At 34.9% G+C, this 540,040-nt stretch overlaps 11 protein-coding genes, 1 long non-coding RNA gene and 2 other non-coding genes across 23 annotated transcripts; 5 read left to right on the top strand and 9 right to left on the bottom strand.

The window, feature by feature from the left end:
* Positions 1-479: 479 nt before the first annotated feature.
* Positions 480-12,855, bottom strand: LOC100652035 (AP-1 complex subunit sigma-2). 3 transcript variants are annotated; one of them, XM_012307999.3, is made up of 6 exons: positions 12,630-12,855; positions 12,321-12,499; positions 12,087-12,195; positions 11,692-11,829; positions 5,856-5,951; positions 480-5,711 (listed from the first exon to the last, which is right to left on the bottom strand). In XM_012307999.3, the coding sequence occupies exons 1-5, from the start codon at positions 12,630-12,632 to the stop codon at positions 5,856-5,858; spliced, it is 525 nt and encodes a 174-aa protein (XP_012163389.1). In that variant the 5' UTR covers positions 12,633-12,855; the 3' UTR covers positions 480-5,711. The 3 variants fall into 3 exon arrangements, with proteins under 3 accessions (XP_012163389.1, XP_003395000.1, XP_012163390.1); XM_003394952.4 differs by lacking the exon at positions 5,856-5,951 and having other exon boundaries at positions 12,630-12,840; XM_012308000.3 differs by lacking the exons at positions 480-5,711; positions 5,856-5,951 and adding an exon at positions 6,274-6,963 and having other exon boundaries at positions 12,630-12,847.
* Positions 12,856-13,280: 425 nt separating this feature from the next.
* LOC100652156 (FAST kinase domain-containing protein 4) lies at positions 13,281-16,266 on the bottom strand. 4 transcript variants are annotated; one of them, XM_048405353.1, is made up of 11 exons: positions 16,126-16,266; positions 15,765-15,970; positions 15,557-15,695; positions 15,064-15,450; positions 14,841-14,990; positions 14,508-14,759; positions 14,234-14,381; positions 14,073-14,159; positions 13,841-13,999; positions 13,652-13,730; positions 13,281-13,553 (listed from the first exon to the last, which is right to left on the bottom strand). In XM_048405353.1, the coding sequence occupies exons 3-11, from the start codon at positions 15,683-15,685 to the stop codon at positions 13,334-13,336; spliced, it is 1,611 nt and encodes a 536-aa protein (XP_048261310.1). In that variant the 5' UTR covers positions 15,686-15,695; positions 15,765-15,970; positions 16,126-16,266; the 3' UTR covers positions 13,281-13,333. The 4 variants fall into 4 exon arrangements, 3 of the variants coding, with proteins under 3 accessions (XP_048261310.1, XP_048261313.1, XP_048261311.1); XR_007223899.1 differs by having other exon boundaries at positions 13,405-13,553; positions 13,817-13,999; XM_048405356.1 differs by lacking the exon at positions 14,508-14,759.
* A 2,578-nt stretch (positions 16,267-18,844) lies between these two features.
* Positions 18,845-31,415, top strand: LOC100652273 (synaptic vesicle glycoprotein 2C). 3 transcript variants are annotated; one of them, XM_003394953.4, is made up of 10 exons: positions 18,847-19,103; positions 24,488-24,544; positions 24,895-25,056; positions 26,275-26,437; positions 26,782-26,903; positions 27,171-27,409; positions 28,741-28,925; positions 29,424-29,737; positions 30,030-30,317; positions 30,432-31,415. In XM_003394953.4, exons 1-10 carry the CDS (start codon positions 19,067-19,069, stop codon positions 30,473-30,475), a joined length of 1,611 nt encoding a protein of 536 aa, XP_003395001.2. In that variant the 5' UTR covers positions 18,847-19,066; the 3' UTR covers positions 30,476-31,415. The 3 variants fall into 3 exon arrangements, with proteins under 3 accessions (XP_048261314.1, XP_003395001.2, XP_048261315.1); XM_048405357.1 differs by lacking the exon at positions 24,488-24,544 and having other exon boundaries at positions 18,845-19,103; XM_048405358.1 differs by lacking the exons at positions 24,488-24,544; positions 24,895-25,056.
* Positions 31,416-36,409: 4,994 nt separating this feature from the next.
* LOC100642241 lies at positions 36,410-145,758 on the bottom strand. Of its 2 annotated transcripts, XM_048405352.1 has the most exons (6): positions 145,743-145,758; positions 140,826-144,369; positions 120,863-120,913; positions 97,826-97,912; positions 93,124-93,351; positions 87,852-88,761 (listed from the first exon to the last, which is right to left on the bottom strand). In XM_048405352.1, the coding sequence occupies exons 2-6, from the start codon at positions 141,727-141,729 to the stop codon at positions 88,703-88,705; spliced, it is 1,329 nt and encodes a 442-aa protein (XP_048261309.1). In that variant the 5' UTR covers positions 141,730-144,369; positions 145,743-145,758; the 3' UTR covers positions 87,852-88,702. The 2 variants fall into 2 exon arrangements, with proteins under 2 accessions (XP_003395002.1, XP_048261309.1); XM_003394954.4 differs by lacking the exons at positions 87,852-88,761; positions 93,124-93,351; positions 145,743-145,758 and adding exons at positions 36,410-42,448; positions 42,560-42,760.
* Positions 145,759-166,048: 20,290 nt separating this feature from the next.
* On the top strand, positions 166,049-177,296 carry LOC100642633 (xylulose kinase). The gene is made up of 12 exons (XM_003394958.4): positions 166,049-166,505; positions 168,546-168,628; positions 169,393-169,546; positions 170,487-170,666; positions 172,274-172,375; positions 173,573-173,704; positions 174,077-174,230; positions 174,997-175,141; positions 175,842-176,131; positions 176,508-176,605; positions 176,786-176,926; positions 177,010-177,296. The coding sequence occupies exons 1-12, from the start codon at positions 166,452-166,454 to the stop codon at positions 177,088-177,090; spliced, it is 1,614 nt and encodes a 537-aa protein (XP_003395006.2). The 5' UTR covers positions 166,049-166,451; the 3' UTR covers positions 177,091-177,296.
* Positions 167,491-169,501, bottom strand: LOC125384993. Its single transcript, XR_007223898.1, has 2 exons — positions 169,361-169,501; positions 167,491-169,160 (listed from the first exon to the last, which is right to left on the bottom strand). It is a non-coding gene; the product is annotated as an uncharacterized LOC125384993 (long non-coding RNA).
* A 339-nt stretch (positions 177,297-177,635) lies between the features above and the next one.
* LOC100642363 (splicing factor 3A subunit 1) lies at positions 177,636-181,938 on the bottom strand. Of its 2 annotated transcripts, none has more exons than XM_048405350.1 (12): positions 181,797-181,938; positions 181,202-181,407; positions 180,375-180,705; positions 180,133-180,292; positions 179,770-180,051; positions 179,567-179,677; positions 179,318-179,489; positions 178,575-179,258; positions 178,437-178,498; positions 178,218-178,325; positions 177,967-178,140; positions 177,636-177,880 (listed from the first exon to the last, which is right to left on the bottom strand). In XM_048405350.1, the coding sequence occupies exons 2-12, from the start codon at positions 181,314-181,316 to the stop codon at positions 177,779-177,781; spliced, it is 2,301 nt and encodes a 766-aa protein (XP_048261307.1). In that variant the 5' UTR covers positions 181,317-181,407; positions 181,797-181,938; the 3' UTR covers positions 177,636-177,778. The 2 variants fall into 2 exon arrangements, with proteins under 2 accessions (XP_048261307.1, XP_003395003.1); XM_003394955.4 differs by having other exon boundaries at positions 181,762-181,903.
* Positions 181,626-182,617, bottom strand: LOC100642752. The gene is made up of 3 exons (XM_003394959.4): positions 182,467-182,617; positions 182,201-182,360; positions 181,626-181,968 (listed from the first exon to the last, which is right to left on the bottom strand). Exons 1-3 carry the CDS (start codon positions 182,478-182,480, stop codon positions 181,798-181,800), a joined length of 345 nt encoding a protein of 114 aa, XP_003395007.1. The 5' UTR covers positions 182,481-182,617; the 3' UTR covers positions 181,626-181,797.
* Positions 182,618-182,721: 104 nt separating this feature from the next.
* LOC100651875 (E3 ubiquitin-protein ligase RAD18) lies at positions 182,722-187,759 on the top strand. Its single transcript, XM_003395193.4, has 7 exons — positions 182,722-183,060; positions 183,136-183,214; positions 183,301-183,844; positions 183,915-184,173; positions 184,263-184,323; positions 184,396-185,139; positions 185,715-187,759. The coding sequence occupies exons 1-7, from the start codon at positions 183,028-183,030 to the stop codon at positions 186,086-186,088; spliced, it is 2,094 nt and encodes a 697-aa protein (XP_003395241.2). The 5' UTR covers positions 182,722-183,027; the 3' UTR covers positions 186,089-187,759.
* On the bottom strand, positions 186,536-419,273 carry LOC100651991. Its single transcript, XM_020862917.2, has 12 exons — positions 415,539-419,273; positions 256,230-256,668; positions 247,341-247,574; positions 245,610-246,076; positions 206,882-207,075; positions 205,113-205,292; positions 203,520-203,845; positions 201,838-201,998; positions 199,496-200,056; positions 191,739-191,899; positions 191,098-191,247; positions 186,536-190,458 (listed from the first exon to the last, which is right to left on the bottom strand). The coding sequence occupies exons 1-12, from the start codon at positions 417,847-417,849 to the stop codon at positions 190,339-190,341; spliced, it is 5,304 nt and encodes a 1,767-aa protein (XP_020718576.2). The 5' UTR covers positions 417,850-419,273; the 3' UTR covers positions 186,536-190,338.
* Positions 419,274-487,482: 68,209 nt separating this feature from the next.
* On the bottom strand, positions 487,483-507,883 carry LOC105667077. The gene is made up of 2 exons (XM_048405580.1): positions 503,723-507,883; positions 487,483-488,350 (listed from the first exon to the last, which is right to left on the bottom strand). The coding sequence occupies exons 1-2, from the start codon at positions 507,881-507,883 to the stop codon at positions 488,195-488,197; spliced, it is 4,317 nt and encodes a 1,438-aa protein (XP_048261537.1). The 3' UTR covers positions 487,483-488,194.
* Positions 507,723-539,708, bottom strand: LOC100652112 (the record flags this gene model as incomplete). Its single annotated transcript, XM_012308010.3, has 16 exons — positions 507,723-507,849; positions 509,644-509,923; positions 510,585-510,762; positions 510,826-511,071; positions 511,485-511,731; positions 512,853-513,451; positions 514,025-514,116; positions 514,491-515,296; positions 515,770-515,908; positions 516,194-516,414; positions 518,425-518,523; positions 520,535-520,715; positions 522,431-522,817; positions 523,381-524,264; positions 531,691-531,855; positions 539,523-539,708. Coding segments are annotated over 15 exons (4,695 nt in total), but the record flags the coding sequence as incomplete, so codon positions are not given.
* TRNAE-UUC lies at positions 519,080-519,151 on the top strand. Its single transcript has one exon. It is a non-coding gene; the product is annotated as a tRNA-Glu (tRNA).
* TRNAE-UUC lies at positions 520,089-520,160 on the top strand. Its single transcript has one exon. It is a non-coding gene; the product is annotated as a tRNA-Glu (tRNA).
* Positions 539,709-540,040: the final 332 nt, after the last annotated feature.

Genomic DNA, 540,040 nt, shown 5'->3' with positions numbered 1-540,040 from the left:
ATATATTAGATAAGAAACTGTAAAGCAAAATGCAATTTTTTTTCTTACGTGCAGTCGGGTACAAGGGAAGGAAAACGGTAAAAAGGGCGATTTTCGAGTTTACAATGGTAGTAAAATGTAAAAGTACCGTCTAAATTTCTTGATTTTTCTTTAATACGATACTTTCAAGATACGAAGAATGAGATTATCTTGAATGACCATTCATGCCACGTAGATGACCAATTATTTTCTTGCGTGAAGTTTACTCAACATTCTTTCGGATTTCAAAGTGTCTCTATCTGTTACTGCAATTTAAACAATTGATCGAAGAATTATTAAAACAATTTTACGCAAAGCAGCATCGACATTATATATTAAGAATATTTCTATATTAAGAATGATATTAACAATTTCAAATTATACTTACGAACATCCTGAGGACTTGTACTTACAATTGGCTTGGGCCACTGGCTAGGAGCACAAAACATACTAGAGAAAAATGAATTTTTACATCACATATTTTATTATGGACGGAGCATAAAGCATCGTCTTTTCAAATACAATATTCATAGACTTATCGTAAATACACGTTCATATGTTTAACATTGGTTCGTAGTATTGTTCTGAGAATTTTCTTTAATACTTTAATCCTGTGTACCACGAATTCTAATAATTCTCAGCGCTTAATCCCTAATTTTGATTTCTCGTTAACATAAAACACCTGTATACTACCGAAGGAAAGTTTCTTTACTATTGCGTTGCGTACGTGTAACCATATTAAACTAACAAAGAATGTGGCGAACGTTATAAGTATTTGAAATATACGTATATAATAAAAAGTGCCTAACGAGACAGAAGATAATGCAAATCATATCGATTTACGTGCACCATCGTTTATTAAATACTTAAACGCAAAATAGTCGAAGTACTTTAACTAAACATAGCCATTTTCTTCGTATTACTTAAAACTATTCTACATTCTGTTTGGTGAAATTATATACGTAATATAAAATATAATGAACATAGAAATAGAATTTCTAGGCAATATGCATTTTCCAATAAAATTAATATTATCGTCTTTTCGAGTTAAAAGAATCGATATTTAATTTATTTTATAATTCTGTTATTTCCGTCGTATTATTAAAAATTATTCTATATCCTACTCGATGGAATCGTTTATCGTTATGAAATAAAATAAAAAAAAAAAGACATAAAAAGAGGATGTCTAGAAAAAAATTCTTATCTAGGAGGTTAATCCTATAATTTCTAACTCGATGTCATTAAAAATCAATATTAAGAAATACAAATAAAAATAAAAATATCCATATTGCCCAGCAAGATTAAACAAAACCGAACGTTTTCATGAATCTTTCAATCGTCACCTCTCAAGTCTGATAATTAATATCCAAGCGAATAACCTTCGTATATGTAGAAAAGAAAAAAATATCATTGGTCTTTCGTTAAAAATGCTAGAAACTCAAAAAACAATATCTTGTGACGTATAGGAAGAAAAGATCTCAACAAGCTGGTTTAAATGTGACTCATGAATACGTACGCCGCAATATGTTTCGAGCTACCTACGTCTAAGATAAACTATAAAAAACATGTTGTTTGCGAGTATATAGTTTTCAGATATGTATAACGTATACTCTCTCACTCTCTTTTCTCTCTCTCTCTCTCTCTCTTTCTCTTGTATCAACAGTTTGTATCAATACCATGAACAAACGATTCAACGAACAGTGTTTAAACTTATTGTCCCTTTGTAAATTGTTATAACTCTTAAAAGCTATTATGAAGAGAAATTTCACCGTGCGTGAATTTTTACTTTTATATTGTCAGGCTTTATTTTACTTTTATCGTGCAATAATGCCGTTGTAATACTATTTGTAATCACTAGGCTGCGTATATTTATGGAAATGTTTATTCCTGCAAGTATCGCTAAAAACATAGAACCGGAAACGGAAATTTGTTTCGCCTGCTATCATTACGACTATCGTCTTGGATATCTTAGACATATTGTACGGTGGTATCAACCACCAACAATAATGGTACAATCGGCGATAAGGTGATGCTACGTGAAAAAGCTAGCGAAAATATAGAATAAGATGCTTTCGTATGTAGCTTCGTTCGTTGAGAAAATTAAGCTTGAAAATTCGTCAGATATACTTAAATAAAATAAATCGAAGGTACGTAATAAAAGTTGTTTTCGCTTTGTTTTCAAGAACGATAAATTAGCAAATTTATCGCGCGCGTGTACCAGGCTAATTCTTCGCCAACTTTATCTTCTTGAAAGGGAAAATTTTATTTCGCATTTTCTACTTATATCCGCGTGTGCAATAACCTGCTGCTAATTGTCCACTCATACTTAGTCGGTAATTAACCAAGTTTAACTCGACAAATTTTCAAACCAATTAGTTTCCTTCTCGATTTTCTTGAACACGCGTCAACGAGCGTATATTCTGTATATTCGACTTGCTGTTTCACGTAGAATCAACCAATCGTAGACTGCACCATAGTTTCTGAAACATCGTATATACTTTGCATTTTCGCATTTTTAGATGTCCCATAAACGCATAAAAATCCGCGACCCAATAATTACCGTAAAACGTTTGATTTCATTTGTTCGATTTCATTAATCTTTAATGTTGAAAAATGTATTGAGACAAACGTTCATCCATGACAGCCTTTAAGAGCGTAATATTCACCGAGATTAATATGAAAAACTCGTCGATCGGCGAACGTTTCCATAATCGATAAACTATGGTTCTAGTAACGATACAAACTTGCATGCCTGGGAAATCTTTTACATGCTTCCGTTTAAACATCGATTTCTTCCGTTCCTTTGTTCGGGACGTACATATACGCGCAAAAACAAGAATTGGCGATAGAACCGCGCGCAAAACTATTTCGGTAAGACGAGAATGATAATCGACAGGAACATGAACATCTTTTATCATCGCCCGCACCGAAAAAATACTACAAGATGGTGTTTATATCGAAATCGATATCCTCGTCAGTGATTTTCAGTTAGCCAACAGGGCGGCCGATTTTAATTTACAAGTTTATTTAGGAAAGTACGCTGGGTTGAATGGAAAATTTCATCAAGTTTATCATAAGTACATGGCGCAATCTTAATGGAGAGGTTGTAAATAAAATGAATTGTTAACTTGTCGATAGATAAATAAATATTATGGAAGGTAAGACGTGCAATTTTAATGAAACGTTTTCCATTTTGACAAAATGGTCAATCGGCAATTTCAAATGGCAAGCAATTGTAAATTTTGAAATAATATTTAATTATATTTAAGACGACGAATACGACTCTTTATCTTTGTTTTTCCCTTACTCGAAAGAACGAAGGTAGAGTCTTTTTCACTGAAATAACAAATTCATATAACGCATATATAATGAATATATATATATCACTGATTTCGTAAAGTACAGGTATTCTCAATGTGTTGAATTCTATTTTACAAATCTCTAAATCCTTGAAAATCCATTTTATCCTTTTCAACGCAGCTTACTTTCAGCGATAACTTCATTTATATGGTAAGATAAATCATCCTGTATGAGACGAATGATAGATTGTGCAATCGTTTGGCGAAAGCTACGATCATTAAGTGGTCTTCTATCCTTTCGCTTATAATTAATCAATTCAACAAAATTTTAAGAAATTTTACAGCATATCCGGTTTAAACTCGTGAAACGAGGTATTTTTCTAATTCTTAAAAAAAAAAAAAAAATGATCTTATATAAACGATTTTATAATAATGCAATTTTTTTTTTTGCAAGCTTTGCAATTAGCCGCAGAAATTTCGAAATGTCGTTATATAATATTTTCCGTAATTTATTAATTATTTATTAATTTTTCTTTTAGCTTCATTTCTAAGCTATTATAAGTATTCTTTTGAATTTGCCAAAACTTTTATCTATGTAACAGGAATAAATGTATACAGAAACAGTCTTCTTTAAATTTATTCTATAACTAAGATTTTAGATATGAATTTTAGATATAAGTTTTGCATATCAAATTTTGATAAAAAATATATATAGGAAAGAGAAACAAAAATAACTAATTTTTACACGTAAGAATGTAAAAAGCATTGTGTAACACACGATCAAGCTGGATATACTGTACAACTCTTATACAAATAGTACAATTGAACATTCAACTATTAATTATAACAAGGAAAATTTCTTCATTTAGCGATAACGATTACTGAAAAACTTACAACGTACGTATGTAGTTATTTCATCAGATTTCAACGATAACAAAACATTTCTATTGATTTTCTTTTATTTGTGCTACGTCTTAAATAATATTTTCGAAGGATTATAAATTTCACGTGAGGATATTATATTTTATTTAAGAGAAAAATAATTATTTGGAATATATAATCGCAAATCTTCAAGAAGAAATTTTCTCCTTCAAGAGTAATATATTTGTTGTAATTCTGTATTTGCCTAAACATGAATTTGAAATATTCGTATAAAATGAGTCCCTCAAATTCTAATTGTTCTGTTCATATTTCAATTATATACCTTGTTTCTATCAAAACTTTTACTTTTCCTTCAACTTTAGTTTGATTTTACTCGAACGATTGGACTACTTTTGAGCGTATGCTTGAAAACGTCGTCAAACTTATCGACTACTATTTATACGTAAAACATAACAGTATGATCATCGATTAATTATTGATAAAACACAACGACCTTTCGCAATACTTATACATACTTCAATCCCAAAAAAAGAATAAATGTAAATAGAATTTTGATAAGCACCTCACGAACGATACATTAATACACGTATAGCGACAATATTATCGAATATTCTTTAATTATTTGACCCTTTATGTATAAACAATGTAATAAAAATTATTTAATAAAAAGGAAATATAGCAGTTTATGTAATGAGATTTGCTTGTATACCAAATATGGTTTTAGAATCAAATTGTATTATTTTCGTTACTTATAGATGAAGTCATCTTGGATGAAAAAAATAATATATTTTTACTAAAATATCATAAAATGTTAATCATACAAACAGATATACTAAATGCAATTTATAGGAATACAATGTAATAAATGCAAAATAAAATATGAATAGCAAACTGTTTTACATATTTCTTTCAAGCATATAAAATTTTAATTTCTGAAGTATTATACAACGATATAATAATTCTATCAGCAAAATTATAAATTTTAGTTCCAAAGCTTTAATTATACCAACTTTTTTGCATACATATCAAAGATAAAAGAAGAAATTATGATAAGAATAAACATTGTGTCACTTCAGAAAGCAAATGAAACATAAAGGATTAAATAATATGTCAATCTAGAAAGACATACATACATACATGTATATGATATATATGTATATAAGTAGTATAGTACTGCTAGTATTTTAACAAAGAGAAACAATATGTCTGGTTTTTAACGTTTTATAGAGTAACTACATTTCATTGACTATTCAAACAGCGATTATAATTTTTTCAATATAATTACATTTTAACTTATAACAGAAACATGATTTTAATTGAAAAGCTTAATTTCAATTCGTTAATGTCTTTGCAGTACCATACTCTTAAATCTAATTGAGAAAGCTTGTCGTAAATAGAATTCTGGAATGTTGAAGCAGCGTTGTAATATACCACTTACGTTATGCTGGATATATTGTTTAGGAAGTATTATCCCAGACCGTGGTCCTCGAAGAAACCTTGTGGAGTTTCCTCCTGAAACATATGAATAGTATTATTACATTAAAGATCCATACAAAAAGTACATCTACGGATATGAAGAGGGATCAATTTCTTTGATGCTGCACATTATCATATAATGCAAATATACATAATGAAAATATATAAACAAACACGTACCTAGTTTGTAATTAAGTAATCTCCTTGATGCAGCTTCAAATGGTGAACTGAACCCTTTTCATATAACTGAGTATATACTTGTATGGATACACAAAGCTGCACAAAGCACATGTTCATTTATTGCTTCGTTTAAAATGCTTAAGCATCAATCAAAGAAATATCTGTATTGCATGCTGCATACAGAATGTCTCTGTATTTATAATTAAGTGTAGATATTGTAAACTTGACGAAGTTTAACGAAAATTCTTTCTAACAAAGAGTGAATAAATAAAAATTCTAATATCTTTATTTTATGTATAAATAAATCAAGATATATCTTATTAAAATCTGAAAGGGTAAATAGAGTAGCAATAAATACATAAATGGGTTAATTACATGGAAAAGGTAGTATATAATTTTGTATACAATTGTATAAAAATTTCTTTGTATACATTTATTATGGGTATTATTATATACTGTGTTAAAGTTATAATATTAAAAATTGACACTGTTTATGTATATACACATGTACACATATAAAAGTGATACCTTCAAACATTCACCTCTAATTAAATACTGAAATAAATACCTTTAAGAAGACAAATATAATACTATATAACATGTCACAGAAAAAATTCTTATGCATTAAAAAATGATGTATACATTATCTAAATACTTTTTTTCTATTTACACATAAAGAAATAATAATTTCTCAAATGTGCATTGCTTTATTGCCATAGTATGAAGCTAATTTTATTACCTGCTCAATAATAAAATGAAAAGCAATTTCGTAATTAAGATGAATCTCTATAATGTATATATATAGTTTTCTATGATGTATATATATATTATACACATGAACTACATGAATGTTACTATTAAATCTATTTGTGTCGCCCATAAAAAATATACTAATGTTCATATACTAAATTTGTAAGGGTTGTCAATGATAAAAAATTGATGCTCAATAACTATAGAAAAAGTAGAGATGTATGATGGCATCATGCAGCGGATGAGTCTGCTCCAGATCTTGATTCATGTGGGCTGACAGATTGGCCATGGAGGGCATGCAAGAACGCAGCACCTACAAAAGCCCTATCTCCCGCAGGGCACCTTCCACAGCTTCATCCTTCCACAAACAAACAAATATTCTAACTAATCTTTAGTGTATTTCTAGATATGTCCTTAGTAATGGAACAATAATCTTGAGCTAAATCTTAGTAATAAATTTTATCTTACAAAATATATACAATAAGAGTAATATAGTATCAAAATAAAAATAAGTTTTATCTTACATGATATTTTACAAAGAATAAAATATGTTATAAAATATTCTGAAAACCAAAGAACAAACTGAAATTTCTTAATCAGAACACTTTATTACCTCACTTTAATTAGTACTTAAATGAAATAAAGTCAGCAAAACTATCAATAAATGGCATGTTGATAAACTAAACATGCATTTTAATACTATGTATTTACTGCAATTTTCGTATTTATTATTTTTCGTTTTTGACTCAATATGGTGTTAGGATTGTTCTCTCCTAGTATAATTAAAATATGAAACCTACTTAATTAAACACTAATTTCTTAAAATTATAAACTCATTATTATATTTTATGACATTAATATAGAAATTTGAAGTAAAGATTTAAATATGATATCTCAACTCCAAAAATTCCATAATACAATTAAGCTACTATGTAAAAAATTTAATAACATTACTACAAAACTTTCTGTTAATACATCACAAAATATAATATTTACTTTGTGTAACAGACATTCCAAATTGTATTCTAAATTAAAAATAAATCATATAATAATGCTAGAATCTAACATATCCTTTACATATGTAAAAATAAAGCTATAACATAATACAGAATGTCGTTAAAAATGTCATCTATCACTGACGCTAAACTGTTTAATATTTAAACAAAATATAATTAAGAAAAATTACCTTATATGAACCAGTGCCTATGAATAAATAATATCCATTGATGTTTTCATTATTCTTATGGTATAGTATCTTATTGAAATAAAATAAACAAATGTTATAAATCTATAAGATGAAAATCTAAAAAAATAATGAACATACAAGCATACTTCCGCAATGTAGGAACTTATCATGAATACCATTTAAGACATCATGTGTATCACAATCAATATCATTACATAAAATCATCAACATAATTGACCATGATTGATATTTATTACAATTTAGAAATATATACATACATTTCAATAACTACTTATGGACAACAGCATTTCCATAGCATCATACCCTTTAAGGTAAAGCAACTCTTTTTATAAGTTATAAACAATTAAATTACGCTATCACTTTTATCAAAATAAAAAGAATAAACTGAATATTATTTAGCAATATTTATTTTGGTTATCATTATATTACTCAATGCATGCATGATATCAAAATAAAAATAATAAAATACCAAATTTTTATGCAAGAAAATATTAATATTTGAAAGATTACCTTAAACAAATATAAATAAAACAAATTAAATATAAAATTTCAAAAGAATTCTACTAATTCATATTATTCTTTGTAGCTTTTCTTATGATAAAAATACGTTTTAGAATAATGGTATGTAATACAATCATTTTTATTACGAGTTATGTTATATTATTTATATTACGTTAGACAAAACTTGCTATAGACTAGAAACAATGATTTTAAAAAGGGAAGAAGAGGACTTTTTGTACACGCGAAGATCTTCAAAATTTCATGGGATACAAACTATTCGACCTATAGATCTAAAAATGTTAATTTTTTGTCAAAAATTTCGGCTTTGATGCTTTGTGTTTTACTACTGCGATATTTTAAAGATTTGGCACTTAATGTCTTAATATTAAGATATTTTTCTATTATTCTGGTTCAAAATAAAAACTTTTATTGTACACATTTACCAAATTTTAAATCAAACCATCTATTCACTTATTCAGTTTTTGCGAAATCATACAAAAAAGAAAAAAAAATGTAAATGTAAAATAGTGAAAATCAATAAAATTAATGTTCTGACCATTGAATGCATCGGTTATTTCAATATTTGTATCTGTGGCTGTATTCATTCTTATTTCAAATTATTGGCTTGTTCAATTTATACAGTATTATTTATTCAATTTTTACAGTATTATTAGCAAAAATGTTCAAACGTTGGTGTTCAATGAAAAAAGGATAAAGCTTTTTTAAAATCATTCAAATGGAAATTTTCATTATTTTCCTTGTAAGAACAATTTCATTTGTGAAAAATACCAAATAGTATCCAAAACTTTATTGCAAAAATTACGATGTAAAGTTAATAATAGATGTTTATAATACCATCATTTTTACAAATTTTAAAGAACTACTTTAGGAATATAGTTTTGAAATCCCAAAACGTAAGAAATGCAGAAAAGAATTAAATTGAAATTGAACTTGGAAGTTCAATTTTCCCATTAAATTTATCTTAATGCACGAATTAAATTTATCAATGTTAAAAATCGTATTTCTTCAAAAATTTTAATTTCCGTTCTATTCCTAATAATATTATTTAAAAATATCTTTAATTTATTTTATATATTATTTAAATACTAATTAATCTTTGTTATACAAATATTATGAAGTTATATTTTTCTATATATGATACTTTAAATATTTTTATGTAATTTATATACAGTATTATAAATTTCATTTCAAGAAATATGTTACATAATATATATATTTATTTTTGCTTCATAAACTAGAGATCTGTTGTATATATAAAAATATTACTGATTGTATGAATTTTTAATTACTAGATTAAGACAATTTTTATCTTTTTGTTCTAGCATAGATAAAACAATATATTCTCTGAAATACATTTAAAATAACGAAATAGATGTTTATAGAAATACTAATACACCTAAAAGTGCTTATACATGTATATATATAATATATTTTCTGTTATTTCTATACTGTTATTCCCATAGTCATAAAATATAATAATTTTAAAAGTGCACACTTAAACTACATTATTTAAAAATATTTCCAAAGTAACTAAATTTCCAATCTACAATTTTCATGTTTAAAGCAGCAATTATGTTCCTGTATTTGCAACATTCCAAATATAACATAATTTTTTTTAAATAAATTAACTTTATGTGAAACGTTACTGACAAATAAAAAGCTAAATATTTTTTTCTAAATGTGTACTAAATTTTTAAAACTTTAAGACAAAAAGTAACTTTGTTATAGTGATATTATGTCTTATTAACACTTTAATAGAAAATATAAGTTAATTATAAAATATAAGTTAATTATATTAGAAATAATTACAAAATATTTAATAATTTTATAATATTTACTTGCATAATGCAGATTTATTCTCATACAAATAGCTAACTATTTTTTTTTAAACTACTGATTTGCTTCAGTCTAAAAGGTACTATTTTATATAAAGGAACATTTGAACCAGAAACAATATATTATCATTAATTTTGTAAATTGTGCCATACTATACAATGTTCTATGACAACATTTGATATTAAAATATGGCAACGGTTCTTTATATGTTTAACTTTATCACTATAGATATGCTGTTGCGTACATTATGAATAAAAATTCACAACATGTGTAAGCCCACTTACATTAAAGAGAAAATAAGCGTATAAGCATTCTATGCACACAGCATTAGCTACAAAGAAAATATAAAGTTACAATACTTTTAAATACAAAATATATCTATATTCATCTATGCATAATATTTTACTTAATATTATTGAAAAAAATAAGCAGACACTTTTTATGCTTTCCTGATTATACAATATATAACTAGGATTATTTTATGACACATTATATTGAAAAAAAATGAATCACATTCATGATTCATAATAGTATAGAGTATTCTTCATGATTGCATGTACATATTAATAGAATGTATAATATGGATTTTTCGAACTAAACATATATCAATAATTACATACAACACACCTCAAACATTAATAAAAATTTTAAGTACTTCGTAACAGACTACATAAAAGAATAGAACTATTTTCAGATTGCAAAGATATATAATATATGTAGCACATAAAACATGTGGAAATGTGAAAAAATGTCAAATAAAAAAAAAAACAACACATGAATATTTAAAATTAAAAAATTACATTCCATCATGCAATTTAGATATTACACTGTTAATAAACATTAAAATATCATTATAACCCAGTTTCTCCAGACAGTAAAATAATGCAGTAATTACTTTCATATAAGAAGATTTCATTGATTTATATTTTTCCAATCTATACATTCTTATTTTGAATATTCTGTTAAGTATTAATAACAATTGTTTACTACTCTATGTACATTTAAAGGTAAATGTAAATTTTTTCTTATATGTAAATATTAATATGTAATCTTTACATATAAAAAAGGAACTGTATACATATATATGTAATAAAGTATTATTATGAATTGAGCTTATATATCATCACATTATTTTACCCAGAATAAACAGGCTACAAACATGCTCCACATATATATCAGCCAAGAGGTTTTAATACTTTTTATATGTACCTCTTAATCAGTGTGAAATTTGATTATTTTAATAAGAATGTTACACACCAACTATTGATGGTTAAATATATTGCAAGAGTCATTTTAACGAATCTTCAAATATTAAAATGGTAGTATATAGTTATGAGAATATAACAAAAATTGCAAAAATATTATTGATTTTCTTAAAGCAGAAAATTGATAAAATAATAATAAAAAAAAAATGTATGGGTTAAAATGACTCTGTAATATTACTAGAAAGTAACAGAAGAAAATTATAATATCGTTAAAAAGGACAAGTCACAACTCAATGGGTACATCCCCATAACTAACCTCCTGTAGTAAATCCTGAGCTGCAATGGCTTTCAAAACATTTTTTTTGCTAGTCTCTTGAATTTCACCACCAACCAATAATTCGTCTAAGATGAAATATGCTTTTTCAAAGTTGAAAATTATATCTAGTTCACAAACCTAATAACATATTTAAAATGATATTAAAGTTTTAATCTCCTCGCTTGCATAAAATAAAATAAAAATAGCTATCATTTTAACTACAAATTTCTGTATTAAAATACAATATAATGTTTATATTAATACTTTTGTAGATCATATTAATAAATATATTATATACAGAAAAGTGTAATAATGAATTTTAAGTAAATATGTATTCCAAAAATTACATTCAGATATATCTTATTATGAAAAAATACAATTAAGTTCATACTCACACTTCCAAAGTATTTATCCAATAGTTCGACATAACGATGTATAATTTCTAATGTTAATAATTCATTATCATTTTGTTCTATTGCACAACAGAAATATAAACTGGCATATCTGAAAAACAAATAAAATATGAAAACAATTTGCTGTTCAAATGTTATTGATGAACGCAATAAAATTTTCATTAACTTCAACAAAAACTTGTTATTCTTGAAAAACATAATGTAATAGCGATATACCTTTTATAGACAACCTTAACATCCTTCCATTCTAAGAAACTTGACATTTTTGGTTTTCGTGCTAATATTGTAGTAATTAATTCTCGAGTAATCTTTTTCTTCAATTTATCAGGATGGGCCACATACCACTTTTGCAAACGCAATTTTCCTTGACGACTGAATAATAACATAAATTGCATCTAAAAGATTTAACCATTTATATGTATAAATATATATAAATATATATAATTTAAAAATTATCTAAAATACCATTAGTAAGTTTTGTTTAGTTCTGTTCGTGTATGGATAAAAATAATAATAACTATTTACCATTTTGAAATAAGTTCGCTTTTTAACAAAACAATTCTAAAAGAATTCACAGCACTTTTCGATAAATCACAATACAAAGTCTACTCCAATTTCCAATTTTGGTATGTGTAATTCGTGCACATTTAATCACAAGTTTTTACTAGATGGCGTTGATATGAACGAAGGAAATACGTCATAATCATGTGTAATTTGAATTTGTCGAGAAAGAAAATATTTATTATAAAACTATGCAAGATATCATATAGAGGAGATAACATATATTAAAATCATATTGATATAAATAAAGCAAGAAATAATACGTATAAATTAGTAGTGAAGTAACTCATACGATTTTAATATAATATTTAAACAATTATACAGTTAATAATGAAAAATATTAATCAAAGTTTAATTAATATATTTTATTTATACAAAAGAAATATAATATGTTAATTAAATAAATATCTAGTATAAATTTTTAGTATTTCTGAAACAAACATTTGTTACTTTTACATGTATATATGTATATATTTTAAAAATATATACATTATATTACATAATTTCTATACCAAAAAAATTTGAAATCGAGGAAATAGATAAATAATTAATCAAATTAATAAATAACGAAATAATAAGTAATATTAATAAAAGTAACGTAAACTATAAGCATGATCACATCCTATAATTTTTTTATTTATCAAATATCATACAATATGAAATCATATTTAATTATTATCCGGTTTTTGCCGAATTATTCGGAGCAGCTGATGTCTTAAGTAACTTATACGCTTTTCAGTTTTATCTTCTATACCAAAATGTTGGTAAGGTATAATTAATACTTTATAATTTCTACATTCCAATAAATGACTGTACAATTTAATCAATCCTTGATAATCTGTATCTCCTAGACACACGTCATAATAATCAACTAATAATAGAGCTATCCTGAAAATGGATTATGTCATTTAGTTTATGATTCTTAAATATACTATTATATTGAAATTTACATTTACATATTATTTCAATTTCCTTTTCATACTTACTTAGTGAAATTTATACTATTATTATTCGTACTGTTTACACTAACAAAATTACAGTTGTGATCCATATATACTTCAGCATCTATAATGTTATTTAAGTATAATATTATACTTAATATATATATTAATAATAATTCGTTAATATATATTAATTTGTAATGAACATACATCATGAAATATTTTTTTAAATACCTAATAGAAACCCCATGTTGGTATTTATATCCATATTGCAATAAGACATAGACGGCAACATATTTTTTAATGTGACTCTCAGTGCTTCAACATACGCTATTTTTTGTTTTGAACGTTTGTTTACTACATGTGGTACTATATTGTTATTCAGAAAAGGTCCTAAACATATTGGTTAAAATATATGTAAATTAACTTATATCTTTTTGAATATCAAATATACATTCTACCTTACCGGAATAGTCCTCGAGTGCATATTGTGCATATCCATTGATATTTAATAATTTTAACTGAGCGGATAATTTTTTGTTTTTTTCTTCATCTATATAATAAATATTAAACATCAATTTATTATCAATGTAAAATAAATCCTTTATTCTAATCATAAATACTAACCAAAGAACAATATTTCTGAAATAAATTTGTCATCTAATACAGTTTCAGCATGCATGTTTTGCAATGTTTTGAATACAGCAAAGCACCATACAAGATTTAATTTGGTAAGGTATTCAAATTTCTCAATCTTCATATTTGGGATATATTCCTAATTATAAGATTATATTTTAGTGCGTTTAAACCTCTTTTGGTTGAAAAATGTATTCATTCAAATGAGTGAAAATTCAAAGCAATAAATAAATATAACTGTCTTAAGGTTTCTTGTGGTACATACCTTTATGATGTCATTTACATATTGAGAATGATAACCTAATGATGCAAATGATTGTAAAATGTTTGTAATTTGTGTGTCGCTATATTTTATTTTGGATTTAATAATGTCTTCACATATCTGATTTAAAAATACATTATTTTTATATCTGATAAATGCCATAGATTTTAACAAAGATACTACTGTTTGAACACTAGTTGTACCAGAAATATTTTTACTCTTTATGAAATCTTTACAAATTTTTTTAAGTAATCTCTAAAATAAATTTTAGTCTGTTTTTATATATCTTTTGATTATTAATTTTCATCTTAAAGTAAATATTATTTTTGGCCTTACCTCATCAGAGTAATTCAAACTGCTCATATTAAACATTAGATTTGAACATGCTTTTGTATTCAGTAATTCATGATATTCAGTAATAGTTGTAAAGAAATAATTTAAAAGTTTCACGTTTCTGTCTCCTGCTTGTGCTAATTGATCTACATTCTACGTCAAATCACAAATATATATACATATATATATGAAATAAAATTAAAGAAAAGTTAATTTACCTTTTTACCTTGATCATTGCAGACGTTGAAAGATCATAGTACTGAGAAATATAATCTTCAGTATTATTCAGAAAATTTTCAGATGTTGTGTTGTTAACCTTTGTTTGTTTTTGTGCAGAACTTTCATTTATTTCAGTACTTGAATTACTTTTCTTATTATCATTTACCCAAATCGAAATAGTTTTGAGAATATACAAAATATCATCATGAGACATAAAAGATGTTTTCACAGCTTCTAGTATTTCTTGTATAGTTTGTGCTTTTTGAAATTTTTCACTAATTATTGGTTTTATATTTAAATTTTTACACAATTTTATTTTTAATTCATTAAATGTCAAGTCTTGTTTATCATTTATCTTTATATTTGATATCATTTCCTTTATTTGGTCATCAGGCTTTAACAAATCAACACTTATTTTACTTTAGTAAAATATGATATTATTTCTCAAATATAAAATAAGTGTGTAATTATAGTTTTATTAAAAAAACATAAAACTTTACCTTAACAGCAGTCTTAGACTCAGAGACTACTGTTGCTGTATTTGTACTTAATGATGCATTTAATCGCCATAAAAATCGAGAAGTAAACCTGGTTGCTATTGTAAAAACTGCTGTATTAAATTGCAGCATTTTTGTAACACTGCAATATTAATTCATATAATTATAAAGAATAAAAACATTGAGATAAATAGTATGAATTAACATATACCTATTAATTTTATTTAAAGATTGTTATTAGCGAAGTGTAAATGTCACACCTACTTTATTTGCAAAAGAATACTTTAAGAAGAAACTAAGATTATTATATTACACTTTTTAAATTGTAAAAATCAAGAAACTCATAATGAGGTTAGGTTCTTGTTCACCGTAGTCTTAACCATAGATAAAAGAACTCTATAGCGTCGATTGGCACTTCTATATTCAAGGACAGAAAAAATACAATTTATTACATAATTTAATTCTATTGGTGCAGTTAAGTTAAGAAACATGCGCTACTCTAACTTATTCTAATATATATATTATAATAATATATTATAATAACTTTATTATATATATGAATTTTGTATTACTTGATGTTATCAAAAGAATTATTTTCAACTTTCATAGGTTTTTTCTCTTTGAATTAAATAATCTCCTGTATCTTTCTGCTTTAAATTATATTACTAGAAATTTATTATAAGTTTCATTCAGATATTTTAATAAAATTCATTACATTACATTAAAAAATATGTCTTGTCTAATTTCATATTTCGGTCTATATAAGAATATATAGTGTTTTTCTTCCTTTTTCACTAAAATTTTTAATTACGTAATTACAACAAATTTTTAATTACGTAAATACAACAAGTACTTAGGTTAGAAGGAAGAGGAAACATCTACTATAACTGAACTTTCCACTAGGCCATTTGCGCCAAATTGAAACATTACTAGTAGTATCAAATATTATATACATACGGAAATATATCTACTACATAAATATAATATTCATTTTATATAATCTCACTTTATTAAAAGTTTATTAAAACTTCACCATTAATAAATTTAGCGAGACATCCCAGATTCGTTCTTCTTTACATATTAATTTATTCTTTCATATATAATTTAAACACAAAAAGTATATATCAAAATATATCACTCTTTTCACCAATTATGATATTTTGATGATCTTATCATGATAAGTTATAAAAATTATACAAAAAATAAAGCGGAGAAATAAGTGATGTTTAATTATAATAAGATTTAAATATTTTTTGAAAATGTCTTATTTGATACCCATTTCTTGATTAAATATTGATTATTTTTAATTTCAGAGATATTTAATTTATTAAATCTTTGAAATCATATAATCATTGATTAGAATAATTATGAGATAATGAAGGCACTTCTACTTATAATCAATATTTAAATACGTATTAGTTGCAGTTTATTCCATCGTGGATTAATATATTTGTAGTATTCATGATAAAAATAATACTTAAAGAATATGTCATCTTTTTCGCTTTCTTACTGACATATTCCATCATAGTGAAGGCGCGACAGTAAAACAGTACCTACTTATATTGATTCATTTCTAATCGCAAACCCAACCCAACACAACCGCACCCAACACAAACATTATTATCAATCTTCACATTTGTGTTAAAGGACATATGTAATTGCTGATGCCAATCAAAATTGGAAATCTTATCTCAGAATCGGTTTTACATGTCGACTTTCAATTATAATTATAATTATACATACGTATTAATATACAATTGGGAACATAAGTATTAGCACGTTCTTTAAAGCAGAATATCTGCTTTTAAATTTGATCGAACGTCTTGAATCGTTCTGAGTAGTTAGAAGGATTAAATTTCTGGAAAAAATTTCTGTTGTTCGAAATCCCAAAGAAAATGGTAAAGATCACTTCTTACCACCTTTTTAGCTTTATATTAGTTGTGTACATGTTGAAAATTTCTCGTAACGATTGTAGAGAATCGTTCTCGTTACTACGTGATCCTACAATATTTCTTCCGGGTTTCTCTTTGTCCATTATCGCAAACAGTAAATTTATTCGGATGACAATTTTCCAGATGTTTTAAACGATTTGTATGATGATTTTGCAATTTTCAATTTACAAAATTAAAGAAAGGCCGACGCGTAAGATGACGAACAAACATGCGATGCTATGCACTGGAAATGTGGTATGTAAGTACGGTGACTTCTAAAACTGTCGCAACAGCCTCTGAAACTGAATAATTTCCTTAAAATTGGATCGAAAGACTTGGAATTTTTTGACAAGTTAGGGGGATTAGTTCGCTGCATAAAAAATTTGCCAGGAAAACCGCAATTCGTTGGAATGGCGAAAAAAAGTATTATACAATATCACATATTTTTTTACCCGTTGCAATGTAATTGATAAATTGTTTTCGTTAAATGTATCGAATTATACCAATATTAAATTGCTGAATATTAATATCTTACTACTTTTATATTATATGCACACATTATGTTATATTAGTCTAACATTACACACTAATTTAAATTTAACGCTAATATAACAACTATGTATCACTTGTAAAATTATGATATACTAACGTAATTGTAATTGTAATAATGCAACAAAGAACATTTTTATTATGTACTATTATTAATATTTATTCTTCGTTCTACGATATCGACATTGTTTAACTTTCGCACAAGAGTCTTTAAGTCCTGAGTAGTAACTCAAATTACGTAATTACAGTTATGAAGAAAATTCTAATTATATATACGTAATTCTGAAGTATGTATTTGAACGAGATAAACACCTGTTAATCGACATATAGTTTCTAATTCTGAAGCGAACTAAATACCGCAACTTTTACCGTGGCATTTATACATATCCCAAAGCTCCGTAAAGCTAAAACTCGTACAAACCTAATTGCTATCATTTACTTGTTCTCTGAAGCGATAATTATCAAACGAATTACAAATAAAATAAATTTTAAATTCTATTTATTATTTAATGGATTTCGTTTAAATTTGAGTAACGTACCATTAGTCGCAAATTTGCATGAACATGAGAATGAAGATTGATTCGCTAGTGAGAAAAGATGGATACTTTGTATCGCTAATATAATTTCCTTGAAAGTTAAATCACTTTTTACGCTTATGCATTTTGACAAACGATCGCCAATTGCGTATACACGAAGAGTTTCGTCGCCGAAATCTCGAAACGCAACGTGCGTCACTGGCGATGCGAACAGGCGATACAACAAATGGAAAATCAGTTTTGCACGTGGAGGTTCACCAGCACGAAAGGTAGGGGAGACGATTTTTCGTTTGGCGAATCGCGCGGGGATTCGACCCTGGCCGATCCTACAAGCGCATGACAATATTTAAAGAGACGCGGCCGTGGATCGCGCGAACGTTTTCCATCCGCGCTACAGAGGGTAACACATAAGATTCTGCCTGCTTTCAACGGCAGTCTTTGCTCGCTGTTTGACAAGAAAGAAGACTAGTGTTCTAGCCGTTGCAAGCTTAATCGCTATGGTTAATCAGGTTGCCTCCTTGTCCTATATAGTGGGTAAGTATCTCTTACCAATTTTTCTGTTTCCATTTTCTATTAAGATAGGCCATTTTATTTATTATTTTTTTTTTTTTTTTACTCTTCTTTAACTTTATGGGAACGATGTTGAGATACGTTCGTTGACAATGATTTTTGATAGAGTATTATTCAGTGATTTGATAGGATATAGTTAATACGATAATTTGTTATTTCGTCATCTTAATTTTTTAATATTATAAAATATAGTATCATTTGCGCGTGTATATTGCAGTTTATACAAGGTGATTTTTGGACGGAGATTTGAGTAATTTATAATTATGAAAGTGATTGAAAGGAGATATAATAAATATAGCGATGTCCAGGGTATGATTTATCTAAACAATTCGGTGAACATTTGATGTGTGAATTTTTAAATAATTTATCATTCTTTTAAATTTCTTCAACGTTGTTTGGATTTTCTTTTTATTAAAAATGATTTACGTTTAAAATCGTCCGATCATTCTCTTATTGAGTTTATTGAGTTTTTATGTACAGTATGTGCAGTGAAAGTAGCAATGCTCATTTGCAGATTATTTAGTAGTACGATTAAATAAATGTTGACTTCTTCGATTTCCTTCCTGCGTGATTTTATGATGGTTATTATTATTGTGATCGTTCTACATAGTAAAAGAGATTCTCACGTGCGAGATAAATCACTTGTGAGGAGGCTATCGTAATATAGAATTTTAATAACGTGGGATTAAAATAGTTTAGCATAAATATTAAGCAGAGGTAATATGCGTATGCTAAAAATAATTTTTAAACAATTCATCTTCCCGGCTTTTTTTCTTTCAACGTATAACCATAGCTGTGATATTTTAAGATTAATTAGATTTTAATCGGATCCGAAGAATCGTTTATATATGCCACTGGTACTACGCCAGCAAGCTCATAATAATAGGAAATATCAGAATGAAAACAAAAAGTAGATATAGCCATTGCTTCGAAGGATAATTATTTCAAGAGTTAAAATTTAATATTAAATCTACTTCACCATTTTTATGTAATATTATTATTTTTATTAATATCTCGTTAAAACAGTTTGCAGTGCTACGAAAAGATTACTTAGAACAATTTTATGACTACAAAAGAAACAACATATTGGCAACAGGCTCTTTGCAGGTATAGGAGGTATAAAAATGATTTCGAATGTTACGTTCAAATTCGATAAGATGGAAAACTCCAAATACAAAGATATTTACCAATAAATTATATTTACAAAGCAAAAGTTCTGTCCGAGTTTATTATTTTGATTGTGAAATATTTAAAACGTCGATAAACATCAAATGTCATAGTGTATTGATAATCGATAAGGCTGTTTGAAAAATTGCGCAATTATTATGAAATAATTACTATAATATTGCATTATTAAAAAGCTTATGATTGTCAGTTCTGTTTTAAATGACAAAGGACAAATTTTTGATTGACCTGATTTACTTAAAACATTCGAAATTGCCAAACGTCTCTCGTAAACGATCGAAAATGTTGCATTTCAGCGAGTTTGTCAATATTAGTGAAAAATACGCGTGAACGTTATTTTTGAGAGCGTAATGCCCTTTTGCGTCATCGTTTGTTCTTCTGTATTGTTACCAAACAGTAAAATGACAATCCGCAGTTAAAACAATTCCGACCACGAAAACAAATTTACGTGGAATAAATTAAATTCCACAATCAAATATTATACTTTAATGTATCGTATTATACGATACCAGGGTTACCTACGTCATTGATCGACTATGCTTTCTTACGTCAATGACAGGTATTGTTGATGAAAAGACGCACGATTGAACGTTATCAAAATCGTGAAACTTTTCTAACTATTGCATACATAAATTATACTGTACATCATCAAGGTTCATCATTTTTTAAAAGTTCATCATTTTGTTAAATTACTTGGATAATTATGTATTTCGCTTAATTTTTATCGTTTAAAAATGCAAAGAATGAGTTGTGAAAGATTCGATATCCTCTTAGCCAGAGATTCTTTAACCGAACTACGTGTCTTTCAAAGGAGCTTGAATTTGATAAAGAAGAAATTTTGTTCTCCATTGTACTAAACTATTCTCTGAAATCGAATCGAGATTATTGAAAAAAAAAACAAAACGTTATACGTATACGAAATATTTAACAAGTTGTGTCACAGACGGATTTCAAATTTCTAGCACAATGCTTCTACTTCAATCCTATTGTTTCGCTCCCCTCCCCCCCCCCCCCAAAGTAGCGATCATTTTCTATTTAACAATAATTAAAGTTGTTCATTTTCCTTGAGTGTATGATTTTTCATTTACGCTTATTACAAGTGTTAGGACAATTACGATTATTGATATCCGGTAAAAATTGGATGCTGTCTACTGCTTCTAATTTTCAGTTATTTTCTTATAAATCTGCTACTACATTGGCATACGCATTGTAAATGTAAAACGCTAAAATAAGGTAAAATTTGCCCGATTTTTCTAACAAATTCACGACTAATAATAGTTATGGCCAACGATACTGTATCTATTTACGACAAATCAAATTGGTTTCGTTTCGTATTCGCTGCATAAAAGTCATGTTTCTGTATAGCGGTATAATCAAGCGAAACAACATCAGAGTAATTATTGTTGAAGTCACAATAATTACTTCCTTCAACCTTTGTTGATGTAATTTCGATCCAAACCTGCTGTTTGTTCACGTATTTATCAAAAAGTACAGGGGGTCTGCAGACATATCCGTCGTATTTGAATATGCCACAGCTGTACGATAGAGAAAATGTTAGAATATAATTACTCCTTTTCATTATCATTTTATCTGCCGTTTATATTAGCAATCGATCGATTTGCGTCACTTCATTGATTCGATTTCTAAGCTGGCTGATTGCTGACAAATATTTGAACAAAGCCATATTTCTTCGTATAACTTTTCTCCTTTATCAAAACACCAACGCTCGATCTATTTACCGATATTGAATAAGATGTTTAACAGAAATTTAATTAGAATTGCTTTCGCGGCTTGGAATTCCCCGTAACAGAATGATCATGAATTCTCTGAAATCTTCTTTGTCAATAATTTTTCGTCAACTGGCGATCGTTGGTGTTATCTTAACGAATTGCCTATTAATTAATGCGAGTGTACGAAGAACGGATAACGATGTACGTACATATTTTCGTAGAAGATTATAACAGATATAGATCTTACTGTTTCCACGAGCTTTGCAACGTGACTTACCATTATTATCAAGCGGTTAAGAGATGATCTAATATAGAAATGTTAACATAGTTGGATTGTTCGTACTTGAAATTAGCTATTTGCGAAGTGGGCTTTTACACAATGAACAGAAAGCGGATACGTGTTTTCGATTTGTCTTCAGATCTCCAAAGGATGAAAAAGCACAAGCGAACGGAATTTATTGTTATGCGAATGGAAAAGCATACGCCATCGTAGTAGCAACGACCAACGCCCAAAGTTAGTATCTTAAAGATTCAAAGAAAGACGAGGGAGTTTTAAACAAATATCCTAATCAATGCGTAAAGAGATAAATTTGCCACGTTAAAGGAATGTTCGACTTCAAAATTGTTAGATATAATATAGAGTCGCTTCTTTGTGATATTCGATAGAATTAATTTAATTTTAGGCTGACAGTATTGATACGATCATTGATCGATAAATATATGCTATATAGGTGGGATAAGAAATTTAGACAAATATCATAACTAATTTAGAGAATTATTCACAGTACCTATATACATATATCAGATGTCAACATACTTAATAATAGTACTAACTATTTAGCAAAACTGTATGCAGGTTAAGTATACAGCTGTCCTCCTTTCTGGTATTTGGCTCGTTTCCCAAGCACGAGATCTTACAATTATTTTCGACAGTCTGTTTGTTATTTACTATATTTATCATAAGCTAAATTGCGCGCAACGTGACTTTATTGATTCGCGTATTTCTATCCAGAAAAATTGAAAAACGTGATTCGTGTACGTCAATTAAATTATCAAAAAATTGTTTCAAATCATTTTCTGCGTCTGATCTACTTTATTTACCTTCGATTATTTTATATTAAACATAGAGTTGAATAAATCGTACTGAAGCATACTATTTAACAGGATAAAAATTCCCTTTTCTTGCGATTAACAATTTTTATAAAACATGTAATGTACTAGTTGTCGTTCAGTGTTATCTGAAGATACTTTTACAGCTAAAGTTATGTCGACCTTTCGTAAAGACAAATTTAATGGACTTCATTTACTGTGCATTTACCATCAATTGCTGGTGTCACTATCTTGATTGTGCTAATGGTAATTAAAAACGACCCGGTAGAATGTCAAGAATTCTGTTTGGCGATATTCCGCTCTGTGTACGATAAATTTCACCTTACACAATATCGACTTTAATTGGAGGGCTAAGTGGAGAAACGATACAAATATATATATTTTCTTTTTTTTTTTCGAAGGTCGACGTAAATAAATGAAACTGTATATAGAATGTGTATTTATCTAGAAGATTTTGTTTTAAAGCTCTAAGCTTTTGTAAATATCTTTCTCGTGAAAATAAAGAAAAGATTTTCTCCTTTCTATAACTTTCTCTTCTTAACCCCTTAACCTACAACTATGGGCATAGCCCGTAGTACGATGATCGGGCCAAACGTAAATATTACGGGCACAGCCCATAGTACGTAGTACGTACAGCAAGCGCGAGCTTGTTTACGTTTTCGGTCCAAAATTCTCGAACGTAAATCGTAGGTTAATTAATATTTTAAAAAATACTCCAGTTTGTGATAAATCGTGTATAATTGTGTTCTAACATTTTTAGAAAAAAAAAAAGAAAGATGATCAAAGTAACTCTTGAAACAATTTATGTTAAAAATAAATATTTCTGCCACTAAGTATCATCATCTTTTTTAACATATGTTCTTATACTGTATATTTAATAGTAACAATATAAATAATCAAACAATAAGATATGATATTTGCAAAATTGTTAGTTGGATCAATTGTGAATATACAACTTGAAGACCGTGCCCTGTTCACGTAATAGTAAATCATAAGTTTATATAACATTTTTATGAAAATAATGATTGTCGTAGCATCGATATGGAACGCATGTCCTCGATATTCGTTATAGCGACTTAAATCGAAGGTGATCATTAAATTGGTATAATATAAATATTGCCACTATCACATTAATTTATATGGAAATATTAAATTGTAGGTAGATAGTTAATTCATAAAAATATTTTTTAAAAACTAACATATCTAATATAACCAAAATATTCCCAATGTATACAACATTATATACCACATATATCTATTTTTTTTACTAAATTCTTTTAATACAAATGTCTAATATACGTGTGTGTTCTTTTGTTTGTTCAGAGAACAATGCAGGCAAGGAAAGCGCTGCAGATTTCGAAAAAGCCATCAAACTGTGTGGTACGAATTATTCTTTTTGTTTCTCTGTTACTTCATTTTTTATTATTTTCCATTTACTCTGTTACTCGCTTACGTTCATTAAAACGATATACACGGATCTTTAATACACATTTAAATAATGACACTGTAACCAGAAAATATAAATATACTCGACTGCAGTTAACTTTCTATAATCCTACATTTCCTACAATTTCCACATTCACAGTGCATTAATCCTTCAATTCTGAGAACTTCTAGATTTACATACAGTTAATTACACGAGCAGATACTCAACGTCATGTTAGTATTTTATCAATTTGACGACTTCAAACGGCAAAAAGACTAATGGGAAATTTAATTTACGGTTTTAGGGTACGGAAAATTCCACTATGGCTTCGTATTACTCTGTGGAGCAATGTTCCTCTGCGTTGGTTGTCAGAACGGAATAAACGCGTACATTTTACCATCCGCAGAGTGTGATCTCGATTTGAGCTCTGAACAAAAAGGTCTTCTGAACGTCGCCTTCCTCTTAGGTATCAACACAATCATGCATTTTTATTTTAAGAATGCGCGTGCCAAAAACAAACATACAGCCATTAGGTTTATTTCCGAGTTTCTAATCTTCCGGGTGTGAAGTCTGTCAATAATGTTTTTTTTAAACGTGTCGTTGAAATCCGGAAGCTTCGGAACTTACGAAAACAAAAGAAGTATAAACGCCCCTACGCATCAGTTAAAAATTATTTAATTTTTTTAAATCATTCATACTGAACCTTTTTGCATAAAGGTTTTTGCTCGTCCTATGTTCAATCGTAACAGCTTTGTTTTATTGGAAAATGAAATTTGATCCCTAACGCGTATGATTAAAATGGATAGGATTCACATTGAAAAAAGATAATTAAAAACGTCCTCGTTTTTCCGTTTTCTTTAGCAATGGATTAAGTAAAACCGAAAAGTAAAGTAATTATGATTGTTTAATTTTATTCAGTTGCATTATTTATCAGTCGCATTTATTCTAATTATGCTTTCAGTATTTCCACAAGTTGGAAATTCAATTCGAATTCAATTGGAATTCAATTCAGAAAAACTAAAGTATTATCGATGACACTTGGAAATAAAATATTTTATGATCTACTAGATCTATAAAATGATTATATTATTTATAACGCAACAAAATGTGATTGATAAGTACAATAATAAAAAGATGTTCAAGTTACTTAGTAGGAACATAAAAATACTACGATATCCCAACTACCTATGTACATTTATTGCAATGTATTAGACACGTTAGATAGCACTTATTTCATTAGGAAAGTTGAAGAGCAGTTTTTTATATAACATCCCACTCGTAGTTTGTACGACTAAAGTCGATTAATTTTTCCTTGCATATAGTATTCGTCGAAGATAAAAGTTGTTGCATGATCTAGGACATACAAAAATACGAAATTTGAATTTATTTTTAAAGTATTTTTTTAATAGAAAATACCTACGATATGAATTATCGAAAACAATTGTATTCTATCGTTCAATTGAATATTAAAACAAATTTACTGCGAAAAGTTAACTTAAAGGAAAAAATAGTGTAAAGTATAATATAAAGTTGTTTTTCTCATTTACCAATTTATATCCTCTAAACTACGAACTGTAAAAGGATAGAATCACGTTAATATCATCATAATATTGTAATGATATTGCTATGGTATTTATTAGTATTTAGTTCACATTTAATTTAACCTGATATTTTCTTTCATTAGGCGGAGTTGTAAGTTCCCTTTTCTGGGGAGTATTTGCAGATGCCTACGGAAGGAGATATATTCTCCTCCTTACTTTATTAAGTGACAGTATTTTGTCAATTGGAGGAAGTTTCTCTCAAAGCTTTAAAGTGCTGTTAATTTTCAGAGCACTCAGTGGATTCTTGTAAGTATATTACATATTATGTAATAAATATCACATTATATATCTAGTCAGTTCATAGTATCGTGCGCATTTTTACATATAATAAAACCGCAAAAAAGAAGAAGAAATTCGAACTTAAAGTTTATTTCAATCTACAATGTATCTTTCGTTATTTTGTATTATTCCCTACAATTTCGATAATATATGAATTTTTGTAATCGCTTCGCAAAGTTAATACGACTTTTACACAAGTCGCGTGTTCGTAATAAACGCATGAACTTGCAAAAAGGATTTTGTGTTATATGTTAATATTATTTATTATAATTTATGTATATTATTTTTTAACGATTACTCTTTGGCTGTAGCATGGGTGCTCCTGGTTCTCTAGTTTATACGTATCTTGGTGAATTCCACGCAGCCAAACATAGAGTAAAAGCTATCTGTTACGTAGGATTCTTCTGGACCCTATCGTGGTTGATATTGCCTGGTAAGAAACGTTTACAGTCTTGTAAAACACTTATTTATCAGTACTACTATTTAAATAATAAATAACTATAATAATAACAAATAAAATTAAATAATTAACTAGTAAATTTAATATGAAATTTTTTAGTCATTAATAATTTTGGTACGTAATAATCTAATTGAAAGAACATTGATCAAATGTTTAGAACAATTTCATAATAATATTTCTTAAATATGTTACACATAGAAATTGTTATAGAACTATATAAGGACTTTTTCTGTTTGTTAGGTTTGGCTTGGATTATCATACCGCTGCCAATATCCCTTCGATTCAATGGCATGTTGTATAATTCTTGGCGACTCTTTCTGGCTATTATTGGAATACCATCGTTAATGGTAACTTTGATCGCGACCAGATATCCTGAAAGTCCGAAATTTTTGGTCTCTCAGGGAAAAACGGACGAAGCACTGGCAATTTTGCGAAAAATCTACGCGATAAACACTGGCCGTAACGAGGACGACTATCCCGTAAGCATCGATGCAACTTAATAATTTTTAAATTAACAACATTACCCATACCGAATAGTAAAAATTGCAATGGAAAGCACAGACACTGTCGAATCAGTATCGTCATCATATTTGCTATCAGCAAAATTAACAATTGATAAATTAATTAATCTTTCAATTGTTTAATTTCTATTTTTTTTTTTTAATATCGCCTATTTTGTAATTTAAGGCAATATTATTTATTGACAAATATTCTTATCAAAATTACTACATCTATTTATACATTGTGATTTTTAATTTTTTAATTTTATTTCCTTATCAAAGTAGAGAATATCAAACATACAGGGTGTTCGGGTGCAGGTGTCAGGAAATTTAAATGCTTGAAGCTGAAATAAGGCGAAAATCAAGAACAAAACTATAGCTATGTGAAGCTCGAAGATTGTGCAAGTTTGCGCTTTTTTAAAACACATCTGATGCATAGTCTGTTCGCTTCCTCAATACCACATCCTTGCTTTTAAAAAGAACTTCTCAAATTTCATGACTGTAGCTGGATAATTCAGAGTTATACAAAGAAGGTGAAAGCATTGGCAAAGAGTTCGAAATGAACTCTACATTCCCATGTTTTACACATCTCGAAGCAAGAGAGTAGAACAGTTTTGAATGAACAGAATCATTCCGACAATCGACGAAAAACTTTCACAGAACTGAAAATATTAAGTTAGAGCGTTACTTGGTTATATTGCGTGTGCCATAGAGTATCGAGTATATACTGAGCATGTTATGTGCGTTGTGAGTGTTGTATATAGTGTAGCAGTATTTATATTGTGGCCATATTTATTACAAAATGTATACATTTAGAGAACTTTCGGACACGTACATTTGTTACGATGCGGCGGACGGTAATAGCGCGAAAGCGCGATGTTTATACGCCGAAAAATATCGCAACATGATTATATCCAGCGCAAAGACATTTTGCAATATAACTCAACCATTACGGTACGTTAAAATTTCTGAATACGATGGTCTTCTCTACGACCTGTACGAGGTAAGCTGCCGTTCATGTATCGTTGGGATTGAGGATCACTGTGCGCCCCGCGGCTTAGGCTGACCTCCTTTCGTTCGTGTAAGGAGGTTTGCTCGCGTGCAGGGGCATTTTAGCCGATTTTGTAATTGTCAATAACTAAAAACCAAAGCCGAAAACGCAGTCTTTTTTATTATTGATCTTCGTTTTATTTCAGCTTCAAGAATCACTCGTTGAATTTCCTGACACCTGTAGCCGAACGCCCATGTATATGTAAAAATATGACGAAGAGAATAAATTCGTGTCTAACGATGTTGTACTTGTGTTTCAGGTAAAAGTCTTGTTGTCCGATGATACGATGAATATTAATAATGTTAATAAAACGTCTTTCTCCGCGTCCACAGTACTAATGGAATTGCTGAAAAATATTTGGCAACAGATGCGTTCGCTTGCGTCACCGCCACTTTTGAAATACGCGCTTCTCTGTTGGACTATTTACTTTGCGAATATGTGCGGGTAAGCTGTTCATAAATCATATCGCAGATGCAATTTTGCCACACTTTAATTAAATTCTAGCCCGTTAACAATCTTAATGTGCTTGTGATATTTGCTACAATTTTGTAATACAAAATACTTGTCATAGTATTGCATATTCTCATATTTCATAGATAGAAACAGAGAAAGCAGAAATACGAATAATACCAGACAATTATATTACTTTGTGTAAGAAAAAAGTAATTTTGAGATTGGATATATTGTTAATCAATTCCATATTAACAGAACGTCTTCTCGTTTGATTGTCGGATTAAATAGACGTTTTTTACGCTAATTAACATAAAAATCAAGAAAGATGTATATATTAAATATTTGCATAGAAACCTGTGGAATTCTCTGTATAATTTAATGAAGGATTCGGTATCTTAATCTACTAAATAAATTGTCCAAGAATTTTTTAACTGGTCAATTACGTTATTATATCCTTTACTAAATAAAATTCATCTTATCATTTTTCAGATACTATGGATTCGGTTTATGGTTACCAGAGCTGTTCAATCGTTTTGAAAGCTACCAACACTTACATCCCAATCGAAGTGTAAGCGTTTGTAAACTAATCCAAGAAAGTGACCTGCAAGCTACTGTGACGCCAGCGTCAAATATTTCGCTTAATTCAACGAACGTTTTAATTAACTCGACGACTGAGACCGATTGTTCTTCTAACATGGACGAGATGGTTTTCATCAATTCATTGACGATCAACGCATTTTGCTTGGTTGGCAACATCGCATCTGGATATTTGGCAAATCGTGTTGGCCGACGGACAATTCCAGGTAAATTTGAAATATTTACATTGAAACGAATTTGTTGAATTAGATGGGAAAAGCGTGTGAGAATTTTTTTTACAGAAAAGTTTACGCAATTATCTATAAAACAACAAAGTGATAGAAAAGATAGATAGAGAATTGATCATTTTTTAATTTTCTTTTTATCTTAACTAACTTCCCTTATAGCGAGAATAATTTTAAAATATTCCATAAGTGTTCATCGTATTACTTATACTACAAACGTATTACAAACCCTCGAGGTTTCATTTAAAAATTGCACAATTCCTTTCTGTTTCAGTAACAACCATGTTGTTAGCTGGAATGTTTGGCTTCGCGATATACTTCGTCGAATCCTCCTTGCAAATTTTAATGGTGAGCTGCATGTTCTCGTTGACGATAGTCACGGCAAATTTCGTGATCAGCAGCATAGTGGTTGACATATTTCCGACGCATGTAGGCGCCGTTGCGATTTGTATGATGACCTGTTTTGGCAGAATTGGCGCGATCGCCAGCAATTTAGCCTTTGGAATGTTGCTCGACATCAGCTGCGAGGTGCCAATCTTTTTGGTCGGCAGTATAGTGATCTGTAAGTAAACGTTTTTATTCCTTTCAACTCGTCCAGTTCCTTTGCTCATTTGCCTGTTTTCCTTATACCAAATCAAGTTTGATTAATAATAATTAACTGTTCGATTACTTTCAGTTGGAGGATTGTTGGCATTGATTCTTCCACAGAAAAAGAGTTGAACATTTCCCGGTAAAGGAATGACAAAGGACGTGAATAATACGCTTATTACAACATTTGATCATTTCGTACATTCCAACAAATTACACCCTCTGTACACGTGAAGCCAGTATTTTTTCTAAAACATCAATGAGAGACAGTTTGCCTTGATTTCATCCGACCTTCAATTATGTATATATTTGAATAAACTATAGGCTATAGTTCGTGTCTGCAGCTATTATTTTTGTACAAAGTATTTTGTACAAAGTGTGGTCGAACTGTCTATCTCTGAACCATAGACTTTTCCAATTCGCACGAACATCATTCGAACGAATATTTAAATAATTGTGCGATTACGTTACACGGATAGTATTTTATCAGTTCATTCTTCTTCATTATTATAATAGTAATTAATGTTATTTGCATAAATAATATTTTGATGACTGCTAGTATTAATATATTGTTCATTCTCTGTTATTGTTTCTTCATAAGCAGTTACAAGAAGTGGAGATCGAGTTATTCGAATTTCTTTTAGGAACGTCTTTTAGGATATCTTTTCTTCTAATTAAGAAGTTTACAGTTACGCCATTAAATGTCATTAGTTTATAATCAAAGGAGCAAAGAATGACGTTGTTAAAGATAATTGATACTTGACAGTCGTTTCCACAAATGCATAATTACCGTGCTTGAACAATAATTATGTCTAAATAGAAATCGTGAATGTATAGGAAGAAGTGAAACTTTTCTAATTTGGGGCAACTCGAAGTTTTTAAACTCGAAGTTTATTATTCCTATTACAAAAGATAGCGTACGTAGTATTGTCTAGTGTTACAATGTATGCGTGTTTTGTCTGTACGAATGAAGTGTGTTATAATCATGTATATACGAAAATGTGCTGTACGAGTAAACGAAAGTTCAATGTAGAATAGATGCGAGAGGAATTTAAATTTTTTAAACAATTTATCACTCGTTGTATTTCTGCATTAATCCTTCTCCATCCCATATTTTCCTCTTTATTCGTGTAAAAGGACATACGCGTCTAGAAAGTAAAAAATTCGTATTTGTAGCGCGTAAAGTGACGTAAAATGATTTCAAACATATAACACGTAAAATCGTTCGGAGTTTCGTGATAGTAATAATGTTCGAGGTCTGTAAATGAGAAGTATTAATATTTTAACTAACTTAAATCGAGATAAACGTCGAAAGTTGTCTTTCTTTTTTTTGCTAAGAATTCGGTCGTTTCATCTGTCACGATGACCTGATAAAAATGGAAGAAATATTGTTGCTTGGTAGCCGAAAGGTAAATTAAGTAACAAAATCACGTAAAAATTTGCAGCTTCATATATTTCTTTCTTTCGTAAAAATGAAAGGCGAGAACTCTGTTGCAGTTCTGTATACATAATCATCGCCATAAGTATCATTACTCTGCCTATTATTATTGAATACAGTTATATTGAAAATAGCATTACGAGCTCTCAAAGAGATGACTAATAATACCATTGTTCTTCTTTACAATGCCGCTCTTAATCAATATTTCTATTACTCTTTATTACACCTACTAATTATAATTCTCGTTACAAACCCTTTTATTCATATTCGGTATTATTTTACCATTATTAATAATCATAATAATAGTAATAATAACATTGCTAGTATCGCTATTGGCGCAATCGTACGTCTACATACGGTACATTCCAAAATAAGTGGTATAAGTGAAAAAGAAGTGATTTCTTATAAGTAGATTAAATGTTCTTCTCTATACCGTCCAAAAGACCGAAAATTGTAATTTTAATTTTAAGATCATATAAATAATTTGTCTTCGTAGTTTGAGGTCTTGCGCGATTTTATCAATATTCATTATTATTCGTTTTATCAACAATAATAAGAAATACAATAAAACAAATCTTTATCCAGTAAATGTATTTTTCTATTAAGTTTCCTGTTAGTTCGTTAATTCAACAGATCGCTGATTCTTAAAAAATATTTATTTCTACCACGATTATTTTTATAGGAAATCACTTTTTTATATAGTACAGCATATTGTAGAGCACTTTTATATACATTTACATTGGATCGCTGTATAAATGTTGAAGACGCGTTTGCTGTATATACAATATATATATCATTTCAATGATTCCTTTTATCGATCAAGGGAAAGTTGTAAAATGTTCGCAGTTTCGTGACGTAAAATTTCAGTGTATTAAACATACTTTGTTATACCGTATATTTTCAATTCCATCAAAAGGTTTCGGGAACGATATAGTTATTCATTTTAAAAATAATTAATACGAAATAATTACGGCATCGTACAATTGTTTAATAAGAAATCGTTTACTTAAGTATGAACAATTATACCGAGAAACCATGCGATAAAAATGATAAAAGTTACAACGACGTTAATTAAAGCTGTTATTTATATAAATTTGGCTAAATTTTATTTCGCAAATAGAATCGAATGTACAACATTTTGTAACTTATTACCCTTGATCTACGTTCATCTAAGTGAAAAACTTGATGCGAGTTTTCTTCTCAGTAAATTACAGGTTTCAAGAGATTCATTGAGAATAATGTTAATTATATTGCCATTAAAAATGTAACGCACCTATATCATTTGCCTATATCGATGAGTTTGCAGTATTATTTTAAATAACATTTTACGTTATCTTTAACAATTTGTTAAATACTTTTTTTTACACAGACAACAAAAACATATATATATATATACATCATGCTTTTTACATTGGAGCACTACGAAACGATTGATCTAGTAAAAACCTTGAAGTTTCGTATTATAAAAATTGCAAATTCTGTATTCAAATACTTTTGAATAATCTCGGTTCAAACTATTTAATTCGTGAATTAAAATATTCACCATTCAAGGTTTTTCTTTTTTAAATTAACTGTTAGTCAATTATTTGGACCTACTGTTGTTCTTTTTTATTTACATCATTTATGATACAACTTATCTTAATTAGAATATAATTGTCGCAATGAGATTCATAAAGCAAAAAATGTTTGATAAAGCGAAGCAAAATTATTTGCAAAATCTCTTTTCTTTCTTATCAAATTCACGTTCGTATTCGTTCTAAAGCTCGCTTAAGAAATAATTTTTCATTCTTAATTTTTACACATTGTTTAACTAAAATTAATTTAAGAAGGGTCGTATTTCTCGTAAGCGGACAAATTTTTGAAAACATTAGATTGGAAACCTATCACCTTTCAGTTCGCATATTTTTCTTTTATTTTTTCATTCATAATAATTGTACAAATTTTTTCGTCATTAAATAATAATTTCTATAACTTCTAACCACACTGTGCCAACATAATCGTTCGCCATTGTTCATCCAAAAGGCGTGAATATAGCCTGAATAAATATTTTATGTTGTCTTCACAACCTATAATGCCTTTGCTTGCAACGTTAGAAAATACGATTTTATGAAGCATTTTTGGGCGTCCGCTTATATACAAACGTTCTAAGTATGTGTTAAATTTACGTATTAAATACATAGTACGTAATTAGTTGCATGTACACTCCCATTCATAAGCACTAAAACGTCTCTGCTGGCAAATGGAAAATTAAATAATCCGAAAAATCATTAAGCAATTATCTTTATTCTGTATCTTTAAAAATTATTGTTAAAATGTTGATGAAAATCTTATCGATTCTGTATAATAATTTGCGACGTATCTCGATTCCTGCTTCGACCAATTTTTCCACTTTCGTTATCAATTTTTCCATTGCGTTAATTCTTTTATTATTTGATTCTATGCATAATTAACGCGTATTATTAACGTATTTAAATTAGTATTAATGCAGCAAACGATTACACGACAGTCAGATTTAAACACTTAGGCACACCTTTCAGAGTTTCTCGTCTCGCTTTTTCTTAAATTTTTCAATTGAAATAAAAATCAGGAGATTTTGCAGCAGAATACACAATTCATTATTTTCCTGTAACTTTTGCAAATATACCAAATTCTACAAAATTTTGCTGTGCGTTTCGAACCGTTATTTCGCTTAAATATAAATGAAATACAAATTAGTTAGTTACACATGTAATAGCTTTTCTGATAGTTTTTTCTTCCGCAGAAGTTTTAATACTGATAAACGGGATGTGCATATTCTCAAAACTATTGTATATTGACTAGAATCGTGCTATTGTATTGTTAATGGAAAGTCAATTTTGTAAACCCTGAAAATTTATTAAGACAGGCTATTTCTATTCTATTTTATTCGATCGACAAGCTATATCTTCTTTACGCAACAGACTAACTCGGGAAATATTTTTCTCAGAATGTGTTAATTTTAAACTGGCGAGTGAAGATAATTTTAGTTTCACCATTCGAATAGAAATTTTGCGTTATTGTTGCAACGGTAGTGTCGTTACGCAGCTATCTCCTTTTTCAAAATGAAACACTTCTCGTGTAAGGCACTAGAATGATCGTAGGATCGGCTTTTTCAAGAAAGGAAAGAGCACAAAGTCCATTTGAAATTTTATTGTTAGTACTACGTGCGGTAAGTATAATTTACGCGTGTACACACTATTCAAGAGGATTAAAAAGTTACACTATCTTTAAAATGTTTAGAGAAAGTGTTACGTGTTATACATGCTATTAATTCTTCATCTATTGAAAAAGCGACAAAATTTTCGAAAGTCTTTTCATTCATGAGATATTGAAATATCGAATTTGTTTTGATTTGATGAAGTAATTTCTGAATTTTTTATTGAAATTGTTAGGTATAAAAATTTCACCATCGATGTACGTGCCTTTTGTAGATATACATCTCTATACAATTATACAGGGTGGTTGGTAACTGGTGGTACAAGCGAAAAGGGGGTGATTCTACGCGAAAAAATAAGTCGAAAATATAGAATAAAAATTTTTCGTTTGAGGCTTTGTTTTCGAGAAAATCGACATTGAATTTTCGCTCGGTACGCGTGCACTTTATCACGTCTCGTTATAACGGCTCTCACTGTAGATCGTTGTCTCGATGGATATTATCGCAGTGTAAGTTTGTTTTTGCTGTAACGGAAAATTAGGAATACATAATGAAATAATATGAAGTAATCATAAAGTTTATTATTACAAAAATTGCTTAAAATGTTGCCCATTCTGCCGAACACATACTTCTGCTCTTCTAAGTAAATTTCTATGAACACTTTCTAACATGTTCGATTGTTTTAAAGTATGAAAGGCTACAATAAAGTGCACGCGTACCGAGCGAAGATTCAAAGTCGATTTTCTCGAAAACAAAGCCTCAAACGAAAAATTTTTATTCTATATTTTCGACTTCTTTTTTCGCGTAGAATCACCCCCTTTCCGCTTGTACCACCAGTTACCAACTACCCTGTATATTATCGCTAATTTATTAAGTATTTTAAGATACATATGAAGTGTATGTTTGAACAATAATTTATCGAATATCTTTATTAACTTTACCATGTTTATCAAGATTTCAAGTGTGGATGATATCTTTTATCCTTCACGTTTACTCGTTATATGAACAATTTTTGTGCAATCTCAATAGCTATAGAAATAATGCTATATACACACTGCACACCTAAACTGAATATGCTATATACAAGTCGAAAAGTTATATCAAATATTCAATGCATTAGTCTCTTTAATATATCTATGTATATAACGTCATTTGCTACAACATACACATTCAGAATATATATATATAGTTCTATCTTATATATTCTTCATTCAAGTTTATTGAAATAAGTTTTAAGGAGTTGAATGTTATTTGTTAGAATCATGTACTTTTCAATCATTTTGAACAGTGTGGTTTAAAAACCTCTGGTTTAATTGTTATTCAAAAAGTATCATTATCAAAGTTCTTTAAGTCTTGAAAAAATTCTATTAGAGCTGATTGCCTGTAAATCTCGACAAAATCCTATTAGATGATCGTACTTTAAATTTATCTAATATGATTCCCTTTTTTCGAACACATTCGCTTTGCTCGATCGTCAGCGCGATTTTACAGTTTTTAAACCATAAGCAGGAAGACAAAGAACAAGTACTTTGCCTTGCGTGAAAATTATTCGCGAAGCAAAGAGTGAACAGCGACATTCAATGTTTATCATTAGATCTTGCAATATCATCGACAAAGCGTAAGGTGCTTTTAATAATGATCGTTTGCACTATGCGTGCTATATTGTTAATCGTCTTTCGCTCTAAGTGGCTAGAAAGGCACTATGTTTCACAGACAATTCCTGCGGAGAAATCAACAACTTCCACCTCTTCGAGTACAGAGAATATATTTGAAAATCCTGGTGCAGCAAAGAACAGGATAATCTTCTTATTCCGAAGAAAATATTCTCTTTGTACAATAGTTGTTCAACATTTATTTTATTCCGTAATCGTTGGTTGTTAAACGTATTCGGACACAATAAGAACTTTTGTCTTGGATAATATATTGAACTACCTTCACTTCTGATTCATAGAAAGTATTATAAAAATTAGTTAAAGACAGAAAATATAGCATTAACGATAAATTACGATGTTGATGAAATTACGTTAAAAACCATATTATTATTTGATTATCGAATAACTTGTAATATAGTTTTAAAATAAAACCGGTTAAAAGAAATTTAAGAGTATGGAAAAGTTAACATCGATAATAATTTCGAGTGCCGATTAAAAAATATTACAAATTATGGTCTGTCCTTTTAAAATAATTTTTAAATCAAAATTGATAAGTACAAAGGCTTCAAAGTAAAATTTAAAAATTACTATTTTACAGTAACCTTTAACCTAAAATTCATTACCAAACGATATATAATGTATGTATATAATAGTCTGAAAGTAGAATTTTGAAATTACAGTACTTTATGAAACGAAAGTTTATTTCGAAAGATCTACACTTCCGATTTATTTCCTCTTCTTTCCTCAATTTCGTTCATCCTATTTTTCCGATGCACCATGACTTTTGGCCCACTCTGCAGGTATATCTTCGAGAAGCGTTACATGCTATATGTATAACTATAATTGTACTTGCAACTACCTTGTAAAGTATTTCTCCGTTTCCTTTTTAATTACTGCAGCATTACGAGTAAATTTTTGAATATTTCAATGCACCGACTATCTAATTGAAATATCAAAAACTTGTTTCAAAAATTTCGATTTCCTTAAAATAGGAAACAAAGTGGTCGAATACAAGTAGCATGGCAGTTAATGCTGAAATATAGTTTCATATGGTTCACATCAAAATACGTTATCTCGCTTGTTGATTAAATATTCGTAAATGTTTCGTTAGATCCGTATATTGCTTTACGTTCACTACAAAGCTACGAGGAACTTGACACATTTTGCACAGAATTCGAAAATAGTAAATTGGAGCTTTTGAATGACAGATATTTCGATCTTGATACGTATCACAACGACGCTCTTGTATTATTTAAAAGTTATTGTATAAGAAAGTTTCGAAGTAAATTAAACAACTGTGATTTGTAAAAGAAATGTAATAAAATTAGAATTATGAGTGTTTGAAAAATTATGAACGAAATTTTCTCTTATAAGTTAGTTTTTACCGTGAGAAGAAAGAAAAATTGCATGTAGAAACGAATCGATAAAGAATTGCAACGGGTAACGTCGTTAATTAAATTAAATATTTCGAAAGAAAAGAAAACCAAGCAATTAATTTCAAATCTCAGCTTCATCTTCTTCCATAAATATAAAACTATGTAGTAAATAAAACGTATTCATGATAGGCATGTATAAGTTGTTTCTATTGGCCAATATTTTCAATATTTTTACCAGAAGTATTTCAATTACATGAAATATATTCAAATTATTTGCAAATATCTAGACGAAGTGACCAATATTTTTGAGCTAAGAAGAATTAACCAATGGTATAGTTGATATGAAAATGAGTGCCGTGAAAATAATAAAATTTGCACATTAAACCGGAAAATAGCGTAAAACATGTTGTGTGCCCTCAAAATTTCATAAGAATACTTACGAAATTAGCTGAACGCCATTCGTCGAGTTCTACCGATGATAGATGACCAAACACAATTTTCAAAGCACTGACACTAACTGCATTATGTTTACCGCGTAAATATATAACCAACTGGTTCCACGAAAATGGATACGAAAGAGATGTTAAATATAGAAAGAACAGAACAGAACGAACGTAATATGACAGAAACAGAACGATAGAACGAATGGAAAAAAATATTGCTCATGGTGTTACTTAAGACGTCGTAACGTACCATACGAAACTGTCAAAATATTCCAAACTTCATTCGCTCCAGAGGTCGCTCACTCCGTTATTACGTTCAAAAGTATATATATATATATATATATATATATATATACTTGAATATTATCCATGCTGCTATATGAATTGATCCGAGAAATAGGTTTAAACGCGGCTTAACTGGTCTTTTATCGACAATACAATACCTTTTGTCTTATTCAAGACGTTAATTTATAATAAATTTATAATAATTTATAATAAACAACTTTTACAATATACATATATTATAATTAGTAATAAGTGTTAAATGAACGACGTGAAAATGAAATTATTTTTAACGAACGATCGATCGATTTTTCGTTCAATAAAGCAAGATGTAGGTATCAAAGGATGTTACATTTCGTGTTCCTTTTCTTTTTTATATACAAACTAATCGTTTTATTTATTCTGAGAAGATTACGAATAAATATTTCGTCCGTTAAGATGTATATCTTTTCTTTAACAATCGTCACCTAATTTTAACAAGACTACGATTATGACCGAGTCTAGCAAAATTTCAACTTGCATACGTTCAGTTACAAAATATCGTTAAGTACACCGTTAACTATACATCCTTTTCTTTTCTGGCGTAATGCTGTGGGAACAACTGTGTCTTGGTATTACAATCAACGAGTAGGAACGACCAAATCGTTCGTCGTCTGTTTATATCGAAAGAAATTTGCAAAGGATTGTCAACGTAGAATGCTTATTTCCTGACTTGCGAAATGAGGTTATATAATTCACAAAATAAGTAAACTTATTTTTAATCGAATCTTTACGAAAGAAAATAAAATATTTATACAAATTATATGGACCACCGTTATTGCGCTCCATGTTTACGTGAAGATCATTTCGAACAATCGCTTCAGACTGACCGCACGCGTTTGGTTCAATTCCAGCGATGAGCCAACCTCAACTATAACAGCAAGTTAGAGCCGCGACAAAAAAAGGCTATAAAAAGCAACGTACCTGTCCGAGATGGACGACTTTTCGACAAAAAATTTCCTTCTTGCCGTTACAATTTTCATCATGACGATTCTTAGGCCTGTACGCGATATGACTATACGCATGGCGTATTAAGAATACATTCTCATGGTTATGGTCGCTTACAAAAGTTTCTTCCGAAGAGATTAACATTTCCTTTGTTTAACGGTACTTCGAAGAACGACACTACGGTTATTATGTATTCTTAAGAGTGCCAATTTTCTAACATCGCATACAGGCCAGAGAATCACTCCGTTGCAATAGATATAGCTAGCTACCTATAAACATTTCTGTATACATACGTATACATATTAATATATAACATTTAAGCGACAATATACGCATCACAATATTATCGTTCGGCGTGTCACACAAGATCGTATCGTAATAGATCACGATCCATATGTATGTATACGTTTCTATACCGATAAAAACGGCTGTACGAAAAAGAAAGTAACTAACGGCTCGAAAAAAAGAAAAGAAGAAACGATCAGTCGATTGTGTTTTATAGATGCTTGTGTTGCGTATGCGTATGAATGAATACGTATGACTGGTGGTACATATTAAATCGTATGCACATACATAACATCATCGTTTTACACACTCTTCCTTCTCTTACAGTCATGTATTTTCGACTTTTGTTATGCGCAAACCGCTCAACCTGCATTACATGAGTAGTTCTCTTCTTTCACGCTCTATACGCATTCGGATTTGGAGGCGGATCTTAATGAAGACTTTTTCACGATAAAATTTGTAAAACTCCACTCACTTACACTAGTTTTGTTTACTCTTAAGACTGTACAAAATTAAACGAGAAAACGGTACTTCTTTATATAAATTTAACATTTCCTCTAGATTCGAGTCTATGGACTATTGTTTATTAAGCATACGTTTTGTCTCTCTTTGCGTATATATACACATTTTAATGGATTGATTGCTTTTTTAGTTTATCGTTGGTGCTTCATAAACGCGTCCGAAAAAAAAAGGAAGGAAAAAAGAGACCTGGTTCGAACTTTTATCACAGTATCGTATTACTGCAGTATGAAGCTCTTGGGCATTTTGGTGCGAAACGTAGCTGGCACGCGAAGTTCTCTCATTTTCTTTCGCTTTCCTTAGATACACGCACGCATGCACACACACATTCGTTCTATCACTCGTGCATTGCACCACGAAGGAAGCTGGGAAGGCACAGTGTATGTACATATATGTATGTACAGCACCGAACGACGATCGGAGACAACTACAGTACTCGTGGTACACGACATTTGAATATCGATGAAACTTCATTACAAGATTATACAATTCAGCGCTGAAATACCATCTTAATATATATTAAAATAAGGAAATATATTGAGAAAAGTTTTGTGACCTCCTTACAAAAGTTACATGTTTAATTCCGTTATTGGTTAGGGACTTCTGTCATTGAATTAAATAATCAATGAACCAACAAAAATATCTCCAAATCGAGTGAATTCTTATTATTTTTTGAACCAACAAACCTTTTCTCGTATTCAATTAAATTCAATCTAAAAGCAGGAAATTTATACTACAAATAATATTACTTTCATTATTAAAGTAAAAGTCTTTTTGAAGGTAACATAAAACGCTAAGTACTTCCTTTGATTCTGTTGGCAGTGTTCTCGTTTCTTGATAATTTAAATAGATTTTAAAATCCATGCAATTAACGAGCTTTTCTTACTCTCAAACACCATTGACTAGACCTTATCGGAAGCCCAAGTTTCTGCTTCCTTGCAGTACAATGATTAATCATAAACGAGGACATGGCCAGACAGTACAAACATTAAAACTTATGATCAATACCATGAAAAAACGACTGTATCGTGAAAAACGACTGTATTGACACGTCAATTTTACTCTCGCACTTTCCCTGATTTTAGTTAATATTGTTTATATTATGTTATTCTTAATGCAAGACATATTAGCGTCAAGCCTAAAAATGTTAAATACCACTGACTAGACCTAGCGGAAAACCACCGCCTCACTTTTTATAAAATCTCATTTAACATTATCAAGAAAGTACAACAGTATCATTGACCGATCAAGAAGAATATTGCGATACAATATAGTCGAGTTACAAAATTAATGATAATCGAGTACCACGTATAAACTGTGTATGCTCCGTTCGTAGGCACAAGAATATAAAACGTTCTTGTCAAATGATTCTCGTTTTTCCCTGTTTTTATAAAACGACGCTGTTCCTGGATGTATGGCGGCGTACTTTGGTAAGACTGCTGGCGGCGATCCACATCGTATGAGTATCCGTTGGCAGCCTTTGGGACGGAGCTTCGTCGTTGCTGCGTCAGTTTCACAGATCGGTCCTCTTGAAGGACGACGAGGAGGAAGAAGAGGCGCAAACGGACGAGACTGTATACCTTCGTAATGAGTTGTAGGGATCACCTGCATGGTGCTAGGAGTACTTCGAGCCAACATGGACAAGAGGTGACTTCCTGTCTTGAGTACTTGGGTCCCCAGCCTTTGGCGAAGCTGATGCGGACGGAGTTGATATCAACAGGACCAGAGGCAAAGCCTGAAGCCTGATTGCTCGTTCTTGTAGTACTGCTGCCATATGGAAGCTGTAGAATTTTGGTACGGTCAAAGATATTCAAACAAAAGCCTGGAGGCACACGATAGACAAGTAGTGTTCTAGACTCCGGGTCATCCAGAGTAGGTGAATTCACAAAGATTGGGCTCTCAGATCTGTTGTACGCCCACACACCATCTTCTTCTTGACTAAGCATTAAACCTGCAAATAAATAATTCAGATTCTTTATTTCCCGTAAGATCTTTTCTTTAACTAGCATATATCTCTATGTTTTTACGATAATGTACTACTAATAAAATAAAAGGAATTTACCAAGACCAATTTTGCTTCTTGTTCTTTGGACAGCAGGCGGTGCAACATGATTTTCAGCCAATGTTGCTAAGCAAAGGCCATCACCATCATGGAGAGAATCAAACACATTTACTGTTGAAGGTTCTACAGGGTAGAGGCGACCCACTCTACCACCCAATTCCCAATATGCTAATGTACACCATTCCTTTTGTCCTGTTTCACCTGTAACAGATAAGAAGAATTATTATGAATTATATGTAATTACCACCATGATCTGGTCATCACTATGATTTCTAGTAACTACCATATAAAATACAGATAACTTAATGCATCATGACTTTCAACCTTATCCTGTTTATAAGGATGTACCAATTAAACTTAAGAAATCATAAATTGAAGGATCATAATAATCATCCTTTATACCACTATATCTTATTCCAATGTAAACTTATATTAATTGCAAAACATACATAAAATACATAAAAACAATGTTAACGGCATGACATGCAAATCAAGTGTATTTTCATGGTAAGCATATATTGCCATAAAGAATCAATTTTAATAACGATCATTTCTCTTGTTAATTCCTCTTTACGAACCAAAAGGAACTTGTATCCAACGACTGTAAGTTTGTTAATTGAAAGTTCTCGATAGCGTGGGCATCAAAGAATTTAATCTACCGTTTTTATGAAGAACTTCCACGAATTGCGATACAGGCATGCCTCGAAACGAGATGAGATCTGTCATTAACGAGGAGTCTTTCTTTCTTGGTAAAAGTGTTCACTCGGTGAGAGGCTGCGGGCGTACGAGCGGTATCATAAAGGACTTGTCGCCGGAAAGTCCCACGCGTCTCGCCGACCGTTGTGGGGACGATGGCGCCAGATTCGAGAGTAGACAAGAGAGTAGACGGAGAAAGGAGAAAGAATCTGCTACAACGCAGAAAGCCAGGAGTTACATATATTTATGGGATAGGATACGGCCATAGAACTTTCAACTTGTCAACTTCGAAATCGTCAAAATCTTTTCACAAACATAAATTATACTTCATTTTAAATATAAATACAAAGATACTTAAATTTACTCCTAAAATCAAAATTATGACCCCTTTTTGATTTCGAGATTCTTTGCTTTGATATCGAAATAAACATCTTGTTGAGCTGCCCTAAATATAGAAAATCTCGTTCTAAATACCAGATTAAAGAAACTCTAGATGAAAATCTCAGCGACAATGAATAAATTTCAAAAGTTTTACCCGAGAGACACGGTGTTATGCGCCTAAAAAAATTTGATCCCCATAATATTTTTAAGTCTTCATCATCGCCGCCAATAACCATGTATATAAGCATGTGTAGTAGATACTGTGTTAAATATATAAGAAGAAAATTGCTTTCAATACTTCGCATTTGATATTAACAGATTTAATAGTGAAAAATTTCTAAATATATAAAAAAATGTATTTCACGTGACTTAAAAGCTGTTTTCAACAAAAAGAAATATTTACTTAGTCAGTTTCTACGTTATTTTCAATAATCCAGATAAAAGACATCGTAAAGAGCTCATCTATCGGTCGGTGATACCCGATTTAGCTATCGCAAAAATTGACCAAATCGTGTTTATTTGCTTCGTTTTAACCGATGATTAATGATACCGGTCGACATTCATGGGGACATGGAATACTGGCACCCAGATAAAAGGATGTACTACAGGTGGAGCTGATTGGCGCCGTTTTATCAGACGTTCTTAAAAAGGAACATCGAAAACGCTTTTAAATATGCAAAAGACCGGCAGAGGACGAACGGCCTGACCAATAAATCGATCGTAACTTTTTGCTATAATTAACGTGTCGCCGCGACGACGTTGGCGTCCGAACCTACCCTAACCCGTTCCCGATCAGGAACGTGTTTACGCCATCTTTCAACGGATCCGCGAACTTATCGTGCACTTCTTGACAGTAGGTAATTCTCGTTTAATTGTCGCTGCATAATTTTGATCGAATCGAATGATCTTGTCGTGCCGGGACGAACTTAATTTACCAGAGCGTTTGCGACAAGACTGACAAGAGGCATGTCAGACGATAAGAGGAGCGAAAGAAGCGAAGAAAGGCGAAGTGAAGATAACAAGAAGGATGGTAGCTGAGTATGACGAGTTGGTCAGAGACTGGTCATTCCGCGCGGAGGCTGAATTTAGAGGTTAAGAGTCAGGAATAGGAAGAAGAGAGGCGGTGGAACACGGGTGTGTCGAAGACTACGTCCTAGTGTGGCTGTGAGTGCGAGGAGTGAAGAGACGGGGCGGAGCCCCTGCTTCCACCAGATAAAAATAGATATTACGAGTTTACCGCGGCGCCAAGATTGCGGGGTATCGCGACGATTACGTCATCGGTAGTAGCACGAGTGGTTGGAGCAAGGACGCTTGTCGCGTCGTCGCCGCCGCCGTCGCCTTCGTGGTCGTGGTCGTCGTCGACGTCGTTGTGGTCGTCGTTGCGGCGAACCACGAATTTTCGTGTCTATCTATGATCGTCCACAGCCAGCTTTTAACCGTTTTCGACAAACCCGTGACTCGCGCCATTCAACCATGGCGCTTCGTCTAAGAACGGACGCACGTGTCTCCAATCTTAAGGCCGTTCTCATTGAACGTTACTCGTGTTTCTTCAAAGCTTTTATTTCTTCTTTATCTTTTTACATATGCCATGGTAATATCGATGCAGATTTATCGCTCTTTGAAAGTCAATGTTTGATCAAAATTTAAAATACAGTTTTGTTTACTGTAGCTTCCTATCTTAGAAGTTTTTGGAAATACATGTTTTTGAATATTATTTCTTCCTTAAGCTTTTATCGAAAGAAATTTCATTAACAATATTATAGCTTCATTGTATATAAATTGCTTTCGAATAAAACTAACATTGCAAATATTTCTTGTATGTTCCATTGTTCAATTAAATAGATAATTTAATAAGCATTCACATTACTTGAGAAATTTTATTATTCATAAAATACTGGCACGAAACGTTTCATTTTCGAATTGTGTTCTGCCATCTCGCGTGGTATGCAAACTACACAAGTTTAATTAATTCACGGAGGCGAAACACTCTGATGTCTGAATGGGCCAATTGTCCTTGATATGCAATATGCTAATTGCACGTGATAAAACTGTTCCGTAATATACGATAAGCTGTATTATAATATCACGATATCGTGTAAATATCAATAGGATATTATTACATGGTTCTGTTTTGCCACTACAACAAATATTATTTTCTTATCATATCTTTAAACGAGTATCCCAATAAAATAATTTTATTAGGATATTCTATAAAATAAATTTCTAGAAAATTTTGTACAAATGCTTGAACAGACTCGATAACATTCCTCAAATTGTATTATTTATATTATATTTAATTGATACTATTTATTTGTAATTATCAAATTGCATAAGGTCTCGATTTCATCGAATTACTTAAGAAACAAATTACATTAAAGAATTTCAAGAGTACAAAATAAATTAATCAGAGAATTAAAAGAAAATAATTGAAAAACAATTCCAAATTACACACGTACACGCGTTAATAAATCCTGCTACGTGACTGAACTATTAAATACCAATACATAATATAATCGCGATGATATTTCTATCGTTGCATGTATTATTCAACTCTATATTTAGCTCAGAAATATTGATCATCAGCAAAATCACAAGTCCCGATAACTTCCTCGTTGCAGTGTTTCAAATGTAACTAATTTACTATCAAACTTTTCAATATTGCTATTTACATTTAAACCTCGAACTATTACGTTTTGGTTTATCAATTATGGGAAATATCGTTACAGACCTGAACAAATATCACACGTATTTCATATTGAAATAATCAATTTCAGTTTTCTTTTTTCTTTTTGTAATTCGCGTGTGGTTGTCAACAGAGCCTGACAAATTACAGGCTAATGAGCTCGTGCAACGGATACATACTATTGAACATTCACATGCGTCTTTTATGCGGCGAGCGACTCTGGAAAATTGAAAGCAAATTGAGCCCTGTAATAAAGCAATTCTGGTCGGTACTCTGAAGATCACGATAAAAGAGTAATTGTGGAATTCGCTGCAGCTTGCAGTTAACTGTCCTCGTTTGTGTACTCACGCTGTATTATTTCACGTCTTCCAACCAGATTATACGTCTAGCGATTTTATTCGAAGGACCGTCTTCCGTTTAAAAGAGGACCGCCTTTCTTCAACCCCGTTCGTTAAACCGCCAACTGTAGCCGAATTTTCTTTCTTCCATGCAAATTCTTTTTCGTTCGTTTTTCGGAATTTGTGGTTTCTCTTTAGCAAAGGTCCGTATTTACGAAGTATCTATTACTTTAATAATATCGCGTCTTTCGTAAAAGGAGGAATTACAGGTATCATTTTACGAAAAAACAAGAATGAGAACAGTGAAAGTTACTACTAAAGCAGTCGATATAAGTAAATAGGATGTTTATGAATTGTAGAATGTTAATGTACGTAATGAGAAGTTGAAATGTGAAGCTATGTATGAATTACATGCATTTTTTAATTACTATACATATAGTATGGTATTATAATGATACAAGAGCTTCAAAAATCAAGTATTTCAAAAATTTAACAGTGGCAATTGAAGTTCGATAACGCAGAATTAACAATAATTATTAGATTAGTATATTCAAGGTATGTGATATCAATAAAGAATACTTGAATGGTTAAAATTGTATTTCATGCGAGTAAAATAGTAATTATCATGCGATCTTTAACTGAATCGTCTTTACTAATATTATTTTATTATTTATCCGACGCTTCTTTATGAGTAAAACCCCCTCGGTGAACATCTAAACTAATCTTATATTTTAATATCTAACTCATTCATATTTGAGTCATTGAAAATCAGCTCAGTGACCACACCTTGTGTGTCCATGCTTTAGATAATTTGCACGATACTGTTCCGTGTCTTGGAACATATTTCTGCACACATTCTTGTGAGAACACCTGGCTGTATCGCTACCGTACGTACATGGCAATTTGTATGCAACGGAAGAGTCGATCCTCGTGGATTTGCGATTGTCCACGGTTTTCTAAACCGTTAGAAAAATTTTCTGCACCCATTTGAGGGGGGGCTTCGAATCACCTAGGCGATTGATTATGAATCACGCGTTGCGAATTGTCTGGCAAAAGACAACGGGAAAGGAGGCTAGTGTATTTAGTACTTCGCGAGGCCATGAAACCGTAATGTCGTGTACATGAATTCAGCTTATGTGAATATGTAGTTTTGCATACCATTCTGTTTATTACAGCATTTATATGCTAGCTAATGAAGTCCAAGCATATATACTAAGTTTCACATCATTTGGTAGTACGTACTTTCATATGACTACTAGAAATTTAATACCATGAAGATGAAAGGTGGATATAAATAATAGAATTTAATAAAAAAGCGCTCCATTGGAAAATAAGAGTACGTAAAAATAATTTTTCTAGCTGCTGTGTATGAATGGCAACTAACGCAGTAGATTCTGCCCTTCGCCACATTCGAAGACTATTTCAGACGCAGCAAACATCCTCACATTTAGGATTCGTTAAAATTTGTTTAGCCAAGACCTCTTTTATGGAAGAACGAAGGAGGCTCTTAAAATGAAATAAAATTTATTTCCTAATGAACTATATTTCAAACCCTTTAGTACGCATCTTCGAACTACATTATTCCTTTCTTTCCTTTTTCCTTCATCTTTCTTACTCGTCATATTCGTCAAATAAAACGTATCCTTCTTGTATAGCGAGGCCCGGGGGCTATAACTCGCCTTTAATTCGCGCTTGTCCGCATTATCCATTAACCATTTTCTCTCCGAAATAAGAAGGGAGCGAATGAAACATACTTTGTATATCAACGAAGGGACGCGGGTCTTTCCGCGAAGCGAAGAAAAGAGGGAAACAGCCCGGATGACGGATGGCTTTTAGCGCAATTAAGTGCGTGTGATCCGCGCCCGACGCGACTATTTTCAATAGCCGAGCCTCTTCTGGTCGGAAAGCTCCGATTCGAGGGTGTCGCGACGCGGGAATAAATTGAAATGGTATAAAAAGCACGTTTCGCGTGGCAATTCGCAGAAACGGCCGGCTGTAAATCATTGCCGTAGGTACCAGCGGAAGATTCGTAGGGGGTAAATAACGACTGCTAATAAATTCTGCGCACGACAAAGAAGAAAAGGGAGAAGGCCGAGGGAGGAAGCAGCACGTGGCGGCATCGAAATTAGTTCGGGGCCAGACAGAAATCTTTGCCAGAAGTCGACGAAAACCATCCGACAAATTGAACGTGATTACTTATCGATACGGCCGACGTGGATTCTTTCTATTACCATTGGAAAATTCGATGACTAGAATTTGGCAGATACTCAAACCCGTTTTATTGGCCTGTTCGGACGATCGAAAATCTGCTATACACTAACTGTGATTTCTGAGTTTCGAATAGCGCGTGTATTATTTCATGTCACGTTCGAAACACCGAAACTAAGGCGCTGTGGAAAAAATTAATTTTATTATTTATTGGGATAAAAACACGATTACGTATACTTATCCGTTTCCGTCATATCGCTCTAATCGTAATATTACATGAATAATAAATAATATTAATGGTACACATTGTATACCGATGGTTTTAATGTTCATTAGAAAATCGTTGTTCTGCTTGATTTTGTCATTTCTTGTGGTTTGTATATGTATCGTAATGCGAATTGATATATTACATAAATTCAGTGCAGAATTATGAGTTACATATAAAAGATTTATTGCTAAACATTTAGTGTTTTTATTGATATAGACCTTCCCTTTTTACATCTATATGTATCCTTCTTTATAAAAGAATACAATTTTCTTACTAATTTGTTGAAGAAATTAAACGTTACAGATTCCACATATTTCATATATTATGATACTGGAGATTCAAATTTAATCAGTTTGCTGTTACGAAAAGAAGGAAAACTGAACTCAGACATAAATTCTTATCTATGAAAATTGTCTGGAGCTTAATCGGCGAATTAAAAACAGAGGTTTTATGATTCTCGCTTCTCAAGCTTTCCGGGATTAATGGTTATCCGTATCGGTCAGACTGTGTCCACATCGTTTCCCTAATCGTGAAATCACAGATTTCGAGATGATGCTTCCAGCCGATATGGCTAACCGCTGCCGCCTCAGATAATGCATCATCGAGTTTTATCGTGGAATATTTCGAAATTCTCACGACCTACAGAAACAGCCTTGGCGATAAATCTACGAATCCGTACCATGAAACGCCATATTTCGTAATCTATCATAGTAATCGTATCTATTAGATTACCACTTTACTATCTACCAAAATATCTTAGATCTAACGTTTGAAAAAATAAATTGATATGTAGCCTCTTCAATTGGCAACTTTCAGATTCGCAGAACTTCTACATTGATATATTTTGATTATAATTTTTAATCGAAAGAGATGCGTAGCTACTGTAGGTAACGAAAACTTAGCTCGAGTCTATGCGATAGTTCCGGAAACGATTGAACAGGTAAATTAGTTTGTAAAACGAGGGAAATACTCGTAGAACGTTGGTACAATTATTTACACAATTTTTCCACATTAATGTTTGTACGGAAGTTCGAACTGAGATAATTGATATAAAAAATCAATCAAAACTTCCAGAGATCGTGAAATTGATTGCAGAGTCGCCGATAATCGATAACAACGTCGCTGGTTAATGAATAATTCCAATGCCGAGTTTAGTAGAATGAAATGCCAAAATACGTCCCTAATCGTATCAAAAGTTTCAAGTTAAAACGACAGTGCAAGCGGGCGATACTCGTCAGACGCCGGGGCAATGATTCTTAACTGATAACGTGGCAAACTTTTGAAAAAAGAAAGAAACAAATCGTATCTTGCTTATTTTTATCGTATTTCCAATTACAAAATATTTGTCACAGGTTTTGTTTGAAAAGGTTTGTTACGCGGTGTATTAAAATTTAGCTATCGCGAAGTATCTTCAATTGTTATCAAAGAGATCTGCAACCGAGATCGAGATAATCGCAATAAATTTTCAAACATACTGTTTCAATATTTCTTCGATCTCTTCGAGATACACGCTTGTAATAAACATCCTATAATTTCTATACATATTTTCCACTTTACTTTAGATTTTCATTAATAAAATTACGATAACCGAGTTTCGTTCTAGTGCCAACGACATTCCAAAATATTTCGTACAATACACGCAACATACCTATTTTTTTGTAAGTGTTCACGAGCTATAAGTGTTCCGTAAAACGTTCATGAGCTCATGAACATTTCCACGAGCAACTGTACACTTATCGTAAACTCTCCATACATAGTACTTTATCCTTACCACGCCTATTACGAAACGCAGTCGCAGTAAGGAAGAAAGAAAGAAAAAAAGAAAAGAGAAGTTGCGTACTTTCTCGTAATTCCAGAGCAGAGGCCGATCGTGAATGAAGCATCGCGCGCATCGGGCGTGCAACCGTGTGACGACGAGTGCAAGACGTCGAATGCTAATGTGTTTTCCCAGTTGGGTCAAACACCCTGAGCTTAGATAAGGTTCCCAACCTTGGCACGGCCAAGCCGGCTAACTACGTTACGTATGTAGGTGCGCTGGTGATACACGCGCGCGTGTACGCACGCACGATGCACACGGTGCGTGCGATCGCGGATCGTAGTCGGCACACGCGCCTCTATCGAGAACGAAAGAATCGCGGGAATGCGAAGAAAATAGCATACCGGCCTGCTGATATATAATTGTTATTAATAGTGGTGCTTGTTGTTTCGCGCGATAACGCGTATCGTAAATATACGCGAGGCATCTCTTTCCGCTCGAAATTCTCCGTGGAACCGCAGGCGACAAGCTAAATTTTCCTCGCCCTGATTTTTAAAAAAGAGTCACGAACTTGTCTCAGCTGCGCCATTTCTCCAGAGGTATCGCAGCGTGTATTTGAAAAATCCAGTTTCCCATGATAATTACACGATAGAGATCTTTCTGCTTCTCTATTCTAATAACATCGGGTGGTGATTATTTGGAACAGGTGACATCTTATCGATCTTGACGAGCTTGAAAATACGTTGTTAAGGTCTGATTCATTTTTCTATATACGCATAACCTTGGCCTTGGTTCTCCAGTTATACGTAACAGTATTTTTATTATTACAGTGCCTACAAAAATATATTTATTCTCCAATGAAGCGTGTTGTACCATTTATCAAGTTCTATGTTTCATTCTAAGAGCGTTTTTATAATCATTTTATAATCAGAGCGAATTTTTATAATCATACGAAAGTATCATTAAACGGCACGAATTTTGTAGCCGCTATACATATATGGTATTCCTAATGTTCTGACTTGGATTTTATATATTGTCATCACTATCATCTGTATTATTAATTAAACATTTACCGGGTTGGATTTTCACCTATGGTAGCTTTTACGAAGGTTAATATTCGTGTAAAGATTTCGTGGAACCATTTCGCTGTGATATGCAGTTGGAGCAGGAGTGTGGCAGAAACGAAGAAAGGCGCACGCACATGTCAGCGATTGCACGGTAAAGGTAAGCAGCAGTAAAGGCAGTGGCCGTGTCGCGTATATATATCGGCGTCAGACATGACCCTTGTCCTTCAAACGGCCTTTCTACGACCGTGCGCCTCGGTGTAGGTATACTATACGTGTCGCATACTTAACGACACGCGTAGCGCACGAGAAAGCCGGCCACCGACAGTAAACTTCTGATTGTTTGCCTTTCGATCTACGTGCCTGTTTGCCGCCCGTGCGCTTCTATACAGGCTGTATCAAAAGCTGCGCGAACGTTTCATTTCTGGATGCATTATCGCGAGCTCGTTAACTCTCAAGTTTCAGGTTTGCCCTGAACAAAAGAACTGTAGTAGCGTTGGCGCAACTCATGACACGATTGTTTATCGAAAAACCAAAATCATGATATCTGTCGATTATCGCGAAAACTTAAAACAAAACAAAAGTTGCATGGGGTTAGAGACAGGATTATCTCTGTCGTGTTGGTTACTGATGACGCCATGTTGGAGTCACGTGCAAATTGTTTTCAAATACCCTTGGAAAGGCATTTGAACATCGTTAAAAAAAGAAACAAATTCCGCCACAATGGAAGGCCATGTCACTTCCATCCAGTAATCGACGCTAAGGCTTCCTTTGCGTTCTGTTTCTTTTTTTAACGGCGTTCAAATGAATTTCCAAGGGCATTTGAAAACAATTTGCACGTGACGCCAATATGGCGTCATTAGTAGTCAACACGACAGAGATAATCCTGGCTCTAACCCCATGGAACTTTTGTTTTTCTGTAACAGTATCATTGTACGATAAAAATTATAGTGTATCTTCTCGAGACGTGATCAAGCATACTTGTAATTATAATAATTTTGTATTCTTAAAAATCATCTAAAAATGACGTCTTTAAAATGGAAATACCTCCTTGAGCTCGATATATTAAGATGGCGCCGAAATGTGTTATTTTTGATGCGTTGAAATTTAATTTTGACTAAAATTGAGGTTCCTCCGTTTTAGATACAAAATTATCAGATGACGCCTCGAGTTAATCTTCTTGGTTTACTGGCACGAAATTTTGATCAAAATTACCACTCCCTTGCTTTAAGCTCGATATGATAAGATGGCGCCATGGATTAAGCTTCCTGGTAAAGGACTAATGTAAAATTGTAGGTAAAAGCTCGATGCGACAGGATATCGTCTGCCATTAGATTTCTCGATCTACTGTTGTGAAAATTTTGTTAAATTCGTTTACTATAGGCTCGATATGATAAGACGTGACGAAGAGATGAGCTTTTCGATATATCACGCGACCTTTTTAAAAATTGACGTTCTATTATTCACAGTTCGATATGACAAGATGGTGTCTAGGGCTTTATTTACGATTCTACTCAATTTGTAATCTACCGCCACGAATTCTTGTAATTTTAAACAGGACCTCTACGTTAGAAAAATGTCCCTGCGATTTGTCTGTTCCGTGTATTACGCGCACCGTACAATATTTTCTGTGCTTCACGATTCACACAGTCCGCGCTCAACATTTCACGCAGTTCGCATGCAACAAGTTGAAGCTGCGAAATTCAAAAATAAATCCACGATAAATACCGAGGGATCAAGATAAAGAACAACAAATCCCGGAAATTCCATTTATCTTCAAACAAACTTCACCAAAGCTCCATCTACACTACCTTCTACGCATTTAACTTGCAAATCTTCAATTTCTTTCTAAAATATATGCGTATCAATAAATCTCCGCTTCATTTAAAAAAAAAAAAAGAACTACGTACATAACTATTTCGAAAAAGAAAACCAACCAAGAAAAAGCAACTTAAAAATAGATAGAAAACAAAAGAAATTTGTTAAAACGTACAGAGGCTGGCGAAAGTATTTTAACACTTGTAGACATTTTTATGGATATAGCTACGTGTGTTACACGAAACATTTTATTGCATTGGTAAAGCTTGAAACAGGTCTGAAAATATATAGAAACTACAACGTATTTAGTACGAGCTTATTCACACAGATGACAAAAATATTTAAACAGTCAATGATCCATTAATAAACGTCAAGATAGAATAAGGCCGTATTTAACGCTCGTTACGCGCTTAATATAACTATTCCTATTATACTCGAGGCAATTTTCTACTAAATACACGATCCTAATAAATATCCTGTAACTTCTCCGTACACTTTCTCATTGCTTACAAATTTTATGCATTTATAGGAAATCTAAAGATGCAAAAATGTAGGAACTGCGCTCAACGTGTAATAATATAAGAAATATTCGCAGTACTTGTTCTAACGTTAAAATACAATGCTGATATTTTGCTGATAATTTAACAATGCAAATCATTTATAATATACATGTACAATAAAGTGAACATAAAAATTGTCTACGATAAGCATCGGAATACTTTCGTGAGCCGGCGTATGCATAATCGTAGCAGCCCACGAAAACGCAAGCGAGGCACACGAGAAATTTTCCGTTCTTACGAAAGAGGCTAGCTCGTTCGGACACTCGATATTACCAGGAAAATCAGTCGGTCACCTTGCAAGGAGAATTTCCTCCATGTGTACGAGCACGTTGCGCGTCTGTGTACACGTGTGGGTGCGTTTAATTGAACAGCCGCGAGGCGAGACCGTGCGATAGGAACCACGACGAGAGGGTTTAGAGCCAAGCGGTATGTATGTTTACCCGTGATAACAGTGGATGTACAGGCGGCCAGTGGCGCCTATGTTGCAGCCAATGACTGATCAAACAGGGTATACACCGCCATGCAACACCGGTTCTCAGTTTGTTTGGTCGCACCTTTCTAAAATTAACGTCGTTTCGCGTCTGATTAAGGCGGCCGCGTAATCCATTTTTCGAGATTCTGCCTTTTCGCCGTCGACGAGACACGGTTTAACACGGTTTAACAAAGTTTAACATAGGAAACTGGGACTGTATTGGAATACGTTATTCGATGAGAATCTGGGGCCTTCGAACGTGAAATGTAAATCCAGCTCGTTTACGAATACGGTTCACGCGTTAGGTAAAGCGAAATTGTCCTCTGAGAATAGAAGTGATATGATTATGTAGGAATTTTAGTTACGGAACTCGATAGACATAGAACAACGTCTTGACGATAGAAAATAATCCTGATTCTCGGTTCTAGATAATGCGTGTTCTGTATTTTATTTTAGTTTCGATAAGTATTGAGATATCCTGGGATTATCAGCAGTCCTGTTATTCCTCTTACCGATGTACTCGATATATCGTGTGTATTTTATTATCAGATGCAAATTTTAAAAGGAAAGTTAGGAACGAGAATATCATGTAACTACGATTTTCCGTGCGATATGCTCTAACTCTGTGGTTGAAAGTGAAATCATTTTTATAATGCTTCAACGTATATTATGTTAATAATTTTATATTCGTTGCACTGAAAACTTTCAGCTAATACGAGTAACTCGTTCGAGATTAGGAATATAGTAATCTATTTGCAATCGTCGATTTTATTATCTGGAAAACATTGGTTACAGGGCAAATTTTCATTTCGCCGACTGCGTGAAAATTCTTAAAACTTCGTGCTCGTTTCCGTGGCATTTTAGCTATTGGAAGTTGTCACAGGATCATGATAAAAAAGACAGCGTTATCTGATAAAACACCGACAATCATTTGGTCAAATACCCAAAAACAAAGATTGCAATATTGCCGGTGATTATATCGTAGTAAAAGAATATTAGAGTTTTGACTTTATAAACCGCGTTTCCAGCGAATATGCATGTTATTTATGATCCTTAAAACGTTTCATAGAAACCTGTGTAGTCGTACGATAGGTTAAACTATTCAACCATTAGACTGTTATTTGGGTCAAAAATAAATGTACTATTATATGCCAAGTACTCTGATGTTCATCTTCCAAAATTATCTAATAACGACGTACTAATTGTTCTGAGCTGCAAATTTTAAAATAGTCGCTTAGGTAATGGCTTTATTTAAGAGAAATTCATAGAATTCGCACGTATTTATTCGTTTCGTTCACAAAGGCATTAAATATATCCGATTAAACGTTCACGTTCATTTGCAACACTTTGAAGAATACTCGGCTGTAGAAATTAAAGATCGGACAAAATTTGACAGAGATTAAAATAGATATGGCATTTAGCACTAATTGGAATGGACTAGTTTAAGCAATAACATGTAGGATAATATCGTAATTGAGATTCCTGTGTGGAAATGATTCATAACTGGTGAAATGATACGATCGAATTGCATTCTAACGTATAGATAGGTATAGCGGAGCTGCTAGCATAGTTTCTGCATCGAGCTGATGTTATGAGTGAACACGGTGAGTCGTTAAACATTCATTTAATTCGAATTGCAGTAACCGCGCTACGCTATTAATTTGCAACTATTTATTATTCTCGTAGTGTTTGTTACGGTAAAAGTACTTTGCCAGCTAATTGTCGTGTCGCAGAAGTTCTCAACTTGCTCTCTGTCAATAATAATGTCACAATATATCGTAAAAATCTTATCGAGAGTTTTTAAAATAAATAGAATAGGATTCAGGAATGTTACAGCTTTATTATAATTATTAAGGTGGAATTAAGAGCGCAAAGGACATTAAGCCTTTTTCAATACTCGAATTACCAAACTAACCGCAATAACTGGTATCAAATTTCTTGTTTTTCCAAAAGCTACGTATCAAATATTTACGTAAGTTTTTATGGTATCTACGATCGAAATCATGGAAAAGTTTCACGAAAAATCCTAATCTGAAGTCAGCCTCGGAAAATTGTTTTCTCTGCGCGTTCCTGAAAAAACTCTCTTCTTTTGAGAAATCGAGGGATTAAATGGAAGAAATCACGACTAAAAACAAGGTTATATAAACAATCGTGATTGATTTAAGGCAACCCGGAAAATTGAAAGGAACAAATAAACAAAATTAATTTGTAACAGTATCAAAAGAATCGGTGTTATCTACACTAATAAAATTAATCATTTCAACATTGATAAATTCATTCATGTTATATGAAGATTTAATAAAGGAACATTACCTTGGCAAACGCATTTTAATCCAATTTTTTTTTTTTTTAAAGAATCGAACATGTCTCCGCGAGGAATTGTAATAGATGGATAAATACGCTGTTATTTTCCAACGTTTCCCTGATAATAAACAGGAAGGCACAAAGAAAAAAAATATACTTAACTAGCTCTCAACTGTTGCACGAGAAGAATTACCAGCGTAGAAGAGATAAGCAATAAAACTGCGTTCTTATTTCGAATTCGCGGATCAATCAATCTCTGCCAACTATGTTAACAAGTCAAGTAGCAAACTAAGAATCGTTTTCAGCATGATCATACGTGTAATAGGAAACTGAGAGAAACTAGACGACGGCGGAGTAAGATAGTGAAACTAGTAGCTAGCCTTGAGGTAAGTCCTCAAGGGACCAAGACCTCTGACCATGGGACGTTTTCGCTTTACATAAACATTATTCTACAGGACACGCATATATACCGAATATATCCACAGGTTATGTTCGTAATCGAGATTGCTAAGACCATTAACATTATCAGCCCTGATGCTTAACACTCGAATTAATCCATTCTTCGTATGCAAGCATTTATTAATAGAAAGATTTTCAATTATCGATAACGATAATATTTCAACGTTATCTAAATACACGCTACCGATTCTTATAACTTGTTATTCTTTTATTCGCTAGTTATTATCTAATAGGATCGGGATGGAAGTTAGTGTGACTTTCAAGCCGTTGATATACGTTGCAACGATTTGACCGAACATTTTTTTTTTATTATTATTCTCAATAAATATCACTTGAATTTTTCCAAATATCCTGTGCACAGTAGCGTACAAACGGCAATTTAAACGGTAGCGATACTTTAAAAAATGAATTATCGTAACGTATCAACAGCATTATCAACATCTTAATTTGCCTGTAAATTCAATTAGTTACTGTTATGTGAAAACTTCTATTTTCATCTGTCTCTTCTTTCTTCTAAATAATTAAAAGTGCTTTAATATATAAAGCGAATATATTATAGCACGATGCATGAAATATTTCGAAAAATCAAAGTAATATTGAATATGCATAAAATTGCTAAAAAATCATTACCCTATAAATATAGAAGTATCAAATTTTTATTTCCATTAAAATAATAATTACGAAACGAAATGAATTCGAACGTGGGAAATAAAAACTTTCCCTATTTGCACGTGCTGGTCGCCGTACATTACAGCATTCTGAAAATACAGAACTCATTATTTAATAGTTATTTTCCGTTTGTATACGGTCGTTAAAGCATGATAAATACGAGAAACACGAGTAGCACTGGTAACGTAGCCTATACGCATATCTCAACGTAACATAATACTAAAATATTCCTCTAAACTCTGATTATTTGTAACGTATTTTATCGTTCTTATGCCACTCTATTCTAAGATTACTTCTAATCGAAGTAGATAATTTCGCCATCGCCAGGCACATCGTCTGCATCGGTAAGTATAATTTGTTATTGCCAGAATGTCGATGGAATTTTTACATAGAGATAGAATTTAATGGCAGTTTAAATACATCTAACGAGAAGCTAGAAAATAACGCAAGGGACTGGATTCTCAAACAGCCAGTGATCCAGACGCTAATTGATTCTCGATATTCTTGACGAACGTTCCTGGTCGCTACAAAGCCTTCTTTCACATGGGTCGCCATTGGAATGTAGATTCTAATACTACGACGAACCAGTGTAATAATCGTCATTACTTTTCACGTTGGTTACGATCGTCTACTGGGACATGGTGGCATCACGAGAAACGCTTCGTACGATTAGTATTGAAATAGACGCGGAAGAGGAAACGGTTTTTGCGTAGGTGTTACGTAACGTGGGTTGTTTTCGTGAAATGTGTGTGATGAATGTCTTTTCAGGCTTTCGTTGCTGTTTTCCTTTTTTCCCTATTGTTTAATGTTACGTTCGTAGTAAAATTTCAACTGAACCGAATTTCATTCCTTCGCGATACGCGTTGCGCGTTCTACTTTAGTAAAATATCAATTAACCACGGGCACTTGCTTTAGATAAATAGCAATTTAACAAATTTTAATGCATTATATTTTCTTCTTAAAACAAGTCGAAGAGATATGTCTTTCTCTTTGTAAATAAAAAGAAAAAGAGACAATTTTCCTGCGCAGATTAAAAGAAATTATTTCCCTGAAAGGGTGGATCAAATATAATCGATAAAGATATTTAATTTCCATGTGTTCTTGCAGCGAAACAATCGCATTTTTTAAATAAACGCATGAGAACGATCTGGTGAATTTCTTCTCAGTTCTCGAGACTCGATTATTAATGTCTTGTCCCTTTCAGATCATCGTTTGATAAATTTTTAAGAGATGATAGTTCCAATTTTCCTAAAATCGTAATTAAATTGTAATTATGTAGTTAATTTGTTCGGAAAAATTAGTTCCAACGAAATCCCAATTTTTCGAAATTCGAGTCTCTTAAAAGAGAGAAAAATGAATGATTGGATCGAAAAAGAAAGAATATATTTCCCTATGATAAATCTATCTACGTATGACACGACGCTTTCATAAATACTATCGTATTTTATATTTATCGTGTTTACCTTCGCGTATTATAAAATCAGCAGTTTCGAGAGAAAGCGAAATGCCAAGAGCATTTCTATGAAGAACTGCAGCGAACTATTTGTACAGCACCTACACCAGGGTAATGAGACGTCGTACACGATGTATAAAATGTAATCTTGGATGAGAGAAATGGCTTCGAAGACGTTGCCAGAACGTAATTTGTAACAGTACGTCATACGTAGTTCCATGAACACTGGGTTAGGATAAATTTAATTTGCGCTAGATCTTAAAAAAAGCTGTATCCCCCTCGGAACGCCTAAACAACCAACTTCAAACAGATAAAATTTCGTTTCGTATAAACGTCCTGATACCTAAAATTATCGTAAAAAAAAAAAAAAAGAAGAAGAAAGAGAAAGAAAGAGAGAAAAGCATAAAAAGCAACGTATCGTTTTAGGATTTCACGTGGAAATTTCGAGAAAGTTGCGAATTTTCGTGAAAGTCGATTCAAAGAAGCCGAGGTATAAGATTCATTCACAGAACTACAAAATTGTGCCCGGTGTAACGTGCGTACGGCCCAATGTCAGACGAGATGTACAATCATTACTCAAAATTTACTGGGAAACCGAGTCTGTTAAAATGGTACCGCGGAAATTGCTGTTGATTCGCTCGGCTTCAGTTTAATGCGTTCGAGATGGATTCGAAACAGGTGCCCCACGGTGAACTACATTCGGAATGGGACGAAGATGAATAATCTTAGAACGAGAGAAGTGGAAATAAAAGAGGAACGAGACTTTCCTTGGGTAAAAATAATAAAAAAAAAAAAAAAAAAAAAAATGGTAGAGACGAAAGAAGTGAGATGGCAAGAGGAAGATAAGAGGAGAAAAAGGAATGAAAGTTGAACTAGGATGAGAGGCTGTTGAAAGGATACGAAGAAAAATGAGAACGATCAGAAGTAATCCGAGATTAACATCGATAAAATTGATAGAATTCATATTATACGTACACCGTACTCGATAGAAATAGAAATATTCTAAATGAATAATATATAGCAGAATAAAGATAGCGATATTGCATGACATCGGTATTTAATAGAAAATAAAATTAATATATGATTCGTTACAGATCCAATGTCGTTTAATATGCAATCTAATATTTTCTAAACGAAAAAAAGATATACGAAAGTAAAGAAATAAAAACGTACAAGAGTGGAAGAGGCGTGGTAGAATATAAAAGCGAAATAGTGTTAAATGTAAGAAAACGGAAACGTATAAAAAGCGACATTGATATCCGTATCGTAAAATTATAGGAGCGATACGAAAGATCTCCCTAAGAAAAACCGCCTATCCGAGGGAGCGTTTACGATGGAACAAATAACTTAAAACGATCCGAAACCTCGGTAATCTCGAAGCTAAGACGGCGCAATAAAAGCGAAAAGAAGCAGAAGAAAAATGCATCCGCGACCACGAGATAAGAAGCGCCATGGTGCAACGAAACGAATTCAAAGCATTGAAAAGGAGAGAAACGAAGCGAGAAAGAGAGGAAAAAATAAAATCGAGCATGGTTCGATAACAGGGATCGGCACGGTAAAACCGGTCGAATTTATCGAGAAAAAATGCAGCCTAAACGACTGAAACATCGAACAGGCGCTTAGCGGTGCCATCAGCATCTTCCGGAAACGCAGTCCTCTGGTCAAGAAACTCGCGTTCATAGTAAATAATACATGTTGGAATGACCACAATGCGCGTGCAGTTATTGCATGTAACGCGTGAAACATACAGTACCGTTCAAAAGTACCTGAATCATTCTCGACGCTTGTTTATCTTTCACAAACGTGTATTTTGATTAGGCAATTACAGATAAATCGAACTGCGATGATTTTATGATCATCGTAGCTACGCTTGATTCACTGAAGTATTTGGATATTTGCAGAAACTTTTTATGAACGTATTATGCGCGTTATGCAAGACGTTCCGAAATTTTATTAACACTCCGATGAGATACGATTATCATCGTGATCATATTTGTATGTACGTTTTGAAACGAATCTGAAAATGTACATAGAAGTTACGAGATATTTATCGCAAAAATACGGTTCACAGAGATCGCCAAATTATGCATTTAAACGGTCGATTATTCCTTATATGAATAAGCCGTAAATGAATTCAGCGAATCCATTTTTCCCACTAATTCTACATTTAAAACCACTATTCATGTTGCTGTACAAATGCTGTACAAATTGTGGTTCGTGCTAATTTTACTAAAATACACGTTTGCAGTAATAACTTGTAACTTCAATATATTTACACTTCCAGATTGAGTTCCAATTTTACCAATATAATCACGTTACTTCGCTAATGAAATTTCAAAAATTCCGTAGAATTCAAACTACCCGCCAATCGACATTTTTACTTTTGTCTTGTTTTACCGTCAGTCATAGAATAGATCACGAGAGAAGAACGGTATTTTAGGACTTGGAAAATCGATTCTCCTTCGTAGTAGATTTGTTGTTAATTGTTATTTAATTTAATTATTCTCAAAATAAACTCGATTTTCCAGAATCGACCGTCTGATTTACCCTAAGGATTTACGCTATTATTATTATATATATATATATAAACTTTTATGGCAAGCGTTCCTTTGCCTCTCGTCGTGTTATAAATAATAAAACGCGTTATTGTCAGTCTTTTAACAGACTACCGGTTTCGTAAAAGGATAATAAATATTCTAACTATTGATTCATCGTTAATCTCTACGCTTTGCTGAAATCCAACTACCATTACCGCGATTCGATCAAAGCGTCCATATACAACTTATGAATATGCGATAGCGCGTGAACCATAAGAAGAAGGACAGAGAGATAAAGCGTACGCGCAGGTGTGTGTAAAACGTACGCACGCACACACGAGAAGGGAAACGTCTCTGAGGCTCTCCAACCATGCCTTGCCTATATAAGATACGTGTTGACGCTTTGTAATGGCAGAATAAAAGATGGCCCGACGCCAGTGAAGGCGCCACATACCAGGCGCCGCCTAACCTCTCTTCCTATCTGTCTCTTTTCCACCTTACCACCTTCCATCTCTCTCTCCTTTTCCCCCCTATAACGCAGCAACGCCAGTCTGCAACCTCTACACTCTCTTTCTCTCATACTTTCATATCTCTTCCTTTTTCTCTTTCGTGTTTATGCGTGTATCGGTTTATCTTTGTTGCTCTTTGCTTCCTCAGGGCTATTCGATCGCTCCTCTAGAAGGGTAGAGTATCTTTCTTCTTGTCTCGGCTTATGCTTCGTGCTCTACCTCCACGTCCTTCTACGACCTCCCGCGTCTATAGTACCTACACGTAGCGATGGGATTTCAGACGCTTCGAATCGCTTCCAATGTATATCGCGTATATGAGCCGCATATCCGTCCGTTGCTTTGCTCACTTGCAAAGCAAAAAGTAGGGAAAATCGATGAATTTGTACAAGTATCAATCGAGTTTATGAGATACGCTAAAATTTCGAAAATTTCGAAAACCTGCAGCTACAGGTAATGTTCACTTTGGTTTAGGAACGGCTCGTACAGGTTTACACGTCCCACGTGCTCCAAGTGACTCGAATTGTGTTTTTCCTATATATACAGATTGCAAGCGATTGCAAGTGCAGTACAACTGCATTTATCAGAACTTATCGAGACGCGAACAGTTTATATAATAGGAGCTCGCCGCTTTTCCCCGCTACCTATCATTTTTCGTTCGCATAATAGAAGCTCGCGTTTCGACAAGTGGATTGAACTAGCGAAAGTTCGATTGATATTATGCGCCGTTCACACGCTAAAGCGTGAAATTTTGAAATTTTGAAATTTTTGAGATTTTTACGCGAAAGTTATTTTTTACTCGATTGTACTCTTGTACAAATTCATCAATTTTGTTTACTTTTCGCTCTGTGCGATTAATTGCGATTTGGCAAGTAAGCGACTGAAGCGAGGCTCGGATAAACGCAATTCTATTGCGTCTCAGATCCCATCACTAGCTATTTGCCTCTGCTCGATTCCTGCGCGACCCTATGCAAACACGCGGCATCCACGCGTGCATTGCGCCTATCGAAAGTTCTTACGATTGCGTTACTCGTTCGTTTCCCTCTTTAGCGGAGAGGAGGTGGAGGTTTCTCTCTCGCATGGAGATTCTTCCAGGGCGTTGGTTGTTACGTTGTCTGGAATTTTGATGCTAGTCGTCGCGAACTAAGGGGAGGTGAAGAATAAGAATTTCATAGCTTACCGTTTTATTTCGCAGGGAATTTTATTTTATTGGTCATGTATTTTACGTTGAACTCGTGTTTCATGTTACAACTTGCGACTGATATCTAATCAATAACTTACTTTCATAATTCCATTGTATTTGTCGTAAAGTATTTGTTTGAAAATTTTCATATCCCACCTTGTTTGGTTTTACCTTGTATACGCTATATACACAGAATTAATTCGTGTAATAGAAACAGCAACATTTCACTTGGAAAAAAACGCAATTGCACTTTGAAACCGCGCTAATGCATCTGTGAGAAAAATGACACGGTAAGGATACGCGTAGGAAATTTTTACGAGTCTTTCCTTTCACCTAATCGCGTCTCCAGTTTCCTCGAACCAAAACGTATAAAATGCTATTGAAGATAACTACCGAATGGGTTCAATAGAATCTCATTTAGATTTACAACGCCGAACGAGTTAATCAATGTCTGTTTCTATTTATTAATACATGCAACCGTTTGGAAAAAATGCTTTCGACGTGAGTAGGTTTCATTACCTTGCAAATGAATTATGAGATATAAATGCCGCCTGTTTCTGCAATTTTACGCGGAGGTATTACGTTAGATAACGTAACAAGTTGGTTCTCGAGCAAGGTGCACTTTACCGTGGTGCTGGTACCATTGGCGCCGCACAGACCACGGATTTATTGGATAATATTAATCCACGACTAACTAAATAACGACTTTTCAAATAGAGAAAGCGCGTTTAGAAGAGTACGAACGTTTCTCGAGTTTCTCACCTTGTTAGTTTCGAACGGGCTAATTGATTTAACGTTTTAAATAAAAATGAAATAGAGCGAAACAACAAGTACTCAAAGGTGTAATATCTTTCTCAATTCTAACTGTTCCATTGCTTTTGCTAGAATGATTTCGTTTTATATTTAAATTAAAAAATTTAAATTTAAAAGTTCGATAGATCCGAATGGAAATTGCGAATGTTCTATATTTTCTGTATTATCGATCTGAGATACTTGAATTTTAGGAACTCGTTAAATAATGAAATTTAGGGCAATGGATATTTAATTAAAAGAAATTGGATATTTGGATGGAACGACGAAATCTCCTTCCCTTTGATTACGTTTTTCAAATACGACAAATTATTTATACACCGTTAGTTGCTAGCGCTTTCCTCACAAGTAGTTTTTCTATTTCATTTTATTTTATTAATTTTGACACGCTATACAATGTGAACTAATTGTATATAATGTGAAAATAATTATAGCTAGCAATGTAAAAGCGTTCAGAAAAGCTCGTCCGATCTAACTCAAATCACGAATTTAATCAAAAATTGAAAAAGTATGTTCACTTTGTGGTAGATATTAGATACAAGAAAATAGTAAAACTTTGTGCCTACGCTATTTTTCTCGGATATATCTACGAAGAGACGCTTGGGACTGATATACAGCGCGGACGTCCTGTATACCCTCAGGATAAGTTCGCGTAATAATTTCTCTCCAAAATCACACCAAGCAGCGACTAGTAAGCTTTTTTCCCTCGCCCACGATAGAACGTTATGCGCACAGCGGTTATCTTTTTTTTTTCTAACAAGAATTACGCGCAGAATTTTCATCGAGACAGATTTGAGGCTGCACGCAAACACCGGAAGGAAGAATCAATTATACTTGATTTATCCAAACTTAGGTAGCTTTTTCTACCCGTCAACGAAACAAGACACTCGATTCTTTACGATTGCGCAACACGTCCACCACTTTGACGTCATTCTGCTCCTGTCAACCTGGAAACCGCGATCGACCCTGTCTCCCACTAATGATATCTATAATAAAACTTCTACATTGCAAATAAAGACTCTAGTACAGTACCCCTGACAACGGGGTCGAGTCTATGCAACACAGAGTTACATAGTTAAACAGATGTCAAATGTTATTATACGCTGGGAGTTTCATAAGTACGAATCGACCGATTATGCGGAAAATAAACTAAAAAATAATCTGTGGTGTCGTTATAAAGGATAATTTGAAGCTTGATGATACATCAACAATCAAAACATGATAGATTTGTACATTGGTTTATAAATTGTAGAAAGTATTCACCGAACATAAGATAAGATAGATCATGTTGCTTTTAACAAAAATGTATATTATTTAGGTGTATCTCTAAAATGCTATGATATGAGAAGCGTCTTCAGCCTACAGTGAGTAGCAATCAGTGATTCTAACTCCTATTGCTGGTTAAAGTTTCAATTTTTATATCTTGCATTATGTATGCGTTGCGTTTTATACGAACCGCCATAAAGGAAGATAAATTTTATAGTTGTACAGATTATGTACAGTTGTACGACGCGATTCATCAATGAAAAGCTGTCAGAACTGTCGAAGAAAAACGAACAGTAGCGAGTAATGATAAAAAGAAAAAACACTGAAAGAAAAAGAGGAAAATCTGATACTCGTACAAAATCACGTGAACTTACAGTCCAACCACCGGTTACTATTGCATTCGGTATTGCATTAGAACACTGATTTTGAGAGTGATCGTTCGACGAGGTCCATAACGTCCACTTAACGAACTGGTCAAGTCAAAGATCGTTCATAAATTATTCTAGTTCATTGGTCGCGGTTCACTCGGTGAATAGAGCTGCTTTCAAAACAAAGTTATCGATCGTGGACTCGGTCGCGCGACGCAGTGTCGTTCGTTGCACCTTAGGAATTCCTACAAACGACCTTCATATTTTTTTTCTCCTCTCATACCCCTTTTCGTGTACATTCGCGTGTGACACCCGTATTGCCACGTTATGATCGTGCACCGTGCACGACCGGACTTCTCGTCTACTTTCGGTCGAGCAAACAACAATTGCATCGACGTGATTGAGAATTCCATGCCCGTTTTCTATAACTGTTTCGGTTTATGGTGCACGAGACACGCGAGAGCATTCTGTCGCGTCTAGTTTACGGCGGTATTTTGCCATGTCACGCGTTTATAGCTTTTTTGACACCAGAATCTAGGAAATTTCATCCTATACGAAATCGCTGCAATCCAGATTCTTTTTCACGTGATTTACCTCTTTCTGATCGTTATGCTCGTATCGTATACTTTCTCTTGTTTCTTTCGGTATTATTTCATTATGCAAAATGATGATACTTCGCTCTTTAATTCTCGCGCCGCGCCGAGTGACCATTTCCAATACATTTTTTATACTAATGTAGCATCGTGGACGAGGGGCCTGGGGCTAGAGGAGTTAAAGACATAAGGCTAAGACAAAAGACAAGGGGCTGCTAAGGGACGATAAACGAATTGACAAGCATTGCGAGTTGAGACGTGGCGACGAAAGTTGCAAATTAACTATCTAGTTGTCTTGATTATAATTCGTTATTGTGATTAGTTCACGCTAAACAACCATCGTTTCCTGTTTAACCAACATCTGTTTAATCCATTTATTGTAAATAAACTCCTACACTAATGAACAATAGAGTTTTCGTCTTCATGAAGACAATACTATATATATCTTGTATTCTGTATCTTATGATGTCAAATCTCGAATAGCCAGGAAACAATTTCGCAAGAAACAAAATTGTACATTTTGATAGATAAAAAGCTGTTTTAGCTGCATCCAAAAATATGAAAAAGGATGCTTGTATACACATATCAACGAATATCTTCCTCAATTAAGATTCTCGTTACGACCCTAAAACCTATCGACGTTTCAAACAAATCACGACCCCTTTTCGTCAAGGATTTCTTGGCGATGCCAATTCGAGCTTGCAGACATAAACACCGTAAGCTTCGACACTTTAAAACGGCACGAAAATCCAAGAATCTCGAATGTTTACAAGAAGGGAAACCGTACCAGACTACGTTCCCGAAGCCGGCAATTCCACGTTGGCGAACACGTGTACCCGATTATAATTATTGCCGGTGAAACGAGTTTAACGAATCCGTGAAGCGCCACGTGAAACGTTGCAGAAGCTTCGCACAGGCAACGCAAGTTGATCCACCGAACAGCATGTACAGCCGAGGACAAAAGAAAGTTTATATTACATACGATTAATACAATACATTAATGGTATTTAATAGTATTATTATATTATTATAGTAATATTATAGAGAAGATTTTTTTTGTATGTTAAGAACAGTATGTTACATCTACTCAAAATCGTATCGTTCTTGTCAAGTGTAGCTCGCTTTTTCGAAAATTTCAGTGTTCTTCGTATTGCTTATACTTTCAATTTTCTTTTGTCCTTTACTGTACACCGTATATGCCGACTACAGACAATTAGTTCCAATTTGTTAAATCAATTATTCACAAATATATGCTACAGTATCGATGACGATTAGTCGCTGATAATACTCGGCAATTAAACACATATTTACGTATATCTTTATTACTTATTTTCAATTGAAATATTGAAAGTTATCTTGGCGAGATTTTTCGCAATAAAATGATATCGAAGTGTCGGTATGATCTGTGCTACCTTACAGCATTCATTGTCCCGCAACAAAGACGCTATTCTAATAAGCCGTCATGGCTGTTAAGTATAGCAAACGCAGTCTTATTTCTGTTTATAAAAAGCATATAAAGTACGAAGTTCGTATCGCATGAATAATTACGAGTGCCACCGTACGTAAAAACTAAAACGAGATATAGTTCAAGAGTAGCGTGTAAATCTATTTCTGAAGTGAATTCACGCGTTACGTTACATTTTGTACATGTGCGTTTCAAAAAATCGCCGTCACACGAGACGCGGAATAAAGAAACTTCAACGTTATTGTTAATTTATCATTTGTATCGTAAATATATAAGATTAACAAGAAACCACGCAAAGATATAACGTAAAACAGATCGCATTATACTGAGCTGGATCGTGCAGTGTCAATCGGTACGTGGCGCCACTTAAGGAATTAGTTTATGACCTTATTACGATATTTCCAGAGGAATTATACACTGAATGCTGATCATAGTTGTGAAACGGTCGAATAGACCGCTGGTTTAAACGAATTAATAAGCGATAGGCATCTAGCAAAGTCTGGTCGTATAATAAAATAATAAAAGTCTACGGGTTATTAAGAAGCGAGAATAATAGACGGAGATAGTGATCGCTGGTATAATTTACTTCGGTACTACTGTTGGAACTTTTATTCCTTATTATTATCGTATCACGATACTATCATTGGCATCCGCGAGCGGTTGCGAGCGTCCGCCTTTATCGGTCATAATAATGCATCTTGCGTTTCGATTTCTTTTTACGACCGAATAAGCATCCAGTCGAATCGTTTGAAAGAATACGTTGCGGATGACGTGGATATGGCAGCTTATACGCATTATTTGAAAGATTATAAAAATCTTTTGCGAATTTCCGTCTCATTTTTAAATTTCAAATGTTCAATATTCGTACATTAATCCATATAATAATGATGATAAATTTTAACATTAGCAAAAGTATGCAGTTTAATTAATTTCACTCAAATGTTTGCGAATAATGTCAGTCCGGCAGAAACTTCTTCTTTCATATTTTTCGATCTTTGGATCATTTCTTAATCTTCCAACATCTATAGACGAGAATTTCGCCTAGTAATTTGTATCCGCTCCACTCGACACGAATTTTTCGCATTGCAATGCGTTTGAAGGTAAGAAAACAGAGCCTAAACGACTGGATTATGAGTATCGAAACAGGTTGCAAAATTCTTGAACGACTCTTACACAAAGATCTATTGCGACATACTGGATGTTAAATAGAGTGAAGAAAATAATAGCTCGACAGATATACAAATCTATTGAATATCAAACGAGATCGAAATTCTTCGGCTTGTTTATTTTTCATATAATCAACGATCGCTATGAAATGGATAAGATCTGACTCGAGGTAGAAATTAAACGTAAATTAAAGAAACAACGGTTCCTCGCGCGTTCTACCCATCACTTGGCAAATACTTTATTCATTTATAAGTTTCAAAAAAAAGCTTCACTCTCGAGCTTTGGTTCGTGGCGTGTAATGATCTGCGAAATCGTCTAACAAGGGACCATATTCGCACATAAATCACCAACTATAATGAAACTTACATATGCACGTATGATGTAGCTGTCGAGAAAATATTTGACACGTACATATTTTTCTTACGTGCTAACATTCACGTAGTTCGTGTCAAATATTTTTTCCACACATGCATCATACATAAGTTTCATTAACACTAGAACTACCATCCTTTAGTTACATACGGTTGATTAGAAGCGATATGATAAAGCAACCGAAATAGGTACGCGCCATCGTATTTCTGTATCTCGATAAAAGCAAACATTTTAATTGTCACCAAAAACACTTACAGGTTTTTAGTAGTCGCGAAAATAAAAGTCTAACGACCGGTCATTTTGACCGAGGTCCGCTAGGTTCTAGCGTTAAAATCAATTTACGCTTGTGCATGTTCTCTCGTAAGTACGTTCTCCACGAGCGTAAGTGGCCAGGCGCATGAGAACGCGCGATGGCGAAAAACGTGGAACGCGCAGTAAAACCGCGGCGGCAATTAGCACGCATAAGCGTACCAATGCTGTCGTCACGCGTGCGCGGCTTTAATTCCCAAGCCTTTTTACCTATGGCCTCTATCTGTTTCTCTGTATCCCCCTCTGGTACGCGCTGCTGTCTGTTTTACAGTCGCCCTCTCAAATACACCCACTTGTTCTCCCTATCTGCTTGCTTGCTTCTACCCCACACATTGGCCGCGTATAAAAGCGATACGCAATGTCTGCCTACCAGAGTACCAAATAAGCTTGGCAGGCTCCCACGCGATTCGCGTCGCGGAAAAGCTGATTCGATTTAAAGGAAGCGCGCAATTTCCTAGGTTCCTATGGGACTTGTCTCATCCAGCTACTGTGAGCTTCTGCTGTTGCTTCTTTACAGCGGTATACTTATGGCTTATAGCATATATAGTATATCGGTTGCGATTTTCGACCGGTGTGCTGTGAGAATTTTTCAAATATGCGTTACTTGACTATTTATACAGTTGGGAGCGTTGCTCTCTTTTTCCGTTAGACTGCCAAAGAAAAATAACGATAGCTGTCCCAAGTGAACGCTTGATCGAATCAAAAGTATGTGATATATTTGTCTGCAATGCCGCAGAACTTCAATAATTAGTCTGTGTGTGCCGCGAGACGAAGAGCGAAAATCACCGATTTGGAATTTCGTTTGCTGTAGCTAATGGTTTAACCCATTAACGCTTACGTTCGATGGGGACAAGGGCACACCTGACTGTTCAAAATAGGACAAGTTGACTTCTTTCGTTTTACAATATAAGAAAATAAATAGATGCACACCATTTTCTGTTTTATATTATTTTGTATTGTATTAATGGAATACGTACAAAATGGATTTTGTAGTAACAGAACAAAATGGATCATACAAAATTCAATAGAATAATATAAAACAAAAAATGGTTTTGTTCTATTACTATGAAATAGATCATACATAAATCAATAAAATAATATAAATTTGTTCTATTACTATGAAATGGATCATAAATAAATCAATAAAATAATATAAATTTGTTTTATTACTACAAAATGGATCATAGGCAATTCAATAAAATAATTTAAAACAAAAAATGATTTTGTTCTATTACTATGAAATGGATCATACATAAATCAATAAAATAATATAAATTTGTTTTATTACTACAAAATGGATAACAGACAATTCAATAAAATAATATAAAAGAAGAAATGTGCATCTGTTGTTTCCTTACAAAACGAAAGGAGCTTTTGGGACAAGCTAATACTAATAAATTTCAATGTATCAACAAAATTTTTTGTATTAATAAACACAATCACATTGTCGTACTTATAAAAACACTCGCTTTCTTTCGCTTCCTTTGTGGTTTGCATTTTATCGCATTAAAAACGTAAAACATAGCATTAGGATTATCAGAAATATGCTATTATTATAGTCAAAAGAAAATTATGCATATTTGACCGTATAATTTCTTGAAAAATACGACCTGATATTTCTCTCTCCCTATCTTTCTGTATAGAATACAATACATGTGTATGTATAAAATTATAATTCATATATAATTTAAAAAATATAATATTATTAATCGATACAATATATAATATCGAAATTATATTAAAATTATTGTAGATCATCTCATCGTTTTATCTTAACCAAAATAATTAACAAAATCCTGTTAAATACGGTTCGAAATTCATGCATTCTGCCAGATATACATATATAAACAAATATTCTGATATCTTCTTCTTTTACTTTTTACTGTTGTTTTATGATTTACTATTTATTTTACTATTCAACGACGTACATATTTCACGCTTGTCATTAGATTTCCTTAAGGAACAAGTTTACAGATAAAAAGAGACGAAGATTGAAAAGGAAGAAAATGTATTGTTACAGAGATTAGGTAGCAAAGATTATTTTGTTTTGTTGGGAAAGAAATGTATCGTTTGACATATTTTTATTATACTCACTCTTAGTGTACACTTGGTATACACTTTAGTATTCGATGACACAACCATGACCTATCTTTCAGTTTCCTTAGAAAGGAAAGATCGAACAGAAAGTCGAAAATCAGTCTTTCTCGTTTACGCTTACGTACATATATGGTAAAGAAAAATTTTGCTAGAAATATTAACTGCATTTTGCATCTGCAAAAATATTAGAAAACTATAATGCTCGATGACACGTCTAGTTATTCGGAGAACAAGTTTCAGCATCGAAGAATAAAAAAACTAACGGATTGAACGTACATACGTTGATCTTTTCTGTACGATCGAGCGGCAAATAAAAATTCTTTATTCAATCATTGCCATGATATTTGTCACGGATGGTGTAACAAATTATCGTCCATAAATACCGATGCTAATAGGCCGTACACGATAGTGTGCTAACATCTTTCCATAATTTATCAAATGACGCAACGAATTTTCCAATTTACAAAGCGATTCACAACAAAATGAAGAAATGGAATAATGCATGACTTACAAAGGCATAATCATAGTTGTTGCTATTGAATTTCGATTAATAACGAATCCTTTTTATTTAAATATATCTCCTCGTGTTTCCTTCGCTTCGCTTATTATATTTGCTAAAGTCTAATGATCTTTTTACTATTCTGGATTAAAAAAAAAAAATGTTTAAAAACTGTTTGAGATGTTTTCAATAAAAATGGAAAATACTTTCGAGAAAATTGCCAGGAATGAAATTCCGTTTGCATCGTCGAAAAATCAGTCGTTGAGTTATTAGAAAAGTAAAGAGTACGTGTCGTAAAAAGCTGAATATAGCAGCGGAGTGACGAATGCATTTCCTTCGGTGGTTACGTTCGTAACAATTACCTTTTCAAGAATCGCAGACGTTTAACAAGAATGACTGTAACTTTGCACGCGTGTTTCGGTGACACACGAGTAATCATTTGCTTTCTTTTGAAAAACTGCCTTTAAAAACGGCATATTAACGCGAAGAAAAGAAACGCATGCTTCAGCATGTCCTTTCTTCATGTGTATGTATAAAGTATATACATATATGTATCGTACATACATAGTTTCAAAGGGAAATCCGCTCAAAGCAAGCGTGTAATTTAAAAATGTTGAAGAGGTGTTGGTATCAAAAGTTGATATCACCAAATTTTACTTGCAAGATTTTAATCGTTTCATAAATAAGCGTTTTACATTTCTAAATTATTTTACGTTTATACATTTTGAGAAACAAACTTGAATACCATGTATCTTACTGTTCCATCTCCACATATCGTATATATATATTACATATGTTACATCTCTTTTCATCAAATTATTTTAATCGGTGTATTTTAAATTTAAAAAAAAAAAAATGGACAAAAGGTAAGAGAAATATCGAAATCGAATCTTTCCTTCGTGTTACCCTAAATAACATTATTTCCGCCAAGGAATTAATAATTGCAAAAATTTGTTGATCAAATAAATTGGTATAAATCATGATACGAGTCAGCTGATCGTCAAATAACGTAGCTTCAATAAAAGTTCATCTCGTATTATTCAAAGATTCGATATGTGGAATTCTCCTTCAAGTTCTGCAGATGTTGACTCATAGACCATTAGAATTCTCAGCTCGCCAAATTATACGAAACATTGATACACGATGTTTCTTTTATCACGGCGACTATCTGCCGACAGGAAACCGACGTGTGCAATCGGGTAGAAGATACGGTATAAAAAGGCTTCTGAAAGGCAAGGAACACGTTTGTGTGCGGTATGCGCACCGGCTATCGTTATTGCACGCACGAAACGGCTTTCAGACACCGTGGGAGGAACACATGGGTCGAGAGAGGACCCCGAGAGATATCTAACCGAGGACAGCAAGGAAACTCAATCGCACCTTGACACACCGAGATTAACGAAAGAGGTGCTGTGCTTCTTTCTCAGCTTCTCCCTCGCCATTCATAAGGCTGAACCTGACCGGATCTAGAAGATCGTACCGACGAAAAGAAAAAGAAAGTCAGAAACACTGGCGCCCGTATTATCGGATTGCGAGTGTTTATGCAAATTCATATCTTTACGAGCTCAATTAGAAAGGCGGATTCTAAATAGATACTCTAACGAATATTTTACTTCGAATATCTTCAATAATATATTAAACATGTAGTATTTCGAATAATATATTAGACGTAATATTTTGAACGATATATAAAATATAATATTTTCAATATTAGACTTTCGCGTGTTATATCTATTTTCCCAGGCTTCTTATTTTATCAGAATGTTCTCAGATTGAAAAACTTGTACGTAAAAGTTAGCGATAACTTATATAATACAATATGTAGGTCGTTACGTTGCTTTGATAATCGACGTTAATGAAATATTCAGCGTGTGATAGTTACAGTCCAAGGGACATCTTTTTTCCGTATGAAAAATTCATGCTTTTCTCGGAAACTAATTTGCACGATAATTATTAGACAAGATCAAACGAAATGCGTTTCGTAAAAATATCACCTCGATATCGTTAAGTCTTCTATTACACACGTGACAATAGCCAACGGACTTGTTTATGGGAAGCAGACAATCTATTTTATGTAGTTTCTCTCTTATCGTTAATTTCTCATTAATCGATTAGATACCTACGAATGATTATATCGATGATACAATAGTGAACCAAACGATTGTAAAATACCGAGCCTTTCTTAATCTCGGTCAATCAACTATATTTAGATCGGTATTGTTCCCTTTAGTGACTTTTCAGCTGAATCGATAAATTTATCGAATTAATTAATTTCAAGCCAACTAGATCGTGACCGTGAATAGCTACAGGAAATTCGATTATACGCGTTTCTACTGACGCTGGAAGAGCTCGGTATACCAAGAAAATATTAAATTCAAATGAGCTTCCTGTTCCTGTGACGACAATCTTAAGTAAACCTTATTTTCTCGCTACATTTACTTCAAAACGTTTTAGCCTTGAATTTGATATAGTTTACATATATACGCTATAGTTATTACGCGCAATTTATTGAATTTCCCGTTAATCAAAGATGCAGTTTCGAATTTTCAATTGATTCATCTTGTAGTTTGTTGTTTCGAGCGTCGTACGAATCGAAAATTACACTGTCGTTGTAATAATTCTTTATGTAACATAAAATCGATACTTTTGACGTTATCAAGCGAATATCAATTATTTAACGAACAATTTGTACGTAATGTAATCGTAGAATAATTTCTAAATTATAGAAATTTGGACATTTTTAGTGCAAATACGACTCTCGTACACGTCTTACATAATCGTCGTTGAATCGATAATAAGTCGATCAAGCTTCTCGGATGTTTGAATCCACGTAAAATCAGGAGATATAAAAATGACAAATTATTTCTCGTACATCGTTGTGCTCATCTCGTTAGAATCTATTCGCACTACGTTCAACAAAATTGAATAGAACAAAGGCTTTCGACTCGTCCCACTCGTCGACAACGTCGCCTGCTGCTCGTTTGCAATAATCTAATCACGTAACTTGAAATTAATCTGAATTAAAAGATCATTTATTGCCACTTAATTCCAGGCAATTAATTAGATTGCTCCGAGTGTCGTCTTATATCCCCTCTATTATCACGATTACCTATTAGCACAAGACCAAATACCAAGTATCACAACTCGATTAAGTACTTTACAAATATAAAGCATCTAGCTTTTAAAGCCTTCATCGAAATTTGCAATATCACGATAGGAAATTGAATAAGACGAGTGCCCGGATTCCCTGAAGCGACGATCATCATCATCAGACCATGGCTGGATCGATTCAACGATTTGATGAATGAGGAAAAAATGAGCTTTTCATCGTAACGATGAATATACGAATTCTTCGTTCATCCTAAGATTCCATGGTCTTCGTATATCTTTGCATATTGACATCTATAACGTGTCTTCGCAATTTCGAATCAAGCGATAATTGTTAAAAGACTTCAAGCTCTTGAGCGTCTCTAAGGTTAATATCACCTTCTGTAAGTGTGCTACGAACAGCAGCGTACACGTTTCTAGAGTAAATGATTACTGTGTAAATATATATATGTCTATAAATATCCAGTAATCAGTATATATATGTATATATACACGCCCTTCGTAGCGAAAGGGTTAACCAGAAAATCCGGCCACTCCCAAGCATTTAGCTCATCGGGAGATACTCCTCCCTCGTGGATGCAACAGACATCATGCTGAATAAACGAAATCTCGTTAGCGGGGAGCAGAGCTCGCGGAGCGAATCGATCGCGTGCTGGCAATTAAAAAATTTTCCAACAGGTTCTGGCCTTCTTGCGCGTAGCGCGGCTCTTTATCGCGGCGTTGAATCCAAGTGGAACGAGCCTCAGGTTTTACGGCGTTTATGCAGAGCCGATTGGCGCCGCGCGTTCCTATCGACGCCGATTCAAACACTCGACAGACGAAGAGCGAAACGAGAAAGACAGCTCGCTGCCCGCCCTGATACGGACGAGTCGTGAGAGCCAATTTCTCGGAAGAGTATGCGAACTTTGACAGATGGCCTCGTATACTACTCGTATACTACTCGATGGTAGAAGAAATACGCATGGTACGTGTAACGCTGTACAATCGGCCAGGAGTAAAAGTCGATACCTTCGATGGGTCGAATTTTGGTAATTTGAGATATTTCCGGCGCTATAAGCAGCTTGAGCTGAAGAATTTCGAAATTGCCGCGCTTCCTTCCTTTGTAATAGGTTTTCGCAGAACCGTGGAATATATCGATATTTTATAGTTACGTTGAGCGTGTTTATATGTACATATGGGAAATTTAATCCGTTAAGAAGCAAACAGTTGAAAACGTAAATAATCTACTCATATTCCTTTGTGAATATACAAAAGATGCAGCAAAACGATACGTATCTTGCGAGCAAAATTTTCATGATTCGAAAAGAAGACTATTTATCATGGCGTTATGAATTTCTTTAAAATTCGATTTCTCGAAAATTTACAAAATCGATAGCGTCTAGATGAATAAAATGAAACAGATCCTTGAAATTCCCTTGTACAGCCTTAATATTAAAAAGAACGTATATTAATATTGAAAAGATTATTAAAAAAAAAAATTAAACGAATATTAAAAAGAACGTGGAAGAAATATTCCACAACGTAAATTAACCGGAAAGAAAAAAACGAAACGTGGTATTAGCGATGTTGGTGATAAAAAATATATCAAGTATCTATTGACATAAATATTTGGTTGACAAAGGAAATATCTTCTTATATTCCATTCCTTTAAATTACATTCACCAAAGTATGGATTTACTCGCAACTTGACCGTGGATTTTTCTACATTCTTAGGAAATTTGAAGATGCCAGAATGCACGGAATGCGCGCGTACAATACGCGAGGATGTATAGAATACGCAAAATACACTAAGCTTTACGATCTACTATAGGTAAAGCAATGTTTTGCTCAAGTTTCGTTTCGTGGATTGCATTTGCAAAAAGAAACAGAAAAGGAAAAAATACGAATGGGCATACACGAGATCGATCCACGTGGTCATTGGTGGATTAACAATCGTTTATTCAGATCATCCAGCTGGAATCCGCCAGGTCTCTTCGACTGGTGATCTGGGCGACGTATATTATGAAAGCGACTATTGAAGATCGCGAAACGAATCGCATCTATCTCGCACGTAAACGTTACAACCACGGCCACCGATTATTATTTCAGACAGACGCGAGAGGCGTTTCTTTTGCCTTCGCGGAATGCAACGTACGTTCACTTTCATAAATTCGTTTGCCTGGTCCGCTATGAAACGCGTGTGCGCAAGAATTCCAGCCGATCCACGGGGATCTGGCGATCGAAAATAATTTCCATCGCTTGTTTTTCATGTAACAGGGATACACCTTCGATGGAACGCGATTGGATTACGTTCAAACGACGATGATTTACCGCGAATATTGCACGATGGGTTGGTTATAACGATCCTCGGTGTACGGTCCGGTTTTCAGCAAGAGAAGATAGGACTCTCGGTGGCGCTATGGAAGATACCAAGAAGCTGCTTGTGCGTATGAAAGTCGATTGCCTTTGGAAGGAGAAAGCCGATGGTGGAATTCCCTCCTTTTTGTATTTTTTTCTCTTTTTTCTTTTTCGTGGCCATACAATTTCGCCTCTTTCTTCTTATCGAACAGTTTTGTCAAAGGAATACCATACCAGATGTTCCACCATTTAAGAGACAGTTAGACCTCAGAATTCTGTTTCCTCGACAAACTTTTATTCTATAAAATATCTACCCAAAAAATTATAATCATAAAAATTGCCCCGTTACAATGGTAATAAAATTATTTGTTATCACACGCCTGATGTATTCATAAAATATTTCGTGGACGACTGTGAATGCATTGGGTTGTCCGAAATGTTTCTTTCGTTTTATAAGGAAATAATAGACACGCAATGTTTTTTGTTTTATATTAGTTTATTGATCTATGCACGAACATAATAACAGAAATATAACGAAATGGATCATACCTAATTCAATAAAATAATACAAAACAGAAATTGTTGCTCATCTATTATCACCTTATGAAGCGAAAGAAACTTTCCGGACAACCTAATATATACTTATAACTTATTATACCTATACAAGTGCGTTATAAGCGTACGTGTGTTACATTATCGTAGAAAAAATCACGAAACAAAGGTGTACAAAATATACCGAATCTTCTTGGCGTAATGGATACAAGATATTATTTGACGAAAAAAGTATCGATCGACTGGCTTATACCGCAATAATTCTCGGCCTGTCGATCGTGTATTCGGTGAACGGGGGAAACGGGTTCTAGAACGATCGTTCTGGAGTCGGTTGTCGCGATCGGGAACGCGGGACCGCCTATTTTTTCGCGTTTGTCCGAACACGGTGGAGCGCGTACCGATGTCGTGGCGATATACAGTTGACGAAGAGCACTTCTGGATCTATTTTCGCCCGATCGAAAGATTCAGGCCGTCGACCCAAACGGATCTCTCGAGCGAGGAGCGTCAGAGAGGCGGAGAGAGAGGTAGAGAGGCAAGCGAACGCGCGATAAAACGAGAGGGAAGAACAGAGTCGAGCGAGAGATTCGCAGAACAGACGCAGAAGAGGCTAGAGAGGATCTCGAAGAAGCTTGAAGCCGAAAGAAAAAGGGGAATGGATTAATAATAATCCTTATCAACGATGTTATTCAGCTAAATAGATCGTAATTTGAACCTTTTATTAATCACCGATCGATCAATCGTCCATCACCTATTCGATATTTACGACATTAAAATACCTTCAACGTTACCATTTATTCCCGCAAGCTAAAGAATTACGATTTATTACAGTTTTCTGTTTGAATGAAATTCCTACGGGCTAATCATAGAGGCGAATAGATCGCTTGGTGACAATGCAATAGTATAATGACAAATAACATACTTCAATGACATAAATTGGTCTGCAACAAGCATACAAAGTAATACTTTCAAGTCACGACATGACACGACGTTACAAACCTGTTAAGCGTAGAATACAAGTTAACTCATTATTCGGCTTGTCAATACGTTTAACCGAATAATTTACTCGCACGAGGGTGTCTTCTTTCTTTAATAGAAAAGTCTCGTACATTAAAGATGTTAAACTAAAATATGAAAAAGCCATGGCGATGATCGAGCAAGAGGAGAAAGAAAAATAGAAGGAAAGGAAGATATATAAGGTTGTGAGAAGCCAATGCTAGCCAACTCCAGTTGCTATGAAGTATAATTAAAAATATAATACGAAAACAACTTTAAGATGCGTCCATTAATATCAACCATAGTCAGTCATACGTGCAACACGTACTTCCATCAAACTAAGCTTAAAATCTGTCAATTATGTAAATCGTTTTTTAATCGCTGATTAACGATGTAATAACATTCCATAGAAATATCGAGTTTTATCGAATTTACTTTATACAATAATAATTTCACAGCGATAGAACACGCTACATAGCAATAGAACACGAGTCACTGGCGTCCTGCAATCACTGCATATTCAAGCAACAAACGAGGGCATCGTCATCGACGGCGACGGCGACGAGCAATCAATCTCTCATTTTATTAAGAGGCTTATTCGCGCCGCGATTTCATTCCCGTTGAAGTGGGCTGATCCAATTCGATTTCATGGCGCCCCCTCTTTTGCATGCCACCGCTCTTTTCCATTGACGAGAGGCCGCGTGCACAGGCTCGATCGTCGCGTCGCATTCCCGGACCCTATCGAGATAAGGAGAATTTTTCTCGCGTCCTGACCATTTCGTTTTAGTCCCAAGGAACCGGTCGTCGTTCTTCGAACCAACGGAAACACGGTCGTTCGTTTTCTCTCTATGAATAAAGCGCAGCCTTTGCAAACATCGACCTGGTCGTAACCTTAAGCTGTGACTTAACGACGAATTTATAAATAACGATTGTACTTTGATTAATTCACGAAACCAAGGGGATGAGGTGCGAAGCTACGATACGTGAGCGAGTTGAAACTCTCAAAATAACGTTTCATACTGCTGTGATTTTCCATCTACTTAACGATAATCCGTCACTTTTAAACGGAATCGTAACTTTATATCGTTGTAAACGATAAAGATCGACGATCGTTATCGACACACAGCGTGATTTCTCCTTTCAATCTTACGCGAGCAACGTTCTTTGATCGGATTTCCTGAAACGCTACCTTCCGCTGAATTTTCACCCCGTTAGAATTTTCTTCCGTCTAAACGTATTTACGATACACGCGCCCTTAAAGAGGCATAGCTGATGCGTTCTTCAACGGGTATCAGCGTTTGAACGACCTTGGAGAAATTCATAGAACGTGTAACTTGCTTAAACGATGAAACTTTACACGGTAAACAGTGTAAACAATGTATAGTAAATTGTATAAAATAAAGCGTACGAAAAGCGTATAATTCTCTATGGAAACTTGCGCGAAAGACCAAACGAAAGACTTGACTTAAGAGTTAACGTTTTAACAATTCAACGTCTGGCTAACTGCCCTTGTCAACGTGGAAATTTTTGAGGCTCTTCTTTATCCATCTCCACCTTTCTCTTTCTCGCATTTACTCTCCCTCTGCCTCTCTCTGTCTGTCTTTGTCTCCCTCGAAAGAGAAAGAGAGCGCTCCTGCCGTGGACGATAAAAAGAAAGTTATTATCGAGTTATTAATATGACGGCCGATGATAATTCGAGATATCGTTAAAAGCAACGATGGACTGAAGTTCGTGGCTTCCAAGTCGCCGTGGATAGCTGCGATCTGTTATCAGGAAATTAAGGTCCGCGGTTTGCTCTTCGCCGTGTCTACGTCTTTTAATTCCTTCTGTTGGATTTCTTGCAGCAGCCTCGGACGCCTTAGTACGTGGAAGTAACGCGTGCAAGAACCAAGCCGTGATTAAGTTCTCTGATGAGGTTGATGTACTATGGCTGTTGGAAATTTATCGTTCGCCAGTTTTTCCAGGACTATGTACTCGTTTGTTTTCTTCTTTGCAATTGTAATTTCTGAACGCACTTCGTTCCACTGTTCCGATATTTTTTGTATCTTTAGGATAAAAGCGTCGCGTTTACAGATTTCGTTCGCGGGAGAGACGTTTTAACACACGTAACGTCGCCTCGTTGTCATTCTTTTTGTCGTTAAATTTGCAACTGACCTTTCGCCGACATTTCGTATTCAGCATCGTGCTCTCATTGAACTGTTCCATTATTTATCATCGTACTTTTTTTTTGGAGAAGAATTAATTCGTTTAATCGATTTGCAAAATCGTTCGCTGCCGTTGCACGTTATTAAACGATCGAACAATGGTACAGACTCGTACAACTTGTAGGAGCTTACCGGCCTATCAACGAAACGTAGATAAGTGTAACTTTCGTTGGGCAATTGCTGCAGTTGTTATTAAACTGGCCATCGAAAGAAACGCGATCGTCAGTCGTTCGCTATGTCCTCGGACAACGCATAGTTACTCGATAGTTAGCGCAACGTGTCAAAGAAACTTGTGATTTTTATGCAAATTTGTATCTTTATCGATATAATCGAAGCTAAATAGAATAAATTAGCTTCTCTTACTCAATGTCATAGTAATCGCTTTAATTCGGACACTTTATACATTTTTTTATATTACGTTCGTTATAGATGCATTTTCAAGCCCTCAAACTTCCTCTATGAATGCAGTGTAGTCGTAAATATTCGAAGAATGACTCGCGAAATGCAAAGAAGCAAAACTAACAGTAAGTGAGTTTATTTTATTCTATTCGGATTAAATTGCAAGTATACATAGCGTTCAAGTTTTTGCAACGCTAATACGTTAATCTGTATCGCAGAACGATCTCTAATTAATCATTGCTGTATCACAGCGAGAATTATTACAGGTACGTAGAGCGTGTATTAAAAGCGTGTATATCTTGTAGGAAGTGCAACAAGCTTCTAATTACTCCTCTTTTTTTTTTTTATTACGGGTTGTTCTAAAATCGGAAAATATGTAATTAGATGGAGGGAATGAAACGACCGAGTTATGCGGTACTTACGCACATCAAAGATCAACGAATTAGATGACTCAGAGAGAACAGTGGAAATGATAGAGCTCGCCAGAAAGTCGCGCGACTAATTGCAACGTTTTAACTTCCAGTTGTTTCCATGTTTAACGATCTGTTAATTTTTCAGCTCGTTTCGCACTGTATTGTTCGTACGTTTCGCAAATAAACGTCCGGCCGAAGGAAACGCGTAAAATGACCGGGATACGATCGTTCTTTTCATCTTGTAATTAGGGGAACTCGCTCGTGGGATAATTCGTTCCAGCGGGTTTATCGTTGTTATGCAAGTTAAGCCTCGGATGGGACGTTCGTTGTCGACCAACGAATTCCAATTTATGAAATATTTCTTCAGACGCTTCGCTGACATTTAGAAATGTTTCGATAATTTAACGACACACGTCGGCGCACTCTGGTCTCAGAGTTTCATCGAATAGAATACAAGTAATATCATCTTTGAACTATAGAATATTCATTGCTTTTTTAGGAAACTTAACTACTTTGTCTTCGTATATATTTACCTGCGTTTTTATATTTTAAAATTACATTTAAATATTTATTTATGGAGAAGCATAACATGGAGCAGAACATGGAGTATCATTTTATCTGTGCTATTTAACACCTGGTAATTTAACGTTCTTTTAAACCTATTTATCTTGTTCAGCAAACTCAACAGAATTTCCTTCTCCGAGATCTTTTCATTCCATTGGACAATGAATTCCATCAAGTAGATTTTACGTTTCTCGTAATTAATCTTGCTTTGATCCTTGAATTATCAACGAAGATGCTTGATATAAAATTCAAACGAGAAATCACGCACATTAATAGGAATTTCGTCATACCTTGTACAAACATGAGATATTTGTAAACGTTGGAAAAACACAAATGGTTCGAAAATAGTCGAAAGAACGTAGCAGGGCTGAAGGGATCTTATAAACGTCAGCTCAAATGATAGCAAAAATAACTGTTACATTCTGCGTTAACTATTTATAGTATAACTGTGATACGAAGGGAAATGAACATTCCATTTAAGTGCCAACTCTTCCCTGTCGTCGTTCTCACGCAAAATTTAACGTCACGTTGTTCAGTAATGAAGCGTTTCTAATTAACGAATTCTGGATACTTTTCTCTTTTTCTTTTAATTTCTTTGTATCCGATTAGAAGCAGATCTTAGCTTCGTTCGATTATATTTTCTCACATTCGTCAAATACAAAATGCTATTAAGTCGATCGCGATACGAACTTTTCAAATAAGCAAATACATATCGATTAATAAATCGATAAATAAAAGATATAATATCGATTAATAAAAGAAAGCGAAAGTAAGATCACATTGTGTTAAGGTGTAATCTTTTCGTCTTTTGCAAGACAGGTAGGTTTCTCACTTTAAGAGAATCTGTCTTCGTTTTTCCTTCTATGGGGAAGAACTCTCTCCCCTTTAAGGACTTCGATCCAAGTTCACCGCAGTGTCCTTGACCTTCTTGCGAAGATATGCCAGCGAGGAAGCATCGTAATGAAATCGAAACGAAGATCTGCACGAAGATAAGTATCGAAGTATACTTGGAGAAATGAAATGCATAAGCAATCGTTTTCGTCTTGTTCCATTCTATTAAAATTCTTGAATTATCGACGCTGAGTATGAAGTTTGCAGCTTCGATCATTTACATTGATCTTGATCAATGGGAATGTTAAAATTATCAAAGTACGTAGAGTTAAAATCCACCAGATTCCTGATATCGCGGCTATTCTTTTTTAACGAAACTCGTGCAAAGGATAAAATCTTTGCGCACAGATGTTCAGCTTTCGAATTAAGGTAAAAAGTTGTAATTAACAATGTCATCTTTTTCTTCTTTCATAAACGAACAAACTTCGAGTTGCAGAGGATAAAATCAAAATTTTATGTCCTATTAATAGACTTCATCTATATATTACATATAACCTTTAATTTGTGTTTGTGTGTTTTAAATTAGAACACTATTCTCCCAAAATTTCTTCCAATACCTTCGAGACGGATTTTTCGTTTAATAATACTTAATACAATAATACATAGGCTAGTACTATAAAAATTATATATTCAAATCCGGGAAACAAGTTACCTAAAAAAAAAGAACCTAAAATTCCCTCCAAAAAAAGCAAGAAAAATATCTTCACTGCAGCGAGCGATCATCGATTCTCCAGTTACAACTTTTCCAACTCAATGAACAATATCATTCATTGTTTCATTCAACAAGTCGAAAGCAGTCGATAAAAAGCTCGGTAATCTACAAACGGTATACGTTAAGCAAAACAAATCTCGTAAGAAAAGAAGAATAATGGGAAAAGAGCAAGAACAATGAGACAGCAAGAACGGGTAAATAGAACGAAATTAAAAAAAAAAAAGAAGAAGAAACTAGTAAAGTTGGCGGATGATTTTCCCGGCGAGGATGATAAGGAGGATTGTCGTAGATGGAGGGATCTGTGAGCGAGAAAAGAGCAGCAACACACGAGCAACCTGTTGCTGTACAATGCTGGGATATCTATCTCTATTCCGAGGTCTCAGGGTGTGCAACATGTTGCAAGCTTCCCCCAGCTCGCGATACGTTTCCGCAGAAATCCATACGAAATATTATGCCGCGACCTGCATCAGATATTGCCGTACGAATTTATCATTCTGGCAGAACGAGGGATCTCCATTTAGTTTACTTCCTGTCCTCCCGTTTCATCCATGCGATCTACGTTCATTACGCGAGTTGGGATGAAACGATCTTCGTTGGCAAGATTCGCCACGGTCCGAAAATTCCAAGCAAGCTTGCTGGTAAACAGCGTTGTAAATATGCTTAATTGGCACGCGAGATATCGCGCTCCTTTCGGAAACGACCGCGCCAGGACAAACGGCCGAGAGAGCTTTCGCGAACGATTTACGTTTGATTGCAAATAACGTCGCACGAGTTCCGAATTTTGTTAAGTATAGCGCTACTTTGTTTATGATTTGTCGGACTCGCGAAATGCGTCGGATCGGGCGTGCTAAATTTGAGCCCAGCTTTTGATGGTGACACGTTGGTCAGAGGATTAGGAACAGGATTATCAGTGACAACTGGCGAAAAAGTCTCATTGCGATTGACATTGTCGTTAATTTTGAAACGTTATTAAAGATCTTACAGAGTTACAGAGTTTGTGTATTTATCGTGAATGCTCTTCAGACGTTCCCTTTCTCGTTTTAGTTTAACGCTGAATGGCAATTTCTTGAAATTTCCATATGGAAAAGTATGTTCATCAAAGGGCATTTGTATTTGTATTTGATTGAAAAATTTACTATTATGAAAATGATACGTGGAATCTGATAAGGAAACGTCTCATTGGAAAATGAGCGAAGGCAACAATGTACATCAGACGATTCTCGCGTCTATTAGAACATTAGAATTTTGTCTTTTTAGCCTAAGACTGGTAATTTTAAAATGTGGTATCAGTGATAAGCCAACAAGCATTCTAATTTCACGTACATGTAGTCTATTAATAACCTACAAGTTCTGAAATATATACCAACGCTGACTACTCTTTTACTTTTGCTTTGGTTCGTTCCATAAATACGTAAGTCCAACGATTATTCAAAATATGTAGCCGGCATAACAGAAAACGTATTTTCGAGCCGGCAGCCCGAAAATATCTAACGAAAGGAATATCCGGCAGAGACGCGGCGCGTTCAAGAACATTCAATTCATATCCCACGATCCGGCGGGAAAATAAATGAAGCTATTTTCGTAGACACCGCGCACGTTATTCGGGATCGCCAAAAGCGACGAGTACAACCGAGATTCTCGAACGTGATCGGCCTTTTGATCGGCTTTAATCAAGATTTCCAAGGTGACGCCGCCACCACGCGCGGAATTTCAAAGAATCTTAACTACCTCTTCGCGCAATTTTATCCACCGAAATTCCCAAAAACCATTTTGTCTCTCTTCCTATTCGATCCAAGGTTACGTTGTAAAGCATACGCAACGATCCAACGTATCCCAAATCGATCAATGCCGAGAGAATCTTCCTCGACGTTTTATTTATTTATTTCATGGCTAGACGCGTTGATATTAATTAAATGCTTTAAAGTAATATTTGTCTCGATCGCGGTTCTTGCTCTTCTAGCGGTTTGACCATAGTCTGTCACTATAACAAAGGAAAAGCCGATTTTCCAGACAAACAACAAACGATCGTTTGTACATGTTAACGTACATCAAGCAACTTTAACTTGGCAAAAATTGTATAAACCTGACTCGAACGTAATTTCAACGAATACCTGTTCAACGAAATCTCCATACTTCGAACCAAAACCTTCGTTCTTCCATTGACAAAGCAAAAAATCATTGCTATGTACCGAGCAATTTAACAAAAATTTCATAAACCAAATCGACTTGGACGAATACTCGCTCGATAAAAATGTCATACTCTCAACCAAAATTATTATTCTTCCATTTAACGAACCTTGCAATCGTTGTTACAGGTTAAATGCAGTATCCCCTAATAACAGCTACTTATAATATCAAAAAAGAAAAAAAGGCGTTGTCAGAAGTCGCCAACGGGCTGTAGTTGTAGAGAAACGTGTAATTCGAGAGACGTCTGTTTCTCGTTCGAGACTACGTAGTTTCATATAAAAATTCCTCTCACCCTTTGCTCCAGGACAATCAGGAATTTCTCAGACGATGCTACAATAGTTACGTTTACCCTAAACCAACTGAAATCCATCGGATACGAAGGAAAAAATTGTAAAAAAAAAATTGGCCGATGAATCGCCGAGGTGTATTCGTTTGCCAACCGGAAATCATGTTTCCCCATCATCGACAGTCGGAGCGATCTCGGCTGGACAGGGCCTTCACGGTGACGACGCGACGCGACGCGACGCCGCGCCGCGAGCCAGCCATGAATCGAGCGGTTTGCCGAGCCGCGATTCTCGGCTGGAGACGCGGCCACACGTTTCGATCGATCGTGGTCGGTGGAGCGCGGCAGCGAGAGCGCGACAGAGATGCCTAGCGCCAAAATAAATCAATAAAATAGCGGAGTTCAGCTCGAGTCAGTCAGCCTCGTATACTCGTATACGCGTGCATATAGAGAACTCGTTTTATGTGTACGGATATACTGGCTGGTGAGGCCGGCGAAGTCTCTCGGAGCAACGAAGAGGAAATCACGAACGAGGAAGCAAGACAGACGTATATATAGAGAGAACGATTGTAGAGAAAGAACGAGACGGTGAAAACAAGGGAGAAAGAGGAGAACGAACGGCGAAGGGGAAAAAGAGACGCGCATAGATGGTTAGAAAGAGATGGTTTGGTAGAGACGGCGAGGAGAGACGAGAGAGAGAGGCGAGCGAGGTCGAGACACGCGGCAGCTGTCTGGCGCCAGGGCCCCCCTGTTCCCTCAAACAGTCGCGCCGAATGCCACCCACCTTAGCCGACCTATTGTGCCATTCTGAAACCTGCATCCCGGGAGCCGGCTTTCCCTCTCTTTCCTGTCCGTTACCAGCCATCCGTATTGTAGCTCCTTCGCGACCTGCTCGTCCTGAACCAGGACACAAGGTGAGGAGCCTCCCTCGACCGCCACTGACGGATATTTGACGTCATTATTTATTATTAATGCTCTTTGTTTCGTGGCGCATCTTGTAGCGTTTCAGCGTACGGGTTAAGCGTACGTTCGTGTAGGTTCTCTGTTGCTTGATTGCTTCGCGGATTTCAAAGAACGTATCGCGGATTGAAAGGTTTTCTCTTGCTGTGAATGGAATTTTGGATACGATTGTCGTTCGACGTTCATCTTTATTTTTGCTTTTTTTATTTTTTCCCTTTTTTTTTCTTATTTTTCATGTTTCATCGTACGTACAACTCCGCTACGTTCTTTCGATCGTTCTTCCCGTACATTTTTCTAACTGAAAAATATATTTTTTAATTAGGAGATATCTTCGAGTCGGATATAATAATACGAACAAAGCAGGATTTCTCGTTTCCATTCGCGTTTATGACGTTTTCTTGAAACATGGCAAATTTGTATACTAAAATGAGATTAAAACGTTGAAATATCGGAAGATGGGGAAATATCCGAAATCTAAGGATCGTAGGAAGGTGGAGTTTGCGTCGAGCCCTGTTTAGAGTAAAGCCATTAAATTAAATCAGGCTGGTTATTGAATCGATTCGAGAGACTCGTAATCGCATATTTTCGTTGTTGTGTCAGTTGTCTTGAAGATATGCTTTGAAGTGTGGAACGAAGTCGAAATTGTTTTGAGTATTTCTTTATTTGGAAGCAGAATGATATCGCAAAGTGTTTTCTGTCGAAGTGAATCGAATTTTCGTTCACACTCTTCTTACGTACTTCTCTTTCTCATTGGCTTTGTCTTCGTTTTAGCGTTCAATTTCTTTTAAAATTCACATTTTACCAGACATTGTTTTACGATTAGATTTTTAGGAATTTATTAGGAAGATTGCTTTTCTAATGTGAACGTGTTGCTCCATTTAGACTATAGTTTCTTAAGATAAGAATCAAGTATTTTTTATGCTCTACGCGTTTGTTAATCCTCTGTAACCAAAATTTACTTTGCTTATGAAAACAAACTCTAATTGATCATAGTTCCTTATTGCGATTTGAACGTCAGATATCGATGATTGTTAAATAGATTAATCGATATTCGTAATATAACAACGCAGTACAATAATATGATGATAAATAGATAAAATGAGTTAAATAATTCGAAGATATAACGCGTATGGTTTGATTGGAGCTGGCTGTTTGTAAGAGAAGAAGTTCTAAGCATGTCAGATATGTCGTCCCTTGTTTATGGAATGCTGTTTGACCGATTGCCAGCGAATTGAACGGATGCTTTCAGAGAGGTGGATGATCATTGTTTGCTTTGGCTCTGCGAAATTAATGAGTTCGATTTGCTTACGCAATTGTGTGCAATCGCTATAAGAGGAAAATGTTCGCCTGGCTAGAGTAAAGCAGCAAGCAATCGTCCAACTTGTTTACTTTATTGGACAGGAAGCCATTAAACGTTTCTATCATCTATATTATGAAATAATTAAGGGTCAACGTTGCTAATTCTATTTATTTTTTAAGCCAGCGATTATGAAAGGAAATACCAAAGTCTTGCCTAACGCTTTTTTCGTCACTGTTCTTTCTATCGCCTTAACTCTACACTTTTATAAAGTTTAAAGAACTTTCGTTTATTTTTAATTTCCGTCATATATATCGTATGCTTCTTTCATTCGATTTTATTTAGTTCTATCGCTATAGATACCCGTGTTATATCAATGATAAATTATCGCTTGCTTCAAAAATCATGGCAATTCTTTTCCAGTGAAATTGTTCCTTGATCCGTGTAATAAGCTTAATGTACAAATACGTTGTTCGAATTTTACGCATTTTTCTTCTCTTCCCTCCGTTTTAACGAACGTTTCAAACGTCACGCGGAGTTTTTATCCGATTCTCAATGAGTTGAGTAAAACAACTGGAACTTTTGGGTGGAACAGGAACAACTGGAACTAAGGGCTGAACGATTAATAAAAACCGATTGATAAAATGTGGACGAAGCAAAACGTGGTCTTTATCGATGACTCGGATGTTTTTCGTTCCACTGGGAAATTTTTCACCGATGGAAGGTACACGTTTATGTCACGTTTTATTGAAACGGTGGCCCGATACGTTTTTATCAGGTAGAATTCACGCTCTGATCCGGCCGGTTCGTGCCAAATAAAGTTCCGTATCCAACGAATTAGGAAACGCTTGTACGTATCGCGTCCTCGCTGCTGAATTACACGTGATACACGAATTACAACTTCGCGTATCGAAAGCGATAAACCGTGGTGAAATGTTTCGAAGTAACTCAGGGCTGCCCCTAATGCCAACTTCGCATCTCGTTGAATTAAATACCACGAACTGTGTAATTTATGTCGAACGGTATCATGCCAATCTTTGGTAAATGCATTCGAGGTAAAAGTCCAACGCTGAAACGTAGATTGTCGTTGACAGCGACGCAGCAACTTCAACGCAGCGATTGCTAACATGACGTTGTATACTTAACGAAAAGTAAAAAAAAAAAAAAAAACGAATTAAATTGCCCCTTACATTCCAGCGTCGATGTATCGTTCAGATTATTCTTGCGGAATTGAAGATCACGCGGCAGAAAAACATGATAAGTATGTGCGTTTTTTGTTGGTTCTCTGATTTTAATGTCATTTTATCACATTAAAAAGTAGTATTTTAACGTGACAGTTGGAAACGAGAAGTTGTTAGCTACGAAGCTGTGAGGAGACTTTGAAAAATAGCTTATAAAGTTGAAGAACTTTCGTAAGAGGCCAGACCTATCGCTATTAAGCGTACATACATAAAGAAATACGTAGATGGGAGTGAAAAATATGTTACTTGATAGTGTTATTACGAAGCTAGTATAATAATATCTGTGTTACAATTTTAACATAGTTGTTCAAAAATACTATATATACGTATAATAGCAACTAGAGAAATTTTCACGATGAAATAACTCGATGTAAATTGTAGAATAAACTTATTTCCGTTATTTGTTGCAAAATGAAAATTGACCACAAATCCTAGATGCTAAATTTCGAGGAATTTTTATATGAAAACGAACGAAATTCGCGTGGAACCCACTTTCTCGCGCGTCTCTACGTTTCTCCCGTACGATTCGTTAAGAGAACACTCGTCGGAAATGCGATTTACTGGCGGCTTGAAAACGTCTGAGGTCGACAGTGCAGTGGCCTTTGCATAGGTAAAGCCAGATAGCAAGAGCGAAGCTTTCGACGCTCGGCGAAGACACGAATTTTCCAGAATTTTCCTCGTGTTCATCTTCCGTTACTAAACAACTGCCGATGCGAACATTTTCTCCTGGCGAAAGTTGATTTTAAAATGGCAACCAGCTGATTCGCGATTTTACACGATACACCGATGAAAACGATTCGCGCGGTTCATAAAACTCTGCGGTTTGTCTCCTCCGACGGCGATAAAAACAAAGTATGCAACATCGTCAGATAACGACAATCGAAAGAGGCGTTAAAAATTATCTCACCAAGCGCGTCTCGAGTATGTTTCGAGCAATTTACGGACACGTCACGTTGCTACCGCTTAATACGTATTTCTCTCGAACACTGTATCGTAAACGCATCGTTTTTACGACAGAACGTGCATCCGAGCTTCGCATACGCGCACTAATTTCTGCTACCTACCGTGCGAATGTCTTACATCATTCGCCAAACGAAAACGTTCGATCTACGTGAATGAATATGAACGTTTTGTCGCTATCGATTTGCTCAGAAACGAACGATTGTCAGTATCCTTTCGAAAATTACTAATTATCAGTAATTAATCTAAGGGTTAATAATTATTTAAAAAGGCATAACGATCTTTGTTTCGGTCTATCCAGTTGGTGTTCCTTAGCTACTTTTTCCACCTCGCCACTCGTCAAACGTATTAACATTAGAGCTACCATACCATACATAGTCAAATTGACTGGTTTTACAACTTTATTTTAAAATTTCTACACAATGATGTAATGACTTTCGCAACGATAGCTAAAAGAATAATATAACGAATTTTATTTTGTTTTATATGTATTCCAATTCAAAATAATTTTGTATCATGGATACTAGTACCAATAAGAATCAAAATGACTGGTGCTTGTCAAAGAGTAAAAGGATCCTGTAATCTGTTTATCGAACCCCAATTAACCAGTTTCCTGGTTTCGTACAACTTCGCGCACGTTTTTAAAATTTTTACTGCGTATCATTCAATATGATGATATCATTTATCAGAAAAGTTCCGGATCGATCGCTAGGTCGCTGGATGCTAACATTAGAAATACCATTTTATACAAATACGATTTTATAAATGTGTGAACCCTCATTTAGGGATCACAGATGGATTAATAGTACCAAAAACGTACTACATAACATGGAATTCCTTCTAAGAAAGTAATAAATCAATAAATATAAAAATATTCTATTGCTATTTTTTTTTTTAAAAAACCAGTCATTTTGATTGTTTTTTTTTTTTTTAAATAGCTTTGTGCTAACTATCGGTAGTTCTAGTGTTAATTATTACACACGAGTTATTAGAATTAAGGTGCGACAATTAATTAGTCGTACTATCACTCGTGGTTTATCAATGACGAAGGATCTTAGCGAAAGGGAAGAAGAAGTTGACAGTTAGAAAGTTAAAAAGTTAGAAAAGGTTGAAAGAAGCAACGGAACCGAGAAAGCAAAACTTCTCTGCAATGACTACGTACGTAATATCGAATCATCGACTCTACGATATTTTCCCAACGTGTAACTGTGTTCAGCTTCGAGAGCCACGGCTCTTCGACCAAGATAATAGAAATTCGTGGAACGGTCTCGAGGGCGGTGCGCTCGTGTGGCCAAAGAATCGAGCCGGTCGGGCGGCCGCTGCCGCTTTCCTCGTTCTAGTCTTTGCCAAAAGCGTTTCGGTCGTTCCGCGAACCAACACCGCCGTATGTCTGCGCCGAAATAGAAAAAACGACGAGAACCGTAGCTGACGCTGCGTCACGCGTGAAAACCTGCGCGCGCGTCAGCTCGCTGGAACGCGCACGCTAAAGGAAATTTCTTCGAGCATCCGCGCGCGCTTTCGTTCTCGCGTAAATACGTACTCGTGCCTCGTATAATAAGACACTGTACGCCTTGTCGCGATGGCAAGAAGAAGAGAAGAGAAGAGAAGAGACGAGACGAGAGTCGACAGAGACAGAGAGACAGAGAGGGAGGAAGAAAAGGCAATAAAAAAAAAAAAAAGGGTTTTTCTGTTGCGGGTCGTGTGGCGTATTTTTAGAGCGGCTGCAATATTGCTCGGAATTATGCAGCCGTGCGTCGTGAGCGTTTAATCGCCGGCAAGGATGCCGATCTTTGACCTTGTGAGCAGCCTCGCGTCTAAGCTAATCCCTCGTTTCGCGTAATCGAGGCTTTGCATCGGCGCGTGCTGAGCCAACCGTGTAACGTCGAGGATGCGAAATAGCGCGGGGAAATCCAACGTGATTAGCGGAATTGGGGCGGTTTATTGTAGCTTTATTGGGGTTGCCCCGTTGCGGTTTCACGCTTGGATGCCTGTGATTTTATTGAAGCGAATGACGCAGGGGTGAAACGTTGGCGTAATATTGCCAGGGGTTGTTGCTGGCGTGATACGTTCGAGCTTCTCGTGGATGAGTAAGGTGTTACTGTTTCAAGAAAAAAGAAACTAAATCGATGCTTTCGTTTCGTTGTCGATCTTTCGTCAAAATCATGTGGAAACGTTGCATCTCGAATTGTCAGCGACAGAAGTTACTTACGAAAACGAATTGCTAACAAAAGTTGTGACTTTCGAATTGTTATTATCCGAGCGAATAGAACAGCCACGCATTTGTGGAAAATTTAAATATGCGAAAATGTACGTAATATTCGAAGTAAACTATTTGCTCGGAAGTTTGAGTGGTCGTCCGTTTATGGCTCGGATGGGCCCTATCTCTTCTTTAGGAATTTCCGAATTACATGTCCTTCCCGAGCTGTAAACCTAATGACTCCGAGGTCAGGTAAGAAACCCAGGGAAAGGACCAGCCAGAAGGGCACGATGGACAAACGAAACCCAACGGCCGGTAGGGAGAATCAGCAACGTAGGAAGACAGTTCATCATCAGACATGGTACCGTGCGAGTGAAGTACTTCACTGCCAACGAGATCCTATCACCGCCGTGTTCATAACATCGCACTTTACTTTTATACAACAAGTGCAAATACAGTGCTAGATTACTCTAACACTCGATCTATTAAACTTCCTCCACCTTGAGCTTTAAGTCATTCGAGGTACGCGATATCGACCGATCGGTTTGACCTGACCGGTTGCTCTTTAGTCGAGAATTCGCAACACTATTCGCTACGATATTTAGACGACAGACGAATGTCTATACTTAGACGTATGTTTGTTTCAAATTCACCATCCAATTATTAGATGTTTAGGAATGTTCATTAAGAATAAAACAATTTCAGATGACGTCACGATGACAAAGAAGATAAAACGATGAATAATTATTATTATCGAATAGCTAACTTCCCTTGACGAATTAAGTGCACGTTCGTAAAGAGGGAAAATAGACGGGAAAGCAAAATCGATCATTTAATGGTGTGATGGATGAATGGGTGGAACTTGACCTAGGGGAACGACAGAGGGTGGGCTGTTGCTGTACGTCCCTCTGCATTTGTCCCGTACAGGAAAGGTCGCGAGACGATGAAAAAAAAGAAATTGTTTTATCCAACATCAACATCTATAAAACGATACAAAACGAACGATCTTCTCTCCTACGAGAACAACTTGCTCATTCGTATCGTAATTAATTCAAGCTGCAAGAGGGATTCAACTGCACTGAATCGAGGCGTTCGACGTTTGGCGAAAATTCTTTGAAGTCCATGCAAGAATCTGAAGAAAACGCGATCTCGATGCAGCACGATCGATTCCTCGCAAGTTGCCGCAACGATATTCCATTCTTCCGAGAAATTAACATCCGGTAAAAACGCATCCTTCTGAAATATACAACAGGTAGCAGGGTCGCGATCGCGACCGATTCGACGACGACTTTTCTGCGATGAATTTTTGCCGTATCCCGGTCAGTAATTCTTTTAAAGATCTCTGTCTTTCTTTCTCTCGAATAGAAAGAGTGCTGGCGGACTTGCAAACCAGTTCAGCCGGCAATCTTTCCGATGCTCTGTTCTCTTCGACACGGAAGTGAAAAACGCGGCGAAAGACGAAGAGAAGAAATCGTTCGTAGCATCGTTCAAGGTTAACCACGTGGATATAGGCGTAGCCATCGACCAATGGCGTAGCCGGAGGATCGATGTACCCACCGAATAACCGTTAAGCCTAATGAACGGCATTTACGCCGTGTACATTTTTTCTTCCACCAACTATTAACCACTGTTCCATCCGTTTCTACGTTTCCGCATGATTTTCGTCGCGATCGCCGTCTGACTGTTACAAGTCAAGTATCTGGCTGTAATTCGAACCCATAACACGTTGACTGCCGCCGTGGTCACCGATGGCCCACGCTGTTACATTTTTTAGAACCATTCAAACGAAATAAATTTCGTGAAGCGAAAAGGTTTCGTTCATATGTTTCAAGATCATTTCGATCGTCATTCGAGTCTTAGGAGTTGCACGAGGCTCTAAAGTATTCTTATTTACGCGTTTTATAAGTTATTAACGTTTCAATAATTTTACTTTGAATTAATTTGTTCGATGAAATTTAAAGCGAGAATACTAGTTTCGTTCCGTCACGTATCATTTCAGTTTCATTCCGATCAATGATTAAGTATCGTAGATATTGTTCTATCGTTAAACTTATTGAGTGGCCTATTTATGGGAACCTGTTTCTATTCGAATTTCTCAGATTTCTATCTTAGTCGGTAATCTATCGTCCATAGTCAGTCAATCGCTTTATTACGAAAAATCACTCAATTTCGTGTTGCGCCAAAAATCTCTTTTTTTTTTTGTAAATAAATTATATCATGCTGCCGTAACAAAAATTGCTTTGTTTCATTCGTTTTGGATTACATTCTATTACACAAGCTTCTAATTAACGAGCTAAGGAAAACGTGAACCAGAAAACGTGATGAGCGGAATATAGTATAGTATGTATATAATTTCCTCTTACGTGCTGCTTTACTGAATAAATCATTCGGTCATTGTCAATTGCAACAGATTGGAACCGACTGATAAGATTGCGAAAAGAAATTATTACTGATTCATCTGCGATACAGCATTACAGTGGCGAATAGATAAGCCGAACGTATGTAGACACCTAATAATCGTAAAACATAGGATTAAGATTGGCTGTTTGCATGGTCGAAACGGTGGAACGTGTCAATGAACACGATTCGCGAAATAGCGGAACAACCTCTCAGAATGTCGATACGTATGCGTGTGGACGAGTAAATTTCTAATTGGCTTTTTGCTACACGCAGCGTGTAACGTATACGCGTTAATCCGAAGATACTTTAAAAGATCGATTTAGGCTAAATTTGCATAAATTAATATCTAACGTTTGCGTCTAATAAGATTTACGCTATGTAATCCGGTATCATTATCGTGTTTTTCTACCGATTTAGTCGCTACATTCTTTTTGTATTTCATTAACGATAATAATTCGACGAGATAGAGAGACTAAGAGAAGCTTCTTGAAATATTAATCTTCGTTTCGAAATTTGCTGTTTCTTTGTCGTCCAAGTACAGAGAACGCTTTAATTAAAATCTCTGTTCCACTGTTTACGAACGTAGATACTCTTTAAACATATTACAACGTAGAATCTAAAAATCGTTTCATTAATCGTTCGTCCTCTTAAACGAAGTTTGTTCACAACTCCCGTGTCAATTTTACCATCGTTAGTAATTTAGCTCGTCATTAAAACATTTGGCACGTAAACACGTCAGGGATTCGTGAATTGTTTATTACGCCACTACAAACAACGACGTGTTCGAGTTTCATTTTATTCGCGTACTAATCAAACGATTAATTCGAAAGAACGAAAACACGAAAAAAATAGAACAAAATACAAAATACCCTCGTCACGGTTCAACAATATTCTCCGCCGTCTAAATATATCCCACTTTGTATCCTCGTCGAACAACGACTAACTCTCTAATTGCTTCGTCAGAAAGATTGGAAGGAAAATGTGAGAAAGAAAAAGAAAAAAAAGAAGATGAAAGAATGGAAGAAAAATTCTCAGCGCGAGATATTAATAACAAGGATAATTGATCTTTTAAAATGGTTTTCTCGCGTCGAAACCGGCAGAGTAGAGGCTTAAAGCTGAAAGGGTTAAGATCAACGAGCTGGAAACGAAGTGGGACACTTGGCGGCTTCCTTTTCTATGCAGTCTGAGTTTTCTTTCGCGCGTATACGCCTCAGACGGCGGAGATAGACACGAAAAGGGGTATGTATAACCTTGAGGACATAGTTACCTTCTCCGTTGGTGGTAAGGGAGCCGGGAAGAGGCAGGGGTGCGCTGTTTTTGCACCGACGTTGATCCCCTTCGCTGGGCGCACGATCTGAAAATAAACGGCAACCCCTTTAGAAGCTTCCCTTGTGTCAGGATCGTTCTTACTTTCGCTCTTTTTTTCTCTCTCTCTCTCTCTCTCCTTTTCAGCTGTCACTTCGTGGCAAACATTTGCTTTTCGAAACGAAAACTCACGTGTCGTTCATTTTGATGAATGAGACGAGCCGCAGGTTATAGCACGATGATATCGAAAGAATATAATCGATAATTGATATAGTGGATGACGTAAGTGCCAAAGAAATTAGGCGACGTTTTTTAAATGGGAAATGATGTAACTTGTACGTGGAAAATACCGTGAGAGTGAGAGAGTCAACACATGGAACAAGTTTGTGGAAAAAGGGCAGGTGAGATGAAATTTCCGATGCTCCAGTTGGGAACTTTTAATATTTATAGAAATGTTTGTCTTCTTATATTTACCGAATCAATGGAAATTTTTATAATAATTCGATCGGAGGTTGCCTGTACATATTTTTATCATAGAATTTTCAGAAACTTCCTCGATTTATCTTAGCTTCTAAGCTCATCGCAAAATCGAGCTACGACTACAATCATCAACAGGATTGTAATTGAAAAAGAAGAAAGCACAATGTACATGTAAATAAATGTCATTAATTCGGTATATAATTCGCCATCTATTTTTCGTTCAAATTTGTAAAAATCATTCACGTTAAAAACCAATAGCTCTCGACTATTCAATAAAATCAAGATTAACAAAAATACATTTTCTTTCTACCGGAGATCTTCACTTCTGGCACTTACCGTACGTCGTTTACCATTTCTACTGTTTAATCGTATTGGTCATTCTGAAGATTGTCTAAATAAAAAGTCTCGGACGATTGAACGTATCACGCATGTATTTCATGTTGTACTCGTGTACATTAAAATGATGTATTTTTATAATATAATCGTTTAATTCGAAGAAGTAAAACTTCTAGACTTTATTGAACTCGTTATACGTTTCTGGCTACGTATTAAAATAGAACTGATTTCATATTCTTTCTGTCCGTTGGTACTTTTTGCTTTTGCTGTTTATCTAAGCTAATTTTCTCGTAAGAAGTTTACGACTTCGAGAAAAAACCCGGAAATAATTATCTCTGATTATGCTGTCACATAAATACGACAACATAGAACTAATTTTATGCTTTTTTCTTTATATTATTATTGGTCTAAGCTAGATTTTTTTTTTACAGCATGATTTACTGTGATTTATGAAGAAAAAAGGGAAAGATATGTCATCAAACGCATAATCACGTTCAAACGTATTACGATGTACATACGTATGTTCTTACTTTTGATTAGCGCAACTTATCTGGATTTACGATTAATGCAAATTTTCGTTTGCGTCTGAATAACTAAAGCGAAGTTATGCATAGCGAGTGAGCCAGCAGCAAACTATCGGAATCAATCGAATGATTGGATTTCCTTGTTCTCATAGCGATGAAAATAAACATCTCTTTGTCCGTTTTCATAATCCGTGCTATATAAATAAAAATAAGAAAATTATTTTCCAGTTCAGACTTTGCTCAGTTTCTACCAGTGCCTGATAAAACAACTAACTTCATATTCTCGATAAAGTTGTTTCAACGGTATTTCTTGTTTTTTTTTTTCCGTCTTATCTATCCGTCAGTTATAGATAACCATCTTATAGCATGAAAATATCAAAAGTCACATTATTATTTAAATTATCAAAAGATAGTAATAAAACGACACATCGAATTAATAAATACGAAAGAATACAGAAGTTCGAACGTTACCTAATTTACGTCTTCGATGTCGTTTAAAAATCTGCCGATTTCTTTCCATTTGATAACGAGAATATCCTATACTTAGTCTCTAATAACCGCGCGTTAAAAGTAACTTTCCATTATACGAAGAGAAGCGCGTGCAATTTTCAAACCACGTTTCCATCAAAGATAATCAAAATCAATTTCTCTGTCCAGAATACCGTGCTAAGGTAACATTTGCAAAATTGTACGTATCACCATACGGTTGCTTGTACTATCGTCTCTTTCTTTTCCAAGGAACCAAGAATCGAAAGGAAGACACGATCGGAAATACTGCGCACAATGCGGAAATCCTAGCGGAACGAACGAGCACTCCCGCAATTTGCAGACTAAAATCTCGCGAAAAAGATCGTATCGGTGAAAGAAAAATAGTATTACGAGAAGAAGGATACCGATTTGTAATTTCTTTGATTGCCACGGAAACGCTAAACGAATAGGCTTAATTGGAAATAAGTGACACGATGCAAAAGACCCAACGAAACAAGCTTTGAACACGATGGTAGAGGCAGAGAGCGTACCAACGGGACCGATTCTAAACGCTGCTCTGTCCCATCTGGAACTAGTTACAACGGGTTAAACCAAGGGGATGAAACGTGTCCGCCTCGATATAGAAGCACCCGTCCTATTTATAAGTTCGAATCTCGAACTGACCAGAGAACCAAACACCGCGACCGCTTCGAAGAATCGGTAATGGAGTGCTAACTAACATCTCGGCGAGATAGAAGCGAGTTTGGAATGCTCTGTCGCTGTTCGAAACGCGAATATTCCGATCGCGACTCTAGGGATCCGCGTCTTATTTATGGACGGCGTGGAAGAAAGAGGAAAACGTTACGAACGTTCCTAGAAACGTATGATGCAAACTCGTGCATACGTGTACGTGTGTGTTTATCACGAGAACGTTACGACACGAAGTAGAACCGTGACCATCGAAATTGCCATGGGCGAATATTATAGCCGATGGAAAATGCAAAATACGATGATTAATGGTACCGATGGGTTTTCTCGTTCGTCCTTTTCAATCGCCTCGCTTGAAAGGATACCTCTGTTCTCTTCTTTTTCTTTTCAAATACCTTCTTTTCTTTTCTCGTGTTGCGTTAAGAATAAAAGATGAACGACGAAGTTGTTCAATGTCGATGAATTACGATTAGATCGTGGTATCGACGATGTTACACGTATTCCTACTACGATAAATTTCGTTAATTAGACAAATTACATGGCAGTAGAGATATGTTTTTCATTGTTTGAAATATATTGTGATAGATTACGATTAGCTCGTAGTATCGATGTTATATTTCTAATACGATAAATTCTGTTCGTTAGATAAGTTAAGTGGTAGAAGCATGTCGAGTACTTATTTTTATTAGCCAGAAATTTTAACAACACCGAGGAATTTATATATTTTATCATTCAGTTTCAGTCTTGAAAGAAACGTCGCACCGATCATTTTTCCTATTCTTTCCTTCTAAACATTGTATTTCGTTGAAAACAATGTTTACTAGTTTCCGATAGTTCCTTCGCGATCAAGAATCTACTTTTACGCGTTTTCTAGTATACAACGTTTTACAATCGTAGAAGATAAACATGCACTTGATGGACCATCAATGACCCAAGAAAGATAACTGCATCTATCGCAAACGATAACTGCACACACCACTTGCTTAGAGTTTTATACCGTTTATAAAAGTTAACGTGCACAACATTACGCTTGCGATGTAATTATTTTGCATATGACGCATTTTCCAGTAACGTTCGATGATTATCAAGCGACGATCTATTAATAATAAAAAGGATTAATATTATACATGTGATACAGAAATTATCTACGATTTTCTAAATCGTCGATTTATAGATTGCGGCCAAGAGGGTTGCGGAACCTCTTTATTGCGGAATTATTCTCATTTGCTCGGTTATTTTTAGTTGCAATTTCTATAGAAATTGTCGTAACAAAGTTTTCAGCGCTTATTTATTTCAGTATGGCAACATCGTAAAATTCTACTACAGTTTTGCAACGCTGATTATTTTATTAACAGAAGTAAGTGATTAGCCTTTAACCCTTTTGATAAGAAGAGCGTGCATATACGCCTTTAAACGTCGAGTGAACATTTGTAGAGAGAAAAAAAAAAAAGAAAAGATAGATGCACATACATTGACTCAGGAAAATATTTGAACGTTCACTGTGAAAATCTTTTACGAATATACAATATTATGCATACTATACGGAACATGCCGCAATTTCATTTTTATTCCAATGTACAATTTGAGACAAATCCGAAGAAATGTTGTATAAGACGCATAATATGTGCATGTACGAAGGTTTTCCATGGCAAGTGCAGAAATATCTTTATCAGTTACTATACATTCCCCGTAACACAGAAACGCTTGCATTTATGCAGTTATATACTGAATTATACAAATTACTTCAGTGTATTTTTCCTTACACTTTCCTTACTTGATATATTGCCCAAAACTACTTTCAATCTCGAGAATACAATAGCGGAAGGGTTGAAGATTGTGCTGTTGATCTTTCAAGATCAAATACCTTTCAGTCTGTAAGGAGAATCATACGTTTACCAATTGTGAATAGTAAGAACACATCCCGTCTAATGGTTTTATAAAAAGGCATAATGGAATAAAATTAAAAATACCGAAGAAAAACACATCTAATTACCGTTTGGTGTAATTAGTAATTTATTAGATATTGATAGATTTATTATTAAAACTAAAGCTTTCAGTACATTCAAAATGGTTAGAAGGAAAAACGTTGCTCTTGGTAAGGTTGACTTGCTAAAAATGTCTTTTGCTTTTTTAGGAAGCTTAAAAAACAGTATTCCAGTGATATCGTTTCAAGCCAACGTGAACCTAATCTTGAGGCAAAATCGCGATACCATTGGCAATTGTATGAAAATCGCGATAATAGACGAGAAAAGACGGTACGTTGCGAAAACGCGTTTCACGATGCACGCACCGTGACAGGATATGCGTTGCAAGGTACTACCAGGTACTAGCCAAGGCATGATTAATGACTCGAGTAATTTGCAGGAATCCAACGCGATCGAGAACATCGGAGGATACCGGAACGCGTGGCGTCGAGTGCCCAGAGCACAGAAGCGATCAGAGACGACGAATTTGTGGCTTGGGTGAATCACGATTCTCGTGGAAATTCTACTGTCTGTTCATCGACCACAAACGAGCTGACAGTATCGTCTAAAATCATAATCCGCCGCGGTCAGATCATTTATCGTCAACGTAACAGCGAGTTTCTCACTTAACATTCGAAACGGCCAACTGGTAATTCACTTGTAAGAATGCTATCTTCAATCTCGACTCGAGACCCAAGAGCGTCTACGTGTGCGACACGTACCCACGGCTGGATTATCTGTCCGCGTTAAAAATTCTACTCCTAACTTCGTTCGACTCTTGTTCGTCCACTTCATTGATTATTAATTATGTACTTTGGAATTTCGATTCCAGAAGCGACTCTATACGGTATATCGGCGACTGTTTTATTTTATCTGTAGTTTGTATTTTACATCTCTGAAGATTTACAGTGTGCGCCATAAATAGCAGAATATTCATCGTTTCTTTGCAAAATGCGTTACTTGGTACAGATTGAACGATATTCGAGTGTAATACTAAATCCAATGTTATATATAATATACTGCAAAATTTTATACAAATGCAATAATATATTAAATGCAAATTCAATGCAATATTATATAGTTGTACTTTTATCAACACAACTGGAGAAACAGAGTGTGTGCTGCGATTTGTTTCATCGTCATTTGGATGTATTTGTCGTTGATGTTCCTTTATATGCACTCTGTAAATTTTCGCATCATACGTTTACCAATTGTGAATAGTAAGAACACATTTCGTCTAATGATTTTATAAAAAGGCATAATGGAATAAAATTAAAAATACCGAAGAAAAACACATCTAATTATCGTTTGGTGTAATTAGTAATTTATCAGATAATAATAGATTTATTATTAAAACTAAAGCTTTCAGTACATTCAAAATGGTTAGAAGGACCATCCTATCAATGCATACGTTGTCATGATAATATTTATTATAATTCTATTATAGTTTTATATTATTTTATCGAATTACGTATGATCTATTTGTTCCATCAGAATAAAAATCACAACGTTCGACTGATTAGGTTTCATGTTCGTATAAAGATGCATCGTTGCGAAAGACGTATCTGTAAAAGAAAGACACTTTTTAGACAACCTAATATTTTACTTACATTGCGGGTGTATTATACCTTATGGCGTCTTATGACATAAAATGCTAAATTACTAAATGAAAACGCCAAAAATGCAGTAAATTTGTTAGAATTTTCCAACTTTTTTCTACATATGTGACCTATGTATGTGCAATGTATGTATCCTAATACGAGTATTCCGATACTTATAGCCAGTAGCGTATAGTGATACCATGCACAAATCGATGTCACGAACGGGACCACACACGTAGATTTCCACGACAAGACCGGATACTTTCTTCGTATCATAGCCAAGGCGTTGTTTTCAACATCATTAAAGGCGTTGCTTTAAAGATCGTTACAGGCGTTATTAAGAGCACGATGTAACGCCACATAATTTTATACGTGGCGAAATGAGCCGGATCACGCGACTCGAAGCTTTTTTGTCGCCGATGAAAAAAGCCAGCAGTGGACACGAGTGTAATACTCTGCTTAGTTACAATGGTTTTATCTATCATTTCGATACGTACGAGACAGACGAAGTAGCATTATTTATTAATGTTATTTAAACGTTTTACTAATTCGTCCAATTAAAAATGTTTACTCGTTGCTTCGTAACAGCTTGTACGATACAACGTAACTTGAAACATGAAGTTACTTATAATATTTTCAATCATAAGACACGCGAAGTTATTGGAACAATTACAGAAAATCTTCCTACGGATACACTACGTGTTACGCAAAAGATTTTCTATAACACGTGATGCGATACGACTATCGCGAACAAGTTGCTAAAGTTCGAAACAAATCGAAAAATCTACGTGCGGATACACGTTACGAGACGTTTGAACTTGCCAGATATTAAATTCATCGGTAATTCCACTTGTACGTTTCTTAATTTCATTACTCAATCACACGATCGATATTCGATTCTTCAGAAATATATGACTTGGCTCGTTTACTATCAGCAACGTTTAAACACAGATGCGCTTCGTATTGGACGAAAAATTATCGGAACAACATTTATCGCAACTATTCACACTGTACATGCTATTTTCTCATTCAAATAAAGTCTAGCCACTTTTACGTACGCTTCGAGACTGTTTTTAAATTCCATCGCTGTAATCGTATCATCGAGACGATCGCCTCTTCACGGTGCTAACGAAATAATGAAATACGTTAAAGTTTCGTGTGCCAGGCACAATATACTCGCAACAAATTTTCTACGATAAGCAAATTTCAAATCTGGAAGAACAACAAAGCGCTACAACTTTTATAAGAACGAAACAGAAAAGTTTTCTCAGTTCGTGGCGAGATATTTTCTCCGGCAGATTTCTGATTTCGATGTCTGCAAGATCATCGAAGGACTAATCGTTTTAGGTACAGACCCGTGTTCAGACGGGATTCATTGACTAAAAGAGTGGATGACGTCAGAGGACAACAAGTCGGACAAGAGGGCGGTCGCATTCTTCTGGAATTCCAGCGGCTCGTTCCTACGGGAGAAGCATTTCCTGCCGCTAACAGAGCTAGAAGGCAGTAACAGTAGCAAAAGGAGAAACGTAGCCGAGAGATTCAACATCCGTCAAGTATTTTTAGGAGGGATTTCATGGAAATATCCTCGGTCCCAATATGCGTCACGTAGCTCGGTTCGGCCTCATAGTTTCGTTCGTTCGCTGCTCGTTCCCGGCGAATTTATTTCGCCAGAGTTGAAGAACGAGAAAGAGGAATAATTGTTCGTTATTCGGTATTATAGTTCGCTAAATGGAAAGAAATTTATATCGATGGCTTGTTAGAAATTTGGTGTAAATGCAGGGCGAGCGAGAACTTGCGATTAGTATTAATAGCTTAGAATAAATAAAATAAAAAAGACGGTAACTTAGGATGAATGCTTGGTGTATGGTAAAATATCGTAGTAACATCTTTCTTCTAGTTTCAGATGTTATTTTTGGCTCTTGTCAAAGGTAGAATTTCGCGTAGAAACGTAGAATTTTAGTCGGAATTAAAAATCGCTGTTTATACATAGAACGTCGAATAAACTTACAGCTGAAACACGTTCGATAGAATATTCGATATTTTTCTGAAAAGCTTCTATTTCTTTGAGCATCATTTTATCTTTTGCTTCTATTTGTCAATTATCTTATTTTTCTCCCATTTTCATCGCCCCATTCTCATTTTAAATCCGCTTTTTGGGCTATTTTCGATTCAAGCGTATCTTTCGCATTCTATCGCTAAGAAAACGTTCCAAGTTTGAAGATAAAGCAGAAGAATCCTTATCGATAGTGCGATCTGGCACTCCAATGTTACGTATAGAAACTCTCTCGAAACATCAAAAGTCTTCCCATTTAGTGAAACCAGAGTGAGTCACGTTATTGTCAAAATTTGAATCTGAAGCTCGTTGCTGAAATTTTCCACGGTACAATGTTTTCAAATCTGCCTGTACACTCTCATCCATCGGCCAGCTACGTGTCGATGATGTTTGGTCACGTATCAGTGACATAATTGCCGGTGTACAAATATTTCAATACAGCGCCACGTAACACTCTTCCTCGATACAAAAGAGAGAGGGGGGGAAAAAGAGTGTCTTACGGTACTGGTTACATCGTACGCCAGAACAGGAAGAAAAGAAAGAAGAGGATGGTAATAAGCTAATAATTCATATGTTCGTTCGCCTTGAAAGTTCGCCGGAACGGTCCTTCCACCGATCGATCGGCAAATTTGCCACTGCTGCAAATTTAACGATGACATTATCGGTTAGCAGAGAACGACTACGCGTTTAATGACAGGTGTCGTGCCATCAGTATGGAATTTCGTTTCTCCTTTCGAAGGTGCACCAAGTCGATCGAAACCGTTCTGCAAACACGTACATAAACGTATTTGCTCGCGATCAACGCGGTGGTAATGAGTTGCCAAGTTTACGTGTCAATTTATTCGTTATCGACGAGTAAATATTTGTACACTGATTGTCCTCGATCCCGTCTCCGCGTTTTCTAACACAAGCACGGATCTCGCGGTGAAATTTGTACACCGATGGAACTGTTAACAAACAGGAACTGCCTAAAACGTATTTTCCACTTACACGATTGATCTTTTCTTTCTCACCTTTTTAACTTTCCCTATTTTTTCACGACGCGTCTCGGAAGGATACTTGGCATTTGCGATTGTGTCATGATGATAAATAGAGCGCGGATTCACAGTAATATCGTATAATGCACGTAACGCGCAGAAATACACGCGACATCGAAAGTATGATACTTTTTAGAATATTTAATAGAACAGCTTTCTGTATAAAAATTTGTTAGATTATGTTCACGAAGATATTTATTTGCATAAATATCGGCAGTCTAACGATAAGTGAAATAGTCGCAGAAAATAAGTGAATCAAAGAGACGAGATCCAAGACTTGTGTGTGAGAATGATAGTATATCTTTACTAATACTATGTTGCACTATATATGCGTAGAACTTTGTACTTTTCATTCGTGCGTTCAACGAGCTTCTTATTCTTCTTATAAGACGTTTCAATTTTCCTACTGCAATGATTTTTTATTTGCTAGTCAGCCATGATGACAAGTGAAGCAATTTCTAGGGAAACGGGGCCCGTGTTACGTTACATAGAACTTCGCGTTCGCTGTTTGCGCGTTGATTGAACTTTTCAATTTTCCTACCACGCATTTTTATTTTCCTATTGAGGCAATCTTTTATTTGCAAGTGGGTCATAATGATAGGTGAACTAGGTTTCCAAGGAGACAAGATCTAAGATTTATGTGTGGGAATGATAGTGTATCTTTATTGGTACTGGAACTTTGTTTATGATACAAATTAATAACGGAGCGAATAATCGAGGATAGAAAATTGATTTTCCCGAGAAATAGATCTACGGCGGTACATTAATGCAAATTAAGTGAAATTTAGATTTTCGAATGATACGATAAATGTTACGTAACGAATGTGGAAAGAAAGTTTCGGGCTGGCAAGGATGAAATTTCGTTTAAATTTGTTCTTTCATCCGTGTTGATCGAGATCTTTGTAAGAGGCTGCTAAGAAAATATTTACCGTAGTGTAGATAAATTTAGAATCAAAACATGGCTAGCGTATTTTATTCTGTAATATGGAATTCTGTGTAATGGCGTTAAGACATGTAATTCGAATTACAAACATTCAAGCCTTTAGTTTCACCGTGTTTTCGAATTTCATTTATACGTACAAAAAAAAAAAAAGAAAAAAATCTCATAAATCAGCGTACATTCAATTCATACAGCTATAACAAAAGTTGCTAAAAATGCGCGCTTTGAACGATAATCCACCTGTTTGTAGCTCGTTCGTTATTATCCCAGTTAATAATTTTATAGAGATTTTAAAATAGAAATGCAATATGAACAAAGTTCAAAGTAAATCTGCTCCGTTGATCCAAAAATATAGATATAAATATGGATAAGAATACAAAGAAGCTGGAGAACGTGATCAAATAAAATCATCGTATCAATCTAAACGGATGAACAAAACTAATCGCAACTGAGATATTTATCCTCTTAAATACACGCGTTTTGCGTTTCTTTCTTTTCCATTCTTATCCATCGCTACATAGTAAATACATTATTCCGCTATTACTTCAAATCGCTATTCCCATACCACACAATTACCTATATAACAATATAACGATTCTGTAATTCCTCATCCTATACATATATGTATGTGGAAGAAAACCCACCTATAAAACCCGTATCGGACACAAGCTTCTCCCATGTGAGATTGAGAAACGAGCCGACCTTAATACTACAAGTAGCAATTCAGTCAATACGACTCAGCAATGAGTTTACAGAAGCTAACAAGCATTAAAGAGCGTATAATTCTATTCCTAATGAGTATCATCGTTTGCAACCGTTTAGCTTTATTTCTATGAATTAATTTCTCTTCGGGACGATAATACTTTTCAGGTTGCGAGAGAACGTACGAATGTACGAACAATTATTAAACTATTATCATTTTCATGCTTTTTCTTCCTGTTTCGACTTTCTATCTACAGTTATATATGGCAATATCGATGGTAATTGCAGGTCATTGCAGAATATTCAAATTAATTTAGCAAATATTACTGTAATTATTATAGCGTTTTATAAAAAGCTTTAGAAAAGTATTCATTATACGATTAATTGAACATACTATAAGCATTTCCCTGCATGGCACTGTAGATGTAACCATTATTATATGTAAATATCTCAGAATGAACGACAGATAAAGAAATGTTTAATACAATAGATATTAATACTTTTATTTGGTATGCACATAATTTCCAAGCTATAAATAGACTGCAAAGGTTTATGCACTTACGAGAAATTTAAATGCGCAGGATACAAAATGTTGAGACTAAACTACTGCTTATAGTAATTAGAGAATGAAACAAATCTCTATTTAAACTCCATTGCTTCGATTCTGCCAGTAAAGATCTGATCTTGTCAATTTAGTTAATTACAATTCTACTGTACACGATCTTCAACATTGAACTTCCTTTCCTTCAACGTTATACTACCAATCATAAATAGTAGAATATTGACTGGTTAACTTTACAGCAATTAAGATCTTACGTTGTACGGCGCATATAATAGCTTTACGATACGATAAACTCAAAATAAAAAAAAAAAAAACGAAAAGCATTTGATTTGTATTAAGTATCAGAAACTGCCATATTGTATATGTAAAATATAAATAAGAATTCATCCAAAGATACTAATATACAGAACCATATTCCTATTAACATATAGAGTCATCTGGATACATCAATAAATCGCGAAATCTTATTTAAGTTCATATTTTCGAGAATATAATTAGGAAAGTAGAACTCGAGTGGGAAGTTGCTTTACCCACCAAGCATTAGTATTATCTACAAAGTATCGAAACAGCTATACTCTGGATATTTTATATATTTCTTCATAACGTGTGATTTTGTACAATTCCAAATACCAAGTATTATGGAAAATAGTATACTTTAGATATTTTATATATTTCTCCATATTCTGTCCATTTTGTGAAACTTCAAATTTCTACTACTGTAGAAAGCACTATATTTTGGATGTTTTGTATATTTCTTCATACTGTGTGCATTTTGTGCAATTCCAAATACCAAGTATTATGGAAAGTAGTATACTTTAGATATTTTATATATTTCTCCATATTCTGTCCATTTTGTACAACTTTAAATATGTACTATTGTAGAAATCACTATACTTTGAACACTTTATATATTTCTTCATACCGTGTGATTTTGTATAATTTTAAATACCGAGGACTATAGAAAGTAGTATACTTTAGGTATTTTATATATTTCTCCATATTCTGTCCGTTTTGTGAAACTTCAAATTTCTACTGCTGTAGAACTTTGGATGTTTCGTACATTAGGTTATCCAAAAAGTTTCTTTCGTTTCATAAGGAAATAAAAGAAGCACGACATTTGTTGTGTTATTTCATCGAATTACGTATGACCCATTTTGTTCCAGCAGAACAAAACCTCCTAAATATAATTCATAACCCATTTCATTCCAATAGAAAGAAAGTTCCGAGACAACCTAACACTTTCTCATTCTCACGCGCATTACGTGCAGTTTTGCGCTCTCAAATTTCGTCCTAAATACGTAAAAATCCGCAGTCTACACATCGAGGGCTAGGAACTAGTCTAAGAAGATCGTCGAATCGATGATACAGAAGATCGGTCGTTAGAATCGAGACGTGTCGATTTCCGTTAATCCGGAAACCGATGGAGCGGTTTCGGTAGGGTCGTGGCTGGATCGGGCCGCTGGAGGAAGCAACGGAATGCGAGAGAGCCACTCCCGCCTCTCGTCGAAGATACGGGTTGGGGCCGAGCAGCGGCGACCTAGAGGCCGAAAGACAGAGGGAGAGAAAGGAAGCCCGTCTCGAGGAACGACCGAGAGCCTCGTCGAGGAACGTCGCATCGCGAGAAACAGGCAGAGAACGATCGAGCCCAACGAAGAGTGCGTGCTTTTCAGCTCGTTCTTTTGCGCCGAGTGGGCAGCAGCCGATGGCTTCGATCCATAAGATGAAACGAGAAGAAGATAGAATATAGAAGAAGATAGGAAGGTTGGAGTACTCGAGTACTACGGCAAGAGGGAAAAAGAAAGAGGAGATGAAGAGAAGTGTATTCGCGAAGAGAAGAGGAGAGCAGAGGAGAGGAAAGAGTGAGCTAGATTCTTTATACGCTGGCTCACGAAAGTATTTGAACATTTACCGTGGGGAACTTTTTATTTTCATATCGTACGCGTTCTATTTATTCGATTCATTTTTACACGGTTCTTCGTTTCCAGGCTTCGGCGAGTTTCCCATTTCCCATTGCACTACGTCCTTTGGTCCTTTCATTTTTGAAATCTACGTTCTACCTCGAATGCGACGATACGTGGAGAGTATATGCTACGCGGAACATTCTGAAATTTCATTAGCGCTGTAATGCCATTGACACGATTATATCGGTGAATGTCGAAACCAACGTGAAGACGTATATAGAATTGACTAGATATTTATTGGAAGCGTACGTGTAGTGAAATATCGATATACAGTATGACTGGACATATATTTTAAAAGCACGAAGTGGACGTATAATATCGCGCTATCGAATATCTTTTTTAATATAACGGATAGTTGACTGTTTAAATATTTTCGCGATCTGTGCAAATATTTCTGTGGTAAATATCTTGTAACTTCTATATACATTTTCAGATATGTTTCAAGTTTCATCGATATAATCATGATAGTCAAGTGAGACAACAGTGCTAATGAAATTTCAAAATGTTTCGTCTAACGCGCGTAATACGTTCATAAAACGTGTCTACAAGTGTGCAAACGCTTTCGTACGACTGTGTGGATGATACGGGACGAACAAAGAGAGAGGAAACAAGGAGTGGAAGATGTAGGAATGGTAAGATGATAGAAAGAGAGAGAGAGAGAGAGAGAGAGAAAGAGAGGAGAAGAGAAGCGTATCAAGGACGACGAAACGAACAGAGTAGTATTATAAAAGGCAGGCGACAGGCGCCCGCCATACCAAAGAGCTTCGTGTTACCGGTATCCAGGTCCCTCCCTTCGACTGGCGCTATAAGGCGCCCTGCTCCGTATAACTTGCCCTTAACCGCGTCTTCTGCTTTCACGGTCTTCTCTTCTCCCAAGGTTGCGCAAATTTCGCTCGCTGACACGTGGCCGAGCGTACGATTTAAACGTATTTACGGGTCGTGCGATGATCGGCATAGTAAATCGAGTTTCGAGGATGTTCACAGACACGAAGCAATTGCTAAATACAAAATGGCATACAACATAACGCGAAGAGGCGATAGAACGTTTCAAACGAACAAATCTGAAAAACAAAATCTAAAATACCAGAGATATCGTTGATAACCGCGAGTAGCTGATTACGACATTAAACTCGTACATACAAGTGCTTGAGAAAATTCGGAAAATTCTACTAAAACTGTCTCTCATCTACGAAAAGATGTGATCGATGATATCAATAAATGTACTTATCAAATATAGTTTTACTTCGCCTCGAAAAAAAGGAAAGAAAGAAAAAAGAATCTACAAATCGAATATCGAACAATTAATATGCACAAAGATTCAAAAATTAAATCAGAGCTAGCACGTTCCAAGAAATCTACTTTCGTGGAAACCTCCGAAGATAATGATATAACAAACACGAGCATCAACGACACAGTAAAATGCTCTAACCATAATATAATACGTGTAAGTAATTACTACGGCGAGAATAACTGAACATCGTCATTATTTGATCGAAGAATTGAAGAGCGTTTGATAGAATATCATCGGCGCTATCATGATGCCAGCAGAAACAATACGGTGATTCAGGACGGGCTTCGAATCGAGAGCGGGAAGCTTAAAAACGCAGCCGGCGTAACGCAATACGAACAAGATTTGTCCTCGTGCGTTTGAAAGGGACTGCACGGAGCGTTGTGCCATGTCCTTCGTCGTATTCGTTGAATTTTGCGCAACCAACTGGTGGAACTCTGTCGCTGACAGCGCGCACAGAGCACGTGCGGAAATAAATCGTATCGCCACAGAAATTCTTTATACACACGCTTCTCGCTTCCCTTTCTTCTTCTTCGTCTTTCCATCTTTTCTCTTTTTTTTTTCCTTTCTTCGAGGGAAAAAAAGAATTAACGATTAAGTCCCTCGATATTACTCGTTCGAGACCGAATATCGAGACACGCTTTTTCTTCTCTTTTTTCTTTTTTTCTTTTTAATGGAAACCGATCGAGATGACTTTTAAAAATCATCGATTCGTGCCTCCTTTCGATAATTATCTCGAGAAAAAAGTTAATGAGGTGATTCTTTGAGACCCGCCCATAAATATATCCTGATAATTCTTTGGAGTAAAAAATGAAAGTGATAACTCTTAAACATCGTCAAGTTGTATCGCCTTTTTATACGGTTGTTTGATGAAAAAACTAATTAGACGGTCTTCTTTTTAAGTTGTCTGTAAATTTTATGATATTCTTTCATTATTGTCTTTTTTTCTCTGTATTTAAATCGCATAAACTGCTTGGTTATTAGAGACAGAAACTATTCCATAGTTCTATATTATTTTTGACATTAGATCATTTATATCGCTGTAATAATACGTAGTAATTATAGACTGTGCGGAATGTTCAATATTTATAGGAAATTTACCGATACGAATACAAGTACCATGAAAAGATATATGAAATATCCAGAATTTGTATGTGTTATAATATTTAGTAAGCGAAAAGCTTAAATTGCATGCAAAAAGATATGAATTTGCATAAATATTCACAGTCTAGTAATAATTATCGTTATACCGATGATTTAACATGTTCATTGTTCGTTGACTATTCATTATCTGCAATATATTAACAAATAATTTTCATACGAAATGTATCCATGTATTTGCACAAAAATCCTAAATCTATTCGTAAGAAGAGTACCGTAATAATCGACGATACAATGAAGAAAAGATTGACTTCGTATAAAAGGATGCTAAGTTTACCGCGATTCTAATAATTGCAAAATTCTATTCCACTGTACCGGCGATGTTAATCGAAAGAATTTAAAGGATCTGCCTATAGAAATTGCGTTATGTACACGATTCCCGTTCTCGAAGCTTCTCAACCGTCCCACTGTTTTAATTGCCTCCGGTTCGTAGTCCACCGCATTACGGAATGTTGGTTCGAGTTTCATGAATGAAGAAATTTCTCCTATTTCCCGGGTGAATGCAACAAGTGGCGATGAGCGGTCTTTTATCTGCTCTGCTCCATCGTGCTGGCCCAGTTTCCTTCTCCGAGCATAAATCTACTACACACCGACTACATCTGCTGCCTCGTGACAGACAAACTCTCATAATCAATTTCTTTCTTCCAACGAACGTAATCAAATTCTTCTTCTTTTCTCTGCGTATTTATTTCTAGATTCGCGAAATCTCTCGAAAGCTGGAATGCCCCTTTCTTCTTTTCTCTTCTTTTTTTTTTTTTTCTTTCTCGAAAGTATATCTATCTTGTGAGAAACTAAAATCTCAAGAAATTTCGTTGAGAAAACACGATTTATTTTTCCTCAATGTAAATACAACGAATTGACGAATATAACGAATGTAACAATTAAAACGTAAGCGTAAAGGCCAGAGACACAAACTCAATCGCGTCGTTATTAGTTAACTTTTAATTGTAATGATACGATTTACGGGAATTTCTCTATCGTCGAGAAACTAATACACGAAATAAGATTAAATCAGCCGAATTATACAGTCATCCAGTCGACAACGCTGTACGAAGATTAAATAAAAATAAATTAGTATCGTCAGTTTCGTACTTTCGCCCGAGTTATTTATACAAGTTATTATTTATTCGGAGAATTTCGAGACTTTCGAATCACAAAAATAGCGTAAACTTGTTGACTTTCGAGGGGGACTTTAAATTTTCAAAGTACCGAGCGTCCCACACCTACTTCGTTTTTTTTATTTTCTTCTCGTTTTTCCAATTCCTTTTTTTCCCATCCTTTCACTTATACCACCCGCATTTACGCGGATGACGAATACCACCAGCAATCTGATTTTATCATGCTAATACCGCTATCGTGAGAGACCTCGTGTTTTTTCCTCGACCGACGATTCCGCGCTGTCGACCGATACTTTTATCGCCGCGAAATAACTCGATCGAAACGGACGGCCGATTTATCGTAAAAATTACGTCAAACGATAGAACGAATTCGGTCTAACGATTCACGTGATCTTTAAACGCTTCTGAATTCAATTGCGTCTCAATCGTACTCACTATCCTCGTGATTATGCGAATGGATATATCTTCTTCGATTAATCTCTGCCCGTTTCTGTTTTTTAATTAAGTGTTCTATATTAGGAAGCTTCACAGCGATATTCAGTCGCCTTGCGATAATTATTTTACGTATCGTAGAATCCAAATTAATTTCTGTAGCACACTTGTACTAGTTCTTTTTTCAACTTTCTCTTTCATCCAGATCCTATCTTTTTAACGTTTGTATGATGTAAGCGTTTTTACAAATTTCATCAAGCTCGCGCGATTCAGCCTCGTAGTTCTATAACTAGTCAACTGATCTATACTTTACGTTATGAAGACCGTGGAAGATAAGCTCCACACGCTTTTCGTGTTTTGTGATCTACCGATTAAAAAATGCCATACGACGTTATCGTATCCTATATTTCTAGATCTCCCTTTCTATTACGCTCTTTACCGCGGTATTTGAATCCACGAGAGTATTCGAATACCCGGAGTAAAAATCTTGCACGCATACATTACGCGTATTATACGAAAGATTTTGAAATTTCGTTAACATCGCCAGACACGACTGTTAGGATTGCATTATACATTGAAACAAATGTGAAAATTATATATTTCTGCTTGCGATTAATTTCCCCAATTAAATGAAATTGTAACAGCTTGATTTAACAAAGTAGCTTGCCAATTATTTTACGATTGAAATTTAACAAGAATTTCTATATCTACATTAATTAATAATTTTCTACATGGTTTTCGTTTTTCTACTGAACCACTTTACTCCCTACGAACTCTAATTACGTCAGTTGCTCGCGTTTTTCTGTTTCCACTCTTTTAACGGTATAATTTCGTTTCTCATCCAACGATAAACCTATAGAAACAAGAGAGATCGCGTTCTGAACATAGCTCACAGGCTTAATTATACCTTCAAGAACATTGGAGCCCTGACAGGATCGCTTTATATAAATACAGGCCACACTGTCGACAAGAGATATTCACCTCAAGTGGCATATAACTCGCGAACTAGTGCACTTGCATTGACGATTATGTATACAGTATCGAGTGGAAGAAACTTTAGGACGCTATAAATTTTCTTAACTTTAATACTAAACATTTCTCACCATATTGTCAACCAATCGTTTATTCTCAACCATACGTATATTATATTTGTTCACTGTTCTTATTAAAATCAATTACTAACGTCTTGTTACAAATGTCTTATTAAATCGAATATTATAAAAATGGTAAAATTATCGTGTCTTTCTATATTTCTTATTTTATAAACTATCTTTCGCCCATCGCTGTATATACATACTTTCTTTATATTTACCATTAGAAATCGGGTTACTCGGGCTTACACGAGTCACACTGAATTCGAGTAACTTGACTAATCTGAATAAGGCTTAACGTCAGCGGATGTACAGTTCTTGTAGCCAGAGGCGCTATTATTTCGTCATAGCAGGCTTGGCATATAAACGGTACCATCTTGCGTTATACGTCATGGTACGTGAGATCTCAATGGTCGCACAGTGTGTGTATTAATTACACGCGTATGTATTAATTAAATCGCGATCTGTCGAGGTATCGCGCGCTAAATGTCCAGGAGAAAATTAGACGAGCACGGTGAATAGAATTTTCCGAAACAATAGTATAATTTCATTCGAGTCCTTGGCAACGGATCGTTTTGCATGGAAATAAAAGCTTACGTGTTGTTTTGTTAGAAGTCTATCTCGCATGGATGGAAGTCTTGCCGGAAACGATGTGATTTCCATGGAAAATTGCAATTTTAGACGATTATGCTCGGACATCGATTCCGAAGTAAGAACTCTTTAAGGAAATCTTTAAACTTTGTACTTGGACATATCCCGTTTGGAGAATTCGATTGTTGATTTGAAAATTTGATATTCCTTTTTAATGTAATCTAATGATATTGACAAGTAATAATAATAATAATAAAAAGGTATTATCGTCTACGAAATAGTAGTATTCCTTCTTACTTGACTAATGTATTTCCCGATTCTCTATCTCCACGCATTCTAATCAGAGAATCGAGCGAGATTCTAAAATCCAATTTTTCAATTGCAAATATTTGCATACATTCTGCGACAACGACGAAAGGTGTGTTATTAATTGGATGGAAATTGTAGGACTAAAAATGATATATAGATAGACTAAAAATTGTATATTCCTATAAACAGCTTACTCGTTGATCCACTAATTAAGTACTATTATTTATTTATATATATACAGTTGTTCAGCTGAGAAATTGTTTAGATATTTTATATATCTACGTACATTATCCTACGTTCAAAGAATTTTTATGTATTTAAGAAAAATAGCAAGTACCCGGATAATTCAGTGGAAATCACAGAATGACGAATTATTCTCGGATCAATGTAATTACTTGCGAAATAGCTACAAATTATTTTATTGTTTAGTTACTATTCTGTACTTCTTGATAATTGTAAGAAAAAAAGAAGAAATTACATCAACTACCAGAAACATAATCCTTCGAAGTAACTTTTAATATCTCGATGATTCCCGGTACCGATTAACTCAACGTGACTCGGCATCGGAAATAATTTCTAGTTCGATATTCAACTTAATTGAAAGTCGCGACGACAGCGAGACATCGATCTCCCGAAGACGATTTCGCTATAACCAACCTTATTACGCAACCATAATCTGCGAGAGATCGAACGAACGCGTCTCTCTCCAGCGGAATCTATCTATCGATGGCTGAGGGATCTGCGTGCTCGTATCGATCCAGAAAACCAGTTTAGGATCAGCCACGAAAAGAGAAAAGGAAGAAAGAGGGAGCAGAGGCAGTCAAAACCAGCCGCAAAACCGAGCATTGTAAAAATGCCAGTAAAAATAGCATGGAACATAATTTTAGGGTCTGGCCTTAAAAATTTGTTCGAAAACGATAGACTAATTTCGAGAGGATCAAAGGGTCGATTTACCAGAACAGCTACACGTTGAAAAGTTCCCGATTTTTAGATTATTTGTAACGGATAATTATAGAAGCGAACCATCTTTCTTGCGCGATGGATTAAAGCGAATTATTTTACGTAATAAAAGTAATATTATTTAATAAGAGGAATATAGGAGCTGGCACGTTAAAAGAGTAATACTTATATCCAAGAACTCAATAATTTTGAGGTCGTGAATATCAATTGTACAAGCTAATTATCCTCTAGGACGAATCAAGACAGATTATTCTGTCTGATTGGATTTGGAATCTCAGAATTGCAAAACTATTTTAATTCTATCTTTAACGATTAATTAGTGGCATAGAACTCGTAGCAGTTTAGTAATCTAATTGTAAATTTAATCGGTTAAAAATGTTTCATTCAGAGACAGAAAATTCAAAGAATATAATTTAAATCGTACGAATTTGAAGAACATAGTTTTACTCGTAAAGAAATCTGTTCACTCATAAACGATCGAATTATTAATTAGTTATTAATCCAATTTCTACCTGTGTTAAACTATCTATCTTCCAAATCTCAATTTTCCGACAAACTTACGAAACATACGTCTATACTTACTTTTGCACATGAAATTTCTTCGAGAAAAAACGTGCATGTTTTAACGGAGAAAACGAAGTTTCTCTCGCAACCTGTACGAGATTTTCACGCGTAAATTAAAGTAGATTCTTGTAATTTCCTCGATACAAGCACGATAAGACCGATCGGCTTCCATCAAGTATTAGATTGGTGTTTGCTAGCAAGTCTACGTCGACCACGGAAATGGCGATACCCTGAAACCTATAGCCATATGGTTCGTCGCAATCAATAAGATCGATTTACAACACGTCCGTTCGAGTTATAAGATGATCTTTTTCGCGTATGCAACACGGATTGGTCGTGAATGAAAATGAGAAACTGCAGATGTTCGTTACGCTTGCGCTTGCGTCTCGAGAATCCGTGATGTTTCATAGTGTAGTAACAATTTACGAAAGAACATAATGTGAATATTGTTCGAAATTAGAAACGTTAAACGATTTTACGATAGAAAATTAATGTATTGCGATATTTGTAGGTATATAGGTTAAATGAAATTTCCAATTAGTTAACGAACGTACAAATATATTATTACAAACTTTTGTTCGATTTTAACGTTACGATAAGTATAGAACCTATAATTGAGGACAATTTAGTAAAAGACCGATAATAACGAGATATTCTAAAAACGAACGTTATCGAACTACTAATTATTATTACTACTAATCGTCCATTGATATATGCTCTTGGTCAACTAATTGCAACATTTATTCTAATTTCATACTTTTAAAAAACTATGTGGAAATGTACGATAAAAGTAAATAGACAAATGCTAAAATAAAGTAGCTCTAAAGTTAAAATTAAAGAGTTGAAAGCTAATTAATAGTAAATAACTGGTTATTAATATAGGACGCACGATGGAAGAAGCATCATTGTATTCAGAAATATAGAACTTATTCATCGTGTTCCTGTTAATATTTATACGTTCTATTAAACTCCGATAAATTAAATGAAGATACTGATCGAATAAAAACTTTAGTCCTCAACTGAATAATCGAATTTTCCATAAGCTCCCATTTAACTTCACTGATTTACATTTGCTTACAATACCCGTTCACACTGGCTTTCAAATGCATTTTCCTTCAAGCGATACACTTGTTCAATTACGCCTATCTGCATTTTCAATGCATACTATTACATTCCAAGGCGAATAAAAATATTCCACATAGGTGACTCAAATCTTAATAAATCTCCACGATCTTCGTATTATACGCTCGTATGAAATAAATCGTTAAAATATGCTGAAAATCAATTTTCTTTACGAACTAATTTCTACGTGCATTTAATAACAGTCAATCAAAAATGTCATACTGATATACATACATACGCACACACACATACACATATATATATGCTAAAATTTTACACGATGCTATTTGAAACATTAATTCAGACACTATGAAACACGTTTCTCTGATACGTTCGTCGTAGTCGTAGAACTTTTGCTTTGAGCTAGGTCGTGAGATGTGACACGCGTTAAAGGACGATCTCCACGACTCGCATGCTAAACGTTCACGGGTAATAAACATGAGTTATCGCTCGAACGATTGCGTGGGGCTACACATTCCATGTGTTCACGTACTGTCGGTGGAAGAGATATAGCGAGGTTATAAAATCAATCAGACGTTGTAATTTACTTGTTCCAAGAGTCGACACAATAATTTCAGACACACAGTGACTTGCATTAATATTCGAACATCATGGAAAATGGAAATACCGATCGTTCAGTTTGAAACATTTCCTACATATTATAACGATTTTAAACAAGCAAACAGGAACAAATTAGCCTTTTTAATAGAAATATAATAATTTCTTTCGATGTTTCTCAAAGTATCTTTGAATTATCTTGAATTATTAATCGTTATTACTAAATGTTATAATCGTTATTCTAATGGTCAACATTTCACTGTATATCGATTTATGAATGATTTTAGCAGGCTGAGATTCAAGGTGCGTCAGATTCTGGGCGCGGTTACATCAATCGATGTCGCTGATTAAATGCTATAATTTATGACATCGCTGTATCTGTTCCAGCAAGTATACGGACAAGCATCGAATGTATCCGCAAACGCACACGCGTGTCAGCGATTAAAATACGAAAGAGGAAGACACTCACCTTCGGGTCTCAGTCCGTCGGCGAAAAGGCAGTACGGGGGTGGCGGCGACTCTGAAACGAGGAAGAAGAATAACGAATTAATACGTATGGCGAGTGTTTTTCGAGAAATTCGAAAGCTGGATTTTTCATTTGATCTTTTGACTTTAGATGTGCTAGTTATTTATAACTATATATTTATAGTTATAAATTATATTTTATATATTTATTATATATATTTATTTATAACTATAAATTATACATGTAACGAGGTCTCTGATCCTTTTATGTCTTAGGCGTGTTAACTATTTATTAAAATTGTTGTTTCTTCGATTTTTCACTTAATTTTTTCTTATCAAGATTTCCTTATGAATACAAATTGAGCGAATAAATAATCTATAGCTTGTATTGCACTTTGTTATAACCGATATGAAAAGATAAGAAATGAAATACTTTATGAAGTGGAACTTAATCTTTAATTTAAGCAGAACTCACTATCAGCTTATATGTATATTTATTACTGATTTTTTTAGAATATTAAATACCATACACGAAGCTACTAATTAGGAATCAATGAGCAAAATATAATTATTCAAATAAGTATTATCGTAATTATATGGTGAATAATTTATCTACTAGTTCCTAAAGGTACATTAATTTATTTTCAGTCGTTAGTTACCTGCAAGTAATTTAAATTTTAATTTATTCTATATTAACACAGCAATAAAAAATAATTTACAGCGTTCTTAATCTACCCGAAACGAACATAAAACACTTCTCATCGCAATAAAAAATTTATTTTTATTCATTAACTATTCATTTAAATTAACTATCTAATTTAAATCAATACCTACTATAGATTACAATTTTGCCTTACTTTGAGCTAAAGGAAAATAATTCAAATTATAGCAAAAAGTAATTTACAATCTTCCCATACATGTTACAATCAGATATTATCAATCGATCCAAAACACTTTTAATTTCGACAACAAAAGAATTGTTACTGCCAATTATTAGACGGCCAATGTTAATGCATTTATGCGAAATTAGATAAAAATATATAAGATATTCAAAATAAAGTACTCGCTACAGCATTTAGGTGAAACGAATCTCCCTTTCCTATTTTACTTATTTAAAATCAGGCTAATTAGGCTAATCTGCTATTGGGCTTAATCATAGATACATACGTGTACGATATTTACGTTATTATACTGGTCATATTACTGATAACAGATATCAATTACAACGTATTGCTACATTGCTATAACGCAGCTAGATTAGTTAGAAGATTCATATATTTATATTAGCAGAAAATTCATATGTTGGAAAAACTGTAAGAAAGAAAAACGGAAAAGAAAAAAAATCTTTAATTAGGCTCCGTTTTCATAAAAATATAAATTTGCATAAACATCCACGGTCTACCAATTACATTTATTCCGTAAGCATCCTGCGCGTCGTTGGAATACAGCACGGCACGTTAAAAGGAAACGAAGAACATTCATTAAAGGCGCCAGACCGCGATCAATCTATTTTCGTGGGAATCTCGTTACGCTCGCGTCCCGATTCCACTTTAATCCAGAACGGATTGCCGCGACGCGACGGTTGGTCGCGAGTGCGAGAAATTAGAAACCGACTCAAGGCTCCGCGTTTCGATTAAGCGGAATTAATGGGAATCCGCGCGGGGCGGCGCGGTACGGCGCGGCACGGCTCGCCGAACGAACGAACGAAACGAAACAGGCCTGGCGCCCGTTAGAAGCCACGCTCCAAAAGCGGACGATTCTATTATTGGCGCGGCCAACAGCGAAACCGGTACGCCGCTTTTCGTCCTTTTACGTATCGGCCTGAAAGCGTAGAGGACAAACGGTGGGCTCCCGCGAGTAAAATTGCGAACGTCAAGGTAACCGAGCGGACGCGAGCGGCGCCTAACCGATCGAGATGCCGCGACGCGACGCGACGTCGCGTCTGCCGACAGGGAATTCTCAAGAAACGCCACCGAATCTCCTAGCGATGGGATCAAGTTCGGATATTTACTTGCAAAACTGCATCAAATACAATGCGCAACGTTCGCTTCGTAAGGATTCGAATTATGCTACGTTCATAATATATACATATGTATGTATGTGCTTGTAAATACGAATCAAATTGAATAATAACATATATAAAAAATAATAATAAGTTTTACTTTGGAATTGTTGAATATTCTTCGCAAATAGACTGCGGATTTCGAGAAATTGCGTTTACGAGAAATTTAAAGGTACGAGAAAAGGCACACGCAATGCACGTAATACTGGTTATAATCTTTAATAGATACAACGAATCTACGTTTGATATAATTTTTAAGAAGAATAATCGAAGGTAGATGAAGGTAAGCTAAGATCTTAATTAAATTAAATAGATTAAAATACGTGTTTCTGGTCGCGATCGACAAATTTATACAGATTTTATGAAACGTCAAATATTTGAGATGTTTGATACGTTCTAAACACATAAAGGTAAAATTATGATCGATCGATCGTTTCTATGATAATTATCGTATCTTATATGAAAGCAGGAAATGTCCTAATATTATAAGTATGCATGTACATATATTATAATACTTGCGACATACTAGAGTTCGTCAGTAAAATTTGTAATACGATTAGGTGTAGCAAGGCTGCATCGACGATACATACCGACAACTGGGTTAACGAGCCTTTTTCCTTCCAAAGGATTTGTCCCTCGATCAAGACGTAGTATTTAATGATATTCATTTATTCAGAGAGAGATCTTCTGTCGATACATTGCTCTGTATTTAATTACATACTATACCGGTATTTTGTGCTTTGTACACTTGTTTGTACATATATTATTACATGGAAATATTTATATTTGGGGGAGTTGGTAGTTAGAGTTTATCGTTAGATAAAAGTACATTTGTATTAAAATTAGACACTATCATAATATATTGAAGGACATTATTATATGAAAATACTGGAATTTTAAAGACTTTATATACGCATAATTATAGGGTGAACGATGTCGGATATTTCCAAATGGAGATATTAGCTTTTTGGAAAATTTGTACTAAATTATATACTGGAAAACGTTGTTGAAAAATTCATACTTTAATTATACGGTGTAACCTATTGTTAAACAGAAATATTGGCTATTCGAGGAGTCTAGTTATATATTATTTAGTTGTATATCTATCAAGGAACAATGCGATAAGAATACTGATATGATAAAATGTTAAAGAAATAAAATGTCCTCTATATGTTATACCATTTGAATGTAACATGTATCGTGCAATTATTCAAACAAGAAATATGTCGAAATTAATTCGTACGATTTCTCGTACGATGAATACAAAGAGTTTAATAATGCTACGCGTAGAATATATTATACCTTTGAAATAAAATTACTTTTTCTTCTCTTTCTTTATATCAAGTGACATGCAATTATAAGTATTAAAAAACAGACACGCGAGATATCTCGTCTAAAACGACGTACGAACAACATGGGGACGTGAGATATCTGGTTTACAGTGTCGCGTACACAACATCGTGTCGCGAGATATCTCGTCCGCGAATGCGAAGAGGTTAATCTGAATGTCCTTGACAAGGAAACGAATGGCAAGGAAGATAATGGATTATAAAAAAAAAAAAAAAAAAAAAAAAAAAAAGTAATGCAAGGAATGTAACGCAGATACTGTACATTAAGTAGAACGCATTGAAATTTGTTTACCAAACAGAAGATGAATAAACATAATAAATATAATAATATACAGTATTTAAGTAAACATTTTACGCCAGACTGTGAAATAGTGTTTAAGTTACCTGTATATAAGTAGTAAATTACATTGTTGTTTTCTCTTCTACCGAAATACGTATTATACGAGCTTAAACTTGAAATTAATAGCATGAAGCAACACGCAATTCTATCTGTGCGGTTGTAACGAAACAGCGAAACGTATTTTACGCCAAAATTCCTGAGTACATAGTAACAAATAATATTCGCGCGAAAGACGCATAATGACAGACAATGGCGCCTACACACAAATCTTCTGTCACGATTGTCTCGATCCTGGCTTCCAAACGAACAATCACAGAGAATCAACTGCCGCGATTCTATTTATACTTTATACTTCGATCGAGTCACGCAGGTTCATAGAATATTTCTTTGAACTTAAACTCGCTTTAACGATTCTTAAATTCCTTATTATCTGAACTAACTCGTCGATTGAAATTCATTTGCCTCACTTTATAAACTCCGTTTTCGAAACGTAACGAATAAAATACAATTTCGGTGCTAACTTAATTACGCTAAAATCATTGGTAAAAAGATTGGACAGACATCGGCACGCGTCGCTCGAAGAATCTCACCGACGTTCAAGTCCTATTTACAAACAGAATAAATCCATTCTATGACTCCTGAATGAGGAACGAAGAAACGAAAACGAAAAAGAAAGAAATAACGAAGTAAAAAAAAAAAAAGGAAAGGAACAGAAGAGAAACTGAGAAGCGGTATAAAAAGCAAAACGACAAAAGAACATACACCTTTGTAAAGAACGTAATATCGTGAATTACGTAAGAACAAGGACACGATCCTCAAAATAATGCCTTTAAACATTTATTTATACTCACGAGAAAGTTCGTGGTTCTTTTTTTTTTCTCTCTAGCCTGTCTTGTCTCGTATCTTCGAAAACTCGTTTCTCGTTGATTCCCTAATGTCACGTAATATTGGAAAACAAAGAGGCTGCGATATGCTTCTCTCATACACGCGGCACCAGACCGAGGCGACGTATCAATTAAAATTAAATTTCTGACTCACTCGGCCCATTTGAAATTCTGCACCGTGCGCCGGCGCTCCTCCACTTTGCCAAAACACGATGACCTTGCCTGCCATTGCCTCGCCTTGCACGGTCGCGCAACGTATGAATGGTAGGCTAAACGTTAAGCCTAAGCGGCAACGGCCGCTACGTGTTCGCGCAGGTTGCGATGCAAACGATGCAGAGAACCGAGTGTTCGCGTGTTCCTCGATAGTTCCAGTAGAAACCTTGCACCCCTTTAAGACGCAGACACTCTGACTTTGGAATTTCAGATGATAAAGCATATGTTGACCCTTGATTAACAAAGTCGAAGCTAACTGGACTTGTATACACGTACAATGTACGATCGTTGACGGTTGATCTAACTTGACTTCCCGTGGAAATCCTACACGGATACGGTAGAATTATGGGAGGTAGACTCGCAACGGAGTAGACTGTAACGACGAGAACAGGTAGGTAAAGAATGTAAAGATAGAAATTGTAAAAATTCTACACCGCAATGCAGATGTAGATAGCGCGAAGTTATGGACAATCGGCTAGATATCGCGTAGGATTATCGGCTACGATGAAAGAAATTTTATTATACAAGCGACTAATCTCCTTTGGGATGGAATTGGACGAAATAGAATGGTACGTCAAAAGGAATAAGGGACTTTGAAATTGCAAACAACGAAGGAAGAGTTGTTTCTTGCTTAACAAATTCAAAGCTAACTGTGTACGTGATTGATCTACTGTAGAAATTCCGCGCACAGAGCATACAATTATGGAAAGTAGATTCGCAAAGACTGCAATAGAGGAAGAGTTGCCATGTACCAAACTCCATCCCTCGGTCGACAGGGTCACCAGCTGTACAGCAATAATCTTAAGCAATCGTCATAGAATTAAGCATTCTTACTTTACCGTCAAGGCCCCTAAGTACTACAAAACATCTTTCAAGTCGGGAAATTCCTTAGGGTTAACATTCAATCCGGCGAAAAATGGGAAGAGTATGTTTTCCCCAAGTTTCCCAAAGACATTTTGTGGAGCGACCAGCACCCGTCACTAGTTCCGTATAAATACTGCCGTCACAGAACATAACTTACTTGCTATAATCCTTTCGAACAGAAGATTACTATTAATCTCAATTTATTGGTCGCTCTTCGCTTTATATTCTTCGAGGAAAAGCTGCTGGAATAAAGAGTATATTTAAGTTACTAAATCAGTGTTATAATTATTCAACCACTCCTATTATCTTAATGGAATCTTAGGGGATCGGCTGATTCGTGGCGTCGATCATCGTAACGAGAATTTACGACTCTCGTTGGCGCGCTCTACCGCGACCGCGTCTCTCCGCGAACAGTCGAACAGGTAGAAAATGTGAAAATAACGTAGGAACTCTACGCTCTAATGTAGATGTACCGTAGCTAGTGTAGAATTATGGAGAAAATAAAACTGAACAGATATTGGATGGAACAAAAAAAAAAAACAAACAAACAAGAAAAATGGGGATTTAAGTATATAAGACACATCATTTAGGGTGCAATTGAACGAAATGGAATATTAGACGAAATAGAGTAAACTACTTGGGAAATGCAAATGATAAAGAAAAAGTTGAGCCTTGATTAGCAGTGCACAGTTAAAGTTGACTATACATCGCTAAGCTTAGCTTAGTTTTATTAGCTAACTATATCTTGTAGAATCTACACTATAACAAAATGCGTAAAATGACGAAGAACGAAGTTGCTAGATTATAATAAAGGGACGGAAATTTAAATGTTCAAGTGACCAATGTTTGGAATAGCATTGTATAAAATAGTAGTAAATCAAAAGCAAATGAATGATCTTAGAACGATGAAGGAAACACTGATAACCGGCTGACAGTATAAAGGAAAATTTAACTATGAGTAATAGATACATACTTGAATAATTGAAAGAACAACGTTTATCTCCTTACTAGAAATTTACGACGTTATATGATGGTATAATATAGAGAACAATAAAATAACAGACGTTTAAATGTACTTAAATGTGACTAATCTCTCGAAAAGGAATCCGATGTGAAAAGAAAGAAGCATTAAATAGCAGAAACTGAAGAGGAATTACTTACTAACAACGAGATTGTATGTTTCGTTGGATTAAGAAAGATGAAATTATTAAATTGGTTAATCAGGAGTTTCGTGCATGATGAATACTTAAGAGTTACAATGTAATATGATATATGACTACTACTTAACTAGTAGAATGGGATTAAAATGACCTATGCTTGGATAGTGCAAGGTTGAAACGACCTAGAATAAGAATTCTGCTTACAATGTTGCATTTGACACAGCGATTTAACTGAAACTTTATAATCTCTGTTTTAAGCTTCTCGAACACCAGCTATACAAATTGTAAAAAAATGAAATTTATTTCTTTCCACTAATTACATGTCTCTCGCCACTTATTAACATAAGATATTAGTCTTACTTCCTTTTATCGGTTACATAATATATCGTAGGTATTTAATGTTATTCAATATTGAAGATATGATTTCATAAAACTGAAAATATTTAGAAAATTTAAAGGATAATGTATGGTTTAATATTAGGAGAACCAGTTTGGTTATTTTGCCGAATCAGCAAATCAACAGCAACGAAATTATTATTTCCACTAATAAGTAAAATTATTCATAAGCGCTCAACGTTTAAAGGAAGATAAGTATTTCTCTCTTTTTTTTTTATCTATAATAACAGCAAACATTATTCTTCAGCGACTGTTTTTAAAACATTTTAAGTAATGAAAGCATGTTTAAAGAGAAGATAATAAAAAAGGAACTCTTGTATTTGCAATGTTAAATATATGTTTCAGTGAAATTGTTGTGACTCAGTTCATGTAAAATTATTAAGGATTAATTTACCTAAGATTATTACGCTATTTTTCTTCCTTCAAATAAAATTTCCCCGTTAGTTTCCGTGTCTGTATGAAGAATTAGTACAGTGCCCATAGTGTTAAAATTATAGTCACATTCTCTGCTACTAATAGAAAACGAGATGGTATAGTCAATGAAAATTACATTCTAACTTTGATTTACGAAACGCCAGTTTTTGATTTCGACGCGTTAAATCAAAATTCGTATCTAAAATTTAGAAAAGAAAACTTTAACAAATTTCGATAAGAACTTAATATTATCCATACCATGATACGTTTTCGTATTTTTATATTTCCTATAGATGCATAAAAATCCGTAGTGTACTTATCAGAATCTATCAAAGAAATTATATTTTCAGAATCACGAATCCTACGAAGAAGCTCGTGTCGTAAACTCAAAAATAAAATAAAGTATGATATTTTGGTCTCCACGACGAAACGTATTGAAAGTCGTATTTTGTGGTCGTTTGAAAATACCAGAAAACAAAGAAATATGCAAATCGCGTCCGAACAAAACGATAATAAGAAATGAAAACGCAAGAAAACGAAAGATAGGAAATCGTTCTAAATAAATATCGCGACAATAAAAAGTGATACAAGTACGACAATTTGCGTAATGATGCCGTCTAGCCGATGATAATCGATTTATCCAAGTGAATTATTAACAACGCCGCAATATTCGAACGTTGTCGAACGTAAAACCAGATAAAGACAACAACAGTGTGTCTGTGCCGTTGCGCGTTGCGAAAACAAGGCGCCACCGTGAATGCGATTCACCTTCGATAAATGTCGACGAACGCTATAGCCGTGTTTCGACGGCTATAAAATGCTCGATGATAATGTTTACGTATTCAAGAAAATCGTGTTCAAGTCCGCCGAACACATTCACGAAATACGGCGAGAATCGCAAAAACTTGCAGACACTGAACACCGATCCTCGTGGCATTAATAAATAATTTAATTTACTTGGCAAACCTGTTTCGCCTCGTCGCGCGTATTTAAAACACGCTTCCATATTATTTTCAAAATCGATCCTTGATATTAAGTAAATCAAACATCGAGCTGTTAGTATTGCAGCTATATCGTTGATATATATGTATAACGAGTATGTAAGAAATATAAAATTAAATAGCTATGTGATCGTAATATGAGAAAAAGTTTATTTTACAAACACTTATGTATGTAAAACATTCTTATTAATTTTTCAATATTGATTCTTGAAATGAATTAAATTCACGTGGAACATTGAAGTTGTATTATTTTACATACATGGAAAATATAAAATTATATAAATAGCTCGTACGTTTGTAGTATTATGTTCTACTTTCGATTAAGTAGAAGTCGGAAATCTTGTTTGTTCGAAGGTTAAAGATAAATTATTATAAATATATGTATTACGTATACATAAAAATTTCAATAAAATTATGAAAGAATTATGACGAATTGATAACTAGAAAATGTTATTAATATTATTTTACGATGCCATAATTTTTACGCATTCGATGATCCACGAAATCACTATTCCCCCTTTTCCATAATATTTAACATTCAAAATGTGTTAGAAATAAAATGTCAATGGGTACCTACCACTGTACTAAATATTTTACGAGTAAATAAAAAATAGTCGGAAGTTAAAGCGAAGAAGAAATCAAATCTTTATATTAAAAATACATATTCCTATCTAATCCTGCTACACTCCTTCCGCGCAATTGTGTTCTTCTAATACTAAGAAATACGTGAATAGAATAGGAAAAAATTTCTATTGGTATGCACGATTTCACGCTTCAACTTTGCGTTAAACTACTTCCTAAAGCATTGCAAATCCATTTTGCTGTAAAAATGACGAAGGCATTGAAATATAAAAATTCAACGATCGCAACAGTATCGACGTTCTCTCGATCTCTCGAAACTGTGTTCTTACCAAAAAGTAATAAAAAAAGAAGGAAAAGAAAACGATCTAACAACCTACTTATACGCAGCAACAAATTCATATACATGTATAATGTTGCAGCCCTAAGCAACGCCTAACCCCAATCCCAAATTCCACTTTCTCCATCTAAGAAGAAAAAAGAATGCCAAGAAACCTGTTACCTCTTCTGAAAACCTAGCCACCATATCTCCACCAAATCTCTCTGTGAAGCTCTTCCTGAAAAAAACTACCTGTGGCCTCGGTTCGTTCTTCGCTCCAACCATCTTCCTTCGATTCTTAGAAACATTCTTTCATGACCGTATACATAGCGTTGAAAGAAAATTCGGAGAGAATCGAATGCGTGATCGTGTACGCGACAGCAGCCGGCGAGCAAAGCCGAGACAGAAACCGGTGCGGTGCAACGAGTTGCGCTCGCAGTGCTCGGGTTCGGTTCGGTTCGGTCAGCTCGTTGGCTAATGCCGACTGGCCTCGACAATTAGCTGGCGCCAGCAATGACACGCAGCGGCGCCGGGCTGCTCCCCCCTCTTCCCGTCTGCACGCCGCTCCCCCTCCCTATGGCATCTTCTCCCGCCAGCAACGCACGGCTGCTCCCTCCGCTTCCCGCGCCAATGCTTCCCCCTCCATTCCGCGCGCTCCCCACTTCTCGCCCCGCTACCCCTTCGAAACCGCACATGTTCCACGGCGCCCCGTCCTCAGACCACTTTTCCTCCCCGTTCTTCGCGTATCGTTCGACTCGATCTTTCCTCTCTCCTCCTCTCCCAACCCCCTTTCTCTATCTTTCTCTGCTCTTTCTTCTATTTCTCCTCGAGCCTGCCTTCTTCTCCTTGCTTGCTCTCTTTCCTTCTTTCTTGGCAGGCCGCGACTCGCCCAATATATGCTTTATTTTTAGATTCATTTCCTTCTGACTATAACTTTGATTGTGCGGCTATTGGTAAATGCCGGTCGGTAGTAGTACGCTGTTTTTGACGTGGATTTGATTTTATATAGAGACGCTATGGACAGAGGTGTATACGTTTGGTGAGACGTATCGTAGGGATTTCTTCGAGTTTCTTTAATTGTTCTTTTTCTTCCGCACATATAGTTCGTTTTCTACGCACGGTGCTTTGTCGTTGATTTATTAACCAGTTCTTTCTTGATGCGTCTGTCCGGTTGTTACACAGACGCGTCCCCTCGCGTTGTTTCTCATTCTGCTTCTACAAATGCGTCGCAAGCTTTCTCTGTACATGTATACTATCCGTAGAGGCATATACGCTATACATCCTCATACGAAAGTGTACTTGACATCTTTAATCGTGTTTCACTTTGAAATATAACTTGTCGATATTAATATGGTCAGATCGTATGAATGTTATTAATCGAATTATAATTAAAAATGTTGCATTTTTATACGATATGCTCAATTGATAGCGTAACTTTGGTGTCCTCTCATATATGTTATTTATTGATCAAAACTGAACATACCATAACGAAAATGGTGTATATAGATAAAAGAGAATATAATTATTATTTCACCTGGGTAAAGTATCGAATATATGTTTATTAAAGACGCGCGATATGCCAAGTCATTCTATAAAACAGTCTTATGTATTCTTCTAATGCTCTTAGAGGCTAGAGAATCGGTTCTCCTCGATCTCTCCATCGTTGAGATTAATCTCCAAATTTAACCATCGCATCGAATAAAAAACCAGTTCGTTATTATTTCCCTCATTATCTGCTTTTGTCGTAACGTTTTCATGAATCATTTATAAACTTATATACATACGACATTTGCCTCTCGCACCTCATCAAAGAATATCCTATCTCCATACTGTCGAAAAAGACCTAAGACAAACCCTGGCACTCCGATGTAGTATAATATACAATACAAACAAAATACACGTGCAAGGAATTCAGTAAAATTCACAAATACTTTAATAACATTTTTCACCGATTTATTGCAAGTGTCCTGATACTTTTGAACGGGGGTGTACGTACGCGAGAAGCGCGCTGGCGCGAGCGACCCGCCGCTATTATTAGACGTGGAAACCTCAGCGTGGAATCCGAAGGATTTCGTTATTTTCCTATATGGAGATTTTCGTTTCGGCGAATCTTCGTGGTGGTTCGTCGGCGTGCGGTACGTCCCGCGTCCGCCGTCTCGTCCAATCCCGACGGTTATTAATAGGAAAGTGAACCGGCGCGCTCTACGCCACGGTGTTTACCTCGCGCGCCGATTTTCCGCCGCTGCTGATTATCGATAGATCGCGTACGGCGCGGCGAACTGTGACGAATCTCGGCGCGTCGTCGTCGCGAGATAGCGAGCTCCGCCAATTTCTCATTCCCTGTACCCAATATTGCTTAAGCGGTATTTGCATTAGGCAATTTTTCATCGAGTCGATCAACCTTAAGTCGTTCGACGTCAACACCGTGTAAACTATCATTTTTAATCTAGCGGAAACTATTTTGGGTCCTCTTGCACAACGGTTTACGAAGTAGAAATATTGGTAAGTTGACGAGTTCTAAGTTCGTGAGTTGCTTTCTTTTTCCTTTCTATCATTTATACGCGTGTCGACTAATAAAGGCTTGTTAAGGATGTAAACGAATATGGAATTTTTTTATTGGTATATTAAATTCTTCTTTCAAAAGGACTTTGTATTTGAATGTTATATAATTTTAAAAGATTGCATCAAATTGAATAATCAGATGTTATCTGAAAAAATTTATATAATTCAGGTTTTCCAAAGGTGATGCTAATTGAATACAACGAGTGACATCGTCAAGTGACACGAACATCAATTTTTAATACATCGATCGCACTTACAACTTTTTTTATATATATTTCTTGATCTTTCAAAATTATACACAAACAATAAAAAAAAAAGGTTATTTTTATAGTGGAATATTTCTATTCATTTTCAAATAATTAGCTTTTTCAATTTGTCTATCAAATTAATTAGAATTACTGAAACCACGTGCAAAATCTCTCTACATAACATGTTGATCGCGCTAAGTAACAAACACAAGGCCGTAGAGTATAAACCTTAATTAAGCATTAACCTGAATTAAATATCGAACGATTTGAGATCGTTCAATCGAATCAGTCGGCTAAAAGTTGCCTGATATAAACACAGCTCAACGTGCTAAGAAATATTGGTTTATGAGTTTCCTCGTAAGCATTCCACTGGCAGAAGGCGGTCCCATAAAAATGATTAGAGTAATGCTCTTATGATCATTTGTCCAATATCGTGGACACGATTTATCGCCGCAGCGGCTGCGTCCATATCTTTTCTATTGCTTCACGCCTAAATGTCACAACAATCTTTATAAGAGCACCTTTTTTTCCCCCTCCATCCTCGCTACGTGTACGTAATCAGCCTACGTCCATATTATTCAAATAACTGACAAATACATTTATTTAATAAAGTCGGCTTCTCGAGATCGTATTTAAAGGTGTTACGAACTTCCTATCATTTAGATATTTTATTTTTTCAATGCTGTGTACCTATACGCTTGGTGATATTTCGCGCGTCGAGAACTCGGTATTTAGAGCGCATTAAATATACTAGGCGCCGTATTATAAATAAAGTTAGAAGTTATACGATTTTAATATAAATAGATTTTATCTTCAATTAATTTCACGAGGAAATATATAGACCGATATTCCATGCTAAGTATACTAAGCGACACCTTAAAAATGCAGCGATAAATTTTCCATGGAAATATTTCACGGTGAACGTTCGTTCTATGAATTCTAAACTGATATCTCAGAAATATGGCAAATATGACTAATAACAGGAAAACAACAACTTAGTATATTTCTACTTCTATTAACTTGCTTTTATTTTTATTTCCTACTTTCTATCTTGATTTCTATCGTAAAAACGAACGAGGATAAACCTGACTTTGCCAACGTTTCTGTGATAGTACATCTCCGATTGAAATTATTTCTGTAATTGTACAATTCCATTTTAGGAAACACAAAAGACTCGATACTCTGTGAGCATCTTCAACAGATTAAAAATGAAGGCAGGTTCTATTCACAAAAGTACAAAGTATATATATCGAATATAAAGCTAAACTATGATCGAATAATGAAAAATGAAATATAGAATATAGAATGTTTGTCTACGTCTAATTATTCCTGTCACTTCGTTTCTTTATCGTTTCAGGTTCTAAATCAGAATCAATCGATCATCTGGGTCTAACTAGTTTCCAGAAAAGTTGGGGCAGCGTCGAGTCAAATGATCGTTAGAGTTACGTAAAGCCGCGTTTTGCTGGCGCCTTCTCTATTTACTCTCTCTCTTTCCTCCTAATACTGTCTTTGTGTCGATAGGACGCGACAGCTTTTTGTGGTTGAATTTGTGTCGCCAACGAGCAGACAGACGGTGCCGTAAGACGATCAAATTTACAAACTTTACGGTTACACGAGGAGCCCGTTAATGACAAGTGTCTGTGTAAACTAGACAATTATGTATGTTACTTTTATGCACTTGATGACTTGGAGCCTATTTCGCAAGAGTGCGAGATAATAGATAAGTGTATGAAGGAAGTACGATAAACTTCTAAATACGTTGTAATGCTTCTATTTAATATAGGTAATATTTGCTCGATATTAAAATAATATTTCACTTGGCAAAATTAAAACTTAATATTCGTTATTACGATCCGGAGAATAAAAAAAAGGAGCAACTCTGTAAAAATTTAACGCGTTACTTGTTATAGTATAGTTCTAATAATCCGGCATTCAGGTCCAATGTTCAGACGATAAAAATAGATTAAGAAAATTCAGTTACATATTTATTTGCTATTTTATACGTCTCATTGTATTTCTATATTTTTATATATTATACCTTTTTATTTGATATAATATATATATATATATGTATATTTATACGCTTTATACTTTTATTAACAAATCTATATTATTATTATATCATGTACAGTATACATGTTTATTTATTTTTTAACTGATATGTATATATATATAATTTTGAAATTTCTTCCTCGAGATCGCATTAGAAAATTAAGATTTTAATAAGTATAATGAACAGTACTGTATAAATGTACAAAACTTCGTTTCCTAGTTGCTTTTATTTGGGAAAGAGAAATAAAAAAGGTAAAGAAACATCTAACGTCAAAATTTCAACGTTAGTAGACAGCCAGTGGTCATTTTCCCAAAGGAGGTAGTCATAAATCTTGAAAGGAAAGTAGACGAAACTGAATTGATGGGTCTAGACAACCTTCGATAGTGAAGATAATCGTACCCGCTATTGGTTTTCTGTGAAACACCGTTCAGACTTGTAAAAAGCGTCGCCCAACTGATGGGACAACGGGCATTGCCTACCTGCTGGACTACCGTTTCGTTTCAAAAAGAAAGTTTGATTGGTACCTTTCAGTGCTAATATGACAACTCAATCGTTCGAGTGCATCTCTTTTTAACCACATTAAATGCTTAAAATAAATAAAAAAAAAATAAATAAATATTCTGGTCGTCGAATATTACTTCAATAACATCTACGTTTATGTCTAATATGATTAGAAGATGCAAATTATTAATAGAGGACAATTTAACAATAAAAATAAAAGAAGTAGGGAAAAACATTTCAATAAAGACAAAAGAAATAATGCGGAAGATATAGAAATAGATATGAGGATTTTAAATAATGGTAATAACTCACGAGGTACTCTGTACAACAAATTGTAACTTTTAGAGTAATATATAATTTCCTAACATTATAATTTTCTCCAATCAATCTAATGAATTCATTAATGTTTTATATTTTTTAATAACAATAGAACCGTTCATGCTATTATATTTGGTGTTTGATCACCTATTTCGATATAACAACTTGCCATTATAATTCTCAGCTATATAATTACCAGTCCCTAAGGAATAGGTAGCATCAACGTTCTAGATCTATTACTAGTGGTTGTTACAATTTAATTGAATTATACTTATAATCAATTACCGTAGCTCAAAGGACTCCTGATATCTTCAACATTCTAAGTAACTTAAATACCCGTTACAATATTAATCTTTTTGCTCTGGCACCATTATACTATATATAACAGCCAAGCTGTAAATTTACACTTTACTACGAAGCATAACATGCTAATCATTCATGTTTTATTCAAGCTATTTTAAATTAACATACAGGGTGTTCCATTTAGAGTTCCCTCGAAAATACGAGACGTTAATTATATTAAATATTGAAATATTAATGATATACAAAAATGTCTCGAGCAAATATTCACTAATTTCATATTCTTTACAATTTGGTGGCGATAATATAACGAAAGAAATTTACACGTTAGCTGCATATGCGATTCTGTCGAACAGTATACGAAAGAAGATTTCATCTGCTAATTTAACAAGTAAGGATTCAAGTTGTACTATTTCTAATACGTAACTGGAACAAGTTTCCATTTCATACTGTTCGAAGAACCCATACAACTCTCTTCGATAATCTTAGACGAACGACGATTACTTAAGGCAAGGAGAACACCTGCGTTCGTATATGTATGTGCTATATATATGACATTAGGTCAACTCTAGTCACCTATGGCAGCGAAAGGGTTAAGCCCACGTCCATCTCACGTTCTGTATTCGATTCGTTGAGAATTATCCAGCAACGCGTATCCAACTGGCTCGAAACGACATAAATACTTGGAACGATTTTTCACGTTGGATCTGCGCTGTCTTGACGACAGAAGCACAAAGCGGTGGTTCATTGGCGATTCCCATGGCGATGCAAAACGTCCGCTTTCATCAAAATTTATTGCTGCTCGCGACTGCTACCGGCGCGCGGGGACAATCAACAACATTTACACGTATCGATACCATTCATTATTCCGCTCTTGTTCCTTTTGTTGTTCTCGTACAGGATTCACTGGCAAAAAAAAAGCCACAGCAGCATTCAAACGCGATTCAACAGTATGATTTTTTATTCAGTTCACGGACGCTTGTACTCCCATTTACCTAGGAACTCGACCAGCTGGACATCGACTAATCCTCCTCGCTACCGGTAATAAATTACAGTTTCACGTTGACCTGTGGCTAACAGGGCTCGTTAGCGCGCCACGCACAGCTGACGATTAGCATTTAGTTCGCGGCATGCTGTCGTTACAGCGTCGGCCTTTCACGTGGTTAAATTATTCGCACGTCTCCGAAACGACGCCGGAGGTTTCACACGTCCCACGGACAACACAGAGGATTTAAAGGTGGCCTTCCCTATGAGGTTTGTAAGTACAACTGACACGATTGCGACAACTGAAGCATCAAGCATTTATCGATACATATGCATGCTGCTCACGCTATTGGTTCACATGTTTTTTTTTTTTTTTTTTATTTTTTTGGTAGACGATCAGTTTACGAACAGAATTGTATGTTGTCGCAAAGGAAAACTCTTGCTCGGTGGTCATCGCCCCATTACTTGTCGCTTGCGGGTGGAATCCCGGGAAACACGGGAAAACTCACGTTTTCCCAAATTTTACTCGAAGGGTAAGGCAATAATCATAAGGAACCTCTCAACTCAAAGATGTTTCCTACCAATTGACGGCTTTAACAGTAAATCAAACAGCCTCGTTTATGACAATTCCTTGGGATCATTGCGTTCCGCTTAATTCTATGTGCACAGCTGGAGGTCCCCTCAAACGTAAAGAGACACCGGACATAACACACCTACATTGACAATTTTCATTTTACTTATTTATCGGTTATTATATCGTTATATTACGTTATAGTATCATCGAATAGACTATTTACGGGGATTGTTACGTCCTTTTAGATCACGATGAGAAATTTTTATATCATCTAATACTTCTTTCCTCGTATCAGTAAATAAAATTCCACTTACAGAGGGTTAAGCTTTATATTGATCATAATGCTAAAGCATATTCCTATATGGGAAACGATTTGTGCTTTTATGGTCTTTTTATTTCCTCGTATGAAAGAAGTATTTCTTGCGTCGATCTTATTTCGATATTACAGCGAAGAATGTTTTCCTCCGTTTGATGAAAGTTTTACTTTCGTCGATTATTATGGCTCATACATACCCCATACAGTATCAAACATTTGATATCAATCAAACTGTCTGTCACGATCCTGTACAGGTATTGGATGGAATGTGCTATGCTACTCTGTCCGACAAACAATTTTATCCAACATTATCGGTGACAATTTACGATATAATTGTGGATTGGCTGCCGGAGACAATAACGCGCTATTGTTTGCCGTGGCTCTGCTAATTTATTGGAATTCTATATTTACGACGTCTTCACGGGATAATACGTAGACGCGGATGACTTCATAAATCTGTTATTCCTGAAATTTATGTTGGTGACAGCTGATTTTCTCGAGACACCTTAACGACGTTTAAAGTCAGACTTGCATTATGTTATAGGTACCGATGTTTAAACGTGCGTCCGTGTATTTATCAATGGTGACAAATAGCGTTGTTCTATGCTTTCAATAAAATGTAAATGTTCGGTGTCGATTCGTTGAAATTTGTTCGATTTTAATTTTGAAAAGAAAAGACACGTCGTTCAAATAAATTGAATAATTTGCATAACGATTCAGGGATAAAACATAACAATTCTTTAAATTCCCAACTCCTATTAAAATTTGATACGGTATCAAAACTGTGTTCAATTTTAATAATTTATTTAAGTATCTTTTGTACATCGAATATCAAATTAATGACATTAATCCGTTACTTTTAATATAAAATTACAGATGTGCTTGAAAAAACGTTAAATAATCCAATGTTCGTAAAAGGCCGTGGAGAATTAAAATCAAGTATCGAACTAATGATATTAATTCGTCGTTACTAATTCTTAATGACAGTCGCACGTACAAATTTACGAAAATTTGCCGGATAATTCGTAAATGAATTTACTCTAATTGCCATTTAATTCGAACGTATTTCAATTACGTTTCTGCATTGTCAAATTACGATTTCTCTAATAAACGCGAATTCCATTGTGCGCTCAACCGTTGAATATATCGCGCAATCAATGTCACCAATTGATAGCCAAGTGAAATAGCTAAATGAGAAAGTGGAGCTCGACGTTTCATTTTACGCTAATTTAATATCCCTAATAAAATAGCAAAACTATGCGATGCTATAAAGTATGGAACATTTAGTTACACGTACGTACATCTTATGATTCAATTTCATTTTCTCCTCTTGCGCCAGGTTCGGTATTTATAATCATTAACTGATTCATTGTTCAGAAAACGATACAGTACAATTGGAAGTGTACGAAACGTTGAATTCGATTTTGAACGAAATTAATTATTGTAAGAGTAATGACGCGAGTACGACGATAGTTTGCAATCTGCGTGCATGAACCAAAACAAACGAAATCTATTAGTCAGTGCATTATTACATCTCTATAATTAAATTATCGGCTTCCAAAGCATAACAATTATCCCAAACTTATCAGAATTATAAGGTCATCTCTATTTTTATTTACCAGCGCTTGCAAATATTTATTACCATAACCAAATGAGCATAGTATGTTGCATACATAACATCGCTAATTTTGTGTTATAATTACACCGATTATATCTTCATTTCGATATAATTGTTTGGCGATTTTTGTAATATAAAAATAGAATTTTAACGAATTTTCTGAACAGTCAATTTTAGGGTCAATATATCTACATAGCTTATTACGTATCCCCATCCCAAAAGCGAATTATAATCTTGTTTTAGATATGTATAGATAAGTAAAAAATATAAAAAAGTCCTACATTTTAAAAAGTAGCAAAAACTTATTGAATACAGGAAGATTTGATTAAAAGTACGTATACTAATAAAATATAGATAATCTCATAATCTTTTAACCTTTATGTATATGTACAAGCAACAAGTAAAGCTACTTTTTTATTCCGGAGAAATGATTTATCTGTTTTACGTATTCGAAATTATCCTCCGATAATCTTGGATAGAACCGTAATTAAATATTTTCAAATCCTATTCATTTTATCGTATTAATCATATTCAAAGAATTATTTTCTTCCGGTACAATTATAATATTTTACACGAAACAACAATGATATTGCAAATCTTCCCATGAATATATCAGAATGTGTTGCTACAACATTTAATCATGTTCTGCTATGTAAAAACAAAAGACAAAAAGTAAAGCTCAATTCCTCGCTACGTATATGTAAATGCAGTGTATTATAAAATCGCTAATAATCTATACAAAACGAACGTCATTCGAGAAATTCATTGCATTTAAATAACCACCTATATTGTTCGTACATCTAGAAACGAATTATCATCGCCGTTTAAGATGGTCGATCCGTTGCAATCAGAGAGATGGTAAAAAGAAGAGCGACGCGAGGATAAAAAGAGAGAAAAGAAGAGATTGCTTACCGGGTTTGCAGAGCCGGCTCCAGTGGTAAGGGTTGCAGCATATGTATACAGGATCTTTAGCGGAATGACAGACAGGAAGTCTCTTGAGCTCCGACGAGTGGGCGAGATCCGGCCACCGCCAGATCTGGCAGCAGAGCAGGTGAGGATCGATCGGCGCGTTGTCGTGCGAACCGCGTACAGGTACTCTGCATCGATCCGGCCTTATCGGTGACGCGCACGAATCCTCCGATCCAGAGTTTTGATCGTCGTCGTTCTCCAACGACGAGGAACGATGATGTCTAGTACGATGATGTCGATGATGATAATGGTGATGGTGCGTAGGATGATGATAATAATGGTGATGATGATGGTAACGATGATGACGATGACATTGTTGCTGTTGTTGCTGTTGCTCGGAATCGTTTCCGTCCTCGGTGTGCTGACGGGGCACGAGGACGCACGAGCCGAGGTCGGCGCCACAGCTTTCCACGGCGGTGAGTAACATCTCTAATTGGTTTTCCTTGAGCGATTTGAGGAGCCCCTTGCACCTCAACAAACGAACGGGATCCTCGTCATCGTCCTGGCTCAAATCACCACCGCAGCAACCTGGATGTAGTTTACTCGACGAGATACGGCTACCTCCTCCTACGCCACCTCCCCCTCCACCGCCAGCGCCACCACCCCCTCCTCCCCCGCCGCCGTCGACTGCACCTCCTGACGACGCTCCACGCGCTCCTCTGGTTGTTTGGCCCGTCGTTGCCGTCACGTTGCTCGTCGTGTCGTTGTCGGTGCCGCTCGTGTTGTTTGCGCGATGAATACGTGACGAATCCTCTTGAGCTTCACACTCGGTTTCATGCTCTCCACGGACCTTGGCCTTTAGGAGACGTCTAGTGAGCGCCGTCCGTTTGCTCCAGAACATGAACATGAAACAGGATTTGCGGTACGCGCATTTGGGGGCCAGTACTTTTCAACGTAGCCGCGCGGAAAATGAGAAATATTTGGAATCGGTGCCCGACGCGACACCGTCACACCACCGCGCACTGGACACGCCACTTTCCTCCTCCCCTCCTCCTCCACCACCACCACTACCACCTCCTCCTCCTCCACCACCTCCTCCGACGCCCCCTCCTCTCGCTCCTCTTCCTCCACTGTTTCCTCTACCCGCGCCGCCTCGTTTCTTTCCCTTTCGCGTTTGTCGAGCTTCCCCGCGTTGCCGCTCCTCTTTCGCCAACGTGACGACTACGACGAAAAAACGGAACACGAGAAGTATATACACCGGCGGTTATACACTCTGTCAAGAAAAAAACAAACACCGCCGCCTTCTTCTGTCGACGCACATACGATTACAGATGAACGAGGACGGTCCCCAGCGAGAAACTTCCGACGGGGCCAGCACACGCGCGTATATTTATTTACGCTCTCTGCGGATTTGATGCACTGTGGATCACGGTCTCGAAATAGTGTGACAGTCCCCTGTGACACGAACAGCAACGTTCTCTTCGCGGTAAATCTGTTTTCGAACGGCCTAACGTGCGTCACTTTTCTCTACTGTTCTCGTGAATGCTCTGTATTGTTTGTTCTTTCCTTGGTTTTCTCGAAGAGAAAAAATTAATATTATCAATCGAGAATAGCGCGTGGCAAGCAACAAGGTAGGTCGAAGTAGAATAACGAAGGATAGAGTAGCTTCAGCCTCTTCCTCTTCGTGTCGATAACTTTTTCGAACCAGTAAACGAGGTTAGGTCGAATACCGTTTACCGACCTTGAACTCTCATTTACCTATGTGCCACGGTATGTATACACAAACTGGCCGGCTGATTGGTGACGCGAACAGCGTGCGCGCGCGCGATCCGTTTACATGTACGCGAGCACACGCCAATTCGTTGCGACGATCTCGATCAGCTGAAGCGCCACTTCATTCTCGCGATACTCTCCTTCGAACGATTCTGTTATACACGCCCCGTTGTTACTGTTTCGTTATTCGAATGTTACCACGTTATTTACGTTGTTCGCTAGTAAATGACACTTTAGCGAGGACACTAGAGAAAACCTGCGTGTCGTGTTTTGGTGCTCAAATCGTATTATCGCTCTCGACAGACAAAAAATACTCGATAATTTGTTCAACGACGAAAGAACGTGGCGTACGGTATAGAAACGAAAAAAGGCACGAGGGTTTCCTGTGCTGTCTCGACAGTTCGCGAACGTTGTCAGCTTTCGTTGTCCTAAGAGACGTACACGGTGCAACGGTCGCCAGCGGGGTTACAGACGCGCACTATTAGTATCATGATACACTTCTTATCCGTTGGCTGTAGCAGAGCACGAATCGGTCGCGCGCGCACACACGACACCGGTTCTTGACTTTCCACGATGTTGTATATCGACAGCGATGTGGTGTCTTAACCTCGCGACCCGGCACACAACCACAAACACACACACGCGCACGTATATAATACGTATATCGGCGCGATTCGCCTTACGAAAAATTGTTTTCTATCGCTGCGAATCTCTCTCTCTTTCTCCCTCTTTCTCTCTCTCTCTCTCTCTCTCTCCCTGACTTTTTTCTCTGGTCGTTTACGTTTCTCTTACGAGACGAGTCTGGTAACGTTAGACCAGGACGGTTGATCAATGTCCCTCGAATCTCGGGCAGCTAAGCCCTGTAGAATACGATAGTGTCGTTTTCTTTCTTGATACTCCTTTGCCCGTGCCGTCGCCAATGCCGGCGCACCGGCACCACATAACAACAACGACGACGACGACGACACTTTAACCTCAAATCCGAGATTGTCGCGTCGATCACTCCCCGTCATCCGTATACGCGTATCACCGAGTGACATTTTCCGCTTGCATCGTCCGTCTTTCTCTCTCGTCTACTTCTTCACTGTTGCTCACACTGTTCACCGTAACACTTGTCGCTCGTCACCCATCGCCGTCGCCGGCCTGCGGGCTTATTCGCGCGAGGCGACCGCGAGGACGCGCACTGTCACATTCTTGAAATCGCTGCCCGGAAAGCCAGCGAGAACGAGTGAGACACCAACGGAGAGGGATAACGCGTGAGCAAGACAGACAGACAGAGGAGAGAGCAAAATACACATGAAGAAAAAGAGAGTAGGGAGGGCTAGTGCACGTAGATCGGATATATAACTCGCGGAGGGCGAGAGAGGTCGAACGAGAGTAGCGCTTCGATTGCACGTTTAAAACTTTCGGTACGGTAAAAAAAAAAGTTAATCGATGCAGCAAAAGGAAAAAATCAAATTCAGAGTCTCACCGCGACGTTACACTTCGACTTCAAACTGTTTCAAATTCTTCTACTGGCGGACGTTTTTGTCTTCGCGCACAGATACTGACGTCGTCACGGGGCAAACTGTTGCGAAGAACAACCACGATTGCGGCCGTAACACGACTCGACTCGGCTCCGCTCGACGACGCGACTGAGTGGTACGCACGAGGTCTCCGTCATGAGCGCACACACCGACTTCCACCGCCTCTTCCTCCACCTCCTCGTCGCTGCCGTCGCTCGTCTCGTCCCGTCCGTCTCGTCTCGGCGCGCCGATACACCGACTGCAGCATACTAAACACACAAGGGAGATTGTTAAACATGGCCGTCGCCGCCGCGCCATTATCTTTCACGTTCGCCGTCAGAGGCGCCACTCACACGTGCTCATATACTACAGACGCACTATGATCGCTGTTTCAAAATTTTACTATCACCATTTTCTCTTTTTTTACATTTCTACTATGGATATGTTAGTTGTAGAGCAGGAATAGAATATCCAAATTGTATAAGATCCATTTGAAAAGGTATCCGTGAAATGAAATAAAAAATTCTTCCAAGATACTTCGTTCCAACTAATCAAGAAGTTATAGAAACATCCACATTAAAAGTAAAAGGCTCGAGCAAATATCTAATATACATATTCATTAAAAACAATTTCGGTAAAGAAATGTTTGATTAACGAATTAATGTACCAAATAAACAATTCTCGAAGCATCATTGTATCGAAAAAATTTTATACGACTATCATCTCCTATTATAAACTAACCAACAATTTCACGTTTTCATAGAATAACAAATTACGATAATGATCATTACATCTCGGATTGTTAGACTATTTATGCAAATTCAAATTTTTATATGTGTAACTTGGGTAGAGACTTGGATACAAATTAATTTTATCTGCTAAATAATATAACAGAACTACGGATATTTTGCAAATATTTTACTACGTAAAATAAATGCATAAAAATCCGCAGTCCAATTACAACAAATACTTTACTTTAGATATCTTATATATCTACACATAATAAGTAGATATTATACATTCTGTATGCATTTTTATACATTTAAATTTCCCATAAATGCATACGTAATGTAGTCATTATTTTACTCGTTCATTCAGAAAGGAACGAATTTTTGGGAAACTTTGCAAATGAGAATCGATGGATCGTAAATCTTGTGTGGCCCGCGATCCGTGCAACTGGAACACGTTGTGGAGCAGGATAAGATGTGGGACGGGAAGGTGGCGATGACAGAGGGTGAGGGAAAGAAGCGAATAAGGACGGGGGGAGGTTAACCCAGGCAAGGAGGGGGGCAAAAGCAAAGCGCAAGGTGGACTCGTCTGAAGACGGGGGGCGTCAGCCGGTCGGTCGCGGTTACTCGGGCGGCCGAGCAGACTGACGCCAGCGCCTCTGCGTAGCGCCAGCGCCAGTCACCGACAAGTACTCCACCCCGAGGGTCAACATTCCACGACGAATTTCAGTCATGATATGTATTTCTCGTAAAGCAGACGACGCCCGTTTCAACGTGTCAACGTCGTCGAATGACGGAAGAATGTTAAAGAAGACCGGTCCGTTGGTCGGACAGGAAAGAATTTGCCCTGTCGCTTTCTAGATGACGCTTTCCGTTCTGAATAATACCGATACGCTTCTTTGGTACATACTCACGCGATTTTAGATTCAGTACGCAGGAACGAGCGCTTGCGGGTTCATTGGCGGGCCTGTAACAGAATTTTGAATTTCATTATTCTTTTATGGCGCCGTTTGTATTCTGCGATCGAAACGAAAGTGGGTTAAGAAAACTGTTAAATTGCGATAAAAAGAATGAAGAATATCATGCATTAAGAATTGAAATATTATTCGAAAAATTTGACGAAATTAGCGATATGGATTTGTATCGTCGATTAACGTAATCAATAAAAAATTAATCATTGGCTAATGGTGTTAATTTATAATTTCCAATTCTGTAATATATATAGAACGTGTTTCTTAAAACACTTGGCATATTATTAAATTACATTCATCGCAAAATAAATAGTTTTAAATGGTAGTAATAATATTGGTGGTTTTATCTGTAATTTATAAAGTTGCAAAAGCTGTTTGTATGGTAATGACGTATAATTTACGCCTTGTAACTTGTCAAGGCTGATATTATCGTGCAAGAGGGTATAGATATTTGTTCTTTTTTTCTTCGTACAAAAAATTTCTTCTATCAAAAGATTCTGATATTGTTAACAGAATAAGAATTGTTGATTGTGTTTTAGATTATACGTGATACTATGAACTAAAATTGTAAATCGCACGATATTGTAAAAAATTCAAAAAGAAAGAAGAATACAAATTCACCTTATGAACTTAGTACTTTCTCATAATAAACAAAATAATTACTAAATTAAATAAATAAATAAATCACTCTATTACATTATCGATCTCTATCAATGATACTTTACTAATCTCAATAACTGTATCTATTCTCATCCTGAGCTGTTTCATTTGATCGATCATATCTTCTAACAATAAACATATCCTATTCTTCAGTAACCATATCTTCGTTCGTTTCAATGAATCTGTATCTATCCATTATCCGATTAGAGCTGTCATAAATGACCGATAAACTGTTTCAACAAGGAACAAAAACTACGGAGAAGAAGACCTCTCTCGTTCGAATTATCCGTCCATTTGTCACCGTATCCTGGACAGATAAGAAAATCTGAATCGACCCTGTCCTCCCGTGCAAGCTAACGGTGGCGCCATTAATTTATTTCACGAAGCCCATATTGAAAATGACTTCGGAGGATAAATCAGCGTCTTGATGCATTAAAGTTCGCTCTTTTTTTTTTTGCCGCCGACGTTGTTCGTTTTCTTCAGCGACGTCTAGACGCGTTATTTCACCGTTGGAACTCGCTCCGAAATGATATAGAATTTAGGAAGTTATTTAGTTATGTATGTCTGGCGTCCTGAGCTGGCTAGTAATCAGGCGCCTGGCCTCCGCAAACTGTCCCTCGCTCTTTCTCTCTTTCTCTACCTCTTTCTTTCTCCACAACCGCTCACCATTTCCCCCCTTCTTTTCCTCCTTCTCTTCCCCCCCCTCTTGTTCTGATTTTGTCTCGCTTCATCGTTCGTCCATTCGGTAAAGCCTGGTAAATTCTCCAGGGCCGTCCACGTTCTCGGTGCCTCGGTGTCTTGGTCCAATTAAAGTGTTGATCAAGGTGCCCTTCGCTCAACTTCACGTCACACAAAACGAGCGTGTATTTCTAGCTTGTATCCCTTGGGACTACACCGTGGAAGACAACAGGCATTTTGTTCGTACGATCAGAGAACTGATTGCCCGACGACAGTGAGAAATTCTGTTTTCGCGTGGCTTTGTAATAACGTCCTATTTTTGTTCTCTTCCAGATCCTGTTTTCCTTTGTACAAGATCACTTTCGAGAAATTCTTTCTTCTGTGATAATTTATGTAGATGGTTGGCAAAGGTGGTTTCATCGAACAGCGACGAAGTAATAACTCTGTTCAAATTTTAATACTTACTACCGATACGATTGATTTCATTCAAGTATCATCGAACAATCGTTATTTAACTTCCGTAAATATTTTTTAATTAATTCCGTATTATTTAAATCGTTTGTAGAAATCAATTAGCTGCAAAAAGTAACGTATAACTATGAATCTATATTTAAGTGTTGCGTATGTGTCTATTTTATCGTTGTATAATTCATTGGCAGTTATTAAGCAATCTATTTTTAGCGGTTATTAATTCTCAATTATCTCACTGGAATAAAAAGTTGCAATGAACCGTAATCTTTTTCCTTACGAGATCTTTCTCTCTTTTTTTTCTTTTTTTTAAAGAAAAAAATCTATGAACGAAGGAGATTAAAATAATCCGAACGTTTCAAAAAAATAAAACGATGTGCATATTACCATATCTTATCTCAAAAATTCTTTTATACTCCATTAACAAGTACTTATTCATTGAAAACTGCTCTCTCGTTACATCTGTATTATTAATCATTCGCACAGTCGGTTGTATGTAAATGTACAACCAACTCTTATATCGATAAAAAAAAACAGCTACGACCCGCATCAAACAATTTCGAGACTCGTAGCTTATAAAATTTTCTCGTGAACGTTGTTTGTTTTACTGTTATAACGAATACTTGTCACTTATAACTTACGAAACTCTCTTGAAGAATTTTGTTTCTTTTATTGATTCTATAGTCGTACTACTTGTAAGCAGTAACTCACTTGTAACGCTAAATCTAAAACTCAAAGCTTCGCTAATAATATTAATTCTATTGCTGAGAAAGATTCAGTTATATAATATACGTTACATCTACATATAACTATGCACACTCTAAGCCAATCAGAAAGTAAAAATCGATCACGATCGATTCGTAGGTTAAGTCGTATGCGAACTTAGTATGCGACGAAACCGACGCGTTTCACAATATTATTACTCGGGTAGCTGTTGCGACCTCTTTGAAAAGTATGTACCTAAAACGTATAGCAAACAGCAAGTGACGAAGAATACACTCGTAAAACACAGAGTATTTGTGGTAGTAATAATATAGAATTCAGCTGTAAAGAAATGATTGTTTTATTTTTTTATTTATAGATTTTAGTTTTATTACTGACAGGGTTCATCATAGCACAAATATTGTCATTTCTTCGTGACAAGTACACTCGTCAAAAATAGTTGACTGCTTTGCAAACAAAATCCTAAATCGTCCAGTTCTAAACCCAAAGTCCTAAGTCCAAAGTCCTAAATCTTAAAATTCCTAAACAAACAAAATATCCGAGTCGGGTCTCGGTTCGACGAGTTCTGGTCGAATTGTACGTTTGTCCCCTCAGAGTCAAGGTACAAAATTATAAGCCGTAGCGGATGACCATTTCGTAACGGGCCGCACCAGCGTAGGAGCGGAACAGGTCGCGCGAGCGGATACGCGTCGCACTTTTGCTTCGTTCTATTTCCAAACACGAAAATTATTCACGTTCTCTGTACCGGTAGCACGGAACACGGCGCCGTTCTTGACATATCGTGTCCGATGGCACCGGCAGTCGCCCGAACGGTCTGTGGTAATGCATGCGAAACATTCGCGAGGACGAGTCGGACGACGGTCTAACATAAACACTGGCGCCCTGGAAGACAATGTGGAAAGGAATGTCACTCGCTAGGAAACAGAATATGTCGGATGACATCACTTGAAATTGTACGCGTTTGAAGTTCTGCTGGATATTATTAGACTTGGCGGATCTTTATGGGAAGTTTGAAAGCGCAAAAATGTACTGAGATATAGTACTCTTCGTGCCACTTACTTTGCTTATAATAAATAATATAATTTTCTACCTGCAATCTAGATAAATGTCCGTTAAATATGCTGGATATTACTTATTGTAAAATATTTGATATTATGTATCGACGCTGTTGAATTGAAATTCGAATAAATAAAAGAAAATTACCTAGCAATGTTTGATTAGATTAAGAATTTATAACCTGTTAATAATCTAATCCAGAATGAAATCAGTAAAGTTCTTAATCCCAGTATCTCATAGTATTAAATTCATACTTAATATAAATATCTAAATGAAACCTTATTTCATATTAACCACGTACATATCAAAGCGTTAAAATAAAAATTAAATATGAAAGATCCTAAATATGCCATAGATTACAAGCATATGATATACGGATATCCAATTATTTCCAACAACCTGGCTCAACAACAATTTTTCCTTTCGTAAAAGCTAGTTTCTCAACAGCATCAAACAGAATGTTTATTATCTATAATTTTCCACAGCTATATGCGAGAGGATTATAACTTTCATCAAGCAATAAACTAATAAGGAAACTGGAAGTCTAATCGGACAGCGTGTGCACAGCTGCGTATGTAATAACCATAACGAAACAAGGTTGCTAATCGTCGTTTAATATTCATTGTCCAAGAAACCGATCATTACGAATACGCTTCGGGCTTACACTGGCCGATCACGATTCGTACGACCGAGAAATAACAAAAAAAGAGGGTGGAAAAAGAAGAATTAACACGATTAAGAGCATCGTGACAAGCGCACGCAAGCAAGATGGCACACGCGTGCAAATATTTCTCATTGGATTTGTTCGAGACATGCCGTACAAAGTAAGGACGCGATACTTTTCTTTGGACGCCGCGATCCAACCCCCGACGGCGCCGCTGTCAACGCTCGAAATTCCTACCACGACGACGAGAACGATCGCCGTCGTTCTTCGAAGCGGCTACTCACGATTCCACTGTAATTCATCTTCCGCGAACCGCAGAGACGTTTCCAAGCTATTCTTGGTCTCCGGTGGAGGCTGACTCTCGTTGTACCCCCGATGAACCGGTACGATGCTTTGAAACGCGTGTCAAAATGACCGATCATCAAAATTTCTGCCCGCTTCCTTGCTATCGAACCTGACTCGAACCAGTCGACACGAGTTTAAAGCTTGAAGTGATTTAACCTTCTGTAACGTCACGCGTAGGTATAACTTGCAAGTTGCAGATATTGATATAAGATGTTTCCAATTTTATTTTTTTAACCGTTCTCTGTAGAGTTATTTCAGTCATCTCCATTTTTTCTCCAAATTTTTTTTTTTTTTTTTTTTTATGGTCCTGAAGTATAAGATATTTTCTCATCCTTTCGTTGTTACATCGACACGTTCATTACTATCGACGCATACGTTGCGTCGTCTTAATTCTCTAGAACTTAGTCGCTAAACTTTCAACAGTATCTTCTACGCTTGTATGTATCTTCATCTACATAAGATACATACGTTCTACATCTTCAACGATAACTACTGACGCAACTTTTGCATTCCAACGGTTATCAGACTAATTATTAGCGAGTGAAAAGCAACCGAACTTGTTCTTTTCAATGGAATGACATTAATCGTAACTTGAACTTTGACTAATTTCGGCATTTGTACTATTCAATTTTCTATATCGTATTTATTTTTACTTCGTCCTACGTTCTATAATGCTTCCCCAAATTATATTCAGAATGTACGCGAATTTTCAAAAATTGTCTATCTGACGCGTCACAAATTTCTTTAACAAAATTTTCACCAGAAACTTACGAACACCAATCCGATATCACCGATTACTCCTATCTCGTTATTCTCGTAAACAGTTTCTTTCCATAGGCAAATTCTTTCATACATTTTGCATCGTTATTTCATATAAATACAAACATTCGTTCAGTTAATCGTGTTCCCGATAATTGGAATTATCACGTCAATTATCACATTAATTATCAGCAGTTGTGCCATTTTACTTTAAACAAGGATGTACACGATCGCGAAGAGATGTTTTTAAGCTTGAACGAGCAAAGGCCATGAAAGTTGGTGATAATTCCTCGAAAAGGTCAATGGAAATTTTGATTAACCGTTCAGTCAACGGCGAGTAATTAATTGCATTTCCGTGTCTACTTTCTCGGACAGTATCTAGCCACCTGTCACTGTGGTTCGCTTGCACGAACGTTTATGGAAATTCGAAGGCATTAACGATATCCGTTTGCGAATGGAAAAAGCTAGTTGTCCCCTGTGAGAGACGGGTACCATGTTCGCCGGACCGTGCGTAATCGTCTACATCACTGGCGCCTATCCCTACTTAATTCTTTGTCGTAAAACAAGGTGCGACATTTATTTTTCCGGTTGCTGCCGTTTTTAGAAACCTCTATAACTATCCTCGCATGCTACTCATTCGCGACATTCTCCTATCATCGCTATTATCTGTATGAAGGCGCCAGTGCAGGTCGAGTTCCTGTGGAATTTGAATTATTTATAAATTGAAAAATTTGTTTATTTTATGACAAACGTCGCCCGTATTCGCTTTTCAGAGACAGAAGTACAGAAAAATATTCTTTAATTTCTGTTCGATACGTTTCAATTGATTTTTTAACAAAATATTCTATATATTATAAAATTTCTATGAGTATGTCTGTAATTTTATTATAATTTCAAAGAATTTCGCTTATATCGTTCGTCGTATTAAAATTACAAAAATAACCATTGATCATTCTTTCCTATTATCTTGTCTAACATTCATATAGTTAGCTGTATAAATAATTTCGTTTTATAAGCTTCCAACTGGTTCTTCGCGTTTTCTAATACTTGTTTGAGTTGTGCCACCTTTGGAACACATACGCGAACTGTCCCTTCTACCACAGTATCCCCAGTAGATTCGCGAATTAAAAGACTCTGCTACGATTCTCGAATTCCTTGCCTACGTCCCAAACTCGCTTCCGTTTCACTTGGAAAACGCCTTTGAAGATTGAACAGAAGTCCGCAGAATAAGATTAAAACTAGAAATTACACGTATCGATAACGATATTTCTCTTATCACTCCTAAACTACTTTGAGACCTTCTACCGAGAGAAAAATATGATTCAGTCTAGAACGACCCGAACGAAGAAGGTAGCAGGGTTAACGGACCCCATTTCAGCGATGTATCAACGTATTCCAACAATTCCGTGGAACCGGACGGTGAGTAATTCGTGCACCTGAAACCCGAGTCCGAGCCGGCATATGGGCAGGTTTCGCGCAAAATAAAAGCATCTATTTCGTTTCTATTTCGGTGATCGCTCCGACCCGTGAGTCTCGTCACGCTCTCGTCGTCTCCCGTGGCCCATTATTTCGACCAGCGTCGCGTTTCTCCCCATTCGAGGAGATTCGAGGAATCACGAGATTCCTACGATACTAACTCGACCTTACATCCGCTGCTTTTTCTTTTCTACTTGTACACACCGGATGCGAGGAACCACAGGTTGAAGCCGGAAGACTCCACTTTCGGGGCGCCGGACGCGAAAAATCAGCTCTGACATTCGAGAGAGAATGAGACAGAGAGAGAGAGAGAGAAAAAGGGAGGAAGAAAGAGAGAGCTCGGAGCGTTCAAGCACCTGCGCGAACTGCGGAGAACGCTCGCCGGAATGAGGCATGTTGCGACGGCACTGTGTAAAAGCAACGACGAGTACGACGTGGCCCGATGGGTGGGAGAGGTATGATGGGACAGGTGCGGCTCGTAACTTCCTGGATAATATCGGCCGGTCCGGACGCGCGACCGGCGCTAACGCTGACGCTTACGTTAGCGGTGGCGCCACTCGGATCCGCGCCGTAGGCGCCTGTCCGTCCCGTTCCCCTCCTGCCTCCCGCAGACGGCGCACGGGGCACCCTCTTTCGTAGCTCTCTCTCGCGCACCGCTGTTCACCCATCATTTCTCTTTGGCCATAATGCGTACGAATGGCCTCCACTAGCGATGGGACCAATACAGCAACTTCAATTTCTTCAACTCCTGATATATGTTACTATATCGATGTGCCTGAAATGATCGGCAAAATAGGAAAATACAAGTTTTGTACAGAAAGCGAGTGAATAATGCGAAAATAGTATATCAAGGTTCTAGATATGCTCTTCTCGAATCGACTTATATCGCGGGTAAAAAATGTATCTATACACGCGATACTCTGCCGATGATTGTATTTGTACACTACTTAATTTAATCCAAGTACGCTATCGATCGCAAGTATCAAATGACAGGCGTTGAAATTTTTTAGCGCAAATAGAATATTATCAACTGCTTTTGTTTCTTGTCTGGCTTGATATAAGCTTGCAACGTGAGGTATCAAACTAAAGTAAAATTTGTTTAGAGTTTCCCGGTAAATGTAACCAACAGGTGTCCTGGATACACATGACCGACATGAGCGTATAGTGAATTTCGTATCGTTTAGTATCTGGTACTTTCAAGTACGGATAAAAATTTGATATGATGATAACAAAATGGTCGGAAAATAATCGTCGCCGATACTTTTTGCAGCTACTGTACGTCGGTATTTGCTACGTAATCAAATTGAAACTTGTACGTTAAACACTGAAAAAGATCGAGGCAGTAACAAAACCTTGAAACTTGGCTTGGAAATGTAAAAATGTCAATTTTTCCTAAAATCATTGAGATACTTCGAATTTCTTTCGCGTGTAACACTCCTTTATCATACATAGTTGATCCGCGGATTGTTCGAACGTTTCGAGTATAGGATTGGTCCCATCGCTATATTCCACTCTTCTTACGTGTCCTCGCCACTTCTCAGACAAGCGTACGATGTTGCTAGCAAAACCTGCACCATCTTTATTCATGCACACTGGGTAGTTGACGGGAGGCAAGATGCCGAGGAGTGCACGTAGCAAGTATGTATGACCGAGGTGCATGCATACGAAATTGCAAAAATGCACATCGACAGCGGGGAATTTAATATTTGAAAGGAGGCCTCATCGGCTCGGTGTTTGAAGTCGCGATGCCGACAGAATTATTTAAACCTATTAAGCCACGATTTTCAAAGCGATACTTAGCGAACTATAACGTTCCCTCGGTGTACGCCACATTTGCATATTCCTTTATGCTAACGGTGCTTTGTTCGGTGATAAATTGAAACCTTTTCGAAAATAATAACCCGAACGGATAAAAATGGGAAAGTCGTGTTTCGAGTTACGTACTTACAAATAGAACTGAACACATTTAGAAAGCATGGAGCAAACCTTTAAGAAATCAAGATTTTCTAACCCTCGTTAAGTAGATCTCTATTTGCATAGCCTTTTGTAGCCTTTTGTGTAACGTAAGCGCGTTTGGGATCGATTTTGTCTGCTTTATTTCACAATTAGTTGTAAAAACGACGCAAAGGTCAAAATTTTAACGAAGAAGCGATGTACGGTACTTCGTTCGATGATATTTATGATAATTGCGACGTTTTAGAGGAATGTTTGAAACTACTTACAATTAGAGCTAAACGGTCCTTTTAGAAGCCAAGATATTCTAATCCTCGTTAACTACGATTATATTTGCATAATGTTTTGTGGAATATGCAACGTAGACGTATTTATAACTGACTCTGTTGCTGTGCTTTATTTTATCGTTGGTTCAGTAAACGATACAAAGGTTGTACCTACAATTTACGTAATGGAGAAGTGATGTACGGTGCCTCGTTCGATGATAAATCGAGACCTCTTAGAAATCTATTTCAAACTACTTGTACTTACAATTAGAACTAAACATATTCGCTTCTTAGAAACCAAGATATTCTAGCTCTCGTTATCAACATTTGCATTTGCATAAACCTCTTTTATTATATAATCTGCAATTTAAATATGTTTATAACGAAATATGTTAATAATTATTACCGAGTAAAAGCCTGAAAAATTCTAATTTCTGCCATTTTTATTAATTTAATTATACGAATAATTATAGATATCATTTTATTATATTTATACGTAGATATCGAATTTTACAAAATGTTTAATAATATAAATCACTACAGCTATACTATACAGCTTACTGTTAGCAATATAATTCAATGCAAATGTTGAAATATCAAATACGAAAATTATAGTAGTTAATATATCATTGCTTGATGTTATTGATTCGATATCCAGCATTATCAAGATCCTTGGATGAACGTATCTTAAGAAAACGTACGGCATCCCCTCCCTCCCTCCCCCCCCCTTATTCTATGCGATCATTTGTTCATATACAGCGAATCGCTTTCCCTCAACGTCATTTATCAGAATGTGCCTTGTATGCACAAGATGAGCGGAGCGCAATGTCAATGTTACTGTGACGATAATGTCGAAGGTTCCGATGTACATCTACATACATTCATGTGTAGATCATGGATATAAATAACGTAATACGGGACATGAATAACGTAATTCCTTGGGGGACCGATAGGAATCTAATGGTACCTGATTGAATTTCATTTTATGTTTAGATACTGTTAGTTGAAGCTGTTTCAGAAATAGGAAAAAAAGGTAGAAGTAGGAAGAAGTATGAAAAGGTGTCACAGCTAGATAGAAACATGACTCGATGGGGTTGTCATTGAATTCAATTGTTATTAATCCTTTGATAAGTAATAACAATTGTAAGAAGTCGTATCACGGATTCAGTTACATTTAGAAATGAAATTTATTTTTATTGCGACTTAATTTGTCAAAAGATAAAAATTAGAAATATCGATATAAAAATTTCAAATGAATGTAAAAACTCGAGTATGTATGTAGACATCATGTACAACGATACGAACTTAAGACATAATCTATACGTTGTACCTTTTATATATTTTTATAAAACTAATCATGCAAAATATAAATCACTTTTTCTGCGAGTATTAAACTGCTACTAAACTACTATTATAACTACTGAAAATAATTGAAAACTGAACGAAACTAAAAATCCTATTTGCATGAATTAATAAATTGAAGTAGATACTAAGCTGATCATTAGAATTAGTAAAACCTTCTTTACTTTAATATTTTACTTTTATTTTATATAAATCGATTTAAAAATAAATGAAAGATAGTACCCGTTGGTCTCTATGCAGACTGAAAGGTTAAAAGTTTAAAAGATAACAAAAATTTTTATTTAAAATACATGTATTTTTGTTTCGTAAAGTTTAATCAAATTTTTCTGCACGTAGATACTCGATAAATTCCTTCTCTTCTAACCACGTGCTTGCTACACGTATGATATCACTGAACTCTCGTAATTTCTTACCTGTTGCAGCAGTAACCTTCCGCTATTGGTTAACTATTGCACATGCGCCGTGACGGAATTCGAGGTAGAACTTATAACAATGACTCCCGTAATCTAGAGTTCAATGCACCAAATGTAAAACACGATGGAATTTAATGTCAGTTCATAAATACTCAAATACTGTATATACATAATGTATCAACCTAATGCAATCTAGCGTTCCTTCCTACAAGTTTTATATTTAACCTTAAATAACAATACCAAATATTTCTAGTTTTTTACTAATATCTGTCTTTTAAATATATGAAAAAGTTAAACAAAATTTACAACAAACTGTAAAACTTAATAAACAATCAAAAATGAATTTCGTACTCTTTACCGTTTGTATTCTCTAAAAATCGTTTATAGAAAAACAGTAACATACTTTTACTATGCCAACAATTAGTCACAAAAGTGACATAAATCAAAGCCGCTAGATAGCACTCGAATCAGCTCACCAAATTCAAATAATAACCATTACTCTAACACAAACATAGCACACGTATTAAGATTCAAGTAATACGTATTTACTATGAGCTTTTCGTTGTTAGATACCCTTGATCAAAAATGCTTAAATATTAACAAATTAATTGTAACATTTACTGACAAAAACTATTATATCCCATATGAATCATGAACGCTCAAATATACATTACCAAACAACGCTAACCCAAAACCTAACCAAAACCGAATCTACCACCGAGAAACATGAGAACATTTCATAAATATGATTATTACCGAATGACATAAGTCTCACTCTCTGCAATTCAGTGTCCGCAACAGATTATGAGAATCTCCGGCTGCCACAGTCATAAATTTTTCCAAGCGTGCTCGAAACTGACTACCGTAACACGCACCGGCACTCGAAACTACATATTAACCGCGTTCTCGCGTAGCGCGGGAGATTTAAACGGCGCGCACCGCCGAACCGGTCGAGACTGCCACATATCGTCCGTTATCCTATGATGCTTTTGTTTTGCAGTTGAATTCGAGGAACTCAAACTCGTCTGGAATGAAGATTTGGAAGACAAGGAATTGAAATAAACAATCGAAGACCGACTGCGTCGATCGTCGAGCGTCGACTGGCCGCGAGCCCGACGACCGCGCAATATGTAGCGTTGTGTAGAGAGGACGACTGGAGCCTGTCTGCTCACCCCTGTGGCTGTCTGTTGCCTAAGGGCGGCCTCGTCCGGCGCGAATTCGCGGCGACACAGCAGCGGCGCGCCAGTAACGTGGCGACGCGGATCTTGACGCCATTCTCTGAACACGTATGCGTTTCTATACGTGTAGCTACCCTCTCGATACGCTTGTGTACGGTCGTGAGCATCGTGATATCGGCGCATGGACGAGGGTGGCGGAGACAGACGGAAAAAGAAAGAGATAAAATGATAGAAGGTAGATGTACGTGTATGCATGGGCAACGAGGAGAGCACGTTCTGGCAATCGTACACACGAAGGTGCTTGACCGAGTGAAGTCGAACGACTAACCGTATACGGAGACTTTTCTTGCTCCGAGCTGGAGATAAACAATGTCATTTGTGCTAGCTAGCATCCTCCCGTTCCGGGGCTCCGCGCGCACCGAATCGGGGTTCTTTCCCCCCGTGGACGTAAAACACGGCTAAATCGACAGTCTTCGCTGCCATCGTAAACACGACCGGCTTCCTCTTCTTGAATTGTTTATACTATTTAGCTGATGGAAAATTTTTACGCTGCTGCCCGACGGTCATTAGCGATTCATATTGAATGTAAGGATAGAAGCATATATTATATTATTACGCAATGACCTGAAAGTAGTTAAGCACTCGTTATACAGAATTTTTTAATGAATTTATGAAATATTTGGAAATTTCACTAGGAACGGTAATGAGACGCGATTATCGCGATTATAATATATACCAAAATTTGAAACTAATCCAAAATTGAATATAGAAGCTACACGACATTTATTACGAACATACCCCTAGTGACAAATTAATATACAGCGTGAATAGTAGTCGTAAACATAGAATTAATGCTAAAGATAGTCTCATTATATATTGTGGCCTATTAATATGTATAGTAAATAAATACTTTGATGATCTTTACAAAGTGCATGCTTCCAATAAATATCTTGCAACTTCTATATACATTTTCAGGTCCGTTTCAAACTCGACCAATATAATCACGATGATCGTGTCCCGTTACAGCGAAATTTCAAAATGTTTTATATAATACAAAAATATACATAAAATTTCCAGAAGCGTTTGAATATTTTCATGAGCCAGTGTACTTACACTGTACACGTTTGTTTGAGGTTTTTATTAATCCCATTTGAATTGTAATTAATAAATGCTATTATTAATCGATCTAAATAGATTTCTATTTAACCAACAATTTTTTTCCACAAAGATAAATATAGGATCCGGTGATTAACACGATTAATCATAAATATCACCATGATGTGTCATGATGCTTACAAGGAAGAAAGAATCTCTAAAATAAGAATCAATTTTATTCTTTTTTCTTTTTTACCTTTAGCTATCTTTTATACTGCTGGAATGTGGAATGAACTATTCTATACTGGAACAGAGTACGTAACACGTTAACCAATCCGTAATCTTCAGGGTACTCATGTTTTTCCTCCGCTAAGTAGGTACACAGATAAATGCTAAACGTATGTTTGCTTGTTTCGTTAAAAGTCAAATACTATTTCTGGCGAGCACATACATTTAAATGCATGCTTCGTTTTGGGCGGGCTGCGAGGACGGAACGTGGATAATGATAGCGACGGGGTGCAACGGAATGGGTAGGATCATTAGTGCATCTAATTCCGTACCGTTGGAATGCAACATTATAAATTATCCGACGAGTCTTGATAACCAAAAATTTAAGTGCTTTCCAGCATCATTCGCTTCACTTGATATTTAACACGTTATTTAGAATTAACCTATCGATTGTTTCTCACGTAATGTTTGAAAAACTTTAAACAGAATTACAATATTTTATTAACTCGTGTTTACGCCAAATAAATATTTCATTTTGTTTTCTTTAACACTGTGATCATGATCATTATTTATTTCCCCTTTAGTATTTTAAATCAAAATTCAGTTCTCAGAGGAGTAAAACCTATTAATAATATTCCTCGTGTGAAATATAAGATACAAGTTAGAACTAAGTATTTTAATTGAAACTGTTAGTCCGTACCGGGTTTTAATTCATCTGTAACCCAGTCCAGAGTCAAATATAATTTTCTACGTGCAACGACGCGTCATCAGATTTGTTCGATTATATTAAATTCCTAAAAATGTATTCCGTTGCAACATGATCCTATCATGCCTTTCGTACGAATAAAAGATCGCTGAAATTCTAAAATTCCGAAGACACCATCGAGATCATAATAATCCCTCGTCTTTTACTGTCGTTTCCTTCATCTTTTACTACATCGAATATTATTTAGGAAACTTACAAACCGAAACAAGGTCTGTCGGATACTTTTAGATTCCACGGATTATTGCACATTTGTAACGGTACCGGTGATTTCAATTTGTTGCCAAGCAATCAACGCGCGTTAGCGATTCCATTTTACGAGCACCCTCCGCTCAGACTGTTGTACACTACATACAGGGAGAAGCAAGAAGGGACGGTTATAGCATCGTGATATCAATTCTCTTGTAATGACACAATCGTAGCCAGTCAGTCGGATGTCGGTCTCGAGTGTGGGTGGAAGAGGTGATGGTGACGATCTAGGTCCGGCTTCGTTCTCCAACTCGTTGTTTATCAAACTCCCCTTCGCATAACAAGCATCAAAACACTTGGCGCCCCACGCTGGAGCCGTCGTAGTCATCTTCCGCCCCAATGGTCGCTTCTACTTTTCGTGGATATGCCGGGGGTAGGCGCTGGCATGGGTTAAAACATGGGTAACCGGGAGGGAACAATCTCTATACACACAGGCGCCGTCTCTATCCGCCAAAAAAATGAGTTATCGTGCTGGATCTAGGGACACGACAAATCGATCGTTCGAATCACCGTTCAATACAGTTTTATACCTCTGTAATGTTTAACAAATGCATATAGGGTACGTACAATGAGTCCTCTTACATAGCATTTGTTATTTGTCCAAATGAATATCTGCGGAGGTTTTATTTTTTAATTCCGAAGTTTCTCATATCTTAATCTTGCTTTCGTTTCGGCCGAAAAGAAAGACTTTAGAAGGTTTTACAAAAATCTTGAATGTGAAATTTGAACGAAAAATCAAACGTATTAATAATGATTTTTTGATATATTTTTTAAAACTCGAGGAATCTCTTAATGATAAAAAAAAAGTATGATTTGAAAAATGACCTAAAGACTATGATATAATAGGAATGAAATAATAATAAAATTGTTAATAATGCTTGACGATATTACGATAGAACGCACGGAAATGCTTCGGTGCTAACGAATGGAATGTAAACTATTTCCAATTATACACCGGAATATATTAAAACCTATATATAAGACATATGTATCTATGTATTAATCGAGTATGTTCGTTTTATAAAAGTTATTAAATACAAGATTCAAATAACACGTATATTTGTTGTAAGTTTCACATGCTTAAATATCCTTGTTTAAAAATCCTTAAAGATACAAATTAACTGTAACACTTTCTGACAAGAAAAATGGCACCCCATATGAATCATAAACGCATAAGTATATATTACCGTATAACGCTGTTGCATTTCTTTGATTAAAAAGCAAGAAGCTAATAACCTTTCACGCGTCCAGACTGACGCGACCTTAATTTCAATCGTTGATTTATTTACGATTACCCCGGGGTCCGGCGTAAGCGTGTTTCAAAGAGGAAAAGTTTCCCCGTGGTAAACAGGTTTTGAAAACATTTCTTTCGGTTTGATCGATATTACATGAATTCCGTAAGAACCATAAAACCAAACGCCATTTCCCGGAACAAACGATTCTTACGATCAAACAATCAGAAGGGTCAGGGGAAGGGAGCGGGTTCGTTCGGTTTTTCCAAAGAGAAGAGACTAACCAAAGAAGAAAGCGGAAAATAGTAAAGACTCGCTGGCACCGTTCGCCGTGCAGGTCCGAGATTCATAATTATTCCTGAACAAAACATCATGCTATTGACGTATACTGGAATCGAGAAATTCAGCTGACAATACCAAAGCAAACATGTGTCGGTGTGTAAAGAGGGATGCGATAGGGCTGGAGAGTAGTAAGGTGGTAGGGCGCCCTCCAGCTTGGCGACCGATGAGCAAAGTTCCCACCCCCGTCGTGATGATGCCACGATGCCAACAGAAGAAGTATTCTTGCATTGGTCGACGTCGTCGTGGTCGTCGTCGTGGTCGTCGTCGACATCGTCGTCGTCGTCGTCGTCATCGTCTTCGTCGTGGTGTCGTGGGTCGACCAGTGGCGGCGACGGTGTCGGCGACGTCGGCGACGTTCCACGGTTGGCGTCGAGGTTAGCGCCGGCCGGTCGCTGGAATCGGCGCCCGGCTGTCTCTTTCTCCCTTTTCGTCTCACTCCACAGTTTCGTCCGTCTGCACGAGAGAGCCGACCGTCGTTTCGTCGTCGTCCGTTCAACGGCGACGACGTGGCTCTGCCGGCTGTCGCCGACGCCATCCGCCGCTTCTGCACCACCCCTATCATCCCTTGCCTTTTTTCCACCGCTACCCTGTCGATATATTCGACGACGATGTGTTTAGATAATGAAACTCTACTCTTCCAAAAAATTTCCCGGTCGAGTCTCCATTTCGATCCCCTTCCACGTAAGGCACACTGTCAATGTGGAAAACATCGAACTCCGTCAAGCTCCAACGCGACACACGGCTGCTGCGTTCTTTCGCGTGCCGCACGCGTTAAACACGCATTCAACTCACTGTTAAGTCTCGCTTGGATTAGTCGTGTTACGAGAATTCGAGCAATCGAAGATTTGCAACAGCAAGGAGGCAATATTTAAATCATATTTATTGGAATATTATAATATAAAGATATTAAATTTCATATTCAAAGGTGTAAAAGTTTATTACTACGAATATATTAGTTAATTATGAATTGATGAATGAATGTCAAAAAAAGTGATTGGATTTTGACTGAGTTTGAGTTGATTTTTCGTTGGTTTAACTTCCCAGCTGTAGTTTTCGAAGTTAAATATTCCTAGCGAAAATTATTGCTGTTTTTACCACAAAAATGATTGATTTATCTTTAACGTATCGAAATTTAATAGTACTCTGACACTATCACGTATAAGATCCCTCGTTATTTTGTATACGAATCGCAGGATTTGCATTAATTATGGACATCATGTTGTTTTTATACAAGTGTTTTTTACAATAGTAGTGCGTTTTGAATACTGATAATGGTTTTAAATGTTCGTAACATAATTTCAATTTAAAAGTGGATGTAACTAAATTTATTGCATTATTAAGAAGTGATAATCAATAAGAAAAATCAGATAAACATGATTCAAACATTTATCTCGAAGCAAAAATCTTCTTTGATATTATGAGTTATACGCCGTTGAATTATTTATTATTTTTCTTTTTACGTAATCGACGCAATGTCGAGACATCAAATGCAAATGATGACAAACTGAAACTAATTGAACGTCTTGAACATAAATAAACTGATTGATATTTGCATTTCTTTTCATATCATGAAATATGATCATTCTTTTATGATGCAGATTGTAGAATGAACAATATTAAATTGATCAGGACCAATAAAATTGTGCTATCATATTTTATAGCTGTCATAAAATTCTAAGAACTTGAGCAAAATTTTTCTAGTGAATCTATCAATCCTTTTCTCGTTAAACGTGCCCCGCAGATAATCGCCGTGTCTGGTATCCTACATCAGATTCGCCTACCCACTGAAACACGCTAAACTTTGAATAAACTTTAGATGAACATACTTCAGAAAAACATCCACAAAACAAACGTAAATACAAATTATCATATTAATGGTATATCTTTAAGTGGTAATGTATATTAAGCGCAAACGAGGAACTGTTTTGTCAGTAATTAATCGGCAATGTATTTTTCTTTACCTTCTATAATCACTTAACAAAATGCAAAATTTTCCATTCCTCCTTTGCAAAACCCTATTACGAAATTTACTACGAAAGCGTATCAGCATAATACTACATTTTTCAATAGCCATTCCTCAAACAAGCTGCCCGCGTTCCACCGTCAGCGAAACCGTTCTCCAGTGGGCTTTCTCGGTAATTACATTTTCAGGCTCACGTTGCATCGTAAGGTCAGAAATCATGGTTCCACGAACAGAGGAAGATAGAAAGAAAAGCTCTGCCAAACGGCGAGCAAGCGGAGCCAGCGAAAGTTTCGCTCGATTGGTCGTGCGTCGGCTCGTTCTTCTCGTCTTGGTGGAGCAGGGCGTCCGAAACTGCCCTCTCTCGACGCCGCTGCTGCCGGCTCCTCTATACGCGTCCTTCCCTCTGATCTCTTTCCTCGCGTTCCCCTCACGCGCGGACCATCCTGGCGTCCCCTAACCCAAACCATTATCCGTATACCACGATTATAAGGCAACGGGACCGACAAACAGGCTTGGGCCAGACCCCCTGGCACCCTGATCGCAACCTCGCCTCCCTCTTTCTTCTTCTTCTTCGTCGTCTTCTTCCTCTTCTTCTCTTTTCATCCGTCGTTTTCCTCTACCAGTCGCCGCGTGCTTCTACACCGTCACCGACTACGCAAACAAACCCGTACATCGACTAACATAACTTAACAATCTCCCCCCGCCCTCCTGGTTGCTTCTCTCTCGTCATACTTTCGCCCCTCTACCGACCGCCAATGCACTACTACCAGCGCACGGTCGCAGAGGTTGTTGCTACAACTGATTGCTCCTCGATGCACCATGGACTTACCACCCAGTATCGGGCGGCGTCGTTGCACGCTCGCCTTCAGGCTCCTCGTTTTCGTCTTTCGGAGAAAACGACGCATTACACAGGACGACGATACTTCTCGCAAATTATTATGGTCCTGGCTCTTGATAATTGTTTTTCCGACAGACTTTATGCCCCGGTACTGCTACACATAATGGTTCACGGCCCCGACATCGGACGTTTTATTTTTACGCTACTTTCGATCTTCGAGACGCGAGCCTACCTTTTTGACTACGCCGCCCGCCGCTGGCAAACCGAAGAATGCACCGAACTATATTTTATACTCCTCTCGACGGCTATTCTTCACCCAGTGGTGGAGATTTTGCTTCGTTCTTCCGTATTTTTCAAATAATACATGAAACTTTGCCGGGGAGGTACTATGAACTAGGTGGAAGTAAGGATTATAGCGCGTAGATTCTTTGTAGGACTGTGCTTCCATCTCTTGTAAAAATTTTAATAAAACCTATGGCATTGCTATTTTGTTTCCTTTCTTGATCGTTATAGAATCATGTTTATATTTCATTTTAAATTGAAGCTACTGATAGATGCAAGTACATTTTGAAATTTTATAATTCCAATTTTTTTCCTTTTTTGTAGCAAAATGGATGATTGTATGTTGTTTATATACTTAAACAGAAAATTAATTTAAAATCAATTGATTAACTTAAAAATGAAAATTCCGGTATCTTGTTTCCTTTTCTATATATAATGAAATAAATAACATATATTTAAATTAATTTAAAAAACGAAAAATATATGTCTCCAGGAAAATATTTATATAAAATACAGAAATTAAAAAATGTTGCGAAATTTGTAACGTTTAAAATTGCTATTAAATATCGTGCAATATATCAACATTAATTGAAAACGTTACTTCATTGGCACATTGAATTTTCGAAAGAAATACATATATAATTTAGGTATGCGGATTAAATGCTCGTTTTGTCATTTTTTTCTGTCTAGTAGAATGTCGTAGACGCGTCTATGCAGTTTGCGCAGTTACGAGTCAAACCGGTTTAAAAACCAGTATCGCGAATCCTATTAATGTAAAGAATTTTACTTTTATTTCCATCTCTTCAAAAAATATCAAAATGCGCACACTACCTTTTTTGCGATAATTTTAAATCGCATTACTTGCATAACATATAACTTAAATCATATCCACAACTTCACTGCATAGGTTTCAAACGTAAGATTATCATAAATATAATTATAAATTCTTATCACAATATGCCTTCATCTTGTGGTATTTTACAACATAATGTTATCATAATTGAACCATATTTTATAGAAAGAACATGTATTACATTCAAGTAAATACATGTTTTATAAAAAGATACTAGATCGCTTTAATTTGCGCTCGGTAATTTATATTCAAATTCTGACAATGGCCGAAGGTAGCTTAATTATCTTGTGAGAAATTCTCAGCAGGTGCAGCACAGGTGTACGCTTATTATGAACACCAACGTGATAGATCAGCCGGTAAAGAAATTCGGTGTTCCCAGAGAAAGAAAATCAGTATCGACGGAAACTTAACCTCTTCGTCGTGGCACGCCGACGATTCAGTCGCGTACGAAATGTTATGGAAATGTTGTTCCCAGACTAAATAACGCTAACTCGAGTAAACTTTCGTCGAGTATTAATCTGCCTTACGTAATGAACAGCATTATAATATTAATAATAACGATAAGATTACTCCCATTTAGTCACTTTGCGACGCGAAACAGCGCGTAACGATGCCTTGTGCTGGGAACGAGTGTAGACCACAAACAGACTAGACCGCTCGAACATTAGTGCCCTGAGCTTGAAACAGGCGCACGGACGTACAGTGAAGTGTATCTGTTTTTCAAACCTATCGGTTCCGCTGTATCTTTGCTACGCCATATCTGTTCCACGATTTCGTCGCATTGCGTGTCAGTCTACGATTGAAATATGGGCGCTGCTTCAAACGCGACATACTTAGGGCTTGATCTCAGCACGCAGCAGGTAAACCCTTAAAAAACAGCATAATCTCGCGTACAGCTTTTTATCAGGAGTCGAACATCTGCTTCGAGCGAATAATCATCGACGACCGACGCGTTTTCTCGTCATATAAAACTGCTCATCGTTGACACGAGTCTTGTATATCACTTTTATCCTTTCTTTTCTCTTATTTCTTATTTTTATTTCCGCCTTTCTTGCTCCCGCTTGTGTGCATTTATACACTGCGTGTGAAATAATTACCATAGATATACAGCAATGAGTCATAGTAGTTTATCATTTATTCCTTTGAAGACTTATTTATTAGTTTGTGGTTTTATAATACTTGATGTTACTGAATTCTCAGTGCGCATCATCTACTGCGCACGCTCGTGACAACGCGCGTTTCATTTAAATCTAGGAAAATTACTTAATCTTATAAATGTCTTTTTATTAAAAGAGGTAACTCTTCGATGAATTGTAACTATACAATATTTGTACTTCTTTCTAAAGATTGCAGATGTAACTAAAAACAAACACTTGACAAGGATCGAATCAAATAAAACATGTTTTTCATTTAGCAGTATTGATCATCTCTTGTTTCCTGTGACACTATGAAAACCATACTGTGAGTTTTAATGTTGACAAACTGAATTTTGATTCTGTAACAACTAATTTAAACATCTACTCTATTTTGATTCCTTAAATTTCAAATATTTGTTGCAGTATACCTTGTATTATCTCTACTGACAAATATTTGAAATCGTACTCTCAAGTTTCTAGTTATACAACATACTCGATCATTACAATTATGTAACCCTTTTCCTTGAAGAAATATAACGACATTGAAATTTATTTTTCAGGAATATCGTAAAGTTCTATCAATGAATTAATTTTCTATTAATAGGCTAAATATCGAATTACGACTAAATTAGAAATAATTTGACTCGTAAGAATACTTGTACTAATAAAACAAAAACTAATTTCTTATTAATAAAATAAATTACTCTGATTAAGTTAACGGTACTTTAATGTCTAACGGTAAATTTACCACAGTTAGCTTTTAGGTATAAACAAATATTACAGTCAATAATACACTAAAATGATACGAAAATTCGAAGTTGTTGACGAGAAGCGTTTCGCTGCGTGTGACGCGCGTCAGATGGGTCACAATTATCTAACATAATGATAACATTAAGCAGTAGGACGATACGGACGAAAGAAATGCGTATCTCGTTTGCAACGAAAAACGCGAAATGCTAGAAGCGGTCGAAATGATAATTGAAATTGCAAAGTGCTTCTTGCGCATCTTTGGGATCAAAAATCCATCAATCATAAACGACTGTATCGTAATATAACCAATTCGTATAAAACATTTATTTTTATCTATTCGTTAATTCAATTTGTCGTAATTATTTATCCTTTAAAAATGAAGAAATATGTGAATCATAAGCGATATACAAGAATAATCGATACCATCAGACGTGAATGTTATCTGCTTGTCAACTTTCGACAAATTAAATACCCGACAATCATCAATATCTGTGGATTCTACATAATAATTTCTGTTGCATAAACTATAGCTCGTGATATATACATTATCGATCATAAGTATCTACTTATTGGGACATCTGTTCGTTTTATTTATCGAAACAAATATTATTTTATTTGATATTTTATCCTATTCCATGATCCATTTTAATAACGATACTTATTTGTCCATTTAATATCACTCGAGACTTTACGCGTTTCACGATATTTGTACTTATGATTAAAACTTATGGGCGATGATACATCTGGACACTTTTTTACTTTATTAAACACGATTAGTAGTATATTTAAACGTTACACGTGTATATATTCATACGGTAGATACGAAAATTGGTAGAAAGTTTTGAATTTTAAATTTCGAATTACATTATAGAGTAGCATAACTAATTGACTATGCTATGTCACATGGCAGCCTTGTTGCACATAACTTATTCGATGATGTAGATAAAAAACCGAAGAACAGCATAGTATTGCGAATTTAAGAGGCCGTTAACAAGTATCTTTTGACATTTGTAGTTGAAAGCAGTTGTCGTCGATAACAATCTCGCTGTTCTCCATGAAACCAGTGTACAGTTTGACAATGATCTACCAGAATTTAGGTAAATATGCTTAAATACCATGTTTGCTTATATTTTCATGTTACGTATTTTTACGTGTTATCCACTTTTGACGTTTCGACATTCATTTTTTAAAACGCTTCTTAACACTCTAAAATCCACGAAGATTTCTCATCGAATGACTAATGCAACATACAATATTAGAATCTTTTCGTTCAACCTAATGATACATAAGCAATGATGTTACATAGAAGTTCAGGTCTAAGCAATAGCATTAAGCAATTCGAGAATTATTTGTTCGTTATTTACACATTCTCACATTAGAAAGAAAGCATTGATAAAATAACAAGCAATAAATTTCTCCCAAATGAATTTTTTATGACGAATACGACTCTTCGTTATTATTGTTCTATTTTGATTTTTTATTACCATTGTCTTGGTGATTTATACAGGAAAAATGAAGATTACAATAGAGTATAAAATATTTTTCTTCATTTCCAATCGTATCATGGTCGATTCCATTGCAACTATATTTTGAATCGCAGTAGAATCAGTGCGCCGAACGATACACTATCTAGAAAAAAAATGTCATGTTTATGAAAGGCACTAAGATATGCGAATTTGTAATAACGAAATAGAATATACAAAGTTAAAATATCGAATTCTTTTCTACGCTTAATATATTTATACTCTCATCGATGTTTAATGTCTCGTGCAAATGTCAAATTATTTTACATTTAATTACAATTTACAATTACAATTTAATTACGTTACATTTATTTATTATAAACATTGGACAATTTTAGAACGCACGGGGGCGTCATTCAGAAAAAAGCTGAGCCACACGTAGTGGTGGTTCCCACTTTGATGTGGGTTAAGGCTCTGGACATGATTCTCGATAAGTTGCGCGTGTGTGGCGTCGATTTTAGCAAGGTGGCCGCTATTTCCGGATGCGCACAGGTAAAAGAACGCTGTAAACGTCAGAACGCTGGAATAGAAACGTCACGGTTCATAAATTACAATATTGATAGTAAATCTGTCTTTTCAATTACTCCCATGTCAATTAAGCTTCGTCACAAAATGCTATGTAACATTACCAAAGCTATAAATTTTAAGAAGTATCTCTATGCAATATTCATATTATTTTGAGTATCGTTTAACTATAAAAAAGAACAGTTGATTATCATAAAATAGATATATAATGACTCTTATCTATTCCTTTTTTCATCCTTTGACTCAAACAAATCGTTTAAATGTAACTTCTTGGATTTCGACCTCGTTGACAGAGTTAAGCATTATTCGAATAGTATTCGAAAAGTATTTGGAAAATTATTATTTTACTGATTCTGGCATAGTATTTAGCTCGAACGTATTTTGAGAAGTAATAATCAATCCGCAAATAAATATTATGTCAACCGCGCCGGAAGTAGAGATTTCCACAGACACGCATATGTACGTATACTTCTTATTCAAGAATAATTGAAACGAGGTCAGTTCGTATTTCGTAACATAATTTACGACTCAAATATATACGAAATATAGTATTTAAAAGGTCCGAACTACTTAATTCGATTATATAGCTGAAAACGATCGATCAAATTTTTACATAAAATGAAGTTACTTTTTAAAGTAAGAACAATAAATCAGTCGAAATTGCATATTGTTTTAAGCTAACTTGTTAGGAATCAGATATTAAATCTAAGTGAAATTTTCATTTGTTTGTGTGATGAACGAAAATAAATGTTGAAGTTTTAACGCCAGAGAATCGCAGTGAGAAACATTTCAGCCAACGTGTAAGTATCGATGTAAATTTCGCAATAAACGACCCTTATAAACACGAACATTTTACAGCTTTAGAAACACCCAGACGATAATGTTATCTTTGTTCGTTATTACATAGCAACATGGCACAGTTTACTGGGGCAAGGGCAGTCGAAATCAATTGCAACAATTGGATCCTGCGAAATTCTTGCACGAACAGCTGGCCACCTCTTTCTCGGTGACAACATCACCTGTGTGGATGGATTCCAGCACCACCAAAGAGTGTAACATGTTAGACGAGATCGTCGGTGGCCCAGAAGTATGCGTTTCCTTTTTCTTCCAAACTTCTCTTCGCTAATTTCCTTCCATTGTATTTAAATCAGGCCTGGACATTATCTAAATAATCGGCAATATTTAAATATTTAAATAAGATATTTGGAAAGTGATCCTCTAAGTAAGATATAATTTTATTTTGCTAAATAGTTATTTGAAACTGATCTAAATAATAATAAATCTAATTATTGAGAAAGTAAAGAATTCATTATTTCAAATTATTATTTTTCATCTTTATCTGAAATAAAATTTGCCCAAGCTTGATTTAAACAGTCTGTACGAAACGTTCGTGTAGATCTTACAACGCGTTAGCTATTCGTTACAGGTAAACGCGAATTTACAACGATGCTTCTTTCGGTTTAACCCTGCTATATTCTACCAAATTTTCAAGCAAAATTATATTTTCCTAACGTTAGGAAATACGTGTCTTCAGTTTGAACGAAATACCAAGTAAATTTCTCGTTCGAATACTATGTCAAACGTGTTCTCAGAACGTTAAAAATTCTTTTTGTTCGCTGAAATGAGAGCAAGATCGAAATATGAAAATTCGCGGATCGTAGCTGGGTTAAATTTAACGGAGCGTTCTTGTCTCGGTCGTGGCGAAAGGAAAAGAATTCAATGATAGAGACACGTTCCTCTGTCATAACGTTCAGAATATAACGAAAATATGAATTTTTTGATCGAATCGTACTAGGTGTCCAAGCATACTTATGGACAGTAACGCGTGTAATATCACTATCAACGCGCGATGTCACCTCGACGACATGCTGTTTCGAACACCTATCGCCGATCAATTTCGTTCGCAATGATAGCCGACGAAAATCAATAAAATATTTAATTAATCGTCGCGAAGGTCGACGACGGTCGACTTTTTAATGGATTTAAAAATATCCAGCGGAGGAATGGAACGGTACCAAAGCCTCTCTTCTCTCTTCTATCTTCTCGTTCTTTCGACTTCGTCAACGAGCATCGAGCAACGTCGGCGAAGAAAGAAAAAACTTATCGCGAACAGATACGATCGGGAATCAATAAAAAATCGTATTGGTGGGCCTTACGAAGTATGCAAATTGTAAATTAATTCTTTGACACGGATGAATATTCATGGGAGTGGCGATCGAGGATTTTTGAAGAATGGCACGCGTTTAGAAAAGTTTTCGATCGAAAATACGAGGCATGTTAACTCGTAATAAATAAGACGAATCGTTCCTACGATCTTAGCGCGAGACGATGCAAATAGAAAGAGAATGAAAATGTTTTAATATAGCGGAAAGTAATTAATTCGATAACGTCATTGCAACACCGTGACAATGTCCGAATATCAATAAGAATTACTAAATTGATAAAAATTTCTAGAACAGTTTCAATACTTTTACCAGCCACTGTATATGTATTTCCGATAATTTGCAAATATGCAAATACTTATATAAACGATAAATTATGTACGTGTTATATGTGTAAATCACGTACAACACGGACAGAGTGTCGAGCGATGACGATGACGAGAATTGGACTGATTCATAGTTAATCGACGCACGCCGATTAATACGCTAATCAATTATCCTTATACGATCTGTCGTGGTTGCATGATTGCAGAAATTGGCGGAGATAACGGGATCACGGGCTTACGAAAGGTTCTCAGGGCCTCAAATAGCAAAAATAGCACGCACCAGACCGGAAGCCTACAGCAACACTGAGGTATAATCCACTAAAAAAAATCTACACTGCCGACTTCGTTGACAAATTTTCGGGACTACGATCGATCGAGGTATTCGATTACGTGTGCACTGGTACAAGGATTTAGACTGCAATTAACTACGTTTCTGATTTCCTGTGTGAGCTGCCGGTGACCCGCGGCTTTCCGCGTGAATACTAACGTGCCCGATAACGATGATTACTCGCCTGTTTGAACTGTTCCTTTTTAATAGATATATCGTCTAGCGCGATGTCATTTCTATTTAGGTCGTTCTTATTGCGATTATAGAAAAATTGCTGCCAGAGAATGTACGCGAATATAATTCTCGATATGAATCTCGGGATTGGTGTTACTACGTAACGTGGTTTCCGATGGATTTTCGATGAACAGTCAGGATATTTCTATTATTCGTCAGAATGTTTTCATTAAATGTTGATAAGCTTTATGGCAATTTATTTCGACCTGTATGAGAGTGTTTGATAGTATAGAAATATATGGAAATTACGTTGACGGAAAAACAAGAATCAATTTACTTGAATATTGAAAGATACGCACAATAATATCGGTCGAAATAGATCTCTGTTTAGGTTCTATCTCATAAAAACCTGAATTTCCATAAATATCCGAAATGTAATAACAACGTGTCCGAAAACAGATAACTCGTGACATGCTTTATTTTTATAATCGCAGTAGCAATGATCTTCACATAGATGTTTAATTACTTTGATCAATAACTAATAATAACTAAAAACTAAAATAACCAAAATATTTTCAAAGAGTGCTACTTTTAACAAACTAAAAATTCCTATTTACAAAGACTTTATTTAACGTTCATAACATTATTATAACGAGTATGCAATAATATACAATGTCCTAAGTCCTAAGGTTTAATAGCAAAAATAAGTATATTCCATGGGTATAATCGAACGAGAAATATTATATACAGAAACATAGATCGCTTAAAGCTTCGTTAAAAAGTTATAATAAAATAACAAAAGATAGGACAACAAAAAAATACTATACACAACATTCTTTTGCCTGATTATAGCCACAGAATAGACTGACAAGATTTAGCTGTTAAAACCTGAAACATTATCGTATATTCGTCACTAATACGCATTATACATATATTATAAAGTGTTTGAATAAGATTTTATAGTCTTTTTTTTACGTTAACTCGTTTTTGATACTTCTTCCAGAGAATCTCTCTGATTAGCAGTTTCCTCGCTTCCTTGTTTTTCGGCGATTTTGCGCCGATCGATTGGTCCGATGGCTCTGGAATGAACTTGTTAAATATTCATACGAAAGATTGGGATGACGTCCTATTAGAGGTATGTAGATTATCAATGATTATTAGATTTTCTCTGAATACGGTAAGCTATTATACAATAAAAGGTTCACATTTTTCCCCGGCAATAGAAATAAACATTCTTTTCAACTTTATGTATATGCTTCGCTTCAATCGATCTTTTAAGTCGTAAATTCGAATATCGAAAAATTCAAAAATTCAAAAATAGAAAATTCTTTCTTCTTTAAAACAGAATCATATATGTCTATGTGTGTATGTGTCGAAATGTTTATATCGAAATCTAAATCTTTTAAGATCCTCTACATTTGTTGTGAAAATAACCTATAACGCAAACAGCATACTACGTACGTACATTGCTTTTCCAATATTTATCATCGGATCGGTGTTTGTTCAGGCTTGCGGTCTTGGTCTACGAGAAAAACTCGGGAAACCAGTTTCCTCATGCAGCAATATCGGTCCAATTTCATCCTATTTCGTCGAAAGATTCGGCTTCGACGAGGCATGCCGTGTAATTGCGTTCACGGGCGACAACTCAGGTTCTCTAATAGGTAAGCACGCTATTCGCTGATCTCACGGTTTTGGTACGAATAATTTTTCGTTCGGTCAACGGTATTAATTTATACGCGCTACTTCGCCTTTTGACAACAAGTTTCGATTCTATGAGCAACGAACGCCTTCATGAATATTCACGCAAATACATTTCCAATCGGCATGCGTAGATACCCATAGACTTTCGCTCCCCATACGGAGTGATTAATGAGATTTATCGCCTGAACTATAATTTGCAGTTTACTGTTAAGGAAACTGCCAAATGAATTCCGTATTGCTCGATATTTAATTAATCTATCGATATTATTTTCCTCGTGTGAAGTCTTTTATTCCTTTTCTCCGTTTGGTAACGTTGATATTCTTTCTTAAAAATTCGACAACTACGTTCTAACCTGCTATCGTAAAGGCAACGTCGTCTAAAATCAATCGCCAGTTAAAACGACACTTTTGAGAAACTACGTTTTACATCAGAATATAAGAGTACATACATGCAAATTTCCTTAGACTGGTTTCTTTTACGTTTACACGTAGTATAGCGAAATGCTTGAACAAATTGCAACAAGTTTAATGAAGTGTAAAATATGCTGTAATTCAATTTGAACGAGAATTTGTTTTAATACATATACTCCAAAGTTTGCGTGTAAAATTTATTTCTCGAGTTAGAGAAATGCAGGTAGGATTTATCGTGCTCATAAATATGTTTGATTATTAATAACTTTGATAATACAAACAATTGATAAATGACGTTTATTTATTATTATACAGGAATGAGACTGAAAGAAGGAGATATCGCTTGCAGCTTGGGGACAAGTGATACTCTGTTCTTATGGTTGAACAAACCGAAAACTGCTTTCGAAGGACACATATTTTGCAATCCTCTTGATGATAACGCTTACATGGCTTTACTTTGGTAACTTACCGTTTTATTTCCTTATGATACAATTTTTCCTTTATCGGTATTTCATTAGTAGTTTTTTAAGGTGTTCCACCGGTTTTCACTAATTATTTATAATTATTTGCGAGAATACTTCAAAGTCTTTAATCTTAGAAAGTGATGGTAAAATTAATATATACTCTCTAATGCAGGTATTTATATATTTCCAAGCATTAAAATATCTTACCATTTGTGGTTACAAAAGCATGAATTTTCATAATAAATTCTTCCAGTTAAATACTGATATCACGTACCTAAGCATTGTTTTTTGTATTTATCTAAATTTTAGAGGAGGTAATACTTTTTGACAGTATAAAGCAAAATATAATTTCTATACTAATTATATCTTCTATGCTACATCAAATTATAAATTGTTAGTAAAATATGGAGAGACATGTAACAAACTATCCAAAATATTAATAGAAGAGAAATTATTTAGAGAAAAAAATAGGAAACATAATAAATGAATTGCGATCCAGCAAAAAATAATACAGCGATCCTTTAAAATATCTAAATAATACAGATCGATGATTACCCGGTCTACATTTCGTTTAGATATATCTGTATAGAATCCATTTCATTAAAACGAGTCTTAATTCTTCCAAATAATATTACTTATAAGGAATTAAATGTATGAATGATCGGAAAACTAGAGTACGCAATCTCAAATTTCTAGCTTCAAAAATGGATCTTTGACTCGCGAAAGAATACGCGACAGTGCGGCGCAGGGCTCTTGGCAGATCTTCAACGAGCTACTGGAAAGTACGCCGCGGGGAAATTTTGGGAATTTAGGTTTATACTTCGATGCACAAGAAATTTTGCCATTTGTCATTGGTGATCATCGATTCAATAAAGCGAACGAAGAGATATCGCGTTACAGTTCGAAGGAGGTGGAAGTGAGAGCCTTGATCGAAGGGCAATTCGTTGCAAAAAGAGCTCACGCTGAAGATTTTGGTTTCGTCATAGGTAAGTTACAAGTTACAAAAATATTTTTGCAATTTTCTTATACTCCCCTTGATAACCGAGGATATTTTAAACTTTTAGAGATATAAGCGGTGCGTGCCTTCTGTGATAAGTTAAATGAGTTAAATCTTCGGTATATATTTTGCTTTAATTATCAGATTTTAAAGAAACTGCCCTATCAATATTTATATATCGAAGAATTCAATTTTGTTATAATATGTCTTCTTTAGTAATTATTTTATTTTTGATATTTATATGTAATACGTTGTAATATCATTTTACAGAAGAACATGATTTTCAACAAATTTACAATTTTTCAAAGAAATGTAAACTTTCAATTGCAAAAATCATTTTTATCTTTTTTGATTTTTATCTATAGGGCCAAATACACGTATTATTGCGACAGGAGGTGCATCCACAAATAAATCTATACTTCAAGTTCTTTCCGATGTTTTTAATTCACCAGTATACATATCGGTAATTATTTCTACCCTTCTAATTTGTTAAATAGAAATATTGTCTACGTTAAGATCTTATTTTTACATATACGTATTTTCTTATAAGTCTATAAATATTTATTTTTTGCATCTTATATAATATTCTTTTATCCTAAAAATTATAACGACATTTTGAATATCCTTAAATTTCATTTAACAGGAAGTAGCTAATTCGGCTATGATGGGCGCTGCCTATCAAGCAAAACATGGTTTATTGCGAAATGAATTCAACTTTGATGAGATAACACGCTGCTTACCAGAACCGACACTTGTATGCCGTCCTTATAATGATGCAGAAACAGTAAGTAATATGTACAACTATTATTTCAGTTTACATTTTGCCAAATATTATGTATTTAAGAAACAATTTTTTTACATTTTTAGATATACAAATCAATGGTTGTACGTTACCGAAAGATCGTAGAGAAAATTAAAAATAAGACAAGTACGAAACAAACTGTATAAATGTTATACATGGATAACACAAGAGCATTTAAAAAAAGAGGCCTTCATTGCTGCATTTAGAGCAGTTTAATATTGATGATATTTATAGAGTTTTATTTTGAAAAATTTTTATATGATGCTTTTTATGCAATTTTTAGAGGTTTACTCATAAAATTCGAATACTGAAATTACTTCGATTTTAATAAATGAATCAAAGGTACTAGAAATATCTTGAATCTCTTATGCAAACAGCAATGCTTTTTTAAGAAGTTACTAAGACCATTGAAATGTAAGTAAAAGTACGAAAAAACATACAAATATTATTTCGAATATTTTGCAAATGCTGTTTCAATGATATATTAAACGATCTAGCTAATTACAAATCGCTAATACCTTACTGATAAAAGTACAAGGTAACCTAAGTGCAATTCCTAAAATGAGAGAACTAAACTTATGTATAAAATAATTTTGTATTTGTATATTTATAAATTTTATTAATTATATATTACTAATTTATTAAATGCTAATTTATTATAAAATTAGAATAAAAGTTATAATAAAAAAGATTTAATTTAATAGGTATTTTATTTGTGTAAAGTGACATTATTTCTTAATATATAGAAATCTATCTTTAATTCTTTAATATGAAATAAATTGATTATTACACAATAATGTGAAAGTTTCAAAGTATAATTATATGCTTCCCTTTTTATTTTTTCCTGCCACCTCTCTCCTTTGGTAGAAGGTTAATGACATTACCAGATGTCAAGTTGTAATATGCAAGAGTATTGCTATCTTTAAAGAACATTCCCTGAAAAAAAATCATTATATATGAAATTAAAAATATTTTTTATAAATGTAGATAATCATATATAGCTTAAATCGTTCATATAATACCTCGTACTGTAACTTCTGCTTGCCAGGTGGCATGCCAGTTTGCTCGTGAATAAGAGCTTTCATTGTCGCCACAGTATCACTTAATTGTAAAGTAATATTCAATGTTTGACCATTTAACTTCCATTCTGCTTTTTCTGTCATCATTGGTACAGCAATATTTAGTTGTACAGGACCCTGAAAAAATAAAATGTATGTTTTAATACATATAATAATTCTTGAATGTATAGAAACCATAATTGTTGATAAAATACCTTATTTCTAGCCAAGAATTGTTGTTCTGGTATCAATGAATCTTCTGTTCTAAGTTTCTTAGTTTGAGGTTCCTCCTCCATAGGTTCAGCAGTATGTTTTAATCCAATCTGGAAACAATAGTAAGATAAACATACGTACATAAAATATTTTTACTTTGAGGCAGTAGATAGTGCTACCTTTGAACTACTTAAACATTATTTTACTTCACAAATACTTACAGCAGATGCCATTGGTGGCTGCATCGGCGGTGGTGTCGGCATAAATGGCGACATTGCTGGCGCTAGCAATAGACAAAATAAAAATATTTAATTTATAATCAATCTATAATATTATTATTTTGTATAAAAATTACTCACTCATAAGCGGTGGTGGTCGAATCGGAGGCATAGGAGCCATCATCATCATCGGTGCTTGCGGCATCATTGGCTGAGGAATACCCATAGTAGGCATGCTCATAGTAGGAGGTGGTGGTGGTTGCGTTGGTACCGGTACCGGCTTCGGAGCCGGTGGTTTAGGTGGTGCCTTTAATGTAGCTTGAGGTTTCGAAGCAGCTGCTGCCATATGTGACAGTTCAGCTGCACGATTAGCAGGTTTCGGACCAATCTTTTCTTTCTCTTCGTCCGGAAGAAGTCCTTTAACTTTATGAATCTGATGAATTTGTTCTTCCAAAGTAATATTCGCTCTAGCAGCCCTCGTCGCGGCTTCAACACTTGATGTGTGTCCATCCCACGTGACTTTGTCATCTTTCTTTTTATCTTCTTCTCCAATCTTTTTACCGATTGCAGTTTCTTCATCACCGACACCGAAAATATCGGTACGTCTCTCAGCAAGTTGTTTCAAGCTAGCTTCAATCGCTGTACCAGGTGCAAATACTGTCTCCTGAGCCAACTTGTCAAGATGCTTGTCTCTTTGTTCAACCCAACGCGGATCCAATAATCCAATTCGCATGTGCTCTTGGACTTTACTTGCGGGTATACGTTCTCCAGTGATTGGAGATATCAAGTATTCATCAGGAGCAGCAGGACGTGCAGTTTTAATTGCTGTAAAAATAGGCATACTGTAATTTTGTACTTATATATATAACATTTTTTTCACTTACAATGTTGTTTAGGATCATATCCTTTCTTTACTACAACGTTTCCTGGAGTTGGTGGCAAAGGCGGAGGTTGCATATTATTACTATCGCGTGGTTTTGGTTCTTTCGATTTATGAGTATCACCCGGAGGTGATACATCATCTTCATCACTCGAATCCTCTTCCATATCTTGTACCTTAAAATACACATATGTTATTAATATGAAAGTGTTAGTTACTTCTTTTTATATTATTAAATGAATAAAATATTTACTTGATTGTTGTCTTTCGCGCGATCTTTTTCTCCTTCTGTACGACTTTGCATTTCATCCTCTCCTTCACTATCAATTTGCATTTCTACATCTTCACCTTCTTCTATTCTTTCCTAGAAATTCAAAAAATTATTAGAAAAACAGAAATGCTTGTAATTTTATTAAAATATTTCACTGTGCCATAGAATTAGTAGAATTATGTTACCTGCATAAGTACTCGAGCACCAACTTCATCTGGTGTTGTTGGTGCTGGGAAATTACCAACTTCAAATTGCTGATAATCAACAGTTTCAACTACAACAAAATCATGCCAATCAATTTGTGCATATGCAACCCTTTCACGTTCCAATTCTTCCTCTTCTTTGCGTCTTTGAGCTTCTTGATACTTTAACCACTCAGCACGATATTTAACTTGCTCTAAAATTTTATCCATATTAGAGGCTTCATCACGTAGTCGCGGTAATAAGTCTTTAGGTGGAATTAATACCTGTAAATTTAAATTAACTTAAATTCAAGAATAGATCTAATTATAGATTTCAATTAGAAAAAAGATGAAATTTTATACTACCTTAGTATATTGTTCCAAGAGTTTTGTAAAATACTGAAACAAAGAATGTTGTGGACGTAGAAAATCAAACTGGAAGTTTCTTTGTTCTCTATTCATCAAATTAGTCAAAAATTGACGACCATTACGGGCTACAAATTGTGCTGTTAATTTTACAATATCCCTAAAATAAAATCATATATATTTTGTAACATATACTATTGTATAATTACATGAAAAATGAAGAATTTAATTGAGTCACGTACAGATCTAAAGCTGAAATAGAAGGTGGATCAGCAATAAATTCAAATTCTGCAGGAGTATCTCGTGGAATAAATGGTTGTTCAACTTGTTTCAAAATTTCTTGCTGCTTTTGATGAGCAGCAAGATTAACTGTTTTTCCAGGCCCTGTTCCTATAGTAGGTTCTTGACCTTTTCCTTCCTTAAATTCCTTTACTTTATGCTGATAATATGCATGGTAGGGATCACCAAAATTTAAGAAATTAAACTTTGGATTTCCCAATTCGTTTTGTCTGATTCTTGATTCAAATTCTGGTCCATTTCTGGCCACGAAACTAGCGGTTTTATCAACAATATCTGAAATTTTCCATAAGGAAGATTATATGTATATCAACGAATAGACAAGAAATAATTGTTGTAAAATGTAAAATCATATATAAACATAGCAAATTTTTATTATACTTAATATAATATATTTGAAATTTTAGAAACATTCATAAATAACTAAAAGACAGCAAATTAATACAATCAAGATAAACTTCTAAATTTTATTTTTCTTTTACAATGAAAGTACATAACATTAAAATGTAGAGAAACTTATATATAGCAAAATTAAAGACAAGTAACGTAATAATTTACTAATAACATATAATACATGAATTAATATATTACAATCAATATATTACAATCAACATTTTTTATTATTATTAACCAATTATTTTTATTATTACTTCAATATGCAATAAATGTACAAACAAATGTTAACGTGATCATTCCACAACATTGTTATGAAGTCAATTAAAAATGAATGTTGCATTGTATTGTCTTATTAAAAAATAATGTGAAATCATACTTCTAACTTCCGGTGGGGGGTAAATAATACCCACGATCGGTTGAGATGAAGGTGCCGTATTTTCTTCATTCTCGGTTGCTGGTGGTTGGATAACAGCAACTTCCTGTGCAGGCATGCTGCTTAATATACTTTTGTTCACTTAATTTTAGAAAATTTAACGCCTCGTGTCATTTATTATGTACACATTTCTAGAACGTAACACAGTGCTGCCAACATAAATACATTGCATTTTATTGAATGAGTTAAAGCTGAATTTCCATTAATATAGGAAAATAGCTACTGTATGCAACAATAAGACAAAAAAATTAGAAAATGATTTTGTATGTAAATTTTGTTAATACGATTTAAATGTAAATACATATAATAGTAATATGCTTAAATAATTAATTTTCCTTTAATTGCATGGAACAAATTAAAAATTCAATTTATTATGCATGTCGGTGTATTTTCATTAAAATTATATATATCTAAATAAACAAGATAGTATACAAAAAATAAATAACAATTTTCTTATTTATAAATAAGAAATGTTTATCTAAAGAACATAGAATGATACTAACAATATTACATAAAAATTAATTTTCTTTCTATTAACCTTAAAGATTAAGGTCTTGTATGTACTTTTGCACAGTTTCGTATAGATTAGTAGCACCATTACAAGTATGTGTTGGTATATTAGAGATGAATTCCATACTGGTCATAACACCCTTGTTCCAAGATGTTTTCATGAAACTTGTAATATGTGATACACTTGGTAGTTGGGCCCACTAAAAAAAAAATGATCAGTATTGATTTATTTAAACAACTAACAGTTTATGAATATAAAAATTATCTTAAGTATAACATTGATTCTTTGCACATTCATATATCTTTAACATCAAGTAGAGATATCAGAAAGTAAGATATTTAAACACCTATATAGAAGATTATACCATTTGATTCCAAAGAATTAAACAAACAATAAATTAAAATTTATTGTTAATTCTTTTAGTATTTTACCTCCTTAGTAATCTCTTCAGGTACATTTTCTTTCACATACGGAGCAACATTTACATACAGTTTTTCATACAATTTAGCAGTTTCTTCGGATTTTGACCACAATCCTTCCGCATAAGTATAATATACGATACCACCAACGATAGTGGATTTTATGGCAAACCTAAAGATATAACCTCAAACTTAAAATTCAAGTTCCTTGAATACATATATTTATATTCAAATACCGTAATAAAACCACATCCTTAGTTCTTACAGCACGTACTAACCGGGTTAGATTCATTGTATAATGTAGATTATTTTGACAGGATAATCCTGTTACACTTTCGTTTGTTACAGTTAGATAAACATGAAAATTACGTAAAGCTCCTCACAATTTCCGGTTGAATCTAAAGTTCATATACGTATATAGAGTACGTACATACATACTTATAGATGAGTACACTATCATATCGTTTCGTACTTTTATATATCCATATATATGTCAAATAATTAACATTTTAAATATTTCTTAATCGTATAAAATATTTCATGTGTGAAAATCACAGTTATTAAAATTATAAAATTAATATTATGGTTTATATAGTTTTTTATATGTTTGCGACGTATACAAAAATTTAAAACATGAAAATTTTATGACAAAGCTGCACCTGACTGTTCGGTTCTTTATATCTTTCTTAATCATATTTATATTTTTGACAGACGATGTGCAACAGTATGTTCGTCTACCCGTTGCTTCAAAATAATGAGTAACTGTTGTGTATTGTAGCTACAATTATTATTGTATAGATTAACCTTAAAATTATTTTGTGTTTTGTATACAACCTTATATGATGTGGCCTCAAGAATATATAGAATTAAAGGTTTATTGATTATGTTCATAAAATTTATTTTTTTGTAATATCAATAAAAGTAGTATTGAATAATTTTTCTTGTAGCATATAGAAAATTTGCTGATTTGCGGAATATGCTATGAATTCATGGATACATCTGTTATGACATCATGCTCTCATAACTGTAAGATAAAATCTATTTGCTTTTAATATATTAACAGGATTTTTATTATTCATTATTATCATCATTATTATTCTCTTAAATTTTAGATTGTTCTTTATGTATCAGAAAGTATTTACATTACAAAACTCAATGTCCTGTGTGCTTTGCAGAAACTTTTGAAAAGGATTTAAGGAAAAATAAAAGTCTAGATGAGATTATAGCACACTTTTCACAAATTAAAGATAAATTAAAAAGATCTTTACAAATTCAGATTCAATTCACAAAATTTAATGAAGCTGATGATGTTTCTAATTCACCAAAATCATTGCTTCAAAATAAGAGTGCATATATAAATGGACAAGAAAATAAAGTTATATATAGTAAAATTATTAATAATGTTCCTACTTCTCAAAGTAATACTTCACCATCTACACATGTACAAAAAGATTTATCTAGTCCTAGTACAAGTGGAATACCTAGAATACCTTTAATGTTCACACCTAAAAGTAATAAACGTCCAATTATAACAAATACAGAAGAAACCAAGATTGTTATATGTCCAGTATGTAAGGTTACCATTTCAGAATTAAAAATAAACAGACATCTTGATGATTGTTTAAAAAGGGAATCTGTGAAAGAGAAACCTCAAATGTAAGAAAATGCTAAGATTTAGTATACAAATACTTAATTAGAAAAATGTAATGATTTTTTATTTTTATAGAATAGAATCGAAACGTAAACCGCTGCCAAAGTTAGTATTTAGTTTAATGAAAGATGCTGTATTAAAAAAGAAAGCAAAGGAATTTGGTTTGTCTTTACAAGGAGATCGGAAAGCTTTAGAAACACGACTACAGAGATATATTGTTCTTTATAATGCAGAATGTGACAAACTAAATCCACGACCAGTCACAGAATTAGTAAAACAATGTGAAGATGAAGAGAACCTAGAAAAAAAAGTTAACAAAACATCCTTTCTAAATGTAAATATTTTATATTAGCTTATTGTGTTCGTCTAAAAACTATACTTTTTTGCTTTTAATTAAACTTATCAAATTATTTACTATTTCAGAAATTACAAGTTACTAAAAACACAGAAGAAAATGCTATAGAAGATGAACGAAGAAAATATTGTAAGTTTTATAAATTCTTAAGCTTCTCCATATAATATTTATAATATTTGATTATTATTTTATTTTCATCAGTGGAAACGCACAAAAATAGCTTTGACAGTCTAATTAATAAGATCAAAAGTGTACAATCTTCACAAAAGCCATCAGCACGGCGTAGTTTGTTAATGACAAGTACAGAACGTAATGAGGATGTTTCACCAAAACGTCAAATGATGAGTGAAAATTTGAATGATTCAATGATACATACAGAACAAACTGATCTTAAGCTGTCAAATTCTGATGCATATATTCCAGATTCTGATTCAGATACTTCTTGTCCATTACAAATGTACTCTAGTATTGATCCAAACAAATTTCTTACTGTAGAATTATCTTCTGATAATAATGTTTTGGGTAATAAATCTGAGAATGATGAAACAAATGATGATCAAAAAGCATCTATATTTAATTATTCATCTATGAAAATAAATGAGGCAGAGAAAAGTAACAGTTCAGATGCGTTTAGTGATACATCTATTCATGATAAAATAACAGAATCAGAAATGAAAAATTCATCTTATAAGAATACATTAAAAAGTAATTTGAAAAATTCACCTAATACTTCCAAATATAAGAAATTGCTACAAAGAAGAAAGAAATCATCTTTAAAAAATGAAGTGGAACAGACAGAGTCTGCTTCTACAAGTATGAAATGTCTTGATTCTGATAGCATTTCAGATCAAAAGGAAGAAGGAGATGAAAGATCAAAATCTATCTTGCAAGATATTGCATGTGATTTATCAAGTAATGATAGTATTGACAGTAAATTTAATCATGGTATGTAATGCGCTTTTAGTAAAAGTTTAGTTGGTTATTTATTAAGCAATTTCATAATGCTGTATAAAAATTAACACGTTCATAGTCTGTCATAGTGTCATGTATATATGGCTTATTCACATATCCCCTAATATAATCATAGATAATCGAACCAAAAATTATATATTTTTTTCTTAGAGAATAACAACACCAACAAGTTGTTATAACAGTAACAAGTTCCTACATAAAAGAAATAATTGAATAACATATAAGTTGAATTTAAAAATAATTAAAAGATAGTCAAAACATATTTCCAATTATATTTGCTGCATAATTTTTTCTGGAAGATGTGCATATCGCTTGCTTGCATATATGAAGAAGTATTTATGTTTTCATCTCGGATTGTGAACGTGTTAAAAATATCTTTGTGAAAAAAGAACCCTTCCATGATAGAATATTAATCAAAATTTTTAAGTATAAAAAGATTACTAAAAGCATTGAAACACAAAAGTTAGCATTGATTTTATATTGGAATATAACAGAAATATATTGAAAATGGTTTGGAATATTAACAAATTTTCTAAATAATCTTACAGGAAAATTACGTTCTATTAACCTTGGATTTTTAGATACTAAAGTAATTAGTCCTTCAAATTTGGAGAAAGAAAATATAATTTCTTCTCCTGAATGCAGTAAAAATGGTTCTAATCGAAAAAGAACTCGCGATTTGATACAAACTGATAATAATCTCATGTCAAATAACATGAAAAAAGTTAAAAAATCGTCTATGTGCTCCACGATTGAGACCAAAGAATTAAGTAATGAAGAGTCTTCATATGCTTTAAATGATGAAAAAATGGAATATGCACTGAATAAATCACGATTGAGAAAACGATTGTTAAATGTTACAGAAAATACCAACGTCGTAAGAAAATCTGCTAGAATAAAGCTTAAAGAAAATAAATCATAAAAATAAAATCAATTTTTTACAAATTGCTTCAATTATTGTATATTTAGCAAATTTATACATCATTTATCGCCTTTAATATGTAAAAATAAGTAATATCTAGTTTTACTTTATTAACGTACAAAAAGTTAAAAAAAATATATGTAAATAGTTTCAAAATTATTGTATTTTCTGATTTGTTTCATAGGAACTAATTTAAACACCTAATAATGTTTACAATGTAATTGTTTCTTTGCATTAATTTATTTTGTACTTGACTTTATTATATATTAGATATTTAATTACAAGTATATTTTATTTACGCTGTTTAGTATCAAATATAAAAGAAAGTAGTCATGTATATTTTATTATATCTTTTAATATTCACGTCTACAATTTTACTTTCCTTTTCTCTTGCATAAAATGTAATGATTTAGCACAAATAAGTATATTGGAAAAAATACAAAATTATTTATCAAAGACACCAAATTTTATTGAATATATTACAGTATTTTGATCAGAAAGGGATCAACAATGGTAAAATGATGACAACCACATAAAATTTTACATCCCACCTTTGTATAGATATTAACAATAATATTAGAAGCCTAACTTACTTAACACTAAAATAGCTGTCTTTGACATTGTTTACGCATAAAATATGTGTCTTTGTTATGTATTTTATTTCTCATACACTTTGGTATCATTTATACATATAATCTTATGTACATTTTATGTATATATTTTCTAATATAGTTTTTTTTTCTACATAATAGAACTTTAAAAGCTTCTAACATTCTAATGGAACAACTATCACATTCATGAAACACTTTATTTTTAATTCTTTCGTAAAGATACTGTTATAATTTTATGATGATGATGATTTATTTATTACATTGAATCTTATATGTGTATATGTATTGTTTTTTTTCTCCTAAATAAATATAAGCGCAATATTAATAGGAATGAAATTTTCTTTAAAGGTTCTAAGTGGGTTGCGCTAATAGTTATATATCCTTTGACATTAAATGTTATTCATATTTGGCAGTGTTTCTGAAACTATTTTTTGCGAGGCCAAAATTTTAATATTTGTGAACTTCATGTTTTTATAAATTTCATTTTTATAAATACTATATCTAATAACATTTTGTTTAGATATAGTTAATTTTTTTATGTTCTATTACATGTAGCTTTATTAACAAACTATTAATATATCCTTTAATTCAGCGAATAAGCTACATTGTAATATATATCATATAATTTTTTTGACTTGCATTTTAAACTTATCATATGTTACATCTTTTTTTTTATATGTAATTTACTTTGTTTCATATACTTTAATATTTCAAAAATAACTTCTTTTTTTAAAATATTTTCATTGCCTTATTATTTTCTAACAAAATTATAGATTTAGATTGTTAGAGATTCTGGTAATATTATATACTACACTATTGAGTAGTTTATTGATTTATGTAATTGGTTTTTTGACGGTTACGCATAAAATGTTTGAGAACCACTGCTGTATGGTATGGCATCAGGCGAGGTAGTTACTCAACGTTTACTACACTCCTAAATATACTACAAGCATGTTTAGTTTCCCTGTGTATAGAAATCCATAATACATATTCTTAAAGAACATAACAAATGTACATATATATACAAGAAGAATATTTCTAAATATACAATTTCTAAATATACTTGATTTTCTTTTACCTAATAACACAATAAAAATTGATTGAAAGAAATTTTAATTTTTTTTTTATTTTTTAGTAAAACTTTTTGTAAACATGTGAATTAATGATAATCTAAAGATCGATTTAGGAAATTATATAAAGTCGAAATAATAAATTTATTTTTAAATATAAATATCTATAAGTTTATTTTTAAGAAAATAAACTTCATGGAGCATAGGATTATGCCGTTTTAAAGTAGAATCAATAGTTTAAGTTCATACCATAACTTAATACCATTTAATGTAGAACGATGTCTGATATTATGTTGTTCGATAAACGTTGTTTGATAAATGGAAAAAGAAACAGCTGCATAGTGTGAAGCGCACACAAAAGCTCTTTCGATTGCTTAAAAATATCAAGTTTTAGAAATTGAAGTTTTACAATTTACTTATCGTGGGAAGCTTATGTGCTTTTCTGCCGCGTCAAGCAAAAGCGTTTTATTACGTCGTTTGCGTGAGCTACTGTCTAGAGCGTGGCTCTAAAATTGAAACAGCCCTAAGTAACTTCTATTATACAGGACTTAAATACTATAACGGTTAACGGTTGTATTCCATACAGTTTCTTTTTATCATTAGTTAATACACACGGATAGTATCGTTTCATCGAGTAACATTAGTTAACAATGTTGTTGCAGCCTAACATTTGCACAATAAACGTCACACTTTCTCCCAAATAATATATCGATTTTATTTACATTATACGCGTGTAATATTTATAACATTATATGTACAGGAAATTATTTATTGGGCACACGTTATTCGAAAGAAAATGTGATATGTTAGTTGCGAGTGTATTTTGTCACTGCAAGCATCTCTCATGTTGCGCTTTGCAAGCACGTGCAGGTATGCGGTCTAATCTGCAACGATATGTTAGAAATGTTTGAGTTGCATCTTGTCGTTTTTAAACTTTGGGAACGTAAGATAAAATTATGTTACAGTTATTTACATGGGTGCGATGGTTCAGCGACGCGATGAACAACTTACTTTCTTTATATGTATCGTCATATATTTTTCGTGATGGTTTGATTGACTCTTTGATTACCCAGTTTGATTTGTTTCTTCCCTCTATTACGTTTGAAACGATTGCTTTCATTCGAGTTCCGAGGAATTCTGACTATTTTTTACAGACACATTGCACAGAAGCACGTTTTATGCACATTAATCGAAGAAATTGTATACACGATTAAAGGAATATTTTACTACTAATTAGAATATTTATTATAGAATTTCTTCTTATTAACACATTTATTGTTTTCTCCAAAAGATTATCACGATGAATCACATTGTAACATTTTCTTAGAATCCAAGAGAATTCTCGTTTAATTATAGCGGACAATCGTCGGATTGTCAAGAAGCAATTATATCGTATCGACGAATCTATTAACTTTTAATAAATGTAGGATTCGAAACCGTGCATTTTAATCGCTCCATTGAAATTTTTAACACGCTAAAAAATCCGAATAACAGGACCTCCAAATTTTAATTTCAACCGTTTAACGATATTATATTTAAAGGCTTCTCACCGTTAACGAACTTGTAGAAACGTGTATTTATTTTATCTAAGACATTGATAAACGTAGCAACGAGAATCTTTCTTTATAAAATTAAAGTAATTGGTATAATTTCTATGTCAGTTAATTTCCAACAAAAGTGTTTTTCCATGACATTAGAACATCTTTCATTAAAGTTTGAAATATTTTAAATAGTCTCTCTGCGATATTCATACAAGATGTATAAATATATCAAGTTATTACGATAATACATAGAACTTTTTTATGGTTTCAAATCCTCCGAAGGACAGAGACGTATTCGTCCAGAGCAAAAGCTTTACAAAAATATTATTCTGCTTGTACAACAGCGATGGCCAATTGTGTACATTCAAACACGGTGTCTAGTTTTTAAAGGATTACGGAAAAATAAAGAGTCCTATTATATCTTCGTATTTTTCAAATAAATATCTATATGGCAAACATTCTACTTCTCCTTTACCTCCTTTACCACATTCTAAAACTCTCAAAGCAGTCTTATTATGTTAAATGAACTCTAAGGATGTTCGTTTCGAAGGATAAACCACACTGGATATCATATTATTATTCTGACCTACATTAACAATGTATTTTCTGAGATATACGCTAATTAGATTTAAGTATCAGATGGAGCGTTACTACGAATGCAATTCGTACTAATCGCGTGGACTGTCTTACGTCTAAAAATGTAGTTTCATCTGAGGCTTCGATTTCCGTGTATTATATTTACAATTTTATTCACAGCGAAAGTTATATATTGCACTCGACCAACGCGCGTCGGCTCCATTTACATTTATAGACATTAACGAATGAATTGTCTTTTAATGAGCGAATAACATTCATATTGAAACGAATTCGAAACGGAGGAATTGATCTTTGTCATGATATTTCGTTCGTAAGTTGGATGTTACGTTTGAAAATGAAAGATAAAAGATGTGTCGTGATGGACATGAAAGTTTCTTCTTTTTCTTCTAGCTTTTAAATATCAGGTTTCTCGGCTATGCATCTGATTAGCGTCACGTTGAGTTTTCTCGTTTGCTTCGTCTCATCACCGTGATACCAATGGAGCCCCTTATTTTGCGCAACAGATCTATTATATCAGCTGTTGTCATGTGTTCCACGCTTTCGTCATTCACCTGAAGCAGAAGAGAAACTGATGAATAATATATGAACAATAACGTATAATACGTTTGAAGCGAGAATAACAGAGAATAATAATTAATTTGTCGAACGTACAAAATCTTAGTCACAATAGACTTTTGGAACAATATATATTTTCCAGGAATAACGTTATCTCCTTTGTGATTTTATCACTGTTCTTATTGTTATTGTACGCACTTATTATTTATCTTCTGTTGAATGATACGTTTTTATTACTTTATTTCCAATAAACGATGAAAATCACAATTTAAAGAAGCAATTGTTCATTATGACTATTATTAACACAAGGAATTCTGTTTACACAATTATATAAATTTAATTTTTCATTTCACAGCTCTTAAGTATACATAATACGTGTACATAATAAACTTTGAAAACTAAATTAATGGAATAATCTTCTTAGACTAAGAAATTGTCACCTCATGATACAATTAATTGCAATATTCCATACAGATTGTGAAAAGTAATTTGAATTTAAAGTACAAGTTAGTGGGAAACATCATTTTGATTTTTTCAATTATTCCATGTCTTCTCGTTAGCATATTTATGTTCAGTTAGAAGAAGAAGCTACATATTGAAGTAGAAAACTAAACGCTAATTAGTAGCAATATTACCATCATAAGCACATCTCCTTGTTTTAGTCTACCATCCTTAGCTGCAACGCTGTCAGGGTGCACCACTGATATAACTGTACGGTTTCCTTCAGGTTGCAAGCTGAATCCCAGTCGACTATTCCAACCACGTGTCAGCTCTACCATGAACACCTTTAAGAACGATAATTATCGTTGCAACTAATATACAAATTTTGACTATAAATGTTAAATTTCCTTATAAAATGAAAAAAAATAGGAATTTAGAAAGAAATAAAAATTAAGCTGTTCCGAATTTATTATTTTCGGTATATTATTCGTTAAAAATACAGATTTTTAATAATGATATTTTATTGATAATATTAAAAAAACTACAAACCATTAATTAAGAGTAAATTAAGTTCAAGCATTTATTTATAAAACGGGACAATCTGTATATTTATTTGGGGTCTGCTATTTTATCTTGGAAAGAAAAATTCAAGTTGCAAAATTTAAAAAGGAATAATCAAATATTTTAAAAGCTATTTTATGTATACGTTATTGACTTTCAAATTGTGAAACAATGATTCAAACAAGCTACGCTAAACAGCAACGTATTTTACTCGCAAATAAATAGACCCAGTATTAATTAGGCTTCGCTGCGATTCGTTGAACGAGAACCTTACCTCACTTCCTTGCTCAACATTTTTAATGCGGGCAGCTGCGTTCGTGGGCTTCTCGTCTTTGTTTTCAGTTTTATCTATTCCATCATCTGGAGCGAACATCACGCCTTTCCACTTCAACAAACCCTTGCTGCCAACGGGATCTTCTGCTCCCAAGATTTTCCCTGTATCGCACATAAAATTAAGTCACAACGTGCGACGTAAAGTTTACATTAAACGATGGATTTCGATTTTCGAATCGGTTGCAGTTCTCTAAGTTATCGTCTGAGTCAATTGCATTTGAAATGGAATAACCGCGTTCTTTTTACAAAAAGAGCAAAAGCGACCTACGTTAAATTGCTTCTTAAAGTAAGTACCACGTGTACACGCGCGTGTCCGATACCGATGACACTGCGCTGTACTTGTTAGCCGCCGAATTAAACTCGGCTAACTGATTCATAAGGAAGAGCGAACGAATGACGATGATCTGTCAACGACGCTGAGAGGTGTTCTCTCCGAAAGCCGAGAGACTGAAACGATTCTTACTCCACAACTGATGGAGAAGATGTTCGCCGTTGAGAAGCTCGCACGAGACTGTCTCTCCGATTGTTGACAGACTAAACGACTAAATTCTTGCTCTACGGTTGGCGCACATGATATTGGCGATTCGAACGTTCGCGATGAACGTTATACCCGACCGGACGTCCAGCAAGACGTAAAACGGAAGCCGGAAATATGCACCCTGATTGGTTTCCACCAAACGCAAGAAAAAGATCAAGCAGCGTGCTCGTTCGCTGGGAATTGCTCACTGCAATCCCGTGCGTGACCCTGGGCCGGAAGAGGGTGAGCGATACGTGGACGAACGCGAGGCTTCGAATTTAATTAGGTAAAGGTCAGGGAAATTCTTCCGGGTGAGCTCCGACCGGCCGGACCCTTACAATTAGCTAAATTGCCCTTTGGAAATAATCACTCGACTATAGAAAACACGATGGGCATGGAACATTAAAAGTAAATACTGTTGCAATTGCCGAAACGAATAGTTGTGTAATATTCCGAAGTGCTAACGTCCCGACTCTAAAATAGCTTCCTGTCTGCGAAAGCGAGTGTCATAAAAGCTACGCTGGAAAACTCTCACGCTTTTGTTCTCGATCCTTCGATTGGAACGTACTCTCCGCGTTTGGCGACTTGTCGATGTAAACGATAACGGCTGATGCGCTGATAATGAAGTCTTCTGGGAGCTGATACGATGATCCATGACGTTATCTATAGTGGCTCCAATGTCCATCGAACAATGTCCTCTTGATGTCTGCTACGCTTCGGTGGTCCATTCGTTTGATGATGTTGTATAGGGCGGACAACGGAACAAGGAAAAATCGAATGTACTTCATTTGGAGGGTTACTTAACTGATACCGATAGATCCTGTGTGAAGTGTGGGATTAGACGTATGCCTTATCTTGCATGGGAAGAAGCGCTATCTGTTTCAAGTTTCTCTTGTAGACGTTGACGCGAACCGTGACGGCGTGGGTGATACCGTTTGCTCCACGTTTCCCAATTGCCAGCACAGTGGTGTAAGGTTCTTTCTTCAGTACGACGATGCTATTCTCACGCCAGTACTATGTTTCTCTTTGGTTCACTTCTGTCGAACGTCCAGATGATGTATGTGCTTCTTGTATATTACATGTATCGGGCAGAACTGCTTTACCTTCTGGATGTGTTGTCAATGCGATTTGTGATGATTGGCAGGTAAAGCACGGGAATCGATCTGCGCTAATCTCGTAAGCGAATTACCGATCGAAAGGTGACCCAGGGTCAGTGCGACAGGATCGTTAGAATCGGAGGAGAGAGGAGATAATGGATGCGAGTTTAGTATCGACTCGATTTCGATCGCGAACGTGCTGAATTTTTCTTACGCGAACGATTCCTGTGAACGAATATCCACGACGCGCTGCCAGTGGTGTTCGACGAACAACCTGACGACGATTTTCTATGTGCTACCGAAGTGAGACGCTGAAGGTTGCTACGAAGCGGCACGACATTTCATCGACGATGAAGAATCTCTGCATCTTATCTCCCTTGCGGAATCTCCGATGAAGTTTCGACAATTCACTATTTGACGAAAATCGTCCAGTTGTTCGAAAAAGCGTTACGACATATCCCACGACGATTCTTTTGAGCGCGGCGATACGAACGAACGAGGAATTGGCGACACATCTTCTCTCTTTCGTCAACGCGCATATGATGAATTGAAAGAGCAAAACGAAGGTAACACGAAGTATTCTCGTGGCGCCGGACCACTCAATAATATGTTACTCAACGATAGACAGCTATTCGATTTTGCCGAGCCATAGAAAACTACTCGAATCTTCGTTATCGAACTCGAAGGTTTGCAAAGCACGTGATGCGGCAGATAGAAAGCTCGCGCGTCGATCGCTGCTACTGTGCGTTGCTGGAAAGCTGACTAGCGTAGGGAATGCAGGACTGATTGCTTCTTTCGTACAGATTCGACACAATCGTAAAGATAAGCACGTGCACTGGCCGAAAGTGACACATGTACAAACAAAGCAATACAGACCAGGCCTGACGATAAACATAGCACAGCACATAGCTGCGTTCAATTTCAGATCGCCATCGAGATTTCGTTCGAGCAAGAGGAATAATCGGTGCGGGGCACGTGTTCGCGATTCTGCCAGCTGGTTCCTCTTCTCGTTGAACGATAATGCGACGATGTAACGTTCGGAATTGTCACGTAAACGCGCATCATGGAAGTCCGCCGCGGCAACGACGACGTCCGCGTGTATTTTTCGCTTCTCAGCGCGAACGTAGGAATCCACGACGTTTGTCCTCTTGCGTCGTTGCTCGTTGACGCGCGATTCTTCGAGATATTTGCCCCCGCACCTGAATGTGCGCGATCGCGGCGCGAACTGTTTTCGGATGATCGGTTCGCGGCTTTCGAATCGAATTGCTGTTTGTGACAGTATGACACGTGTTTCTGAATACCTCGTTCAGTTTTATCGTAATCAGCCATCATTTGTTTCCAGACTTTTCGCGTTTTCTGCTTCGTCTTGTAGTTCATCGTGATGTTGGCAACAGGTCGTTCCTCGTGTGTTATCCCTGGTTCGTCCCAATAAATCCGGACGTGGTCGCGGATCGACTTCGATGAGCTGTCGGTCTTATGTGGAGTGTTGGTTAATAACGCGACGTGGCGAAGAACAAGCGCGTGCTGTTATTGTATTTTTTAAGCAACCGCTCTCAGGCTGCTCTAAAATCGTCCTTATTGATACTGAAGGACTCGACTGTCGATTTCGCCTTACCAGATAAAGACAGACGAAGTAGTTCAACTTCTGAATGTTGTTCGAGACTCTCGGTGCGAGTGGATCGTGTTCAAGAACGCGTTATCCAACGTAATCTAGTTGATTTTCGGTCGATTTCCGACAGACACGTCGACAAATGTTTGCATACGCGCCGCTTGCTTTTAAGTTCGTGAACGCGTTGGTCGACGACGACAGTGTTATACAAGCACAGAGACGTTTCCGAACCGAAAAATACGCGCGGAAATTACGAACGAAACGGAGAAAGATGGTCGCCTTGTTCCTCCTTATGTTTTCCTCGATTGTGTCCGGTTGTTTGTGATGTGCCAGGCATTCTGCCTCTTCTTAGACGAGCATTCGACTCGAAGGATCGAAAAAGATTTACGTGCTCGTGTTCCATGTCGATTACACTGCGCTGTACTTGTTGCACGCCCAATTAATCTTGGATTCGCGAGAGAGAGTGGCAGTTGAATGAACGATGAACTGTCAACGACACCAAGGGCTGTTCTTCTTCGAACGATAAGAGGATTTCGAATCGTCTCCGGTCGCTGAGGAGAAGAATCACGAAGGATCGTTACGAATGGTCACAACGATACTTGACTCTAAAGAATTGAACTCGATTCGAAAATATAAAGCTCGGCCAAGATCGTCAACTGATCGTTCGACTGATTAAACGATACTTTGTTTCACGAATGCTTGCAGAGTCGAAGTTGACGAGTCGAAAACTCGGACGAGACTGTTCTCTCTGAATGCTGAGAGATCGAAACGATTCTAAACTTCTCCCACGACTCGTAAGAATGATGTTCATTAATTCGAAATTTCGTGACTGTGCTCGGCTCGACCGGACGTCCAGCAAAACCGAAAACGGAAGCTTCGAAAATACGCACCCTGACTGGTTTTCCCCAAATGCGAGAAAATGGTCGAGAAAATGGACGCGAGTGGCACTCACTGCATTTCCGTGCGTGATTAGGTAGGGGTTGCGAAAATTCTTTCAGGCGAGCTTCGATCGGTCGGCACGTTACAATTAGCTAAATTACCCTTCGGAAGCAACCGCGTTTATAACACACTCGGTTATCGGGAACACAATGCACATGGGAAATTAAAAGTGCTGTTACAATTATCGAGAAGAATCGTACAAAACGCTCACGTGCCGATACTAAAATAGCTTGTTGATTAAACCGAGCGTCGTACAATTATTCAGGAAAATCTGCACATTTTTGTTTCTTGCAGAGGAAACACCTTGTTGATAGTAAAAAGTAAGATGAAATATGTAAAGACTCTTTCACGAAAATTGCGTTTATATATATGCAGTATCTAAATGGGTCTTTAGAGGAAAGGACAAGTAATGATATTTTGATTTAATAAACAATATTCAAAACAACGAAACGATTACAATATTGTCGCACGTCTTATTATAATTCTCGGCTCTCGACTTCCCGATTCACACTCTCCGGCTTCTGCATTCGCTCGCTCTCGCTTCTTAACTCACACTGTCTTTAGCATCCCTTTGTCTTTTCCCGCCCTATCGCGCGCGTTTCCGAAAACGCCCGTGGCCAGGGTCACGCAGGCCTTTTCCACAAAACTATTCGCTTGAAAGGACCGACGACACGTTGATGTACCCGACGATGCCGCGGCTCTCGCGACGTTGTTTATGGTTCGACCGATATCTTAAGCCTTTTGCCCACGATACTACATATATATAAATCACTTAATTAATGAATTTAGTTAAATTTCAATGTAAATGAAATGTAATATAATTACTATTGACACAGTAGACTGACCTATATCCCTTCGTTGAAAATTAAATTATTCGTGTGTGTGATCTTTTATGTCGCACTTTCACGTAGCAAATTTCTCGCACAATAATCAACCTATATATTGATTATTTGTATATATAAATAAAAAGGAAAATGTCAGACAACGAATGATTTGACTGATTTCACGATTTGGAATAGAGGTATTGAACAATTATTGAGTGAACCGATCGCGTGCAAGTGACTGAACTGATTGTGAATGTTGTATACGAAATCAAGGTAACACGATATAGTTGTAACAAGATATTGCACGTTCGTACTATACTGGAAGATAAGATAATAAACTCGTTGCCGCAACTCCTTGTAATCCGTTAAAAAGTTGATACTTTCCGTTTCTGTTGTAATGTGATTTGTATTTTTTAATTGAACGTTCTGTTGAAATAGTTTGTTCGATGATTTTCATATTAAATTTATCGTTATTGTTAATTATTTGATATCGTGTAATTACAGTGAAATAAATTACACCGAAATGAATAATTAGATACATATACCGACTGACGAGCATTCAGATATTTAGATGGGAATTTAAATTACTCAGGCGGAGAGCTCGATAATTATTTACAAAGCGGACGATCTCGTCGATTTCAATGGCCTTGAAATACGTTGATAAAAATCAACATTCTCATTCACATACTCGGCTTTAGATATTTTTTTCCGAGATAGTCGTAAAAAGCTTCGGTTTGATGTACGTTACGATTACGCTTCATTCTGGCACAGAAGAAGTCATCTCGTGGTGTTCGTACTTTCATACAAGTCGACCTAGTTCATTTTCGATGATCATTTTCAACCCACGTAAGAAAGAACAATCGATGGCTTCGATTTGGATCAGAGAATCATTCGGTCGATCACGTCGAGAGACGCTCGACAATTCTACTGTGTAATAAGCTCACATATGAAATAATAAGACAGATTCAATTCACATTAAGCTCTGTATTACGTGTATTATCGTCATTTGAAATTGGAAACATCGTGGCCGTGATATTGAAGCGTCTATTTGATTATTACAACCGTCATATCGTCGTCGAAACAGAATCTTTCGCTTGTGTCTCGGAAACTATAAAGCGACGATATAACGTGTATAGTGAAAAGTTGTTCAGAACGTTGATCTTGGCAACATGTTTCAGCATCACTGAAATTGGTAAGTTCGTTCGCTTTACAAGTAATCACCGAGAATTCTCTTAATCTGTGTTGAAAGGTTGATTTGTTACTCTAAGCGTTTATCGTGAAAAAAATCTTTTCTTTGATAATATCGAAGTGTGTTTCAAGAATCGTTGCAATACTTTATTTCCACCTTTTTATCTCGAAGAAAGAAAGGAACTGGAAGCGGTAAACAAGATATATCTAATGAAAGAATTTATCTTTTATCAATTTAGTTTCATCAATTTAATTTGAACTTCAACTATTTTTAAATAAAATCGATCCAGTATCCTTTGAATCGATATGAAGGACTCGGTATTGCTATCGAATCAATTGTTCTCCTAATCCTTTTAACAGGAACGTTCAATAAGTCCCCTTTAATCAACAAAGCCACACCGATTCTATCCTCCCATTGTATCAATGAACAAACGAACTTAGCAAGTAGAAAATACTATCAAAGCTAGCCTTTGCATGAACAAAAGTGGAGTTTCAAGCGCGTATTCAAATAGATAAATAGAAAGGAGGCTAATTCGTTGATCCTCGTTATTTTATGGTGTATAGTATTCTTGACTAATTATAAGACTCTTTTTTTACTTTCGCTCTTCACATTAATTGGTAAATACTAAGTCTTTATACTCATAATTGAGAAAATCAGATATGAATAGATATTCGTTTCATCTGCTAAGTATTATTGGATATTTCATATTATGCGCAATCTGCACATTTTTGCGCTTGTAAATTTTTCATAAATTTACGCGCTTTACTAAGGATAATGCTGGAAATATTATTCTTAAAAATTTGCCTTGAAATTTACTTCACTTTGCTCGGTCAAGCTACGCTATTAAAATCGAGATGACTGGAACTGCTATGTGAATTTACTATTTAATAATGTCTGTCAGTGGTAATTGTTCCATACTTTTTCTTCATATTGAAATAGATTGGACAGACTTACTTTCTTAATTTAATTAGTTTTCGTTATTGACTGGACATGTCACATTTACAAATTGCGTCTTCCTTTAGACACGTATAAAGAATTTCATTGATTCTTATGAAAATATCGATCGAATTACGTGAAATATGGACTCACCTATCACGCAATTATAAAGAATTTCATTAACATTAGAACTAACGACCTTTATTGCACCTAAATACGATATACGTACATAGATAATTAGAATTAAGGCGATATGGCGAAAATAAATAAGCACATATATGCAATTAATTTTTGTCTCAATAAAACTAAACATCAATATTTTTTCTACACACTTTTAGTAATCGCAAAAATAACAAATTTGTTGCCATTCTGTTATGTTCACTGCTTCGTAGTTCTAGTGTTAATTTCCCAATTCCTAATAAAAAGTTAAACATTTTATCCAAGCTCGAACCTATCGCAAACCTAGCAAAAAGGCAAATCTACCGAGCAATCAGAACTAAATTCTTAACATTCGCACACCAATTCCAGTCATCTCGTTTATAAAAATTCCCGTCTTATGAGAAAATGAAATATCGCAAAATAGGAACCTGGTATATCCTGATCACTGGAGTGTGTAGCCTTGTTTTTCGCCACGGTGTCAATGCCGGCGCCGCAGGCAGGATTGGCGCTCTGATAAGCCGGGTTTTTGTAGCTGAACGCTGCGGCGCTCGAACTGCTCGTCGAGGAGAGCAACGGTGGCATCGAAGCTGGCTCCGAGGGCAAATCGCTGTCGTGTTCGTTGCTGGACAATACGTTCGGTTCGAGACGCTCGTAATCGGTCTCGGTTGCCTTGTTTCCAAGTTCATCCTCCACGATGATCGCGTCCACGCCGCCAGGATAATCGAGATCCGAGTCCAAGTTGCAAAACTGAAAATGTGGTTTCCCTTGAGGTGCGGACAGATCGAGGAAACTCGGACGCGCCGGTGTCTTGGAGGAATCGCTGGAATCGCAAACGTCGTACAACGGTGGCGGATCGATTATGTCAGTTCCAGGTGTGTTTGGCTGGGAATTCGTTATCTGCGTCCTGATCGAGCACTGGTCGGAATCGGATGTCTCTGCCTGGCTGGCCGTCGATGTCGTGTACACGCTCGGATGCTTCTCCAGAGTTTCTGCAAGGATGGATATCATCTCCCTTAGACCATGCTTTTTCAGTTATTGGATGGAGCTGCCCGATGGATCGAGCTTTTTCCCTTTTTTTATGTTGATGAGCACTTTCGCTCTGTGCGTTCTTTCCTATTCCGCACATAGGGCGTATTGACTTTCTTCTTTTTATTCGATACGGTACGAACTTTGATATGATTTTTAGCGAAGGAAGGTTTGGCGGATGATCGAGATGTTTCAGATGGATTCCAGTTTCAATCAGAGAAATATCGATTGCATCTATGTAACGGGTTACTTTAATCCATCGATGTTAAATGACGTTTCTGGTACACCGTGTCAAAATCTTCAATAACGCGTTAGAAGCATTCGATGCTGAAGAATTAATTATTCCAAATTAGAAAAATATTTGAATTTTGGAACGGTATAAATTGTTTCTTTTTCGATCATTTCGAATATACAAAATGTATTAAATAGTTATTTACAAATAACAAAGTTATTTATTTTACACGTTTATACGTATACATTTATTTTCCTCCTAATTTAATCGTATTTCAAGAAATGAAATCCATCTGTGTTATCATCTTTGAGTATCTAATATACACATATAAATAAAAAAAATTTTTCTTCTTTTTTCATACGAATTCAAATCTTGCTTTAATAGTACTTTGTTTGCTTATATCTAACAATTTGTTTCTATATTTTCTTTCTTTACCGAATACGAAAATAGAGATCTTCTCAGCGTCAATTTAACTTGTATCTATGTGAACTTGAGTCTAGTTAATCTGTGAACATCTCTTACCTGATAATCTATCGCGAACAGCTTATCTACGCTTTATGCCATATCAAAAGTTCGCACAGATATATTAAATCACTTAAACTGAAAAGAACCTAAAACTCGAAGCTCTGATCCAAGCACAGGTAACGTTTGTTTTCGACGTTCATAGATATTTCGCGTAGGTGATATCCAATCTTTGGTGTTACTTAAACTTAACAAAATACGATATACATAGATCAAAACAATTTTTCTAGCTTCCCAAAAATGGAATTAGTAAAAAATGGAATTATTGAACTCGCCTTCTCTTTCCATTTACAGAACTTCATTTATTCGAACACAGTTTATACATTTCGGTACAAAAAAACTCAGGCTATCTGTTATTTTGAACAAAACTTTGGTATTTGATGTAGATCATGAATTTTAAATCGCACACGCGTTTTAATAAAATAATAATAGATTTGTAGTGTATAGCTTTTTTGTCATATAAATACCACTTTCTAACGTCTCCTTTTCATGTACATAATTTCTTATTTTTCATTTTGAAATTAATATAATAACTCTTTTAAGACTTTTAAGTAGCATAATTGGAATTCTGTAATTTTGTCCACTGCCTATGATTTGTCGTTCATTTAGAACATAGAAATTCATGCTCGGATCAGTGTATTCAATTGTTAGTTTATTTAACTCCTAAAGACTATCATGGCTGAAATTTTACACCATGCAAATTTTGTTCTAATATTATGATCATAGTAACACCATCGCAATGTTATTTATGACCTCTGAAAAAAAATAACTTCCCTGTATTTCATCTAACATCGAACATAACGATAATAAAAGTTGTATTTGTTTGACTTTAGTGATTTTCAAAATAGAGAAATGTATCAAGACGAAATCTCACGATCAATTGAGCGATTTCCTTTAACGATCGTTTTTAAGACGTTAATCGGACATTAATTTCGTTCCAATAGACGCGGTTCGATCAAATAAATGCAGTTATGCGAGAAAACGATATACCTTGATCATTATCGGCAGTAGGCGTACGCGTGGCAAGACGACGAAGTCTTCTTGGAGAGTTGCAAGATGCTCCAGATGATTGCTTGCAACTCGACCCACTTGATGTACCTGGTGATAACTTCCGAACTGCTAGATCACACAGCATGTCTACGGCTTCCTGTCTGCAAGTTACAAAATATAATCAGACCACAAGGTAACGTTAACGTGTAGAGAAAGTTTGAAACGCTATCAGAGTAATATGGTTAGACAATCATTTATTTTTAAGGAAATAATCTTCTTAACGGTTTCTTTAACACATATACGTATAATATTACAAAAAATATGATAGGGAAGTTCGGACATTTATGTCTGCTGATACCAAGTTCTGATGAATATTTGATGAGATTGGGAAGATAACGATTCATGCTTATAATCTTTAGCTGAACGTAATCTCAAGTGTAGCATGTGTAGTTCGATTATTATTTATTCTGATTTTTAACAGAACGTTTTAGGAATTGAGTTTAATGGAAACCTGGAGAAATTATTCAGTGAAATTCACAGACATAAAAGACGGGAATTCTTTTGAAAAAGAGCTGGTGAAATTACGAGATATATGACGAACAGTCATTGAAAGGAACGTCGTACATCGTACATCATTCAATAAAATATTAATCTTATGAAAACACGTTGCCTTTCAGTTTTTCTTACATTTCCTGTTTTAAACTTCAATCTTCCGAAGTAAATAATATAATAATTTTTATATTCATACAATGTAAATATATATTTACGTATCTTTTAATTAATTTAATCAATTGAATTAATAAGACTAAGAGATAAAGTAAGTAAAAAGGTTTTACTAATTCACTGATCAATTTCTATTAATTTCTATTTCGTTTAATATGTAAAATATACTCTTTTGTGTCGTACTTGCCAACACAGACACGTTATTGATTATGATAATATGAGAATGTTGCCAAATTATGAACAGCTTTTGAATCTAGCTCGTTAACTTTTAACTATAGACTACTCGTATCTGACAGGAGTGTGTGAATTTTCACTTTACTACTACAATCCAGTGGAGAGATTTTGGAATTACAGCATTTGAGTACTTTCAATTATAAGAAACTTTAACGAAAGAAACGAAAGTATCCGACAAACTAGATATATATTAGAATAATTTATAAACTATGTGACAAATATCATACACATACGCATTTATAATTGTATTTGTGATATGTAATAAATTATAACGTAGTGATTTACGTAGAAGGCTCAAAGAATTTTTGCCGAACACACCGATGACAGATACAAAAACAGGAAAATAGAAAAAAATAATATTCAATATCTCGGAAGGAATATGTATTTACAAATAGATTTATCAGGAAAGAATAGCCTGATAAATAATCTGAAATTTCCAGGGCAAGTTTCCAAAAAAGTTCTTAGAATTCTCACTTTTCTCTGCAATTTAATTAACGTACTTGCCCAACATAGCAACTGAGCCACTTATATATCGCGCAGTAAAACAAAAGAGACATTAAATCATCGCGTTAAATTAGCGGTAATAGTTGGCGCGATTTAAAACTTTCAATTAGAAGGCGAGAGAAAGAGCGAGGGTATCGAGGGACGAATTAGCGGGAATTTATTTTTCCATTGAATCTAGAAAGAAGAATGGAGGTTTGCCTAATTACGGCAGAGAAGTTTACCTCAAACTGGTTCGCGGTGGACGGAGTGGATGATCAGGTTCGGTCGGAGAAAGCGCGGAGACAGGAGTTTGCGCGAGATCTCTGTACAATCGAAGTCTCACGGTCGGGCCACATTGTCGCAGCAATTGTACGGCCTCTTCGTGGCTCATGGGAGACAACGGTGCACCGTCCACGGCGACTATTTTGTCTCCAGGTCGAATTCTGCCGTCGCTTAACGCCGGCTCCCGCACTAATGCCCTCACGTAATGACCCAGAGCACTGCTGTCTGCCTTCCTCAGAGTGAAACCCAGACTTCCACCGACCTTTGTCATTTCTATGTCGAATTCCTGCCAGAGAGATTGCGAAAGAGAGTTTAGACCACTTAATCTCCATGACGCATTATCCAGGGTTACCGCTTCCTTTCGCGTAAATGAAAGTCGTGAGTATGGAAATTTGGGAACGTGGGTATCGTTGGTGTGAAAGCTAGAGGATGTTTGAACGTTTTCAGAGGGCCGTTATTTGTCGTACGTCGCATGGAACTGAGAGGTTCATAGAATTTATGGATTTAAATGCGTTAAATCTTTTGATAGTACGTTCATACGACTAGAAAAGTTTGATGCTGTGACGACGAATTTGATAAAAAGAAAGCTTCATTTGAATATAAAGGCATTGACGTGTAACATGTGTATCGACATGCAAAATTCAACAAAATAGAAATTACAGAATTTCTAAATCAAATAAATGTCATAATATATAAAATGATTTGCAAATTAATGGTATATGTACATATCAGACATATGTATATGTATACAATTAATTTTTAATTTTCTCTAGGTCTGTATAAACATTTTTGATAAATATGCAAACTAACTTTTACTTATTTGAAATAAACTTTGATGTAATAAAAATGTTTTGAAGTTTCTTTTTTATCAAATCCAGAAGGCAATAAAAAAGCTATGAATAAATTGCTTTACAGTCTGATTTTTATACGTTTCGTATCCATTAATATGTTCAATGTACAAATACGATGGGTTTGTTATAGATGCATTCGAAACCGTGTATACTAGAGGAAATACCGAAATCTAAATTGTAAACGAACTTCGATCAAATTTCGTATTCCTCTTGGGACTTCCTACATGTAACAGTAACAGACAGTATATTCATTGAACATATTGTTCGATGGAGCCAACGAATTAAAAATGTATTTTCAATTTACCAGTCATAGCCGATATTGTGTAAGCAATGGTCATAAAGAAGCATGTACATAGTTTATAATTAACCTATTGTTTTTAATTTCAACGAATCGAAACTACCATAATAAGATAAGTTCGAGCAACTTGAAAATTTTAATTTGCTAGTAAAAAAAAAAAAAAGAAAAGAAAAGAAAAGAAAGAAATTATTTTGCTAGTTGAAGTGAATTTAAAAATGATGATCATCATCCTCGTTAATGCCAATAACGGTAGCATCTCGACATTGATATCGTATTTCACTTTCGATCTTTCGATTAGCGGTCAAAGCGGTGGAAAATCGAGGAATTCAGTGATTCAGTGATGCAGGAAATTCGGCTATCTAGCGGATCGCAACAAGGAAGGATTCTTGATAAAAGTTACTTACGCCGCAGGGTTCGATTTGAAGAGGTGGCAGAGGGTTGAGTATTCGCAATGGTGGTGGTGGCTCGCGCCTTGCCGGGGGTGGCGGAGGTGCACCCGGTGGTGTGACACTCGTATCACCTGGAAGTCGACACACCACCAACTCGACGGTATTGGGTGTCGTTCGTAGAACTTCGAGGGCCTCCTGCAACAAGTTGCATCGAGAGGAGATTAAAAATTTTATCGAAACTGATATGTACCAGATTGTAACATGAACGATTCAAAGAATAGCATTTGTGTGTTTAATCATTTAGTATCAATTCGAGTATCAGTAAACTGAATTTTATGAGAATTCTTTTCATTACAACAATTATTATTTCATGCCTCGTAACTGTTTTAGAACAAACGTTTATATATAAAATACTTGTTTGTAAAATATTCTTGAAACCGTATCCCGAATGTTTAATTTCCTTTATGCAATTCGAACGATTTCTAAAAAAATTAATTAATTAAAGAAAAAGCAAGGAAACCGTATGAAACCATATCCTGAACATTTAACATTTAGTTTCCTTTTTGCAATTTCAAACGAAGAAATTTCTAAAAAAATAAAGAAACAAGAGAAGCGTATGAAAGTAGACAAAAAGTGAAAAGTTCAAAATCTTCCTAAAAAATTGTACAAACTCATAAACATCGAGTTATATTACGGCAAAGTTTCTATATCGTGTTCTTCATCGTGCAAGGTTCAAATCGTTTACACTTTACGCTATTCAATTTGCAACGTAGTTACTGAATTTATACATAAAATTCGCAGATTAACGATTAATGCGTTATCTTATAAGAGAAGGTAGAAGGAGCAGCGTACAATATAAACTAATATTACACCTTGATTCTCGAGGGACAAACGGGCGACTGCACGCAAGATAGCGTCGATCTTTGCTCCGAGTTCCGGATGTAGCTACATTATGCTAATCAAATGCAAATCTCTAAGAGCTACGAGAAGACAAGCCCGTAGCTTCCATCTAAAGCTGTAGTAATCGCTATTTTGTCGCAGCCAGCTCATCGAGTTAAGCGTGATGGACCAAGACTAAGGAAAAAGGTTTGCGGTCACGGACGAAAGTTACTCCCGCGTATAAACGAACCAGAATCCTGTAACATTGAATCGTTTAGGTTCGAATAATTTGATATTATTTATTTAAAAACTGTTTGCAAGAAGTAATATCACTTAGAAGCACTACTAAGCGATATTTCACAAGAAATTTTAAACGTCACAGCTCTTTTCTTATTTTCCTTTATTCTACTATTTTCGTAATTTTTAATTTTCCAATTATATTTTATAATATTATGTGTTATTTTCAATCGTGCAAAATATTCTTATACCATTTGTTTTCTAATACAACAGCAGATATTTCTGATCACCGACTAGTTGTAAGTGTACGAGTATTTATATTCTATCTGCTTGTTATTAATTTTCAAGAAAACTTTTACAATTTCTGGGGGATTTTCAAATATTTGTATTATATCGATTATTATATACATTTAACTATCGCGTTATGTATTTTACCCTGCTTCTTCGAATACCCTGGTCGTACTGAATCTTTTACATTTCACATTGAATTTTATGTTATTATTAACAAAAAAATATTTATTAAAATCGTTGTTATTACTGAATACTGTTAATATTTTATTAGCTATTCGATATCATCGATATTATTAAAATTACATTATTAAAAATATCACTGAAAATATTACTGAAAACACCAAAAGTTTATAGAATAACAAATATTTTACGCTTACATAGTTAGTGAGGCCGGTTAAAGGAATTCCATTGGCAGCAAGAAGTATATCGCCAGGTTGAAGTTTGTTGGATAAGGCTGCCGGTTGTTGAGGAAATAGTCTTTTTACCCTAACAGGGCCGGCAGTCCCACCACCGGAAACGCTCAAGCCAAGTCCTCTGCTGCTTTTCTGCAACGTCACTCGGAACGTACTCTCTGAAAATCATACAAAATGCCCTCAATTTTAAAGCAACTACTTTAAAAGCGAAGTTTTCTCCCTTTTAAGCTTTTGAAGAGAAAGTCTACTTCGTACTACCTGGGAGATAACGAAGTTATAATTGCTGTTTCTCTAACTACCGATTTCAAGGAATTTATTATATAAGAGTTAGCTCATTACAAATGAATATGCTTTTCTCTAATTAGTCAATCATTGTGACTTTTCAAAGAGAATTGTGTACTTCATCGGAGAACAAATTAAAAACGAAGTATTTTGTAGTTTTTGGCTGCGTTTAATTAGATATTTTACGAAACAAATGTCTCAGAAACGTCATTTCGAACATGCGATATAAATTTTGATAAATGCGATGGTTCATTTTGTTTAATACATATGCACGTTACCTGTACATTAAATGTATGTATACGTATCGTATAAGATAAAATTATTTCTACAACTGCGATTCCAATTGATTCTAAATTTTCTAATCGAAATCGAAAGGCAAATTTCTAAATTCGACTATTAAAAATTCTTGCTTCAGGTTATCGCAATTTCGTTTCACGAGCCAAAGTTCACTAAGCAACAGAATATTCATAAAGTATAATTATGAAGTAATATTTTAATAATCTAATTCTCTCTCGTATAATATTTCTCCATTTATGAATTTTTCTTAAGATACTAATCTAATAAAAAGTGTTTGTTATCGATTAGTACCTTCAGTACTAATCATTCTACGACGTAGGCTGGGCGTGTGTCTTTCTTTAAAATCAATTTCACCTCGGACAAATACACCAGAAGCTTCGATCGAACGGTTTGTTTCGCACTATTTCGACCAGTTTATTTCCATCGAATGGGTACAAAGAGAGCACAAAAAAGCGAATGGATCGTTCGTTTACACTGCAAAGACAGAGCACGCCGTCCGTAAATATTTATACCACGAAGAAAGAAGGAGCACACGGTTCTTTTTTACCAGAACGCGCACCATTCCCGAAATTGTAGTCGGCTTGTAATTTACGATGCCTCGCTACTCTGACGCATGACCTAATATTTGGAATTGGGCTAGGACCCGAACAATTACTTTCTACCCCTCTGTTATATGTAGTGTCACTGCATCAGCTGCATATTTCAGTTGTTACAGTAACTTTCACGGGGTGTAACGTCATCCTGTTGGTCATAATTTCAAGCGATCCGGCGGTTTACGAGAAAAGCGTGTTTACGAGTTGCGTGTAAATGCGCAAACAGAAAGCTTGACAATTCGAAACATCGCTTGAATTTTTTGACAATTTACAAAGAAACACTCACTCTCCACGATATATTTATCGTCGCTATTTTAATTTTTATAATTGTAAATATCGTACTTGGGTATGCGGATGAAACAGAATTTCAGATTTAGAATGAAAAGTGCTAATACGATGCTGTAACAAATGTAAAGTTTGCAATCTTTGGAAGACGATCGGCGATTTAAAGAATTTAAGGAATTTTCGGATTTAGCGAAAAAGAAAATATTTAAACGCGCGAACACTTGCAAATATTTTCGTGAATACTGTTTTTGAACTTGTATATGTACGCGTGTGACGTCTGGAGAATATCGTGAAAGTTTTAAAAAACGCTGTTTATCTTCCAAATGCCCTGATTTTTCGACGTGTTTCAGTATCTTTAATTTAACGTCTATGAAATACTACACTTTCACAGCTTCTAATGTACAATGCACAATTAATTATCGAGCAACTTGATTCTATATAATTCGATTATTCGAATTTATATTTTCTGCTTACGGCTGATCGTTTAAGTCTATGACCAACATTTGCATATACCTTTAAACAATTATAGTTAACATTACGCGACGAAAATAAAAGTACGTATAATTGTACAATAATATATTCTAATTTCAATCAAAATCAACGTCAATTTAGCCAAAAGACATCTACATATATTTCCAGCACATAATTATTAAAAAAAGAACATCGAAATCTATCATTTTGACGTTTTTGATAATTCCAGCATTTTGATGTTTCAATATTTTTATTATAAATCTTCCGAACATATTGTAGCTACAGTTTATTTGAAATTTCTTCTTCTTGCATGTAGATGACAGAACAAAATTCAATGGACTGTATTGGCCAGTCAAATTCGTATTTTAGGAAAACATTTCACGTTCATCAGCTTAATGTTTCTCCCAAACAATTAAGCTTCATTCATTTCTATAATTACATTCTCATAAACGTCCATTAATCTTTCTAAAATGCGAACTAAAACCAAACCTCGTTGAAATTGGCCACAGTTTCTCTGTGATCTCTGTACCAATTCTTTTTGCCCCCTCGCCTCCCCCCTTCTCTTTTTGTCATGCGGTCGTGGACTTAGTATGGACGAGCACTAGTTCGAAATGACTCGCCTTTTACCGGATATTGACCCGATCCGGACGACATATCGCGCGTATTGTTCACTTTGTTCGCCATTCAGATCGGCTCCTCTCAACGGGTAATTTACGTTTGTCACGTTATTGTCCGGGATCGCGCAGTGTCGATCTGTCCAAAAGTGCTAGCCATTGTTGGGATCGTTTCGAAATCGTGGATATCCTGAACGAGTTGGCTGATCATCCTCTAAACGTTCCGGCAAGTTTAAGAATCGATATCCGACCGATTTACGGCTGCCATGTGTCATTATCAGCGGTTAACTGGACCGGAGTGAGCGAAAATTCGAATACGAGGCATTTCGAACATTTGATCGCGTTCCGAGAAGATGGTGAAGTTAGAATGTCGAATTTTCTAGCTTGTAGCATTTTAAATATATAACGTAGAAACTGTTAATCTAAGATAATTGTAATTATCGTTAATTATTAAGGTATATAATTATTAGGCTGGTGCGTATAAATGTCGTTTCCTTTCAAACGAAGCTTTAACTGTATATCATTTCTTACAAATATTTTAGCGCATGATTCAGCGTATCTCTTTAACGACTAATTAATTTCGTTGATCCAGATTTACTATTAATTTATCAATTAATGGAATTAGCAAACTGAGAAATTATACATTGAAAGTTCTAAGCCATCAGCTAACTTACAATACAATACGATACGTCGTACATCTCTTGCGGTATATTTAGTGAATCAATTGTCAAGATTGTGAAAATATGTAGAAACATCAAAAAGTACATAAATTGAACGTGATTTTAATTGAACGTTAAAATGGCTAAAATTTTTAAAACAAATCAATCCTATCTAAAATCTATAAAACTATAATCTCGATCAAACTCGTTAGTAACCTTCTAATAGTAATTGTATTTGATAATGTTTATGCGACTGTAAGCAGTCAATGAAGCAGAAAAAGAATGTAAAATTCGCAAGTTGCAACGATAACTTTGTGAAAGTAAGAAGCGAGCGGAGATTTCGGAATTTGATTGCTTTCGTTCTTTTATGAATAATACATTAAATCAAATGTTACAGACTGCAGTAAGAAATGCAATTTCAATAATGGCACATGGTTGTTCGTAAATTTAACAAATTTGCCGGAATATACTCGAGCAGGAAATCCTTGAGCGTGAAGAATCTGCACGTAATATCAAATTGCGTTTTATTCCGCTGAATTATCTCATTTTAATACCGCGGATTTTCGTAGTTTCAGAATTTCGGGCGAAATGTTCGTTTTATCGTTGGTTAGATTGTTTGGAAGTAATAGAGTGGATGGTTTTGTCGGCGTTTGATAAACGCCTCGTAAAATTTAAGCGCGGTATTCCGCACGGTGCAGTGTTATTGCTGCTAATATCGTTGCTGATGCATCTCCATGCTCAAAAATAAACTTACTTACGTGATGACATAGCGTGTGCTATATAATTATTATCACTTATGAAATATGTAAATTACGTGGCATTAGTTTGTCATTAATAAAATTACCGGAAGTTTGATCAAATTCTGCTTAGAATAGATCCTTCTGATAGATAGTGAACTTTGTAAATAAAATTCAGATAAAGCGTAGAAATGAGATGATAATGAGAAAATACTTGTTCTGAAAATTTATTCTTTGGCTGTCTGTAAATTAAACATTTTTATGAATTAATAATTTTATTCGACATAACTAGTAGTATATTTTTTATGAAATATAAATATTTCTATGATAAAGCAAATATTTTATATAATATATAGTTTCTTTATATTGCAATTAGCTTGTGACAGATTCTAATCTAATTTAGTTTCTGTAAAATTGCGAAGAATATGTTCGTGATAGGAATTTTTAAATAATCGTAACATTTTGAAAACTGATAATTGACGTACGTTTCTATAATATGAATAAAATAGTATAATGTATAATATACTATGTGATAATGAACTCTAGTGTGCTCTACATAATTGTACTATTTCAGACACCGACTTCTATTATAAAAAGCATATCGATTACTATTTTAGAATTGTTACATTGCAAATATTTCTCTACTATTTGTTATAAATACTTCTCTTTGCTATTTTTGAGAAAAATATAATTTAAAATAACAATTTTTTTTTTTGGTTACTATTCAACGTTGTGAGGAATATTAATGCTTCACACTTTAGTAAAATTTGTCTCACAATGAAAAACTTCTAATGTTCGTTCATGTTTAAAAGGACACTGTGTAATATTAATGGAATGAAAACGAATGAAGAGACGCATGAGCCGAGTTCAAGAAGATTAATGTTCTTTTTTCTCATCACTTTTGAATTTATTATTCTTGGTAACCTGACTTAATAATTCTTAATGAATTTTCTGTTGGAGAATTCCCTAAACTTTGTTGGGACAACCGAAAATTTTCGAAAGAAATAGTTTGGATACTTTTAATTAGTTTAATCTTTTCCTTTCGTTATAATAGCACGAGTGGGCAAGAACATGACTTACGATATTATTAGGCAATCTTTATTGTTATGAAAATATCGTTCAAAGATAGTCTAATTCGCAAAACTTATCTTTAATAAACTAATTATGAATTCTGAAAAGCTATAGTTTATTTTGATACTTACTAAGAACTTTTACTATATAATACGTTTATAGTTTTCGTAGATCTAACAATTTTGCAATGAAATTTTATACTTTATTATAGTAATTTTTAAGCATCTGTATGATAATTACATAAAGTTTAAAATTATGGAAGATTACGTGTTTGAGTTTTATCAGTATTATGTAAAATCTTATTTTTATTCTTATTTTAGAATTTTATTTTTATGAAGAATATTTCGTATATATTTCGTATATTTCGCGAATAAATTTTATTATTAAAAATACCATTTTAGCACTGCACGAAATTAATACAGAAATTACAAATTAAACAAAATAATTCTCCTTTTCTTCTCTTATTCATACACATTAGTAAAATCTCATAATATTTATTACTTTACATACGTGAAATTAAATCTACATCTTTTGTTTTGTCAATAATTACGTCAATTATTTAATAATTTTTTATTCAAATTCGAGAATGTTATTGTACACATTAATTAAGGATATTTATAAAACGATTTAACGATTTTCCGTATAAAAATGATTTTATGGAAAACTCAAAGGTCCCTTTATAACCATTAATATTAATATATTGCTTTTTAAAAGTTATGATCAATGGCCCAATATTTTCTGTAACTTGTGACCTATAGGAAGCAAGTGGCCACAGCAAAGCGCCCAATCTCATCGATCTGAAAATATGCAAATGGCTCTCGTGGAACGTATGTAATCGCCAAATTACTAATTCAAGCAAGCTCTCCAAATTCTGCTAGAGCACATTTACTAATTTAGGCAATCCTATCTGTAGTTAAAGAGAAATCCAAGGCTCAACCGTTAAATAGAAAAGCTCTCAGAAGCGAAATACCAGGGAGTATCTGCTGAGAATTTATGATCCATGAATTGGAGAACGGTTAATAGTTATGGTTGGACGTATAATTTAATTTTCATTCGTCCTTTGATGAAGAGAATCCTCAAGTAACCGTTCGTCAATCTCATTGTTTCTGGCTTTCCCTTTGTCAGTCAATCAATCAACTTTAATTAGGTAATTAACGTCGTTGCTTTCTTTCGTCATTTTTCACAAAATAATTAAATTAAATAGTTAAATAGAACACAACGAAATGAAACGATTGAGATAGAAAACTATGAATCACACACGTGTATACAATCGGTCGAAATCTCTCTTGAATATAAAAATAGGATTGACAGATAATGGTTATTTTTGAAATTCTTATAATTAGTTTTCAATAACTGACATATATGCGATGAAATATTGACAGCTGCAAGAGCGAGACAAGTTATGGCAACGAGTTATATCGCTATTGTTCGTTTCTAACGTGCTTCTACTATGCTTTAAAATACCATTTTCGGGTGAAAATGCGCTTGGCTGAAAGCGAGAAAATTCACTAATGTATGCACACAGCGAGAATGTTCGTACCGAAGCACTTATTCATCGAAGATGAGAACGTGTTTTATTATGCTGCATGAAAAATCAACTCTCCGAACATTAGTGGATTATTTTAGCAAAAAGTCGATGTACCCGATTGTCGTGAAATCTAATGTTGTTCTTAGTAATATTTATTAATTCATATGTTCCTTATGCATAAATGATACGAGGCCTGTGTCAATGTTTCTCCATAGGAATTCAGATTAAAAATGAACGAAATATCATTTTCAGTTAAAACTGGCTTCTTATTTCATGTTTTCTTGATCATAGTGGAACTCATTCGGGGATTAAACCAGGAATATTTGATCAAATCTTTTAAATTTCGTCTCTCATAGGGCTCTTTGCGTGTCTAATAATCATTTCAGCTGGTCTAGGATCAACCTCACATGATTTTTCCCACGATAACGTGGATAAGATTTACTTTGCTAGAAAATTCCCTCTTTTTCCGATAATCCGCCTTTGTATATCGATTTGTTCCGCTCACTCATCCTTTGTTATCGATCGTCATAATATTATCTGGAATTTCACGTTTTAACAGAACCAACATTCTATTTTATTCTTCTTTATATTACACTTAATTTTAAGATACGCGATGGAGTAATATATATCATTTTAAACGAGTGTTTTCCTAGTATTCTAAATAATATATCGTATATATTTATGTATTTAACTTGACAACTTGTATTAAAATTTACAATTTTTAGGCTTCTATCGTGCAATGAAAAATTATTTGCACCAACAACTTGAGAGATCGAAGACTTTAGATCCTCTAAACGAAGAAATAAAATGGTCTGAGCGATGACAGCTACGCAAATCAATTTACACCGTTTATGTGTTATAACATGACAATCTACAATATTTTAATTCCATTGGAGAGTAAAATATTTTCTTTTGTCAACAAATACTCATTCTCATAAAAAACGGAATCTCATCACGTAAAAAATACAATAAACTGTCTTAAAGAAACAAATATATATTTCAAAATATAACTCATTTAAAGTCGACATCGTCGCTAATGACCTTACGGTCGATGCGACGCAAAACCCAGAAGAAGAAGAAGAAGAAGAAAAAGAAGAAGAAGAAGACGACGACGACGACGACGATGAAAAAGAAGAGGAACAAGACAATAGAATTTCTCAAACAAACGACTCTCATAAATAAAATTTAAGATGCTAAAGATGTCGTTAATAATCATAGACACTTGATGCGATATTAAATTCACACACGCACACACACACACACACACACACACACACAAAAATATCTTTCCTACAATATATTCCATTTCACTTTCTTTAAAAAGAAGCATCCGTTCTGCTTTTTCCATATCAATCATATTCAAAATTCACCAGTCAATAAGCAAGAATAACCCCGAACGTAAGCTCCCTGGTGAATTCATTTCTCCTCCAGCGACTAATTACTCAAAGTGTAGGCTAACCGCGGCGCGACACAAGGAGAACGATCACTCTCGTATTTCCTGTGATTTCAAGTGTTGGTAATATCCGAGGTAGGTCTGCTTGAACCCTGGCAAAGTGGTCCCGGTTATTAGCTGTTCGCTTTGATATCACGTCGGATCTGACTTCCACCCGGCAGACGTTTCGATTTAGCCGAGATTAGATCTCTTGATCCTATTTGCAGCCCGTAGATACGGCCACTGATGACGCGAGGATCCGATAGGACTATGCGTGAGCGCGTTTTAGTCGGCGATCAACGACAATTAATCAAGATTTGATTAAAATGATCTGCGTTCTACGTAGATCTTGCTGTTTGCTTTTCGTCTCACCAGCAAAACAGATCATGCTATCCGTATGTCTGTTCCTTAGTTTCCACAGTTTGACAGCTACTAGTTACATATAGTCGCAACACTGAGCAGACTAAATGGTGTCATAGAATCAACTGGTTTCGTGGGATCATTACACCTGTTGTGACGATCGATTGTAAACGTTGACTGTTTCTGCGGTTGAATAGGTTCGTGATTTTGTTACAGGATACGTTTGAGATACGTATACCTTGTGTACCAAGTCTGTGTTACCAAAATTATCGTTTTATTTGATTTGGGGGCTGAACGTGTACCTTTCCACCCTCTTCGTAGCTCGAGAGATATTGTTTATCAGGATATTAAAGTATCAAGAGATATTAAAGCATCGAGGATATTTGGCTTCCACCACGTCAATTACACATATTTTTCGTCTTATTAGGTTTGTCCATTTTCAGTTACTTTCTCTTGAAATATTTCTTTCTAATCATAAAGTAAATCAAAAAATTGAAGCTTGAGTTTTCTGAATTCTATATTATCACATAGGATGCAATTAAACATTTATCTCAATTTTGGCACAAACAGGAACGTATCCCACTCCAGTTTATCAAAATATATTCTCATCCAACTGCATCGAACGGAGATATAATAATTGTTACGCGATTTCTTAACGAGATATCGTCCATAAAAGAGTCTCGTAAAGGTCCTTCAAACTACAGACGAGGATGGTTTTATTACATTTTCACGAGTTGTCGAACAACTCGCGAGACATTCCTCCTTAATAAGAAGATATTGCATTGCACGAGGTTGTCATCTCCAGATCGAAAGTTGGCGTGGAGCATTCGGGCAGAATTCGCAACGATAAGGTCGTTGTTGCTTTTGCGGTTCCGGAAACGAAGATGCATGTCTCGTGTCGGCCCTCGTGCACGAATTTATCTCGGTAGCGATTTATTACGTAATCCTCGGCCGCACTTGCTTATCGTGACGAAACTGGAACGGGACGTTTTTCTATTTATCAGCCGGACAACAGATTCAGCCGAATGGACGATCGTAAATATCGAGAGAACGCCAGAAACCACCGAGTTATTTTCAAAGTAATTTCGAATATCAGGGTGGCCCGCGAATGCCCCGCCGATGCCATATAATTTACGATGCACTGACACAGTAGATCGACAAAGTAATCAAAGCTGAATGACCATATTCTGCACTTGGTAGTATTATTCTACGAGTACAATCATGGGGTTGGTTTATTGCGTTTGATGTTTAGCGCGGGCAGGAATTTATGAAACTATGTGTACGAGAATTTTCCGGTAGATTTTTGTTTTCGATAGACGGGCAAATTTACGATAGGGAAAGTATTTCGTATTTTCGGATAAACATAATGGAATAGTTGTGCGTGGTGAAAAATGTCAAATGATTGAGAAAATAAGAGATTAAATTACGAAATAAATTATAATCGACGTATAAATTACGCCAATAGCTCGAAATAAAGTATATTGCTTGGATGTATTTTTTATCGTCTACACAGAAAGCTATAGATGAAGAGTCAAATAATATAACACGAGGAGGTGTATGAAACGTGACTGAAATGAAAATATCTTAGGTAAATGATAGCGAATGAAAGCAAGTCACAGCAGCGTAATAAGCCCTTCTGTTAGAATTTCTGCCGATTAAACGCAGATGACATAAAAAGCACAGTCGTTTGAACGCAATTATACGATCTTATAAATCACCTGTAAAAAAGTTAAGAAAATTCTACTTGGAAAATATGAATGTAGATACGAATATCAGTATGAGCAGCTAAATTATCGAACTAATTAAATACCCCTTTAAAATACGTTCCTTTAATACATTTTTCATATCGCTTTATTTTTATCCCGTGAAAATCTATGCAAATTTATATAAAACGCTTCGTTTGTCAAATATTGCGCCCGAAAGGAATCTGCGAATTTCAAATTTAAAAACCCTGTATATACATATTTTCTACATAATACAATCGCATCACTCCATTTATTCGAAGATTCGATCGTAAGCCTGTCAATTCTTTCAGCTGCTGTCTCGATCGCAAACTTTTCTCTTCATAAAGATCTCTTTCTCAAAATAAGTAGCCAACGAAACTAGTCGCTCTACGTAATTTCATCTGGTCGATATATTACGTCACACAACAAGAAACTGTTATTAAAGTGGTGAGATGGTTTTTCTGCGAAAGTCGGTTCACTCGTCCGAAGGTCTGAGCTATGAAAGAGGACGGTACAACGGGGGTGTCGAAGTTCGATAACACGGCTCTCCCTGTAACTAGGTTATGAATTGCTCGGTGAGAACCGGTCGTTTACTCGAAACATTGGTTGCCCGCTTTATTCGATGTGCGATATTAATATTTCGATATTTAAATAATTTACATTTTATCAATTTTGTATATCAAATCGATGAGAGCTATACAAATATGATATGATATATCAAGGCGTATCAAACAAAGATACGATAACGTACTAAGTCATGTCGAGATACGAATCGTTTTTCCTTTTTTATTTGAAGATTGTATAGACTGTGTGGCTAGACTAATTTGTATTGGAAATTTATATATTAGGAGATCAATATATAAAGGATATTTGAGACACGATGATGGGGATAAATTCTGAGATACCAGAAAATTTAGGCGTATTTATAATATAATAAATTAAACAGGTGATCACAACAGTATGGATTCGAATTTATTATTTTAAATCGTTTAATTCTTATTTTATCATTTAACACAGATGATTACGTTAATGCCAATGCGGAAATATTAATTAACACAATTACGATGATAAAATAAATCTTAATATTCAAATTATCAATTCAAAGTTAATGAAATTAGTAAAACAATTTCTCCTCGCCTTAATTTATACGATCCTAAATATTCCGCGTGACGATTTTCATTTGTGATAAACGTTTCTTAAGATCAAGGTAATACCGAGCCCGACGAATTTTTTCGCGGGAGAAGATAATCCAGCATCTTATGGAAAAGTGGATCTAGATTAAACGAGCTTCAATTTTCCAGTTTTCTGATTATTCGAATCTTCGCCACTCGCGAATTAAATTAACTGTCACATTAAGAAGTCCATCAGAAATTACTTCTACCCGGTAGGTTTTCCTTAAACACGTGACGGTTCTGTATATCTCGCGAAAACGCGAGCAACGAACAGTAAAAATCGTGCAATGGCTCGTGTTACGAAAGCATAAACGATTTCGTATATCTATCTTGACCGTCTTTATTTCGTTCTACTTTCCACCCCCTCGTGCCTGTTCGGCGCAGTAAAACAGCGGAAAAAATTTCGCTGAAACGAGCTAAAAAAGGTCGTCGACCGACATTTGGTTCACTAAACCATCGATCCGATACCGATAACACATCGCAAACGCCGTAAGTAAGTAGGTATCACGCTCAAGTCGGTGATTAATGATGCACGATTCTTAAGGGATCATTCGACTTGCGATCTAAGGGAATTCACCGCGCGCGGCAAATGACACGGAAGTATGTGTTTCGCCAGGAATGCATAGGGTACTTCATAACGCGTGACACAGACTTTAGATTTTTCAAACATATTTTTCACTGCGCAACATTTTCAAACATATTTTTCCTCGTGATCACTTACCAATAACGTGATAAATTGTGGATTATTGAATTTTTAATTGTAGGCTACAGGTGAAAACATGGTAATTCACATTCTATTTCATTTTAATGCCCTTTTCTTGTGTAGAAGTGCAATTTTGAAATTAAATATGTTATTGACCAATTCTGAAAACTATTTTATTTTTAAAACTATTAGATTTTAATCAGTATTTTTGTCATTCTCTTGAACATTTAAAAAATATGAACAATATTAATTACACGCAGACTAATACTAATTAAACGAGTTAAACTGACATAATAGCTAAACTAATACTATTCTTTTCTCACAAAATATTATAATCTTTTTATCGATTTTCATCGTCGAAAATTATCTTTTTATTTGGTTTTAAAGTCGAGTGTTCTCTCCCAGCCTTTTTAAAATTTCCAAAATATTTCTCGCCGTAGTTTTAAAATAGATGTGCTGTTTGCCTTAATAATTATATTTCCGGCTTCCACAAAACTTTAACTTATCAATTATTTTGAAAAACTTACATCTTTCATATCTAACAGATTATTTTCATCCTTAGTTATATCTAAAATCGGAAAATCAAGAAAACCATGTTCCTTTACACCGATTGACAGTATATCCTCAGTGTTAAAGTTGCGCTCTTATTAAAAATAGAATATACGATTTACCATGTTTTTCCCCTACGCTTTTCGATTTATAGTATCATCATCTTTGACTATCGGTTCTAGCGATTTGATTATCTCTGACTGAATCTTGTCACTAATTTAGAAAATGCGACTATTTTCATACTCTGTCATATTGTGCGATCTCTTCCCCATTTTACGTCATGATTTATACGTGTAACTCATGAATGATCGATCGAGTGTACGATCGGTTATCAATTTCGTAATGATAACATGGCGGCGAGCTTGCGTACGCATCGCGTATTTATGATTAATGATACCCTTTTCTTTGTGTAATTAATCAAATCCATTAAGCTGGCAACGATACTTGAAAAACCAATAAAGCGGGAATTTTTATTACACGGATCATCGTTCAAAGTCAACTTTTTCGTGTAATTAACTTCAACTTCGGGCTCCATTGTGTACGTACATATCCGCGATGCGAAAGAATCGACTAATTCTCGGGTGGCACAATTCAGTTTCAAAGCTTAGAAGAGCACGTTTCCTTCATAAAATTGCTCTGACATTTAATACTTTTCTCATAAAACTGCACTATTATGTCTAGCTTTTTTATCTTTTCTCTTTTCTTCCAAAACATTATTGAAATGAAAGAAGGGAGCAACGAGGGACTAAGTGGGAAGCTTCAAAATCTTTTACAAATTTTAGCTTCTATTTGTGAAGTTTTGTATGAGTTTCTAATTTAAGATATAATACTAACTATAAGAATCTGTATAATCGAGTATTCTGCACAGATACCCCACAAAGGATTAAAAAAGTGCATTAGAAACAATTAACAACAACAACTAACATCGATATCATAAACATATAAATATCTTTTCTAACAATAATTCCTTGCACCAGTTCTAAAAGAGAATCGAAAAACTTCCATTTCTAGGAAATTCTACAATTTCCTAAAACCTACTTGTAGGCATACCTATTAATTTCCTAAGATAGAAGATCAAAAAATTTCCTTCAAATTACTTGCAAGCAAATCTACAAATTTCCTAAAGATCCCAAAAATATTCTAAGAGTTACTTCTGCACAAGGCTAAAAATTTCCTCAAAATTTCCCGCAAACAGATCTAAAAATTTTCTTAAAAAAATTACAACCTGTAGAGAGACTTCGAAATATCTCAAAAAAAAAAAAAAAAAAAAAAGGAGAAAAACGAAAGAACTTCCCCTGAAACCACGAACGTATTAATACGTATCATCGTCAACTTCAGCCGTTTTCCTAATTTTCCTCAGCGACTCGATCGTTCAATCATCCGTTTCCTGCAGTAAGCCACAACCTTCCTGGAAAAGTGGAGGCAAGCAAGTGGAATTTCACGGAACGGACGAAAAGGGCATTAAGGCATGATAACGCGATCGCCATTACTCCGGCTATGAATTACCCCCTGGTGGTAGAGGGTGGGACGCGCGCTGTACCTGGAACCCTGTCGCGGCTGGCCGGACGTCCGCTTGGCTATTCCGTCGACGTAGGATCCTGATAACAACCTGCTCGGAATTAGCAGTGTGGCGTGGCCCGTGGTGCACGCCACCACGGCCTCCAACCTCCGAAATTCCTCTACAACGTACGTATCTACGCTCGCTGAGGGTAAATTAGTCTGCTAGTAGAATAGTAAAATTATTTATGTCCATCTCGCTTGTTACGATTGGCCGACCACGCTGCCTAGAAACAGAAGTTCGCCTGGTGATTTAGAGGATGTACGTCAATGTAGGTGCATATCAGGGGTCGTTAATCGACGAAGGCTTTCTTCAGGAAGGAACTCGTGCAGTGGCGAATTATTCTCTATGGCTTCCTTTCTTTTCCTTTTTTGTCTTCTTTTCTCGTTTACTTTGTAGACGAATCTACGTGGAAGAACGTGTGCCCCAATGGTTAAAGAACTGTGGAGTATCATGCAAGCATTGTATCGCAATTTTTAGCGTAGTGAGCGTGAAATATTATGTTTCTTGTGGATGGTTTAAGTGAATTGTTGGAGGAATAGGTTTGATGGTGATGTTCATATGCTTATGAAATATATTGATACTTTTATGCATTTTTACTATTATTCTGAATGAAGATTCTTTATCTTCGTACGTTCTTTAAACAAAATTAAGTTTATTTGTTCTTTGCCAGGATTAGGCATATCGGTGAAATGGGACGGTAATTTAAAATTTATATTGACCATGAAGATCCAAGATAGATGCATTTTATACGTTTGTTAACTGCAATATCTCGCAATAATTCACACGCAGATCCGTATTTTATTCTTGTACCGGTGAAATATATGCAATTCGTGCTGAATTTAGTTTCTGTGGTACCGAGCATGTTTTTGATTTATAAGTTTACATTTTATAGAACTGCAGCATTTCATGATCCGAGATTATAAATTAGAGTATTTTGAGGTTTCTGACATGCAATGCGGCCGTTGACCGAAAATTATAGATAAGCACGCATTAAGGTACCAGAAGCATGTTCGGCTTCAATTCATTCGTGCCATCCATAAATAAATAATATATTATTCCGGTAAATAAATTCCTTTCAATAGAAACGCGAAAGTATGATACTTATTATTAACTGCTTTTCGTGATATGTTTAATAGTAATTTGCTTGTATGAAAAACTTGCAAGTATAAGTAAGAGAATAAGATTTTTTTTAGAAGAAGAAATATTATGCACGTGTGGCACACAGTACAAAGAAGATCGAAGATATTTGTTATCGAAATTATTGGCAATCACGGTTACGGTAACTGACTTTGACCAATATGCATGGGCAAAGTTTCAAAATTCTCTCTACCTTGCCATTTCTCACATACGCTACAGAGGTTGTGAGTCGGAAGTTATAGTTAATTGGGGGCAGAAACTCGAAGAGCAGGTCGAGGATAGAAATGATTATTCTCGATTCTGCTACCAAGTTCATCGAGCCTTTGCATCCCTTCGCGATCTTTTCTCAGATAGCCAACCGGAAGTTTGAAGGGAGCACGAGACTAAAGGTAAGAATATTTCCATAAACGTTCTACAAAGATTGTTCTCAGCGTAGTTCCCAAATGATACGAAATTTTACGCGAAAGTAAAATAAATTTGTATTACCGCGATAAAGCTTAGGATAATAAGCTACTTAAAAATTTCCAATCAATTAATTGCTAAATTTGACGAAAAGAAAATATCGGATTAAATTTGCAATGTTTAGGTATCGTATTTTAATCTTTAAACGAAACAGTGATTGACAGATACTTTGGAAAATTTTTTGAACAGATTCTACATTCGTTATTCGAACAATGTTATATCGTAAAGTAATCATGGCTCTCTTATTTATAATTTAAATATATATTAATGCAGTATTCAAAACTCTAAATTATTTATTATTTCATTTAAAAGGATTAATTGTTTCAAACAGATTGCTTGAAAATGGTTCTGTCGATGTTCAGCTACTCCAAATTCATTGTTCTTTGTAGTAACATTCATTATCGACTTCTTCACACGGCCGTTCGTCGAATGCCGATAAAAACTCGTCAGATTTCAATCAGCGAGCATTGCGAACACGAAAACCGGGAACGAAAAGAACGAAATCGATCGACTCGCATTTCTAATTCAATTATCGCGGCCGAACGATTCCTCGACTATCACTTTAGTCGAATTTAGATCTTCGCTCTCATGCTTAATTACTGACCCATTTCGTGCACGCCTTCCTACGAAGCCGTGAGTATAATTCATGCAGGGCCAATCAAACTCAGGAAATTTCTATATCCATTGGAACGTAGCTCCGTCGTAAATTATCCTGGCGATCGTACGCCGGGGAACTTACATCGCCAACAATTTAGTTCCGCTGATTGCGCCGCGTACTAGTTTTTCCCTTCGTCTTCTTCATCTTCTTTTTTTCCTCGTTTTTCATATTTCATGTTCACAGCGGCGATATTACTTTGTGCGCTGAACACGTGTTCGTTCGCGACACGCGATGACAAGCGAGACGAATTCCAGAAGGAAGGAAAACTACTTTAAACTAGGCGAACGACGACAACAAGTATGAGTTAGTACACTTTTAGCGAGATTTTTACGCTTTACATTTGAGGGAAAAATAACCAAACAAAAAGGTGGGAAAAATGTGCGCACCATTTTTAGAGTAAACTGATGATTCTAGATTATAACGATTCTAGAATGCATTAAGATACAGTGATTCCATCAGATTAGTGTCACTTTACTTTTTGATAGTCTTTATATAATATTTCAATATTTCCTAACCGAGCTACATATGTATATTGTACATTTTACTATGTGTTTATTATTTCTTTATTTTCTTATTATTATTTGTTATATTTACATTTAAAAAGAGGGTTTTCTTTCTTCTTTTTTCTGCAGCAAAAGAACAAAAGACGTAACGTTACAGTGATGTAAATATTTTCATTGTTACAATACACGGCAAGAGAACTTGCCAATATTTTACCAATTTACGATATCGTTTCTAGCAAAGAAAAAGTTAAAACGCATGGTTAATTAGCGATGCAAACTAACTTTCTCTTTATCGGTTCGTTACTCATCCACGGTTTTTTCGTGTTTACTTCCTTTGAACTCAAAACCAGCTTAGCTTCTAACGAAAAACTGTTAAACCTTGCCCCTCCCTTCGATTCGAAAGCGTCGCTCTCGCAACAGCTTCTAATCTGTCTTGATTCATCGATCAGTTCTCCTTCTTTTTTCCCTTCTGATCTTTCTTTGATTTGACTCGCTTTAGCTGCGAATATTATTTACGAACACAAATAAGAGAAACTGGTTAATTTATATCTTGCTATAAAAGAAACGCGAAAGCAGAGTGTAGAAATTGAATTACACAAGCGTAATAAAATACGTATGTCGTATTTTTATTGCGACACGAGGCACAATAAAGGTTAAATCGATTTGTCGAATTTGACGTAAATGTGAGGCCAACTGTGCGAATTATGAAAACGCCATTTCTTTTAAATCTATTCGTTCTTAATTATTAACGTGTTTACGAAGAACAAAGCAAGTATAAAATATTGTCAGAAAGTCTACGGAAGATACTAGATTAATATTTTTATGATAACATTCTAAACTTTGTGTATGAGATTCATACGAATTATATCTATTAATCGTGTCTACTTGAATAACGTAAATTTTTTAATTCCTTCGATAAATAAAAGAAACTTATTTTTCAAGAAAATAAATTACAAAACTTGACGAACTAAATGCCTAAGCTGGTTCATTCTAAACAGATTGATATAGTTTTTTAAGCCACAGAAAGCGGCAGTAAACCTACAAAGCCAATAGATTTAATGAAATATGCAATTAAAATTAAAACGATGCTTAAATTATATCTATCCCGTTTGGAAGAACATGGTAAACTAATTTACAAGTTCTATGGCTTTATTACCTACGCACCAACTCAAATTGATTCGCAGCCAGCCCACGCGTTCTATTGTATCCATACTTCCGCAATCACGACGCTCAAATTCGTCATCATGTTTCTTTTAATGCAAAATTCCAATCCACCAACAGTTAAATTTCCTATATTCCAAATTTTCTAATTCTAATTATTCAAGGTTTCCAATCGTAAGAATCTTCGTCTAATTTTAAGAATTCTGATCCTGAGATCTGTAGATCCTTATTCTCCAAATTCCAAATACATATATTGACATAGATGGACACGTTTACAAAACATTGATAATATCAAATATGCAACAAGTTAAGTTATATTAGAAAAATCTCCTACTGTTAGTTATAATATATTTGTTTAGAATGAAACTGAGAATAATAGACTTATTTATTTCCTAAATTTATTCAACTTATATATTTCTCACTACTGTAACTCTGATTTTTATGATATTATATAGCAACAATAAATTGTAATACACTTATTTCAAACTAGAAGAAAAATTGCAATCCAACTTATTTATTACCATATATACGCTTTCATTAAAGTGAGATAGTTAACCATCTAGAAATCGTTATAGTTGCGTTAGAGAACCTTGTAACCTCTCTATACTGTCCCAAATGGCTATTAACCCAAACAGGATTAACGGGGACTGTCAACCAGCCGTACATACCCTTCACAATATCGTAAACGCGAATATCACTCTGGACATCCCGCAATATCCATTATCTCCAAAATTTTGTATTTTCCCTATCTGTTAGTTAGTATAGAGTCTCTATCTTTTCTATTTATAGGTTTGTTCCCATACGTAAAGTAAAAAACCTAGGTAAAAATGTTGTTTTATTAAATACTTCAACAAGTACTTCATATTTTTCATGATATCTAACAAAGTGTATGCTCGCAATAAATATCTTGCGACTTCTATATGCACATCTAAAGATAACCCAGATCGACCGATCTTGATGATAACGACGTTGTCTCAACGGAGACACTTTTCTACTGCTATTCTACTAATAAATTGTAAAGTATATAGAAGATAAATAAAAACATATATAACAGATTAAATATATACAATTTCAAACTCGTCTAATAATAATAAATAACTAATAAATAATAATAATAACTTATAACTTAATAATAACTAATGATGTGGGAATTATCTATAACGCATACAATATATTCGCAAAAACGTTCTATAACTCTTCAAATATCGCGCAAGTCACTGTACAACACTGTCAGACACGTATAGCGATTATCACTTTGGAGCAGGTAAAAATTCAAAGTAACGAGATTCTAAATAGGAAAAAGACCAGCAAACACGGCGGTTTTTCTTTCCTTTTTCGGTAGTTTTTCATTCCATTTCACGGTTCGCGAATAATCGCGAGCGATCAAAAACGCGCTGTCGTCCTCGCATTGTGGCCCAGGCAAAAGCGTGCACGCGTGGAAAAATTTTAATGGAACGTTCCGTCGTTTGTCTGTCGATGCGGGATCGTGAAACGTTTTACTCGGTCGAATCGGCTGCCAGAGCGATTTATACACTTTCGTGCAACTGCCCTCCCTTATTCCTATCGGTCTGCGTTTCCCTCTCATTTCATGGCTTGTTTCACGCCCTCCGATCGGTGAATTTCAACTGAAACGCATCGATCGTCGAGGCTGGAAATATGGAAATCAAATGTTGCGTTTTCGATGCTTCGAGATACGAGAAATAAGCTTACCGGGTTCGAAACTGCGATTCGTCCAATGGTATCTTTTATTGGTTTTCTCTTCGAAGTATGTCATCCGTTGATATTTTAGTATCTATTCGATAAGAGTACGAAACATTTTGTTTCGCGGGACGAAGTTTGATCGTGTTTAACAGGATTTAAATTGAAAACTATATTAACAACTACGCTATAAGTATACAACTATACCATACTAAACAAACTCTATAAATTAATGACGAATTAATAACGTGAAACAACTCTGAATACCTCGTTATGAAATTAACAGACATTAGTATGTGCAAGTAGTTTTTGTAATCGCTGCATTTAAATTGCTCTAAATTATGTAGCAATCTAAATTAATAACCTTTCACTTCCTTTTCACCAATAATGATCCACACAAGCGTTATAATAATATGATTGTTCATGACTATTCGTGTGGTTTCATCTGTAAGAAACTAAGACCGTAAGATGAATTGGTTTCGATCATCTTCATGTATCCATCAGAATCAATATCCTGGTTATTATTCGAAGACGTATGTGTAACTATAATCACAAATGAATTCCAAACCAACGATACCATGAGTAATAAATAGAACAACTGAATTAACTGAAGATCGCTCGACGTTTGATCGTTCTGATTTTAGCTAACCAGAAGCTTGATTGCTTTCAAGCAATCTTGATTACTCGGTGATCGTGCACCACCAACCGTTAAGCCTGATTGCTAAGAGATAAGTAGTAACACCGCAATTCTTGTTTGTGAAACTATTACGCTTTACTGTCACTTCTTCGCGCGTTTCTCATCCTTCTGAAACTTTCATACGCATTCACGTCAAATTGATTAATTTCTTGTTAATTTCACATTTTGTATAATTTTACTACAGTACATTTTACTGTATATTTACATTACATTTTGTTTAATATATTTTATAATCGTAATTATATATATTTAGAATTATCTTCATATAAAAAATACAATTTTATATTTTCTTTAAAAATAACTTTCGGCGATAATTGTTGTTGGTTACTTGAACCAAACCGGGCTTGATTAATGCAGTATCATACAGATATTGAGCGTAAAGTACATCCTTGTTTACCCAAATTCCGATTCGCCTCTATTGTGTTGTAGATCTTTATGCGCCCCGAAGCATTTGCGATTCTAAACTTACGTACATGAATACGAAACACATTGAATTAGAATTGATGGCGTAATCAATTCCGTGCGGCGGTGATATTTCATCGACTATCGACAACTTTCTAGCGGAAACGCTATTTGCATCTCTGTGTATTTAAAGTGCACGAGTCGATATCATCATCGTGATTAACGTAAAATGAACAAAATCATACTCCCAACATGTATTTCAATCATGTGCAGTTAACTCAGGCTTAAAACTATATTTGAAATAAGCAAACATAAATCAATTAATATTTGATAGGAGGAAGCATTTCAAAAGTTCGTGCAATTCGAATTGTTAAAATCTAGTGACAGATGATAATCCTATAATTATCGTAAACAGTTGTTAGGTAATTATAATAATGCGATGGATAATTACTGTTGTAATTAATATATCTATATGCATATTAAACATTTTCTGATAACAATATTTCACGCGTTATTCCGCCATGTAAATGAAATAGCAAATAAAATATATTAATAGCGTATCAATATCCTATTAATTATTTAATAACAATATTGGTGTATTTATGTAATTTATCGCTTGAATGTAATAATCGCCCGTGTATTTGGTTCATATATTGTACAGGCAATCTGAAACGCGTCAAATAAACGATTTACCGTATCAGGTGGTCGGACGTTCAAAATTTTTGCAGCATAAATTTTTTGCAACGAAATAAACGGAAACATTGAACTTCTGAAAATGTTGAACATTTAACCGTTGAACGGTGACAACTAGTTCATTTTTTACTCATACGGCTTCATAATTGTGTTCGTACCAATATCTTGATCAAATCATACATACACATACAAATATATATATATACATATAAAATTTCATTGTTTGAAGCAACTTCGCTATGAGATAGAAATAAAAAGACAAGAAGTTATAGTTACGAATTTTGCTAACAAATTATTTACAAGTAACATGTACATGATATTCGTCTTCTTAATCCATTGCAATATCGCGCGTATCATTTATCACCATTTACATTTACGTTTTGTTAGTATCAAATACCCTGTTATCTAAAATTCTTTTTATCCGCAAGATTCTGTTCATTTAAATAAAGAAGACCATCACCCACATATTAAGCGATATCGCATAAAGAACAATCATTACAAAAGCTGCATAAGAAAACAAAAATATCCACGTAACGAGTTGCATATTATTTACACCGACCAAAAGCTGATCAAATCGTATAAAAAGAATAATAAAGGTATAAGATATATGCTGATATTTATTGGCCGTTTCTCGTTACTCTGGCAAATACAATATTCGTCGCATACATGCAATCGATTCTCTCCAGTGTACACACAATTAAGAACCAGTATTACTTTATTATCGTTCGATGAATTACCAACAAGAATGGCGCACGAACGGAGCGTAAGTTCATAATAAATGGGGGCGGAGGTGCGAACAAGGGCGTAAGCGATAATTAAACTGCGAGAAAGCTGTACGAAGGAAAAAATTTGATCGACCTCGATCCCGATTCTCCGGGCTTATGACGGAATTTGAAGAATGACTTTCATTACGGGAGCACGGGAACGTGAGTCGCGAGCGCAGCGAAGGCTCTGCGCACGGCGAGGACACACACAGGATCTAAAACAATGTAGCTGACCTATGTCGGATAAATGGGTCAATGGGCGAGGGAAGAACGCGTGCAGAACGTGCAACACGCCGAACTGACCGAGTTCGCGGAGGTAAGGCGGCCCCGGGGCCGCACACGATCGATAACAAATTCTTGACTTAGAAAATTTACAATGTCAGCGCGAGGAGCCTCTCTCGCAGGTAGAGGCGTCTCGAGTGGTTAAAGGGAGCCATCGCGAGCATAAGCTGCTCTCGTTAGACCGGTCGTCGACAGGTGTCGAGAAGATTCCTGATTCTTCGCACTTCGTTCGCCTTCTGTTCTATCGTACGAAATACGATGCAAATGGATGTAAAAAGTATTCGTATAGCAGTCAATTTCGAGAACAATTTCGTCAAACTTTATTTATTTGAAACATCGATATCATTGAATTAATTGGTATAATTATCGGATTACATTCTTGTCCATAGGCGTTGAGAATATTTTTTATTCTTCGCGTCTTATTCGTCTTCTATTTCATCGTACGAAATAATATACAAGTAAGAGACATATAGCGGCTAACTTTGATAAAAATATTATAGAACACTGTGTTTTGTTAAAACATCGAGATCGTATATTCGTTTTAAAAACGTTATCAAGCTGTAATGTTTTATTCGAACGTGTCAAGTTATATTTACGGAGAGAAAATTAATAATAAAGTGTGACCTATCAATGAAAAATTCATCGTGATGTGTACGATGAGATTATTACTTCAAAAATACGTATGTGATTTTTATTTAGAGCTACAGAAATAATAATTTCATACGGTACGATTTCATATTTTTAACCGAGTTGCGACAGGAATTATGTATAACGACACATATAACGACACCAAGATGAAAATGCAACAAAAAAATCATGCTTTCATTGGTATATTTTATACAAAAAGTCAATGAAATCTTCAAAAAGTACACCATAGTAGATTTGGGAAATTTCTAAGAAAAGCTACATACTGACCATTTTAACCGAATAGTTCGGGACAAGCACTAGATTCGAGAATGTTTGGATCAAGGAAAATCTTTCGCAAGTTTCTCCTCATCCGTGTTATAACAGCAACCGAGAATCGATCGATATCGAGATCTGCAACATTGAGGATCACCGACGCCACCGTTTGTCGCGTGTTAACGTGCCAAAGTGATAACGTTGTGCTCATGCCAAATGGGCAGGCAGACGAAGACAGGGAAAATGGTCGCGAACGAGTAGATACGTACGTATTTCGGGATTTCGGTTCGCGTGCTTCGCTCGATTGAGAAAATAGAAGACACAAAGATCACGTTCCAGTCGTTGCTACGCCTAAAGATTGCTTCCCATAAAGTAGATTGCGTTTATGGGATGGACGATGTGTGTTTTCGACGCTGTTGGAATTGAAATTTGGACACGTTTTTGCGTTCGCAACGTTTAGCAATGACAATATCTCCTGTATAATATTATAAGAATTTAAAGAACTGCAATATATATGTATATACATATATAGTTCAAAGGTGTAAATGTAAAGGTGAATCGGTTGTTCGTTATTTATTTAATTTAATACGAAGCTTATGCTTCCTTTTTGTTTCATAATGATAAATGAAAGATTGAAAGTTAAATTTAGAATTCTTCTTAACTATTTAACTCGATATAGTAATATAGTAGTGGTACGGTACGAGGATTATAAGTCAGAGATTGCAGACGTTGAGGTCTTTATATGCTGTGTCTCTGTACATTACATGCTTTGAGTTTCTCGGGGCGTATACGAAATACGGGAAAGCAGCCGAAAATTCCTCGTTGGTATTCTCACATTCTTGGTTATGCAGAATCTTGGGAAATACTTAGGTTGGGTTAGGGGGAACTACATTGTTCGTTTATCGTTTATAGATCAATTTTTGACAGTGGAATTTACGTTGGGATGCGGAAATTATTGGGTTCCGAATTCTACGTCTTCTTTAATGTAGTTTCTTGTACGTTAGGCAACAAATTTTCCGCGCCGATATTTAAATTCATGCGAAGTTAATTAGTTAATTACATGAGATATATAGATGTAAGAAATTATGCGTTATACAGGATAACCGTGATATAACAGTATACAGAACTGTAGTTTAAAAGAATATCTCGAATTCTTGTTTTACGTTTTTTCTCTTGGTTTTATTAAACCAAAGGAACAGCGAACCAGTGATTTAAATCGTAAGAAGAAAAGCTCCAAAGAAAAAACTGATACTCTGGATAATTCCTTAAAGTTTTATTCTTTCATTGAAGTAATCTCAAAGTAGCAACGTACCTTGAGAAGAAACGATACCTGAAACGGAACAATGTCGGAAGGAAAAAGCTAATTCTTAAAGGTAAAACTAATTATGGATTATTTATGGATACGATGTAAATAGAAAATTTAATTTCTTTAGAATGTGAGTGTTTCCTTTCTCTCCTCTATTTTCTGTAAAATCCAAAAAGGTAACAGTGATGGATAAAATTAACTGTATCGACAATCAATGAACAAGATGTAACGCAAAATTTCTTTAAGATTTCAAGTTTCTAATTCTTTTCTATTTTCCGTAACTATAATTAAAAAGAAAAACTACAAATAAATTAAATGGTCTGTAGACAGGATGAAATAAACAATTCTTCTCATAAAATTTAATAAAAATTGAAAATTTTTAATTCACTGAATATCATAATTTCAACAACGAAGAACATCGTAAAGCTTCACTAAAAGGATACTTTTAACGTTGTCGTAACTAACCATAATCGAGTTTAGATCTAAATTAATAATTAATTTGCACCGAAAGAAATGTTATATTTCAGTTTATTGAAAGATAATTAAAAATGCGGTTGAAATGAATTATTATCGTTAATACCACTGCTTCTATAGTATATTCTGTTTTATATTTATGAAGAAAAATTGCAGTCTATCATAGAAAAAGAGAGTGACCTGCTTCTATAAGAGGGTATTAAATAGAGATTTAGATAACGCAGCAAAAAATGTTCATCGTTGGGATTGAAATTGGTTTCCTTAATAACTGTCGAAGAAGCCGATGCTTTGTACTTGAGAGGAATCTCGAAACAGTAATTGAAGCTGTAGAAATTACGGCACATCGGAATGCCGGCGATATTTAAAACATTTCCTCTCACGTCGATTTATTATTTCTCGTTCGCAGTGCATCGTTGATTCAAGGAAGTGGAATTTAACGCGAGAGGAGCGTGCGACGAGCTTGCATTTTAAATTTCTATCTCTTGAAAAGGCTTTGAAGCAATTCAGAGCGTTAAATTCAGTGTCTGCGCGATTACATACTTGTTACGTTACGAGCATCGCTTTCAACCATATTACGACAATGTTAATCAGAAGGTGGAATTCCTTCCCTTGTTAATTTCCTCCTTCTTCCGTGTTGTAAACGCGTTTTATTGCGTATATTTCGTAGGAACTGTTAAATTAGTAGCATTACCTTGAATTTTCTCTTATTTAACCATTCGTTAAATTCTTATCGAGAAAAAATATTAGCTGGCGGCATTATTTAATCGTTATATATCTACGATTTGATTCTATACTATGTTTATATTATAATATTTGCCTTATTATAAATTTCTCCTTACTCCGTTTAAATGTATCGATTTTAAGAATTGCAGCAGTCGTGATATTCGATTAAAAGTTTCTAAATTATTCGGTTTGTTAAATTCGATATTATTTTCAATATTATTACGATTGATAACTAGACTGTGAATTTTTATGAAATTCGATACACAGATAATTCATTTCGAATATTTTTGATATTTTTGCAGAGTCACTTTACAAATTTTTATATCCATACTTATTCAAACTCACACATTACCAGCATTTCATTAGCCAAGTACGCAATCATTAAAACCATCGGAAATAAATATCGGGTTTAATTAACTGGATTAAATCGAATTCAACTGGAAGTAATTAGAAAATTCTGTCAAAATCAAATAAACGTTATCTATAAATCCAATCGAAATTCAGTTACGTTCAAATGATTCGACCACACTATTTAAAACAGAAAAGAAAAGAATGAAAAGAAAGAAAGAAGGAGAAACGTTATCTTATTTCAACGTTATTTCGTATTCAGGGATTAAAGCGATAATTCTCTAAGGAGACTAAGAAATCGAAAACAGGCGTTCCCGTATTTTCGGAAGCAACATCGATTTCGTGCTTGGAAAAAGAAGCTCTTCCTCTCGTTTCTTTGGAAACGCTATCTGAATGCAAGGTGGTGAAAACGGAGCATCGCGTGGCGTTATCAGCTGAGATAAAGTATTAAAGCAAAGTCTGTGCTCGTATCGCTTGCCTGATGACCGAAATGATAATTTTCCTCCCGCGAAGAAGATGCTGGCTAAGAAAACTAACGTAATAACGATATCCGTCTTGTGTATTTATCTCTTGTTCCTTCGGCAGGTTGGTTTCCAATGTATATAGACATACGGGATAATTTGAAAATGAGCAAATTTGTATTTATTATATATTGCTAATATAATAATATATAATTGCTATATATGGCTTATTCTATGAAATCAACTTCGTTTGAGCAACAGAATTGGAGAGAAGATCACGGTGCACGTTCTTTCTTCTTCGCGGAAAGTTAATATCTGCGTTTCAAGGTATTTTATCGTGGGCTGACGAGTTTAATTTCGTGCTATTTATTTTGAAAGTTTGTCGACAAGAATTCCGTATCGGATTTAAAAATAAATCTATTATAGAAATAGAAGGTATATTTTTAGAATGAAAGTAGAGAGATAGAAAAAGAAAAAAAAAGCACCGACGATGATGAAAGTGGAGACAGTGCAAATCGATACGGTATCTGCTCCAAAACTGTCTAGCACGATGCTATAATTTGTTCGGTTATATTTTTTTGTTGTACCATAGTATCGTGTGTTCTGACGAAAATAAAGGTTCCATAAAGAAGTCGAGAATACATCCTTTCATGGAAGAAAATAACATTCGTTGTACTGTATTTTGACAATCTTGGAATATTTGAAGAAGAAATAAAATAGAGCAAGTTATAAATACGATTAGGAGTTAAATCGATAACATAACATTTATATTATATAATTCGCGCTTAGATACTTTAATTTCCATTCAGCTTTTATTTTTCTAACTCAATTTCTTCTTTGTTTCTTCTTTTCTTTTCTTTTTTTTACAAATCTAATCATTACATTATAGAGGGATGGTATGTGCACGTATTTACAGTTTTTTAATGTGTTTTTCTAATATGTATTTTATATACACCTTTTTTTATCTGAAAATATAGATTATATTTATTCTTTATTGGATTTCATATTACTCTTTTTATTTAGCTCTCTTCTTAAAGTTGTAATGTCGTAAAGTTTCGTTGCATTAGTAGCCATTTTAATGAAACATTTCAATAATCAAATCGTTAATTATTTCGAAGGTGTAAATTTGTCGCTAACAAAATCTACATAAAAACAAACAATATATCGAATTTATTACAGCTCTGCCACATATTTGTTGGTCGTGAGGAACATCTGTCAATTTTCATCGTTCATCGCGAACAGTATTGTGCAATATAATCATCCATGTAAATGTTTTTGCGATGCTGCTTGTATAACCTTTTATTAACACATCGCATTTGTTAATTTATGTATGACACGGTATTGCAACAGCATAATTTCAATTCTGTGCATTCCACGAATTTTGTTCTGCACGTAGCAAACTTGCTTGCATTTGTTCGCGAAGGACATGTACGTGAATTCGAATTCATAGCTTTCCCGAATTGGGTTGCCCCAAATTAAATCGAGATACGCTACTGGAACGTAAAATAAAATGTATATTTTACAAATACATCTATAATCAAGAAAATTGATCAACTTGGTTTATGCGAATTTCTAGCTTCAGAATTTAACGTTAATTACTTCCTTATTACGTAATCAATGTGGTAGTAAGGACAATTAAATGTTCCATTGCTTTCGCTGAAATATGAATTTCTACCTTTATGTGTATTATTTAATTAATTTAATTACTGTATAACAGTTAAACTAATGTAAACTCGTCTTTTTATTAATATTTATTTTTTTTAATTAATATTAGAACTATCAAACCTATGGTGGGTTTTAGATTTTACGATATACTACAAGATACAAAAGCATATAGACGCTTTTGATGAATATTAACGTTAAATTCTCACGCTGGTTTATGTATATGAACGAAACAATTAACCTTTAGCTAATATTGCATTTAATTGATTTCTTTCGTGTAACCACATTATAATATCTCGAATAGACACGTAAAATATGTTTATTATTTCTATGGAAAATGTTCACTTCTGCTGTTTCTATTGTCTATTAAATTTCACTTCACTGTTATCGGTTAATCTCATTAAACCAATATCACTAATATCAAAACCTGTACAATTTATTACATATATATTTGACGTAAATTTTACGCATCACTTATTAACGTACAGACAATGTATTTTCTATTTTGAAAGAGAAAAAAAGAGAAAAAAAAATGAAGGAGAAAATTTATACAAACAGAACGTCATGTGAAGGGCATACGAGAGGAACGTGTTGCCTCCTCGTAACACTGTCAAAGAGATTTCAAAAAAGTGAACGAGCCTCTCGCGAATTACGATTACGAGGCAGATGAAAAGGTTTCCAGAACGTGAAGTGGACTCTCGTGTTAGCTTTGAGAATCGTTGTTCGAGGTAGAACCAACGATGCTCAGTGATGCAGCGGTAATAACTGACCCGAGAAACTTGGACGTTAAACGTTCTATGTCGACGTGCTGTTGAATCGTCAAGCCGAGGTACTAAATGTATTTCTGCTTGTCCTCTGCTTTCTGAGGAACGTTTCCAGTGATTAGTGATACTACCTAATACCTCGCCTTGTGACAATCGTAGCAACTACGCTGTGATGTTTCACTGGATACAATTTCACGAACGATTGGAAACGTTCATGGTAAGTACCTTTGAGATTGCGTGCAATCATCACAGCTTACAGGTAACGTCTTTTTTTACAAATTTCTTTCATTCCATCGAGTGCAGTGTATTCAATTTAAAAAATGTACCATTCATGTAAGAATTAATAATAATAATAAAAATAACAAAGTGATAAATAAATAAATAAATTCACTGAATTAAATTTAATATAAAAGATAAATGGGATTAACGATGCACTTAATGTTTCGTAATAATAATAAGTTAAGTAGTGATACGGGGAGATTTCATTTTTAGTCCTTCTGACCTGATGACAAGATTTACGTTTTTTTTTTTTTTTTTTTTTTTATTATTTAGCGGTGAACGAAAATTAATATCTTGCTCACGTCTTTTTCGAATAACTTGCCCGTTTCGTCGCTCGCATAATATGTCACGTAAATTTTCCTCGTGGAACGATCTTGTAACGTTCGCGTAGAATATAATAAAAACTTTACTGCCTTCCATAAACCGTCACGGAACATCGTTGAAAGAATTAAACGACTTCTTCTTCGTTTTTCGAAAAAGAAGAATCTAATCCTCTAGATTAATGTATATGGTTTTAGAAAGTCATTTCCTTACGATCCTCTTTCCTTTTATTTTCTTATAATTCTATATCTTTCCTAATCAGTACCAGCATACACATAATATGTAAAACATAATGTAGAATGACGAGAAGATTGCAATCCTCGGGCGAGTCTATAAATCAATTCACCTTCGAGATTCACGTAATTGATAAATGTTCATGAGACCGATATACGGAAAAATGAACAAAATACATGCTCAGTTCTTGGATAAGATGTACAACATTTCGAAAATCGAAAGCAAATTTTGAAGAATCGTCATACGTTTACATATGACTATAACGATGTGTAATAAGTGCGTTTCGTAATCACCGAAACGATCAATCAAGCTCTTCTGTTCGCTATTTAATACGAACGTCGTTTCCTCCCGTTGATTCCCCGAACAAAGGAATATTTTTCGTAGCGACGAACTGGCACAGTTAGAAAATAACAGATGGAAATAATTTGGTGAAGTTGTCAACGTTAGTCGATAAGCGGCTCTTTTCGAATGCATGAGATTGAAATTGAAAATATGTAGATTTCGAACTTCTCTTTACAGACATATCCATACGAGATGCAAACAACGACACGTACTCGACTGGTTATTGATCAAATTGCCTGGAAATTGTCGAGAACGGTGGTAAATACTGCATTAGTTATTCAAAACTCTTTCACGCCCGATATGTAATCTCGTGAATCCGATTCGCTCACCCTTTTTTGCCCATTTTTGCCCACGCTTTGATTCAACGATTAATTACTGTCAACTTTTACCCCGTTTTTTTTGCCAAGCTGAAGCGCTCGCTGCAGAAACCCGAGGAGGCAGCCAGCTTGTTTTAATATTCAAAGAGGAATAATAGTAAGAATATTTGTATTCTTTGGGTGATCTGTATTCAATGGTTGGCGTTGTTGGATATTCTTATTAAGTAAATGTTAACGCAATGGTTTTTCCTTGGCATTGTTGAGAGAAAAATTATATTTGAGAATAAAACGGAGTAAATACAGGAAATAATATATAAGATATATATTTATCCAGAGAATTATGTAATGAATTTTTTTAATAAATACGAGTAATCCTACGTAAAAGTTATTCGTTAGTTTCGAAATTTCTAATGCGCTTTTCTATTTTTCTTAACGTACAAGATTCTTCCAAATGTGTTTTCTCGAAACGTACTAAACATTCTGTGTCTTGCTCGAATAGTGACCTACTTGAAAGATAGCCCGAAGCAAGTTCGCTTGCACCGCTTATCGAGGACAATTGTATTAAAATCCTTCGTTTTATATTCTCTTTCTGAAATATTCTCCATACTTTCGCACAACTTATCGATGCATTCTTCTTAACCTTAGAATCATTCGCAAGATAAATGGTATCGCTATCATATTATGAAGAATATACAGCGATACAAAGAACAGTTCCACTTCTTCCTGTTTTACTTGCAATAATTCCTGAGGTTGGTGAAGATTTCGATAAAATTAAAATATACATCTGTTAAGATGATTAAGAAATTGCACACAAAGAGGAAATCAGAAGGACGAAAGAGAAATTATATTATAGGAGAAAATGGAAGAAATCGAAAGAAAGCCAGAGAAAGCGAGAGAAATGAAAGAAGAACAAAAGAAGCGGGAAGAAATTGGAAGGAATTGGAACAAATCGAAAGAAACCGTAAGAAATTGTAAGAAAACGGAAAAGGTCGTAAGGAATCTGAGAAACATCGAAACCGGCAAAAACGAATCAACCAGAACGAGAAGAAATTAAGAGAACAAAAAATTACCAAAAGATAGCTCGACAGATGAAAAATATGTACATAAAAATAATTGAAAGTACCGTAATTCTCCCAGCAAGCCCTTCCAACTCGCTAACTCCTTACTTCAGCGGTAATTGCAACTTTATATCAAAGCGCGCAGGAAGATTATTTACCCTCAACGATCAACGATCAACGATCATCCGAAACAAGCCGGAATGTGCAACGCTTCCTTCGAAAGCTGCTCTTGTTCGTGTTTCGTTGCTTGATATCGACGACTATGTGCATGACGGATCACAGGCGGTCCTCGATGACCTGTTATAAGCGTTCTCGTAGAATTATCGCTTTTCGAGATTCCATGCGATACGACGAAATTTATGACTGGCCGGTTGATTTATTTCTTTGCAAATTGCGATCAATAACGTTGCCGGGTTGTATCAACTGTGAGGACAAGATCGCTCGTTAGAGCACGCTTTCAATTACGGAATACACATTTACCAGGCATAATATTAGTCGCCGCGGGATAAAGGGGAAAAGGTTGCGCGAGTATTTGTTCCTTCGCGCGGATACTCGTTGCTTCTCTGTCGCATTTTGATGCATTTTCACCGATAATTTATAACTTTATAACAGAGCCAGGCCATGTGTGATTAATGATCACCTACATAGCTGAACGTACAACAGATAGAAAGGATTTCTCGTTATAGTATGTGTTATAATTTCGCTCGATTTTTCTTCGTTTCATATACGAACGCGTTGTGCGTGTAGAGTGGCCAGTCGGCTAAGGAACGTGCAATTTTATATCTTTGCTCTTAACAATCTTCACGGATGAATTTATTAAAGCCAACAAAAGGCTAATTAGGTTTTTGGTTTTCTGAGAAAAGTGATGTACACGCCTGACGACATTCGATGTGAAGGTTGGTTATCTGCGAAAGGGTTTCCCGTGAAAATGGAATCGTGTTTCAGTTAGAGAAAACAGAGCTATGCTTTGCTAGAAGTCTAAATTTGTTAGACTAAACAGAAAAAGCATGTTTTTCAAGGAATCTGTGTGAAATAGGAAATTAATAGTTTCGTTGGCTCAGCTATGAGAATATCCCCTTTATAATAGTTCAGAAATATGAATTTTCAAAATGTTTGGAATCACGTTGCTATTAAAGAAGATTACTATTGAGATATGTATAATTGTATATGCTAGACTAGATTGACCGCGTAGTAGTGATACATGTATGTGAATATGAATGTGTGGAAGTATGTGTGTGCGCGGCGCCTCGAAAACAAAGGAATGTAATTCTGTTCAGTTAACAGTCTGGTATGAAAGAAGGTGAGACGCGTGCAAGTGTGTATCGATGAATATCTTTGAAATCGTTTATCAAATAAATATATAACTATTTTATTATAAATTTTAAGTGTAAATTTAGTGTTCCTACACCATTATTTTGGCAATTAAGATCCAAAATTCTCAACAATTACAAATATCGTTGCTTCATTGTAAGAGAGACGTAAGTAGGAAGAGTATGTTTCTCAGGGAATCTGTTTCAAGTAGGAAATTATTAATAATTATTTCGTTTAGCGATAATGATCGCTAGGTTGTATCGTTCTTATTAAAAACTAGCATCAGTTTGTGCTGACTTGTAGTTTCACGATCATAGAAGATTCCGATTAAAAAGTTATCCGATTAACACATTGAACGACTTAAAAAATGAATTCTTCGTTCTATATATATATATATATACAATTACCTTCGTTCCAGGCATTAAAACCTAAACTACAGCGAAGTTTCTGAATCGCTGCTAAATTTTCTCCGCTTTCTAGAACTTCAGTCGTTCTAAAATTACTATCGAATTGTTGCTGCGCGTAGTAACTTGCATGGCGATCTAGTTGAAAGTTGTCATTGCTACGAATGGTTTGGCGACGCTCAACTTGCAGAATCAAAGTTCTAAGGGTGTATTTATCCGTCACACAGGCGCTCGCAGGTTGCTTGTGTTTTCTCACAAGCTCGTGGTAAACAACAACGGCGACAGGCGAATAAAGTTGGCGGGAAGCTGGGTAAAGTTCGACGCAAGATTGGAGGGAGACCGGCACTGTAAACAGGGGAATACAGGTGTCCCCGTTTCCATAACGTTCGATTTCCGGATTGTTATCAGCCGTGGGAAGTTTTGCGTATGCACGGTCCGCGCCTCGATATATTTCCCGCAAGCCTGTTATGTCAACGCCATGCTACACCACCACCCACTTAGCCGCCTACACTTCAATCTCTACCTGCGTTGTTTAGAGCATACAAAATGAGATATCAGATGCGGGAGAAACGTCTTTGCGCCACGGTACAAAACTGTTCAAACGTTGGAACTAATTGGAAATTTATTTATGAAATTTATACTTAACGTGTCGATTTTACCCATTGCTAACAAATTTTCTGCAATTTCTTGCTTTTCTCTTGAGAGATATAATGCACGTTTCACGAGTTATAACACGTAACTATCCATCGCAGAAAATATCAGAAATCAGAGAAGAATAGCACAAAGACGACGATAGAATTCCTCAAACAAATCAGTCTAATAAATAAAATCTGAAATATCGAAGGTGTCACTAATAACCACGAACAATAACGCGACGCTAAACTTACAAAAAAGAAATATTAATTTGGAACATATTCGTGCTAAAACTATATTTCCTTAGAGCTCGTAAAAATATACATTTAAATAAACATTTGCAGTTTATTTATCAGGGACTCTAAGAATGATGCCTTGACAATGATTCTTATCTAACTCGTGGCAGTAAACGAATTTATTGATCGTGTTATTGACAACTGTTCTTGAAAAATTAGTGTCGCTGATTGTATTTCTAATTATGTCGTTCCTCTAAAAAAAAAACCAACGATATCTATAATTTTTCTTTTTATTCAAGCTTGATTCAAATTTCAAGGTTTTATTTAGATTACATTTCTTTATTTGTATTCATAGAAATATTTCTAAATGTCCACGTGCAATGATAAGCGCGACTAATTCTAAGATCCAAAGAACGAGAAAGAAAGCCGATAGAATAAAATCCGAGCAAATTCACGCGAGCTAAACGTTATTGCGCTTTCAAACGGGTAAAGTATCTGCCTCCATTGGAAACAGATTACCGATGAAAAATTGAAGATGGATAGCCACGAGGTCGTTGAAAGAGGGAGAAAGGCATAGAGCGTTGGTGGTCGCATTCATTTGAACTGGCACGTTGCTATCCGCGACAAAGAGCTTTGAATTTGACGCGCACTTCGCCGTCTATCAGCGACAAAGGACTCCCAGAAGATACCTGGCGCGTCTTATCCGTGAAATTCGCCCGACAAAAGTGTGTCAAGCTTGGTCCCTCCCTTCGTCCTTACTCCGACCATTGTGTTTCTACCTTTATTCCACTTAATGTGACGCAGGATAGACGATAAAATGCCCGCGAGTGCTGCAGAATGATAGAACTAAAGAGTCGGCAATCGTTGGATGGAGAAGAAAAAACCGACAGGAAGACGTAAAGGGATTTTTCCAAAAGAAGCTTTTGATGCAATGAAATTTACTATCGTATATAGATATACACTGCGAGATTAAAATGATCCACAGATAAACAGAGTTAAAGAGATTTTTGGATAGGGAACATCAGGCGATACTCACCAGGCTAAGAACACGTCATATAATCTTCGCCCATGTTCACGTAATCGCAAAAGAAGAACCGGAGAAGTGCAACATTTGTTGCATAAGAATCACTGTAGAACATCTACCAATTGAGTGGGCAAAATTTCAAAACGAAAGACGACAACACAACATTCCAAGTAATTCCAAGACCATCCTAAAATAGGACGAAAGAAATAAAACAGTTCTTACAATTTCTAAACGACAAACCTTTTTCAGCTAATCCAAGGGATTTATTCAATTTTCATCTGAACTTGATATACTGTTCATATCGTTTGGCAAATTGATTGTTCTTCTCACGGTGTCGTAGTTTTTACGCTTCGCTAAGAACTGTGCTTAATGGGAGTTGGTTCATCGGATTTTTCATACATTGTCGCATGCTGAGATTTTATGACTCAAAATAAGACGAAAATGAAGAATAGCAAAATTGCGTCGAAGGCTTTATCTTGGAGGCTTTCGTGGCTGCAAGTTTGTCAATTACACGTGTATTTGACAATTCCCGATTATATATTATGCTCTATAATTTCTAATTCTCAATTAGATAGGAGTGCACAATTGGCAGAAGGTTGTTTTGTACGCGAAAATAAGTCGAAAAAGCGAGATAAAATTTGTTCACTCGAAGTCTCATCTCGCAAAATTAAATCCGAAAATTTGTAGAGCACGCTGCGCCAGGTTGATTCTTAATTAAAAGTATATAAACTCACAAGGTGTGTCATCTACGCCTGCTAGTTGTACTCGTTAAGCGGTAGCTGATAGAAAAATCAGCGAAAGTATGGTTGTGATTGAACATGGATTTCAATCGCGTTAGCAGAAAATATTCCTGGAAACTTTAATGAGTTAGGAATTGTGTTTACTGCGAATATGAATATAATGACACAGGTAAATTCGAGAAAGAGGTGATTATTACTTGGTGATTCGAGGTGTAATGACGGAAATTGATCTGTTAGATTATTTACAAAGCTTTTGAGTATTTGATATTTTAGTTAACGTAAAACATGTATACTGTTTTGCTAATTTATATTTGACGATTAATTTACATTAGATCCTACTAATTATTTTAACTTTGTTTCCTGCTACAACTCATTGTGTAATATAAAATACATTTGTTATTAGACAAATTTTATGAATTGTTAAGTTTTCCTCGATAATAAATCTCGGAGTCCCATAGACAATCAAATAACAATAGTAAAATGATTACTTTATACATATAAGAAAATACAATTAAAATAATTGAAATAATTAAAGGATACATTTTGACAGGACATAAAAACATTTGTAAATTATTTATTCTTGTAATAATTATGTTCCAGGAAAGACGCGTAGTTTTTAAATCAGCTACCACCGATATCTAAATTATTTAATCTCTTACTATCAACAGAAATTCTCTAAAAGGCAGTTCCCTTCCTAAGAAGATGAAACTCGTCCTCTATATTCATTCATCTTTCCCTCATCTGCGGTGATACCTCAAAATACATAAAACATGGAAAATAAAACTCCGATAATACGACATTATTCTTCATTTGCACGTTGCCATTACGTTAACCGTCGATTACGAATCAGAGAAGAAAAATGGGGGATGATACACGCGTTGGAATTAGAAAACGATATGGAAGACGGGAGGGAGAGAAGGGAAAAAGTGACGGGAAGAGGGATTCAGCAAACAGATTGGAAAGCCAACAAAGTTATCGAACAACGGTAAAGGGAAACCTGCCAATGGGAAAGGGGATGAAAGAAGTTTCACGAAAAGAAGTCGAATAATACTATGAATAGAAGAAAACCGGGGCAAAGGCGAAGGAAGGAAAATTACAGAGTGATCTCGAGGAGAGATAAGGAATTATTTGAAAGATACGTAAAAATGAATGCTGAAACGTAAGTGGAGAAAAGTAGTAAAGGGGGCGGATACATCGTAACGAAACGATATTAAAGGCAGCTTGGTTTGAGTGGTGTGGAAAAGGAAAAGAACAACGAAGAAACCAAATAATCATGGGTGGGTGGTGAGGAAAGAGGGAGCAAAAGGAGAAACGAAACAGAGCGGAAGAAGTTTTGAAACGATTAGTACGGAAGAAATCGCAAACGGTGTACGAGATAAATTTCACAAGGAAAAGAATATCGAGAGAAAACTAGAGTAATAAACGTAAAAATACGTTTGAGTTTAGTACTTCGAATATTGCTCGTTTCGTTTACAGCTTAGACATTGCAACGAACGTGAACTACTTTGTTCCGATCACGGAATTATAATTTTTACATCGAGTTCCAATTGTGATTGAATGACCGATTTTCACAGAAACCTCTGCTATTTTCGTAGTAACAGTTTCTTTTAAATGTAATTAAATATAACGCAACATTGTGTTATAAATTGTCTGATAATTTGCAAATTTCAATTTTAATATATCGTCGATTAATTTTATTAGAATCTTATATCGATATTTGTATCCAAGACATCAAGACCATGAAGAAAATTCATGCATAAGCATGTTGTTTGAGTTTTATTTTTCAAGCTATAAACAATTCCATTTATAGAAATACAACGAATAATTTACATTCAACGGTTTCACTTTTTTCTAACATCCGGTACATTTATAAAGAATTCTAAAATAATTCGTCTGTTCACTAATGAATCTAATTAAAGTTTCTGAGCATTCGCAAAAGCGAATATAATGTATTTTGCATATACTTCTTTTATTTCAAAATTATTTATCATCGAGATATATGAACAAATTTTCGCCATATATTGTACACACCCAGTTTTAATTCATTACGTTATATTACATTCAGTACCTCGTATTTTATTTACATTTTGAAACATGACACTGATTTACGAAACGAAGATTTTATTCATCGAACATTTCCAACACGGCCCACACGAAAGAGAATAAGCCTGTTAATCTACATAGATTACCTTATTTTATTTATAATTAAATATCTTTATCTGACTGAATATTTTTGAGCTTTCAACTCTCCATTAAAATTTTATCGAAATTAAAACGTAATTTTCATTCGGCGTAAATGCCAATGCTCGCGATTTGATTCTACTGTCAGTATACACACAAAACAACACCATAAAGTATACTCCCGTGTGTATAAGTATTTCGATACTTGGTACGTTTAAGTGCGTTCTAATTACAAGATGAAGTTCTAATTACAAGATGAAGATCTATGTATTTATTTCCTATACATTTCAATCTCTTGTTTTGCTATTTCTTAAGTAGCTGTTACACCATAACGCTGGCATCTTTAGTGGCTATACGCTATACACTTTCAAATAGCACCCTACTAATTTATCAATCAATATCAATAGTTAAATCAAGCCTACCAACTCTATCACAAACGTGACTAGACTGAATATACATAAATGGAAAATGTAACTCACCAGGCGTTATATTAGGGAACGGTTGTCCAGGCAACGAGGGCGGATGTTCATCCTCGGGTGACCGTTCGGACGCGTAACCTTGATCCTGCGGTTCCCCGCCAGTCAGTTTGCTCAACTTCAAATCGATGCACTTGCTAAACTGTTGTCGATGCCTGACCAACTCGCAATCAGGCTTATGCACGATCTGCATCAGTAGATCGTTATCTGTGGGGTCAGGGATGCGGGGCTGCGAGGTCGAAGAGTTCGTGTCTGACGCCTTTCCGCCGTTTCTATTTTCCTGCTTCCGTTTCGACAGCGTGCCCACTAAGTCGAGATCCGAGTTTCGGTGACATCTGTCCTCCAGGGATGTGTCCCGAGTGTACCTTCTTGTCGAATCTCCAGATACCGCGTCGACGCTACGATTTCTTCTCACGGAGTCGAAATTTCCATGGCGACACCTCACTAAGTCAAGGTCACTCTGCTGGTACCTGCAACAATTATAGGATTCTTGAACTTTTTCAATGGCACAGAAACTTCCATGGCGATCGGTTCTGTCGTGCTTTCCTCAGTTTACTTTGTTCGCTTTACTCTTAGTTCTCCGTTGATTTAATTTTTAGATTTTCCGAATAAGATGGAACATTCGTTAGATTAGTATAATAAGTGGATTACGGATTATTAATGCAAATTCACGCTTCTATAGAGACGCACGAGGGAACAGAAGTTAAGGAGAAATTTGTTTTACCTAATGAATATAAAATAGGTGCTAAACTTTGCATAGGTTTATATAGTTTTGCAAGGCCGGATATTTGTTATAGGATTAGTATAATAGAAAACTGATTTTTCCGAATGAGTAACTCGTACAGTATCGTGGTGTCAACTGAGCGAAAAATTCTCGAGAAACGAAAAATGAAGTAGTATTTCGTATTTCGTATGTTTCTAAAGAGCTCACTGAAGATCCTCTTGTATTTAATGTTCATGTTTAATAAGCAAGTAACTTAAATATTATAGTTTATGTTTAAATACGTTTTACGTGTAAGAAGATAATTTCCCGGATCAAATGGGATAACATTTCGTTAAAAGATTTATTATCTAAGTTTCCTGTCGTTCCATGAAATTTTCGAAAAATCGGTCGGTTTTTACGGAAATACTAGGAAGTAGATACCTTGCCATTTGCATTCGTTTGTACACGTTGTTGCAATATTCGTCTAGTTGCAGAGTTATTATGCAAATTGCGTAAATGCTGCAATTTTGCCATTACGGGTCTGCGATACCACTTTTACGTAATATCTGCCATTTTAATATGATTTTAGTTGCGATGAAAAATGGAACCAAAATGTGTTTTTTTAATTGTAGAATGTTAAATAGTATCGTTACATTTATTCACCATTCCCACATAAATTTCTTCCTTTAATTAACTCTACACGCAACTGTAATACACTAGAACTAGTAACCACATAAATATTACTTTTGATACATCATACAATACACTATAAGAAATCCTAATTGCTCCTTTTCAACAACTATAGTAAAACCTAGTCATATATTTTTATATTCGCTAAAATACTCTACGAGACAGGTGCCGTAGCGTATACAACAAATTTCAGCTCGTTTCAACTGCAGTTTTAACGAAACATAATATCTCGTTTCCAATGTTCTTCGATAATCGGCATAGATATTTTGCTCTAAATTTGATCTATATGCGTATACCATTACTGCTAAGGAAATCGTGTGCAAAAGTGAGTGATGGCATACCTCCAAGGATCATTTTCATCGAGAGAGTCTTGCGATCGATGTTTCACGAGATCCAGAGTTCCAGTTGGTCCACCGTCTGAAAAATGTACGCCCAGCGATCGTTTCTTGTGTGGCAGAGTTCCACCTAGATTCCCGGTGATAGTATCCGTCATTACGTTATTATTTTCCTTTGGATCGTCGTCCAGCACGTCCTTGTCATCTAGATGATTGGGCAACGAGCCACAGAATTTATATCTGCAAAGAAGCGTTACTTGTTCTGAATGTCTCGCGAAAAAGGCATAAGATGGCTCAAATGTCAATCTAAATTTTCATGAAATAAAATACGCCGATTTAATAATTTAACATTAAGTCGAAATGAGACTTGTATGATAACAAAGATGATGAAATAACGAAATTGGAGTTTTATTAACATTTTCATGCAAAAGTAATAATGCGTATATCGTGACGCATGAAAGAAGTAGGAAGATCTTTGTTATTTTATTTTTAAATTATCATTATCAAAAGTTACCTTGTGTTTTATTCGAAAATTGTATGCTGCGGTTAGCAATTAAGAATGTTGGTAATTCAGAGAATTAAAAATGAAAACAGATAAATGAGATTTCGTATAATCAAATAATTAAAATGAACGAAGATTGCGGTAATTAAAATTTAATTTTTCTACTGTACATATATGAAATTTGAAATTTAGTTTCCAGGCGCAGATTTTATTTATCAAAATAAATGGAATGATATTAAAAAATTTTCCTTCATTTACGCGAATACAGCCATTACTTGAATTATTTTTATTTTATAATTTTTACTTGAAATATCCTGTCATTTTACACAAATATTTATCTCTGTAATATTTATCTCTATAGTATTACATTTTGCATGTAAATGTTATTTCCTCATGGGACTTTCGGATATTAGAGATATTATATTGAACATATTTTTTAATCTAGAAATATTCGGTAATATGCATTGATAATACAAATAATATGTTTCAATATTGTATTATATTTAAGACATTTTGTCACATATATATCGTGTCCTATATTGCATCATATTACAAATATAATTCACGTTCTTTACGTGAGACATGAAATAACCAATTACCCAATTCAAACAATGATATTTAACCTGAGACTAAACAAGAAAAGCATATGTTGCAGGAAAACGCATTGTCAATGTTTGCATAATTCACATAGTTCGGTGTTTGTTCACTTTCCTGAGTTAGATGGTACGTGTACATACGAGATTTGTTGTAACATAAAGTGGGAATAGCGGAGACTCGATTCGGCGACAAAGCTATACTTTTTTCTTTTCCATAAGACAACATCTACAACAAAACGTTATCGTCCAATAGAGCAATTCCTAATTGGCTAAAAATATTCATCACTTTTTTGTATTTCTAATTTAATTACGATGGGTATAGTGGTTTAAAACTATCGATTTTAATAATAACATTACAATATTTTTATCTCATATTAATTAATCGATTAATTCTAATGTGAATTTCAGATAAAGGAAGCTACGGAAAATCTTTAATGTCTGCATTTTAATGAATTTTTCACAGAGCAATAAAACTTCGAATATTTATGAAGGAGAATGAAATGTTTCATTGTTATTCATTGTTCTACGTTAATTAAATTTTGTCAATTTTATGAAAATTTCATCCTATTACGACACAAAGTCGTATCCATTCACGCATAAAGACATTCCCACTTTAAAATTAATTTTAAACTTCATCAACGCGCAAAATACTGACGATCATAACGTCATTATTTTTTATCCTTCATAAGTATTAAATTTCAATTTCCATTTGTCTGTAAAACAGAGTAACTCATAAACATACCGACAAATGTCACGCGATAAATTTCTGACATTATCGCCATTCTATTTGTATTAACAGTTCATAATCTTGACAAGTGACATATAAAGCATGTGGCTGTCACATACTATCAGATATAGTCGTAGCACGGGTGTGTCATATTTGCATTAATGCAAAACAATTATTTTTGTAAATGAAGTAGAACCATCTTTGTTCGAATTAATTAAAGTGAAGATCAAAGATAAGCAAGGAATCGTTTCTTCTCTAGTGGTATAATCAATAAGTGGTAATATCAATAAGATTATTTATTGTTTATGCACCTCGTTATAATTGTCAAATAGCGTTAATCTTTAGTACGTTAATATTAAAACAGTAGCTAACAATGACGAAGAATAAATTGTAATATAATTGTAATGTACTACACCTGCATCTAACATTTTTCCTGAACTATCATTTTTACAGTTTGTCATAATATTTTTTCTATTCTAAGTAAAAAACTTTAATGGTATTAAATATTCACAATTACAGTAACTAATAATGCAATATATAACAATAGCAAAGAGGGTGCAATATAATTGTTATATATCACATTAGCATTTAGCGTTTCTCTGAAACTACTTTTATCATCTGTCGCAATATTCTTTCGATTCTGATCGAAATTACGATTAACCCCTATTATTGTAACGGTACAGTCGTAGGAAAAGAATTTTCATAAAGGGACAAATTGCGAATCTCAGTTTCGTTTCACGACACGATTGTGTCTACATGTTACGCAGTTTGTCAGACATGATGAGCGGTTTCACGACAAACTACGTGTTATAAGCTTTCGCGCCGTTTGCACGTGACACCATTTCCAATATTACAATATATCCGTCGTAAAGCATACACGAGGACGTTCAAGACCTTGGGAATTTTCAAGAACAAATTATACAGTTTAAAACTGCGTAGACATTTCTAATCGACCATAATTTTACTTAGCGTTATGACGTGCCCGTGACAAGTTTCTCTAATATTTCAATGTCGTGTTCATTATTCGCTATGGCTATTTAAACTCGTAGCTGTTTCGTTGATCTTTCAGGTCAATGAGAGGATTTGTATTCTGGAATCTGATTGCTGTCGTTTCTTGTAATTTAATTAAAGAATTTGCAAGTTACGTTTCGAAAGTATTGGGCATTGAGTAACAGATATCGAATAAATCGAAATAGGATGAATAAATTAGAATCGATTAGAAAGGAAATTGGTGTGGTTTACAGATCTAGAGATTAATCTTTGCTAACAAACAATTTATGAATGTTCAGTAACAGAGAAAGCGAAGTAATCCTTTAATAGTATAACATATATTGTACTTTATATTTTACATTAATATTTTCTATTAATCTTAAAATCAACACGTAGGCATCGTCATTTTCATAAATGGGATCCATTTGTACTCGTATTTTCTTTATTTAAAATATCCTATACAATACAGTTCTGTTCCTACAGGTTCCTTTCACTTCAATAGTTCTCTCACATAAAGGAATCATCAAGAAGAAAAGTACTTTCATACGTCGTTCGATATTGTTGCATCGTGAGCATGTTGAACAACAGCACTTACGCAAATGAGATCAAGATTCGTGCGCCTTTTAACCCGTGTCTCTCTGCTTTTTACCCTGTTCATCCCTGTTTCCTCGCAGCTCGCATCCGTTTTCGTGCAAACGAGGATTTAATGGAAACCGCCCCAGTTCCGCGACTGACCGACCTTAAAGGGACTTTAAATTATCTCGCGACTAACCTGTTATGCCACATTATACTCCATGGTTGTTGGTTGTTCAAGCAAGGCTGAGCACTATTTCGTAACGAGGAATCCACGACAGCATCGCGCTTAATTCCGTTTATGAATAGTGTTTCCCTTGATTCAACCTTGATTTATTACTATTTACTATCCTCTTACGTAGCTAATTTGGATGACTCGGGGCATTTTCATTTCTATTTCTTAAGCCGAGGTGAAAAGCATTTTTTAGAAGTTTCTCAGATGTGAATGGATTTTTTAATTTATCGAATAATTTAGAATATTTTTTGTTATCTTTTTAACTTGTATAAAACGCAGGAAAATATTTGCCTAGATATTAAAAATGCTTTAGAAAATATTTTATCGGCTCGTATTATTTCACTGGTTTTATTCCTTGCACGCTTCCGTTGCACTTTTATTTTGTATTCACAGCGGGGAAATATTTGTCTATAGATTAAAAATGCTTTAGGAAATATTTTATCAGTATTTGATATTTTCCTAGTCTCACTTGTGATATTTCACGAATATGTTTTCTCTGTCCCTTAGTTTTCATGGACGAGAGAAGGAAATATTTATTCGTAAATGAAAGATGTTTCAAATTTGCAATGATATCAAAGATCTTTAAAGAGTAACGTACTTTTTACATTTTTAGAAGCATTTAATTTGTAACTGATTCCCTTGAAAAATTATTTACTAGCTACATGAAAGTGCTGGAAAATTTGAATACAAAGCAAATTATGCGAAGATGATTCAGTGTTGACGTGTAGCCATTAATTTCATCTTCATTAATATCGAATAGTTCATGTTTAGTAATCGACATGCAATTAATTTTGTAATTTTCATGCAGAGCAGTGAGATAATTACAAGCGCAAAATGAATATATTAATCTGTTATCGCTATTTCGCTTCACAAAATCACGATTTACACGATCACCATCCATATAATTGAAAATTATCGCTTAAGTGTTTCTCTGCTCTATAATCAGAATTGAAATTCACGCCTCGATACGATATTGCAAGTAATTTCTTTTACAAGTGAAAATATTTTTATCGAACTAGTTACGAATTATACAAGACTGCCACGATTAAAAAGAACAACAGCCGAAAAATTGATAAACTTTATTCAACCAATCGTCTATATATGAATAAGACAGTCTCTTTGTATAGGTGTACCGTTTTTTGCTCTGTTGTATTTTCTGAAATAGAAATAACTGTTTTTATAACAGCTCCTGTCAAATAGATTCGTAGAAATGTCTCATAAATTCACGTTGAAATCCACATGATTCTACAAAAGCAATATTATTTTAGTAATTACATAGATAGCTTCCTTTGTTTAAATAAAATATCCTCTCGCTACAAGTTCCCCTTCAAGTTTCTGTATTTGTTGTCATCAACAAACGAAATGGTTTCTTTTGAAACAAATTTGTCTCGTTATCTAGTTATCAATGTTTAGCCAGGTTCACTGGGGTTGAAAGTAACTGGGGTTAACTGGTGCTTGCCACATGATGAAGAATTAAAATTAAAAGACACACATCAATATTCTAGAACGAGGTCACAATAAAAAAAAATCAAGATAGAATATACAAGATTAACCCACGCATGGCTGTTGGAAAAAGGTCGTCCCATTATGTGATATGTCTAACAGAAAAATTACCGTAATACTTTATCCTATATCGTGACAAATTCTTTGCTGTTGAATCATACGTTACTACTAGTTCCATCTTTGCACAAGATAACGTAAAAATGTCTTATCAAATATTAGAACTGTCAATGCTTTTAAAAGAGATGGATGGTGCCAAAAAATTATAAAATTCAATCTATGATTTCAGCTGAGCCAAGTCAATGATCAATTATAGTGGTTCCTGAGATTGTAAACGTCAATCTGTTATACCTTTATCTTTTATTCACAGCGAGGAAATATTTGTGTATAGATTAAAAATGCTTTAAGAATTATTTTATCAGTATCTGATATTTTGCTAGTCTCATTTGTGATATTTCATGAATATGTTTTCTCTGTCTTTTAGTTTTCATGGACGAGAGAAGGTCAGTAAAAAGACAATAAAAAAGAGTATTCTACAAGTCGTATTCTAATTTCTTTCAATATTTCTAAAGTAATAGCAGATGAATACCATTCTCTGTTAAATTTATCTATTATCAAACAAAGTTGCTTTTCTTTGTCATTACATTATTGATTCACATTTCAAGCAAGTTATCCATAAGTTCCTATCATTTTTTAAATTAAGCGCAACAGAAAGCGCTTCGAACTGGTTCCCTTCTACCGGTTCCTGTAGAATCGAAGGCAATAAATTCCGTATCTGTTAAACTGTGAACTACATTATTCGAAAAGAGTTTACAACTGTAGGCGGAAGCGCGTTGTAATTAAATTCATCCAGAAGATGAGGCAGTAAAGATAGTTGAGCAAAACGAATGCCTCGGTAGTTTCGCACGAGTGAAATCCCCTTTTGTCCTGTCTACAAAATTCTTCCACGCAATAAAAACTAACCGCGTTAACCTGGCATATTCAGTTATGTCGGATGATAATACGAAGTGATAATACGAAGCGCACGAAGAACACGGCGTAATACGGGAATGTACATAAAGAAATTTGTCAAAAGAACCGAGTTAATTCGGGAATACGTTTTCGAGAATACCAGGCTAAAATATTTCAGATACTTAGCGTTTGAAACGTTTAATTAGTGCAGGTAATAAATACAATTCCGAGTAAAGTAGACCGGGATTGAAAGTAATCGTTTAACTTTGCGATACGATTTCGCTAAGACTATTAGAATGAAGAGAAAGGTAATTAGTAATTATATCCGGAGCATATATATTTATTTGACGTTATTGAACTCATAACGATTTAACAAACCGAGTCTTTCAAATAAATGCAGTCGGTGATTAATGCATAAATGTTTTATTCCCGTTATTTTTAATTTTAACGTGAAAAATAATAAAATAAGCTGCTGAATAAATTGAAGCTGATTTTTATACCGTTGCTAGAATATAATTCCTGTTATTAAATTAACGAAGAAAATAATAATTTGAAGCTTTCAGTGTAAAATAATGTACAAACAAAGACAATTGTCGGATCTTTTTATGATTAAACAAAAAAATAAAATCGCGTTGAGAAACGACGTTGTATTATGCAAAGATTTAATAGAGTCGTTCGAGATTTTCAAAGTGGACAAAGAAGATATTCGGTAAGTACATTTCATTAGTTTTCATCGATCATGTTCTTCTCGTGCTAACACGATCGAGACAGAATCGACAAGCATGTTAAACCCATGTTGTATGACTGAACGTAAGGCAAACATTGACTGAATATTAATTAGAATCGGCGTGTTTGGGCAATAGTGTATCAATAGTCCATTTAAGCTCGATAACGCGGCTTGGGAATATCTTGCGAAAGAATCGATCGCGAACCGACCTCCTCTCCTTTTATATCCTCCAATCGTTCGGACCTTTTGTATCCGCCGACTTTATCGTTAAATTAAATTCTGTTTGTTCTTGGCACGGTAAGAAGAACTCGACCGAATTAGAAACACGAAAAATCACTTACTCTCTCTTCGGGCGTTTCTTTCTCCGTTTTAGAGTCCACGAAAATTTCTATGTACGTACTTTTCGAGATTTTTGTTCGAATAGATTCCCGAAGACGATCGTTGTTAATGTTATTTCGATTGATTTTATAATTCTTTCGAAAATTGACTGTTTGAAAATTATACAAAAGTTTCCTTTATCAATTCGTTTGTAGTTTCTTCGTCGATTATTCTCTTTGCGCTTTTGTTTAATTTAACTACCCTTGTTATTAGTAATTAAAATAAACATATTTATTACATATTTTACGAACAGTAGATTGTTATATTAAAGAAAATATATGCAGCTCCGTAGTTAAAAAGTTGTTTACTAGTAATAGAAATAGAATCTTATTTTTATTTAGCTTAAAACATTATTTCAACGATAAATCTAATGACATAAATAATTTATATCTTTTTGTGCATTTAAGTATTAAAACAACGTAAATAAATATTTGATGCGAGCTGAACTTCAAACGAGAAATTCAATCAAAATTCCATGGATTTGTTGTTTCACTATAAAGCAGAAAAATTTTTTGTGAATCTTGGTGAAATATTTTCCGCTACATTGTTTGTAAATTACAACGTTAATTTGTTGTAATATACTAAATTACAAGCTGTTAAGATGCTCTAGATTATACGAAAACGTTTAAAGTAGTAATTGCCAATCGTTAAAAAAGTTGGTCTAAAACTCTCAAGAAATAAATACTTTAAAGCGCAAGCTCAATTAGCACTCAATTACTACTTAGTTACGACAATTGATACAGTAACCTTAATTACCCTATTCGATCGTTATCATCCAACCATTTTTAAATTATCAGGAAACCTATCTCAAACGACAATTATTTTGAAGATACACAAATTTTCGCAATGGGGAAGAAAAAGGCTGAATGTTTTAAGTCGAAATACTTTCTAACAAGATAATTTTCACTGTCGCCAGTTTTAACAATTTTTTGATATTAAACAGAGAGTTCTTTTTAGCTGTTTAGAAAATTAATGTATTATTTGAGATAATGTTTATCCTACGGAAGAAAGAGTTTTCATAGTGAAACAGTGGAGTATAAAAGCGATCAAAATCTTGAAACATTAAGGGGAAAAATGGATGAAGTCAATAGCGATTTTATACGAAAATTTGAGAATATTGGTTCGGTATTTGACTGTTGGGAAAAGCACGTCTGACGTCAAAGCAATGCGTACATAGTTCAATATTGGAAAAACTAAGCAAACAGGCCGAGAAAATTCAAGAGAATTTAATGCATTTAATCTTTTTTCATAAGTAAACATAATTCTGTTTATACTTCCTTGCTAAATAAACGTCAGATCATTTTAAAACATTCAGTTTTTTCTTAACCGCCCTACGTAGATCATATACACACTCGATATTATCAAAAAAAAGTCACAACTTTTCAATAAAAAGTCTAAATTCCATTAACCTAGCTATAACCAGGAAAATTCAGTACACAGAATTTTGAAGTAGAACGCGTTGTGCGATCAAACAGAGGATTAGTTTACAAGCAAAAGTACGTTCAATATCTACGATAAATATCCCAGACCACCGATCGAAAAAATCCTCAAAAGTTTTGAAAGTGTTATTTTATAAGATAAAATAACAACAAGACCATACAACAGGAGACTCTATTAATAATTAATATTAACGAAAAAACGTAAGAATAATAAAACCATTACCGATTACTCTGATTACTCAACATCAAATCCAAAAATTACAAATATCATGCTCACCTCTCTCTCTGTGCGCTCGAACACGGCATTAGTATCTTGCCCATACTGTTCAATTTCCCTTTGGGGTCGCACAAATTTCCCGACGACTGCGTTCTACGGCCGGTGAGGCCCTTTCCATTGTGCCGACTTAAATTCGACCCCATGTTGGGACTGTCGTTCTCGATCTGTGCCTCTGTCGTCCCCTCGACAGCGTTCACGGCATTTCCGGGCGTGTTCTCCTTGTTCGGCCAGTCGAGGTACTCGTCGATGTCCTTGGCATTGACCTTGCAGGATAACGCCGGTGTAGCGGGCGCCGGCCGTGTACGCTTGCTGCCCGGCTGCAGTTGAGGACGACAGCCTTTACGACGGTTGTTGGGCGATTCGCCGCTCAACGAAAGCCTCTGCACTTTCCAACTGTCCTGACCTCCGCTCGCCGGAGGCACGGTTACGACTTCCTCGCCTGCAACAATCATGCCATTCTGTTTTACGCGCTGCTCAGTGACTTTCAGGGTTCATAGATATCGGCGCTGCATGCTTGCGAACAACCGTTACAGGCTTTTCTTTCTGACGGTTCTTGCGGTGATTTGGATTGAGTGTTTAGGAGGGAATTGAGTGGATGGTGAATTAAGAAGCAAATTATCGGGGGGAAATTGGCAGGTAGAGGATGGGATGCGATTCAATAGGCAGAAATGTGTAGAATGTTCAAAAGGGAATATTTGGTGAGTGATAAGATATATTGTGAACAATTCGTGCTTGAATATTTGAATTTTTGAAAATTTGAATATTTGAATTTTTGAATTTTTGAATTTTGTTTTTAAACTTTCTTTCTTTTGTTCATATTATGTTGCACATAAATATACGTGAAATAAGGTAATAGTAATAATAATAATAATAATAGTAATAATAGTAACAATAATAGTAACAGTAATAGTAACAATAATAGTAACAATAATAGTAACAGTAATAGTAACAATAATAGTAACAATAATAGTAACAATAATAGTAACAATAATAGTAACAGTAATAGTAACAATAATAGCAACAATAATAGTAACAGTAATAGTAACAATAATAGTAACAATAATAGTAACAATAATAGTAACAATAATAGTAACAGTAATAGTAACAATAATAGCAACAACAATAGTAACAATAATAGTAACAATAGGAACAATAGTAACAATAGTAACAATAGTAACAATAGTCGGTTATCACGATAAAACGGAGAACTTTAGAATCTTTAACGTTCATGTACGTCCGAGTATAAAAGGAAAAACTTAACGAGTAAACGCACGTTCAAAAATTCAAATTTTCAAATTTTCAAATACAAATTTTCAAATTTTTAAAAATTCACATTTTCAAATTTTTAAAAATTCAAAGATTCAAATTTTCAAATTTTTGAATTTTCAAATTTTCAAATTTTCAAAAATTCAAATTTTCAGAAATTCAAATTTTCAAATTTTTAAAAATTCAAAAACTCAAATTTTCAAATTTTTGAACATTTGAAAATTTGAATGTTTGAAAATTTGAAAATTTGAAAATTTGAATATTTGAATTTTTAAAAATATGAATTTTTGAAAATGTGAAAATTTGAAAATTTGAATTTTTGAAAATTTGAATATTTGAATTTTTAAAAATTTGAATTTTTGAATTTTCAAAAATTTGAAAATTTGAAAATTTGAATTTTTGGAAATTTGAAAATTCAAAAATTTGAAAATTTGAATATTTGAATTTTTAAAAATTTGAATTTTTGAAAACTTGAATTTTTGAAAATTTGAATTTTTGAAAATTTGAAAATTTGAATATTTGAATTTTTAAAAATTTGAAAATTTGAATTTTTGAATTTTCAAAAATTTGAAAACTTGAAAATTTGAAAATTTGAATTTTTGAAAATTTGAAAATTCAAAAATTTGAATTTTTGAAAATTCGAAAATTCAACAATTTGAATTTTTGAATATTTGAAAATTCAAAAATTTGAATATTTGAATTTTTAAAAATTTAAAATTTTGAAAATTTGAATTTTTGAAAATTTGAATCTTTGACTTTTGAAAAATTTGAATTTTTGAAAATTTGAAAATTTAAATATTTGAATTTTTAAAAATTTGAATTTTTGAAAATTTGAAAATTTGAAAATTTGAATATTTGAATTTTTAAAAATTTGAAAATTTGAATTTTTGAAAATTTGAAAATTTGAATTTTTGAAAATTTGAAAATTCAAAAATATGAAAATTCAAAAATTTGAATTTTTGAAAATTTGAAAATTCAAATATTTGAATTTTTGAATATTTGAAAATTCAAAAATTTGAAAATTTGAATATTTGAATTTTTAAAAATTTGAAAATTTGAAAATTTGCATTTTTGAATTTCCAAAAATTTGAATTTTTGAAAATATGAAAATTTGAATTTTTGAAAATTTGAAAATTCAAAAATTTGAAAATTTGAATTTTTGAAAATTTGAAAATTCAGAAATCTGAAAATTTGAATTTTCAAAAATTTGAATTTTTGAATTTTCAAAAATTTGAAAATTTGAAAATTTGAATTTTTGAAAATTTGAAAATTTGAAAATTCAAAAATTTGAAAATTTGAATATTTGAATTTTCAAAAATTTGAAAATTTGAAAATTTGAATTTTTAAATTTTCAAAAATTTGAAAATTTGAATATTTGAATTTTTAAAAATTTGAAAATTTGAAAATTTGAAAATTTGAAAATTTGAAAATTCAAAAATTTGAAAATTTGAATATTTGAATTATTAAAAATTTGAAAATTTGAATTTTTGAATATTTGAAAATTCAAAAATTTGAATATTTGAATTTTTAAAAATTTGAATTTTTGAAAATTTGAATCTTTGAATTTTTAAAAATTTGAAAATTCAAAAATTTGAAAATTTGAATTTTTGAAAATTTGAATTTTTGAAAATTTGAAAATTTGAAAATTCAAAAATTTGAAAATTCAAAAATGTGAATTTTTAAAAATTTGAAAATTCAAAAATTTGAAAATTTGAATTTTTGAAAATTTGAATATTTGAATTTTTAAAAATTTGAATTTTTGAAAATTTGAATATTTGAATATTTGAATTTTTGAAAATTTGAAAATTTGAAAATTCAAAAATTTGAAAATTCAAAAATTTGAAAATTCAAAAATTTGAATTTTTGAAAATTTGAATTTTTGAAAATTTGAAAATTTGAATTTTTGAAAATTTGAAAATTTGAATTTTTGAAAATTTGAAAATTTGAAAATTCAAAAATTCAAAAATTTGAAGTTTTGAATATTTGAAAATTCAAAAATTTGAATATTTGAATTTTTAAAAATTTGAATTTTTGAAAATTTGAATCTTTGAATTTTTAAAAATTTGAAAATTTGAATTTTTGAAAATTTGAAAATTCAAAAATTTGAAAATTTGAATATTTGAATTTTTGAAAATTTGAAAATTTGAATTTCTGAAAATTTGAATTTTTAAAAATTTGAGTTTTTGAATTTTTAAAAATTTGAATTTTTGAATATTTGAATTTTTTGAATTTTTGAATTGGCAAATATGTATATCCGCAGTTTAGTTACAATATCCAGCGAGTAATTCGCTATAGTATTTAGAGAATGATTGGTTATAATATTTAGCTGGTGAAACAGATTTTCGTTTAAATCTTAGTTCTTTAGCTGTGCGTGTTTAAAAGATGCAAATTTACATAAACATTCGTGGTATAATTTTGAATATCGTGTTTGCAGGTCGAGTAGCTTTGGATTACGTGGGAAAAGAAATTTGCGAAAAGGTAATTCTGTATAATAACTGACAATAAGTTTCAAGTGTTAGAGGAATGAAGGACCGAGAGTATTTGAAATTAAAATGCCAGAGCTTTTTTGTCCGAATGTGATTGAATGTCTTTTGGTAATGTCTATATAATTTGTCTGAAGCGAGTAGAAGATTGAGAGAGAGTAAGAGAGAGAGAGAGAGAGAGAGAGCATAAAATAAAGAAAGAAGGAATGTATAAGCGTAAGGTATGTAGTGTGTTGAAGATATATACATATAGCTGAATGGAATTGAGAGTGAGAGTTATTCTGCGTCATAGAGTGTATTGAACTTTATACTCAAATATTGTACGCTTAAGCTGTATATATATGTAGTTATTATTTTAATACGTTTATTTATTAAAAGTCTTAAAAGATGTTTTCGTATTTTATATTTACTTTCCCTAATTCGGAAGATGTCTACGTATCATATACTCAGGAGCAGAAATTTACCAATTTTTAATGCCATAATTACAAACGAAAAAAAAGCAGGTAGAAACTCTTGAACAATTATTTAGGATGATTAATATAAACATACGCGATTACACTTATTAATAATTAATAACAATACGACAATAACGCTGTTGTAATGACTGGCAAGTAAAAATGTTATGTGTTTTAAATTATAGATAGTAAATAAAATCATTTGCAAATTATTTACAAAGTGGAAAATATCGCTTCTTATCTTAAATATTGTATTCAGTCCATAGCTACAGACGATTTAAAGCTGGGAAGCTATTTAGCACTAATTTACGAGATGCATTCCGAGAATACTTCATGTCAGTAACAGTGCACTGATTGTTCGTTCCTCACAATCTGTTTCGTCGGTATCAAACTCCTTTGGCGCTTTGAATGGGCCTGGATCATAGCCAGCATTTCGATAGGGTCATCGGAATATGTTGACGGTTTAATTCGTATCAAAATTGTTTCTTACTATATTATTTCTACGGTCGTTTTGGACACATGAATTTTAATTCAAGATGCAATTAATTTTATTATTATATACCGGTATCGTCATTACGAGAATCCTATTTCATTTATTGTGAATATCATTAATTTTACTTATAGCATTTTTACGTTAATTCACATTTCTCCTAGACTTTACTAGATACTCTTTACCTTCATAAAAATTCAATGAATCGCATAAATCAAAGCTTACGATAAATGCAGTCGAACGAATTTAAGTAAAACAAATATTTTTGTATCTTATTTTAGAAGAGAATTTTATAGTGGTTTTTTAACATAATTACGATTGAAGAAGCACAATTTAAAAGCATCGTTCTTTCTCGCATTTAAGAATCCTTATTAATGAAGATAGATAATACCCTCTAATTAACGAGAGAAATACATATAACATGTTTCATTTAATTATTGATTCATTTCGAAAAGTTAGCACTTGAAATATATTATTCAACGTAAAGAAGCGCCATATCGGGATAAATTAATTATTCAACTCTCTTTAATGACGCCATTCTCATTTGGAAGAGCTCATGTGAAAGTAAACGTTTTAACGAGATACGCCAGTAGGCGTAGTAGATTTTTCATTTTCGTCCAAAAAGGCGAGAGGATCGTTATGAAAAATGAGGGACGGAAGCATATGGACTGAAAAGTGTGAAGGATAATAGGATTATTTAAAAGAAAATCTGGAATTATAAAAAGGCATATATTCATCCAGAATTAGAATTTTAATTATTTCGTTTGTAGAATCTGTGCATCGTTTTAAGAACAATTTTGGCAAGACCGACTATTCGATATTAATATCTTTACATAAAGTGAAATTGCTTTCTGTGTTATCTTTCAAATATTTTAAAGTTAAAACACTCATTATCTCAAGATATAATCCTTTTCCTCTTACTTTTGTAAAAAAAAAAAATGATCATTTCGAATCAACGTATCATATCTGTGGCTCTGATATTACGTTGCCCTAAATATGATTAACGAGAAAAGAACGTCATAACAGCAGATTCCGAAATTACTTTTCACAAACTGTCTTTCAATTATGGTCAATTATTTCCATTTACTATTCTTCGAATATTAATTTCAAACGGAATTTGCCCACATCTAGTCACACAAATCACCTTAATTATCATTCAATTATCATTGAATTAAGTTGTACTATTCGAAATCAAAGAAAGAAAACGATTTATCATTCAAACTTCTTCCCTTTAATTTATCTCTATATTAAGAATAAAATTTATCGAAACCTTATCATTCGGATCAACGCACATACCTTATCTATCGTTCGATCGAATTAAGTTGCCCTCTGTACGATTCACGAGAGAGAACAATGCAACAGAGTATTTTCAACATATCAGAAAATAATAGGATTCCTTGTTCCGTACGATCGTTTAAGGGCGCTAACACGCAGCGCGGCGTTCAAAGCGCATACCTTTAACGTTGCGTTTATCGAGCTCGATTCATAGGCGTTGCACGATATTGCGGCGAGATACTAATATCCATGGCGCACGAACCTCGTTGCATAACTGTATTATTAATGACAGACGTGGAGCGTACGCACGTGCGCACACGCTAAGGCACGCATTCATCGAACGGAGCAGGAATAATTGAAAGCGGTGCCGCGCGCTGCTTGTTGCGTCTGCAGCAGCCAACTTTTAATTCGACGAAAGAATCGGCTGCGTTTCAAGAACCCGTTTCAGTGAATTGCGATAGGCGCGTCTAACTTGCTTTTCAAGTGTCTGATTAATGGCATCGCCGGAGTATACGTCTTTTCAGTGGATATTTAATTCAAACGCTGTCAATTTATTTTAAAGATCGTGAATTTGTAAGTGGAAGAGTTTTTACAGGGAACTGTAGATATTTGTAAATGAAATTTGCGAGATCGGTTGGTCGATATTTTTTTCAATAGGAAATTTGAATGTTGCCGATTTATTTTGAACGATTATGGTTTTGTAAATGGTACATTTATGGTATTTTTATGAGGGATTATAAACATTTGTAATTTAAATTTGTAAGATAAAATTATTGAATTCGTTTCGTTATACTTTTGTAGATAGAATTTTATAGATAGAAAATTTAGATATTATCAGGCTTGGGGAAAAATATCAGTGGTATTTTAATTAACATTCGATTTACTGTATCTATTACTGTGACGTATTTCGTAAGCTTCTCGTAAGCTTCAATATTTTTGTAAACAATTATATAAATTTGTGAATTTATAAGACAAAATTGTCAAGTTAATAATGTATCTCGGACTTTTTATTTTTACCGTTATCACAAACACGCGAGTGCTTTAGACCAAAGTAATGATGACTTTTATTCAAATGAAAGCATTATTATACTTGCTTGGTAATAGCAATAGGACTATGTAGTTTATTTATTCTAATATATCTGAGTACATACACATGCACATACTACAGGTCGATAGTTTCAGTATTAACAAATATTATTTTATCTCTTCTCAACCGAAATTGGACAAAATTGTAAGATAACTTGACCATTATGATTCTCGGGAAATAACGCACATAAATTTTTACTTATGAAATTACGTCACGCTTGTTGTGTACTATGATGAAGATACGGGTAGTGAATAGCTCAAAGAGAAAGTTATTCTTGCATTCGGACATTTGCAAACAGGAAATACTCCGGAAAGCGTTCGTACTAGTTCGTAGAAGTGTTATTTACGTAGAAAATATATACGTTGACAGAAAAATCATAATTAACTCCCACAATTGTTTACCGATCGTTTATATCATCCAGAAATTAATCTATGTTATTAACTATTTTTATAATTGAATAAAGTAAGCAAATTTAAATAAATTTCGTTAATTATATTTTTATAGCACTTCATTCGGAAATTCTCCGTAGAGAGAATTCTTATTCAGTTTTCCGAACTCGATGTATCGCAAATTTGCTAAAATTGGAAGGTTACACATGCTCTTGAGTTAGCAAATCACTTTGCAATTCCAAGTTTAAGTTTGACTTCCGGCGCTCTCGTAAGTTTATGACACGTTATGCAGAAACAGGAAGAAAGTTTCGAGTGCCCCGAAATTCTAATTAGAAACTGCGACTTTCTATAAATACATAGTTTAATTAAATTACCCCGAAGGAAACAAATAAATCAATTTCAATTTTCAAAACATACGGTCTTTTCAACGTAGTAATCTTTTATATCTATAAATCGTCTAATATAACTTGCACCCATTCGAATACACAGACAATTTTTAAATTGTTCATCTGATATTTGTGAAAATGCGAGAATTTTATTAAAATTCCATCTAATCGCGTAGAAGTTTTTAGAACACATCGCAATAGGAAAGAGGGAAGGATACTAAAAACGAACAGTAGACTAAGAGACAATCTCCTCCTCTTCCTGAAACTACAAGTAATTCAATTCTTTGCTTTCCTCCAATTTCCCTCAATACCATCTTCTATAATTTCATTCTATCGATAACATGTCTTTGTTAAGATCCGTTTAAAGTTAAGTTTGTTAAAGAATTCTGAGCATAGAAGAGAGCCACGTCGCCAAAGCATAATTTTCATGGCCGTTGCAAATCAATTTCGTATATCAGGCCAGTATCAATTTTCCTCTCTTCTTGTCAACGTTTCGTCACATTCATTACCATAATTACAGTCTCGTACAGAGTTCTCAAGAATTTATGTTTCGCGGCAAAAAAGCTTACAAAAGGCAATGCAGAAAGAATTATCTACTTATACGAGGCGAAATTGCCGGCATACAATTACCAAACACAGTGATTGCCACACTAAAAAAATATTTCACGTGATACACGTTATCCTTTTACGTTGCAAAACAATAGCGATAGTAATTTCGCTATCGGTGGCAATCGTTGAAAAATGATAATTTCAGTGTTTTAGCTACGAGAATGAACCGTTATGAAAGACGACAAAGGAACAAGAACCCTGTTTTCCCCTGACTAGCAGAGGTTTTAACACAGTTTTTACCTTAATTACACACCAGTATCCCGAGTTTTTCCCGAAGTCGCGAGGGAATAATCGTAACAGAGCGTTGACAGGGTGATTTTATATCGTCCGCGGTGCGTAAATGCGTGAGAAGGAAAATAAGTCGAACGGTGCGTCGGAAACCACCGTTGCATCGGTAATTGCACCTCACCAGTGCATGACTCATTTATAACGCATGAGTTTCTAACTATCAGACTTACGCGAGACAGGCTCGGCTACGTTTTTCAACGAAAAACGAGCGTGACGATCTGTCGCGAACTGTAATTTCGCGGGAGGAAAAAAGAAAGAACAAAAGAAGAAGAAGAAGGAAAAATTAAAAAGAAGGTATCAGCAACGTTCTTGTTGTTCGAATTTTTAATTCGAAAAAGTTTTATAGCTATGTACTTGCTTTTATCGTAGCTATCCAAAGGAGTAATAATATTCATTTGTATGATTTATAATGATTATGTGTTGGGAGGAATAGTAATGGTCGAAAGTGATAGAGCGACGCTGGTATGTTGATGTATTATAGTTGCGAAGATGTAATATGATTGAAAAGCGAAAAATAATGATTCGTGAAATTTTGTACCGAATAACAAATGATGAATCAGTTAAGTTTCTTTAGGAAGAGATAGGAATATTTCTTTTGCGATTCTTGAATTATAAGGAGAATATATACTAAACATATTATGTTTAGTCATCGCATAATTTCTTACTTTGGTAAAATTTTGTGTAATTCCTAGGTTTCTACGGTGACGTTCCTTTCTTACGTAATAATTCATTTATAATAACACAATCATTCACTCGAATGTCGTATTAAATTATTGGTAATTTAAGGAAACTCCAAAACACCGATTAACTAATAGAGTTACTAATAATTTCTTGCATCCAGGCATATTAATTTTAATGTCGACATAGTTTTGGTATTGCTGCAGGTAATATTCCTTACTGTCAATAGAATCTCTATTAATAGAGTTTCTCCGCTATTAGTGAGCAGTATTATTCACGATATCGATATTGAACAAGATAGGTATAGAACAAGAAACAAATAATGCTATAATAAATAACCATACTTACTATCTTTCGTGTGAACAATACAATTTTGACAGTACTAATACATCATATTAACATCTTATGCATGCAACGTTGTGTCACGTTTAATAATTAACACCTAAACGTTATAAAACATCTGTTCTATGCTTCTCTTTTATTTACTATATGAGTTATTTTATTTTATTTCGATATTATTTCGAGTAAAATTCAAGTTTTTTGTGTCTAGAAATCATATAATACAAATATAACTGTAAAATGATTTCTGTTATTCAACTAACTGAAATTGCTACATAAAATAGGAAAATATATGAATTTAAAATTGTTAATACAGAGTTTCTCGAATTAGTGTAATGGCATTTAGGATTAGAATATTACTATAAATTGTTAATGATTTTAATCATCTTGAATTTAATTTACTGAAAGGTTTAATTCGTACGATTATCTAATACTTTGTATAAAAGCACTAAAAACTCGGATTTTAATTTGTATCTTCTAAAAGTCGGAATTCTCGCGTTATAAGATTATAATTATGGTCGTTAATGCTCACTGGTTAAACAGATTTGAAAGTAAAGCATTCAAGAAACGAATGTTACACTCCTTCTACCATAACCATTAACGTTATGCTATTATGTAGCGAGCGTAATGAAAATGAATTGCTACAAATAATTTATGTGATTCTATCTATGCGATATACATATTTAGCAACGTGATAATCAAATTCTTGTTGCGTTAGACGTATTTGCGCTTTCACGAGCTCATTATTAAATGGATAGCATGAGGTACGACTGGTTTCTGGACTAACCAACACTAACACAGCTGTAACTTATGCACGATCTGTTTGTATAGATAGTTAAATAGATCACGAAGTAGCGTTTTTTTTTTTTATCGATGACCATAAAAGGTAACCTTCGCGGCTTTGTGCGCAGTTTTTCCTTCTGGTTGCAGTCAAAGAGAAAACGTACTGTACGTACGTATATACATAGCTTTTTTAAATGCTACGCTTTTATCGAGGACAAGCAGATCGATGTTATTCATAATTGAAAGGGATAACACAGCTTTGTAACCGAGGTCTGTTTCTAATGCTTTAGATTTTGTTGCTGTTATGGAGAAAAAAGAAAGTCATAGAAAATGTTATATTGAAATAAAATATACTACGTATACTTTGTGAAACTTTATGAATGTTCGTTCATACTGTAACGACACAAGATTACCATGATTACAATGGAATTTGAAAGTAATTATTTATTATAGGTATAAGTATGTCGACGGTTCGTTAACATAATAAACAACATACTGTTTAAACAAATTTGTGATTTTTAATGAAGTGGACGTTTTCAAGAAATATTTCATAATTGTTATACGTATACATTTTCGGATTTTCAATTTGCGGATTCACTTTTCGCTTTTCAACTCCATCAGTGGAACCATGATACTTGTATTATATTATACGAAATTGTAATAACTAACAATTTCATTGTACAAAATTATATAACATAAATTAAATTTTACATTCATTATATCTGTTGGCTTTTAAGATACGTAGAAAAATAAGGAGACGCATATTATTTTACGAAGAATGTTTCTATCCCAAAGGATTGTTAACTACGTTACTGCAAATCTGCAACGTTAAAAAAAAAAGATGCGAAATTTTAGAGATTACTAAAGTTCCTCTGTCAATTATTCTCTGTTTAAATAATCGAATATTCTCTTGCTTTGAGTATCTTTAACGATTCGATAACGAATAGCGGACCAATCTCCAATAATGAAGCAAAGGCTATGATACGTATGGAATTTTTGGGAAAGTAGAGTAGAGAATGGAATTTTTTTTAAAAGATACAATACTGACAAACGTGTGGATAATGTTTTTTTTAAAATCGGTATCCTGAAAGAGCTCTTATCAATACCTAGCATTATAGATAAATGTAGATAAATATTCGATTAATCGAAAATGTAACAGTAAAATACGATAAAAAGTATAGTGGCAAACGAATGAATATATTTTTATATGTATTTTTAATAACAATACAGAGTTCTAATTAATAATATCAAATAATATCAAGATTCTAATTGTTATATGTCCAAGCGTATAAACACAAGACTGCTTTCAAATTTTTATTTCAAATAACAATGGCAAACTGAATGGAATTGGATTCTCGTATAAAGTAATTTCCTATTTGTATTCTCGCCACTGTACACTGTGCATGCACAAAAGTTCGCTTATCGTTTCAAATAAAATCCAAAAAGATATACTCTTTCATTGAATCGAACTTTCCTTTACGATAAACGCTAAGAATGATGAATGAGCCACAGTATGCACCGATCGTTCCCCTTCTCGATCGTTTTGCTTCGAATGAAAATGTTGTCGATTAAACGGACGCTGAACAAGGCGCTAATTTACTGTACCGAAAACGTCGAACGTCGCATCATCCGTCTGTTAACTGGATCACAAAAGTCAATTACGAGCTTAACTGTTATCAGACACGGTACGTTCATTCGACATATCTGAGAAGCATCTAGCTAGACTGTAGACAACTGTTTGCACACGATAGAACGGTACATTCACGATACGTTTGTTCTCGATTAGCCGGATTCAAAGATACAAGACAGGACAGAGACAGAGGAGATATCCAGGTCAGGTTCAATCGATAAACATTGGATCCAGTTCGTTGGTTAAAACTTTACGACGTCTAAATTCATCCGTACTTACTGCGATTCCGAGATAAGCGTCACCTTTTGAAAAGAGGCTGCCGTATAGGAGGGTGAGCCGGTAAAGGACGATTCACACTTCCTGTGCTTCAACGCGATAGACACCGTATTTTGGTCTGGTATATTGTTATCTGGAAATTTATGTTATTGCGGAGGAGCGGAAAACATAAGGAACGTCGATGATAACGGTTTTCTTGCGAAGGATAAATTCTACTTTTATGTAGCCTTCCTGTAGCTTTGAATTGGATTAACCCCTTAAGCGAGGAAAGAATTTTTGCACACAATTCGCTAAGTAGGAAGTGATATTTTATGATATAGCGGTTAATGTTAACGGTAAAACGTTAGAAAATTTTGATCTTCTTTTACTCGCCCAATTCTACGTATTGTATTTTCCATTTTATAATTCTATATTCTCTAATTATTATTCAAACTTCTACATAATTATTTTTTATATTATTAAGCAAGATAATTTTGTGGATTAATATACTATAATTAATACGCTATTGGAAAATTGTTCAATATGATTGAAACATTCAATTATTATCAGTCAAATAGAAATTAAGCGTTTGGTATTTAAGCAATTATATTTAATATAATTATATACATATTTTACTTGATTTGTAATTGAATTACATCCTTCGACGAGGTGTTACTTGACTGTAAAACTATAGATAGAATAATCCGCAATGATTTCATCCATTATGTATATTACTGTTGCGTGCAGTGGAACATTACAACGCGACGAAATTGAATACCAAAAATTAATATGCAATTGATCAAAATTCAATTCACTTATGCAAAATTCATCACGTAGATTATCAACGTCACAGAATCTTACTAAATTATTTCACTATTCGAATATTCATATCGTAGTATTATAATTTTCGAATATAAATGTGCTTTTTGTCACAGGATAAAACAAGAAATTACTGAGATCAATGTTAGACGATTCTTTTAAATTAATACAAAAATCATTGAACATTCGTTGGAAGATTATAATTTTCAAATAAATGTTTTATTCCACGAAAGAACATGAAATTTCTAACGTACGATTAATTATACTCTTATATTCTATTTTATTCTATATATATATATATTATATCCTATTAGATAAATAAGAAGATCCTCGTGATTAATTCGTATAGTAGTATCTAATAACAAATTGTGTATTTAATTTCAACCTACAATTTTAATTTAGTAATAATTTAGTCCCGCGTTAAATATAAAAAAGGAAGGTGACGTGAATTAGTGTTGGAACGTTGAAAATATTCGACTTGTTAGAACCGACAAAAAGAATCTAGGTCGATATCGAAGATTATTGGCGTTCTAAAAAGAAGTTCACGGAAGGATGGATGGTTGATCTGAAATTTATTACCCCGAACGAGAATTCCCCGCAACTTTAGCCACTGTCGAATCAACGGAATGAGAGGGACGTTGATTGTTCGCTCGTAAAATTTTTTGATCAAACTGTTCCTCTTTAAAATCGCTCACACCTCTGTGATCTTATGATTGAGGAAGGTAGGGAAGATGAAATGAAACGAAAGTGATCTGCGAAAGTAAATGGAACCTCGAAACGATTTAGTACGCGTTATCGTATGTCGAGGTACAAAGCAGAGATATTTGATTTTACAAAGAATACGAAAATATTAATACCTTTCATCGATTATCTAAATGAAGATTGTAAACGCAAATATTAATCCATATCGGAAATTTTATCTGTCAGCTGAATGAAAACAGATAATAACACGAAATAGCCGATATAATACATTTTTAAATACAGAATAAATATTTGAAATATCATCTTTACCTAGATAATTTATTTAGCTTTCTATTTGAATTATATTCTGTAAAAAGCAAACAAATGCCCAGATATTTTGCAGTGGCACGGTAGAATTCGATTTACTGGAACGAAATTTTAGTTAATGATTAATCGAACTTTTGCTGCTTGAATTCACGTACTAGAACGCGAGCTCCCATTGTATGAACGAAAAATAGTAGGTAGTGGGGAAAATTGGCGAGCTCCTATTATATGAACTGCAATTACACAAACTGTTTGTTCCCTGGCAAATTCAGATAAATGGAGTTCCGCTGTAGTGTACGTAGTTTACTATCTCAACTCAACATCAACACGATCTTCGTTCAATTCGTTTCCAATGAAAATCCCTTAAATCTAAAACCCGTAAAGATAAACCATAGAAAATACCGATAGGAAAGAGCAATGGAACGAAAACAAGGGAAGTCTTCTGACTGTCAAGAAGGGAAAAGAGTTCTTCCAGTCAACTGTCATTCGAAGACGAAAATCTATGGCGCGTATAAATGGAGATGGGTCGCGCTGGATCGTAAGCCAATTCGCATTATGCGGAGCACGTGCTTCCCAATCAAGCGGACAACGGCGTATCCGGTCGTGCTGAAACCATTCCAGGAAAATCCATTTACATGGCAATTAAACAGCGTCCACGGTGGATTTATTATGGATAGGTCAAAGGCAGTGGCCGTGGTATCGCCTTGGATAATTAAACAACGCTCGACGAAATATCCAGCCTCTCGTGTTTACGCGTATTATGCAAATGACCGGACTGTGGTGTCGCGTTAACACGTAGAAATAATAATATTCGCGGAGCGTGTCGCGTTACGAATCGGTTCCCAATGTTCGATTTCGAAACCAACGACTAAACCTTCTGGCTGTTTCGCCTCGCGGTATTGTGCTTTTGCGAAGGCAAAATATTAACGATATTTCTTGGTTCTCATTTCCAATTATTGCGCGAGAATTTCCAATTGTTCATGGTTTACTCTGATTACTATTTTACGGTCAAAAAGGAACGTCGAATTTGTTGATTTATAAGAAGCTTGGAATATCGAAGCATAATTTCACAGTTTGGAATGTAATCGGCGAATTAATGTAAGTGAAATAAAACAGTGATAAATTGGATAATCATAATCAAAGGAATATTTAGATACATCTGTGAAATAATCTTATTGCTTCTAAGGAAAAATATTTTGTAATATTTATGACAACTTCTTTTCTAAGTGCAATCGATAATTTCTATAGTTTCCAGACATAACGTCTGCATGTATATTGTTCTATATCTGATACACTATACGATCGTATAATAGATCATATTACTACATTACTTCTGTAATTTATAATCAGAATAATATCTTCTTAGAAGATTTACAGCTCATATTTGTTTGTATTCGCAGTCAAGAATGAAATTACTTACTCAAAGCTCAATGCAGCAGACAATCATCGGTACGATAAAAGGTTCCGTGGAAGATATTTATTATCTATTTTCATCACATGTCTCTAAGTTACGACATCGGATAAAAGGCGAATAACGAAATTCCAAGAACAAATATCCATCGAAGTCATAGCTACGTTACGTACTTTTGTTTCTTAAGACAAAGAAAACAAGTTTTCCCGTAATTTACGGCGCCTATCGCTTACACCAGTCACGACGTCCTAATGCTTCTCTAATTTAAAACTAACGATTTCATTACGAGCCGCAGAAATACGTCGTGAAATGGCAATAAAAGATACAAAAAGCTTCATCGAGAATTACATGGACAGATCATTAAGCCTGTACTGGAGACGGTGTAATAATATTCCCTACTTTTGATTCGATGAGAAATACCTTCGTCCTCGGACGAACAGTCCGACGGAATGATTGTAATAAACCGCGATTACCGTTCCCTTCGTGGAATTACTTTAGAATAAGGCAAACGAGCTAACTGCAAGCGTCGTTACCGGCTCGCCATTGCCCTGTAATCTGCAACGATCCTCAGATTCTTAGACTTAATGCGGACGAACGATTTTTTTCTTGGGCGCTTTCACGGGAGACGCGTAACATGAAATGTATAGATAGCAATTCATATTGTGACGATTTATTAGATGTGAAACAGTACATTGTATCCCTCTTTACATGGTGTTTGTCATCAATATATGCTTGTACTGTTGTAATTTCTATATATACGTTTGAATTTCTTCCAAACTTTATCAACAATCTCATCGTAGTATCAATAAAATTTTAATAACATTTCATATAACGCGTCACAATATGTACAGAAAATGATAGAAATTTATTCTAGAGGGATCCAGTTAATTAGTATACGAATGTATAACAGACGATACTTTGAAGAGACGAATACTTTTGATAGTCGCTGTACGACTATCCCGTTATATAGAATCTCATTGTATTTTAATTCTGACAAAATCGTTCGTTTGTATCGACTCTTAACGCTGGATTTTCACGGAATTGCTTGCAATGAAGAATTCTTAGATCAAAAATTGATAGGCAAATGAGATTACGAAAGGATGACAGACGTTTATCTCACCTGATGCAAAATGTTTTCTTTCGTAGACGCACTGTGGCACACGGGTTACAATGAACGATGGACCCATGAAAATCGGCCTTCACTCGCGTCGGAACGACTGACTCATCGAACTGGTATGAGAGACTGAATGAGCTCCGTAGTACCGATAATGCTAAAATGTGTGTTATGAACATAATTGATAAGGAGAAAGCGTCATTCCGGCAAAGATATCGGTGATGCCGGTGTTTATGCACGAACGAGACCCCATCGCGATATTATTGGCTTCACGATCTGTTAAAATTAACACGTTATGCGTGAAATCTCCATGTTATTCCTCTCTCCACACCGATGTTCAGTTATATCGGATTATTATGGCGTGATTGTGATTCGAAGTAACGGTCTATTGGAATTTCATCTTGCTATAATGGAATACATAATGGAAGGCAGTTTATTGTGGTTGTAGTTTAATTCTGTTTGTTGCTCGATTGAAATCTTTGATAATATTACTTATTGTATTCGGTCAGTAATATCTATAATAAAAAGATTCAGATAGAAGAGTTTATTTTTAGTTTGACAAGATATGGAGATAACGTTGTTTGGATTAATCTTAGATAATATATTTTACTGAGTTTGTTATGTTTATTGTATTAAAGTATCAAATATATTTGTTAGATTTGTTTGTAATTTAAATTTTAATTATCGTACGTATATTTCATAAATTTGTATTAATATATGAAATTATATATGAATTGATAGATATATCACTATTTATTATATTTAATTCTATCAGTCTGTATATTTTCAATATAATATGTCATATTATGCTATGTTCTCTAATTAAAACCGTGACTATAGATCTTTGTAAATAACATTCAATAAAGAAGATCAATTTTAAGTTGAAACAGCTCGGATAAGTTAAAGTCGTTTGTTTAAATGATTTAATACGAGTCTTATAATATCATTCTTGGAAAATATTATTAATTCCAACGAATACGATAAAAAGGTTTATTAATTTTTGTACGATGTCTTTGAACTTCCTCTTTGACACGAAACAAAAAATTGTAAAAAATTGCGAAAGCAGAGAAGATTTCCAAAGCATGAAAACTGATCTATTTAGTCTTCTCTCAGAGAATTTAGAGCTTCGAACAAGTTAAATTCATCTTTACTTTCGAAACTTTATACATGTCACCAAACCTGTGATGAAAATCACAGGAAAATACACGATAAGTACATTTCTCTTGATTTATTGTTTATCAGTTTATCGATTAAAAAGAAAGAAACGAGGAGTAAGCCAGATACACATAATTCGATAGGTGTACGTAGACTTTCGTGACGAATGGTATTTACCCCGGAACAGTGAACTACTTTTTGAATCTTTCGCGTAGCTACACGAAATCTATGAGTCAAGCCAGCCTCGTCGGATTAAATTCCCTTTCTCACGAAGAATTTCCATGAAACGAATGACAATGAACGCGTACCCCGAGCAACCGTTATTTCTTGGAAAAATTTTCCTTCCTTTACAAAAAAAAAAAGAGGCAAACGCGGAGAAACGGAAAGCTCGACGTTAAGCTGCTATCGCAAAACGAGCATTAAACTGTCACTTTCCCCGAGGCGTCATTCTTATCACGTCTGACTACCATAAAGAGTAACAATAAGTTACGCGCTCTCACTTTTCTCGGCGCTTCGTTAGAAAAAGGAAACCTTGCTCTCGCGGTGAGGAACATAGGAAGAGGAACGAAAATCCTTGCACGGTGCGTCGCGAGGACGCAAGCCCGATGGATAAAATGCCATCTTGTAGAGACCTTGAATTCTTTATGACAATCGATGGCTCCGGTATCTTTGATGATCCTCATAATGATCGTAATGGTTATTCAAGAAATGAAACGATTAATTGCCAGCTCAATATATTATGAATATTTATGAACAGTGATAATCTCTCGATATAAACAAAGTTCAGGAGCGTTTTATCCGTGATCTATGATACTTGTCCTTTTATTTTTAGTTGTGTCTTTCTACTAATATTTTTTCAGCAAGAGTATCTGGAATTAGTAGGTTGCAGTATATGAAATATATTCAACAGCTCGTACTTCAATAAATCCCAAACAAAATTCTTTCGCCAAAAAGGTTAAAGTGATATATTTACATAAGCAAAAATATTTATTGCAAAAAGATGAACACCTAACTTATGATTCGTAACATTTCTTTCATAACATAGTTTCGGTAATAATATAAGAGAATCCTCTAAAGTGTAAAATGTAAAAAAATTACAGACAAAAGCGACTAATTGTAATCCTCGACCGCCGTAAAATTTGTTGCTTCAACAATCGCGTGATCGCAGCCTAACTCGCGTCTTTGGATATTAGCAGGCTCCAAGCTAGAATCCGCAGCTTTAGAAGTTTCTACGGCATGAACGACGATCTTTCAACTTGTTCGAGTTTCCAAAGTACCATAATGTAGTAGGATGTGTTTCATCTTCGCGATAAGAATATGGAGTTATGCGATTCGCGACGGCGATACTTTAACGTAATGGAAAGTCGTCGATCGCTTTTAATAAATCGATATTCGTGGCTCGAACGTTGCGATATTTTTGGCGAGTTTCGTCGTGGTTACGAAATGCGGTTTCGTTTAACTTTTCGTTGAATTAGTGCATGGAGTTTGCTTACTGAGAGTTCGTGCTGAACGATACGGATCTTTGTAATGATAAAATCACATGACGTTAAAGGTGTGAAGTTATGGTACGAATGTTTATACTGCATATATAATGTACATGTAATATATGTAATTTATGGAACTTTATAAATATATGGAAAAATATATGGAAAATCTGCAATCAGGTTATGAGATTAGTTATAAAAAGAAGTAGGAGCTGAAATAGAAGATCTCCGATAGATTCAAGAAGCATATTCCTGTTAATAATAATCGTTTGAATGTTATGAACCTTCAACATTAACCATCGTTACAGATCTAGAGGAATAGATGGTAAAAGTAGGAAAAAATATTGAATTTAATTATGACAATTTTAAAAGCCGAAACAAATTATTGTATTAATCATTTAAAATAAATTATTATTATATTAAATTCATAAATTGAACAACAAAGAAAAGTGATATGTTACAAATATTTTTAAAATTTTCTTTATGAATTATTGTTATTTATGTAGTTTCTTTGCAATAGATAAACTTATGAAAATGAGTCATATTGATAAAAATGGAGACAACTAATTTGATTTCTGAGAGGTTCATTTATCAATCATTTCCTATTAGAAAAATCGGTTTCTGTTTTTCAATATTGTTAAATATCTTCGTATTTTCTTAATTCTCTAGAAGTATAATCTTGTCGAATAAAATTCATTTTGCAACGATACTAAACACAGATGTTCAATGTTTAGGCCAAATTCAAATCGGATCTGTGTCCATATTTTCGAAATTCTGGCTTCAAGCTCCAATTGCCTTAAGATCCTACATAAATGCCCTCAGGGCGCATGAAAATCGTAGCTAATACGCTTTATAGCAGTACGATGTTGTGTATGCAGTACTTGTTATGCAGCTGGCTGGTTAGTAATCGGTGTTTCACAACGCTGTAAATTAGTCTGATACGGTTAATGTATGAACTACTCCTTCGTATGGCTTCGAGGATATTCTTAAGTTTACGAGGCGAGAATCGTCTTATCAAACTAAACCTTCAACTTGTAACTCTTGGAAAACACAAGATTTCTATTAAAGTTGAAACGAAAGAGTTAACAATTAGTATTTTTAATTTTAAATTATTAACGATTAGTAAATTAAAATTTTCCAATTCCTAGAAAATTTTAGAGAATAACGATTTTTATATCGTTGATTTTTTATTTTAATTATAACGATATGTAAATGTTATCAGATAATATACTTGTAATCGATAAAAAATGTGAAAAAATTGTTATTTGATAAAGCGATATTTCCCAAAATATTAATTCCATTGAATTTTCCGGAAAAAGGCATTTCATTTTCGAGTATTCGAGTAAGTAGCAAAAATGTGAGACTTCAAATTAAGTTCAAAATTGATTTATGGCAGACCCAGGTGACGCACATTTCTTTCAACTCTACATTGCTAAGATTGCCTGTGTTACGAATGTAAAAACTTATGATTTATCCTACCGAGTGGATTTTTATATTCTTCGTCCTGAATTGATATGACATCTTCCCAATGGTACTTTCAGTTTTTATTCATCCAACGACTTAACATTTTTTCATATATATTATCTTACAAATACGTTTACAAAGCACCACCAATTTTTTTAAATATCCTCTCTTAACAATATCCTCATTATCAGACACTAAGAATCAAAAATTGCAAAATTACTCCACTAACACTTAACAAAATTGAAAAACTTATTAATTCCACCCTTTTTAATATTCAAAATTCTACACCCATACGTGTTATATTTTACCGACCAATTTAACGATTATTTAATAGCCCAAAAACTTAGAATAATTTTTGAACCGTACTAAACGTATCTAGTACTCAACTATCGCTAGAATATGAAATATTATATTTATATACAATATCAACATATAATATTTATTTACGTACTCTTTTATTTTATAATAAATTTACATAATTGAATTATATAAATTTTATAATTTATTTGTTCACGTATTTTCATAGATGCCATAAATAGTTGTTATTCTGACAGAATAAGCAACACGACTTAATTCGTTCGCTCTTATACGAAGCAACAAATACAGAGATATTGCTGTGTCCGAATATTAATGCGAATAACTGTCTGCGAAAGAACGTTATTAATTTATAGCGCTCATTTACGTCTCTCTCAGAAATTCAGAAAACGTCGCTTTTTTCAAATTTTATAACATTAAAAAAAATGGATCTTTTAAAACATCGTCGTTCGTTTTGCTTTCCAGCGCTATGGCGCTATGCTCTATCCACTCATATCTTTACGAGCAGGACAACGCTCTAGGACTTTTCCCGCCCTCTTTGGAATGTCTCTCAACGTTATCTAGCGCTCATTCCAATGGAATGCGGACGATAAACGGCACGAAAGAGCACTGCTCCACTCGCCGGGCTGTAATTCAACGTATCACCGTGCCTTAGTGCGACTCGAGAGGAGAAAGAGAGCAGAATATGCGCGTTATAGCTTCGAATATGCATTTAACGCTGTCCTCTCGTCGACGACTGATTGCTTGCTACGAGTTCATGTATTCCACCATAAATTCCTTTGTTTCTTCGACCTTTTCTATATTTCCTCGATAACAAGGGAACGAAGTGTAAAATCTTTGCTTCTCGATGGATGAAGCGATACGAAGGATATCGTGGGAAATTCGATTTCATGACGATGGTTGTTGGACAACTGAGATTGTGACTTTTCACATTTTAAATAAAGATAACTGATACAATTGGGAAGATTATTCTTTTATTAACAGATTCTACAGTGGCTACAAAATATATTTGCACGCCACTGCAATTATTATGGCATTTATCTACGCAGCATTGGTATTTATATACCGATTGATTAAATTCGAGCACATCGAGTTTCATATCATTTGATAGTACGTTTATATGATTGCAAAAATTGAATACTATGGAAATGAAATGCGAGATCTGATAAAAGAAACGCTTCGTCGAAAATTCAACCAAAACATATATCCAAAAATATATCCAATCGAAAATAATTATTACTTAGATCACCGTCACATCTGATGGATATAATCTTTCCTTGTTTAATTTATTTGCTTCAAATCGCATCAACTATTGAATTATGTCATTAGCGAGTCGGATTACTGAAATAATATTATTATATCAATCACGATTTAGTTACACCGATAACCAAGTAAGTATCTGTAGCTTACTATTTCCATCTCACGTTAGCCGGCTAAATTACAATTTGATCGCGGCCACTTAGCGGCCGTGTCACATCAAAACGTAACTATCACATTAAAAATTACGAACTAGGTAGATAATGGTCGGTAGCCACCGATTTATTGTAGATTACACGAATTGCCTGGAACGAGCCTATGTAGTTAATTTATTTAAACGATACAACCGTCTCGAAGCTCGTCCCGTGGAAATCATATTAAGCCGTGCCAGTTATCCAGCCTGTATCTTAATTTCATCTGGCCAAGACGTTAAGGATCGACGTGATCATGACTGGATAATCGCCATATAGAGACAACGATCGTGTTTACCTTAAACGTGTAACGATCCAGTAATGTGTTGAGTACTATCTGTTTCTCAATGATAAAAATGTTTTATATTGGTCGTGGAACAACCGTTCGAATGTTTCAGAAACTTTGTTGTCTATTATCCTAATCTCAGGACTACTAGATGTTCGATAGATAGGCGAGACGTAAGCGAGTTTTAAGAATTTGATTTGCAATAAAACCTTGAATTTAAGAAGTTTTAGGGCCGTAGATTTTTAAGTCTCTTCGAGGTAATAAAGTAAGTTGAAAGTTATAGATTATGAATATGAAAGGCTTTGAATTTTTGAAGCTTAGGAGCAGTGGATTTTTAAATTTATGTTAATAGCATGTATCGTAAAAACCAGATTTTCGCGTGAATTATTATTACTTCGATATTTCGATTTCATGTTAATATGTTTTGAATATTTTAATATATCTATTTATAAGTTTGTTACTATATAGATTAGATTACATAGATTAGCAACTGCTTTAAAAAATAATATATCAGCTGACATATAAGAGATATATAACAGATAATAAATATAATTGTTAAATTGAACAACTTAATTATTAGGACGAACGAATCTTAGGATCTTCACAAATCCTCTTTCAATGGCAATATCAAGCAGAATATTAATCTTAAGAACCACAGAAACTTCAATGGCGTAGCTTCTACCAGTTAGATAAATTATCATGTTTATATGTTAGTTGTGTATGTACATATACTGCAGTCACATATATCAAATAGACTTCAAAATGTATGTACTTCATCGAGTGCACTGAGACTGTACAAATCTAAGAGAATAACTTATAAAATTTAATACTATCTTCAATGTATCATTGATCAGCTGCTTCTTTCGATTCTTTTCCATTGTAAATGCACACTAAACTGTTGACTATAGAAGAGAAAGCAAGGATTATTTTGACAACTAAAATCTTTAGACTCTATGGAAGAGAAGGTTTTATTGCGAACATCGTATGGCTTGTATGAGTTTGATGATAGGATAAACGCCCATTAATGCATCGATGTGCTCTCAAGGGCATAAAAATTGCAAAACGTAAACAAAATGATTACAAAGCAGAGAGGAATCATTAGACAAGACTGGTTGTGAATGTAGCTTAATAAACGCACGATATATTGATTTATAACGTTCATATTAATAATAATAATATTAATAATACTCTTCTGTGTCTACAAACATTTCTCTAATACTATTAACCTGTAATACTATGATCGTAATACAACAGAAAATTATACGATAACATTATTAACTCCAGAATTCATGCCTGACTGAACCTCGGTTTTTGATTATTCACATAACTCGTTCTTGAGAGTTCACCAGTCATTTCCACGAAGTAGTAAAGAATGATTACTTCGTAAAGAAAGACAGGACGAAGAAACAATAAATAAAGACGTTACTACTCATCTACAAAAATTACTCTCTCTTGTACAACATTTAACAAAATCATGGCCCAATAACAATAAACCTCCACGCCCCATTAAAGCAAACAATATTTTCGCCAACACGTTTTAACTATCAGATTCATTCATCTTCCGAAGCTGCACCGTTGAATCCCAGAAATTGACCAAGTTACAGAGCCATAAAATGAGATTGGAACGGCAGAGAATGGGAGAGAGAGAGAGAGAGAGAGAGAGAGAGAGAGAGAACATACAGGGAGCAATGAGCAAGACCTGGACCACGAAAATTTTTCCTCGGGACCGGAGGAAGGAGCGTAACGACTCGCGGACTCGAGCTGGATGCCGCTACAATTAATTAGTCCCGGTCTGAAAGGGTGAGCCAGGCCAACGGAGAATAGGAAGCCGGATGGAAACAGGAACGCGAAGATGAAAGGTGAAGGCTTTCCGCTGGACGCGCGGCCTGTGTAATCAGAAAAGATGTACAGGGAACGGCGGCAAGACTCTCGCGCTGCTCGTCGCACAAAAAGACCGTCCTCGTTAAAAACTGGCACAAGAAATCGTCCGTGCAAACTTCTTTCAGTGTTCAACCCGCTGAAACTGGCGAAGTGATTTAATTGCGTGCGAATGAATACCCTTAAAGTAGGTTTCTCGTCCGAATCCCCGGCTCTGAATCACCCAGCATTGGGTGTATGTGATTCTTTCAGTGATGATCTATAAATGACCGAGGCAACACGATTTTTATAGGGAAACGAGAAGGATGGGACAACTTTGATTCATCAATTTTGAATCTTGGACGCTAAATTTATATTTGGCTAACTTGTTTAACACGTACTTGATTCTTGAACGACGAGGAGATTAATTCCGAAAGATTAAAAAATATTCATGTCGTGTACCTTCTATGTTACACGTGTTAGTATTTTATTCTATCTTATTCTACAGAATCAATACATTGAATTGCAATTTTTTGGGTAGTTTAATGAAATTGTAAAATCAGAACAAATCATTAATTGCATTAGAATATGCTGCGACACAGTCCCGTAATGCTGATTATTAAAACAAATAGTCCATCTTTTACGAGACACGTAAACTTCCGCGCGCAAGTTGAAGATTTATTCAATAGCGCTGCCGCGCGCCGCAAATCTCAAAGTACAACGGAAACAACCCCCAAAACAAGCTAAGTAGTTAGCTCTAGAACCACCGCCAACTACCAATCGATCAACCCCTCGTCATAAATTCACTTCCCCGGTGAACAACAAACGTCCTCCGCGTGGTGCAAGGAAACTCATTCACCGCAAGGATCGACCTTGAGGTGTAATAAACGATTTAGAAGCTGTGCAGCTGCATCTTTTTTCAGGGTATCGTGAGAAAATTCAGCTCGCACGGGCCCAACAAGGATAACGTTTCACGATGATGTATCGCATTACGCAAATCGATCTCGCGAGACGGCGACCAAAAGCACGGATATTGTCTGTTACGTATCTGCAGGATGTCTGGTTTAAGTAAAAATTGAAATAAATATTTTGAAAGATATATGGAAGATTCAGGATCATTTTTCAGAAGATAGTTTTATGGTATAAAAAAAGGACAGATAAGCAGAGATAAAGGGCAGATATCGAACGAAATATTTCGTTCATTGATCGGAGAAGGTTAATGCTTGAGTGTATCACCACATTATATTAAATACTTGTCAGCATAATTTGTCCCCCATCGTATATATAGATGGTATAGGTTCCTTATATAAGAGTATTTTATAACCTTTTCGACTCGTGACCCTCTTTTATAATAGTCAAATAACCTTCGACCTTCCCCTTTGAAATATTTTATCACGGTGAACTTCAAGTCATTTCTTTTCATTTATGAAGAATCAATAGACCGTAGATATTTATGCAAATTCATATTTCGATGAACGCTGTTTGAGAAATGGAATATAAATACAAGTCAATTTTACTTTTAGATATCATCAGCAGCATTCTCGGATATTTTATCTTTTGCTCTATCTTATTTTTAGTTTTCATACCGAATATTTTGTGTATTTTTGTATACTATACGAATTCTGTATATCGCACGTTTCTGTATTCTGCATATTGCACGTTTAAATTTCTCGCGAGTGCATAAACACACGTTAAAAATCAGAGCTTTTATATGAAACCATGTTGAAGTAAATCAATAGTAAAAATCGTTATGTTGAAATTTGTTTTAATAATTCCAACGACAAGCGATCACGGTGACCCCTCTAAAACTCTTTTGCGATCGCTGTGGGATTTGCGAGCCAAATGTTGGTAACCAACATTCATAACCTTTGTTTGGCGTATTTTTCTGTATCTGTAGCATTTCTCGTTTTTCATTCTCTTTCCATATTTGATCTTTGAACGCGTGTTTTTTAAAATACTATAAAATGCTTTGAAGTTATCAATTTATGAGTCACGAAACTGTGGAAAAAATTTTTTTAAATCCATTTCATTGTTTCGCAAACTTTTCACTTGAAAAAAGAATATATACATATTTTGTTAAATAATTATACACATTATGCAGAATATACACGACGTTCAACTAAAGCTACCACATTCTTCATATAAATAATTCGTCTTATAATAAACCTCAACCTGTTGAATAACACGATATATAAATTACTGCAGATTCGAGTAGTCCTAATGAAAAAGAATTCACGAAATTTACCTTGTTTTAATGATTCTAGAAAATTTAGTAAAACGTTGGTCGCCGATCGCATTCAACGTGTCAATTGTCTTCAATTTAAACAGGACACGCAGTACATACGAGGATCACACCCGTAAAGTGAAGGGCTGTGACTGTTTCGCGTGTGCACGCGACCACCGTGGCGTTATAATGTTCGAGTTTCTTCGTGCGAAACACTCGAGTAACGCGACGTATTTGAATCGGGACAAGCGTGTGTACGATCGCGATATTGGTCCGTTTCGAGGCATCGAAGCGCAACCGGCCGATTCAGACGGGCGGATTCTTACGATTCCTCGATCGCTGCACGATGGATATCGACAGGCTGAAACGTTTGACGTGTCTATACGGGGCCACGATCGCTATGAATATCGATCTCAGCTACGTAAGGGGAATCTGAGGAAGGCTTTTGGCAGGTACACGGTTTCTTGGTTGCTGACGTTGAAAAGGAGAATCCACGCGAGTATTCCATGTCTGAGTGTTTATATTACAAGTCGAGAATACATAGTTATTGAAAAGATCAATTTATCTGAACCTTGTTGGTGGGCAAACGTGCAATAGGAATTCCTGCATATAGCTGTAATTTCTAGTCCGGATAATGGGAATTCACGTTCGGCTAAATGGATTCAATTGGAATTCATAACTACAATCTGATTCCGATAAATGGATTCTTAGCGCATCGAGTTGTGCTTTAATTGAGTTTAACTCTTGGCTGGGCCATTTAAGATTCGAATGAAAATAAACATCTATTGTTTGTCGTGGCAACGTGACGAGCTTCGAGCGAAAGAAATTCGTCTTTTCACTAATCGAGATTGAAAAAGGTAATTTTTCCTCGAAGGGAAACTGCTATAGTATTCGATTTTGGAATTTTAATTATGAAATTTTTAAACTTTTATTACTTGTTAAGGTGTAGGCATTTTTACTTTTTCCACAGCTTTATGATGTTACAGTTTTCCTTCATTTTATTCTATTTATTATTACGAAAAAGAAAACAACGGTCGAATAAAGTGACGGTTTTTCAGGATTCTAATTCCTAACAAATTTCGAACGATTTTGCGCTAACACGTTCTTTATGTAGTTGCTCGTATCCGCCTTTATCACGCCCATGGGCAGAGCGATTTTTCGAAACAAAATTACAAAATTCGAGCGACCAACGAGCACGAACATCCAGGAAAAACCTGCCCTAGGAAAAGTAAACCATGCTTTTTTACGAGGTCTGTTATTAACTAATTCACTAAAATCGTTGAAAACTCTGGCCACCCGGAAACTCGATTAACTCCGCGTCACGAATTGCCACGATTTTGCTTTCCCTTCTGATAATATTTACACGGTAATACGTGTTCCTCTGGTCTCGTTGTTCAGGCGTCCATCTCCCGTTTATTAGATTAAATTATCAGCGTTTCGTGATTTTCAGCTGCGCTATAACACGCAAAGTGACTCGTGACACATGGCGCTTCGTCAGGAATAGATTAAAATTCTTTCGAACCTCATAATATATCTCTATTTCACTGTAAAATAAAAATAATAAATAAATCTGCCTATAAAATAAAACATAATAAAAAATACAATATATATTTTAATTTTTATTTTCATATCTTGTACAAATTAAATTCCTACTTTAGTTTATTTTCGATTATTTTATAGAAATATAGTATGTGTATTCTTATTATGATGTAAAAATGAAGACTGATAAGCTGTATATCTTTCTGTAAAATTTTCTATATATATGTGTGTGTAATAAATTTAATAAAATCTTGGAAAGACAGAGGCAACGCTGCAACGAAGCAGGCGCACGAATTCATCGAAATCAATGGAGTGTATCCTTTTCCACGTACTTTACAAAGCTTAAAATGGTTCTTACGTGTAAACAATTAGTCATCCAGTATATAAAGGTGCAGTGTTTGGCGTTGCACGGCCACAGATAAAATTCAGCGGATAAAACGTTCTCCTTACGGCTGACAGCCTTAGCCTTGTATCGCAGATGTTGCTTAGTAACAAAAAGAACAACAGAAGCCGTGCGATCGCAAATATTCCGTGGAATGTCGACACGGAATATGGATGTACATTAACGGAATCACGGCAGAATATCAATGTCTCATCCTTTTCGCTGCCGGCCATGTACGAGGGATTTATTTAATTGGGTTTCAAGCGCACACATGGAAAAGATGATTGTCAAACGTATCACGCAAGTAAACTCTCGACTCTGAGAACATTCCAGCGTCAAGTTTACGAACAATGTTCTTACCATGTTTTCTACTAATTTTAACGTGTACGTTCACTCTGTGAAGTGTGGACATGCAATTCATGTCCTCTGCATACACAAAATGTTCATGCACTACACAATTCATGAATCTCTGTATAAAATTGTATGTATAAAATTCGGATGGCATTCAAAATGTTAACGACGAATCATGCTTGTATCGTAATCACAATGTTTGTCGCTATTCGACTCATGAGATTCTCGGTGCGATGAAGTGCAAATTCTACGGTTCGATGAGCATTAACGCGCGAATTCGTTCGCACTCGATGAAACTGGTGACACGATTTTTTCCCGGTCGATGAAAAACTTTTTCTTTTGCTCTGTCATTCAGTCAATTTGTTTAAAATCTCAGTCACCTTTAGTTTCTTTGAAACGGATGTTCAGCTTAATCAAGTCAGCTTAATTAATAACAATTCACTGGTAACGAAATTGCCAACACAACGTATATTCGGAAACAGTGCGAACAGTGAACCATGTGATTTTCTCTGTTTAAACGCGTTCCAATTAACGAGCTTCGTTACCAAATAACTGCGTCGTTTTGCCAAGTTTCCAACGGGATCCAGTCAAGTTCCCAGAATCATTGTGTTCGATAATATTGAGAAGAAACGAGTGGATCAAGCTAAATTAGCCTGTTATCCCTTTAAAGTCTATTGGAAACGTCTGCGACGTGCAATAAACACATTGTATCGGGAACGTGTTAGTCGAAATGCAGTTAACCTTTTTCTCACGTGCTGCCATCCGCGGATCTTGTTAGCCAGTAACAGCTTATTATTGAAATTTATTATTTTACGTCTCATTAACATGCGAATAAAAAGGAAAAGTGGGACGGTTAATGGGTACGTAATACGTAATTGTCGATGCATCGTCGTAATGTCTCTGCTGTTGGTAACATTAGTCATCGTAGGTAATCGTTAGACGCTTGTGGCCACTGGATTATGTAATCCACGCAGACTTTTTTTCTTTTTACATCTTTTCTTTTCATCTACAAAGAATCGTAGTTTTTCTTTTTTTTTTTTAAATACATAAATCTTTTTCCTTTTTATTCGGTTGATTATTTATGGTCACATTATCTGCTATAATGTGTCATTAGAGATTCATAATCAATCGAAAGTATAGAATAAGTTCTATAGTTTTTAGAAAAGGATAGTTAGGATTATAAACTTTAGAGTGGATTGTATTTCGATTAAAATCTTTAATTTTAGGTAAATGTTTTATAGTTTATCTTTAATACTTGTATTGGCTTATTAGTTCATTTATTTCTTTTCTCAGCATTGTTATGATGTTGATAATAATTTGTGCTATGTTAAAGTATGTTGATATGTAATAAATATGTTAGATACGTAGATAATTGTAAAGTACATTAGTAATGCTCATTAGTAACTTGATAGAATGTTTAACTTGCTTGATTTCTGAATTGCATTTATTGAAATTAGTGAGAAATTAAAATTGTTAAGTATAAGTGTTCCTATTAATATAATATTTGACATATGATATTATTTATTGAGAATGTGATATCTACACATAACCATCTAATAATATCGTTTGCAAACCTTGCGTAATATCGTAACACTACCTTCTACTAGAATAACAACTTGATTCGTTTAATGTATATTATAAACTGTTTATCTGTTAAACTGTAGCGAATGTTTCATCTCTGTACAAACATCAATTCTAGTTTTTTAAAACAAATATTCAGCTAAAGAATTTTCGGAGGAAAATAACAATTGAGAAGAAAATATGAAGTTTCCGCAAGAAAATACCGCATAAAATTCATGTTAGCTATGTGTCTTACTTTGCTAAAATTACTTTCAGGAAAATATTGCAGTTCGTGTTTCGATTCACAATTTTAGCCAGTATTTCTGATCTAATTTATTCATTGCTTATCAGATAAATTGTTATACGTATGCATTATACTTTAGGACCAGAAATTATCGTGTAAGAAACTATTTTTTATTCGAGCTTTTCCGCTCAAAGTACCATTTACTTTACATACATATGCATATAACGCATTTAAGTATTCGTTTCAGATATTTACATGAAGCAGGCGTATCTAATTAAAAGTTGTGATATTAGCGCATAATTAAAACATATTCCATCGACTCGTTTCGTTGTTGTTTTGCTACATATATGTAAATTATACATTACTTTTCTATCATAGACCCATGAAAGAACACACAGATAGAAATTAACGAGAACAGATTTTATTAACTAACTGGTCTATTTTAAAGTATCTCTTTCTTACACAGCAGAAACAGATTATTTTTTAAACCTAAGATCCATTATTAAATAATTTCTATAAATCAAAGCAAGTTCTGTTGCTAGAGTTTATTTTCATATTTACAACATTATTTATGAATTTCCATGAATTATGCGAAATGTGTGTAATATATACATATATATGCATTTTAACTAGGAAATACGATATAGACAATGAAAAAGATGATACAATATCGCTGGAAAAATTGCTTGCTGCTGAGAACGAAGTAACAAAATATGTTATACGACAAAGTGCACTTTAGGTATTACATTTTCTACAAGAATAGCAAACGGAGAAATATATAATGGTGAAAATCTTTACACCCTTTTTGAATACATCGATAATTTATATATGTATATTTTTACAATTTTTTGACAGTAAAGAATTCAGACGATTCTAACTGTCAGATTATAGAAGCACCGAGAGAATATCCTAACAATAAAAATCAACGATTCTACAACGATGAAATCAATAAATTATCAAACACATGTAGGGCAGTCATAAGAAACAATGGATATTATGTGGAAGACTAACCACTATTTTAAACATATCTGTGACATATGAGTCACTTAGAAGCTACTCTGATCGACTGTATACATTGGAAATTAAAGGAAAGTGACGATGTTACAAACATAAATGTATATTTTAACATTTATCTTCGCGATATGTAAATCAACTTATGTAAATAATTTATTCATTCCTTCGAAACATTTCTTGAACATTAATTATGTGCTCAGATACTCGAGTGATGAAATTAAGATATTCATTCAATGTTGAAGTAGGTAAATTTGACGATTCAGATGTATGATGATATATAACCATAACTTATATGCCTGATGCTTTAAAATTTAGTTATTTTAACCATTGACTTGTATAGAGTTTCGATTTCAGTGTAGATAAACCGAAGAAAGTATTTCTTAAAGGTTAATAGAAATTTAACCTCGAATAACTGATCTTTGAAAGAAAACAAGGAGAAGGAAACAAGAAAGGAGTTTTCCAATCGACCTAATAATTCGTTAACTGATTAATATGTCAAGCTTCGCTTTTTCTCGGTTTTCACGTTCCATTTGAAATGAAACGTACGCTTCTACCTCTGCTACTAAAAGAAAAATAAGACAAAGCTAACACGACCCTGATACGTACAATTTCCCTTCGAAATAATTGTTATCGTAGCGAATAACTCAACGCCATCTCCGACTGGTCGATCCCCGGCAAATCTTTCGTGTGTATTTTGACGTCACCGAAAGTACAAACACGCCCGTAAATTGTATCGTTGCTCGTAATTACGTAAACGGATATTATACAATATCCAAACAGACACGATCGTATTTTCGAATTCGCCGATCAACTATCCGTATCGTGTAGCGGCTCTTGAATAATGCATTAAGAGAGATGAGATGAATCAATAGGCTCCGAGCGAACATCACCGTTCCGCTTCTTTTTCTTCTCTCTCTCTCTCTCTCTCTTTCTCCTCTCTCTCTCTTTTCTTCTCTTCTCTTCATAACGATCAAACGAACGAATATACGGTGGGCGGACTGGTATCTCGTTCAGCGCGTTTCTTATGTGAAATTCTTAAGTGGTACTACAGTTAATCGCCGTAACGCAGACGTCGTTTCATTTTTTCCCTACTCTCTACCCCTGACACGTCTCTTAATAACTGTGTTTTCTGCCTGTCATTTTTCTCTCGCGAGCCAACGTTCCTCTTTGTACCTACGTTGCTTTTTGTTGCACAGTCCTTGACTGGTTTCGAGTAAAAAGTAATTAAAAATTATCACATCTTTTTTCCACCGATCGAGCTTACTCGCTTTGCCGTACCCTCGTGTTAAATATCTGCGTGGCTTGTTCCCGGGGTGCACGTAATTAAATAGCATTTCGATTTTTCCAAATTTCACGTTTTTAACAGCAGCGAAATTCAGAGCGATATATTTAAATGTCTCTTTTCATAGGGGGGAAAAAATCGTCGCTTCTTTTATCACTGTGTTTTACTGATTTATATTTTCACATTTTATCGATCGTATAAGACAGCAGGAATCTTCAGGTTCTCGTAGCAGGTGTACTACTCGTAAAAAGTTATTGTAAAATAAAATAAGCGTTCGCGGGACATTGAATTTTCCTATTTGCTCTAAAAATCGAAAAATATCTCGAGTAATAAGACATCGCAGGTACGGTAAAAGTAGAAAGAAATAATACAGCGTAATAAAATATGCGTAGAATAAATAAAGTACAAAGCAATAAAATATTGTAGTAAAATAATATAACAAAGTGTTTGATCAATGAAGTATATTAATGAGCATGTTGTTATACGTATAAAATGTAAAAACATAGTTTAAAGTGATAATTTCACCAATGACTGTAAATTCTATTTGTACATATTGAGAATGTTAATTGATGTTAATATTTTCCTTAATATTTGTATAAATATATCTTCCAAATTATAGAATAACGATATACTATGATTTAATTTAATTTTCAAATATACGATATGAAGCATTACGTCAAAATGATATGATTTATTTAAAACTGGGAAAATAACGACAGCAACAAAATGATATTTCTATACGTAATAAATTCACGAAAATTCAAGTTCAATGTTACATTATTTCCTGTAAGTCAGGTATATGAACAACCTTGTCTTATCTTGACTAGTTTGTGAGGAATAATTACGTGTACACGGCAAAACCGGTTATGCTGTATACTGAAAGCCCGAAAGAAAAATAAACAAAGAAAAAATACTGGAAGAATCGCATTTTTCTCTGCTTGTGTATCACGTGTAAGTACGATGTGCCACATCAAGCAGCGAAGTATGCTTTCGACCAAAACATTTTTTATTTAATTCGAAGATTACTTCGCATTTCTAATACTTCGATTCCCGAAAATGAAAACAATTTGTATGAATTAACTTTTATTAAAAACTTTTCGTACATAAAACATTGTATCTTATAGTATAGATTTTACGCATATAATATACCACTCTCATTTTCTTTCGTATTAAATTTTTTCCTAATACTATTGGCTATATTGATATGTTGCTAAAAATAATAGACACATATCTTCAATAAGGTTCTGTATATCTGTTATAAGTTTGTATGTTTCATGCATTAACTTTTTATAATTTCTCTAGCATTTAAAACATCGAGCGCAGTAACATTGGCCTACATGTTGCAACGATTATATTTGGAACAAATATTAGATTGAGCAATATATTCGCTCTCGTTTCTTTAAAATAGTATCAAGCGTTGTTATCGTTATGTAAAATAAATCCGGTCAATGACATATGTATTATATCTTCCATTATCAACATCTTCTAAATTCTTTACTGACTTTTTTTTGAATAAAAATTTCTAATTTTTGAAACGCTGAAAATTTAAATAAAGCTACGTCTGGTAGCTTACTTTAGTAATTAAAAATATGATTAAACCTAATAAAATTGCAATGATAAGTTGTGAATCTGTTATGACACGAAAGAAATACGGTAATTTCATTATAGTACAACATGAAACGAGAATGACATACGATATAATACACAATGTTAATGAAAATATCATTAAGTATCACCGTTGCAATGTTTCATTAAACAAATATTTGATGAAATATTCTACTTATTAAAAATCAGAAAAATACTCACGCATCTTTCCTTCATCAGCCTCAAATCTCCCATCAAATTTCCTTACTGCCAAACACGTTCGCATAAACGGTCATGCTGACGGTTGACGGCTGACGGAAAATCGCGCTACGGAAGAAACTTTATTTTTTTTCCGCCGGATGACTCGCCATCAATTGCACTCGTATATTATTCAACAGTTCCCAGGCGTATACTGATCTGTATTTCCGCGCGTAACACTCGCACGGAACTCCTCTCGGCTTATGAATATTTCGCGCGTGTTCCAAATAAATGTGTTCAGCGTGTATAAATATTCGAACGACCTGTTCTTCCTCGAAACGATTTGCACGCCTCTTTCCAACCTGTGTCTTTGCTTTGTACACAATACGAATCTACGTCGCAACAAATCGTGCAAGTGTCATTCGCTCGTTTCGATCAACATGTAGCCTTTTTCATTTTATTCCAGCGATCTGTGCGTGAAATCGCGATTTTCCGTGTCAGTGGAACGCTTCCAGTGAAATACCGTGGAAATTCAACGACGAAACCCTTTCCATCGTTAGGACTAATGATACGCCGTGTAATCACGATATTCCTATACTTTCGAACGCGGCGCAATTTGCATGGCCGTGTTTCGTCGTGTCTTCGGCGAACGCTCCCGTTGTTTGCGCTCAGACTATCACGTTCACACGTCTATCTTCCTGTGCGCCACGGCTGCGTAACGTTGCAGGCGATTCGAGTCATTAACCGTCGATCCTATGTTACACAGAGACGGATCGTTCGCTACTGGCCATGGAACGATCTAATGTTTATACCGTTCAATGTTTCAATCGTACAGGATTCCTGATGTTACGTCCTTTGAGCAGTGTCCTTGCGAACGCAGGCGAATTTTGTGTGTTTTGTATCGACGATTCCGAGTGTAATCGTCTCTTCGATCGGTAAATTAATCGAATGAATGGAGTAAAGATATTTGTCAAATGGCGAGCGTATAAATGTTTTCATTAATTCAAAGTTAAGCCGGTTTATTCGATCATTCGAATATTCGTTACTTGATATTTGTTATTTAATAAATCCAATACTTATCACTTGTAATCGTTTACTTATAATTTTAGGTCGTTGAAAAGGCAGTTCTTCGATACGATTCAGCGTAAGATTAAAAGTTATAGGTTTATCAGAAACTGAGATTTGATGCCATTTGTAATGCTCCGAAGATCGTGAATAGTAGCTGATGGAAGTTTATTAATCACAGATCAGCGTAATCGATAGTTTGCATGAAGACTATAATCCGTTTCAGTTTGTGACGATCTATGCGTGGAGCAAATTTACGCCGATAAAAATGCGATTTATCAACACGATCCAGTGAAAGGATGTTTCTAGGTTTATCAGCGATCGAGATTCGATTCGGTTTACGAGCTTTCGAAATGCGATCAGAAACTGATGCCGTTTCGTTAATCACAGATCAACGCAATCGACAATTAGATCGTCGAATTAATCCTGTCTGCGGTACAAAGATATACTCGATGCAATTAATCAGTGAAATTTATCTCGATTCACCTGTATCCAGCTATGAATTCACGACACAGAATTTAATAGAAACGTTCGATCTATCGATCTCTTGTAAAGCTCGGCTTTCCCATACAATAAATCTTGTATCCATCAAATTCCACGAAGTCGCTGAATTTCAAAATAATTAAACTCTTTGAAACTTCAAAATAAACGTTTCTATCGTAAACTTACAACCTTTCTCACAGTTCACCGATTTCGGAATTTCTCCGAATTCGTTTGGACACCAGGAACCATAATATATGTCTCGCACGGTCGACGCGCACCAAAAACAAATCGCACCGTTCACTCACTTTGGCCGAAGTTACAGTACCAAAGTCGCTGTTGTGACCACAGGCAGTTCCCAAAATACGTCACCAGTGTCCACGATTAGCACGATGCCAGGCAACAACACCGTTTATCACGCGAACGATGTAATTGAATTTTCCTGCTGCTTGTTCCGTAATTCCCGTTCCCGTCGATTCCTTATTTCGCACACAGATTACGATCTGTTAATTACGCATTAATTAGCGGCCGTGGTAGCTATAGCTTCCGTACGTGTACGTAGTGTTGCTTGCGCGATCCGTGGTAGCTCGCGTTGCTTGATGACACGTAAGAATACCTTTAGAGCCTGCTAACGGTCCAACAGTTGCACGCCACGTAACCTATGATCCAACTAACGCACACAATCTCACGATGACCTTTTCAATTTCGTGTATGCGTACAGGATTCTGATTGGCCGGTGCTTTCGGCGAGAGAATCTCTAAATCTTTTTAAAATCGATCTTGACAGATCACCAATCACCGGTTACGTAATCGAACAGGCAATGCAAGCAAGGTAAATGCAATACATCGGAGAATTAAATTGCGGTACGTATATGACGGTGAAAACGCCTATTACAGGCTATTGAATATTTCAGAACCGCTAGAAACCACGTTTCCCATTAAGAGAACACGAGCCATCGCGAAGCCGGTATACGACTTTGAAGTTCTTTTTGACTAATGAATCTTTCACTGAAATCGATCTTCGGATCAGCAATCGCTATTGAAATAACCAATAAGTAAACGAAATAATCAGATAATTAAATCCGATAGATACGATTTGGTCCTTATGGACACTGAATGCGTTGTTAAAAGAGAAGGTAGGGCAGAGAAGCTATCGAAATGTTTTTAACTAATGGATCTTCACAGGTCAACAATTTACCGATAACCATATATAACAACTACAGTAATAAAACGATAGAATCGAAAATGCCTGTTACCGGCGTACGAAATATTTGAAAGCCGTTAGAAACCACATTCCCAAGAAAATGTATCGAGGTGCTTTTATGAATAGGTCGTTCCATAGGTCACTGGTCACCAAATACGATAAGTAGAATAATTAGGTAATAAAATTCGATACGTATACGATGGCGAAAACGTTTATCACCGACGCGTCGAATATTTGAGAGTCGTTAGAAATCACGTTTCCATGGAAGAGAAGGCATGGAGGGAACACGAGTGATTCTCGGCCCGCCCAGCGGGAACGGCAAGCCTTTAAATCTCGGGAACAATACTCGGGCCTTGGCCACAGCCAGGTAGGGAGAATTTCGGTTTTCTTGGCGACACGCGTGAATCAGCCGACCTTCAGACGATGCAAATCGTCCCTGTGAACAGACGCCGGCGTAATACGGTGGAACGGAATAACACGTGACCACAATGGACCTGATGGTTTAGGTTCGACTCTTCTCTTACGTAAATTACATTTTACGAGAAGCAAGACGGATCAGGACATCGGGATGCACCTGTACTATGGTTTTTAAGGCTGACTCGGCTCACTTGGAATTTTAAACGTCCACACGAGATTTCTTTTCTTTCGAATTCCTCGAAACTGCTCCGAGAGGTTGGCCCCAGTAGCCTGCTCCGATCCTGTTACGCTACAAAGCCGGATCGTCCCAGGATGCTTGAAAGAACCTTCCACATCGACTCACCGATGTCTTCGAATAGATGGTCAGATCTTTTCAAGATCGATTTTCACAGATCGCCAATCATCAGTGAAATAACCAACGACTAGATATAATATAAATAAGCGAATATCCGAGGATACTTGGAAGAGTCTTTCGCACAGGTATTCCAATCTTCTTCAAGGTAATTTTCACAGATCACTAATTCCCAGCGAAGTAACCGTCGGCTAACTAAAACAATCGAATACCTAAATTCCAAGCAGTCGAAGCAGCACGCTGAACTAAAATTCACTGGCAGTAACCAACCAAGCACCGGACGAAATTCTTCGGCGAGAACGACGAGCTCATCCGCGTTCCCAGCGCAACGGATCAGCGCGAGAGTGCAGCGAGCGGAGAGCGTGTCTCGTAGCGAGTCGCGCACAAATCACGTGTATCTGCGTGCATAAATCAGCGCGTGCAGAAAGAGAGAGAAAGAGAGAGAGATCGTTGAAATCGGGTGGAATCCACGGCGCCTCTCGCAGGTGAGAGGAGCGTCGAAAGCAAGCGCACAGGTAATCGGAGCTGCGTTCCGCTGAGTTTCTCGGTTGTTCCTGAAGAGGCACGAGAATGTCCGGCGTGAGGCAGAGAGACGGTGCCGAGCAGCGGCGATCCCGAGAGGCCGTCTACTCGCGACTACTCGCCCGTTCGCTCGAGACGCGAAACTTCTGCCGGCGCTGCGCTGGTGGCCGCGTGCCGGCGTACACTACCAGCCATGCGTGTCTGTGTGCCTCCGTATTGTGTGTCGCTGCGTGCTATGCAACGCTACTCGCTCTGCCTTCTCGAGTTTGCGTGTGTAGATACACAGTGTATACGGACTAAAGTATACATACATGATACAGCGTTGTACTAGTTGTGGTTAGCTGTGTGTCGACCACTTGGCGACTGTTCGGGACCGTAAGGTGGGGGCGTGTGTGCCCGCCACCTCTGTACGCCGCGGATACATAGCGAGGAATTTTACTACGGGCCTTTATCGCGATACGATAGAACCTCATTGGCCACGCGGCATTCCTGCGAATGCGACGCCGCGTCTCGCATTTTTCGGCACCATGGGAAAGTGGACGAATTTTTGTAAACAGGTATGGGAAGGGGCTTTAGAATGTTGATGCTTCGCTGACGCGAGCTGCCTATCTGCCAAATTGGTTAATTTCACGAAACAGAGAGTAAAGATGACCGATGAAATTATAGGAGATAAGCATCGGTCGAAGTAGTTTGCAACTAAAATCTCAGAAAGCGAAGTTAATCGCTTTGGCCTGTGAACGGCTCAACTATCGCCAATTACGAACGCAACAAAATTTGTATATACGCGTAATAAGGAAGAAACGTTTCGATCGATTAAATTCTTTGTTAAAATCAGGAGAAAGCAATTTGATTTATTCAACTGTAATAATAAACTTGGAATACAACTGATAATATTGATTTTGCAGCTCGTATAAGCAATTTTTCATAATTTTCGAAGTACGTAGATATTTTCTACTATAGTATCACATACTTTAAATATTGCAATTTATCGTTTCAGTCTAGAACGTGATATTAAATACTTTAGAAAACTATGTGATATATTTGAAAAGTATTTTCTTTTTAAATGTACGACAGTTGTATGAAATGTTAAATTATATTAGGACAATTATACGAATACTACATTATATAAATCTTTATTTTTACGGTGTAAAGATTTCTACTTGCAAGTTTTAACGTACACTTTAGCGGTCATATGGAACGCCTGGATAATCGTTTTATCGTCAATCGTACGATTTAATCTATCTAACAGATCTTAATCTTTTCTAACAGATTTTTTCTAACTGATAAACTTCATTTTATCTATTTGTTTACTTATTAACTAACTAGACGTATTGGTCATAGTGGATTGTAATGATTATGTCAAATTGGTCGCGCTATTAACACGTTCCACAAAAAATGAATCTCATAAGTGTATGCTATAATCTACATTCGTCCTTGCAAAATATCGTTGAATACTCTGCATGATAGTTTAATACCTGATTGTTTATTGAGCGATTTTGTTACCAAGCAGTGATAACATTCGCGATAAGCGACTGGAATGTAAGGAATTAAGACTTCAGTTTAAAAAGAGATATTTAAAGTGATAAGTACTGTATCATCACGTCTCAAAAGAGTAATCTACTACTTTTACATTTTGATAAGTATAATTCGAAAATTAATTATTTATGAGTATCTTTGAAATGCACATTTATTCAAAATTTTGGAATATTATTTTTAACCTACAGATACATGAACGTTTGGATGCACACTTTTGCATTGAGTCACGCTGTAGCTTTTTATATAAAATGATTCAGTTGCTACTGTTGTCATACTGTAAATAACTCCCAAAAAACAAGAGCGGAAAATCTCTTGTAACAAAAATAAAATGCTTAAATCTTTTGCGTACATTTGTAGTACTCTCCAAACGAAATTTTACACATTTATATATAGGACGTAGCCGAATAACACGTACAAACAGGCATGAAGTGATTCCGTATGAAAAAATAAGAAGAGAATATATAATCAAATTTTTTTATATGACGCTTCGTTTCCGAGAAAATCGAGTTTGAAAATTTATAATTTAAACTATACCTGAGCATGGGTAATTCCAGACTGGACAGCAACAAATAATCGATAGGACATTATTCTACATGTAAAATTAAATCGAAAATGTAGAACAAAATTTGTCCACAAGACGCCTTGTTTCCGAGAAAAATAAATTTGAACGTTTATCATACACGAGGAAATATTTTCTCGAAAATGAAGCCTCTGAGGGAACGGGAATTTTATTCGACATTTTTTACTTATTTTCACGTGTAGAATAATTCCCTATTTATTGTTTACCTACATGCAATCGTTAATTAGTTGTGTTCAAGTATACTTGATAAATTTTCAGACTCAATTTCCTCGAGAACGAAGCGTGGTATGAAAAAATTTGACTCTGTATTTTCTTCTTACTTTTTCATAAGGAGACGCGTCATATCCGCTTGTACGTGTTATTTGGCCGCACCCTGTATATATTTACATTTATTACATTCTACAGCAATCGTATATCATAAGATGGTTTATAAAAATTACGAGAACTTGCTGTCTATTCTGCTCTCAACAGTATTACAACGTGTTTTGACATAATCGATTATATCGAAATAACAAATAAAAGAAAGTGCGCCACTACCAGCGGTTACTACATACACACTGTTATTCATGTTATGCGACTACCAATGATAACGCTACTAAGAAGATGGTATCATTCGTCGACTATTCAACGACAGTTCGAAAGCATAAAAGCATAACGAGGCGTACCGGTTCTTCCACCGGTCATGTGCTAAGGAATTTCACTATAAGCTTTATCGCTCGAGGGTTTACGCGTCAGAGCTTCTCCGTCCTGGTATTTCTTCCCGATATGAGTGAAATAACGCGAAAGGAAGTTTACCCTTACAGGGAAACCTCCTATCGTCATCTCGTTCGAGAAGATGACTCTTATTCTTTTTCGAAAACAGACGTTTCCTTTAGATTGTTATCAGACTTTTCGATATCGTTATTTGCCGAGAATTTAGAATCGTCTGGAGAAATAGCGATACATATAATAGATGTTGACGTCGGAATTTTAACGCCAAGTTTATCGCAACGTGCTGACGTGTAAAATTGCCTGGAATTCGAAAGAAACGGTATTTCCGTGATTTTCATTTAGACGATCGCGGAAAGTTGCAAATCGAACAAACGGTTACATGTATTTTCAGTGTCACGTATTTTACGAGTGGATATACGAAAAGTAATATTGTGAATCGGCGAAACGATTTAATATTTCAGAGAACGGCGAAAGGCTAGAAATTGGTCAAAAGCAATTTATTCGTTAAAATATTTGGCGGAAATTTGGAAATAGACCAGCGAATAATATGCGAAGAAATTTCTAGGCAAGATTTATGAAGAATTAAATATGGAAAATTTACTTAATATTTTATATTGGTAAATTTAATTACATTTTTTTAAATATATATTCTAATAATACGTACAATTACTATTCATCTGTAGTAAGTAATTCAGGATGATATTAGAATTTCAAACATTAAATACATTGACTTACACGACTATAGATATATATATCGACTCTTAAAAAAGTGAATCAGGTATTAAATATTAATAAAATAAGTAGAGTATCTACATGTAATCATTAGTTCCCCTCTACTGCATATTTTGGTGAGCGATAATATGCTTTCTATTTCGTTGGAGCTTATTGAAAACACTTTTTGGGCTAGTAACGTCGCAGAGCAAGTGTCAGGGTAAAAACTGTTCGATATCACGGAGAATGTATCATACATCTTTTAAACCTTGGCTAAGGTTGTGAGGTCTTCCTTGAAGGTTTTCGGAGTATGTGACGAAGGTCGTTTAAAAATAGTGTCACCCTGACCTCCTGCGCATTTGTGCATTTCATTGAACAACCTTTTTTTATACGCGACATTTGGTCAGTCGTCAAGATGAATCGTCGCGCAATAATTTTCCGAAGTCGATTCCTTCGTTTCATATTGTTCTCCTTCGGAGCAATTAATTATCATTAAAATAATTATTTTTAGATTTATGTAAAAAAAAAGAGAGGCTTCGCCTGCTACTTTGAAAAACTTAGATTCCCTTTCAAATATGCTACGTCAAAAATACTTGGTACATCTCTTTGTTCTCTAATACTCTGCACATTTATAAAGAGACAGGCGATGTTCCCAAACTTCAAAGACCAAGACGACCGCATATCGAAGAGTCTTCTGTTTCATATTTCTCTGAGACACACGGTCCAACATCACGCTAAAAATACAAACAAATCTACGCGACGGTAAAATGAACTCTTTCAATTAAACGACCGATCAATCCCCGTCACTTTCCACCGTCGCCAAATGATTTATAGAAACAATACGGCGGTCGCTTGCCGCGCAACCTAGTAAGCATATTGGGGTGTGATTTGACCGGTTTGCGCAAACTTTCGCGAACGCAATGCCTTTTTGATAAATGAAACAACCTGCAGCGGGAGGAAATTTAAAGCGTCCCCTGGCTCGACATCGGCTCGAAAATTTAATGCTTTCCAACTTTTGCCCGTTTCGTTCGAAAATAAATGGCGCACAGGAGCGCGTCCAGAGGCCCCCGGACGTAGCTTTCCGCGAAACTATTCGGAAATGATGTCTCTCGACCGAATTAGCAGACGTTGCTTATAGCCGAATAACGGATGAACGCGAGGTGATTGCACGAATCACTGGCTCCGACATCCGCGAAGCATCGAGCATCGCGAAGCTTATTGCGTTACATCGCGATTTCAAGTGGCACACTTGCACGCGCTGCATCTAGCCTCGTGTGTGGATGAATAGTTACGCGGGCGATATATTCTCCTGGATAAGATAACTGCATCGCACGGTATATAGTAATGTTTCAGAGAAATGATAAATAACGTACGGAGTCGTAGATTGCCCAGCATTTGAGACCTGAGGTCGTGTTTATCATTAATCCTTAATGGCAGATAATTTTGTAATTATGTGCAATTATAAGAATCAGCGTATACATTGCTGGAAACACTTACAGTGGTTCACAAGGGGATTGAGATATTTACCATTGAAGGATTTCATGATTATATCGTGTGTGATTGTATAAAACATTTTGAAATTTCATTAGCATTGTAACGAGGCACGATTGTCATGACTATGTTGGCCAAATATGAAACCAATTTGGAAATATACATAGAAATTACTAGATACTTGTTTAAAAAAAAACATACATTTACTAGTATGGACTTCGGTTTGCTTTCTTTTTCCACTTGAACATGTACGTTCTTTTGGTAGAATTAATATATCAATGTTTTATTCAGACCGAAATATGATTCGTCGTACCGACTTAATTATAATTATTTATATACAGTATATTTAGATGAGCCATTTTAGAACAAATATTTAGGTTAGCTACTAGAGGCTGATTGCTTTAGTATTAAGGGTTAAAATGGAAGCCAATTTTTGGTCGTTGGTTTGCAGCGCGAGTAAAATAATTTTGCTGAGATCGTCAAGTGTAATTAACGTTTTATTGATGATATTTTGAGGGAGGTTATTAAGAGACAATTAAAGGAAACAATTAAAGCAATGAAAGGGAGGAAGAATAGACGAAGACAGCCGGTGTCATAGAAGCAAGCGAATTGAGATTATTAATTACTATAATTACTATATATATTACTGTAACGATTGTACTATACTTTTAAGAGGTCAGGTAGTGAAAATAAAACTATAAAACGAAGAGATATCGCATCTATAATTGAATTTTCAATAAACTTTTTCTATGATATCTACATGATACTTAGATTATCATAATTTTTTTTGAAAAAACGTGGTTATTAGATTTATATCTTTTATGGTCTTATTACTTATGAATTAATACAAAGAATGATGAGTTTCATAAATATATAGATACTTAGTTACAAAACTTGCATTCGTCAACTATCTTACGATTAATCTATACATGTGAATGTTGGAAGGCAGGAAAGAATTTTATTAACATAGATCATTAATTTAATATACATGACAGGAGTGAAGAAATAACATGCAAACTAATGATATTTTCTAACGAATTTCGCAAGTGGATTTTTATTAATAAATTTCCATAGAAAGAATACTTAAAGATACATGAAAATAATGTTTGGACTCGTACAAACTCTAACATACGTCATTTCTATACATCGATAGTTGTTTTAACATCATTAAAATTTTCAAAAATTCTTTAAATATCCCAATAAAATTTTATATAAACGGAAATTTTATATAAAATTTATTTTATATAAATTTTATATAAAATAAAATGTCAAGATTAAAAAAAGAGCGCATACTTCTTTAAAAATCTACAATTTCCTTCTTCATCAACGTCAATGCCACTCCATCAAACCTAATTACCAAACTAAATTTCTGAACAATCTTCTATCTACTAACCAATCCAAACATGAAAATATATCCAATCAATTAAGGACCAACTCTTCGATTAACAAACAAATTCCTTTGGAAATTAGATTCCTAAATTGCCAATGTCTTTGCAAAAACCAAAATACTCCAACGTACTTGTCACGTGTACCAGTCTGAAAACAGCGATCGAGCCACAAAGGACTATTAACGTTCTGAAACGTTCACAAGCATGTTCTTGCGGTGAAACGACAGGCGGTGGAAAGTTCTGGTCGGTTCTGAATCGAAGTTCTCGATCGACACGTCTCTTCGGTTCGGTTGTTGCGCGCAAGATGCGCAACACGCGCCAAAGGGGACCGTGTTGATGCGATCCAACAATGAGGTGCATGCATGACACGATTCTAGGACAAACGGTCACGAGAGCGGAGCGGACCTCGAGTGTTGTACAAGAACGGCTGTTCCTGTCAGAGATCAGAATCAACTTGGCCAAGTGCCGGCTAGCGTTAAGGGAGAGAGAATCGTAACCGGGGACGCATAACCTGACCAAGGAGAAACGAACGCGCGAATATCAGCGCAACCGCCGACGAATATCTCTAATTTGCGTTCGCTTTGTTGCAAGGATCTTGACACATTAGGCAACCGCGGTTAGCCCCAGGGGATATGTTTCCATACGCTAATCGCATCTGTTTATTTTCTGTTTCGTCTTTACGTAACACGATGAGATAATGCCCGATATAATTGCACTCGTGTTGCGCTGGACGAACGATGTTTCGAGAGATTTTTAGCTTTTTATGAATGAAACTTTGTCTGGCGGATTTTTCTTTTTCTAATTCCCTACGACTGAAATTTTTATTAATTACGTTTTAGTAATTATCAGTAATTTTATTAATTACGAGTATCACGAGTACGTATTTTGATATTTTTCAATGAAATTGTTCGTATAGTTCTCTTCCACGTTTTTTATTTTACGATTTTAATTTATTACAACGAGAAGCAAGCAATTTTGTAAATCGATACGATTCGTATATTTAGGGAATTTCTTCTTACTAATCAGACTTTCCAGTGAAGATTCCCTATTGTAAGTTTCCCGCGGGGGAATTCCGACGAGGCTTATATAAATCTTCCTAGGGGATTTAAATAATTCTCTGCGTAACACGCGAGCGTTGGATTGCTTCATAACGCAAGTAACATTGTAAATTAAGATTACGTTATTGTCGTTGTTACTAAATCTTCGTAGAACCATGTTTTACGCCTTCATCACCACCTGGTTTCATATTTTTGACAGTGTACGACAATTATGAGCAAGTTCTACGCTTGCTTAATATAACTATCCCGAACGGTTATGACTCGTGAAAAGGTTTATGAGCTACCGTAATATGTAACCATGTCCAAAATAGTCGATGGTACGATGTTTTACTCAGAAACTTTTAACGAAATGAAATATCTTGTTTCAAGATTGACGTTACACAATATTTCTTAACAAATTGTATCGTATTTAGTATTAGCAGTCTCGGTTCAAGTTCTACAAATATAATGACATTTAATCTAAAATCGTTATGTATACCAATATCTTTAATCGAACTACTTCTTACGTTTTAAAAATATTTCATTTCGACTAGTTGCTAGTAATTTCATTGGAAATCGTTACAAGAAGTTACTCAATTTTAGGGTCAGTAACTTTTACTTTACTACTTTATCGATATTAAAAAGTTTCCTAAGCCACGATAACGAAGTGCATCTCGTATTTTCATCATATCTACAGCACCTATCTTTCAATATATCCATATCGGATATCGTTTCGCCGTTAATAAAGTTTACCCGCTGTAAAATACTGTATATATCTGTGTATAATCTTACGCCCGCATCATTAAAATCGCTTTCCGAAGTTGTCCTTTTTCTCTGCATGCATCGATTCACTTGATTTAGATCTATCTTTTATACCTACGCTACGTCATACTTTTCTTTCATTATTTGTTCAAACATCAATTAAACAATTCCAAAAGACGTCTTCTTCTTTGATTATACGCGCAGATATCTACGAAACGTAATTACACGATATTCAAGTACTCTTAAATAATACCACGTTACCAACAACAAGACCTTCACTAATCGTAAACTCACACTCTGCCACACGTCTGCTCCTTCCATATCGATTTCCTATTTCCCATCTTGAACAACCGAGTGGAGCCGCAAGCTACACAACAAACCGCTTACAAATAACGCTCTACCGATGACAAACATTTGATCCGTTCTCGAGCCCCTTGAGGTGCATTTAGATCGAGCGAGTAAATGCTTATTCTCTCCCCACTTTAGTAAAATTACAATGTAAACGAGAATTCGTTGGGCGTTCGATAGCTCGCCAAATCGAAAATCGAACCACCGAGAATGTTCCGAGAATGCTTTTTCGATTATTGACTTCTACAGCAAACCTTATTAACTCTTATCTTCCAGTTTTTACACCAAGTTTAAAGATTTATCGAGGTTCGTTGACTTTTATCTTGCAGTTTTGAAATCAAGTTCGAAAAGTGAGCGAAGAGAAATCCAACCGCATTACATTTACATTTAGAAACGCAATCGTCTGCAGTGCTCTACGTAAATGAAAAAATCATACCCAGGACGAACGTTATAAAATACCTAGCTATGCATTTAGATAGCAAATTAACCGTGATCCAAGAAATGTATCATATTCAGAGGAAAATTTAACGAATATAGAACCAAAAGAAAGAATATTTTCCGCTAATCTAGTAAAAGTTATGCTGTCCGGCTATCTCGAAAAGCCTACACGAGAAACTACCTTACGACTTTATCACTGGCGATATATCTACAGTAATCTGTCGTGAACATTTGCTCGTCAATTCTAAGGTACAGACCATTGCGAATATGTCTACAAGCTGTTTCGAATCGTTGAACCAATTCATCGAATGTTTTGTACAAGCGAACTGTGACCTCGAGGAAAACGAAATAAAGAAAAGAAAGAATTTTGTAAATTAGTTTACGAACAGATCGCTTGATAATTGTTTATGCTGAATGAGCACGAACGGAATGTTCTTGCTTTATGTTTCTGCTAAACGTTGGGTCTAAACGCAGCTTTAGGAAATTCTTACATGTACATTTTTGATACGGCCATTTCACCCTCGACCCGTGTAAGCACCTACCTACATCTACATGCCCTCTACCCTCGAAATTCGTCCCGGTAAATCTTACACGCGTGAACGACCTGACCTTCGTCATTAGGCCAACATTCCTCTTAACTTCCCTCCCACACCACGCTGCCCTTCGTTTATTCTACGTCCCCGATTAACTTTATTAACTCTGTCGGTGACATATCAATTTACTCAGCCAGCGTATAACAGCGAATAACTGTATAGTTAGAGTTCGCTAACTGTCAGCGATCCTGTTATTTTATTTAAGCGCGATGGCGATGAGTCGTCAGCGGTGAACCGAGAGGCGGAACATGCAACAAGATGACGACGAAAGGCGAAGCTTCTCTTAGCCAGAAAGAGAGAGAGAGAGAGAGAGAGAGGGAGGGAAGAAGGAGACACAACCCCGTTCATACGGCTGCTCAGCAAAGTTGCTAAGCTCTTATGAATATATTAACGAAACATTTTGAAATTTCATTAGCAATGTTACGAGGCTCGACACTATCATGATTACATTGGCAAAGTTTGAAAGAAATCTGGAGATACATATGGAAATTGCAAGACATTCCATACGAGTATAAATCTCATAGAGATGATGACAATATTTATACGGTCAATTATTAATTATAATTAGCAAGCCCCGATATTCGGTGGATGTGTCTTTACACAAACACTTATTATATGTTTAAGATGGGAAATTTGCAAACATAATTATGATTTATGATAGTCGGGTTTCATTACGGTGCTAATGAAATTTTCAAATGTGCTAATGAAACTGCCAAATGGCCGTCAGATTTTGAATTAGTTACGGAGATAAGCGAAAGAGGGTTGAGTCGAGCTAAGTAAATTTGCTTCGTAACTCGTCAAGCTTAGTTACGAACAATTTTTCAGCAATCTACATTCGAAAACAAACTATTTAACTCGCTATTAGTCGCGTGATAAGCAGTGAAATATATCGCGTGCATCGACAGCCTGACGACCATAGTTTTCTACAGGGATGTAACTTCCACTCGTCAAGAGGAAAGCAACTTTGACCAGTAAAAATATCCTTATGCATAAACGATTCTGTAACGTATGAATATAATTTTATTTCCGTAAGCTAGTTTGTCATTTTTGTTTTATTTATTCTTATGTAACGCTTTCTCGCTGACTCTAATAACTCTAGCGTAGAATTATTCGAATCGCTTTCTCATTTTTAATATTTTCTCTTTGCTGGGTCCAAAGCGCCAGATATTTTCCTATTCTATCGTTATTATTTATATCAAATATTAATGCCGTCTCATAGCCTACAACAAGTTTGATTATTCCGTAGCATGTTTGAGATTGAGTTTTAAAATGTCGAAGCTTAAGTGACTCAAATAACTTTGCTCGAATAACATGAACGAGAACGTAGAATGTGGTGGTAGACGTAAGATGGCTTGGAATGGATGGAACGGTGCGCTTAGCAGAATCGTACGTGCGCCAATGTTCCGCGCACTCGCGCCTGTTGACATCCAATTATTATACTTCCTCTTCGCCTGACTCTTCTTCGTGGTCCCATGTCGGCGCCGTGAATATTCTATTTCTAATGCTCTTCGCGTGATCACGCGTTCCTCGGAGATTAGAGCGCGTATAGAGTTGCTTCGGTCCTTTTGGACGTCGCTGGTGGCGACTGGTAATTGTTACCATGAATGTTTATGAGGATTTAGAAGATAGCTTGGTATTCTTGGATGAAAGACGAGAAGAATAGAGTGATGGAGGATGTAGAGATACTTTATGCCTATAAATGGACCGTGGACTTGTAAAATAACAAGGTGTGCAATTTAAATAGAGATTCGTTTTATACGTGTCAACAATTCTATGGAGTACTCTGTTTCAAGTATTTTCTATATTTTTATATTTATATTATTTATCTGTATGATAGTATTTTGATAAAATATATACAGTTTACGCAATGTAAAGGAACGATCGTAACGTATGATCCGAATAATCGAGTATTTAACGAGATTGTACGAAGATGTGATGTCGTAATTAATTTAGCCGGTATACATATTAAAAATTTCACTCACAATCAGTCATTTAAATTTTTCGCGACTCATGTTAATCCGTATGCATAGAATTACCCTAACAAATGTTTGCAGGGGTGAATTAATAAATAAAATGAGATTAACCTAATGTGTATTCGGTGTTGTCTAATTACTGCACCTGCCTCTGCTTTGTACCTCGCTGCCGACTTTTTGCTAATTAAGCTATACTTTCTATGCTAATAAAAAAAAATTCCTTCGTATTTCTCTTAGATCTTGTACACCCAGAAAATTCGTTATTTCTCTTTAAATTCCTATTATAGTAATTAGAAACCTTTTTTTCTCCCATAATTAATTATTCGCGTTTCACAAATTAACCAATAATTTTACTTAATACGACTGGATCTCATTGTAGAAAGATATTTAATTATCTCGATAGATTCCATTTCAATCGCGGTGTTTTTTCTTTCGTCCAATTATCGGCGGCTTTAACTTTACGCAATTCTTATTTGTCATCGTTAGGCCAAATTTTCCTTCCTAACCGTAGCTAACCGTTTCTTCTCGTCGCTTGATTATCCCAGTTACAAAATTCCACACTACACTTTCTTTACTCAATTAGCAACGAAGCACAATTTTTAAAGCAATAATTTTCTCTCTTGCAAAATACCAATGTAACTACGGCGAATAGAACGTCTTTATTACATTTCTTCGCGATTAGAGAGGAACATTTTCTCGTAAAATATCGTAAAATATCGGAGATATTAAAATACTATTTGTTTTAACAACGATTTATAATCCTCAACCCAATAACAAGTTCTTCTCGTCTTCGGCTATTCTACATTAAAATATTCCCCTTTAATCGTAGAGTTACATGAAAATCAATCAAACTGTACTCATCGCGTTTCTTCCTCTGGCTTTCGAATAACAGCATCCCGTAACCAGAAATTCCAACGTATTCGCGGAAAACCTGACTTTCTATTCTTTCATTGCCTTCCAAAACTTCTCCCTAGCAAAAACGCAATCCTCTTTCGCCATTTAATTAGAAGCAAGTTTCCTCCGTACGATACAAAATTCCAGACATGTAGGAAAAATACTCAGATAGTTGTCTTTCTGCTGAGTTTTCCTGTAGCCAAAGAACAATTTTCTTGCGGAACACGTTCCAAGCGTCCGATGTAATCGAGCATCGTCTCGACCCGGCGTTCGCTTCGTTGCAGTTCCAAATCTGAGTGGCTGTGCGTATGCAAGTTGCAAGGAAACGCGTCGCAGAGAGCCGCAAAGTGTTCCGGAACAGCAGCCAGAGCACGCCAGAAATACATTTAACTGTATTGTATTCCGGGGAGTAGAGGCGATTCGCGCAGTTCTACCATGAATTTCGACGTGAACCCGGGCGAATGTCGATCTTTGATAATTAAACGATAGACAGGTTTTACGTTTAGAAGCGTAATAGGATGCGTTTGGATTAATTATAAAGCGTAAACCGCGCGTAGAAAGTGGAAGAGAGTTTGCGAGTTTCTAAGCGTAACTTCATTAATTTTCAATGTTATCCTGTTAATTTCGGATGTCTAGAGCTCTGGACGAGTTGAGAGCATTCCATAAGATCCGGTTTCCAGCTGCTTTTCATTGTATTCACGCTTTTACTTATGCATCCATCTTCAATTATTTGCTACGTTAGAGATTATCAGTAACGCTAATTGTACGTTTAAGATTACTATCCATATCGTATATTAATTTTTTACCAAGTGCATGTTTGCGATAAATGTCTTGTAACTTGCATGTTCAGATTGCTTTTCAAATTTTGTTATTATAATCGCGATAGATGTGTCTCAATATACACAGTGGCAACGAAATTTCGGAAAGTTTCCTACATCGCACAAAGCGTGTCCATAAACAAATGTTACAACGAGTATTGGAATATTTTTGTGAACTACTGTACCTTAATGATTCGACTGTAAGAATAAAATCGTTATGCCGGATACTGTAACATTAGGAGCGTAAGAAAAATGCAGTAAGACGGCGAGAAAGGAAGAAGAGAAGTATAGAAATGCGCTAATGGTGAAACTAGACCGTCACGAGCCCGATACATAAATTACTATGCCGTGTGAGGTGTCGGTATATGCCTTTAGGCGATGCGAGATTCAAACAGCGTTGCATCAATAATGGTTTCGCCCTCGACGCTGTTAATGAGATATCAACGGAGAGAAAGGCAACGATTCGGCGAATTTTCACCTTAACCATGGTATCTGACGTCGATGTTTCCGAGCAATTTACTTACTGATTATGCTCCGCTACATAAGGATAATTGCGGAAAAGTCAGGTAAACGTGAACAGTCGTTAGGAAGTTTTATAACGTTCCGAGAATTATTATCTCATCTGGAAGTTTGTAAAATAATAGAGAAATAATACGTTTAATATCGTTATATAAGGTAATAAAAATACGATCAAACTTTGTTTCTCTTACGTCTATCCATCCATTGTGACTTTTAACAATCCTTTTAATTGTTATGTACTTCATTCGCGTCGGTTCATTATTTACTTTAAATGACAGAATTATATAATCAATAACGATTCAATTAAATATAATCGGTAGAAAGATTCGGTTAGAATGATTAAATTTCGTTCCCCAAATTATAGATGTTGAATAGAATTGATTATCGTATAATAGCGCAACGAACGAACAACTTGTACATTCAATACGTTTCATTGAATTCGATTTTTCTCTGATTTCTATCTTCCAAAAACGAAAAAGTATGACGTTCGATAAGTATCGGTTTCTTTTTACTCATCTCATAGATAGTTCAGTAAATAATTTCTAACAAGATGTTCAACAGTCTTTACCAAGATTAAAATCGTTCTATTTCTAAGCTTCAAATCGCTACATTTTTCAATGGTTCAATCTTTTCCTTTCTTTTTAATAATCGCCATAAATTCCATTTTATATTTAATCGAAACTTACGAGGACTTTTTATTTTTTTCATCTATTTAGCAGTTGTAAATAGTTAAATTGTCGCGTTCTTTTTTTTGATATCAATAGTCATCCAAATATTTATCAACAGAGTTGTACGTCCTATAAGCTCGTTCACGCCAGTAGAATCGCATGTTCATTCTCGACAATCTGTATTCTCATTGTCACGTTCGGGAAACAAAGGAAAGAAAGGAAAATCACGAGGTTGTTAAACAACGAATGAAAGTTGAACGCGACTTTAAGACCGTTTAAGAGCGCGTTTCAAGCGTCTCGCTCCAGAAAATCGATAAATATCTGAAAGTCCTCGAAATATGCCGGAGAGTGATGAACGATCCGCGTTTCACGCCAACATCGCAAGCACTGTATAATTATTAAGCAGATGCATTAATTGGAATTCATCCGTTTGAGTTCGGTGGATCACGTTCTAACCAAGAAATTCGTTCCGTCGCTGAAACATTCGCGCAGTGTGTCCTGTAAGTTTGACGTGACATACATCGATGTCTCGCTCATTACCAACTAATCGGCGAATTCCCCGGGGAAACCTTGCGCTGACAGTTTAAACTACGAGACGAAGCCGAGTCTAACGTAATAACTAAATATCTACGTGCTGGTGCGCGTTTAACTCGACCATTTCACGAATAAGGCTGCCGTTTCGCGTGTTATTTCAATCGATTCTACCCTCGTTTAGTTTGAGAAATGTTTTAGCTTTTAATTTGATAAGGAAACAATTCGGATTGTATTTCGTTATAAATATAATAACGCTTGTATAATATTTTACTGCTTTAGTAACTGATATTCGTTTAAGATAATTAAAACTTGTTATTGAACGAATGAAATAATTTCCTCTTCTATGGTATTTGTAGATGAATCTACGGTGGTCCGGACAGGATCTTTAAAAAAATAGATCCGTAATATTCAAGATGTTTTAGAGAAAAGAGCTAACAATGTTTGGATACGTTAATTTAACAGAAAATTACATCGACAAAATGAGAACCGTAATTCTACGTGAAATTAAAAACTCACAAAACTGAGATTACCTTTTATCCCGTACTTACAGCAGAAAATTATGTTTCGTAACTTGATTGTAATTGAAGCATTACCTGAAATCAGAAATGCTAAGATTAGAAAAGGAATATTTATTAGTAATGTATTCATAAAGAATATTTATTACTAAATTCACTCTCCCGTTATGTTTATAGATGTTTATTCCGATTGTATAACAATTATGTTTATAGACTTTTCTGACAAATTTGTTTATAGATCGATATGATTTATTCGCGTGTTAAGAACATTTGTTTATATGTTCTAACGTGTGTACAAAAATAAATGAAGCTAAAATATTTGATTGCAATAAAATTCTATAAAGAAAACTATAATAATCTATATATAATCGAGTGAGACGATTGGATGAAACAGATAGGGGAAGGGGGAATGTTGAATAACTATGGAAATAACCAGAAAACTTCACAAAGTACGAGATTAAAAAATACGGAAACTGTCGTTGCAGTACTTCAATTATAAAATGTAAATTCATAATCTAACACGAGATCGTAATATTCAACGTAATAAAGACCGTGTAGACCATAAAAATTTTCTAGAGTATTACGAAATAATGAAAACTAAAGGGACAATTTATGTGCACGCGAAAATTTGTTATTATATATTTAAAAAAAAAAAATACTTGTATTTTATATATCTTGCGAAATTTTTTCTTCCAGTTTGAATACGTTTAATGTCTTTCCAGAAATTTATTTCAGTTTGAAATGCGGATATAAAACTGGTAAGCTAAATATATGTACTTCCAGAAATTTTACGATTTTCCCAACTCGCATTCTCCTCCCGCGTTATAAAGTTTCGACTTTCTCGTTCTTAACTCGCGAGGCGGCATTAATTTCGTATAAATTCGATGCAACAATATTTCGGATGTATAAGCTATGACAGGGTGCATGGTGGTTAGCGGAGTCACAGCTAAAAATATCCGGCAAAGCAAGAATAAACGTTTACGAAAATAACAAAGACAGTTTTATCCTGTTGACCTGGAATCTAAAGTACTTCGGTAAGCAACTCGGTTTAGATAAAATTAACGTCGCTTCGAATGTTCGTTTTATTTCTAAATCGAATTCGCGGATATGCGAAATTTAAAATTATCGCGTTGAATCATTCTCTTGTAATCATAAGACGAACGAATTCAATGGGATGTAAAATAAGCAATATAGGAAGGTAACAATTGTATAAAATCTCGAATTTCTTTCACTATTTGTATAATTTAAGGGTATAATTACGTATGATTGTATAATATAAAAGGCTATAATTTGTTTAGCTTTTAAATACACAATATTATTTAGCAACATATTTTATTTATACTTTCTATCTATCTAGCTCATCATTCATTACCAAGATTCTATCAAAATTCTATCGATATGAGAGAATGGTGCTCCTGTACAATATACGAGATCAATTTTGAAAATAATAATAATTTATATAAACATCGACAGTCTACTGCTGACGACGTTACAGTCCATCGACTACAACAAAGAAATAGAGTGCCACAGCACGTACGTACACGTGGCACATTCAACTTTCCAATGAACTCGCTAAAACCCCGCAAGTTTCCACCACACACATGGCTTCCCGCAAGAATGAACCTAAGAATCGAATTCGACCTTAAATCTCCATTGTCCTCGGCTCAACGTCCGACCCTAGAACCCTATCATTCAGCGTCTCAGCGCATCTTCAAATTCTTAAAATTGCTTTTGCCTCATTGTTCCTTCAAACTGCGGCAATCGTCTCCAATTGAACTCGCGAACTCGTATCCGATGGCCTGGAAGAGATTTTTCAAAGTCTTCGCGAAGGTGTGCTATTGGCCGACGTCTTCGTGTCAAAATAAACGCGTGGAAGAAGAAGAAGAAGAAGATTGGGATCGATCTGGATGTTGCAGGCGAATTCGAAGGACGAGGAAGGTGAGGCCCGTGCAAGAGGACGCTGTCAATGACTTTGGCGTGCCGGAGAAAAGTAAATATAGCACAGCGACCAAACCAGTTCTCTTAAAATAACTCGCGGTCCTAAGGAGCACATTCTCCATCGCATCGACGGCATTTTGGTACCAGGGAACACGGCCGATCGCCACCGAAAAACGACAGGACATGCTGAGCCAGGCTGCGCCGCGATCCTTTCGATCTATCGTCCGCTTCTCGCGTTCTCGTTCGCTTTCAGGCTCAGTGTACGCGAGACAGACGCGTCATTTTTGTAACTGCACTATTGTTCATGTAATTGCTTTGCTAAAAAGTTGATATAAGTGAAAGCTAACAGCTGAAAGTACTAAAATCCTTTCCCAGTTTTCCGATCGCAAACTATCGATATTTGAAAAGTCATCTTATGGTAGAGCATTTGGATTTGGACTAAAAATCTGATTGAAATTATTTTTGCAGTTTTAAACGTAGAGACACTTGAAAGTGACAAAACGAAATCAAATAATTTACTATATTTATTATCTATTCTATTATGTAATTTTCGTATCGGAATTCTTTATTTAAATTCATCTTAATACTGCAAATAGATCAAGAGGGGAAAATTCATTCTTTATATCTGCACATTTTTCTTTAATACGTTCGCCTTGTTATCACGAGTTTGTAATGCAACAGTGATCTACTAATTGTTTTGAACAATATAAGTATAATTTTAATAGGGAATAAATTGTCCGTTTCTAGAATTAAATTTTACGGATATCTTAAAGTAAACGATTCTCTTTGATGCGTAACTTTCTTTTCAACGGATTAACTAAATGTAATTTCGAGTGTAACTTGCTATATCGTGTTAGGACATGGATTTGACGCTAACGGTCAACGTTTGTTTTTCATACCTAGCTTCTTTGCAGATGTAAACCAGGTGACAAGTTGCTAACAGAGATCGTATCGCGTGTAAATTTGCTCATGCAAATCTGTGTGTTGCTGCAACGCAGTGTTATTGAGAGGGTTGTAAAAATGACGCGTGTCGCTGCACTAGATCATAAGTGTTCTGTTCACCGCTCGGTGAAATTGATGTACGAGTGGCTGGTTCTGTATTTTCCTGCTTTTGAGGTTGAACAGATAGGAAATAATATTTATAATTGTGTAAATTAGCGAGCAACATTCATAGCGAAAGATATTCATGTGATTTTGTGAAAAGCATCTAAAATACAATGTCGAAGATCCTTCTGAGAGATATAAATATTTGTAGAATTTAATTGTAAATTTGAATACATATAAACTTACAGCTTTATGAAAATTACTTTAATATGATAGGTATTGTCCTTTCATTTTGAAAATATTAATTTAAAAAGCTGTGTTTTTTTCACAGAATATTGAACCATTTATTTTTTCAAATAGTTTGCATATTTTCTTTCATCCTTCCTTCATGCATAAACCATAAGAATTGTTTGTTTATTAACGACTGTCCAGCACGAAGTTACATCCGAAACATCGATCTAAATCAAGCTACGAGCTATCCGTGTTACATGCAACGTTACCATAAATGATGGGCCAGTTCGTATCAACATCAATCAATAGATGATAATAGAGCACCATCAGGAACTGTCCGTTTGTTACTGATTTATTGTTTCGTTTATTGTTTCCACTCTTTGCTCGATTATAGATTTCTCTTAAATCAACGTTAACCTTTCTTTCGTAAACCGTGATTTATATTTTTTCGCTTTTTTTACTTCTTACATTTTTTTTTTTTTTTTTAAATATTCTATTACGTATCTTTATACGTGAATATTTGAATAATTTTTAACATTCAACGCTTTAGTCGTAAACAAATAAAAATTAAATTCAACTGAATTCATATTTAAACCTCTTTGCAAAATAGTTTCTACAATTGTTAATTTTAGAAAATATAAAATGACGATGACCGTTGTTAGGAAAATAACTTCAGTGATTACCTGTTCCTTGAAACAAGTATAAAATTCGTCACACATATTTCTTCTACCAGTTTGTTGCACAATAGATAATAAACGTAGTTCTTTGATGCGTGAGCTTTTGCTTTAGCAATTTAAAAATCATCTTCCTCGAGACAAGTATAAAATTCGTCACACATATTTCTTCTACCAGTTTGTTGTATAATGGATAATAAACGTCGTTCCTCGACGTGTAAGCCTTTGTTTTACTAATTTAAAAATTATCTCCGTTTATATTATTTTGTTCGTAAATTCAGATTATTTTTGTCTTAATTAAAAATAGTCCTTTTAAAACAAGCTACGTTTATTCATTCCTTAAAAAAAAAAAAAAAAAAAAAAAATGTAATTCATTACGCCACAACCTAATGTTATCTTATCGAATCGTTGGCAAAAAGTAACAGCAACTATTCATCGAATAAAAACCTTGAACTTTGTCCAACGATAACAAATGACCGCCTCTTAATTAGATGAAAAAACCAACGGCGACGAGTACAGAGGCACCGAGAGACCAAGGAACAGAAAACGGTGACGGAGAAGGGCTTAAACGTTTCCGTGAAGTTTGAAAGGCGAGAGGCTCGCGAGAACGAGAAGAACTGCGAAAGAAAGGAGCAGAAGTGGCCCAGAGGTGCGTCGCGACACGGCGCAATTATTTAGCCAAAGCTTATCCTGCAGTTGGCCTCCGCGCTGCAGTTCAGCCTGTCCGCTGCAAAACATGCTTCAACGTGATAAATCCTCCACGTAATTGAGTAGCGAGTGTAAATGAAAAATTCAGACGAACGGCAGCCGTCTAGCGAGCGTTTCTCTATTTTAGTTTTTTTTAAAACCACTTTTCTCCTGGAATTTCTGTTACTCGTTGCTTGCCACATGTACACGAAAGTTTCGAGAGGCTTACAGTTATCCCGAGGCTTCAGATAGAGTTACCAACTAAGCGTATGCATTTACTTATACGATGTACGTAATACCTCGATAGATGTGTTCTCAATTATTTCTGCTTCTAATTGCTTTTCTAAATCCTGTTTCAGATATTGATTAAATTTTAGATATATCGATAGAAAAGATTAGATGTTGTTAAAATATGGATGGTTATTAGCTACTGATAGTTATTAGAATATATATGTTCTCTAAAATCTTATAAAATAACTTTATGGATATATAAGTTCTATCAAACTATGAAAGATAATATCAGTTTACTAGGCAGATTGAAATTTGATGTATTTTATACCACAATATGAAATTAATCAAATAGCTATTATAGATCTAATAAAATCAAATACTAATCTAAAATTTTACACGTTCTTGTAACGTAGGCTTTATAGAATTTTATAAAATGGTATTATAGATATATATATTTATATTAATTTAATATAATAATTAATAATATAATATAAATTAATGTAATTATAATATTATATTCGACATCTTCCTGGGAATTTCTTTACGCTATTTTTGACATACGTTTGCAGTAAATAATAGCAGGGTTTAAATTTATTTCTCCGAGCAATCTCACTGTTCAACATCGATATTTCAATCCTGTAGATCCTTTACATTCGTATGCCCCAACGCCAGACATAAAGGCGAACAAATAACTCATTCCTTATGCTTTTTGCTATCTTCGCATCACTCTACGCTTCTTTTTTCACTCCTCTGCACTTCCTTTCTCCTGTTTCATCCTACGTTCTTTCTTCTCTTGTCATTTAATCCTCCCTTTATTCTTCCTTCCACTTATTTTTTCTATTTCTCCTGCTTTTACTCTCTTTTTCGAACCTCTCATTTCCTTTTGCTCCTTTATTTGTTTCTCCTTCTATTTATACGTATTCTCCTTCCTTTGAATTTATTCCTTTCGTTCCTCTGAACTTTCGGCAGTAAAAGACCTCGTTTTAAAAATGCTCTAGCAACATTCATTTTCAGAGTAAAAAGTGTATTTTTAACGGCGGTAATCCTTCTTGAAACTCGTTTTCACTTGTGCTCACTTTATTTCGCACCTGATCTTCCATCCGCATCGCAATTTCTTCTGCTACTATAAATACTCAAGTATCCTTTGCTCCTAGTATTTCTGTTTCATCCATAACGTTTTGAAGTAGGAAGGCTACGTACGGGAGACAAGCTACATTATTGGTATTTCAAGCATGCAGGCGCCAATAATAGTTTCATTTCTTTATTAAATTGTAGTTGATATATTAATATTTGTCATTAATATTAATACGTAGTAATTACTAATTTAATAATTTAACTTCGTAAACACTGGCTCATAGCATCGAAAATTTACTAGACATCAACATCATTTTCACATTTTAATCTTATTTTGTACTTGTAAAAGTTTTATTCGTTTTTTATATTTCTTACGATGTGAAGTTTTATACAAATCTAATTGAAAGAAAATCTATTAAATCGATAGGTAGCTTCGAGTTTTATTTCCTTCTATTTTCTTGTTTGAAAATTTAACAGGACTTATTTCATCTCTAAAACAGTCATACTTCCAATACCTGCAGTTCTTTCTATCGTAGCATAGACCTTTAACCTTCAACCTTCATACAACTCTTATCACTTTTCCAATTCTTCCACTCTTCTATCCAATAATCCTCTTCAACTCAATTCCTCTCTTCAGCTTCTTCCATTTCCTTTGTCCTCTCGATCCCTACCTTTGAGAATTCATTTCTAATCGCCTCTAACGAACTTCGTTCTGCTTCTGATAGTTTTCAATGTATGTAATATAGCAAGGTTTTAAATTGAAGCACTAGACAGCGGCATCGATCGAGGTGATAATCAGGATCATCCTCCTCCGTCTTCATAATGATTAAATAATATTATTATATCTAAGTAACTATCAGAATCCTTCTCTTCGCCCTGTCGATTGTATTATTTATATTACTATGGTATATATAATAATTATATAACTGTACGATAATAATCGTTACAAGGGCCCAAAATTTCTGTTTAGGTTACAATTTTTAAGTTGGTTCTTACATCCATTCTAATCATCTTTTTATATAAAAAGTTTCACAAATTGTTTCTTGTATCGATGTTAAGGTAACTGAATTTGTTACATATTTTTTTACTAGTTATTTTATCACGCAGTTGCTTCATGATAACGAATGATGAAACCAATTACTAAAATTCCGCGGCGCACCAACAAATATATTTGTACAGGCACTGTCGTCTCGCCTGTCGTTAAACATCGCATTGTTTAAAAATTGCACACCTGTGCATCTCTGGCGGTACAGTAATTAAAAATCGCTGGTCCAGACTATGAATCTTCGCAACGTCAACCGCCTCCTCCATCATCCTGCGATTCCTTCACGATCGTTATCTGTCCATCTCTCGATCGTCCGCGCATCTTCCGGTAATTGGAAACGCGTACCGCGATGGACGCGTATGAAACAGCGCGACAGAAAGCACACAACCAATTGTCCAAACTGGCCACCCAGAAACAGATGGGTCCTGATGCTAGCTGGATAGACACAATGCACGGATATATGGATGGTTGCTCAGGAACGGCGTAATTGCGGTAACGAGTGGAGACTCTCGTCCGCTCGCTCGCGTCAGACGCGTCGACGTTGAAATATTTGAACCCGTGCCCCATAATTGTACGCCGAATATCGTTCCATAGGTTTGTTTCGGCGGCGTTCTCTAACGCGACGCTTCGTCTACGTTTCGTTGGATGGAGAACGCGGTATCGAACGGACAGTGGCAGGGAAATTGGAAATCGCGATCGAGTAAATCGCGCGCAGGGTTTGTTTCTGGGTCGTGTTGGTCGACCGAGTGAATTTTGATTGCTACCACGGTTGGGAAATTGCACCGATGGATGATGAATGACGCGTAGATCATCGGGTTTTTGCTCGATCTGTGTTATATCGCACTGCCGACAGTGTTTTACTGGCTGTTTTGGGTTGTTAGCTTGGTTTCATTTGATATAGTGCTGCCCAATTTTGGGTCGGCAAATGAGTGGTTTTGGAATATGGTTTTCACGCCGGATTTACTGGTTTACCCTAGTTTGTCGGGGTAAGTGTAGAAAACGGGCAATATGCTTTTGATACATCGCTGATCGTGAATTATAGTGTCGCGTTTCGTTGCTGTATAATTTTTATTTTCAAGGATTGCTATTGAAAGTAGCCATCACCTTCTGGTAATTGTAATTTGTTATAGAAACTGTTAATTTTACTTTATTATATTTACTAGCTGTACGATGAAAATTGTATTGAGTAAAGATTATACTCTTGTTCTGAGATATTAATCAAATTTCTTCTTAAAGCGAATTAAGGTGTTTTTAAAACTACCAATTTTTTGAGATCGAACAGTTTTCAATTTTGTTTTTAATTTTTTACGTAGAGTAATAGGTTGCGTTGATTTATACATTAAAAGATACATGTTTTCGTTTGAAACAACAAAAAGATTAAAATAATTAACTAAATTTCGTATTCCCCTTATACGTTCATTCTTAAAACTAAGATCAAAACTATGTTTTGCTGGAGATTATGTAGCTTTTGTTTGAAATATTTATCCGAGGATCAGTTAAATCCCTTGAATTATAATTCCAGTAGCATCTATTTATCTAAACGTCAGATATTTCACTGCTGCTACGTTATGTCAGATGTAAATTATTGATACGTCACATCCATCTAATTTATGTTTGTCATTCCTACTTGAGAATTTAAATTAAAGTTGGGATTAAAACAGGATTTAGGAATATTCCCTGTTTTTGTTCCATCGAAACATTCTGGTGCTTTAATAATTATTGTTTTTTTGATTTTCTAATTCTATTTATCATTTTATCATTTTAATTTCTTAAATTTAATTGCTCAACAACGTACAGTATATAAATGTATTTAAATATTTTATTGTATAAAAAAATCTTTCTTCTTCAACTTCTTTCGATTCATTCTAGTTTCCTAAATTTCCCTCATTCTGTATCTTGTTAAAAAAAAAAAAAAAACTGTTATTAATAATTAATCCTGTAACGTGTTAGTTACATTACTATCTAAAAACAGTTAACATTAGTTAGCCGAAGAATATTTAAATTTTATCTGAAAAGTTTCCCCGTTCGCTTGCTTTAATGGTTCTCGTAGTTTCGCATAAATGCCTTCTGTTGTATCGTATACATTGTTTGATCAATGAAACAGTACCGTACGCCTGATTCATACTATTCAAGCCAGTACTACTTGTAATCGATAACATTTGTTTGGATATTCTGGTTACGTAGCAACGTTGAGGTATATGGTGATTTCGATGAATGTCTCTCTGACACTCGAGTCATTGTTCTCTGTTAAGAATTGGTTCAAAATGACTGAATACCACAAAGCACATTCAGATTGTTACCATTAACATTCGCTCGAAAGAAGAATGAGAAACGAGACAGAAATACGTATGTATGTATGTATGTATGTTCGATGTATTATTCTCTGTCTTATTGCTTATTGCTACAAGTTTATTGGATTTATTAAGTCAGACATAATAAAAATATCGACGTTTATAAGGGAGAATATTAACATCGTAATATACATATAGATTAGCGATATTCCACGTAAATATATTTACAATAATAATTGCGTTTTGTATCATAATTATTTAATATAATTACACAATATTAATATTAATAATAAATATCTGTTGTTATGTTTCAAATTATGAATTAAACTTATTATGAATAATACGTCATTTGCGTATAGATTTAATGTATGTTTATCTGAATAATATATTGTTCAATCTGCTGTTTAAATCCTTTATAACGCGCATTCTCAATAATTATTGCCTCTTAAGCAGTTTTTTATTTAACTCAATAATTTTCCATATCGCTCTTAGTGATATTCGAGAATAATTCTTCCGTCTATCATTTAAAGGAACAATGGTCTAAATGACTTCAATTCAGTGAACATACACATAAAGTATATTTATATTTAAGAAATCGAAACCATGTTTTTCTTTATCAAATTAATACATACAAACTGTTGTTTCACAAGCCTGCTGTTCTCTTCCATTGTAAACTCAATAACTGACGTGAAACGTAACGGATAGAAGTCAAAGATAATGAAAACCGTAAAGCAAATAATAAACTACGATGCTTTACTATAGTTGTTATAAAACGCGAAATCACCTTGCTTTCTTTCTAAACCCAACGCGCACGTATTTTGTGATTTTGAATAAAAATAGCAGAGAGAGTGGAACACTTTTGTTAAACCCAATGCTTATAAATAGAATATTTTACGTCTTTCTTCTGTTTGTAAAAATATATTCCTTTTTTTACTGGCGTTCATACACAGCTACAAATGGTTGGAAGCTTGTTGTTGCAAACGGTAAGAAAAACTTTTAGATATAAATATTCATAAATTTTTATTGTTGCAGCTTTTATGCACGAATATAAAGATAATATGCGTACGAACTGCTCTTTTAAAAATGAAGAATAAATAGCGGATTAACAATAAGTAAATTTGATAAATTGAAAAAAATTATTCTTTTCCTTTATATGTTATTCCTGCAGCTGGAATAGAAATTTTTTGTAAACAGATGTCGTTTTATTTCTGAGTTGGATTTGTCGCATCTATGTCCAACAATTTACTTGATATTTTTTACTTTTATTTAATATTTACTTTTGCGAATTTCCTACTATTTTCAGTCATCGTAATTCATCATTTACCTTTGATCCTTTTCTTTTATTCACAAATCAATTACGCACAATACAAAACACGAAAAAGAATATACAAAATAGAAATCTACTTTCTCTTGCAACTAAGAGAAGAAGGAAAAATTGAATCGAACGAGATTCAATTAAAATTGAGCTATAGATGAAGGCAAAGTTTTCCAAAAACTCCAGTAATATTCTTCCTCATACGTTACAGTGTTAATAAACCGAAAACAAATTTTACATTAAAAATTCATTAACCTAAAGCAGACATCAAAATGTAATTATCGGAATAATTAACACAACCTACTCGAATATTTCATTCTTCTCAGCTCCACATCATTTTGATAAATTGAACAAAAAATGAACGGAGCAAAGGAGCATATTTTCAATTTGATACCGGTTGAACCACTTCAACGACTTACCAGCTCGCCGACTAATTCATCCACTCGATGGCAATTTAATGATACCTCGAACAATCGCACGTCCGAAGCTCGTCCTTCTGATTCGAACTTGCAAAATGGCTGTTCATCGAATTCAGAGCGCACACTTGCACGCTTATCCAATATCGAGCGAAAAACTCAAGAACGTTGAACAACACCGGATCCATTCTCGGTGTGCAATCGCGTGAAATACAAGTACGCCCGGTCCTGTGCCCAACTGCGTCTTATTCCAGCGAATGGAGCAGCCCTTACAGCTTAGAATCGACGACCGGGCTAGCACTACAGTCTACAGTCGATTTTCTGTGAATTGAACGAGATTTAAGTCAAAGGCGAGGCTTTCGTCTCACCGGACACTCGACAGTTTGGCCGACTGCGACAGATGCACAACAGGACCGTAGCCGAGAATGCACTTACGACCAGTGAAACAGAATCCGCAAATCCACCCTTATCCCGTGACTATTCTCGATGTACCTTTCACACGATTTATCTCTTTCTTTTTCTACCATTCTCTGAATTGTACGTAAATTCTAACCATTTGATACCCTGCGTCCAACTGGACTCGACATATTATACGTACTATTCCTATATGTTCTTTTTCAGCTTCAATCCTTTGTGTTATAGGTAAGGCGAAATTTTATTCTTGAATATTTTTTCCTTCGAATATTTCTTTCCTTTTTATATCAGGGAAAGTTTGAAATATCTGGATTTAATATAAAAGTAATATAAATTTAAGTATAAAAATGTTTCGTTCGGATATGAAAAATTCAGTTTGTCTGTGTAGAGAGTTTATATGTGAAATGTATTCTCTTGTGCGTGTTTTAAAAATGATTTCATAAAAATACGCCAAACATCCTGAAGTAGTATAGAAGTGTGAAGATACATGGAAACTTATTATATACGATAACATGTCGATATATAAATCGAGAATACGATGAACAACTTTCGAAAATAGATCAACGAATATGGACTAATTGGGATAAAATTGTTTAAATTACCGCACGTGTTATTTTATTTTTCTGTCTTTTTCCTTTTTTTTTTTTTTTGGCGTTCATTTTCAGAACATGCGATAGTCATAGGGTGGAATTTTGCGTAGAATATTATGCGAGATTAACGAAACAGATTTTAAATGCTATCCGATTAACTGTTGGATAACTTATTCAAAAAGTTCTGCAATTTTCCGCAGTTAAGAAAATAATTAGGAAAATAATTAATGAAGTTTCTGAAACGAAAGTACGCGGGACGCTTTTACGAGTTACATAAAGTCAGAACTCCTTATGCAAATGCGTATCGCGCGTTATAACAATACATACTTGTACTGTTACTATTAATAAAATTCAAAAATATAATTACTAGCTGTGGAGAATTTTGGAATTTAGTAGAATCAAGAGTCCCAGAATTTTAGAGCTTCGAATTTCGAATCTAACGAAGTGGAAAGGTTTCGATATATTATTCCTAATTTAGAATCGAAAAAGATACGGTTTATAAATAAGCGTAAAGAAAAGTGTAATTTTAATCATAAAACGAACTAAAATATGAATAATAGGCGAGTGGGTGAGACAAGACGTGGCGAATAAAATATGCGACGTGATAAAAAAATAATTTTCACGATAATGTGCGATACCATCAGAGATAAGCGAAACTGAGAAGTGGTTGATGCTGGTTCTAGATAATCACAGAATATCTTTCACTGTTCACATGAAATTTTCATTTGACTCCGTCGGGCTGAATTATTTAGAGGTTTCATTTTAACGTTCATATTTCACAGTCACCAAATTAGATAAGAATGTCGGCTCCTAAATTGTAACAGACCTGAAAACAACTACGCATTTCCTTTAAATTGTGAATTAATAAAGAAAGACAAAAAGTACACGAAAAAAAGTTGTATTATCTTTATATCGACAACTGGAGAACGAGAACCATTATTATCGATTTAGTATAGTTTATAAATCAAGTACTTAATGTCTCTAATATTTAAGAAAAATATTAATATTACACGTTATATTTAAAATCATTTTTAAATTCATCTACTTTAAAAGTTGTTAAATGAATATTATTAAATATTCCTATTTCAGATGACAATTATTTATTCCCTTTTAATCGACGCTTGTGTTATAATTTTTTACGATATAAAAACTTTTCCAACATTCTGCAAGTGAAAATAAAGAAGCATTTTTTTGTTTAATACTTTAAAATTAAATTCCCGCGAATAATAGAAAAAACAACGTACTACTCTTACGTAGGAAGTAAATTTTCTAGAAACGAGCTTTTAGGTGTGTCCTTCGCGGAAAAAGTTCCAGCAAAATGTCGCCAAGTTCTATCGAGTGTTTATCGAACGAGGTCCGACGAACGGCCAAGTAAATTGTAGTAAAATTCCCGGAACTTTCGAAGTTCAAAGATTTTTAAGAAGTTGAGTTTGTATAAAAAGGTGGAGGCACACGGGAAAATTGCCTTTAAAGTGGCCCCCAGGAAAACGCGTTCGCGACGGCTTGCAATCAGAATTTCTAAACACTTTAAGAACTTTGGTTGCACGAGTTCTGGCTCCTTTTTCAAGGAAACGTTCACGCGGAAACGCGCAATTATTTCTCGATTACAACGAGATCCATCTTTTGCCTTTCGACACGCGTCGAAGTAGCAATTTCCAGGCTTTCAGGCTAATTTTTTCACGGAATGTCTTCCAGGCCTTTAAAAGTTCCAAGGTTATAGAAGAAGATATTTAAGAAAAAGTATTTACCGGTATTTATTATTAATAGACCGTGAGTTAATATTTTTATGAATTCGTATTTTAAATAAATTCATATTTTTATGAATAGAAATAAGATAGCGTAATCTGGATGGGGATTTTTTAATATCCTTCGAGAAAACTCGATATCTCCGTTAAAAAAAAAAACTATTTGTCAGTGATTCACGCTGGTTTGAAAAAACTCAATTTCATGGAATCAATGAAGCTTCCTCGTTCTATTTGAAGCATTCCTAACCAGCTTTTAAAATAAACATCAAGTTGAATTACCAAAATATCTTCTTCAAATGTAAATGTAATAAATCATGTAAGTATACAGAGCATTTAAATAGAATCGTATAATTCTTAATGGAGTATCTAAAAATTATTAATCTATTTATTATTATATTTTTTTTACCATATATGCTCTACTGTATAATTGCATGGTTTACTAAATACATTTACACGCAGGTTGAACAAAATATTTTGGTACTTAATTTGACGTTTATTCTAAAAGCTGGTTAAGAATACCACGAATTGAACGAAGAAGCTTCATTGATTCCATAAAATTTTGTCAAAGCATCGTCAGAACAATGATTATGTATCATTCACCTATTCACGTCGAAGAACCATTAGTTTGGAAGAAATTTAAAATTCACCCTAACGCCTCTACGTAGAAACTTAGAATCTTCATCTGCATTTTCTACACCTGATCACCTTAAGTTGAAACATATAAATTTTTTCCTAACCAACGTCATTGTTTGAACACTTGCAATTAATATGGATTAAAATCGATTAGAATTATTCTTATAAGGTCACTCTTATTAACGTAGTAATATACTTGCAAAAATGAATCCATTTTTAATTTTAATCGGTTTTATTAATAATCCAACGCTTTCTAGAAATCTTTTTTTTTTTTTTCTTAAACATCGTGACTGTAATGACAGTCACAAGCCACCCGTTTCTATGTTACATTACAATGCATAGATTTCTTGCATCAACGAGATCTGGCTCGACCATTGTTATTGCTAATTTCTCGCATAATTGACAGATTCGCACTTTTTATCTTATTCTAGCCGCGTGTATGCAGTTAATAGCTCTTTTCTCTCCGTGAGAAATGATTATAAGTAGGACTGTAAGAGTCGCAAACGGGAGCGGAACCAAACTCTCGAGTGGCCTTCATTATGTGCCGGATACTTCCTTCATAGGCTAGTCACAGTTGCAACCAAATTGTAAAACTGCATTAACACTGGTATTCTTCACGCGTTCATTGATTATATTGTAGGAACAAGCTCAAGAATACATATATACGTATAATCACGTGAAAAGTTAAATGGACGTTACAAGTAGACTGACGCGCGAATAAAGCGGATTTATCAACGAAAGATGTTATCAACCATTGATTATGGTTGATGAAAGCGATAGAGGTTATTTTCGAAAAATATAGGTTGATCGTAATTTTGAAAATAGCATTTCAATGGGTTATCTTGGTACTTATTGTACCATCAGTCTCGTAAGGATGAAAAATATTTTCTGTATCATGTATATGTAATTTGGAAGTAGATTTTAGAAAATATAAATATTATTTAAAAACATACTGATCCATAAGTGAGACGTTTGATAATAATTTTGGAGACTACAGAAGTGAAATGGAATGTTGGCGAAACGTAGAAAGAAAAGGCTAACGTGGATATTAATAACACGACTTGAGACCTGAAGGGTCACGAAATTCATACATTTGTCGAGAGCGAATTATATTAACTAAATCATTCTTTATTCAATAATTCGAAATAGCTCATTCATGACACAGAAAATTTATGATACGGTCGTGTATTCCCGTGCATACGACCGAAGCATACATTCAATTATCACTCTGTATCCACCTGATCGAGCAATCAGGCTCTCGAGCGACTGCGTCACAAACGATGTTTTCCAGTTGACAGCAAAAATTCCGAGAAAAATTATTCCTGGCCTGAAGTCTCACCACTCACCGTGATTCTCGTTGCGCTTGTGCTAAAACGGATCAACGGATTCAAGCCGGATCGTTCCGTTAGCGATCCAAGCGAATCACGAGCAGAGCTCGTATGTATCTGGGTCGAAGAGGGTCGCGGAAGAACGAAATCAGAGAGGAAAGGCGGATTAATCAGATTTCACCTGAGGTCGCCCACGGAATCGTGAGACGAGAATGTGTCGGGCCGCATAATCGTGTGAAATTATTGTCTATGAGAAATCTAGCCTAGAATCTCTGCGCATACCTGTATATATGTGTGTAAATTCCTGGCTTCGTATATGTGCACGTTATCGCGCTTTATTCTTCTGTCACTACGTATGTGAAGAATGATTTTCGCATGATATCACCGATCGTGATTGGTATAATTAATTTTGATTTTTAACTTTTGGCCAATTTGTTTCCACTTTGATGCTTAGGTTTTCTTACTTCATTTTTTCATCCACGAATGTCTAACGTTTATTACGAGGATTTAATTGGTTTTGTAATTAATTTTCGTAATAATTCTATGATGGGATCCACTGTTTAAAATGGATTATCGTACCGTTGATTGAATTTTGTTGAATTTACTGAAGGGTTTTGGAAGCTGTAATACGAAGCTACGAAAATATTTTGAACAGTTTTTTACGAGGGGGAAGATTAATATTCAAACGCAATTTTTTAATGATGTTCCAGAATTGATTTGTTAATTATTTCCACCTGAATCGCAATTGTGTTTAGATCTTTCACTGTGCTGCATATTTATGCTAAACAAATTATTGATATACGTAGAAATCGTCGAAGCATATCACATTTAATTTGAAGTTTTTAATTGAAGATCGAATCATACATCAGATCTTGATCAGATTTATTGCTTTTCAACTTGCACAAAAATCTATTGAAGCTAATTGAAATTAATTTTTCTCTATAAAATATTTTATTTTTAATAACCCATTGAGCGCGTGTGTGTATAATGGAATTTTTATGAATTTCTTATAAGGATTATATTAATAGAAATCTATTACACTTCAAATCGTAAGTAAAATTTTAAACATACACATAGATTCTTTGAAGCATCGTATCTTTAATGCAATATAATACAATGTAAATAATACGATATATAGAATTATGAAACTATTTACCAATAATTTTACATTTTCTTCGAATGCGTTCTCAGATAATTTGCACGTTGAAAAATTATCGAAGTACGTGAGAAGATGATAATCTGAAAGTGTAAGATCAGAGGAATACGTGGGATGTGACCAAATCTCACATTTTATTCCACCCTTTCTATCTTTCTGAAATAACGAAATATATATCTTCATTCCTCTTACATTTTGCCTGCGGTTGAATTCACGCGAAATCCATTTGTTCATATTCTTGATTTTCTCTATTTGCATCGAGCGATGAATAACTGTAAAACGACTCATACCATGGATATTTTCATTAATCTTTCATTTATCTTTCATAAACACTAGTCTCTATGGTATTTTATAGTTCTCTCTTGGCTCTTTATTTAAATTAACGCCTAGTTATTCTAACATTTACATAAGCTTCTTCAAATGCTGGATCATACCTTCAGCGGTTTTACGATACATTTTGCAAGTTTAAACACATAAAAAAGTTACACGAATATCTTGATTATTCACGACACTAGATAACGAAGTTCTAACAGTCTTATCATAGCAGTTGTTAATATTCAGATGATATTGTTGCGTTATATAGATCATAAGTGATTATACCATATTATTTGCTAAAAGATATTTGAATACTTCTTCATTTCTAATAGAACGCAAGAATAAACTTAGAGTAGAAGGGGCGATTCTATCTTTTTACAATCATATCTAAATGTTATTATTTAATTACAGTTGTTACGTCTCATGTTTTACAAAAAGCCGGCAAATGTTATTTCTAATTATTGTGATCAATTTATACACTTTAGCGAAATCCTATTATTATATGTTGCTGTGAATCGATTAAAGTGTCGAGATACTTATAAGTAGGACGCATTAAATATCAGGTTACGTAGATATGTATATCCCTTAGGTGGTTAATAAGCGTAATTTGCATTCTATATCTTACATGATAAATATTATTGATAGTTTATATCGCGTAAAATACAGAATATAAATTAAAACGAGATGATCTATTTGTAATATTAAATAACTCGACTCACATTCTTGCGAACCACTTTCGAACCAACGATACCAATGTTAATATTTAACACACGTCTATTATAGCAAATTTCTACTTTTCATCTGATTTACAACAATTGAATATCGGACAAAATTTGGGGCGTAATACCGATATCTATGCTAATTTCAAACTTTAGGAGAACGATATTTCATATGCACCAGTACACATAATACTATCGAAATACAAGCATAATTGTGCAAAGCATATAAACAGGCAAAGTCCTTATGCCAAATTTACCATTCGAATTTGATTTAAGTAATTATAGGTGGAGATCAAAATTTGCAAGCACAAAATTGCAAAAGCACTCCTACTAGTTTCAAAGTACGAGAATTGCATTTTTAAATTACAGAAAATGGTGTATTATAGAAAAAGAATAATGTTATAGAAATAAAATCTTTCATAATGCAATTATTTGAATTTACATGTGGAAACTTCAATATTTATACACCGGCTACTGGTATATTCCCATCACAAACAGTCAAAGTACACGAAAGCTTGGAAATATAGCACGAATGATCGACAATAAATCTATTGTTATCGATATGTTAGAACATACTATCTCGAGTTTGTTGGATTAATCGACCTATCACTATATTTGCTTAAGACTTAGTAGTTCTCGAGTTACGAATTACCGATCATGTCTATGATCATAAACGTTCACTGTGGGAATATTCACCCCTCATCAATCCATCTATCTTGCTCCATTATCTAACTCTGTCAAGTAACTCTGACTAGGTATAATAATCAATAGTATATTATATCGTAATTCTTGTTTGGAACTACGTTATCAGTGACTCATGAAACTATGAATAAATAAATTACAGGAGCTGAGAAACTTGTTATAACATCTTCAAGATTTAATTCATTTGATTTTTAGGTTTTATGTTACTTTATTATTTTATTTGAGACGTAATTATAGATAAATACAAATAAAAGAGTACATTTGATTTTAAAATTATAATTTCTATAGGAACGAAATTAATTAAATTTACGACAAGTAGAAAGTGAATTGTAAATTACTTGTGTGTATAAAATCATTATTATGCATGTGAGAAATGTTTTGGAATTTGATTAATTTACTGTTCTCGAGTAAACTGCACAGTTTGTTCCCATTATCATTAAATCACTTGTTAATTTATAAATTATTGGTTTACATTAAATAGAGAGACAAATTGAGAAATTAATATTATATTATGGTTTGGAATCTCCTAAAGCGTTGGTAAAATCGCTGAACTAATATCGCTATTTTTATTTCACTCGATATTTATAATCGGCCACAGTCAATATGCGTTATTAATAATATTAACTGAATTATTCAAGAAATTCTCACGACACTTTTTCTTCATAAAATTTATTTTCTTTATAAAACTACCGACAATTCAAGCTACAATGATTTCATTCCTTATAAAATCACCATTACTACGCATACAAGGATACCAGCAATTTCTTTTCAAAAACCAACATGAAAAAGATCCATGTATATGTACGTAATATACATATGTACACATTTATGAATGGAGATGCTATAATATCCACTAAAACATACAAACCGCTTCCTTCCAAAATCCTTCGCTCGTTTCTTTATTCTGAAAACAATTTTACACCCTGCAAGATTTACGGGCGAAGGAAAAATATAAAAATGTTGGGAGCTTCGTAAGTTCAACCTTTCGAAGCAGCCCATGCTGTCTACGCGTAAAAGCTGAGACGAGAGAAGCGACAGGATCTTTTGTGAGATTTCATACGGCTAAAGCCTAGGCTATCGCTGTTAGTAGCCCAGTGATCTCCTTGAAGCGATCATTGATTTCTCGACCTGTATGTATATAATATATGGCGCGCTAGTTGAACTGTCGACGACGGGGGTGAGCGCGTGATCTATAACGCTTCTGTATTTGCACTTCGCGCGGAGACGTACGCATGTTTTACCCTGTTACGTACGGCCTTCGTCGAAGGAACTGGGACGAAAACGATGACAGTCGGTCGGCTGTGATTTACGGCGAAACGCGAAGAACCCATTCCCGCTGACTAATACCGCGCAAATTAATTTTCGACCGTCAACGTGTACATGAAATCATCGCGCGAGCTTCGGGATACACGCGCAAAGCGTGTATGCCAGCATGCACGATACAACGAGATTGTAAAATCGGTCAAGCATCGGAGTTTATATGTTGCAATATCCGAACGAGTGAATCGACAAAACGATGGAAAGATGAGGGCATAAAACCTCAGTCATGGTCGCAGCATGAAACAGCTTGCACTTCGGATTTGTATGTTCGATCTGTAGCGGGAAATGACGAATGTTCTGTGCGACCTTGGCTCTTGTTCCATTGGTCGAGGATGTTTTAAGCGATGCTTTAATTTGGGATAGCTTGTCAAAGTAATCAAACACTTGGCGCATTTTATATAGCGCACATTTTCCACCCATTATACGAAGCTTTCTGAAATTTCGTTGACAATGTGACGAGACACGATTGTCGCGATCGTGTTGAAACAAATCTGAAATCGATCTGAAAATGTACATAGATATTACAAGATATTTGTTAGAAATATATATCTACTGAAAAATTAGTATCTTAAATATACTTATATTACATAATGAGTGGTAGGGATCTAGAGCATTAATATAATATATAATTGTCCATTTAAATATGCTTTTGTAATATCTACGAAATATATATCTGTACTTGTTTTAAATTTCGTCGATATAATCACGATAATCAAATCTCGTAATAATGTTGATGCGACTTTGAAATGTTTCGTTATACACGCACGACATATTCGTAAAATGTATCTGCAGATGTTGGAATACTTTCGTGAGCAACTGTACACATTAAACCAGCTAGAGGTTGCATATTAAGCAATTAAATCCGCAAGCAGTGAAATCGCAGGTGTATGATACATCTACAAACGCTCGAGCGAGTGGCGAATCGTGTCACAAGTGCAGAAGGTGGCACACGTAAGTACATATATACATGTCGTCGTCATCAGTTTGCTCCAGATACTGCGAAGACGAATACGTGTTTCACCAAGTCACACATGCCATTAACACACCAATTGGAACGAGTATAGTAGCTGCGTTGTCTCTCGATTCCCCTCGGGGTTCGTATCAAGAACTCGTGAGACGGATTCCTGTGAAATGTCCGTAAAAGACCTGGATGAGCGTCGCTTTCTTCGGCTAACAGCGAGAGACGGAAGAACGATAAGAGGCCACTTTTTTGTGGCGTTACGCACGGCCAAGTGCGGGGAAAACTGAAACTGAATTTTTCCTCGAAAAACTCGAGACGCGGCTTTCGTAAACTTCCTTCACGTTGTTGAACGGCCGTTTATTATGTTTGCCAGCATATTGTTGTTATACCCTCGAGTAACATGCATAAAGAAGTTTTAATGGCCCCAGCTTACTCACGAGCCCCGGTTTATAATTTCATAATTTTTCTTTTTTTCTTTTCTTCCTTCCTTTACTGCGTTATTTGATTTTATGCCGTTTACCTTTATTTCGTTACAATTATGTACGTGTACAATTTTGCGTGTACGATAACAGGTTAAACGTTTTAATTGCTTGAACTGGTTGACGTGCATCACTTTAGCTGTATTATGCAGAGGATGTAATTTATCTTGTGATGTAGATGGAAGAAATGTAATTTTACGTAAAACAAGGATAGAAAAAGAGGAACTGAAAATGTAGAATAATGTTTACTCGTCACAGGATTTGTATTTGAAGATTCATTAAATATGCATGCATTTGGAAATCTTCATTTGAATTTTTACGTATATCGTCCGTCTCGACGATTCGTAACTTGACCAAACAGACTATTTCAATAGATTTGTTCAATTAATTAATACAATAAATATACGTTGAACGTATACCCATTTAATGAATCTTGTATCTTTTTACTTCTACTTTTAAACATCTACTAATATCAATATTCTATTATTACTCCCTCGAATGTGTATTTAACTAATTTGTCGATTTGTTCCGTTCGATTAATAAAAAGTTTCGTACGAGAAATACACATATATTAAATCTGCTTTTTTTCTTACATTTTCAATTTAAGAGTCATATGTAAATTTCCGATTGATCGTACGACCGACGGTATATCTTTCGAATAAAAATCATCTTCGCGTTCTTTCATTTCAGTGCTGTATCGCACGGTTTTTCAGCCCTTTGAGTCCGTTTCAAATTCCAGCATTCACCTTCTGTTACGTCCGAAACAAATCCCGGATCGAGACACAAATCATCGATACCGCAGCGCTCTATGTATTCACGAGAAAATCTTTCGCGTGAAGGCGCAACATGAACAACAAATCGAACGAGAAGCGCCCACAAGAAGAAGGCATGCGATGGTTCTCGGGGGTAGCCACGTCTTTATTCAAACCCCGCCACGCTGCGGTGTTTTATCGTGCTAGAAAAATAACCAGCCGTTTCAACGAAAACTATAGAAACAATGGGCTCTCGTTATTCCCTGCCGGATATTCAAAGCGTCTTCGAAACGGGTCACGAGCGTGCGGCATACGCACTGCGGATATCGCGAAACTTCCTCTGTTCACCCTCGCCACGCGACAAAGGGACGCTTTTCGGATGATAATCTCTTAATACGCAGCATCCTCCATTTCTTTGTTTCTTTCTTTTCCCTTTCTCCTTTTTTTTCTATGAAACGCTACATCTCGCGTATCATTCTTATTCAATATCATTCGTTTTCTGTCGTGCACAAAGGCTCGCATATCATTTTTATTCAGTATCGTCCTCTTTCTGTCATACACAATGTCTCGCGAAAGTATTTCAACATTTACGATACATAGAGAAGTTTTGTATGAAAATATCAAAATATAATAGACAAATTATACGAAGTATATCGACATCTTTTCGTATTATACGTGTCACTGTGAAACATTTTGGAATTTCATTAGCACTTCAACCCATTGAACTCGCTAAAGAAATAACATAATCAAACCCGAAGATGGTATCTTGCTGGGGGTAGCCATCCACATGTTATTTAGCAATTAAATTAGAAAAATTTACCAAATGTCCAGCTGGACAAATTGTAAAGTACACATTAAATAATGAAGAAAAAAATAGCATTGTCACGTTTATGTAGGTCTTCCGAAATGTATATATGTGGAAATTGCAAGATATTTACAGTAATGTGTTGCAAACATATACAATAGAACTCCCTTTATTCCAGCGAAATTTTAATTAACGTCCGACCAACTGAACTTTTTGTCGATTGAATTCGCTTATTTGAGCTCCTATTATGTGAACGAAAAATAAGAGGTGGTGGAAACAATTGGTGAGCTATGAAATTTAGTTCTATTTTGTAAGAAATTAATATACAGCACGAATAGCCATCCTAAACATATTTTAAGCAAATAATACGTGTTAAATATAAGTCCCATTAGATATTAAGATTTATTAACATAATGGATAATTAACTATTTGAATATCCACTCTTCTGGTCTCTGCCAGATATATACATACTTGTACTAGTTTCAAACTTTACCAATATAATCATAATATTCGAGTCTCGTCTTAATGCTAATGAAATTTCAAAATGTTTCCTACGACACACATAATATATTCATAAAAGGTGTGTCTGGTAGTGTGTACAAATGTTCGGACACTTTCCTCAGGCTGTGTATATAGGATTCTCTGTCCTATCAAGAAATGACGAAGCACGGTCACCTCGTTTGACAATGGAAGTCATGAAACAGGGAACAGGGGGTGAGTTAAGGGATGAATCGTGGAGGGGAACTGGCGATAAAGGAAGAGAAGCACACAGGCTGATGAAGAGAGTATCTTTTGTGCGTCGAGCTTTTGACGATAAAGAATATTTCTCGTGCGGATTCATCTTCGTTGCTTTTTACCGACGATTTAACGAGCAGAAAGGCGAGTTCGTTCGTCAACATTTCTTTCTCTACCTTTCCTTCTTGTATAGACTTTCACGCGAATCAGAGAACGTCAGTCGGTTGGTTAATTCGAGACGATAAAACGTGTAAAAAGATGAATGAAAAATTGTATGGTAATTGGAGAATGTTGTTAGTGTTTCTGGAATCTTGAAGGTTTTTTACAGAAATTTTTTTCTAACGTAGCTCGTGCGTTCTTGCCGCTTTTGTGGAAGAGACTGCTTTGAGACAGAAACCAGACACTGTGTGACGAATCAGCTTGAAACCGAAGGTCGATCCGATGCGTTCCTGTGGTTGGGGATACGAGAGATCCGCTCCGGTGTCCTGTTTGCATTCTTCGCTGCAACTTCTTTGGTGTCGCTTTTAATTGCGTAAAACGATGTTAACGTTGATCGAACGCAGCTTAACGAATCAGTTTAGAATCGAAATTTTACTATTTTTTCGTTTTAATTTAAAGGGGAAAGATAATAAAGCTTGCGCGTCAAATATTGAAATATTTTGATACGCTTGAAATTTTCTATAGGCTTCGTTAAAATATCTTATATTGAGTTTTTTTTTTTTCTTTTAGAAATTTAAGAGAAAGAGGAATTTAAGACAAATTTGAAAGTAATATATTTTCGTAGAATCAAAATTAAAAATTCTTTATAAATGCTTTTATGAATGCTTTTATTATAATTTATTATTCAGAATCTGTGAATAGAAATATTCCCCTTTACAACGTGAAAAAGAATCAGAAAGTTTTGTCCAAGTTAATGTTCGACACGGAATTATTTGTCGGAATTCCGCATTTCGATATTTCACAGAAGTTTATAATAAATAATCGTCCTTCAATTTTGAAGATGTTACAAACTATCGAAACGATCAAGTAAAAATGAATAATAATAATAATTCGTGAAACTGTCAAATATAATTTAACTTGCTTATAATTAATTGACTTAATTAAGGATTAATAAATAGTTAGTAAAACAATGACTAAATTAACTTGCAGTTTAACTTTACTTCTGATAAATACGCAGAAGGCTGTTTAATCAATTTTTTCCAATTCCTCTCCTCTTTGAGAATTTCATATTCCACAAAAATTTCACGTGAAAATTATTCATTCGTTTTGCAAAATACCTCGGGTTCCGACAGAAATTAGGCACAGTTTTAAGCGAGTTAGTTGAACCTTTTGGGTGGCGATGCCAGGGCGGAGCTAACAGAGCTCGTGAATCAATTTCTTAAAGTCTCATTATTCTTCACGCGACGTTTGTATCTCGCCAAAAATTTTTGCTGAATGTTTTCCGCGGGCCATGCTCCCGGCGTGAAAAAGCAGCGCGCTTTGACAAAAACCAGACGGGGGGCAGTGTTTCGTTAAAAAGAGCAATGAGGTTCGTACATCAATTTCTATAGTCCCGCCTTTCTCGAGATTTCTTACGTCCCCGTAATTTTCCAAGAATTTTTCACGACTCCCGGCTCCTTTCACGGGAACGGGATTACTTTTGACGCGAACCAGACTTCTTTCACGGAGTCGACTGGAAAATGAAACTCGTTGTTTTGCCAGAGAAAACAGCAGAATTCGTGCACCGAGTACTACAACTTTTGCCCGCTTGAAAACATTAATACGATCTCTTGTCAGGATTTTTCTGTCGTAGGATTTTCTATACGATGCAGAATTTCGTATTGTTCGTGCCGTGGATATTTTTTCTTGCTGGCGTTTCAAAAGAGACGAGTAGGAAAGCTGAAGTGTTGAATTAACCAGCCGAAGAATGTTTTCAAAGAAAACGACGAAAAACGATTCAACGATCAGGAAGTCCGCTGAAATTCCATGTTTACGCGTTTTCTTTCTTCGCCTTACAATCTTTGCAGATTGTATTGTAAAAAGTGTGTATAGCTTCTCAACAATAGGTTTCATATTTCGGTGCCAATAGCGAGTTTTGTTCTGCTGGACCAGTTCTTTTATAGTTGGCTGAAATTTCAATTCGCGACAGTATTCGGTTGAGATATATCACATTGTTCATTCGTGTATCGCTGCAAACATGATGTAGGTACAGTGGAAAATTTCGTGCAATGTGAAAGGAAGCGGATGACTACCATACTGGCCCTTGCTGACCGGAAGTATCGATTCATAAAGAGACACTCTTGCACAGATGTTCGTGTCGATAGATGTATTTCCATTTGTATGATATAGCGTTTGTGATAAAATATAGCTATTACGTACGAAAATTACATTTATTTTAATACATTTATTTTAAGAAAAAATACAAAGTTCAAAATGAAGGAATACGAATATACACACAAAGCTCGAGTTATTTTTTCTGCTGATCAATCATACGATCTTGAATAATCTTTAACATATTACAGATTATTGTAAAATTAATATACTTTGTTTTAAAAGGTACATTTTTGAGGTAGGATTAAACTAAATGTATATAAATAATTTCATATAGAGGATTATTTCATACATTCATGTATTTAATTAAAAATCTATGGATAATCAATAAATTTATAAACTCGGAAGATTATTACATATAACAAAAGTATATTTTAAAATGATCGTTTTTTTTCTCTATATTTCTTCGTATTGGAATTGACCAAAAACGGGACAAGACCTGCATGTTGAAAAAATACTGAATTTTTAAAGTTAATTCTGAAAATTCCATTTATAATTTAATTTCAACCGTTGTTTCGAAATCTAATTTAAAAATCAATTTCCATCGGATGACAAATAAAAAGATAATAGCGTCAGATGGTCTCTAGAATCTGAGCTGCAGCACCAAAAACTGTCAGGTCGAAGAACTGACCTACATTTAAAATATACGTTGATTTTGCAGGAAAACGTATCACGAAACCAATCTCACGCAGAACCCCTCAGAAAATGACCACATAAACCAATAACCGATAGCCAAGCGAAGATTTATTTTACTGCACATTCTCTTCCGCCATTCAGCAACTCGGAAATCGCCTCGGACGACTCTTGCATTTTTTCCAGGATTGCTGTTAAAGATAGCCGTAAAAATAAAGTAAAGAGGATCGCCTATGAAACCGCGTGCCAACTGAGTAAATAAAACGCGGGAAAACTGCTTTTGTTCTGCTCTTCCTCCGTTCGTTCTTCCCTCAGAGGATTTTATTCAATTTCTCGCGGTCATATTTACGAAGAAGAAACTCGTTGAAAAATCCAGCATCGGCCACGACTTCACGACCATGTCGAATAAACGACCATTTCCGCTTTTCAAACTGGCTTCAGCACGCGCGCAACTCTTTTTTTATCCGATTTCATAGATATTGAGTTTCGTCGATGAGTTATCGGATACTTGATAGTTAACAAACGCTTAAGTAAAGTGTAATAATCATTAAGGTACGTTCTCGCAAGTATCAGGGAAATTTGGTGGTTCTTCGATGTGTACAACTTTTGTTCGCTTTCTAATCTTATAATTAGGAAATATTTCTTTATTGTATTTATAGTATAAAATCTATTTTTTGATATTCCAAATTTTATAAAAATTCGCGAATCTTCGGTGGTGATTTAAGAAAAATCGCACAACGTTTATTTAAATTAATTAATAAAGCTTCATGATCTCTTTATCTATCCAATTCATCGATTGCTATGAACAATCTGCGATAGTCGACATAAGTAAAATTTTTATTAAACGTAACACGTTCTTCTTACGATGTTCAAAGGAACATCAAAACAATAAGAATTAATTGGTATTTTCTTAAATTAAACATTTTTGTATTCGATGTCACTTGGATTTTACAAAAATGCTTACTTGTCCTAAACTTGAAATACGTTGAAACATCACCAAAGCGATATAACTGCCTCGACAATTACTTTCTCCTAATTCCACATCGAAACTATACTATGTCGCTAAATAAGCTCTTTGAAATACGAATTTGTTAATTTCACCTTCCATACTCCCTTCGAATTTTATATCGAAACTATTAAAATTCGCGTATTTTGTTTAATATTTAGCATACGTCTGTAGTAACAGTATAGTAAGAGTAAACGCGATGTATTCAACGTCCTTCCGATTCAGTTTCGCCCGCGTTCGATATTTTGTGACATAATGAAAGCTGCTGGTGTCACGAGTCAATTATCCGACGGTTTGTGGCTTGCGGGAAATTGATGCGTTGTTAAATAATTTTCGATGTGCCTGAGAGTGTACGTATATTGAATACGTTACGTGATTATGAATGATCGAACGTGATATGTTTCTTTTCTGTTGCCAACACGTTATGGAAGAGTAAATTGGAAAAGGTTCATTAAGCGAGGGAAGCCGATATAGTGTCGAGTGATTTATCAGTACGCTCAGTACTTATGTGTGTAGGGGAGATATGAAACCGAATTGTTTAAGAGATCAATTTCTAGAAATTCCGATGCTTTCCTTGTGCAGCACAATAAACGTAAAATCAAAAGTGAACGAATTATGTATACGTTTAATGATTGGGTACTTGCTTTCTATTAAGAATATTAATTAAATATAAAATAATTGTACGAAAAATTAAAATTTCATTAACAGTAACACAATGGAATTTTAATAAAATAGAAATCTTCTATTAAATTTTTATTAAAAATTCCTTTCCTATCCCATTGGCAAGCTTTACAGAGAAGCACACGCTCTTGACTGGATCTATGGAAAGTAGAAACGTTTAATTACCTAGATAAACGCATTAATTCACTTTGCCAGGAACTTGAAAAATCAGCCTTCATTTCGGTTATTGATTACTGCTTATTAAATACGCTAATGCTGGTTTAATTAAAATTTATTAGCCGTGTGGAAGCGATGCAATACGCGCTGTATTGTCACAATTGAAAATGTAATGGCCAATTTAATCGTATCCTCTACGTTCGATTTGTATTTTGCGGTTAACGGAACGTGTTACTCATGATGTTCACTGATTGGAAACATTTCCCGCGCGAGATATCAATTCCCGTCTCTCCCTTCTTTTCCATGTCATTTTAGTTTTCCCGGTATTGATAAATTATCGTACAACTTAAGGTTTTGATAAGCCTTCTCACTTTTGATTAATTACTTTCACGCTAAATCTTGCGTATGTTGTACTCGACACATTGCAATATTGTACTTGACAAGTTATTAATTGACTACACGATAAACATACTTGTTATTGGCGAAACTAGTCTGTAATTTCAACACGGTATGATATATTCCACTTCGTCAAATCAAAATCAAACATCCCTGGAAACTTTCTCGCAAGTTACAAATCAGCAAATGACCAGCTCATCCTCAATCATCGCTGACATCTTGTCACGTCAAACTCGGAGATACATTAGCTCAGGAAATAGCTTTACGAATAATTATAGTCAGTTGTATTAGCGAAGCATCCACGATATATTACCAAAGTTCTGCCAATGTTATCAAAGACTTTTTAAAACCTCCGATATTTAACCAAACTCACCTCCATTATCACTGACATTAATTACTTCTCGATCTTCATCATCCACTGTTCTAACGATTAGAATAACAAGAAGATTAAAAAGACTCGCGACCTACCGTTCCTTTCAAAGATCAACTCAATGATCTCTCGAAACTTTGAAATTGCCAGCAGTAAAAAAGAAGAGAAACCATGCTCGAGTCCTCAATCACCGGAGACATTTAATTATTCTCAAACCCTGAAACACGTTCTAACCCCGGAATTTCCATGTATTTGCGCGAAACTGATTTTCCATGCTCGACGTTTACCGATCTACCGCAGTGGCTAGGTACTCGGAGCTCGAATAGGTCGCTAATTGTTACCTTTCGAAGAAAAAGTCAGCCTTTGATCAAGAACCCAAAGGGGAGTGAGCAAAAAAGCCTGGCTGGACAAAGAGCATTAAAGCGGAACAGTCTACTCGACGTCGGCTGATATAAGGACGAACAAGTGAATGAGGGACGAACGAGTGAATGAAAAACGAACAACACGTTTGTACCGTTGAAGGATGCATTTCTGTCTTTCTGCCAGTTCGAGGGTAAAGATAAGGGGAGGCAGAGAGGGGAAGAAAGGCTATCCTCTCGTTCGCATAAAGTAGTCGCATTTAGCGCCGCGTAAACTGTAAAAAAGCAGCCGCCCTGTTATATCGAGGATCACACTGAGGCCACAGTTTTGCAATTCCATCTTCTTCTTCCTTTTTTCTTTTTTTCGCAAAATCTTTACACCACACCGTCGACCCTTTTATCCGGTGAATAATAAGATCCGAATCTCGGCTGTGTAACTCGGCAGATGTACTTCCGTACCAACCAGGAAATTCTTATCACACTCTTATATGGAAAGTTCGCCATCGTGAACTTTCGTTCTTTGTGCCGGATTCTATGTACTATAGTTGCTATAGCTCGACTTTCCGCGGCGTCGATAAGCTTGAGAGGGTTAATTGAATAAACTTTCGCGCGTTTTCTTCTTTTTCTTTTGTTCGAGAAGACCTTTCAAAGGTACGTAGGCTTTCGTATTGTGTTGTGTGTTTTGTGATGTTATGTGGAATATCTTTCTTTTTTTTTTTTTTTTTGATTAAATGGAAAATGGAAAGATATAAATTTAACGTTAGTTACATTGTATTTAATTAGATTAGATTTTTGCGTTCATTGAATGGAAAATGTATATAACAATGTATGTAATAAATAAGACAAGATGGATTAATTCGTTGCCTTTTAATAGATTAATTAATTAATTTGTAGTTTGATTCCGGAGAAGGCAAGAAGTTCTATTTTCAATTATCGATTTGTACACTTTGGTGAAATGTAAATACTGTTACTACAAATCGATTATAATGTCTGCACTCTCTGAGCATAGAATGCATCGAGCTGACGTCTAAAAAACGAGCGTGAAAAGATTTTACGCTTTTATTTCATCTATCGACTCAATCATCGTTTTTAATCTCGCGTACGTACATTTTTTCAGTTAATTGAATTTTAAAACGAGCCAAATTGAAAGGTATAAACCGTATGGTTGTATTTCTACCCATCATACATTCGCTGGTAATTACTGTTTTTATTTTTCCGCTCTGTTTTAGATTGAAATAAGGTTTATTATACCAGAGTAAATTTATTTGATGCAACCTACACATCAAAGTGATGAAGAAATTAAAAAATCAGTATCTGAATATATCAAGTAAACAACAGCACGTACTTTCCCCTTTTTAAATAAAATATATTCCAAATTTTCATAAAAAAAAAAACACGTGAACTTTCATATTTTCCAATTTTTATAATTTACCGTATCGACAACTTCGCAGTTTATATTTGCTTTTAATAATAAACGGCATTTTTAATTCTCGTCAATTTTCGAACATTGCAAACGAAGATCACAGAAGAAGGGCGTAACGAATCACATTTTTCATATGTCACGGAGAAACAATTTAAAAATTCCACGTGTCACAGTTAATTTAATATCATCAATTTTCCTCTTTTTACTTGATTTTGTTACGAACTGTAACGTGATCAATAAAAATATAGATTGTCATAAAATCACGTCGTTGTTACGAAACTTCGTAAATATACCAAGTGTCTCGAAGAGATTTGTATCTTTGGATACAACGAATCTTCTTTCCAACTGTGTAATTATATGAAAACAGTTAAGTAACAAAAACGAACTTATCATATTTCTCCTATGTCGTTTTCAAACAAAATCCATTCAAATCGCATTTAAGTTTTAACCAACATTTTCTTCGAAATGTTTTCAAATCATTTATTCTTCTCTTATCGATGCAACGTGTAGAAACGAAGCATTCAACTTCGAGCTTCGAAGCTGAGATAAAATTCGCTGTAACTCTTCTTTTTCGCTCAAATTTCAATCAAGCCAAATTCTACGATTCGTTTGTAAAGTCCGTAGCATATATAACTTTTTCCCTTCTATATCGTTTCGTTTTTATCGCGAGATTTCGGGTTACGCTCTAGAATTTCGTTGCTCGACAGCGATTTTTCAGAACTCGTCTCAAAGAACGAACAACGTGGATGCCAGAAATGATAGGCGAATTGCTGTCCACGAGGGAGAATGATCTTCGAAGACTGATGCTGCCTCGTCTACCGACCGATCGCGTTTAATTATATGCAAAATCCTCTGGCAGTCGCTGTTTGAACGCAAATTGTCCTTAATGACGAGACGGTTTACGCTCTTTACGTGGCTGAAATCATGGCCGCAAGTAACCCAGTGTCGGCCCCGCAAACCGATAAGCATTGATGAGAGCTTTGCACGTGAGATTCAAACGGATTCTATGTTGAAAGCTAATCTCTGACACGATTTCGCCGCTCTCCATCGCAATTTACGACGCGTTAATTCGGTAGTTAATTCGGATGTTACAGTTTCTAAGTAAGATTCATTACGTGTGTACATAGAGCGATATTTCGAGAATTTTGTCTCATTTGTAAACTGTATTTTAGTTTACGCTTTACCTTCGAATATTTATTTAAACCTTGTAGCAAACAGTTAAAGAGTTACATAGTTTCATAGTTTCGAATTTCAGTTTGTCAATTATTGAAATTTTCTCGTCGTAAACAAGAATTTTAAATCACATATTAAAGACGCTATATATTCTTCGTGAACCTAGCAATTAAACAATCATCTATTTTTATAATTAAAGATTTCAGTTCTCTAGCTCGTCGTAGAACTTTCCTTTGCATTATTGGAATCTGTTCAATATCATAGGAATTTTTAATTATATTCGAACAATTCAATAATAGCGACATGTACTTTGGTTCTTAATATTCTCTTCGATTTTGTAATCGAAGCGGTAATTTAAACGATAACTTTGTTTCATAATTTAGAATGTTATCGCTATTGAAATTTGTCTGTATTATTCATTTATATTTTCTTACGTATTACATTTTCTTCTCGCATTGTAAGAATTGTTAATGGATATTCGTAATAGTTAATTCAATCTTTATTTCGTTTCATTCTGTAATTTCTTAGTAATTACATATTTCTTTCTTTTAGTACGCGTATTTTAGCTATCGAACGCAATACATGATAAGATTAATAACAGCTATGTAACGCGAAGAGCATTAATAATATCTGTACGTCAAAACGTATGCCGCCGGATTGAAATTTAAATTTAAACTGTTTATTCATCGTTTACTCATCATGAATTCAGCGTAAATTAATTACCTCTGAAAAGCAGCAGACAAATAACGCGAGCATGCCTACTATCAGAATCCACCGATTTAGTTTAGCCCTTTGGTCGCATATTTTCGCAATGCGCAATTATCCGAAGAATCTACGGCGAACGCAAAAGGAGAGCTTTGATGTTGGAAAGAATGCAAACTACCTTATTCGCGTGAAACGCTTGTTAGAAAATCAATGATAAAGCAAAGAGTTTGCATTCCAGAATCGCCAGTCTTCGATGCTTTTCCTAACAAAATTACAAACGAAACTTCACTCACTTTCAATTAACGCAATTGTAAAGACGTTGAAAGAATTCCGCTCGATTTGTCGAAATAAGCGAGAACTTGGAGAAGTAAGAATTTCCTTTAACTTTCGACTATTTCCTTTCTATGTTACGTGCAATGCAATTTTCATCTTCTTTTTCTCGAATTATCATATCATAAAGTAGGCACAATTCATGAGAGGGTTGAGTGCTACGGAGAAATATGGCAAATGAAATTCACGCGTGAAATATAATACAAGGAACCGTACAATAGCGCTATATGTGTCGCTGTACATTATTTAGGCGAGTGTAAATGAATGAAATTTCTCATTCAACATCGTGCAAGGGATTAGTCTATTCGAATAACAAAATGATCTTTCTCTTAATTATTTCATTAATTGATTATCAAATACTTTTCTGTTTCATCTTTTATTTGCATAAATATTCCCCGAATTAATTAACGAGATAATTCCTTGTTTTATTTGTTCAATTCTATCTAAGCCATAGATTTCTACAGCCTCGTTAATTAAGAATAATCAAAATGAAAACAGTTTTGTAAGATCATTCTGCTTTACTATTTACGACTGAAATACATGCAACGTATAGTATTTAAAATCTCAAATTACTTGAAACGTTATTTGAAAGTATTAAGTAGAAATACTAATAATCATTTATTTCATCTGGATATAAAATGAACTTACTTTTCATATATATATATATTTAGGTATATATAATTTATTTCTCCTTATATATTCCAATTTGATAGTTTTTATTTTTAATTTGAGTAACATTTACTGTAGTCTGAAAGTGTAAAATCAGAAGCTTGTTGTGTATATATAAAGTTAAGCATTTATCCTGATGAGCTACGATTATTCTTCAAAATGAGCAGAGCAGATAAACGACGCAGCAGAATCGGACTGTCGATTGACTTTTATGCGGCATCGAACCTTTATTAATCAAAATTTCATCCCGTTCGAGGTATCGGTAACAGGAATTGCAACTCTGGCACGAGTGACCAGCGTTTATAATTAAATTTCGCACGTGCGCCATCCTCCTCGTCTCATCCTGTATTCGTGTAAACCTATATGAGTGACGTGCTCGTTTAGGCCGTCTAATGAACTTGTTACTGTTATACGTGTGTACGAATACGATTTCGTAGCTGCTCGATTAATAACGTTTTCCTACCTTCCATATGTTCATATTAAATTTTCATCTGCGTGAACACCATTATTAAAGTCATATTGATCGCTAGTGTCGTGAATAACTTTATAAAACGGACAGAAACGCAATAATTCTATCGAAAATGTTGGAATTTCGATTTTTTTGTGATTATAATTATTACTTGTTTTAATCCAAGAAACATATTTTTAATCATTTCGACATTTCTCTGACAAAAAACCTATATAAACTACCTTCATCTTAATTTATATATTAACTATACTATTTACATGTATATTCATTTTTACATTAACATACGGAATTAGCTAATTTTTCGGCATTTCCATGTGTCAGTAACATTTCCAAATTTGCATAAAGAGATATAATTAAAATTGGCAATAATATAAGTGGTCGAACTCGTACACAATTCTCAACGAATTCAATGCTGAAAGCTTAATTATTTTGTCAAATTAGTTTTAGTATGTAGTTACTAAATTACGATTAATGTTACATAGCTACATGTATAATTATGTAACTAATAACATGCTCGTGTTTATACCCATATAGCTATAGTTATCATTACATCACTGATAAATAGCTTAACGCTTATTCTGCGTTCATGGATTGTTTCAGTGAAATGTAAGTACTCGTATTACACATTCATCCTCATTTCTAATAATTACACAAAGCGCCAATGAATTCTAAAATTATTCTGAACTGCTGTAGCTCGTCATAAGCGAGTCAATCGCGGGCAAAGCAAATACGTGCGATACAGTGAAAATAACAAACGTACATTACGAGTACGTGCAAAGGACAAACGCAGCCTGCGAAGTTTCTCAATTATAAAAACCCGTTCATCTTTTCCGGGACATTCGTGTCATACATATATTTTCATGAAAAATATCACGCTTTATTGTGCAATAGTAGATGAAGCCTACTCTCGCGTATATCGCATGTTTGAATGTAAAGCAGAGAGCGTAAGATTACGTGACGGCGAGTGCCTGACGAACGAAACGCAACAAGCGTTTAAATGGAAAAAATTTGAATGATACATGCGTATATTTTCGTGTGACCTGATATCTGCGATCCCTTGAAACATGGGTTAACACGTGCGTAGTTCGTTTTGTTATTCCATACAGTTTTGATATCGCTTTTTCATTCTCTGTTGCCATTTCTTAGAATATCGGACATGTGAAAGTTATGGAACTTGTGTAAAGTTATGTGGACATATAAGTTAAGTATGGATTCAACATGCTATTACAACGTTACTTTCATTGAAATACATATGGGAATCCTTAGGATTTATTCGCAAATCGATATGAGAAAAAAAAGGATGAACAAAAGTGGAAACGAGTGACGAAGAAGGCAATGGACAAAAAGGCAGATATTTCTTCTTACGAAAGACTACTGCTAATTAATTTTGATATTAATCCTTCAACTCTGTGTGTTTATCGATTTACCTCATATTCTATTTATTTCATTTATTTTGTAGCTTCATTTTATTAATTGATAGGATTCTAATATACACAGACACATTGATAGTAATATTGAAAACGACATATGTATTTCACGTATTAATATTGGTTAAATTTATTTCGTGTGGGATAAATAAAATTTCTTGGTTCGTTTAATATTATAAGTGGCTTCTTAAACTTCTCTTCACGTGAGGAAATTAATGCGAGGCAATAACTTTAGTAACTAAGAAGAAAAGAGATTATAAATCAGTTGGACCTTATATCCTGGTTAAAGTCATCATTATTCCAGACAAGGCTGATTTACTCTCGCTCTCCAACCGTCGAGTAAATAAATTTGCATGAAAATTTCATAGAACCGGCTTCCTTTCAACGATATTAAGCGACAAACTTGCAGCGGCAATGAACATTAATAACTGTAATCAGCCTCTATGAATACTAAACTCACGATAACCATAACGCTTCTGTAAATAACGCAAGAATCTTGATTTCTTTATCATGTACGATGTAGAAAGGAAGTTTCACTTTGACGATACCAAAAAACTTAATCATTTGTGAAATTCTGTCTTTACCAGGCAACAACTGAACATCGAAGAGGCACGTGAATTGAATTCGTTGTAGATTCTCTACGCTCCATTTGTATTCAACATCGTTGAAGAGTGATTTCAAGGCAACGATTATGCGAGATTCACCGGCTAGAAAGACTCTGCCTGTCCGTATACGTCAGTCGGCAACAGACTCGCGGAATTTCCCGCCAAGTAATCCAGGAAAAAGAAAAACAGAGAGATTAGGTCGAATTAAAAGTCGATTCGCGTGCAAACCTCCCGTGAAGCTTTTGAGACCAAACTTTAACCCTCCATTTCTCATTGTTTGTTATCATACAACATAGAAATTTCTGGTAGTTTTTATCTCTATTAAAACAAAAGAACTGGTTAGTATTTTGGAATGCACATGCGGCGTATCTTTTTCTTGCTTTTATACTACAATTTAAAATTTTTTGTTTTATTATTTTAATGGTAAGTTGGCAGTTAGTTTATTGTTAGCAAATAAGTTTGATCTAACATTGTTCAGATTATGAAGTAATATTGAAAATTTTGTTAATTTATATCTCTGTTAATACAAAATTTCAATCGTTTATTTTGGAATACATGTAAAACATATTTTTTATATTTAGGAATTATTATGATTAATATATAAATATATAGTAATATACAATAAGAAAATATATGTAATTTATAAAATTACTATATAATAAACATTTCAGAAATTTATTTTATTAAATTGCATTGTCTTAGTGGACAGCAAGTTTAGTTTAACAATAATAAAGAGAATAGAGCAATACAAATAGCAATATTTTAGAATTGTAACACATTTTCAACGCAATCGTGCTTTTCATTGTTAACAAATTTTTTAAATTTAAAAAGGATATAAAAGAATCGTTATTTGCCACTTTTATCGTGAATAATAATATTCCTTATATCGTATATTTCGTATCATAAATTACAAATTCTATACAATGAGAATATACGACTAAGTCGTAAAGATGAACGATCAGTCGATAAACTATTCACTCTCTGTTCAAAGTAAATTGCTAATACATGATTATTTATGATGCGGTATAAAGCAACGAATCTTTTGTTAGCCTGATAATCGATTACTTTCGCGGGTTCATATATTTTCAAACAGACGCGTGTTAACAAAAGACAACTTACGATGTCAAAAGCAAACATTTTAGCGGAATGAAAGCTCCGGCTTGTTACCTGTATAACAGTAGATTATGCTGCCGGAACAACACGAATGCCGTACGAAGTATCATCGACAATGCACCAACGCAAGGAATGCAACTGCACAGATCGCGTCGGAATGCGGTTATTCGGGGTTGCAGTGTTCTTCATCGGAATATGCATCGTGGCACGTTGTGTTTTTTTCAAAACACCGGTTATTTCCACTTCGTCAACTTAACAGAGCTCCGTCTTACATAATTTCTAGCTTTCCAAGATGTAGATGTTTTTATCGTCCGTAATTATTAAACCGCGGTCTTTTATGCATTTATGAGAAATATGAAGGTTTAAAAATACGCAGAATGTAAAATCATTTATTTATATAAAATATCTAGAATATAGTAGTTTCTATAATATTTGGTAGGTGAAACAATTTTCTACCCAAGTTCCAATTATATAATAATAACAATATAAATATGCTATTATGAGATCTGTGTGAAATTCGTTTCTCTTTAAAAAAATTCCACCACCTTTTTATATAATATTATGTTGCTTGGAATTTCCTCAAATTTAAGATTTAACTTTAATTTATATTTCATCATATTTGCATATAAAATAGAAATTCAGCTGATTCACAAATTTCTTTAAAGTTCCTTCATAAATAGAGCATACATATTATGGTACACACTGGAACGATGCAAAGGATGTCAAGAACTGAAATTAGCTTTTTGACATACTGATAAGAGTCAGACACGATATAGAAGAAAATACAAAATGAGTTCAGTAAAAAATTATTCTGCCGCATCCTTTCAAGCATTGAAACAAACTAACAGTCTTCACCATATACTTTGATTGTACTTTTATCGTGAAGACAGTGACATTTACGATGTACACTCGTAATGTATTTCTGTACATGTAGCGTAATGTAAATAGTGGTTTTTATCATACCGCTGTAAGTTTCATTTATACTATTTATTACCAGGTATCTTCAGTAGACAATCAAAAATAAATTCGGGTATTTGGACGTACAGAACGCGATAAAATACAACCAGTCGAGATTAAATGCTATGTACATTCCTCATATACATACTGTTACGCGTTCATAACTGAATATACGCTTCTGATGAATCCTAGAGCATGGCTAAAGCACGCGATATATCCGACAGGAGGCGTGAAATTAAAGCCGCACTATTTAGCATGTGACACAAGCTCATAGCACTTCTAGGCACTCTTGTCCTCTTATGCCGTGGTTCGAAATTAATATCTTATGAAGGTGTGAATATGCCACATCGTAATCACTTCTACACATTTCTCTTTTCTCATATTAGTAGCGTAAATGGTTCGACTCTTTGTTTAATATCGATAAATACGCTTTAGAATGTTGATAACCAAATAAGAAAACGGAACGGAATAAGGAAATTTATTTCAAATTCTTCTTAGATGTCGGAAAGCGATAGTAAAAATACTATGCAATTGTCGCTAAGTGATTAACATTTTTATAGTAGATTAGAATTTTTATAAGAAGAATGAAATAGAAATATCATTAGCCAAATTTTCCAGACCACTGACTAATTTCTTTATAATTTAAGACAGTTTAATATAATTGAAAATAGTTTTCCAAGTATAATTTCTTTTTTATAATTCAGGATAAATCAGGATTTCCCCAATAATTGCGTCGAAACACGACTATGTAATTCCTTCTGTAATTTAGAATAGAAATATTTAAACTCGGTAAGAGAGAGAGACGGATAATTTTGTATCAGCAATTTGCAATACTACGTTAGAGAAATTTGGAAGTTGTTGGCTAAGCCTTACTCCGAGACTTGATTCGTAATTAAATTACTTTATTTCCGAGCTTAGGGCGGTGGAAGAGAGACGGGGGCATTCGTAAACTCGACGCTGTAAAGCTCAATGCCATTTTCTCGTTTGAAAGTTTCGCACTTAACGAAGTACAGACGCAAACTTTCAGACGTGAACTTTTTGTATGAATTAGCAAGTTGGCATCTCTTTGCTCTCAAGAGTGATTAGATTTCAGTAAAATACGTCGAATGATATCGGCGCGGCATTACAAATTTTGGACAAAAGATGGCCAAGTTTGTATTGGATATCATAAGATTGTTCAGCATATATAAAAATGTAATACAAAGCATTATTAATTTAGGTAACGATTCTAAGTATAAAATAAACGCTAGTGATTTATTAATATATTTTTTTTCTCTTTTAACCCCTTAATCTACGATTTACGTTCGAGAATTTTGGACCGAAAACGTAAACAAGCTCGCGCAGCCTTCGAGCCATTCGCACGATTTGTGCAGTACGATGACTCGTACTATGCTCGTAATATTTACGTTTGGCCCGATCACCGTACTACGGGCTATGCCCATAGTTGTAGGTTAAAGGATTAATTCTAAAAGGAATGAGTAAATTCTTTCTCGGTTGCATAGAATTACGTACAGTGTACACATTCGTGTTTTTGTTAATTTATTCTAATTTAAAGTGCGTATATATGATTTCTGTAATGAGTGAGTGAGTGAATGTACGTAGGAAGAGTGTCGTAAAGCGATTATGGTATGCAAGGGTGGGCGAGAATATGCCATAGCGGCGCGAAATCATGCAAGAATATGCAGAATCGGAAGTTTCATAACGCCATAAGTAAACCAATAAATTAAAGAAGATTGGCAAATCTTTTTAATTAATTGCATCTAATTATTTCATCTTCTCGTATCGATATACTTCTATACGATAAACTTCTTACGTCGACATTCAAATTTGCCTAAGATGATTTTGCGCTTTCCAACCATATTATCGGCCCAGCTCGATTATAATTTTCTTTTCCCCGAGAAGAGCAATTTTCTTAAAAATATCAAATACAAAAGCACGCTACGAACCGAGCTCAGCTAAATCGAATAAAATTAAATCGAGTGAACAAACGTACGACAGACTTCGAGATCTGAATAGCTAGGAATAGAGGCCACGAAAAATGAGTTTGCCTCCACCTACCGCGTTATGCATTTCCCTCTTATTTTTTTCTTCTTCTTTTCCTTTACACGGCAGGCGGAGCATGCCGCATGGAAATGGAGCTTTGTTCGGCGTTATTGACGAATTCGCAAGTGTACACGCAACAATGGTGCAACACGACGCAGATTGCAAATTGGACATTGGAAGTTCGTCGAGTGCATTACAAACTTCTGCAATTTCGTTAGCGGGCAAATTTCCGCGGAAGTCGTTAAGCCACTTAATTCCAAATCGATAAAAGTCAATCGGGCCCCGACGCTCCGTAACCTTAATTGCCCTGTTAAAAGCAATTAATGTGTCGCCGTGCTAACCGGCGCACGCCAGCTAATATCGTTTCGCTGATCTAATAATCCTGTCGATGATTTTAACTTGCCCGCTTGAGATTGTAAACACTCGGATAAAAGCAAAGCGATCAACGGCTACCTCGTTGAAAAATTTCGCCGCATTATTTTAATCAAGCCCGTTATGTTTGATTGCGTGAGTGGTTGAGCCGTGCGTGTCGATTTGATGATATATATGTCTCGATAATAGCGCCGGTAGAGTTACGAATAAATCGTGACACGAAACTGGGCTGAATTTTTAAAGCGTGAGATTTGGCAGAGACTGGTGTGCGTTGTTTATGGTAATTGGTAGATTGCATTTGAGCTTGCATTTAAGTAATTACGAAAAATAATGTTTCGAAATATTCTTTGCTGTTTGGAGATCACGGCGGAAAATATGATACATTTATTTTCGTGGATCTTGTGATTTAAACATTATTCGGTGGACAAATAGGAATATTTTAATATTTGGAAAGGGGAAAAATTTGTTAAATAGAAATATATAAGCCTTTTAAAAATAAGTAAATCCATGAAATTTATGATCAATGAAATGTAAAAGAATGTTGTAGCAATTGATATTTTTCTAATGTTCAAAGGATACATATTTAACTGTAAAGTCAAATAACTAGTATTATGCGATATGTGATTACTTTGGTGACATGTGTCTGGGATATCCCGCGTTAATATAAAAAATGGAAAATGTGTCAGATATTTCCTCCGTATCATTTATTTTATATTACTTTTATAACCAAAATACGGTAAAAGGTAAAAAAATATATTTTGATATCTTTTATAACATTTTCGCGTATTTTCAGTTTCAGAGCTTTTAGTTAGATTTTAATACTTTTGCTTATTTTAATACTTTACATTTTTTATTTTTTAATTAGTTCTGACTTTTAAAACAAATAAACAATTATTATTTATAAAAAAAAACAAAATAAACAACATTGAAATAGTACAATATATTTGATAATTTATACAATAGATGTCGTGCGAGAAGTAGAATTTATAATTTAATTCTATTCATCAAAATATCAAAGTGGTACAATCTGTACAAAGGTAGTGTAAAATCAATAGGCTTTTAATTGAACGTTTGGATAGGAAAGTTAATGAGTTATATACACTGTCTCTGGTATAATTAGGGAACTTTGATTATTCAAGAAAAATATCTTTAAGATAAAATTCTATATGTATACGTGTAGGTAATTCAATTAGATTTAATTATAATTCCACCATCCAATAAATTTTTATTAAACGAACTTTTGTACGTTTAATAAACTTGAAAAAATTCTTTACACAAAGATGATTGATTAAAACGAGGACAATTGTATTATGAATCAATATGATGTGATTTGATTTCGTTTTCCATCAAGTTTCATTAGCGTCAGCGTGATCGAATAAAAATCCCGACTAAGTAAGATTTCTGGCAACGGAATTCGTTATTTCCGGCCTGAACGCTCATGTTTGCGTGACTTTCAACCTTCTTTAACTTCGAATATGAAGTTTATTTGAATTCCTAGGCAGGGTATTCGAGGAAAATGCGGCGCAGGTACGCGGGCTACCTGATCTGCTGGACGTTGAGTTCAGTCGGAACAGAAAGTTGCCGGTGCAGCTGAAAAATCTGTCGGATCTGTCGGAAACAGAGAGGAAACTATGTGGTTCTTGTGGAATTAGAGCAAACACCAGATCGATCGACGGGAACGGCAGGGAAACCAACGATCCGCGCGCACGTGGAATTTCAAATTTTCCTGACAATACTAGGCGTATCACCAAACTACCGTTTCAACGCGCGAAATTAAATGTACGGATGAACGATGGAATTTGAAGGCGCTCCAGCGGATCTTTATAAACGTCTAATTATTAAAATAAACGAATAGCAATGATAGAGGTTTTAGGATTTTAGGTTCTTACGTGTTGGATATCGAGAGAAGAAAGAAGAAGAAAGGCTGGAAAAACATTATACAAATACTAGAATGTACATAAAAATTATCCGAGTAAATTTCTTATGATTTTTAGTAGAGGCTTATGAACTTATTATAAATTATAAATTGAAAATATCTTCGTAAAAATTGTTTTATAATTAAAATTGACTTTTTACAGGTATTAACCTAATAGCATTATTTAGCTTATTATTCAAAGAGGTACATAATTGAATAAATCAAGTATGCCTATGTTTCTACCAATTAGAATTGCTTAGTACGTTAAGGAACAATTAAGACGCAACAACAATTAAAAAATAATTACGAGGAAAATACAAATTAACTAAAACTATCAGAATGAAACAGATGCAGTGGTATTTACATAAGCAATATATAAATAATATTTAATAAATAACAATTAACAAAATTTACTACCTAGAATACGTATTTAGATTTACAAGAATCTTGTAAGAAATTGATTTTGTTCCTTGTCAAAATTATTGAACACTATAATTCGTAATCAAATTTTCCCGGACTCATAATACATCTAATTAAAACTTTAGAACAAGAGCTTCTATGATTCGCAGAATGATTAAAAATAACGATAATAGTGTTAACAAGAAGCTGGTTTCATGGAGATTATCCTATTACGTTTGACACATTCGTGGCATCGATTAAGATCTGAGAATCAGTGCATCTAATATGTACTCACTGGTCGCACACAAGATTAAGTTAGAACGTCGTATGTAGGTTATTGTAATCTATGTCTGTGCTCTAGAACAACGCAATATTCTGATACAATTCTGATACAGTATCGTGATGTTAATATTACATGAGCGTGTCATCAGACTCTTCGTCAAATTAGGTGCAGCAGAGTTGAAACGTGGGAAATGTGTTTCACGGATAGAAAGTTTTTAGATATTATCGAATGTGAGAAACTTAGCAATTAATATTTTAATGACATTTTCACATTAGTAAAATTATTACACCATGTGGAATTTCGGATGGTAGAAAAGATCAAAGAGAAACACGAGAAATTATCGTATTAAATTATAACAAGTTCTACATCTTTTTCGATTCTTCTGTAGGATATGTTTTAGATTGGGCAACATAATTCATCGTAATGGTATATAGTTTTATATAACTTTTTTATGAGAAGATCTATATGAAACGATCTGATTGCGAAAAGTTAACAGGCATACGTGTAAATTAAACAGTGAACATTGAAATATAAAACGCAATGAACTAGAAATTCGATTTAATTCAACTTCTCTGGCAATATTGGTTTCCAAAAAACCAATGTCCCATGAACGAATATCATATGAATTGATAAATATTTGAGCAATGGAATTTATTGCAAATGATAATTGAATTTAGCGTCAGTTTTAATTTGCAGTTCTCATAAGCTCCCATTCCCTATGCTTAAAATACGTTGCCAATTTAAATTTCGAAATCGTACGTAATTATTGAAAAAATTTTTCGATAATTAAGATTAAAAAATAATAGTATAATTCATAACGTTTTGCAATATGTAATAATAATTTGGTTTCGTAATTTACATAAAATATATCACATTCTTTGATTTCATCAGATATTGTTGCTACTAATAATGAAAGGTATTAAAAATTATTAGCAATAAGCAAAAAATATGTACAACTATTATATGTTACAAACATATGTATATTACAAAACTCGTTTAAATATAACAAGATACAATTCAAAAGATATTTCTGATATGCGTATTTATCTGTGCAAAGCGTTTTCCGATATTTTGTATATTAAACTTCTTTGTTACGAGCAACATATAAATTCATATTTTTAAGAAGAACGTTTTTTAATACTTCGAGAAGAATGAAATTTCTATTTATAAAATAACAATAAATATTTCGTATGCATTTTCGCATCATCTTGAATCTCCTTCAATTTCCTACATTTAATTAATTATACTAACTATTCAACTTGTATTATTCTCATTCAGAATAAAATTGAAGAACTTGTATTAGAAACACTTCGAACTACGTTTCACCCATAATACTCTCTATCAATAACACTTTTACATTACGGATGATTCTAAACATTTACAACTTACAACCCTCCCATCCTTTTCACCCCTATTACCCAGATAACATTTCTCAACACGGTCCAAGGAGTATGCACAAAAATATTGATGAAAAGCTTCAGTAACTCTCACGTTTCGTTCCTTAACCTTCCCTTCTCCTATTTCACCCGATAAGTCAACGAACGACGAAAATCAGCCGCGTGTTCCCACCGAAAGGCAAAGGGGCGCATCATCGGGCGTTGAAAAAAGTTGTCGAAGCTTTACAAGTCACGAAGCTTTTACTCCGAGCTATCAAATATTTTCTACGGCGTAACACAAGAGGGTAGGGGTGGCGTGGCGCACACAGAGGCTCAATGTAAATTAAATATAACTCGATCGATCCCATAAATCAGCGGCGAGATGAATGAAAGACGTGAACGTAACGTCTGCCATTGGTTGGCGTTCTGGTAGCTTTCGGTCAGGAAGGCGAGCACGTTCGGCATTGTAGCCGCGCCACTGCTTCCGGTATTCCACTTGAAGCATCTCGATACGCCTTCGATGTGTGTCAGCTTAAAGCTCACGTTAGCACATGCCAAGGAAACGGATCCCTCTCGCGAGGGGAATGCCTAGGATGGAACTGATATATCCGTACCGATTTTACTCGAACACGAACAATAAGCTGTAACATCGAGCTTCCATCGAACTCGGATTTCTCAGCGGCAAGATCCTACTGTTTCCCTTCTTTTGCTCCACTTTTGTATTTCTTCTGGCAAATTGGGTTTTCGCAGAATTTCTTGTCCGATTTAAATGTCGACGTGCTCGGACAGTTACGTAAGTACGTATTGGGACGGGGATTTCTGTGATGGAATTTCTTGTTTACTGAGTTGCGAGAACATCTGATACTCTATTGTGTGAATTTAGTACATAAAATATTCTACATATAAATAATATTCCATGTATATCTTATACATAGATAATATTTCCTGTGTATTTTATGCGTGTAAAATATCCTATGCATGATTACATATGTAGAGCATGTTGAATAAAATTGCATCATGCGAGAGAATGTGGCAGATTTGAAGTCGATTTCAGAATTTGTATTTTTTTTTCTTTTGTGTATATGTACTTTCGTATTAGTTCGTCAAAAAATTTTATTACGAGATTGTTGTAGTAGTTGCTATTATTAGTTAGACGATTTCTTAAACGATACTAAAATTACTTAATGGAAGTAAAAAGGCAATCTAAACGAAACTTCAATTATAGTCATTTTCTTGAACTCTTTAAACATTTAATTTGTTATTAAAATTCTTTAATTCCTTTATTATTCTTAAATAAAGAAAAATATTAAAACCATATTATAATTATATACATTATTAAATTAATAACATTTTTATATAAATAGACACATCGTCGTATTTATGCAATCATTCGTATCTCTCTGCATAAAACTACATTTCATTAAAAATGATTGCTTTGTTAATCGTTCTGATGTATATTTCAGATTTATCGATTCATATTCTACGCTGTACGTTTTTCCAGTATATACATCACAACAAAAAGAGTCATTTTTCTCGATAAAAGCACCAGTATGAAGTACTATACTAAATTAATCATGATACACCGATGTAATGGTATCATTACTTTCTTTCGTTCACGAATATAGCGGTTCGTTGAACGTTGGCTAACTGAAAATTTCCAGAATCTATGGTGACTACTAAATCTTGTTTTATCGAAATTTCAGCCGAAAAATGATGGCACCTTGCAACAACGTGTGAACAGAAATCGATAGCCATTGTACGATACTCATAAATCATCACCGTTTTTCGACTTTCCTCCTGTAGTTCACTAAACTTCTTTTCCAACATTCATCGTTCCTGTCATAAAGCATCAACTATGATTATTCTTGATCTTCGTTTTCAACAATTATTACTAAAACGTATTATAACTTGCTTACAAAACAATTCAAAATTCGTGTTTCTTCAATGCTTAAAAATTTACAATTACCATTTGCTTTACATTATGCCAATAACGTATAATAGCTTCGATCAGTTATGACCTTATCTGGTTTATAAATTCCTTGCAAATATCGTAGCACAAGTAGAATCTTGTAAATACGAAAAAATACAGTTCGATAAGCGCCTAGAAAGAGAAAATAAGAAACGAAACGAAAATGAGTTTCTTGAAATACTGATAGAATAAAACATATAATAAAATTTATAAAAATAAGTTTACCAAAATATTCGACACCATAGAGTATCGTTTTGGAGTATCGTTATCTACAAAGCAAAAAGAGATTACACCGAATATTGACAATTCTAAATTAATCGACACTTTTTAATTGTTATCGTTCGAATTGAATATGTTCTATGTCTAAATATCGCTCAAGTCATTCATAAAACAACGAAATATTGTAGTTTTGTGATTATTCCGAAACTTTCCCGCTGCAACGAATATGTATGTATATTAAAAGTTACAAACAAAGAGAAACGCCGTGTTTTTTAGTTTTGGACGTCAAAGAAATTAAATTTGAAAAAGTAAGGTTATTTAAATATGCGGGCTAATTATTTCTAGCTGTGTTAAAATGTTTTACAACGGTAACTTGCATTTTAGCCGCGCGAAATTTTAGTTCAACGCGAGTTTTAGCTACGCTGAAAAAGCTAATCCGCAAAAAAAGGAAAAAAGAAAGGAGACCGTCATAGTAAATTAATGATATTAAAAACACGTAGCAACTTCAAAGCAACATCCATTCGTTTGCTGGGCAAGGTAAAATACACAGTCGTGTCTGGGCAAGCTTTACTATGTAAATCCTTTCCGACCATGCTTGCTCCTACGAAGGCAAAAATCGAAGCTGCTTACTGCATACGCCACCGGACAGTTGTTGGCTAATTTTACACCTGTGCAAACTTATACAGCTGCGAACGAGTAGAAAAGAAGAAGAAGAAGAAGAAGAAAAACACGGGAGTAAATTATTTGCAATTTGCATAAAAACTGGATGACCCAACACATATTTTCACGCGTGCATGTACGTGTTCGAGGTAACCTAGCCGTGTTTCGCCAAGATTATCAGCTGAGAACCGCGATAAACGTATTCAGTTTAATTAAACTTTAATCATCGATGTTCCCAATTTCTTCTACGGCCGCTAATTAATCGCGTGTTAAATGAGGAAATTAAATAAAGAAAATTTTCCAAGTTTTGTTTCGTTTAATATTTACAAGATTTAGCTGAAAAACTTTATCTCTTTTACATTAGAATTTTTGCCAGATTTTCTAAACTCTTTTTAAGCGTATTTGGTAGTAAAAGAAAATACTTCCTCCGCTTGTTTTCTTCGCCAGTAACACTATAAATAATCGGTGTGTACGGCAAGTCTGGGATTTTATTTTTCACAGAATTTTTAATAAACCGCAAAAGAAGCGTCATTTGAATTTTCATTGGGGAAATTAAAATTCGTTTGTAATATCCTACGGAACTTTTCAAGTAATTTTGATAAGTAATCTTATTATATAATTTACATTACGCGTGTAATATACATCTCATTCACTCGCAATTTGCCTCGTAGTTCCCTCTCAAGTACCACCTTTTATCCAAAAATGGGGACAAAAATATAAAAAACAATTTACATCACGTGTGTAATAGACCTCACTTAAAATGAAAATAAATATATGAAAATTTACATCGCGTGTTTAGCAAGCATTTCAATTGGCCCTAGTTTAACCCTTAATCTTCTTTAAAATACTGTCTTTTCTCAAAAAATAAGGATAAAAATACGAAAACAAAGAATACAACATAGATTTCTCTTTTTTTTTACAATAATTAATAACTAGCAGAAATCCGTACTTGCATAAATTTATCAACGAAGGAATTTAACATTTATTTGTTTTTTTATTTATTTTTTAACATTTTTATAATCAATCTGCATGTATGTACTAAAATACGAAAAATCAAGATATTCTGCAAATATACGTAAAAAAAAAATCTCGTAAGAGAAGAAAATCAAGGTATTACAAATAATAATCCACATTTAATCCACTTTGCTCGATTTCGATAGATATATCTTTTTCCAATACTTGTAACATCCAATTCGATATGCCATATAAAATATTTGTTTAAAATAAAGAATACAATTTTCTACGTAGTAAATTTTGTATAAAAGTGACCAGATAGAGTATTGCAGCAGATAGTAATATCGTACTAACTGAATAATGGAACATCATTCTGATTTTCATCACTACGGAAATAACAAATGTGTCCGTAGTTCCATACCAATTTTACCCATTCAGGATTGAATCGAATCTCTATTCCATTCTATTTCGAAGTTGAATTTTTACGACTTCTGTTTCGCGTAATCAAAATCGATTGGTCCGTACGTCACTCTGGCGAAGAGAATGCCGATACGTCATCGATGAAGAGAAGCTTTTTTGCTAGTTAGAAAGCATAATATCGTGACACATTTTTCATTGGGAAAACCATTTACGATGAACTTTGACAAACTGTTTTTGTTGTAGCGAATTTTGCAACACGGCCACGAAATTAAAAAAAGGAGAGAAAAAAGAAAGAAGAACAGATATGTGTGTGGCATTGATACGGCTTGAAAAAGAACTTCGTTAAATACCAATGAATACATGTATTGGCCAGAACGCGATATCTATGCATTTACAGAGTAAACTAGAACGCGCACGTGTTGTCACGTATATATCTAGTGACACAGTGAAAATAACGATGCATACGCACGCTAATTCATTTGGTGGACAGATAGAAAACGAGGCTTATGTAGCGGCTTTAAAATTCTGTGTAAATTTATTAGTGTATGTGTGTGTATGCGTGTGTGCGTGTAGCGTGCTTCGATCTAGATTTGGGAAAGGAAATGTTTAGTTACATTAAAATAAAGATATTACAGTACAATTGCGTTTAGCTGGTGTCATTCTTCGTATTTTCAAATTATCCTGTTCTTGCCTTTCTGTCATTATATTAACAGTCTCGTAATTATATCATTTGCATTCGCTAGGTCACCATACTTATACAATTTCAATTCAACTATTTGTGATATAGTTAATCGTTAGATATAAGAAAGCTTTACCTGAAAACTTTGTAGAACGTATAGTCCACGTAATTGAAGTTTACATAATAGCAGTTTATTGATTCGTTTCACTGGTTATAATCCTTTGTTTAATGGTAATAGAAATTTATATTCAGATAAATGAATATAACGGTATTGAAACTTGGTCATAATATTGGAATAAATAGAGATCGTGTTAAATACTATAGTTCACAATAAATAAAAACGGACATATTATTGCCATTATAAATTCAAAGTACTAAAATCGTACTAGTTAACTATAATCATTCTTGCGAATTAAAATAACAGAAGAGCATTAAAGCTTTATTTTCCTACCTTTCACCAGACTCTTTTATAATCTGTCCTGTTAATTAATAACACATTGAGAAAAGAATCAGAGAATAATTAATTCTGGAAACAGGAAAAGGAAGCACGGACGAACTCTCAAAGTAATATACACAATTTCAAAGGTCCACGTAGAAAATAGCATCCGCAACATTTGATTATACACGAGATTCATAAAATTAAGTAATTTCTGTAGCTTCTATTTTCAAGTTGAATAACTAACTACTTTAAACAAACGACTTTCGTTGGAGCACTTTGCATATAACAGTATCAGCGAAACGAATTAAGGTTAACGTCAGGGGAGCTTTATTCTAAAGTGCGTTTCATGCGCATCGCATCAATGTAGGTTTATGCTTTTTGAAGATTTGTTCGCGTAGTACAGCTACAGGGAAACGGGCAAAACGCTTGCGAACGCATTTCTATTGTGATTTATATTTCACATACACTATGCCATCTTAACTTGGTCCATTTGTTACTCGTGCAAAAATTCGACTTACTCCCAGCAAGAAAAATAGAACCCTATTCGAAAGCGGATCATTCACGACTCGATAGAGTGAATTTCACTTATGTTTCTATCATACGCCGCACCAAACTTCACTTTACATTCTTTTATGTCCAACGATGCGGTATAACATCCATTCACTTGATCTAGGATAGAGCTTAAGAAATTGAAGGAAGATAGCGTGTTATTCTATTTTCTTCAGGATTCGTTGTATACGTCTGGACAATATTAAAATAAAATATCTGAAAGATAATTATTCGAATAGTGTACATAATTTTATTCGGCTTGATTTTATTTCGAGATAATTACTTATTTGAATAGGGAAATAACTACTCTTGGAATTATTTCTAAGGGTTTGGGTTATAACATTATGGTATAATATTACCTAGATTTGAAGAAATATTTTTAATAATTTTTTAGCCGTGGAATGAAATAATATTTTATTTTATTTATTCCAAGTACAAGATGAAGTTTCCTATTTAAGATATTGATGGAAAATAGTATATTATTTTATTTTCTTCGGATTTTTTTCTGGTTATTGTGTAGACTTAAGTATTTTATTTATTATTATTGGATATTGGATTCTGGAACGATAATGTGCTAGTTAATTTGTATCAGTAAATTACTTTAAATTGTTGTGACCATGAAATAATTCTTTATTTTACCTAATATCTATAAAATATGTTTTTAAATGATTTTTACGATAGTCCCTGATTTTATTACCATTAATATTACCAATTACGTCAGAAATATTTTGAACACAATGGCTCATGCACACATCAGCTGAGACAGCTATTATTCAATTGTAATTGAAATTAAAGCAATTCTGACAATAAGAGCAAATGGTATTACATTGTAATACAATTGGACTATATTTTGCATGATTCACACATATGCAAAATAGGATATTTAAATTTCAAATTGATATTAAAATTTAAATTATTTATTATTTGGTATGCAAGAGTTACATACCTAAAATAAAAGGTTGCTTTAAAATGATTTACTTTCCCGCAGTACGATTTTTAAAATGAACATAATAAAATAGTAGAGATCATTCCAATGAATGATGAAATAATTTTCAAATTCTTATCTTTTATCTTTATGTACCTGTCTTTTGTCACCTGTCATATGGAATGTTTTAATAAAATTGTACTATGTTTGTTATATCTTAGTAAATTTTATACATTCCATAAAACTTTATAACACATTTTAAAACTGTAATTGAATAGTAAAATAAAGTATATCGATTGCGTATGTTACCTTATGCAACATATTTGTAACAGTTGTTATCGTTAACATCATAAACTCACCGGGTGTGTCCCCGTTTAATGATATGAAAACCACCATAAACGTTACATAAAGTTATTTAAACGTCCCTTTTAATCTTATTATCTGGTGCTTGTTTTAAAATTACCGATACGCTCACGAACAAACACAAGTCTACGTCAGCCATTTATGCAAATGTTATTATTTCCAAGATTACTTTCGTCGACAATTATGTTTAATTGCTTCTTAGAACGTCTGTTGTAAGAAGATTATAGATAGGTTAAATAGAGCATATTACGGAAAGCATATTACGTAAGATAGTACGCATACATATGTAGGTAAAAGAGAATTTCCGTTTATCTTTTTGAATTATCTCGTATCGTTAGATCTCTTAATTTTTCCAACGAATCCGCAGTTTTCACTCGAAGAAACCAACCAGAAACTACTCTTACACCACGACTACCAGAAACAAAAGTCTTATCTATACTGCATCAAAAACGAGAACACGATCTTCCATTATATAAAGAAGAATGGGAGAAAAATTTCTCAACGAAAAATTTTCTTCAATTAGGTACACACGGCTTCAAAGTGACTTCAACAAATTTCTCGCTTTCTTTTTCAATCGAGTGTCTACAGTGGCATCAATCACTATACATAGTATGTTATTAACACTTAACCAATTGCAGGTTTTCCAATTATAAATCTGACAAATAGCCTGTTTGGTATAAAAATTCTGGAAATAATAATATTACACTGTTGCTATTTATTCGAATAAATAATCACTATGTTTACGTCGTAATTACTACATTTAAAACGTGGACAGATAAGGATCGAAAAAGTTGATATCAATATATGCTTTACATTATACACACGTGTATTTCTATGCGCATATATTCAATTAATTCACCACGATAAATTAATATAGGATGTCTACATAATTCTATTATAGAAATAGCAGATTACCGACAAGCCTAATAAATGAAGCTACAATTAAAATAATGATGATGGACTACATATTAGAATTATAAAGGAGAAAGTAATTCGCATAGTACACATTTATTAAAAGGAATTCTCTATTATACCAAGATAACTTGAACCTATTAATCTAAGCACTTTTTCATACCTCTAATTATCTAAATTAAGAGAAGCATGCTTGCTTATCATTCGTACTTCCACCACCTTTAGAATATTTTATATATTATATACGTTCTCTGCATTCATTTTCGAATATCAAATAAATGCATAAAAATCCGCAGTCTAACGATCATAGAATATAATAATCAGTAAACGAAATATCAGTGACATTTCGCTACTAAATTAGAAGACTAAAACAAAAGATTTGGCATTTTATCATTTTTTTTCTTCCCACTGGCGATCCATTCCTCAAAATAATTCTGTTTTTTGCTAAAACACAGTATTCCAATAACCACTGCAACGCGACAAAAACTGCATACAGAGTTTCACTATCGCTCGATGAGAACTTTAACAAAAATCTGTCCTCTATTGACCAACGAAAAGATAAATCGCACGGTTCAATCTCTCGGCGTTCAACGATATCCAGTATTGCTATTCGTATCGAGCCGAAGGATCTCCTTCATAGCACAGAGAGTTTTCTCGATCGCGAGCACGCATCGAAAAACCAAAAGCGTTGAAAAGCCGCCGCTACGTGGCGGCGACGATGTTTATCCGTTTGTTTGCGACACGGTACGCGGCGATGTCCTTACGTGTGCTACTCACGACTCACGACGAGGAAGCAGAACCCGAAGATGGTGCGTTACGCTCGTTTGCTACGCGATCCTGCACGTACACGAGCAACCAGCCAAGATTGCACGTATGCCTGAACGTATCGGCCATTGTAATCAGCCGTTGCATTCCACAGGCTTGACCGTGTTGGCGATTATTTCGATAGGGTATCGCGAGATGAATGAACGTAACCGTCTAGCGAAAATTGTAGCCAAGTTTTTAAACCAGAGATCCACGGGAAAGCTAAGCTATGCTGTGTTATGCCATGCTAAGTTCATAATCGTTCTACTTGTATTAAGTTGTCCGAAAAGTGTCTTTCTTTTACAGGCACGTCTTTTACAACGATGCGTCTTTATACAAATATGAAACCTGATCTGTCGAACGTTGTGATCTTTATTTTGATAGAACAAAATGGATCATACGTAATGTTGTGCATCTTCAGAAAAAATCTTTTCGGACGACCTAATATCTGCTTGCATACATACAGTGGTGAACAAAAGAAAGTTTATAACACAGAAGACATGAAAGGACACTATTCTATAACACACTATAACTCTGCAAAATGAATGTATATTTAATAAGAGTAACGAATACATGGAATGCGTACCATAGAATAAATGACTGTTACCGATATCGTGTAGCAGCACATGAGTCAACAGAAGATTCGAGAGAGACTCGTATTGTTGTGCCTTGGAGTGCCAACGTTGTTTTGGTTTGCTAGTTTCAAAGGTAAACGAACTCCGGACAAAATATTATCGCCGTTATTTGAAATCTTGTTACCAGAGTTACATTCGAACTTTTTATAATACCACCGGTCGACACAAATAGACGAACGTGCTCTCTAGGACGATCATTATAGCGAGTCATACGGTCGAATAGCGAGCGGCATACACTATCTTTGTACTTATATTTAAAGTGATTTTAATACACACTATTACTATTACAATTTTATCACTGGCCTCTTTAATAAACCAACACGTCTAATAAGCCACTTCAATTGTGAACAATTTTTAACGTAAAAGTTACCAAAATGCATAGTGTCATTAATTCATGTCATTAAGCACCAACTTTAAATTTTCTTTTACCCGCCACTGTATATAGGTAACCGTTTCCACCAAAAGCTAATACCAACCTAATTAGTGCTATAACTGCTTACTACTGTAATTACTTTGTCTTTGCAATTGTTATTAGCTATTCGCTGCTGCAGTACTGTATTTACATAGAAAATATCGAACATTAGCATTTAATAGTGCTTGACTATAAATACCATTTAAATAGGAATCGCAGTCCATGCTATGACTATTACCGTATCATGAAACAACGAATTAACAACGCTGCTACCGTTTTCAAGTAATTTCAATCCGATTCTATTTCGTTTGTTTGTTAAATTCCCTAATTTTTAAAATAAATATAAAGAGGTTGCTTATCGATATGCGTAATCTCTTTCTTTGCTTTTATATCACAGGTTCGCCTTCCGTAAAATGTTGGGAACCTTTTTTGCAGAAATGAGACTACGAAGTACTTCGTCGGAATCAAAAGGGCAAACTTTTTTGAGAAATTAGAATATGATTGGATAGGAGAGATCTGGAAAACTTTGCCAGAGATAATCACAATTGACCAATTGGTGTTTTCAGTGCAAGTGTTCATTATGAGGAAGAATATTCATTGATCTGTTTTAAGAAACGTGTATTTAAGCGAAATTCGTTAATTCGTGTTGTTGATACTTTGCTGCTCTGAAAATTAGAATTGCAAATGATTAAGAATGTAGCGAAATACGCTTTCCAATAAAACCATTGAAAAGAGTGTTTGATTTGATTAATTCGTGTAAGTAACTTTATTGTAATAGTTAAAGAGAAAATATACTGTATGTCGGCAACATGTAGCTTTAAACAAGAAAGATAATTAATGTGGCATCGCTGCAACATATACATGTATTATTTATACCATTAATTCCTCGAATATACTCCTATTAATGAGGTTTTTCAAAGATTATGTTTAAAGAAAAGAGATTAATGGTTTTAATTTTCTAAACATAATGAAACTAACAGGCGATAAACATGTTATTACAAGGAAAAAGGTGATTAACGGTAGCGGTTGCTGTTTCGAGTCGAGTGATTGCTAAACGAAATTTGTAACGATTCGTTTAATCATTGAGGAAGAAGAGCTGCAATTATTTCTCGATTACCCATCACTTTTATGTAAATTATACGCTGGAGGAGCAAGTTTAAAAACACTCGTGAATCGTTCCAAATATTTTTTAATACAGGATTTAAATTATCTTCTCGTTTATTACGTGCTTGAAACAGTTTTCATGCGTTAAAAGCGGCAATTTAAAACGTAACGAAGACTGCTTTAATAAAGTTGAATTTCGTAGGGAAAATAGCTGTCAGTTTGTACAGCATGCTAATCAAAATCCGTACGCAATAATTAATTTTTGTTCTTTTGTATACATATTCATTTCCGCCCGATTGCAAAAGAATGCAGAAATTTAGGAATCGTTCGTTTGTTAATTCGTTGGAGAATCAGCATTCACGATGATATGAAAACAGACTGCTTGTTAAGACGAGAGCTTAAAACGTCACTTTGTTAGCGAGATCCATTTTTTTCCCGAATAGCTCGTATATACCTTTCGCAAATATGCATACGATACGATAATAAGATATGCATTAAAACAATTTTATATTAGCTAAATTCAGACAAAAAATGAGGAAGATCTCGAGATCTATTTCACTGAAAAAGATCAATTATCAAAAAGTATACATTTCTTTAACTGGAATTTAATGCTGCATCAATTACAAGGTAACTTCATGAACATGCGTTATTTAATTAGAATGAGATGAAAACGGATATTGCAGGTACACATTAAAGTTCCCGTAATCTTCATCTATCTGCAATAATTAATCCCAAATAATTTTCATTTATCTCCAGTATTTTAGAGAAATACGATAAATACTTTTAATGCATTAATTCTACAAATACTTCGGAAATAACAAATCACAATTTTATTTACACGAAGGAAATAGTAGTTTTATTTCGAAATGCTGTATCTGTTGACCAAAACTGATGGAAAGAAAAGAAACACGTACATAGTTTATTCTCGCAAGACATCTAAACGACAATAAACCGAATCATAAGTCATAAACTATCATCCAGCGCATATGATGGAAGAAAATTGACAAAGGGTAATGCTGGACAGAAATAGCAATGATAAATGACCACTAGGAACGGCTTGTCAAGGCAACTCGTGGAAGCTTACTGGGAACATTTGTATATGGATCGAAAGTTCCAAATTTTCATGAAAATGCAAAACATTCACGTACGTATGCATCGTTATTTCAGCGCATTGTGTAACCACGATTTCACGGAAGTTTATTGCGCAATGCAGCTCAACGAGTATTAGGGGTACCGCTTGTTCACTTTAAGCTGAGCTTAGCTTTTGTATCGCATACAGTTCTGCAGAGGAATATAATTCGTTAGCCAAGACATTACAACGGGGATTATAACAGAAGAAGCGTGAAAAGCTGCGAGGGTTCGGTTAACTAACATGGTACGTGTTTAGGATTTATTAGATTTATTAGTAAGTTTACTAGTCTAAACTAATTTAATAAACAAGTAGTAATAATTGGTGTCCATTTACGTTGTTGTATATATTTTATAATAAATATTAATTTAATCCCTATCGGATATTATGATATAATATCGTAGCTTTATTTATTTCTATGATAGCATCTATGATATGATCTGAGATAGCATCGATGTGATTTCTTTTGCTAATAAGATTTTAAAGATTAACTTCTTTTACGTTATTTTTGAACGTTTTACTGTAGAAAAATAATCTATCAACAGATATTTTTGTCTCATATGTTTAACTACAAATATATGCAAATTATTTTTGATTAATTACTTTACGTAAATATATATCTACGTTGCTATTGAATTTCTAAAGTAATAGAAATGATGGTAAAGATAATACCTTTCTTTTATGCAAACAAATATCGTATTTTTCATTAATAGTGTATAATTTATAATAATATATAATAAACAGTGTATCAAATTACCCAACTTAGTTTTTAATTTCACATGCTATGTATGTAAAATTCATTACGAATATTAATTTCTTCGTTTACATCGATGTATATATCATATTATTATATGCTATTAATTTTCATACCATATATTAAATTTATTGTTGTCTTTATTCGATTGGAATAATTACCGATTATTAATTTTGAATAAATCACAAACCTTGTTATTACCGAACGTTAATATCAAGTGTAATAACCTCTCGTTCATAAAATGCAATACGAAATTCCCTAAAAAACCTGAATGCAGGATATAAAAAATAGGGTAAATTTCATAAATGTTTGATGGATATTTAGCAAAATTTTTCAGCGACGTATTTTTAGATCTAAAATTGTTTGAAATGTATTTGCGACTAGTAAAGTGTAAGTTTAAGTCTTTATTTAATTTCTAATATTCGTTACTCACGATGCAAGCATATGTTCTGAAATTTATATCTCTATACCATATATGTATTCAAATATTAAGATAAATAATCATTATATTTTTGCAAAATGTATTATATCTCTTCCTGTCTTTTCTATTAATAATAGCAAACAGATTTCTTAGGAAATTTATTTAGAACATTTGCATACTTGTTGAAGTATTAAAACAACTGTTCAACGTGTTTGCTATATGAAAAGCAAGCAGCTTGAGTAATACAAGGAAATAATATAAGTTTACAAATATTGTATTTGCAACAGGGACACTAATTTCCATGAAACGCTGCAGTTACCGGTATAAATCGTTACAACTTGTGAAAAGTAGGCGTAAACGAATTTCAATGAAAACGGGTATTTAAGAAGAGGAAGTAGCGAATGCTTTACTAACAACGCGGAACGCATTTGCATGCATACGTCCATTCGTAGTCCTGTCTATTTTCCTGTCCTTAAATGGAGCAGCTAAGAAATTTCTTTAAAACCCCGTATTCCCCCCCCCCCCCAACGAAGTTGTAAAACAATATTATCTTAGCAACTTTACGTTACTTCTCCCAGCAAATTTCCATTTGATGTCGTTGCTTATAACTCAAGACTCTAAAAATGTTATTTATATAATCCCATGTTATGATAAAATAAATATATAAAAATGTATAGGATATTTTATTTTAAACACGTGGTGAAACAAATCGCCGTTTATGTTCCATCCCTTTAGATACATTAAATAGAAATGAAGAATTTCGTAAAACAGTTTATCCACAGTCTGTTTATCAGTAAATTGAAAGCAACCAAAAAGGAAAAAATATCTAAAATATAATAAGATACTATAGCTTCTAAAACTTTAACACTTAATGCAATAAAACTTGTCTAAAATGGCAATATTCAACTAACGGCTTTAAGTCAGTAATAATCTATTCAGACTGTGCCATTCAACCGGTTGCGGCATCTGTAAACTACATAAGAAGAACCTCTGGGAATAACAATTCTTTTTCCTCAAGGTACAACGGCGAGCATTGCGTTTAAGAAACCCGGCATGAATAGGAAGACGCATAGCGACACGAGGCAACGAAAGCATTAATAAAATTATCTTACTTCAATGTCAACGGATGACAGTGAAAGACGCACCAGCGTAGCTAAGAAACACGTTAAGAACTGCATGCTAATCAAACCAGCAACATCGATAAAAATTGCTCGCCGTGATGATGTAAGCTCAGATGTCAAGGTGAGGTTCGTTATAACCAAACCAGTCGCGGTTTATGCCACCTATTAGCCATCCACCTAGCGTGAAACGTGATTACGCCACGCTATAAAATACGTTTAATCCAACCGTCAAGTTTCCAATTTTCCTCTGTTCCTTGTTTTTCCCCTCTTTTGTTGCATAATTCAAGGAAGAGTCGTCGAGGGAAAAGGATAATTATAAGCGGAAACTCAGCAAGAGGTTTCGCAATTAACACGGTTTCCTTTTTAACCAAGGGTTTCTTAAAACCTATCGAAGCACGATTTTGCTCGCGACGATCTCTTATAGAAATAATTAAACGTACATACCGGTTGAATTGGTAACCATGAATGTGCAACTGTCGAGTATTTGCGGGAATTGATCTCGATGAACGAACACGTTGATATGCAACTTAATTAAAAATTCTCTTTGCGCCTGAACAACCTTCCAACACGTTAGAACTAACGAGTATCTAGGGTGATAAATAACTGTATGCTGATGAGTATCAATGAAAATGTGCCGCAACAACATTTTAACCGCACGGCTTTTTCCTTTGTTATAATATGCAGTTATACGAGCACCCGGCTCTTCAATTGATAAACTGCAACAGTGATATGAAACAATGTACAATGAAATGATCATTGTACGAAATGTTACGATATAGAATTAATTACAAGAACTGAAAAGATTTTGTATTGTAAAACAAGTCCATTGAACTAGCCCCTTCTCCCAAAATTCTAACTTGCTTAAGTAAATAAGCGTTCATAATATTATTCTTCAATAACATTGGGACTGTAATTAATTATATTTGAACATGGAATTTATAATTATATTTTGATTAAAAAAAAAAAATTCTCATATTTCTTTTCATGATACCAAAATAGGGATAAAGGCAATTAACGAGTTAAACGTTTTTTAAAAAATAATTTAAATGCCGTTTAACACAATGTTCTTTTTAAACAGTACGAAGTTAAAACAATTAAGAAAACTGAAGTGTATATCCAACGAAATCTTTATGCATGAGCTTCAGACAGTTCTGTCAGAAATTTCTAACTTTTCCCAGCGTTCGCGACTGTTTCACCTACTGTGTTTCTCCGCCTTTTCATTTCTGCGTGTGAGTAACGAGCAAAACGTGGAAAAAAGGTGGCCCAGTGAAAAGGTATTGCTTTTCAACGAGACTGAATAACGTTTGAATTGCCGACTCAGAAAAAATCTCAAAGAAAGAGGGAAAAACGAGAGAAAAATGTATTTGATCGTTTGCATTTAACTGCGTCTCCGTCTTTATCAATTCGTAATGACTAACAATTACTTTGTGTTGGCTAATAACCGAATTCACGTAACCCAGTAGAAGAAGTAGTATTCTATTCTTTAATTCAGATAAACTGTTTAGGACAAAATATAATATCTATACTTCTAATAAATAATATTACATATTTTTTAAGCAAATGCTACTCGATTTTATATTATATATTGCACAACTATGTATTTCTAATATGTACAAAATATCGATAATCTCACATTAAGAATAATGATAACGAATTATTTTAAGAAATCAATGTTTTTAATAAAATGAATAACGGAGTAAATAATAACATTGAACTCCATATTCGGAAAATAGGACCTACATTAAAAAAAATCAAAACTAACGGATAGAGAATTAATTTTTGAAAATAAAAGTAAAAGTTGCAATTAAATATTTATTTGTTCATTTTGTTTCAAATCCTTGGATACGAAAATGGAGAATTAAATGGAGATTGATTTAAAATAATATTTGAGTTAATAACTTTACCAGTTTTGAAAAAGTCGTCTGGAAACAAAACAAGTTCCATATTACCACTTTGTTCTTCTGAATAATAACACGATCTTCTTTCAACGCAAACTATGCTTTTATAAATAAAACTAAACGATTTTCGTCAAATCATGAATGTTTCACGTACGTATTTATAATAATCACTCAATTTTTGGCGCATGGAAAAACTGGTACCATTTGGTCAGGAAAATAACGCAAATAACGGTGAATACACATACATTTACGTGTTCGGTCGAACGATTCGGTGAAACGTACAAGTGCAACCAGTTATTCCGTGCATTGATTTCCATGTAAAATGCAAGTCAGTGTAAACCGCAATCAATCAGGCGTCACCTTGCGCCCTGATTTCGAATTAGCCCTCATGAATTGCGTTAAACCGAACCCTCTCTACGGTCTCCATTGAAAATTTCCCCCTATGTACGTGTATGTACTATCTCCGTTCTCTACCAATGAAGATTTAACTGGCAAGTGGATACTCGTGTCAATGTTTTGCATTTTAATTCGTCCCAGATCGATACCTATTTCGTTGGAATCGTCGCGAGCTCGGGCTAATTTTCCTCTAATTATCAAACTAATTCTCGTTCTAGTTCGAATACGCGATCCGTTCGCGCGTTGCATTCTTTTAAACATATGTCGACGAACCAACAGGTGAATTTTGCATACCGTTTAATTGCACGCCACGTGCTCCAGATGGTTTCACTGATTCGCTCGAAAAGGCCTTAATGTTGAATTCGTACGCTACTGCATTGCAGATTTTTGTTGAGTATTAACGACGAGATGAATTTTTATTAGAACCTAAGCTTTTATTGCTGAAAATTCTAAATTTGCGACTAACTTGCGTCCAACGTGAGCGTACAAATTATTTTGGAATATAATCAGATCAGTAAATATTTTAACAATGTAAAACTGATATTCTTATTATTGAATTTATAAAACAATAGAAACAATTACAAAGATAACATCTTTCTTTTATAGTTTTATAAAAGGGACCTAAAATATCCTGTAATTCTATCGTGAACTTTTTAATTGATTTGTTAATTGCATTTTACCATTCGACAAGTTTTTAATTTGATGGGAAATTGGTTTAGTAAGTAATTCTACGAGTAATTGTATCACTTTTAAGCGAAAGTTAAATTCGAATTTATGCAGACAACTTAGAACTACGCATTTCTATTTGACTGAGAGTAGAACCGAAAATTTTCATCCCTCTGAACTGCATATTCAATGACTCATCTACCTACGTGTTACAAACAACGAATGAGAGCATCAAAGTAAAAATTTCCTTATTAAAAGTTATCATCCAACACGTACCATTTATATCAAAATATTCTCAATATGTAAAACTCTAATTACATTTCCAATTATGTTTGAAATCTACCACTCCAATTTATCAACTAAACATCGTAATCCGCTTTACTTTCTATTTATCCACTAGTGAACAATCACGAACAGAACACACGGAGTGAAGCAACACGACAACCCTGTCCTTTACTTTTAGTTACAGACTCCGTGCTGTTTCGTAAGCTCCTCGGCGTTCTCCGATTCTTATTACACGGATTTACCCTGTCTCGTAGGAGAAACGTTCGATCCTATCACGCACGACAGAGTTCACGAATTGTTTACTGGCGAAGGCCGAACGAAAAACAGGGTTACAAGAGATTCGAATGTGGGTCAACCTCCACCTTTCAACCCCTTGCCTCCCTTTCGCTCCACTTTCCATTTCTCTCGCGCCCTTTCTTTCCTCTCCTCGTTTTGACGCTGCTGACGTTTCTCAATTCGCCAACCAAAAACACGTCACAATGCATAACGACGCGTCCTGAGGAATTCCGAAAGCGTCCGACCATTCATACGCTTACCGTTCCGAACAACGTGCTTTCCACGCTGACACGTAACGTGACGAACAGAACGTGATCCGCCACTTCCGTTTCCTCATCGGAAACGAATTACATATTGCAACTCGGAAGAATTTACGCTGGCGCTATCTTGATCGTTCATTGAAGCTCGCATGCTTTCAGGCAGGATGACCCGGTGATATCGTGATACAATTAGGAAGGGCTGCGACTCTACGTGAAACAGTAAACCGGAAATATGGAATAAAATATTTGTTGACAAACTAATGTTAAAAGACGAATAACGGACGATGGATAATAAATTGCTTGTTGAGGAAATATTTATGCTGTGTTTGAAAGATTACCTTACGTAGGATCGTGTAATATAATGAATATGTAGGTGAGTTAATACATGCTATTGTCCAAAAGTTGGCGGTCACGCAGTATTCCGCATTGACTTGTAAACGTATAATTAAAGTTTACTTAATTACATAGTTATTAGTTTCACTCGAAACAATGGAATTATTGTAGAGTCTGTAACTCGTGAATTATAATCAGAAACAAGGTTGTAAGAAAATTTTCATTCGAACACTATAAAATTTGTAATAAAATTTATTTAAATTTATGAAATTAATATTTAAGAGTCTCCCGCTAATAATTCATTCCAATTTGAGGATATAATATTCGATATAGGATATATGAAAAATATAGTTACACGGGAAGAAAAAAGAATCCCTTGATATTTACAAGATGAAAAGCAATAATTTCAATGTGTCTATCTTCACGTTTCCTTCGACTCTCAATAAATCATAATAACGAACAAATGATAGATATTCATAAAACTGTATTATCCATTTCCGTATACGAATTTGCAGAAGAAAATAATTATTCAACTCGGATATTTATACAAACGCTCTCTCTACATAAATTGCATTACCACAAATGCTTTATTACAAAGAATCTTCATTTACTACCATCAGTTCGTAATCCAAACAGATCATTTGTTTACAATTCGACAGTAGATAATGCTAATACAACGTAATGCTGTTAATTCGTTAAGTACATCAGTGCACTTTGCGTTCGTATCGCGACAATGCTGTCCCCCTCTTTGCAGTTCTCCGTTCTATCCGTTAAAAGTCCCCCTCGAAGCATCCCAAATTCTTTTAACGTCCACATACTGACATATTAGCATCGATTTTCGTTAAGTCGATCAGTGCTGGTCGATTGTGCGCACCTTGAAAAATTACCACCTAATGGCCGCGCCTCTAACCATTTTTACGTATCCGGCATCGTAAACCTTCCCGTAAAACTCGTACGGTAACGTTGGCTACTGAATAAAAGGCACGTGTAATAAAACACGAGAGAAGAGTAGAAACGAAGAAAAAGGAAAGGGCAAGACACCTTTAAAAAATGGAAGCAAGTTTACGTTGTTAAAGAGGAAGAGAGAGAAAGGCCTATAAAAGTTTGTACGCGGCTTATCTTCTGACTGCGTCTTGAACGAGCTAAGTTTTGTACTCGAGCATTTTTCCACGCGGCTGAAGAATTGAGACAACACGGATAAAGCGTTCGTAATACGCCCCTTTTCTATAGAATTCGTGGACGACCTCGAAAATTCGCGCGACTGCACTACATCACAGGAAAAAGCCGCGATAAAGAAATGTCCTTTAAAAAAAGCCCTTCCATTACTGCCACATATTTCGCCGGTCATAAATATCGCTGTATGTATATAGGTTTACATGGTAGTTATCGGTTGTTATTTCTAATGTACGTCACATTTATACACGCCGATATGCAGCAATATATCCTCTGGGAATCTTTAAATTTCGATGGCATACGACGGGAAATATTTCCCGATACGCGGTGAGAAATAACGAACCTTCGGGCATGCACAGTAACACTGTTTGTAACAATAATTAGTTATTTATTGTTTAATTGCGAAACGGTGATTTCATTCGTTCATTTTTTAATTACAAATAATTGAAGCATTTGCGTTAAAAGCATTTTGATCATTAAGAGACATTTTTTTTTACAAAAGGAGTTATGAATAAAGGAATAACGTCTGGATTAAAAATAATAATCAATATTGATTGCGAACATGGATATGAAGCTTTAAATTCTGCAATATTTATGTAGCTGCACATTCTAGTACAATATACATATTCTATATTGAGATTTAGGAGTTTTGCTGCAACAACAGCTTCAGATTGAAAAATATTCGCCCTTGATAAATAGATTTATGAATATAGAATATTTACGTACATTATCATTCAAAAGTATTCACTGGCTCGATTACTCTTGACAAAATCTAAATAGAAAATTGTAAAAGAAGATGTAATGATTTAAATTTATATTAACTTTTAGAGACCGATATATAACAATATCATTACCGCATAGGTAGATACATATCAAATTTAATTAATTTAACTAACACGTATTATATAAACAGATTCTTTAAACATATTATTAACCAATATGTAAATGGAATAAGAAAAGTTTTTCTAAGCTGGCAGCAGAATTATAGCAGTTATTTCAAGCAATTATTTCAAGCACTGGTGATGGCGGATATTTAAATATCTAGCATGCCATTATAATCTGTTATATTTTGCTGTCGTCAAGTTTTTAAATACATTATTTACATTCATATTACCTTGGTTCCATAAAAAGATGATAAGTAATACCTTCAGTTATATAACATCTACCATATATCTTTACTATTCTCATTATATCGCTAAAATAATCGACTAAAATGTTCGAATACTTATGAACGATACTGTACATCGCATATCAATCAACTTTTTCCATTCGCCGTTCTTTCTATCAAAAAAAACTTACCTACACAACGCTTGCATCAATCACGCGTGTATGTTATACAAAGTAGTGCACCGCTGATTTCTTTCTTCAAACATTTTTATAGGAACGCAGTTTACAAAAGAAACTCATTGCCATAATGTAGCGTTTAAAATACTTTTTACGCTTTTAGACGACATTTCAAACTTCATCAAAAATTTCAATTCAATGTACTTCAAGCTTCACCTTACAAATTTCTTCTACGAATAAACAGCGAACTGGACTTTGTTTGAACAGTCGTGAACAACACGCGAAGTACATTGTAAAATCTTGGCAATCCGTGCAGTTAACGCAGTAAATAAAATGGTTTACGTCAGCCGCGTGTCATCCAGTCTTGTTACGCGAAACTTGGTCTGGTTTTAACGATCGCAAACCCGCGTACTGGTTATCGGTCGTTACGTTTGCTCTGTGTTACGTTCGCGTTACACCTGCGACAGACATCTATCGCGGGTACAAGAAGAGCTTTGCTTGCTTCTTATCCTCGACAAAACGAGTTTTCGACCCTTGCTCCGCGTGTAACAATTCGTTTTTTCATTTCGTGCGTTTTAATTAATACTTTGACATGGTGTTCGATCAATTTCGTATCGATAACACCATTCAGGTCTCTTAAAAAATAATTCTCTTTTTTAACTTTAAGTAGTTCTTCTAGAAATAAATTCCTTTTTCTGGTTTGAAACAATTAATATTACTTCTAATAATATCTGAGCCTAACTAGTTTAGTTAAACATTTATTTCATCTTATATCATTTCACATTTCTTATTTGCATAATTTATTAGACAAGATTTTTGGATAATGTTTCATGACATTAATGTAAAGGATATTTTTTGTATATCAGATACATTAAAATAATTTTGTGAAATTTCTAAGTATAAAATATATAAGCCAATCGTTGAATAATAATATCAAATTGAATTGAATCTTTTGTTTCTTTCTTTATAAATATCGTTCCCAGAACTATCTCAAAATATCTCAAGCTATCCTTGTAAAAGGAGTAATCTGTATGTCTAAATACCATAATATTCTAACACAAAAAATAAACCATAGTATATGTTACTGTACAATTACCTACATAAAAATGTAAGTAACTTCGAAAGCTTTAGTTTCAACAAATTTTAATACAAACAACAAATTTGCACAATGATCTCAATACTGAATCACAGCACAATCGCTATTTCTCGAAACAATGTTTCCAACGATTCCTTTCTAATGACCGAACTATTCGAAATTCCCATTAGAATTTAATCAAACAGACAGCGCAGCGACGCGCAAAAGTTACGAACGAGTCGCAACTGCTCCATTACCAACTTTAATAACTGTCTTAAAACATCCAAACGTTCGCTAAGTGAATTACCAGGACGCCTTGACGCGGCGAGAGTAACTTTCTATTTCGTCGAAGAAAGAATCATTCGCTGAACCATCGCCGCCATGGAAATTCGATTTCGAAGAGGCTGGTGGAACACGTCGAAGTCGATTAGAGGCGCGGACGAGGAGGCGCGGTTAATTTAAGACGATCGAGACATCCGCGGAATTCTTAAGCGAAACGCTCGATTTGTCCGGCCGTGTATTCCTATCCTACGCCGTGTCACGGGTCTGAACGGTTCGTATAACCGATCCACGCTGACAGAACGAGGCTCGATGCGTCGTAAGCCAAGAATAGAGAGGACACGGACCGGTCGTGTTGCTCGCGAAGCGATTTCGATTCGAATTTTCGCCATTCATTCGACCCGTTCGAGAGACTATTAGAAGCGAAATAGGAAGCTCCAGAGGAATCTTGAGCACGACGCCACGGATTATCAGAGCCTCTTCGCTCTTTGCCGCCGACTTCGCGCGCGGACGTTAAGACAGATTTAAAGGGCAGCCCGGAGAAATCGCTTTCGGGGATTTCCACGTCGAATCACGTTTAATGTTAATGCATGCGATTTGACCGCGACTGAAAGATTGCCTGCAGTCAAGGATTCCAATCCATGGAATTCCGCGAGCAAATGGAATATTTGGACTTTTAAAATCAGAATTTCTGTATATCGTGGAACATTTTCTAGAGAACTAACGTACGGTTATTTCTATTCGATCATGAAGACTTTTAGGGTTTATTTATCTCTGTGTGATTGCCGGGTTAATGACGTTTATGAAAATTCATATTTTTATAAATACAGCTGAAAAACCTAAGCAGAGGTTTATATTATCTACGAAATGTTATAATGAATATTACTGTTATAATAGTATAGTGAGCATTTATATATATTACTGGAATATGATTCTAGATAAATAATATAATTTAATACAAATAGTATAATAATGAGATAAAGGTAATATAACGTATATTACATATGTCGCCACGATTTTGCCGAACATGCTTAAACATTGGTAAAATAATGACACTCACATCCTAGAACATAGTTCACTTTTGTAACTGATTCTAGCAGATATTTCAAAATTGACGATTAATCAAATGTTACACTATTCCAATAAATTAGTGATTCCAACATATAAGTATTAGAAATGAAACAATTAAAAACTATCACAATTTCAATATGTTTTCCATATGTTTTATATTATGTGGAATCATTTACTATGTGGAGCTTTTAATATTTAAATAGAAAAGTAGCACCAATGCTGCTACAAATTAATTTGCTATTAGAAAGATGCACGATTCGAAGAACTGAGGAATACTGGTACGGAGATTTTCTCATTGATAAGCGTTTTATACAACAAAAAGTTAATGGAGAAATTTGCTCGAAAGCAATTTTATATAAAGATGAACGACTGGAATTTACCACATATTACTTATGTAGAAACTCCAAATAAATAATTTTTAAACGTGAAAGAAATACTTCGTTTTACATACTGATAGAGAATTTCCGCTGATGGTAAAGAAAACGATAGTAAAAAGAGAATTTTTGGTACACACGTTTACCCATTCGCAGGTGAAAATGAAATTGTGCCGCGATCGTTCCATTTCAAGCACCTTAAATCGAGTTCTCGACATTTATCTTTGTTGGCTAGCCATCAAAGAGAGAAAACGTTTTAAGGAAATCCGGTGCACGGGAAATTACGGAAATCGATCGCCGTTCGAGCATTAAGGGACACATAGACGGTGGGGTTGTTTTGTAGAATTTGATAGGGAAACTCTGTTTGAAGTGTGCATACGTTTAAAAGTACCATATATCGAAAGCATAAACAATTTTGCATATATGCAATGCAATTTTAAAGATTGAAGCAATGGCCTGAATAATTTTTTTTTATATATTTCCTAGATACATCTTAATTTTACGTTTACACTTTATAGATAAATATTCTCCTTTCATCAACTGACGATAAAATTTCAATATAAATCAATACATCTTCTAATTTATTTTAATTAGTAGTAAGAAAACAATAATTTTTAATTATAGAAGAAATAACTAATAATAAGGAAAATTATGTACATGAATAGATAAAATAAAATTACATAAATAAAAAAATGTTTATAGGAAGATAGTTATCTTTAATCCTAAGTACTCGATATCCTATTAGTATTTCATAAACAACAAACTACATGTGCGCGCGTGCGAGCGCTCGTGTGTGTGTAAGTAAGAATATATTATACGCATTATATATATGTGTATGTATATATCATTAAAATAACTCATCAAACTATGAAGCAGTACCAACAATTAAAAATTAATCATAGTGCCATGTCGTACTATTCCACAGTGAATACTTAACCCTCTGATCTTATTCCGTATCACTCAAAATAGTTCGATCTCTAACAATAACTAAACAAACAACGACATAAACATCACGGACTCAACCACGACGTAGTAAATCCAGGAAAAAATCCAGAAAATATAAACAAAAGCTTTTTTTCACTTACGAGTGATGACAACGCTAATTACGTTTGTTCGACAATCTGGATGACCAGCTGATACACTTAGTTGCGCAGCAGCCGACTGTACTTGGCAGTTCCGCTGCACTTGTAGTCCATTCCCTGAATTCTCCTGAATTCTGATCTCACACACGCACACACAGCCGCCGCCAGCGATCGCAATTTAACTCTGTCACAGTTCACTTCGGACAAAGAGATTCCTCGAGCCTTGAATAGCGAGAATCCGAAAGAGACTCGCGAACGTAATGACAACGCGTCAAGAAAGACGATTAGACTTTCTTTTCTCCTCTCTCTTCATCATTCGCGAGAGACAAAACCGATTAGGGATTGTCCGAACGCGATACTTTTTACGAATGAAGCATGACAGCGTCGCGATTCAACTCGAAACACATTCGACTCTCAATTCAACCCGACTCGACTCGCGAGAGTACGGAAGTCACGCGCACGTTAAGCCACTTATCAAGACCGAAAACGACGATGATGGATGCCACGCTCACCGGCAATTAGTTCGACGATCACCATTCGAATTTCAAACAGTCAAGTGCTCTCGTGACAATTCGATTCTCGAATGGCCTTCATCGATTCGATGCGAGCAATCGAACTTCAATCGCTGCATCGATGATCCGCGCACTGATCTCTGTCTGACAGAGAGAGAAAAAAGTCGTAAATCAACGAGTTAGTTGAATCGATACGCGAGCGAGAGAGAGAGAGAGAGAGAGAAAGAAAGAAAGAGCGAGAGTTTCGACGATGCTCCACCGTATATTACTTCGAATGTTACCGCTCAAACGATTGCACCGATTTAAACGTTCCCTGATCGACAACACACTGCGACAACATTCGGATGAAAATCGTGTCTCATGATGCGTCACGCGATAACATGCGATGTGTAGACGCAACTATCACTCATGTTGTAGAGTTTAGTACGACGGGCAGTAAACTTGACTCGCGGTACGATGAGGTTAACGGTAGTCGAGAAAGAGCCCACGCGAAAGCCAGCCGTGTCGCGTCGCTGAGGCGCGAAGTTAAACGCGACAGGTGCAAAGGGAGTGAAGTGAGGCAAAGCTGCGCGCGCATCTACACAGTACGACACTGCTCGCGGCTCGCGAGAAACTGCCGGCGCGCGCTAACGCGATACCCGACCGCCCCTTTCAAGCAAAGGATCTGGCGCAGGTACCATCCCTTTCTTCCCCCACCACACAGGCACCCCATGACTCTACACCCTCGCCACTTTCGACCTTTCGACGCACACCCCCTTTTCCAACTTATCCCGGACCTGGATCGGGCCAATCGAGACCCCTTACCCCTTACTTCACCGGCGACCCAACCATTGTTAGCTCATTTATCGGCCTGTCTGTTTTATCAAACTGCTCATTCACATTTCACTAATTGTCCTTACTTTCTTTTTTTTATATCGATGATTTTAATGGAGTTTCGTTTAATGAGTTGTTATATGTTTTTGTTTCTTGCTTCTGGAGAGTCGTGGAAAGGTAAGATAGGGATTTGTTTATTATCTGCTGATAAGAAATGGGAACCATGGAACCGTTTGGAGATTATATTGCATAAGGGCTATCATAATTGAATGATTAATAGTAAAGTATTTCAAATGTAAACATAATAAAAATAGAGAGACAGATAATATATATATATATAATGCATATTGACAATATGCACTATTGACAAGAGTGATGTTATAAAGATTATTTTAGATTAGTCTAAGCATTTCAGAGATTTTAATTTAATTACCAAGCATTAATAAAAACACTTATATCACTTTAATTAAAATACAAAATAAAACTATAGTGTAACTAACATAAAAGACGTACATACATATATGAAATCAATGTTTATTATTTGAATATCACTATTCATTAATAAATGTTTCGTATAACTAATTTATTTTTGTAGCTTCTCTGTTTCTGATTGATTTTGGCACATTAATTTTAAAAAAAAAGCAATATCCGATAATAAAGAATGAAAAGATTTTCCAAGCCTTCACAGGAATTAAGGTTCGCTGCACGTAAAAGTAATTTACGTTTCGATTCACTGACGATTTTGAATAAAAAGAGGAAAGATACGGGCAATAACGAACATGCACAAAAAGGAATAGAAAATGAACGACGTTCAATATTTATTTAATTGGCATGTATTCATTTACCATAAACCGTATTTTATTTGCTATGAAAATAATTTAAAATATCACTACAGTTTGAAATACTTGGTTATCATCCAGAAAGTTTTTAACTTGCAAGCGAACTGTAAATTTCAATAATGAAGTAATTCCTTGCACATAATTGTAGATTGAATTATACTCTATATTATTAGGAAAAGATACTTTCATAAAAATAAAAACAGGCGTATCATCTTAACCTCGGTTAAATTTAATTAGAAATCATAACCTTAGTAAAAGTCTCCCAATTTTCATTCGTTCTTAGAATATTACTGATCATATAAAGTAGACATAACGTCGATATTTCATCTTAATTGTTGTAAATTAATGAAACTGATAATTAATGAAAGTACTTATTCACACTAATTAAAGTACATAGAGAAAAAAGACTACGTACGTTTCAAAATCAGTAGATTAATTTTTATGCTCTTCAAATTCGATTTAGTTAATCATTAATTCAAGTCTACAATTTAAACATTATATATGAATACATTTATAATGAACTAAATATTCAAATTACAGCAAGGTGTGTATAAAACACACAACGACTTGCAAAGATCTAAAATTCCCTTGCCAATCCTTTATCTATCCTGACAAGAAGAAGATTTGTATTTATCTCTCTTCCATAGAAAATTGTGATTATACAGTACCTACTTGTTAAGATGAAATTCGAAGAAGAGCAGTAATGGATCAAATTCGCTTCTAAAATTAGAAGGGTCGTTTGCTAAATCACGGAAATCGCGTACTAAATCTATGCATACGACGATGCCAACGCTCCATGAACGAAAGAAAAATCGACAAAGTGTCTTGTTCATTTCGAACTTATACGATCGGCTCAATTATAAATCTTCTACGTTTTATTCTCATCTTTTTATAGAGATTATTGGCGTGTAATTGATATCTTAATGTATAACTCCATCAATTTCCTCATTGGAAAATGTAACCTAACGAGCCGCCTTTCAAGAACAACAAGAGGCACGATAGAACAACTATTCGCGAAACTGAAACCTTGTAATTCGCGTGTTTAATGAATAAATAGGACGATATCAAGCAACCGGAACCAGCTACGCAATTATTGTAAACAAGGTACACGGCGATATTAATCCACAAAGGTGGCTAATAATTAATCAAAATCGCGGCGTCTCGCTGGAAAACGGAAGGGACAAACGATCCAGCCATTTCCGCCTTATTATCGCAATTCATCTGTCGGCTATCTACACAAGATTTATTCCACGTCTTTCACGAAGCCGGGTTTCTTTTGCCTTTGCTCGACCGTAGACAACCGGATCTTCTCCTCTCTTTGCTCGTACCTCGCGTTTATCCGCCTGTCTGCGAGTCCGATTTGCTCACAAAAGACCAGACCGTGGAACAATAAGGGCATCCTGACGCTTCCACATTAAGATTTGTCTTCACGCCTGACGAATTTAAATCAGGCCCATCAGGCTCTGAGTCGTACAATCGAATTTCGTTGGAAATTGGAAATGCCAACATATTTGATAATAGTCATTATTAGATTGTGGACTTCCATGCCAATTCATATCTTTTAAAATTTAAGCTAAATTTAGATCAAAATGCTATCGTTTAATGTATCAGGTACCTAAAAATGTTACTTAGAATTAATGCAATATGAAGGAAATAAATAACTACATTTGATTGTGTTTCTGTCTGAATTAAAGTAAGCATTAATATTATAAAAAGTAGTTGTTTGTTTCTAGCAATCGCGTGTTACTGTACATTGATCGATCAATTTTATAGTTAAATTACAGCCTATTAAAAGAAAAGTTATTGTACTGACGAAGCAATATTTACACTGATGGAACTTTGATTGGTTTTGTGTTGATATGTGGTTTTGCAGTTGACAGACCTTAATCCTAGTCTGTTCTATATACCAAAAATTTTTGAGAATTTGTGGCTTCAAAAAATTTAATTCTAATACGGTATAGATATACCGGAATGAATATTGCTTGTGTCTATATAACGATATTTACAAAATAATATTCATCTACTAACTGATTAAGTACAAAACTTTCCAATGTTATCTCTGCTTTCTTTTAAATGAAATTAATCTCACAACCATATAAAACATACAAACGTTGTATATAAAGGTATGTTATCACGTGACCATCAAACGTTCTACATAGCCGAAGCTTATTTTTCACTGTGCATCAGCAAAATCTGTGTTCCGCGAAGTAAAAAAAAAAAAAGAAAAAAAGAACAAATCCACATATACAAAATCAATAATAATGCCATTTGCCAAAAGCAACGAAGATTGTGAAACATAGATAGAAAATTGTGAATTTCAAACGAATGACAATTGATTGAAAAGCGACAACGATGATTAAAAAGAACAAATTGGTTGACGCTTAAAGTACATATCAGTTTTCCTGGTCAGAATAAAGACGAGAGCGTGGTATTCTACGCAGGTTAGCTTTTCCACCGGAAAACGGTTTTTCCAATGGAAAACGCGATCGACCCTTTGGTAAATGGCTCGAGCCAGGTGTTACTGAACGACGTTCTCCTATCGTGTTTCCCATAGAAAATAAAAGGTTTCCGAACAGAGCCATTGGAAAATTCACTTCGTATTGGCTAAACCAGATCAAATGCGTCCGCACTTACGTCGATACATTTTAACTATACATGCACCACGCTTCGTCTAGCCGGGATTTACGAATATTTCGAGATGCCTGAAAGCTCGCAGACTAGCGAGGAATGTGTTTCGCGAAAGTACATACTACTTTGAAGCAGAACCTGCGATATTCGGTCAGAGAACCTTCTGCGTTGGTGTTCATTTTCGCTCTAGAATCTATGTTCCTTGGCGTGAAAGAGTTTTGTATTGGTTCCTACGTTAATTACGTTTTTATACACTTAAATTTGACAATTCTGAAACGAGCAAAATCTCAGACAATAGTAGTTATAAGAATCGAAACCTCTAAAAGATTTGTTAATCGAACAATAAGGATAACTACAAAAATACTAGAGCAATAAAATACTACGATCTTTTTGTTTAAATCCAGTGAATTGATCATAACTTGGTGGAAAGTTAACATGAGCTGCGACAGATACTTTCTGATTAAAGTTTTATTAAATATGATAGAAATTCGTACTTATTAGAAATAATTTTGTACGATTAGATAGCATGAGGTTACAAATTGCTGTTGAGATAAAAGAATGACATACATATTTGTCTTTAAAAAATAGTATGTTCGGTTTAGAATAAATATCCATCTAGATTTATACACCAAACCATCTGAATCGGATATTTTTTTCAATTCTGTAAACATTACGTCAATATTCTATATTATTCTCCCAAACTTCTTTTTTTTCGTTTTACCATTCAATCGATAGACCAATTTCTAGAATTCTCATATGTCCAACGTTTCGTATAACATTGTACCATTCTGTCATTTGTTACAATTCCATCAAATTCTCTTGATTAAAACGAAAGAAAGGGACTATGGAGGATCTAAAATGGCGTAGAACTCATTAACCATTCGGGACTGAAACATTCCCCATTAAATTAAATCGCCGAAAGTAACATTTCCATTATCATCATAAATTCGTCAGAGATATTTCGATAGTGCTTTATCCCCGAGTCGGCAGGAATATTCATGTTATCGCGAAACTTCTGAGTTCCCTCCGAATTAACAAAGTGAAGCACACAGGTTAGCAGGTAACTTCCTGCAAACTGTATTTGTACAATACTTAGACTAAAACTGGTAGGTATATTCGGAAAGAATGACTGTAGTTCTATCAGAAGTCATGACAGGCGAACTTCTGATTATCAAGTTTCCTGTCTCAACCCCTTTATCTGCTGTCCCCTTCTCGTGTAATCCCTTACTGCTAAGTAAGTATCAGCTTTAGCGGGAATACCGAGCAAAACCTTATTCTACGAATTCACCTTGTCTGTGAATGCAACTCACACAAAATAAACAATGATTGTAGCCTGCAGTTTCATCGTCAATGCTTAAATATGAGGTAATATCAAATTCCTTAATTTAGATATTGATATATTAAGACGAGAAAGGTTGAATATCTTCTCGTTCCTTTAATTAAAAATAAGTCACATGTAAAATTCGAATTCATATTATAATCAGTCTGTCAGTTTATACAGTTAAAAATTGAATAGTTTCATATGTCTTTTTGAATACGAAATACATTAAAGGTAACAAATGTCAGCACAGCAGCAAGAATTTCAATGAAAGTTGTGTATACGTAGACTACACAGATAATATGTAGCAACAGAAGTTACAAACCCTATAGCTGCACTACAGGATAAAAATTGGAAGTGAAATAGGGAAACTGTACGAGATCAAACTACACCCTTCAGACGACAGAAGACATACAACGGCAGACTTCCACCACTTTGCCAACATGCACGACAAATACATATCATATAATATGCTGTATGTAAACTTCGCAAAAATATCGAAATTCAATGTTATTTTTCATGATTGTGTTTTATATATTGTTTTTAATCATTGATTTATTCTAATTTATTAATGTATTTTAATATAATTAATTATCACGTGGTCGCAATATTTTATTTGTTACTAATAAAGCTTAAATTTTGAAGTATAGTTTAGTAGCTTAATATTTTATTCCAAGTAAGTGTGAACTCGTTCATTTAATCGCTTTTATCTAACTTTTTGACATTCTCTTTGCCAAAAGAACAAATTTTAAATGATTATGCAGAAACCTCAAATCTTCTTGAATAGAAATACGAAGGCTCTTTAACATATATTAGATGTGAAACTTTGTAAGTTTACGGAGCTGTAACTTCAAAATATTCAACGATACTTTGCGTAATTTTATTCAAATTTATCGACCTTAAATTCTCGTGAATAACGAGAAAAGGAAATTTTTGTAATATCAGAAATGCTTTCTGCATACACATACCTATATAATGACTGCAAAAATGGAATGAAAAGTTCATTTCTTTCACGTTTCTCACAGGCTACTCCTTTTTTTAAACTTCAGTTTCTAATTATTTCAATTCGTCATTACACAATATTATTTTAATTTAATATAAGAAAATTTCTAAATATATATAAGTGTAATATCGGTCAAATATTAGTCAGTCATTTATTTTTATTAGTTACTTTTCCAATTATATTACATCTACTACATATTACATTGAATATTCTTTGAAAAGGAGTCACATCAACTTTCTTATTTTTATTCGCTAGAAGGACTAAGGAAAAGAATACTTATATTTTAAAAATTGTTGCTTATACTTGTATTAGACAATATTTAAATAAAATTAAATTGGACAATGTTCAAGCAATAAGGCATGACTCTCTTTCATGTTTGGTTTGTACCACCAGAATACCTGGTATTAAAGGATGTAACTGGAAAGAGAGGAACTGGGAGTTACTATTGAAACGAATAAACAGTACAAGCTAAGCCAAAAATTTCAAATAAAGGAAGGCGTGCTAAGAACTCCGTAATATCCTTTATTGTATTTGCATCGGAAATAACGGTATTAACTGAAATACAAAGTACTGATCGAAATATTCTGCCATAAGTAAGTGCAATAAAGTGCAACAAAGTTAAAGTACAATAAAATTAAAGTGTAATATACAAGTAAAGTTCTAGTAATTGCGTCCTTTCAAAAACTTCTTAATTTGCTTTTTCAATTTCACTTTGTTTGAAAATGCTCCTTTCTCGACGACCCTTCAGTATCCCATACAATCGTAGACTCGCATTAATGACACAACTATCGGTCTTCAATGAATAATTAATGAAAGATTATTACTGGACATCCACATTTGTAGCACTTAAAGACTGCGATCTGACGTCAGAAAAGAAGTAGGACGCCCTAGTTTTGCTAAGACCGATTACTTTATTAACCAATCTGACATGTTACAAAATTGTACTAGCAGGCATATATCTTGTAACAATGAATCGCGTAAATAACGATTGCTAATTAATAATGCACGTTAAATTTTGCTGAAGATTTGTATCTTATCAGGAATTTTAATTCGCAATTCGTTGTACGTTATCATTAATCATTGCAATTATTTTCACACGCAATTAGAATAAAGCTAAATTAGTTATTCAGAATATTTATTCTCGATTTAAATATATAAATTACATATATAAACAATGTACATATTGTAACATTGTAACGTAAAAACTTTGTCTATATTTTTTGGAAAAAGATCGTGTGGTATAATTAATCTGGCTATTTAATTTATAAAAGAATAAATAATATACTTTGAAATATTCTATGCACAGTGTGAAATACAAATAAATATATATTCATTAAACTAATTTATTTTCGTAATACATGTTTCATTTTATTATGTTTTGTAAAAATATTTTAAATTAATGTAATTTTTTATATTCTACAAAGTGATATCATAATTATCAAGAATAGCTATTCTTCTCAAATAAAATAAGATTGAAAACATTAAAAAACAGATACCTAGAGACATATGTACATTATTATTATATAATTATTATATATAGATATATAATATATATAATAAATATATATATGTGTAAAATATATAAATTTATAAATACATAAAATATAGATTTCATTTCAAAAAGAAACATTTCTAAATTTTCTATATTTTTTATTTCTATTTTAACCCTTCGGTGAAGATTCATATGCGATTATTTAAAGTATTTCTTGAAAATATAACCGTGCGACCTTGTACAATAAACACGACGAATATTACCTCAATTCATTGAGATTCTTGAATTACTCTTTACTTTTTAACTCTAACAAGGCGGTGTCTGCGGTTGATTCATGCGTTTCTAATACAATTACATGAATCGATATAGTGCGCGATATGATGTAATTAAGCCGTACATCGACTGTGTAGCGAGGGCAATTGTATCGTCTATCGCCTTTTATAGTCTTCGTTGAATCATTTCACTTCGTTACGTAATCTTTCGTTTCATTTATAGCTTTCAACAAACACATCGTTGTACAATAATATTTCAGAGAAATAACCATTATTGAATATACGATACACGAATTCTCCACGAACGTTTTATGAAACCGAGATAGATAAAGAAATTCACGGATTTACAACATAAAGCGAATTAAAATACGAATTCTACAATTTACAATATATTACATAAAAATTCCTTTTTTAAAATTTATATCGTTGTTTAACATTTTTTCAAGAAATAGATGTCATTTGCTCTAATTATTCGAAATAATCAGAATTCTATCATTTCGGAAAACATCAAATCTCATCTATTTAAAGTCTATACGTTTGTATAAAGCTTTATCGAAAAATATTGCCCTATATCTCTGTACTACTACTCCAACATATATATCCATATGTATCCACTTTATGTAACTATAAAATCTCCAACGTTTTCTATAATAAAAAAGCAAGTGCAAATTAGTCATGGTGTTATAGTTCAAGCTACCTTGTTCTTCTTCCAAGAAATCGGAAAATCCGTGGACGTATACAAAACAGGATGCAAATCCGACGACTTGTACAGCTTTAGATATCTCAGAATTCACGAAATTGATATAAATCTGCTCCAGAGGCATAGAATGCACGTTGTCTATCAAAACGTGTAATGAAATTTAATGGTGCAGGAATATACAGAATATGCATAGTATTCATATAAAAAATCTTTTTCATAGTACCATCAGATACTTTATTTTATATAATCGATCTTTTACAATTACATAATTCTGTTGGATCAAAAAACGTTTAAAATGTAAGAAACATCTGTAACGGAGGTCTACGACTTGCCGATCGTAACAGTTTCCATCAACACTTCGTTCATCCAATACTATTTCAATAATCGTTGGATCGTGTTTCTGTATAATTACCGTGTGCAAGTCTAACAGAGGTCCTTTAGCATCCAGCACGTCATTTCTGTTATTTGTCACCGAGATTCAACAGTTTGATTCATCACGATGCTGCGTCCGGGAAAAAAAAGAAAACATCAGTGGCCAGAAACATTACCGTGCGCATTTCTTTCTTTGTTTTTTCCTTTGAAACATACTGCCTCCCTCTTCTCCTTTTCCTTCTAGTCAATGGCATTTAGGAGACGTGAAGACTGGTTTTGTAACGTAGGCTGTGAAAAAGGACTGACAACCAACCAGCTGATATCCCTTGAAGCAAAGGGAAAGCGGAGACACCCACCCCTCTGCCACTTTGCGGATGGCGCCAACGCTTTAGGAGAAGGGGACCGCTCGCTTTAAGTCCAAGTAGTCGTTACACACCGTGTGTATATGGCGCACACACGGTCCGTCCACTACTCAGCCACACCACTGCGAAGACGTCCACGAGAGAGGGCCCAAGTCCGGCCTTGGATAACAGTGCCCGATATTATGAAGAGGGGGTGGGGTTCCATGGCCAGGGATTTCACCTCCCTCTTCCCCGTCCTTTCACTGTGTCTAAGGCATGAGCCAGCAAGGTAAACCTTACTGATGAGTCCGCTAGCAAGCTCTGGACGAAACACACTTTTTTTTTTCTTCTCAATCTTTTCCATCTTCTTTTATATTTCCATGATAACTGGAGCGTTATTGGCTGCAGATGTCGCTTGCTGGAGGACGCTGTATTTTCTCTTCTTATTTAGATGTCGTGGATGAAAAATCGGATTTCGGAAAAATACGAGGGCGCCGGGATTAGAACTCGGATTCTCAAAGTTTGCATCCTAAGGCGCTAACCACTCTTTTTTTTTTTTTATCTCTGTTTATTTGTTCCAGGTTATTTACATATTTTTTTACATCATTTTTTTCCAGAATAAACGCTGAATTCTAATTGTAGGGTGGTACAGGCAAGAGTACCGATACGCGGCGGTACGACGTAGCCATGCATTATTACATTCTTTTCTCTTTTTTTTTTTTAAGATTATTATTGTTAAATAAAATAAAATTAAGCCGCTGTTGCGCTGTGCCTATGTACGATATTTTAATTTATGTCCTGAAAGCCTGGACGCAAAAACAGGACAGTTCGCTAGCCTATTAGGGAGGGGTTGGGAGGGGATGGACTGGGAGGAGCGGGGAGGGGTGTTCTGTGGGATTAGTATAATATTTGTTTATCTATTTACATATTTACATATTTACACTTTGATTCGGTGAGCGTTGCCGTTCTGTGGCTCTTTATCTTGTTGTTTTTGTTGAGAATTCCGTATCCACCAGTATTTTTTTGTGTTTTTTCTGTGTTTGTCTTCTGTATCCTTTTGGGGGAGGGCCATGTTGTATCTCCACCTAGTGTCTGCCGTGCGGCCATCTAGGTTTTCCTCGTATTGGATAGATTTCATTCCTATTTTCCTTTGCATATGATAAATTATGGGTATGTTGTTTTGGTCTTGGAGATAGTTTTTTTCGTCTAGGTATAGAAAGGCTTCGGGGGGGATGTAGCCTGTTAACAGAGTGTTTTTGAAGTATGCGTCGTTTGGGTATAAGCAGCCGAAGATTAGGCTGTTTTCTTTGATCTTCGCGGCTTGCGAGAAGTGATTTCTCGTTAGTTTTAGGATGTGACAGTCGATGCGGTGGATGTTGGCTAAGTCGTATATTTTTTTATTTTTTATGTATTTTCTGTATCCGCTGTGTTCTGATCTGTAAATGCTCAGGCAAGCTCTGATGCATTTTCTTTCAAATATGCGAATTTTTTCCATTATTGACGCAGGTATGTTGTACCATATTGGGCAGCCGTAGGTTATAATGGGTCTTATTAGCGATTGGTAGCACATGATTTTTACTTTGCTATCGAGAAGTCTGGAGTAAAACAGCCTTTTTGTATTCCAAAAGGCTTTGCTGGCTTTGGAGAGTTGGATTTCGATGTGTTGCTTATAATTTAGTTTTTCATCTATGTTTATTCCTAGGTATTTTACGCAGTTTTTGTGTGGTATGAGGTTCTCTTCGTTTGCTTTTTCTTTTAGGCGGAATTTCCTGACTTGTTCCCTTTCTGCTGGGCCGATTTTGCTTGTTCTGGGTCTGAATAGTATGGTTTCGCATTTGCTTGCGTTGATTTTTAGTTTCCATGTATGATAGTAATCGCTGATTTTGTTGAAGAGTTCTTGCAATTCCGTTCTTATCGTTTTGGTTTTGCGGCCTGTTACGTAGATGATTAGGTCATCCGCGAAGGCTATGGAGCGTTTGTGTGTGGATGTGTTGAGGTTAAAGAGGTTTAGTAAGTCGTTATTGTAGATGCTGAAGAGTAGCGGGGAATTTACTGTTCCTTGTTGCAGGCCGTTCTCTATGGAGAATTCTTTGCTTGAAGTGTGCGAGCCGTCGGTCATTATGAAAGTTTTGTTTGTTACCATGTCCCATACTATTTTGATTAGGTATTCGGGGAAATTCTTTTTGATCATTTTATAAATGAGCCCTGGGATCCAGACGGTGTCGAAGGCTTTTTCGATGTCTATTAGGCAGGCGGCTACTCGCTGGTTTGCGTTAAGTGCCCAGCAGATATCAGACGTAAGTTTGTTTATTGCGTGGATTGTGGAGTGTTTGTGGCGGAAGCCGAATTGGTTTTCCGGGATTATCTTATTTTTTGAGCAGAAGGCTGCTAGGGGGTTGTTTATGATCATTTCGTATACTTTGCTTATGTTGGGGAGGAGGCTTATGGGTCGTAGGTTTGCAGGTGATGAGCCGTCTTTATTTTTTTTTGTAATGGCTATGAGTTTGGCTTTTTTCCATTTTTTGGGGAAGTACGTGTTGTTTAGTGCATTATTAAACAGTACTGTGTAGTACCATTTTATTTTGTTTGGTAGGCGTTTGAGCGAGATGTTTGGGATGCCATCGAAGCCGGCGGATTTTTTGTTGTTTAGCGTGGAGAAGATTGTGCTTAGTTGATTGAAGTTTGTGAAGTAGTTTATTTCTGGGTCGGGCTGTTTGGGGTCGTCCGATGTGTTTTCGTTTGAGAATGTGCAGACTGTTTTGTTTAGCGCTATGTCTTGTTTTATTTTATTTTTTAGTATGTTTGTTTCGGCGATGATAATTCTGTTTAATTGTTCTCGGCCCATGTGTTCGTTTTGTGTGTGAGTTTTGGCGAAGTGGGTGCCGATAATGTCTAGTTTTTCCGTTGTTTTTGATATTATGAAGTTGCCCTCTGCGTCTTTGTTGGTGTTGTGTATCTCGATGCCTGCTTCTTGGATGAGGGAGGCTTTTTCTGGAGGCAGTTTGAGGGGCGGGATGGAGTTTTGTTCCTTTGGTCTGAAAATTTGATTTATCTGCGGGAACATGCTAGCAGAGTCTTTTTTGGAGATATTTTTTATTTTGTTTGTCCAGTATTGATTTATAGAGTTTGCGAATTCTTGTTTTAGTTGTGATTTTATTTCGTGTAGCAGGTACTTTAGGAATTCTATGTCTTCTCTTTTGTCGTAGGAGTAGTTGTGTCTTAGGTAGTTTAATTTCGATAGTATGTAGCTTTTATCTCGTTGTAGTTTTTTTATTTTATAGTTTATATATGGCTCGCAGGAGTGTTTTTTTTTAAATGTCGGTACGGATTCTTGTAGGGCGATTTGTATATGTTTTTCTATTTCGTCTATGAACGAGTCGATTTGTCTGTCTGTTAGGTTGACATTGTTGTAGATTTTTAGGTCACAGTTCTGTTCGAGCAGGTTTTGGAACTTTTTCCAGTCTGTCTTTTTGTAGTTGTACCTGGGTGTTTCGGTCTGCGTTTCGAGTGTTAGGTAATCGGATGTGTTTTTGCTTATCTGAAATACTATGGCGTTATGGTCGCTGTCGTAGTCTATGGTTTTGAGAGTGTTATTTGGTCGTAAGTTTTGGAATTTTATTCGGGCGTCTGCTAGGCATATGTCTAGGTAGGAGCGTCCTTTTGGGTAAGAGGGTAGCTCGGAGCCATAAAGGTTTGTTTTGTAGAAGATGCTTTTATTGTCTAGCCAGGTTCTGACGGAGTTTCCTCTCGTGTTGTTTATTTCGTTTTTCCAGCTGGTATGTTTGGCGTTAAGGTCACCGGCTATTATGTAGTAGTTTTCCTGTTTGTCGAGCTGTAAAAGTTGGAAGAGATTGTCGAATTCGTCGTTAAATTGTTTCTGGTTTCCGTAGGCTGCGTAGGCTGCAGAGATAAATAAGTTTTCCTTATTGTTTATTTTTATTTTTATGATCGTCGTCTCTAGGATTTTGAAGTTTGTTATTTTGTCGTTTTGTATTGTTTTGAACTTCAGGGGGTTTTTTATGAGGATTGCCGTTCCTCCTCCTTGGGTGGCGTTTGGTCTGTCGTGTCTTATTATAGAGTAGTTTTTGTATTGCACCTTATGTCTATAGTTCAGTTTGGTTTCTGAGATAAGTACTATGTCGGGGGTTTCTTTCTTAATTAGAGTTAGTAGGCTGTATCTTTTTTGGTTTGAGATTAGAGAGTTGGCGTTTATTGATATGATTTTCAGATGTTTAACTTTTGTCTGGTTTGTTTTCTGCTGTGATTGGTGGGCGGGTGTGTTTTGGCTAATCTTCGTCTATATTTTCGATGATGTTGAAGATGGAATCGATTCTTTCTTCATGCGTATTTAGTGCTTTTTTGATTTCGTTTAGTTGGGTTTGTTGGTCGTTTAGTGCTTTTAAGATGCTTTTTTTGAAGTCTTCAATGACATTTATTATGCTTATTTGGGGTGCGTCTATTGTTGGGTTTGGGTTTTGTTTGGCTTGTGCCGCTAAGTTTGTTACTAGCGGGCTTGTCTCGTTTATACTTGTTTTTTGTTTTACTATATCCGCGAACTTTAGCTCGGGGACGTACTTACGGCTTATTTTGGCGATTCTTTCGGTTTTTGATGTTTTTGCTTTGGTGATTTTTTCATTAATCTTTTTCCGGAGTTCGACGAGTTTTGGACATCCTTTGTAAGATGCAGGATGTCCGTAGTTTTTGCAGTTTACGCAGTAGATTTTTTCTTTGCTGACTACTGCTTCTTTTTTTATTTTGCACTCACCTGGCCCGTGCGGTTCAGTGCATTTTACACAGCGATAATTTAGGTTACAGTTTTGTGCAGTGTGGCCTATTCGCTGGCATTTGTAGCACTGCGTGATATCGTTGTTTTTTTTTATTTTTTCCCATGCTATTTTTAGATAGTTGAGTCTGTTTATTTTTAATAGGTTCCCAATATTGCTATCGGGGGAGACTTGAATTATATAGATTGGGAGCAATGTGTTGTTCTCCCTTGATTTTCTTGTTGTGAATCGGGTCACTTTGGTGAAGTTGACTTCTTCGATATTCAGGGCTTTCAGATCTTCTAGTATTTCCGCTTCTGTGTAGCTGTTACCTAGACCTTTTAGTAGATACGTATGGGGTTTTTGAGATTTTGGAGTGTATGTGAAGTAGGCCGTGTTGGCTGCAGTCAGTATTTTTTTTGCATTTGTGTAGTCATTTATGTTTTGGAGGTAAAGCACATGCTTACCTGAGTGGATTCTTTTGATGTGGAAATTCTTGATTTTGAGTGAAGTTTCCATGAGTGCTATTGTATCTTTTGGGTCTTGTAATGTTATTTTGATGGGGGGTGGCCTGGCCCCTTTTGCCGATGTGGGGGGGTCTGCCTGTTCTTCAGCGGGGTGGCTGGGTGGCAGGCCTTTATAATTTTGGTTTTTCAGTAATGTTGAATGTTGTGGTGTTGTTGTTTTTTTTGGCGGAGCGGCGGGGGAGGTACTTGTCCGGGCGGCATTGTTTTTGTTCGTGGTTATCGGTGATGTGACCAGGGGTGTGGGCTGTCTGGTTGCTTTTTTCCTTAGTAAGTCGTTTTTTTTTTTTAATGTTTCGATGATAGTTTCCTGCGACTGCGGTGCGCAGGGGTCTTGAGCTTGGAGGGCTTCAAATCTATTTTTTATTGGGATTGCCATTGGTTGGGGGCTTCTTTTTTGTTTCATGTTTTCGTTTTTTTCGTGACACTCTTCTTGAGAATCGCTTTCTTTTTCTTTTAAATTTTCTTGTCTGATTTCTTTTTTGTTCCTGCTTATCAGGTTTGGAGGCGGATTGAGTTTCCGCGTCTTTTGTGCAGCGGGTCTTATGCTGCTATCTTTAGTTATCTGTTGCTTTTCTATCTTCCTTTTGACCCCCTTTTTTGTCGGACTTATGGCGGATTCCGCCTCCTTGGTTTCAGTCTCATTCCTTTCCTCTTCTATTTTTGTATTGTTTTTAGTGTGGGTGATGTTATCACTATTTTTTCACTGCTTAGCACTCTTTTTGCTTTTTTTTTTTCACCGCTCTCTCACTGTATACTGTACACTGAATAGCTTGCTGCGCTCACTGTTTGGGCCTACGCCTGGTAGTCCCTTAGGGTCGAGAGGTCAGGCCTGCTCGGAGGATCACGGTCGACTGGGGCGCTAACCACTCCGCTGCAGTCCTCCCGAACTATTCGTGTCAAGTGATGATATTTGCGGTGTGGAGTACCGCCACAGGAGTAAAGCTCGGTGTGGGTGTGGTTTCTGAACGATGAACGCGGATTCGTTGTTCGCACTTTTCGTTAGGAAAGTGAGGATAACTATCCGCGCTGCCCATTGGCTATAGCCAACGTTAATGAATGAAGATAGGAGGAGGTGGGTGACGTTCGTTGGAAAAATCCGGTTTTTCCGTTAGGTAACTATCCGCTTTCTCCGCACAATAAACCTAAGGATTGTTCTAAGGACCATCCACAAACCGAAAACACTTACAGGATTACAGATTCCTTCAAACTATTAAGATTACGTCAAAAGATTCAGTTTATAGTATATAGTATATGGTAGATCAATATCTAGTATAAAATTTCACGCACACGGCGCACGAATCATCTTACATAATCATCAACATAGAGAGTCATAAGAATATACGTAAAATAAAATTAAACATCGCAAAAGTAACTTAATTAAAAATGAGTACAATGTATCATGTATAATATAATGAATTCAAATCGTCTAAAAAATATTACAATTTTATAATGATTTTACTATAAAATGTTTTTAAAAAAAGCTAATACGATTATATAGCATTTTCAAGCATTTACGAACATTGCCGTAATTATTAGGTCTTAGTTAAAGTCAAATTGAGCAAGGGACGGAACATAGAAGTATTTAACACTGAAGCTTTCGAACTAAATAGAAATTCTAAGTCTTTTTAATTTCCATACAGAAATTCATTCTTTTCCTGAATTAAAATTCAAACTGAAATACTAAATAAATGCTAACAATTTAGATTTCAATGAAAATATCACGATTCAATCAAATAAAATTTCAATTCGAATATAAAATGTATAAAATTTAAATTAAATTGTAATGTCGAGCGTGTAATGTTCATACTAGTAAAAATGTGTAAACGTGAAAATAAATTTCCATTATATTTTAACAAATTGTCAATGTTTGAAAACATGACACTTTGTTATAAAAAGTTTAATACCTGCTCTTTGTAGCTTATAACCTTTTAAACAATACCATGTCATAAATGAATGCTTTGATACCTGGTATAGTAGGTAGAACTTGCTTGGTGTAACTGTAATAGATGAGTCAATCGAACGGAAGTTAGCAACACAAAAGATCATTTCTATTAATTATCACGCATAACTGTTACTATTTGTACTTTATTGTACTGCAATACAATACTTTCTGTAATACAGTAGTTTCCCAGATAAGAATATCTGAAAATGGTGCATTTCAAAAGATCTTTTCCAAGTAAAATATTAAATAAAATACTTTTTCCTATTTATTAAAACATATAAAATCTTTTTAGAAAACGAAATCTTTTATGAAAAAAATTCTTTTATAAGTACATTCTTATATAAGTAAATTCATACATTGTTAATGTCATAAATTATAAACCCAGAACTTCTTCTATATAGGATGTATTAATATAAAATAAAATATTAATAACATTTGAAAAAGGATAAGATTCGTTTGTAAAAAGGGTTGCTCCTTTCTACATATTTAAATTAAATACTCATTACCGAATATATAATATTCTGCTTAACAAATATTTTCAAAAATCATACTTCTTAACTACCTTACGCAAATTGTTATTTAAATTTAAAACATTAGAAACTAAACAGTGGAATAATGAGTAAAGTTTGCATAAATGCAACATTGTTGAAAAAGGTACATAAAGTAACTTGCATATTGTTTCATCAAGAAACAAAAATTGTACAGTCGATAATTGATCGCCTGTTCCTTATAAATGACCGGTCGTCACCCCCACAACTAGGGCCAAGTTCCATTCAATGGATCCTAGAATTTCCTTTGACACACCATGAAGTTCGACGGCTGAGTAGTGCGACCTAAACCGAATTCAACTGTCCACGAAACAATACTAATTATTCGTGAGACAATAACGAAACCTTTTTATTTTTGATTCTTTCTAAATAAAACTTCCTCTGAGGTATTTATCACATTTTTCAATTAAAATGAGACTAAACACGATATAGTTTAAATCTCATTTCCATGTATGTACATATATTTAATAGACGAAAGAAAATAAGTTAACATCATTAAATAAGCAAATATGCTTCAAATTACATATATCGTGTTTGGTTCTGTTTTTATCAGAAATGCTTCGCTATTACACTGATAAAAGATTCGTTCAACGAGAGATGGAAAATGAAAAAAGTGCGTTGTTGCATTAATATTATCCAACCGATATGTTTCTCTTCGTCAAGCCCACTTTTGGATCTCTCTCTCTCTCTCTCTCTCTCTTTCTCTCTCTCTTTCACTCGTACTGTCCTTTATATCCGGAAAAATGGCGAGTCACATCTATCACATACATACAATCGAGTGCTCTACACTCCACGTGATAATTCATCGTCAGGGAATCGCGATTTTCGTTCAATTGCGTATAGTATAGAGACGATACTGTATTAGATCAATAGATATTTTGCAGAAATCCAAGAAAAATTTCCATGATTTAAAAATATCAATGTTTACTATAAATAGATACCCTAATTTCCTTAAAATAATACTTTAGTAAAGTGGATTTAGTAAAGTTTTATACAGATCAAAATGATAATATTAATAATACATAATAAAAAAAAAAATAATCACGAAAAATATATTACGTATATTCTTAAAATTATCTCCTATAACTACAATGTTAAAAAGTTCAAGGAGAATTTAATAATCATAAGAATAACTGAAAAGAAAATTATAAATGAAATATTGGTATGTTGACGGAACGTTACACCTTAATAAACTAAATATACGCATTTATTATCATATCACTTTTCGTATTCATCCAACACATCAAAGTCTACTCACACCAACTCAATGCCAAGATGCTAGAAGTTCAATGTTTCCGTCTATCCCTAAACAAGTCTTCGTGATGGATTAGAACGACGTCAAAGCTATCACGTTCGAATTCAGGACATCCTGTGTACGTCATCGATGTCTCTATCGATAACTCGCCAGTGACTCATGCGCGAGTACCTCGAGTTCGATCTCGAAATAATGAGCTGCCAATTAGCCGGAAATAAAAAGTTTATCCTTCCGATCGATTCGTGCCGGGAAATTAGGTAACAAGGTATAGCCTGGCCTCGTGCTCTGCGTCCATTTTTTTCTCCTACAGTCTCATTTCAATATTTGTTCCGACATGCGAAATCTATTACCCTGTCATGAAGTAAAATCAACGACGACTCGGCGATCCACATCTGGCCCATCGCCAAATTCACTTTCGAAGAAGCCGTCGTAAAACAATACAGTTTGTGTTCGTTTTCTTCGAAACGAGCATGAAAATCGTACGTACCTGTGTATCGTCGAATCGATATAAATGTAATGTGGTACACAATTTGTAGTTTTTTGGAATTTTTAAATTGATAAGTTAAAATTAATATTTTTGACAAATTTAAATTAATATTGTGTAGATAGTCGATACGCTCCGTGTTGAATTTTCCGCTTTGACTGGATATTTTCGTTTCTATTCGTCGATAAATTTGGCATACGATATTTTGTATAATCCAGTACCGGGTTTTAATTATCAGTAAATTTATTCTTGAGTGTTATATATTTTTATTTTACTAACAACAGTATGTTATTACATAGTGATATTACAAATATTATAAGATGGGTATTATACGGAAAACTGGTGATTCTGGTAATGTGAGCTATCAGATAATCTCAAAAATTGATACGGTAGAAAAGACGTTAAAATGACGTATTTGTATTTGCATCAAATGTTGTTTGAATTAAATGTGAACTTTATGTTCTTGTATTCTTTGATCAGTTGAAGATTGGTAGTACCTAATAATATCTGACATGAATAGAAGGATAATCAAATTATCTTTATCTTTATCAAACAAAGTAAAAAAATTAATATAGAAAATATCGCATAAAATGAAAATTTTAGCAGTAAAATATGTTTAAAGTCTTATACAATTCCTTTCCTTTATAATTTTAATCTTCTTTTTGCTTTTTATTTCGCGTAGGAAGCAGACTGTGGTAGGTTGTGAGATGTTGGTCTATTTATATTTAATAAAGAAAGAATGGTCCGTTTCATAGAAAATATGTATATGTATAAATGATGTAGTAAATACACGAGTTTGGCAAAGAACTAACTTTTATGTAGAATCTCGTTCGTATCGTTGGGATTTATTAATATAGTCTAAATATTTTATTCGAGTATAATAAAGTCGGCTATGCATATAGGCAAATTACCGTCGTGTTTGCTTCCGAAAATAATCCTTGACCGCAGAGAATTGGCCGTGCTTCTTATATGCGACAAAAATAATTTCTTCATCTCCCAAAAGTCATCTTCGAGCGTTATAAAATCTTTTGTTTCATGACAAAATGGAATATTCTTGATATTTCGGTTGCTTCATCACTTGTGAAACTATATTAAAATGAATCAGATGAACATATATATTTTACAATAAATTAAAGCTATTTTTCTTTTACATCTACCGTAAGACGAGGAGTAACATATCATTATACATAAATAAATTTATTTTTAATGTTTCAAAATTAGATATTTTGCTTTCCGAAAGGAAATTACTTTTTCCTAAATTTATCATCGAATAAGTTCTACCATTTTTCTTTAAAAAATTTTTTTGTTACAATGTTTCATTTATCATTAGACTGCAGATATTTACTCGTTTATGGAAAATAAATATACGAAAATATATTGAACGTATAATGACATGTAAAAATATATAAAATATTTAAAGTAAAATACTCGTTGTATTATTTAACCATATTCATAAAAAATATGAGCTTACATATATGTGCGATCTATTTGTCACATTTCAAGGAACAGGTGCAGAATGATTCAAGGTATTATATCTCCGCGTTGTAATATTTTTAGTCAAAGGAACTATAGTCGTAAAATAATTCCAGAGATCAAGAGAACGATAATCACCTTTTAAGAACCTTATTAGGATATAAACTTCTTGTACATGAAATCTCATTGTCAAAGCTCAACAGTCCGTTTTTAGAGAATCCTATTTTTTGGAGATGCTGACGAGTAAGTTGAGAGTGTAACATCCTACATAAGCACTTCTAGGATTACACGAACCTTAAATTCGAGGAAACGAGGTGACCTTTCGCTGATAGGATGGAAACTACTTTTCTTCCGTCATTCTTTTCTAACCAAAGACTAGCTTTCTACCATAGAATAAGGAGAATAATCTTCAAAAAATTTAATAAAAATTCCACAATTTGAAAAAATAATTCTTTAAATAGAGAAGTTGTTTCATTAATATTATCCATTAATATATGAAACTGATAGTAATAACTTTATTATAAGCTATTATTATATGTATAAAAGTTATCTTAATAAACCAATTAATTTACTGATTGATAAGAAACTAAGGATTTTTAATAGCATTCCTCTAATGATTGATAGTTTTATAAATTTAGAAGATTCTACTCTTTTATAGGTAAATGGAATGAAGAAACAACTATTTTGCTATTCGACAAATATATTTTACTTGTATTAAATTTACTTCAATTTGCAAGCAATAAAAAGTTCAATCATTAAACCTATACCTATTCAGAAATTAGACACATGAATATGTATTTTATGGATAAAAATAATTAATGTTTAGATTGCGGATATTTCTGCAAATTACATTTTTACGAGAACGATGAAATGAAATTTAAATAGAGATTCGCTTCACCCCCTAAACGGTATAACAAATGTTTAACTTTGCACAAAGATCCTCAGTTTCTCAATATGTAGAAGCTAAAATAAAAATAAACATATACTTTGTACTTTTATATAAAATTATTTTACAGTAATATAACACATAAATATACAGAAGATAAAGTACACAAAAGATGTTCATTAACTTTTTAATTTTAAATATCTCATCAAACAAGATTCACGTTTTTCTCCCTCAATTTTAAAACATATACGTATACCATCTGTTCTGCGGACGCAGAAACTGTAAAATAAAATCTGTCAAAAGAACGAATCTACTTAACAAGATATTATTGAGAAAAATTACAAAGTAATTGCATCCCAATGCACGTTTCCACGTTGAATCAAGCTTCTTGTTTCCATTTCTGCGCCTCTTTTAGCCGACCATTTTGGTCTGAGTTTGGTTTGCGTGCACGTACCGTGAACATACATCGTGTACAATCTGTACCCTCGTTGATACGATGCGTGTTTTGATTAAAGGGAGAAGCCCACAAGGGACTCTCGTTAATCCCTCCTTATCGTACGGAAGAGGCTTTGATACAGGATTGCAAGAACCAGCTTGGATAGCAGCAATTTACTTGCAATGATTAGAACCGCTGCGCACCGCTACGTGTGTAGGTGCTTGAAAAATTCCAACTCTGCAATACACTTCCGTTGCATACCACGTATAAACACGTACCAAAAATATATTAGGTACGTATCAACCAAATATCATATATACAATTTTATCCGACTCCATATTCGCCTTAATAATAAGAAGATAAAAGAATTCAGAGAAATCTCGTTTCTATTTGAAGTTGTAAAATATTCCAACAAATATCTATACCAGAAAACCAGGAAATTCTAAATAAAAATTCTTGCACGAGAAAGTGGAAAAATTGTTCAAAGCGAATTTTTCTCCGGTCAATTTCGTGCGGATTTTTACAAATAATCTGGAAGATATTGAAATATAAAGCCCGAAAGACATTGTGTGTAATATTATGTTTTTGTTTCATAGAAATAATAACAACGGCGAGAACCGATTTCATTCTATTTCGTTCTCTTTTCCTTTAATTTTCTTTGAAACATCCAATCGTTACTAGATATAAGTGCAAATATATTGTCGTTACAACTAGCACATACTCGTATAGTTTTAAAGAAACATGAAGTTCGAAATTAAAATTCACCACTTATTTTTGTAATCTATGGGAACATATAAAAGCTGCGCATGTATTTCCATGATATTTCTTCTTTCACATTTCTTACAAAGTGTAATTTTAAAATTACACCGACCCCAGGAAAGAGGTAAAGAAGCAAAATACATTTTAGGTCACGACTCTTTAAAATCTCATTCGACTTATGAGACTAAGGGGAACTAAATAAGAGGAAACTCGTCCAGAAAGAAAGTTCGCAAAAAGTAGAGAATGATTGTCATAGATCTGCGCATTTTATTTTTATAACTCTTGAAGTTGACCCTGCGTAGCTATGTTTCGTGTCACGATAGTAAACTATTATGAAGTCTTCTACTATTTTAAAAAACTTCGTGAAAGTAAAAATCATCGTGAATCCCAAAATTCTACTACGCTTGGCAAAAAGTTTCCAAGCAAACTTAATAATATTGAACTAATTAAAAATAGTAAACTTCTTGAGATGTAAAATGCTGTGATATAAATATGTGTGTACATATATGTAAATATATACGTAAATACAATATATATTATAATATTTAACAAATATTGACAAATAGATTGCTAAATATTCTTTCCCCAGTAACATCTCTTCATTTTTTTCTACTACATAAGAAATTAAATTCTTGATTGCATTTTTCGTATTTACTTCTTATCAAACCGATTTAATTTTTCCATGTGTTGTGTCCAAGTGAATAAATATTATTACTGAAATTTGATAAATTACAAAGTATAAGTTACCAGTATTAATACAAATTTTTCCGTAACAGCAGTAAATTTCAGAACTAAAGAAATTCAATTGTGCAAAACAATTTAACAAATTGCCATTTGATTATCCTACGTACCTTAAAATTGTAAAATTATAGAAATTCAAAAGCTATAATTTCGAGTTTCTCGATTTACTAATATCACTAACCATACTTCACTAATATTGTTAATTTCGTAATGAATTATTATTATTAATGAATTATTAATGCATTCATAAATCATTTTGCTTTGGGAAAAAGCTCTAGCTATTCGTTCAAAACCGAAATACAAGATTTCAATTTGTTTCACGTCCATTCTTACTGTAGGGAAGATTATGGAGAAAGATGGTTCGAATTCCGCGTGCTGCAAATATCCCGAGAATGTTTAAACGAAACACGATTTATAGCAAAAGGAATGGCGCTCGCCAATTGTTCCTTTGCCAACGTCAAATGCTGTATCACCCCGCGCGTCTAGCAACAAGTTGATGTTTCCGTTTACATGCAAACGTCCGTACGCTAACGTCGAGATCAAACCGATAGTTACGCGACAAGAACTGCTAAACACTTTAGAGGTAATGCCAACAGTTCCAACAGAAACGCAAGCAGCGTCGCCAGAACGATATGCGAAATGCGTTTTGAATACGAGCTGGCTGAATTGTTATGTTATAATATCCATTTCACGTTCGAACATTTCGTTTGATTCGTACACGACGCTTCTGGAACCGATAGAACAGGCATAAACTGCAAACGATTATGATCAGATACTTCGTGGGTTTGATAAAATAAGAGAAACTATTGCGTATCGAGAATTTGAACAATTTGAATGTAATCATTAAGAATTCAAAATGAATGATTTAGAAACTAATTATCTCTTTATTCTAAAGATCTCAGGATTTCCGCTATCAGATACAAGAAATATATATCTTGCAACATTTTATTGAAAATAAACGTAAAGGTTACACGGAAACAGCGAGATGAATTTATATTTCTCCTGATTTTTCATATTATTTAATGCTTGTCTACTGAAAAAAAAAACAGGAATTGCAAATTATCGTGTCTCTCCTCTCTCTTGACATTAACAAACACGTTACGTATGATGTCAATGATGACATTCAAGTTAAGGTATGAAATGTACATAAATTTCTGTTCTGTTACTGAACATAAGCGTATAACGACAGCGAAATAGAAGAAAAGTACGAAAGAAGTAGGTCATATTTTCCTATTTTTTTATATCGGAACAATTTTAAACTCTGTACGCTGAGATTCGCATTCATTTGGTTTTGAAACTAAATACGCGTTTCTACCACTTTGTGGAATATTAAAAAAATATTAATTATCGTAATATTAGTTATTTGATTGACATTTTATAAACCTTCAGGGATTTCTCATGTAGTTTTTAAAAACTCGTATCTGAATTTAACGAATGCAAATTCTTCAACATTTTTTAAAATAATACGTAGCATTTCTTTGAATATGGAATTTCAAGGATTTAGCATTATACGTAGAATTAATTGCTGTCCTTTTATACATGTTTGGTATATGAAATACAGATACATATACAAGTGTATATACGAAATATGTATATGGGAGAAGTATATAGGAATGTAATACGAATAATGAAAAAAATAAATAGAACGAAGAATCGAAGAAACGTAGAATATTTTCTAGCGAGTCTAAAGACTTGAAATTATAATTATCTACGGTTTAGCAAAATTAATATTTTAAATACAGTAATTTCGTCAGTAATTAGCAATATACGAGCACGTTTGGGAAATTAGTTCTGCAGAGTCAGGCTACACAGAAGTTTCTCTTGCTTTGGTAGAATTCTGCCAAATATAGCAGAGCCACAGAATTCGTATCACGCTATTCCACTAATGCCGGTTTTGCAAGAAATTTTCCACATATTAACGCGTTGATCGAATGGTACTGCATAACAGTATTAATAAAAATATCAAACACAATGCCAGGATCTTGAATAATTCATCAAATTTCTCAATTAAAAGATATTTCAAGCACTAACGGACAAACCATTTCAGTTTCGTAAATTATTCTAGCTATACACAATATTTCAAACGACCGCTTTATCAAGGCAATGAAAGCAACGTTGACGAGCGTGCCCTTCTATTCAAATATTACATTTTCAGATCAACCTTTTCAATATTATGACGCTATTATAACAATTCCACTAAAGCATACAAATTCGATATTTCTTTCAATTTTTATATATCTGTGTTCTTCTATTAAAAGAAGATATATATTTTACGGATAAAGTGTTTCAGAATACATAAACTAAATTTTCTATAATTAATCTAGTCTGGAAATTGTATATTCTATCCCGAAATTGTGAAATTATCGATGAAAAAGTATTGATAAAAAATAATTTTGTCATTGTATCATTATATGTCAACCGTATTAAAGAAAGAAACAGAAGAGAAAAGGAGAAATTTTCTATAAAACACGTCTACTTGACGTTACTAAAATTTATCATAAAAATATTACGACCACATTGTTGATCGTAATACATAATCATAATATTCGATGCCTTTCCATAGTACAGTAGCTCGTGTGTGTCATAGAAAACACTCAAACATAACATAATGTAATGCGACAACATTGGTCAAATTTCAAACGTACTGGTAAATGTTTAGTACAAGTATACATTTCAAGACAATATGTAATCAGTCGATTATCTACTGTTAGTAAATTTTGATTATGTCTCTTCTATACACATGTACCTAAGACATTTGAAAAAGGTCAAAGAGATCCGCGCTATTCTATTATAAACAATCTTTTTAATGTACACGGTTACAGAACCGTAAACAGAGACACTCATAGACCCATTTCAAGGTTTGTTTAATCGCAGGATTGATCATTTTTTCATCATTACGATCATTACGAACGTGCATTGATTCGATAAAAAAATTATTACTTTGGTTAAATATGTCTATGTATGATGACTTGAAAAAGCTAGCAATTACGATTTAAAGATTTTTTGGGAAAAAAGCAACATCTCGTATGCTCCAACTTGACAGTTTTCAGTATTATGTACATTCTGCAAATTTTTGCGTTGTATTTCCCATAGCTGAATAAATATCTGCTGTCTAATAATTCAACACACAACGGATTAAAGTACATAAACGCATGATTGTGTTATTAAAACGGCAGATTTGTTATCATATTGGGAATACCGTAAATTATGTAATAAGCTTTCTACAGCTTACACATATCCAGCATTAGCCAGCAACGTGAAGTACTTACAAGCTCAAAAGTTCCATTCTCTTCTTAACGCACACGCGAACCATTGCCAATCCAATGTAATCCTTCCCTTAGTAGCGACATAGCCGCTAGTAAAATACGATTTTCGCCGTCTCTCAGACACTTTCACGGCGGATATGCCGCGATCAAAAGAGTTTCATTTTGCTTTTGAGGATCTACCGTATTCCGGCTCCTCTCTTGAATATTTAGCGAAGGGTCGCGATGTCTAGCCGTGCCATAGCCGCAGCATTTCATTAATAAATGACTATGTGTTTCTTCTATTCCTTAATCCGTCACAGATTTTCCTGTTTTTCGTGCTTAGTCTAAGAACATGTTTAATCTAAACAGAAAAGAGTCTTGATATTTTGATCGATCGGTTACGATTGATTTTTTATTAAAAATCACAAGATGAAGCAGCTATGGTTGATTATTCTGTTAATTATTTAATTCTATCACGTTTCATAAGCATTTAATTCAAGACGAATTGAGATTTAATATATCAATAAATTATTGATAAATTTTTATTCTAGATCACAAATTAATAAATGATAATTATGCTGCGGTTAATTAATTACGACGGGATCTATATCTTCGTATTGCATTATTGTACCCTTCCGTTATCGTATTATAAAGTATTTAACATCAGAGAGCGTAGCTTGAATAGATTGTGTTTAATTTATTGGATAGAAATAATTAATTAAAATGAATGGAACGTTTCGATAATTGTTTCTGCCATTCATTTTTGCAACGTTATATTGGATCGGCATTTAAACTACGTGGTAGTGACAACATTACTTGAAAATAATATTGGACTACAAAATTGCAGATTATTTAAAATTTGATTGATTTAAAAATAGAAATAATTCTGACTCATTCAACTAAATTTGAATATATGAGAATGTTTTTATTTTCAATATCTATGATATTTATTTACCTTTCTAAAGGTTTATAAATAATTCCATACAGGACCTTAAAAAACCTTATTTAGGTCAAAAATAATTCTTTTGTAACATTACCTTTCTAGTTTATTACGAACAGTAGGTTTTAACATTTCATTGTTTTAAAAAGAAAACCGTACATAACTGTAATTTAAAATTTCCTTGAAAATTTATTGAAATAACAAATTAAAAAAGAAGCATGAAATCGAAAAGAGAAACAGGAATAAATCTTACCGAAAATCTCACTTCCGTATTTTTTTAACTTAATTTTCTACCCCATTCAGTTTTATGTCACAACACTAAATTAGGACCCTGTTCTATTTTTAAAAATCACGTAGCCATGAATCTTTAAATCTCAGTCTACAGTTTCTATTATTCTTCTCAGTTCTATTCCGGAAATAGTACTTTATTCTAAAATCATTATTTTTACGTATTTATTTATTTTCCAAATCACTTATCACACACTTTTAATAAAAAATGCAATTGCTGTATAAGCCATCAATCAAGTCAATCATACCTTAATACTTAATTTTCTTTATTCAAACTACAAAAGAATTTCTAATGATTTCACATTTCGAAGGATGCTTAAATTTTCTTTTCCTTTTACGACGTAAATATTACGAGTACGGTATTTTGTCTATTTTATACATTTTGTATATTAAGTTGTATTCTTTCAATTTTCGCACCTATACAGTGTCTGTAAAAAGCATTCGCAAGCCATTTTATATATTATTACAGCACTGATTTTGTTAGTAATTAATTAGATCCAAGTATATTGTGTATCATTTAGCAACACTTTTGTCTGCCTACAAAAATTCGATACTGTGAAAATGAAACGCAGAACCTGATAAAAAAACAATTGAATATACTTTTCGTAGCCACTGCAAATTTCTCATAAATGCATACACATTCCACAGTCAGACGATAACATTCGCAACGTTTCTTAATTGCTGGAACAAAAACACTTGGTTTTGCAGCCCCCACGATACATATACAAAACCTATTCTGACAATTCTGCTACGTTTGAAAGTTTCGATTCCCCTTGAAATAAGACCTCGATAAAGTCTGCATCATCTTTCAACGGTTAAGAGACAAAAGTAAGAACCAGGAACCAAAACAAATCTCATTGTCCTTTTCAATCGTTCGTAGCCCAGTTTCACAGGGAAGTTTGACGAGAAAGGAGACTGTACCAATTATCTCGTCCTCTGAAAGGTTCTGAGAAGAAGTCGACGATCATTTCCCGCAGAGGGACAAGAAATAAGAGCAAAGTCGAAAGGCAACTGCTGAGAGGGAGATTGTACCAACGAGATTCGTGGCGCAGCTTTCCGCTGATTTTCACGAGACTTCCTGGTAGAAGGCGCGGTACTAATCTCTTTGGCTGAAAGCCCGTCACCAAGGACCAACGGCTGTCTGCGGCGGTCGGATGAGACGGCCATGACGACGTCTGCCCAAAATTATCCCGCTGTTTTCCCGCAATCAACTTTTCTCAGACTGTTTTCACAGAACATAATTATTTTCGATTCCTTGACTTCCAAATCCCGGAAAGTGGTTATTAAATAATTTTCTTATATTTCTCGCTAATCTCGCTAAAGTAGGTATTTTTAGCAACGTAGAAAAGACGATTAGGCGGATACTTGTTGTATCGTTTCATAAGCTTCACCATTTTTTTCCTTGTCAAAAATTCAGCACTAAAATAATCTACGCAAGTATTATATGTAAGCGATGATGTATCAATAATGATAATGATATTATGATATTCTTCCTCTTTTCAATTACGATATTGTATACTATTTTTTTCTATATAATCTTTTTAATTATTTTTTAAATACTTCGATGTGATTATCAATCGATATTTAACTAATAACTAAGATAATCAGAAAACAGAATATTCTCTCTGTATATCGTAACATAAATATATTTCAAATATCTTGAAATTGAATATAGAAATATCGGTTTGATCTTTACCTTGTTAATTTCACTTATTCCTTTATCGACGAACCACCTTCCTCTACTGACATGTGTACACAATTTGAAACGCGCAGCATTCCACGTTAATCGAATTAGCCAAAATATTATCGATTAGTTCGACGATTTATTCGGTTTATTTCCAGGTTGCAAATTCGTTTGCGACGTTATCGAACGATAGCTGAAATGTCAGCAAGCGTTTAAAAGCCACTTTAATCCGACCTTTATTTCGTTGGACATTTGGTTGAGATACCCGGCTCGAGAAATCACTAAAAGCTTCAAAGAGCGCGTAATCCAATTTCCAATGAGAATTGAATGTCCGCTATATCTAACAACTTACGTGATCATGACCAAGTTTTCAATGACATGTACTCCGTTATTATTTCAACTTTTATTATCTATTGAGAAGAATTTCATGGACAAACATTCATAACATCTACGTACCTGTACAGTGTAAAAATTACTGTCTGGCCTTTCAAAGGTTAATATTTTTCTGCCTTCTATGCGTTTCATAAATATTCGTCCTAATAATTTGTGTTTAATTTGTGTTAAAGTTGTGACTGTTTTGGATTCATTATGATAATTAATTGCGTTATTAATGTATCGTTTAAAGGAGAGCAATTGTACTTGTAAAAACTATAGTTCTCACTTAGGAAATCAAAGTTTGAACGGATGAAAGGCATTGTTATTGGAATATCGATCGTAAATTATGTGAATTAGCAGAAATTACACCCATTCCTTCTATAACTGTCATAAAAGTTGCGATACTTGTATGGATTTTAAAATTTTCGATTAAAACATAGAAAGAATCAAATGAGATACCTCCAATAAAAGCATATTAAAATAAAAAAGTTATTTAAAAAGATGATAAAACGAACTATAGAAATAGAATTACGATTACGATAAAAAGTATGTAATTCTAAGAAATTGATATTTGGAAAAATATATTACCTTATTAGTTGGAAAATATATTTATTGATTTGACGTTGGACTTTAGCATCACTTTAAATCGTATGAAGAAACGAAAGTAAATAAAACGACATAAAATATTAATAACAGCTTATAATATGTGTTCCTGATCGGTTATTACCTTTATAAATTAATAATTCAACTAATAACTAACAGTTTCGGAAGAACATTTCGGAAGAAAGATTCAATCAGACTATAATTTTATAATCTCGATGGAATGGTCTTCGTTTACATACCCATCATTTTTAGAATATCTATTAGAAACTTCTTTCAAAGTCCAACATTCTTTATAAATTCAAACAGTGACTTTTACCTCAAGGAGGCAATCTCATCAAGCAGATACGTTTCAAATTCAAATAACGTGGAATCTAGAATCGCCAGAATCTTTTTCTTTTTAGTGGATTTCTTTCGTATCGGCATTACAAGAATATTTCTCTTCTAGTAAAAACTGATTCTACAGAATCTACAAATTCTACTCTACATTATAAAGGAGGAACTCTTATCGTATAACTATTCTAATTATATTGAAGAAACTAAGATTCTTCTACAAGTTAATACTTTATTAAATTAAGTTGCACCACTGAAACTTAATACTTCCGCCCCTATTCCGTTTTCTGGTACTTTCTTCAAGTTTTCCTCCTTTTCTTTAAAATTTGATCGGTATGAATTTCCTCTCTCTGTTTATCCGTACGAAAACCAAAAACCATTTCCATATGTATATTTGTACACTTTTATGTGTATATGTGAAACTTCATGAAATTTTGTGTGTATATGTTATGTATTGATCGAAATTTTCAAATTTTTGTTCTATGCTTTTATGAATAGACCGTCGAAGTTTATATATTTACGTATATGAAATTTAGATCTGTTGGAATGCTCAGAATGTGCATAAAAATATATAAAGTGTTTAAAATAAAGAGAATTCTTCACATGTAAAATAGTGTACAAATTATTTATGGTATTGTGATTGATCTAAATGGAAAAGCTAACATCTCCTACAATTGACGTTTCAATGTAAAGAAGATACGAAAGTATCCACTGTAGCGTAAAGGTAACAGATTTTATATGAAAATTCATTAAGTTGGTTTTTTGGTAAAGCTTGCGAATTACAGTAAAATAAATCATTGGAAGGAAATTTGCAGATTTTTTTTAAATCCTTCAAATTTAGTTTCTGGATATATGTTTCGTTACCCAAAGAGCGATTACGTGTACAATAATATACATATGTTTCTAAAGTTGTGCTTCCCATTTCTCTGAATATTCGAAACCTGTAACATTTTAAAATTTCAACAGATACTCATAAAGATAGTCGTAAAATAAAAACTTGAAAAAGAACTCACTTCCTTTATCGATTACGTATACCTATAAGTATATAATTTTCTGGTCAGATTTTTCCTTGGAAAAGAAATCAATCGATTGTAACTTTCCACTTACAGGAAAATTTAATAATTTAATGATCATAATTCTCCATTCGTAGAAAACGTAAGAATTAAAAATTGCAATAAATGCTTGATAATAATAACTCTAGTAGAGTGATAAAGATAATAAAAGTAATAAAGGTTTCTTCCAAATTTCCAATCCAGATCAAATTTCTAAAATAGCTATCTCGAAGAACTAAACGAAATTCCTTATCTAATCTATAATTCTAAAATTAATATCATTTTTATTATTTTGATAATAAGTACCTACATTGATAATAAATAATAATTCTCTAACTATTACAAATATTACTGAATATTTTATAACGATTTTTCTCATTTTTACCAACGAGTAATAGAGAAAATAATATAGGTATAAGAAGTAATATATAAAAAGTACAAGAACAGAAATTAGGGAAAGAAATGGATAACATTTCTCTATCATAAAATAATATTTATATTATAGCTCATACATATTCTACTCTTTTTAACTAAAATGTCTCATTTCGAAATATACGAGAAGTCTAAAGTTTTACCATTTTTGTGTCATCATTTTCCTTCGTACAATTTAAAAATATTTAATTATTGTTTAACATCATGTTTAATACAACTTTGATTAAAAGAGAAAAACACGGAGAACTGCGTACCTTGAAAAATGAACAAATGCCAAATACAACATTTTAACTAAGAACAGTATCGTATTTACTGTTTAACAAATCGTTTCCAAAGGATTAAACCAGTCTTCTACATTTAACGAAGCAAACCAACATTCGCAAAAAAGCTCCTACACAACCATCTCAAATCGTTTGCATGGAAATGATTTTATTTTATCCCATGCGATTTCCTGAAGATTTACGGCACCTGCCACGCAAAAACACACGAGGGACCTATCGATTAACCCAACGTTCATTTCACTTGTGCTTCTTTCTTCCCTTTAAACTCGCCTGCGTCCATTATTAGCCTCGTAGCATCGAGCAACGACATTGTTCGCGGTGTAATATTAACAAAACGGCAAGTTCCGACGTATAACGCGAAAGTTTCGTCATAACGCCGAAGATGAATATTTCTAGAACCTGAAGGAAATCCAACGTCGCGTAAATACGGCGGGATCGCGGTGAAAAGGAAGCTGAGCTTTTAAGGGGCAAGTTTTCGCATTAGCGAAAAGACGTAACGTAACCATGGTCACATGCTTCAAGACAATTACGGACACTTCGACACTACGACACGAAATCGTCGAAATTTTGTGGCACTTAAAAGAGTTCGTTTCTCGTAGCAGTCATTTCCCTTCGTCTTTCGCTTTACGTAGTTCTATCTCTTTGTATAATTACGAAGTAAGGTTCGCTGCAAAGCGTTTTAATAGTGCTGTCACTTCGAAGGAAACTTGTCGCTTTTAATTAAATGTGCAATTAACAGAGTACGTTAGTGGAACTATCTATCTTGGAAAATGTTCCGGAAGATTAAAAGTTGGTTGTCTTTGCTTTTGTCAGCGTGTTGTTTTTTTTTAAATATAATAGCGATAATACATCGTTAGAGGATGATGACGATTATGTATTTATCATTTATCTTTAGTAGATGAGTTTATCGTACTTCTTTTCCTTACCGAGATTCACATAATTTATTTCGAGTAGGTAGAAAATTTACTTTAGATGTCGTTTTTAAAATTTTATGTTTTGTAACTGCTTCACTAAATGGAAGAACAGTGGTTTAACGAGAAAAGTATCCAAGTAACGAGAAAATTAACCATACTAGAATTATATCATACGTCGAATAATTTTACTCTAACTTTCTTAAACTAAAATTTGTAATGAGATATTTGCATAATTTTATATATCCAACAAATAATAACTACACTTTTCACTATGATCAAATAGAGATAAAATAACTAAGAATATATAATAATTTTTTATTAATTAATAATTAATTTTTTAAATCTAAAATGGTTTTAATTCAAAGAAAAAAGCATTCACGTATGTGTACATAAAATATTTTTATCCGAAATACTCGATACTAATATATGGAATTAACTGTGTATTAAATAAATTGAGATATTTAAGAAGCATTTTAGTCGTCCTCATTAATATCGTCTCCTCTGCAAATTTTAAATGAAAGCAACTGTGTGACAAAACAAAAATAGAGGCCTATTCATTACTTGCACCACATCGAGTTCCGTCACGACAAAGCATCTTTCACACTTCACAGCGTGCTTCTGCATTTCAAAAAGACCGACAAAACATCAAAGTAGTTCATTTCTTACCTTGCGTGCCCCGTTCCTTTTTCTTCCGCCGCAGTCTCCTCTTTTGCACTTTCTCCTTGTAATTAGATGACGAAGAATCGTCGCAACCCGCCGCTTTCTGTTTCTCCGCTATCTTCTTCGCCTCCTCCTGCCTCTTTATCAGCAGCTCGTACACTCTCTTAAAGTAATCTCTAGCAATGTCCTCGTTCGATTTGTTCGTTAACACGCCTCCACTATTCGAACAGTCAGTATTATCAGCAGATTGTTCATCGAGATTTCCTTTCGAATCGCTTCGCTCCATGGATTGCCCCAAAGATGGCAATTCCTCGCTACCATCCACGATCTTAAATGTGTCACTTTTCTTCACGTTCGACCGGGTGTATAACTCCTTATAGTCATTGAAGGCCTTCTTGGGAATTGTGCTGTAACCACAATCCGGAGAATTCACGTTAGATGAATTAGTTTCATGATTCTTCGCTTGAACCTTCGCTAATATATGATTCCTAGACGTGTCGGGCTTCTTATCAACAACCAGATAATTTTCCTGTAAACTGGTACTTGGCCTATCATTGACAGAGTCGTTGAAAGCGTCGTTAGAAATCACAGTGAACGAATTGCCCAAGTTAACCCGACCATCACCCGAAGTTCCTTGATTCTCGGGACTATTTCCTTGTTTCAGTAATGGATTCAAGCAATTCTGCAAGTTCTGACAGATTTTGCAATTTTTAAAAGAACACAGATCCGTCTGAAGATCTTTCCATCTCGGTTTACTCATAAAGTCTTCCTCTTTGACTTCTCTGGCGTCTGATTCGCGATGCTGTCTCTCATGCTTCTTTCTCTCCTTGTACTGGCGCCAGGACTCTTCAACGGTGTCCTGGCACCCGACACGCCTCGGAGGATTCTCCTGCTCCGAGTCCAGGCTGCCTCCCATCTGGCCCAGCAACACGTCGCTCCTCGTTTTTCGGTAGAGCTTCCGTTTCTCCGCGGGCTCCCTCGTTTGGGAACTTTGTCGACGATTCGTGCCAGTTGTTTCCGTGGCCTCGAGGATCGTCTCGCTCCTGGAACGTCGGTACGCTTTTTGCCCGAACGAATCTTTGGAACGCGACCTGTCGGCCCTCAACGATCTCTCCCTCTCGATCTGCCTGCTACTGCCCGCTTTCTGCCTGTCCTTCTGAAGAATCTCAGGATCGAACCTGATGACGCTCGTCTCGCTGCGCACCTTTCGGGTACGATAACCTCGCGGATCCTCCGGTTGTCTGTAATCCGAGTACCTCTTCTGAATTCCAACGCCTGGACGCGTGTTGCTCCGACTCAAACTCCTCGACTGTTCCAGTTCCATCCTCTGTTGAATCTTCCTTCTCAGAAACGATCTCACCCTTTCTAGCTCTTCGTTCTTAATCTTCCTACTGACGTTAGTGTCTTCCGGTTTCAAAGTCTCGTCAGAAGCTTCGTGCGATTCGTTGTCCACAGAATTGTTCTCATCGTTGCGTCCTCTTTTGCTTCTCACATCTTCCTCCCTAATTGCTTCTCTGAGACGGGTCAAACCGTCTTTGATCCTCTGACTAAGAATCTCATCGTCGTTCTCATTAATTTTTAATTGTGGGTCCTCGTTAGGTTCTTCTTCCTCCACGTGCACCAATCTTGGCAGAGTCTCGCTATGACTCCTCAGATAAGCCTTCACCTTCTTACACCTCTCCTTGGCGATCTCCTCGGCACTCTTTCCCACGGTATTCTTATTTCTTAGGTCGTCTATAATTTGCTGTCTTAGATAATCTCCTATGGAATACCTTTTCGAATTTGCCTTCTCGTCGCTCTCTCTCGACGCGCTCTCGCAACCACCAGAATGTCTACTCTTCTTTTTCTTCTCCTTCTCCTTCACCGTGACCTCGCTTTTTGATTTCCGCGGTTTGTAGCCAAATTGAACAGACCCAAACTTCGTACTGAATCCGTCCACGTTCCTGTTCCCTTGAGCAGGAAGCGCAATCGTCGAAGACGTGGAGGAAGATGAAAAGGACGAAGGAACGGTAGAAGGTTTCTCGCTTGTGGATCTGCTGCTTGGAAACTCCTCGTGCGAGCTGAGACCCTCACGAAAAGAGCCTCTGGCCCGCTGCGCTGTTCGTCCAGTCGTCTCGACCAGGAGACGGCCATCCTTGTCCAACAGCTGGATGACAGGAAGCTTGTCCGCGGACGTGGTCAGCTCCCACTCCCAGTGGAGCGGCTTGTCCAGCTTCAATCTGATGATCGGTTCCGTAGGTTCATTGGAAGACGAAGAATCCGGATTGACCAGGCTCGACGACGACGTGGCTGTTATAATCGGGTGAGCGTTCTTCATGTTTCCGGTTCTCGCGCTCTCGTGCACAAGCCAAGGCAGTTTTCGTTCTTGCGCCGCGCCGAGTTCGATCACCTCCGCAGCTCGAGGGCCACCGTAAACTTTTCGTCCCCCTTAACGATTTCAACGAAACGATCACCACGATGTTTGGACCCAGTTGACTTTTAACTTACAGGATGATGTTTCGATATTTTTAACCATATACGGGAAATTTCAATTAGTTTGGTTCTTATCGATTGTATGATGGATTAACGTGATTCCTATCGATCAATTCTTTTGATTGTGTAATCGATTAACGCGATTTTTGTCACTCGACTCTCTTGATTATACGATTTATTAACGTGATTTTTCTCGTTTGATTTTTACTTTGTAAGGAGCTTCCTTAATTTTGTTATTTCGCGGTTAAATTTAAAAGATTTTTAATTTTCCAACCTTATTTTTGTTCTATGGTTACATTTAAATGACTTTCATTTTGTAGAGGACTTCTTCTTACAGCCAAATGTAGTGACTTTTTCTTCCTGGGGGCTTCCTTTTCTTTCTATTTTTACTTTATAGCCAATTTTAAATGATCTATTTTTATTTTGAAATCAAGTTTACGTGAAATCTTTACTTACTGTACGCATTGATTTATATCAGAATTTTAATATAACTTGTTCTTATTTTTGAAAATTAAGGAATAAAAGCTCGTCACCTCGTGGAAGTATCGGTATGCTCTTTTTTCTTCGATGAAGAATATTTACAGGAATACCAAGCTCGATAGTGGGCAAAAATTAGCAAACATTTATACTGGCGAAAATTCTTTTTCGTATTATACTCGATCATTGATTTCGATTGGAATATACGCGTAACGGAGCCAAGATTTATATTTCCACAACTCGAAGCTGAATATCAATATTCAAATGTTCATTTAGACAGTTATCGATGTATGTATGAATATTTCTTCGCCATAACACGCAAATATTTGTACGTATAGAGAAATATTTTCAAAATGAAATGCAGTTATTTTGATCGAGCACCGTTGCAGCCACAAACTTCAAAATTGTTGCTAGTTCTTCCAAACGAATACTTGAAACACGCCCAATACAGCTTCTAGATCCTCGAGAAATATATACCAACATTCACCGATGTATTCACATCGTCCTACATCTTGCTATGTTTTTCATTCTTCGTACATATAATATTTCTCCTTTTATTTGAAAATTATTTATGAATTAAATTTCAATTTCAATCTCACTTTTACCCGTCCTTTAACTGAATTTTACCTTCTAATTAAAAACTGTTTTCAGATTAATCCTCTGTTTGAATTTCACTTTGCTTTTCACCATAAAATATACTTATTTTTACTTAAAAATTGTATCAGAATTAAACATTGGATATCATCTCTGTATCTTACGGTATTCCCATTTTAATCTGAAAATTATTTAGTAATTTAATTTCTCCACCTTACGGCTTCCTCTTTTTATTTCAGATTTATTTTAAAATCAAACTTTCACATTTATTTATACATATATATATATATTTATTTCAATATGAATACATATATATATATATATATATATATTTCTCTCGTTAAATATCCTTTAAAAATTAAATAAATAATTATCTTCCATTTCGATCTTCGAAAAATGAAATGTTGATTGAAGACGAAAATATGTTCGTCACGTAGAAAACACTAGATCACTTGTTTACTTTACTACCATTCCGCTTAATCAATCGATCGATATATCAAAGATCGATAGCACGATCAAACATCGTTTCATATTCGTTCACGTTTGCTTGTTCACCGATCCACGTTTCGATCTGCAAGTTACTCCAGTTGCTCGCAGACGCAACCAGCATGATATCCGGCGCGCATGAAACGCGATCGAGAATTATTGTTCAATGGCGAATCGAACGGATGCGCGTTACGTCGCTTATGTAACAGCCGACCTCAGATGTTTGGCAGCTTGTCAGAATCGAGGGAGTCTGACTTTGGGATGTTTTCGAAACCGCTTCATATCGTATTCACTATCCTCTGTTTCGTTATATTTGCGTTTATTAATCACGAATCAGCTCGCGAGTTCTCCTTGCACGAAGAACGAGCGTCAAGACTTTGGAGTGCTGCTTGTTCCCTCTTGAGAAACAGGAAACACGTCTGTGTGAAGCTATAGAAGAATAGTTTTTCGTAGCTTCTAAGAGGAAACCATGACAGAAAAAGTGAACGAATGTGGTCTGCTGCGAACTTTTAACGATGGTTTTACAATTGTTAACACTTAGATGCACGTTTCAACGAAAACCCTTTAATTTGTTACGTACATTCGTAAGAAAGTAATATTTTGGACGCTGAATTTTGAAATATCGTTAAATATATTCAAGTACCGTAGCGGCTTTATTATAACTATTTTTAAATTTTACAACGATATTGACGTTGCTCGTGAATATTTTATCGTAATTAGAATTAACTTTAAGAAATAACCGTGTAAAAAACTTTCAGTCGCTCAAAACTTGCATAAACGTAATGACACAGTTTGCGCACCGTGTGATCACACGTTGCGTTACGTCCTACATAACGTTAATGCAGTATAACTATAGTATCGATCCACGGTACATGCTATGTTCCAATATAGAATCGCGATGTCATTCAATTCAAAAGGGCAACTTATTTCCCAACTTCACGGCACAACATCCACTTTCAACGAAACTAGCACAAACCGAACGAAGACCGGAACATATGTAACTACAATCCAAAGCCAACTACCTTCTAGAAATTTCCTAAAAACTCAGATATGATGTCACGAGTAACTAAAGCGGAGCAAGTCCAGCACGACGTTGCGCGAGGAGACATTGAAATAGACGTCTGGCAAGAACCTTGCAACGTTCGCCGTTGGTCCATCGGAACTGTCGACGAGAAGAAATGGTGGTTCGCGGCGGACGCCAAACCACGCGTGTTTACAAGCAGCCGGTTATAAATAATCACGCGTGAAATCGCGGTTGGTGCCGAGATTTTTCCAACGGGATCGGCTAAGCTCTCGATCTCGTCTTTCCCGATCCCTCTTTCCGCTTCGTTTCCCCATGCTCGTTTAATACACCCACGCGTTCCAGGAAAGGAGCCTCGTTTCCGAAACGATTCGACCGAATCGCTAAGCAAATATCGCGGCCGGAACAACGGGAGCTCGATCTCGGGGCAAGATCAATAAACGAGAAAGCGAACTCCGTTAGGGAAAGGGACCAACGAGTGGAAGCTCGTGGAAACGAGGTTGGTTTCCTTCTTCGAGGTACGCGTCCACTCGGACGCACAGTAAACTATTTCTCGCAAGTAGACACTGATCTGATACTGACTCGGGTAGTCGTCCTCAACGCAGTATCCACTTGAGAGAGGTGCTCGAGAGAGAGAGAGAGGAGAGAGAGGAAGAGAGAGAGAGAGAGAGAGCTGCAGGCGATAGTTTTATTCTTAAGTACCTTCGCTAAACTGGCTTCACGATTGCAACAGCGCTAACCACCACCGAAGACCAAGGTGTGTCCCGGTTTCCATCGAGAACTTACCGCGAGCCACTGTGATACCTACATATCTCAAAATATCTCGGAAGACATAGCTGGTGGCCCGTCGGAAACGAAAAACTCGCTGCCATACCACTCGCAGCTGCTATCCCGTCGTGCTCGTCGATTCTTGACAAACGGCCAACCGTGTTCAGGTAAACGTCAGCGAGTCTCCTGATCGAGCGGAACGACGAGGACAGACAGTGAGTCGGAAAAATGAAGAAATTGGGGACAATAGAACTCTACTTAGTTGCTCATCTATTCGTGTTAATGAGAGGACATAGCTCCATACTTGTAGTTATTGCTTTGTGTGAAAGGGGATTATTTAAATATCGCGTCGCTTGTTCTACGGAAATATGGATCAATTATTGTAATTTAAAAATAAATAATAATAATAATAAATAATAATATCAATGTTTGTAGAGCAATCGTGATTATTTCTTCAATAATAATAATAATAATAACGTTTGTAGAGGAGTTAAAGTGGTTCACGAAGCACTCGAACACTTATCACAGAATATTTTATGAATATGTTATGTGCATTATGCGACATTTCTTGAAATTTCACGAATGCTGTAATGAGGCGCGATTATCGTGATGATAATAGTAAAATTTGAAATCAATTGGAAAATGTACATGGAAATTGCAAGACTACACGCGAAACTACACTTAATGAAAAATTAGTATACGGCATAAATAGTAGTTTTAAACATACAATTAGTGTTAAAAGTGGTTTCGTTACATATCGTGACTTATTAAAATATGTATAGTGCATAAATACTTTGATGATATTTACAAAGAGTATGCTTGCAATAAAAGTACTGTAACTTCTATATATATTTTTTCAGACACGCTTCAAAGTTTATGAAATCACGATAACCGTGTCTCGTGCTAACGAGATTTGAAAATGTTTGTATAATAGGTATACTATGCATAAAATATTTCTAAGGGTATTCGAATACTCCCATGAACCACTATGCACTTATTACAACTAAATTTTAGATGGGTTCAAATGATGGATGATGATAGGTTAACACGTGACAACGAATGATTGATCTTCAGCTGATTAAATTCATTTATCTGAATGGAAAGCTGTAGATAGCGAGAGAGTGGATGAATCACTACAATAAGAGGTTTGGCTGCATGAACTTGTCGTGGAGGTGTTGCGTTATTTTGCGTTATTTTGGAAGGTTGGATCCTGGCAGGAAATAGAGCCTTTGATTTACAAACTTTAAAGAGAAAGTCCAAGTACGAATTCCCATCTTCGAATATAAGACTTGTCTTGATAAACCTTTATATTGACGATAAACGATCATTATTTATAAACGTCTATTAACTTAAAAAAATGGAAACTGTTTACATTTTAACCTATTTAATATTCAGGTCATTCGCGCATAAAGAGTATACAGTATACCGTGAAGGGAATACATTGAACGACCTAGTAAATTACAAAATATCTGTCACACCAATTACAATCTAATTCCCCATAAATGTCTCCTTCAGACAAGTAATACAATATTCCGCAACAGTACAGAACTAGTTCGGAGCTACAAAAAATACTAGCATACCGTCGTATTTATTCCAGCATTTACATAGTAATTAATAAATAACTGATAATTAATAAACGATAATCAATCAGATTCGAGTATATTAAATTTCGTATCATTCGGTGGTACTTCTCATGTTACTATAAAAATTTGATATCTACTACGAAAATGAACTGTACGAAATCTGATGAAAGAAGACGCTTCGTTTGCAAAAATAATGTCGCTTGCCAATACTTTTTGTAGCCATTCTATTTATACCACAAGAGGTCTAGATATACTAAATAGAGTTCTACTTTGTATGGAGGCAGGCGCGAAATCGGAAATCGTGCGTGGAATTACTATTGCGTGAACGCGAGGATAGCGCACGGCTCGCGACTGGTTGCGTTCGCGGTTGCAAGTTCGTTCGTTGGATCGATCGATCGATCGTTATCTCGGCTGAGACATCGCGTGCTCGATCCTCGTGCGACTCGCGTACGAGCCAGCCGCGGATTCACTGAAGCGGCCGCACGGCTGCGTCGCGGCAGCAGCGTGTAAACCCACGCCGCCGTCATGCCGATCTTAAAATAAATCCCGCGGGATCGAATGAATAGGATGCGGGAATGCCAACACGTGGGATGTGTCACGAATATCATTCGACCGCACACTCCAGCACGCTCCGGTCCTCGTACCAGGTGCCAGGTATGCGCGAGACAACGCAACGTGCGATCGTCAGTCGGTTGGATTCTCTATGGCGCATTTCCATTGCAAGCTTGGAATTTTAAGGTGAATCGTAAGATGTATTTCGTCATAACGTCGCCGGCGAGTCATTTTCCGAAGAGAAATTCATTTCTGTTTGTCTTTGGATTTGGATTGGTAAAATTTATCACGTCAGATGTAGAATGTGAATCACAGTGAAAAGTAACGGTATGCTATTGTATCATATTAGCAGACTGTGTATTTTTATGCAAACTAATATTTTCGAGAATGTAATTAAAGAAGTAGGATCTTGGTAAAATATTGTTTTACTTGAAAAGGAATATATATACTGTGGATTGTTTTACCTAGAGAGCACTATGCTTCAGATATTTTATATATTTTTGCATATGTGTGCATCTTGCGCAATTTAACACTTTGGAATTTAAATTAAACGCGTAAAAAACCGAAATCTAATTATGAGGTCCGATTAAATATCTTATTATTTAAAAGTACGTTCGTATGGCTACAAAAATTTCATACTATGAAAGTGAAATGTAAAATCTGATGATAACGAAGCTTCTTTGGAAAATACGAGTATAAGCCAACCATTTTAATAGTAACTGCAATTCTCACTTAGTATATTCAAGTCGCTTATTGCATAAAGTATACAATACAAATTAAACCTACTTAAAGAAACCTTAAATGAAACCCTTAGCGATTTAACAAATATTAAAAATACATATTCGCGAGAATTTAAGCTACTTCGCTAAAAACATTCACATCGTTAAGAACACAAACCACTCGTGTTAGAAATTCCATACTGATGTTCTATCAAAAGTTTTGTCGGAAATTTCCAACTGTACATAACGCGAGACTTGCAGCCATTGGAAAGCTCACCTAGGCGACTCACCCGAGGGATATGACATTGCTTGCCAAGATAAAGCCGACTGCACGATAGCTATGGAACATTTGCTTACTTTCGATCATGACCAAGTGCAACGATGTGTGGGTATAGGTTTACACACGCGCGCGTTTCGCGGTCCTCCACGGCCTATGGAAATAAAGCGTTCAATTTATTGCGACCGCGAATGTCGCGTTTGATTTTGGTGCATCGGAACGCTACCATTGAATCTTGGTCCTTGTTGACTCTTCACGTGCTTGAATTGTTTCCCAAGATTGTTTGTTTACCATACATTGAATCTTTTGCGTTTATTGTAAGGATATATTTGCCTTTGTAAGTGGATTTAAAATTGAGACGTTCTGGAATAGAATTCGTAATACGCAGTCAGTCACAAAAGCCTAGTACACACCTTCTAAATATAGGATTATTGCCATAGAAATGTCTATGAATTTTGTTGGCACGTTAAGACACATAATAAGTTTTCAATATTGCGTCCGGAAAGCGATATCTAGAAGATGTTCAAGAATTTTAAATAATATTTGGTATGAGAGTATAAGTAAAAGATAGTACGATACGTAAGCACTATTATGTAGTTGTATAATATTGCTTGACATTCTTTAAAATATTACTTTTGAAACATAAGATGAAAAATCTAGCTGACTGGAAATTTCTACATGCCACTGTAACGCAATTTATCCGTTTTCACCTTTCTTAAGATGAAAGGATTAAAGAGATATAAAATAGAGTATTATAGAATTTACACATGCCTAATATATCTATATGAAATCACCAAAATAGTAGGCTTAATGTTATGTTAATATCTTGTAGATTCCCTAATCATACAAGTAACAATAATCTCTCTGGCGTTGACTAAATCGGAAGTTTTGTGATTTTTTATGGTAAATAATTTTTTGACACGACGTTTTTCAGCTTCTGCGTCAAGTCAAACACAAAATTCGGTGTACGAAGATTTTCGTGACTGATTGTAGATTATAAATATACACATGTAATTATGAGGTATGACTGATTATTGACAGAAATTAAATGGAAAGCGATGAGATTGATCTGCTGGTATACTAGAATTTTCATCATTCCAACTAATCACGATACACGTTGTTCAAATAGCAAATACAATTTTATTTTCATATGGAGAAAAATCATTTATTTAAGTGTTACAATATTTTCCATTTTCTACTGTTAACCGATTATTCTAATTTTTTCCAATTTTTTCCGAAATTATGTCGCAAATATAACATGATCAAATATTACATTCAAAATGCTTGGGTTTTTCCTGGTTTTAGACGGCGCCTACCCTCGGCAGAGGAAAAGTTGATCTTACGTGTATTATTAGAATCGTATGACCCAATGAATCTTCTAATTTTAGGACTAATTACACGCGTGACTGGCCATTAATCGATCGCAAGGAACGTTAATGGTCGTTCCATTTACGCAAGGTTTATGCAAAACGTGAGTCAGACATCGGGATAATGCAATTGCCAAAAATTTCCACTCTGACACAAGTCATGTTCTTGCTCATCTTTACAATCGCGGACTGCGTAATAAGAAAGCACATTCTTAAAAAAAAAAAAAAAAAACGTGGATTGAAACATAGTTCTGAAAGTTTCTAGTGAACGAAGCATATTAGTAAGTGGTTGCATTTAAGCACGAACATGCAAATTAAAAATTTAACGAATATCGTAATTTTTTGCAGGAAATGGAAACAATATAACAGATTGACGTGGGTTGAAATAATAAAAATTGGAACGATAACACTTTCATGCTCGAAATAAGAAAGGATACTATTTCCACGTTGACAAAAGTCCCTTTCTTTGTTATCGTAAACGAATCGATGTTGCGCGCGGATATAAGATTTCTCTGTGATTTCCGCATTTCTCGTTTACTCAGCTCTGGAATATCCTACCGAGGCAAGGAACATTTTAAATTACATGAAAATATCGAACAATTGCAGTCCACAGTGCAATCAGTTGTGTCAATCTGAATATCTCGAATTACGATTGACTCATTATTATTTTGTCCGTTTTCAAGTGCCATGTTATTTATATTATTTACATTTATTATTCCTAGTTTCTGTATACCATCGCTTCAAATTTTTTATTTTCAACAAATAATTTCCGTCAAATATTTCGAATCTATTTGTAAGGTAGAATTTTTCAATTTATACCATCTTATAAATAACAAGCAATTTCCAACGAAAATTGTTCGACATTTTTCTCAATTTTGTTACGCAGCAGGTGTTCCAATAAAATTCAAAGGTCGTTTGTTGTAGCATAGAAAATAATAATTTATTCAGCGTTCAGCGGAAATATAAACGTACAGTGTACTGCAGGGAAATATTTCTCTCGAAATGAACATAAAGTGTCGACTATACTTTAACAGCGAATGACTCTATCTGCGTACAATGAGGCATCGTTGGTACACGCACCTGTTTCATCCGCTACGCTATCACCTTTGTCATCCCCTACACGTTATAAAACAGTAATAAGTTGTTCGTATACGTCTGGAAAAAACGTATTTCAGGAGGTTAATCAGTAAATTCTTGTAAACTTTGATCCGCGATTCTGTTCCCTAAAAAACGAAATTATCTCGGTCTCGAGCGTTTTCGTGCTTCACACACACGAATGTACAATAGATTCTATGCGCGTGCTTTCGTACTATTTTCCCCTGAATGTACAATTCACCTCGTGTTTATTTTTTCCTTTTTCCCGTCTTCTTCTTTTATCTTTAAATCCGAACCATATTGTTTCAACCAGCCAGAACAAATTCGCACGATTCTGCTTTAGATTCGCGCCTCATGTTGAGTCAAATGAATGGAACTTACGTTACTTTGCATTGATTACACTGTTCCCCGAGCAAATATTTCAGACTAATGTAACTCGATCGATACTTTTAGTGTGCACGCAATGGTCGCCTGTATTTTCTATTCTGATAGAATATTGACTTTACTGCAATTGATTATTTTGTATTATTTAGTTAATAACAATTTTCAATGCAAAATTCCATCGATTCAAATATCGTGTTATTGCAATGTCTGACTTTCGATGTTTTAACGGCGCCGAATTTTATCCATTCAAATATCGTGATTACGGTTATTATAATTTTTTATTCATAAATATTCGAATGATACTTATTCGACAGCTTTGTGATTTGCACACGAAGATCAGAAAAGGAAAGCACGATAGATTCATTTTTGTCGATTTTCTGATTTTCATTTTCATTTCCGCTTTTTCGACAGCTTTATTCTGCCACTGTTCCATAAAGAACGCAAAATATAGTTTATTACATCTTCTTTAGCGATAATAAACTTGCTTGGAAAAACAAACTGATACCTTAATGCTAAAAAGAATTTTATGGAAATATCGTTCTTTACAATAGAACAATTTGTATGCAATAGCTTTCTAAAAATATTCGCAAATATTTTTGGAACTTTATTCGTGAATGATTGACGTTTCCAATTTGTCATTTCCAATTTGTTCTGTTATTTTTTGCAGATATGTACATTCTATTCATTTAACGATCATACAATAATGACCATTTCATTTGACTGAACATTTTTATCGAACGCTGTCGTTTGCAACATGCACGCAAACCTGTATACAAATCTAAAACTCGTGACTCGATAAACGTGGCAAAGTATTCGTAGTAAGAAATGGTACTACTATGCAACATATTATAATCAATTATACAAAAAAAAAAAAAAAAATCATTATGCGTGCAAAGATAAATCAAAAATAAAATTTATCTCTAAAAATTACAAAATAATAAACCTATTCAAATATTATAAATCTCATTTAATAATATTCCGATATCGGTAAACGAATTACGTATAATGTTTCATAATAAAAATAAAGTAATGAAACGAAGGCAATTAAAAATTGATCGACATAAACTTTCCAACTATATAAAATGTACAATTTCCCATTGGTCTTTACTTAATGATAAATCTTTAGAAAGCTAGGTCGCGTTAAAAGAAATCGTTAAAAGAAATAAATGTATCCTGGCTTATTGCTTCTTCGAGCTGAGTTTTCAAGTGCATCACTACGGTAACATCCTCTTAAATGCGACAAATCTCGTACGACTGGCACTTTCTGTGCTTCACGTTACCTATCTATGTAAATTAAAGTTTATAAAAGATCGCATAACCAACAGGGTAATTGGGTAAATCGCATTGCGTTTTACAGAATCGTTATCGCGTAATAATACTTACATTCATCTTGTACAAGTACATATACATAACATATGTGTCTAGAAATATATGCGCGGTCACTTATCCACTTGCCTTCGAGCTAAATGTAGATGCTGATTGAAAGTAAAAGAAATCGATGTGCACGATAATAGCATAGAAAAATTGCACTGACATGCTTTCGTAATATTCACTAACTTTTGTCAAAATTCTGATAATTGTGTATCTAAATAATATTTAAATTGATACTTTGCAATAAAATCTGATTTATCGTTACACTGCTTGTTATTAAAAATTGAAACGATTTAATGTTCAATCTACACAATCTACATGTGAATATAAATTTCATGTACATACTACATACACTTGAGGTGTACAACTGTTGATCTTGATATTATTATAATGCATTCCAGAATAAAATATAACATTTATAACTTTCTGATTGTGAGAGAAAGTATTCTAAAGAAAAGTAATAAATTCATACATTTGCATCAATACTTCCATACTTATTCTATTCATTACGTTTTCCTATAACGTGTGATAAAATGATGGATACTTATCAATAATGAAATCATGTACTATTTTACATAAAAACAATGTTACTTTTAACATCGATTTTTTTCTACATCTGACCATCATAAATCAATTTCTACAATTATAATAACATCTCAAAATTTTTACCATTCGAAAATGGCAAATTTTTTATTAATTTCAATTATTATGTAATTAATTTAATTAACTAAGATTTAATTAATTTCATGGATACATTCACACATCGAAAGGGATTTAAATGTGCAACGAGTAAAATCAAAATTCGGTCGAACGAAATATACGGAACGAAGGAAACTCGATAAGAAAATCGATTTCTTCGATATTTCTCCAAAATCTACATCGTGCAGGAACACAAACGGATCGAACGATGCGTATATAATAATATCTAAGTCTTATGAAGCATTCTATTTACGTATTTCTATTATATCGACGACACGTTATTCTTCTTGTTATCGCTAATCTTCTCCTACGTCGTATAAAGTAATGCACTCGCACAAACGATAAATTATCATACATACAATCAACAGTCAACAGGGGGAAAATAAAACGATTGCATAATCACACCGCGTTAAGTCTCATTTGGCCAACGAATTGCACGCTTAAAAAGAAGTCCGCTATACATATCACCTTATGTGTGTCAATCCTTTAAAAAGTACTGTCATTTCGATCTGTATACGTGTTGAGGGTGGCCGTGAGTGAGTTATAGTTGTAGTAGTTGGGCCTGGTCCGCTGCAATTGTCACTGGGGGCTGTAGATGTCGCTGCCGGGGTACTGCTGATTTTTCCTCCGTTTTTCGGTGCGTGGGAGTAAATTCGGACTCCGGTCGCCGGGATTCGAACCCGGGTTCCGAACGTTCGCAACCTAACACCAACTTAACCACTGCGCTGCTTTTTTTTTTTTTTTTTTTATCTCTGTTTATTTGTTCCAGGTTATTTACATATTTTTTTACATCATTTTTTTTCCAGAATAAACGCTGAATTCTAATTGTAGGGTGGTACAGGCAAGAGTACCGATACGCGGCGGTACGACGTAGCCATGCATTACTACATTCTTTTCTATTTTTTTTTTTTTTTAAGATTATTATTGTTAAATAAAATAAAATTAAGCCGCTGTTGCGCTGTGCTTATGTACGATATTTTAATTTATGTCCTGAAAGCCTGGACGCAAAAACAGGACAGTTCGCTAGCCTATTAGGGAGGGGCTGGGAGGGGATGGACTGGGAGGGGTGGGGAGGGGTAACCACTGCGCTGCCGTCGTCCTACACTAGTTAGTGTCGAGTGGTGGTGGTATTTGGCTTGTCGAGTGCCGCCACAGTACCCCCTTACCAGTGATAGCGTTAGAATCTTAGTGTAATAAAGCGTCAGCCGACTGTCGTCCAATTCGTGCGGATGTTGCGCGAAGTCTTCAATGTGGCGGTGGATACCTGTCAATACGGTGCGGGCGTTCTGCGTACGAGTGTGGGAGGAGCCTCTGTTCCTCATTTTAGTATGACGTGCTGGTGGTGATGCCCATGAACTTTGCGATGGCTACATCACTCCTGGCTTGGTCATCGTCTCGTATCCTGTCACCTGCTTTTGCGCGCGATCGGAGGTGAGGAGGTGTCGAGGTTCGCTGTAAAAGTAGCTTTTCACATCCCGTGTTCGTCGTAGCGGTAGGGTCCGGCTTACCACAGGTCTAGATTCGCGATGATGAAAGCTCTCAGTAGTGCTATCACGGTCACACCTCAGTTTTTGCTGTCGATCACGTCGGGGTCACCAATGTTGAGGGTGGCCGTGAGTGAGTTATAGTTGTAGTAGTTGGGCCTGGTCCGCTGCAATTGTCACTGGGGGCTGTAGATGTCGCTGCCGGGGTACTGCTGATTTTTCCTCCGATTTTCGGTGCGTGGGAGTAAATTAGGACTCCGGTCGCCGGGATTCGAACCCGGGTTCCGAACGTTCGCAACCTAACACCAACTTAACCACTGCGCTGCCGTCGCTCTACACTAGTTAGTGTCGAGTGGTGGTGGTATTTGGCTTGTCGAGTGCCGCCACAGTACCCCCTTACCAGTGATAGCGTTAGAATCTTAGTGTAATAAAACGTCAGCCGACTGTCGTCCAATTCGTGCGGATGTTGCGCGAAGTCTTCAATGTGGCGGTGGATACCTGTCAATACGGTGCGGGCGTTCTGCGTACGAGTGTGGGAGCCTCTGTTCCTCATTTTAGTATGACGTGCTGGTGGTGATGCCCATGAACTTTGCGATGGCTACATCACTCCTGGCTTGGTCATCGTCTCGTATCCTGTCACCTGCTTTTGCGCGCGATCGGAGGTGAGGAGGTGTCGAGGTTCGCTGTAAAAGTAGCTTTTTGCGTCCCGTGTTCGTCGTAGCGGTAGGGTCCAGCTTACCACAGGTCTAGATTCGCGATGATGAAAGCTCTCAGTAGTGCTATCACGGTCACACCTCAGTTTTTGCTGTCGATCACGTCGGGGTCACCAATGTTGAGGGTGGCCGTGAGTGAGTTATAGTTGTAGTAGTTGGGCCTGGTCCGCTGCAATTGTCACTGGGGGCTGTAGATGTCGCTGCCGGGGTACTGCTGATTTTTCCTCCGTTTTTCGGTGCGTGGGAGTAAATTAGGACTCCGGTCGCCGGGATTCGAACCCGGGTTCCGAACGTTCGCAACCTAACACCAACTTAACCACTGCGCTGCCGTCGCTCTACACTAGTTAGTGTCGAGTGGTGGTATTTGGCTTGTCGAGTGGCGCCACATACGTTTGTATTCTCCATCATCGTTTCATTCTATTACCCGATCGTATGATTTCCTCGATCAGATTTTTGTCATTTGGGACGTTCAAATAGCTCGGAAAGATAAGCAATTCAAACATCGAGCAACATATTTTGATCGTTTGTGTGAGTTTGAACAAATTTTGATCCGCTTGAACGAGTCGATTTCACTCAAAATATATTCCAACGATCAAGTACTTGGCAACTTTCTAAAATCAAGTTGTATTCAGTTTGGATTCCAAACGTTTGAACATCTCGTGTATTTGAACAATTCTACATGCCGTATGTTAGAGGAAAAATATTAATCGCAGAAATGTTAATAGTGCAACGATGATATCATTACGAGATTCTGATGTATAAGTGGAAAGTCATGGAATATTTCTGGAGCGAGATCCACGTGTATCCGATCTCAGCTGAAACGCGTCTGATTCTGGCAAACGTGCCAAAAAGAACTTGACGGGACTCGAACCGTCCTTTAACTCGATTTGCCACGCGTGTCAGAAGCTTTCTGCTATCCCGCTACGCTCGACATATTTGAAATCAACCGAGAACTTTACACGGATTGCTAGAAAGCTGGCCTTCCACGACACCACACTGTCGCGAAATTCTGACACCATCGAAAAGTATACCTATAAATCAATCGAATTTGATTTGTTTTCGTTTGTGTTGTTAAAAAAAAGTTTGGAGAGGAAATTTTCAAAGGAAGCTTGATGAAGTAACATTCAAGTTACACTTTGGTGTTAACTGATAATCTGATTTCTATGTACTTAATTCTATTGCTCTATATATGTTCTATATTTTACGTTTTATTTTTATGAAGAAAAAAGTGAATAGAGGATATTCGAAGGCAGATATGAGTATGAAGAAATGAGGAGATCAGCAACAATAAATTATGCGATTTGACATTATTTATGACGATTCGATAAGGAATTATTAGTAGCGTTCAGCATTGATTTTCTATGGGTTAAGAATTAGAATTCTTCACGCAGAAATTCGTTTCATTCGCGTTTTAATTATGAACTTGTTACTCTGATTGTAGATTAATGCTATATTAATAGCAACAGTGATACAGTAATATCTGGATAATTAAACGATTGAAAAGATATCGTATCATGTTAATAATATTTCAAATTGAGAATAATATCTTACAGTACTGATAATATCTTAAAAAATCGTAAAACCGTCTTTTGGTACTTTTTTTATGCAAAATAATCTATGAAGAAAAATATCTACTTTAATAGACCAGGCTTTTCCTGACTCGTTATTAAGTTTCAAACAACAAAAAAATTATTACATCATAATTCTAAAATAACTTCTATCCAATATTCAATTTAAATTATATTTCATACGTAATATAAGCTTTCAAAGATCCTCGAGCAACTCGCAACATATTAAAAGCTTATCCGTCCTTTGTATAATATGTACATATTATGGTATACACATATTTAAGACAACATTTGTCGTAAGATCCTATCTAACAAAAAATTAATTAAAAAAACGCAATTAACAAGTATTATCTGCAAAGTTCATATTTCTATCTCTCATCTTAATTACAAACATTCTTTCGTAAACTATGTATATCCTAATGTAAACGTAAAGTATTATAATCTTCTTCCTTTTTCCATCTTCCTTTTTTTTCTCTTAAGATTTTAATATCTCGTCCACGACATTCGTCCATTGAGAAATAACATTCATTCGTAAGCACCGAAATGAAAGTACTTTTTACGACACTGGATACTAAATGTGTGTTAAATTGATCAGCTGAACACGTATACGTAAAACAAACAGCGCAACAAGTATATTATTTCGCCACTACTCTACCACGTAAATTACTTCCACCTTTACGTTATAATTACACAATATATGCAGGATAATGGGGTTATACACGCACGGTTCCTGCGATACGCTATGTCGCCAAAAAATATCGTTCTCCTAATGCAAGGACGCGCAAGGAAGGTTTGCGACAATAACAGAGCTAAGAGCTGTTTGCCGTTTCGTTAAACACACACGACTAAAAGTCAATTGAAGAACGGAAACTAACCGCGCTAAAGGAGCTCAACGGAAGAACAGATTTCTTGTATACGGCGACGCTACTCCCGCTTCCTATTTCACTCCGGTAATTGCTTTCCCTTCTCAGTTAAGTCTTTCTCGATCTTTGTTTGATGAAGTACTTTCGAGAATACTAGGTAAGTACAAATTTGTTTTTTTTTTTTTCTTTCTAAATAATGGAGTAAATATTGCAATGAATATCGTGTTGAGATTTTAGGAATTACTGCAGACTATTTCGTCTAGACTGTGACAGGTTTGTCATTTGCAATTTGTAGTTTTGTAATTTTCTAATTTCATGTATAAATAATTGGTTGACAAATAATTAGATGAATTGTTTAAACGTTAATATTTTTGTCCTTAAGAATTACTACAGATTATTATTTTCTAGACTCTATACTGCAACAACTTTTTTGCTGGTAGATCATATTTTAATATCGATCCCTTTCCTAAAAATGATAATTCAAACATTCTTGATCAAATATTACTACTGCCAAAATTTATATAACAGAGTAAGTTTATACACAAATTAATATTAACATTCATTTATGATAAAATAAATTGCTAATAGTCTGTTACACTGATTGATGCGTCTGTAAGCAACAAAGTCAAAAGAAAGAAATGTTAGATTGGTCAAAAAGTACGTATGTAACGCGTTTTATTGTACTGTTTATTTTGTGTTTGCAGGAAGTATGATTTAATAAAACATTTCGAGCACAAATCGCGGTCTGAACTTTATGTTGCAAGCTAATGCAAATACAACTAAACGAAACGTCTGAAATAGAGTCTTTCACAAATTTCCCATTACTATTTCGGAAACGTAGATCGAGCTAATATTGGTTTTAATCGCTTTTCATTCTTTTCATCTATAATTGGGTGAATAAATTGCCGATTGTTACATAGTCGTTGCATATATTTTCGTTCATTATGTATTTACCTTATATCGTATTTATCTTGAATATTTTGTACCATACTCTGAATATCTTGTACGTATTTCTGTATTATGGACACTATACGTTTTTCCGTCTTCAAATTTCCCATGAAGCCATAAAGATCTATGAAACCCAATCACCATCATCGACACCATGAAAAATCCAGAAAGTCATACAAATCTTCTCATTGCTGCGTTCCACTTCGTTCGAAAGAGTTTCACAAAGTTTTCCATCCCGGAAACGTCACGTTACGCAAGAAACAGCCAATTTGAGCAAAGCCACAAATCGCGTCGGCGCTTTTTGCTCTACGGCCTCCTCGAAGGGGCCGTAAATCTAGCGCAGCCCCATTATCCGAAAACACGTAAAATAAGTCGGTCAAAATGATGCAAGAAATTAGGAGAAAAAGCTGCGTCGCGCCATATGCGGGCTGAATCGAATAAATCTGCTAGGAAGAGACATTTCAAGAACTGGCTAATGCGCTTGACCGAAAAATCTGTTTATCCATCGGATCCACGATAATTCCTTTCGGTAAATCCTTCCGGGAAAAACGGAACATTTGCTAGTCGCGATCTGTCCTTCCACGTTAGTCGAAATGTGTATCGAACGAGTGGTTCAACCTTAACCCAACGAAACTTTGTCGAACTCTTTCCTTCATAGGACGTGGCAAACCGTTTGGAAACACGCGATTACTCCTTGCTTTACGAATTGGTGATCCAAGTACTTCTGTTCGTTGACTGATATCCTTTCATCGCTGGTTGTCATATTCGGTTATTCTTGAAGAACAAACGACAGTTACTATGATTTAGAAAAATATCGTTTCGTACTTTTTCCTCCGATTGAGAGAAACACGAAGGTAATTTGTAATAGTTCGTAATGTTTTGATTTGGTCGATTGGAAGACTGCCACTGTTGGAGACTATTTATTAGATATGTGGTGGCACATCGACAAGCCAAATACCACCACTCGACATTAACTAGCGTCGGACGACAGCAGCGCAGTGGTTAAGTTGGTGTTAGGTTGTGAACGTTCGGAACCCGGGTTCGAATCCCGGCGACCGGAATCCGATTTTACTCCCACGCACCAAAAAACGGAGGAAAAATCAGCAGTACCCCGGCAGCGACATCTACAGCCCCCAGTGACAATTGCAGCGGACCAGACCCAACTACTACAACTATAACTCACTCACGGCCACCCTCGACATTGGTGACCCCGACGTGATCGACAGCAAAAACTGAGGTGTGACCGTGATAGCACTACTGAGAGCTTTCATCATCGCGAATCTAGACCTGTGGTAAGCTGGACCCTACCGCTACGACGAACACGGGACGCAAAAAGCTACTTTTATAGCGAACCTCGACACCTCCTCACCTCCGATCGCGCGCAAAAGCAGGTGACAGGATACGAGACGATGACCAAGCCAGGAGTGATGTAGCCATCGCAAAGTTCATGGGCATCATCACCAGCACGTCATACTAAAATGAGGAACAGAGGCTCCCACACTCGTACGCAGAACACCCGCACCGTATTGACAGGTATCCACCACCACATTGAAGACTTCGCGCAACATCCGCACGAATTGGACGACAGTCGGCTGACGCTTTATTACACTAAGATTCTAACGCTATCACTGGTAAGGGGGTACTGTGGCGGCACTCGACAAGCGAAATACCACCACCACTCGACATTAACTAGCGTCGGACGACAGCAGCGCAGTGGTTAAGTTGGTGTTAGGTTGTGAACGTTCGGAACCCGGGTTCGAATCCCGGCGACCGGAGTCCGATTTTACTCCCACGCACCAAGAAACGGAGGAAAAATCAGCAGTACCCCGGCAGCGACATCTACAGCCCCCAGTGACAATTGCAGCGGACCAGGCCCAACTACTACAACTATAACTCACTCACGGCCACCCTCAACAGATACCTTAATGTAGTGAAATTGAGCTTGGATTAAGATGTAAAGTTAAAATGTTTGTAACAATATCAACTGATGTTTCTTAGAATATCGTTTGACGTTAATAGAATTAGAGTCGATATTGTATTTCATTTTGATTTTGTTGAATTGTAATATGAAGAAATGTGGTAAGTCACATGTTATTTGCCTTTAAGAGTGAGCAATTTTCATCATTTGATTCATTAATTTAATATGTGACATCGTAATCCGACGTGTTTTTATTTGCTTTTAAAATTGAATATGTATCTTTGCTAGAGATTTGAACATTCCGAGATATCGATTGTTATAATATTAGCTATACCGTTGGCTTTTTACAGAACCTCAAACTTCAACCACCAAACGGCGTCAATAGCAAGAAATCGATAAAAAAGAATTTATTGTGTTTCTCGCCTGTGATCTTCATATGGGAAATACACAAAATTATATCTTTCTGTTCCAACTTCATTTGACAACATAGATACCGGTAAGATTATCAAAATATGAAGATACGTTCAAATTTTTCATTGAAAAAAACTTCCATTGAAAAGTTCATGTATGCGCGACTTGTGCCAAGAAATGTTTCAGTAGTCTGATATATTTCCTATTTTTCGATATTTATCGACGCCCTTTAATTTAACGATAGTTCGTTTCAAATTATTTCATAATTTCAATAAATCATAACATCGAATAAAATCTCTAATAATGATAAATTGACAAAAGTTGTTTCAGTGTTTTGTTTGCGAGAGAATGGAATTCCGCGCAGGTTCTCGCGAAACAGCGGGAAATCTGTTCTTCAGTTAAAACAGTAAGAAACGGTGTGGAAAAGATTGAATTTAGCTATGACGCTACGAAGCGTCGCGGTGAAATCTCGCCGAGATATGGCACTCTTGTCGCCGCTACTCATACTCTTGCTTAACTCTAGCTGTCGCGCGTACGCGCCACGATTATGCGACTCGTCAGTCTTTGCGCTGCAGCCTACCATCTGCAGACATTCCACGGAGCTTGCTCCTCCTCTTCCTGCTTCGTCGTCAGACACTCTTCTGACAGCATCGCTTTTGGTCGGTTCGACGAGAACTTCGTTCATGTTCCTTGATAATTCCGAGTAATCCTCGTTCGTGGTTCTTTCAACTCTGTTTATTCTATTCACAGTTACAAAGCTGATATCATCTTGAAAATCTTCAGACCTCTCTTGTGATTCGTTACGTTTATTCCGGTCATCTGGAATATAGTTACTCGCCATCAGAGAAGCAGCATACTGCCACTGCTTAACCGTTCTTCCGACTCTGTTTAAGTCTATCTCTCGAGACTCTTCTTTACGATCTGATAAAATCTCGCTGCTCTCTGGCGGTTTCACGGATTCTGTACTATTCGCAGTACTATTTTGGGACCCTTCAGACCCTTTTTGTGATTCGTTACTCTTGTTCCGGTCATCTTGAACCTTCCTCGTCGTCAAAGAGGCAGCATACTGCCACTGTTTAACCGAAGAAGTTGCTGCTTTGAGATTTATCGACTCGTCGCTCGTTCCCTTAGTCTCAACACAAGAATTGCCGTTACAATCTTTCAAACTCTGTGTACGGCTATCTGACATATGTTCGATTCCCATCTTATCGTTCTCCTGTCGAGAAAAAGTTTTAACTCGCGGATGACTTTCAACGGCACTTCTCTTCTCGTCTTTCACCGGTTTCAATTTAATGTTACTAAAATTGGAGAGCAACTCGTTCAATACATCGCACTTCGCCTCACCGGTGGTTTTCTTGCTCGTTTCGCCAATTTTCTTGACCGTTGTCGGCTTTGGTAAAATTGTTTCTACCCTTTTCAACGGCTCTTTAGACTCTTGTAAAATTTTCTGGATCTCTGAATCCATTTTTATCGATTCGTTTAACCGGTTCGCCAATTTCTTTCCTTCTTCATCTTTCGAAATCGATACTTCGCACTTCGCTAGTGATTTTGGGTGAACAGCAATGATTTCACAGCTCGTCCATATCTGATCTGTATCCTCAGACAACATATTTACCAGAAAAGAGTTTCGTTGAATATTAACCGGGTTAGTGATACTTTTCCTTTTTTTGAGTGATTCGTTACCTATAAAACTATCTTGTAATTTTTCATTACTTTTGCTAACTGGAATATCCTTTGTCTACTGTCTCGTGTCACCTTTAGTAATTAAGTCCTTGAAATTTCTCTCGCTCTCACCTAAATTAATATCGCCAGTATCCAAATTATCGTCTTGCACATCAGAATCTTCACTGCTGTCCGCAAAGTCATTCGACGTGAAATCACAACGATTCATTATATTTCGAAGCGATTCGTTTACGAAAATCTTTCTTCTGTACTCCCCCGTGGATTTATCGACTGAATCCGTTTGTAATTGCTGTTTGTCAATTTCCATATCCTCTTCAGCTGACGGCACTTCCTCGCTAATATCAGTCTCTGTTCTATTTGATAATAAATGTTTTTTCAAAACGTTATTCTCTACTTTGTCTTTTATTATTTGTTGATCAAAGACTTTTGCCTCGTTTATTGTCGATTGTTCTTCATTAATTTCAGTCCTTAGATACTTGTCTCTACGAATAATCGAATCTTCCTGAACAAAGTTGACGTTTATCTCATTTCTTATTAATTCCAATTTCCAATCAAAGTCATTCGAAATCGCATTGGTACTGACAGAAATAATTTCTCCGCGTTTTACATTGTGCTTTTCATTTTCAGAAGCTTCACTCTTCAAATCTTTTTCATCGTGATATTTTTTATTGTCTTCCACGTTAATTGAAGCAGTGCAGTTATTTGAAGCCAGCGCAAAACCGTTGTCCTCGGGCGCCCTTTCCGAACAATGGTCTGTAACCTCAGCCAACACAGAACAGCATTCCGCTTTCAACTTGATTAAACTCGACTCCGCTTCGCTGACGTCCGCAACATTTACTTTTTCCTCGGAACAAAAGGACTCGTCTTGTGAATCGTGCTCCATCGAAGAGCCGATCGAATCGTTGGAATTACCACGATCGTACTGGCCGAAAGATCCCTTATCGATCGCCCTGATAAAATTCGTGGCATCGTCCAGGGAATACCACCGATCCAAACTGTCCCCTGTTTTCAAAATGGAACTAAAAGGTACGTCACCGAACTCGTCATGATCCTCCTGCTGGAAATCTTGTATCTGAATTGTATCTGACCAAAAGCCTTATTCATGTCCGTGCAATCCATATCGTTCGTAACCTCAGTTAATTTCACGGAAGAGAACTCATCTGTCAGGGGATCGATATTTTGTCAACTGTCGCATGTGGTCTCGCCATCGTTGTTCAATTCGTGATCTGAAGTCGACGAGCTAGGTGATTCGATCACGAACCTCACTTTGGTTAACCGAGGTACCGTTGGTACCTCTTCAAAGCTGTCGTAACACATCGGGCCAGCCGATCGTCGGATATTTACCTTGTTACTTTTATCGACGTAATCTTCGAAAATAAAACGACTCGGTACGTCGAAATTCTCGATCAAACAAACGATCGTTGAATGTAGCGGTCCATGTGTCCAAACATTTCTCGAATGGAAGGTTCGTGGTGGTCACGCGGAAACACAAGTCGTCCTCCTCGTCGTCTAACGATCTCTCGAAAAATTCGCGAAAGGAGTTGCGAAGGGAGTTGCGAAAGGAATCGTGAAAGGAGCTGTTGAAATTCTCGGAAGGCTCGTTATTAAAAACGTCTTCACGCTGCATCGTGTTGGACATCACATTTTGAAAATCGTGCAAAGTGAAGAACAGCGGCGGGTATTTGTTCGTCTCCTTCCTAGCAAAAGTCTCGAATACAAACGGACGTTTGTGCGGCGACTTTGTCTCGCTGGTTGAACCGCAGCTGTCGACTTTCTCGTTTTCATCTTTACTCGCTTTCTCGATCCGTACCGAATCAGCATCCTCGAGGTGCAAGGACGACGGCTGAGAAGTTTCCCCCGTCTCGTTCGAACTTAGGCTATTTAGCGTTTCTTCCGCATCGCCTACTGTCTGCGAGTTCGACGTCCTTTCTTCTGCCTGATCTTTGGCGACGTGAGATTTGATCCTTCGGACTGCTCGCGGCGGAGGCGGCGGAGGCGGCGGAGGCGGTGGCGCCAAACGCTTTTTGTTTGGTTTTCTGAGACGAGTCGGTGACGTTCCTTTCGGAGATTTTGCAATTGCCGCGACATTCGCTTTGCGCTTCTTCCGTCTCGGTGGGACTGACGGTGTACTGCTGACAGATTCTGTACCTGGAACAACGATTGATCGGACATTGGTGTGCATGACACTGGCAAATATCAATGACGCTCGGCTCTATCGTTCCTCACTGACGTGTATGATCACTTGTTTCATAAGTTGAAGCTTTGATTTCGTCGCACAATTTGCCAAACTTATCAAAGTTAAGATCAACTGTTCACTTGGTGTATACTATAGTACAGAGACGACGTGTCAGTTTGGGAACAAAAGAGAGTTTATGGTAATGATTCATGGGATTCGCATTTGCGCATCGTAGAGATTGGTCGAAGCACAATCCGCTGATACTTAGAGAGAAATTTTGGAGTACGGAAACGCGTGGCTAACTACGGTGTTAGACCGTCCGAGGGATACTAAAGGTGATTCCCTACAAATGACAGAGCATCCTCTACCCCTCTCTCTACCGCGAAGTCAATAACAGTGATTCACTAATGTTGCCAAGTTTAAGTTTCCTATTGAATGAAAGAAGACCCTAACAAGACGACAGGCGAAATTCTAAAATCGATCTCATACCGGGATGTGACAGAGCTAACCAGGTACTACATTCGCTTCTGGTAAAAAGAACTCTTTCATCTTCGATATATCAGTAGATTGATATATCTGTTAATTATTCTAATCCTTTAATAAAATACATTTTTCTTTTCGGCATTAAATTCTAATTTTTGTTTGTACATAGAAAGCATCGAGCTTAAATGTATAGATCAGATGTAGATTCAAAATTAAATTTGCATGACATATATCTTCGCAAGATCTTTTCTATATCGAAACATCCCTTTAATTAAAGCATTCAGAAATTTGAACGGATGAAATTGAACTCCATGTTGTAGATAATCTTCAAAAATTGAATCAAAAAGTATTCGATGAACATCGTGGAATAAACTGAAGAAAGTTGCAAATTATTAAATTTTTATTGATAAAAGACTACTGTCTAATATGAACTTCAGGTTTCCCTTGACAACCAAAGAACAGAACTGACGTGACGGTTCGTATTAAACGCGTACATAGAAAAAGGCAACAAATAGTGCCGCCTCGAACTCTGAGCAAGGCTTCGGCCGTTAAATGGATAAAAACAATTCGATTAGGTTACGTGGTGGATGCAGCTACGTTTGACATAATGGACATAATGGCCTTAATGTAGTTTTGTATACGGTTTTGCAAGTATGAGCGCCCACTAGCTTGATTGGGGAATCGAAATTTAAAGGCCAAGCGAACGAGTTAAGAAAATTACAAATTCCTTTTAAACATTCAGTATGCAAGACTACGTAAAAGAAAATTAAATACTGCTTAGTATTTAATATTTCTTTCCCTACATTTTAAAATTTCAATCCCTACATTTTAATTCGAATACTAATGGTATTTTTATGTTACATCGATGAAGTATTGATTACAGATATACATAATAAATAATGTCTTTTTTCTTATAGATAAAAAATTATACATTTAAAAATATACATATTCATATATATGTTTAAGAATTTATGTAACAATATGTGAAAATAAATTGGTCTCGGAAGTATTTATTTATCCTCTATTTCACACTTCTTTATCTTTTATAATTTAGAAGACAGGAGATTCATAAGTTGCATTTTACACTGTATTATCCAAATTGTAATAAAATATCATTTGTTATTTTAATAGTATTCTCAACCAAAACTTTCGATATAACACGTATCTGAACAGCACACGAAAATCAATATGCATATAAATTGATCACTGCAATTAAGTAGCCATTAAGTGCATAGTAACAAAAGTAGCATACGTGTTAGATAAAAATGGGTGTGTAGAGTAAATACTAACTTGCTTTATCGACGATTAAATAAAAACTTGGCGACTCGTTCTGCTGACGTCGAAGTCTTCTATACTGAGCAGCATACTTGCAGACTTAAGTGCATCATTATCGACAAGATCCTCCATGTATAAGCTGTTTGCATTGTGATTACCCATTGCGCTCGATGCGGCACTGCTGTACGCGCTCGAGGTGTTTTGCACAGATGCAACGTCGGTGGTCCTTTGAACGAGTCATTTGTTTGTCATGCTCGACATATCTGCTTCCGAGGACACGTCGAATCTGATGTCACTGAAATCAATGAAAGCGTACTTATAAAGTTCGCTAGGAAAATCAATAATCACACTGTTCAATCAGACGCTAAAAACCCATTCTATCCTATACATTGAAACTCACCCCGTGTTCAACTTACTAATTTAATCAACTCTTATATTAATATATACCCATTAGAAGATAAATAATTGATTAAATAAAACACATGTAATTGTTTAATATTTATCTTAATACATATTTTTCAAATATATGCACATTTGCAGCATTAGTATATATTTCATTATATGAATGTAATGATATATAAGTATATTTTATAAAACTTTATCATTTTCAGTTTCTGTTTGTACAAAATAACAAAATTTGTACAAAATAAGTTCGCTAGGAAAATCAATAATCACACTGTTCAATCAGACGCTAAAAACCCATTCTATCCTATACATTGAAACTCACCCCGTGTTCAACTTACTAATTTAATCAACTCTTATATTAATATATACCCATTAGAAGATAAATAATTGATTAAATAAAACACATGTAATTGTTTAATATTTATCTTAATACATATTTTTCAAATATATGCACATTTGCAGCATTAATATATATTTCATTATATGAATGTAATGATATATAAGTATATTTTATAAAACTTTATCATTTTCAGTTTCTGTTTGTACAAAATAACAAAATTTGTACAAAATAAGTTCGCTAGGAAAATCAATAATCACACTGTTCAATCAGACGCTAAAAACCCATTCTATCCTATACATTGAAACTCACCCCGTGTTCAACTTACTAATTTAATCAACTCTTATATTAATATATACCCATTAGAAGATAAATAATTGATTAAATAAAACACATGTAATTGTTTAATATTTATCTTAATACATATTTTTCAAATATATGCACATTTGCAGCATTAATATATATTTCATTATATGAATGTAATGATATATAAGTATATTTTATAAAACTTTATCATTTTCAGTTTCTGTTTGTACAAAATAACAAAATTTGTACAAAATAAGTTCGCTAGGAAAATCAATAATCACACTGTTCAATCAGACGCTAAAAACCCATTCTATCCTATACATTGAAACTCACCCCGTGTTCAACTTACTAATTTAATCAACTCTTATATTAATATATACCCATTAGAAGATAAATAATTGATTAAATAAAACACATGTAATTGTTTAATATTTATCTTAATACATATTTTTCAAATATATGCACATTTGCAGCATTAATATATATTTCATTATATGAATGTAATGATATATAAGTATATTTTATAAAACTTTATCATTTTCAGTTTCTGTTTGTACAAAATAACAAAATTTGTACAAAATAAGTTCGCTAGGAAAATCAATAATCACACTGTTCAATCAGACGCTAAAAACCCATTCTATCCTATACATTGAAACTCACCCCGTGTTCAACTTACTAATTTAATCAACTCTTATATTAATATATACCCATTAGAAGATAAATAATTGATTAAATAAAACACATGTAATTGTTTAATATTTATCTTAATACATATTTTTCAAATATATGCACATTTGCAGCATTAATATATATTTCATTATATGAATGTAATGATATATAAGTATATTTTATAAAACTTTATCATTTTCAGTTACTGTTTGTACAAAATAACAAAATTTGTACAAAATAAGTTCGCTAGGAAAATCAACAATCACACTGTTCAATCAGACTCTAAAAACCCATTCTATCCTATACATTGAAACTCACCCCGTGTTCAACTTACTAATTTAATCAACTCTTATATTAATATATACCCATTAGAAGATAAATAATTGATTAAATAAAACACATGTAATTGTTTAATATTTATCTTAATACATATTTTTCAAATATATGCACATTTGCAGCATTAGTATATATTTCATTATATGAATGTAATGATGTATAAGTATATTTTATAAAACTTTATCATTTTCAGTTTCTGTTTGTACAAAATAACGCGTTTAATTTCTTTTTTAATTTGCCCGACTATCTTCATTTATATTTTCCTCAAAAGACAAAATGTGGTCGGTTAATAAATTCCAAAGCTTACTGCATTACATTCTCTGCTATATCATATGCTGTAATAATTTTCCAGAGTTTAGAGTGTGACATTTAGAGAATTTCAAATTTCAAAGATAACCTACATACCAAGAATAATCAACAGTCTGTCCCTTTATAATATCCCGTGTATGTTTAAAACTATTAAGTACAGACCCAAATTTGGCTTCCATTCTTGTCAAAATTAAGTGCATAGTGAAACAGAGTACTGGGATGTTTTACTTCATTACTTTACTTAAAAAAAATCAAGAATAATCCAACAAATTCACAATATAAAGTTCTACATCACTCAGTCGCAACGAAAGAATCAACCTCTTCAACTGAAAGTTCTTCAACGCAAACAAGAAAACTTATTTTCATTTCAGAAGCAACTGCTTGTTCAGTTAGCTAATATTAAAATTAAATTTAATTAAAAAGATATAAAAGACGAAGTAAGATTCAAGGAAAGGAACATTTTCATACTCACTTGAAATAGTTATTTTCCACAGTTTGTTCGTGATTCTTCATGGAGGTCGCGTTTTTACGGGAAGTAGCTTGAGAGAGAACCAGCTCGATCGTTCCTACGAGCTCTGCAGCATTTTCAGAGCGTCTTCATACCGCAAATGCAATAAATTCTGCCCGTTTATCGCTACGATGCGATCGCCTGCGGCAAATAAATTTCTCCGAATTAATGCAGCCCCGATAAAGAATGGCGCTTCGAGCTTACCTTTGTTCACGTTTCCGGCCATATAGGCCGGTCCTCCTACCGACATCGCTTGGACATAGATGCCGCCATCGCTACCCTCTGTCACTTACAACCCTATGTTGACACCGTGGCCCCTTACCAACTTAATCGTCTGCAGGATTCGTTCCTCGGCAAACGACAACTCTTCAAGACGCGCTGCTAAGGAAGCGGACATCGACTCGTCCTCCGGCACATGAAACGTTTCGTCATCTGTACGGATGACAGCGTCTGTTGAAAATAGAAATCATATAAAATTTAAATTTACAAATTTACAAATCTTTGCATGATGATTAAATGCATCTTGTTCGGAAGAGATATTTTTATATTGAAATTAATATGTTTGCGGAAATCCTTAACTTCTTGAAATATAGGATCAATAAGATAAATTATTTTATGTAGTATATGTTATCTGATTTAGTGAATTACATAGCGCGTTTAATTTCAAGAAATGCAATTTCAAATGAGTTATATGGCATTTGTACTTTAAATATAAGAATAATATATATAGTACGATGATGATACAATATGTATCGATAACATAGCGTTGCATTAAAAATTTGTTAATTGTTGTATACATTCAAATATAGGTTCGAGTGATAATGATTAACACTTGAAAAATCTAGTCGAAGTAGAGATGTTACTAACTGAGCAGATTTGCTTCCGGTAGAGGAGATTCCATTGATTGTGCGGACAATGACTGAATCGGAGACTCCGTGTCTGATTTTAATGATAGCGACTCCATATAGTCGGTAAGGGAGATGACTTACTGCACGAGGCTGCTGTAGATCGCGCGTGTTCCCATTTTCACCCCTAGATGACGCAGCAAACTCAGCGTCCGATAACCTCCCGATTGTCTGGATGTTCTATAATTCGGTAAATTTGAAATCTTCATCTAAAACAGCATTAAGGCATTTCGATTTCAATTGATTCCAATATTGATTAATTTTCATACAAAAAGCTAAGATATATTGCAAATATACGAAACAAAATATATTGAACTTTCCTATCATTCTTGGAAGTAAATATCAGTCAAATCTAATAAAACAAATACCAAATTAACCAGAACAATAATTGAGAAACGTAGAGGATGACACGTAAACTTGAGAGTTGGATGATAAAATAAAATAGCTGAGTCGTAACGCAACTATCAATTTTGCTTTTATTAAACTTTATTATGAATTCAACAATCACAGTGGAATATACACTGAATTAACACACATAAATCACAATTCACTCCAACAATTTTATGTAAAACCTAGTTATATTTGTTGAGAATTGTGGATCTTGATGGCCGAAATATTGTTATGGAGACATTAAATTTACACTGAGCATTACTATTAACGTAGACATATATTTATTTTATAAACGATTTCTAGAATATTCATCGATACACACTTGCACGCGTCTTAACACTTTCTTCCATACCCGACTTTTCGTAGACTGTTAACCGACCAAACTGTTTACATTCATCTGTTTCTCAGTCGCCGCGCGCACACATATCTCCACACACTGATATCCACATACAAACATCTCCACTATGCATTCGACCTAGTCCAGCACAAAAATTGTACATATCTCAATAATATTAATACGTTATGTACGCCACCGGTCTAAGGGTAGAAACTCGGTAAAAGGTGTTGACTATTCTAAAGATGGAGACTGAGTAGTTTTGTGACGATGTCGTGGCGCAGGAAGGCTAGGGGTAGGTGTGTCTGAGGCCACGAGATGGGCTGATTCGTTAAGGACAATTTTGTTTAGAAAAGCGAGAGCGATAGACATTGCTTTTGATTGGAGCACAAGAATTCTGGTGGACTAGGAGGGGTCTTAGCCGCCCTTGAGAGAAAGTTGCTAACGGAAAATACCGAATGGAGAAAACTAACTTTCCCGTATCTTCTCCTAGTAAACAAAAATGTAAAAAACACTGGAAATAGAAGATGCTTGTTTTTGGTCTGAAGGACCTTAATTATGAAAATGCCAAGATTTATTGATGGGTCCTTAGGATTGAGATTTGGTTGATGTTACAAGGACAACGTAGATGAGAACAGTATTGAATTTTCTGTATCAAATCCAAGATATTTATTATAATGCCAAATTTATTATAGTCAAAGCTTTAGAACGAAACAATAATTCATAAAAATGTTATTTATTTGCTAATAATGTCCAAGATTTTCTTCATTTTTACAAGTTCGTTATTACTTATAAGAGGGTTTCATTTGTCACTTATTGCATATATTTTCAATATTTTATTATATATATGTCGGAGATGAGAGAATACTGGAACCTTCCCTTCGGAACTTTCGGAAGACCCCTAGTATTGTAATTTAGATTTCACCATAGCCGAATTAAGAAACTGTTGTCATTCGATTCGACTGTACTTATTTGAGATTTATGATAGTGAGCTCGGGCTCGAGGCGACAACCAGTCGCCCAACGTAGTCGCGGTCAAGGAATGAACGTTTTGTCTAACAATGGCATGAAGTAACCATATAGCTCTCCTTAAAAGAAATACTTAGGACGGGGCACGACGGTAAGCATTTCAACGATTTCTGTCCCGTGGCTCGCCACACGCAGACTCTATTCTTTGAGTAAGATGATTACCAGATGTCGACGCGTCTCCACAGTACATGTTTAGCTAGCCCGAGGACCCGCTATAAATCTTAAGATCTGTTTAACTAAAGTCCTTCAAACCGACAAACAGTCCTCGTCCCAACTACGAGAAAATAGGAGAAATCTATTTTTCTCACGAACGACGCTTCCTCTTCTCGAACTTCTCGAATTCGAATTTCTTTTAAGGGCGGCTAGCAGCCTTCCCTAACCACCAACATGGAAATTGACCAATTAACAGTAACGCCAATTTCCCTCACTTTCCGAATGAAGGTTTTTCTCCACGAATCCGATGATTTCGTGCCCTTAGGCACACCCGTCATAGTTTTCCTCGACAGCGTTACCGTGATGGAGAACCACTATCCGGTACGATCTCAAAGACGATTCAAGTAACTCTCAGATACGTAGTGATTGCCTCGTGCATTAACATTGAGTACAACTTAGACGCTGAAGAAAAGTAGAGTTCGTCATCCCCTTGACCGCGGATTCGTTAGTGGGCCTAGGATCATTGTCATTAGCTTCTCGAGTATCTAATTATCGCGATTACTTGTACAATACCATCATAGTCATATTTGCACTAGTAAATATCTCCTCTATTGCATAATGATCACGTCTAGCGCCAATAGGGATTCGTTTCACGCCCTCAACCCTAACTCAAATCTTAACGCCAACCCGACATATATGTAGGAGACGAAAGGACACCGGGGTCTTCCCTTTGCAATTCTTCGGAAAATCCCCAATATTTTAGTCTCTATAATTTAACTCGATTATAATTGCCCGAGATTTGTGATAATGAGCTTGGGCTCGAGGCGACAACAAATCGCTGAACGTAGCCGCGGTCATGGCATGAACGTTTTTACTTAACGTAGGGATGGAGTAATTCTATAGCTCTCCTTAAAAGAAATAGTTGTAGCAGCACGCAACAGTAAACATTCCAACGTTTTGTGTCCCGTGGCTCGCCACGGTGAGACAGACCCACCGTTACGTAACGTTACATAACGTGTACGTTACAAGTTGGAAAGTTTGTAAAGCGGGAAATGCGCATGGCACGTGTAACTCTGATATCACAGAATAGATAATGTAATCATTCAAATAGATAAGCCACTAGTACGCTTCTTGTATGACTTGAGAGGGCTGAGACACAAGATGAAATTTAATGGTGCAGGAATATACAGAATATGCATAGTATTCGTATAAAAAATCTTTTTCACAGTAACATCAGAAACTTTATTTTATATAATCGATCTTTTACAATTACATAATTCTATTGGATCAAAAAACGTTTAAAATGTTAGAAACATCTGTAACGGAGGTCTACGACTTGCCGATCGTAACAGTTTCCATCAACACTTCGTTCATCCAATACTTTTTCAATAATCGTTGGATCGTGTTTCTGTATAATTACCGTGTGCAAGTCTAACAGAGGTCCTTTAGCATCCAGCACGTCATTTCTGTTATTTGTCACCGAGATTCAACAGTTTGATTCATCACGATGCTGCGTCCGTGAACAATATGGGAAAAAAAAGAAAACATCAGTGGCCAGAAACATTACCGTGCGCATTTCTTTCTTTGTTTTTTCCTTTGAAACATACCGCGTTAACGATATGTAAACAGGAATTCACTAACGTCCGAAATTCTGTTCATACTCTTCTAATTTTGCTTATATTAGATTCTCTATTACGATTACAACGCGGATGATTAAATAAATTCATAGTTTTATTTAACATCATTACCGAAATACAATTATGGAAATTGAATTTAAATAGAAATTTCTTTTATTCGATACAATTAAATATCATAACTCATCTATTACGTTAATCCTTAACAAAATAACAGAAACTTCAATGTCAATATTTTCGATATCTTTGCACATTATTTTATGCAGTGTGTGTACTTCTACACTTTTAAAAATTTACTATAAATGTACAATCTATTTATAACTCATCCTAATGGTTTAGTTTAAATTACGTTTGTAGAATACGTCTTACACTTGTCACCAGAGGGCCATCGACATCAACATACGTTTAACCGATGTTAATGTTTTCTCACTAGTGGTCACATTGAACGTTTGTTTTCAATAAATATAACTTCCAACACAACTTTTCCTATCCCAGTGTCTAAGGTATAGATCTGCTAGGTAAGAGCCTTACTGAGGAGTCCAAACTAGCAGATCTCGGACGAAACACTGCCTCCCTCTTCTCCTTTTCTTTCTAGTGTGTGGCCTTTGGGAGAGATGAAGACTAAAAAATAGGTAACGTGGCTGTGAGGAAGGACTGACAACCAACCAGCTGATAAGAATCCCTTGAAACAAAGGGATAGCGGACTCTCTCTACCCCTCTCTCTTTGCGGATGGCGCCAACGTTTTAAGAAGAAGGGGACCGCTAGCTTAAGTCCAAGTACTCATTACACACCGTGTGTATATGGCACACACACGGGCCGTCAACTGCTCTCTATAAGTTAATGAATGCCAGTATTAACCAGGCGAAGCCGCACCACTGAGAAACGTCCAGGAGAGAGGGTACAAGTCCGGCCTTGGATAACAGTGTCCGAGATTATGAAGAGTTCCATGTACCGCGCAAACTCCTCAACCACCCTCTTCACCGTCCTACCACTGTGTCTAAGGCATGAGCCTGCTAGGTGTAAACCTTACTGATGAGTCCGCTAGCAAGCTCTGGACGAAACACACTTTTTTTTTCTTCTCAATCTTTTCCATCTTCTTTGATATTCCCATGATAACTGGAGCGTTATTGGCTGTAGATGTCGCTTGCTGGAGGACACTGTATTTTCTCTTCTTATGTAGATGTCGTGGATGAAAAATCGGATTTCGGAAAAATACGAGGGGGCGCCGGGATTAGAACCCGGATTCTGAACGTTTACAACAGCCTAAGGCGCTAACCACTCCGCTGCCGTCCTCCACAACTATTTGTGTCGAGTGATGGCATTTGCGGTGTGGAGTGCCGCCACAAGAATAAAGCTCGGTGTGGGTGTGGGTGTGGTTTCTGAACGAAGAACGCGGATTCGTTGTTCGCCCTTTTCGTTAGGAAAGTGAGGATAACTATCCGCGCTGCCCATTGGCTATAGCCAACGTTAATGAATGAAGATTGGAGGAGGTGGATGACATTGTTCATTGGAAAAACCTGCTTTTTCCGTTAGGTAACTATCCGCTTTCTCCGTAATTTGTAAGAGGGCACAATAAACCTAAGGGTTGTTCTAACCTCTGACCATCCATAAACCGAAAACACTTTCAGGATTAGAGATTCCATCAAGCTATTAAGATTACGTCGAAAGATTCAGTTTATGGTATATAGTATATGATAGATCAATATATAGTATAAAGATTCAGACGACGCACGGACCATTTTATGCGCCGTAACATAGAAATTTTAAGAATATACGTAAAATAAAATTAAACATCGCAAAAGTAACTTAATGAGAAATGATTACAATGTATGATGTATAATATAATGAATTTAAATTGTTTAGTTTGACTTAACTTAGTTAAAGTTTCGCTGAAACTATTTTTCTTCCGTCATTCTTTTCTAACCAAAGACTAGTCTTCTACGATAGAATAAGAAGAATGATCTTCAAAAAATTTAATGAAAATTCGAAAAAATAATTCTTTAAATAGAGAAGTTGTTTCATTAATATTGTCCATTAATATATGAAACTGATACTAATAACTTTATTATTAACTATTATTATATGTGCGGTGATCGTTGGTAAAGGTGCCCACAAGAAATACTCTTGATTTTCAACAATAACGTTTATTAAACTCTTAACAATTAACGAAAAATAACGATTAATCACGATTAATGATTAACAACGATTAACGATTAAGAACGGTTAATGATTAACAACGATCAATAACAAATAACGATTAACACTGCACTATCAAGAGTCGACCACTCGTTTCTCTAATTGTGTTTGCTTCGCTTAACCTTTCGCACCTCGCAGCTCGGTTCAAAACCAAACAGATTCTTTCCTTTGTTGCCACTCGATATCCCCACTACGCGCGCGTTTATTTAAAGTCCGCAACGGTTCGTAGTGAGGAAAGAACTGTAGGGATATCGATGGTACATTAGTCTTGTCGGCCTTACGCTTTGATGGTATAGCGCCTTGTATCGCGAAGCCATTGGAAATTTCCGTGGTGGAGTGCCGCCACATATGTATAAAAGTTATCTTAATAAACCAATTAATTTACTGATTGATAAGAAACTAAGAATTTTTAATAGCATTCCTCTAATGATTGATAGTTTTATAAATTTAGAAGATTCTACTCTTTTATAGGTAAATGAAATGAAGAAACAACTATTTTGCTATTTGACAAATATATTTTACTTGTATTAAATTTATTTCAATTTGCAAGCAATAAAATGTTCAATCATTAAACCTATACCTAGTCAGAAGTTAAACACATGATTATGTATTTTATGGGTAAAAATAATTAATATTTAAATTGTGGATATTTCTGCAAATGACATTTTTACGAGAACGATGAAATGAAATTTAAATAGAGATTCGCTTCACCCCCTAAACGGTATAACAAATGTTTAACTTTGCACAAAGATCCTCAGTTTCTCAATATGTAGAAGCTAAAATAAAAATAAACATATACTTTGTACTTTTATATAAAATTATTTTACAGTAATATAACACATAAATATACAGAAGATAAAGTACACAAAAGATGTTCATTAACTTTTTAATTTTAAATATCTCATCAAACAAGATTCACGTTTTTCTCCCTCAATTTTAAAACATATACGTATACCATCTGTTCTGCGGACGCAGAAACCGTAAAATAAAATCTGTCAAAAGAACGAATCTACTTAACAAGATATTATTGAGAAAAATTACAAAGTAATTGCATCCCAATGCACGTTTCCACGTTGAATCAAGCTTCTTGTTTCCATTTCTGCGCCTCTTTTAGCCGAACATTTTGGTCTGAGTTTGGTTTGCGTGCACGTACCGTGAACATACATCGTGTACGATCTATACCCTCGTTGATACGATGCGTGTTTTGATTAAAGGGAGAAGCCCACAAGGGATTCTCGTTAATCCCTCCTTATCGTACGGAAGAGGCTTTGATACAGGATTGCAAGAACCAGCTCGGATAGCAGCAATTTACTTGCAATGATTAGAACCGCTACGTGTGTAGTTGCTTGAAAAATTCCAACTCTGCGATACACTTACGTTGCATGTGTTACGATCGGCATACTTCAAATCCGATGGACCGATGATGAAGATAAAGATGTGGCGGCCTTGGCGACAATGTATATCGCCGAAGTGCCTAGTGAGTCATCGATATCCCAACGGTCTTTCCACCGAATGTTCTAGAAGCGTGGCCGCGGTCACGTACGCCTACAGCGTAGTGGGGATATTGAGGGGAGACGAAGAAAAAATGAACAGATCCCACCGAAAGTCAAATTGTAAGAGCTTCAGTCTTGGAAAGTCACGGCTGGAGCTCAGAATCAAATCGTAGTCGGTGTAAACTCAGAGTTCAAGATATAAATTCTCTTTTGTATTTTTCTACATTTTATTTTTCTCTTCGTCTGAGCTACCCCTTTCTTATTTTACGCGACAGTCACATGCTTCAAGACAATTACGGACACATTTTAACCTATTTAATATCCAGGTCATTCGCACGTAAAGAGTATACAGTATACAGTGAAAGGAATACATCGTAATACAAGCCTCTTGAACGACCTAGTAAACGACAAAACATCTGTCATACCAATTACAATCTAATTCCCCATAAACGTCTCCTTCAAACAAGTAATACAGTATAGTTAGTTAGGAGCTACAAAAAATACTGGCACACCGTTGTATTTATTTCAGCATTTACATAGTAATTAATAAATAACTGATAATTAATAAACGATAATCAATCAGATTCGAGTATATTAAATTTCGTATCATTCGGTGGTACTTCTCATGTTACTATAAAAATTTGATATCTACTACGAAAATGAACTGTACGAAATCTGATGAAAGAAGACGCTTCGTTTGCAAAAATAATGTCGCTTGCCAATACTTTTTGTAGCCATTCTATTTATACCACAAGAGGTATAGATATATTAAATAGAGTTCTACTTTGTATGAAGGCAGGCGCGAAATCGGGAATCGTGCGTGGAATTACTATTGCGTGAACGCGAGGATAGCGTACGGCCCGCGACAGGTTGCACTCGTGGTTGCAAGTTCGTTCGTTGGATCGATCGATCGATCGTTATCTCGGCTGAGACATCGCGTGCTCGATCCTCTTGTGACTCGCGTACGAGCCAGCCGCGGATTCACTGAAGCGGCCGCACGGCTGCGTCGCGGCAGCAGCGTGTAAACCCACGCCGCCGTCATGCCGATCTTAAAATAAATCCCGCGGGATCGAATGAATAGGTTGCGGGAATGCCAACACGTGGGGTGTGTCACGAATATCATTCGACCGCACGCTCCCGTCCTCGTACCAGGTGCCAGGTATGCGCGAGACAACGCAACGTGCGATCGTCAGTCGGTTGGATTCTCTATGGCGCGTTTCCATTGCGAGCTTGGAATTTTAAGGTGAATCGTAAGATGTATTTCGTCATAACGTCGCCGGCGAGTCATTTTCCGAAGAGAAATTCATTTCTGTTTGTCTTTGGATTTGGATTGGTAAAATTTATCACGTCAGATGTAGAATGTGAATCACAGTGGAAAGTAACGGTATGCTATTGTATCATATTAGCAGACTGTGTATTTTTATGCAAACTAATATTTTTGAGAATGTAATTAAAGAAGTAGGATCTTGGTAAAATATTGTTTTGCTTGAAAAGGAATATATATACTGTGGATTGTTATACCTAGAGAGCACTATGTTTCAGATATTTTATATATTTTTGCATATTGTGTGCATCTTGCGCAATTTAGCGCTTTGGAATTTAAATTAAACGCGTAAAAAACCGAAATCTAATTATGAGGTCCGATTAAACATCTTATTATTTGAAAGTACGTTTGTATGGCTACAAAAATTTCATACTATGAAAGTGAAATGTAAAATCTGATGAAAACAAAGCTTCTTTGGAAAATACAAGTATGAGCCAACCATTTTAATAGTAACTGCAATTCTCACTTAGTATATTCAAGTAGTATATACAAGTCAAGACAGATTGACGTGGGTTGAAATAATAAAAATTGGAACAATAACACTTTCATGGTCGAAATAAGAAAGGATACTATTTCCTCGTTGACACAAGTCCCTTTCTTTCTTATGGTAAACGAATCGATGTTGCGCGCGGATATAAGATTTCTCTGTGATTTCCGCATTTCTCGTTTACTCAGCTCTGGAATATCCTACCGAGGCAAGGAACATTTTAAATTACATGAAAATATCGAACAATTGCAGTCCACAGTGCAATCAGTTGTGTCAATCTGAATATCTCGAATTACGATTGACTCATTATTATTTTGTCCGTTTTCAAGTGCCATGTTATTTATATTATTTATATTTATTATTCCTAGTTTCTGTATACCATCGCTTCAAATTTTTTATTTTCAACAAATAATTTCCGTCAAATATTTCAAATCTATTTGTGAGGTAGAATTTTTCAATTTATACCATCTTATAAATAACAAGCAATTTCCAACGAAAATTGTTCGACATTTTTCTCAATTTTGTTACGCAGCAGGTGTTCCAATAAAATTCAAAGGTCGTTTGTTGTAGCATAGAAAATAATAATTTATTCAGCGTTCAGCGGAAATATAAACGTACAGTGTACTGCAGGGAAATATTTCTCTCGAAATGAACATAAAGTGTCGACTATACTTTAACAGCGAATGACTCTATCTGCGTACAATGAGGCATCGTTGGTACACGCACCTGTTTCATCCGCTACGCTATCACCTTTGTCATCCCCTACACGTTATAAAACAGTAATAAGTTGTTCGTATACGTCTGGAAAAAACGTATTTCAGGAGGTTAATCAGTAAATTCTTGTAAACTTTGATCCGCGATTCTGTTCCCTAAAAAACGAAATTATCTCGGTCTCGAGCGTTTTCGTGCTTCACACACACGAATGTACAATAGATTCTATGCGCGTGCTTTCGTACTATTTTCCCCTGAATGTACAATTCACCTCGTGTTTATTTTTTCCTTTTTCCCGTCTTCTTCTTTTATCTTTAAATCCGAACCATATTGTTTCAACCAGCCAGAACAAATTCGCACGATTCTGCTTTAGATTCGCGCCTCATGTTGAGTCAAATGAATGGAACTTACGTTACTTTGCATTGATTACACTGTTCCCCGAGCAAATATTTCAGACTAATGTAACTCGATCGATACTTTTAGTGTGCACGCAATGGTCGCCTGTATTTTCTATTCTGATAGAATATTGACTTTACTGCAATTGATTATTTTGTATTATTTAGTTAATAACAATTTTCAATGCAAAATTCCATCGATTCAAATATCGTGTTATTGCAATGTCTGACTTTCGATGTTTTAACGGCGCCGAATTTTATCCATTCAAATATCGTGATTACGGTTATTATAATTTTTTATTCATAAATATTCGAATGATACTTATTCGACAGCTTTGTGATTTGCACACGAAGATCAGAAAAGGAAAGCACGATAGATTCATTTTTGTCGATTTTCTGATTTTCATTTTCATTTCCGCTTTTTCGACAGCTTTATTCTGCCACTGTTCCATAAAGAACGCAAAATATAGTTTATTACATCTTCTTTAGCGATAATAAACTTGCTTGGAAAAACAAACTGATACCTTAATGCTAAAAAGAATTTTATGGAAATATCGTTCTTTACAATAGAACAATTTGTATGCAATAGCTTTCTAAAAATATTCGCAAATATTTTTGGAACTTTATTCGTGAATGATTGACGTTTCCAATTTGTCATTTCCAATTTGTTCTGTTATTTTTTGCAGATATGTACATTCTATTCATTTAACGATCATACAATAATGACCATTTCATTTGACTGAACATTTTTATCGAACGCTGTCGTTTGCAACATGCACGCAAACCTGTATACAAATCTAAAACTCGTGACTCGATAAACGTGGCAAAGTATTCGTAGTAAGAAATAGTACTACTATGCAACATATTATAATCAATTATACAAAAAAAAAAAAAAAAATCATTATGCGTGCAAAGATAAATCAAAAATAAAATTTATCTCTAAAAATTACAAAATAATAAACCTATTCAAATATTATAAATCTCATTTAATAATATTCCGATATCGGTAAACGAATTACGTATAATGTTTCATAATAAAAATAAAGTAATGAAACGAAGGCAATTAAAAATTGATCGACATAAACTTTCCAACTATATAAAATGTACAATTTCCCATTGGTCTTTACTTAATGATAAATCTTTAGAAAGCTAGGTCGCGTTAAAAGAAATCGTTAAAAGAAATAAATGTATCCTGGCTTATTGCTTCTTCGAGCTGAGTTTTCAAGTGCATCACTACGGTAACATCCTCTTAAATGCGACAAATCTCGTACGACTGGCACTTTCTGTGCTTCACGTTACCTATCTATGTAAATTAAAGTTTATAAAAGATCGCATAACCAACAGGGTAATTGGGTAAATCGCATTGCGTTTTACAGAATCGTTATCGCGTAATAATACTTACATTCATCTTGTACAAGTACATATACATAACATATGTGTCTAGAAATATATGCGCGGTCACTTATCCACTTGCCTTCGAGCTAAATGTAGATGCTGATTGAAAGTAAAAGAAATCGATGTGCACGATAATAGCATAGAAAAATTGCACTGACATGCTTTCGTAATATTCACTAACTTTTGTCAAAATTCTGATAATTGTGTATCTAAATAATATTTAAATTGATACTTTGCAATAAAATCTGATTTATCGTTACACTGCTTGTTATTAAAAATTGAAACGATTTAATGTTCAATCTACACAATCTACATGTGAATATAAATTTCATGTACATACTACATACACTTGAGGTGTACAACTGTTGATCTTGATATTATTATAATGCATTCCAGAATAAAATATAACATTTATAACTTTCTGATTGTGAGAGAAAGTATTCTAAAGAAAAGTAATAAATTCATACATTTGCATCAATACTTCCATACTTATTCTATTCATTACGTTTTCCTATAACGTGTGATAAAATGATGGATACTTATCAATAATGAAATCATGTACTATTTTACATAAAAACAATGTTACTTTTAACATCGATTTTTTTCTACATCTGACCATCATAAATCAATTTCTACAATTATAATAACATCTCAAAATTTTTACCATTCGAAAATGGCAAATTTTTTATTAATTTCAATTATTATGTAATTAATTTAATTAACTAAGATTTAATTAATTTCATGGATACATTCACACATCGAAAGGGATTTAAATGTGCAACGAGTAAAATCAAAATTCGGTCGAACGAAATATACGGAACGAAGGAAACTCGATAAGAAAATCGATTTCTTCGATATTTCTCCAAAATCTACATCGTGCAGGAACACAAACGGATCGAACGATGCGTATATAATAATATCTAAGTCTTATGAAGCATTCTATTTACGTATTTCTATTATATCGACGACACGTTATTCTTCTTGTTATCGCTAATCTTCTCCTACGTCGTATAAAGTAATGCACTCGCACAAACGATAAATTATCATACATACAATCAACAGTCAACAGGGGGAAAATAAAACGATTGCATAATCACACCGCGTTAAGTCTCATTTGGCCAACGAATTGCACGCTTAAAAAGAAGTCCGCTATACATATCACCTTATGTGTGTCAATCCTTTAAAAAGTACTGTCATTTCGATCTGTATACGTGTTGAGGGTGGCCGTGAGTGAGTTATAGTTGTAGTAGTTGGGCCTGGTCCGCTGCAATTGTCACTGGGGGCTGTAGATGTCGCTGCCGGGGTACTGCTGATTTTTCCTCCGTTTTTCGGTGCGTGGGAGTAAATTCGGACTCCGGTCGCCGGGATTCGAACCCGGGTTCCGAACGTTCGCAATCTAACACCAACTTAACCACTGCGCTGCTTTTTTTTTTTTTTTTTATCTCTGTTTATTTGTTCCAGGTTATTTACATATTTTTTTACATCATTTTTTTTCCAGAATAAACGCTGAATTCTAATTGTAGGGTGGTACAGGCAAGAGTACCGATACGCGGCGGTACGACGTAGCCATGCATTACTACATTCTTTTCTATTTTTTTTTTTTTTTAAGATTATTATTGTTAAATAAAATAAAATTAAGCCGCTGTTGCGCTGTGCTTATGTACGATATTTTAATTTATGTCCTGAAAGCCTGGACGCAAAAACAGGACAGTTCGCTAGCCTATTAGGGAGGGGCTGGGAGGGGATGGACTGGGAGGGGTGGGGAGGGGTAACCACTGCGCTGCCGTCGTCCTACACTAGTTAGTGTCGAGTGGTGGTGGTATTTGGCTTGTCGAGTGCCGCCACAGTACCCCCTTACCAGTGATAGCGTTAGAATCTTAGTGTAATAAAGCGTCAGCCGACTGTCGTCCAATTCGTGCGGATGTTGCGCGAAGTCTTCAATGTGGCGGTGGATACCTGTCAATACGGTGCGGGCGTTCTGCGTACGAGTGTGGGAGGAGCCTCTGTTCCTCATTTTAGTATGACGTGCTGGTGGTGATGCCCATGAACTTTGCGATGGCTACATCACTCCTGGCTTGGTCATCGTCTCGTATCCTGTCACCTGCTTTTGCGCGCGATCGGAGGTGAGGAGGTGTCGAGGTTCGCTGTAAAAGTAGCTTTTCACATCCCGTGTTCGTCGTAGCGGTAGGGTCCGGCTTACCACAGGTCTAGATTCGCGATGATGAAAGCTCTCAGTAGTGCTATCACGGTCACACCTCAGTTTTTGCTGTCGATCACGTCGGGGTCACCAATGTTGAGGGTGGCCGTGAGTGAGTTATAGTTGTAGTAGTTGGGCCTGGTCCGCTGCAATTGTCACTGGGGGCTGTAGATGTCGCTGCCGGGGTACTGCTGATTTTTCCTCCGATTTTCGGTGCGTGGGAGTAAATTAGGACTCCGGTCGCCGGGATTCGAACCCGGGTTCCGAACGTTCGCAACCTAACACCAACTTAACCACTGCGCTGCCGTCGCTCTACACTAGTTAGTGTCGAGTGGTGGTGGTATTTGGCTTGTCGAGTGCCGCCACAGTACCCCCTTACCAGTGATAGCGTTAGAATCTTAGTGTAATAAAACGTCAGCCGACTGTCGTCCAATTCGTGCGGATGTTGCGCGAAGTCTTCAATGTGGCGGTGGATACCTGTCAATACGGTGCGGGCGTTCTGCGTACGAGTGTGGGAGCCTCTGTTCCTCATTTTAGTATGACGTGCTGGTGGTGATGCCCATGAACTTTGCGATGGCTACATCACTCCTGGCTTGGTCATCGTCTCGTATCCTGTCACCTGCTTTTGCGCGCGATCGGAGGTGAGGAGGTGTCGAGGTTCGCTGTAAAAGTAGCTTTTTGCGTCCCGTGTTCGTCGTAGCGGTAGGGTCCAGCTTACCACAGGTCTAGATTCGCGATGATGAAAGCTCTCAGTAGTGCTATCACGGTCGCACCTCAGTTTTTGCTGTCGATCACGTCGGGGTCACCAATGTTGAGGGTGGCCGTGAGTGAGTTATAGTTGTAGTAGTTGGGCCTGGTCCGCTGCAATTGTCACTGGGGGCTGTAGATGTCGCTGCCGGGGTACTGCTGATTTTTCCTCCGTTTTTCGGTGCGCGGGAGTAAATTAGGACTCCGGTCGCCGGGATTCGAACCCGGGTTCCGAACGTTCGCAACCTAACACCAACTTAACCACTGCGCTGCCGTCGCTCTACACTAGTTAGTGTCGAGTGGTGGTATTTGGCTTGTCGAGTGCCGCCACATACGTTTGTATTCTCCATCATCGTTTCATTCTATTATCCGATCGTATGACTTCCTCGATCAGATTTTTGTCATTTGGGACGTTCAAATAGCTCGAAAAGATAAGCAATTCAAACATCGAGCAACATATTTTGATCGTTTGTGTGAGTTTGAACAAATTTTGATCCGCTTGAACGAGTCGATTTCACTCAAAATATATTCCAACGATCAAGTACTTGGCAACTTTCTAAAATCAAGTTGTATTCAGTTTGGATTCCTAACGTTTGAACATCTCGTGTATTTGAACAATTCTACATGCCGTATGTTAGAGGAAAAATATTAATCGCAGAAATGTTAATAGTGCAACGATGATATCATTACGAGATTCTGATGTATAAGTGGAAAGTCATGGAATATTTCTGGAGCGAGATCCACGTGTATCCGATCTCAGCTGAAACGCGTCTGATTCTGGCAAACGTGCCAAAAAGAACTTGACGGGACTCGAACCGTCCTTTAACTCGATTTGCCACGCGTGTCAGAAGCTTTCTGCTATCCCGCTACGCTCGACATATTTGAAATCAACCGAGAACTTTACACGGATTGCTAGAAAGCTGGCCTTCCACGACACCACACTGTCGCGAAATTCTGACACCATCGAAAAGTATACCTATAAATCAATCGAATTTGATTTGTTTTCGTTTGTGTTGTTAAAAAAAAGTTTGGAGAGGAAATTTTCAAAGGAAGCTTGATGAAGTAACATTCAAGTTACACTTTGGTGTTAACTGATAATCTGATTTCTATGTACTTAATTCTATTGCTCTATATATGTTCTATATTTTACGTTTTATTTTTATGAAGAAAAAAGTGAATAGAGGATATTCGAAGGCAGATATGAGTATGAAGAAATGAGGAGATCAGCAACAATAAATTATGCGATTTGACATTATTTATGACGATTCGATAAGGAATTATTAGTAGCGTTCAGCATTGATTTTCTATGGGTTAAGAATTAGAATTCTTCACGCAGAAATTCGTTTCATTCGCGTTTTAATTATGAACTTGTTACTCTGATTGTAGATTAATGCTATATTAATAGCAACAGTGATACAGTAATATCTGGATAATTAAACGATTGAAAAGATATCGTATCATGTTAATAATATTTCAAATTGAGAATAATATCTTACAGTACTGATAATATCTTAAAAAATCGTAAAACCGTCTTTTGGTACTTTTTTTATGCAAAATAATCTATGAAGAAAAATATCTACTTTAATAGACCAGGCTTTTCCTGACTCGTTATTAAGTTTCAAACAACAAAAAAATTATTACATCATAATTCTAAAATAACTTCTATCCAATATTCAATTTAAATTATATTTCATACGTAATATAAGCTTTCAAAGATCCTCGAGCAACTCGCAACATATTAAAAGCTTATCCGTCCTTTGTATAATATGTACATATTATGGTATACACATATTTAAGACAACATTTGTCGTAAGATCCTATCTAACAAAAAATTAATTAAAAAAACGCAATTAACAAGTATTATCTGCAAAGTTCATATTTCTATCTCTCATCTTAATTACAAACATTCTTTCGTAAACTATGTATATCCTAATGTAAACGTAAAGTATTATAATCTTCTTCCTTTTTCCATCTTCCTTTTTTTTCTCTTAAGATTTTAATATCTCGTCCACGACATTCGTCCATTGAGAAATAACATTCATTCGTAAGCACCGAAATGAAAGTACTTTTTACGACACTGGATACTAAATGTGTGTTAAATTGATCAGCTGAACACGTATACGTAAAACAAACAGCGCAACAAGTATATTATTTCGCCACTACTCTACCACGTAAATTACTTCCACCTTTACGTTATAATTACACAATATATGCAGGATAATGGGGTTATACACGCACGGTTCCTGCGATACGCTATGTCGCCAAAAAATATCGTTCTCCTAATGCAAGGACGCGCAAGGAAGGTTTGCGACAATAACAGAGCTAAGAGCTGTTTGCCGTTTCGTTAAACACACACGACTAAAAGTCAATTGAAGAACGGAAACTAACCGCGCTAAAGGAGCTCAACGGAAGAACAGATTTCTTGTATACGGCGACGCTACTCCCGCTTCCTATTTCACTCCGGTAATTGCTTTCCCTTCTCAGTTAAGTCTTTCTCGATCTTTGTTTGATGAAGTACTTTCGAGAATACTAGGTAAGTACAAATTTGTTTTTTTTTTTTTCTTTCTAAATAATGGAGTAAATATTGCAATGAATATCGTGTTGAGATTTTAGGAATTACTGCAGACTATTTCGTCTAGACTGTGACAGGTTTGTCATTTGCAATTTGTAGTTTTGTAATTTTCTAATTTCATGTATAAATAATTGGTTGACAAATAATTAGATGAATTGTTTAAACGTTAATATTTTTGTCCTTAAGAATTACTACAGATTATTATTTTCTAGACTCTATACTGCAACAACTTTTTTGCTGGTAGATCATATTTTAATATCGATCCCTTTCCTAAAAATGATAATTCAAACATTCTTGATCAAATATTACTACTGCCAAAATTTATATAACAGAGTAAGTTTATACACAAATTAATATTAACATTCATTTATGATAAAATAAATTGCTAATAGTCTGTTACACTGATTGATGCGTCTGTAAGCAACAAAGTCAAAAGAAAGAAATGTTAGATTGGTCAAAAAGTACGTATGTAACGCGTTTTATTGTACTGTTTATTTTGTGTTTGCAGGAAGTATGATTTAATAAAACATTTCGAGCACAAATCGCGGTCTGAACTTTATGTTGCAAGCTAATGCAAATACAACTAAACGAAACGTCTGAAATAGAGTCTTTCACAAATTTCCCATTACTATTTCGGAAACGTAGATCGAGCTAATATTGGTTTTAATCGCTTTTCATTCTTTTCATCTATAATTGGGTGAATAAATTGCCGATTGTTACATAGTCGTTGCATATATTTTCGTTCATTATGTATTTACCTTATATCGTATTTATCTTGAATATTTTGTACCATACTCTGAATATCTTGTACGTATTTCTGTATTATGGACACTATACGTTTTTCCGTCTTCAAATTTCCCATGAAGCCATAAAGATCTATGAAACCCAATCACCATCATCGACACCATGAAAAATCCAGAAAGTCATACAAATCTTCTCATTGCTGCGTTCCACTTCGTTCGAAAGAGTTTCACAAAGTTTTCCATCCCGGAAACGTCACGTTACGCAAGAAACAGCCAATTTGAGCAAAGCCACAAATCGCGTCGGCGCTTTTTGCTCTACGGCCTCCTCGAAGGGGCCGTAAATCTAGCGCAGCCCCATTATCCGAAAACACGTAAAATAAGTCGGTCAAAATGATGCAAGAAATTAGGAGAAAAAGCTGCGTCGCGCCATATGCGGGCTGAATCGAATAAATCTGCTAGGAAGAGACATTTCAAGAACTGGCTAATGCGCTTGACCGAAAAATCTGTTTATCCATCGGATCCACGATAATTCCTTTCGGTAAATCCTTCCGGGAAAAACGGAACATTTGCTAGTCGCGATCTGTCCTTCCACGTTAGTCGAAATGTGTATCGAACGAGTGGTTCAACCTTAACCCAACGAAACTTTGTCGAACTCTTTCCTTCATAGGACGTGGCAAACCGTTTGGAAACACGCGATTACTCCTTGCTTTACGAATTGGTGATCCAAGTACTTCTGTTCGTTGACTGATATCCTTTCATCGCTGGTTGTCATATTCGGTTATTCTTGAAGAACAAACGACAGTTACTATGATTTAGAAAAATATCGTTTCGTACTTTTTCCTCCGATTGAGAGAAACACGAAGGTAATTTGTAATAGTTCGTAATGTTTTGATTTGGTCGATTGGAAGACTGCCACTGTTGGAGACTATTTATTAGATATGTGGTGGCACATCGACAAGCCAAATACCACCACTCGACATTAACTAGCGTCGGACGACAGCAGCGCAGTGGTTAAGTTGGTGTTAGGTTGTGAACGTTCGGAACCCGGGTTCGAATCCCGGCGACCGGAATCCGATTTTACTCCCACGCACCAAAAAACGGAGGAAAAATCAGCAGTACCCCGGCAGCGACATCTACAGCCCCCAGTGACAATTGCAGCGGACCAGACCCAACTACTACAACTATAACTCACTCACGGCCACCCTCGACATTGGTGACCCCGACGTGATCGACAGCAAAAACTGAGGTGTGACCGTGATAGCACTACTGAGAGCTTTCATCATCGCGAATCTAGACCTGTGGTAAGCTGGACCCTACCGCTACGACGAACACGGGACGCAAAAAGCTACTTTTATAGCGAACCTCGACACCTCCTCACCTCCGATCGCGCGCAAAAGCAGGTGACAGGATACGAGACGATGACCAAGCCAGGAGTGATGTAGCCATCGCAAAGTTCATGGGCATCATCACCAGCACGTCATACTAAAATGAGGAACAGAGGCTCCCACACTCGTACGCAGAACACCCGCACCGTATTGACAGGTATCCACCACCACATTGAAGACTTCGCGCAACATCCGCACGAATTGGACGACAGTCGGCTGACGCTTTATTACACTAAGATTCTAACGCTATCACTGGTAAGGGGGTACTGTGGCGGCACTCGACAAGCGAAATACCACCACCACTCGACATTAACTAGCGTCGGACGACAGCAGCGCAGTGGTTAAGTTGGTGTTAGGTTGTGAACGTTCGGAACCCGGGTTCGAATCCCGGCGACCGGAGTCCGATTTTACTCCCACGCACCAAGAAACGGAGGAAAAATCAGCAGTACCCCGGCAGCGACATCTACAGCCCCCAGTGACAATTGCAGCGGACCAGGCCCAACTACTACAACTATAACTCACTCACGGCCACCCTCAACAGATACCTTAATGTAGTGAAATTGAGCTTGGATTAAGATGTAAAGTTAAAATGTTTGTAACAATATCAACTGATGTTTCTTAGAATATCGTTTGACGTTAATAGAATTAGAGTCGATATTGTATTTCATTTTGATTTTGTTGAATTGTAATATGAAGAAATGTGGTAAGTCACATGTTATTTGCCTTTAAGAGTGAGCAATTTTCATCATTTGATTCATTAATTTAATATGTGACATCGTAATCCGACGTGTTTTTATTTGCTTTTAAAATTGAATATGTATCTTTGCTAGAGATTTGAACATTCCGAGATATCGATTGTTATAATATTAGCTATACCGTTGGCTTTTTACAGAACCTCAAACTTCAACCACCAAACGGCGTCAATAGCAAGAAATCGATAAAAAAGAATTTATTGTGTTTCTCGCCTGTGATCTTCATATGGGAAATACACAAAATTATATCTTTCTGTTCCAACTTCATTTGACAACATAGATACCGGTAAGATTATCAAAATATGAAGATACGTTCAAATTTTTCATTGAAAAAAACTTCCATTGAAAAGTTCATGTATGCGCGACTTGTGCCAAGAAATGTTTCAGTAGTCTGATATATTTCCTATTTTTCGATATTTATCGACGCCCTTTAATTTAACGATAGTTCGTTTCAAATTATTTCATAATTTCAATAAATCATAACATCGAATAAAATCTCTAATAATGATAAATTGACAAAAGTTGTTTCAGTGTTTTGTTTGCGAGAGAATGGAATTCCGCGCAGGTTCTCGCGAAACAGCGGGAAATCTGTTCTTCAGTTAAAACAGTAAGAAACGGTGTGGAAAAGATTGAATTTAGCTATGACGCTACGAAGCGTCGCGGTGAAATCTCGCCGAGATATGGCACTCTTGTCGCCGCTACTCATACTCTTGCTTAACTCTAGCTGTCGCGCGTACGCGCCACGATTATGCGACTCGTCAGTCTTTGCGCTGCAGCCTACCATCTGCAGACATTCCACGGAGCTTGCTCCTCCTCTTCCTGCTTCGTCGTCAGACACTCTTCTGACAGCATCGCTTTTGGTCGGTTCGACGAGAACTTCGTTCATGTTCCTTGATAATTCCGAGTAATCCTCGTTCGTGGTTCTTTCAACTCTGTTTATTCTATTCACAGTTACAAAGCTGATATCATCTTGAAAATCTTCAGACCTCTCTTGTGATTCGTTACGTTTATTCCGGTCATCTGGAATATAGTTACTCGCCATCAGAGAAGCAGCATACTGCCACTGCTTAACCGTTCTTCCGACTCTGTTTAAGTCTATCTCTCGAGACTCTTCTTTACGATCTGATAAAATCTCGCTGCTCTCTGGCGGTTTCACGGATTCTGTACTATTCGCAGTACTATTTTGGGACCCTTCAGACCCTTTTTGTGATTCGTTACTCTTGTTCCGGTCATCTTGAACCTTCCTCGTCGTCAAAGAGGCAGCATACTGCCACTGTTTAACCGAAGAAGTTGCTGCTTTGAGATTTATCGACTCGTCGCTCGTTCCCTTAGTCTCAACACAAGAATTGCCGTTACAATCTTTCAAACTCTGTGTACGGCTATCTGACATATGTTCGATTCCCATCTTATCGTTCTCCTGTCGAGAAAAAGTTTTAACTCGCGGATGACTTTCAACGGCACTTCTCTTCTCGTCTTTCACCGGTTTCAATTTAATGTTACTAAAATTGGAGAGCAACTCGTTCAATACATCGCACTTCGCCTCACCGGTGGTTTTCTTGCTCGTTTCGCCAATTTTCTTGACCGTTGTCGGCTTTGGTAAAATTGTTTCTACCCTTTTCAACGGCTCTTTAGACTCTTGTAAAATTTTCTGGATCTCTGAATCCATTTTTATCGATTCGTTTAACCGGTTCGCCAATTTCTTTCCTTCTTCATCTTTCGAAATCGATACTTCGCACTTCGCTAGTGATTTTGGGTGAACAGCAATGATTTCACAGCTCGTCCATATCTGATCTGTATCCTCAGACAACATATTTACCAGAAAAGAGTTTCGTTGAATATTAACCGGGTTAGTGATACTTTTCCTTTTTTTGAGTGATTCGTTACCTATAAAACTATCTTGTAATTTTTCATTACTTTTGCTAACTGGAATATCCTTTGTCTACTGTCTCGTGTCACCTTTAGTAATTAAGTCCTTGAAATTTCTCTCGCTCTCACCTAAATTAATATCGCCAGTATCCAAATTATCGTCTTGCACATCAGAATCTTCACTGCTGTCCGCAAAGTCATTCGACGTGAAATCACAACGATTCATTATATTTCGAAGCGATTCGTTTACGAAAATCTTTCTTCTGTACTCCCCCGTGGATTTATCGACTGAATCCGTTTGTAATTGCTGTTTGTCAATTTCCATATCCTCTTCAGCTGACGGCACTTCCTCGCTAATATCAGTCTCTGTTCTATTTGATAATAAATGTTTTTTCAAAACGTTATTCTCTACTTTGTCTTTTATTATTTGTTGATCAAAGACTTTTGCCTCGTTTATTGTCGATTGTTCTTCATTAATTTCAGTCCTTAGATACTTGTCTCTACGAATAATCGAATCTTCCTGAACAAAGTTGACGTTTATCTCATTTCTTATTAATTCCAATTTCCAATCAAAGTCATTCGAAATCGCATTGGTACTGACAGAAATAATTTCTCCGCGTTTTACATTGTGCTTTTCATTTTCAGAAGCTTCACTCTTCAAATCTTTTTCATCGTGATATTTTTTATTGTCTTCCACGTTAATTGAAGCAGTGCAGTTATTTGAAGCCAGCGCAAAACCGTTGTCCTCGGGCGCCCTTTCCGAACAATGGTCTGTAACCTCAGCCAACACAGAACAGCATTCCGCTTTCAACTTGATTAAACTCGACTCCGCTTCGCTGACGTCCGCAACATTTACTTTTTCCTCGGAACAAAAGGACTCGTCTTGTGAATCGTGCTCCATCGAAGAGCCGATCGAATCGTTGGAATTACCACGATCGTACTGGCCGAAAGATCCCTTATCGATCGCCCTGATAAAATTCGTGGCATCGTCCAGGGAATACCACCGATCCAAACTGTCCCCTGTTTTCAAAATGGAACTAAAAGGTACGTCACCGAACTCGTCATGATCCTCCTGCTGGAAATCTTGTATCTGAATTGTATCTGACCAAAAGCCTTATTCATGTCCGTGCAATCCATATCGTTCGTAACCTCAGTTAATTTCACGGAAGAGAACTCATCTGTCAGGGGATCGATATTTTGTCAACTGTCGCATGTGGTCTCGCCATCGTTGTTCAATTCGTGATCTGAAGTCGACGAGCTAGGTGATTCGATCACGAACCTCACTTTGGTTAACCGAGGTACCGTTGGTACCTCTTCAAAGCTGTCGTAACACATCGGGCCAGCCGATCGTCGGATATTTACCTTGTTACTTTTATCGACGTAATCTTCGAAAATAAAACGACTCGGTACGTCGAAATTCTCGATCAAACAAACGATCGTTGAATGTAGCGGTCCATGTGTCCAAACATTTCTCGAATGGAAGGTTCGTGGTGGTCACGCGGAAACACAAGTCGTCCTCCTCGTCGTCTAACGATCTCTCGAAAAATTCGCGAAAGGAGTTGCGAAGGGAGTTGCGAAAGGAATCGTGAAAGGAGCTGTTGAAATTCTCGGAAGGCTCGTTATTAAAAACGTCTTCACGCTGCATCGTGTTGGACATCACATTTTGAAAATCGTGCAAAGTGAAGAACAGCGGCGGGTATTTGTTCGTCTCCTTCCTAGCAAAAGTCTCGAATACAAACGGACGTTTGTGCGGCGACTTTGTCTCGCTGGTTGAACCGCAGCTGTCGACTTTCTCGTTTTCATCTTTACTCGCTTTCTCGATCCGTACCGAATCAGCATCCTCGAGGTGCAAGGACGACGGCTGAGAAGTTTCCCCCGTCTCGTTCGAACTTAGGCTATTTAGCGTTTCTTCCGCATCGCCTACTGTCTGCGAGTTCGACGTCCTTTCTTCTGCCTGATCTTTGGCGACGTGAGATTTGATCCTTCGGACTGCTCGCGGCGGAGGCGGCGGAGGCGGCGGAGGCGGTGGCGCCAAACGCTTTTTGTTTGGTTTTCTGAGACGAGTCGGTGACGTTCCTTTCGGAGATTTTGCAATTGCCGCGACATTCGCTTTGCGCTTCTTCCGTCTCGGTGGGACTGACGGTGTACTGCTGACAGATTCTGTACCTGGAACAACGATTGATCGGACATTGGTGTGCATGACACTGGCAAATATCAATGACGCTCGGCTCTATCGTTCCTCACTGACGTGTATGATCACTTGTTTCATAAGTTGAAGCTTTGATTTCGTCGCACAATTTGCCAAACTTATCAAAGTTAAGATCAACTGTTCACTTGGTGTATACTATAGTACAGAGACGACGTGTCAGTTTGGGAACAAAAGAGAGTTTATGGTAATGATTCATGGGATTCGCATTTGCGCATCGTAGAGATTGGTCGAAGCACAATCCGCTGATACTTAGAGAGAAATTTTGGAGTACGGAAACGCGTGGCTAACTACGGTGTTAGACCGTCCGAGGGATACTAAAGGTGATTCCCTACAAATGACAGAGCATCCTCTACCCCTCTCTCTACCGCGAAGTCAATAACAGTGATTCACTAATGTTGCCAAGTTTAAGTTTCCTATTGAATGAAAGAAGACCCTAACAAGACGACAGGCGAAATTCTAAAATCGATCTCATACCGGGATGTGACAGAGCTAACCAGGTACTACATTCGCTTCTGGTAAAAAGAACTCTTTCATCTTCGATATATCAGTAGATTGATATATCTGTTAATTATTCTAATCCTTTAATAAAATACATTTTTCTTTTCGGCATTAAATTCTAATTTTTGTTTGTACATAGAAAGCATCGAGCTTAAATGTATAGATCAGATGTAGATTCAAAATTAAATTTGCATGACATATATCTTCGCAAGATCTTTTCTATATCGAAACATCCCTTTAATTAAAGCATTCAGAAATTTGAACGGATGAAATTGAACTCCATGTTGTAGATAATCTTCAAAAATTGAATCAAAAAGTATTCGATGAACATCGTGGAATAAACTGAAGAAAGTTGCAAATTATTAAATTTTTATTGATAAAAGACTACTGTCTAATATGAACTTCAGGTTTCCCTTGACAACCAAAGAACAGAACTGACGTGACGGTTCGTATTAAACGCGTACATAGAAAAAGGCAACAAATAGTGCCGCCTCGAACTCTGAGCAAGGCTTCGGCCGTTAAATGGATAAAAACAATTCGATTAGGTTACGTGGTGGATGCAGCTACGTTTGACATAATGGACATAATGGCCTTAATGTAGTTTTGTATACGGTTTTGCAAGTATGAGCGCCCACTAGCTTGATTGGGGAATCGAAATTTAAAGGCCAAGCGAACGAGTTAAGAAAATTACAAATTCCTTTTAAACATTCAGTATGCAAGACTACGTAAAAGAAAATTAAATACTGCTTAGTATTTAATATTTCTTTCCCTACATTTTAAAATTTCAATCCCTACATTTTAATTCGAATACTAATGGTATTTTTATGTTACATCGATGAAGTATTGATTACAGATATACATAATAAATAATGTCTTTTTTCTTATAGATAAAAAATTATACATTTAAAAATATACATATTCATATATATGTTTAAGAATTTATGTAACAATATGTGAAAATAAATTGGTCTCGGAAGTATTTATTTATCCTCTATTTCACACTTCTTTATCTTTTATAATTTAGAAGACAGGAGATTCATAAGTTGCATTTTACACTGTATTATCCAAATTGTAATAAAATATCATTTGTTATTTTAATAGTATTCTCAACCAAAACTTTCGATATAACACGTATCTGAACAGCACACGAAAATCAATATGCATATAAATTGATCACTGCAATTAAGTAGCCATTAAGTGCATAGTAACAAAAGTAGCATACGTGTTAGATAAAAATGGGTGTGTAGAGTAAATACTAACTTGCTTTATCGACGATTAAATAAAAACTTGGCGACTCGTTCTGCTGACGTCGAAGTCTTCTATACTGAGCAGCATACTTGCAGACTTAAGTGCATCATTATCGACAAGATCCTCCATGTATAAGCTGTTTGCATTGTGATTACCCATTGCGCTCGATGCGGCACTGCTGTACGCGCTCGAGGTGTTTTGCACAGATGCAACGTCGGTGGTCCTTTGAACGAGTCATTTGTTTGTCATGCTCGACATATCTGCTTCCGAGGACACGTCGAATCTGATGTCACTGAAATCAATGAAAGCGTACTTATAAAGTTCGCTAGGAAAATCAATAATCACACTGTTCAATCAGACGCTAAAAACCCATTCTATCCTATACATTGAAACTCACCCCGTGTTCAACTTACTAATTTAATCAACTCTTATATTAATATATACCCATTAGAAGATAAATAATTGATTAAATAAAACACATGTAATTGTTTAATATTTATCTTAATACATATTTTTCAAATATATGCACATTTGCAGCATTAGTATATATTTCATTATATGAATGTAATGATATATAAGTATATTTTATAAAACTTTATCATTTTCAGTTTCTGTTTGTACAAAATAACAAAATTTGTACAAAATAAGTTCGCTAGGAAAATCAATAATCACACTGTTCAATCAGACGCTAAAAACCCATTCTATCCTATACATTGAAACTCACCCCGTGTTCAACTTACTAATTTAATCAACTCTTATATTAATATATACCCATTAGAAGATAAATAATTGATTAAATAAAACACATGTAATTGTTTAATATTTATCTTAATACATATTTTTCAAATATATGCACATTTGCAGCATTAATATATATTTCATTATATGAATGTAATGATATATAAGTATATTTTATAAAACTTTATCATTTTCAGTTTCTGTTTGTACAAAATAACAAAATTTGTACAAAATAAGTTCGCTAGGAAAATCAATAATCACACTGTTCAATCAGACGCTAAAAACCCATTCTATCCTATACATTGAAACTCACCCCGTGTTCAACTTACTAATTTAATCAACTCTTATATTAATATATACCCATTAGAAGATAAATAATTGATTAAATAAAACACATGTAATTGTTTAATATTTATCTTAATACATATTTTTCAAATATATGCACATTTGCAGCATTAATATATATTTCATTATATGAATGTAATGATATATAAGTATATTTTATAAAACTTTATCATTTTCAGTTTCTGTTTGTACAAAATAACAAAATTTGTACAAAATAAGTTCGCTAGGAAAATCAATAATCACACTGTTCAATCAGACGCTAAAAACCCATTCTATCCTATACATTGAAACTCACCCCGTGTTCAACTTACTAATTTAATCAACTCTTATATTAATATATACCCATTAGAAGATAAATAATTGATTAAATAAAACACATGTAATTGTTTAATATTTATCTTAATACATATTTTTCAAATATATGCACATTTGCAGCATTAATATATATTTCATTATATGAATGTAATGATATATAAGTATATTTTATAAAACTTTATCATTTTCAGTTTCTGTTTGTACAAAATAACAAAATTTGTACAAAATAAGTTCGCTAGGAAAATCAATAATCACACTGTTCAATCAGACGCTAAAAACCCATTCTATCCTATACATTGAAACTCACCCCGTGTTCAACTTACTAATTTAATCAACTCTTATATTAATATATACCCATTAGAAGATAAATAATTGATTAAATAAAACACATGTAATTGTTTAATATTTATCTTAATACATATTTTTCAAATATATGCACATTTGCAGCATTAATATATATTTCATTATATGAATGTAATGATATATAAGTATATTTTATAAAACTTTATCATTTTCAGTTACTGTTTGTACAAAATAACAAAATTTGTACAAAATAAGTTCGCTAGGAAAATCAACAATCACACTGTTCAATCAGACTCTAAAAACCCATTCTATCCTATACATTGAAACTCACCCCGTGTTCAACTTACTAATTTAATCAACTCTTATATTAATATATACCCATTAGAAGATAAATAATTGATTAAATAAAACACATGTAATTGTTTAATATTTATCTTAATACATATTTTTCAAATATATGCACATTTGCAGCATTAGTATATATTTCATTATATGAATGTAATGATGTATAAGTATATTTTATAAAACTTTATCATTTTCAGTTTCTGTTTGTACAAAATAACGCGTTTAATTTCTTTTTTAATTTGCCCGACTATCTTCATTTATATTTTCCTCAAAAGACAAAATGTGGTCGGTTAATAAATTCCAAAGCTTACTGCATTACATTCTCTGCTATATCATATGCTGTAATAATTTTCCAGAGTTTAGAGTGTGACATTTAGAGAATTTCAAATTTCAAAGATAACCTACATACCAAGAATAATCAACAGTCTGTCCCTTTATAATATCCCGTGTATGTTTAAAACTATTAAGTACAGACCCAAATTTGGCTTCCATTCTTGTCAAAATTAAGTGCATAGTGAAACAGAGTACTGGGATGTTTTACTTCATTACTTTACTTAAAAAAAATCAAGAATAATCCAACAAATTCACAATATAAAGTTCTACATCACTCAGTCGCAACGAAAGAATCAACCTCTTCAACTGAAAGTTCTTCAACGCAAACAAGAAAACTTATTTTCATTTCAGAAGCAACTGCTTGTTCAGTTAGCTAATATTAAAATTAAATTTAATTAAAAAGATATAAAAGACGAAGTAAGATTCAAGGAAAGGAACATTTTCATACTCACTTGAAATAGTTATTTTCCACAGTTTGTTCGTGATTCTTCATGGAGGTCGCGTTTTTACGGGAAGTAGCTTGAGAGAGAACCAGCTCGATCGTTCCTACGAGCTCTGCAGCATTTTCAGAGCGTCTTCATACCGCAAATGCAATAAATTCTGCCCGTTTATCGCTACGATGCGATCGCCTGCGGCAAATAAATTTCTCCGAATTAATGCAGCCCCGATAAAGAATGGCGCTTCGAGCTTACCTTTGTTCACGTTTCCGGCCATATAGGCCGGTCCTCCTACCGACATCGCTTGGACATAGATGCCGCCATCGCTACCCTCTGTCACTTACAACCCTATGTTGACACCGTGGCCCCTTACCAACTTAATCGTCTGCAGGATTCGTTCCTCGGCAAACGACAACTCTTCAAGACGCGCTGCTAAGGAAGCGGACATCGACTCGTCCTCCGGCACATGAAACGTTTCGTCATCTGTACGGATGACAGCGTCTGTTGAAAATAGAAATCATATAAAATTTAAATTTACAAATTTACAAATCTTTGCATGATGATTAAATGCATCTTGTTCGGAAGAGATATTTTTATATTGAAATTAATATGTTTGCGGAAATCCTTAACTTCTTGAAATATAGGATCAATAAGATAAATTATTTTATGTAGTATATGTTATCTGATTTAGTGAATTACATAGCGCGTTTAATTTCAAGAAATGCAATTTCAAATGAGTTATATGGCATTTGTACTTTAAATATAAGAATAATATATATAGTACGATGATGATACAATATGTATCGATAACATAGCGTTGCATTAAAAATTTGTTAATTGTTGTATACATTCAAATATAGGTTCGAGTGATAATGATTAACACTTGAAAAATCTAGTCGAAGTAGAGATGTTACTAACTGAGCAGATTTGCTTCCGGTAGAGGAGATTCCATTGATTGTGCGGACAATGACTGAATCGGAGACTCCGTGTCTGATTTTAATGATAGCGACTCCATATAGTCGGTAAGGGAGATGACTTACTGCACGAGGCTGCTGTAGATCGCGCGTGTTCCCATTTTCACCCCTAGATGACGCAGCAAACTCAGCGTCCGATAACCTCCCGATTGTCTGGATGTTCTATAATTCGGTAAATTTGAAATCTTCATCTAAAACAGCATTAAGGCATTTCGATTTCAATTGATTCCAATATTGATTAATTTTCATACAAAAAGCTAAGATATATTGCAAATATACGAAACAAAATATATTGAACTTTCCTATCATTCTTGGAAGTAAATATCAGTCAAATCTAATAAAACAAATACCAAATTAACCAGAACAATAATTGAGAAACGTAGAGGATGACACGTAAACTTGAGAGTTGGATGATAAAATAAAATAGCTGAGTCGTAACGCAACTATCAATTTTGCTTTTATTAAACTTTATTATGAATTCAACAATCACAGTGGAATATACACTGAATTAACACACATAAATCACAATTCACTCCAACAATTTTATGTAAAACCTAGTTATATTTGTTGAGAATTGTGGATCTTGATGGCCGAAATATTGTTATGGAGACATTAAATTTACACTGAGCATTACTATTAACGTAGACATATATTTATTTTATAAACGATTTCTAGAATATTCATCGATACACACTTGCACGCGTCTTAACACTTTCTTCCATACCCGACTTTTCGTAGACTGTTAACCGACCAAACTGTTTACATTCATCTGTTTCTCAGTCGCCGCGCGCACACATATCTCCACACACTGATATCCACATACAAACATCTCCACTATGCATTCGACCTAGTCCAGCACAAAAATTGTACATATCTCAATAATATTAATACGTTATGTACGCCACCGGTCTAAGGGTAGAAACTCGGTAAAAGGTGTTGACTATTCTAAAGATGGAGACTGAGTAGTTTTGTGACGATGTCGTGGCGCAGGAAGGCTAGGGGTAGGTGTGTCTGAGGCCACGAGATGGGCTGATTCGTTAAGGACAATTTTGTTTAGAAAAGCGAGAGCGATAGACATTGCTTTTGATTGGAGCACAAGAATTCTGGTGGACTAGGAGGGGTCTTAGCCGCCCTTGAGAGAAAGTTGCTAACGGAAAATACCGAATGGAGAAAACTAACTTTCCCGTATCTTCTCCTAGTAAACAAAAATGTAAAAAACACTGGAAATAGAAGATGCTTGTTTTTGGTCTGAAGGACCTTAATTATGAAAATGCCAAGATTTATTGATGGGTCCTTAGGATTGAGATTTGGTTGATGTTACAAGGACAACGTAGATGAGAACAGTATTGAATTTTCTGTATCAAATCCAAGATATTTATTATAATGCCAAATTTATTATAGTCAAAGCTTTAGAACGAAACAATAATTCATAAAAATGTTATTTATTTGCTAATAATGTCCAAGATTTTCTTCATTTTTACAAGTTCGTTATTACTTATAAGAGGGTTTCATTTGTCACTTATTGCATATATTTTCAATATTTTATTATATATATGTCGGAGATGAGAGAATACTGGAACCTTCCCTTCGGAACTTTCGGAAGACCCCTAGTATTGTAATTTAGATTTCACCATAGCCGAATTAAGAAACTGTTGTCATTCGATTCGACTGTACTTATTTGAGATTTATGATAGTGAGCTCGGGCTCGAGGCGACAACCAGTCGCCCAACGTAGTCGCGGTCAAGGAATGAACGTTTTGTCTAACAATGGCATGAAGTAACCATATAGCTCTCCTTAAAAGAAATACTTAGGACGGGGCACGACGGTAAGCATTTCAACGATTTCTGTCCCGTGGCTCGCCACACGCAGACTCTATTCTTTGAGTAAGATGATTACCAGATGTCGACGCGTCTCCACAGTACATGTTTAGCTAGCCCGAGGACCCGCTATAAATCTTAAGATCTGTTTAACTAAAGTCCTTCAAACCGACAAACAGTCCTCGTCCCAACTACGAGAAAATAGGAGAAATCTATTTTTCTCACGAACGACGCTTCCTCTTCTCGAACTTCTCGAATTCGAATTTCTTTTAAGGGCGGCTAGCAGCCTTCCCTAACCACCAACATGGAAATTGACCAATTAACAGTAACGCCAATTTCCCTCACTTTCCGAATGAAGGTTTTTCTCCACGAATCCGATGATTTCGTGCCCTTAGGCACACCCGTCATAGTTTTCCTCGACAGCGTTACCGTGATGGAGAACCACTATCCGGTACGATCTCAAAGACGATTCAAGTAACTCTCAGATACGTAGTGATTGCCTCGTGCATTAACATTGAGTACAACTTAGACGCTGAAGAAAAGTAGAGTTCGTCATCCCCTTGACCGCGGATTCGTTAGTGGGCCTAGGATCATTGTCATTAGCTTCTCGAGTATCTAATTATCGCGATTACTTGTACAATACCATCATAGTCATATTTGCACTAGTAAATATCTCCTCTATTGCATAATGATCACGTCTAGCGCCAATAGGGATTCGTTTCACGCCCTCAACCCTAACTCAAATCTTAACGCCAACCCGACATATATGTAGGAGACGAAAGGACACCGGGGTCTTCCCTTTGCAATTCTTCGGAAAATCCCCAATATTTTAGTCTCTATAATTTAACTCGATTATAATTGCCCGAGATTTGTGATAATGAGCTTGGGCTCGAGGCGACAACAAATCGCTGAACGTAGCCGCGGTCATGGCATGAACGTTTTTACTTAACGTAGGGATGGAGTAATTCTATAGCTCTCCTTAAAAGAAATAGTTGTAGCAGCACGCAACAGTAAACATTCCAACGTTTTGTGTCCCGTGGCTCGCCACGGTGAGACAGACCCACCGTTACGTAACGTTACATAACGTGTACGTTACAAGTTGGAAAGTTTGTAAAGCGGGAAATGCGCATGGCACGTGTAACTCTGATATCACAGAATAGATAATGTAATCATTCAAATAGATAAGCCACTAGTACGCTTCTTGTATGACTTGAGAGGGCTGAGACACAAGATGAAATTTAATGGTGCAGGAATATACAGAATATGCATAGTATTCGTATAAAAAATCTTTTTCACAGTAACATCAGAAACTTTATTTTATATAATCGATCTTTTACAATTACATAATTCTATTGGATCAAAAAACGTTTAAAATGTTAGAAACATCTGTAACGGAGGTCTACGACTTGCCGATCGTAACAGTTTCCATCAACACTTCGTTCATCCAATACTTTTTCAATAATCGTTGGATCGTGTTTCTGTATAATTACCGTGTGCAAGTCTAACAGAGGTCCTTTAGCATCCAGCACGTCATTTCTGTTATTTGTCACCGAGATTCAACAGTTTGATTCATCACGATGCTGCGTCCGTGAACAATATGGGAAAAAAAAGAAAACATCAGTGGCCAGAAACATTACCGTGCGCATTTCTTTCTTTGTTTTTTCCTTTGAAACATACCGCGTTAACGATATGTAAACAGGAATTCACTAACGTCCGAAATTCTGTTCATACTCTTCTAATTTTGCTTATATTAGATTCTCTATTACGATTACAACGCGGATGATTAAATAAATTCATAGTTTTATTTAACATCATTACCGAAATACAATTATGGAAATTGAATTTAAATAGAAATTTCTTTTATTCGATACAATTAAATATCATAACTCATCTATTACGTTAATCCTTAACAAAATAACAGAAACTTCAATGTCAATATTTTCGATATCTTTGCACATTATTTTATGCAGTGTGTGTACTTCTACACTTTTAAAAATTTACTATAAATGTACAATCTATTTATAACTCATCCTAATGGTTTAGTTTAAATTACGTTTGTAGAATACGTCTTACACTTGTCACCAGAGGGCCATCGACATCAACATACGGTTAACCGATGTTAATGTTTTCTCACTAGTGGTCACATTGAACGTTTGTTTTCAATAAATATAACTTCCAACACAACTTTTCCTATCCCAGTGTCTAAGGTATGGATCTGCTAGGTAAGCCTTACTGAAGAGTCCTATACTAACAGATCTTGGACGAAACACTACTTCTGCCTTCTCCTTTTCCTTTGTGTGTTGTCGACCGCCTACACCTACCCTCTTTCTCGTCGATCCAACATCAAGGAAGGAGGAAGGAGGAACTTCTTCCGCCGTGTCTAAGGCATGAGCCTGCTAGGTAAAACCTTACTGATGAGTCCGCTGGCAGGCTCTGGACGAAACACACTTTTTTTTTCTTCTCAATCTTTTCCATCTTCTTTGATATTTCCATGATAACTGGAGCGTTATTGGCTGTAGATGTCGCTTGCTGGAGGACACTGTATTTTCTCTTCTTATGTAGATGTCGCGGATGAAAAATCGGATTTCGGAAAAATACGAGGGCGCCGGGATTAGAACCCGGATTCTGAACGTTTACAACAGCCTAAGGCTTTTTTTTTTTTTTTATCTCTGTTTATTTGTTCCAGGTTATTTACATATTTTTTTACATCATTTTTTTTCCAGAATAAACGCTGAATTCTAATTGTAGGGTGGTACAGGCAAGAGTACCGATACGCGGCGGTACGACGTAGCCATGCATTATTACATTCTTTTCTCTCTCTTTTTTTTTAAGATTATTGTTGTTAAATAAAATAAAATTAAGCCGCTGTTGCGCTGTGCTTATGTACGATATTTTAATTTATGTCCTGAAAGCCTGGACGCAAAAACAGGACAGTTCGCTAGCCTATTAGGGAGGGGCTGGGAGGGGATGGACTGGGAGGGGTGGGGAGGGGTGTTCTGTGGGATTAGTATAATATTTGTTTATCTATTTACATATTTACATATTTACACTTTGATTCGGTGAGCGTTGCCGTTCTGTGGCTCTTTATCTTGTTGTTTTTGTTGAGAATTCCGTATCCACCAATATTTTTTTGTGTTTTTTCTGTGTTTGTCTTCTGTATCCTTTTGGGGGAGGGCCATGTTGTATCTCCACCTAGTGTCTGCCGTGCGGCCATCTAGGTTTTCCTCGTATTGAATAGATTTCATTCCTATTTTCCTTTGCATATGATAAATTATGGGTATGTTGTTTTTGTCTTGGAGATAGTTTCTTTCGTCTAGGTATAGAAAGGCTTCGGGGGGGATGTAGCCTGTTAACAGAGTGTTTTTGAAGTATGCGTCATTTGGGTATAAGCAGCCGAAGATTAGGCTGTTTTCTTTGATCTTCGCGGCTTGCGAGAAGTGATTTCTCGTTAGTTTTAGGATGTGACAGTCGATGCGGTGGATGTTGGCTAAGTCGTATATTTTTTTGTTTTTTACGTATTTTTTGTATCCGCTGTGTTCTGATCTGTAAATGCTCAGGCAAGCTCTGATGCATTTTCTTTCAAATATGCGAATTTTTTCCATTATTGACGCAGGTATGTTGTACCATATTGGGCAGCCGTAGGTTATAATGGGTCTTATTAGCGATTGGTAGCACATGATTTTTACTTTGCTATCGAGAAGTCTGGAGTAAAACAGCCTTTTTGTATTCCAAAAAGCTTTGCTGGCTTTGGAGAGTTGGATTTCGATGTGTTGCTTATAATTTAGTTTTTCATCTATGTTTATTCCTAGGTATTTTACGCAGTTTTTGTGTGGTATGAGGTTCTCTTCGTTTGCTTTTTCTTTTAGGCAGAATTTCCTGACTTGTTCCCTTTCTGCTGGGCCGATTTTGCTTGTTCTGGGTCTGAATAGTATGGTTTCGCATTTGCTTGCGTTAATTTTTAGTTTCCATGTATGATAGTAATCGCTGATTTTGTTAAAGAGTTCTTGCAGTTCTGTTCTTATCGTTTTGGTTTTGCGGCCTGTTACGTAGATGATTAGGTCATCCGCGAAGGCTATGGAGCGTTTGTGTGTGGATGTGTTGAGGTTAAAGAGGTTTAGTAAGTCGTTATTGTAGATGCTGAAGAGTAGCGGGGAATTTACTGTTCCTTGTTGCAGGCCGTTCTCTATGGAGAATTCTTTGCTTGAAGTGTGCGAGCCGTCGGTCATTATGAAAGTTTTGTTTGTTACCATGTCCCATACTATTTTGATTAGGTATTCTGGGAAGTTCTTTTTAATCATTTTATAAATGAGCCCTGGGATCCAGACGGTGTCGAAGGCTTTTTCGATGTCTATTAGGCAGGCGGCTACTCGCTGGTTTGCGTTAAGTGCCCAGCAGATATCCGACGTAAGTTTGTTTATTGCGTGGATTGTGGAGTGTTTGTGGCGGAAGCCGAATTGGTTTTCCGGGATTATCTTATTTTTTGAGCAGAAGGCTGCTAGGGGGTTGTTTATGATCATTTCGTATACTTTGCTTATGTTGGGGAGGAGGCTTATGGGTCGTAGGTTTGCAGGTGATGAGCCGTCTTTATTTTTTTTTGTAATGGCTATGAGTTTGGCTTTTTTCCATTTTTTGGGGAAGTACGTGTTGTTTAGTGCATTATTAAACAGTACTGTGTAGTACCATTTTATTTTGTTTGGTAGGCGTTTGAGCGAGATGTTTGGGATGCCATCGAAGCCGGCGGATTTTTTGTTGTTTAGCGTGGAGAAGATTGTACTTAGTTGATTGAGGTTTGTAAAGTAGTTTATTTCTGGGTCGGGCTGTTTGGGGTCGTCCGATGTGTTTTCGTTTGAGAATGTGCAGACTGTTTTGTTTAGCGCTATGTCTTGTTTTATTTTATTTTTTAGTATGTTTGTTTCGGCGATGATAATTCTGTTTAATTGTTCTCAGCCCATGTGTTCGTTTTGTGTGTGAGTTTTGGCGAAGTGGGTGCCGATAATGTCTAGTTTTTCCGTTGTTTTTGATATTATGAAGTTGCCCTCTGTGTCTTTGTTGGTGTTGTGTATCTCGATGCCTGCTTCTTGGATGAGGGAGGCTTTTTCTGGAGGCAGTTTGTGGGGCGGGATGGAGTTTTGTTCCTTTGGTCTGAAAATTTGATTTATCTGCGGGAACATGCTAGCAGAGTCTTTTTTGGAGATATTTTTTATTTTGTTTGTCCAGTATTGATTTATAGAGTTTGCGAATTCTTGTTTTAGTTGTGATTTTATTTCGTGTAGCAGGTACTTTAGGAATTCTATGTCTTCTCTTTTGTCGTAAGAGTAGTTGTGTCTTAGGTAGTTTAATTTCGATAGTATGTAGCTTTTATCTCGTTGTAGTTTTTTTATTTTATAGTTTATATATGGCTCGCAGGAGTCTTTTTTTTTATATGTCGGTACGGATTCTTGTAGGGCGATTTGTATATGTTTTTCTATTTCGTCTATGAAAGAGTCGATTTGTCTGTCTGTTAGGTTGACATTGTTGTAGATTTTTAGGTCGCAGTTCTGTTCGAGCAGGTTTTGGAACTTTTTCCAGTCTGTCTTTTTGTAGTTGTACCTGGGTGTTTCGGTCTGCGTTTCGAGTGTTAGGTAGTCGGATGTGTTTTTGCTTATCTGAAATACTATGGCGTTATGGTCGCTGTCGTAGTCTATGGTTTTGAGAGTGTTATTTGGTCGTAAGTTTTGGAATTTTATTCGGGCGTCTGCTAGGCATATGTCTAGGTAGGAGCGTCCTTTTGGGTAAGAGGGTAGCTCGGAGCCATAAAGGTTTGTTTTGTAGAAGATGCTTTTATTGTCTAGCCAGGTTCTGACGGAGTTTCCTCTCGTGTTGTTTATTTCGTTTTTCCAGCTGGTATGTTTGGCGTGAAGGTCACCAGCTATTATGTAGTAGTTTTCCTGTTTGTCGAGCTGTAAAAGTTGGAAGAGATTGTCGAATTCGTCGTTAAATTGTTTCTGGTTTCCGTAGGCTGCGTAGGCTGCAGAGATAAATAAGTTTTCCTTATTGTTTATTTTTATTTTTATGATCGTCGTCTCTAGGATTTTGAAGTTTGTTATTTTGTCGTTTTGTATTGTTTTGAACTTCAGGGGGTTTTTTATGAGGATTGCCGTTCCTCCTCCTTGGGTGGCGTTTGGTCTGTCGTGTCTTATTATAGAGTAGTTTTTGTATTGCACCTTATGTCTATAGTTCAGTTTGGTTTCTGAGATAAGTACTATGTCGGGGGTTTCTTTCTTAATTAGAGTTAGTATGCTGTATCTTTTTTGGTTTGAGATTAGAGAGTTGGCGTTTATTGATATGATTTTCAGATGTTTAACTTTTATCTGGTTTATTTTCTGCTGTGATTGGTGGGCGGGTGTGTTTTGGCTAATCTTCGTCTATATTTTCGATGATGTTGAAGATGGAATCGATTCTTTCTTCATGCGTATTTAGTGCTTTTTTGATTTCGTTTAGTTGGGTTTGTTGGTCGCTTAGTGCTTTTAGGATGCTTTTTTTGAAGTCTTCAATGACATTTATTATGCTTATTTGGGGTGCGTCTATTGTTGGGTTTGGGTTTTGTTTGGCTTGTGCCGCTAAGTTTGTTACTAGCGGGCTTGTCTCGTTTATACTTGTTTTTTGTTTTACTATATCCGCGAACTTTAGCTCGGGGACGTACTTACGGCTTATTTTGGCGATTCTTTCGGTTTTTGATGTTTTTGCTTTGGTGATTTTTTCATTAATCTTTTTCCGTAGTTCGACGAGTTTTGGACATCCTTTGTAAGATGCAGGATGTCCGTAGTTTTTGCAGTTTACGCAGTACATTTTTTCTTTGCTTACTGCTGCTTCTTTTTTTATTTTGCACTCACCTGGCCCGTGCGGTTCAGTGCATTTTACACAGCGATAATTTAGGTTACAGTTTTGTGCAGTGTGGCCTATTCGCTGGCATTTGTAGCACTGCGTGATATCGTTGTTTTTTTTTATTTTTTCCCATGCTATTTTTAGATAGTTGAGTCTGTTTATTTTTAATAGGTTCCCAATATTGCTATCGGGAGAGACTTGAATTATATAGATTGGGAGCAATATGTTGTTCTCCCTTGATTTTCTTGTTGTGAATCGGGTCACTTTGGTGAAGTTAACTTCTTCGATATTCAGGGCTTTTAGATCTTCTAGTATTTCCGCTTCTGTGTAGCTGTTACCTAGACCTTTTAGTAGATACGTATGGGGTTTTTGAGATTTTGGAGTATATGTGAAGTAGGCCGTGTTGGCTGCAGTCAGTATTTTTTTTGCATTTGTGTAGTCATTTATGTTTTGAAGGTAAAGCACGTGCTTACCTGAGTGGATTCTTTTGATGTGGAAATTCTTGATTTTGAGTGAAGTTTCCATGAGTGCTATTGTATCTTTTGGGTCTTGTAATGTTATGTTGATGGGGGGTGGCCTGGCCCCTTTTGCCGATGTGGGGGGGTCTGCCTGTTCTTCAGCGGGGTGGCTGGGTGGCAGGCCTTTATAATTTTGGTTTTTCAGTAATGTTGAATGATGTGGTGTTGTTGTTTTTTTTGGCGGAGCGGCGGGGGAGGTACTTGTCCGGGCGGCATTGTTTTTGTTCGTGGTTATCGGTGATGTGACCAGGGGTGTGGGCTGTCTGGTTGCTTTTTTCCTTAGTAAGTCGTTTTTTTTTTTTAATGTTTCGATGATAGTTTCCTGCGACTGCGGTGCGCAGGGGTCTTGAGCTTGGAGGGCTTCAAATCTGTTTTTTATTGGGATTGCCATTGGTTGGGGGCTTCTTTTTTGTTTCATGTTTTCGTTTTTTTTCGTGACACTCTTCTTGAGAATCGCTTTCTTTTTCTTTTAAATTTTCTTGTCTGATTTCTTTTTTGTTCCTGCTTATCAGGTTTGGAGGCGGATTGAGTTTCCGCGTCTTTTGTGCAGCGGGTCTTATGCTGCTATCTTTAATTATCTGTTGCTTTTCTATCTTCCTTTTGACCCCCTTTTTTGTCGGACTTATGGCGGATTCCGCCTCCTTGGTTTCAATCTCATTCCTTTCCTCTTCTATTTGTATTGTTTGTAGTGTGGGTGATGTTATCACTATTTTTTCACTGCTTAGCACTCTTTTTGCTTTTTTTTTTTTCTCCGCTCTCTCACTGTATACTGTACACTGAATAGCTTGCTGCGCTCACTGTTAGGGCCTACGCCTGGTAGTCCCTTAGGGCCGAGAGGTCCGGCCTGCTCGGAGGATCACGGTCAACTGACTCCGCTGCAGTCCTCCTCAACTACCTGTGTCGAGTGATGGTATTTCCTCTGACGAGTGCCGCCACAGGAGTAAAGTTCGGTGCGGGTGTGTTTCCTGAACGAATAACGCGGATTCCGCTATGCCCATTAGTTATAGCCAACGTTAATGAATGAAGATAGGAGGAAGTGGGTGACATTGTTCCTTGGAAAAACCTGCTTTTTCCGTTAGGTAACTACCCGCTTTCTTCGTAATTTGTAAGAGCGCACAATAAACCTAAGGATTGTTCTAAGGACCATCCATAAACCGAAGACACTTACAGGATTAGAGATTCCTTCAAACTATTAAGATTACGTCGAAAGATTCAGTTTATAGTATATAGTATATGGTAGATCAATAGCTAGTATAAAGTTTCAGACGGCGCACGGGCCATCTTACGCGCCGTAACATAGAGAGTCATAAGAATATACGTAAAATAAAATTAAACATCACAAAAGTAACTTAATTAAAAATGAGTACAATGTATCATGTATAATATAATGAATTCAAATCGTCTAAAAAATATTACAATTTTATAATGATTTTACTATAAAATGTTTTTAAAAAAAAGCTAATACGATTATATAGCATTTTCAAGCATTTACGAACATTGCCGTAATTATTAGGTCTTAGTTAAAGTCAAATTGAGCAAGGGACGGAACATAGAAGTATTTAACACTGAAGCTTTCGAACTAAATTGAAATTCTAAGTCTTTTTAATTTCCATACAGAAATTCATTCTTTTCCTGAATTAAAATTCTAACCGAAATACTAAATAAATGTTAACAATTTAGGTTACAATGAAAATATCACGATTCAATCAAATAAAATTTCAATCATAATATAAAATGTATAAAATTTAAATTAAATTGTAATGTCGAGCGTGTAATGTTCATACTGGTAAAAATGTATGAACATCAAAATAAATTTCCATTATATTTTAACAAATTGTCAATGTTTCAAAACATGACACTTTGTTATAAAAAGTTTAATACCTGCTCTTTGTAGCATATAACCTTTTAAACAATATCATGTCATAAATGAATGCTTTGATACTGGAATAGTTGGTAGAACTTGCTTGGTGTAATTGTAATAGATGAGTCAATCGAACGGAACTTAGCCACACAAAAGATCATCTGTATTAATTATCACGCATGACTGTTACTATTTGTACTTTATTGTACTGCAATACAGTAGTTTCTCAGATAGGAATATCTGAAAATGGTGCATTTTAAAAGATCTTTTCCAAGTAAAATATTAAATAAAATACTTTTTCCTATTTATTAAAACATATAAAATCTTTTTAGAAAACGAAATCTTTTATAAAAAAAAAAATTCTTTTATAAGTACACTCTTATATAAGTAAATTCATACATTGTTAATGCCATAAATTGTAAACCCAGAACTTTTTCTACATAGAATGAATTAATATAAAATAAAATATTAATAACATTTGAAAAAGGATAAGATTCGTTTGTAAAAAGGGTTGCTCCGTTCTACATATTCAAATTAAATACTCATTACCGCTATATAATATTCTGCTTAACAAATATTTTCAAAAGTCATACTTCTTAACTATCTTACGAAAAATACAATATGATACAATATGATACAATATGATACAATATGATACAATCTGATACAATATGATACAATATGTATCGATAACATAGCGTTGTATTAAAAATTTGTTAGTCGTTGTATACATTTAAATATAGGTTCGAGTGATAATGGTTCACACTTGAAAAATCTAGTCGAAGTAGAAATGTTACTAACTGGGCACACATGCTTCCGGTAGAGGAGATTCCGTTGATTGTACAGACAATAACTCAATCGGTGACTCCGTGTCTGATTTTAATGATAGCGACTATATGTCGTCGGTAAGGGCGATGTCTTTCTGCAAGAGGCTGCTGTTGATCGCCCGTGTTCCCATTTTCACCCCTAGATGACGCAGCAAACTCAGCGTCCGATAACCTCCCGATTGTCTGGATGTTCTATAATTCGGTAAACTTGAAATCTTCATCTAAAACAGCATTAAGGCATTTCGATTTCAATTGATTCCAATATTGATTAATTTTCATACAAAAAGCTAAGATATATTGCAAATATACGAAACAAAATATATTGAACTTTCCTATCATTCTTGGAAGTAAATATCAGTCAAATCTAATAAAACAAATACCAAATTAACCAGAACAATAATTGAGAAACGTAGAGGATGACACGTAAACTTGAGAGTTGGATGATAAAATAAAATAGCCGAGTAAAGAGAGAATTTTTGGTACACACGTTTACCCATTCGCAAGTGAAAATAAAATCGTGTCGTCATCGTTCCATTCCAAGCACCTTAAATCGAGTTCTCGACATTTATCTTTGTTGGCTAGCCATCAGAGAGAAAACGCTTTAAGGAAATCCGGTGCACGGGAAATTACGGAAATCGATCATAGACGGTGGGATTGTATTGTAGAATTTGATAGGGAAACTCTGTTTGAATTGTGCATACGTTTAAAAGTACCATATATCGAAATCATAAACAATTTTGCACATATACAATGCAATTTTGAAGATTAAAGCAATGACCTGAATAATATTTTTTTACATATTTCCTAGATACATCTTACTTTTACGTTTACACTTTATAGATAAATATTTTCCTTTTATCAACTGATGATAAAATTTCAATTCAATCCCGCGCTAACGGGATACCCGACCGCCCCTTCCAAGCCAAGGATCTGGCGCAGATACCATCCCTATCTTCCCCCACCACACAGGCACCCCATGACTCTACACCCTCGCCACTTTCGACCTTTCGACGCACACCCCCTTTTCCAACTTATCCCGGACCTGGATCGGGCCAATCGAAACCCCTTACCCCTTACTTCACCGGCGACCCAACCATTGTTAGCTCATTTATCGGCCTGTCTGTTTTATCAAACTGCTCATTCACATTTCACTAATTGTCCTTACTTTCTTTCTTTTATATCGATGATTTTAATGGAGTTTCGTTTAATGAGTTGTTATCTGTTTTTGTTTCTTGCTTCTGGAGAGTCGTGGAAGGGTAGGATAGGGATTTGTTTATTATCTGCTGATAAGAAATGGGAACCATGGAACCGTTTGGAGATTATATTGCATAAGGGCTATCATAATTGAATGATTAATAGTAAAGTATTTCAAATGTAAACATAATAAAAATAGAGAGACAAATAATATATATATATAATGCATATTGACAATATGCACTATTGACAAGAGTGATGTTATAAAGATTATTTTAGATTAGTCTAAGCATTTCAGAGATTTTAATTTAATTACGAAGCATTAATAAAAATACTTATATCACTTTAATTAAAATACAAAATAAAACTATAGTGTAACTAACATAAAAGATGTACATACATATATGAAATCAATGTTTATTATTTGAATATCATTATTCATTAATAAATGTTTCGTATAACTAATTTATTTTTGTAGCTTCTCTGTTTCTGATTGATTTTGGCACATTAATCTAAAAAAAAAGCAATATCCGATAATAAAGAATGAAAAGATTTTCCAAGCATTCACAGGAATTAAGGTTCGCTGCACGTAAAAGTAATTTACGTTTCGATTCACTGACGATTTTGAATAAAAAGAGGAAAGATACGGGCAATACTTAGACTAAAACTAGTAGGTATATTTGGAAAGAATGACTGTAGTTCTATCAGAAGTCATAACAGTCGAACTTGTGATTATCAAGTTTCTGACTCAACCCCTTTATCCGCTGTCCCCTGCTCGCGTTATCCCTTACTGCTAAGTAAGTATCAGCTTTAACGGGAATACCGAGCAAAACCTTATTCTACGAGTTCATCTTGTCTGTGAATGCAACTCACATAAAATAAACAATGATTGTAGCCTGTAGTTTCATCGTCGATGTTATTTAAAGTTGCGTGAGGTAATATCAAATTCCTTTAACACTATTACAGAAATACAATTATGGAAATTGCACTTAAATAGAAATTTCTTTTATTCGATACAATTAAATATCATAACTCATCTATTACGTTAATCCTTAACAAAATAACAGAAACTTCAATGTCAATATTTTCGATATCTTTGCACATTATTTTATGCAGTGTGTGTACTTCTACACTTTTAAAAATTTACTATAAATGTACAATCTATTTATAACTCATCCTAATGGTTTAGTTTAAATTACGTTTGTAGAATACGTCTTACACTTGTCACCAGAGGGCCATCGACATCAACATAGGGCTAACGATGTTAATTGTTTTCTCACTAGTGGTCACATTGAACGTTTGTTTTCAATAAATATAACTTCCAACACAACTTTTCCTATCCCAGTGTCTAAGGTATAGATCTGCTAGGTAAGAGCCTTACTGAGGAGTCCAAACTAGCAGATCTCGGACGAAACACTGCCTCCCTCTTCTCCTTTTCCTTCTAGTCAATGGCATTTAGGAGACGTGAAGACTGATTTTGTAACGGAGGCTGTGAAAAAGGACTGACAACCAACCAGCTGATATTCCCTTGAAACAAAGGGAAAGCGGACACCACCCCTCTGCCACTTTGCGGATGGCGCCAACGCTTTAGGAGAAGGGGACCGCACTCGCTTTAAGTCCAAGTAGTCGTTACACACCGTGTGTATATGGCGCACACACGGTCCGTCCACTACACCCAGCCACACCACTGCGAAGACGTCCACGAGAGAGGGCCCAAGTCCAGCCTTGGATAACAGTGTCCGATATTATGAAGAGGGGGTGGGGTTCCATGGCCAGGGATTTCACCTCCCTCTTCCCCGTCCTTTCACTGTGTCTAAGGCATGAGCCTGCTAGGTAAACCTTACTGATGAGTCCGCTAGCAAGCTCTGGACGAAACACACTTTTTTTTTTCTTCTCAATCTTTTCCATCTTCTTTTATATTTCCATGATAACTGGAGCGTTATTGGCTGCAGATGTCGCTTGCTGGAGGACGCTGTATTTTCTCTTCTTATTTAGATGTCGTGGATGAAAAATCGGATTTCGGAAAAATACGAGGGCGCCGGGATTAGAACCCGGATTCTCAACGTTTGCACTCTAAGGCGCTAACCACTCCGCTGCCGTCCTCCACAACTATTTGTGTCGAGTGATGGCATTTGCGGTGTGGAGTGCCGCCACAAGAATAAAGCTCGGTGTGGGTGTGGTTTCTGAACGAAGAACGCGGATGCGTTGTTCGCCCTTTTCGTTAGGAAAGTGAGGATAACTATCCGCGCTGCCCATTGGCTATAGCCAACGTTAATGAATGAAGATTGGAGGAGGTGGATGACATTGTTCATTGGAAAAACCCGCTTTTTCCGTTAGGTAACTATCCGCTTTCTCCGTAATTTGTAAGAGGGCACAATAAACCTAAGGGTTGTTCTAAGGACCATCCATAAACCGAAAACACTTTCAGGATTAGAGATTCCATCAAGCTATTAAGATTACGTCGAAAGATTCAGTTTATGGTATATAGTATATGATAGATCAATATATAGTATAAAGATTCAGACGACGCACGGACCATTTTATGCGCCGTAACATAGAAATTTTAAGAATATACGTAAAATAAAATTAAACATCGCAAAAGTAACTTAATGAGAAATGATTACAATGTATGATGTATAATATAATGAATTTAAATTGTTTAGTTTGACTTAACTTAGTTAAAGTTTCGCTGAAACTATTTTTCTTCCGTCATTCTTTTCTAACCAAAGACTAGTCTTCTACGATAGAATAAGAAGAATGATCTTCAAAAAATTTAATGAAAATTCGAAAAAATAATTCTTTAAATAGAGAAGTTGTTTCATTAATATTGTCCATTAATATATGAAACTGATACTAATAACTTTATTATTAACTATTATTATATGTGCGGTGATCGTTGGTAAAGGTGCCCACAAGAAATACTCTTGATTTTCAACAATAACGTTTATTAAACTCTTAACAATTAACGAAAAATAACGATTAATCACGATTAATGATTAACAACGATTAACGATTAAGAACGGTTAATGATTAACAACGATCAATAACAAATAACGATTAACACTGCACTATCAAGAGTCGACCACTCGTTTCTCTAATTGTGTTTGCTTCGCTTAACCTTTCGCACCTCGCAGCTCGGTTCAAAACCAAACAGATTCTTTCCTTTGTTGCCACTCGATATCCCCACTACGCGCGCGTTTATTTAAAGTCCGCAACGGTTCGTAGTGAGGAAAGAACTGTAGGGATATCGATGGTACATTAGTCTTGTCGGCCTTACGCTTTGATGGTATAGCGCCTTGTATCGCGAAGCCATTGGAAATTTCCGTGGTGGAGTGCCGCCACATATGTATAAAAGTTATCTTAATAAACCAATTAATTTACTGATTGATAAGAAACTAAGAATTTTTAATAGCATTCCTCTAATGATTGATAGTTTTATAAATTTAGAAGATTCTACTCTTTTATAGGTAAATGAAATGAAGAAACAACTATTTTGCTATTTGACAAATATATTTTACTTGTATTAAATTTATTTCAATTTGCAAGCAATAAAATGTTCAATCATTAAACCTATACCTAGTCAGAAGTTAAACACATGATTATGTATTTTATGGGTAAAAATAATTAATATTTAAATTGTGGATATTTCTGCAAATGACATTTTTACGAGAACGATGAAATGAAATTTAAATAGAGATTCGCTTCACCCCCTAAACGGTATAACAAATGTTTAACTTTGCACAAAGATCCTCAGTTTCTCAATATGTAGAAGCTAAAATAAAAATAAACATATACTTTGTACTTTTATATAAAATTATTTTACAGTAATATAACACATAAATATACAGAAGATAAAGTACACAAAAGATGTTCATTAACTTTTTAATTTTAAATATCTCATCAAACAAGATTCACGTTTTTCTCCCTCAATTTTAAAACATATACGTATACCATCTGTTCTGCGGACGCAGAAACCGTAAAATAAAATCTGTCAAAAGAACGAATCTACTTAACAAGATATTATTGAGAAAAATTACAAAGTAATTGCATCCCAATGCACGTTTCCACGTTGAATCAAGCTTCTTGTTTCCATTTCTGCGCCTCTTTTAGCCGAACATTTTGGTCTGAGTTTGGTTTGCGTGCACGTACCGTGAACATACATCGTGTACGATCTATACCCTCGTTGATACGATGCGTGTTTTGATTAAAGGGAGAAGCCCACAAGGGATTCTCGTTAATCCCTCCTTATCGTACGGAAGAGGCTTTGATACAGGATTGCAAGAACCAGCTCGGATAGCAGCAATTTACTTGCAATGATTAGAACCGCTACGTGTGTAGTTGCTTGAAAAATTCTAACTCTGCGATACACTTACGTTGCATGTGTTACGATCGGCATACTTCAAATCCGATGGACCGATGATGAAGATAAAGATGTGGCGGCCTTGGCGACAATGTATATCGCCGAAGTGCCTAGTGAGTCATCGATATCCCAACGGTCTTTCCACCGAATGTTCTAGAAGCGTGGCCGCGGTCACGTACGCCTACAGCGTAGTGGGGATATTGAGGGGAGACGAAGAAAAAATGAACAGATCCCACCGAAAGTCAAATTGTAAGAGCTTCAGTCTTGGAAAGTCACGGCTGGAGCTCAGAATCAAATCGTAGTCGGTGTAAACTCAGAGTTCAAGATATAAATTCTCTTTTGTATTTTTCTACATTTTATTTTTCTCTTCGTCTGAGCTACCCCTTTCTTATTTTACGCGACAGTCACATGCTTCAAGACAATTACGGACACTTCGACACTGCGACACGAAATCGTCGAAATTCTGTGGCACTTAAAAGAGTTCGTTTTTCGTAGCAGTCATTTCTTTTCGTCTTTCGCTTTACGTAGTTCTATATCTTTGTATAATTAGAAAAAAGCATTCACGTATGTGTATATAAAATATTTTTATCCAAAATACTCGATACTAATATATGGAATTAACTGTGCATTAAATAAATTGCGATATTTAAGAAGCATTTTAGTCGGCCTCATTAATATCGTCTCCTCTGCAAATTTTAAATGAAAGCAACTGTGTGACGAAACAAAAATAGAGGCTTATTCATTACTTGCACGAATTTCCATATTCGAATATAAGACTTGTCTTGGTAAACCTTTATACTGACGATAAACGATCATTATTTATAAACGTCTATTAACTTAAAAAGAAGGAAACTGTTTACATTTTAATCTATTTAATATCCAGGTCATTCGCACGTAAAGAGTATACAGTATACAGTGAAAGGAATACATCGTAATACAAGCCTCTTGAACGACCTAGTAAACGACAAAACATCTGTCATACCAATTACAATCTAATTCCCCATAAACGTCTCCTTCAAACAAGTAATACAGTATAGTTAATTAGAAGCTACAAAAAATACTGGCACACCGTTGTATTTATTTCAGCATTTACATAGTAATTAATAAATAACTGATAATTAATAAACGATAATCAATCAGATTCGAGTATATTAAATTTCGTATCATTCGGTGGTACTTCTCATGTTACTATAAAAATTTGATATCTACTACGAAAATGAACTGTACGAAATCTGATGAAAGAAGACGCTTCGTTTGCAAAAATAATGTCGCTTGCCAATACTTTTTGTAGCCATTCTATTTATACCACAAGAGGTATAGATATACTAAATAGAGTTCTACTTTGTATGAAGGCAGGCGCGAAATCGGAAATCGTGCGTGGAATTACTATTGCGTGAACGCGAGAATAGCGTACGGCTCGCGACTGGTTGCACTCGTGGTTGCAAGTTCGTTCGTTGGATCGATCGATCGATCGTTATCTCGGCTGAGACATCGCGTGCTCGATCCTCTTGTGACTCGCGTACGAGCCAGCCGCGGATTCACTGAAGCGACCGCACGGCTGCGTCGCGGCAGCAGCGTATAAACCAACGCCGCCGTCATGCCGATCTTAAAATAAATCCCGCGGGATCGAATGAATAGGATGCGGGAATGCCAACACGTGGGGTGTGTCACGAATATCATTCGACCGCACGCTCCCGTCCTCGTACCAGGTGCCAGGTATGCGCGAGACAACGCAACGTGCGATCGTCAGTCGGTTGGATTCTCTATGGCGCGTTTCCATTGCGAGCTTGGAATTTTAAGGTGAATCGTAAGATGTATTTCGTCATAACGTCGCCGGCGAGTCATTTTCCGAAGAGAAATTCATTTCTGTTTGTCTTTGGATTTGGATTGGTGAAATTTATCTATGTATTTTTATGACTATGTATTTTTATGCAAATTAATATTTTTGAGAATGTAATTAAAGAAGTAGGATCTTGGTAAAATATTGTTTTACTTGAAAAGGAATATATATACTGTGGATTGTTATACCTAGAGAGCACTATGCTTTAGATATTTTATATATTTTTGCATATTGTGTGCATCTTGCTCAATTTAGCGCTTTGGAATTTAAATTAAACGCGTAAAAAACCGAAATCTAATTATGAGGTCCGATTAAATATCTTATTATTTAAAAGTGCGTTTGTATGGCTACAAAAATTTCATACTATGAAAGTGAAATGTAAAATCTGATGAAAACAAAGCTTCTTTGGAAAATACAAGTATGAGCCAACCATTTTAATAGTAACTGCAATTCTCACTTAGTATATTCAAGTAGTATATACAAGTCAAGACAGATTGACGTGGGTTGAAATAATAAAAATTGGAACAATAACACTTTCATGGTCGAAATAAGAAAGGATACTATTTCCTTGTTGACAAAAGTCCCTTTCTTTCTTATGGTAAACGAATCGATGTTGCCCGCGGATATAAGATTTCTCTGTGATTTCCGCATTTCTCGTTTACTCAGCTCTGGAATATCCTACCGAGGCAAGGAACATTTTAAATTACATGAAAATATCGAACAATTGCAGTCCACAGTGCAATCAGTTGCGTCAATCTGAATATCTCGAATTACAATTGACTCATTATTATTTTGTCCGTTTTCAAGTGCTATGTTATTTATATTATCTATATTTATTATTCCTAGTTTCTGTATACCATCGCTTCAAATTTTTTATTTTCAACAAATAATTTCCGTCAAATATTTCGAATCTATTTGTAAGGTAGAATTTTTCAATTTATACCATCTTATAAATATCAAGCAATTTCCAACGAAAATTGTTCGACATTTTTCTCAATTTCGTTACGCAGCAGGTGTTCCAATAAAATTCAAAGGCCGTTTGTTGTAGCATAGAAAATAATAATTTATTCAGCGTTCAGCGGAAATATAAACGTACAGTGTACTGCAGGGAAACATTTCTCTCGAAATGAACATAAAGTGTCGACTATACTTTAACAGCGAATGACTCTATCTGCGTACAATGAGGCATCGTTGGTACACGCACTTGTTTCATCCGCTACGCTATCACCTTTGTCATCCTCTACACGTTATAAAACAGTAATAAGTTGTTCGTATACGTCTAGAAAAAACGTATTTCAGGAGGTTAATCGGTAAATTCTTCTAAACTTTGATCCGCGATTCTGTTCCCTAAAAAACGAAACTATCTCGGTCTCAAGCGTTTTCGTGCTTCACACACACGAATATACAATAGATTCTATGCGCGTGCTTTCGTACTATTTTCCCCTGAATGTACAATTCACCTCGTGTTTATTTTTTCCTTTTTCCTGTCTTCTTCTTTTATCTTTAAATCCGAACCATATTGTTTCAACCAGCCAGAACAAATTCGCACGATTCTGCTTTAGATTCGCGCCTCATGTTGAGTCAAATGAATGGAACTTACGTTTCTTTGCATTGATTACACTGCTCCCCGAGTAAATATTTCAGACTAATGTAACTCGATCGATACTTTTAGTGTGCACGCAATGGTCGCCTGTATTTTCTATTCTGATAGAATATTGACTTTACTGCAATTGATTATTTTGTATTATTTAGTTAATAACAATTTTCAATACAAAATTCCATCGATTCAAATATCGTGTTATTGCAATGTCTGACTTTCGATGTTTTAACGGCGCACACGAAGATCAGAAAAGGAAAGCACGATAGATTCATTTTTGTCGATTTTCTGATTTTCACTTTCATTTCCGCTTTTTCGACAGCTTTATTCTGCCACTGTTCCATAAAAAACGCAAAATATAGTTTATTACATCTTCTTTAGCGATAATAAACTTGCTTGGAAAAACAAACTGATACCTTAATGCTAAAGAGAATTTTATGGAAATATCGTTCTTTACAATAGAACAATTTGTATGCAATAACTTTCTAAAAATATTCGCAAATATTTTTGGAACTTTATTCGTGAATGATTGACGTTTCCAATTTGTCATTTTCAATTTTTTCTGTTGTTTTTTGCAGATATGTACATTCTATTCATTTAACGATCATACAATAATGACCATTTCATTTGACTGAACATTTTTATCGAACGCTGTCGTTTGCAACATGCACGCAACCTGTATACAAATCTAAAACTCGTGACTCGATAAACGTGGCAAAGTATTCGTAGTAAGAAACGGTACTACTATGCAACATATTATAATCAATTATACAAAAAAAAAAAAAAATCATTATGCGTGCAAAGATAAATCAAAAATAAAATTTATCTCTAAAAATTACAAAATAATAAAACTATTCAAATATTATAAATCTCATTTAATAATATACCGATATCGGTAAACGAATTACGTATAATAAAGTAATGAAAATAAAATAATTAAAATAAAGTAATAAAACGAAGACAATTAAAAATTGATCGACATAAACTTTCCAACTCTATAAAATGTACAATTTCCAATTGATCTTTACTTAATGATAAATCATTAGAAAGCTAGCTCGCGTTAAAAGAAATTGTTAAAAGAAATAAATGTATCGTGGCTTATTGCTTCTTCGAGCTGTGTTTTCAAATGATCGCTACGGTAACATCCTCTTAAATGCGACAAATCTCGTACGACGCGCACTTTCTGTGCTTCACGCTACCTATCTATGTAAATTAAAGTTTATAAAAGATCGCATAACCAACAGGGTAATTGGGTAAATCGCATTGCGTTTTACAGAATCGTTATCGCGTAATAATACTTACATTCATCTTGTACAAGAACATATACATAACATATGTGTCTAGAAATATATGCGCGGTCACTTATCCACTTGCCTTCGAGCTAAATGTAGATGCTGATTGAAAGTAAAAGAAATCGATGTGCACGATAATAGCATAGAAAAATTGCACTGACATGCTTTCGTAATATTCACTAACTTTTGTCAAAATTCTGATAATTATGTATCTAAATAATATTGAAATTGATACTTTGCAATAAAATCTGATTTATCGTTACACTGCTTGAAACTAAAATTGAAACGATTTAATGTTCAATCTACACAATCTACATGTGAATATAAATTTCATGTACATACTACATACACTTGAGGTGTACAACTGTTGATCTTGATATTATTATAATGCATTCCAGAATAAAATATAACATTTATAATTTTCTGATTGTGAGAGAAAGTATTCTAAAGAAAAGTAATAAATTCATACATTTGCATCAATACTTCCATACTTATTCTATTCATTACGTTTTCCTATAACGTGTGATAAAATGATGGATACTTATCAATAATGAAATCATGTACTATTTTACATAAAAACAATGTTACTTTTAACATCGATTTTTTTCTACATCTGACCATCATAAATCAATTTCTACAATTATAATAACATCTCAAACTTTTTACCATTCGAAAATGGCAAATTTTTTATTAATTTCAACTGCTCATGGATACGTTCACACATCGAAAGGGATTTAAATGTGCAACGAGTGAAATCAAAATTCGGTCGAACGAAATATACGGAACGAAGAAAACTCGATAAGAAAATCGATTTCTTCGATATTTCTCCAAAATCTACATCGTGCAGGAACACAAACGGATCGAACCATGCGTATATAATAATACTAAGTCTTATGAAGCATTCCATTTACGTATTTCTATTATATCGACGACACGTTATTTTTCTCGTTATCGTTAATCTTCTCCTACGTCGTATAAAGTAATGCACTCGCACAAACGATAAATTATCATACTTACAATCAACAGTCAACAGAGGAAAAAATAAAACGATTGCATAATCATACCGCGTTAAGTCTCATTTGGCCAATGAATTGCACGCTTAAAAAGAAGTCCGCTATGCATATCACCTTATGTGTGTCAATCCTTTAAAAAGTACTGTCATTTCGATCTGTATACGTTTGTATTCTCCATAATCGTTCCATTCTATTATCCGATCGTATGATTTCCTCGATCAGATTTTCGTCATTTGAGACGTCCAAATAGCTCGAAAAGATAAGCAATTCAAACATCGAGCAACATATTTTGATCGTTTGAGTGAGTTTGAACAAATTTTGATCCATTTGAACGAGTCGATCTCACTCAAAATATATTCCAACGATCAAGTACTTGGCAACTTTCTAAAATCAAGTTGTATTCAGTTTTTATTCCAAACGTTTGAACATCTTGTGTATTTGAACAATTCTACATGCCGTATGTTAGAGGAAAAATATTAATCGCAGAAATGTTAATAGTGCAACGATGATATCATTGCGAGATTCTGATGCAAAAGTGGAAAATCATGGAATATTTCTGGAGCAAGATCCACGTGATTCAATCGTGTATCCGATCTCAGCTGAACTTGACGGAACCGTCCTTTAATTCGATCTGCCACGCGTGTCAGAAACTTTCTGCTATCCCACTACGCCCGACATATTTGAAATCAGCCAAGAACTTTACACGGATTGCTAAAAACCTGGCCTTCCACGACATCGCATTGTCGCGAAATTCTGACACCATCGAAAAGTATACCTATAAATCAATCGAATTTGATTTGTTTTCGTTTGTGTTGTTAAAAGAAGTTTGAAGAGGAAATTTTCAAAGGAAGTTTGATGAAGTAACATTCAAGTTACACTTTGGTGTTAACTGATAATCTGATTTCTATTTATTTAATTCTATTGCTCTATATATGTTCTATATTTTACGTTTTATTTTTATGAAGAAAAAAGTGAATAGAGGATATTCGAAGGCAGATATGAGCATGAAGAAATGAGGAGATCAGCAACAATAAATTATGCGATTTGACATTATTTATGACGATTCGATAAGGAATTATTAGTAGCGTTCAGCATTGATTTTCTATGGGTTAAGAATTAGAATTCTTCACGCAGAAATTCGTTTCATTCGCGTTTTAATTATGAACTTGTTACTCTGATTGTAGATTAATGCTATATTAATAGCAACAGTGATACAGTAATATCTGGATAATTAAACGATTGAAAAGATATCGTATCATGTTAATAATATTTCAAATTGAGAATAATATCTTACAGTACTGATAATATCTTAAAAAATCGTAAAACCGTCTTTTGGTACTTTTTTTATGCAAAATAATCTATGAAGAAAAATATCTACTTTAATAGACCAGGCTTTTCCTGGCTCGTTATTAAGTTTCAAACAACAAAAAAATTATTACATCATAATTCTAAAATAACTTCTATCCAATATACAATTTAAATTATATTTCATACGTAATATAAGCTTTCAAAGATCCTCGAGCAACTCGCAACATATTAAAAGCTTATCCGTCCTTTGTATAATATGTACATATTATGGTATACACATATTTAAGACAACATTTGTCGTAAGATCCTATCTAACAAAAAATTAATTGAAAAAACGCAATTAACAAGTATTATCTGCAAAGTTCATATTTCTACCTCTCATCTTAATTACAAACATTCTTTCGTAAACTATGTATATCCTAATGTAAACGTAAAGTATTATAATCTTCTTCCTTTTTCCATCTTCCTTTTTTTTCTCTTAAGATTTTAATATCTCGTCCACGACATTCGTCCATTGAGAAATAACATTCATTCGGAAGCACCGAAATGAAAGTACTTTTTACGACACTGGATACTAAATATGTGTTAAATTGATCAGCTGAACACGTATACGTAAAACAAACAGCGCAACAAGTATATTATTTCGCCACTACTCTACCACGTAAATTACTTCCACCTTTACGTTATAATTACACAATATATGCAGGATAATGGGGTTATACACGCGCGGTTCCTGCGATACGCTATGTCGCCAAAAAACAACGTTCTCCTAATGCAAGGACGCGCAAGGTAGGTTTGCGACAATAACAGAGCTAAGAGCTGTTTGCCGTTTCGTTAAACACACACGACTAAAAGTCAATTGGAGAACGGAAACTAACCGCGCTAAAAGAGCTCAACGGAAGAACAGATTTCTTACTGTTTATTTTGTGTTTGAAGGAAGTATGATTTAATAAAACATTTCGAGCACAAACCGCGGTCTGACCTTTATGTTGCAAGCTAATGCAAATACAACTAAACGAAACATCTGAAATAGAGTCTTTCACAAATTTCCCATTACTATTTCGGAAACGTAGATCGAGCTAATATTGGTTTTAATCGCTTGCAATACGAAATTCTTTTCATCTATAATTGAGTGAATAAATTGCCGATTGTTACATAGTCGTTGAATATATTTTCGTTCCAGAAACAGTGTTCAAACGTACACTAAACATCTAACGCATTTTGATACTATCCTCATTTTGTATTTACCTTATATCGTATTTATCTTGAATATTTTGTACTATACTCTGAATATAGCGATCGAGAGAAACACGAAGGTAATTAGTAATAGTTCGTAATGTTTTGATTTGGTCTATTGGAAGACTGTCACTGTTGGAGACTATTTATTAGATACATTAATGTAGTGAAATTTAGCTTGGATTAAGATGTAAAGTTAAAATGTTTGTAACAATATCAACTGATAAATGTTTCTTAGAATATCGTTTGACGTTAATGGAATTAGAGTCGATATTGTATTTCATTTTGATTTTGTTGAATTGTAATATGAAGAAATATGGTAAGTCACATGTTATTTGCCTTTAAGAGTGAGCAATTTTCATCATTTGATTCATTAATTTAATATGTGACATCGTAATCCGACGTGTTTTTATTTGCTTTTAAAATTGAATATGTATCTTTGCTAGAGATTTGAACATTCCGAGATATCGATTGTTATAATATTAGCTATACCGTTGGCTTTTTACAGAACCTCAAACTTCAACCACCAAACGGCGTCAATAGCAAGAAATCGATAAAAAAGAATTTATTGTGTTTCTCGCCTGTGATCTTCATATGGGAAATACACAAAATTATATCTTTCTGTTCCAACTTCATTTGACAACATAGATACCGGTAAGATTATCAAAATATGAAGATACGTTCAAATTTTTCATTGAAAAAAACTTCCATTGAAAAGTTCATGTATGCGCGACTTGTGCCAAGAAATGTTTCAGTAGTCTGATATATTTCCTATTTTTCGATATTTATCGATGCCCTTTAATTTCACGATAGTTCGTTTCAAATTATTTCATAATTTCAATAAATCATAACATCGAATAAAATCTCTAATAATGATAAATTGACAAAAGTTGTTTCAGTGTTTTGTTTGCGAGAGAGTGGAATTCCGCGCATGTTCTCGCGAAACAGCGGGAAATCTGTTCTTCAGTTAAAACACGTAAGAAACGGTGTGGAAAAGATTGAATTTAGCTATGACGCTACGAAGCGTCGCGGTGAAATCTCACCGAGATTCGGGAAAACGACGACGACGACATTTAGAAACTACGGTTTTAACTATACAGTACAATAAAATACGAGGCGTGGGGTTTCTGGTTTTGGAACTAAGCGATTAATACCTGAACATTCCTCACATTTCGCTGCGGCTTGTGTCTATAGGAGGAAAAGTTAAGCAGATTATTATTTCGTCGAGTGCGTTTGCAATTTAAAATGAACGTAATTTTGGTATGTAACTTCGATAAATTAACAACTGTCATTCAAACTAAATTAGTTTATTAATTAACAACTGCCATGAAAACTTTCATTACGTTTGTTATAGATATTTGTTATAGAAACTACCTTTTACACTTGAACAAAATTCTAGCGATCATTAATTAGATCGTATTAATTTTTTCATTCATATACAATTTTATACAGATTAGAAAGTTATCGAATAAGTTTAAAGAATATATTAATATTGTCGTAAAAGTAATTTGAAGATCAAATATCGACATCTTAAATACGCAGTACACGATGTTAACATATTTTAATCCGAAAAATAAAGTCCTTTCTCACATTTAACGCACAAAACGCTATTATAATACCAACAAGTTAAAATCGAGGAGATGAAGAAAAAGAAAAGGAAAGGAAATTCAATTCTTGGATTACCAAAAGAGGTAGAAAGAATCTTTCTATATCCCTTCATGAATATTTTATTCCAATTAAATCCTTCACTCACCTGAGCATCAGTTTCTCGTTTCTCCAAAGAAGGCGAGTCAGCGTCCAGCAATTCTCCAAGATGTCCAACGCCACAATCTACTTTCTCGACAAGAATACTACGCTCCAGCGTCAGTCCGTCGCGATTCTTCTTCTTATCCAACAATTTCGTATCCTGACCCGCAGGATTCCCCGCGGTATCATTCTCGTCAGGATCTTCCGTACCGATCACGGTGAAACCACCTTGAAATTTCACCGACTTCTTTCTCTTAACTGTTCCAGGATGCGCACTTGAATCACCGATGGATTTCGGTGACACGTGTATCTGCTTCATCATCTCCACATAATCATCTTCTTTGTTCGGAATACGAGCATCTAATCGACTCGAGTTATCTGTTCCAAACTTTTCTACCATCGCAGCACACTTTCCTTCTTTCCTCGCTGAACCGATCGATCTTTCGAAATCTTGGTCCGTTATTAGCCCACGATAATCATTCTTTTTCATCGTGTCCAACGATTTAGAATTATCCTTTTTCTGCGCTTCGAAGAGCTTAGCCTCGATGGCCCTCGCTTCCAGTCCCCTACAGATGCTGATCACCGATTGGTGTTCAGGCATCGGGTCCTTATCTACTCTATCGTTAGTTTTAGAATCATTGTCGGTCGTCGCCTCGTGTTGAATCTCGTAGTACTTAATGAAGCTCCTAACTCTACCAGGGGTTATCGTTACAGTGTCGCGGGATTGGTCATCACTTACAGCTACGGGTGTTACGGCCCTGTTATTGTCATTATTATTACAATGGGGTTGAGAAATCCTCCTAGCTATGGCACTCTTGTCGCCGCTACTCATACTCTTGCTTAACTCTAGCTGTCGCGCGTACGCGCCACGATTATGCGACTCGTCAGTCTTTGCGCTGCAGCCTACCATCTGCAGACATTCCACGGAGCTTGCTCCTCCTCTTCCTGCTTCGTCGTCAGACACTCTTCTGACAGCATCGCTTTTGGTCGGTTCGACGAGAACTTCGTTCATGTTCCTCGATAATTCCGAGTAATCCTCGTTCGTGGTTCTTTCAACTCTGTTTATTCTATTCACAGTTACAAAGCTGATATCATCTTGAAAATCTTCAGACCTCTCTTGTGATTCGTTACGTTTATTCCGGTCATCTGGAATATAGTTACTCGCCATCAGAGAAGCAGCATACTGCCACTGCTTAACCGTTCTTCCGACTCTGTTTAAGTCTATCTCTCGAGACTCTTCTTTACGATCTGATAAAATCTCGCTGCTCTCTGGCGGTTTCACGGATTCTGTACTATTCGCAGTACTATTTTGGGACCCTTCAGACCCTTTTTGTGATTCGTTACTCTTGTTCCGGTCATCTTGAAACTTCCTCGTCGTCAAAGAGGCAGCATACTGCCACTGTTTAACCGAAGAAGTTGCTGCTTTGAGATTTATCGACTCGTCGCTCGTTCCCTTAGTCTCAACACAAGAATTGCCGTTACAATCTTTCAAACTCTGTGTACGGCTATCTGACATATGTTCGATTCCCATCTTATCGTTCTCCTGTCGAGAAAAAGTTTTAATTCGCGGATGACTTTCAACGGCACTTCTCTTCTCGTCTTTCACCGGTTTCAATTTAATGTTACTAAAATTGGAGAGCAACTCGTTCAATACATCGCACTTCACCTCACCGGTGGTTTTCTTGCTCGTTTCGCCAATTTTCTTGACCGTTGTCGGCTTTGGTAAAATTGTTTCTACCCTTTTCAACGGCTCTTTAGACTCTTGTAAAATTTTCTGGATCTCTGAATCCATTTTTATCGATTCGTTTAACCGGTTCGCCAATTTCTTTCCTTCTTCATCTTTCGAAATCGATACTTCGCACTTCGCTAGTGATTTTGGGTGAACAGCAATGATTTCACAGCTCGTCCATATCTGATCTGTATCCTCAGACAACATATTTACCAGAAAAGAGTTTCGTTGAATATTAACCGGGTTAGTGATACTTTTCCTTTTTTCGAGTGATTCGTTACCTATAAAACTATCTTGTAATTTTTCATTACTTTTGCTAACTGGAATATCCTTCGTCTCCTGTCTCGTGTCACCTTTAGTAATTAAGTCCTTGAAATTTCTCTCGCTCTCACCTAAACAAATATCGCCAGTATCCAAATTATCGTCTTGCACATCAGAATCTTCACTGCTGTCCGCAAAGTCATTCGACGTGAAATCACAACGATTCATTATATTTCGAAGCGATTCGTTTACGAAAATCTTTCTTCTGTACTCCCCCGTGGATTTATCGACTGAATCCGTTTGTAATTGCTGTTTGTCAATTTCCATATCCTCTTCAGCTGACGACACTTTCTCGCTAATATCAGTCTCTGTTCTATTTGATAATAAATGTTTTTTCAAAACGTTATTCTCTACTTTGTCTTTTATTATTTGTTGATCAAAGACTTTTGTCTCGTTTATTGTCGATTGTTCTTCATTAATTTCAGTCCTTAGATACTTGTCTCTACGAATTATCGAATCTTCCTGAGCAAAGTTGACGTTTATCTCATTTCTTCTTAATTCCAATTTCCAATCAAAGTTATTCGAAATCGCATTGGTACCGACAGAAATGATTTCTTCGCGTTTTACATTGTTCTTTTCATTTTGAGAAGCTCCACTCTTCAAATCTTTTTCATCGTGATATTTTTTATTGTCTTCCACGTTATTTGAAGCAGTGCAGTTATTTGAAGCCCGCGCAAAAGCGTTGTCCTCGGGCGCTCTTTCCGAACAATCGTTTGTAACCTCAGCCAACACAGAACAGCATTCCGCTTTCAACTTGATTAAACTCGACTCCGCTTCGTTGACGTTCGCGTCATTTACTTTTTCCTCGGAACAAAGGGACTCGTCTTGCGAATCGTGCTCGATCGAAGAGCCGATCGAATCGTTGGAATTACCACGATCGTCCTGGCCGAAAGATCCCTTGTCGATCGCCCTGATAAAATTCGTGGCATCGTCCAGGGAATACCACCGATCCAAACTGTCCCCTGTTTTCAAAATGGAACTAAAAGGTACATCACCGAACTCGTCATGATCCTCCTGCTGGAAATCTTGTACCTGACCAAAAGCCTTATTCATGTCCGTGCAATCCATATCGTTCGTGACCTCAGTTAATTTCACGGAAGAGAACTCATCTGTCAGGGGATCGATATTTTGCAAACTGTCGCACGTGGTCTCGCCATCGTTGTTCAATTCGTGATCTGAAGTCGATGAGCTAGGTGATTCGATCACGAACCTCACTTTGGTTAACCGAGGTACCGTTGGTACCTCTTCAAAGCTGTCGTAACACATCGGGCCAGCCGATCGTCGGATATTTACCTTGTTACTTCTATCGACGTAATCTTCGAAAATAAAACGACTCGGTACGTCGAAATTCTCGGTCAAACGATCGTTGAATGTAGCGGTCCATGTGTCCAAACATTTCTCGAATGGAAGGTTCGTGGTGGTCACGCGGAAACACAAGTCGTCCTCCTCGTCGTCTAACGATCTCTCGAAAAATTCGCGAAAGGAGTTGCGAAGGGAGTTGCGAAAGGAATCGTGAAAGGAGCTGTTAAAATTCGCGGAAGACTCGTCATTAAAAACGTCTTCACGCTGCATCGTGTTGGACATCACATTTTGAAAATCGTGCAAAGTGAAGAACAGCGGCGGGTACTTGTTCGTCTCCTTCCTAGCGAAAGTCTCGAATACAAACGGACGTTTGTGCGGCGACTTTGTCTCACTGGTTGAACCACAGCTGTCGACTTTCTCGTTTTCATCTTTACTCGCTTTCTCGATCCGTACCGAATCAGCATCCTCGAGGTGCAAGGACGACGGCTGAGAAGTTTCCCCCGTCTCGTTCGAATTTAGACTATTTAGCGTTTCTTCCGCATCGCCTACTGTCTGCGAGTTCGACGTCCTTTCTTCTGCCTGATCTTTGGCGACGTGAGATTTGATCCTTCGGACTGCTCGCGGCGGAGGCGGCGGAGGCGGTGGCGCCAAACGTTTTTTGTCTGGTTTTCTGAGACGAGTCGGTGACGTTCCTTTCGGAGATTTTGCAATTGCCGCGACCTTCGCTTTGCGCTTCTTCCGTCTCGGTGGGACTGGCGGTGTACTGCTGACAGATTCTGTACCTGGAACAACGATTGATCGGGCATTGGTGTGCATGACACTGGCAAATGTCAATGACGCTTGGCTCTATCGTTCCTCACTGACGTGTATGATCACTTGTGTCATAAGTTGAAGCTTTGATTTCGTCGCACAATTTGCCAAACTTATCAAAGTTAAGATCAACTGTTCACTTGCTGTATACTATAGTACAGAGACGACGTGTCAGTTTGGGAATAAAAGAGAGTTTATGGTAATGATTCATGGGATTCGCATTTGCGCATCGTAGAGATTGGTCGAAGCACAATCCGCTGATATTTAGAGAGAAATTTTGGAGTACGGAAACGTGTGGCTAACTGCGGTGTTAGACCGTTCGAGGGATACTAAAGGTGATTCCCTACAAATGACAGAGCATCCTCTACCCCTCTCTCTACCGCGAAGTCAATAACAGTGATTCACTAATGTTGCCAAGTTTAAGTTTCCTATTGAATGAAAGAAGACCCTAATAAGACGACAGACGAAATTCTAAAATCGATCTCAAACCGGGATGTGATAAAGCTAGCCAGGTACTACGTTAGCTTTTGGTAAAAAAAAACTCTTTCATCGTCGATATATCAGTAGATTGATATATCTGTTAATTATTCTAATCCTTTAATAAAATACAGTTTTCTTTTCGGCATTAAATTCTAATTTTTGTTTGTACATAGAAAGCATCGAGTTTAAATGTATACATCAGATGTAGATTCAAAATTAAATTTGCATGACATATATCTTCGTAAGATCTTTTCTATATCGAAACATCCCTTTAATTAAAGCATTCAGAAATTTAAACGGATGAAATTGAACTTCATGTTGTAGATAATCTTCAAAAATTGAATCAAAATGTATTCGATGAACTTCGTGGAATAAACTGAAGAAAGTTGCAAATTATTAAATTTTTATTGATAAAAGACTACTGCCTAATATGAACTTCAGGTTTCCCTTGACAATTAAAGAACAGAACTGACGTGACGGTTCGTATTAAACGCGCACATAGAAAAAAGCAGCAAATAGTGCCGCCTCGAACTCTGAGCAAGGCTTCGTCCGTTAAATGGATAAAAACAATTCGATTAGGTTACGTGGTGGATGCAGCTACGTTCGACATAATAGACATAATGGCCTTAATGGTGTTTGCTATACGATTTTGCAAGTATGAGCGCCCACTAGCTTGATTGGGGAATCGAAATTTAAAGACCAAGCGAACGATTGAAGAAAATTACAAATTCCTTTTAAACATTCAGTATGCAAGACTACGTAAAAGAAAATTAAATACTGCTTAGTATTTAATATTTCTTTTAGAAAATTTCAATTCCTACATTTTAATTCGAATACTAATGGTATTTTTATGTTACATCGATGAAGTATTGATTACAGATATACATAATAAATAATGTCTTTTTTCTTATAGATAAAAAATTATACATTTAAAAATATACATATTCATATATATGTTTAAGAATTTATGTAACAATATGTGAAAATAAATTGGTCTCGAAAGTATTTATTTATCCTCTATTTCACACTTCTTTATCTTTTATAATTTAGAAGGCAGGAGATTCATAAGTTGCATTTTACACTGTATTATCCAAGTTGTAATAAAATATCATTTGTTATTTTAATAGTATTCTCAGCCAAAACTTTCGATATAACACGTATCTGAACAGCACACGAAAATCAATATGCATATAAATTGATCACTGCAATTAAGTACCCATTAAGTGTATAGTAACAAAAGTAGCATACGTGTTAGATAAAAATGGGTGTGTAGAGTAAATACTAACTTGTTTTATCGACGATTAAATAAAAACTTGGCGACTCGTTCTGCTGACGTCGAAGTCTTCTATACTGAGCAGCATACTTGCAGACTTAAGTGCATCATTATCGACAAGATCGGCCATGTATAGGCTGTTTGCATTGTGATTACCCATTGCGCTCGATGCGGCACTGCTGTACGCGCTCGAGGTGTTTTGCACAGATGCAACGTCGGTGGTCCTTTGAACGAGCCATTTGTTTGTCATGCTCGACGTATCTGCTTCCGAGGACACGTCGAATCTGATGTCACTGAAATCAATGAAAGCGTACTTATAAAGTTCGCTAGGAAAATCAATAATCACACTGTTCAATCAGACGTTGAAAAGCCATTCGATCGTATACATTGAGTTTCTCTCCGTGTCCAACTTACTAATTTTAATATTAAGTTTATATGTGCCACAAAAGACAAAATATAGTCGGTTGATGCAACGCGTACCGCATTACATTCTCTGCTATATCATATGCTGTAATAATTTTCCAAAGTTTAGAGCGTGACATCTAGAGAATTTCAAATTTCACGGATAACCTACATACCAAGAATAATCAACATCTGTCCGTTTATAATATCCCGTGTATGTTTAAAACTATTAAGTACAGACCTAAAATTTCGCTTCCATTCTCGTTAAAATTAAATGCATAACGAAACAGAGTACTGGGATGTTTCACTTGATTACTTTAATTCAAACGATTTAAAAATAATGTAACAAATTCACAATATAAAGTTCTACATCACCCAGTTGCAATGAAAGAATCAACCTTTTCAACTGAAAGTTCTTCAACGTAAACAAGAAAACTTATTTTCATTTCAGAAGCAACTGCTTGCTCAGTTAACTAATATTAAAATTAAATTTAATTAAAAAAACATAAAAGATGAAGTAAGATTCAAGGAAAGGAACATTTTCATACTCACTTGAAATAGTTATTTTCCGCAGGTTGTTCGTGATTCTTCCTGGAGGTCGCGTTTTTACGGGAAGTAGCTTGAGAGAGAACCAGCTCGATCGTATCGGACGAGCTCTGCAGCATCTTCAGAGCGTCTTCATACCGCAAATGCAATAAATTCTGCCCGTTTATTGCTACGATGCGATCGCCTGCGGCCAATAAATTTCTCCGAATTAATGCAGCCCCGGTAAAGAATGGCGCTTCGAGCTTACCTTTGTTCACGTTTCCGGCCATATCGGCCGATCCTCCTACCGACACTGCTTGGACATAGACGCCACCATCGTTACCCTCTGTCACTTGCAACCCTATGCTACCACCGTGTCCTCTTTCCAACTTAATTGTCTGCAGGATTCGTTCCTCGGCAAACGACAACTCTTCAAGACGCGCTGCTAAGGAAGCGGACATCGACTCGTCCTCCGGCACACGGAACGTCTCATCATCTGTACGGATGTCAGCGTCTATAGGAAATAGAATTCATACAAAATTTTAATTTATAAATCATATAATTCTTGCATGATGATGAAATGCATCTTGTTCGAAGATATATTTTTATATTGAAATTAATATGTTTGCAGAATTCCTTAATTTCTTGAGATATAGGATTAAGAAGATAAAATATCTTATGTAGTATATGTTACCTGATTTAGTGAATTACATAACGCGATTGATTTCAAGAAATGCAATTTCATATGAGTTATATGGCACTTATACTTTAAATATAAGAATAATATATAGTACGATGATGATACAATATGTATCGATAACATAGCGCTGTATTAAAAATTTATTAATTGTGTATACATTTAAATATAGGTTCGAGTAATAATGGTTAACACTTGAAAAATCTAGCCGAAGTAGAAATGTTACTAACTGAGTACGTATGCTTCCGGTAGAGGAGATTCCGTTGATCGTGCGGACAATGACTGAATCGAAGACTCCGTGTCTGATTTTAATGATAGCGACTCCATGTCGTCGGTAAGGGCGTTGTCTTTCTGCACGAGGCTGCTGTAGATCGCTCGTGTTCCCATTTTTACTCCCAGACGACGTGGCAAACTCGGCGTCCGATAACCTCCGGATTGTCTGGGTGTTCCGTAATTCGGTAAACTTGAAGTCTTCATCTAAAACAGACATAAAGGCATTCCGATTCCAATTGATTCCAATATTGATTAATTTTCATACAAAAAGTTAAGATATAACGAAACAAAATATATTGAACTTTTCTATCATTCTTGGAAGTAAATACCAGTAATTACAAACACTCCCATTAAAGGTATTATATATAACAATATTAAGGCATCTTTTACTGATTATATGTAAAGTAATAGTTATCCCAGATTATAAGGTAAACGATTAATAGTCAGAATTTTATATTTATACAAGACGGCGATCTAAAACAAATAGCGAAAATGATCAAAAACTATTTGTTAGTGTTAAAGAAAAAATTAATTAATATATGTTGACGCTTGATAAATATTTGGTTTAAAAAGGACGTTAAAAGATTTTTTCGGTGAATTAAATAGTCCACAAGATTCGTGAAATTATCTGTAATAGAATATGGATGGAATTAAATAGCAATAGATGGAAAATCTAATAAAACAAATACCAAATTAACCAGAACAATGCTTAAGAATCGTAGAGGACAATGTAGATGAGAATAGTATTGAATTTTTTCGTACCAAATCGAAGATTTTTATTATAATGTCAAATTTATTATAGTCGAAGCTTTAGAACGAAATAATAATTCATAGAAATGTTATTTATTTGCTAATAATTTACTAGATTTTCTTCATTTTTACAAGTTCGTTATTACTTATAAGAGGATTTCATTTGTCACTTATTGCATATATTTTCAATATTTTATTATATATATATGAAAGCCTTCATTAATTTTCTAATTTTCTCCCTACTGGCCGATTAAAAAGAAGTATGTACTTTAATACTTCAATCTCTTAGCTTCAAAGATATAAGACTATTACAAAGAAATAATAAATCCAGGAAGTTGCACTTTTATTCCAATAAAAGTCATCCAATGAAATTCACGAATGTTATAGACGTAATATTCATAAGAAAATTTCTAATGAAAAATTCATGAACAGAAATTAAGTTCTAGGAACTAGCATTTGCAATTTCAGTGTTTTACACTCGATATATCCTTTGTCAAAAGAAGCAAGATTATACGAGGAAACATAAAAGTCAACCTTTCCCACATTACAACAAAAATAATAGAAAGTCGATCTACCTTGTGTAACGATTTCTTCACGTCCGATACGTCCCATACCTCATCCGGAACAGGAAACTCGTTCTTCCTTGAGACTCCAACTTTGTTGATCGCAGCATACAATACTTCAGGATTATCCGGTTTCTCTAATTGATCTACGTCGTTCGATGACATGATCTTAGGAAGCGAATAGCCACATTCAGTTTCAGTTTCCAGTTCTATTCGCGGACGATTGTAGATCTTCCCGTCGTTTTTCATTTCCTTTGCGTCTAGCGAGAGCGGCTCGTTGGGACTCGTCAGGCTTCTTTCTGACTCGTCTTCCGTATCACGGGACTCTCCTTCTGGTTCCAACCGCACGTTCACTTGCGCGTAAAGCGCATCTTCTTCAGACGAGTAGAAACCGGGTTCGCGAAGAGTATCTTTCGTCTTTGGCACCGCGATAATATCTTTCTGTGGATTTTCATTCTCTTTGTTCTGGTATTCCTCCAACTGCATCGAATAATTCGACCTCAGCTGCGCATTCTTCACGGTGTTCGCTATGGCTATTTTCGTTTTACTATCGTGAGATTTTGACTTTGATGGCGAGGCCTTTGCTTCGATCGTCGTAGGAACACCGAATTCTGAAAAATATTTCATACTCTATGTTACACTGATCATTTTGAAGCAGACATTGAAATGAAAATAGTTCTTTTTTTAATTGGAGCAACTTTTGTTAACAAACATATCTGTATCAACTGTATCAAGTGTAAGTTATTCACAATTCGTAATACTTACAAGAAGTAGGATTTTGTTTAAAAGATGTTGTTGTAAAATCGACGTAAAATTGAAATGTTAGAAGCCAGACATACATTTTATACACGAGTTACTGTTTGTTTCCTTTTATTTTAGTATTTTAACGCAACTTTTTTATTCAATTTTAATGCATGCTTGTAAGTTAGCAAAATTGTCACAGAAGAGGTTTAATTAGCAACTAAGAATGTATTTACTCTTCTTTAGAACAATGTAATCCACCGATTAGTATTTCAATTATTAAATAAACTTATCATATTTAATTATGAATTAAATCCGACTTTTCTTTTTTAGCTCTTTAATTTCATAAGAAGACGGGTGTTAAGAAAAACCTTCATAACTACTCTATTCTATAATACATCAAAAAGCAGAAACATAACATATATGAGAAAGTTAAGACGTACCTTTCGCAAGTCCCTGTAGCGACGTAAATTCCGAGCGCAGCCTTAAGAAGAACTGATGGTGCAAAGAGGTGAGCTTGAAAGCGAAGTAACTTCTGTAAAACAAAAATACTTTGAAACTCGAGGCCTACGCCAGAGCCGTACATTAAATCTTTTAAATTCCATTCAAGTACAGAAACTTGGAGAAACTTCGTTCGTGTCTATCGCTTGGCTTTTCAACGGATACATTCCATACAATATCTTTATTCGAATAAACATTTTCCCAATAATCTAATTGAATTTACCCAAAAACTTCAACAATCTCCTTTTTTCCAATCACTTTCATTCGTAACGAAAAATGCTTTAATATGTAACACCCCAATACGACCTACGTTCTCCCATTTTGCACTTAAGCAAAATGAGTCGTCATTCAATGCCGACCTGTCATTCCTACCTAACCGAGCAAGTAATTAATTAAACGAACGCTTACTTTCGATGGTCCATTCTGAGTTTGAACTTGCATCGTTTCCCATTCACCTTGCTATAGACCACCAGACAGCTTTTACTGTAGCTCAACGTCTGAATATCCTTCCACTGAAACTGCGCCAGCTTGATCCTTTCTCTTGGCTCTCCTCTTTCGAACAACTTCAATCCCTGAGCATGGATGGCTAACCAAACGTTGCTCTCAGTCTTCTTCTTTCCACCTTTGCTGTTCTTTCCATCGTGATTCAGTTTATTATTATTATTATTATTTACGTTATTAACGTTGTTGTTGTTGCAAGCTTCTACGCGATACTTGGACTTGTAAGCTCCATAAATGTCGTTCGAGGTGGCGCTCTTGGTCAATCCAGCAGGTTTTCGTTCGTCATATGGGATCTTTGGAATATTCTCGCAAGATCCCAATCGAGAAATTTCAATTCGACCACGAAGATATTCCTGTCTGCCATCTTGGTTATAAATATTCTCGCTGGAATCGAGCAATTCCTCGGACGTGTCGTGGTTATCGGTCGACTTTCTCTTCCTTTGCTGTGCCATTACCTTCTCCAGTTCCTTAGAGTCCACGGTGGCAATGTAATAGTGAGAACCATAATCTGGAAGGGTTTGTGCGTGAGTTATGAACATCTCCTCAGCTTTGTTCGAGTCCAAGCCACGTCTGTCGCGATGTGCCTGGTGAAGACGGGCACGGAGAGCTTCCGCCCCTTCGTTGATGATTTGAGATTGATGCTGATCTATATTCAGAATCAGCGACTCCGGAACATAGTGTTCCAGCAGGAAATAATCACCGCAACCGTGTTCCTAGATAGGGAAAGTAACGCGTTATCGAGCTGAAATGATTCGAAGATGATGGGATGGAAATGAGGATACTAATGAAGAATCTTTTATGCGTTTGATCGACATTTTAGCAAGGTGAAGATTTTGAAGATCTTCTGCCACTTACTTTTTTTCTCTTTTTTCTTTTTTTTTAATGAATGAATAATATCTGGGAATATTGTACTAATATTGTATTAATAAATAATCATTATGAGAATTGTAATTTGCATCGATCACATTTTATATCAAACTTGTACGAATACAAACACATCCGGAAATTTCTTCGTAATGGTTTCGTTTATATCTGCAAATGTGAATTACCGATAACTCATATTCATCATATCCATTTTCACTGTATTACTTTCCTCATGTCGACAATCAATATCGCATGGTCGTTTCGTAATTGATATTACATTCCAGCGATATTCTTAGACACAATGAATCGCAAGTTTACTCACGTTCGCGTTATAATTCCCAAATTCAGCTTGAAGAGCCAATCCAGTGAGATTAATTAACTCGGGATACGGGCACACCAGTTGTTGCTCCAATATACATCGTCGTATTTGCAAATATAATAGATGCTTCGATATCCAACTCCTAAACAGGTAATTCGTAATTGATTAATCTGCTACATGCAAAAATATGTGCATACTCCACTGTCATTCAGGAACTGTTATCGATAGATTGAAATACTTTTGGAAAATGCACAATTATATTACATATAAAGTAAAGCATTGTATTTAATACATGTAAAGAGTTATAATAAAAAGATATCAATTATTTCTTTTTCGTTGTAGAAAAATTCTATTAAATTGTTCTTTAGAACAAACGTTTTGTATTAATTGCTAGTAATAGTATAGATATGAAGAAGCTCAGATATACCTTATACCACGCAGGGAGGGTAGAAAGAACCTGAGCCTCAAGTACAGCATAAAACTAGTCGGAAGACCCAGAAGACCTTTGCTTTTGCCGCTGCTTAACCATCCAGGTGGTGCGACTTTGTTCAATTTAGTATCGGGAGGTAAAATCGCAAAATCACCGGCTAATAGCACCGCCAGACCAAGGGTGAAGTTTTCGTCTAGGCTTTCGGCTTGCATGATGGCCTACAATCATTTATAACCAATGTATTATGTTAACGATGTAATTATACGAGATCAAAGATACAGTTTGATTAGAATACCATCGGATGCGAATCGTTAAATGAAATACAGAATGCTGTAGCTTAACATATTCCAATATGGTTAAAAGCAATAGAATTGTTCAGAACATTTCGTGATATGTAACATTCGAATAAATTATTCATAACAGGGAAGAATTCCAAATTTTTAATAAATTCTATTTCAGAAAGATAATTAAGCTTTAGAGCTATTTTATGGAACTATTCAACCTAGAAATATAATTTACAGTCATTGTAGTTAATGTGATCTGTATAACATATTGGCCGTTTTAAAATGTGGATATAAAATTGAATTATTTACTGAAATTCGTAATTGATAAGAAAAGTAATGTTTTAATATCATACTAACTTTTTATTTGAGACACAACTGCCTTCAATAAATCGGATAACTTACTAATTTCCCTACACTTTTCGAGAAATATTACGAATATTTTCATAATATGCGGTATCATAGATAAATATAAATATTCCGACAATTTTTCCCAATTAAAATTGAATACACGAAAAAATAGATACATTTTAGAAGCGTTTTTTTTCACACATACACGTACACACATGAGAATTTGATATTGGAACATGTGAAATGTGTCAACTGAAATTCGAAATTTGTTTCATGTTCAAACCACTCACGAACAGGCGAATGAATTTATTTTGTATTTTTTTCGTTAAATATAGAAAACTTGCAAAAATTGTATAAAAGTTTGTAACAAAAAACTAAAATCATAACAACCTTCTAACTTAATTATACAAATTATGTTTCTAATAACAAAATAGTATATAGTAAAAGGTGTAATAAAGACTATAATTCATATATTAATTTTGCAATAAGATATCTTCATAATATATTACGTATATTGTATATACGTCGACTGACATATTTGTTTCAATCTACAGACACGTTAATCGCTAGTATAGTAGTATAGTATCGCATAACTCATGGTTTGTGGATTTGTCACATAGTATAACGATATCTCTCTTCTCTCTCACACGCGCACTATCTCTTGATAGAATGCCAGAGTTTCTCATGAGTTCACACCGGAATTTGTGGTCTCATGAATAAACCACCCACGACTAGGGTCTTCGTAGTGTGACATTCGACATTTGCTGGACGATTCACAAAACGGTACCATGACTCAAATTCTATTTAAGTTTTATGTATGCATGGTTCGCGTGTTATCACAAAATTACATTTAGCTTATCTTTTGTACGTTAAAGATTTAAAGCTTCTTTTATAGTCATAACTTGTCAATTATTACCGCGTTGGATTTTGAATGAAAATATAGTCGAAAGGCAACATAAAAAAGTATCCATTAAAACGGAGTAGAAATACCATACGAATGAATTTGCAAGTGAAAATCACAGAAAATATCTTGCTCCATTTGGGACGTTTAAAACTATAAATAAAAAAAGCATCACTTCTTTCAATCTTTCCATTACAACAATTTAATAATAGAAAATTGAAATTCGTCGATAACAAAGCAAAGATCTCAGTTACATTAGAAAGCTTCTTATATATTGAAATTTATCTACATGTACTTATGTAGTTCTAAAAGTCATAGGGGGGTAATTATCGATTTAAGTATGAGAATATTTTGCTGTTACTTCGCTATATGAAAATCTATACGTTTCTATAAATGACATTATACGTATCATTCAAACATAATTGTCTAGCAAATTGAATCCCTTATCATCGAGGGACACTCTCCATGGAAAACTCTCGCCAGTTCATACTTTTGATTGAACTTCAACACTTTTCATCACTTTTCATCATCGAAATACCATCTACGCTACGATTGGATTTTTTACAATTTTATTGAATACTTAAACAAGATTCTCGAAGTTAAAATCCATTCTAAGTACTTGAAATAGGACTCTTTTTGTTCATTTTGTGTAGATAAATTCATAAATGTAAAATTAATCAGTTATTCGTTGTTACCTGGAACAGATCTCCAGCCGTAACTTTTTGAGGATCACAAGTAACTTCCACTCGTTGTCCAGTCAGCATTATCACGACAATACGTCCGGAATTGCTAGCCTATAAACAAATTAAATGTTACATTAGATGTAGGAAATGAATTTAATATATAAGTATGATATAATAATATAAAATAAATATAAAAAAATGTAATGTAATACAAAATATTACAAATAAAATAATGTCTATAGTTATGTGAATAAATGAAAGAATTCAAATATATAAAAATGAGTTACATATATGTATTTTATATCAAAAAATTGAATCCTTGTGAAAAATTGAATTGTTCCTGATGATCGATAAAAATATTCATTATATATCTAATGTATTTTTAAAAAATTATTCTTGCACGCTTAAATGATTCATTAAATTGTAACATATAACATAATACATAACTTAAACGTATCATCTAAAAGTAGATTAGTTATTAACCGAATCTTATTTATAAATTGAAGAACAAATACGTACGTTATGTTAGCCATAGTTAATTGTAACTAATTGTAGTTGATTATATAATTATTTATGAATTCGAAGATAATTAATTTTATATATTTATATTACTGTTTACTATATCTAATAACCTTGTGATAGAACCTAAACAACGAGCCCTTCAAGGTCCGATATGGTCTAGTGGCTAGGATACCTGGTTTTCACCCAGGAGGCTCGGGTTCGATTCCCGGTATCGGAAAATTTTTGTTTTTCCTTATTAACTACTTAATACATGCGATTTGTACATTTCCCAATGCTTTATTAATAACAATAATTTTATCTTTTTGTAATGAAAAAAAAATTAATAAGTATGTAATATGATTTTCTCGCTAATTGACGTCAAGAAAATGTCACTGAAACCATAACATTGTATCAGCATACATACATATGTAATTTATGGCCAGAAGGTGATATCAGCTAGAAACTATATAGGGTAAAGATGGTTATTTATATATTTATATGTGAAATAAAAATGAGAGTAAGCGTCTGTGATGAGAGTAGGGGCACTGACATCAGTATAATCCTAGACACTAGACATCAAGACAGTAAAGCCAATTTTATAAGAAAAATTTCATCCATCTGATAGACCTGCACACTTGCCATTTCTATTACAATGGGATATGTGCGGTAGACTGACTTGGGCACCGTGTACAGTATAAATTTGCAGCAGGTTTCAATGAGGTTACCTGGCTGGATATTTACAGCGAGAGCAATCAAATTTGCGCACCGGAATCTATTAACAAATGTCATTCGCTCTGCAATTGTCGCCATCTATCACGTTGCTTCCGTACCTTTAATTACCCGTGAATTCAACACATGTTTGTGACTTGTACCACATTAAATTATCATTAAAGCATCCTTAATCGAGTATTGGCAGAGGCTCTATTTGACTATAAGGATTATAAATTTTGACTTTTCTGATCGACGGTCTATGAGGAAAGATTGTACCATTGCATAAAGAGACAGTTTATCCGGTACACATATATGGTGGACATTTGTACATTTTCCGACATTATAAAATAGAATACCGAAAAATAATATTTTATGACCTGCTTTTTGCTTACTTTTAAATACAAATATTATGTAGTGCTGTGAAACTTCAGCTAGTCTGGCGTTTTAAAGAAGAAGCTATCAAGTCCGGTATGGTCTAGTGGCTAGGATACCTGGCTTTCACCCAGGAGGCTCGGGTTCGATTCCCGGTACCGGAAATTTATTTTTGTTATTTTTTTACTTTAAATATTTACCAATTTTTTGTATGAATTTATATATGTTATGAATTATCATAAAAATTAAGTTTATTTAATTAACAGAAATTAAATCTGAATTTTGATAATTAGAATATTTTATAATTTATTTCTTTATTTTCTACTTTCGAATGCGAAAAGTTTATAAGGAAATCTTTCTTTTACTGTTGTATCTAACTATTTATGCTGAATTATCTATTCCTGTTTCTTGCGATAGAAATTACGTATTTTAATCTTTACTATTGATCGTTGGTTTAGAAAATTTCCAGCTCTAATTTGGGTATTAGGGGTTTGCATTGTTAATAAAATACAATAGAGGAAAGAAATATTGTTATTACCTTTACTTGGCCAACACATAGCGTCTTTGGTGGCTGATTGGCACGCACTACGAATTCAGGACCAATGCATTGGGCTTTGTTGAAGGATCTAGTTGGACCACCTACTGTTCTGTATAGGCGGGATGGTGCTCTTTGTACAGCTTTACCGCGCCGAGCTCTCGGTCCATTCTTTACCAGATTCCTGAAACCAGTATTAGAAAAACATGTATTATAAATATATGTTACGTAACAAAATAAGTTTCAAAAAAATTCGTATTATACATTCAAAATGTTCAAAGTACCCATACATAATGAAATAGACCAATCTATAAGATTAGAAAAAAAAAAGAAATTACAATTACATTATTGTACATTACTTTATCTCTCTTGTTGAAGTGGATCCCACTTCAAGGAAAACTCCATATCTTTTTTAAAATTTAATTTTCTTAGTTCTCGAAGCCATTGAGTAATTTGAAGGGCCTCTCAGCCTGATAGTTTTCTAGGAACATGCCTTGCACAGATGATGCAATGGGGTGCAGACAGGTTACTTTTAATATAATTATAATTCTACGCAACGTGACAGAAATCTGCCCAGTGCACTTATGTTTAATTGTCTCTCGTAGCTTTTGGACGATTCCACACCGACATGCGTGTCAAGGGATTAAAACTCTCAAAAACTGAACAATCCCGTCTTCACCTCGATTCACCGGCGACACCGTTCCGGAAAATCCAGAATCAATGAGCACTCTTGGCTCGTTGACTTTTTACGACATGATCGTTTCTGTTTCCGCCTGAAGAACGTCACAGCACCCTTTGAGCTTTGCTTTGAGCCTCGACAGTCTTATAACTCTTCGAGGGTGGCTTGTTCCGAGGTTGCGACCCAGATCACATGAAAGCATATATTAACATGGACTCGCGATTCCGGGACAAACTTAATAATGCGACTGGAAGGGGATATTCGAACGATTGTTCGACTGCCGCGTTCCAATTTAACGTCCTGTCTTAGCACGAAGATTGATGAAATTCCGACGCGTTAACGCCGGCCGGTTATAAATTTTAGACCTAGCCAGCTCGATTCGCCATTACCTTCCACTTCTCTCTCTCTCTTTCTCTCTTTATCTCTCGTTTTTCTACGAGAACGCTTTTCAGCACAACGTAGTTTGTCGAGTCGCGAACAAAATTGAGGAGCACACGGTGTGGAGGTTGATATGAAGGCTTGGAGGGTTGAGAGTTGTTCTGTTTGGAATTGTTATGGACAGGACGGGAAGAAGTTTTGTTCGCTAGGGTATTCCGAATACGCCTTTTCTGGTATTTAATCGCTGATGCTTTTGTGAGGAAGAGTAAACATAGGGTAGGAATGGACTGGTTCGATGGAATAAGAGATGACGCTTTATGTAAGGTGTACTTTAGAAGAAAGCTTGAATACGGAAATTATTTTTTTAAAGAATGTAACTTTAGAACATCGAGTTACAAAGCAAACAGTTATTTGCTAGAAGATATTATATATAGATAATTAATATAAGGTTTATTTACATACGAACTGTGTAATACGTATATAATAAAATATAGTTTCAGTTACAACTTTTTTCGCCTATTGTTACAAATACTAATCGTAGTATATCTATTAAATGTTAAATATCTATTAAACTTCCCAATGTTTATTTTTTTACCTATTCAATACACCTATTCAATCTTGTGTATCTGGTTTACCATCAAAAAATATTAATTCTTCTATAAAGTGTGTTTAAGCCATTTTCGTTTGTTAATCTCTCTTAGTGGAAGTTACTCGATGAGGCAAAACCTTCATAACTCGAAGGTTTTAACTCTTCCCTTGAGACTCGAGACACTGATGTTTAATTGTAGCATAATTACCATAATCACCATAGAGAAAGTAACAGCAATAACGAAGGAATTTACCTAGGTGGTTTCGCTGGTGGTTCCGACTTGCTGCTCTCTACGTCGGAGAATGGCGCCTTCTTCAATGTAGTGATTATTCGAGGAGGCTTCGGTGGCCCCTGAACACTTCTGACTCTCATGGAAGACACTGGATTTTGTTGCTGCACTGTCTGTTCCTCCTTCCCCCTGCCGGCCAGACATCTGTGATCGCTCGTTTTCACGCCCTGCTCTGGCATTCGCTCGAAATCACTGTCTTGCTGATCCCTGCTAGGAAGCTGAGGATTTGAGTGTTGCCTTTGCAACGTCGGATTCACGCGTCCTGTAGATCTTCCATAAACCTCCTCTAGTCCCCGTTCTGTCGACGACGTCGGTATGTCTGGTTGAGAATATCCGGCCGCAGATGGTCGCCTACGTAACAAATTATATCCAAATGTGGATTATTCTATATTTTTCAATTTTATCATATTTCCTATTTTCTTTTAAATTACACGCATCTTTTAACCTAAATAGTCAAGTTACACTTTTCTCTTGCACGAAACCATTGGTCCTTTTTCAAACAAGAATGGCCTCAGTATAAAAAACACATTCTCTTTATCTTCGATCGCTGTTACAATATACAATATATTTTATCACATTCAATGTATTTTATATACATTATAATATATAATATAAAGAAAACGTCATGCATGTGGCAATAGTATTTATAATGGCGAAAGACATATCTTATTAGCAAAATTTCTGTTTGGATAATACAACGTTCAGAGAAAGGCTCCACTGTGTTCATAAAAAGTTTCTATAATATTAAGCGTTCAAATACTTTTGCGAGCAAGTGTATCTTCCTCCTCAACCGTTATCTCCTCTAAAAGCAACTGTAACGAGAGTGTGCTTTTCAGGACAAGGTAGTAAATCACCGGGATCATTATAAAAAACAGCCATAAAAGTGAGAGAAGCAGAAAGAAAAGAAATACTACCTTGCTATCGTTGTAGCTGTGTACACATCCTCGTTACGATGTCCGACAGGTGGCTTCACGGACAGACCGTTTACTCTGACGTCTTGCGAGCTCAGGAAAGGTTTAACGGGTAACGCGTAAATAGGGTCGCTATAAACGTTTCCTCCGGGATTGCTTTCACTGACGATGGTCGACGCTAAGTTACCACTGCTTCTGGTATGCTGTAGCCTCGTATAAATTGGCTGTGAATACGTTCTCGAGTGATGATGGCGGCGTTGATGCTGAATCGCTGGACCAACGCTACGTCCACTCGTTTGAACGTTCAACTGCGACTGAAACTGTGTTCTCTGATCTTCGGCTTCCTGGCGTCGGTTCGGTTGTAATTGCTGGCCACACAGGCTCGTTAAATTCGGATGCGAATGCGAATTTCGCGATTGAAGCTTGAAAAGGGCGCCCTTTGCAGGATGATGATGATGATAGTGGTGAACTTTTGGTATATGAACCTGCTGAGGTACTTCTTGAATTTGAAGATGTTGATGAGGTTGATATCGAGTTGGAGAACGTTGTTGACTTGGACAAGGAGGATTATACTGATTGGTAGAACGATATTGACGATCTTGTTGTTGATGAAGATTTTTGGCTTGACTGTGCATGGATTGAAGAGGATCGGATTGCTGAGATGGTTGTTGATGATGGTGATGTTGGTGAGGGTAGTTGGTCTGACGACGATTGTGTTCTGTAAGATCTGAAGGGTTTCGAAGGGGAGGGACAGGGTTTAGGTGTTGATATGTGATGCGTTTACGAGCTGTGTATTGAGGCGACTTGACCACCTCACGGTACATATCCATTACGATATGGGTGAAAGGCTTCGACTGTAAACGAGTGCGGCAATATTCGGAGATCACCTGAAAAAGATAAAAGAATAAATATAGTTAGGATAATCAGTGTCAGTTCTATACAAAGAAAGGCTAGCCGGGTTAAATGGGTGAGCCACTAATGAAGATTTTCAAGTGTTTTTCTGTGTCAAGTCTAAGATGGTAGTAAATTGTAGGATTGATAATTGTCTTGATAAGGTATAACAAAAACACATATAAAGAGAAATATCAGAAACCTTAGAAAGCAAGTCTGATGTTTCTAATGTTAAGCCAAATATATTGTCTTTTTTGTTAAATTCAATTATACTACATAGGTAATGTTCAATTCTCAATGAACAAGTGACTTTATTTATAATATATAGCTAATGGTTTTATTTATTGCAAAAATATGGCACATGCATATATACAATAAGAGAAGATGGCATAAAATATAGTGCCACATCATAGCATTATTTACCAAATGTCCAGCTGGACAAATTATAAAGTACAAATTAAATAAATAAAAAGAAGGAAAGAACATAGGATGACACATGCACAATACTGTAATCTTTGTCTCTATCTTTCAATTTATAGAAAACAGAATAGAAAGTCATACAAAAATGAGAAAAGACCTACGGACCTGAGGAAGACTTTCTTGGACAGGTTCTCAGGAAAATTAAAATAAATCGACCTTCTTCCGAAATATTCTAAATCATCTTAGATCTCTAAACTATGCGTGCCATCAGAATCATGGAATACATGGAACGAAGTTTATTGATCAAGGCTCGCCACTATCATTCGCTATCACAAGGTGAAACTCAGGTAAATAGAACTAGTTAGAAATTCACAACTGGGACAAAACTATTGGGTCAGATGCTCTAATAGGTTTCGAAGTTGTCTCAAAACGATACTATTAGGTACATCTCTCAGTCTCACGGTCTTAATGAAATTGCACACGCGTGTTTACCGTGTTGCACGAGTATCCTGATTATGATACGATTTCGAAATTGCCGCCACTCTGCCAGACAATCTACTAGTTTTAGGGGAACAATGGCCCCAAGAAATTCCGTAGACTCGGTGAGCCATGATATCAACGAGGAAGCGGTTCGCAAGTCCAACCTATTATCGCTTCATTGTACTCCTATTCTGCGACGACAAAAGCCAACTCTTGGATACGTGGCTGTCTATGAAAGACAATGGCCCGGAAAGACGGTGTCGAAAGGGGCTTCTTTGTATTTTTTCGTGCAGTTCTTGACCGATCGAAAGCGGTTTTGCGTTTAGGTTTTCTTAGTACTATTTTAAATTGTATGGTACGAAGAGAAAATATTCAACCGTTTAACAGTATAACGAGATGGCAAATATTTCAGAATAAACTATTCAGAAAATAATTGTCTTTCTGCTTTCGAGATTTCCTGCGTCAGATATAGAAAATATATATTTTCAATCTCTTATAGGAAATAAATATTAATAATTGTAATTTTAAAAATATTCATTTTAAAATGTTACTTGTCATTACATTCAATTAGAATCAAACATACTATAATGTATATATTATATAATTATATATACTTATTATCCAAGTTATAGTACCACGCCAGAATAATTTACTTATAATTCTCAATGAGAATTGATTGTAAAATTCTACCAAATAAAATAAAGAGAAAAGAAATGTTGCTCGTACAATACTGTATAATTTGACGGCTTAGCCGAGTTTTTCTCGAGTTACGCTTTTAAAGAATTAATAACAATTATATGCGATATTTAAAACCGCTTCTAATTCATTGTAATGCCTGTTGCGACTGTAAATAGTCAATTAAGAAGATTTAAGCGTTATTATTGCTCGTTGATACCAAAACCTTCGTCAAAATACTGTGACTCCTATGAAAACTATAAAAACAGAAAATATTGCGTCTTATTTAGTTCTCACATGAAAAGTCCAAGTATCCAACAAAAAAGATGTCCTTTCTAACATCAAATTAGTTCACCTCATTGTCAATTCCAGTTAATCTTTGAACGAAATATATTTTCCAAATCTAAAAACGTAATAACATATACGACTTTGAATTTTACAATAATCTATTACCGTGGCTCAGTTTTCCAACTTACAAATGTGCTAGATTGTCTCCATCACATACATTTTTTCTCCTGGATTGCAAAGATCAATCTTTCTTGGTAATTTGAACCGCGAGGTCGATCGAGTCCTCCGAGCGGATGATTCATCGCCAGCCGAGGAATCCTCGTTGAAATTGGTGGCGGCGGGTTAAGTTCGCGCCCCTATATGCCTCAGGATTTCATCAATTTCGCGGTCTATTCAGGTGCAAACAATGAATTACGGTCAGCTGAACGAATGGCTTTATTAAAAGTGGCCAGCTTCCACGGAAACTGGCGGCGTTAATCTATTGTCCATTCAAGACGATTTATTTTTATCCTTTTAACAACAGACTAAGGGGCTGGCACGACCGTTTTCGCCGTTTTTGAATTACCGATTCAAAGTACTTGAAGAAATTTATAGCGAGTGTTTTATACAAGACGAGGACGCTGTAAAACTAATGAAGAATACTTTAACTTTTTATTGTTTGATATACATAGTATTGAGTTATAGTCAGTTTTATATTCGAGTAGTAGTTGATGATACACTGAGATTAAACGGTTGAATGAATGACTGATAAATTAAAAATAAAAATCAAGATTAACGGTGAACTGTTTTCGTACAATGCTACAGGAACAGGATAGGGTTTTCGAGAAACATTTAAGAAAATTGTATGGTACGAGAATTTAGGGTTGACATTCAGACTGTATTCATTTGCAGGTGATGACTAAAATGAAAATATCCCACTGACCTCACTAAAGAAATAAAATCCCGCTGGGAGTAGCCATCCACATGTTATTTAGCAATTAAGTTAGAAAAATTTACCAAATGTTCAGCTGAACAAATTGTAAAGCACAAATTAAATAATAAAAAAAAATTTGCACATGAGTCTCTCACACCAATCTCATATTATCCAGATACATAATTAGTATTCAACGTTTGAAAAAGGGAATCATAAATTTATAAATTTATTTATCGTAAGGAGAATTACCGTCTGTAATTGTAAATTCGAAGAAACATTTTTTTAAATTATGTTTGTAACTGTCGTTCCCCCATACATTTGAATTGATCACCATGGTATTTTTAAGCTATGCATACGATCTTTGAATTGGAGCACTCAAGAATATTTTTATGCTTTTAGATGAGAATTATAGAATACCTATCGGGAATTGTAGAATACCTCTATTTAAGTATTTGCATATTATTCGGGGATAAAAGTGGCTGTAATTCAAAAAGAAAGCCAAATAGGACACATTTTTTTTTATTTCTTTTTATATGAATCTTTTTGTGTTTCTTATCTATTTTGGGAATAGATGCTACATGTAATGAAACAGTGTGTGCAATAGGGACAAGATATATCTCTAGAAGGATTGCGGAAAGACGAAAATGTCATTAAATGGAATTAAATGGTCTTATAATTTGAGGCTATATACATGTCTTCCTATATAATCTAAATGTAGGTTTATACACGGTAGAATTAGAAAGTACAGTTAAATTATTTCTAAAGTAGATTCTCACATATTCACAGATAAATAATTTACAACATACCAAACATAATATTTATTAACTATTTAGTATTTTGAACACAGTGTATATTTTAACATATATATAACATTTAATGAAACTGAAACTAAAAGACTATTTAAGATTTCATTACAGATCGTCATAAATAATCAAGATATTTATCTGATTGTTTTATATTTTCCAAATTCGGAAATAGTTATGAATATTTTTCAAAATGTATATTTAATACTTGGAGAAGGTTAAAAACATCCTTTTATCTACCTAAGAAATCTTTCAATGCATAAATTAAATTATAAAAAATATCATGAAGAAAAGCAAAACTACGTGAGGAAACTATAATAGCTTCCTTCTAAAAATCTGCGATTTCCAAAATCGATCATTCTTATAAATTTATTTTATATTAGTAACGAAACTAGTTAGTAGAATTACTTTGGAACCGCTATATCTGGTCGAAGTTTTATTTGAACACGCGCGCAAAATCAAATGGTCCAATTTAATTATTTTCGTCTCCTTCTACTATTCTTCAAAACGAAAGGTCATAGATTACTGAAATTCCTCACACCATTATAGAATGGCTAGGTGTTAGGTATTAAACTGATAGAGTCGGCTCGACCCACTCGCCTCCTCCACTATGTTCGCGCGACATATAATTGAATTAAAGCTGCCCTCGAATGTCCGCCTTCGCAAGCGCTCAAGTGCTCTTTGCGATCGCAGAGAGTTCGCCATATACCGATCGACGGATCGCCCTGGCCTTCACGGCTCCGATATTAATGAAATTTGTATCGGCAATGCGCGATGATAGCAGTCAGACGTGATCGACCTAATTGCATAATCCGTAACCCTTTGCGTTGACGCCATTCGATCGAGTAGCTTTTCGCATAGTTAGATAAGATTAAAACGAAATTAACGGTAAAAACGAAGAAAGAGATGTACAAATAGTTGCAGGTGATTAAGTAGGATCTTTTTGCTGGAGAAAATTGAAAACGATTTAGGTATATGTACCAGCAAAGTTGTGAGAATAAAAATTAATTGCTAAAGGCTGTTATGGGTGAAACTTCGCGCAATGTTATTTCTAATAATTGTAGCGAGATTTTAAGAACTAGAGAGTGTAATGTAATGTAAAAATTCTGTTTGAAAAATTTTCTATTAGTTCCGATGGCTTGGAATAGCTTTCACGAGATATGTTCTTTAGATATCATAGTTTGTTTCAAGTATCGTTATCAAGCAGTAGAATTACAGTACACTTATGTCTACATGAAGATCTAAGGTAATAATAGCAATCAATAAATAATTAAATGAACGATTAAGGAGCAAAATTGATCTACTTTATCAATTTGATATTTACCACTTCATGACAGATTTATAGAATCAATTTAGATGAAATTAAATTAATTTCATAACACGTTCAAATTCAATTTTCGATAAGCTGAATATCGTTGTAATATCAATCTGCGAGATGTTCATGTTTTATTAACGTTTGATTATTAAGTACATGTTACTATGATTTCTAAATATCTATTAATTTATTATCGGTTTTCAAATATCTCTGACACATTGTGTTATTATATAAATAATAACTATCGTTGATTTTTGACTAAATAAAATTAATGGAATTAATAAAAAAATAAGTTTACAAACAGAATGCAATAGTAAAAATTATGAATCATTTACGTAGAAGGAATAATCCATCTGTTGGTAAACACGATAATTGTCCTGTTCTCATTGATACACGTTACCCTATACATGTAGTGTCAACAAATAAATGGTCTGTTCACTTAATTATGACTTCAATTAATTATAAATGTAAAATATTTATTTTAATTAATACTGAACTATACTATAATGATATTACACAAATACTATTCAAAGTTATTTTAGTTACATATCACGATAATGTATCTATTTTTAGAAGTAATACGAGATGGGTAGAATTTAACTGGTTTTCAAATATTTGACATCGATAAACGAAATAACATATACAGAACGTAATATACAGAAATGTTTATTTCTAATTAAAGGTGGACGAACCTTGTATGATAACAAATATTTGTTAATATGATACTTTCAAAGTAAGTCAATATTTTTGTGTAAATAAAGCCGAAAATAAAGTCTCTGTTCCGAAGAAATAACATTAAAGATCGCGCTAAAATTACAATGTGTCTTTCACTTGCAATTTCTTATTTTCTAGAAGAACAAAAAATTAGACTTTCCATTTTTGGATATTTTATTTGTAAGACCCGAATCATAGTTTCCAAAATGGATTAAAATAAGATACAGGACACAGCACAAGAGGATAAAAACAAAGAAAGTTCTCGCTCTTTAAAAAAAGATTTATCATCTCGCTCGTTATATCACTGATTCATTTATCAAAATTCAAGGACGCTCGAAACTTTCCGCCTCGTGTTTCGCGAAACTACCCCGTTGCATCGCAGATAAGCTTCGCCCAGCGTATACCGCAGAATCCTTCTTCTTTGAATAAAATTATGCAAACGGTACAAATCACCCCACGTGTGTTTCACGATTCGTCCAAACGGACAACAAGAACCTCGAGTCGAAGTTTCGGCTGGATAGGATAACCGGTGAATTTCAATAACACCAGACCCCCTGCGTTTTATAGCTACGAGATTGCATTGTTATTCTCGCCGCCAGCCATTTTCATCTTGTTTGTAACGCGCGTATGCATGCATCCGATTCAACTCCGATGCAGCTGCTTCTTCAACCACGTTCGCGATTCACAACGTCTCGCCCGTTGCTCTTGGCCATGACACGAAAATTAATTTTCGACCTTACAAAAACGGCGAATAAATCGCATTCGTAATTATGATGCGTCCCCTGAATCACGTTGCACGACAAAACCTGGTATAATGGATCGTGTATTCACAGTGAGATGCGACTCAGTGACAGAGTTAAGCGATCTTGCGTATACAGTGGCTGAGTAAAATAATTTGTACACTATTGCATCTATTAATGTATTTATATGGTAACTAGTTAGATCCAAGTAGAATAAGTTTCGTATCATTTAGCAGGCGTTCCAACTTAAACGTGTAGAGTAAAATAATGCTATATAAAGCCATATTAAAGCCTGTTTGGAGCTATGGGATTCAACTATGGGGAACAGCGAGTAATTCCAATATAGAAATTCTCCAACGATTCCAATCAAAAACTCTAAGATTCTTAATAGACGCACCTTGGTATGTTACCAACGAAACAATACATCGCGACCTTAAGATATCCACAGTTAAAGAAGAAATATCCAAGTTCAGAAACAGATATAATATAAAAGTTAACAACCACCAAAACCCATTAGTTACTTGACACGACGGATCAGATCCGCAGACTAAAAAGACAATACCCTTCAGATTGAAGCATTAGATTCAACTAGAATCAAACATACTATAAACTCTTATAATCCAAGTTACAGTACCACGTCAAAATAATTTACTTATAATTCTCAATGAGAATTGATTGTAAAAATAAAATACCAAATAAAAAAAAAATTTAGCCTATTAAATACGTGTCTTTTTTCTAGCTTATTATTATTTTTTTCAACCCCACATCAAAAAAATAAATGATATTGAAAACAAAGGATTATTAGTAGGAACTATACAGAACTATTTACACAACTATAAAAATTTCATAATTGTATTTAGAAAAAGTTACCAGATACGTAGAAAGTAAAAAAGAAACGTTTCTTTTTATTCCTCTGGCTACATTACATCAGTTTTCATATGAAGGCAAACTCACTTTTCATATGAAAGGATTTAAGAAACGAGGATGTAAGCAGTCGATGTTCAAAAAAGATCTCGAGTACAGGAAAGAAAAGAGGAAAGCAAAAAACAATTTCAGCTAGATTTACAGACTTACGTCTAGCAGATTCATCAAGGAAGCTCGTCTTCGTGGATCGGGTTCCGTCATGGCGGCTAAAACGGACTGAAGTGCCGACGAGGGTGAAACGGAAACCGTTCCTGTCAGTGCAGCGACTCTCGGGGTCGTGTCCAATAATGCCCTTCCCAGCGAGTACATCCACATCTGAAAGCACCGGAATTCCATGTGAAGCTTACCTCGTAATGCTGTTCAAGAGATAAAAGGAGAAAACTGAATATTATACAGTTTTGCAGGTTACACCAGGCTAAGCTAGATAAAGTCTGGCAGCTAAATAGTTTTGAAAATGTATGTGACTAATATTAGAAAGTAATTCCAACTTTCAAACGGAGAATATGTAAACGTGGAAGCATATAACGACTTTAGAAATTATAAATTATAAATTTATAAATTCATCTAACATTTCTTATACTTAAATAATTAAAAGTATAGATAAAGAAAGTGGAGTTCTGGTCAATTTAATCCTTTAACAAGAACTTTGTTCTCTTTGGTTAAAATATCCCATCTATCGTCTCGAAACTGAAAAAAAGCAGAAGTTTTATCATCCTCTTTATTTCGTTTCACACAATCTAAAATATTTGGACACTATTTTTCAACAATCTGTACAACTTGACTTTATTTCAAAGATTACGAAACACTTGAAACTTGAAGAATTACAACATATTGCGAAATATGATAAAATGCTGACTATGCTATTTCAACTGTATAATAACTATAAAATTCACTGTTTGAAAAACTGTTGCCAAAATATTCCCTTCTAGTATCTCGTCGTAAAAGAGCCATCAAATTTTATTCTTCGTGAAAATGATCATGGAACTGAGATAAGAGGATGATCGTAAAACACAAGAGCGATTTCTATCTGCGAAAAACAGAATTCCCAGCCCATGTTGCATCTTTCGTAACACGCATGTAATCAACGTTGGATATTCCACGCGCACAGATTCCCATAAATATGGTATGTAGCGAGGATGGTATTGGTATGAAATTGCAAGGAATTGCGAATTCGTTTCCGCGTCATAACGAGCTGGGTTCGTCGTTTCTACCGATACGAAATGTCTTTCGCCATGCTTGACCTCGAGTATTTTTAATTACTTTTGACTTGATTATCGGATTATCAGAAATCCTGTTTTTTGTCAGATTTCTGTAAGATTAAATAAGGGATAATCTTTGACAGTAAAAGGTTCTTGGGGGAAAGAAGGTTTAGGATGGGATTAAGTCGCTTGGGAAAATATACTGATCAATAGACTGCGCGTATTTTCGCAACTAGAATCAAACAAACAATAAACACGACATAGAACCACGCCAGAATAATTGACTTATAATTCTCAATGAGAATTGATTGTAAAATTCTTCCAAATAAAAAAAAAAATAGTACTTTCGCAAGTCTATATTTTTAGGAACACAAACGCAGAGATAGAAATTGATGTGATAGGACTTTTTCGATAATTAAACATAAATCTGGACTGCATTTTATATGGAGAGTGATAATTTACTGCACTTATACATCTGTACAAGTCATGTTCTTTTTGGTCTTGTAATCTAGCCTCGCAATCTTTCTACACTGACAAAAAATTACAAATTTTTTGTGTAAATGAATAAATTCCTCAGAATTATTTTCTTTTGTGCTTCTTACCATTTGCTCAATTTTTTTTATCTTCTAACTGCATTATACTTACTATATTGAATATTGCTTACAGAAACGAAATTAATTCTGTCAATGATTTCTTCATCACTTGTATATCCAATGATGCACTGAGTACTATAAATCGAGTGAAGTCTACATATACAAGGAGTATGATAATCAAACGTTGGAATGTAAAAAGAAATATGTATTATATACTTTATATATTAAATATGTATTAGGGGGAAAATTTTACTTTAAATATTTTACAGATTGTGCTCTTCATATACAGACATGTATATACGAATAGAATAGAGATTGCATTACAGCTTAAAAGTCTGTGAAAAGAATGTGTTACCATATGTTTCCAAAGTGGAGAATGTTTCTCATGTATACCACATCAGCATGTTCTTTTATGGAAAGTTCACTGAAGAAAGAGGAAGTTGCCAAGTGCTAACTATTGAAAAGATCATGTGCAAGGAAAGTTGTTTTGGGATGAGAGACAGTTTACGCAGCGTGGCTGATTTTAACCCTTTGCACTCGACGACCATTTCAGTCAGGCGGAGCAACAACTCGAGATGATTTTAAGCGTACGTGACGAGTATTTTGAAAAGGTATTACACAAAAATTAACTTTAAAAACGTTATATCCTAATAATCTATATATATTTACATCTTTGAACATATCGTTTTTTAACATTTTTTCTGTATACTTTTTTTGTATGTGGTAGGTAGATGATACAATTACACTGTACATGTGAATGTTGTGTAACCGTCAGAGGGCGTCCAGGTCAGAGTTGAGCCAAAAGAGTGGGTGAGTCGGTTGACAACAAGCGTGCGTCCAAGAAGGTTGTTGAGGTCTTCAGAGTGTAATATATACGTATAGCTGTTGTGTGTGAATAAAGTAAACTATTTGTATTTCCGAATCCTCTCTATGCTTTAACAGTATGATAATTTATAAAATATCTGCATTCTTGTCGGGACAAGTATCGCAATAATAAATTGTTTTGTGTCTTTTTCCTACTTTGTTTCGGCAAGAATACATCTTACAATCCCTTTTCGTCCCTATTAAAATTACATGGAACTGTCCATTTAATCAAATTTCATTACAATTAGCAGTCGACATCGAAGCTCGGTCTCGTGGTTGTCGAAAATCTCCTCTCAACTGGTCTACTAAATTTTTTATAAATCGTAAGTGATTAAGTGGCCTTTCGTTCTTTTGCTTTTTTACCGATCTATATAGAATATATGAATTGATTAAATAAATATCCATTCTCCAGAAAAATAACTCTTCTCATAAAGTAATGATGTTCTTTCTTTCCAAAAATCAAAAAATAATAATAGAAAAGCAAGGAAAACTGGTCAAACGTAATATCGCGGAGAAGCGTCAAGGTTTCAATTTCACGACAGTCCGTAATTAACGCAACCAGCCAATTTCACGTGCACTTTATTCGAGTAATTAACGAGCCGATCGTTAAATCTTTTTTCTGCCACTGCGTCGCCTAACTAAATACACCCGCGCCTCTCGACGCCTCTGTATCTTTCCTTCGCTTCTTTTCCTACCCTCTACCTCCCTCTTTCCCGGTATTCTTTTCTTTCCTGTCTGCTACTGGACAGAAGTCCGTTGTTTCAGCTAGCCGGTATTTATCTCGTGCAGATTAAAGGGAAAATAAACGGCGGGTACAATAAATAAACTTCGAGCGTTTCTACATTCTCATCTGTATACAGGGTGTCTTTGTTGGTCGCGTTGATTGGTAGCTCGTACCGACAGAGGGATGTTTCTTCTCGTGTAAAAACATATTGGAAATGTGAACTAAAATAAAATTCTTCCACGTGACGTTTTACTGTAGAGTAATGTTTTCCAACCTTTTTCGAGACAGGATAGTTTAATATTTTCTCTCTATTTTTAACCCCTTTTGTAGCACTATATTATAGGTAAATATAAGATCGTTTTTATTATAACGAAGCAATGTACGAATTTTTCTTCTTTCTTAATATTTGCAAAAAAAAAAGCATTTACGAATTTTGTAAAGAAAACTTTCTATTCGTCAAACGTGAATTAAGATTTACTCTAGTGAAAGTTTAAGAAATTACTGAAGTATCGTTGGGACAAATGATCCAAATAAATAATATGGAATATTTAACAGGCGTGAACGTTTCCCATATTTTTTAATCCTCCGTGGTTTAAACTAGGTCGTTGGGAGTTTAAAAGAAATTTCACCCTTGTCTTTCATGTCAAATTTCACCACGTGTCTTCATTGGAAAATGTTCTAAATATTTTTCATTTAACCAATGATTGTGTGATATAACACGTGTTATACAGATTATAAATATAATACAATAGATGTCGATAAACATTCCATAATTTTTTAAATGTACTGAATGTTTTAGTTTTGCTACGAAGGATTAGGTACCTATCCCACCACAATGCACCTTGAGCCACTTTTATTTAATTATGAAATATGTACAAACAGTATATTATTTGAACTATTAATACAATATTACACTGCAACGACATTGATATAATTAAACGTAAAAAACCTTACTGGTGTAATTTCGTATAGAAATAATTACCACCGAAAATAATTCTGGCAATCCGCTAGAAAACATTTCACGACCCGCTTGACGATCATCAGCCTCCCCAAAATGGGAATCCGAGCTATAAAAAAAAAAAAAAAAAAAGAGAAACGTAGTTCGAGAAGGACGAGTATACCAAATGTTTTATTTGGAATATGTAGCGATCTTCTAATAAATAAAATTTCGCTTTTGCTTTATTTTCTATTTTCTATTTCTTTTTGCACGAGGAATCACATTCTTTCTGATTGTACTACAATTATTGGTTGACTGTGTAACTGCTCTTTTTTACGTGGGATGTAGTCTTGATTGAAGATTATTTACCACGAAACAGTTGCAATAAAATCAATAAAACTCGAGCTGGCTGTTTTCGTAAAAGAAAAACGGTGTTGTTAACAAGGAAATCATGCTAGTGGAAAATTATACGTATATCATCATCAGAAATCGTAGTATCAATATGAATGGATCGTGGAGAAAGTATTAAAAACCATTGGGTGAGGACAGTAACACAAAATCCTTAATCCTGTAAATAATCCATGATCTGCAATTAACATTACGAATATAAATTAATAGATAGTTCATGTATATAATTAATCATGGTAAAGATGTTTTCTATCAACGTTTCGTTGAAAACTTACTTACGTAACGAGAATTATAACTCTAATGAATTAATTATTAATAATTCTCAGATTAATTAAATACTAAAGTCAAGTAAATTTATTACAATCAGAAAGCTACACAACCTTATTAATAATTATCGAACAATAGATTGTTCAATTCAATGTTCAATTGAATTTCCCTTTGGGCAGTTATCTATCAAAATAAACGTATATTATGCTTTAAACAATATACACCATGCTAAATAATATAATAATTAATAATAAACAATATATTTATCGTTTCTTATATATGTTGAAAAATTTATATTTAAGGAAGAATGAATTTGTTTTGAATGATAGCGAAGTTTTAATTGAATGAAATCGAAATTAAAATTAAAGTAGGTATATGACATTATATACATATTAATGGAAAAAAAATATTGGCAAGAAAATAATCCACGAGGAAAATAAATTACGCTAGAATAAATTACGGGAAATAAATTACGCTAAAAGAGCTACGCTATTTGTTAATAGAGTATTCTACCAGAGTAAGGTTACTAGAATACCCTATTTGTATAATAATATAGATTAAATTTATCGTGTTTTTTCGACACGCGCTCTTTCAACAGAGCTTTAATTGCATTTTCGTTTTTTTACGCACCTCAAACACCAAGTTTAGCAATTTAATACATGTCACGATCCCTGATCCAATGTTTTACGAGCAAATAAAATGTTTTATACCAAGCAGAAGCTCGGCTAACGGATAGAATTTGATTAAATAACGATATTGAAGAGACAAAAAAAAAATATATATATATATATAAAGAGGAGAAAAGTTATTACAATACAGTTCCCTTCTTTTTGATACCAAATAAAAAGATAATTGCTTTATATACGCGCGTCAGCCACGAAAATACAACCAGATATTAAACGAACTTTAAATCATTCATTGTATTTTCGAGCTATCGAGGGGAGACGCGGACGCGAGAAAACGCGTCAACGGAAGTCGTAAATTCCCGTTACGATTGTAATAATCGACACCACGAATAGATCGATCCCCTTATTTCGGTTAGGATAATGGGGATGTTTGTTGTAGTATAACACTGTAGTAAAACAGGGTTATACAATTTATATTTCCAACACTTAATACACCAATGAGTTACGCCGTTACGTATGATATAACGGGCGTAGACGAGATTTTGAGATACGGCACTCTGATAGATGAAGGCCCTCGTGTTGTAATAGAAGTAGCGATTGAACAGACTGACTAGACTGACTCTTTGCGCTCGTGCAATTACGAAGGAAAGCTCGGTGTGGGTGTGGTTTTTGAGCGAAGAAAACAGATTCGTTGCTCACGCTTTTCGTTAGTAAGGTGAGGGCAACGATCTGCTATGCCCATTGGTTAGTCGATATTAATGAGTGACGAGAGAGGACGGAACCTCCTACCAATGTTGCTAGTTGGTGTCTTTGTTTAAGGGAAACCCCGGATTTTCCGTTTGGTACATCTCCGCTTTTTGCGTTAGGTCACTACCCGCTTCCTCCGTAATCCTTAAGACCGCATAATACACCTAAGGACCTTTATAAAAACCAGCCGAAAACACTTCTAGGATTAGAAAGTCTTTCCGGGCAAACAAATTGTCTTAAACCATATGTGAGCACAATGAATTTAGAAGATCAAGTTTATGATGGATCCTTGGGCCTATTGAGGCTCGGAAGGACGGCACGTAGACATTGATGTTTACGTAAAATTTTTTTTATTTTGTTAGACCCATAGAATACACATACAAAATTTGTCTCTTAAACTCTCGGACACACTGTATAGCTGTATTAAAATAGAATTTCGTAAAATTTAATTTGTCGAAATCTGCGGTTATCCACGGTATTCCATCACGCTCCTAAAACGCGAATATTTTATATAACATTATTCATACGTGTGATTTTAATTGGTGATAATAATAATTATTCTAGCTAGGTTCTATGTCACAATATTTTCCGGCATATCTCTCCGCTGCCATTTAATTCAATCAAATTGATAAAATCCTTGAACCGCCTGCATCCCTCGGTTCCTCGTCAAACTAAATATTTCACGCGCCCGCGCGTATACATCACGGTTGCGTGTGAAACCGCGAATGCGGGCGAAAAGAAAGAAGACACACCGCTAATTTCCCGATAAACAATTTGCACGCTGATTCGTTCGTCGCGTTCGTCGGGATTCGTCTGTGTTTGCATCAGTGTTTCGCGTTCCACGACGAAATTTCGTATGGTACTGGGATCGTAGGTGAAAGGGCATTTACACCTTGGCTATGATTAATTATCGGTTGACGCGAATTACGACCGTGTTTGTTTCATTTCGAATGAAACGCGGCCTATTCATGGAAAAATGTCCGGTCAAGAAATTCAAAGCACGATTTAAGTGACACGAGCAAGAGAAAATTGGACCGCGTGAATGGAGCTTAATTACGACATTTTAAGAACCTGGCTTGATACGCGACGTGTGCCTCTGTTGAAAGACGTTACGCTTAAATGGCTAATTAATTTCGTTAATTATATATTAAATAGCGGTGTGATATCGTTCTATCATTTTTTTAAGTAGATATCGGACATTTGCACTACTTGCATGTTGCACTAACAAAAATTGAGAAATTGATAATGAATCAACCCAAGCATATATGTAACTTATCATTAGAAATGATTATTTATTTCGATAAAAATCTACTCAAACCCAAGCTTGTCGCGTATTTTTCTCCGCATATATTCGTCTCACCTATTTTGTTACACCTCACATTCGTTCTCTGACTCGTATCTCCAATTAACCGTCAAAATACGTTTCACCGGGTCTCAATTAATGATTAATATAGAAGTACGCCTGATAATTAATATTTTTAACAATGAATAATTAATACATAAACATGGCTACTGATAATTAATATACAAGCACGAAAAAGCTTAGCTTCTCGAATCAGTTGTTCTGCTAATTAACCCTGCATGATGTTAAGGCAGCGCCTAATTAGCAATGCGTACCTTTTCTGAATCGGTGTCCGAATATACACGACCCGGTCGATATTCCGGCGGCAAATACGCTCGAGCAGTTTCGGGCGGTGCAAGTTGCAGCAAAACTCTACCACGTGGTGTCAACTCCAATGTATGGGGAGTCACCACTGGTCCAGCTCTCGAACCACCCACCACGCCACCGTCTGTAACAGATTTTCATGGAAATTATAGCGTTACCACGAGAGAGTAGATATTCTGCTCAACTATGCGCAAGGCAGTATCTATTAAACAAGCAATTTTGTGGAAAATTAACGTTAGCTTTTAAAAGTTATTATGTTCATTAAGTTCTGTCTAAATATAATGCCATTAGAAATAAATGCACTAACAATGTATGTTCCAAATTATTTATATTAGTAATTTATATCATTCAAAGAACAGCTGTTCAATTCAATTCTCTTTTAGATAGTTATCGATCAATTTAAACGTAGATTATACTTTAAACAATAAATATTATTATTACTATTATATATATGTATTGTAAATATTAT

This window comes from Bombus terrestris, chromosome 4, assembly GCF_910591885.1.
Source record: "Bombus terrestris chromosome 4, iyBomTerr1.2, whole genome shotgun sequence".
Taxonomy (NCBI): domain Eukaryota; kingdom Metazoa; phylum Arthropoda; class Insecta; order Hymenoptera; family Apidae; genus Bombus; species Bombus terrestris.
The sequence above is the reverse complement of the archived record's forward strand: the minus strand, read 5'-3'. Positions and strand labels throughout refer to the sequence as shown.

Excerpts from the sequence above, each read along its gene's own strand:
- LOC100651875 (XM_003395193.4), top strand. The coding sequence starts at position 183,028 with ATGATGTGGCCTCAAGAATATATAGAATTAAAG. Across the intron at positions 183,061-183,135 it reads AAGAATATATAGAATTAAAG|CATATAGAAAATTTGCTGAT; the intron begins GTTTATTGATTA and ends TTTTTCTTGTAG. Across the intron at positions 183,845-183,914 it reads GTGAAAGAGAAACCTCAAAT|AATAGAATCGAAACGTAAAC; the intron begins GTAAGAAAATGC and ends TTATTTTTATAG.
- LOC100642363 (XM_048405350.1), bottom strand. The coding sequence starts at position 181,316 with ATGCCTGCACAGGAAGTTGCTGTTATCCAACCACCAGCAACCGAGAAT. Across the intron at positions 180,293-180,374 it reads TCTATTTCAGCTTTAGATCT|GGATATTGTAAAATTAACAG; the intron begins GTACGTGACTCA and ends ATTTTATTTTAG. Across the intron at positions 178,326-178,436 it reads AGCCACCAATGGCATCTGCT|ATTGGATTAAAACATACTGC; the intron begins GTAAGTATTTGT and ends TATTGTTTCCAG.
- LOC100652156 (XM_048405353.1), bottom strand. The coding sequence starts at position 15,685 with ATGCTGCAATTTAATACAGCAGTTTTTACAATAGCAACCAGGTTTACT. Across the intron at positions 14,382-14,507 it reads ATGTAAATGACATCATAAAG|GAATATATCCCAAATATGAA; the intron begins GTATGTACCACA and ends TCTTATAATTAG. Across the intron at positions 13,554-13,651 it reads AATAGTATAAATTTCACTAA|GATAGCTCTATTATTAGTTG; the intron begins GTAAGTATGAAA and ends ATCCATTTTCAG.
- LOC100642633 (XM_003394958.4), top strand. The coding sequence starts at position 166,452 with ATGGGCGCTGCTTCAAACGCGACATACTTAGGGCTTGATCTCAGCACG. Across the intron at positions 169,547-170,486 it reads CTATTTCCGGATGCGCACAG|CAACATGGCACAGTTTACTG; the intron begins GTAAAAGAACGC and ends GTTATTACATAG. Across the intron at positions 173,705-174,076 it reads GGGATGACGTCCTATTAGAG|GCTTGCGGTCTTGGTCTACG; the intron begins GTATGTAGATTA and ends GTGTTTGTTCAG.
- LOC100652035 (XM_012307999.3), bottom strand. Across the intron at positions 12,196-12,320 it reads GTTAAGGTTGTCTATAAAAG|ATATGCCAGTTTATATTTCT; the intron begins GTATATCGCTAT and ends TTTGTTTTTCAG. Across the intron at positions 11,830-12,086 it reads TGGATAAATACTTTGGAAGT|GTTTGTGAACTAGATATAAT; the intron begins GTGAGTATGAAC and ends ATATGTTATTAG.
- LOC100652273 (XM_003394953.4), top strand. The coding sequence starts at position 19,067 with ATGGTTAATCAGGTTGCCTCCTTGTCCTATATAGTGG. Across the intron at positions 19,104-24,487 it reads CTCCTTGTCCTATATAGTGG|AGAACAATGCAGGCAAGGAA; the intron begins GTAAGTATCTCT and ends TTGTTTGTTCAG. Across the intron at positions 28,926-29,423 it reads TACTTTGCGAATATGTGCGG|ATACTATGGATTCGGTTTAT; the intron begins GTAAGCTGTTCA and ends ATCATTTTTCAG.
- LOC100642752 (XM_003394959.4), bottom strand. Across the intron at positions 181,969-182,200 it reads CTGAAGAGATTACTAAGGAG|TGGGCCCAACTACCAAGTGT; the intron begins GTAAAATACTAA and ends TTTTTTTTTTAG.
- LOC105667077 (XM_048405580.1), bottom strand. The coding sequence starts at position 507,883 with ATGCACACCAATGCCCGATCAATCGTTGTTCCAGGTACAGAATCTGTC. Across the intron at positions 488,351-503,722 it reads AACGAGAAACTGATGCTCAG|ATGAAGATTTCAAGTTTACC; the intron begins GTGAGTGAAGGA and ends ATGCTGTTTTAG.
- LOC100642241 (XM_003394954.4), bottom strand. The coding sequence starts at position 141,729 with ATGTTCATGTTCTGGAGCAAACGGACGGCGCTCACTAGACGTCTCCTA. Across the intron at positions 97,913-120,862 it reads CGACGGACTGAGACCCGAAG|ATCGTGCGCCCAGCGAAGGG; the intron begins GTGAGTGTCTTC and ends GTTTATTTTCAG. Across the intron at positions 42,761-97,825 it reads CCTTACCACCAACGGAGAAG|GTGAAACAGGACAAAAGGAA; the intron begins GTAACTATGTCC and ends TATCTGTTACAG.
- LOC100651991 (XM_020862917.2), bottom strand. The coding sequence starts at position 417,849 with ATGAAGAACGCTCACCCGATTATAACAGCCACGTCGTCGTCGAGCCTG. Across the intron at positions 207,076-245,609 it reads GTTCCCTAATATAACGCCTG|AGAGTACGTTCCGAGTGACG; the intron begins GTGAGTTACATT and ends TATGATTTTCAG. Across the intron at positions 191,900-199,495 it reads CAGTGATCAGGATATACCAG|GGAAAATCTTGGGAGCAGAA; the intron begins GTTCCTATTTTG and ends TGTGCGATACAG.